Below are 550,570 nucleotides of genomic sequence, written 5' to 3'. Positions count from 1 at the left end.
ATGCCTTATCTAGATAATACTGAAAGATGATTTTATTCTTGGCTTCTCCAATTAATTTTTTATTAACTTTAATACAATTTTTTTTATTTATTACTGATTTAGATGTGTCATAACAATTATTATTAAATTAATTACACAAGTATTGTATAAATATTAAACATTTTGTTTGTTTTAAAAATCAATTATAACAAATAAAATTTCCTAAGTTTTCATAAAATGATATTAGATTTATACTTAACTGATGGCAAAAGTAAACGTGACATTATTTTATTAATAAAATGTATCAACAGTTAATGTAAAAAGTATTAGCTTTTTTCTACAGAAGGTCAGTTATCAACTGTATTAAATATTACGGAAACTATAGAATTTTAGTGAAATTGCTCTCAGTTAGTAATTCACTTCTCACGATAGGAAGTCGAATGTGGTAAAGTCGATCTCCTTTTCATTTGCTGTTGGTATTTAACGGGGTAAATATAAATTATTTGTAGGCGATAAAGAAGTATGTATCCATAAATAGTAATGCAGAAAATGGATCTTTCACAGATCATCCAACATGTGATATGGCAGGAAAAATTAATTTGTTTTATATTAGATAGATGTCATAAACCTAGCTAAGTTTTGTGGAAGTTCTCTTCCCCTCTTACCCCTTTTCCATATTAAACAGCTGTTGTTTCCAGTCTGGGGGTGGTGTCTACTGTCAGATGCTCCGCCTATAAATCAAACCTATGGGCGGTAGGAAGACAAGCCGACGCCATGTTAACATGCATAAACAAACCCTGCGCATTGTAACTGATAAACGGCGGAAGCAACATGTAACTTGCGATTTTATCTCGATGGAGTCGTATGTTATTTGCATTTTTTTTTTTTTTCAAACGTTTCTTATCCACCGAATAAATTAATATCAGTTCAACATAATTATGCATAAAATATAATTATAAATAAAACGGTATAAAATTGATTTAAAATGTAAATTCTCAAATAACTGCTTTAATTAATGCTGTTACTAATAATTAATATATCAACAATGGTCAATTTGCATAAAGCAAAATAAAATGTGCGAGAGAGAAAGAATAAGGATCTCGATTTTGTAATTCTTTTGCAAGTAGATGAACAAAGATCACGAATCGACTAATGGTTCAAGGTGCCGGTCCCGCGGAGATCCTGAGACTAATCAGACTAAACATTAATCTTCCAAGTGGATCCTCGACCTAATTCTCGTAAGGTCAAGTCGCAATGGAGACGTTGATTGGATTTCACGTCAAACCAGAAGTAAACACCTTTTCTATCATTACACGTCGTTCATTTCTTCTTCTTCTTTTTTTTCTTTTTTTTTTCTTATTTCTTCTTCGGCCTTTCGCAGAATTAAATTTTATTCAATTATCCCGTGTATTCATTGACGGAACTAATGATCGCGATGCGGCGGTTGACGCAATTTACTATTCACATTTGCTTATTAATAATTCATAGACGTCGTTATTTCCACAACTCGTTCGATTAACCTCTCTTTAAATATTTGATACGCCAACGATGTGCGAGAGGTAGTTAGGTTTCCTACCTGGATCTCCCTTGTTACAATTGTATTAGTGCTGATTAAAAATTAACAGATTGCTGATACCCCCGCCTCCCCCTTACGCGGTTTGAAAGCAAGAAGATATTACTGGGTAATTGTAAACCGCAGCTTCTGCAGCTACTATGGACCGTTTATCATCGTCTCTATAGCTACCGGGTCGTTGAGTGAGGAGATTTCGGGGGTTCACCGTGCTAAGAGTTGAAACCTCAGCATGACTGGTGGCCTCGGTAGCCGATAGACGTGTCATTTATGCGTCTACGAATCAATAGCCGCTTCACTTTACACCCACCTTACATCATTAGTCATTTTATAGGGCCGTTCTGCTCCGTTACACGCGTACGCGGCATTCGCCTGCGACCGATTTGTCGTCTCATCCCGACACAACTCTCAATCGGGGAGGGTTGTTCTTCTTCTCGATTACGATTAATCTAATTATTATCCGAAAATTTTTGGTACCAAATAGAACTCATTACTCCGATTTTATTGTTCTAACGTCGAACAAGCTCGTTACCAAAAATTCTGTTTGCTAATGTTACCGTTGATTTTATAGCAAACAACTCGAAAATTATTAATCGGACAACTCGTGTAAGTTTATTTAAATGCGAATCGTGTGATTAAAAATATTAAGTCACTATTGCGTATTACTATGCATTATTAAAGTTACCTCGCGGCGCGATAGTAGAAAAAGAAAAATAATAATAACAGTTATAAGGTCGCGCTAATGTACAAGAAGTCATATTTGACTTACTCAGCAACTTTTACCAACGTTTACTACTTACGTTTATTAATTTCTTCGCTGTGGGCCTCATTATTCTTCAAGATACGGCTCATATCTGCAATTGTAATGCGGCGGAGGCTTTCGCACATTACCTACCCGTCGTATCGCGGAGTTGCTTACAAATGAGCGAATCGGCCGCGAACGCGAAGGCACCCGCTCGTGGAAATTCGTTCTCGTCTCTCTTGATGGGCCGAAATTGCAACTTACAAGCGTGTATACTTAAATTGTACGCCAATCGTTATCTTTAGTATACATTTCGCGAAGAGGGGTGTTAGAAACGGAAGGGTCGGTTGGAAACAAATTTCGTGAACTCGTCATCGGCAGCACGCGCGGCGTGTAGGATTCTATTTGCGGTAGGTGAACGAGTTAGCGGACGATTGCAAGGTGTCCTCGTGGTTAAAACTCAACACCGTGCACATACACGCGCGCATTATATATATACATTGAAGAGTCGAAGCTCCCGCTTCCTCCATCTATCATGCGAACCATGACAAACCGAGCCTCAAAAGCAGCCGCCGGCGTAGCAGCGCTTTCTTACCTTCTTCACTTAGTCACCGGGCGCTCAGGTGAGCGTCTACCTGTCCGATATAGAGGACCCCCTATTCCCTATCTACATTTATTAACATTTAAGCGTTAACGACATTTCTCTCTCTTGCACGTGAGCGCGCTCGCGCGCGCACGTCCCGGAAGAAAAAGAAAATAAGAATCGTTACGCTGGCTACTTGTGTCTTGCCGCCTTCCATTCCGGGATGCCTTTCGATTCGGGCTCTTTGTCTCAAGAGCGCCGCGCGAAATCGATTAAACGAAGACAAACGCAGCGATCCTGGAAACCTTTGCGTTAATTAATCACACGCGGCCTAAGAGAATGAACGAATCGATCTATTTTGCAAAAAGATTAACAAATTTTTATTGACGAAAAATGAAAACGTTATGCAGCGCGAGTACTGGAAACGACCGAGGTGAAAGTCATAGAAATCCATGCGTTCTCTGGCTAGCGGATATCGGATGGAAAGCAAAGTGGCGTGAATGAGTCGTCCCTTGACGATCGTAAGATTTATGGCCGCGACGGTTGGACGGAAAGGGCAGGCGTCGCGTACGACTCGGGGACGGTAACCCTTGACCCTGCAGCGTTGAAGTCCACCCTCGATGCGACCGCATAATCGGCGATGAAGATATATTTCAAAACGGACGCAAATCCTTATCGAGACGTTCGCTCGGCTACAACGGCTCCCGAAAATTTTGTTCGAAAGTGACGCGCGAAGAGCTAAGACTGTAGGCCATAAAACGCAATTTTCTAAACCTCTCCTCCGACTTCATTTCTCTTTTCGTTTTTCTCTCTTCTATCTGCGAGGCTTTCGCTGGTCGGAGAAAAAGTTAATAGCTCGGAGAAATTAGCCGATGTAGGGAGGATCGCCGATCGGGGATCGTGTTTCGGGAGGGTGTTCTGCACAGATGCAGCGATAGCAACAGTTCGGCCCGGCTCGTACCGGAGGTCACATATGAGCTCGGAGCCATGGCGTCGTATGGGCTTGACTCACACGCATCACGCGCAGTCATCCATCATTGTCAGTCTCTTCACTGACACAGCCGTCCGTCCTACCGATGTGCGGGACTCTCGATTTGAGCTTCTTTCGTCAAAGTTGTGATTTTGTACAAAGCGTCGCGATTCGCGATTCCCGCCGTCGCAATTACCATGGTACTATTGTCTCGTCGTCCCGACAGTAACGAAATTTTTTCCAGATAACACGCAACTTATTGTATTACAACATGTCTCGGTTAATTTTTTTTTTTTATTTTTTTCCTAGTTTTGCGCGACCATAATAAATCAATTTACGCGTATGGGGATTCCTCTGACGTAATAAATGGCGCGTTAATCTCTAAATAGAGTACGAAGTTGACGCGGCGTAAGGATGCTGCTAAGAATAATATTTCAGTTCGATTGCCCCGATATTTCGGGCCATCTATCATCGTCACTTTCATCGCCGGCGCGGGCGAGCCGACTGTGATCAAAATTTACGCGTTTCGCCCCCGTTCATGGTCACTCCTTCGTTAAAGTCATGGTTTTCTGTATCATCCGTTAGATTGCATACGATTCCATACGCCTCGCTTTTTTAATCGAGCCGGGGGAAAAAAAATAAAACAGGGAGCGGGAGGGAAAATGTTAGAGAGAGAGAGAGAGAGAGAGAGAGAGAGAGAGAGAGAGAGAGAGAGAGTAAAAACGCTCACGTTACTTTTCGCTATGATCTGTATTTGTCAAATGTACCGGTGAGTGAATGTACACGTATAACTTCGTTTACCGTGTCGAGGGCTCACTTGTATAACACAATTACGTAATCAGAATGAATAAACAATGTATACGGCTATCGTATGTACATGAGAGTCTTTATATGAACAATGACGGCGCCTAGTGTTTTATACAAAACGGGCTGCGTATTAAATATGCTTGTCGCGAGGTGAAAATTAAAGTTACGGTCCCTACCTACGTTTTTTTTTTTATTTTTATCTTTATATTGTTTATGGTGAGTCAATAATTTATTTGGTTCGCTTAGAGTAGCGCTCTAGTGGAGTTTCGAAAAACGAAAAGGGAACGGCGATTTGTGAAAAAATGACGAACCTGCGTTTGTACAATTGTAACAAATACATTCCCCGCGATCGGAAAACGGTGGATCGTTTATTCGGAATATTGCTTGACGACGCTCCGCGACACGGAATATCGATTGAAATTGATTTCGAAGCTCGCTTCATTTTTTCACAAAACGAACGGCGCAATATTTTTTACAAGTGCATCTCTCTTTCCGCAATGGTGGCCAAATGATCGATTCGCGTTCGGGAGGAGTGCCACATTTGCGACTGTTAAAAAATTCGTTGCTTTAATTGGCGCCTGCTTTTAGATTCAGCGGAGAATTTAAGAGTACGCGGCGATTGAATTCACGGATTTTTATACAGCTGCAGATGCGGTATTTCTACCGAACAATGCCGTTGCTTATCAACTATTTTCCACGTTCGGCTGGAGGGCTGCCTTTTACAAGCGAGAGATATAGACATCTATTTCCTGCGTTTAATTAAAACTAACGGATTGTACCTAGTTTCACTTTTTTTTTTTTTTTTTTTCAGAAGTCGTACATTCGATATAGTAGTCGTGACTGTGTATGTATAAATGCGGTTTTTCTTATTCATTCGTGTTCGATTAATCTACTTTTCATATGATATATATGTACACAATTCCATTGTTAATTATTGCTCACGTGCACCCACAATCTCGGGGCCCCGTTTCAAACCGAACGACCTCGCTGTCCTGCTAGCCGTCGCACAGAAATTGAACGTTTGCGGACTGTAATTTGCGAAAATATCTTCGGATCGAGATTGTCAAGTAAAATTAAACGCCCCGATCAAGCACGCGTTCTCTACCGATGACCGAACGTTGAAAACGAAAGGAACGCGACCTCGGTGATCTACGCGGACTTGATTTCGAACATTTTAACGACGTACTAAGAAGATTGCACTTGCACTCCGCGCTTTCCACTCGCGAAAACCACGCCGTTGAGCTTTCACAAATTTCGGACGTATTTACAACACTCCTCGCGTACATCTGCGAACCACAGCTCGCGTATATCACTTGCAGATCACTTCTCATTCTCTGCGATTTTAGAGCGGCTCGTAGCGAAAGGGCGACACAGTTTGCAAAGCTCTGAATAAGGGAAGTTCGGCGATCGTCGTTCTAATTTAAAATTAACACAACCATTGCACTCGTTGTCGTCGTTGTATGTTCCCGCGACATCCTGCGATGTCTGGAATGTAAACTGGCAGCATCCTGTCTAGCGAGGAGTATTAAAATTAATATCGTTCTTATAGCTGTATTTTAGAACGGTCGACGATTTCGCTGGTAAATCGGATCTCCCGGATATGCTTGTATTTCCTTCGTTACACCTCGCCAGAATTCTTTATAAACCGGTGCCTCAATTCAACGCAACTAGAATCTCGTAGGAAATAATTTCAACGTAATTCGAATAAACAATCTCGGTCGGGCGGTATAGATCTGCACTCACGTGCCGACAGGAACATTTTCGAGCCGGGCTTTTGATTTTTACAAGATTCTCATTTACACGCGGAATTGAATCACGTATATTAGAGGCGTATTTACAAATCTCGTGGATTCTCACGCACGGCGTCAGCTTCAATACAAGGCATTGAGCAGGCACTGCTCGTCGCCCCAATCCAGCTGGCAGGAATTCTCGGTCTCGTGGACTCAGCTGAGCTGGTAGTATTCGGGCACGAAATCGTTCGCTAGGTTGCTCAAAAAGTTGAAATCGGACGAGCTGTTGCTGTTGTCGGCGGACGGCGGCGGCGCCGCGGCGGTGTGCACTGGCTCGCCGTAGAAATTTCCGTAGCTGCCGTAGGACTCGCCGTTCCCGTCGGCCTGCCCGCCGCTTCCTGGTGGCGTGATAACTGCCGCGGTCGCAGCCGCGATCGCCGTTGCGGTCGTCGTCATACCGGGCGCCGGAAACGGGTCGGGCGACGACACGTAGCTGTTCGGGATGCTAGATGCTTCACCACCCTGGTGAACGTGGTGCAGTTGGCCGCTGGTTTGTTCGAAGTATGGTCCTGGATGACACTTTGCCGGATGACTATTTCCCGGTCGGTACTCGCCAGAACTCGGGTGCATCGGTGGCTGATGAGTGACGTAACTCTCGGCAGTGTGCTGCTGCGGGTGCTGCTGCTGCTGTTGAATGTCGTTGAAATAGTGCTGCCCGGTCTGCGCGGGGGCGGATCCATGTGCAGTCAGATTTTCGCCGGCTCCGTGATAACCACCGCCGGCGGAATAACCGTAATTCCCAGGCGCCATGTAGCCGTCGGCGTTCTGCTCGCTTTGCGTCGCCGTGTATCCTTGATTCGTATTGTACGCACTGGTACCTTGCATACCTCGGTGATAGGCGTGATAAGGCGGCCCGGCTTGGGGATATCCGTTGTATTCGCCGGTACTGCCATATTGCAAATGTTGTTGATGAAATTGCATATTTGCGCCGTACATCGATCTCGACGTCGCGCCGGTTCTCACGTGGTGGGCGACTCGCGAGCCCACGGTTTGATTCTGCCTGACGTACAAAGGGTTCACTTCGCTCGGATAGGAAATTCTCGGCTGTTGATACGTATCTCTGGCGCAATAATTGCTCGACTGGGCCTGCTGCGACGCCGTGGGTATACTCTGCCTATTGGCAGGTACGCCGTTTCGGTAATCGATGGCCGGTGTAGGCTGGTACACGTTCTGCTGCTGGAAGTGCGCTTGCTGGCTGTTCGAGATGTTCCGACTACCGTGCGGCGACATCGTTCCTGGGTTTGCGGAGGCGTGTAGCATCGGGCCCGGTAACGAGGAAGTTGTCGAAGACGGCGAGCTTCGCGGTCTCTGCATATAGGCCGTGTGAGTCGCCTGCTGGATACCGAGCGGGCTGCCCTGCTGAAGCTGGACGGAAACGGGAGTGCCCGGTGTCGAGGACGGAGTGAGACTTCTCGTGGAGCTTTGACCTGGTAGAACCGGCGTGCTTACCGTCGAGTCCGGCATGGCTAGCAATACGCCGTTGCTGTTCACCGAGCACATGTCTTTCGCGCTAGCCGACGGCGATTTCTTGCTTACCGAGATCTGCTGCTGCTTCGCCGCGTTCGGACTTTTATGGCCGCCCTCGACCTTCACCCTCACTTCACCCGATAATTTTTTCGTCACGCTCGGCGACGTCACTTCGCTGCCGTCTTGCGACCTTGAATCGTCGTCCACTATCATCTTCTCGAATGAGCTGGACACGCTGTTAGTGCTGCCGACGCTGCTGGCACCGTTGCTGTTTGTGCTAAAACCAGGATTGCTGTTGTTGTTGTTATTCGTTGCCCCAGGTGTATTATTGTTGTTACTGTTCCTCCGCCCGGAAGAGCCCAAGTCAGTGACGTCGCCGGTGAGAGTGCTTCCAACGTCGCCGACGCCCGAAATATCACAGTTATGACAGCTTTTCTTCTCGTCGTCGCCCGATAACATTTTGTCGCTCTTGGTCTTTTCCATGCCGTCCGAAGTAGAACCGTCCTTCTCGTCGCCGTCCTCTTTGCTGAGAGTTTGCCGCTTGTGCTTCATCCGCCGATTTTGAAACCAAACCTTTACCTGGAGGTAAGAGATAACATTTATGCGGTTATTCAGATTCTATTATTTTAAATATAAAATAATATAAAGCAAAATATAAAATAAAATAATTATAAAAAATATAAAGCAATATAAAAATAGTATAGATTAAAAAAAAAAAGTGTCGGAAGCATTAGAAGTAAAAAAAAGCGTAATAAATGATTTAGTACCTGTCTCTCTGTAAGATCTAACGAGGCCGCGATCTCTATCCTTCGCGGTCGGCAAAGATACTTGTTGAAATGAAACTCTTTCTCCAGCTCGAGAAGTTGGGTGTTCGTATAAGCCGTTCGTAATCTTCTCGGCAGGCCGTTCTCTGCAAAACAAGAATTCACTCTTCTTCAATGTTTTCGATGTAACAGGTTGAAGCAACATAAAATTTTTTTTTTTTCTTTTTCTTTAATAATGAGATTCATTTATATACACTAATTTCTCCTCGTACGTCGGATAAGAGAAAACGTGCATGCTAAAAATATTTCTATCGAGAAACACGTTGTGGTAGCAATTCGTTTTCTATTTTGGTTCTTGCGGAGTGTTAAATTCTTCGGCGTCCGCTTCGTCTTTGCTACAACACTGCTCTCTTTTTGCCCGTTATAGGAAGTAAACGGTATCCTAATTAATGATCATTTAAGCAACCTAGACTATAGAGAGGACAGAGATAAGGAGAGGGGGAGAGGGGGGGCGCGATACGACACCCTTAACAATGCATAAGCGAAGATTCTCGCGCGGCGAAAAGGACCATTCCCGGTGTTGTTCCGGCGAGTTGCCGGGCGCCTTGGAAACTTTTGGGCAAGTTTCTCAGCGCTATTCCGCGTCGATGCGAAACACCTCCTAATTGTTATCGGATAAGAAACTTGTTCCGCGATAACAAGAGGAATGCCACGCGGGATCGAGAGGACGCGAGATTTCGTCTAGAAAGTAGCGGCCAAGTATCTCACGGCGCCTCGCCGAAGCGCGTGGCGTAAGAGTAATTTCCACCCAACTGCGGTAAACAATTATTAATAGCCGCCTATCGTAATTACAGAATTCGCCGTGGTGTAATATTTCAATCAAACTTGATGGCTCGCCCGCGAGCTCGCGTTGTTTAACAAGACGTGTCTCGGCAAATTCTCCGGCGCATTTTGCCGCAAGCGTTTAGAAAAACTTTCTACGGCACATCGCTTTACTTCGGATTTTCTGTCATTTATATCACGGAAGCGTAAAAGATACGCCAATATTTTGTTTCACCGACCACCTAGTCGATTTTTTTTCTCACTAAGAAACAGGGGTGTTACATTTTTTTTTTTTACGTATCGCCGTATCACGAAAGAAAAAAAAACCGATACGGCGTGACGCAGTTTGAAGCGAAAAGGGACAACGAGGGAGGGGGTGGTTCGCTTCGTAGGGCCGAGATGCTAAACTACCCCATAGCGTGCGAGCGGATATAGGGTGGCCGAGGGGTGGTTCGACAGTAGGATGAGTCGTCAGGGGTTAAAGAGGAAAGAGAAAAAGAATAATCGAACGAGACGGGAGAAAAAAGACACGGGAGAAGACGAAAGGTAAAAAGAGGAAGGTATAGCCGTCGGGAAGGGTCGGAGAGGATACGTGATAGAGGCGGCCAGAAAGGGAGAGGAAGAATGGAAAAGAGAAGGTGGCCGGGGAGGGAGAGAGAGAGAGAGAGAGAGAGAGAGAGAGAGAGAGAGAGAGAGAAGGGTGTAGACTGAAGATGTAGTAAGCTTTGAACCTAGCAAATCCTGCACGTGGAGTTTCCATAGGGCGAGGGCGAGATGAAAGTATCGCATGATTGACGTGGGCCTCATCAGCATTTCGGTCTTGCGATTGGTTGGACGAAACTGTCGATCAAACTCCACTCCACGCCCTGTATCTGTTCAATCGTTCCAGGAGTTTAATTCAATCCGGCGATGAATTCGGAGCAATATTTGGGTGGCAAATAACTGTCCGGTATAATAAATTAAAACGTTTACCAAATAAAAATATTGATAAAAAAATCAATACACGAATATATACGTATAAAACAAAAAAGATAACTTTTTTTTTCTTGAAAGATGTTATTTTTATATTCTTAAAAAAAAGGTTTCTTTATAAAAATTAAAATATTTTGGTGACAATAATTAAACATTGTTAGCATTTGCGTGGAATAACGGCATCGTGTCACACCACTCTTCGCTAAACCAAATCAGTGACAGGCTTTACTTGCTTTGTAACGGTAACGACTTTTTTCCGGACGAAAATGACGGCATTGCTAGCAAGCTTCTTGTTCTTGCGAGACGATGTAGAGGATGACGAACTGTCAAGGCGCAGTCAAAATGAAGACTTGACAGGGTCGTGTGTGAGGTGAGAACGATAGAGTACGAAAATAGAGTCTGTATTTTCGTATATCACGCCGCTAGCTTCGTCTATGGGTCCATCCGGTTGAGACGGCCACCATAAATATTTCACAAAAGAATCGTTGAGATTTCTGATGTGTAATTTTTCAAAGTATATTTAAAAGTTAATATTTCTAATTGATTAACAGTTTATTTTATATTGCCTTCAAAAACACAGAGTTTCACAAAATTAAATATAAAATGTTAAAAAGAATTTACGATTAATTATTACAAAATAATTGCAGTTAATAATAAACAATTATTAAATCTTTTTTCTTTTCTTTTTTCACTGCAATTTAGTTATGATTTTATTGAAAAATATAATGGACACTTTCTATTTTAATAAAATAAAAATGATGAAACAGTCGAAAGAAAAAACGTAAGACAGGATACTTGAATAATTAAATTAAATGCCTGCTAATGTAGTAATTCGTCAATCGTCAATGTGGCAGATGGTGATATCCATGACGAAGCTGACAGCCGTCGCTTCACGCGTTCTCACACGAGGACGTCGGTAGAAGTTTACACTCTAAAATGTAACCCTTTGACGAAACGTAGCTTCGCGAATTATGCTACGTCTTTCTGTCCCTTTTTTTAAAACACATGTTAATTCCAGTACATGAAAAGAGATTTTGCGATCGTTACAGTTATTACAAACAGTGCGATGAAACGTAAAGTAAAATATTGAATTTTTGCACGACGTTTTAAACTTTTATTGCGTAAAATAGGCGTGAAAGAGTTCCGGGCGGGCCATCGTCCAATTTTTCTGCTCGTTTACGTCTCCCTGTTTCTTCGCTTTCGTCATACCGGAATGTTTACGAGCAGCTGGCGAATCTCTCATGCCTCCTGCTCTCTTTCCCATTATTTCGTTGCAGTTGCGATTAATTTGTGGACGTTCTCATTGACTGACAGTGAGCGGCGAAGAAACGTGTCCTGGCGAAAACGCGATCGTCAAAGGCGGGTGGAAAAAAAGTAGATCCCCGATCGAGAAGTAGTTTACACATACCATCGAGTCGTCCGGATTTCCCTCCTGCGCCCGTCCTTCGACGTGCTCTCGTTTCCTTCGGACTGGACCAGGTCGTTTATAGACAGGTGGGAAGGGTCACATGACGGGCGTCTCTGTAATTTGTCTTTTGTTTCCCCCCTTCCCCCTTCTTTGCCCCTTGCGCCCGAAGGAAGAAAACTTGCGAGGAAGAACAAAGGGCGGAAAGAACCACTATTTCGAACGGCAAGGAGAAGAGAACGATTACCCCTCTTCATTTCGTTCGCAACTTCTTCCTCTCTTCTTCGACTCTCCTCTTTTCTCTCTCCCTCGCCCGTTCTACCTTTTCTCCCCCTCGTTCCTTTAGCGTCGAGAGAAGCCCGCGACGGCGGCGTCGGCGGCGTAAACGTATGAAAAATGAGTGACGAGAATTTGAAACAAACGAGAAGACAGCCGGCTCCATGTCCGCGCTTTGACGTGTCCGAAACAGGTAGACGGCGGGCGGCGTGGAAGGTTACCGTGATCGATAACTTTTTGATCGTTTCGGATACCCCTCGGGCATCTTGGCCGCGCCGAACGCTGCGAAATCTAAATTCCGGGGAATCGGCACCGCTTTAAAATGCCGTCGAACTATAACATCTTATTAAATATGAATTCATTCTAGAGCGCGGCGCAGCTCCGCGGCGGTAAGACATTTTCGTTCGTAACAATGGAAAAATTATTCATCGCGTAAGAATAAAGTAGGTATTTAATGCGCCATTGGGTAATTTGTGGCGAGCGAGGGGAGAGACCGGCTAGGTGGAATCGGCATAAACTGCGGCTCATTACAGATTTACACCCAAGACGTGGGACGCGGGCGAAGGGGGGCAGCGGACAAAACTGAACGCGCGCGAGAACAGAACGAAGGGAGTCCAAGTGGAATGGCTGGCGGGGAAGGGCTTTCTCGACCGCTCTGGTTTTCATGGGCTTGTCCGGGGGGGTTGCGGGCCTCCGCGCTGGATACGAGCTATAATCAATTAACAGCGAGCAAAACAAGAACTGCGGCCGACCGCCGACCACGGCCGCACAAAATATTTCGCACAACAAAATTGTGATTTCCCTTAATTGATGTACTTTCGGGATATTATTATAATTTTAATTGATATAAGCCGCGCGTATTTAGAATGATTATGAAAGTAAAGCGACACGAGATATTACCCGCGCGATTGCTGTCCTTGCGTCACGTTTTAGCCTTCGAGACCTTGGAGAACAATGCAACCATATTTATTAATGAAGATTTCGTTCGGCGTGATTCATGATTGTACGTCCACGTCTTGCCGACTTGGTTCTTTATCTGGCATAATAGCACTTCAGATATTAGCATAACTTTTTATATATAGTTATCTTGTTGTAATGACGGAAAAAAAAGAGAGAAGTCGTCGAGCTAGCTGGCATGTAGAGCAGACAAAAAGAAGGGGGTGTGGAAGGGGGGTTGTGAGAGGAAGCACGAAAAAGGATAGAAATACAAGAACGGAAGGACGGCGATGGTAGGAAAAAGATATAAAAGCGGCACGGGAAGATTTGCGTGTTCGAAAAAAGTTGTTGGCAACATCGCGAGGCCGTCGTCGTTCAGCTGCGGGTTTCAGCTGTGCTGAAGGCACGGCAACGTCGGTGCTTCGCATCAACCACTGCGGCCATGTTGAACGTGTACAGGTTCGCCAGCCTGTGATTATGGTGGGCGCGACGGCGAGCGGCCCTTCGTGCAAGAAAATTGGACTCAGGGATCTCTCCCGCGGTGAAAAGAAAGGCAAGACGTGCATATGCGTGGTTCAGACTGGCTGGGTACGTTGGAAGGCGTTGCCGATGCAACCTGCAATCATCGGGGTGGCGCGACGCGAAGTTACACTCGACTTCGTCGTGCACGACCGTCGAGCCGCGCGGTCCTCGCCTCTCACGTAGATCCACGACGAAAGATTACAACCGTACAAAGGTGTACTTAAAGATGTACATCTAGCCCGCTCAAAAATTGATGCCCGCGAAAGTTGCGGTAGCATGAGTCGTAATTGGAGGGATACGATCTTTGATTAATGGCATCTCTGGTCCCGCCGCGTGATAGCGCTATCTTTGTTTCGTAATGAAGACCTTGTGACTTCGCGACAACCAATTAAACTCAGCCAGTTTTCGGAAGTCGACGTTGATCATATATTTCAGCGTGTATTTCGCGTTATTTTTTTTTTTTTTTTTTTAAAGATAATTTTGCAAAATGTTTCTTTTGAAGGGAATTGTATGATTGCGAGCTGTATGGAGACATTTTGTTTTTAACAAATCGCTGCTTGGCATGCTCGCGTATGACGTATGCCAAATAATCACGCGATCGGGTACACACAAGTGAAGCTACCTAGCTCAAGGAAAAAATTGGCGTTTTGCACGGCGGCCTGCAATTGGTCGGGATTAATTCCGCGATTATCGCATACTCGCTCTTGGAGTAGACTGGCGACCAGTGTTTTACCGTTTTGTATGACTTTTACGTGTATAATTTATCGGTACTACGTTCTTATGTAATTTAACGGGTTGCATAACGAAGGAAGTCGACTTCTAACTCATATAGCTTCATTGTTTCTTTTTTCCCTGGCTGAATATCAATGTTCAGTCCGTGCTTTGCAGCACGTTACGATAATTATACATTTTTAATGTCCTGAAGAAAAATTACAATGTCTAAAAATATCTAGCATAGAATATTTACGGTGTAGAGTTCTCAGGCAAAAAATAATTTATCGCGCGTCAAGTGCAATTTTTGCAGAACAACATTTTACTCGTAAAGAAAATAAAATAATAAAAAAATAAAAAATGATAAAAATACATGTAACGATCTGCAATATCGAAAAGAAGCAACCGAAAAGCAGTGGTGATACTTGAGGCACCCGGGCGCCCGTGAAACGGGAGTGGTCTCCAGGGGGGATGAAAAGCCATCTTTCCATTAGACGCGAGATTGATTTTGCGAGCGCGCCGTTTCGTAACGAGATGTCGGCGCGGCCCGATGTTCGAACACTAATGTGATTAAAATAATCCGGTGACGATCAAAATACATAACGGTTCCTCGATTTTCCCGGATCAATTTCCTCCGGTTTCGCCGCGCCGGCATATTGAACGTGGAGGCGAATTAAAGGTACGCGGCGAACGTAAAATCCTGGGCTAAGCCCGGACTCGAGGATATTAAAATCCCGGATGAGACGCGTATCAGTTTGCGTATTCGAGCAGCGTGTACGCAAAGAAACGGCTGTGAAATCAATATTAGAAATAATTCTACGTTTTTTGCGCCGTTCTCATAAATATTTAAGGTGTACCTATCGCGAGCGCGCGTCCCCGCGGGGGAACAAATTCGAAACTAATTTCACGACAATTTGCGCCGCGGAACGTAGAATCCTTCAACAATTTTTTGAATTATGGTTCGAGTTGAGAGATTCTCATTACATCCTCCATTCGCGTTACGACCGCCTTTTTCCGAGGCTCTTCCGAGCTTCTTGTCCCGGAGCGAGCTTCTTGTCTACTGCCGTCGTCTCTGGTCCCTCCTCCGTCGCCGCTGCCCTCCCCCTCTTTAGGGACCGAGAAGTCGCAGCCGGATAAAAAGTTTATTTTAATCTTTACAAATTTTAAATCCTTCGCGGCTTACCCCAACGTCCACGTAAACCGTCGCGAGAAAATAAGAGCCACCCTCCGGTACTTTCATCTTCCGCGGCCTCGCCCTCCCCCGGCCTCGCAAATCTCGCATCTTCTTGATATTCTGACCGGATACTTCGAAAAAATTCTCTCGTTACGTGACAACAGCGATTCCATGCGAAAGTTACACTATGCCCTACTTCGTTTTGTTCAACGTTTTACTTTTATTGTTCCGCGCTGTAGTTATCTCGAATGTAATATTTTTTTTTCCCCTCCGTTATCTCTTGAAACGTCATACACGTCATTATCGAAAAATACTTGTTACATATTTAAGGCGGCTCGCAGATGGCTTCGATGGAATCGTAAGCGTACCCGAGCATTTAATTATAGGTACCTAAGGACAAAGTTTTATACGGAGAAACATGAAACATAAATTTTCTACGTCCGGTCAATATGTACCTTTATTAGATCGATATCACTATTATCATGTAGAAAAAAAAAGAGAGGAAAATAATATTCTTTTTTTTATACCGTGTTGAGAGACATAATAGTAATTTAATCTAATAATCTAATTTTCAGTTTCAATCATTAAATAATTATTTTACTTGAGAAAATATAATTCTTTTTATATATTGATAAATGAATTATCTTTATGTATTCAAATTAAATTTTGTATCTAACTATTTAATTATACTTTAATATAATTGTACTGTAATTCACACTATAATATAAATATTACACGATATTACATTAACGATGGTACTTCCGCGCCCGGTCGCGCCCGAGAGAGCGAAGAATCGTACGCGATGTTTCGACGGATCAATATCGCAGTAATTAGGCGTCTGTCAGCTGGCTCGACTCACGTTTGAAAAGAGAAGTATGGTCGATAGCCACGAGTAATTTGAGCGCGTCGTTTTCTTTTCCACGTATATGTTTGCGAATACATTTGACCGCCGCCTATTATCCTAATCAACGACATAATTGGTTTCTTAAATTACAAAAAAAGAAAAATAATAATTAAAAAAAATAAAAACAAAGCGAATATTCCTTCTCAAGTAGTATTAACGATAAATTTTAGAGATACGATGGTAATTTATAATTATAATCGCAAGCTCGTCTCACGAGTAAACGTATATACATCTAATATAAGACGTTGAACGTTATATATTGCAGGCGGTAAAAATGTGGTAAACAAAAAAATTGTATAGCGCTCGCCGGGCGCGTACTTTTTGCGCGCAAAAATAAATCGGCGTGACGTAACTCGTCAAAAATCAGTTCCCTGTCACATATATCGAAGCGAAACGAAGTCGAGAACGTGGTTCATTAATCGCCGTACTGTGAATTATTGCGCCTGACACAGCGAGCGAACGGAAATCTTGCCGATTATACGAATTAGTCGAGAAAACGTCTACCGAAGGAGAAGTTCGGCTCTAAGCGTGCACCAGGCCAATAGGAAGTGACGTTTATACGCGGCCGGCAATAAATTAACTAATATCACGAGTTACCTTTAATTAGTCTCGACCCAGCGGCACCGCGAGGTTTCCTTTTCTGATGTGTGCTTCTTTTTTCCTCCCCCTCTCCCTCCACATTTTATCACAAGACGAGCGGGTTATTAATTACTACGAATTTCTTAAGAACGCTCCGCTATAGCGCGCGCGCCGGGCATTTCAGGTAATTACAAAATCACGTGATTGACTTACAGCGGAACGCCAAAAGAACCGTTTCGAAAGCAGTTTTAATTATCAATTTCCGCTGAACGCGGCGATTAATTAAATCGGCGAGAGAGCCGGTAACAATGATGTTACGCGAACGCTTGACTGCCGGCGATCCGATTTCTTTATCCGATCGGAGCTTCTTTTCGTCTGCCGGGTTTCTTGAAGAATACGCGCGCCCGCGGTATTTTACAGCCGCGGAAAAATTCTTTGAGACTGCGAAGCGATCGAACCGGTTATCGGTTCTGCACGTGGATCTCGGGGCCTCACGTAGCATTCGTTAGATTATTTATTGGACGTATTATTCCAAGTGTCTCTCGTTGCGCGCTCCTAAAGTCGCATCAGAAAGTAGTAAGCGCCACTTGTTCGCCAAAATTACGGCGCTGATCGTAAGTCCTAAAACGTGCCCGGCATCTTAAAGAGAAAGAGAAAGCGTTTCGTCTCGAAGATGTAAAGGGTGCGAGAAAAGAAGCGAGGGCGAGGAAAGGGTGGGAAAAAAGGGATTCCGTGGTTGCAGTTAAATAAAACTGACAAAAATCGGCCCCGGAGGGCACGAAGGGTCGCTCCCGGGGCGAGGGGTGACAGGAGGTAGAGGGACGGATGCGCGGAGAGTACTCAGACGGGCGCCATGTGTATAATAATGTTAAAGAATGTTAAATGTGGGAGGGTCTCTCGGAGATCCGTGCCGCATACATTAGTTGTTAACAATGCTATAAAGGACACTCGCCCAGTGTCTCACCCTTCACCTCGGGGGAGCAGAGACACGCGGGTTTTCTCTAGCGCGGCTGAATTTACGAGCACCTCTTTCCGTCCGATTCTTATGCAACTCCGTGAAACAGTGGATGAACAGTAACATGTAGCATTTATACTGCAATCGATGCTCCACACGGAACTACAAAAGGTGGTTTTACATTTTTTTTATTATTATTTTTTTTTATATTAAATTTAGCTCGCGGTTATATCTAATTCTGCGAATTGAACTACACTAAAATTATATAAAACTATTAATTAATAATTTTAATTTTGTTCAAAATGGTGTTTAAATATTAAGATTAAAAATTATTTTTTTTTTAATTTAATTTTTAATTTAATTCCGTGCTTTTAAGACTGTAATACGTTCGGGCATAATACATACATTTCTTTTGTTATAAATTAACTCCTAGGAGATTTTGATCTTTGGCGATAATGCCATGCTAATGTGGTCTGAGCTCTAGGCCCGCCAACCCCGCGCGCAATAATTTACCACCCGTGTCGACTCGTACACGCGGTCAACCCTCGTGATAATTGTTTAAACCGACCACTGGCCACCCCTTTAGTCCGGCTCGAACACCATCCTGAGACCCATTCGCTCCTTCGTGTACTTCGTAGGCACTCTAAAGGCACTTCATTATGATCGAATCACGTCTCCTCCGTCGCTACAAATTGCGAAGTTGCAACCGTTAGACAAAAGAACTCCTTTCCATGCCGTATTATTATTGCGACATTAACATCCCCGGCGAAAATAATCTATGAATACTCGCGGCGATAAGATTCTGCGCGCAAAATGCCAGACAATATTGCGCGATGTAATTTAAAGGTTTGTAAGAAGGGCGTTCTGTTGGATCTGCGTTTAGAAAACTTTATCGAGAGAAAACTTCGGCCGGAGGAGGGCAGAAATGTCGCGAACGGAAAGTTATCTCCTCAGGATTGATCAGTAGAATTTCAAGCTTCGTCCCGGCTTCCTTTATTCAGTCCCGAAACGAACGAAGTTTTATATAAATGCACCGAGACGAAATTCCTTCTGCTTTGATGCGGCGAACGTTGAAACAAAAACGGAATTTTGTATTTTGTACGAGACTCAGCTCTTGGAGGCAACGCGAACGTTCGAAATGAAGGCGAAACGAAGAGATATGTAATGAAGCTCTAAAATAAGTATAGCAAGTCGAGCAAAAGCGCCGCAATGGAAAGAGTTTGGACGGTCTCCAAGAGATATAGCGACGAGGAGAACGCAACGACAAGCGGTGGTAGGAGGGGGATAAAGAGCCCCGAATACTCGGGCGAGTAAAACGAATCCGGGAGAGGAAGTCTGGAGGAGCGAGAGTGCGATAGCGAGCAAATAATAGGGAAATGATTTGCTCCTTGTTAGATAAAGGCCCTCGGCGAGGGGACTCGCGAAAAGAAATATTGCTCCCAATGAAAGGAAGTGGGCGACGGGCTACACGCCGGCGGGAAGCCGCGGGGGTACGAGGGTAGATCCATTCACTTGTAACTGCTCCTTCGCCGCTCGTGTCGGGTCATCCATACGCGAATTCTGCTCGATTAAGAGTTAAATAGTACGAGCGCGCTTTGTCACGGCACCGACCACGCATTTCCGGCTCGTGAGTCCCTTGAGACATCCCTCATTTCTATTGCTTTTCAAACTATTACAACACAATTATGGGGGTATAAGTTCGATTTATTACGTGAATTTTCTAAGCGTAATTTTTTTAAACGTTATAAGTTGATTGTTTTTTTTTTTATTTATTATTCCTATTTATAAAAAAACGGTGTAACGCCTAAATTAGCTGATAATGGAGTCTATTGTTGCCATTTATTAAATTATATATATTTTTTTTGTTACAGATCGACGCAGAGGATGACTCGACACGTCCCATCTGAGAGGAAGAGCAGGCCCAGGAAAAGGGCATCATATATCGGCGGAGCAACTTTTAAGTAAGTATAAATTAAAAAAAAAAAATGTTTTTTTATTAATCTCATTAATTAACTGACATGTTTATTTTAATATTTTCTTTTTTATGTTACAGTCACCAGAATTCGACAACTCCGCTGAAGCTCATGCAGATTGGTGAGTCGAATAATTTTTTTTAAATAATAAATTTATTGATTTTAATAAGTATACACACGCTTAATAATTTTTAAATTTAAATAATATAATTGTCTTAAACGGCACGATATAATCAATAATCGGACCGCAGTTCAGCGTTGTATTTTCAAATCGAGGCAGCTTGGGAACAAGGTGTTATCCGCGCGGCGTAAAAAGATTAGGATAGAGGCGCGATTCTGGGAATGAGTCGACGCGTTCGGCGAACGGAGAGGGTGAAGGCTGGCAGCTCGCCGCTACGCTCGGGGGATGGTGGACGCCGGTGAAGGACGTGGGAGGATGTGTTGGTAGGGTATGCATGGCGGCGGAGAGTCCAGTAGCGATCATCAATCAGAAAGGCAGTCAGCCGTCCGTCAGTCGGCCGGCTGGTCAGCCACGTCCAGCGTGTACAGAGTTTCGCGCGGGAGGTTTCCTCCTCCACCTACGAATCCGCGAGTCATGCTTGGACTGTCATCCTGACAATCGATTGAACCTGAGCACTAACATCCAATTCCGGAATTGTTCCTCTTCCCATTATCTTGCCGTGCCTAAGGATTCTATTTCGGCCATTTCCCGCGACGTAGATACAGACGTAAGGAGCCGGGCCGGCCGGTGACGTCCGATCGCGCGCCTTTTTATTAACGGTAAAAAAAAAGAAAAATAGAATTGCAACGTACCGCGGCTCGGACAATTTGTCTTGAGCAGTTTAACGGGTTGTGACAATGGTATTAATTTAATAATACTGTACTACGAATGAAAAATAAACTTGTCGCGTTACGCGTTGATAAATATGTATAAACAACAGTAGATATGCAGAAAATGTAGAATAAAAAAAAAAATATATATATATATATATATACATATATATATTAGGGAGGGTAAAAAATTTTCTCCGCATAATAAAAATTTGTGATAACACTTGAACCGATAAGAAACAGCACGCAAACAGTTTTATGTATATCTGGATCGACTGAATTGTGTAAGAAAGTAGACATCACTGCATGCCTCCTTTCTCGAGAGGAAAGTAACCTTTCTCAAAAGTCTCGCGTAAGAAGGTTACCCGGGGGTCCCTTCTTCCTTCAGTAAGACTTTCGTAGTTGTTTAAAATGGCACAGGGGATCGCGAAAGTGCTACTAGAAGCGCTTTTGTATTGGTTGCCAATAAATTTATGAAATTTTTTATTTACGCTCTCTCTCTCTCTTTCTCTCTACGTCTTTCTCTTCGTCTATCTTTCTCTTCTCTGTCATTATCGACGGTTGACGAAGCGTGACTTTTTATTGGCGCCCTGACATTTTATAAACAGAGTAGCTCAGATTTTCCCGACGGATCCGAGCCGACGTCGTCGCTGAAAATCTTTCAGCGCGATATTGGTCTGGTCTGGCCAGCTAATTACTCCAGACAGGTCCCCTCTCCCCTGTTTCCTCTCGACGATTTCCCCTTCGCTCCCTTTCTGCCGTTCTCTCTTTCCGTTAAACCTACGGCGTCCACCCTAGCGTAACTGCGCGTTGTCTTCGCAAAAGAAAAGAAGGTAGGGTGAACTCTCCATTGCTCTCGAGGCTAATGTACCCTAAAGTACTTATAGTCTGGTTGTAAACGTCTACGTAAGATTGCCGCTAAGTTAATTTTAAATCCGTGTTAACGTCATATTTGTCCGCGAATCGCCGATATTTACGGGAGGAAAAAAAAAAGAGATTTAAATTAAATTGTGAACGTGCGCTTTGTGACGTCTAGTAATGATAAAAAGTCTAAGTTTAGCGTATTGTTTTTCTCTTTTTCTTTTTTTTTTCTTTTTTACTTTTTTTGAATGGTTGACTTAAATTAAAATCGCTAAATTGTAAATTGAGGTGTGCGATCCCGCGACGATTCAGGCGCAGTTTGCTCGCTTAAAGGATGCAATTCTCCACCGTTGAAACGAATCAAAAGGACGTGTCGTACCAGCTCGCTCACTGTGGTCCTACCGTCCCTCTTGTCTTGCAAAACGGTGCTTCCTTGTGTCAATGTCCTGATGTTACGTCTGGTGGCGACTCAAAGAAACGTCAGAATAGCTTTTGAAAGCGTACCCACTCGCCCAACGGAAAGAAAGAGAGAGAGAGCGGCACTTTGATCACCGAATGACTCGCGACTTTGCATTATGAAGCTAAACTGTCGGCGAAGAAGAAATGTAGGCTTTTGCTCCTGTAGAGTTGAAAACTTTTTATCGCTCTGTGAGGCCCATTACAGGCAACAGGTTTTGGTTGATCCGCTCCAGGAAGAAGAGGGGGGGCTAACAGGTAGGAAGGATATACACATAGAGACACAATTTTCAAATTGCTTTATACGCAGTCTAGCTCGAGAATGATTAAAATAATAACGCTCGAGTTACACCGGTATCACGTTCGACATCGCGCATTTATGAGACACCTAATGCCCTTTTTTTTCTAATTTTATAGCTTGATTAATCGTTTAGAAAGTTCACAGTGAAATCCGAGTGGACCGCGGCAAATCTTCGAGAAATATGACAGGTAGCATTGAAGACAGTATATTACGCGTTATGAAACGTTAAAATCATTGCGAACTTGTTGGTCTCCCTCCCCCCTCCGTCCCTCGTGATTTTTCCAGCAGGAGAACCCCGCGTTGGCGAAACTCTAATCGGACGTGAAGCGTGCCGAGTGATTGGTCGAAATAATCGCGGCTTTCTCTCTCGGCGATTACGTGATACTCAAACTACGATAAACGTTAATGGTAATCATCGCGGTAACTGGAAGTCAGGAGTTGCCGAGCCCAAGCCGCGGATTCGGCCCGCTCTTTTCCCGGTCGCTTTTCCACTGCTTTATCCTTAATCGCTCTTTCAGCCACCCGACATCCCCGTCTGGCGTGGCGCGATTCACCCTCGCGACTCGGCGCGGCCCCCAGGCGGATGGTTCCGACCGGGAAAAATAATGCATTAGAAATTCAGATGACCGGGCGAGGAGGTCGCGCCGCGATTTATCAAATAAAAGCGGTAGTACAGTCAAATACCCGTCCATGTCGTCAGTGGAAGCGACAGTTCATTTTTAATATAAAACGCGAGCGGACGGGGGAGGAGGAGATCTTCCGGGATGCAGCAAAAAGAATATGGCGAGTAGCCCCGCCGGGTCACCTATCTCCAGATCTATGGACTCGCGATGGGAAGCGTCTAATGGTTTGCGAAAGTCACGGCTGTAAATAATCCATCGCGCTGGAGGATTCTATTTATGTCGTCTAAAAGATATCGAAAACTGTCGAAGCGGGAAAACGTTCGTTGCGTTGTCGTACGAAGTCCTTTGAATTATATTAACGTTAAAAAAGAAAAGAAAAAAGAAAAAAAAAATTATGTAAATCTATAAATATTCCTCGAATTAGAGAAATTTAGTGAAAGCTGGCTTTACCTTTAATTAAGTTAATTTAAAAGATATAATTTTTCGCACTGCTGTGCACGCTGCGAATAATCAAGATAGTCGTTGACAATGTCGCCTATTTGTTTGACGCGAGTGATTTTTAAACGACGGTGTGACGTTTCGTTTCGCGATCGTTTATACTTAATCCTTGCAGCATATGTTATCGCCTTCTTTGCAAATTTTTACACCTCCTTTCTTTTTACGAGTGCGGAATAACAGATATACGGACCCTCAATGTCTTTTATTTCCCGCTGGAAAGGGGAAGATACGAAAAGCATGGCGAGAGATGACTATCTGACAATATCGTCGCCATTTCGAAGAGCTTCCACCTTCGAACGTTTGCATAAAATTATTACCGTCATAGGAAACCGCGGCTGTTTCACTTTCTTTATGGAACATTGCGGAGTAAATCGCCGATTGACTCGTGTTCTCTCCAATTTCATAATATATTACATTACCTTCTTGAAGAAGACAATTTTATCTTTAATCACAAATCAACATTGTACGATTTTTGTCGAATGTCCGCGGCGCAAAAATTCTTCCTAGCCCTAAAAAATCACGCGATTACGATTTACTAAGATTGAGAAGAGGCGATATAAAAAAAAAGACAGAAGGCGAGGGTGAATGAGAGCGGGATAGAGAGGAAGCAGCGGCGATACGGACCCCCACACTTTTATAGCGCTCCATTTGGCGTAACAACGAGCGTGGAAACTTCTTTTAGTGCCGGGCCACAGATTCCGGGGCGAAACACGCGTACGATTATGGGGCTTCAGATTATCAATTTGTTATACCGCGTTTATTATTTGAGCTTTGTGCGAACGGCTGAGCCACCCGTATCCCTAAAACTTCCCTCTTCCCCCGCGCTGCAGCTGCGAAGGCCGATACTTCGGCGGTTTCGGGGGATAATCCGGAATATTTTATGCGGCGTTATTCCTCCAGATGTTTTGCGCCAACGCGCGCGAGCTGGGAAAACTGCGCGTATGTATGAAAACGTATGAGAGCCGCGTTTCTTCCTTTCTACAATTCGTCTTGCCAAGCTGAACAGACTCCGCGTCAAATATTCGCGATCATCTCTCGCGTAACGGTTGCTAACGTTGCCTGCTGCTTGAGCGGCAACGACTTTAACACGCGTGAAAGAATACATCAAACCTATCGCGTACGTGTATCTGTTAATCAGTCGTCTGGTTTTAGAATTTAAGAGCGGTATATTTTAAAAAAATCGTAATTAGTAAAATTATTCGTTATAATTTAATATTGTCGTCATTAATTATTCGCTGTAATATTAATTATTTATTAACGGATACTTTTTGATGGATTGCTTCCGGTGCATCTTTGCCGTACATTGAATTCGCTTCTTTTCACGAATACGGTCGTTTCGCGATTCTTTTCTTATCCACGACCGCAGAGGCGGCCGCAAGGCGTCATAGTAGCTGGGATTTTCTAGGAGAGTTATCTCTAATTCAGCGAGGATTTACTCGCCAATGAATCTTTAAATTAGATGCCCCGTTCCTTTCGTACTGCGTTTCATCCCGGAGGGTAAAGCCCCACTCGCTCAATCACCTATATCATGGAATCGCCAGGCATAGTCAATTCCTTCCACCCTTCTTTCGTTATCGAATCTTTACGCCCTCCTCGATTTCATTCCGATATTTGTGTCTGTCTCGCCGTAGGCATTCGGAAAATCTCCCCGCTCGTACCCCCCCTCATTATTTTCGCCCCTTTTAATGCGGATTTAAAGCTGCCCCCGCGGTTTCATTTAATGACGTCACGAGGCCGAGCTATTAGCGACACCAAGTATCGCCGCTATATTAATTAACGGCGGAAACGCGGCCCGTTGTATCTCGGTAAGAAGCAGTTCGGCCACGAAAATGGCCGTCCCGCGGGACGGTGTAAGACGGAGGACGAAAGGGTGACACAGGGATGGGGGAGGGAGAGGGTGACGATAATCCAGCCTCTAGCCTAGTCCTATCCCGAGGGATGCAGGGATTAATTGACACATCGGCGTCTTGGAGGAGTCTGCTGGGCTGACGCCTCCGCTTTGGCACCCGCCGACGTGACTGATGAGACGCCCGGAACAAGGCGTCGGGAAAAACACTCGTAGATTCGTGGCTTTTTTGTAGAAAAGGTATCCGGCAAGAATTACCGGCGAGGCGCGGAACGTCGGTCGCGCCTCTTCTCTCCTGGCAAATAACTCAACTAATCAGACCACGTTCTCCTTCGCCGTGCCGTCCCCGAGCTAAAACACCTCGGCTGGAGGGGCACGTAGATGTAACAGATTGAAATTTAATACGCGCAGCATGGTGACACATACGAAAAGGCGGGATGTTACTTAAGGTTTCGTAGGACATCCTCGTGATGGAGGCATCGCCGTCTTGGATAGAAACTCATTAATGCGAGTTCGACAGTTAAAATCGTAATAACAGGGCTGACGAGTTCAATTTCTGTTGGCGATAATTCATAGAAATTTGGGGATGTTTAAAATGGAGAAGAAAAAGAAATTCGAAGGTAGATTTAATAAAAAAAAAAAAAAAAAATTAACAAAGCTACTTTAAATTATTCAATCAAATTAGATTTAAAAAAAATTATATTTAAAAATATTTAAAAAATTGCAGTTTAACAAATGTGTAGCTTTCGAGTATTTCGTAGTAAGAAGCGCAGTCATAAAGAGTCGCGTGATTATTATATATAGGCTCGCAAATCATAAAGAGATGACCGAGGCAGCGCGGTGATAAGGGATAACACGGTAGTTGAAAGCGAAGAGCCGACGTGTACGAGGCGTCGGTGGCGGCACCCCATGTGAGTTATGGCCGTCCCGACGCTCTCTCCCGCTAGTCCTGGGCTCAATTTACAGATGATTCCGCGTGTTACCGCCTGGCCAGCGGCTGGTTAACCTCCGTGCCAAACACTTAATCTTCCGACGTGTCCTGCGGACGGACCGGGGCACGTTTTGGAGCTGGCGCGACGCTAAATCGCCGTTGTGGACGACGCGAGATCGATGCGAGAAAGAGAGAAAACGGGGGTAGATAAATAGACCAAGACGCCTGTGGGGTCCCGGACGTTGTTGAACGGCGACCCTAGTGGCCCATAAAGTTAACCAGCCCTTCGGACGTATCGCTGTCCTTTATTGTACGAGCTTCAATAACGCGTAAGACATCACGCGAGCCAGCATAAAGTTAAGACATTTAAAGGTACATTTTCGGATTTTACGTATTTCACTGATTAATTTTTTAATTATTTGAATTATTTGATCGACTTGGATATCTCGCGAACTAAATCTGCTCCACTGAATCGGAGAAATATTTGCGGACGCGTTTTCCGGACAACTTATTGGCCATTGTAGGGCCATCGGTGGCTAATAAATTTGTACCGCGGTCCCTCCATAAATTTATTGGCCGGTTCTCGATAGCCCCGCAATAACCAACAAGTCGTGAGAAAATTAAGTGCCGCGAATGTCTTGTTGACTCAACGAAGTTAATTTTATACTGTATTAATTTTATATATTAAATAATTATATAATAATCACGGTAATTTTAACGCGCATTGCGCGAGATTCCCATGAAGCCCTCATGCAAATACGATAATAAATGATGGAGAATGAATTTTTTAACACAGAACAAAATAAATTACATAATAGATTGTAAATTGCGAGCGTGCGATAAATTTTGCGGAACACAGATCTGTCTTGTAGGAATTGTCGTTTTCGTAAAGTCCTTTTCATCTGGACGCCACATTTTGAGGGCGACGAGATGATACATCATAATTTGCTACCTAATGTTTGCAAATGTCTAGAAATCTGCGGCCGGCTGTATGTATTTCAGATGTGCGGCACAGGCAGTAGGAAAGGAACGGCTTGAAATTAGTATTGGCCGTCGGATAGCAGGCACCCCGTGGCGAGCCACAAAGTGGCGGCGAGAAGTCAATAGACTCCTAACATTGTAAATAGCATGCCGAATCCTAACGGCCGTTAATTGACATTCATGTTTGTCACAATGTTTCTCTGAAAATTATTATTTGACTGCATTCCACAAAAATCTTTGTAAAAATTGTTCGAGTCATGAAAAATACCCGCTTTATTTCTTTTGCAATATTTTTGCATTAATAATTTCTTTTTAACAGAATAAATATATTTATTTATAACTTAATTTTTTTTTACAAATAAAAAATGAACAAATACTTAATTTTGAAACTGCTAATTATTAGTAAATAATTGAGAAGAAATAGTAATTTTATCTTTAAATTTATTGCATTTAATGCATTATTTTGATAAAAATATCGAGATTTAAAAGCACGTTTCTTTTCTATTAATCTTTTTTTGAAACTTTGGTACCCCGATGACTGTTTTCTCTCGCGAATAATGGCGCAACGACTTACAAAAGCTACGCAATTTCAGTGACTTAGTGACTTACCTTGCTGATTACTTTTTCTAGTAGTCTTCTTCTCCTTCATCCAGGGATACTCGGGAACGTTGACACCCGAGGGGTCAGCGACACCGTGGGGATCCATCATAGTATGATACGCGGGATGATGGGCGCCTGGGCTGATCGAGCCACCGGTCCCCGGCGAGTGTTGCAGGCTGCTGTCCCCTAATTGCGGCAATGCCGTCATGAATTCGGCCATGGAAGGCTGGCTGTTGATGAAGCCGGTCTCGGCGGATCCGCACGTCGGGTCCATGGCTGGATGATGAGCTCCGTGCGGGGGCAGCCCGGCTGGGGCACTCGCCCCCGCGGCCACCGTGGCCAGCCAGAAGCTGCCCCCTCCGTCGTTCGCCAGGACGGGTGTCGTCGGCCTCGTCTTCACGGTCGATAGCTCCTTACCCGCCTGGACCAAATTCTGATGGCGATTGCTAAGCTGCAGATTGCTGGACAGCTGCAGTTGCCGCGGGTTTTCTTCGAGATGCACCAATGCTTGTTGCTTGCTACGCATGGAACGCGCAATTTATTTTTCGAGCGCGATTTTTCTTCTTAAACGATTAATGTAGCGCTCTCGTTGAGAAAATATAGCGTCGGACGTTGTAATTATTTCGTTGCAGTGTTCTCTGACGCGATTTCAAAACGTTTAGATTTAGAAAACACTTGTACACTCGATGAATGTCTCGCCGATAGTTTCGTCTATTTTTCAGCTCTCAAAAAAAGTGAAAATACGAGGTATTTATAATAAAACATTGCGGTGTCATTAATTATAGAGATTCGTTAACTTGAAATTCGTTTCTGAAAGGATTTAGAAAAGAATCGATTCGTTTGAGTAGCCTGCTATCCGCTGTCGCTTTTTCACATATTGTTATCAATCCGCGTTTGAGAAAATGCAGAATAGAATTCATTCTTTAGTTTACTAGCACAGAAGCTATTTTTTCGTTCATTGAACTTCTTCAAAAATTCTTTCTCGATGACATTTATTACCTGTTTAAATATGTATCGTGGAACCCGTCGGCAAGCGATTAATTAATTGCGATTGTTCGCCACGTAGTCACCACACACCGTGACATTCACTACATCATCATCGCCGTCATCGTGAACTGTGTACGTATTCATCTTCCTCTACGCACCAGCTGTAACTTGTCCCGAGGTGTTCGATCTGGTGCCAACGGGAAAGAGATCTTCGGAGCACGCTGCGAACATGACACTGTTTACTCGCCGCCGACGCAGACCGGGTCAGTCGATTCGATTCGTAGATTCCCGATGCGAGAACAAACCGGGCACAGATCACCACTGTCACACGTCAACGCCGCGACGGGGTTGATCGATAGTCCGACCGATCGACGGATGAGCGCCGTGCCGAATCGCGGGTACCGCGGCTGCTGCCGATCGGCCGAGACCCAGGCAAGCGGGCTAGGGTACGCCGAGCCAGTCACCGATCGCGGTTTACTTGCCAAGTGACGAAGAAGAGAGAGAGGATGCGGAGAGATAGGAGCCGAGGGCAGGTGGGGAGAAGCCGGGGGCCGAGAGGCCCCGTGGTGGAGGTACTCGTCAGGAAGGTGCGGCAAGGGGGGCGAAGGGCGTCCCGTAGAAAGAGACGACCGTCTCCGAGTGAACTCCGGTCGCCGGGGCCGAAATTTCCGCGATCTTTTTCGCCTCTCCCGGCGTTCCCGGTGTCCCTGTTGTTACTGCTGTCTCTTTCCCCGTTCCGGGAGGGGGTGGCTGGGAGTCCACCTCGGCACCGAGGTGGAAAGTCGGTCCTTTAATGTGGCGGCAGACCAGGTCACGTGACGGCGCACCGCCGGCACGGAGCAACCAATCCCGACGCGGTAACGCGCGCGGCGAGGCACGGCCCTCCGCCAACGTAGGCGGGCTGGCCTGTCGCGGCGACGACGGCCTTGGAGGGCTCGGAGGGCACACAGCCAGGAGGGTACCGACGACCAGATCCGTGCCGTGAGAGTGCAGGCGGGCGACTCTCGCGCGGACGGGCACGAGGACTGTTTGGGCGGCCACGGGTTACCCGGCGCAGCTGTGGGCGGTACGCGCGAGCGCGTCGTTCAGTATCCCGACGAGTGGAGGGGCACTTTCTCACGTGCTCGGCCACGCGGTCCTCCACCTTCACCGGACGAGCCGCCGCATCAAGGTACGACAGTCCTCCGCTTTTATTAACCCACGAATGATACCGCGAATTCATCGTCGAGTTTGTGAAACGACCGGAAGCGTCGAAAGCAGTTCGTCAGCATCGCGCCGTTCGCTCTCGGCACGTTTCGAAGTTCCCTGGCCCTGTTCCGCGAAGTTCCTTTTTCGAATTTTACAACGCGCGCAATAATAATATAATTACTTTTGGCTTAGGTTCAGGTATCTCAAAAAGTTCAAACTTGTGATTTATAATTGTACAAATTTATTGAGAGACTAATATTTGTACAAGTGGAGGATGTTATTGGTTATTTGTTATTTTTATTTAATTATTCATTATTCGTAATAGCGAGAAGTGTCGTCTTTCGGGACGTGCATACCGTTGGGATTGAAAATCGTTATATTTCTGTAATACACATGTATATATATTTATACAGAACGCTTCTTCAAAAGCGAATTTGGGTAGGTTCATGGACCGGATGCAGCCGCGTCGTTACTGCAGCAACGATCGGGGTTGCCGGAGGGGTGGAGGCACTGCGAAGCAGTTTTGATGACAGATTACCCTGATCCGCTTTGTGGAGGAGCTTTCATTTAGACAGGCGGTTTGATTGAAAAGTTCACTGTCGCTGGCGAAGAAAAAATTTGTGCTACTACCCTCATTGAGCAGAGCGAGCCGTTCACTTGCTAGAATCGATCCCCTTTAGCGTGAGAAGATCAAATTCGCCATGTCCTACATATCGCAGCATTTAAACAAGACATTTGTATGTACCTCGCGTTACAACGCGAGCGACAAGAATAAAATTCCAGAATTTGCGTCGGTAAATTTTTTTTTTTTTTTTCTGTAACTTTACAAATTTTAAAGGTAAGGTTGAATACTTTCAACGAATTTTCGTGCAACATAACGCAATTAATTAAATTTAATAAAAAGTATATAAATAATAAGTGCAAAGAGATTGAAAGAAAAAAGAAAGCTTAAAAAAAAGTAGAAGAGTTATTTATCAACGGGAAAAAGGCGCGCTTTAATTATTATTTTATGTGCGTGGGTATCAATAATTTATTCAATTGCGTCAGTGGGTTAGAAGGAAATTTGGCGGGGGTGTCAACCATTCCGGAGCGCGATGCTCGCGAGAAGGCGGAAGAGGGCGAACGAGCGAGCGGGGAGGGTAACGGGCGAGGGACGAGAGAACGGAGAACACCCTCCACATCTGCCACCAGATTTAACTATACATTACAGACACACGATATGTCAAAGTCCTATACTTCATATCGACTCCGCCATTTATTAAAAGTTTCATCGCGCGCGCCACGCTCGCGCGCCACCGATGTTCGGCGGCCTCCCCCGTTTATCCCCCTTCTTCGCAAACATATAGGAGGAGAGGCCCCGAAATATACGAACGAAAAGTTCGACGAGAAGAGCTACGGAGGTGGAAAGGGGGTGGCGTTTCTTAGATCGACACGGTCGCGCGATAAAGGCGACTACGCTGTCTTTCCTAGGTGATTCCTTACTTTGCTCTTTTTTTTCCAAGGCGGAATTTCCTCCCTTCTATCCCTTCCCCGATAACCGGATTCCCCGGGAAAACTGCTCGGCGATAATTTCCACCCGTTCGGATCTCCGCGCCCGTTCTATTAATCTCGAAATAATTCGCCGCGCTGCGCTTCGGCTTCGCGCGCGAGGGTTGTCGCCGAAAAATCCCTTCCGTCTTAAAGCGGCACGTGCGACGACATTTCGCCGGCAAACGACGAGTTGTACTCAGAGTTTTGCGATAAGCTTAATGCCGGAAAAATGCGATCCTTCCGGAGCTCCGTGCCCTTTTTGCGGCAACCGCGCCGGAATTTCTACCGATCGTGAAATGAAGTTTTATATTAAGCCTGCAGCTTTTCTTCTTCTCGCTCCTTTATTTCGCGCGCGCGCGCGGTTCTCGCCGCTTCTTTCCCTTCTTTCTCTCGCGCCATCGCTTTTTTCCTTCCCTCGCCCTTTTCGTACCGATAGATCGTTATATCGGAGTTTGCATATATATTGACGCCGCTGTCTCTCCCGCGATGCACGCGCTACGGGGTGTGCGAAAAATTCATTTCCGCGTCTTCGTGATTATCTAACAATTCGTCAAAGCTCTCGCGAATGTTGCGGGAACCTAATTAATATGACGCCGCGAATAAGAAAAACTCGTGTTTTCGGGATAAACGGCGTGCGATATGTGCGACGATTCGAAGAGAAAGATTCAGTAGGTCACAGTCTCTCCCTCGACGAGTCGTCGTAATTAATCAAAGGGGATGGGCGCTAAGAGTAGCGTTTTCCGTCATTAAAAGTAAATCATCTTTCATCGACGTTTCAGCGGCGCGGGCCCACTAGCGGGGCTCGGCCTGTCAATCTCGCTCGGATCGCCGGGTCCTCGCTGTCCTCGCTCGATCGAAAAACGGAGGCTCGCCTTTCGAACCTGAAACTGCCCTCTCTCTCCCCCCGCCCTGCTCGACCCTTCTTTAACTTTTTTCTTTCCCTCCTCGTCGTCTGGGGTGAGAGCGAACTCGTTAGACGCTCCAAGTGAAATTTTCTCCCGCCGTGAGGCTGGCGTGTCACCGGAAATGCCGCAGAGCGCCCACTTTCACTGTCGTCTCTGAAATCCACCTTTCCTGCCGTTTATCCCGTGGCTACGATTTAAAATTGTTGCTCGGCCGCCGTATGAGAAAAGTCCAATTCGAATGAGAAACCGGATTATCAGCAAAATAATTCACGATTTAAGAAGTCCAGCTTAATTGTTTAATGATAGCCCGGCGATTGTAATTCCAGGAAGCAGGTATGATTGTCGAGCGATCGGGGGAGATGAAAATCATTCGCAGAGCGAGCGCAGGGATATATACGTAAAGGTGAGCTCGGCTCGTGTTGAACAGCCACGGCGGTTCTTGCGATTAGCGGGCGACTAAGGGGAACTCCGTGGCTGAGGAGTCTGAGGTTTTAATTAAGCATTCACTGCGGATGATATCGCATGCCTCTTTATACTTCATAGCGGCCAGATGTTGCTACGAGAATGTTCCTTGCCTTAAGTCCTCTTCCCTCTGATTCGAGCCAGCCGGAGCCGCACGAGCGACGTTTCTCCCGTCGCTATTTCGTTTTAATTATGCATATTTAATTTGCTTATATCTCGGCGCCCCTCACGTGCCGTCGCCTCGGCGTTTCTGCGATTATTCATTTGTTCGGAAATATTAATTAACGTACCGGAGTAGCTCATTTGATCCCGCGCCCGTGAAGATCTTTGGCGAAAAATTATCGCCGGACAATTCGCGTATACGTTTACATCGAAATTTAGGTTGATCCCGCGCCAAGTTTTAACACCGTTTTCCCGTTTAGGGTTTTTTTTTCCCTCCCGCTTATTGCGAAACCGAAACTTTTCTTTCGCGCTATTCTTCGGAGATAGGAGGAGAGAGCGAGGGATCTCTCCGCGAGGGTGCCTGTGGAACAAATCTACCTCCGGAACTCGGGGGTATACACAGTTCTACGGCCGACACTTGGCGCAAATTGCCCCAGTAAGTGTAGTACATTAATCTTTGGTTTGGTTTGGCCTCGGCCACCGCGTGTGTTGCGGTGGCCGCGTTTCTCGTAAACCTTCTCTTTCGCCGCACCGACATGCCGCACGTCCGAGAGGACCTCCTCCGCGTTCCCGTATCCCTCTTTTCTCACAGACCACCTGACCATACGCGTTTACTTTCGAGTGTCGCAAATCGAGGCGGATCGCCGTCACGTAGAATCACGTTTATTAATAGTCAGGCTTTTCAAAACGAGACGCTCCTGCTAATTATATTCGGTATAATAAGTTTCGCTTAGATCGCGTCTTCTACGGTAAAATGTAAAAAAAAAAAATTAAAAAATTAAAAAAAAAAAATTACGACCGTGCTTAATAAAAAATAATTAGCGGGCTATATATGTGAAAGAAGCGAACGACCGGAAGTCGAGTTTCGTACACGTTTGAAAATTCACCGGCGAAGGTACAAGGCTTTTGTTGTCCCACCCTTGTCGGTCTCTCATATTCCACTCGTCCCCGAATGAGTTCCGCCAACCCTTCCGCTCCTAACAGGCCACCTTAACTGTAACCTCTGCACACACTTGCTACTCGGGTGGTCAGAAAGCCAGACCCCGGCCTCTCGTAATGCGAATACCATGTCGCGCACCAGGAATTTGGGATCTCCGGCGCAAGCCCTTCTTTATTCGATTAAATAAATTGGCAGCGATTAAGTCGACGCGGGTTTTCCGAATGGGACTATATGTCCGACGATGATCGAGCATAATTAATTGCGGCCACTCAACATTTGTCTATGTTACTTTTCCGCAAAGTGCGACATTGTACGCGAAATAATATTATAAAATAAAATAAAAAAATTTTTTTTTAACTTCAGTATAAGTCATAAGAAAAAATATTAAATATGCATATGGCAAATAAAATAATTAATTACATTAATAGTCAATTTAAGGAGAATATTATTTCGTAGCGACAATGAGCATTACGTTCGGGAGCATTAAAATATTTGCACGTCCATTGATATCTACGACTGCTCTTAACCACACAATAGAAGGTGCACTCTGGTGATTCTCTTCGTAACGTACGAACGATCCCTGAAATTAGACTGTGAATTCGCTGGCTGACTTACATGCCCGCGTGCAAGCTCTCGCCGATTGTATCGTAACGACGTCATAACTCGACGCATATAATTTGAAGATGTGATCGCCGCGCGATCCGATCTCGATGGCCGTGATAAATCGCGCGCTCGGCCGGTAGAACGCGGCAAAATTAACTTCCTTTTCTGAGAATAAGACGCGAAAAGAACGAACGTTTCTGCGATCGATCGGGGTGCAGATTCGCGCAATCACGCCCCGTATCTCCCGTTCGGTGTATCATATTATTTGCGAGCGCCTCCGGTGTTCTAACTTCGGGCGTCTCATCATCCCCCTGTGGAGCTTGATGACTTGCACATTCGCGACCGGGCATCCAGAGCACGCGGCGTGAGTCTTCTTCACGTGCATGTGCGATGCGTTACACCCTTCGGGATCGCTATCTGCTCGGATCATTCATTTATTTCCAACTGGAAAAATATCGTTGAACGGCATCGCTCTTATATACGTTGCGGCCATCCTATTTCAAATATAAAACAGCGAAAGCGACGACGACGATGGTAACGAAATAAAAATATTCGTTTACGCTCGCTCAGTTTACGCGTTAATTAAAATATTAATTTCGTAAGTCGCATCGTGTTAAATTTATGATTATCATCGTTGAGTGCTGCTCTTTGGATTTAAAACTTATTTAATTATGCTACAATTCCAATTTCGTAGTATCGAATGAAATCGTGCCGGTTTACGTTAGTTCACCGTGTATCCAAAAAGTTTTCACCGGCAACGCTCTTGGCACGTGCTCAATGCATTACCTTAATGAATTAGAAATTGGTGGAGCATTCATGGCGCACCGAAAGTTCAATTAACTTTAAGAATCAGATGACATATTTAATTTCCTCGAGATAATGAGAGTGGGTACGAGGAAGCGGGGCCGCCGGCAGACGGGAAGATACCGGCGGGAGTCCCGGAAGAAGACGCCGTTCCTTCACGCTGTATTAAAAGGGAGAAAGGAGCGTCGAACTTATCGAGAAAGAGAAAAAAAAAATATGGAAAATTAAAAACGCTTTCGTGCAACACAAAAATGCACACATCCGCGGTATGCGTAACGAAATAAACGAAAAATCTGCGCCTATTTTTTTATTACATTGTTGCAAAATAAGTATCTCAAAATCATTAACACATTAATATGCCTGTAAAAATTAATATTGAACAGTGGACAATGTCTTTAATCAATCTTGGGAGGTAAATTAAAATTGCAATACATTAAGAAGTACAAAATCGCCTGAATCGAAATGTCTTAGAGTCATATATCCTGCAATAACGTATCGGTTGTTTGGGGAATCGCAATGATCGATCGGTTATGAGAAAAGCGTGCGATCGTAATGGCGAGATCCGCTGTCGCGGCGGAATTTCGTCAGGAACCTTTTATCCTCTGGCAAGAGGAGTAAATCGTGCGGTCACGACGTACATCTATTTGTCACTCGGACCGCCTCGCAGCAGACTGTCTTCGGGAGGACAGTAGGGCGTCGTGACGCCGGAGTCCGACACCGCGTCGTACGTGGTCTTTCTTTTCCGACGTCGTCCCCCCTCTATCCCCCTTGCTTCCTCTTGGGACCACTCGATCTTTCCTCCCCTGGACCGGATCCTCGGAGAGAAGTAGGTAGCCCTCCGTTAAAGAGGTAATTTGTGCCACGGGCAATCCAGCACGCTCCCGAAAGTTGCGCGTCTCTTCGCGAAAGGCCCCCCCGTCGCTTGTTGCGCGAAATTCGATCGGACCCCCTCCATTAATTTCGTATTATTACGAAAAACTCGCCAGATAACGCGCGTTATTTTTTTTTTAAGAGATCCTAATTCGCGCGCGTTATTGCATTTGGGCATATTAATTCGGAATTTAAATTATGTACGTGTATAATGAAAAAAAAATTAATCGCAAGCTACTTCTTGACTCCTTATCGTCCCGTTTACCGTCTCGAGGTCCTAATTACATCTTCGGTAATCGTTCGGATTATTACATGCGACATTCTCGGCGGCCGATTTATCCCGGCCTTCCTTCTCCCTCGAGAGCGCGCGGCTACGGAATAAACTCAAGTCAAGGTGGAACTAAATCCCTATTTTATTTACCGAGAGGGGCGGGAGCGGGGAGGTGAAGACGGGGAGAAGGATCTCGGCCGTGTACTAAATTTAAAAGTAAAACCTCCGCCTTTGTTGCCGAATCCCCGCGCTGAAAGAGAAGGTTGCTCCGCTTCCACGAGCCATTCAACAGATTTAAATAGCTCCCGAGCTTCCAATAGCTCGACGGCTCTTTTTCGTTGTTTTAAGGCTCCGTAGGTTAAATGATACCGCATTCTCGTCGGCTACGTGGCCGCGAGCTGCGCCGCAATTTGTCAAGAAAGAAGCCCTATTTGTAAATTACGTCTCTCTGATGTGCTCTATTCGATTTGCCGTATAACGTCGGAATCGCGGCCTTCGCGGGCGGAGAAAAAAAATTAAAAAAATAATAAAAAACGCGGAAGGGGGCCCGCGCCATTGTCTGTCTGCTAATAGTCAATAATACTTTGCGCGTACATTGTGCGAGATTTTCCACGTCAGACGTTTCTGCGCGTGAGGCTGCCGGCTTTACAAGACCGGTGATCGACTAAATCGAATCATAAAAGAATCCTAATTAAGCTCCTCGCTCTTTTGTGCGAGGGGAGGAGGGAAAAGGGGAAAGGGTGGGGTGCGCGAGAGCTTACGAAAGTAATGACGATGAGAAAGCGCGGGGCAGGGCTCGCTGTCTTCGCCTCGCGAAATTGGGACTTCCGACTTTCGCTGCCCTGCTAATTTTGAATAATATTCGCGGCGAACGCCGCAAGTGTGCCCCCGCCAGCTGTAGTCTTCTGACCGCGACTGGCTAGGCGAAGTAAAATTAGTATTCCATTCAAATCAGCATTGTTATTATTTGCCCCGTCCAGCCAGAAGATTACGCGGTACATGCATTTTCTGACACTCTTCAAAATATTAAAATAATATAATAGAGGTAAATTACATAAATGTACCAAACCGAGGAGACAATAATTTTCACGCACAATGAACGGCTAATTTGATATACCGCGGCAATTAGCGAAATCATGATGGTTTTTAAAGAAACATGGAAATTTTTGACCGTACGATTCCCGCAACAAAAGCTGACCTTTGACCACAAAGCACCTGCCAGCGTCGTAAAAAGGACAATAATATTTTTATAATTGAAATTAATTGCATGTTGACCGCCGTGGCGCACATGCTCGCGCGGCCCGCAATAAAAGTAGGAACGGCGGAAGTCGTCTCGCGGACGACGAAATGAAAGCAAAGCGACCGTATGGCGACTTACCCTCCGTGTAAGTAATATAACGTAAAAGGACCTACTTAGATTCATTAGGATGCGTCTCAAAGCTCCGCTCATTAGCGACTCACGACCCATATTCCGCAGTTGCAACGCAAATTAAAAAAAAAAAAAAAAAAAAGAAAAAGAAAAAAAATAGTGATAAACTAAATACGTTACACTTATCTTCTGTTACAATTTTTGTATTAATAATTTTCCAGCGAGTCTAAATTCAAGTACAGTCATTCATATACTTTGTTACAAAGCACGTTATGCGTTTCGTACTCGAAGGCACTTATTGCGAGTCAGTTAGGAAATCCCTCGTTTGATCTACCTTCGTTAGAATCGCGGCATAGTCCACTAATCATGCGCGCAACTGGCCGATAAAAATTTACAAGAGTGAGCTTTGATCGCCTTCGTTGCTGGCCGCTCTCATCGGCCGAATAAAAAAAAAACGAAATTTATAGAACGCCCGACATCTTGGAGAAAACCACACGTGAGGAGAGCCGTGCTCGCCTCGGACGCCGCACACCCAATCATCAAAGTCGCATTTTCAGCATAATGGGTGTGTTTAGTCGATGGGAACCGGCGAGAAGGGGGCCAGGAGAAGCCGATCGGGTATCCCGAAGGTCTCAAGGCAGGAGACGATCTCGATCGTGATCGAGGGGCACCCTCCCGCCGCCAATAATCATCGGACGGCCGCAATTACGACGCTCGAGGCGGCCAATCGGCGTCCCTTAGGTCTCTGCCTCTCTCCCGGTACTCTATTATTAGGCTGTATTATCGTAATGCGCCGTCCACCATGTCCGGAGCCGGCGAAATGGTTTCTATAATAGGGACAGTCGGATCATCCGACGTTTACCATCTCCCAGCATCTTCCATCGCGCCATCATCGCGATGATCGCGAGGCCTCCTCTCCCGCCAATCACGCGATGATTTTTCCGTCTCCTCGAGCGGTCCAGGATCCTTGTACGTGACGCGATATTCACCGCGCCTCGTGGAGATTGAATCAAAGGGCAAACGGCGAGAAAAATTCACCGAGATGGAATTTCCGTCGAGTCTCTGTATTTTCTTAGGCGCGTCGGTTCCCCGAGGCCGCATTTATTAGCGACCGCGTTATGACGAGCAGATCTCTATCTCGACGTTCTTTTCGCGTGATACAAGATGGAGACGCGCGATACAACCCGCCGGCGAAATATATTCCCGGTGAGATAAGACCGTCGTAATAGCTAATGTAAATATGTGAGGGTCTCGTGTCGGAACGTAGCGTCCGGTTTCCAAAGATCCATGCCGTTAACGAACCTCCTTTCTTGAGACAAAACTCATTTACCTTCTCGGTTCTTTCGAATTTAAATAACGCAAGCGGATAGTGAAGGATGCTTCGCCGATATGACACGCCGTTCGACAAATCCGACACGCGTTGAATCAGTCGTTCGGAGGGAAACCGTGCATGCGTGCCGCGTGAACGCCTTCGGCGATATTCGCCTGGTTCTTACCCACGGTGTCTGTCATATGGACGAGAGAGGTGAATAGTTGGCCAGGGGAATGTGGCCCTTTTCCCAGCGTAGGTGGGTGGACGGTCTGAGCGGGAGGGGGCGCGAGGGGGACGGGGGAGTATTGAGGGCGCTAATGTTCCCCGGGCAGGAAACGCCGTCTCCATCCTGCACCCTCTATCTCTCCGCTCGCTCGCCTATTTTTATTCGTCTTTATCTGAGACTTGAGTCGGTTCCTCTCCATTTCCTCTTGAGGAGTTCTTCCCCTTGCTCCCTGCACTCCCGTCGCCGCCCCGTCCCCCAGCCGCCGCCGTCGCTCGTCGCGGCATTCTACCTTTTCCCCTCCGGGTACCGATGCGGTGACAACAACATGCAAACATTCTGGTATTTGCAATTCGAATGCCGCAAAACGGGGACGGAAAGCCGCGGCGGAACGGCCCGAGGCGGTCCGCTTAACTTCCCGAAGACGCAGCCGCGACTGCAAGCTCGCTATTCTATTAACCACTCGGATAAGGGTCGTCGCGGAAACCGCTATCTCGCGCCGACAAATTTTTAAAGAATGATCGAGCCCATTGGCACGCCGATAAGTTCCTAACACGCGTATTTCGTAATCTGTTTTAATAAATATATTTTTTTGCTATCGATTGATCGTAAAATATTCATAAGCCTAATGCCGCGCGTAGGTAATTAAATCAAAATTTGAGGTTTACGAAAAGAGGATTTTGGTAAACGAATTTGTTGAAAGTATTTAGTATAATTGTATTTTAATTCCGTTGAATTACATTTGAAAGAGGGAGGATTTTGGTCTCTGAACAGGTATCGAATACGAATGTGATCAGCGAAGGGTAGATGCGGCGACTGGCGTAGTTGGATTACAAGTTTTTATCCGCGGATTATGTAATTTCACAGCGAACGCACGTAAATTTCGAAAACGTACGACTGCAAATAATTATTATATCAATTTTTCATTTGTAATAATAACTAAAAAATAATTTTAACGTAATAAATAGCGATAACTTTAATAATTTTATATTTTTGATAAAAAAAAATATTTAATCAAATGTGTAGGCTCTTAACATTTTTTTCATTTTTCTTTTTCTTTATTTTTTTGTTTCTCGCGGGTAATGCGCGTGCGAGTGTTTGCGTTTATACGTTTGTTGGGGCGAATTCTGGTCGCTATGTAATTAGGCACGTATTGTTCGGGGGGTGGATGAGGGTGTCGTTTCGTAGGTAGGCGTATTCAATGTTATTGAGCTACCGTTCACAGCTACGGAAATGAGTGCTACCGCTTATTATCACGCTAATTCCGCACTAACGAGAAACGAGGCAGTGCTTTCGGTCACGAGATACTGGCTGGACACTATTGAGTTCGACGGACAGAATTACATTGCTGCATAAATTATGGCATTGCTGTATCAGACGCTTTTAATTTTTTATTTATTAATTTTTTTTTATTTTCTACGTAACATCTTTCATTAAAATATAATACAAAATACTCGAAAAGAAAATTTTTTTTTAATTCAGGTGGCGTTTTTCCCGCATACTTTGATATGCCAGATTCAATTCGGGAACAAAAAAGAATTCGCGTGACTCGTGGGCGGTTTACGTGACACACCACGTCGACCGTCACGTCAGCCAATCGGCTTTCAGAGCCCGCCACCCCCGCGTGTACCCCGTGCACGGAAAATCCTTTGATGTTCCAGGCTACGTGACCGTCTCCGGCATCGATATCAATTCGCGATGCTAAGTGCGCCTTCGCGTGTACGTCGTTTCTCACCGCGAAGTTATGGGGACGGCACTTGCGTCCACCGGAAGGGAATTTCGTCCGTGCTGAACACATCCAATCGGCAGATCTGCACGCGCGCGGGGAAGCTTCGAATGCGAAATGAGATTCAACCGAAGGAAGCGCGGGTTCGATTATATCGAGGCTTTTCGTTAAAAGTCGCGGGGGCAGTCGGGCTGCGCGAGCGTCGGCGGGACAAAATCGTGAATCGGCGCGGTGATAAATCACGCATAATTGTTCGCAAACTGTAAAGCGCTTGATAGTGTCAACAAAAACCATCCGAAAGTGGTAACTCATTCGATAGTGTCAACAGAAACAAGTTGTTAGCCCGAAAGGGCAGCCCGCGTCAGGGCCCACCCCGGGATTCCGGAGTGTTGGTGATGGATGATCGCAGATACACTGAAAAATGGTGATGGATGGTATATCGCTGCCTATAAACATTGACAGAATCTGTTACGCGTATCCTAATAACTTATCCCGCGCCGTGTCTTAATAACACACGTCTCCTCCGCCGGAAGTGCATATCGGACACATTGTCACGACCGTCGCGCTCTTGAAGAAAGAATTTGCAGCCAAGTCTCATCGAAATGCCCTTATTAACTCACGCGCTATATTACTTAATTACTCGTCTTTGTGAAATGAATTCGAAGTACAAAACAGACGTACGCGCGTACGTGCGAGGTTTTTACGGCTATTTTAAAATTCTCGGAAACCGATAGCGCTCCTAATTAATTACGCCGGTGTAAAAACATTTAACGACTCTAATTCAATAACGCCGGACGTTGTTAATGCGAACGGCGAGCGTTCATCGACGGGAGAAAATTTCCAGATCGCGCGAGCGAGAGAGCGGCGGGCTGGCCGCAAAAAGAAGACGCGGCCGCAAGGGCGGCCGGAATTTGATTCTCGGTGACGTATTAAATGTGTGGTAGCGCCCGTTGGTGTCAGGGGGATTGCTTTAATCAGCAGATTAATTCGTCATGGCCTCGCGGCGTGGCAACGTCCTTTGTCGGCCACTCGTAAAATATGAGCCAACGTACATAATCAACTATTTGTGGTAATGAATATTATGCGGCCGGAGAGCGTGTCATTAATAACGTTGAGCCGTGCTACGCATCTTTTTTCCTCTCGCGAGACGTCGTACATTACGCGCGCGTACACCCTCTATTACCGAATCCGCGAGGAAAAATAGCACGGCGCGTCCTTGTCGTTCGTAATTTCCTTCGCGCGAGCGTTCATCCGCGCGTTGCCGCGGCGAACGCGAATGCGGAGCCCGAAAGCTCGTCGCATGCGACAACTGCATCGCGGACTGTCATCGGCCGTGTTTTCAAAGCTGACCCGTAATGCCGCTTTAAATGCTTATCCGTGTTCGATAACTTTCGCGCCGGCGCTCACGTCCTTTAAACCTAAGCTCTATAAAGTGAATAGCGGCGCGAAGTTGAATCGGCCACCGTGGGAGCGCGGCCGGCAAGCTTTTGGTAGCTCTACGGAGAGCTTGGAAACGATCCTCTCTTTCCTCTCCTTCGCCCTGTCCGTCCCTTCGGCCCGTTACAGGTTCACCTCTTGGCCGCGAGCCCCTTCCAGGACAACTCCCCGCGGCGAGAAGACAAATGAGCCTGAGGTGAGAACTTGCCCGATAAATACCAAAGGCGACACAGCGTTTGACCAGGGAGCATATAGCGCGGCAGCGAGCAAGAAATACTGCGTCGGACGGTCCTTTCGCCCTCCAGGACCTTCTCCCTGCGTGTCCACGGCCCGTGGCCGCTTCGTCCCTTCGCTCTCTCTTCCGCCCTTCCTCCCCCGCGACGCTGACACAACCCCTAGCGACCTGCACCGACCTCCGGCCTTCTCGAGTCCCGGCCAGTCGCGAGACTCGTTTGCTCTCGGCGAAACTTTTCCGCGCCTCACTTTCGCGATGACTTATGCGCTTTAATCGAGTTCGTTGTTTTTAATGACGTCTGAGAGTTTCTCTTGAATAATTTTTAAGACAATGACGGGTCCAACCGATAGAGAGATTCATAGATCTTCTGGATAAAATTCCTAGTTTTAGTTGATTAATATACTTGTTGAGAATTTATTTTTCTTTTTTTTTTCTTTTCTTTTTTATTAAATGAGAGAAAGATTTTATTGTAAAATTATTTTTTTTTATTTTTATTATTTTTGACTTGAGAAGTCTATGCCGCTTATTGTCGCAAATTATTTGCGACTGCGGCTTCTTCAAGTCCGTTTTTTTTTAAAGTAACTGCCGAAGATATTGGTGAATTTCACGTGAGATTTACATAAAGGCTTCTTTTCTTCTCGACCGTGTCCGGTCCTAAAAATACATTAATTCTGCGCGCTGGATAGGATTCAGGATTCTATCCGGAAGGCTACTGTGCGCTCGCAAGCGGAACAAATTCCAGTCCCAAACGTGGGTACCACGTGCTCAGTGGTCACGCCGCGGCTGAAAGAATTGGATATGCATATTCACGGAAGCTATGGCAGGTTTCATTAAGGCTAATAAGAAAACGTGTTGAATTTTTTATTCAAAATATGTCGGCATAACACAGAACAGGATATGTCACAAATAAAGTTTTTAATATACTAATACCATTATAAAAAAATATATATATATATATCTTAGTTGACGTCTCGATAACGGAGGGATCAGTTGAATGTCGAACAGAGTTACAAATCTGCCAAATAAATAAATTATTTGCGAGGGCGAGAGGCGCGTTTAACATTCGCAGGCCGAGAGGCGTGTCTTTCGGCGGGCGAAAAAATATTTTTGCGCTTTTAGTCGGGCCGAGCCACGGGAGGGAATCATTTTTCAACGGTGCTTCAGCACAAGAGACGGACAGCGGCAGAAATGCCAGGCCGAGGCCGCCGGCGATGTCAAACGTCAGGCCGGCTGCCCTCCGCCCGTGAACGCGTCTTTCTTCCTCCTTGACGTTTCCGTGTCTTCCATTTCGCGTGCGGTACACAAGGCCGCCGGTGCCTATTGAATCCGATCCAGCCGCCGCGAGACACGTTATTGCGATTCCTCTCGCGCCGCGACGTTCCCGCGATCAATCGTCGCGAGCGAGAAAAATGAGAACGGCCCTCAAAAATTTCTAATTTCAATTCCATCCATTACGCTTTTCCGCCGCGGAAAATAAGAGAAAAGTGTAAGAGAGAGAGAGAGAGAGAGAGAGGGGAGGGGAGGGACGAGGAGAAAAAAAGGGGGATTCCGCCGATCTTTTATGCTCCGATTCTCTTTTTTCCCCTTTTGGCGCGGTCGTTAAATCTCGGTATCGCCGTGAGCGATCGCACCGAAATATCGAGGACGGTTCGAATCGACGCTCCGGGGTCGCCGAAGGAAGGCGGCGGAAGGGAAGAAACAAAAGAAAAAGGGCGCGGGAGTGTGAGGTTTGGTACGTAGGGCACGTCCGTGGGACCGCCGCCAATGTATGCTGCCCGCATAAACTAACAGGCGCATCGGATTTTACATAAAATTCCGGGCCGAGAGAGCGCCGTGATTTCGGGAGATGGACGGGGAGACGTGACGGACCACCGACAGTCATCGGCGTGACGCCACCGTTGAATTATGATTACGGATTATACGTCGGCGCGTTTTGCATTCAACCAGCCGTTCCTCTCGCGCGCGTTATTGCAACACGCGTCGGACGTCTCGGAAGCCAAGTGTCACCGGAAACCGAAAGACAGTCCACAATACGCTCGAAGCCGCTTTTCGATCCTCTGAGAGCTGGCGCATCGCTGAAACAAACATCTCAGTTGAACAACCGGTTGGAAACTTAATAATAAAATATATATATAAAATAAAGAGAAAAAGAAATTAACTCTCAAGAGTTACAGGAAACAGGATATTCTTCATCGCGTCATGGATTGGCAATTATTTCGTCAAATGGAAGCTCTAGGAAAGACGAGAAATTGGCTTGGCCAGCGTCGCGAGTGCATGCAAATCATCGGGTGCAATTACTTCTGATCAGACGTCACGTATCCGCCGTTTCGCAGCTCGCGCGACTACGTGGCTTCCAGCGTGCAATTTGATCGTAAATTGCCGCGAGGCGAAATCTTCCGCGGTGACGAGAGTAACGCGTATATATACGTCCGACGCCTCGGCGGGAGAGACGTACGCGGACAATGGAGGACGGAGGGATGAAGAAACGTTGACCGTGGCGGGATGCGAGGGGAGAAAAGGGGACCCGTCGCAATCTCACGGACGGGGGACGGTCGGATGGATGTGAATGCAATTGTTTAATTGGGGAAACGGCGAGGGCACGTATAGACAAAACTGTTCGAGGCGAGACCCATCCATCACCTACGGGCCTTCTTCGGGTCGTACGGGATTAAGAGCGAAGAGATGGATCCATACCCGGTTGTTCTGGACCTCGCGGCCCCGCCGGCGCGCGTTGATCACCACTCATTTGATTTTCGCTCGCGAGTGACGCGTCAAGTGACTTCCGTGTGATCGTACATCCCGTATCATTACGGCGTTTTGACAATTGATTCGAGCGACGTGGTAGAAATGTACGTTAACGATGCGATTTAATGGAACGAAGCGGTGGTTAATATGAATTATTCATAAAAATGTTTTATTTCTTTACTTTGACGACAATAATCTTATTGACAACGAAATTATTAAAATTTAGTTTTTACTTTATACAGAAATAATTAATTTAAATACATCTTTTGCGAATAATTTTTTTCTTTGGTTCTAAATTAGTATTTTAATCTTTTTAATACTGAATATATCGCGAGTTTATAACCAATGGATATGCGATCGACTAAATCTCTCATTTGTATTATAATTTATTTAATTAACCGAAGAAAAAAAATAAAACAATTAATTAATGTCTATGTGTGCATATATAAGGCACAATTGTTGCTCTACATCTTCATTTTACGCTGAATGCCTTTTGCAACACACTGACGATTCAATACGCCTTCCCGAATGTTTCGAGGACTGGCGCGCCGCGAAGTACGTATAATCCTAATTTTGTCAGCATCCGTATCAACGATCGATCATTCGTGCAAAAAAAAAAGGGGGAGAAGGGAAAAAAAAGGAGGGGGAAAAAAAGGGAGAGGTGAAGGGCTTCGTGTCAGTTTCGGCGGGACAGAGAGGGAAGCATTTTCATAGGCAGGGTATCCAGGTTGGCTCGTGACGTGGCAGCGGTTACATGCAAGCGCCTGTAATAGGGTGGGCCCCGAGGGTGAGGAGCTTGGACTTGACTAATGAGGCGGCGCGTCCTCGACGTTATTAGATCGCCGAAGGAGTTTTTGAGAATGCCCGGGCTCCGAAGCGAACTCGCATCCACCGCGAAGGATGGGTAATGATACGGCTGGACCCTGTTTCTTATTTGTCAAACGTCAAGCACAAAGACGTTTGCCCAGTTGTTTTCGGGGCAGGAGGAAGTCCCGGGCGCTTCTCGGAATGATAATCTACTTGCAAATGCGAGACTCTTTAGTTGATTCGGCCTTTTGTAATCCCCCGCGCCGCTGGGACCTTCCCCTCCCGCGCCTATTACGCAATTATAAATAATAATGGCGGCGGTGACACAATGAGCCCAGTAAAAAATGAACGGCAGTGATTCAGGCCCGACGACGCCGCCGGGAATGATAGGTTTCTGTTTCTAGCGTGCTCTCGCCTTCCTGCTTCGTGCGAATGTAGCGAGTCAGCTGTGGCAAACTCTCAGCGAGATTGCATTAGTAGTCAGTCAGTTTAACCTGAAATGTAGAATTTTATGAGCAATTAGTATAATCTGATAATATCAAGTGTTAATTGCATCCTTTGTGAACAAACAGTGATCACTCCACTTTGCGATATACATTAACAAAGCTTTCCGGATCTCGCTTAATGGAACTAAATTAAATTTTTATTTAGCGACGCGACGTAAATACATAATATATACGTATAAATACGTTTTATATAAAATAATAATTTTTCTTTCTTGGAGCTAGAAGCAATCTTTCGTTTTTCAATCGCGCGGTTATTTTCCACTCGTCGCAAAACGTCCGCAAGTTGCGTCGCGATTCACCGCTAAACGCCGCGAAATTCAACGCGAGATGAGAGCCGGCTTCCACAGGGAAAGGAAGGCCGTGGTGGAAAAAGCGTGCGGGAAGAACCGGGCGGATGGGCAGCCGTGGCAAAGCCGCTTTCGCCTCGCCGAATGAAATTGCCCCGGCAATCGGTGGTTGCTTATTAGCGTTTGACGTTCGATTAGTCAAGTGCGCGGGCCGCGATCCGCCGTTTGAAGAACCTACGGGGCCCCTCCCATCGCGCAGGTTCCTGGACCCGGGATACTCCGGCTGTGGATAACCCGGCTCTCGGCGGCCATGCATCCGGGGATCTTCGGAGAGCAACAGGCACGCAGCATCATCACTCTTCCGCCGCGAGTCTTGCGCCGCGAGTCTCCTCCGACCGTGTACACCTTATAATTACGTTAACTACTTACGTACTACCAGCCGTACTCGCTCGGGCCAGCGTAGTTGTTTAACGTTTAACGTTGCTTCGCCCGATGTCTTCGAGATAGCGCGGGGCAGCAACAATTTCTTCGTATCCGCGAGGAGTTATAAATTCATCTATTTCCCTCCGTCTTCTGCGTACGCGTACAGTGTGTGTTTACGATATTTTCTCAACTTTAACTTACCGCGCAGCATTACAGCAACCCGCTTGATTTAGATTGATAACAGGGACGATTGTAAAATTTCCTCCGGGCACATCTAGAAACGAGTTCGATAGCTGCGTTGATTTTCCTACGCCCGGAGTCGCGAGCCAAGTCTGCGGGTTCTCGGGACGTCTCTCGCGAGGATCATTTATCACATCTCGTTACCTTTTTGAAGACGCGTTCCCTTTGTCGCGTCTTTTGTCGTTGGTCGACCGCGGCGGTAGGTAGGCTGCTCTCAAGGACAGGGTGTGGGTAGATCGCAGTTAGATTCCAGCGGATCGGGCGAGGAGGACCCTGACCCGGAAGCTGAAAACCAAATCTAAACGGCACCTGGCTTCTACGCACGACTAGAAGACTACGATTTCTATTCTGGCGCTGTGTGCGCTCCAGTTTCGCTTCGACGTCCCTTTTCTCTTTGAAGAAGCGAACGCGAGATAATGGAGCATAATGTAGCGTGCCACGCCGCCTCTTCTGAAGTTGTCGGTTTACCGCCCCGGTTGCGCGGAGCGTTGCGGAAATAGCCGGATAATAGGATGTCTGACTTTAATGACTGAACTTTAATGGGATGATAATGATAATAATGATAACGAAAAACGAGATAAACCGAACCGCGGTTGCCGAGGTACCTCGAAGAGCGACACGGGCGTTTTTATTACGCGAAGTATCGCTTACGTCGCCAATGTCGCACAACTCTTACAGCTCCACGTATGTAGATTATTAATAAGAAAATTAGTATTATCTTGTTTTCTTTTTGCATCAAGTGTTACGTTAATTTATGACAATTGATTTCATTAGATTTTATGTACCAACGTGTGCAAGCGCGCCGCTGAGAAGTGACGCGAGCGATCCGAGCTTTAATCAGACTCTTCACCGTCTGCGTCTTACTGTCAACCGCCCCCATCTCCCGCTACCCTCTTCCTCGCGAGCCACTATGTCACGGATTCAAATCATAATTTTAATGAACGCGTTGCGAACTCTGAAAATAATGGTCAACGTTTCCTCCGCGTATTATTTTCTCCGACGAGGGCGGCGCGGGGATTTACGGGAAGCGAATGGAAGCAGAAAATTAACGATTCCACCGGCGGGTAGAACGGGTCGGACGGGGGGCTAGGTGGAAGTTTTTCTTAGTATTTTAATATAAATGCAGCTGTGCGGCTTGGGCGACTTGGGCGAGCCTTCGTTTCGCGCGGGGGACGGCCGGTTGTTTGCGGCAGTTTGTGCCAAGCTAAATGAAGAATGAAGCTGAAATTATTTGGTGGAAAACAGTGAAACAGGATGTGGAAACGACACCGCTTGGATTTACAGAGGCTGCTGCACGCGCCGGGGGAGCGCCGACGCGATGGACGGCGGGAGCATTTTTAAAGGCGGCTGCTCCTTATCGGTAATTATAATCTACATTTATGAAATTGACGTCGCATATGAACTAATTTTTTTTTCTTTAACATTGCATTCGAAACAATGGTTTTCCTACGAGTTGTATTAATGAAAAAAAAAAAAAAAGAAATTCGCCAAATCTTGTTGCAATCTTTCTCTTCGCAATTTAAATACAATGATTAAAATGAAACAAATTAATGAGTAAAAAACACATCAGTGTTTTGTAATTATTTCAATAATTTGGGTAAAATTTTTTTATTTTATCTTTGAGTAAAAATGTACTGAACAAGAGTGTCATGTCGCGAGGGATACTATTTGTTTCGATAGCTATCGACGTGCCACTCGCCACATCCGTTATCAGAGGCGATGCGAGAAATTGATGAGAATACTTAAGGCGGCCTCCGCCCGCTCCTCGCGCTTACTTCATATTCGACCTTACCCCGCGAAAGCTTCCGCCCTCCACCCTTCCGCACCGAAGCCAAAAGGGTCGCTTCTACCCCACGACGGAATCTTCAGCCGCAGCTTTTTACGGCGAACCAATAATGAACTTTTTTTTCTCGGTATAAAACTTGATTTGTAGAGCGCTCTCTCTTTTCCTCTTTCCATCTCGTTGTTCCTTTCTCCTTCGCGCCCTCCGACTTCTTAAAGCGGCGAGAAGTATCTCGTTCTCGCACGCTGATATCACTCGCGGCATTGCTCATTACTCACGGCGTCTTATCGTCCTTACCCCCCATCGAGGCGCTCGTCCTCCCCCTCGACCCCCCTTTCTGTTACACTCTCGTCTTACCTACCTTCGCGTCGTACCGACAGCCTCTTCACTTTTACACCCCGCGCCCTTTCCTCACGACTCTCTGGCCGTAAAATCTTATTTTGATCTCGAGATTGCGCCCCAGTTATGTTGGCTCCTTTTTTCCGTTCCTTCGCGAACAACGTTGTGAAAAATGTGTTAAATATGCATCGAATAAACAATTTGCAACAAATTATCCTTGATTCTTTGCTTCGCGGTTTTTAATTTAACTGATTATAGTAAATTTAATTAAGGAAGCATAGAAAGATAAAGCTTCTTCGTTCTATCGATGAAATATAAAACAACACGAGTCTATTTAGCGGTAGATTACGTTACTTGGACGTTCGGTAATGAGCCACGGGCGGTAATTCGGGCTTTTTTCAGATAACAGACCTCGCGCGAGATACGAACCAATAAGTATTGAGCCGACAAGGGTGCGATGGGGCGCCGGGGAGTCTTCGTGTGTTTCTTATCAGTGAATTAGCAGTCGGCGTACTCGTCAGATGGCTGGTATCCACAGTTGACGATGATGATGAGGCGATGCTTCGTGAAGCGGTATACATCGAATAATGTGCCACTCGCTGCGAACGAGTTTTTGATAAGCTGCATTTTTTTCTTCTCAAATATTAATCATAACGTTAATAATAATTAAAAAAAGACTAATTACATAGAAATTATTTTCAAAATCTATTACGTTAAAATCATTTACTTTTGTATCTGTCAGAGTTTTAGGTAATTCGTACGGGATGTTTTACGGCGAGATAAAATTCGGGAAAGCTAAACTGCAAGATATATTTTAATAAATATCCAGAAAAATATTCTGATCGCCGTCTCTCAGGATATTTCCATTGTTGATGTTAGCTGCCGCGAGGATCGTTCCGAGGAAGAAGACGGAAAGGGACGATTATCCCCCGATATCAGCATACCGGGCGCGATGCACACCCCCGTGAACACTTCATTTATTATGCGGTTAGTTATCGCGTCTTTTCGTCTGATTTCCCTGGCAACAATGCGGCGTCACCGGCGCAGACAGGTCCCAGCGGCCTTAGAATCCTGACATGTCGACGTCTAGCTCTCTCCTTCCCCCTTTTATCACCCTCGTCCTTTCCTTCCTTTTCCTCTCCTCCCTCCGTTCTCTCTTCCTCTATCTCGTTCTCGCTCGCGAGATACTTTCTCATCCGCCACTCTAAGTGACGCTCCATGACGACACGCCATACGTCACGAAAGGGCTCCTTATCCGCCCCCCGCACCCCTCCCTTCGCCGTTCCTCCCTTACTTCATTTTCTTACGTCGTTCCCCGCAGCCGCGGAACTTGAGCCAGGTACACACATCGCGCGCCGCCATTTACGTATCCCTTGCCTTTCCACGTCGCGGTCCTGCCGCTCCTTTTTGTTCCCTCGCGCCTCGTACTCCCTGCTTGCTTTCTTCCGCCGCCTCTTCTTTTTTCGGCGCGACGCCGCGCCGCGGTGCCCGCCGCGGAGAAAAAGTCCGCTCGTTGCTTGAGTTACGATCGGAGGCGATGGAGGTGAAACGCGGCCCCCGGTTTCATATATTTCGCCCAAATTTCGTCCCCGGAACCGCCCTTCGATTGCGTATGAAGCGGGAATCGACGCGCTGTGTCGCGCAAGCTGTTGCTCGTTAAAAAAAAGGATTTAGGGAAAAAGGACGCCGCACGCGCGATCGGCCGGCGTGTGTGCGTCCGCGCGAATATGTAATTTCTTGGACCCGTGGCGCAGTATTAATTGGAATTAATTATATGCCGTTTTCAGTTCGGGTTATCATTATTATTGCCCCAGCCGTTATTATTATTATTTCCACGCGTGAGTGTCCCTCGCGCAATTCAGGGTTTAAAAGTATCGGCCAAGCTACGTATCTGATATATTTTTAAAACGCGACTCGAGGGAAATGTCTCCGCGCGCCGTCTGTTCGGAGATTTCCGTTTGGCGATAAAAATTGTTGCGGGCAATCGCGAGGAGCGGAGGCCGCGGTTTAGGAGGGCCAAGAGGACGCCCGAGGAGTGATGGATGAACACGGGCCGGTTTCTCGAAGACGCGGCTCCGCTAGACTGACATGTTTATACGAGGCCTGTCTGTAAAGGTGCCCACGGCTTTGCTTTCGTGCTCCTCTTTTGTGTATATGTCTCAAGCAAAGTGCGCTGCTTACGATTTATCCGGTGAACGGTCCACGAATACCCGCTTGCCGCGTCGAGTAGTCGAAAAGGGACGCGGAAACCCGCGTCGTCTTCGGTGAGGGAACGTGGGATCTTAAATGGGAAGTAATACAGTTGAGTGATTAATTAAAGTTGACGTTTATCGCGCCCACCTACGAAGCTTATGAATGATCCACCTGACAAGAGTCCCTGCTTTCTATTATTCGACGTTCCGTGTCCCCCCAGCGCCTCGCGTGCTCATCTACGCGGAGCAATTTGTTATGCCGCAAAAATTATAGTTTTAAACGATTCAAGCGTCTCTCCGCGGATAACTGCATTCATTTTTCAATATTTCTCAATAAATCTGCACGTCAGGTCGCGCAGTAGATTAGTACGTGGCGAAAAACGTTTAGATATCTACGTATTTAGATACATTTTTTTTTTAAACGACAACTTAATTTTTTTAAGACAGTCACTAAATAATAAATACTTTCTTATAATTTATGGCTAGTACCAAGCTGGTCACTAATTAAGAAATATATTTAATCTGCGCGATCTAATCACTAGCTGCAAAATCAGATTAGCTAAATAAATTTCCACTTGGGTATTTTGCTAATGAATATTAATTGCTTTTAATTAATTAAATGTTATGGTTGTTTAGTTATATAAATATATATATATATTTTTTTTTTTTAAATTAAATTAAATGCAATTAAATCAAATACTTGTAATACGTACGTAATGAGATATCATATTTAATTTTAATAAATAATTAAATTAATAACCGAGCGCCTTTAATTTCAAGTGGAATTGACGTTTCAAATAAAGTAATACGAACCGCTATCGCGATGATTTATGCAGGGCAAACATTTCTCTCTTCACGCATTAGGCCGTATTTGCATAGACACGTTTGCTCAATCTGGACGAAGCAAGTTGCGATATAACCGGCTCAGTCAATCAATAGATATTCCATGGTGATGGACGATCCCTTTAATTGACGCAAAGCAGCATCGAAAGAGTAATACAACTACGGGGATTTATTTTTCGCATTTGTACGGAAAAGAAAACGCAAATTTTTTTTTTTTTTTTTTTAGAAAAACTCCCGGAAACATTGGAACGATAAAAATCGTTTTTTATTACAATGAAAACTTTTTTAAAAGCGGTAATTTCTCCGACTTGGGCTTAAACCTCCCAGAAGGAAAGTTAGCTGGCAATTTAAGCGGATCACCTTGTATACGCAATATTTAGTATGTATAAGGTAATTATCTAAAATCGATGAGCGGTACGGCCCGCCGGCGAAACCGCCCGCGGACCGCTTTGCGCGAATAACGTTTTTCGTGAAGTACGAAATAACGTACCGTAACTTTTGCGGCGGGCGTGGCGGTCCGCGGCATGAATAGAAAGCACCTTTAATTAAAAAGGAAAACTTACTGCCCCGAAGAAGATTACCGGGCACGTGCATTCGTAGATTTCGTATCAGAGTTAAATACATCAGCCCTCTAATCGATAGCTGTAAAATTTCCGCAGAAAGAGGCGGGGAAGAATAAGTGCCGCGGCAAACGTCAGCTGTTAATGTTACCGGCGTGTGAGTTTTTTAAGAAATAAATTTTTACGATCATTGGATTACTTTTGGGGGCTTGGTCGAGCGGCGGGTTTTCTAACGACGACGATTCGGGAGCTCGAGAATGATGGTTAAATTCGGAGTGGCGAAAAAAACATGCTCGAAGCTCGAGCTCGCACTTTTATGATCGGGGGAGGAAGCCTTGAGTTCGGCGAGCGCGTTAAAAAAAACGTAAACAAGCGAGCTTGGCCTTGAGCTCGGACGCCTCGACGACTCCGCGCGAGAAAAGGACAGCGCTCATCGACGATCGGCACTATCGCTGTCTCACTTTTTTTACGTGGTCCTCTCGCTCTCTCTAAGGCCCGAAATCTCTAACGGCCAGTCTAGTTGCGGAGACACGGGCGATCGGACGTGTCGGTAATCCCTCCGCAATTACGCGTATTTTTGACCGTGGGTAGGAAAGCATCGCACGCGAATAAGTGTCGACGTTGTCGACTCGGGTACGAACAATCATATCCCGCACGCTTGAGCTATTCCATCGTTCGTTCTGTGCTTCGTTTCGGCCGTCGAAAAATCGCTTCGAGGTTACGCCGCGACCGAAGTGCACGAAGCACCCGACGTGCATCACTCCGCGTCGGGAATTTCCGGGGGACAGTTTCCATTAAAATTTTCTTCGGCAGATTCCGGCGATTGTTGCCGCGCTGTGAGATCTGCATCTCGCCCGTCTTTTTCGTCGCGACCGGGGTTCTCGATCCGTTTCGAGTAAGTAATTTTTGGGACACTTAAGAAAGACAAAGTGCGCGGGGAACATATGATCCGGGACGTGGTGTTCGACGTATCGCGGCCGGTCTCGTTCGCTGCTTGGCGCAAACTTTTCATCACGCGTTTACGTCGTGTCCAGCTTCTTGCGTCGTGATCGAGGACGGCTCGAATAAAGACGCGGCGCCAGTGAGCAACGCTACGCAACGCATATCGAGAGTGCGAATGTATCCAACCGATGATTGTTCGTCGCGCTTCCTAATTTTAATAGTGAAAAATCGCCGCGATAATCCCCCGTCATTCCTTCGGTCGCTCGTCTCTCGTGTGATAGTGTTAGTGATGGTGATTGTAATCACCAAAAAAAAGCAGAGCAGTGTAATGTAGTGTCAAGTGTATTGAAGTGCTAGAAACAATACGTCGGGATAATCCAGATCGCTGCCACGGAAGGAGGAAAGGCGGGAAGGAGGAAAGGCGGGAAGACGGGAAGACGGGAAGGAGGGAAGGACGGAAGGTCGGACGGAGGGAAATTAACCTAACTTATTCGGCTGATGCAAAAGTAAGTAAACTGGCAATACTCTCTTGACCGTAGATCGATCTAATTGCAATTATCTGAGAAAAATTAATATAATTAAAAAAAATAATCCGAATCTAAGACGCACACTTTGTAAATCTCTCGTTTATACTTAAAAAAATCAATTTAATCGTAAGAAAAAAAAAATTGTAATGTTAAGAATTTTATAACGTCGAGTCCGACAAACGACGTGCGGGACTCGTGCACGTGGAATCCTCGGTTGCCGAGGAACCGTCGAAACAATCAGTCATTTCGTATTTTTATACCGCGGCGAACGAAAACACTCGTGAAGCTCTGAATCTGAATTTGAGACTGTATCCCCGCGCCAAGAAAATTGACTGCAGTTAACTTGAGTGCGCGGTGTAAAGTAACGTGACCGACTTAAGGCTGACGGATTTCGAGCGGAATATGAATAAATTTATCGAAAGAGTACGTGGACGACGGGAGCGTGGGATGGGGGCGCAGAGCGCGGGAGGGCGAGAGCTCGATGGGAAGCCAAATGGTGGCGGGGCTCGCAGAACGAGGGGGTTGGGGGGGCGGAACGGGGGGTCAAAAAGAGTTTGAAACTGCTCGGGAACCCCTGTATTATAAATATCACCTATGAAAGATGGCGCAGACAGCAGCAGGGGAGGCGATGGGGCTGGGGGACGCCTGGGTAAAGGAGTGGAACAGAACCGGAATTAGCATAATCAGAATAATTTCCACCAGCTGACAGCGCCCTCATTCTTTTTCCTGCGACGCGATTCTTCCGCTGCTTTATTTTCCGTTGTTTTCCGCCTTCCGCCGCCTCCTCCGTCGCCACCGCCGGGGGCTTACGATCTCTCTAGTCTCTCGAATTCTCGCGTCGTTCTCGCGACGCTGCGTCGCGCATTGACCTGCACGTTTCCGAGCTACGATTTAATTCTTAACGGGGCGAATGACGCAATTAAATATTTTTTTTATAAAATCAAACGATCGCTTGGTGAACTTAAAAAAAATAAAAAACCCCCTTTTTTCTTTAACTGAAATATATCGATAACGATTTTTGGAAAAGAAAAGATTGTGACTAATGATGCTTCGGTTATCGCGCTTAGCGTAGACTCTGTTTATTTCGGTGGCACTATTATTTAATACGAATCTTTCCTTGAACCTTAAAAAATTCTCAGAAATAGAGGGTGGTTCTCTCTTGCAGAGAAATGCTACGGGAAAGTTGCAGGTCACGTATGGTTCGGATACTTACCGCGATATGGCATCTCGTGCCGCCATGCTCGACCGCTTACCTTCTCCGCGCTTTGACTACTTCCTCACCCGCGTCTCCTTTCTCCTCGCCCTCTCATCCCGCCGCCTCACGAATATATCAAAGTTCATGCGTTTCTACCTAATATCACTTGCGTGCACGAGCAAACCGAGCCTTCCTCTCGCCCCTCGCAGCCTCTCGAGCCTCGCTTTACGTGCCGGCAACCCTCCGGGCTCTCCCTCCGCCGTTTTCTCTTTTCCCCTATCTCTTTCTCTTCCCTGATCTTTATTCATTTTCCCGCCTCTTTCCCGTTTCAATTGTATGTAAAATATGAACGCGTACACAGCTATATACGTGTCTCTGACCGAAGAAGAACTTGAATTCCGTTTCGCGCCTAAGGAAACCTAATAAGTTTCGCAATTTATAACGTTACTCGTTTGTGCGACGCAATTCGAAAACGGACTGAGTTTTATTATTAAATCTCGGAATGCCTTGAGATTTAAATACAGATAATTTATATTTTATTGATCTCAAAAATATTATTCACAAAATTATAAAATAATTTCTTTTTTTTTTTCCTCAACGGAGTTTAGCTTTTTTTTATCTCTCTTTTTCTCTCTTTAACCCGCAATTAATATTACCGTCATAATAACGTGGAGAGAGTATGAGTTACTTAAAAGAATTTTCAGGAGCTTCGCGCACCGTCCTCCGATAACAGGCCGTCCTGTTTCGATATTATCCATCCATTATTCATCCGGAATAAAAGTGGAATCTCTCCGAATCGCATTCGCAGTAAATCCGGGCGGGCGAAAAACGTCTGATTCAGATTCAAATGCTCATAGATCCCGCTGTAGATCCACGGGCATTCCGCGGTCCATTGTATTTATTGGTGGAAACAGGCGGGCCCGGGGTGAAAGCCACCTTATGTAAGTTGTACATGTGCTCGTGCCTCGGCATCGTTTGGTCGCGTTCATCCGTACACGAGTACGTACGTTTACGAAGACGTCTCGATCGAGAGGATCTCGGGGCGCGATCGACATCGGGGCCACGGTGCAAGAGCTGCGAACTTCTCCCGGGCGATTTCATATAAGAGACTTATCATAATAATGAGCCCTTGTGTCTAAGATCAGAAATAGCAAAATATTACCGCGGTACAGGAAAAATTCGATAAGATTCACAGACCAAAAGTTTTCACGCTCGATTCGCTGGAATTCTTATTTCTTCCGGAAAGAAAAGAAAAAGAAAAAAAAAATCGCTTGAAGTAATTAAAGAAACGCAGAGAATTTCTTAAAAAAAAATTCTTTATTTTTTTTTAAATTTATTTCTTACATCTCCACGCATTGTACTACATCGAGGGCGAGATATAAAAGTAATTTTGCTGTACGAGTGTCGCTGGAAACGAATTTTTCACACGGACGCGAAGTTTAAAGGCACGCAAAGCTTCGCACAGCGCAGAACGCGCGCGCGCTTGTACACGTACGCGTGCACACACACACAACATGCAAGACTTGCCACGTCACCAGCACTCGGATCCGCGTCTATCTGTCAGTTTCCAGTCTCAAACAAGATGGATGGCTGGCGAATGGAAATCATGGTTGAAACCCAACCCCATACCCTTGCTTCCTTCCACTGTGAGAGAGCGCCCCTCCATTCTGTTTGCGACCACCCTTATGCCGAGAGGGCCACCTCCCCCGCGTTATTCCACACTTCGTTCTCGTATCATCCTCCTGCGCGCCTCTCACCCATCCCGAAATACAAATATATTCGGAAGATCTGTTCGTCATATTTATATATTCGCGGTAAATAAAGTTACGCCATAAATTGTAATTAATAACGGATTAATCCGCGGGTTTTTTTTCGGGCGCAATTAAATTTCACGCAGCCGGCGTGCGTTACGGATGGACTGAAAATGCTCGGTTTAATTTTATTTAATTTTACACAAAACGCATAATTATTTGAGCGGTGACGCCGGCGTTCGATTATAAAACCGATTAGCTCCGCGCCAACTTTCAACGTTTATTTACAACGGTGGTTATAATTAACTATTACTTTCCCGCGTGTAATACAAACTTTTTCTCACCGAGCTTGATACGCGGGCTTCTCGCCTGCGTACGTAAGCATGCAGTGTTAAGCCGCGTATCGCTTGACCACCGGCAAAAGGAATGCGCGCGACTGAAGATGTGCGAGGTACGCTTCAAGGCCGGCTGCAGGCCGCTGACCTTTGTTTATCTCGCTTGCTGTCTCCACGCAGTTCATTTCATAATCATTTTAATTAAAATAATTAATACAATTAATGTCCGAATGTATATTTAAATTACACTTAAAGGAGCGAGAGATAGTTCAAGTATCGTAGCTCGTTGCCGGAAATTATTATTAAATGTAAAACAGTTCTTTTTAACGTTCGAGAAGTTAGAATAAATAACGTGCGCGGGGCCCGTGTTTTCATAGCGAGAGTACATATAAATTGAGAAATTCTACGATTAATCATTTAATCAGATATTCGAAAATATGCGAGAATCAGCAATGCCGACAGCAGACACGAAAGTACTGTCAAGGGTCGCCCAGCGGGAAACTCGTCGACCCACAAGGAAGCCGCTACACCTGCTGGGCGTTTCAAAAGCCCGAACAGTAAAGGCGTGTTATTTCGATTAAACGGTTCCATTGGGATTTACGGCTGAAAATTAATCAGTGACCAAAATCGGACGAAAATGCATGTGAAGTCGTTCAATCGAACCCAAGGTTTTTAATTTTTTTTCAAGTAAAGAAATAATCGAATAAAATATTATCTTGAAATTAGAACTTTAATTCTAAAAAAGAAAAAGGATAATGGAATAATTATTATTTTGTCACGTTGAATTTTTTACAATTAGTGTTTTATCTATGGTTTTATTTTTTTTTATTTTTTTTATTGGTACTGAATAATCCAAGGAGTCAGATACTTATTCTGTCTTTAATATGCACGTATATGCGCCTGGTATATCGACGTGAGATTGATTTTTGACTGCGCGAACGGGCTTTCTCCCTCGGATCCGCGTTATGAAACGGCGTCGGCGAAGAGACGGAAAAACGCGGATCGGTTTGGGGTCCGGGCTTCGAGATACGAAACCGGGAGATTGATCAGCGTCATCCTGTCCGTCTATCCCTGGACTCTTCTCCGGTATTTCTCCTCCCCTTTCGCCACCGCGAGATTTTATATTGTCTTTTTGTCCGCCTCGCGTCTCTTTTCTCGGCCGCCACCCCTCCGCCAGCTTCCTTCTCCTCTCCTTTGCTCTCTACGCGGAATCAGCCATTCGCTATCCGCGCCCGGAGAGCTGTCTGCGGATCCGCGCCACCGGTTTTCCAACCCTCCTCGCCCACCCCAAGGACGAGCATCCTCTCGGCCACATCCACCCCTCGGCCGGAGCTTCCTCCGCGTCGTCTGAACGTCCTCTTTTTCTACGCCTGCTTGTTCCGTAGACAAAGATCGCCACGTTGGAAAAAGACGCCCGGCGGTTGTAGAAGGATGAGAGAGAGCGCGCGCGGAGGGGGGGTGAGTAATACCGTAGGAGGAAAAAAGGAGAGAGCATCCTCTCGCGTTGCTTCTTCCATTCTTTTCTTGCAATCAACTTTTTCGGCGGGATCACGCGTCCGCACCTACTCCGTTTCCGTTACCGCCGAAAGTTATTGTCTCGCGTGTTCGCGGCTAGTTCGTCGGCTCATAAAATATTCATTCCGCGAAGAAGGCGCGGAGGTGCGATTAAAAATGCCAGAGCACTGCTTTAACACTTCCCCCCTCGGTCGGTGGCAAATATGTTTAACACATACTTTGAACTTTCATTATTATCCATTGTGCAATTTACAATTTCGCGGCAGTTACGTTTTATTAATATCCCCGCACGTATCACGTATTGTATATTTAGTTTTGTTTTTCGCATTTATATCCGTACGGTGATGAATAATTATCGCACGTCGTGCATACTAATAATCTTCGAGGTGCCGGGATCCGCGCATTGATACAGAGGACAACGGGGAACGGGGAGCGGGGTAAGATATTTCAACCGCAAGAACGAGCGAGCTGACATCAGGAAGAAGGAGAGCCGGGGGTATGAAGGGCTCGGTTGGAATATGGGGAGATAGTAGACAACGTGCATACGTATACAGAGACGGGTGAGTAAGGCGACGGAGGACAGGAAGGACGACGAGGGGAAACCGGGGAAGGGGGGGAAGGAAAACCGGGAGATCGGTTGAAGTAGGAGGGTAAACCTTTCCCGACCCTTAGCAACGCTCTCGCGGCGCGCTATCCTGCGGATAACATCAGCGGCTTCAGGGCAGGAAATGAAAATCGCGCCGACACTGTTTAATTTAGATAAAAGCATATGTTACACGACGAATGGCGTCGCGGGGGTGGCGTAGCCTTGAAGAGGCCGCATTATGTCTTTCCTCGGAAGGAATCCACGCCGGGGACGCACGTCGGCCGCGGGAACATTCTATTTTCTGCGCGGCTCTGTGCGCCCCGAATGCGCCTCGAGCCATTCTTCGAGACGCGACACGCTAAATTACGGTATAATATACATTACTCTGCAGTTTTATACATTATACGAATTTTAATATACGAGCAAAGCGAGATGAATATTTACGTTACAAAGTTCGCAAATTTTATAATAATGTAATGAATTAATTTTGAATCAATAATGAATTAAATTCGATCGCATTGAGATATCGCGCTTGCAAACGCCGGAGAAGGCGGCGAAACCGGCCGAAGGCTCTTTTTACCTGGAATCGGGACTCGCGCAAGAACCACCCGCGGATATGACGTGTTTTTATCGGCAGGCACCTCGGTCAGGCACCGAAGAGCCGTCAGCGTCAACGCCGAGATTCGCGCGAGCAGATAGAAAAGGCGTAGCACTTTTATACTCTGGAGGCTAAAGTTTACCAAGTTATTTTGACTTTCGGGGCTGAATACCTCCGCCCGTACCACACTTCGGTGAGAAAAGCAACCCTGTCAGCTCGGTTGACGTCTCCCGTCATAGCCACCCTCACCGAAATGTAGATCTTCCCTCTCATCGTTCCTCTCTCGCCCATCACTTCTTCTTTTCTCTTATCCAATTATTGTTGTTACTTTCGAGTTTACTTTCTTTTAATTAAATTTCTTCAGTGGATACACCGTACAACTATACGCGTAAAACTATATGAGAAATATAATTTCGCTGATTTTATTAATCTTTCTTCTTAATAGTTATTTTAATTTTAATATCAAATTTCGAATAGCATACTGGTGCTTTTTTTTTCTTTTTATATCCCTTTCTTTTTTTATTTTTTTAGTCTATTATTTTTTCTCTCCTCCTTTTTTTTTGTTGTCCATTTGGTGTCCCTAGTTTAAGTAAAAAGTTAGCAATCTTATAATAAAACTTTGCTGAATACAAAATCAGTGGCCCGTCGCTCTTCATGGCCAACTTGTACTGTATTTTAATGGGACAAACTTGCTATGGTTGTGCACACCGTCTGCGCGGTGCACAAAATTTTTTATCATTGTTACAAATTTCAGTCTTTATAATACAATCCATCGTAGGTGCACATTTACAACTCCACGCTCCGCGCCTCTAATAAATAATTACAATACGCGTGCGTTGCCAATAATTTCCCCTCAAAATTAAAGACGCAAAAGTTTTTATTCATCAGTCATTCGAGACTGACGTCGTCCGCGTGTATTTATCGACGGATTAAAAATCTCGGGACAATCGTCGGTGTGACAATGTTACACAGGCACTCGTTAGAAGACATGTGGTCAACGGGGAACGTCCACCAACGCGGCCTACAGTCTTCCTTCGGGTGGTGCTGCAAGTGTACGTACAAGGGGTTCACGGTGAGGGGGGGAGAGGGTGCTGCTTGCGTAACGGATGATATATTATCGGGCGCTGTTTGCACTTTGACAACATCGCGGGGCATAAAAACGCTGACTCATTTAAAGCGGCCCCCGGGATTGTGCGGCGCTTCGGGAGGATCCGCGTGCCGGCTACCCTCCGCAGCCCTCCTACCCTCCCCCGTCGTCCTCGAACCCCTCACCTCGTTCTCTCTCTTTTCCGATCCTCCGGTGTTTCCAGCCACCCGGCTTCCCTTTTCCGTTCCAACGCGAACCGCCGCCGCCACCGCCGCCCCAATTGCACCCCCTACGTTCTCCTTTCCTCCCCCCGCCGCCCTTCGCCACCCTCGCTTTGTCCACCGGCTCTTCGTCCCAGCTTCCACCGCATCTCGGTTCCCCGCCTCCCGCGACTCTCTTGCGGGTCCCACAAACCTACCCGGCATCTCGTGACTCTCTTTTCTTCCGCGCCAACGGCAACCGGACTCATCCTTCGTCCGCTTTCCCGCCTTCGTTCTCTTCCTCTCCCCTCACCGCCCCGATTACTCTCGCTCCTCTCTATCTCTCTCTCTCTCTCTTTCTCTCTTTCTCTCCCTGCATTGGCCGCAAACCGCTTCCAGCGCTTCCCATGACCTGCCCTTTCTCTCGCTCTTCGCTTAAGGATCTCTCCTTTCCTTCGGATTCATTGAGGCGTCAACTGGCGATCGCTTATAATTGCAATTCTTGGCATAATTTGTATTAAGGCTAATTAATTGCGCCGGCTTGTATAATTCAGCCCGCTATCGTTTTCTCCTTCACCTGCTCTGAATCCGCGGACGTTTACTCTGCAAGAATTACTGCCGAACTAAGTCTTGCGATTTTCCGTGACACTCGTTAGTTTGAAAATTATGCGAATAGGATTTATTTTACACCAACTAAATTTCTATACGTAAAGAAAATACGTGCGTCATACGTGCAGATCTTAACGCTTTTCAGCTCTCCGGATTAGGAATCTTACGGAAAAGTTGATAAGTAGGATGAGGTGAAATGTGGGTCGCAGGGCTCCCCTGAGTAGATTCAGCGGGGTATTCAATGGGGTAAATGGGGTATTGCATATTAAATGCGCGGATAGGGGGTTATAACGGTAAAAGGAGAAGGCGCGGAGTAGCTCGCGGGATTTAACAGGAACGCGTGGAACAATGTGTGTAAGCTTGATGCGGTTATTGATTGTGGATCACTGTCATTGACGGCCCGTAACATGGAAACGGCAATTGTATTTTTTTTTTTTTTTTTTTTTTTTTTATTACGTACTTGCGCCCGATATTTTCGCGGATTCCGAAAATGTCAGAAAGTTGCTCAAGCTTCCGGCACAAATAAAAATTTATTGGACAAAGTCTAAAAAAAAAAAAAAAAAAAATACATATTTAGTTTTTTTTTTTTTTTATTAATAACGCACTTGAACGTCGCGGCGAAAAAAAAGCGGAGTCTGTATTTCGTAATAATTAGTGTAAATCGCAACGGATAGAAAGCCAGGAGGGAATGGACAGAACGGGAGGCTCGACGACGTATGTCCCCAAAAGCCGCGGAGCTTAGCGTTGAGTGATCGCCGCTCAGTCGACCTCGTAACCGGCGCCATATATCATTCAAGATGGCTGGCATCTCACGCTGCTCAGAGAGAGAGACAAGGGTGACAACCCTCCCGTCTCTGCTTGCTACTTTTGACTGGCTATGTCTACGCCTTCGCTGATAATCGCGTTAAGGAGATATCACCCTGCAGCGCTAGGTTTCTTTTTTTTTTTTTAACCTCACTGGGAATTATTACCGTACAAAATATCTCGGCGAATGCAGGAGTGCAACGTAATTGTATTTTATTAATAATAACGTTTTCAATTGGCAATTAATTATTGAAACTTTTAATAATTTAAAATAATTTAAATAAAGGGTTGATTTTAATAAATGAAAGAATTCTGTTTAAAGTGGAATAAATTAGATGCACGTGAAATTAAAATAAATAAATAAATAATTTTGAAGGCGTTTGATATTATAACCTTTTGCTTTTAATTTTTAATCAGATATAACCCTTTTTTTGAAAAGGTATTGTTGATGCGCCTGGTAGAAATTTTTAATATTAATACTTCAATACTGTTTCGGAATATGTATTGTGTATCTATTTATACAGTTGTAATTCTGGAATAATGTATCGATTAATTGTTTTGTATAAATAATCAAGGGATTATCAAAAGCTAATTAATTTGCATTTGCGAATAATTACATGAATAAATTAATTAAATGGCTAGAGAAAATGTGAGATTTAGGTTTATCTATAGATCTGAAAGCGCGTGGGCAATACAATTATATAATAATACGGTGCAATTAGTACAGATTGCTTCAGTATTTGTAGAGACTTTAATTTTTCGAAAAGTAGCCGTGGAAAAATATTTTCCTCAGTTCCATCTATCGTCTTCAAATGTGCTTCAAGACAATATATTTCTCGCGTAGGTCGGTAAACGAAATTCCCTTGCAGTAAACTACCTTACTAACGTTAGATTCAAGAAATTGCTCAAATTTTGACTTCAGCTTTTTTCGAATAGGCACCTCGTCATTTACCAATTTTTTAAAATAAATATAATTACATCGAATAGAAAAAAAAAATATTTTGTACATTTGAATATAGTTTCACTTAATTTTTTTAAATTATTTAGACCTATTTAAATTTAATTAAATAATTATTTAATTTCCATAAAGACTTCTACAATTATATGTTAAAATAAAAAAAATAAAAAAAAAGGGAGTAGACAATTTTTTATTGTATCGAACGAGGTGCATAAATTAAAGCTCTCGAGTCACAAAACTGTGCTTTAACGTCGCACGAATCGCGTAAACAAATACAGCGCAATATTCGTTTGCCGTCGCAAATAAATGTTCTTCAGGAGCATACTCGGGTATATATTTTTCAAAGGCACGACTAGCTTTTTATAAAGACAATATAGCTCGTCTATCTATCATACAACGAGCAATATTGGCATGCCCATCGGTTCTAATATTGAAATTGTACTTTTTGCAATATGAGAGTTATTTATGAAACGTAGCAGGCAATATAGGAACACGTAGGGAAGATGTCGGCGTGTGATGGTGGCGTTCTGATATGATGTGATGCGATGCGAGGTGGATCGAGCTTGTTGAGATATATAATCCTCGACGTATGAAGCGCACCGGAAAATAAATTACAAAAGATTGAAAGGCAAAGCGCACAAGTTTAAATAATCTCACGTGCAATTATATCGTTTCTCGGAGCTCGTCATAGTGTGTCTCCATTCCTACTTAACGCATTAATATTTTTTTAATAATTTTAAGCTCACATTTGCGCCAATTTTTTTTTTTTTTTTTTATTGCGTTACCCCGAGAGTCAACTGAATTAACTTCATAAATTATTGAATTAAATTGGAATCTTATTAATATTTTTAATATGTAATTGTTGTTTATGGGATTGATTTTCTACGATGTCCTTTGCTTCTTTTTATTTTTATTTTTATTTTTTTTTCGTGAAATTGCAGTAGCAACGTGTAACGTGTACGGTTAGAGCCCACTGAAGCGACAGCTGTTCACCGGTTGGCTGCACTATTCGATTGTCTCGCTCTTGATGATTGATGATCGTTCGGGGTAGCTGCTGCTGTGCCTTGACTCCGCGTCTGTCTTTTCCCTCTTTTCCCTCCGGCTTTTTTCGTTTCCCTAACAATTTCAGTGCAACGTACCCGAGTCGACATACGATGTTAAAATTTTTCTTTTAAATCGTTAAGAAAAATCGTGGAAATGGGACAGCGAGCTTGAGGGAAAGACGGATGACATCGGGGAACCGGAGTCAACAGGGATTACTTCCCGATATTAAAATTATTATCTGCGTAAATGATAATAGCACTTGCAACGAATGTTATAATTTAATATTACAAAATTTTATGTTAAAAAAAAAATTAATAATTATTTAAGAAATAAAAATTCGCAAGTATACACCGATATATTGTCGCATACAAATAATGGTGATAGTCGCAATTAATGCGACTCTGGGTCTAATTTCTCAGGAATTCCATTTTTCCCGGTGCGTTTTCCCGGCTGCGCGTTTTATTGCGATCTCGCGCGGCACCACGCGGGATTACAAGGGCCGCCGCGGATCTCGCCGGTGAAGATCAAAGCGCTGATGAACATCTTTGCATAAAAATAGCCGGGAAGCTGTGGCCGAAGACATCAGCTACACGGGCAGCGGCGTATGATTCCCGCGACACGGGCGATATCTCTCTTTCGTCCCAACCCCTCTTATTTCTCACCGTCAGGCTGCCTTTCCCGGTCCCTCCACCCCGCGCCCGGCTACCATCACGACGGTCTGCCACCGTCTCCGTCCATCCCTCGTTCCCCATCGTCGCCCCTGTCTCGCCCCGACGACTACCGGAGCCCTGCTCTCGTCATTAGGCCAACGAGATTTTATTAAACTGCTCCTCCGCGCGCATAGAAGGCATTTCGTTCCCTCTCGCCGACCCTCCCCCTCCGCTCGCGCGCCGGCCCTTCGCCAGTTATTACATGCAAAGTGAAAAAGTTGCCCATAGGGCTGACCATTATTTCGCCGCGTCGCCTAGCTCTCTTTCTCTTTTTCTCGTGTGCGTGCGCTGCGGCACTTATACCGGCTACCGCGAGCGCTTCTTCATTCCCTTCTTTTTCTTTTTTTTTTTTTTCTTCTTTTTTCGACTTCTCGAGGCCGGCATCTCGCATGCCCGCGTGTTACAAATTAAGTTACATCAATTACGACGCGCGTACTTGGATATTGCGGATTGCGCCCGGCTCTCCGCGAGATAATTTCCCCGCTGCGGAAACGCGACCTCGAGCTGGCTGCGATCGATGAAATTTTGTGCCGCCCTCGATCGAATATTTCTTTTTCTAATTATTTGTTCTTCGTGTATTGATAAAAGTTAATTTTTTTCTTTTTAATGTCAAGGGTTTACCAAAGATTAAAAATATAAATTGAGTTATGAATATATACTTACTGCGGTCTTCTCTGTTTTCAGATATCAAATGCGGACTTACAAATGGATTTTTCACCGCACAAAGGCACGATAAACCCCGGCGCGTTTTACCTTAATCACTATTACGTCCGCGAGGAACGCAGAAATCGTCTTACGCCTATTGCGCAAATAGGCCAACTGAAAACGCATTGACATCGCGAGTCACCGGGCCGAGAGAGGGAATGCCGGAGAGGTGGCGGAAGAAGAGAACGAGTCTGGTGCTGAATGGCGCCCTACCTGGTCCCCGAAGTCATAAATCATTCCCCCGCAATACCACCCCTCGGCGTTTTCCTGCACCATAACATCGCTGATCGGCGAACGGTCAACATCACCTGGAGCGCACCACGAAGAGAACTGGTACGGGCCCTTGCGACGAAATCTCCGGATGAAGCTCTGCAGACAGTCCCAGGTATATATTCAAGATATTTATTACGGCGCGAGCCTCCTTTCCTTTACGAACGTTGGACACATTTAAAAAAACACGCACACAGCACACACGCGTAGATTTTTTAAAAACTATATAATTGAAACTAGAAATAAAAGTTATATTTAAAAAAAAAAATTATTTTAACGTCATTGATCGAATAATTTGGTGTTTACGTTTAATGGCAACTAATTATGTTACGTTTGAGAGTGTAAGTCACGGTTTCGGGAACTTACGGAAAGCTGAGATTGCGAGGAACGTTTGCCCGGCGACTACCAAACGTAAAATTAATAGCCGGTTTTTACTACGCGGCACTAACGGCCGGAACTCTCCTGGTGGGAGGCCATAAATTTCAGCGGCACAGATTCAAAATGATCTCCTTTATTGCACGCAAGCTGAGTTAGTTTCGCTTTGGCCTGCCTCCTGTACAGTCGCGCCGCCGGCCTGCCTGCGTCCTCGCGCCGGGGAACGCGCGTTTCTTCCGTTCCTTTTTCCCGGCTTTACCGCGAACTTTTATTGGCCGCAGCAATTAATTGTACGATCACGTGCTACCTCGGTGCGCGATATGCCTCGGCCATGTTGACTCCGTCGCGGTGAACTTACCCCCGGGGTGGATAATCGCGGTTCAGAAGTGTGAATTTTTCGTGCATTTATAAATGTATCGTGATGAGTGACGTGATATAATCCGATAAAATATTAATTTTGTAATAAAATTCGTTCATCGTTAAATTAAAAAGTAATTTTATGCTTGCGTTGAACTTTTTAATTTAATTTTTAGATGAATTTCTTGAAACAGTGAATTTTTTTTTATAACATTGATATTATTATATGTATTTCTTTTTCTAGTTATTTAAAATTGTTTAGGATTTGCAAAATGTGAAGTATTTGAATAATGTTACGGCCAAGTGAATTAATAAGATAGTTAATCTTTTTCCAGGAAGATATTTCATAATTAATTTTTTTTTAGGTAATGGATTTTTATTTTTTTAAATTAAAAGGAGTGCAAATATATAATTGCTGCCATCTTACGGTGTTCTTTGCCAAACAGTATCATGGGGTATGCAAAAGATGACGCTGCTGCGGCAATTTGTAGTGCTCTTATCTTCTAAAGCGGTATCACGGTGAGTGAAGTTTATTATTAATTATATTTTTCTCGGGAATAAAAATTCTTTTCTTTTTTTTCCCTAAACGAGCTCAAATAAAATAATTAAAAAAAATAATACTGACTTTAAAAATAAAAAAGAATTATATTAAAAAAATTAAATTATGTTCGTGGAATAATCGTGGAATACAAATACTTTTACTTTTATCTTATTTGATCTTAGAAATTTATTTTTTAATACTTTATATTTTTGGGATCAAAAAGAAATTAATCAAAATTGTATTATACTAATTTTAATTTTTGTCAAAGACAGATTTAAATTTATTTAATATTATTTTAAACTTTACTTTCCATAATTCTAGTTTTTCTTATTATTTTTTGCTTTCACTCTATGTAATGATTAAATCTTTAGTTGAACATATTAACTGTATTGCTCTTTTGATATTACCTCGATATTATTCTGTCTACACACGTACATAATTTATTTATAAATCAAATTACATTCTAAATATGTATTTAAAATCTGAAAAACCCATTTTTCTTCAGTGCTATTTAACGATAAAAATTAAATGTGTATACGTACGTCGCATGTGACTCGCTCGTGCGTTTTATTTTATTTTATTTTTTTTATTCTTATCACAATATAAAGTACGTCGGTTGTACAAGACTTATCGTATTTTTTTTTTTTTTTAATAATTTCCGTTAAAATAATTTCAAGAAAAATACAATCGAGTAATACCAATCGTTTAATGTACAAAATTATGCGTGTGATATACACTTTAAACATGCGTACGTTTGTTAACAATAGGATCACTTTGCGGCGGACGCCGCTATAATTTCTACAGATAACGGAGAAAAAAATTGCTCTCATCTGCGAAATTTACAATGGACATTTATTTTAATTTGCGCGTGTTATGCGACGTTCATTTTCCGTCTCCGCGAGAAGCGAGCATTTTATGCACGGCGCTCCAAATACTGCAGCCATTTTATATAGATTGCAATGTATTGATCGTCTCCGCCAACTGCCGACATTGTACGTAGTATCAGAATGACAGGCTGGCAGATGGAATCGCAACTTCCTCTTCCCTCGCCACCACCTGCCATCACGATCCAACCCCCTTCAATGCTTTGGACTGCCTGCCAACCCCTCGTCTCCGCCTATGCCTATATATGTATGTATATATATGTACATATACATATATATATTTGTACGTACATGGATAGGCAGCTCTACAAGTCCCAAACACCCGCACACACTCTTCTGAAACGTATCTTTTTTAATTAAAATGGCGGAACCGCGTGTCGTGCTACTTGTACTCGGACTACGTTGATTTGCCAAAAAAAAAGAAAAAAAAAGAAAAAAAAAATTATCATGCATAATACGCCCGCGAAAAATATTGTTGAGCTAAATTTTGACGTCGGCGCCACGAGACAGCTCGTGCTGATCCTATCTAAACCCTCGTCGTATGATTTTAAAGCTCTGTTGTTACATTTAATCTCCGGCGGTTTCTTATTGCTCCGCGACGGTTGCTCGTTCTCCTAAAAATCTCTTTCTTGCAAGAGACGCGCGATAGATTGCCTCGCTAAAGCTGCGATAACACGTTCACGTTCGCATCCACTTCACTTTGACAAATGATCGCCTTTCGCGGAATCTCCCGCGCCTCCTGAACCACGTTACGATGTTTTATAGCTCGGTATCGGTGTCCGCAGAAACATTCCTCCCTCACTAATTTAAGAAAGGTCCAGGCTGACGGAGGAGAGCAACACTTTTCTGTGTCAACGGGAAATGAACATGGAAGTTAATGCATTAACCGGCCGGATGATGGATATTACGCAGCGTTCGTTACTAGGTATTGCATTAATATGGAGAGCACAAAAAAGAATCTGGCGAAGATTCGGAGAGGGAATAGAAGAGTAGAAGGAAAGAAAAAAAAAAAGGGAAGAAGACAAAAAAAGGAAAAGAGGAAGGAAGAAGGAAGGGAAGACGAAAGGCGCAAAAAGAAAAGAGGGTAAAGCAAAACGTCTCTTACTGCTTCAAGTATAAGATGGGGTGGTCTTCATCCGCAAAAGTGCCCCGCGGGAGCTGCGTCAACGTCCTACAGAAGAAGCGGAGGCCCCCCTTTCGTTTCCCGATCCTTCGGCCTTTCAGGTTACCTCTTCACGGATCCTCACGGACGGCCGGGATCACAACGGCAACGAGTTTTCTGGACGGACGTCACTCAGATTCCGACCTTCCACCATTCTTCTTTCCCGTTATGATTTATGGATTCATTAATGCAACATACAACACTTTCTCGGCGCGGGAAGAGGGAGGCGTTGATTAACCGTTTTATTTTTGATGCCAAAGCAGCTGTAAGATACGACTGCATTGAAACGCGATTTATTTTTAGCGAACAAATTGTTTGACGTTTTTTTTTTAATTATTATTATTCTTTTAATTAGTTGGAATTCGAAATTTCGGTGGTACGAGCAGCATTAGAATTGCTCACTGGAGTCCTTAACCCGCCCACTTCGTTTTAAATTCGTCTCAATAACGTTAGCTTAATCGTTTAAGCTTTTAATTACGTCGGGTTGTTTAGTCTACGGAAAATTTACCTGCGTGCGATTTACCGAATCCTTTCTTTTTTTTTTTTTTTTTTCTTAACATTAAATTAGCAAATCTAAAAATAATCAAATTTTTTTAAATTATAAAAATTAATAATAATAAAAAGGAAAGAAATAATATTATATTTTTTAAATTGTTTTTGCGCAAAGAAAATTTAATTGCTCGCATGACAGTCATATGGAGTAATTTGATTTACACAGAATAAAGTGCTGCCGATTCTTATATGGCAACTTCAATTTCAGATTCAAATTTGTCGCGAGGCACGAATGCGAATTGCTCGCCGTGCCGAGGAGCAGAAAAGGAAATCGACTGGCTATCGGCCCCGGATTATTATTCCAGGCATGCCTCTCGGACGTCCATTGCTTCTGAAACATTCCACGATGCGATACGTGGTGCCAGTCGAAGACCAACGTTTCTTCGTGAACGTGCGAGTGCAGGACGATTGGAACACACTTGCGAAACAACAAATCTCGCAGTAAGGTATGCGCTTTTTATGTAAATAATATTTTTCAGTTCTTGATATTTCTTTGGAGACAGTTGGGATTTTTCCGACTGAGTCGGAGCAAAAATTTTGCGCATCGCGTTGTGCGAATTTTTATTTCAACATTTAATTTTACGTTTGAGCTATGGTGAATGATAGAATTTCAATTGCAAAAATGGGAATAATTTCGTTAAAAAAAAATCTAATTTATATTAGAGTGCAATTAAAATGGCTATCTTTAAAAGACTGGTAGATTTTGTTTGTCAATACGTTACTCGGCTGTTGCGGACTGGACTAAGCGGTCTCTTTTATGGCAATGACCCCCAGTGAATTAATCAATAAATACGTAGCCACGCTGCGTGAACTATATTACGGTTTGCCTGTAAATGGTGTCTGGGAACGCAGACGCGTCGCTCGTTGGCCGAATACATTTTTGACCGTTCGAGCTTGTATATTTCATTAAATAAAACCGTTCCTGAAGCGCTAAATACGTCCTGCTCGCGCGAATATTAGGGAATTAACGGAAATCATCGCACCGAGATATCGTTCCTGCAATTACATGTGAATAAGTTTCCGTGACGGACACTGAAAGGTATTATTAATTGGCTACTATGTTATGCGCGAATTAAGCCGCGCATTTAATGATTAATCTCTGTTCAGGTGTCTAATCAGTCTCCGCGGAGTGTAAGCTGATTGGTTTGACGAGGACCTGCTCGAAGTTACGAAAATGATCAGGAGGCAGAGATCCCCGTGTCAGAGATTCATCCACATTCGCAACTTCGCCCCGATGACGAGACGTAAGCAAACTTTAGGAAGACATATTGCGTGCGAGTTGAGAATGACAGGTGGAAAGGTGGTTGAATAGTATATGACGCTAGGACCAACGTTACGAGGAGACAAATAGCACGACCGCGATCTATCGAGCTGGACTTTAAATCCTTCTCTGTCGAACTTCGATTCCTCAGTATGCGATTTCCTCTAATATTTTCTATTAATGCGAGCTAATATTGCTTGCGTTTTGCCCCTTTAATTTAAATTCGTTTAATATTTCGTTAGAAAATGGAAAAAAAAAACTGTATCGAAGGATTTATTAAAAGTACAGTTTTTTTTTTTTTAATATTTCGTTGTTCTCTTAAATTCATTTTTTTTTTTTTTGGTTGATAGTAAATTATTTTCACGCTTACAACCTTCTGCATTTTTATCAGACGTACAAAGAGTATTCGTATTATTTCTTTTTATCGCTCGTCGTTTAACCCTCATATTTTGTGCTTCATTATTTTCATCCCCCTCGTGCCGGCGATATTTTTGACGGGAAAGACGTACAACGGCTCGTCGCTATCCGCTTGATTTTTTATCTTATCGTGATTCGACTCCTTCGCCGTTTTAAGCATCCCCCTTCCGCCCTCTCTCGCAAGCCGCGCGTCCTTTCTCCCTCTACTTAACTTTTTCTATCTGTTGGGGTACATATACATGCGGGCCAACTTTTCCGTCTCCTTCCGTCGCTAAGCGTCGATGGAGGCACGCTCTACGGCGCAATCCTCACCCTCCGACGTAGACACGCTCTCTTCTTCTCTCTCTCTATCTCTCTCCCTTCGCGTTTCCCTCTCGTGTCAGCCTCCGCAGCTTCAGGAGCAGAGCGACGATCAATACGTCGCTCTAGAACGGAGAAGGAACGGAAGCTACGTCATTGGGAGACTTTGGTGTTCGCGGGGTGCGAAGAGGACGCGAGGGCAGGAGGGGGAGGGAACGGAAAGGGGCCGAGGTAAAGGGACCTTTTCCAGGCGATTCCTCGAGACGCGGAGGAGAGGAGGCCAGGCCTGGCTCAGACCAGATATGCCCAGCTATGAGCGCGAAAAGATGATGAGACGAAGGGTGGCCTCTAGGTTTTGCATCCCTCTTTCTCCAGCGGGTGCGGTTGACAGGGAACCCCTCGGCCTCCGAGGCCGCACGATTCGAACCGAACGTCAACGAGCACAGGGACGGCTGTGCGTACGGTTTCGTCCAGCGTTGATAAGCTTATCACTGCGAACGCGCCTGATTTTTGCCATTTCGCGTCGACGTCGCCCGAGCAACATTCGACGCTCGTCATTCGATGGATAACGTTTTAGCGATGACTATTTCTTCAGTATCAAATTGTTACGATTCTCCCAAGCATCATCTAAATAATTTAGGATATGTTTCTCTTCCTTAAAAAATTTTTTGAGACTTGACGCTCTAAAAAACATTTTTTTTTTGCTGATAATGTTGGTTTGAGTTGAAACGCCGTCGTTTCCAAGACGTGTATCGCTTGCAGAATCTTTTCCTAGTTTGTCGATAGTTCTTGACGGTTACAAGGTTTACTTAAATGTAGGTATTTAAGCACATATTGCGAAGAGGCTTTACTGATTAGAACAGGAACGACAAGTTGTTGAACATAAATTTTTAACTGGTTTTTGATAGATTTAACAAGTATCTATGTAAAGTTGCATTTTCTATTAGCTGCACTGATTTACTTCATCAGTTAATAATTAATAAAATAATAATTTTACATGCCGAGGTTTATAAACCGTGTTATATATTTGTGAAATAGTATTTTAGTAAAGAAATTTAATATTTTAAAGTTTCTAATTATATGACTGATGTACTAAAGTCACTCATTAACTCCGCACGCAAATACAACAAATATGCATAATAAAAGCTTTATGATATATTTTATTTAAATGAAGCTTATCTTATTTATCTGTGGTTTACAAGACTTTTATTCAAGAGTTTTATTCAAAAGTGATTTAATTAGAGAAATTTGATGCAACTTGATTTAACTCAATGATCGATATTAATATTTCCATTATTATTGGGGTTTGATAAGTGTAGTCTAGGCCCGAGATCGCCGTATTCGCTAGGTGGAGGCAACGCGAGAAGTACGGCCCTGTGCTGTGGCATCCCTTGTGCCGGAGTGAGGGTGCGTGCGGTCCAATCATCGCAGAATCCGGAGAAAGCCCCTGGCTTCACCCGGGCAGCCGTGGGAGAGACGCCCCGCGACTCGAGGATTCGCTTGTCGCCGAATATCTTCTGTATCCGAGTCGTAAAGGACAGTCGGCGGTACACGGCGTTTGGTTCGAGGGGCGTTGGCCCGTTATTTCGCCCTTGCGCGCCCTTGCAAATCTCAGAGGGAACCCGGCGTCGTCAGAATCTCGCCGTCCCGGCCCGCTTGACGAGCTCGATTGGCACGCAAGGGCTCCAGTGACTACCCCGCAGCCGGCCAACCTCGCGGGACTGATCGAACGTGAAACAATGCTAATCTGCGGGAATTCTCAGTGTTTTCCGGGCGGCTTGAGTGCCTTCTTCGCCCACGAATTTCTACAGTTTGTTAATAACGATTATCTAACACGGCCCCGACCGAGAGCGAGCGCGCCGAATGTGTATTGAATGTGCATGAATGTGGGTTTGCTTATAGAAGTATATATATATTTTGTATCATTTCACGTTATGCCGTATATTGTTCTCGATGTACACCTGTAATTAACCAATTGCGTTTGCGATGAGTCGATGTTACCGGTCCGAAAAGGGAGGATATTATTTGCGCACGAACGTCTCCGAGAAATTATATTTTCGCATGATTATTTTTACCTCCAACCATTTTATTACTCGCAGAGAATGTATCGGTATCAGCTCTAAACTAATACCGTACACGTGAATAATCACGTGTATACGTATGTACTTGACAGTTTTATTCGCCTTCTATTCGTATTTTAAGCATGGTTTCTACTGGCATGTCTTTTCGCACTTTTGACGATACCTTTCATATTCTTCAACCGAACTCCTTGTCTGATTATAACTTTCTAGTGTACTGGCTCTGAACAAATGGTTAGTACTCTTCGCTATTGCATCCCGTATTTGTTATGAAGCATATTTATACTTGTATAATTATAATGTTGTCAAAAGAAAATTTTTTCGTAACGCAAAGGGTAGTTTAGTAGTTGGCCAAGTCCACCCGGCCCCGTATAAATTTATTACTTCAGATTCCTTTCACGAACTACGTCTTTACATCTAAAATTATACGTCCGAAATCCCTACGTCCACCTTCAACGCTAATACCACATGGAACACTTGACACAAATTAATTCTATGAATACAAATATTCTGCCTGTATTTATTCAAAGAGGATATCAAGCATTGGCCCTCATGATATTCGTGCGAAGCGAAACGACACTTTGAATAATACAAATCAATATCTGTATTACATTACTGAATGATGGAAGGTTTTTGGTTTTTAAATTTTGCATCAAGGATTGTTAATTTGTTTCGGTACATATGGCGTTTGAATGATCACGATGCGCCAAATCGAGTATTAAAATCGAGGAAAGGTAATCGTGTCAGGTAGGCGCTATTATAATATACGACTTCCTTTAACCGTACCTCGGATATGCATGCCGGGTCACGTCCTGCTTCAGTGGAGGTTTTCCGGCGTCACGTACGCCAGCGCGACTAGAACTGAACTTTTAATCTGCCACAGCTTTAAATAGTCATGCTCGTTATTTGCGCTTTATATCGAATCGAATTGTTCGAAATTATATTTTTTATTTTTGATTCTTATTTTATTGCTAATCGGAAATTATTGTGTGATTTCAGCTCCGATTCCTGACTGAGATGATATTTTTCGCAACAAATTTTTTTTTCCAATACTGATTTAATTCACTTTATTGTATATTGCTTCGGCTACAGCAATCATAGCTGTGCTTTAAGTACCGACAGTTTCCGGCTGCACAGTTCGTGTAGATACTAATGTTCATTAAAAAGATTTATTCTTATTATTAATGATACGAGAATCTAGCTTTAATCATAAATCAGTTAATTATTATTTAATTTTGTAAATTAAAAATAATTGTTATATAATATCTGATATTTTTTTTTTATACTAAACTATTGTTGCAAAAAATATTAACATGAGGCTGTGAACAAAAATCGGTAACAACGTCTTACAGGAGATTTCAAGTCAGGTTCCTAACTAAGGTAATAATTCTCGCAATAATTCCTTCGTTTTAATATTAATTAAATTATTTAAATGATATAATTTTAAAATTAATAAATATGATTAAGGAATGAATACTAAATTGGAATTCTGTTGCAGGTCGTTACAACGTGGCAGTACTACAGAGAGGTTGTAAAGAATAGGCACACTCGTGATCTACCCTGTAGATCCGGGCTTTTGTAGCATGTAAATATCAGAAGCTCGACTCTACAGGTATCTTACGGATGACATGCCACGCGACTCTAAATTGTGATGAGCGATGCTATGTTTGTATAATGCATCAAGGACGACTCCCTGAGTATTTGCAGATTAGCTTGAATGTAGGTTCTACTAGCATAATCATGAATTATACGTATTTAAACAATGCTGTGTTATAAATTATAAAAAATACAAACGGTAAATAAATATACAAAGTTTCGTTCTAATTTTTAGTAGATTCTTGAAAAATTTTGTTAAAGAACTGAGTATATAAGTAGAACATTGTGCGTAGAAAATTACATTTAAAATCTTTATTAGTTTTTGCATGGCAAGATACTATTAGTGTGCCAAGAGAGAGTTACAAATGTAAAACATTAATAAATTTGGTAAATGATAGTTAGTTAAATATAAGTATCGTAATAATCTATTCATGAATTTATATAAAAATCATTATATGATATAGTACGATGTCATTTCTTTTCTTTTTTCATGTTTTAATAGAATATTAACGTATTGCAATATAAGTAATTTGTCCAACCAATTAAATAAAAGCAACGTATTTACACATGTATCTTATTTATATTTTATACGTAAAAAATCTTCTTTTATATCGTCATTTCTTTGATTTATAAAAACTTAACGATTAAAGAAGCATTTAGAAGCAAAAGCAACTTTTAAAAAATACACAAAAATTTATTAAATGTACTATTGTATAATTTTATTGCTTATAATGTTTATATTATAGAATTTTTTAAATAACGTTTATAAAAAGAAAACGCTACTTGTTTTAATAATTTGCTCTAGCGGAAAGTTTAGGTACAACGTTAATATACATACGTGATGATACGACAGAAATCTTCCTTTCGATCTTCCTTGTGTAGACCACTGTACTACTGCTCACATAAATGTCTAAGAGATAAATTTCTGTAATTTTAACTTTAGAACAATTCTAAAACATAAAACCAGAAGTATAATCCGACCTGTACATTTACTTATTTTAAGTTTGAAATAATTATAAAGCATACTTATAAATGAATAGCTTTATGCGTTCTTCGCTCTACCGTTGCTGTTGCTTCTTCGTTAGATGTCACTAAAGTGTCTGTGAACGCGGCAACAATTCCTCGGTATAATACGTCGTAGTAAATTTGAAGGAATCTCTAAAAAATATTTATAATTTTCTAAAATTGTTTTGTATTACTGTCATACTAAAATTATTTTAAATACAAATATATATTCAGCATTGTTTAAATACGAAGAGTTAACGTTATGAAAAATGAAATATTAAAGAACTGAACGAGTACATTTTTCCTAATGTTCTTTAATAAATATATGGATATAAAAATTAATAGCTTTTGGGAATAAAATTTGTTATTATACAACATCAGTTTTTCAATTGCGAAGGAGTTAACTTACGTAATTGTTGAATTACATCACTCGTTTACATAATGCGTAAATAATAATTAATTTTTTCAAACAAGAGAATTGCAGAAGAGTCTAAGTTAGGAATAGTATAAAAAATAAAAAAGGATTAAGGATATATGTTATATTGATCTTTCTAGCGTTGTCGTAATAAAAGTATTTTACATTTTATTCGTTTGGTTTGCAGGTGGAACTACGTTTTCGAAGCTCTGGCGACTACGTAGATTTGCAGATTCGCACAAATCCTGAAAAAAAAGTGCGTGCAACGGCGCGCGTGTGGATGAAAAGGTTGAAGGCGAGCAGATCTCGATGTATGGGACGTACGATGTTTGATGGTGTGATAGCATGGTGGTACCTGGGGCGACGTGGTATTATATTATTGATCGTTCCACGAGCTCTGTCCCCATCAGCTGTCGTAATATCCGGCGTTCTCCTGGTACTACCGGGTTGCATGCTAACATAGTTGTCTAAAAAAATCATTCGCGTTAGGTTGCATTATAAATACATGCTGCTTTTACACGTCGCTCGACCTATATCGAGCCCGAATCTGTTGCGGAACTTTTTGAAACGGTAAAAACATTAGGAGATAATTACAAAGCGATAAGGATCGACGAGGAAAGGAGAGATTGCTATCGCGTATTGATAAATTAGTGCGATTTCGTTATTAGAAGGAATAGAAAAAAGTGCGATAAAAAACTTGAGGTCTGAAGTTGAAGATGAAAGAAAAGGAAGACGATGTAAGAATGGAGAAATATAAAAAAAGTGTCTGTAAAAGAAAGGGAGAAAAGAACGAGAAGAAATAAAGTAGGAAAGAAAGAGGGAGGGAGGAAGGGTTACAATTTTCCTTCGTGGACACTTTGAAGTGCCTCTTCCAATATTCCCAGCTATACTCTACTTCTCATCTCCTTCCGGTCGGTCTACTGTTCTGAAGGTAATATCCTGCTATCCTGAAACCTTAACTTGAACTCTTAGTGTCGTCGTCCTTTAGTCCCTCAATGCTCTCCTTGCTCGCTTGCTCGCTCTTTCTCTCTCAATTCTCTCTCAGTATCTCTCTGCATCCCTCTTTCTCTTCGGGATCTCGGCTCAAGTCTTCAGCGTGTTACTAATACCATCAGGATTAATGTTATGTGCTAGGGCTTATACTCTAACTATTAATTTAATTAGAAGAACAATACCTTATACCTTGATACTGCCACTCAGGTAGAAGTAGAGTTTTTTAATTCTTCAAGGCATTTCGTGGTACTTTTGTACAAAAATATACCGATGTGGTAAAGCGCACTTCTTGCACTTGAACAATCAAGACATTAATATCAATGTCGAGTGGTGTGAAGAAAAATCAAGTTAAATTACTTTTACCTGGTGCTTTGAGCGCGTTCTATGGCCGAAAATCAGTATAATTAAAGATTACCGCAGCCGGCGATAACATCCAGGCGCAGCTCGCCGGTTTGACTGACGATCTTTCAGACGGCTCTGCAGGAGCACGCTATTCGCAAGCGCCGAGTGATATTTATCTCCAAGTAATTAGGAGTCGGGTTGGAATCACGCATGCTCATCCTTCACCGTGGCAAACGCCCGTTGCCCCGTTCCATGCATAATGCCGAAGGCAATGATTATTTAGTTTCATCCTATTATCCGTATCGAGAATTTCTATCGGTGAGAAGATCGAGATTTTCTCCTACATTATGCACGGCAATACCGCAAGTAGCGTTTTACGGGCTTTAGTTAAAAGAACTGTCCATGTACTGGCTTTTATTTTTTTATAATTTCCTTCTTTTACTGCGGGATAATGTAATAATTTGTATTACTGACCTTGAAAATAATATCTTTTTCAGGAGTTATAGTTATGATAACTACCGAAACAGAAATGGCAACAGCATTTTTCCTACGAATACTTAGGAAAGAAGAATACCTCCATTAACTTTCATTCTTGTCATGGAAATTTACAAAGTACCTGCACGTTCAAATAAATCTTTCTACAACGGGAGCATGATGGCATGCCACTGACTTATTTATGACCGTCTTCTGGCAGACGAAGGGTTGGATAAAGGGTTAAGAGCGAAACAATGCCTAGACCGAGAAAGCTTTGATGTGGCCAGAACAGCGGGAGAAGTCACGTCGGAAATCGTAACGCGTGCTAATTTTCCAATTTTCTGTTATAGATATTTAAAGACGACGAACGAACGAGGATCGAATAAAACCAATGCAAGCTCCGGCTCTTTCAAAATTTTATTCCAAAAATTTACAGAAGTATATAACAGCAATAATAAAAATAAAAAAACAACAGGTAATAAAAATATAGAAAAATCATATATCTTATAAATTCTATTAATCATTACTTTTATTTCGTTTCTTTTTTCTGTGTTGGAAGCAACGTTCTAAGACCGCCGTTTCTCAGCGGCGTTCAATTAAATATCTAAGAATAATCTCGGTATCATCCACCGTTCACACGAGCGCGATAATGTTCCGGCGCAATATTATTCACGCGCCCGGTTCTTGCGGGCGACGATAATGGTAATCGTCCTGTCTCCGTGTCGTCCGCGAAGGCTGGTTGCTCTCGGTCTTCAACGTGATCAGAAGAGCGGGAGCATCCTGGCCCTCCCCTTAGCAGCCCCATACTACCGCCGTATACCCTTAGTAAGGTACCCCTGGCGGCGTGGTGCTAGCCGTGACACGAGCACGTGATTAATGATCGCAACGGAGAGCCATGCAGCGCACTCCTCTCTCCTCTCTCTCCCGTCGCTCTCCCTTCGCCGCTCTGTCTCTCTGTTTCCCCGTGTCTCCCTCTCACCCCCCTGCCTCTCTTTCTCTCTCTCTTTTCTCCTCTTTTCCGCCTCTTTCTTCGTGACCGTCACTCTTCTGCTCTTCTCTCTTTCAGCAACCCCTGGTGATGCCGGCGGCATTGCTGCCGTTACCGCTGCAATCGCCCAAGCACAATACCGGGTCTGCGATTGGACTCTTCTTGGCAACTTTCTTCTTTCTTTTTTTCTCTCACCCGGTGGGAGCCGCAGGCATCGCTGATTATTCGACGCAGGGTCCCACGTTGCTGAGGTAAGCTTTAACCCAGTTTCAGTTATTCTGTGAGTTTTCGAGGCGGTACAAACTATCGACGAGGCTGATAAGTCAATTGACCATTCGCTAATGCGCGATAAAAGCGAGCAGACAACACACTCGTCGCGCGTTGTATTAAAATTTTATTTTATTCAACGTTGACTCCGAAAATTCTTCCTCGAGAGAACGATCCGGTCTAATCCGTGCGTCTTCTTAGATCGCACAAAATGAAGACGTTCGCGAAGGAATTTCACAAAGAAAATGAGAATATCGCAAGAGTCGACCGAGAAATCAGTCAATCTCACCGGTCTAGGATGACTTTGAGTCTGTCGGTGTACTTCCTGCCAATCTATCTCCGGTACGTCTTTATTTTTCACCGGAACGATCCATGTTAAATCGCAATTAAATTTCATCGGGCAATTTTCATTCGTAAAATGCTCGGTTAGAGTTTTTCGTGGATCATTTTTCTATAATTCGCGCGCAACTTTAGCACGCTGTGTATGCAGAATCAATCGGCGGTTTGGGATGAAATCGATCGTTTAAGATTGAGCCGATGGCGGGGGTCCAACGTGCCTCGGAGCTTCCCGATGTTAACCAGCGCACAATCAGACTTCGTGCTCCCCGCGGAAATCAGCGGCGCCCGTTGTCAGGCCCGCTCGCAGGGTGGTTCGGCGAAATTTCCGGCGTATTGTCGGCGAGTTCGGTTCAGGGTTGGACGTACCACCCGCCCGTCGGGGAGGGGTGCGGACAAGGGAGAGACAGCGGATAGTGGCCGCGGAATTGGAGTCTGACGGGACGCGGAGAGGACCGGCGACGTCGGGACGCTGACGACGTGGTCCCCCCCTCGACTCTATTTCCGCATTTTGTTTGACGCGGCCGGGATTAAAAGCTCTCGGTTCTTCCCGCCGCCCTTCTCGCTCTTGACAGTGATGGTGCACTTCTTTCTTTTTCCGCGCATCTTTTCCGGAACATGTTTATTTCTTGCGCAATGGGCGCGGATAAGGGAGAAGAAGCTGCCGTTCGTAATTTTATGGGCAGCCTTCGAAGAAAGCGTGACGCATCGATAATCGGATTGGAATTAAATTATAATCGGCCTATTTAATACGCGACGATACGTAATCGAAGCTGCGTAATTCCGTTGAGCTTCCTGATTGCCGGGCGTAAAGCTAAAAGTACGTAAGGGTGAACTTTAGTTTGGAATAATTCATACCGAAGAAGAAAGGTTTAAATATATTTCGAGGGCCGCCTTTGAAAAAAGCTTCCTTTACATGCCGTGCAAAGGTGTTATCGTTGCTGTCCGTCCATCAGAGTCCATCCCTCCCGGCAATATTAGCGCCGCCACCGGTGGTGGCTGGCTGGCTGGTTGCTTTTAGTCAGGGGGATGAAATACTTGATGATATTAAACATGAATAATGTAACGACTTGGCTATGAAGGCGCGGAATAGCGAGTACGATAAGACCTAGAATGCCGCATACGTAAGATGGTATAATACGGACATTTTTGTTTAACACGTTGACATTAAGCGGCATAACTCTTATTAGCGGGAACGGCATTTGTGAGAAAATTATATTTACGAAAATACATCGTATTATTAAATTATTAAAAAAAAATAAAAAAAGGAACAAATTTACAATTTTAAAAAGAAGAAAAGTAACATCTTTAAAAATAATTAAATACAATTATTAAATAAAATTGATATAAAACGTAGAGTAATCTAAAAGATATAATATAAAAATTAAAAAGTACACGTGTAATTAACGCGGGGAGATTCACATGCGTAAATATCTTGTTGCTTGAAAGCTTCAAGTGTTAAATCATAAGATACAAGATAAGAAGGGGAGAGGAGAGGCGGACGCGGAAGGAAAAAAGGATCTTCACAATGTGAGGCAGCAATTTGACTTTTAATTTACTATCACTTCGTATTTCACTCAAGTAGTAGCGATGCAGTAGGTTATTCAAAACAAGGGGGTGCAGAAGGCAGAAAAAAATCTGTGTCGGATGACTTTGCTCTTTTGTAAGCGAAGCGGAGTGACTAAGTGTGAATTCAATTAAGGGTTTGTTTTAAGCGTCTATCAGGCTCTGTTTACGAACTCGTTCGTTATCCGGTTAACAAGATAAAATTGACAATTTAAGGGGAATCGATCGGTGCACAAGAATCTCCCAATCTAAACCTAATTGATTATTCCTCGAAGGAATTCAATTACATCATTATCATCTTCTAGTATTAACAGAATATTTAATTGTTTTATACTACGTAATATTTTTTAAACCTGTTTAAAAAAAAAGTAGCATTTATATTTACGATTACTGTAATAATTTATGACAAAATCTTTTTCTTTTTTTTTTGACTGCGCGTTTCTATCTAGCAGTTATCGTAAATGAAAAAAAAATAAAAAAGAAAATGGTAAGAGAAATGAAAAGACATTGATCCTCCCTTTCTTTCCATGCCGTTCAATTCCAAATATGACACAGGCTGCTCCAGCATGCCAACGAAATTGTTTGGGGCGGATCTTGGAACCATTCTTAATTGTATCGAGGGGTGTGAAATCCTTATCGATATACGTGATAACTTGCGAACGTTATACCGTGCCTACTGTTCTGCAATTCGTCATGGTTCGATGCAGTATTAATTTCTAGGGAAAACTATTACTTTTTCTAATTAATTTTGTTTATAAATATTCCCGATATTGTATAAAACTGCATTTTTATGAAAAAAAAAATCTTTTCCATTGCGTTTTATAAGTATCTTTAAATAATCTTCAAGTTGTTCATAAATATATTTTTTTTCTTTAGCAATATCTTACAGATACCACAAAAAAAGATGTCTTTAAAACATCTTTAAAACGTGCGCATTATCTGGACACCGGCTGTGAATAGAACCTCGAAATGGCGATTTTCTGCGCGTCACAAAATACGGCGTTTCTTTTTGTATCCGGCGACTTCGTAAGTCAATTTTGGTGATCCCTAAATCATTCATTAACAAGCGTGATCGACGAAGAAATTTAATTTCGCAGGAAGATAAGCATTAACTTGGAAAATCTAATCAGCTGAAACATTTCTTTGTTTTGTCAAAAGTCGTTAAGTCTAATTAAATTCCACACAAAAAAAAGTTATACTTCGTGTCGGTAGATACGCTGCAAGTTATTTCCCTTTTAATTTTTTTTTTCTTTTTTTTTCGATAAAAATGCCAGATGTACTTCGGTCCTTTCCTGTCCACGTAGCGCAGGACATGTCCGCAGGATTAAGGGATTAATTACATGAAGGGCGTTAATACCCAATTCGGCTAACGCTGAAGAGGGACGGTTATAGCGGGCTAAGGCAATAATATTAGCGGTCACTTAACAGTTGCCACAGCAGCTTTGAGGAATTTGCTACATAAAACACCTGTCACCACTAAGCTACATATACGTATAATTGTTAAAATAAAAATCTAAAATTAATAATCAACTATTAATTACATATATTAGTAGATAATCGAACGTGAGATTGTTTAAACATTTTTTTTTTTCAAACTTAAGTTAATTCATGTTTTAATCTGTCTGGTAGCTGAAATATTTAATAACGTTCACAGGAGTAATTTGATTTCTATGCACAATTTTTTTGATCGCCGCTGCAATTCGTGTGACTCGTTGTCAACCAGGGTTGGAAGCTCATTGCTATTCCGTGAGTAGATCGTGCGGAGCATTATGGTAGTCGCAGTTGGGGCTCTACTAAATTGAAAACAAGATCCATCACGTTTTCGCGAAGGCAAAAAGAATTTTAATGAATTACAAGTAGGCAGCGTAGGAAACTCAGTGTATCGTTAACTCGAAACTAAACCGCGATACGTGGACTATCGAGACGCAATATATTCTGACGGCTCTCGGAGATTCGTATAATAATGAAGTTAAAGCCGACTTTGAAGCAGCAATATTCGGTTTAGTATTAATTAATTTATGAACTGGTGGTCGTGTTAGACGTTTCGACTACGCAGTTCTGAGAAGTCAGAATTCGGAGATTCGGATGGAAGAAATTGGGCAGCTTGTGAACCGAAATTAAAACCGCCGGGCGTTCTCGGCGCGCTGTCGATCCGTTCCGAGGGTTTCCTCTTAACTTTCGGGCAAGCCGATCTGGAGGCAGGGTCCTGCAGGAAAGAGTTCGAGGAGCTGAAGAAAAAGGAGCCAAGGGACACGGCGGCGAGAGGGGGGTAGGGAAGGGAGGCCGAAGGAGAAGGTGGAGGCGATGGTACTAGGGGACTTGATGAGAAGGGGTGGTAGGAGAGGGTTTCCGAAACAGCTCGCCGCTATCTCGACTGATCCGATCAAGATTAATGAACGTGCGGCTTGCGAGTCGAAGCCTTTGCGCCGCCCAGTCTGTCGTTCTCATTCTCTATTTCTCTTCTCCTTCCCCCGTCTCTCTTTTTCTCCTTTCCGCTCTTTTTTCTTTTTACCACACAGAGGCAGCGACTAGCGACAGGTACCGTCGACGGCTTCTCGTAATAGTAGCACTTCGTGGTGCTTGTTGTTGGTGCGCGAACTTTGGGCAGCGTTATCACGAGAGAGCTGAAAATGCGTCGTTCCTTCCGAAGATAATAAAGCAGTCATCGAGCCAGACGTGTTACGCTTTCTCTCGTTGGTGCACACGTATCTTCAATGTCGCTCACGTCAAAGTTTCATGAATTAAAATAAAATCTAAAATTTGTTTGCGCACAACGCTACGCGCCTCGGTGATATTCAGGCATTATGCGAGCGAAAATTAACGGCGCGAAATATATGACACCGCGAATCGGAGGTGACGCGAGATTATCTACAGCGGAGCGTGGTGACGGAGTAGCAGCACACTTTCTGCCTTTATATCCGGCCACTCGGAGGTAGATCGTGTCACCGAGGCTAGCCGTACAGATAAAAATACATGTCCCTTGCGGGTCCGATAGTTTTAATTAATTCCAGAGACGGACGCGGCCGCCCATGTCAGCTTCCCGTTCGATCGCCGGCGCGTGTCGCCGGACTGCTACCGTGCTGCGTGTTACGGCACCCGACATTCGTTATCTCGGCTCTCTTCGAAATCGAAATAAATCCCTCCGCGCCCGTCGCCCCCGAATTTATTCTCGTACGGCCGGGTTTTCTTTCGCGAAAGCGACAATTAATAGCGCGCGAGATCAAATATTTCCGCGCGACGTCGGTTTTAAATCCAATTTCGGTACCCCTTCGACGACACGGCGATGCCCGTTATCTTTAGTTACAGGCGGGCATGTATTTCGGATACGAGGCTGTCTTTGGGGGATGTCAGTCAGTCAGCGGAGCGCCGAGAGCGGAAAGCGATGCGGCGAGCGCGAAAGGGCAAGGGTGGGCCGCCGCGGGTAAGGGGCGGGAGATGCTTTGTAATTACGGTGGCTGATAAATGGAGTTGTGACTCGTTAATCCCCTCCAATTACATCCGATGGAGACCGCTCGCACCAAATCCATTTCGCGTTGTTTTTTCCAAACTTTTAAACGCGAATCGACGTCTATTTTACCGAACGGAACTTGGTGCTTCCGTTCCGCAGGCACTTTGAGTCTGCGAAAGTAAGCCGAGCTGGCCGCGCGCGACTTTTAGCAGCGATAATATATCGCCAGCGTCGAATGCGCGGACCGGAGTTAAGTCCTCGACGATAATAAGGGACACGGGGGCGCAGCTCGCGAGCGAAATCCTCGTTGTCTGTCTCCGGCGCTCGCCAAACGAGCAATTCAACGACCACCCACTTCAGGTTGAGCGCCGTACAGGTTGTAGATCGGGCCGATTGCGATGCGGATATAGACGAAATGACCGGCGCGGCACGCATCATTTGTCTTTGGAGAACGGATGTGGAACGCGACGCGTAGGTGTAGCGATAAGGAGCGAAGAGAGGGCTCGGAAACGCCAGCGCGGCTGAGTGTTTACGTAAAATGGAGGTTCGAGTGAAGGGGAAGCAAAAAAAATCTCGGACGTGAAATCTGGAGGAAGAGAGGAGGCTCGATAACAAGTGAAACGTAGTAATTGGCGTTGTTAAAATATTATTCATATTTTTTTCTCTCTCTCTCTCTCTCTCTCGCTCTCTCTCCTTCTCTATTTCTTGTCCCGTCTCCGTTCTTCCTCTCTCGAGTGGATAGTTCGCCGTCAGCATCCCGATACAGACGCAGCTGCAATCAATTTTGTATTATATCTCGCTCTACTTCGGAACAATGGACTGACCAAAATGTCTACAATAATTTCCAACTAATCCACATCCTAGAGAAGTTAGCGAAGGTGTTTAACATCGGAACCTATGGTTTATCTACCCACGGATAGCGAGCAGACAACAGTACATAGATCTTGCAATTAGCGGCTCTTGTGTACTTCCTTCCCTCCACTCGCCTGGAAGCTCGCTATTAATCGTATCGTCTTGCGCTGGATAGAATTAAACCGTGTACTTTGGAATTAAACCATACAGCGTTTCAAATCGCGTTTTCGTCTCGTGTATGTTAAAAACGTATTTTTCATACGACCACTGCACACATAAGATAATGCGTTCGTGCAAATAAAAATAACAAATCAGATAATTACGAGCCACGTTGTTTATTCACTGGATCAGTTCGTTAGGATTCGAACCTTATCTTATTTAATTCTTCGAATTAAGCTTGTCAAATTATTATTAAGCTATTGAATTATTAAATTATTCGGTGTTTAAAATTAATAAATTTCAAAAAGTTAGAACTAAAGATACTTTTTTTCAGCCTCGCGTGCCGAACAAAAAAGAAATAGATAAAAGATATATTCATTGCCTCAATGAAATAAGGGACAATAAAATTTGCGCTGTCACGGCCACTCAGCAAAGTTACATGGTTCTCATTATCGCTGAAATTTCGCGAAAGTCGGAGCCGGTATCATTAGATAAATGAAAGAGTTCGGTGAGCGATTGTGGGCGGCGAGATACTATCTGGCGTTATCGACATTCTTCCAAAAACTCCGTGACTCCGTGGTGTGCGTGGTGAACGAGTGGCGACCTTGGTTCACGCCATAACGTGGCCTGACTTTGGGACCCGGTTGGTAGCAACATATCTAGGTAGTTGGCCGGGATGATGTTCGCGGCATGGGCGGAGGCAGGACTGCACAGTCGGTTCCCCCATTCGCTTTCCGGGTGCCACCCTTCTTTTCGAGCTGCTGCAAGGTATCCCTTGCCCCGGGCTGCGGCTATCACGCACATGCTGACGCATGCGCGACCACGGCAACGTCGCACGCATGGGTGCCCACACGATTATGCGGGACACACAAAGAGGGGATACGAGAAAATATCAAATATGTACTTATGACGTCCACCGTAATGCCTCTTGTGATACCCCGCGAATTACGCAAGTTTCCGCACTCAGGACTGCTTATTTTTCTATTAAGTATATCCGAGGGTAATACTCGATCGTTGTTCCACACATGGTTTGCCATTTCTTGTTGAGCAATTATCGTTGCAATCATAAAGTGTAGAGATACAAAAAAAAAAGCAGCTTCGTACATCGACATGATCATATATGATGTGAAATAATCATAGTATATACATTATTTAAATAAATAGACTTTGAATTCGTCACGCAACGAGGTTGCCTGATTATTTTCTCGCTGAATGAATAAATATCGTTTCGCACCGGTTTTATAATTTAAAAGCATTTACAATGTTATCGAAACGTATTATTGCATACTGTTTTTAAACCCGTTCTGGACACAATGACGCTCCTTAGGTTTAGTTACGTTCTTATCGAAGTTAGAAATGAAACGATATATTATCCACATACATTTCAGCGCGCCGAGGAAAAAGATAACGTCAAAACTTAAGATAACAGGTGATGCTAGCTTTAACTGATTAACGGTATTTTTCTGACAGAATAATAAATAGCGGTGAAAAAGATTGTGAAAAATATTAAGGCGGCGGGGCCGTCAAAGAATCGCGGCGCGAAAAGAAATTGATGGACGGGGGATTTCGAACGGGGGTGTACGTGGGAACATGATTCGGTAGCGTAACGTTATTGTAAATTACGAAACATTTATTTATTCATTTATTTACTTGACAGTTGTATAGTTCATCGATTCTTACGATCAATATAAACCGAAGCATTGAAGTGTGCCCAATGATGTTCTTATCGTACACGCTATATACAATTAATAATTAGCAAAGGGGGGGATATAATGTCACACTTATAGAACAATCTCAAAACTCATACGCTTAGCCCTTACGCTCATCCGCTACTTACGCTAGTTTCGACCCTTTAGAATTAATGTGTCGTCACGTTTATAACTCTGCTTCTTACATCTAACAATATTTTGGTATATCGTCACAGCGGTTCTGTGCATTAACTGTTTGATTACTACTCACTTAACAGTACAACGTCCGATTTATCCACGGTGCAATTGCGTCCTAATTATTATTGGTCATTCCCCGTACGTTTTTCCCGGTAAAAATATATATACTATTCACTTCGAATTATTTACAGTGCTCCGTCGCGGAAGGATGCGTTCAAGTAAGGTGGCTCTAATTAATTTGATTTATACTTTAAGAAGTGATTAACGAGATCTGTCGAAACCGTTTTCCTTTCGGCAATGAAATCAAACGAACTATTCTAGCTCGTTAGAACGAGTACGATCGTAGTGTACGCGAAAATTATTCTTACGGCATTAATAAGAATTTCCTGCGGTCTAATGTTGGCGGCGAACCGTTCTGCAGTCGCGACAATGAATACTTTTAATTATTACAAAAGAATTTGATTTTTATTTATAATGCAGAACGTCGATGCCAACGTATACCCCGGTAAAACACGAAGTATGAATGTTACCTCAATCGTGTTGCGATAAAACTCTTTTTACACTAATATATACACACACAAAAATGAATATATACAATTCACATTTCATCAATTTCCTGTTGAATACTGTGTTCTGCGAATATAACAGAAAATATGACTAAGAACAGCTCGAATTACGAGTTTTAATGAGAAACATTCAGTTGCTCAAAGAGATAAAAAAAAAAAAATTTTTTAATAAAAAAAACTTATCGGAATAATATTTTTAACTCCTTTTGTTAAAAATAAATTTTTAATTGCCACGAAAAGCTATGTTAAAGTTTGAGAGATTCTGTTTACCATTTGATTTTGCAGTCAGCACATTTATGCATTTTTATTTGCCAGATATTTTGTCAGACGTTTACGCGTAATACGTGCACAATTGTTTCTCATATCGTACAATGAACATCATACATGTTATCACATAAAGTCATTTGGATATGATATAGATATTTGCGGAAGTTTTAATCGTTTATGCAAGTTAAACGATTAAAAACATCAGAGAATCATAAACTTGAAAAATAAATAAGAACGATTTATGTTTTATTATTCAATATTAAATTAAATAATAAAGAAAAGTTTTGATAATAATGCACGAATGTCTAGATATGTTAACCAAATACGTATGTTATATAAATTTCACGCGGCAACATATATCTTTCGTTGGATGTTTACTGTTCAATCTGTGCAAATTAAAACGCATAATAGAATTTTTGCTTAAATCTGATTATGAAATTACAATTACACGAATTTAATCATGAATATATAGTAAAAAATTATAACAAAAATTAAATTCTTTTTGTCAATGGTGTAGACAGATTTCTCATTAATTACATCTAATTTTAAATAATCTCCCATTACTTTAATTTTTACCCAAACATTATTTTCGGTAACTAGAGAATTAAGTTCATCTCTAACTTTTATGTTTATCTATCTGAAACCTTTTCGGAGCTTTACAAATCAAGGAACATTTTTACATACGATAGATTCGCGAAACAATCTCGGACCTAACATTTTTATGCCATAATCGATAAGCTTGTAGACGTTTGCGATGCGTACGTAAAAGGAAAATAATACTGCTGTTTCACGTTCCGAGACTACTCTCCTTTTCCACGTAGCGGTGAATAAAAATTGATATCATGCTCATCTAATTTGCAATAAATATCCAGTCAAACAATTAGAATCTATAGGAGAGCGGTCGTTAAGTGATATTGAAATTATCTCGTTAAGTATACCTCCCGGAATGGACGTTACAGCGCCGTAAGCCCGTAGTCGGATTTGATCGCCGATGGCGGCACCGGGGCTGATACTTGCGACAATCCGGGAGGGCTGGTAGCCGGGGCGAGAGGACTGATACTTCCGGAACTTATGTGTCCCAACGGTCCTCCCGTCGGGCCGTCCATCATTCCACCCACGTGATGATGACTCAGCTGCGCTTGGAGATGAGCCAGAGAATGAGGGTGACCTTGAAAGCTCGGGTGGACCACGCCAACGGGATGGGGAATGCTGGAGCTGACCCCGTGAACCTCGCCCATGTCGTGGCCGATATTCGAATCGAGGCTGTTCTCCATGCCGCTCGAGGGCGAGTTGTTGTTCTTCCTCTGGCTATTATTGTTGCCGGTGCCAGACTTCGCCCGCGTCGTGGACGCCTTCGTCGGCTTGCCCGCCGATGGCGGCGCCTGGCCGTTCGCGTTCTTCCTGCGCACGTTTTTCGTGTTCGGCAGCTTGTGGTCCTTCTTCCACTTCATGCGGCGGTTCTGAAACCAGATCTTGATCTGCCGCTCCGACAGGACCAGGGTATGAGCGATCTCGATCCGTCGTCGTCTCGTCAGGTACCTATTGTAGTGAAATTCTTTCTCGAGCTCGAGGATCTGGTGCCTCGTGTACGCGGTCCTCTGCCGCTTCGGCTCCATTCCGGGCTGATATGAGCCGTTTGCTGGAAGAACAAAATTTCGGGCGTTTAAAGCACCGTACTGATATATTTCAATAATACATATAAATCTATCAGTAATTACGTGCACTTGGAAACAATTATAGCACGAGGATATAGCTTCAATAATGCAAAAAATTAATGAAAAATTATCGTTAATTCTTTATAAATTAAAACAAAAATTATTACAGAACGTTCAACAAAGACTCTTCCTCTTCAAATCGCTAAAGCACACTTTACGCGAAGGAACGTGGAAAAAAAACTCTCAATTGTCATTTAAGCGCCGCGTTATTATTTCCGCAGCGAAAGAAACATTCGAGGCACTTCGCATGATTATTATTACAATTATAAAGTACTCTTTGCGCGTTGATGCCCGGAGAAACATTAAGCGCAAATAATATTTTTACAGCGCGCGACCATTCGTCACGTCACGGCCGTTTTGAATAGCATCAAAGTCGCTTGAAGTGACTTTTGTAATCTGATCAATCCGCGAGATACGCCGGCTGGAGCCACGAGGGCAGAATACGCGTATGCAAATTCGTAAGAATAAAAAGTGTCAAGCGTGTACGCGCCTTGGTACATCCACAACGATGCAGAGACATTAGATCTCTACGAGCCTCAAGGTTAAACAATTTGATAATCGCCTCGCGCATCGAGCCCGCTCGAAAGAATTACTACGGTTAAGTCGGAGAAGTTCTGGCCCGTATCACAATCAGAATTACAGCTTCGAGACAACGGCTAGCCATGGTGTTTATCTTACGATTCTTTGACGGTCGACGACTACCGCGTCGCTATAGTGGTTCTACGTGTAGATTGGAAAAAAATATCCCGCTGCGACGCAAGCTGATACCAATACTTGTGAGTCACGCTAGTAGCGATCCGCGGTGGTCCGTTCAGTCGGATGGAGGAAACATGGGAACGGGCTCGGTCTAGAATCCGTGCAGACATTCCATTCCGAGCTGACCGTCGGCCTCGCGAAGGCCCCTTTTAACTCCGACGTCCGGCGACCGTGCTTCGACAACCAAAGGGGAGAGATTGCAGCCTCCGACTGCCCGACGGACGGGCATACCGAGGTTCAGAGATTTCGAATGTTAAACCCGCGCGATTTCCAGCACGACGGAAAGCACAGCTTGCGGCCGTCGCGCGCGTTCAACAGAAGCATTTCGCCAGTCGCAGAAAGTGAAAATTAATTTTGCCAATTTTAGCGAGCTAAACTATTTTCAAGATCGCATCTTTTAGGTTTACTTCGACTATCTATTTTCTCTTTCATTGTATTTTTACGATACGCGATCGTATTATCGAGTACGGCAAATTAAATTTTTTTAAATAATATTGAACTTTCGAGCGCTTGTTTTTCGTCTGTAAGAAATGGCAAAATTTGAATAATAAGGAAGGAAAAAAGTTTCTGCCGCAGGTCACATTATGACGTTCGGTTTTGCGGCGTGCGGGATTTTATTTTCTATTATATCACGCGCGGCGGGCTCAATAGAAATATTTGCAAGCTGGAATGAGCGGCGCTTTCCGACGTCAAATGGAACGAAGAGTTTTCTGGCGGCAAAGCCAGCCTAATTCTGAAAGGATATTACGTTGCAAAAACTGCCTTTGGAAACACGCTTTGTGTACCTGCGGGGCAGCCTCTGGCTCGGCGCGATATGGAATGAACGACAGTCTCCCGGGGAAACGAATGCGTTACAGATACGCTGCTTACAGAGGCATCGCTCTGCAATTTGCGAGACATTAATTAATACACCTGCGTACCGCGGCTATGTTCAAAACATGTCTTTCTACCTTCGCGGAGATGGGAAGCGCGCGTATACATTAGTTCTGGAAGCAGTTGTCTGATTAATTATGAAAGAAGAACTGCATTCGCGCTAATTGCCTTAATTACAACGACCGGGAGCGCTTTACCGTCGCCGGCGCCTGTTTCAAGTCCCGGGACGCAACCTTGCGCAACGAAGAACGTCTCCTTAAACGTACGGCATGTCTACTTAAAAAAAAAATCCTCTTGTTTCGTTTTAATTTTTAGAATTAGCAGAGGCAGGTTGAACCGGGATTATCGTTAATCTGCATTCGTGGAAGTGGCCCTAAGTCGAAGGAAAAGTCTTTCCTGCCTGCAAGGTTGAATTGTACGGCTGTGGACGGCCTATTATTGTAATAGATGTTCGCTACTGTGCGAAAGATGAAGATATATTAGGCGTAACCGAATTCGCCTATAAATCGAGGTGCCGTCGTAGCCACACGCAGGTGATCGCAAGGTGTTAGGATAAATTTCAGCCCATAACTCTTCAGACTATTCTAAAGTTCGTCACCTTGTAAACACGAATAATATACTATATCCACTAAATATACAAACAGACACTTTCGACAGGTTTCTCGCGCTCGGAAAGAAAAAGGAGTTACAAACCGACATTTATTTAGTTTACGACCGTGTTCTTATTTTATTTTTACAATATTAATAATGAGTATACGTAACAATGAAATATAAAATATATTATAATATAATAAAATAAGAAATGGTAATAATAAGCTCACCGATTGATTTAAATTTCCGATTTTCTCGTCAAAGACGAACGACAATTGTCAAGACAACATTAAAATAAATTAAAAATATAAGATTGTTTTATCGTAACTTTAATATAACAATATATAATACGATCTACGTTTGAAATTATTGAATGTATGTAGTTATATAAGAAATACAGCATATCGCCAAGCCGTCGGATATATTTCTGCGACGATTAATTGCAATTTTTGTAATATAAAGCGAATGTAAGTATCAATGACGAGCATTTTATTAATCGTGAAGCAAAATTAATGTGACATCTTGTTAATTAAATTACGTATGTATAAATTGACAAAATAAGTGGTAATTTTACGAGAAAAGAGATATGAGAACCCCCTCCCACCCGTAGGCGAAAAATAGTGAAGGAAAGAAAGTGAAAATCGTAAGAAGCAATATTTTAACGATAAATCGAAATATATTATAAGAAAATACATTTTTTTTCTGCCGAGAACGAGGGATCAGAAAGATAAAAATAAATTATAGATTGGCGTAAGCTTACCGACGCCGGCGACGTGAATTTTTTTCATCCACGGATAAATGGTGCGGTCTCTGTTTTCCTCGTCTTCCTCTTCTTCCTCCATCATTCCAGGCGAGCCGTCCATTTGTCCATCTTCTATGTCGTCCGGGTCCGAGCTGTCTTCTACATGATGCTGTTGCTGTTGCTGCGGCGGTGTCTGCTGCTGGCCGCTCGATATGTGCGATTGCTGAGACAACGATTGCTGCGTTTGTAGATCAGGCGAGTTGTCCCGGTGCAGCTGCCCCGAGCCGGCCGGGCTGCAAGCGTTATTCTCGTGCGGGTGATGCTGAAGTGCATCCGGCTGCTGCACATGATTCTGCATTATAGACGGTGACAGAGGCGTAGATCCGAGGATGGTCGACGTCGGCACTGACGGTTGTTGCGGCTGCTGTTGCTGCTGCTGACTCTGTATCGACGACGGACACGTGAGCGGCGGCTGCTGAGCTTCCGGCGGCATCGCTAAAGCGCCTACCGCGTGATGATGGGAGTGCAAGCTAGCGTGGTGAACCGCGTGCACTTGATGATGAGGGTGATGAGGCCCGTAATAACCACCGTATCCCGCGTATCCGCCGTTTAATTGCACCGCGGAGGAGGCCCCGTAAGGAGTCGACGCCGCCTGATGATGGTGCTGGTGGTAGCCGTATTGCAATTGAGACTGTGGGTGACTCAAATGATGACCGCCGGTACCGCCCGAGAAGAAGTCCGCTCCGGTGGAAGGTATGTAATTACTCTGACTGTATTCCTCGTTCGGGGGAAACTTTGGGTCAACTAGCGAGGACGCGGCGGCAAGGTGGTGATTTCCTGCCTGCTGCTGATGTTGATGGTGATGATATCCACCGGCGGCGGATGAGAGAAAGGAATTCATGTTCTCTGGTGCTTTTTTAATCGCGAAAAACACGCGCGCGTAATAGTTCGAGTTTTAAACGACCGCACTCCCCGAGCTCTCTCTCTTATCTCGGTTTCCGAATCAACTCTTCGATCCGGCGCACCATTTCGAGTTGATATTCATTCACAGGCTGACACTGCACGACACTGCGCTACGGTCCATCGTCCGCACCTCGGCGTGTCTCGCGAAAAAGGGGTGACGTTTTTCTCGAAAGGAGGAAAAGAGAGAAAGAAGGAGAGGGAGAAAAAGGAGGAAAAGAAATGGAAAGAGCGGGGCCGCAACGAGCGCAGGACTCTCGGTGGACAGCTGCTTATTCTCTCCTCTCCTTCCGCCACTTTCGCGATCCTCCACGACCTCGTTCGCTCCTTCCCGCCCACCGGAGCCCAATTACCATACCACGTGACCGCAAAGCCGACCAATCGGAGCCGCTCCTACGCCGCGACCATGATGGATAACCGCGGCACGCATGCAACACGTGAGTGGCGCCGCGCGAACCACTGTGGCAGGTGCAGCAACTTCTTGATTCTTTACTTCAGGATTGTCATCAGGAACTCCGTCGTCAATCGTGGCCTATCGATACTCTACGCACGTCCTTAAGTCCGACTCGTACAATTACACCGCACCACTTGTCTCTCTCTCTTTAAACTCTCACTTGTTCTTCACATCATCAGCTCGACGTCGACATCAGGTCGACTCTTCCGCTGGCGACTCCGTCGAGTCGCGAGTCCCCGTGCGAGTCATACCTTCCGCGTTGAATCGTGAGGACCTTCGATCACTGCACTTCGATCACTGCGTTGCGTTACGAGCGCGCGAGCGGTATCCGCCGCGTCCGCGGAGATCAAGGCGAGGCTGACTTCGTCGTGAAGCTGCGAGTACTAACGCGTCCTACGTCGGTGGAAACTCGTCTGGCAACTCCGGTTCGCGTCCAACTCCCTCCAGCGCCGTTCGCGCCGGCTGGTTTTGAGCCGATGCAGAGAGTCGCGTCCCCTCTTCGCGTCTCCACCATGCGTCTCCACCAGAGTCGTCTCCCACTCCGCGGCGGCGCGAGACCAACCCCTGCCACGGAAACAGTGGATCTTGTGCCCTTATGGGGCATACTCGAGGGGTACCTATATCCATGGAGTCACTCCTACGTATCCCTTTAACCCGCCTCCGCGCTCCTGAAATTCATCTTACGCCGCCGAGTCGATGCCGGGAGAAACGGCGGTAATGAACGTTAATGCTGTTGATATCGAGCACCACCGCGGCGGGCGATCATCGTGCCTGCTGATTCAAATTATTTCTCGTGATCAGCAGGTATTACTGCAACTACCCATTACATCTATATTTGCCGACGCTCCACGAAAATTTGTCGCAAATTGATTTCCATTAAGTCCCCTTGTTGTAGAATGAATAACTCAATACTTGAAATTACTATTAATAATACATACTAATTGCTCAACGATGTCTGTTAAAAACAAGTACATTTTTTACATCCGCGTTAATATATGTATAATTAAAAAGTGCGCTTATTAATTTCGCATTAATTACCGCGAAGTGGTAGCAATAAGATCGCGTGAAAATAAAAAAGAAAAAAAACAATGCATTTTGCGTCATTGTAAATTTGTCATTAAGTTTCTAATTGATCGACGCTTGAATTCGGTTGATGTTACGTAAGGCGAGCTAGAATTGGCTAAATTAATAGTAATAGATCCGCTGTTCGATTACGCTCTACTCGTATTAATGCACTGGTGTCTTGGCGTACTCGGTCAAGTACGTCTACTCGCGATCAGCTGCGCGGCATAGAGAATATAAAACGCCGAGTCATTACACAAAGAGCACACTCACTGTGTTTTGCCTTGGTACGACAATACAGCACGGTAAATTTAAGCTACATTGACTGCGTTGTATAAACGATCCAGGAAATAACAGTATATTGCGGAACGGTATTGCGGAACAAAGGAGTCGCGAGTTCCACGGTTCGCGAGAGTTGGGCAAGTCCGGGTTTTGAAATTCAATTTTTTTGGAAAAGCGTGCCGCTCGCCGAGGGTTTCCTTTAATAATTAATGTCGGCCACGCGTTACGTGTGTAGAAAATGAAGGCGACTCGAAGACCGACCGCTCGGGAAAGCTGAAAACGTATCGTCGGCTTTTTTTTACGAGGCGATATCTCTCTTTCTTAGCCCCGGCTCTTCGTTTACTCGGATACGCCGCGGCTCATTTCTATTTTTCTTATGGGTACTTCATGTCGCTCCGAGCGGGAGAGCTGAGCTCCAAGTGGAATCTGGAAGAGTCCGGAGGGGTTGAAGGGGCTCGCTGAATGACGTGGAAGAGGTTAGAGGGGGTTGTCTCCTCGTTTTGCGACACAACCTCCTCGTCTTTATCACCGAGCGACGTTTGGGGACCGCTGTCCTTTTCTCCTTTCCCTCGTCCACCGCCATCTTACGCCGTCTCCGCTTTCGTCGTCTCGCTCCTTTCCGCCGGCTCTCTGCCCCAAGTCTTCTGCTCTTGTCTTCCGGCGAAACACGATCAATCACTTTTCCCGGTCCGCCGGCATGACACCCCCTTTACACCCACGGCCGTCCTCGAAGAGGGCCTGCTTCGTCAACGAGCAAGTCCTTTCGGCTACCGGACGAATGTGCGATCGCCCGAGTGACGATTATCGTGAGATCACACACGTGAGTCTGTCATATCGCTTCATGAATTTCGTTGCCTCGGAGGATCGTCGAAACAAGCTTCTGAATTACATTGACACTTAATGATATATCAGATATTATTGTTAATAAGTTTATAATGACATAAAAATATTGGTCCTGCGATTTCCTTCAAGATTTATTTGATAATCTTGCGGGTCGTGTTTCGATACTTAGAAAATTCGAAGAGAATGTTAAAATGATATTACGCTTTTGGAGTAATTGATCTTAAACGATAACGCGCGCTACCTCTCTATAAAAAGCCGCTTGGCAAGAATTCTTCGTGGATTCGAGATTTAAAGAGTTCAACGGACTTGCATCGTGATAATGATAAATGAGGACGAAACAGTTTACGATTTAATATCAATCTTGGCCGAGGCTGGTGCTTATTATTGCCCATTAGTAAAGTTTTAATAACGCAATACGGTGCTCGGACGGGGGTGGAACCGTTGCGATTTATCATTTTCATCGCTTTATTAACGGCGTTTCAGTTACATTCAACTTGTTGATCGCTTATGAAAGAGGAGCATCGTCTCTGATATTGAAGCTGCCGCGAATTTGCGATTCCGGGACTATTTTTAGCGCGATCCCGGCTGATTAATCATCCCAGCCAAAGGCGGAAAACTGCGGACGAGATATTCGAGGGAAATTCGTATATTTTCAAACACTATAGATGCGCGGCGTCGAGGTTTTCGTAGCTACAACAAAAATCAAGATTTTTTTCTTTGCTTTGGAAGTAATAAAGTACGCGCTGTTGAACGTATTCGAGCTTGACAAAATTCGCGGCGCAAATCAATCTCGAGAAAATCACAATCGAATATTCATTGCATTCTCCGAAAAGTTATCGATTGGCGATTCGTTCCAAATTCAACCTGAATTCAAAATATTTACGAGTCAGCGTAATCATCCGCGATGGAGCCGTGATCGATAGATCTTTCGGGAGAAATTACCCGCGACGCGTCTCGTCGGGCTTTAAAATTTTCGAAAATGCGAATGTTCTCCACATTCGTTCTAGCCGAAGGTGTTGGCAGCGGATCTGTCCGAGGTGAGAAACATGAGTCTCCGGAGATTCGATTTCGCTGCTGAGTCACGATCTCGTGCTTGCCGACATGAAAAGGGGTCCGCGTCCCCATGGGGACATCCAGTATACATCTGACGCCTTAGATGCCTTCCGAACGTTCCTCAAGACCGTTCCTTTTTCCCCGCACGCTCGATTAAACAACATAAAAATATGCGCGAGTATTTCGCAGTGTTTTAATAAAAATTAAAAAAAATTACAAACGTTAATGCGAGACGCGATTACTGTATAATTTTTGCTGCTGAAACGTGAGTTTTTCTTTTTTATTTTTATTTTTTTTTCAATAAGAAATTGATTTAAAAAATTGCGGATAATTATTTATTTATTAACCGTATCGAAAAGATAATTTGGCTGGAGGAAAAGGATATTAATTGTTTTTAAAAAAATGCAAAAAGCACCGCGCGAAGTCACGGTATTGCTTGACGAGCGCCATTGGCGCGCAGTCACGTTGATGGCAATGAACATGACATCTTTCGTCAGGCAACTGGACGAACACCCCAAGTTCGACGTCTTAAGCGACGCGTGAGTGAAAGTGTCAGCTGTAAGTCATTTCTTGGCCAACAGTAGCCCCACTTACGGGATAGGCGAAGATGAAGAGTCACTAGAAGCGCGATAATTATCGGCCGGGCATTGCGGCGAGGATGTTAACGCGACCTTCGATCCGTAACCTCGGACAATTACCACCTGACATCGCCGCTCGAAAGCAATTTGCATATACAACGCACTTTTCCAGCTTCTTTGAAAGGACAGCGGGAAGTAAAAAAAAGTCCCCGCAGCCGTCGACGGCGCGTGAAGAGGCGCAAAAGTGGCTCGTTATCTTTGCAATTCGATGCGTCGTTAGCGCCAATCCCTCTTGACAATCTTGACACTCTTCCTCAAACAAATCCGGGGTCAGCCGATGCGAGGACGTGCATGCCACGTGCATATAAATAAAAATGCGAAAAACCGTCAGCGTCTTTTTAAAAACAAATCGTGACGACCAATAACTCTTTTTTTTTATACGCGCGCCTAGAGGTATATAATTAAGTAACACGTTAAATTATTTCCTTAATTATTTTAAAATTTTGCGCTGCTTTAAAGAACTTAATAGAAATAAATTCTTGAATTTATCTGTCACGCTTGTGCGCTCGGTACCGCTTTTATTTGCCGTAATAGCGGCGTTGCTCGGTGAAGAGGCATTTACGAGAACATTTACACGTTCCTGTTTCTGCAGGATACTGTTGATTACTGCCTGAAGCAAAAGAAAAGAAGGAGGTAAGGAGGTTAAGGTCGCTTACCACCCGTGACCTTGGCAATTACCATTCGACACCCTCCGTCTTCCGTTTCAAAGGCAGTTTGCATACACAAGAATGTTTGGTATTGTACGAAAAGCGGAGGCCGGATTCCATGATTGACAGATGATGACCCAAAATCTGTCTCACCACTAATTGTCTCCGAACATTGCCTTTGTGGAGACTTTGAGTAGTCTGGCTTGACCGATCTTCCGAACGAGCGGTATTTCAAAATTATTGATTGCCCCAACCGAAAACCTTGGCGGGATATAAAGAAACGTTTTAACTATTCTTACAGCAAAATTGGAGACCACAGAGGAAACCATAAAGCGTTTTCTTTTACGAATTTAAAGTGTTTATAATATATTTCTACGCGAATTTAAATTAATTCTTTATCGCGTTTAAAACTCAGTCGAGTGTTAAAAAAAAAGAAAAAAAAAAAAGAAAAAAAAAGAAAATAAAAAATTAAAATAAAAAATCATATTTACGACATAATTATAATTTTATTTTTTATCTTTAATAAAATAGGTCAGTATGCAACTGCCACGAAGTACAATATCTCTCGACTTACTTTTAGGATTTTATTTTTATTTCTAAGTAATATTCATTGCGAACTCCCTTCGAACGTACGAGTTTGCGGATTTTTCTTTTCTGGAAACCAAGAAATAGCACTCTGGAAGAGTGTTGTTGCAGAAGGTAAGTGCAAAGGGATGTCCCGAAGGCATGAAGGTTCCGAGAACGGCAGACGAAGAAAGAGCACGCGGCAGCGCGAGGCTAAGATTAATGGATTTGTATTGTCGGCATTTTTTCAAGCGTTTTAGAAACACTTTTGAGACGAGGAGAGCGTCTCATTTTTCAAAAATTCCGTCGCGTGCGTACGGGCCTCACAGAAAATCGCAATCGATTCGCCTCACGCTAATGGATCCGAATTAAACCGTGATTCTCGAGCGCAGGTAAGTCACACGAGTGATCCGCGCATAGCATTAGATCATTAAAAAATATAGGTATTGATAATCATGACGTCAGTCGCCTTCGTGCAGACGGTGTACAATGTTTGCGAAACTTACGTAATTCGCGGCAGTAATTCGCGACCTTCGTTAAATATCTCGCAACAAAGGGATCGTCAGTCCGGCGTCAAAGGTCTGGCGATTTGTGCTATTTAGTAGTAATTTAAAGATTTATGACAAATTACGGAAACCTAGGTGAGACCGGCCGGTAGGTTGGCGTGAAAAGTGGCGAGAAACGCGACAAAGGCGGAATGGGATGAAGCTGGCGCCTTGGGACCTTCGATCCTTCTTGCCATTTCTTCCTGCGCTTTTCACGAAGGCTTTCTTCGCGGTAATAGATTGTAAATCCTTTAATCCCGCGCGGCGTTTCGCGTACTCCGCATTTTGGATAACCGCTGTCGTGGTAGACGACGCGTAGATGGCTTTTACTTGTCACGAGGATTGCCGGCGGTTCGCGGGAACAATTTGATCGACTGCCGTTACGGACAAGTGGGTTTAATTAGAAATAAAGCGGCCTTTAATTTCAAATCGCGCTCGGCTATCTGACACCGGGCGCTCGGGCGAAGATATCGAGATCGCAGGAAGAACGAGGTGAAGCCGTACCTGTGGATCGGTACCTCGAAAGTTACCGGGGTCCCGCTGCAGTTGATTAACGATGTGAGCGTCCAGGTCGAGGTGGGTGGCGCATGCCTTTGTGACAGCGCAGCCGCTCCTCCGCTCCTCGACATCGCCACCGTTGCTATCACGGATTATTATAACTCGAACGTTTCATCTGCCTTCTTCATCGGCTGTTCGGTAGACATCGAAATGGTCACTGGTTATCGTCACGTCCGTTTATCTACGTGGTGGTTCGAAACTTTGTACCCTCCGAGAGTGGATAATAAATGTGCATACCGAGTGACTTTCGTTATTTTTCTGAACGGGAGCGGGAAATAAAAAAAAAGGACGTCTTTGTTTGAGACTTATAAAAAAGCGAAAATTTAGGCGCGGAGAGAGTTTACTAAGAAATTTATAACAGAGCGGACGAGTACGGCTTCTGTACGCGGAGCGACCGCTGATCTGTAGCGGGAGTTCTCAAGGTTCACATCAGCGTTGTGCCCGCTGCATTCACTTTGAATGATTAAAGAACGCCGAAAAAGGGCAGAAAAGTAGGGACGGGGATAGCATTCGATAGACTCATCAAACTTTAAAGAAAAATATTAAAGTTTCCTCCGAATAAGGTAAAGCGAATGGAGCATTGTAATTATTCACTTCGAGAAATCTCGAATTAGAAAGCTTTCGTGCACGCTCTCTTGGATTTATCTCTTATATTATTTGCTTAAAAAAAATTAAAAATAAAAAGAACTTTCTTGATATTTATAAATCTATTTTCTCTTGTAAAATAAATTTATAATATTCATACTTTTTAAATTTATATTTTTAATATATTTAAATATATATATATATATATATATTTTTTTTTTTTTACTAATATTTGATGACTTGCATTTTAAAGAAGATTTTAAGACCAACATTTTGAAGAAAATTTCAAAAACCGACAAAGCTTTTTGGTGAACAGGAAAGAAAATATATAAAAATACACAAAGAACAATGCAATTGAATTACAATGCACTACACGCAGCTTCAAAGGAATTTTTCACATTTTTCGTGAACACAAAATTAAGTCTAGAAGAAAGGGTTCTTAACATTGAGATAATAGGTATTCGTTGTTGAAATTATGACACAAAGCGAGTCATTGTTCAGTAGTCCCAATGCCCAATAAATGTACATTGCAAAATTGAAGGGTTTTCTCATTCTTTGTTGTCAAAAACGGTTGATTTATTACCGGGCGGAATACTTTCTTTTTTTTTTCTCTCACAAAAGGGTTTTTTTTAGAATGTAAAAGTTCTAGAACCACATCGATTTTTGCCGGCACCGAAAGCAAATTATTAAGAAATTCTCATGCCACTGACGTTGAAATCTTTTGAAATCTTTTGAAACAACGAAAAGAAAAGAAAATTCGTGAATTCTTCGTCTTTCACGAGAATACATAATTCATATCGCAAAAAGTTTTCACAAAAATAATGCACGTTGTAACTCGCTGAATATCGAGGCTTATTAATCGAATATAAATATATAAGAATGCAGATGCGCTATGTCGATTGACACGCCTCAGTTGGCGTACAGTGCTTTTAAGAGGCAGAGAAAAGTACGAAATACGAGGGTTTTCCTTTTCTACGGTGGCACCCTTCTATGATATTCTCGTATAGCGAGCCCCGCATCCTTTTTCACCAAAGGGCGCCCAGCGGAATCGAGCAGGACGGAGGCAGATTAGGGGGACTGAGATGAGGGGTGGATGCGAGCCAACCCCACCGCCGCTTAGCCGGCAACCCTCTTTCTTTCCCCCAGAAAGCTTCGAGGTTGGCTCAAGGAACGCGACGTAACAGGAACGAGCCGGGAGTGAAAGGGGAACAAGGGGGGGAGGGGCAGAGTGCACAGAGACGAAGGAGGAACTGAGAGAAAAAGGGAGAGAGCGCGAGCAAGTCGGCGAACAAGGGGAGCAAAGGAGAGACGAGGAGAGAAGAGAGGGAGAGGGAGAAAGAGAGCCATGCCGACGCTGCTGCTAGTCAAACCAAAACTCGGCATGATTAATGATCGGTGAGAGGCAGAGCGCTGCTTCAAACAACAAACTTTTCCCAAGGAACGCCGGAGAATACAAGAAAAAATATATAAGAAAGAGGGAACTCTCTTTCTTCGCATCCACCCTTCAGACCGGCTAATACCCTCCTAGAACCTCCGTCTCGCTCCCGTCTTCCCGGCCTCTCGCTCCCTTTCTGCAATCGCATCCTTCGCCCCCTCTTCTCTCTCTCTTACTTTGCCCTCCGTAGCTCTGACAGCCTTTCATTTCTTTCCTCTTTTCTTTATTTCTTTCCTTTCCATCTAGATCCCCGTCCTTGTCCCCGCCGTTTCCCGTCCTCATCTCCTCCGCTGGCAACTCTCGAGAAATGGTCACCAGCGGCCCCGCGGCCTCCCTTCACCCGCTTCGCCACTATTACGCGGCTCTACGCGAATAGTCGAGATAATACCGAGTGATCTGGCTACCGTGGAATCACGTAGATCCGTGTAACGCGCTCGCCACACACGCTCGCCCAGCGCGGGCACAAAGGAACGATATGAGAGAAATTTTTCCGCTGAGATCATCGCGCGCTCTCTTCTATTTCTCGACGCACAAAGGTTTCATATTCGGGGACAGGGTAGTCGCGAGTCCACGAGAATCTCGCCGCATGCCGGACTCGCCAAGAGAAACGGGGTTCGTTATTCGATCGGACATAATGGTAAATAGATATTAATAACAGAACTAGTTGGATTTGAGGTGCGCGGTGAAAAGTCCAAGTGCCGTGAAGCTGGACGGACGGCAATGCGCGCGAGTAGCCATTCAACCGTGGCTTCAGGGCGACCTGGACTGTTGCATGACCGGCGATGCCCGAGTCTAGACTTGGGCCGCGAATGTGCTTGGTCATCGGCGGCTGGACGAGGGGAGTTCAGCGCCTAACAGTAACTTTCTCTCTCTTTCGTCCGCGGCGACGTAACAGTACCTCCTTCTCGCCGCCTTCCTCGCCTCTTCCGTATTTACCGTGGCCGGTATCACCGCCGCGTATAACCGTCACGGCGACGGAATAATAGCACTTATTAGCCCGCTACTATTTGCTGCTGATTCACTTGATGAGCGGCATCCACAGCCGACACGTTTCATTGTGGCTCCAATCATTTGCCTTTCCTCGGCGGCCGGGAGACGCAAAGCGAAGCCCCGACGGCATTTCTTTTTCCCTCTGACTCCCCCGCGAGATGCGTTTATAAACAAATAGCGCGGATTAATGGTAAATATCAATGTACTTGGGTGGTCCAGTTCTTGATTTTTTTTAATTATTTTTTTTTTTTTTTAATTCACGAATAAAACTTTTACTTGCGCTCGATTTACGTTAAATTAATGTTAATAAAGGCGCACTTGGAATTGTGACATATCTCGACATAATATTTAATTCTGAATTAAAAATATGTCTCGATATAATTTTAATTTACAGAATATATGTATAGTATATACATATAATCTGGCTATTTACACCCTATTCATTTGATGATGCTCATTCTCGCGCAGCGCGGATAGCAGTGGCCGATCTAAGTGTGGCAAGAAGCTCTTTATTCCGCTACTCATAGTGGCAGTTCTGGAGGCGCGGAGAAGAAGCCGGCTGTGTATAAAGTACGCGCTTGCACGATGACTAAGGGCAGGCACCGTAAGTCACTCACAAATTGAATTAAACGCGACTCTAAAACCGTGACACGGCGCAAACAATCAGCGACTATTCATTGTCGGCGGCAGGGAAAGTCGAATCACCGTCGCGAAAATTGAAAACTACGATTTGCACAATTCACCGGGTCTCGGTGAGCTCGTCAACTCGCCAATCCTTCGAACGTTTTGATACGTACTTTTTATTTATTGCAAAACTTAATAAATCGGCGTTGACAAAAAAGGGAATTCAATCTAACACCTCATCTCGGAATATTTTATACGACGCCGAAGTACCTCGCGACGAGAAGTGGCGAGGAAACATTTTCAGACTACATTATTTTTTAATTATACGTAATTATAAGTACGAAATATAGAAGTCAGTCGAGGATATTATTAAGCGTTTCGAGCATAGATCTTTGAAACTCGAAGATTTAAAGATAATCTTGCAACGTTATTTTACGTAACATTATTTTACATGATAAAATTCTTTATTAGCGTAAATAATTCCTTACGAAGGTATCTATTAATAGACATTAAAGAAGGTACATTTGCATATACCTACGTTGAAGCTAACACGAGCTCTGGTTAATGAAAATAATATTTTAATTATTATAAATGGCACATTTTAAATCGGATAATGAAATTAAATAATACAAAAGTTATTACTCCATCACTAATCTCATCTTGTAATATAACGTTACAAACATGGTGGTCCGTCGTCGGAAACAACCAGGCGGAATCCATTTTGCGAAATGAGTTGGGTCCAGCGAGAGGAGAGAAAAGAAGGAAGGCGGGTAAAAAGGATAAGGGTCGATCTGACGAGGGTACCTACCCTATATTGGCAGGCGTGGCTGCGGGCTGCAGGGTGCAAGAGGGTTTTGAGGGACCGCTGATTGGTTCTCTCCAGCGAGATAGACTGAGAGAGAAAACATTCGCGAACACGAGATCTATGGGGCTGAAATGTCGAAGGAGACCGCGGGAGCACATGACCCTTTCTTTCTTTTATTTGCTCGGAAAAAGGGGCCGCACAATTCCCTTATTCAGCGCAGCCCTTTAATAGAATGCACGTTTATGCGAATGTTCCTCGGGCGCGGATATCGCCTGGAATACGATTCTCTCCGATCTCTAATATTCTATGTGACATGCATTCGCGTATTTACACGTTAAATAAAAATTAAACGGCGCATGTAAAATCACGCGAGATATAAATGTTTAATCTTATTTCAATTTATATAATTATTACCAAATATGATAATAATAATCGCACATTTTTTACTATTAATAAATATTTGGGAAAAGCGATTTTTCTGTATATTCAAAAATATTCTTTGCGAGACCATGTATAAATATAATATTCTAAGATTTTCCCTCATTATTTTTTCAATGTATATGCACTTGCATTCAGAATGTGCTGCGCGGATTTTCTATTTTTTTTTTTCGTATTACCGGATGCACCGATATTGATAACGGTGTACGTTGCCGGTCTACTCTTCATTTTCGATCGATGATGTATTAGACGACGTATAATGTTTTAGTACACCTACCTTGATCGGCAGACGGGGCGATCCATCGTCAATGAACATCGGGATTACACGGTTAAATGAGATTCTAGCGGCGGAATCAAAGAGGCAGCAGGTGGCCGGGGCCAAGCCATCTTTCCTCGCGTGATGTGCTCGTCTGGTACCGTCTGTATTCTTCAAGTCGCTGCGTTCTTCCGCCATATTGTTGGAGAATAAAACTGAAAACACAAAAGATAAAATATTAGATTAAAAAATTACGTACGAATAACTTTTAAAATAAAAAAAAAAACAATTTTTCAAAATTAACATATTTCTATAAAATGTTGAAAAGAGTTTTTATTTAAGAAAATACTTTTTTAAATACATGTGTTGCATTAAAGTAAGAACTTCGCATATTTAATAAAATATTAATTTTTTTATTTTTAAAATACATAATACATTGTATAAAATAAATTATAATGACCAGTTCCTACGAAGTAAGTAATAATGTTCTCGGAAAACTTAAAGCGACGAGTAAACTCGTATTATATGAGCCTGATGAAGTCAGATGTGCGATTCGACACAAGATGTAAGCGGCAAACGTAAGCGGGGCATTCGATTAACCGGCTTGCGTTAAGAGATAATTAATAAAATCCGGGTAGCGCCACCCTGCGCGCGTGAGCGCGCGGGGGAGAAAAACCTCCGAGTCGCAAATTGGAAGTTCATCGTCGGGCGAATTAATAGATGAAGTACGCACGTAAACCGATTACGAGGGGCATCCGTACCTGGATGGAAAAAGGACATCGCGGGACAAGCCGCGTAGACGGGCCCCTCCAAGGGGGCGAGCGAGTCATCATTAATATTATACCGCAGCGGCGCTCATCGCGGGCGTCAGATCTATGCCGACCTCTTTCTGTCCGCGTCGGATGCAAGATGCACGACTGGCTCTCGAAGGCCAGAGGCATCGAAGCCTGTCTTCTTCTCCATCCACCGGCCTCGGACCTGTGCCACGGCGCGTCTCGTCGGACGTAGATTCGTTATGCCGTCCCGGCTCGCGATTTCAAATTGACGGACGTGCCGATCGCGCGATTTTCTAATATCGGACCCCTCGAGTATAACCGGCCGCGCCGTTCGCCGATTTCACGACGCTATCTGGATTTATTACCGACCACGTCGCTCGATGATTTTCTCCCGAGCGACACCTCGCATTAATCTGACAGCCTCGGCGAGAGTCATGAACGCGGGATCGCGGGAAAATCGGCGGAATATTGATGCGGGACACCCGGCGCTCGATTGGCCGCTGGCAATTTCGCGGGTGAACGTTGGACCGAGCAACGGTTGATACGTGCCGCGTTTCGAACGTGCCTATGCATATTTAATATCGCCTCTTCCTCCTTTTTTTTTCATTTTCCGAGATGCGGCGACGTTCGAGGCGCCGTCAGAGACCCCCTCGTGATTGAGGAGGTCTCATCAGTCATAGAGACACGAGCGAGTCTCCGCGAACATCCCCGCTCGCATTGTTTGCGCAAAGGACTCGTTTAGCGCAACCCCATCCACGGCTCTCCGTTTTGATTCCGTTAAAACCCAACTTAAAGGCACTTAAGCGCGTCTGACGTCCACGTTCGTCTTTTCGATGCTAGGATCCCGAACTTCCAAGATTAACAATAACTTATTACGTACGTAAAAAAAAAAAATCTTTAAAAAAATAATAATAAGAAAAAGCATAAGAAAATTTTAAAAAAGAACTGGTATCGAGTAGAACAATGCAGTTACCAATAAGCGTGAATATTTACGATCGTATCGGGGAGAAAACGCATTCGATCTATCGGTAATACGAGCTAAAGGTTCCTATTTTTATACGGCGCACAATCCCGGCAGCTAATGAATGCCTCGCGTCAGGATGGAATGTTAATCGGCTGGAATTCATCAATCATTGCCGCGAAGAAAATATGGAACGATGTAATTTACGAAAACTAATCAGATAACCGCGGCGTCGGGAGCCCGGAGGAGGGACTCGGCGTAACTCGTAATTGACATAATTAGCATATTGCAAAAAGCGACGAGGATATTGTTTCCGCCGGCGTCCTCGCGTTCTTATTCACGTAACCGATAGCCCTCGCCTCCGTTCGACGAAATTGGCAATTACTCCCGTCGACGGTGTGGCCGGCGAACGCGAAAACGCGGTGCAGCTCGCGTTATCTCAATCGACGAATCGGTCCGCGAGCGATTATCTCGTCCTCGTAAATTGAATATTACGCAGGCTTTCTCTCGCGTGAGATAAAAAAAAATCGCTTTTACATGAAATGAGATAAGAACAGATCGCTGGAGGTGGCATTTTCACTTTTCCGATCTCTCTCCTCGCTCAGCCGATCGATCGAGGGACGTCGCGCGGAATCTCCGGAATCGGGTCAACGCGGTTTCGCAAGTCCGCGGCCAGTGACAATGTCTGCGCTGTGAGAAAAGTGCTCACGTTGACGCAGTTTCCTCGCTCCCTGCCGCAGCAGCCGCAACCGCAGTCGTCGAGCGATCGGGCTGGCAAGCGAGGCTGGCTGGCGGTCCGCGCACCCTCTCCCTCCGTGTCACACGAAATCATTAATCTTGCTATGTTTTCTCGCACATTCGAATGTGGATTTAGACCTGGGACGAGACGCGGATCCCTAGAAACGCGCGTGAACGCGTCCAACCGTATCTGCGCAGCGCGCGGCCGTTTGTCTCCATCCGGCCGACTCCGGTGCCTCCGCCACTCGAACCAGAATGGCGAGTCCCCGTGAAACGTCCGGCGAACATCGCGATTCGATGCTCGCGGCGATAACTCCCGGGTATTGCAGCTCGTGCAGCTGGATACACTGATACCTGCGATGCCTCCTGCACCGCCGGGAATGTGTGTGTAAGCGTGATTGGATCTTCCACGTCGGTACCACGCACAGTTATTAACGGACTCCGAAGTGGGGAAGTTATTGAAATGAGCGTTCAATAGAGCGCTTTTTGGCACGGCCGTTTTACGCGCGACTGAGGCCGTTAGAATAAAATAATTTTCAATAATCGCTAACGTTATCAACACGTCGATGATTTTGATTTCGTTGGAAAACCAAAAACATATTATTCCTCGGCTTAATTGCTATTTTGCATTATTTATTGTTGCAAGAACTTAAACATCTTTGCGAGGGAGATGTTAATTTTAATACCGAGAACTATCGGTTGGGAATCGCTGATTTGCGCGAGAGGCGGTAGCGTTTTTCCTCATCGTGTCATTATGAAACAGTCGTGTTTTTTTTTTATTCGCTAGATTATGCTACGAGTGAAAAGTGGGCAGTCCACTCGATTGGTAATTACACCTGTGTATGCACTTCATTAGCACTTATGAGCGGTTGCGTAACGACCGGCGTGTCATTTTAATATGAACACGATCAGAGATTAATGGATTTACCGCAGCCTTTACAGAAAGATTCAAGAAATCGTGCATCCGCATGCAACGTCTATTCAATGAATAATCGTCGCAGAGACGTAAAATAGTAGAATTATGTTCGCGAATGCAAAAGAAAATAGTGTCACACTTTAGATTGGAATTTTAAACGATATTTATGGATTATGTATGTTTATCGCACAAGAGTTTGTGGAAACTGTGACATTAAGTATTCGGATTTTTAAAATTCAAGTTTCTGAGATATTTCTGGACGCTTTTCAATTACTATCTTAAATATTTTAATTAAATTTAAATCGCTGTTAATAAAATTAAAAACATTTCTATTAACAAATAATAATTATACTTTAATATTTACATAATTATAAAAGTATTCAAAAATAGTTATCAAGTTTTAGCGTCCAGTCATTATTAAATAACTCGTTTTCCAACCAACTGCTGCGAAACTATCAATTTTAATCTAAACTTCGCAAATATTAACTATATATTTTATTTCGTGTCGATTATAAATTGAATTTGAATCTATCTGTATAAAGGACAAGGAGAATGTGCAGTTTAACACGACGTGCGAGTGAACTTATATGCAACAGGTCACTTTAGACGTGGCAGTTCATCATCGACAACACACCAACGTTCGTACAACCAAGTCCACGGACGTAATGATGTTCATTAATTCCTTTTATTATTTTTCCGCCGGTGTTAATAATTCGCTCATGATACGCGCAAATGAATCTGTAAGTATCCTCTGCGATCTAATTATAAATATCTAATTATATAGCTAACACCACTCATACTTAATGCACGAATACATAATCACAACACTCTTATAATGTTTAATTAATTAATATTACGAATTCCGTTATAATTATACTGGCACGTTTGCCGCTTTTTGTTCGCTACATTAGCGATAAATCAAGATTTTGAAAATACACTGATATTATTTGTTGCAATACAATTTATTAAAAATTAAAAATTAAATGTAAAAATTTATTTGAATATAAAGTAATAATTATTTGGAGTTTATACATGTAGTTTGAATCGACATCTCTCACTCGAAGATCACCGTCGCTTTGTATGCACCACACAAACCTCTCTAGAACCGAATTTGTCGCCTCTTATCAAACAAATTCGGATCTACAGGGTAGATGTAGAGCATTAACTGGGCTTTCTCGTACGGCACGTCGTTTATCAATCATTTATTCTCTTACGCATTAAAATTACTTAGAATGTACGTGCCGATCTTCTTTGTCCGCCCAGTATGTGATCTACAGTAGATTTTTGTAGATACCGTTTTAAAAACCTGAAAATATTTTCTATTAATATAAGTTTCTATTTTTTTCATATTTCTTTAATTGCAAAGCAGAAAACTTGATTAAATATAACAAATCTGAAGGTTGGTCAAAGATTTTTAATTAATTTTTAAATAATTAGTCATAACTGTAAACTTTTTAAATTGCTTTTGCACACATTTCTGCATTTTTTTTCCCTTTCTATTTCAACTTCTGCAACTCACTGTAACGTAAATATTACTGCAGGACTAAGACTTCAGTTCCGTTAGGAATGTACGTAGGAATAGTACGTATTCTATCAACGTTATAACGCAATCGTTTATAAATATGCACGCACATTTTTCTCAATAATCTGTGTTACTTTAACGGTGTTTGCATTTCTAGAAATGAATATCGCGGAGAAGCTATGGAATATAGCTAATTTCGAATTAACGCACGCGGACCTGCAAAGTGCACAGTCATAACTCGGCTGTTAGCTCACTCTTCAAGAAAATGAGGGAAAGCCGTTTTTAACCCAATTTCTCGTAAATTTCAAAAAATATCAAATTAATAAAACTAAATATTAATTCTATTATTAAATTTTATAAAGATACGATAATAATTTTCATTTCTTTAATTATAATTTTTTTGCAAAAGAAGATTTCAGCAAATTATTCTACTTAAACATCAGATACTGATAGAAAATGTACGTTATTCTGTTGCGTATTTATTTTATATAATATGTAATTTCTTATTGCTGAATATAGATATTAAAAGTTTGTCCAAAAAATTATTATTATTATTAATTGCTCAAAGATCCAGCTTGACCACAAACGCCTTTCTTTAATAAAGATTTAAAATATTAAATGGTTCTTATTACTTAATGTAATTTACACGTTATTAATTAATAGCGTTTATAAATATGCAATAGACATAAAATCTTAAATGTGCATGTAATATTTATAACATGTAAGCAATTACGTGAGATCTTTCGTTTCAGATGCCGTACTTTTTTTTTCTCCTTTACCAACATTCAGATGTGATGTTATAGATAAGCTCTGTTATGTCACTTGACACGCTTCGTAAGTGAATATCGTACTGGGTTATCTCAGTGACAATGATCACATTACACCTGCACTATCAATGATGATTGATGCTCGTCCCTGGGATCGAAGCCACCTGAGCGTTAACGGCGCAAGGATGACACAGCTGAATGTAGCAAGGTCGCGTTCTCCTTGGTTTTCTTCTTCTCCTCCTCCTTCTTCTTCTTCGGCTTCGTCTTCTTAGCGGTACAGCTCCTTTTATTCCTGCACGCGTGTCGACGTACCTTTCATTTCCAGGTTACTTGGTCATGTCGTACGTACGCTCGTTTGCGTGCAACTAAAAAAAAAGAATTTTATATAAATATATGACACTCACTATTGGCATCACGAGGATAATATGCATTTTTAAAAGCCGATGTTTAAAAATTGTTTTGTTTTAATAAAAAAATAAAAAAACACTTTATTGTTACTTACGCAACAAAGACCATAAAATAGTGCTATACTTAGGTGAACTAGTTTTCTTCTATCCGTGAAGAAAATAGAAGGCAGTCGGCTTGACTTCTTGGAGAAATGTTTAGATACCCAGGGAAATTGGCCGATGATGTTAATCCTCTTAAACGATGTTTTTCCGATCCTAATCCGGATTAGAAGATCTGAAAGTATCTAAGTTTAGAATGTTTCCCTCCGGGGAGCTGTATAACAGCGAGCTTAGCTACTGGAAGAAACTGTGTCTTCGTCAAAGATCAAGTCGGCGTTAAATAGCTTCAGGTACAAAGCATAACAATGGAAATACAAATTTTAAAAGGCGGTCAACGCCGTTGTATTTTTATTACATGTCAGATTTTTTCAAAAATTACGTTAGTCTTTTTTCTTGTACAAGATTAAATTGTGACTAATGCGTCGTGCTTTAAATTATTCTGGGACTGACTTTACCGACACATGACGCAATACAAAGGTATTAAAATTCCCTAGCTATAAATCCGAGTGCGTTTCACAACTTTTTCGCCGCCGTTTACTTTATTTCTTTTTTTATTTTTTTAAATTATCGCGAAGTTCACTTACTTTTGTCGGTATAATCGATTGCGCTCGAAGTCGAGTTGATCATTCCCTTGAGGATGAGCCGCAGAAGAGTCCGTCGTAACTGGGGATGATCATCGGCAATAAGTCGAGAGCGTATTTGAGTTTCGTAGGCAAGCAGCCTTCCTTCTATCGACCCGGGCATTTCATCCGCCCCCGGGACGCCATTACTGAATATCATCTATATAACGCTTACATTTGCACCCGCCACTAAAACTGCTATTATTCCCTCGCTGTTACTAAATTTTTGGCGGAAAAACTGCACCGGTCATTAAAGTTTTCCAATCATCTGTCAAGTTAAACATGCTTAATTAGATATTAAAATATATTAATTCAATAAATTTTTTTTTTTTTAACATGCTATCCATTTAATAAAATAAGACAATAATTAAATTGTATATTTATTTCATTACTCACAGTGTTTGTAAAATTTTCTTGACTGACTCCTACATAGGTTTATCCTGGCAGGAATGACAATCTGGTGCAGGGTCGAAAAAATCTGCGGAATAACAGAAATCAACGATGCGAAGTTTTGCATTGCTAAATGTGAATGTAAAACGATTGATGCAACGAGTATATCGCTGTTATTACCAATTAATTAATCTACCACTTTTTAGATTGTGGTAAATCGGACTTCACTGTGATCCGTGTTCTTACTTACGTATAACGCGAGCAAGCCAGCTCGCGGATGCGTTTTAATAGGGAGAGCAGTTGTAGCCTCATTGCTTGATGCTCTCCAACACAAGGAGAGTCTCCGGCTTGTTTCATGGCTGGACAGAACGTCATGGCTGAGCCAACGAATAAACCAATAAACGGGGCAACCATCTGCTTGCCAGCCGGCATCTTTCCCGTCCCCCTCGGCTCCTCTGGCCGTTCCACGGCTCCATTCTTCTCCCCTCGTGTTTCCTCCCCTTCGTCCCTCTCTCCTCTCCCCGCCTTCTTCCCCCCTTCAGCACCATTTTATGCGATCCTGAAATGAAATCCACGTGAGGGCTCACAGCATCCATAAGAAACTCGCACTACTTTATGCCGCGATAATAAGCGAATCTACCTAGAAAAGCGGATCTATATCAAGATTTAAGACGCTTCAACCAAGGGAATGCGAACGATTTTTAATTAGCAATGCAACAAATATTATTCTTTTGATTGCAGTAATCATTACGTTAATATAGTGCTATAAAGTATATCGATATCGTTATTATAACTGAAGCAGTGATATTGCAGCATTTATTATAAAATGTAATAAATTTAGGAAATAATATTAATAATTCATAGTATTTATTTTAAAATAGATGGCAATAAACGTGTAAATTAATTTGAGATTTATTATATTGAATAGAAGTTATTGCAATTAATAAAATGTTATATCACATGCAAATATTGTAAAAAAATTTTAACTAATACAATCGTAATTATAAAACATTTACGATAAAGTATTACCGTATAAATTGAAAATAAAATTAGAAAGCACTCGGTGCTAGCCATGTAGGATCGAAGACACCAAACTTCGACAAAGTTGGAAATGGACTCGCAGCAGGTTGGCTACAAAATCGAAGGTCAGATAGGTCGCCATTATCCGAGACCTATTACCTACAACCGACCGTGATACCTGTTCCGATACCGAAAAAAAAAAAGAAAAAAAGGGAAAACGCCGGGGGGGCAGAGCCGTTCTCTATAAAGAAATTTCGAACGACTCTCGTGAGCCAACTTTGAACGAACGCTTTCGGAAGAATCTAATAACCAGCCGCATCTTTTTAATTTTTAATAAAATAACAATCTCCGATAATTATAATAATAATTACAAAAATAAAATGCGTTGCTTAACGATTATCAATTTCTATTCGATGTGCAGCCTGCATTGTTCACGTTTATTATTCAGGTTTGTAAAAATTTACGAAGGAATTAACGAAGTAAACACGTCGAAAGTGATACCGATATAATAGATTGACGGAATTGGCTGCGTGGTCGCCCGTAAAAAGATTAACAAGACCTTTTGTGTCTCCCATGCGCAGCGTGACGTCATTTCTTGCGGAAATGCGTTAATTTATGACACCGGTGAGCCAATTTAATCGTACTAAAAGTTATAAAGTTGAATAGAACGTCGGGCCTACAGTGGAAAATTCTACGACGTGCATGGTCGAATATTTTTATTTCCTAAATTATCGATAATAAATTTTAACAATCTCTAAATTATTATATTCAGTTTCAAAAGTGCTTTTTTTACTAGCATAATTTACGTCTCGTAATTAACGCTGCTGATCGCGATGCAAATTTAATTACATATTATTAAAAATTATTTTAAGTGCTGATAAAAATGATAAGAGACCAAGGCGCGTGTCCGACACGTGCTCTTTGGATATTTAGTCGTAACATCCCATTAAATATATAGCAATCACGATGGCTGTATTTTCTACAAGACGGACATCGATCACTTAACGCTTTGTCGTGTCACGCTACCTCTTGTTCATTGACTTGCCTCTTTACGGTTGCACGGCACACACATACGCGCTTCTTTTTTTATTTTTATACTAGACAGACGTGCTTTGTACGCGTTATTTATTCATGCCTCTTGCGCGTTAAACGAAAGTGTTTTTACGTTTGATGATTTTCGACAACAAATCCCTCTTGTTCTGTGAAATTTAATTTAAATACATATTCAAGTATTAATTATATTCATTATTTTAGAATAATTACGAAAACTACAAGTGACGATCGATTCAATTGAATTCTGCGATGTGTCCACCAGTTTATAAATTCGTAATACGTTAAAGTGAATAATCGATGTGATATTCGACATAATATTCGGTGTATAAATTCATTTATAACGCGTTAATCTGTGTAGGAACGATGTAAACAAAAGCTGACCGGTTGGGCGGGCGATCTGACGCAACTTAACGTCGCGAGTCATATATTTCTTAATCGTAAGTCGAGCACGCAGTAAATACGCAGGCAGCGGAGCTCCAGTACACACGTGAACCGAGAAGTATTTACATTAAGTTTAAGCAAAAGTATATTACACGCGAAAAAATGATGAAAGTTAAGCTGACATTTACTCACGCGGCACGAAGTGAGTGGATTGAGAGAACGATGCCGCATCGGCAACGATAAAATCTCCACATCTTTGAATGTGGAATATATATTGCCGTATTTTCAGAAAAGTGTAAGTTATTTTAAAAACCGTTAAAAGATATTAAACTTATTCTGGAGATAATTCTTTTCCTTTCTTTTTTTTTTTAAGCGAGGAAACGAGTTTAGAAATTGGTTGAAAGATGTGGAATGTTGATGGAGTTCTTGATTGGATTCATAGCCGATTTATTCTGGCACACACGCTGACTTCAGCGTTTACGCGTTTCGGTGGAAGATATTTTACGAGTGCCTTCACCCGCAATATACGTTCGACGGATAATTTTTTTTCTATGTCAGCTCGTATATAAATATTTATAAATACTCAAAAAAGTTCGCGTTTCTTTTCAAAGTTCTTAATTGGTAATTTGAATGTAAAAGAATTCTTAACTTTGAAGAGCTACACAGTATTCTTCTTAAAACTATCTCTAAAAAAAAAGAAAAAAAAAACCACGCACGTTTATAATTAAATACTATCTAATATAATTAATTTTGTCTTCTAGAATGATTTATATACATTTATTAAACCGACATGTAAATTAATACTCATTAAATCAACCAGAAACTTATGTTTAATTTATACAAAAAATATTGCAAAGATATCAAAGATATTAATTCATATACAACGACAGACTTCAATTAGTTTTAAGTAATTTAATTAATTTTATTATACTTTATTTATAAAAATAGAACACGAGGGTTCCGCGCGGGCTCGTTGCGAACCTCGAGTGAAAGTCTCCACCGATTTAGCGACAATTTTTGTTGCGCAACTGCGTGTGTATATGCATCATCATTGCCAGCTACGATATAAACGAAACCCGAATGAGGAACACTGTGCAAATCGATCAGCATTTCACCAGATTGCAAGAGGCTATATAGGAATCATGAAATTCGCCACCGTCGGCGCCACCACGACGGTGGTGTTCGTGAATGTCCTATGCCGGATGAATTTCGTTAATTAACAATAGATAATATTGTAATTATGCCAAAATTGCCAATTTAATTATTAAAAATACGGTATACTAAAAATCTCACGCAAAAAGAAACCAAAAACTATCAGATTTCCTTCATAATCCTGAACAATTGAGATCAAACGCTGAGAGCAGGCTATAATACTACAATTACGTTGTTATTTTTTTGTCTTTTTTTTTCGCGAGCTCGAGCATAATTATGGCTTTAATTAGGTATAATGATCGGTTGATAATTTAAGTTATCTGATACGATGGCAGGAGTATTGTTTAACACGTTGTTGCATGCTTCAAGTTACACTTCAGGGACTTGCATCTACCTATATCCTACCTACATGGACAAATTATTATGAAAATTGTTTAGTCGAGATTGTTCAAACCGAAGAATTTTATTACTGCTATTTTTTATAAAAGATATGGATAAATTATTGCCTGTGCTGTAAATTAATTTTGATAAATAGAGACAAGATGTGGTAATTTTATAACTTTTTAATGATCTTAGAGCAAAAACATAACGATAAATCTACTTGACTACGTTTATTGCGAGAGAATGATAAATGTACAACAATAAATTTTATATGGCTTGCGTATTAACAGTGCAATCACGTAAAGCGGAAAAACTTTAATAAAAAGATGCGCCTGGTAAGGAAAAATTATCAGTTATTAACCCAGACCTGCGGCTGGTTGAGGCAAATTATTATTTTTTTTTGTTCGCGTCTATGTAGCCATTTTTAGCGTCCCGTTCGATAAAAATAGATATGAAGCCAGCACGTTGCACATGAAAATTTCTTTCGCTTCTCTCGACGCCAGTTGAATCAGATTGGCATCGAGCGAGAGAAACGCGTCGCATTCTCTTTTAAGACCAAGCTTATGAGAAGTCATAGTTTGCTACGTCTCTAAATCCAGATATGTCGCTCCTTCAAGCAGATAACAATGAATAAATCGCGAAAATAAACAGACAAATAAACGAAGACTCACCAAAAATATTCTGCACAAGTATCCTTTGACCAGGCACTAATTTAACGCACTGATTTTTCACAAAACCGTTTATATTCGATAAGTTGCACGGGCGTCCATGGGGGTACGAGTCCCTGAGCTGGGGATGAAAATGCGCACAAATCGACGCTGGGCGTCGCCATCATGGGGATGGAACGGCCAGGACGCGGCAAGGTGGTGAATTCGGGGTTGGCAAGTGGGGGTGAATTCGAAAGTCGAGCAAAGAGCTTCGTGTCCGACCGCCGCTACGGCGACCTGCAGACTGTTCTGTCGAGCGACCTCGGCTCTCCTCGGTTACGAACAGTCATTAACATAAATTGTCTTCGGTGACAGTTACCACCACTACCTCTCTATAGTATCGGGTAAAATAAAGTGGGCACAACCGTAATACTGCAGCTGCATGCACGGTCTATTCTCATTCGATGTGCAATAAACGGTATAACGGTTAACGAAACTTGTTTCAATAATTTTGCAAATGATATTTGCGAGGCAACAATTTTTTAAATTATTTTTCGCACGTTAGATAATATAAAAAAAAAAATTAAATTATCAATACGAAATATAATGCGTAATTCTTTTTATGTAATATTTTTGTCATTTTCCTCCTCATATTATTTTTATATTAAATTTATAATAGTTCTGATTGAAGAAACGTAAATTATTGTCGTAAAGTTTTTACGAGTATAATAAATATCTCGGAAGACGGATATTTTATTAATTTCTATAATTTATTATTGATAATTATTTATTGATTGCAGATATGGAAGGCAGTTTCGTATACTATAGCAAAACTAAGTGTGTGAAATCTTTTTCTTCAAGAAGTTCTTCTCTAGAGATATGTTATCGGCATATAAACTTTAAGTCTTTTTATGATTATTGATAAAAATAAATATGCAACTTCTGAGTCATATTATACTGCAAATTAAATTTGATTCATAAGTTGAAATAATATAAAAATGTTAAAGATTTATTAATAAGTCAGCACATGTTGGTACCATGGAAACCTAGCAGAAGCAGTGACTGATCATCGGTATAATAAGCATTTCTCTAAAACCTAAACACTATCTATCTATTACATATTTTTATTTATTATATGTCTATATTAAAATTATATTTCTATATTAAAAATGCCAAGAAGGCGTACATATTAAAAAAAAAAAGAACAAAAAAACGAAACCCCAGAAAGACTCACTACTAGTGTATAAAAGTTTTTTTTCTTTAATTTTGCAATTCTATTAAACAGTTTGATTAAAATTATATAAAATAGTTTATCTATATATAAAATTACTAAGCATGTTCAGCTACTAAATTTAAAATTTATAAAATAATTACACATAAATATATGTGTTGTAAAATTAAAAGTATATGTATCTTTATTTTTAGTAGACACAACTAAATATTTCTTTGAGATACTGTTACTATTAAATAAAATTGTTCGACGCCAATGCTAGCAGCTGTAGTCAGTAGGTTATATGTGGCAAACTCCACCCTTTCAGTGGTAGGCTTAACCAACAAAGAACCACCTCTCGTCATCATCATCCCCCACTTCTTTTCGACACAATTTGATTCATGATGGCTGCGTTTAATTCACATTGCCATCTTTGAAACATTCAACGAATCAGTATGATATTTCTGAGCGAATATTAATATATGTACCTTCGGTAAATTATTATCGACTAAGTGTTAAAGAAGTTTTGAGATAGCCTGTTCAGGTATTTTCCGTAGATGGCACAATTTCTTGCAAGGAAATTGTATATCTACAGATCTATAATTTTATTAGATAAATTAATATTTATTGATTAAATTTGTAAAATTAATTGCAGTTGAAATAATTTATAATTAATAAAAGTTAAAATAATTTATATTTCAAAAGAAGTAAGAATAATTTTTTTTTTCTATAAATAATCATCAAGCGTAACATGATGAAATAATAAAAATAATAAATTAATTAAAATAATAATTAATTTAAAATTTTTTTATATTAAAAAAATTATACGCGTAATATTTTTCAAGAGATCCTAATTCACGCGTGTCACAACATCCAGAAAAATCAGTTAATTAGAATTTAATTCATTTTTCAATAATGTAATAATTTAATTAATTAATAATTTCAATTGAGTGATCTACAGCTGACGGCGTGTTGCCGGCTCACTTACATTTGTATGTGCCTCTGGTTAAATTGAGGTAGGTTAGGTTATTCGCCGTCCTTCCATCTTTCCATCCTTCCTTCCTTCCTTCCTTCCTTCCTTCTTTCTGTGGCAGCATTCTGGATTATCCTGGCGTAACGTAGCACTCAAAATCACTCGACACTATATGACACTGCTCTGCTTTTTTTTTATAACCACAATCACTATCACCAACACGATCACTCGAGAGACGAACGACCGAGAGAATGACGGTGGGTTATCGCGGCGATTTTTTTTGATTAAAATTACGAAGCGCGACGAACGATCATTGTTTGGGTAAATTTGCACTCTCGCGATATTCGTAGCGTTGCTCGCTTGCGCCCGGTCTTCACTCGCGTCGTCTTCGGCCTCGGCACGAGAAACTGGCGTAACGTAAGGCCCAAGAGTCACGTACGATTCCTTGATCAATTTTCGTCGGCGGAGAAACGGTCTTGAGAACTTGCTCAAAGCAGCGAACGAAACCGGCCGCGATATGTCGAGCACCACGTCCCGGATTATATGTTCCCCGCGCACTTTGTCTTCCTTAAGTGTCTCAAAAGTTGCTTGCTCGAACGAGAATCTCGGCCGCGACGATAAAGACGGGCGAGGTGCAGATCTAACACCATAGCAACAATCGCCGAAACTTGCCGAAGGAAATTTTAATGGAAGCCGTCCCCCGAAAATGACCGACGCGGAGTGATGCACGTCTGGCGCTTCGTGCGCTTCGTGCACTTCACCCGCGGCGTAACCTCGAAGCACTTTTTCGACGGCCGAAATGAGGCACAGAACGAACGATGGAATAGCTCAGGCGTGCGGAATATGATCGTTCGTACCCGAGTCGACGACGTCGACACTTATTCGCGTGCGATGCTTTCCTATCCGCGATCAGAAAATACGCGTAATTGCGGAGGAATTACCGACACGTCCGATCACCCGTGTCTCCGCAACTAGACTGACCGTTAGAGATTTCGGGCCTTAGAGAGAACGAGAGGACCGCGTAAAAAAGTGAGACAGCAATAGGCTCGGTCGCCAATTGCGCGTTGTTCTTTTCTCGCGCTGAGTTGTGGAGGCGTCCGAGTACAAGGCCAAGCTCGGAGATTCGGAGCTCAACCACCACTTGCGAGCTTTTAAATCGTCGTTGTTAAATACATTCGTGTTCGATCAAGCCCCAAAAATAATCTAATAATCATAAAAATTTATCTTAATTGATTGTTTCCGCTTATAATTGTTGCTTAAAGCCGATACTGATTGGTTTTCTCGTTTGATTTTAATGATTGTATTAATGTATCATCTATTTAATCGGTGATTTTAAGGTTCAATTTAATTTTAATATGTAATAAAAATGTCCAAGCAAAATGTTTTTCGCGATTTCCCCTCCTTTCACCGCGCCTCACCCGTGAACGTCCACTCGACGATTCGGGAAGAAATGGGTGACGCTAGCGCGCCGACCAATTACAGCGCTTCATGTAGATCGCCTGATCGCAAACAGTCTACGAACCCATTGTGCAGTCGAGGAACGACAGTCACACGGAGACCGTTGGAGTCAAGACGAAGACGTCTTACCTTGCTACGAAAGCCATATGAACCGCAGTATTCTGCACAGAACACTGGCATTGTCCATTTATCGGGCAAATAAAGGTAAATCTCTCATTTTTTACTTTACCATGATAGCTCGCGTACTTGTGGTCGGGCGACGATACGCGAGCATATGCGAAGCTGCACCGTTCGCGATTAAATCTTTTCCAGATCAAATTTGCGTAGCGATCATTATTATCAGTATTTCGCGTATGTACACTGATCGGGAGTACCATTAAAAGTACTGCGAAGCGTGCGCATTTGTTCTAGTATATATATAAAATAATCCTGAATTTCTTGTATTTCAGATGTCTCTCTACAGTAGATCACATTATAATAATTCCTCTCGACCAACTGCAGACGTCACATCGCATTTGCAGGTTTTATGGCACGCAACCTCGCTGTCTGTCTTACCTAACCGTTGAACTCCCATGGGTCCAGTATTCTGAAATATGTATCTGATATTGGTCAAAGAAAGACAATTGTTTTCTCATAGAAAATGACATTGATTGAATTCACAATTAAAAAGTACGTATATGCAAAATGCAGATTTATAGAAACGTATTAATTATATTTAAATCTCCCAGTAAAAAGTATGTTTTAAAAATATGTTTAAAAAACTATTTTAAATTATTATATTATTTCTTATTATTTGTCATAATTATGAAGTTATTTGTAATAGAGATTAAAGTAATTATAACGGTAATCTCATCGTAATAATTTAATAAGTATTTATGAGAAAAGTGAACTTGTGTTGACACGTTGATAACTTGTGAATCGATACAGCAGGCTCCTCAGAAAAATAATGATGGAATAGACGGAGTTGTTTGCGGGTAAAACTTTCCCCGTGCTACTCCTCGGCTTGGAAGCTGCTACCAAATCTCAGCCCGTCACTACCCGCGTGATTGATATCTGCCTTCCCCTTTTCTTCATCTGTACAATTCGCATCACGAAGAGAGAAAACTATTTCGTTCACGCTTTTTTTTTCCTTGTGATTAAATTCCCATTCTGCTCTATCGTGAAAATATAATTCAGTTATTAAAAAAGAAAAAAAAAAAAAGAACTTAAATTAGCCATAATTTACAACTTAATAAAAAAAATATATGTAACATAATGCACAGTTAAAAATATATACATAGAAAAATTAAAGTAAAAGCAAACTGCAATAATGTTTGTAAGAAATAATATTATCAAGTAATGACATGACGAAATTATTTTTCAGAGCGTCTTACGTCAGCGTAAAACTAGTGCATCTCCACCACCGGCTTCAGGTAGCATGAGCAGCAACGTCGGCGAGTTAGGTGAGCAGGCGATGGAGTACCAGCGGAGTTCTGCGGCCGTCACGTCGGAGTGACGAGTGCCTTCCCCTCCGAAACCTATCCACCCGACGTCACCCAACACCACCGCCGCCCAGGCCACATACCCTCAGAGGGCTCTCCAGGTTCTCCGGAACCGCGGAAGCACTCCCTCCGTTCACTCTTTACTTCTCTTCGGCCTCTCTTCCTTCAACTACGGCCGACTAGTAGTCGAGGAATTCGAGTTACTATAAATCTCCCTTGACGGGCGCGATGCCAACATGGCGAGGAAGAGGCCGGGACATGGGTTGCGGGGAACTGCGAGGGCAAGCCAGAGAGGGTGGCGGATAGGCGAGAGGGACGGGGGATGCTAGAAAGGAGGGAAACGCGCCTCGCCATACCAGGAATTGTAATAGTTTTGCCGAGGGGTTAACGCGGTGTGCGAGGGTGCCCCCGCGAGAATAGAAAGAACCCGAAGATCGGAGGACGCGCCTCTGTCTTGGTGCGTGCCGGCTCCAGACCGAGGGATACTTCTGCTTTTGTTAAGATCTGTCACTCAACATTCGCGTTACACGGGGGATGTGAACGAACCCTTCCGTCGCGGTTTGAAAACTGCGAGAGCAATTCCTGCTGCCACATCGGATATTTTTCTTGCGAGAGAGCGAAGGATAAAATGGTCAAAATTAGATTTTAAAAATTAGAATAAACACTTGGCAATTAGCTTTTTATTACAGAGACGTTTTACGGAGCGCGTGCGTTATTTATTCTCGCTTCTGCTACATTAAAATTAAGCTTTTTTTTTTAATAATTTAATAGATTTTAACAGTAAACTACGGATGTACGTGCATATTTTATATTATATTTTAAACGCTTCAAAGTCAGAAATTAATATAACTTCGTCGCGGTAGAGAGTGATCTTCGCCGCGATTAAGAGTGAATATCACGCGATATGACGTCATCAGTCGTCAGCCGGTCGAGTCACCCGAGTTCGTTACGCAGTTGCCGTTGATCATCGCTACCTAACTCAAAGTGCGTTTGCAGGTGGAAGTGATGAAAATCAGTTTATGCGAGCAGAAGTTAACGCGTAACCTTCTTAACTTTCAGAGGTAACATCGAACGATACGACGTAATCACCATCGGCCGACTGAATTATTCAACCTTGCTCAGTACTCATCTCTATTTAATCTAAAATACGTGCGTGCAGTCGAAAGAAATGTACGTCGTATTTGGTGAAACTTTTCGGACATGAAAACGAGCTATATTTTTTAATAACAAAGTAAGAACTGCACGTAGAATATTCTTAATTTTTTACGGTTCTAGTAAGATTTAATCTAAACGAAATTTGTTCTTTACAGGTCAAAATTCGAAGGAAGGAAGTGAACTCGATCTCGCAGTTAATATTAAATATTAATGAAGACTCCATTACGTATATTTTACGAACTGGAGTGCCACCCAAGGTCGTGCGAGAGCGTCCACGAGAGTTCTGTGCCCGGAAAGAAGTCACTCTCAATATCCAATACATCCTGAGAGGAGGATCAGGCCTCGAAGAAACATCATGTCTCGTCCGAGCAGGCCAAAAGTAAGAATGACTTTTTATTTTCGTAAAGTTAACAGATTTTCTTTCATTATTGGTATTTTTTAATTTTATTTTAATTAATTAGAGTCGTGTAAAAATTACTTTCTCAAATTATGACTATTATTGTAAACGCTGCTACAAATTTAATTTTGTTTTTAGTGAAAATCAGTTCATGCGAGCAGAAATTAACGACACCTTGCTGACTTTATAGAGGGAACATCGCGCTATACGACGTAACCACCACCGGCCGATCGAGTCACTGAATCTTGCTCAGTACTCATCTCTATTTAACTTAAAACACGTGCGTGCAGTCGAAAGACATGTACGTCGTATTTGGTGAGACTTTTTGGACGATGAAAACGAGCTATATTTTATACGTTGTGAATGTTAACAAAGTAAGAACTGCACGTAGAATATTCTTAATCTTTTACGGTTCTAGTATAATTAAATCTAAACGAAATTTATTATTTACAGGTCAAAATTCGAAGGAAGGAAGTGAACTCGATCTTGTAGTTAATATTAAATATTAATAAGGGCTTTATTACGCTCATTTTACAAACTGAAGAGCCACTTAAGGTCGTGCGAGAGCGTCCAGAAATGTTCTGTGCCCGGAAAGAAGTCACTTTTAATATCCAATACATCCTGAAAGGAGGATCAGGCCTCGAAGAGACATCATGTCTCGTCAGAGCAGGCCAAAAGTAAGAATGACTTTTTATTTTCATAAAGTTAACAGATTTTCGTTTCTCACTGGTATTTTTTTTTTATTTTAATTAATTGGAGTCGTATAAAAATTATTTTCTTAAATTATGACAATTGTTGTAAATGCTGCTACAAAATGAATTTTGTTTTTAGTGAAAATCAGTTCATGCGAGCAGAAATTAACGTCACTTTACTGATTTTCAGAAGAAACATTGCGCGATACGACGTAACGACCAGTGGTCGACCGAGTAACTCAACCTTGCTCAGTACTCATTTCTATTAAACCTAAAACACGTACGTGCAGTCGATAGAAATGTGCGTTGTATTTGATGAGATTAAATGATATTAAATGATAAAAACGAACTATATTTTCTACGCGGTGTATGTTAACAAAGTAAGAACTGAAAGTAGAGTCGTGGTAAAAAGTGTAGTTCGCCGCGGTTAAGAGTAAATATGACGTCACGCGATGTGACGTCACCAGTCGCCGGCCGGTCGAGTCAGTCGAGTTCGCTCCGCAGTTGTCGTTGATCATCGCTACATAACGGTGCTTTTGCAGTAGGAAGTGAAGAAAATCAGTTCACGCGAGCAGAAGTTAACGTCACCTTGCTAACTTTCAGAGGGAACATCGCGCGATACGACGTAATCACCATCGGCCGACCGAGTCATTCGACCTTGCCAAGTACTCGCCTCTACCTAACCTAAAACACGTGCTCGCGGTCGAAAGAATGTACGTCGTATTCGGTGAGTTTTTTCGGACGAAGAAAACCAGCTATATTTTATACGTCGTGAATGTTAACAAAGTAAGAACTGAAAGTAGAGTCGCGGTTAAGAGTGAATATGACGTCACGCGATGTGACGACACCAGTCGCCGGCCGGTCGAGTCAGTCGAGTTCGCTACGCAGTTGTCGTTGATCATAGCTACCTAACTCATAGTGCGTTTGCAGTTGGAAGTGATGAAAATCAGTTCACGCGAGCAGAAGTTAACGTCACCTTGCTAACTTTCAGAGGGAACATCGCGCGATACGACGTAATCACATCGGCCGACCGAGTTACTCGACCTTGCCAAGTACTCTCCTCTACATAACCTAAAACACGTGCGTGCGATCGAAAAGAATGTACGTCGTATTTGGTGAGAACTGAAAATAGAATGTTCTTAATCTTCTATGGTTCTAGCAGGACTTAATCTAAAGGAAATTTATTCTTCGCAGGTCAAAATTCGAAGGACGGAAGTGAACTCGATCTTGCAGTTAATATTAAATATGAATAAGGACTATATTACGTTCATTTTATGAACTGGAGTGTCACCCAAGGTCGTGCGAGAGTGTCTACGAGTATCCTGCGGAAGAAAGTCACGTCTCGACATCCCATACATCTTGAGAGGAGGACCAGGCCTTGGAGAGGCATCATGCCTCGTCGAAGCAGCCAAAGAGTAAGAATGATTTTTTATTCTCATAAAATTAACAGATTTTTGTTTTTTATTGGCATTTTTTTTTTATTTTAATTAATTAGAGTCACGTAGAACATTTTGTTTAAATTGTGAGTATTATTATGAACGCTGCTATAATTTGAATTTTATATTTTATGTTACAGTGACATCAGAGTTTTCGTTACCGATTAATCGAATAAACGAACTCCGGAGTTCGTCGCGAATATCGTTAAGTAAGTAATCGGGCGTTCGAAAATTATTGTATAATTTTTTTAATCGGAAGTACCGCCTGGGTTGCGCGAATAGAGTCTATAATTCGCGCGCGTATCCGCGAGTGTCGCGTGTGACTTGTGCACTGAAGAATGATGTGACACTCTGAGAGGAGGAGGAGGTCTCGGGTAGACATCAGGCACCAGCGGAGCAACCCTGAGGTGAGACTCATTTTTTATTCTTAAAAACTTAATAATTTTTGCAATATTTCTTTAATATTAAAATAATAAAGTCTTATAAATAGTAAGAAACATTTTTTTTTATTCTAAAAAACTCAATTTTTTTAAAATATTATTCAAATAATAGACGACTTTGGTTTGGATCAATTAAAAAATTTATTAGAGGCGCATTAAATTTCTTTCTTATACAGTAATTATTACTTCGATCTCTCTACAATTAAAATGTTATATTTTTTTGTTACAGATTATAGTAGCCGTATCTCCGCTGCTGCGCATCGACCGGTGAGTCACATAATTTTTTTTATATATCGTTAGCGTTTTGCTTGAGGTGAGAGAATATATTACACGCTATAAAAATTAATAAATTAAACAAAATTAAAAAATTAATTTAACTATTCTCGCGGCTTTAAGTGAGCCGAGAGAGAGAACAAATTAGCACCGCGGAACAGCGTCGACACTTGGATATCCGCGTCTCCTTTTTAAAATATGGATAAGTGATTATAATATTGTACAAACATTTTATTGTAATAACTTTTTAATTTGGACGACTTAATACTGCTATCTAGGAAAGATATTATTAATGGCTTAGTGAAATTGCTCCTCCTAAAATGAGTTTTTAATCTGACCGCAGTAAAAGAAAAATAAGGTACAAATAAATTGCGATAAGAGAAACTGTAGGAAGTAGACATTCTTAAAGGGCAACAAAAAGATCGAAAACTTTCCAGGTGTCGACTGCTTCGTCGTCTCACTGAACTATGAACTCTTCCTGAGTTCATCAAATAAGTTGAATTGAGGTGGGTCTTGCTTTCTTTGCCGCGATTTAGGTAGACGATAAGACGTTCATGATTCGTCTAACGTTCTATATCTATCTCCTAATGATCCGTCGCGAATGGCGGGCACCTTTAATTTACCGATGTTACATCGATAAAGAAGCTATCAGCCACGTGTTCTTTTTTAAGTGACGCTATGTAATCTTATACAAACTTAGGTTTCTTTCTAATTTCTCGTGTTTTATTTGCGTTGCATCAAGCGATGCGAAAATTATTTTTATATTATTTTTAATACTGTACGGCTGCACTTTATTATTTAAAAAAACTTGAAGTCACAACGTGTGACATTGAACGGGCGGAAAAATCAATTTTCCAATAATATAGATTTCTATAAGTCCTTCGAGTGATTGATTTATGAAGGAAACTCTTTGAAACTCGCCACAGGCTCGCTAATATTCAAGGTCTCGTCAAAAAGTAAAGCATCTGTCACTTAGATTTTTTCTGACGTGTCAGGGCCAGTCGTTTCAGTGGCAGAATACACAAAAATTTGTATTCTAATAAATCTTGGTTGAAGCCTTTCCTTTCGAAAAATATGTACTGCAGCTGTAACTATATTTAAGAATAAGTTGAAACAGTTAACGTTTATTGAGTATTCACCGACTGCACTATTACTATTACGGCTTCGTATTTTATAAAAATGTACAGAAATTATTATAAAACTTACGGGGAATTATAAATTAAAAATGTGCTTGATAAGAAACGATAATTTGTAAAGCGCGACGACAAAATTAATTTTATAGTGAAATTATTATACTCGTCGATGAATGAAATGACGCGTTTCTCGAAAGCGAGGTCTCGATGGCGCAAGAAGCATGCTCGGAGGCATAAATCAATTAAATTATAAATTACTATACAGAAGTTGAGCAAAACGACCACCTGTTGAGGATAGGACAAGGAAAGTAGGATGAAGGGATGAAGTGGGGTAGCTATCTCGTAAATTCCGCGCTACTACCACCCTGCATCCGCGTATAGAAATGCTCACTTCTTATTTTCATTTCTTTTTTCCATCGCAATTTTATCCTATATTCTAAAATTTGAAAATTTAATTCTTACGTTGGATATTATTAATTTCTAGTAGATATATCGAAATTTAATTAAATTTTCCGCGGAGCTGCAATATAAAATTAATTATTACAATAAGTACATTATTTAAATTGCAAACATGTAAATTCGAAATTACAGCTAGAATATTTTCACATATTTATTAAATAGTCATTGAATCTTTATTTTTATTAAATGCAGTCATACGTTTGTTTGCATAAATTTACAATTATCGATGTACTTGGTTTCATCGCGCGGTGTATCTTTTCGGTTCGATGGTTCTTCCGCGGAGGAATTGCGGCTGATAATTTTAATTACACTTTAATCACGAGCGATTCACGGCGATCCGCATCGTTTGCGAGAAAGTTGTTAATATTTCAGCTCTAAAGCGGATTTGGTAGATAAGCGTATAATTGGGAATGCGAAGAAAGTAGTAGGTAGGGACATTGAGTGCTGCCAGGGATGATTAATTCTTGTCGGAAAGCGCTAGACCCTTTGGAACTCGGTTGTAGCGGTCCCCGCCACCCTCGCCATTCCCATTCCACGCTGGCCTTCCTCGCTCTTCATACAACCACCTCATTCCTCTCGCGCTCAACCCTCTGAACCTCTCTTACCGCCGGCAGACTTTCTCGTTTCGTTTGTTCTCCGCCCGTGTCATTCGTTATTACATCGTAGAAACTCGCGGATATTTGGAATTCCAAGTGACGTCTAAAGGGAGCCGGTACTTTAACCGATAACTCGGTTTCTTACCTTAAAGGAAACTATGTCCGACGCTGTTTTTGTTGATATTCCCGCGCGGACACCGGTGTATTGAAAAGTTAATGCCGCGAAAAAATTAATCGGAACGCACGGTCTTAATAAAAGGAAATGTCCAGTGACGTCGTGATATAATTAAATTATCGCGTCTTATTGCGATTAAGAAATACGTGGCGGGCGTCTGGAGTCGTTGTACGAGCCGCGTGCAATACCTAATCAGCGGCCGGTGCCTATTCGCCGAAACGTGTAGGTGATCCTGAAAGTAGTTCCAGAATCCGATTTATCTTGGATTCGAGCTCGTCCGGTGGGCCCATCTCGCAAGGGCCAGGAAGCGCACGCGTCCGATATCGGTTGCATTTGCATAAGGCTATCGTCTTCCCTTTGTTGCGGACTTGCCTCCCACGTACGTGGCGAGGCTGTCACTCAGAGTTTCAGGACGCTCCTCCTCGGCCCGCTCTCGCATCAGCCGCGGATCAGTACTCCTCTTTATCTCCCTCGGCGTTTCTTCTCCTCTTCTATCCCCTTTTTTTTCCTCCTCGATTTCACAAACCTCCCTCCGCGAGCACCTACACCCTGTCTTCGCTACCTTGCCGGCATTCCTGCATACTATTACACGGAGCCGCGTTTATACACATTTCGTCCGTAATGCTTACTTGTTTCGAGTAAAGTCGTGCCGGATGCAGCTCCACGCTGGACTCGCGAAGCGCGAAATATTTCACAAGATACCGTCACGTCGAGAGTCGGCCGCGGCAGGCCGAGCAGAGTTTTTAGTATTTAGAAAAAAAAAAAACAAGAAAAGAAAAATAATAAAAAGAAAAAAAGAAAGCCATTAAAATAATATTTATATTTTATTAGCTAACTTGATTAAAAAAATTAATAATTTTTCTTCTTTGGAATTTTGCATATTTTATTAATATTTTATTTTATTATTAATTATACTACGATAAACTACAAGTCTTTGACGGTATCATTTTTCTTAACTAAACAATTAAAAAGATTTACAAGGCTTGTTCTTAAATTCAACTCAGTGTTCCCCTTTGTCTCGTGCTTGCCGTTACGCCGATATCAGAGAATGTACCGGGTGTCAAGATGGGAATCTTGATATCGCGGCGCGATGGCCGGGCGAACATTTCGGGCGGTCACGAGGCCGACAGCGATGGCAAAACGTATAAAACGCAAAGACAGCGGTCTCGGGACCCGGGGTGTTCCACTAGCGCGATACTCCGCACTCTCCGAATAGCTTTCTACTTGCCCTACGAGCGCGCGGGGGTCCTCTGAGGATCTCTGGCGAGCCTAACCGAGGACGGAGCGTTCCCGGTGGACGCGGGACGGGAATGGTAGTCGTCGCATTAATAAAACATTAAGGTTTTGTAGACGATGTATCGATGTAGCGTTTATATTATCTTCTTTGATGTCGACATGTGAATTGGACAGATTTGTTATTCAGACTCCGTACGTAAAAGTGCTGAAGTCTTGCTCTGCTCCGTTTGCGGACAGGCCGGGTATCGACAGGCCCGGACGTCGACGGACGGACAGACGGACGGGGCGTACCAGCGCAGATGGACAAACGTGAACGGCCTGTTTCAAGTTTGCGCTCGAGGCCCCCTCCGTCCTGTCAGTCCGGGACGTGGAAGAGGAGTCTTATCCATACGCAGATAGCTCATCGGTTACTCGGCACCGTCTCGGCGCGTTTTCAAAATAATTTCCCCCGCGGTTGATATACATTCTTATTTCCTCAAACCGTACGTCTTTGCGGGGAATATATCATGAAGACGTCAAACGATCTCCGGCGAGAAGAGACGGTCTTGAAATGCATCTTATCGAATCGACGACGCGAGATCGTCCGGTGACGAAGTCGGTCGCTTTTATGGGTGGGAATGTACATTTACAAGCAATGAAGATTCTTCCTTCTATTTTCTTTTCTTTTTTTTTTTTTTTTTTAAATGACCTCTCCCAACTTCGCCTTTCGCTGCTAAACGTTTCCATGTTGAATTACGCCCGACGTGATCGCTCGATAAATCCCACACCTTGAACAAGACTTAATTTCACAATGGACGACCTACGCGCACTCATTTCTCGGAGCCGCGTGGTATCGACATTCTTCGCGATGTCGTGCTCGGGGCTCCGCGGCCTCCCTCCACTTGCCACACGGTACTGTGATCCCGAACCTTGACTCTTCATTAATCACCACGCGGTATCAATGACTGACTGAGTGACTGACGGCAGGCGAGAGGTATTATATACCCACGGTGTTCGCGCGAAAGCTGATGCTCGTCGTGGCGATCTTTCAGTCTCTGATAGACTGACGAGAGAGCCTTGTCTGAAAACTTCCCCGCGCTTTCCATTTCGCATGAAAGCTTAATAGCTCACTCGGGAAAATTGCATTTCCCCGTTATAATTTCTTTTAGCGGCATTATTAACAGTAATTCCCAGTTAAATGGCGAACTTGCAGCCGATCGAGGAAAGATTGTTTAAACTTGTGTACATTGGGAGAAAAATTCAACCTCGATTGCGATCTCGTGGGGTTTTTAACGACATATAATTAATTTAATTATTTTCGCTATTATAATGGTACAGTGAACTATATATATTCCTTGGAATTATCATAAAATTGTAGGCCAGAACAGTATATATATTTTTTAATATACTTGAGGCTAAAATAAATAACTTTTTAAATAGATGGGGGTCAAAACAGAAAAATATATATTTCTCTCAGAGTATGCAATTATGGACACGAGCGAGGATAGGGATCGGGTTAATTATCGCGATGTCGAAGTGCGTTCAACTCGAGGATTCCAGTTCGTACTTATACTTTCCGATAGAAGAGCGGCCCGATTTAATCGAGAGGTCGTGACCTCAGGGTAGGCTGGCGCCATAGCGCCTCTTTATGCCGTTACAGTGTATACCGGAGATATACCTGTACACCGAAAGTCACGGTTACCTCGCCGCGGTCCCTGACAAAGGTGCACCTACGGGGCCGATCGGATTCGCGTCGTCATCGTCGGTAGCTTAGACGATCTTAGCCGTTCGAGTGAGTCCTGTGACGGATCGTGACTTGCGATAAGCCGCGTTTCTTCTCTCGTTCTCTTCCTACACGACTCCCGGTCCGCCTCGGTAGTTTTCAAGGGTGTGACTCCGCTTTATCGCACACGACTTTCCGCTGCCGATACGCGATCCTTATCGGTGATTCATTCGGGAGGAACGAAAACGCGAAGTGTCCACGTTGGGCGTGCGCATTCTCGTGAGTCGATCAGCCCCGCGAAGCTAATTAACCTTAAAATAAATGCGTCTCGGGAGCAGCGCTGGATATAAATTAATTGAAGCTTAGCAGACCAGTCGGATTTTCCGCGGACGATTTAGCTCGAACGCGCGTTCGCCTAATTAAAGTAATGAAATGTGTTATTAGCGGAGGAATCTGTATCGCGGCTGGATAACCCGCGTGGTCATCGTACAATTTTTCAACATGCGCGTTATCGTGTTTCACGTTTGAGCGATAAAGCGGGAGCGTTAAAGTATTGTATCAGTAATTATAAACATAATAATTATCGTCGTGCGTCATAATTAACATTGCCGGTCCAGTTCCCTTTGTTACGCTCGGCCGTTAGCGTATTTAGTTAATTTGTAAAATAACGACGGCGCTTAATAATTCGACGCCCCGTGTTATCAATCGCGCACGAACAAGTGAGCTCGTTCTCGTGTCGCAGGTTTTGGAAAAAAAGAAAAAAAAGAAGTAGACACCGGTGGATTTTTCTGTACGTCATACCATTTAATAATTACAATTTAAATTATATTTAATTATACGGATCTTACACGTACGGTGCTCTAGGTTACGTAGATGTAATAAGTAAATACTTTTAGTTAGGCTATTTTACGTATATTACATGGAATGAAATAACATCTGAGTGACGCTACGCGAAACGTAATACTTGAGCTTAATTTTTACCACGGAGAGAGAACGCACGTTTCTTTGCACCTTGACGAATAAATAGCGAACGCCGGTGAGTTTCCATTTCGTCTCTTACCTCGACCGCCGCCGCGGCGGCCGGTAGGCAATGCCACGAGCGGCTCCGAATCGATTTTCGATAAGCATCGAGATAGCACGGCTACGTATCCCGCCGATGGATCTCGTGTAAAAGAGTAATGCAAATCCTTGCATTATTTGTGCACATCATTCATAGGTACGGGACGTGTTGTACGACACGCGGCGTAAACAACAAAAAAGAAAAAAAAATAATAATAATAATAACGAAACAAATAAAATACAAATATTAACACTCGACCAAAATCATAAGCAACAGACTCACTCTCAATACATTAATAAAGGTAATATCGAGAATTTCAATAATGATAATGATAATAATTATAATAATAATATAATAATGCTCACTATGCTTTATTTAAATATCCATATAGTGTACCAGGCGATAACGAAAAAAAATATATATATAATAATAAAATTAACTAAAATAAAGTAGTTTTTATATTTAATAATATTTTTATATAAAAAAACAGATATCTTTTTACAAAAAAAAAAAAAAAAAAAAGTTAGATCCGAAACGTTGCTTATTTTAAATTAATTGAATACAAAATACCATCTAATTATGAGCAGCTTCACATCAGAGATCAATCAACTGTGACTTATCAATCCGTGACTCATCAACGAAAGAAATGGTCTTCTTTCGTTACCGCCTCGTACAGTGATAACGTCTCGTTCGATATCGTGTTATATATATATATATATATATATATATATATATATTTTTAATAATTATGTACAATTCAATGCTAGCCTAGCTAGAAGGTCTCTTCTTATTTGTTTCACCCTTTGCTTAGAATCTCAAACAACATACACGCACACTAAATTCCCTGTATTTTTCCGAATTTGCATCGCGCGGCGCGCGGCTATGACAATTCAATAAGCATCAGAGCAACTGCCTTCCCATCGCTGTCGTATCACAAGATAATCAATTACTCGAATACTAGCTAATTAGTTTACACGTTTGCGCTCGCTTTTCAGCTAACTAACTGACTCTCTCTCTTTCTTTTTTTTTCCTCTCAAGCCTTTCTCATTGAATCAACGCATTTTCTCGCGCCACACTCGGCCCCACGCACACGTTTACGTATATCTTGCGTCAATAAATACGCGTAATCAGGCAGCACGTGCATGCAATTTTGCGTTAGGTATTCAGCGCACACACATTGCACTATCGTAGTCGGACTCGCGATGTATCCGGGGTCGTTTATCCCGTTTTGACCGCACGAAACGTTTTTCCTTCGTCCCTTCTCCCATTTTTTTTCCTCTTTCCCTTAGTAGCTCGGACTTTTTAAAACTATGATTATGGAAACTAATAAGTTCCTATGTGGATTAAAGTTACTATAGTCGATGCGCGAGAAACAATAGTAGTTCACTTGTCGTATCGATCGTCGCGATAAAATGCTTGGATGCGGCAGAATAAAATGAACAGCGAGCCCCGCGCGAGATTTTTCCTACGTATCGACGATATTAGGAACTACGCGGCTGCTCCGGGGAGACATCGGTTACATCTTATACTGCAAATTATGTACAAAGAGACGCAGGGTCGTAGCTGTCCACCGTTTCATCGATGAATTAAAATCTTTTTTTTAAGCATTAAACACAAACTGCGCGACGCGAGAGGGTTGATTTTTTTTCGGGAAAGCTTGGCTGCTTCGTTGTATAAAGCTCATTCAGTAACTTCTAGCGTTGCGTCATCAAAGTAAAAGATAAAGATATGCGAAAGAGTAGCCAAATTAATCGAAGCGTTTGATATACAAAATATATTATAACGTTATGAAATATTATAGACATTTTTGTTGATAGAAGGATGTAAAAATTTATAATTTAGCTCCATAGGTGTTAGCTATAATTCACCGTTTTAATCACATGCAAATTATGCTGTACGAATATCTCGGTTGTTATTCTATTAATGTAGTCGACGCGTATTAGCCGTATCTTATTCGCTAAGAATACTTTATGGAGTCAGCATAATTTATACGTAATCAAGAAGAATTTCTAAAGGTCACTTCTCCCTTCGAGACCGCCGAGGAATTAATTCGAGTATAAATAGGACGCCTTATGATCTATGATACAGAGATTTTTACGTGAAAATATGTCGCTCTTGAAGTTACCTCGCGTCTCTCGGCCGCGAGTTATAGGTTCGAAAGGGGCTTAAGAGAACCGCGCGCGGTAGAAACAATAAATAAATGCGCAAGCGCGTTCTCGAATTTGCGTACCTCGATCGTCGGACGATCGGCTTCCCGTGAAACAGTGCGCAGCCAGGACAAGATAATTAATTTGTTATCTGGTTAATTAATTACTTAGATCGCTGCTTTCTACACCTTAAACTAGAGATTCGGCTTATCTCACCCGCTGAGGTGGCCTCTCATTCGCATCGTTAGCGCTCATTATTAATATCCTGCGATCGCGCGCATGAGAGCCCCTCGGAGCGCGTCCAGTCTATCAAGTCGGGCGCACGGCGCTATGTATGCAGAAAATTTTGGCTTTCCTTCAACTTCGAGGTCATCCAGCGGCAAGTACCCGCGCGTCCGCGGACCGAATGCGAAACGGGAACGGTTCGTTCGTCGCGCGCGGCCTTCGACGAGAGGGTGTGTCTTTTTCGCCTCTCGGTGTCTCCTCGCGGCCGCGGCTAGGCTAAATAAACCGCGGAAATAATTTAAGTACGTTATCGACTTGTGAGGGGAGGTCTTTCGCTCCCTCGTCGACCGAGTCAACCGTCCGCGGAATCGGCGGGACGCACCACGTGTCCTGCTGGAAGTGAAGACCTCCCTTCCCTCCCCGAGCCCGTCAGCGTCACCGGTTGACAGTTGAGTGACTTCCCTCGTGACGCGGGATCCCGAGGGCGGAGGGAAATAAAAAAAAGCCCTTTAGAAGTTCTGCTCGCCGTACATCCCGGGGAACCGGACCGCGTGTGCTCCGAGCTCGGCGGGCGAGAACTCGTCCTATGTGGCCAAGTGTGCGAACTGGCCGGGGTGGGGCGCGAACTGGTAAGGGTGCCCGTACGGCGACATGTGGTACGGCACGATGTTCATGCTCGCCATCTTGTGCTCCTTCTTCCACTTCATACGCCGATTTTGGAACCAGATCTTTATCTGGCGCTCGGTGAGGCACAGGGCATGCGCGATCTCGATGCGACGCCGCCTCGTCAGGTAGCGATTGAAGTGAAACTCTTTCTCCAGCTCCAGCGTCTGGTACCTGGTGTACGAAGTCCTCTGCCGCTTTGTCTCGCCGTTCGCATTTACCGTACCTGGAAATCGAGAATCGTTGTTATTTCGTTGAAGAAGAGGACAAATAACGTGTATGAAACGTGGACTTTATTAAAAAAAAAAAGAAAAATTATCTTATTATATTAGAAATAAATCTGTTCGTCGCGTGTTCGTCAAATACTTATAAATAGTTATTTATATATATATGTATATTTATATATACGAAGTAAGAGATAAATCGCGTTTTTGCAGCCGCGGATCTTATCGTGTGTAGGAGTCCCTTGAGTGGAAAAGGGATTGAATAAAAAAATACTGGCGATGCATGTTATTAAAGGCTCGGGCGCGTGCAACGCGTGACGACCTCGTTAATTATTTCAACGAGTCGGTGGTTAATGCCTCTGCCAGTGCTACCGCGGATTGCGAGTTGCCGGTCAACTTGGCAGCTGTTTTACTTATTTGCTCTGCACGCCCCGGCCATAAATAATTTTGCAACGCTATTATTACGATACTTCGCCTATTACGTCTACTTCCTTCACAAAAGTCGCGCGAAACGACGTCTAAAATGAGCTCCGAATTAGCCCCAATGTCACACGCGGCTCGATAGACCCATCGAAGTAAATCATCATCGATTTAATAACCGATGCGATCATAATTTGACATCGCGTAAATAATTTTTTTAGTTCCAGATTTATAGTAATTTCCAGCGAATTGCTGCCATCGATGATAGAAAAAAAGAGCACACAAAATTCCGGAAATTAAAATAAAAAGACTATTAATCTGTCTTATTCATGATTTTCAAAAATTACATGTAGAAAATGTCTTTTGCATATGATTGATACGATAGTTTTTCGGATGGTTTGTAATAGCTTTAATGTCGATGCTATTTGCGTAATTTTTATATAGCGCCCGACGTATTAATAATTCCCACCCTTCTTCTTCGTTAAGACCTCTGTTCGTTGCATCAGCAGGTGCTACACGAACGAGGGTGCCGTTCGTTCGTGCATTTTCAGGTTCATCGTGATCACGGGTCATCGCGGATATTAAAGGCCCGGCTCATTTACAGTTATAATAGGCGGCCATTAATGACATAGGTCAAGGGAAAAAAATCGGGCAGGCAAAACCGCACAGAATTAAAAATAACGTGACAATTTTAATAGTCATAATAGTCAAACAGCCGTTTAATCTTCGGTGAAGAAATTATATGAAAAAATAAATTCGGTAAATTAAGCAATAGAAAAATAAAAGAATTCTTATCGTTCCTATTGAAGGCGCGATTCCGTTCATTTGTGTTTGAAATTATCCGGCATCTCGAGGGTTTGCGCGTAACATCGATAGGTTCAAAGATTTGTTCCACGGCTCTGAGCAGCGTGAACCGAGCGCTTTCACGAGAGCGACAAGCGTTTTCGCATAGGACGGCAAACGGCGTTTAACAACGAAGCTCCTACCGGGCTTAATGACAGGACCCTTCGTCCGGTGTTATCGCTTTCCTCCCGATGTAACACGCCGCCGGGTCGTGCGGCCTGACTTTTTAATAAATAGTGTTCTGGTTGTCTGGACACGGACTCGTTCGGTCTGCATATCGTTTATTCGGCGCACCTACCCGTTTTGTAACAGCCAAACGAAATTCCTTTTTCGGCCTTTTTGCGTTACTATGGGATATTCCTGATAACTGAAAATAATTCAGATACACGAGCCGCAAAATTTCCGAATTCTTTTTATCCCCCTCAACTCTTCAGCTTCTTATTTCTTTTCATTAATTTTGTTCTTGTTTTGAGTAATGTTTCGTGCAACCGCGTGCATGTCTTTCTTTTCTTTCCGCTTCGTTAAATAAAATTGTTATAAAATATAAAAGACCGGCCAGAAGAAATGCTTTCTAACTATACATCTCGCAATTTTTTTTTTCTTTTTTATCTTTTCGTGATAAACCGTGCTAGTAATACCTCATTGACATTTACACAACGCGTGCTGGTGTGCGGAGGAATGCACTTGCCGAAGGCTGGTGAGAAAACTCGGCGATGCTTATGTGCGATTGAAATATGTTTCTTAGGCGCGCCATGTTAATTCCTCCAACTAATACCGCAAGAGAGATCTCGATGCGCTCACAACGCTTTGCTTGATGTCTATAACAGGTTCAGGGTTTTTTATCATCCCTAGAGAACACGCGCAGGAGTATAACAACCTCGGAATGATATAATTGCACGCGTGTGTGTGAGCGCGCGTGTGTGTGGGGGCGCGCGTTAAATCGCTGAATATTATTTTATCTTCGATGTACCCGTGATTTATTATTTCTTTTTTTAGCGGCCATACCTTTTGACGCATTAAAGTACCGCGATAATCGCTGACCCGATTAAATTTCACGCGTGTCAGGCACACCTGTTTAATTAGCATTTAGATTCTATCTCGCGCGATCTCGGTTAGTTATTCCCGTACTATAAATTCTAAAAGCATCGAGAGGGGAAGTGAGAGCCAATATGTTATTGTAACTTGAATTTCCGTAATCACACGCGTGACTTGCGTCATATATCTTCCCGTAATAAATTTCGTAATCTCATTGAATCTCGAGCAGATGCAACGGGAGCGCGCCTCGTTTTGTCAATTCGTGAGTACGGGGCAGGGCCTCCAAGTAATTTTACTTTCTTTAGGGAATAATCGGTCGGAAAAGTAAGACGCGGTCGTTACCAGCGAAAGAGTAATTAGTCAATACCCAAGATCGATCGGGCAACGTCATATGTTCATTAAAAAAAAAAAAAAAAAAAAAAACCCTCTGTAAAACTATCTCGTTATCAGCCAGCTGATCGCAGTTATCGATAATATTATTTATCCTGTTTAATCCTGTACAATTAGGTGCTGTAACTATCAGGAATCAGTAATAAGATTTCGAATATCCATATGGTTTGCATAATAAATTACAAGAAAGTTAATTAAAGTTTTAATCTGAAAATAGTGAGGAAAATAAAACACCGCGGCTAAATTAAACGTATCTATATATCTCTCCAAGTTTTTGGAATGATGAACAAGTTTAGTTGTGTTAAGTCCTCGGGGCTTTTCGTCGTGACGCGATTTCAGCGTACGGATAAAGATCGAAATAAAGGCGTTCAGCGTGTCTATCACGCAATGAGAGATGTGCGGGCCAAAGAGGTGCGCATAGCTGTCGTCGTTGTATGTAAGACTGTGGCGCGGGCTAAGCGCAGGGCCATGTCGCGTCACCCATCTCGATGTCACCTCGTGTCGTCTAGCCTTTTCGTGCCTCGCTCTTAATAGAACGTGCGGAGCGCGCGTGTATTCGCGCCGTACCCTGTACCAAGGCGTGTGTCACCAGTCTGCCAGTCCGACGACTGTTCCGTCTGCCTCTGACTGACAGATCGGCTGGCTGAGGCTGAGTAACACGTGATCGGGATAAAATCCCACGCGACTCCAGGGACCGTTCCTGGTACGCCCGATTCTGAACCGCTCGGTTTTTAATACGCGCCCAAGCCGTGACTCTCTTTCTCTCTTTCTCAAACCCGGCAGCTCTGGCTCTATTGGTCACATACGTACTTTTTTTTAATAACAATATATATATAACAAAAAAGAATCGTGATATAAATAAAAGAAAATTTTTTTAAGTTATGTAGTTAGATCATTGTTATTTATATTTTATGTTAATTAAATTAGCTTAAACTGTTGAGAGCATAATTATTTTCACTGCTAGTCGTAGGCGTTTAACCGAACTCGGTCAGTTGCGTAAATCGAGAATGTTATATGTATATCGTCACTCTCGATAGATTGCAGATTAGGTGCCGAGAAAGGAGTCAAAGTATCTCGCGGCCGTATTGCATTCCGCGAGTAGATCGGTATGTGACGTGCGTTTGTACAGATATGAGTTCAGTATGTCGGGAGCAAGTTTCACGAAAGTATATATATAGAACTCTTTTGCCACCCCCAACCCCCGGCATATATCTGAATGGTTATCTGATACGAAGGGCTCAACTGAGGCGGTATCAGTTCTTTCCATCTCCACGATCGATTAAAGAATCCCAAAGAAACCAATGAAAATCCGCAAGTTTCGCGACGTAATGAACAGCGGGGGAATTGTTTCAAATCTCGTTACCGTTAGATATATCAGACGCCAATTTCTCACGGTGTTAATGAATCACGGTTAAATGAGTTTAATCACGTGCAAGTTCAATCTAGGCCTTACTTAGTTTTTCGACTTTTTGCGGCGAGAAAAAAAATTGTTTTTTTATTATTCTCTGTATATTATTGAATAAGTTAATTTTTACTACGCCATTATTTTATTTAAAATATTTTCTTCCAGAGTTAATATTTCAGAATTAATATATTAATCAATATATTTTATTATTCGTAACAAAATTAATAAACGAAGAAAACAGATGCTTTTTAAAGGGTTCTAAAAAAATTTTATTTTAATTGTTAGTATAAAAATATGAAAAATATGAGGTGCGCACTTAAACGAAATGATTTCATTTATAATGTAAATTCTGTGGTAAAGCGGACCGTACTACTGACAAAGGGAAATGGAAGATTCATAAATAACCCGGGCAGTTCGTCGCGGCTATTATGCAATTATGATTGCATCGCTGTAGCATAGGTGGTCTAAGGCTTCAAGATCTCATTCGACCGTACAAGATAGTGTCCCCTTAAAAGTTGTCACTGTTTCAGTCGTTCAGCTAGTCGTATCGCGTGGCTGACACATCCCGTCTTCGTTTTCTGCCCCGTCCAAGTTCTACGTTACTAATGGCAGCCTCGTAGCAAGTGCCTCTTTTAATTCGTTTTTTTTTTATTCTGTAAATTCCACGAAACAACAAGAAGAAAAATTACGTATACTCTGTACATTCACGCGCGAGAATATTTCAAGAACTCAACGCAGCTCGAATTGCGTATTAAATTAAAATATAAATAAAAGATTTAATTGCAAATTTATTTTACACACGGCTCTGCAGGTTTATTGTCAGGGAAATGTCGCGCTGCGCTCGCATCACTCGCCATGCAATTGTGCGCCAGATAATTATCTAATAGTTAAGCATATAGACTGATAATTTGTCCTCGCCGCAATTTATTTCGCAGTTCTTATCCTCGCCGGGACGCAGATTCGTGTCGATACGGGTTGAGTTACACGTAATGCCCGCCGATGTCGGGGCAATGATAGCAGATCATTCGATACGCGCGCCTCCGTTTGGCTCGTCGCCATCGGATTTTCGCCGGAACCGCCACGATATACAGCCGCGAGCGTAATCCACGGGCAATTTAAATTTATCCGCACGCGGCACCGAGTCAGTCAGCCTCCGCTCGGGGCTGATTTGTGACCCGCCCGTGGTCGCGCAGCTGACGGGCCGATCGGCAAAGATCGGCGCCGTCCTCCACGGTCTCCGCGTTCCGGCATTCCGCGACGAGGTAGGCGAATCGCGGGGCTCTAGGCGTCTACGATCCACCTGTTACCAAACGTTTTGAACGCCGGGAAGACCTGTCGCCCGCTCGTGAATCCGCGGAGGATCTATTTCGATCGGCACGCAGCTGACACGCCCGGACCACACCGCGGAAAGTTGCCGGTTATAAATCTTCGAGGGTACACGCGAGTCGTCCGCTCAAAGGGATCTATTAATTTCCCGGGTCCGCTCGCGGGCATGGAAACCCTTTCGTCGCTGTGCGCCGCGGTCGATCGCGGCTCAAGGGGATTTCCTGCGTTAATGAGGGTGTCACGTTTTGTTTCCGCGCGGGCTTTTATATACCGTGTCGCTAAAATTAAAAGCTAGACGCGATGTAAGTGGGTCGGGCGGACGTGTTCCTGTCAACGGGAAACGACGGAGCTCGCTCTCGCGCGACGGGAAATTCGTTTACGGAAAAAAGGGGGGCCGCGATACTGGAATTGGGGCATCCTCCGCGAGAGACGTGCGCATCGGACAGTTATAAATAGGTTGAAAAACTATTGCTCCTCGATTCGAAACGGGAACCAGCAAGTGGTTTTCGAGGACCGGATTCAAGCGGAAGAGAAACGCTGGAAGCGACGCGACGACGAGAAGGACGGGTGGTGCGCGAAAACGCCGAGATGGGGGAGGGAGGAGGGGGCGAGGGGAATGCAGAAAAGGGGGCGAAAGAGAGTGGCAGCCTTGCTGAAGCTTTTATGCCGAAGTTTGCGCGGCGGACGTTCCGCGGATCATTTGTTATCTTCCACGAGAAAGCTCTCTGACGCAAATAGGTTTGTTTCTGGCCGCTTTAAACGCTTCACAATAATCCGCGCGGACTCAAATTCAATTAACGCCTCGTCGTCCCCCGCCCGTCGTCGCGCACGTCCACCGCCCTTCCTTCATTTCGCACTTTGTGCTCGCTGACAGCATACAAAAGCCAGTACAGTCTTTCTTTCGTCTCTTTTATACATGGCGCATGAGCCATGGGAATATTGAGGTACGTGCCTCGAAGCCCTGATGACCTTGAACCCCCGCGAAATGTCCCAGCGAGGATGTGTCGCGCGAGAACGTCCCGCGAGGTATCGGCTCCGAGTGTTATCAAAGGGCGCCCGCAAGTATGTCGGTCCCAATCGCTTTTCGATAAAGCTGTCGCGCTCCTCCGATCGGCGCTCGACTAAAATTGGACTTTCTTTTTTCGCGGACTGGGTCATCTTCGCGAGACTGACAGAACCGAGAATAACGTATTATCCATTCTCTCTCGCCGCGCGGATTGAGCCCGGTTTCTATGTATGTGTGCGAGCCGCAAGAAACTGTCGTCCCGCCGACGGGGGTTACTTTATACAACCGAATGAAAGAGAGGCGCACGGGATATCGCGCGCGCATACATCGGCGGAGGAGGCGAGTCCTCGGATTGAGGAAGAATAGGAACCGAGGGCCGCGCGTCTCCATCCATCAGGCGACGGCCCGACCATCGCGTCCGACACACGCGACTCAAACCTACCGACAACCTCCCGAATGCATTATCTTCCCTCGAGGGGTACGCGCGCATATCATTTCAACCGATGGCCCTCTCCTCCGTCCGATTTCGGATAATCCTTCACGGGCGTTGGTCCACCGCGTTCGTATCACTTTACGATACCGCTCGCAATCAGTTCTAAAACACCGGGAGCAAGTCCCCGAAAGCTCGATATTAATTAAATTATATAAATATTATACTACGACAAGAAGGGACGATAAAAAAAATCAATCTCAGCGCGAACCGATGAAAGATTGATAAAGTCGGACTTGGACGGATCGCTGCGTATCCGACAATGGACCGTTTTGGGTATCTCAAACCGCTAATTGACAATAACCACGCGCGGGAATATACCGCTATTATCGCGCGAAGTGGACATCGGCGTTCTATAAATGTTCGCATGACCATTCGAACGCACGCACACGTGTCCACGGCGACGTGTGTGTATTGGACCGCGTAGAGCGTTCCTGCCGCTGGGAAAATTAATGACTTACCTTCACCGGGAACAATACAGTCAGCTGCGACTCTCTACGTGTCTGAGCACAGTGCGTCGCGGTGATGCGAGCTGCCTAAGGTCGAACAAAAACCCACACAGCCGTGCAAACTTGCGTACGCATGTGTATGTATGTTTATTTCATGCGCGTCACCTTGCGAATTGATTTATTCCCATCGAGAGCTAGGAGAAAATGCAAATGCGTAATTTTCATTCGACGGGCACCGCGCGTCTACGCGTATATTTCTTTCGATGACACGTTGAAGCTTCGCGCCGCAGGAAATCCGCGGACAAAGTGAAAGCGGCGAGTGCAATCGGGGCTATGTTTCAACAATGACGCGTTTAACTTCTTATCTTTCGAAAGTGCGCGCAGTGAGAGGAGAACGTGATTGCTCTCGGACCCACCTGTTATTTTATAACATCTTTAGCAAATAATTATAATCAACTCGGCCGTCAGAGCGATAAAAATCGCGTCAACTGTATTCCCGGATGGAATTATAATTAAAAACAGCCGCTCTTCGGCTTCGGCGATAGTTTTACAATTTTTTTCTTGGAGCGACGGAAACGGTTGAGTCAACTATATCCTCTGATAGAAATATCACAAGATTGCAATTGAGGCTGAATTTTTCTCTCGCGGCGGTGACACCTCGCCCACCGGAAGCGTCATAAAATCTCGGGCATCGACAGCTGCGACAAACGCCATTTGTCCCTCGTTTCGCGTAACATTCGTCGTGTCGTGCGGATAAATCTCATCGGGCTCGTGTGTCCCTTTTTCGAACTCTGCGTCCTCTATGAATCATGCAGCGCCTATGCTCCCGCGTTAGGTCGCTCCTCTTAGGAGGCTGTCCGTTCCGATCGTCCATGGCGTTCCTCCTAGTTACCCCACGACGCGGAGTGCCGGCGCAATCCCTCAGATAGTACGTAAGCCTCGCGCAAGCATTTATTTATGGTCCCGAGTCGCCGGGGTGTACGAGGACCGCCTCCGCACCACCCGAACACACTTCACCCGCGGCATCGCCGCTGAATAAAGCTGTTCCCCTCCGGAATCTGTCCTCGCCCATGATTTTTCCCCGTGAAAAAAAAAAACAAAAAAAAACGGCGAGGAATTCGCGATCATTTTCTCCTTTCCGCAGAGTTAATAATTATGGGAGGGTTCAGACTCGTCAACGAATGTCCATAAGAAATATTCACGCAAGTTGTTTTTATATAAAAAATTTTCTTCTGAAGGAATTGATACTTTAATTGACACTGCTTATATTTTGTTTAAGTAGATATTATTAAGTAGAATAATTTGTAACGTGTGCCGATAGACATGTTCCTCTCTGCGTGAGATCTTCTTTAAATTTCGTTCATAAAAACCTTCGTTAGAAAAAGATATTCTCTTCCCGTGTTACTTTCGATGAGTTGAACGAGCAGGACCGAAATAGTTGCACCAGAAGCAAAAAGGGGAGTTGTGTGCGGAGCGTGATTCCGTGCGAGGCACTCGCCATAACAAAATACGCGTTTATACTTTCATGGATTGAATCAGAGTAATTAGGCAATTGAGGCGTAGAGAAAAGTCCGTGGCAGTTGGTGAAAAAGTAAGTCCTACCGGAAAGAATCGTCGCTAACGATGCCGGCGACCTAATAAAATGATACCGATCATAATTACACATCGTGTTAAAAGGTTTTCTCGGTAAATTCCATTTCTTCACAAAAATATCTCGATATTAAAGCTTCAATATATTTTTTAAATTACTTAAAATATTATAACGTCTGACCAAAAAAAAATTATATTTTTAATATCTTGCTACAATAGTTTAATTTATATTTTTATCCGAATTTAACTCGAAATATTCTTTTATTCCAGTTATTAATTTGTGTGAGATTTTATCGCAACTATAAAATTTACATAAGTTTCTTCTTCTAATCGCTCGCTGATTTATATATAAAAAAAAAATTCTGAAAATTATTCAGCTTTTGTCACTTGAATTTAGAAATTTGCTGCGCATACGAGCGGAGAGACCTCGCGGTGTTTTAACTAATGGCAATGAATGACAAATATCTACGGTTGATTTACGCGGGATATATTTCACGGCGGGGCTTGTTTCGCGGCGGTCAGAGCAAAACGGCCGGGAATTTGATTACATCACATTAGGCAGTACATTTTAAAAGGATGATGTAAGTGCGCAGAACCGCTGATCTTCGCGTGATTTATTTATCGCATCGCACGACCGGAATATACGCGCGACTATTATACATCGCATGCAAGCCCGCGTGTATCTTCTAAATCGAGTTGTCGCGACGGACGATGACGTTTTCCCGCACGACTCTCTCGCTTACGACGGCCGTCGCAGAGCCCGCGTTGTTAATAATCATTAGCGAAACTCCTGGAAGGTGCGGAAACGTTATCGCGATGCGTATTAATGCACGTGGGAAACGCGCGGGATTATATAAATACGTGACAATTTGTGTTTAATACAGTTATTACCCCGCCATGATCTACCGTGAAAAAGGAGTTAGCTTCTTTGAAGGCCAATTAAGTACGACTCGTTATCGCCGCGATAATTGACATTGTATTCGGTCGTACAGTTGCGTTTTAATATTTTCTCATCTCGCCCTGTTTGGCCCTTTCGGCAATTATTATCGCGCCCGCAAATCGCAGAGGAGATTAGGTAGCGTAAATTTTTTTTTTTTTTTTTGCGAAATACAGAAACGTTTCGCGGCAGACGGGAATAGAGAACAAAACGCTTGCGGTTATTTTTGCAGGGTAGCTTTTCGATTCACGCGTCGTGACAAAACCACGAAGTGTGTTGTACCGGCGGCGTCGCCCTTTACCGCGCCATTCAGCGTCGGCTCGTAAATTTTCGGAAGAGGGAATCTTCTCCTCGGGGAGGGTTTGTCGGCCGAAAGGGCGACTGCAGGAGCATAAGGATCAAGGATCCCCGTGGCGACCGGGCCACGCAGCAACAGGCGGCCCACTTCGCCCCCGGCACACATCCATTACCCCATCGGCTCATCCCGTTTGCACTAGGCGCTTGCGATGAAAATTTATGTCCTAATAAGTGATTCGCGTTCTGTCGCGGTTGGGCGCGAATCGCGAAACCGATAATAACCTCCTTCCCTTAACGTGACAAGTTGCAATCCGACAGATTCGACAGAGTTGCAGACCGTGAAAAAAACGTCGCGAATTATATTAATTAATAAACATCGAATGATTTAAATTTATGAATTTTTTTATTTTATTTAAAACGAGTTATTGAGGATATTATTTGAAGATTTGATAAAATAGTGAAACAAGGTTCTTTTTCAGCACGTTGCTTCTCATTTTTTTTTATTAAAGTGACAAATAATTTTACAAATAATACTTCCAAACGCGTAACACATACGCTTAGCGTGAATTTTCTGAAGAGACGTGGTCGGGAAATTATTTTTAGACGACGGTGGACAATTCTGGACTCCGCTAATCCTAATGCCTTCGAACGGTTGTACGCGTGGCGTGGATTGATTAAGCATCTCCGAATAAAAATTTTCCCCGGCGTAAAAAAATGCAGTATGCTATGTGGTTAGTAAAACCAGTTCTTTGAAGCGCGCGTCCTCGTATCTCCCTCCCCGTCAGTTGGTGCGCCGTAAGACGTACGTATGTGCGTGCATACGTTTGCTCGAGGCGCTGCACTTATTTTATCTGCGCCATATCGAAATCCCGCGCTCGGAATGCCAGACGGGCGAAAAAGCTCGTTTCCTTTCGTTTATCCGTCCTCGGTATTAATGCCCATGACTGCCGCGTGGAATTATGACGAATTAATTGAATAAAATGGCAATCAGGGAGGCCTGACATAATACCACGGTTCATTAAAATCATTTGTAGAACGCCGTGGCTCGACAAGAAAATCGTTCCGCCAACCATCACATATTTATGACGTGTAAATGTGCTAAGGGCACTAAGTGAGGATCCAGTTCCACTGGTTCGACTGTCTGCCCTTCCGGCGCGAGGGATTCGTACGTTGGGAATCACGTTGGTAGCCATCTATCAATCGGGACATACAGAAACGTGCCCTCTCCTCGCGGCGCTCCGCGCATCCTTATTTATGGCGGAGTGATCGGGCCCGTAATTACAGACTCCGTGACGAGAGCGACCTTCTGCTTATCTAAACAGGGGCTCCGGCGCTCGCTCCGCGTACGCACGCGGTCCGATATTTCGGAAATCAACTGTAGAACTGTTCATTTCGCGCATCAATTGCATGTTTATTCGCGCACGCTGCCCGCCGGACGATAGCCACTTATCTCGAGCCTATCTCGTACTTACTACTTAGCCCGAAGATGACCCACATGGTTATAGCTGCGCGCTTTCGCCGACAGCAAGGACGCTATCCAAAATTAATTTCTGCAGATTTACAAACGGCATTATCGTTTTTTTTTTATAAAAATGTGAAAAAATAGTTTAGATTTGTACGTGAATTTTAATTGAAAAAATTTTTTTTTTTTTTTGCGAGGCAAAGTAGTAAAATTAGAGTGATGAGTTATTTCGATCAAGACGGAATCTCTTGTTCGAGCCTTTGGTTATTAATAGGTAGTTTATTTTTTCAAATCTAGTGCTTAAACGTTTACGTATTAAAAGAAACAGAGAGCGGGCTTGAAAGCGACGAAACGGCTGGATGAAGTCTAAACGAAATGTCTTCTGTTAGTGAGCTCCATCCTCGACAAATCAATTATTTTCTTCTTAACGCGAATTATTTGCTTTCATTTCTAATTGGTCTCTGATTTTACACACATGCTGCTTCCTATACGTCTGTCAAACAATGTTCCTAAATTTTTCTCAGCTATTTCAAGTGCGATTAGAAAACGGCAATCGTCACTCCGCTTAAAATTCGAATCAATTTTAGTTTAATTGTTATGATACTTGATATATTACGTCAAGCGCGCAGAAAATACTTCGTTTAACAATGTGACGTTAATGTAACCGGCGCATCAGTCTATTCGCTTTCACCTTTCGCTTCTCGCAACGCGGGGCACACGCGAAATAATCGCGCGGGAAACGAGAGGCAAAAGGATGCTGCATCAAGCAAGCGGGCATGATGCGAGCGATCGGGCGAGGAAGCCGAAACTCGTACAAGAAAGATCCGAGCCGCGTATCCCGTTTGGGGGCCGATCCGAACGATCTTGAGGCCCTCCGTTCGAGCTAACCCGGGAGGACTAGAAGGAGACGGGCAACCCCCCGCGCCTTACAATGCAGCCTGATTTATGGCCCGGGCGCACATACATAGAGTTACACACGATATCATAATACCATTAATTCTTCGTCAAATTCCCCGCTGACTGAATCATACTGGCCGCGCAGTAAATCACACGGGGCGACTAATGTGAGCGCGACCAGCGCGCGCGCTGGGCTGTTTTATCTCCTTTGAACCACGGGGGCAGGTGAATCTAGTCTTGGTCCCCGCTGAATTACTGTTATCCGCTCGGGGCCGCACCCCCGCGACGCGCATTTCGTATCTCGAATCACAAGAGATCATTTCCGTGTGTATATTCGGTCATTCCGTTTGGAGAAAGAGCACGAGTCGCGACGCTCCGTTCCGTCATTCTCGATGCATTTATTGCGCGTTTGTTTTGCTCTGCGTTTGAGCATTTAATTGCTACCCACGATGTAATTAATATCTTATTATCTTTTCCTGCGTTCTAATTTTTTATTGACATGCTGCAATCACTTGACGCTTTGCATTTACGATGAAACACATTTAGACACAATGTGGAATATTCTTTTAATTGATATTTACGTAATACTGCCGGTTTAATATCGGGCGCAATAATTTGTTAATTGTTATCTCAATTCTCGTAACGATTATTCACCTTAAGATTGAATACGAGTTTATAGAATCTATTAATCGTGAGCGATTTGCAATTCAATGCCTTTTCTAATACCTGTGCTTTTCGCAATCTTTTCACGCAGAAATTATGTTACCGAAGACTGCATCACGCGGAATAATATATCGTTACTTTTAAAGCACGGTGGAAAATAAATAAATGTCTACAGCTATTTGCGTTTTAAATTAAATGATAATTTGCAAGTGTTGAAATTTTAACAGTAAAAATCCGAGTACAAATCGCTCATTAAAATTAAATAGACGTAAAATATGGAATTCTGCAATTCTACTGCGGTTCGGTATTTATACGCATCTAATAATCAAACGACACTTTAAAAGTTACAAAGAAAAAATTACATCGGGTGGGTCATATGCGCAAACTTAAATTTACAATAAAAGAAAAGAGTTAGAATCTTTCGTTTCGAGTCTTTCCTAACGTAATAATTAAACGATTTAATTACTCTTAATTTTTCCGTTTCCGTTTTACTTTTGCGATAAAAAATTTTTTTTTTTTGCATTTAAAAAAGGCGAGGAAGGAAACGAAAGTGTTTCTCGTAGGACCGCGCGGGTTTTCGCGACAGTGGAGTTTAAAAGATTCGATAGGTGAACGACTTACTCTGACCAATGTGAACCCTTTTCATCCACGGGTATATTTGAGGCGGGTTAGTGCCAGAGGGATTCCCCTTGTTGGACGAATTGTTACCCGTGCTAGAGGTGCTGGACGTGGAGGAAGCGGGCGACGAGGCGGAAGACGCCGTTGTCAGGGTTGAGTTTCCCTCGCCGACGCCTCTCGAGCTACCGCTGGGTGGTGAGGCCGCGGACGCGGCCACGGACGACCTTGACGAGCTACCAGGCGGCGAGGTCAGTCCCGACGCGGCTTTACTTGTACCGGGTGCCACCAAGGGCGTCGGGCTATTTCTCGAGGTGGACGTGGTCAAATCTTGAGGCGATGCCACGCTCGTGGACGATGTCGAATCGGCGTACTTGCAGCTTGACGTTGACGGCGCGGAGGGTGCCGAAGCGCCTTGCAAAAGCGGCGTCGTAGGGTCCGCGTGCAGCTGCTGTTGAGGATGATGCGGCTGATGGTGTTGCGATTGTTGAGCGTGCATGCCGTGCTGTGACGTCGCGGTCGCGTTTAGCCGTGGCTGCGGCTGCAGCTGAGTATAGTCTATCATTCCGGTTGGCGCGGTGTGCTGCATACCCGACGCCGGGGTAGCGTAGGGATGTTGAGGATAATGTTGTTGAGGCGAATAGCAAGGCGCGGGATAGCTTGTAGACGCCGCGTTTGGGTTGTAGTAATCGGCACCGGCCGGCGACGCTGCCTGCATCGGTTCTCCAGGCGAGTTCGCGGCCGGTCTCGCTTGCTGCTGTGGCTGCTGACCCGCGTAGCATGATGCGAGCGAGTTGACGAACTGATAGGAACTCATTCTTCACGTACCTCTTCGTCACTATACCAATTTCGCACGTCTACGTTCCGTCATTCACGCAAGCACTAACGTAGGGCTGATCCGGCCGAACAATACGCGTCGTCATTAAGCATGGAGAATCGTCATCGCGCGGCGGATAACGAAAATCGCGCGCGGCACACGTAATCGGTTACTCCGACAAGCTTCACCTTGTTCGTCGAACGATTCACAGCTATCACGACCTGTTACACGCGGAAGAAACACGTCCCTAAGCGATTCGATAATGAACGAGGGGTTCAGGGCTAATAGAGAGAGAGAAGCAGACGTCTGGCGGCAGGCGGGTCGAGCCTGAATTCGAACCGACCTGCGAGTCAAGTTTATGAGGGCCACGTGGGCCTGGGCTATAAAACTGTCTTCCGCTTCTTTACGACCTGAGGAGTCGCGATTACCTACAGAGAACTTGTGGGCCCACCGTGCAGTAGCGCGTAACGAGCGGCTTATCGAGGCGCCCCATTGAAGACGACCTTGTCGAGACTTCCCTCAATGAAGTAACACATATAAGCGCGCATTTAAAATTATTCGCGCGATGATTAATTATTGTTGACCGGCGTAGTCACAGGTGTTGCACTTAACGCGGCGGTTTTAACGTCGCGGGTAAACAGCCGAGGCGCGACCACGGTAAAGGGTGAAGTGGCGTATTCGCGCGAGCCCCGCCGTTCCTGTTGCGTGCGCGAAGGGTGGTTGGTATCGTACTGAAGGCCTCGCCGCGATCCAACGGAAGGCCGGTGTGTGCGGTAGCTTGTCACGTGCCCGCGCTCTCTGCGTGTCAGAGGAGCGCCTCCACCAATCCCTGCCGTTCGTCAAACCTTGATTGGTCTCTCCGTCGGCGTACGATTCTTCAACCCCGTTCCTTGCGCCTCCGTCGAGTCTCCGCTGCCGCTGGCGCTCGTCGTGTGGTAGTGTTGCCCGGCTGCTACCCGACGTGACAGGAACCGATGAGAGGGGTGTGCGTGAGAGCGAGAAAGACGACGAGAAAGAGGGGTCAAAGGAGAGGGGATAGCACCGTCAGGGGGGCTAATGGAGAGATATTCGGGAGCCCCTGAAATCGTTGGTGGAGGTTCGTGGAGGGAGAAGTATCTCGATCGCTCTCTCGTACTCCTCTGCAGCCTTCTGGCCGCGACGTCACCAAGAAGCAGTCTTCCGTCCGCTTCGCGAGGGGGGCTTACGCGCGCACGCGCCCCCTACTGTATAGCCTCGCGCTTAAGACGGATGAGAAAGAAAAGGGGTGGTACGGCACACGGGGGCGCGATTGTTCCTTACTGATCGACCGAAAATGATTCGCCCATTAATATCACCGTATCTTCGTCGATTCCATCCGTCGCGAGTCCATTCTACTTCGATCCCGCACGTATCATACTTTCCTCTTGATCAGGGGCACCGAAGAAAGTTACGTTTCACAATTCCAGGTTGCTTGCATATCGCAACGCGCGGGGACGGGAGTTTAGGTCGGCTCGCGCTTTGCCGTTTTCCTCGTTTCTTAGATCGCGAAGATCGGTATACGCTCGATCCGTCGTTAAGAAGTTCGCGACGGAATCGCGTTCGTCGCGCGAGAGGTGCGGATTCTCAACCCGAAATCGTGTGGTTCTCCAACCGCGGCTAAGTAAGGGGCGCACATAAGTCAGCTCGGTGGCCGCGGCTGACAGTTTTATGAGAGTTTGATAGTCTTCGCCGCTTACTCCTCTTTTCACAACGAAAGGACAGGAGAGAAAGGGCGGCTCGGAGCGGAAAAGAAATGCGTAAAAGAAGGAAAAGAGAGAGAAAGCGAGGAGAGGACAGGAGAAAGAGAGATAGAGATAGAAAAAGAGAGAGAGAGAGACACGCGCACTACGCACCGCACTCTTTATTGTCCCATAAATTCAAACCTGTTGCCTGTAGCTGAGAAAGACAAGGAGGGAAGAGCGTGCACGAGGTAGAATCCTCTCCCAATCGCGATTCGATTGACGCCCCCGTTATCGCTCGTACGGCGAACCCGGACGCAACTCGTAACTCACTGAGCTGGCCTGAGAGGAGAGCCTTCGGAGTTGGCGGCTCTAAGCAGAAGCATGTGTGACGTAGTAGCCAGTTGGTCAAACGGGGGGCACTCCAGGGTAGCGCCGGGGCGGAGGGGACGGTTGAGGAGGCGGAGCTCGCTTTGCTCATCGCAGATAAGACCGTACGAATTTTTTTTTTACACCTTATGCAAAATATTCTTTGACGTTTCGATACTACATCTTTTTTTTTCGTACGTGTTATACAGTTTATCTAATTTCATCAATTTCTCCCATAAAACTAAAATTTTTTATTATTAAGACAATATAAAATCTCATTAAAAACAACTTTGCGAGTATCGCGATTAAAGTGTGAAGCGTGGATTTTTCGATAACATTTTCTCGGTCGCGTCTTTTACGTACGTTTTCGTCCTCTGGATCTTTAGGCTTCGTTAGATCGTGACTCTGGCAATTAATAATTTTCAAAAACGGCACAATTTTTGAATACAAACCAATAGTGCTGCAGTTGCTCGCCAGATGTGGTAAGTGCGGCGATTCTCGTTGAATTGTGGCGCGCGCCCGCCCCCAGCCGCCCTATCCTTTCCTCCACTTCTCTCCCTCCACTTAATCGTTTGCCCCACTGCTCAGCCGAAACCGGCTATCTCTTCTACTTGGAGCGACTGCATCTGTGTACGTATGCCGACCATATCCCTACCATTTCTGCAGCATTCGCCACTTCAGAATCGGCTGTTTGTCCTACACCAACTATTACTTCAAGCCTCTTCTTTTGCGCGGCTGATGAATCGTGATTTAAAGACTGCTAAATGGCGGATTAAAATTCTATTTTATTACTCAATTGGGCGATGAATGACCGTTCTCCATTTTCGTCGTCTCGTTTAAAAATATTTATTTAATCGTGTTAGATTTATTTTCAAGAAATATAAGCGCGATTATATTTTGCATAAAATCTGAAGAAAGAAAAATTAATAACAATTATTTTCACAATTTGAGATAATTAGAAAAAATAATTATTGCAGTGGTTATCGGTCCAGTTAATTTGCGATTAAATTTTTTTAATTATTATACATTGATGATTGTTTTTAGAATTGAATTAAAAGGCGGTGACATGGAAATTAAAAAAAAAATTAAAAGTTTATATGATATAAATTATATTTGTGGTATTCTTTAAAATTTTAATCGTTAAGAATATTTTACTCTCCGCACGCGCGCGGACGCGTGTCAGCGGGTCAATGTGTTTTGATTTAACGCAATTGATGGCTGATGATGGCAAGATTTTACGGCAGGAAACAAGGCTATTTCGGTCGATCCGAGGTGCAGTGCCTTGAGATCTCGTGTCACTCGTCACGGTGGACCCTCTTCATTAGAATTTCCAATAAAGCTGTCGCAGGTGTAAAAAACGTATCAAGACCCCCATGAATCATGTGTCGCAAAGCGGAGCCGCCAAGACACGTGTATCTGTTATGCTTTCTCTTGGTAATTCGCGGGACGGTTTATGCACCCGTTCCCCTCTGTTCCTTCTTCTGCATTGCTATAATCTACCCCGTGCCGCCATCCATCCGGCGTCGACAGCTCGACGACTCGGCCAAGGCAATTATTATCATTGAAATTAGATTTCAATATTATACATGAAGAATCGCCCGAGTTACATGCGAACGTTCAACCGTGCAATTGCAAATCGATGGCAAAAGATAAATAAACGAATCAGTTATAAATTAAATAGCCAGGCTTCTTCGAGATCTAACGATTTTAATTGAACGATATATAAATTATTATCCTTATGCGATTTTTTTGTGAATTTAAAATCTATGCGTGCGTGAAAATTGATAACGAAGTATTTAATTAAATACGCGGATCTATTTTACTGAAATTCTGGACAGCACTCAAAAACAAATTTCACGCGGGAGGATTGGCAGAGAAAAAAAAAAATATATTCAATTCGAGGTTCACAGCTAAGACGCGTTGCACAAAAACCAATACGTATCCGCGTGCCGGCCATGATGGATTGTCGGAGCTATGGGAAACTATCTGTCAAGCACAATATCGACCCTCGCCTTCTCTGTCCAACCCCTGGAAACTCGGGGTTCACTCTCGCTGCCGCCGTCTCTCCTGGGGGGTGCGTTCTGCAATGTAGGTTTACCTACACATTGCCATACAAACCTTTCTCAGCCCCCTGTTTCCATCCTCTTCCCCCTCTTTTTCCATTTTCACCCAAATCTTCGACCATTTCGCGAACAACCTACCTCCTCTTTTATGGATTTTGCTCACCTAAGTGTGCATTATAATATGCAACATCTACAAATTTATTAATGTTATACGATATCCGAATTTTGACAAAAAAAAAAAAGAGTAATTGCGTAAATAAATGGCATAATGATTATTATTTAGAGAAGATAATTTTATATTTTTAGATTTTACTAAATTAAAAATTACAAAGCGCACTTTGTGCGCCCTATTTATTTTTTAACAACAAGTATACTTAACAAAGAAATGATTTATTTAAGTTACTTTTACAAATCTGTTTTATACTTGTTAATTTTTTTTGTATTAAGTCAATTTATTAATATTTTTATGGCACAAACACAAGACACAATACATATATGTATAAGCGTGTCACAGAAAGAATTCCTCCGTTTTACGCGATTAGACTGTAAAATCTGTTGCACTCTCAATTTCTGATCGAAAAACCGATGAATACTTATTGCCAGTTATTATCCACTTGCATCACTTGTGTCCATTTCGCGGCAAAACCACGTGAAACTGAAGGAAAAAATTTTTTGCGCTAAAAAACACTTGAAACGTTTAAAAAATAAAAGTAAAAGAAGAGCACTCATTCACGCACGCTTATGCTTTCAACCATCTTGTTTCGTGTGAACAGCGCAGCTGCAGGCTGCCCTTCTCTGTCCCATCCCCTAAATTCTAAGCCTGCCAAATGGTTTCAAGTTAATACTGCTTATAACACAACTAGATAGATATACAAATTCTTTATTTCCATAATTACATGTATATAAAATTTTTCTACAACTTCACTACGGAAGACTTGAAGCAAAAAATAATTTTATAAATTTAAAAAAAAATATAAGATTTATAAATATAAATACAATACTTCAATATTCTATTTTTTGGCTTATTCTTTAAAATAATATCGCTGAACATCCGTCTATATTAGGGATTTTAATTAATTAATTGAACTGAAAGGTTTAGTATCATACAATAACGTTTAAAATATTAAATATATATTATTGATAAGAGAAATAAAATTGTATATATTATATCAATGTCTGAAAATTTTAACCGCTACGCATATCTTTTTATTTAAGTGCAATAATATATAAATTTATTTTAATTATAAATAATATTATAATAATAATGTAGAAAAGCAATTTATATATACATAAAATTGTGTATGCATCATTGCGTTTGCATTACAAATTACAAAATTATATCGCAATTCATTGTATCGATATATACAATTTGATAAACGAAAATCCATTCTACTTGATATTGCAATAAAGAATAAAAATTGTTGCAAAATAAGAGAGATTATAAAGAAAAAGGAAACAGTTACAAGTATTATTGCATAATTATTATAAATGTATATTAACTTACATCTACTTATATGAAATTATAAATTATGTGCAAACTGAGGAAAAAGGTTTAGAAAATGTAATCGTAACTTTACTTAGCCGGAACAATTCAAATGAAGATCATTAATCAGGTCTAATGAATTATCCTTCGTACGTCAAAATATTTTTCGATGACGTGTGCAATACTCATAAGTAAAATTTGCCGTCAAAATGCAAAGTTAGGAAAAGAATGCCCAGAAGAAAATGCGATGTGAACGGCCGAGCTTTCGTGTACCTGAGCTATAGGATGCTCGTTGTTTAGCTCGGCCATAAATCATAGTGGTTGCAAGGTCAGCTGCCCCGATCTCGGCCGTGGCGGCATTCCCTCTTTACGAACCAGCGTGAAGGACCAACTTTGTCCTGAGTTTGCCATAAGTTTCTTTCTTAAAACTAACTCGATTAATTTTCGAACGTGAATATAGGTCTGTTCTTCGGATGCGCAACCGTACTGATTTCTTTTTTTTTTCTTTTTTTTTTCTTCTTTTTATTGCAAATTCTTACATCGTGCGTACACGCTGAATATACTCAGAGTATACTCAGAGTACACTTAGCGTGTACACACGATGTAAGAATTTGCAATATCTATCTATAGGTACCGTTATATGCGAAGCACCACGTCATATTTTCGTACAAAAATAAAACAATTTTGTCATTAAAACAAAAAGAAAAAAAAAAAATATTTTCACATATATTTTCTGATATGACGGCGGGAGGTTTCGGGGCGTTAGGACTTCGACAAAGACTCACCGTCGACAAATTAAAATAAAGATTAATCACGAGATTTCTGCCCACTGTACCGTTACAGCGACGAAACGAAGGAATAAGTGTTAACGACAAATTCGGAATTTGAGCTAGGTCGCATTACTGCGTTTTCGTACGAGCCGCTGCTCGCAGGAGTGTTTAAATAATTTGTTGTTAATGCGTTTCGGTTGCCGGCGTAATACTGCTGCTCTTCGTAATGCGGCGAGTCGTGCAAGTGCATTTGCGATGCTGAATTTAACAATTGTTGCTCATACGTCACCTGGGTGCTAACCTTCGGCCGTAAATTCGATGCCATCGATGTGTCCATAGCTAGGTTTGGATTCAGTAACGCGCTTTTCTCCGCGAAGCCTTTCTTCTCCTTCATCCGCCGATTTTGAAACCAGATTTTAACTTGACGTTCGTTTAGGTGAATTCTCGTAGCCACCTCGGCGCGCCGACGTTTCGGAAGATATTTACTAGCGACAAATTCCTGCTCCAACAAGCAAATTTGCTCGCGCGTGTAGGTCTGCCTCGTGCGTTTTTGCTCGTTCCCGTTTCCTTGACCTGTAATTGATAAATTTAATATTAATAAATTATTGCGTGGTTTAAACTTGGCCGATTAAAAAGTCTTATTCATATATATTTCTTCAATAAAAATAAAGCGATTAATAAAACTGAAGATATATCGTAATTTTGTAACAGCTAAATATGATTTATTACGTCACTTATTAAAATTATAATTAATAAAGAAAGATTATAGGCATTCCTGAATTTTCCGCGAAAGATAAAATGTGAATAGTTATTCGAATATCTTGGTATTACATTCTGTAATGATAACTAACCGCCTTTTCTTTGCATCCACGGATAAGTAGGTATAGGGGCGGGATGATAGCCCGGCGCCGCGATATTATTATTTCTCTGCTTTACATTATTATTATTATTCCCGCTGTAGTTGCACATTTGCGTCTCCTGCACGTTAACAGTTTGTTGCTTCGGCTCGTTTTGTACGTATTGCATTGAAGTAGACGGCCCGGGCAGCTCGTAATTGTGTGATTGCACATTCTGGTCCGGGTAAGCATAGCTGTATAAATATTGCTGCAAGAGCTGCTCGCACCCCGCCGACGTTTGGGTGGGACGTAAATGATATTCGGCAGACGAGACCTGATACGGATGCGATTGCGAATTAACCTGGCTGTTTATCGCACCCGAGAACGAGCTGTCTGCGCTCGCCTGTTGCAAATACTCGCGATAGTTTTGCTTCGCCGTATGCTTGCCGTGCAAAAGAGCATCTTTCAGCAGGCTGAGCGATCTTCTTGGCTTTTCGGCATCTTCGCTCGAGAACTCACACGCACTGTCACACTTCGCCTGTTGGTAATACGATTGATTAGACGGCGCGCTCATCGGACTATAATTTTGACAACCCTCCAAATTCGCATTCATATTACCATGTTATCGCAAATTCACGTATAGCTTACTTATTACTTATTACTAGTCACTCGCTGCCAGTTACACACGGGAGTCGCATTAAGTTATTGCACGAACAGTGAATTATTAAACGCGTATAGGTTGCCCGTTTCTCGCACCCGTGGCGTGAACGTAGGGCATCGCGGTCTGCAACTAACGAAACTCACGGTCTCACTTCCGGACGGTTTTTAACATCAGACTGAGTACGCGAGGCATACGGTATGGCCAGTTAAGGGTAACTGCTACGGGTCTGCACAGACTGTTTTCGGTTATTCTTCGGGGGTACCTATTGGCACAACGGGCACAGGGGGAAGGGGGAGGGATCGGCTTTACGGTTCTATCGAAAACCCGGACAGAGCTTTCACTGGCACGGTACGTGACCGGAGGCTCTCGGAAGAATGGAAGGGGATGGTGCTACCCTTGGCAAAAGTCACCATAGGCGCCGCTCGGCGAGCCCTAGGTATCGCAGGGGGGCTCTGTCTTTGTCAGCTGCTCTTTCATTCACCGCTAAGGCCACCCCCAATATACATTCGATTTTTGATCCGCTCTTCGTGCAGTAGTCCCCTCCTACTATTAACACTACTGACACAAAACCCCTGTACCGCACCTCTGCCCCTCTTCCCTTCCAACCCGACCTCGCACAATGCAACGCCACCATGTGCCGAGTTCTTCTCTGCAAAATCGTTACCCTGTCAACTTGAGACCAAAACTAATTTTTCAAAACTGTTTAACATTTTATTTATTATATATATATATATATATATATATATATATATATATATATATATATATATAAAACGTTAAAGCGTCGCGTTTATTATAAAAATAAAAAAAAGTAAAAATTCTGTAAAATGCAGTAAAAATACGGTACAAATGAAACATTCCCTTTGTCCTGAAAATTTTCTAGTTTCAAAACTGTATACGTAAAATAAATTTGTCTTCAGATTTCATACTTTATCGAGTTCATCTTTGAATTAAAAAAAGTGACACTAATAGAATTAATATTTTAAAATAACATTTCGTCTTCGTCTACCTTTTTAATTCGATGATTAACGCGCGTTTGAACGAGATGGACTGATTAACACGCCGGACATAGCATCCAAGATAGAGAGAGATATAAAAAAAATTATCCTTAACGAAAGATAATAGACGGCCTTGCGGACAAACTATTAATAGTAGGACACGGCCGAAAAAAAATGATTGATAGATGAGTTTGAAACGGCGACCGATCCTGCGGGCGGGGATTCTGAACGGCCGATTGAAACGGGCACGCACTCGTGTCGCACATACATACGTACATACACACGCACGTACAAAGTCGAATTTGGGCAAACGTGGCGAAACAGTGAAACGATGCTGGAGGAGGACCGCTTCCGCGCTCTCACGCGCGTGGACGTGAAACGCATTCTATGTTCGCCGACTGGCATGATAGCAATAAATAATAATCCTGGCCGGGCGATACTTGTGGGAAGGGTCGAGGGTTCCGAAGTTGGGAGCATTTCGTTAATGATTTTGGCTACTGACTTTATTTTCGCCGGGCATCGCGTCGTATCGTCGACGTGTAATTTATTATATGCCACGGAAGGAGCCTCGCTCGCCTTTTGAAAGTTAAAACAGCATGATTATATCGTCATGTCACATGCGAGTAATTTGATTTCCTTTAATGTGAGCTTAATTGATGCTTAGCTGCCGTCATTGATTTTTTTTCCTCCTTTTTTTTTTATTTGATTTCTGGGTGTAAATATGTGTATTTTTTAGATAAGTTAGTATATTTTGTGTAAATTTAATAGAATAATTGATAAAAGAGTTTAAATAATGATTCAATAATTAGCATCACATATTATAAAGTAAAATAATTTTTCTGTAATAATATGAAGCTATGAGAAACGAAACTGGAGTTCTACACTTTAGCCTTCGCTTCGGCGAAGAAAAAACTTTCTTCACGCTCATCTTAGTTTTCATCAAATACTTTCAAGCAATCTTTGAAAAATGACTGTCGTCCTATTGTACTAGAAACAATGGTCGTCTTCTGTGAGGGCCTTCTGTGAGGGCTCAAGCAGGTAAAAGTAAGATCAGTGACAAAATTGAAGTATTTTTGTTATTTTTAGTCACGGAATCAAAGTGTAACCTTTTTTTTTCTAAAGAAAAAACAACTCATATCTAAGTAGAAATATCATTGTTAAACTTTTATAAATTTGTTTCTTTTTTTTTTAAGTAACGCATTTTCGACAGTCGTCAGTTCAAAAATTGTCATAAATATCGAAATGGAAAGCTTCGATGTGTAGAAAAATTAAATTTAGTAACGCAATATAAAATATTTATCTGAAATAAGAGAAATGTATTTGTATTGATTGTTAGTTAATCTGGATCGCGCGAATTCATATTGTTAGGATGACGTAATAGAATGACATATGTGTTCATACAAGCCCTATCCTCCGCCATGTGAGCAGCGATGGAAATAAGGAGTTTCCGCAAAAACGAGAAAGGGGAGGAAAGGGAGAAAGCTGGGTAGATGAGGGAGACAGAAGGAGAATGGACATTTATAGCCATTTGGGAAAATTCAGAGTATCGAAATAAAGCCAGACGGCATCTATTGTTAACATGATTAATTTATATTTCGTTTGCGGTGTACCATCCTGCGGCAAATTGTATAATCTATGGCTTTGCACACATTTATATATATTTTTTAAATTAAATAATTCTTAAAATTGAATGTCTCAGAAATATAATTTAAAAAATTAATTTAAATAATTTTTAAATAAATTCTTAAGAAATAAAATTAAATAATTCAATTAAATCGTGTTTAAGTATTTTTGAGTATCAACTTTGATAAACTGGAAAACCTTGGAAAAACTAAATTTTCTGCGCATGTGCCTCGTGTTACATTCTTGTTTTTACTGTGGCCTTGGATGTTAGATCACGCTGAGACATTCTCAAACGGAACGTGCCTTTTTGGCGAGACAGTGAAAGTTTCTAACAATTGTCGAACCTCCGGCGGTCTTTATAACCTTGCGCAAAAGGAGCCGAAAAAATCGAAAAAGGAACTGGCTTTATGGATTTTCTTGCTATTCATAGGTTTCTATTATACGTAACGGAATACCCGGTTAAATTATTTTGTCAAATATATACTGCTGGGCAACAAAAGGAATAAACTTGTTGCTAAGCAATGTACAAGAAGTAGAAGTTTACTAAAAATAGTTCTTTTTTTTCATATAAAATGCCCGATTCGTTTGCAGATAATTGACAATGTATATTGGTACTTGGTAATTGGAAATCGTACAATGTATAAAATTTAGTAAAAAAGAATTGCATTTTATAAATTTAATATAAAATCCGAAGCTTCTTCTTCACGAAATCTAAATAATTCTTAAAATGTCTGTAATACAAACGTCATAAAAGTAGTTTCACAATACTGTACTTAAGAAGGACTACGAAAACCTCAGGTATCACGGATTTACGATTCGAAGGCATTTATGAGGCTTTTGTTATAAAAAAATAGCCGATTATTGCGCTCCATAAACTAAGCATTGACGAATTGACAAGGCCATTTCCAATTTCACACTGTCGCGTGTCTCGTTTCATAGGCTCCTTTTTTTTCTTTTTTTTTTTATTACTGTCGTGCGCTTCGAGCCGGCTAATCGGGACCACCTTCTAATAAGGAAGTACTTGACGTCGCGGGTATGCATTTTTAAGAATCTCACGTGCGAGGGTTACTTTTCATAAAAGGAGGGATTATCGATCCGACGTTTGTTTGCGTAACGTGTTTACTTCTCGCCGCGAGTATCTTCCCTCCTCGATCCGCTCGGTCGGGGCACCCTCGTGCCGAGCTCAGCGGGGATGGATCCGTCGGTGGTACGGGGGAAGATGGCTGTCGGGGGAGGGGGGCAGGCGGGGGCGCGGGACGCTGGAAATATCATTTATCACGGCCGGGACTGTCAATCTCCGCCGCATTGATACGATGATAGTCCACCGACGTCACGATGCCTCGCTAGCTGCTCATCCGCCGTGGAATCGTCGACGTTTCTCATCGCGGGCGCGCGTAGGACGTCGCGGCATAGTAAATTAAAGCGACGCACGCTTGATCATCGGTCGTGCACACGCGTGACGTCGGGCATTAGCATAACTTTAATGGATAATTTATATCGGGAATAAATGAATTTGCGAATTGGATTGCGCGTCCCGAGAGCGAGAAACAAAACCGGACCTCGGCGCGTCATCAATTACAGGTGATACGGCGGATCTCGTATTCGAATGACTTATCCGCGACGGCGGATTATTAATCTGCGAGCACTTGCGCAGCGTTAAACAGCGTCCGTACGTTACGGCGGTGTTAAATTTTATTGTGCGCGAGTCCGTTCTCTCGCCGGCCGTTCTTACGTTTCCGAGCGCGCGGCGGATTCATTTTAAAGCGGGACGCATATCGGGTGGCGAAAGTTAATGAGGCTTTCGCGTGTGCCGGAAACCGGCGGATTCTTTTGCCGGGGAAGACAACTTCCACCCTCCCTCCCCCCTGCGTATCGTGTGTAGCGGCCACTCCCAAACTTTGCACGCACATTAAATACTTCATGCATTCAAGAAACTGCCATCTGACCGTCGAAAAATAATTTCGCACGATCGAGAACGTCGATAACGATCTAATTGCTCGCACTTAATTTCCTTGCTAATTTCGCACCTTTTATAAGCGTTATTTTATTAGCCATAACAAACATAGGGATTATATAATGTAATTAAGTGATGCGCGTGAAATTTTTATTTTTATTCGCAACGTTATTTTTATTCGTAACGTCTCGCTTAACGATTGATTTGCGCAACGTTTCAAGCTTACGTCGGTGAACTGCTTCGCAAATGAACGCAAAAATAACACCTACGGGAACTTATGATAAGCGCGCACGCTGGAAAAACCATTACATAAATCATGCGCTTCGACGACCGGATATGGCCAGGGAATAATAGTGATTACCGATCGATATTTTCCCACGGGAATCTGCTCTCGTTAAATAAAGTTGTCTCGGCGCGCCCTCGCGATCAGCTGGATCCAGATCGGCCTGGCTCGGTACCCCAAGGTTGACGAAACGTTCCATTAAACCTTACTTACCTATGCCCGTGCTCGCGATTATCATTACTCGCATTACTCGGTTACCTGCGCGTCAAACGCGCTTGTTAACACAAGTCGATCTTTATACGCGGACGATTAAAGTCGTTTTATTGGAATCGAAAACTTGTACAGCTATTTTGAAACGTAGACAACGGTGAAAAATCCGATTAAAATGTACCTTAGGATTGCAAAAAAAAAAAAAAACTAAAGAAAATCGATCAGTCACGTGGAGAACTTAGACCGGCATTTTGAAACGTAGCTCCGAAAATTTCGTGCGGTGGAACCCTTGGGTTTTCAGTTTCGCCGTTTGTGTGCGGATCGACAAAGCGTTTAATTGATCTGAATAAAGCCCGGAAAGTTGGGGGCCACCACGGTTAGGCGGCGTTCAATGTACCATTAGGCAGTTATTGCGATCGCCAGGCGGAATAGAGTAGGCTGCTGCGGCGGGCACACTGGACCGCGCAAATGCACGCGCAGGGTGCACGCGGGTGAGCCATCGTGGCTTCATTCACGTCAGATGTGAGGCGACCACGTCATTTATCTGCCAGCCAGTCGGGCTAACGATGCATTGCCGGTTCGTCGGCCAGAGTCGCGGCGTTCACCATACAGACATGGGCGCGCAAATCGCATCTGCGATTTCTTGAGGATCGAAATAGGCGAGCGGTACCGGCATTTAGCGGGTTATCATCGCCGAGCCGGCTCATTAACGGGTCGATTCACGCGTTCGGCTCCTCGCTACGTCCGTGTGTACACGCGCTACTCGATATTTACGGTTGAGATTACGCGAGATCGGTACAGGCGACCATCATATCTGGCCGCTCGCGTTATCGCTACGCTTTTTCGTCGCGATCGTCGGACGTAATTATTCGATTATTTGTAATCGGTCGAGAAAAATGGATCTGAAACAATGAAAGCGTCGGCCGACGAGGGAGAGATAATTGTAATCGGTTATTGACCACGAAAAAGGCAAACGTTTGGTGGGACTGATAAAATGACGCAATATTCGTCGAGACGAGTGACGCGCGTTTATCAAAATAGATCGATTATTGATTCAGACGTTTCTTCTTATCTCACGCTAATTAACAATGATGATTTTATTTAAATTTTTTAATGCCGCTAATATATATAAAAATGTAATCGACTCGTCTAGTTGAACGATTTTTAATTTATCTCTATGATATGTCGTTCTATTAATAAGCAATCGGAGATGAATGAGAAGAGAAAAAATATTAATCTTTTATTAATAAAGAAACATCTTCTATTAATTTGTCATTAGTAAATGAATATCTTATTCTTGGTCAACTTCAAAGTTTTATCTTATTAATTAACTGAACGTTTGATTCAACCGACGTAAGTAAAGCCGGTGACAAAAAAGCTACACGATTATCAGTACTTGCATCGTGCATCTGTGCGGTGTCCATGAAGGCAATTAGACAGTTCCTGCCGAAGTCATTTATTATTACTCAGAGACAGTAGAAGAAGGACGCGCGCGGCCTTATGCCGTTATTGCGTGTGCAAAAAGTTAAGAAGACCACCGTGAAAGTGTTATCAAGTTCACTATCACCCGAATACCTTTAGCAAAATGTTTCGTTTACAATTTATTTCAAAACGTATTTTAATAAATATAAATTATATATATATTTTTTTTTAATAAGGGCCATGATATGCAAAAATAATAGTGTAGTAAATTTAGTCACCGTTGAAAAAAAAATGAGCAGCTCGGTGCTCGTTACCGGGTCTGAAAACTCGATTGTTGCCGCGAGGGACCTTGTCTAGCGGCATTGCCGTAGAGTTCTAGGCTGAAGAAGAATTAGACGTTAACGCTCGTGCGGGAGAGGGTTTGTGGCAAGGGGGATGAGGCGAGGGGTGCCACTAGCGGAGGGCTCGGTTACGTCCAAATAGAAATTCAATTGATCTTGTCCGGTAGTGTCAGGTGATCCATCTTGTTCCTTCCGCCATGTCTGGAGCCGCGTCTAAGTTGGACCGTGAGGAGGTTTCCGCGTTTTCTCTTTCTCGTTCTCCACACTTTTCGGGTCGCCGCGACGTTCCGTCGGCTACACGGCTCCGTCCGTCGCCCCGCGGGAAAAAAAAGAGCGGACAGCTGTCCAGCCGACCGCCAAACTACCCATTAATTACGATCCCGGACACACTCACACTTATCCGTTTGTTTGTCTTTCCGTCTCGCTCCCGCGCCGTCGCGCCCCCCGCGGCTGCTCGGTTACCGCCACCCGTTGTGAATAAAAATCGCTCCGCCGAACTACAAGTCGTCGGTCCCTTCGTCCATCCCGCGCCCTGCGGCCGCACTTCCGCATTCTTTTTTTCGGGCCCCGGCCGGCGCGATTTTTGCGCGCCGCTCGTCCGCCGTGCAATTATTGCGCATCATTGTGCAACGGGGAAATTGGCCCCGGTTACCGTTTAATATTCACGGTGACTAGGCTCGCGATTTGCATTCATTTGCTGATCGCGACGGCGCGCGCGCGCTCGCGAAGATAACAATGATTACCAACCTCTCCCCGTACGGACCGCTGATTTTATCCTCCCCGCGAGATCGAAACAAGGCGGTATAACGATTGCAGCTACGATAAGCTACCAACTATCGGCGCGAGCTGTTCATGCGCGCGCGTACACGGGATGGACTAATTGGTAATACAACTTTATTACTCACCGTTAAGTAATGACGGTCTGTGCTAAGTACGCCCGGTCCGAAGGGCACGGAAGGGACGCGCCGATACCGGGCCGAGATAAGGGCGCGCATATACCAGAGATAAGCCATTGTAAAGTATTAAGCACGGGGAGTGTATCCTCTAATAAGGCGATAAGGTTCACCTACCAAACGATTTCTGGCCGCCTCGAGCGATCCCGAGTCCGTGATCTAGCGCGGATCCGATGATCGGAGAACCAAGATCCATCGCGACGCCTACATCCGCCAGTCGGATGCACGGCGCGTTGCGTGCGAATTATTTTAATAACAATCGGGCCGAGGGAGAAGATCCGCGCGTTGTTAAAAAAGCAGTTGCACTTGGCGCGGACACCAGCGTATCGACATTGTGTAAGGAAGGATCGGTCGGCGTCAACGAACCCGTGAAATCAAGGGGAGGGATCTGGATGAGCCACGAAATTCAGATTCGCTCGGGAACGTTCGCAGCTACTTGCGGATAATTAATAACGCCGGGATCAAAAGTGCGGCCATTGAATGTTCGCTCATTCACAAACGATCTCTCCGCCCAGATGAATGCGAACCAGATCGTTACAAGGGTATTCTGCGGGCGTGCCGCGTATGGGTGTCTTCAGGTCAATACTGGCGGTTCGGTGAATACAATTATTAATGCCGTCATTAAGAGCATTTACCATTTTTTAATACCTACGATCAGGAAGGAATATAATCCATTACTCAACCGCCGGTTGTTGGACGTCCGTTTTTTGTGTCTCCCCGGCCCGCTGCCAATAGAACCGTAATGGAAAGCCACATATTTTTTTTTATTTTTTTTTTTTTTTATTTCTTTAAATACAGGATACTTCATAAAATTTATATCATGCGATAATGTCTGAATAATTAGTTTTTAATGCTCGTCGCGACTTTTGTTGGAAGGGCTTTTAAAGATAAATAGGAATAAAGAATAAAATGATTCGTATGCATATCTTGTGTATGTATGTACGTATTTATGTGCGAAAATTAATTGGAGACAATTAATATTCAGCTTGTAGAATATATTTTTCCTCCAAAATATTATTAATAATTAATGTGCATTTTTCTTTCTAATGTAAAAATATACGTAGGTGTTACGTAAGAAACGCGCACGATAGCTTGCGAAACTAGATCGTCCTAGCTTCGAATATATATTTTAATCGCCGTAAGAAAGGGGAGCCACGAAGAAACAAAATATGCGACAGAGACACGTGTCAACGTAATAAATCGTGGCGATGTCCGACATGCGGTTTGCTTTAGATAGCAGATTCAAACATGTGATTGTAAACTGCACGTGGGCAGCGGATTACAAAAATATTCACGCTCCGTTAGTAATTTTTTTCGTCTAAAAATATCAATTTGTCTTACTTCATATAAAATTTATAAAAACAAATTTCAAAATTGGTCTATCATTTAATTTAATAAATAATAATATTAATAACATTTAATTTTAATAATTTAAAGATAATTTTAATTTATATATTAATATTATTAAAAAATGTTACATTTTTGACTCAGTGAAAATTCCGTAAAATTAAATTTAATAATAAAAATAAAATAAACCAAATTCCTAACGTTCGTGAAATCCGTCTTGCGTTTATGAAAATCACGTGCGGCGTAACGCAATGACAGGCGTTCGCGGCGGCATGAAAATGACTCCTCGACGCGGATCAAGGATGATATCCGAAACGGAGAGAAGACTGGAGAGGCATCGTCGAGATTATATGGGGCGCGTCCGTACACACTCTAAACGCACTCTCTAGAATATTTCCATCTCTTCCTGTCTCTTCCGATCTTCACCCGCATCCATTCTCGTTCTCTTCCTTCTGCCGCTTTTTTCGCCCTCCATCCTTGTATGACGAACGCGTCGCGCGCAGTTTACATCCACACCTCCGACCGATTATTTGTTGCTTCCGTTCCGAAAGAGTATTTTCAACCGGCGGCACTCGCATTGGGAATACACCGCCGCGAATAATATCTGCGTACCAGAAAAAGAAAGTCCGCGAAAGTCTTCGATCGTCAAATTCCTTCCAATTGTAAATCATGTAAGTTTAAAAAGAAAAAAAATAATTTTACAACAAGCGTCTACGTTTCTAACGCTGCTTTTCTCCCCTCCGAGTCTAATAATAAGAAATATCTGTTGTCCGAACGTCTGTGTTCCGTTCCAAGAATAATTTCGCGACACGCGCTGGCGAGATAAAAAAATCGCGGCGTGAAAAAGCGGCCGGGATGTTCCAGGTAGGCGGTCGTGGTTCCTCCGGTGAGTCTTCTTTGGGGCTGTGGCTTACAACTAGGGAGTTATGACGCCGGCTGGTGGTACGCGAACAAGATTTCAGCCCGAGAGGGAGTTTATCAGGCGACTTAATCGAACGATTAATGGCACGGCGCGTGTAAAAGTCCCACGGAGACGAAGATGCGCGCGCGAGAGAGCCCGGGGAACCAAGAGGGTGAGAATCGGCTGGCGATTCGGATCGGTCGTGGAGTCGCTTGTTAGACGCCGGCTGGAACGAAATAACCGGCCGCTGAGCGATTAACTAATTATTCCGCGGTCCGGTGAGATCAATCGCTGTAACTGCGCCTCGGCCAGTCGCGAAACGCGCGGCACTTTCAGCAAAATAATACCGAGAACGAGGAGCGAGCGCGCTCGATGTGGATTTTTATTCGGATGAATGTCGCGGTCGAAATACAATCGCATATATTTTCAGATTATAGAAGGTTTCAAACTGTTTAAGATATATATTTGAAAAATATTTGCCGAGCAGTTTCCGTCATTACAAAGAAGCAAAATTAAAAGTTTAATGTTAATTGAAAGTAGAACTGTGAATATCTTAGCCGGAAATTACATTGAACGGTGTATTATTTTTATTGAATTAATTTCAATTAATAAAGAGCTGTGTTTGCTACCTGGATTTCTCTCTCTCTTTCTCTCTTTCTCTCTCTCTATCTCTCTCTTTTTCTTGAGGAAAGTATCAGCGGTGATGGAACGATTCGAGACACGTTAAATATTAAACCGTCTACGCGCACCCGAGTTGGCTCATAATGAGGGCGTTTTCTGTATCTCGGAGATAAAACCTATGCATCTCCGCGGCTGATCAGGACCGCTCATTAGCAGTAGATTAATATGATCCGGTCGACGAAACGGCCGAACAAATAAATACACGGTAGCCGTGTCCACGACAACGTTCACATTTGTTTGGTCGCTTTCGGACTTTTAATACTTGCGTGCACCGAGTGTAACTTCGGGTGCGAATTAAAGAAGATTTAATACAAAATCACTCGGCGGAGTGTTTAAGATCGAATAAATAAATTAATTCCGAATAGTTAGTTAATTACGAGAATGTCAACGAGCCAAAAGACGTAAACAGGGAACGAAAAAAATGCGAAATGACCGGTTGGTGAATATTTTGGAATTAATCACTTCAGATAAAATCGTTAATCTTGGCTTTTCCATCGCCGTCTTGATCTTTTAACTACGACGTCGCGAGAATCTCGGCAAAACCGCCGAAATGTGTGCGATGTACCCTCTTTTTTTTTTTTTTTTTATTTTCTTCCCCTTTGCGTTTCGCCGCTAGAGACGATCTGTGCAATAATATCGCGGCTCGTAGATCGAAAGTTACGAGGGAGTGAAGTAAAGAAAACCGTAGCCTTACACGGAACCTCACGCGAAATCAAGATCTCGGTTAAGGTGGGGACACGAAGGTAATGGCGTGTGCATTATTCTGATAAATCGCCCCGACTGGCGTCAATCCTGACTTCGAGCTGACTGGAAGTCCTGCCCGGCAAAATCTATACCTACCGGCACAGGATGCTTGAAGTCAAATCGCGGCATCATCGAGCGGGAATGCCAGACTGAAAAATATATGTACCGTGCGATTGGCACCGTATGCCTCGAACGAAATTACGTAAGACGGTGTCCGCGTATCTCTGGCGAAATAGAAGGGAACGGACGTGCCATAAATTAGTGTAATTAAATTTAATTTATTATATAAAGAACGTGGTATAATATTATCATAGAATAAAAAAAAGAACAGCTCGTGCTAATTAGGTATCTGAATGCCAATAAAATAATTATGCAGAATTTTTAATTAATTCCTTACGCTGTAGGGTAATAAAATTTTAAAAACATTTGCAAAATTGACACAATGCTAATTGTGTTAATTATTGACAAGATACTTCAATAAATTAATAATATGTAAAATTATACATTTACTTTTTATTCTACATCTTACACGCACTCGTTTAGGAATTAATAAAGAATTTTTCTATTGTTATTTAGATCATGAAACGCATTAGCTTGTTGATTAATAAGCGATGATTAATTTAAGCGATAATTTAAGCGAACTATTACGTTTGACTTATACTCCAGTTGTAAGCCACAGATTTATTGCGGCATTATCGATTGCCGCATTGACACTAATTAGCAATTAACAGATATCAACCGTGAAATTAATATTTACGTAACGGCCAACGTCTTACAATCCGAGTGGAAATTGAGTTTTATTTTCTTTATCTAATGACTAGCCAATCCGTGGTTTATCTCGTGGCTGTCAAGCGAAACTGGTTCATCACCGAGCCAGAAATGTAATGCTCAAAACGTACTACGTGTACTAGATAATTATTACTAGCTAATAACGAGCTAGAAAAGCTAGATATCTAAACGTTTTTCGCCGCGTACTAGTCTTCTGCGCGTGTTGGCCTATCCTATCGCGTGCTTGACTGCCGAGTTCACCGGGCACCGGGTCCTCCGCCACGTGCACCGTGCCGCGCTCGCGATGGCTGCCAGCTGAGGTAAACATCACACACAAACGCACGTGCTTCGAGTTGACCACGGCGGCCGGCTGGCCCGGCGGACTTGGAGTCGAGCGCGCGTTGGAATAGGTCACTACGCGCAATAGACTCGTACGCGACGAAAAACGTTTAGATATCGAGCTTTTCCAGCTCATTATTAGTTAGTTCATGGTTTGTGCTGGACAGTGGTTAGATGGATATTTAATAATTTTTTTTTTTTAATGACCCATCTTACTTTTTAAATCGTACAATAACGGTTTGACACTAGCTGGTCACTGTGTAATAAATATTTTTTTACGAGATATGGCTATTATATTAATTAATTACTAACTAAGGAATATATTTAATCTATTTGAAATTAAAACAATTCAAGTTATTAACAACATGTATATTCGAAACCATGCGTATTAAATGTATTTCGAATATTACGCGGAAGCTTGGATAATTTTTTTCTTTTTTTTATCTGCCATCGGATACTCAGCCGTCGCAAAAAGCAGAAATATGTAACGAATTGTCAATCTCGCATATTTCATAAATTTAATATCATTCGACAGAATATATTTGAGAAGGTATCGATAAGCAAGTGACACGAATCTGCACCGTACCTGGAGACCTGAAAAGAGCCTTCTACCCTGACTGCCAAGATTTATCGTTTAAACGTGCACTTATGGGTTCAAGAGAGGGTATTGCGTCACATACGCGCGGTTATAAATCATCCAAGTATGAGTCGATGACGAAACGCAAAGGAATAACGTTTAGTGCCCGAATTAACGTCGTCCCGGGGCATTTATGTGAATAAATGATTGGGACGCATTGTTTATTTCAAACGATAGATTTGTCAGTCGCGCGGCGCCGGGAGAGACTCGGGAGATAAAAGAAAATTTGCATCGCGCATTTGCGAGGGCCGCGAATTGCGGCGGACAAAATTTAAGAACGCGCATCCAAAGGGACGCGGGCAAGTCAAGGAAAATCAAGCTTATCCCCCGCGCGCGCTTGCACACTTCCGCCGAGATCCTCGTCCGAATGGAATTATAGCACGTGCTTTGAAACGTTGAACCCTCTCTCCGTTTATCTTCCGGCCGCGGTAAAAAGAACATCTTCTGATACCCGCCCGTCATTCATACGTACGGAGAATTAATGGCCCGCGCCGCGCGGAATTCCGTTATTTACGCTCCGGCATTGAATATTAATTTAATTGGGTTGCGAATGAAAAGACTGGTTTCTCTCCTTATCGCAATTCATTTTGAGTAATCAGCATATTCCGCGATTGATTTCCGCGCGAGCCGCATTGCGCCTTGAAATGATTTAATGCTCGCCGGGAGAGAACGGTGTGCACCGCGATTACTTGTTTAGCGTACACTTTGTTTTCTGCAGGCTAACGATTTAGACATTAAAATGGTACTTTCCCACAAAGTGGAACATCTGCTCGTAAACATATATAATTATTAGTTATTAAGATTTGCCGCGGAAACTTAATTCACGGCAATCATCATCGCTACTACCATCGTCGATTCCCGCGCTGACCCTCGGCGCAAGAAACGAACGAGCCGACGAATGATTCGCAACGACGACGATATTATCTATTATATTTAATGCGAGCCTCTTTAGCCTCCGCTAATTGATAGCTGGGCATTAGCGTAATTGTAATGAGTCAAAATTACGGCAATCATGCGGTCTAGCGCCTTGGGGGAGGAGTTGGAGTCGCCGGGTTTCGGTCTTCAAAGAAATTCGCCGTCGTATTCTTCCGTTAACCCGACTATCTGAATACTTAATGCGTGAGAAAATAATATATTTCCCGGGGTGTATGTTAATGGAAAACGAAGTAAAATGTCGACATACGTTTGCCGAAATATATTTCTCAAGCGCGTATCTCTCATCGAAAAAAAAAGAAAGAAAAAAAAATTATTCCGCAAAGTAGGATCAAACTTATATTACAAAATCTTCTCATTAGAATTATATGCAATACTTGCGATAAGATTACTATTAAAAAAAAAATTATTAATATTATTATAATTGCAAGCGCGCAAATAAAAAAATGCAACATCAAGTTTAATCGAAAGGTCTACTTCTCTCTGATAAAAAAAATTAAAGGAGGGAGGAGGAAAATGACAAAAAGAGTGTAATGTAAGTGCATGCTTATTCAGAATCAGAAGTTAGGTTTATTTCTTCGCGTCGGTAATTCATCCGGCGCACGTCTAATCGGGATCCAACAGGACGGTCCGGGAAGTCCGTAGGGGTGGCGGCGGCTCCAGGGGTTGAAAACGACGCTGGCCTAATCGATGGCCATCTGTTGGGCGTGTTGTGAAGTCGCTATCAAACGTTTCAGCGTGTCCCGTGGCCGGTAAAACGTCGTAGCGGGTCGTGTATCGGTGGGTGGTTAATGAGAGCCGTAAGATTACACGAGCTCCTGATAACGATCAATACGGTTTTGTGCGCGTGTATTTGGCGGATTATTCGCGAACAGCTCGACGAATTAGGCCGAAAACACTTTGGGAGCGGTCGTCGATCATTTTTCAACTCTGGGAACACGCACGAACAGAAATATTGCACGTAGTTTCACCATATTAGGGAAGAGAAGAACGAAAAGAATGGTGAACAAAGTTGACTTTGATCTCAAATCGTGGAATTCGCGCGATTAAGGTATTACTCGCTCGATGGAGTAAGAAACGTGATATTTTGGTATAATTGACACAGTTGACGTTCGTTTAATTAATATTCGTTAGAGAGCCGCGAAAGAGCGAATTTATTATAATGCCCGACGCCATCCCGGTATACGCCCGATCTTTCATCCCATAAGCACGCTCTGATTATTTATGAACGTGCAAACGCACGCGGCACAATCGATTTCACGGAGGCAAATTAGCCGGGGCCGGTCGGCAGACGCGGACGTTAAAATAATAACGGCCATCGCTTTAATGGTCAATAATAATTAGAGAAAATTCTTGCCGTCGGAAATTGGTCCTCGTTGCGAGAGCGAGGCTTCTCCAGCGGCCGATCTTCGGCTTTATTTCATCGAATTATGCGGCTTAACGCCGCTCGATGATGGCCGAAATTCTTGGACGTGAAACTTCGGAATTAAGGAAGAAACTCCGCGCCGATAGTTTTGCGTACAACGTTCCCCGTAACGATCGAAGTTTAAATATTCCCAGGAAGATTCAGACGAGGGCCTTAGCAACGAAATCTTGTAGTAATTTAATTATTTGATTGCTCCGCGAGCGATTACGATTTTCGATTTATACTGAAAAACGTCTTCTTGAATTCGGTGCCTAGCAATACTATCAATATCGTTCTGCAACGAGTTGATTTAATTTTAATTGCGTTATCCACGGAATTTATATATTACCTTCTTCGCATTCGACGGTGAAAATTTCGGAAGAAGATTACCGAACGATTAGACATACAGCGGAGAACCAATAACCGTGAACTATTGCAAGAAACGAGAGCACCTTTCTTGTCCGATTCTCCCATTATTGCGAACCGGGAAAGTTTGCTTGGTCTTTGAGGTTTAGAAAGTTGGGACATTACGGCCAAGATTAAGGCGAGAAAATTCGCGGAGGGAGAGGGAGCGCCGGGTAAACTCGAGAGCGGAAGAAAGGGCGTTTTAATGGGCCGCGATTAGCAAAGCGAGGCGCCAGGGAGCCGTAGACAGCGAAATCTCGAGAAACCACTTTTCACATATCCTTCGCGATTCTGTTTCTTGATCGAGCGACGTTACCGATACTCCCGGGAGTAACAAAGTTTCCCCGCAGATCCTTGGAATCGCTAATGCGCCAGCTTCCGCTTGCCACGTTAATGATCGATACTCCTTCTGCTGTGCGGCACATGTCAGCCGAATGCGCAGTTTTCAGCATCATCTTCGTCAAGAAAACGCATGATTTGCATTATTTCATAACAATTCGAGTAACGATTAATAAAACTATAAAAAAAAATTTTTTTTTATTAATTAGTTTGTTCCAAAAATATTTTTTTTTATTTTCTGATTTTATTAATTATATTGTGCTTTTCAAATTGAATAAGAAGTAAATTATAAAGACGCATTAACGCATTAATTTCAAGCAAATCAACTCTAAGTATTCAACAGCGATTCAATTACAGCTTGATCACAGGCAGCCTTGTATCGCCGCGGAACTTTCCGCGGGGGCTCAGATCAAATCTAAATTCGCGCGATATTCGCCGAGCTCACTTGGGCCCGGTTAAAATTGCGCGGGTTCCACGATCGGTGATTACAAGTGGGACAAGAGTGCTCGGTTCAGTTCGCGCGCGGGAGGGCCAGTGCCATTTGCATTCCCGCGGTCGGCGCGGATCCTCGTACGTATTATTTCGCGGAACTGAGGGAAATGTGTAATTCAAATGAGTTACGAGCGGTATCGCACTCCTGGGAAGTAGGTGCTAAGCGGTCGGATATGTTGATAGAGCGCCAGTGATACGTCGAGGGGGGCCCCGGGGTGGTGGAGTCGCGGATGGGGTTGAAACGCGCGGCCTCCCGGACAAGTCCGGGGAAAGAGGGCACCGGCGGAATTGGGTATGAGGGGAGGGCGAAAGGGAGCTCTGTTTGTAATAGCCCGCGATGGCGCGAGGCGATGAGATGTGATCGCTCGGCGATGAGCTGTGGGCGACCTGATGGTCCCGCAGCGGGTACCGCCTGAACCGTCTGCCCGACGCTATACCGGGGTTATCCGGTTACCGCCCGTGCTTATTTCGCGTTAACCTCCGGGATATTCGTCGCGCTCTCGTGGAACCTCGCGAATTTTAATTACGAAAGATCGACGGCGACATTACGCGGCGCTCTCGCTCGGTCGTGCCGATTTGATTTGATTAAGCTCTGTCTCATTAGATATGTGTCGCGGTAATGGAGTTATTATTATAAATCACCGTTGCTCTCGGACGCGGAACGAAGCGGGAGGCGTAATTAATATCCTTCGAATATTAAAAACCGTTTCGATCCGCGCTCGCAGCCGGCGGATTCTTGCGATCGTGATAGACTGCACCCTCGGCCGGCGCGGTAAAGAACGGGCGATGCAAAGTGATAACATAATCAGGTGATAATGTGGTAGTCATATCTCAACGCGAGAAATCCAACGCGAGGTACGGAAGAGAGAGAAAGAGAGACAGAGGCAGCATGGCGTAAGAGAAATAGCGGTGTAGGAGGAAGAAAGCGAGAAGTATCACGAGGGTCTCTTATTGGCCGGTTCACTCGGCATCTAGAGACCCTCTAGAAGCTCAGACAACGGTAGGGAGCGAGCGACGAATGACAACACCATTCACGGAGACTGACTGTAGCGAACAGCCGTCGTTATCTCTTAAATAAGGGGGATACCGGGTAGATCCGTCGGTGATAACACTTGTTGAGATGCATTCTCATTATTTCACTAGATAATCATCGCCGGGAAATTAATTAAATTTTAAGCGCGAGAACTAAGCCCCGACTACGAAAGTATTTTCGACTCGGCAACTCGATCAGCGATACCGCGCGAATTTTCGGCTAGCGCGGATCTCGTTTCCGAAGTTAAGACTGCTCGAAAAGGATACAGGCGTCGGTACCAGAAACGCATAATGAACGTCGGTAATAAGCCCACGCCAAACCGGCGTCTTCAACGTGAAAGATGGTTACACGATGCGCTAGGCTAGAAACAAGCGCGTTTGCCTTCGGTACCGCGGTAACGTTGAGCCTCCCCTCGGAGATGAGGTATCGCGGGATGAGCGAGAGCCCGCTGGCTCACACGCGCCTTTGAAATCCGGCGTCCCGAGATGCATTGGCTCGTCTCGCGACATGTCGCGCGACGCCGTAGGAACGCGAGAATCATTCGTTCGCGGCCGATCGCGAGCGCGATCGTAATATCTAATGATGTTATGACGTGACGTGGGTGAGATTTGCGGGAGCAACGGCTCCGCAAGCTGGGAATGCATCAAGCCCGAGTTAGGGCTCGGCGAGCGCAGCCCTCTTCTTCTTCCCCGACTTATTATTTGTGGCCGCAGCGCGCGGTGGTTGCCGGCGCGCACCAGCATCCATTTAATCTCTCTCAGTGAGGAGCGTTTCTTTGATCAGCGCGCGACCGCATCTGCCTGGTAATATCTCAAGCCGGTCCTGCAACCGGCGTCCCGGGCGCGAGCTCCCCGTCTTGCCCGCACCGAGGCATTTGTTGCTGTCAACCAGCACCTCGGATAGTCTCTGTAGTCGTTGACTGCGTGCCCCGTTGCTCCCCCGGTTTCCCCCCTTTTCCGCCGCCTCCTCATCCTCGCTTCTTCCCTTCGACTGCCCTGTGCTCCGACCGCGCCAAAGAAGTCGCGTGCGTAATGCAAGCGCGACTTCACGAGAAAGCCTCGGCCCTTTTTTTTTTTTTTTACCTTTTCCCCGACCCCTTCAGTCTCCGCGAACGTTTTCGCTACGCTGTTCTTCTTTTGTTAATCGCTTAACAAAATTTTTAATCAAGTAAGATGGCAAGATATCTTTTATCGCGTCGAGGTGCCATCGTTGATGGATATTAATAGGTAATTCTATATTAGTAATGCAATCAAAATTATATAAAAATGTTGTGGAAAGAAAGGTTTACGAGGAAGTTTTTCTTCCAAACGGTTCGGCCTTTCGCACTTCCTCTATGAAAAGACCGCAACACGGTGGCAGAAAACGCGGTAAAGAGAATCTGCGTCTCGCAACAACCCGGAAGTAATCAGTCCGAGCAATAATTTTTAGTGCTTGATTCCGCGATATGGTATATAAACCCTGAGCGCTTCTGCGGTTCCGCGAATCAATTAAGGCTTAGAAATTCCTGGCATAATTACCCGCGCACCTAGAAATAATTTCCTGCTTGTATAATTCGTTAAGCGCGCATAATTATTAACTGATTACAGGCACATTAATTATGAACAATTAAGTAAATTTTGAAGGTAACCGTATGTGACGGACGCATCGCAAGAAGCTGCGTTGAAGGAGCGCGAGTCGCTTGCTGGCAATGATTAACTCGGTGCCATTACATTAATGCAGATCTTACGTTAAACGCACTTTTGCGCGAAGACGTATAAACAGTTACTCAACATATTCCAGTCGTTATCTCAATTAATCGAATTAACTCAATTTTGTTTTCTAAAAGCGTTGAATCACGGCTTTGTTGTAAAACATTAATTTCATAAAATGTGATTGAAATAATAAAAAAAAAAGGGGGGGAAATTAATTTTTCTTTATCTTTAGTTTCTAATTGGAAAGCACTCGTTGAAGGAAAACGGGAAAACAAAATGTGATATTACGTTAGAGCGACTTGTTGGAAGAATATGTTGCGTAGCTTACACGGGCGAAAATACAAATACATATATATGGTAGTAATATGTAACGCACTTTGGAGTAATGTTACGTCAAACCCAGCGCCACCGAAAATATGAGCCGGCTGCCGAGCGCTCCGCTAATGCCCGGCCATTTATTATGCTTACATTATTTCGAGATTATTAGTCTTCTCCACCTCTTCCCAAAAACTTTGTGTAATGTTTTGACTCGCGCGCGGCCCCGCTAATATCGTTGCAAATAAGCGCTGCGCGAACACGCGATTTTATGATTCCCGTTCAAATTTTTTTCGGCGACGAGATCGGCGCATTTAATTATATATTACAATTTTTTTTATCATTATTATTTAGCAGAGAAATCCATTCGTCACATGTTCTTAAACATTTTTTTCTTTTTTTTTTTTTTTTTTAATTATACGCGAATTAAATCGTATTTCATAGAAAATAGCTTGCGGCGACCAACGTCTCTGAGCTTTTCAAGTCTCAATGGCTCGCGATTTATTTCGGGGCATTTGCAACAATGCCCGGGCGCCATAAATGTTTAAACGCTGATAACAAACAATAATCGAAGCCGATAAGACCTCTCGCTGGCTGGGCTCGAGGGGTCGAAAGGGAATTTCGAGCGAAGCGAGGTGGCGAACGCCATAAGAAAGCCAGGAGCTTTCAATGCGGGAAGGATAAGAAATTACCGTGGAAACGGCAAAGTCGATTTAGCTAGCCACCCCTTTTAAAAAGGGGGATTTAAAAGTGCCGACCCTTCTTTCTCTCCATTGTTCCACCTTTTATTTGTTAACTTGTGACAAATCAAAATCGCCAATGTGGAGTAACAGAATGCAATCCGCAGCCAAGAAGGAGAGGGGAGAGATATTTTTTATCTCGGCCAGGTATTCGAAAGCACCCTATTTCTTCTAGAGCAAATATAGATTTCACGCTATATTATCCACGTCATCCGTGAAGATGCCTGCTATTGAAATATCTAAAAAGGTTGTAACCGACAGTGATCTAGAGCCGCTTTTATTGATTATTAGCTTTCAATAATAACTGCAACTCCATGTGAGTTAAACGTTAACGCGATCGTGAATTGTAATTATTCTTCACGAATCTTGTACCTACTTTTCCAATTCTCTTCCAATAAAAGACAGGAAAAATGTAGCGGCGGGCGGAAAAAAAAGTAAAAAAATAAAAATATTGTTTGTAGCATATAAATTCATTGCTCTCGCGCGACATATCCGATGCAACGAAATTTCTTTACCGCGGAAACAGGATCCAATCAAAACGAGCTCGGAAGCTCTGTTTCAAAAACAAGTTCGCCTTCTTGCGCGGCGGAGGGAGCGAAATGTCCAGGGGGTGGGAAACACGCGAGGAAAACCGCGCGCTCAGGTAACCGTATGTGAAACGTGAATTAGACAGCTGTCAAAGTCCTCTGTGGGAGAAGATGGAGTACTCATATATGTGGTGCGCGAAAGGGCATCGGAGAGCTTACGGGCGGCAGGAAGAGGAGGCGGAAAGGGGGAGGGGGGAGGGGGTTTGGCAGCCGAGCGAATGGATTTGGATATAGAATGGAGGCAAGGTAATAGTAGGAGAGACGGACGAGGACGGCGAGATCGGCAGAGAGAAACGGAGGCCCGATGGAAAAGGGGACAGCGGGGTGTAGAGGGGGTGAGCACTGATAAATACCTCGCCATTTCTCTTTGTGCTCCCCGGCGAGAGCACAAACACAAGGCGGCTCCCTCCGTTTCAGCCCGGAGAGTAGCTACCTAAACCTTACTCTCTTCTTATTTCACGTCTCTGTTCCTTATCCTGCCTCATCTCTCTTGTACTCGACTACGCGCTGCCCTTTCTTTCCATCATCGATTTTCTTCGTCGCACCTTAAATATTTCACGATCGGCCTTACCGATTATTAAAGCGGTAACTAGCCGGGCAGCACAGGTGCTAACAAATCCACGAAATCGACGAGGAACCCTCGCATTATTATATTTTGTTGCTTACGCGGTGATTAAAATCGACATGGAGACGTAGATTCAGGTTATCTGACGTTACATACTTAATGAAATTTACAAATAAAGTTATATACTTGATCGGAAAGTACAAGAATTTTTTTCTCGAAGGCGTTTTCTTTTTATCTACTTTTTATCTCGCATACATCCAAGCGAGTTGATCCAATTTTTTAACCGAGTCAAGCCGCTTGTTTCCGAAAGGTGAGAGATAAAACGATCGGGCAATTAAGCGGCTCTTTTTTCGAAAGATTTTCTCCTCATCGTGGACATGCACGAATGGCGGCCGATGCCCGATTTCTCTTCCAGGATTGGTTTTAAAATTAATGCTGTTTCTCCGTTTCGGCTCCTAATGGCTTCTGGGAGGAGCCCTGCGAGAACCAATCGCCTCCTGCAGTCAAACTACCTTGAAGTGAAAGCACGACACCCACGAAACGATGCCGGTCGTGTGTAAGATTAGGCCTCGCTCGATCTTTCGCGGCCCTCTTTTTTTTCTTTCCCCACCCGGTCATTGAATTATCTTCATCGCGGAGATGATTCTCTTAGAGAAGAATCCGCCAATTAAGAATCCACACTCGTTAGGGCGCGATAATTACACTTGCGGAGCAGGGACATCCAATTCCCCGGGTTTATACTCATTTATTGCCGCGTTTCGAAAACATCTTCCGCGCGTACCGTTCGGCCAACGTTTCTCTCACCCCGGTCATTAATTTCGCGGATAGCACGGCGATCGAGCTCGTTGCCGCGAGGGCGGGCGAGTGCGTTCACGCGCGCATTTTTAATCGCGCCCCGCGAGTTCGCGCGCGGGATAACTGTTCTCTCCGCATCCGGCGATAGATACTCTCCTCCCGGCCGTTTCATTCCGCCGCGAATATCGATATCGCGCCGATTACTCATCCGCCATGCAACTTTGAATGCACCGCGGAGTACCGTTACCGCGCCGATCTCACGACGAGGGCCTTACGTCCTGACAAAGGCCGCGGACGTACCCGGCGTTTAGTACGTACATAGAATCGTGGGCGTGCAGGATGTTGCGTAGGCCACCGAGGATTAAGCAGATTAAGACGTCAGGCGCCCGCGGCGCTTGATTAATGCACGGCATTCACAGGAACGAAAAGATTCTCCGCTCTTTGTGCGCCGTTGCAGCGGACGGCGATGCGCCGGAAATTGCGCTCGCCTTTCCGCCGCGCGGCGAGCGAGAAATCGTCATCGTGACTGGTATCGGCATTCTGCTTCTTAATACATTTTAATATACTCGCATTTTTTTAACGCGCCGGTTCCTCAGGCGACAGGAAACGCAGTTTGTAGATCAATTGCCGTCAAACAAGTCATTTCTTGCAATTCGTCTTTTTTTTTCTTTTTTTAATTTTTAATTTATTAGGAGTTGATAGTAGTAAGTTAATTAAACAGGACGTTAGTACATTGATAGTAACGACAATAAGACATGAAGCCGCAACGAGGCTGCATAAGTAATAAGAACATAAATTGAGAGGAGCTGTAATCGACGTAAGATTTTCTTCCGCGATAAAGAAATTTCAACCTTCAACGGAACACGTTCCAGTTTTATATGCTTGACAACTTACTTCGCCGCATGTATATAATTATTGCACGCGTAGTAAAAGAAAAGAGCAAAGTTGCGGGATTATTACCTGCTTATAGTTAGTTGCTGTAATGAGGCAATCACCTTCTTTCACCGAGACGAAATCACCTGTCAGCTAGTCGTCGACAGCAGCTGCGCCGGGTTGATCCGCAGCCTGCGAAATAAGACGAGCGTTGTAATGACGATCTAAATGGCATACCGGGATTCTAATGGGTGATTAATGCGCTTTTAAACAAACACAATTGTCGATTTGTCATAAATTTAGAAATTATATTGAGAAACCATAAATTATAAAATAAAATATTCCAATAAATAATAATAATATTTAAATCAAATAATATAATAAATTTTTTTTTTTTTTTTTGCGATCCTTGAAGATGACGTTTTAAAGAATTTTCTTAAAAATAGAAGAAAAATTGCCTACTGACGGACTTTCGTCAGATTGTAAATTATCTCGGTAAGATTTTGACGAGATTTTTCGGAATTCGTAAACCTTAAAATGAGTAATTTTGAAAGAGTGAATACAATTGATCCCTATCTTTGTTTCCTGATTGACCGAAAGCCCACCTGAAAATTGAAATGTCTCGAAAATGGATCACTCGTTGTCAGGTTGGAAGTGGACTATTAATAGCTACAAGCGCTTCGACCTTCGGAAAAAGAATGAGCCTTATATGATGAATAGCATTCGAAGAGTGACAAGCTCGTAATTATATCTTTCATGCAAAAAAAATTGAAGTTTCCATTGACCACTAAATTTTACAACTTTAGTTATTTAAACATGAAAAAAAAAATCAAATAAAAGAAATAATTCTTTATAATTTAATGGCAGGTAAAAATTGCAAATGATAACTATTCTAAATAACATCGCTGAAAAATAATATATAATAATTATTTAATAATTTCTTTCGTTCCCGACGATTTTGAAATTAAATACAGGCAACTGCTTGCCTCTGCGAGAACGTTAGGTTTATTCGAATATATTTTTCCGCCCGGATTCTCATCGCCCTAGGTGTCCCGAAGGGCATTCGATTGAAACGTTCAGGAGGCGAGGGATGGATAGGTGTCACTCACGCGAGATAGACCTGGCCGTGCCTAACGTTGCCATTTTGAATTCCTCCGTGGTCAATCCCGGGGCCGAGTTTGAGGAATCGTAGGCGGAGATGAAGGCTTCACGCGGCGCGGCGGAACGAGAACGAGATATCGGAGCTCTTCGCTGGTAGGATGGATGCCGTCGTACGCTGGTACAGGCGCAGAGGAGCCCGTGTAGCACGCCGACCTGTACCCCGTACATGGATACACCCCATTCTGACTGGTGGATAAACGCGGTAAGAGAGAGGCGCGGCCCACGGTATCATTTATCATTGCGGGAGCTCATTAAGGCCGAATCTGCCGCACGCTGATCGTTTGGGATTACACTTTCCTTCTCGTATCCCTTCGGCATTTAACCCCCTACGCAACCCCGTCCGGCTTTTTCCTTTTCTATTTTTTCGACTCCTTCGCGAACGCGATTTTGCGGACATTCTTTTTATTATCGAGAAAAAAAAAAAAAAACAAATGGAATCCATGCATCGCAGTCTCGTAAAAAAAAAATCTTAAAAAATTCAACATTTTTCTGTGCAAATAAATGTAGCTCGAAATTAGAAATAATTTTATTTAACGTGTATAGAGAGAGAATTTGCTTTATTTAATCTCGCATCGGAGAGTTTCGTTTATTTTAACTTCGCGTTCAGAAATTAATGATTTCTTTCAATACCGAGCAATCATAAGAATCTCTAAGTCCGGCAACTTCCACCAGACGCCATTTACGTCCTCATCGTTCTTCATGCTGGACTTACATGCTGACCTCACTCGGTTTTTCCAAAGGCCTCCGGCGAAATCCGACGGATGGTGCATTAGCTCGCTCGGACCAGCCTAATGACGCTACCACATCCCCATAGGGAACCTTCGTTCGCTCGTGATTTCTTCCTCTCTTCTTTCTGTTACACCAGTTCGGCCACGAGCGATCCATCACCAGGTGAAAAAAGTCTCTTTATATCGTGCTAGTAGAGATGCCGCTTGCTTCTTTCCACATTGTCATCTATTACCAGCACTTTCTTCAGTTTCTTTCTCGCATTCGAAACTTGGCAACGCAAGTTTTAGACCAAAATATCGCCTGTAATTAGTACCTGCCTTAAGCGGAATCTAACAATGATAAAATTTCTTATCTAAAATTTTACAGAAACAATTTCAGAAGTTACGTCGTTTTTATATAACTAATATTAATAACATTAATTTTAATAATAATATTGAATAATATTAATAATGAATATATAAGTAAAACATTGCTAGGAAATTATTTTAAGTGAACGAAACTGCTTCTAAAATCGGAAATAAAATTCGAAGGTAACGGCAAAACGTTTCTCGTATGTACGAAGCAAATACGCGGGGAGCCATCGACATCTCTAAAGTTTTACTCGGACTTCCCCTGGTTAAGCTGTATCCCGGGCTACTCTATCGTTTTCCGGTTTTTGCGGCGATACTCTCCTTACCGGATAGCGGGCACTCGAGGTTCGCTCCCTGCCCGTGAGAAATGCCGCCAGTTTTATTTTGCCAGTTCCCTACGTTAGCGATTTTTCCATCACCGCGGCGAGATATTTCACCGACAATCTAAGAGTCGCAAATGGAGTCCACAATGAGGCAGAAATGGCTCGGCGCTCTGATGGCCCTCGCATTTGTCTTCACTCTGTTCCGTTCCCGCTCTCCTTCTTCCGATCTCCGAACACGCGCCTTTCGCTCCCGCCCTCGGGCTTTCTTGCCGCCCCTAGGGAAAAAGCGCGATCGACTGCCGCCGGAGTCACGATCGCTGCTCGACTAACCCCCATGCATTAAATTCCCGACGATTGTGCGGACGTTAAAAACCGCTTTCCGCGGAAGCGCGAGAGTTACCCGAAGCGGGCAGGGTCTTCGATATTGAGCGCTTCGCCGGCCCGTAAAAAGAGAAGATGACAATTCGGCCCGGGAGAGACAAAATAAACGGCATGCGAGCCGCTCATGCCATCGCCGTGGCGGCCATGGCGGCCAGCGTTTCCGCAATTATAAGCCCATCAGCGGAGAACGAAGCTTCGTGTTTTTGTGACGGCTGGCACGGAGTCGGCTGGAAATAAGGCGGACAGGGAGGACGAAAGCATGGGAGATAACGCTCGCGTACGCGGCGGTACGGCGCGCACACCAACGAAGACACGTACACCGATCGGGCTACTCAAGAGGCACGGTAACGCGGGTATTTCGTGCATCAAGGACGGTCTGATGCGATTTTAATCATGGACACCCCCTCCCGCGCTTTTTCCCCGCTCGAGGTCCCCGGCAACGTTACCAAGTCCAACCCCCGTCGCCACGCCGGTACAAAACCGATTAATTTTATTGCGCGTAGCCGGCTATCGGAAGAACTCCTGAAGGCCGGGCGACAACCCGCGCATTCATATTTTAGAGCCGCTCGCTTAAACGAACCTCCCCGTTAGTCTTTCATCGTACCGAAATTAAGGACAAAGTAGTGAATTAATTAAGACCGATGACCTTTTTCCAAGTTCTCGATCGTTATTTTATCGTCGCTTGAAAATAGCCCCCTCGCGTCAGGTGATATCTGCGCCTCGAGTCTCGAAGAGGGAAGAAATTTACCGCGAGAGTAAGACTGCGCGCGCTGCAACAGTTAATAACGCATCGGGCGTATTAATTCTTGGTACGGAGCAACTGCTTTCGGATCTGTCTCGAGCACATTGACCGCGACAGTTGCACAACCAGCATTGTTTGCCTCGCGGCGGAAGAGTTCAGGAAGGACAAGCCGAGTGTCACCGGCGGCCTTAGAATACAGGCAGGGCGACATAAATATGCATGTCTCCGCGGGCCCATGGCTCATGTGCCGGTGATCGTTATATCTCCATCTGACCGGAGACTGGAAGGGATGGAGAGGGTTAGCGGCGGTCCGGTAATACATTCAAAGTTGGACGTAGGGACTGCGGGGACAGAAAGGGGGACGCGACGACTCTCCTCGGATGGCGTTGGAAAGAGGAGGAGATAGGAGAACGGCGAAGTAGGTGGACATGGACGGACCCGAGGGGGGAGCGAGGGGAAGCAAGGGCCAGGGGGAGAAAGGCCGCGGGAGGCGGAGAGGGAGGTTTCTCGTGTTTCATTTCCTGAGCTCCTATATAACTTTGTGCTCAACTCGACACCAGATTAATAACGGCCCCACCTATCCTATTCTATCCCAACCCGAACAAGTTCGTGCTGTGTGTACACTCCGTGTGCTATGCGCGCGATGCCTGCTCGTATCACTTCTCTGCTCTCCCTCTGCCTTTGTCTCGCTCTCACGTCCACCCTCTCTACCCGTTTATCTCTTTCTCTCGCTCTCTCACCCTTTCGCTTCATCTCGCACCCTCCGGCGCGCGCCCTCTTTCTCTGCCCTCCGCCGCCCGCCTTTTTCTCTCTCTCTTTCTCTCTCACCCTCGCTCCCTCTGTTTCTGTCCGCCGGTGGATGCGCGACACGGTTGAAAATTCTGAACGTGTTACCGATCCATCCATGGACACCGGCACGCCCTGACAAACCGACATGCTGAAAACTCCAACGCGGTTGACCAATGCGATCCGTACGCCGAACCGGAGTAATCATATTTCATATCGCGATGGCCAACCTGTTATTTGTTGTTTGAGCAAGTCGTCGCGCTGTTAGCAGACCGATAGGCAGTGTTTGAAGGAGGAAAGAATGCAGACAATGTTCGCGAATGAATCTTACTCCCCCGAGAGTTTTCACGAAGAAGAAAACGAGAGGGAGGGAATCTTATCTCCGATCCGCGCACCTTCGCGTAGATCGCATACCAAATGCGACCATAATTATCGGTCTAAATCCGATGAGATCTTTTATCGCCGATAGGCCGTTTTATAAATGCTTTTACAGTACGTTGCATAACAAAATTGCTTATTAAATATGGAGAAAATCTTACGAGCTGGTTTAATAACAGCTCTCATTATACTTGCACATTGTTAAGTAGCAGCGTGGAGAAGAGATGCTTCATGAGACTGAGTTACGAAGCACATCATCAGAGTAATTTCCAACAGAGGGAGGGATAAAATTAATTTCGAAATCGCCGGATTCGCCGAATCTTTTTCTGCGTGAGGTAATTACAGCCTAACCATCCACGCAATCGCACGAAACGTTTCTTCGAATATCGCAAATATCGTTTTTATTCAACTCTTATCATTCAAAAAGTACGCAGGTAACGCTGGCTCCAAATGTAATACATATTTCTTGTAACGATATAATATTTTGTGCTGCAATTAAATAATTATAATTTTTTCTTCAAATAATTATATATATATATTTTTTTTTTAATAAAAATGGATAAAACCATTAAATCCCGAGACGTCTAAAAATTTTATAATAAATGACGCAAGCCACGAAAATTTATACTAAATTTTTATTTTATTTTTATTTCAGACTTGCGTATAAATATACGTGTGTCGTGAGTTTTATACTAAAACACCGCAACGTTTTATAGCGCATAACCTTTTCTATTCCTTCCTGAAAATATTTTATCGCGTTTCTTTCGACGCTTCATGTCTGATCTAAGCTCGCGATGATAATGGTTACTTCGCGTGCAACAATTTATGTACCGCAGACACGTTATCGTGTATTGGTATATGGCGCCAATTCGATGAAACACGTCGCATTGTGGGCAGTCACATGAAACCGATGCTCGAAAGAAAGTATTCCAGCATTTGATTACGTCAATAATGCACGCGCGTTATATAATCAATTTGTTTGAGCGCCGTCGTTTAACGCCACTTGCAAACAGAGCGTTTGTAATATTTCTCGCGGCGAAACCTCGTCAAATAAATAGATCACTCGGTAATATCTTTTTAAGCACTTCCGACGTTGTATATTTTTTATTTTTATTTTTATTTATTTATTTTTCTGTTTTTTTCTTTTTTTAATTTAAATTTACACGCGCGCCGAGATTTATGCACTGTAGACACGTTATTGCCTATCTGTGCGCGATGCCGAATCACGTCATCTCGTAGAGAGACGTACGGAAGCGGCATTCAAGAAATACGTGTACGTATTTGACGTACGCGAGCTGCGTTGCGGAAACGTGGGGTAGAATGGAGAAGGCTGCAGGCACGCGACGTGGGGAGGATATTCTGGTAATGTGCATTTGATTACAGCGCTTGGAACCATAACTTCGCCGGCCATTTCAGCCGATCTCTGTTTGGCTCCACGTTCATAAATTCAATAAATTCGGGGAACGAGGGAAAATATTGCCACCAACTTGTAATTTTATTAATTCGCAATTTTTTCCTTTTTAAAAATATATTTTAGTTTTCTTTTATTTATACCGCGGGACAAATTTATTATACGCGCAGCATTTGCTAAGTTTCGAAAGTGGTTTCTCGAGACACCAATGTATTAATATCGGAGAACATTAGACTTTTAAATCCGGGCGATTTCTTACTACTTGTAGTAGCCGTGACCGCGAACAACGTGCGATGCGCCAAACGGGATGGAGCGAAATGGGACAGGAGAGGGAGCGATAATGATGATAATGTTGATGATCGTTACCATAGCGGCGCATCGTCCATGTTAACTCGCCGTGATTTCCACGGCTGCAACTTGAAAAAGGAGACATTACGCGCGGAGGAATTTCGCTAATGCGCGCCTATGATTTATCACGCGCGCGGCAAAATATTTGATATTACGCTACGAAGTGGGATATTATAGCGTTTTCGTTCTTACATTACGCCGCGTAATTATATGCGCGTCCGCGGGACATCGCGGCGGTACCCCTGGCTTTTTTTTCTTTTTTTTTTTCTTTTTTTTTTTTTTTTTTTTTTTATTAATATTCCCCCCGCCGCGCTTTAAGCCGCTAATACTACTTAAGTTCGTCATCCACGAGCGAACGGCGCCATTTGCGGGGCATAATAGAATTTGTCGGCGGTGGGATCGAATGCTAAATGCGTATACCACTTTAATAGAACAGCTAAGATTTATCTGTACATTAGTCTAGAGCATTTCTCTCCGTCGTTGAGCTGCCAATATTAACACGTACGAAAGTGAATTACTGCGCATCAACATGCATTCCCGAACGCATTTCCCGGCGACGTATAAAAGATGATCGTCCATTAACAGGTAAATCGTACCTTGAATCTCAATGGCTCCTCTCCCCGCCTGATTGTTGCAGCCGCGCGCGGCCCCGCGAGCGTGTAATCGTTCGCGCGCGAATGGAACCGGGATGATTTTTCCATCGGCTCGCCGGACGAGCGAGGAGGAGGAAACGATTTCGAGCGAGGGGACATTATTTCACGAAGTCGGCCGTAAATATACGGCCGCGAAGCGATCCAAGACGGTAGCGCGGCAAGACAGATGGCGGACATTATTTTGGATATACTAACGGATGCCTGTTCTTATTAATTTAATTGCTCGCCATTACAGCGCGCAACATACGCGCGCTCGCGCGCGCAGCTAATTAAACTCGAATGAAAATAAATGTACTTCGACATCGGGATCCGACCGCGGGCCCGTTCAGGAGTGATGATATTATAATTACCGGCCTAGAGTGGACGAAATGCACGTGTGTAACACGCGAGCGCGTAAGTGCCGTCTATTTGTTAAACCCCGGCCGAGTGACGTAAGTGCGTCGATAAACACTTTTATTCGTCCGTCTAAATGGAGCTTCTTGAGCGTATCGCCGAGGCATTTAGCACTGATACCAGCGTGTTAAATGATACTTCCCCGATCGCGATTTCGGCTTTTATCGTTCCTGTGAGAGACTCGAGTCTCTGCCGATCGCGCTTCTGTCGTCTCGCGATTATTTTTGCATCGGGATAGAAATTTACCAAAACTTGCGGCTTGATCGAACATCGTGAGTCGTAGAAACCACGTCGTTGAAACGTCGCCGGCTCACCTAGATCCGCGCACTGACGACGGTAGTCTAGTACCTAAACTCTGGCAAACCTCCGACAAGGGCCTCGGTAATGAATTCGGAAAGAGCAATCAGTAGCGCAACGCCGGTAGGGATGTCTTCGGAGTCGGAGAGAACGGCGTCCCGGCTCTTCGGCAGCGCTCGCGGCACGAGGAGAGTAAAGTAGCTCCGTTTCGGTGGCGGAGAGGAAGCAGGAAGGAACGGGGGAGCGGGCAAGGGGGGAACGAAAGAGGGCGGATGTGACGCGGAATGATGGAGCGCGGACCGTGGAGAAAAATGAGAGTGGCGGAAAGGCGAGGGTGGAGGGACGCTGATGGATCGGTGCTCCTCCCTTCGTTGCACCCCCTCTCGCCTTCCCAGTCCCCCGCTGGCTTCCACCCCTGCGAGCCACCCTCTACGTTCAGGCTCGCGCTCCCAGGGGTGGAAAAGCCCCGCAATATTACTCATAGTCGGTGGGCCTCGCTTTTCTCTCTGCTTCTCCCTTTTCCTCCCCCGCCGCCTCCCTTCTGCCCTCCGCCTCCGTTGCCCCTGCGTGGCGCATTACGTTCACCATACCTTCAGCTATCGTCGTCGCCGCCGCGGAGAACAGGGGGCTCTAGGCCCAGATTATTTATTCATAGTCGATTTTCTGAAAATAACATCCAGCCTCGTGATTCTTCGGTACGTTCCTCGAAGCCTTCTCCGCTGGGAAAAGCGTACTTTTCGAAAGCGATACGTCACCGGAATTTCGTCGCGACGCCAAGTGCAATAAGACGTCCGTTAATAAAACATTAATTCATTACCGCATTACTGTTAATGCACGTGATAAATCGCTTATTCGCTCGGCCGATTTGATCCGGTCGGACAGCGGGGCGCGCCTCATTTATACTCATCTGTACGAGCGGGCCGTGTCTTCGGCTAAAATCTCGATGACAATGATAAAATTCCTTTCGCGCGTTATTGTTATAAAAATGTTTGCCCCGTCGCGCGATCTTGCGCGTTATACGACAAATCTGTTAGCCAACGAGTCACCAACAAATCCCCATATTTATTTGTTGTCTGATGCAAAACCCATACGTTTTACACCTACCTTTTTTGATCCGATAAATTATAAGCTTGCGTTGCAGCGGATCCCCCGTCATCCGTCCGACACGTTTGCCGAACGTATGATTGGGCGCCGATCGGAATTACGCATCGCTTTTACGGTTCTGACTTTTCACTCGATCAGTAAATTTGGAAAGTATTGAACGACAGCTTATACGTAATCCTGACTAGGAGCCCGCGAGATTTACGGTACATCCGGCACGGTAATCCAAAACTGATTGTAATAATAACATTTAGCGCGCCGATATTAACGGACTCGCGAAACTGAAGTGTCTAAAAAATTAAAAAATTGCATATTATAAATTTCTAAGAAATTAAAATTATCCTCGTGAATTTTTCTTATCTTCGAGGGGGGTGGCAGGAGGGGGAAGGAAGGAAGGTGACGCTTTTTATTTCAAATTTATCTAATAATGGTTATCATCGCGGAGACACAATACTTTTCGGAATCCTCAGCGAGGCAATCAATTCCGTGGATGGCTTTGGCCAAAATTACTCTCATGACGGGGCTCGTGAGGGAGGATAGTCTGACTATCGGCTGGCAGTGAGACTGAGCTTTTGCATCGTCCGCGCGATTCGGGTGGTGGCAGCACGAACCGCCATTACTCAACTATTCACTCGGTAACGCAATCATACGTCACAAAGGCCTTTCATTTGCAAGCGCATTGTGGAAACCCGGCGATATTAATTGCCGCGGCTCGTTACCCTCTCCAGCGCTTCCTCTCTGCCCCCCGTGGGAGTTCTCGACCGCCCCCGCAGCCCACATTCACCGGCACCTCCAACCCCGCCATCCAGCACCCCCGCGTGCCCCGTCGGTCCCTCTTCCACGAGCCGGAGCTCCGAATATTCCCCGTATTACGTATTCCGCTCTCATACGGTTCTGTCCTGTGTTGGCAGCAGAGCACCCCTCGATTTCGCCCCCGTGTCCCCTATGCAAACTCGTCGCACAGGCGGCTGCTTTCAAACACTCTTGCGCACGGTGGAACACAACCCCAAAAGAGCGTCTAAAATGTTCGCGGGTACAGGAGATGTTTTTTAAACACGCCATTTGTCAGATGACTCGGAACGTCGCGAAACAATGATATCGCGCCGGCAGATGACGGCTATCTTTTTCGTTACACGGCAATACATGTATATAAATATAAATATATATATATATATATATATATATATACATATATAATTTAATTTAAAAAAAAAAATGAGGACATATTTGCATTCATAATGCGAACAATATAATATACACGTTAATATGAAAATAATCGACATCGCAAGTGGAAGAGAAACGTACAGCGCTATCCATAAAATTTCAGCTAGTGTACTTCGAATCTGTAGCCTACGAGAAACAAATCTATTCTCGATTACAATGATTCAGTGAACGTTCGCATATAAAAAAGAAATTGTCTTCTACCGGAATAAATCTTTGCTACTTTTACTGCTCGCTTGGAGGAACATGACCTTATTGGGTACACAAGCGTGAAAGGTTCTCAAAGCATTCTTGCGTGTGACAAATACAAACATTTACAAACGCCGCTCCAGTCGTCATTGCAGATTAATCTTACTGTAGCGACAAGAGAATATTGCTATCTCTCATAGATGAAAAGAGCAAAGTTTAAGTTAGTTAGTCTACTTCCACACGCCATATTTCATATATGTCAGGAAATCATAACGATCTCTTACGTCACGACGATAAAAATAAGGAGAACGCATTAGTTATTATCATTATTACATTACTTATATTACATTTACTTCGCAGTAATTTAAAAGAAAATTTCTATTACGATAAAAAATTCAATTTTGTTTTACATCAAAATTTATATTTATTCATCGAACAGTCAGGGACTTTATTATATTATGCATCAGCGTGTTTACACTGATTCGTCCGTGCTTCGAAGATCTGGTAATCGTATCAGAGCTATCATGTCGAATGACAGTTTTGAAAAACGGCGGGTTGCTTATAGACACACCGTGAAAAGATTGAAGCGGCGCGACAGATTCCAACACATTTGCCTTTAAGTCCGTCGATCCTCGTCAAAGTTCGTCGGATTTCATACGAGGCTCCATCACAGCTGCCCGGAGGAGCGGAAGATAAAGGTCGGATGAAGAAGGTCTCGCGGCAGCTGGCTCGAAAGCAGCGCATTCGTAGCGATGAGAATTCGAGCGCAAGTCTGTTGAGAAAAACCAATGCGTGACGTTTGACAGATCGTCACTACCACGAAGGAGCGCCTCTGTTTTCCACGCCGATTTCCCAGCTTTTAACTTGCTCGCGTTCCCTCATAATTAAAGCTTGTAAAACCAAAGCCGTTAATTAATAGATACGCATCGCTTTCGAAATTCCCGTTGGATAATTACACGTTTAATAAAAATAATATAACTCTTCGCGTTTTAAATAAAATAATAAATATCGGTTCCCCGAGACAATTATAATATTTTTGCGATTGACTCGCGCAACAATTCTATTTCCAGCGTCTCCGCGTCTGGCCGCTCTTTAGATTTGATAACTGAAATTTAGTAACCAGTTGTTTTACTTGCGCCTGCTTTGGGCATGAACAAAATGGGCTTTTTTCACATTATGTATCCGGCATATTATGTATCCGGCCTTACCTACCTATCCACGCAGGAGCAAACCGGTCATCATCATTACGTTGCCAGGAATCGCAATATTATGCTTTATCTCAGTAGCACTTCTTATATAGTAGTTATGTGCGCGGTACAAAGGGGATACAGTGCGCCATTAAATATGCAAGGGTCGAATTTGAATAATGAGATCTTAATGATACTGTTGTAACCCGGCCGAAAGTAGAAGCTGCATTCGCAATAGGTTCGAGAAATGACATCGCAAACATTTGACGAGTAAAAGTGTTCGATGTGCAAACTCGAAATAGTCTTAAACAAACCCGAGACGTCGAAAGCAATTGGTTATTACCATAGAAAACGACGGTAGATTTCCCACTTTAAATATGTAACAAGTCATTTACGTGAAAAATTAATAGCGGCACACCGGCCAAATGGCGCAGAACTTTTTTTTTTTTCATTAATTTTTTTCGACTTGTATTTATTTTATTCGTTGCTATATACGAGGTAAGAACATTCACGTGAGCCGCAATGATAACAATGGCCGGCAAATGATGAAATACACGCTGGCATACGGGAAAATGCCGACGGACAGTCGGCGGGCCGATTATTAATCGCGAACGTGTCACCCTGTAGCCTTTACCGAAATTGAAAACTCATCATGCGGCGCCGTCCGCGAAAAAGCTAAAACGGCCGCTGTAATTCAGCAGCGGATTGATGAAGATAGGTCGTGATTACATTATTTGCTCGCGCGTTTGTTTCTACGAGGGGGGAGGGAGAGAATAGCGGTAAAGTCTGAAAATTGAAGAGCATTAATAATGGTTGGATCGCCCGGTCGAACTCGCGTTTCAGTGAGAGGCTGGAGGTGAAGCTGGGATGAGGAACGGATCCGCGGGTGGGTGAGTGTCACGGGGGGAGATCGGATGAACCGTGAAGAAGGACGAGGGGAAGCGACGGGGGGAGAGTCTTGCCAAGGCCTCGGGAGGGTGAAGCGAGTAGACGTAGCCGCTGGACGCCGCTGTGTAATTTATTTCCCTTCGCTTCCGCGTCGCGGACGAACGTTGAATCGACGGGGGGTTTCCCGCGCGCTACACGCCCCGATGAACCAATCCTATACCGCACTACCACCGTCTTTCATCCGCGAGAGCCACCCTCGCGAGAGCGGCGAAAATTTTAAGAAAATCGCAAGCCGTGATAAATCACGCCGACGCGCTCGTACGGACCGGAGAGTCAGGCATAAAACGCCTAACATGAGTAATTTCTTATTTCTCGCTCTGATTTAATTTCATTAAGTACGCGCTATGTTCGAAAGGAAATATTTTCCTCGAGTCTGGATCTGGCGTGATCACTAAATCTAGACGCAACAGATTTAGAAATCCTTGTTAAAATAAAAAAATATAAAAAAAAAGAGGAAAGTGATTATTTTGTAATTGCAATAAATTCTGATAGTAAAAGAATAAAAATTTTTCTTTTTTTTTTTTTTTTTTTTTATCAGAAAAATGAACCGGTCGAATGATTTTTTAGCTTTCATTCGTGAAGTGCTGGAGCGATTAATGCTCGGTTGAAAGTTGTTACCGATAAAAAGCATTTTTTTCCTCTCTTTTTTTTTTTTTTTTTTTTTATCGGCCCGTGCGTACACCATTCTTGCTGAAATTCGACGAAACGAGAATGATACTTTGATAAAGGAGTTGGTGTTGCGCAATGTCAGGTGTTGGTGCGCTGCCGGCTCTAATTAAAAAGCCGTGTCGGCAGCGGGCATCATGGAAGACCCCAGGACGCGGCCTTTTTTTTCGTTATTTTTTTTCATTTTTGAAATGGCCGCTCGTCGAGCACGCTTATATAATACCAACAAGCTGCAGAACCATCCCCAACCCTTCTCGTCTGTACCACACGAGCTCTCTGGCGTTAACGCTCACACGTTGGTGCTTTCACAATAATTCTCCGCGCCTTTCGCAATTCGGACACAATAAAAACTCTAGCGAGACAGTTTGGCGTGCAAGTGTGATGTAGGAGTTCTCGTAATTTTTTTTTTTTTTTTTTTTACCCCTTCTTTTTTGGCGGGTACCGCACTGCGGAAATTTCAGCCTATAACTCGCGCGCGGAGGGTCTGGTAGAGAGACTCGGAGAACTTAAGCGCGCGTCTTGATCCCCGGTGAATGGAGGTCCGAGGGGACATTCCCGCGGGTCGGGCGAGGGCGGGAAAGAAATCCGCACTTCAGCCGGGTAGGATACGGGCCGTCGTTCGCATCAGCGATGTCGGCCAAGTTGGACACGGGGACTTGCAGCGCCATGATGGCCCGATATGAGTGACATCCCCTTAAATAGCATGCCCTTCCAATCCGTCGCAGCGACCCCTTAAACTGAACTGAATTGAACGGAACGCCACCCCTACCCGGATCCAACAGCTACAACAGCCCAAGTGCGGAGACCTACTCGTATTATCCACAGTGACAGAATGGCGGAGTTATTAATGGCCGCGACAGTGACAAATGACGAACTGTCGGCGCAAGCAAGACTGATATCATGGCGGCCTTCGTTCCTCTCTTCGTCCCCCGGTCTCTCCCGCTCCCCCCGCTTGTGTTTCCCGTCTCCCTGTTCTCTGCTCCCTCGTGGCTGTCGCACGGGCCGTCTCTGTTCATCCCCTTGCCCTCGATTCGACCTTCTCTCGCGTCTCCTTCGTCAAACCGTCCTTGCGGGAACTACGGGTGCACAGTGTCCGCGCAAATGTGGAATGGCGGACGATAAATCTGGCGTTCCTTTGATTAGCGCCTATGATCGAGGATCAGTTTATGGAGAGCACACCGCAAATGATTTAGGCGCTGTTCATTTATATAAACAATTTTGGCTTTGTTGAGAAAAATTTTTCAAGCGTATTCGTGTTTAGGAATATTTAAAAAATAATAAAAATCATAACTGAATTGTTAAACGTTTAATTCTAAACACAGCTAGCTTTATTTAAACGAAATAAATAATTAAAGTAATAAGAAGACTCATAGAAAAATTTTTACGCAAGGAATTGTATCACTTATCTTTTCCCTTTCTCGAAGTAGATTTAAATAGCTTTATTTAAACGAAATATATAATTTAAGTAATAAAAAGACTCATAGAAAAATTTGTACGCAAGGAATCGTATCATTTATCTTTTCCCTTTTTCGAAGTAGATTTAAATAACTTTATTTAAACGAAATAAATAATTTAAGTAATAAGAAGACTCATAGAAAATTTTTTATGCAAGGAATTGTATCACTTATCTTTTCCCTTTCTCGAAGTAGATTTAAATAGCTTTATTTAAACGAAATATATAATTTAAGTAATAAAAAGACTCATAGAAAAATTTGTACGCAAGGAATCGTATCATTTATCTTTTCCCTTTTTCGAAGTAGATTTAAATAACTTTATTTAAACGAAATAAATAATTTAAGTAATAAGAAGACTCATAGAAAATTTTTTATGCAAGGAATTGTATCACTTATCTTTTCCCTTTCTCGAAGTAGATTTAAATAGCTTTATTTAAACGAAATATATAATTTAAGTAATAAAAAGACTCATAGAAAAATTTGTACGCAAGGAATAGTATCACTTATCTTTTCCCTTTCTTGAAGTAGATTTAAATAGCTTTATTTAAACGAAATAAATAATTTAAGTAATAAGAAGACTCATAGAAAAATTTTACGCAAGAAATCGTATCTCTTATCTTTTCTCTTTCTCGAAGTAGATTTAAATGAAGAGAAAAAAAGGTGGAAAAAAAAGAAAGAAATGGAGTGCGCAACACGCAAGACGACGAAATAAAATCATGTTGTGTACAAAATCAAAATAAATATATTTACAGATTATCCACGGCGGTAAATCACGTGCGGTTTGAATAGACAGCAGGAGGTCTGGTCTTTGGGAAGGCACTGTGGGCACCCTCTCCACCTCGTGCCGTTCCTCCTTCACTCTTCCCTTCTCTCGCCCGATAGTTCTTCGGCCGCTGCTTTGTATTCCGCGTTGCTTGCGTCTTCCCCTTTCCTTCCTCGACGTCGTCTCAAACTCCACGATTCTCTCATCCCTTTCCACTGATCTCCCCTGCCACCCTTCTAGTGTCCCTCTCACCGAAAACCCTCATCTTACACCCGCGCTCACGCTCTTCTTTCCGCCTTCGTTCTTCCTCTTCGTTATCTCCGTCTCCGTTCGGCTCTTCCGCTGAAGATGCCTGAAGCTTCATCCTAAGGCGACTTGATCCACCCCCTTTCCATCCCTTAGACATCGCCACGCCAAGTTCTTTGATCCCTGTCGAGCGCGCAACTTCGAAGGATCACCACCAAGATTTTCGAAAGAATTCATAACTTTGACGGAGTCTTAGCGTGGAAGATTTTGCGCCTTGCGTGTAGTGGTGCCTTGGGGATAAAATGGGTTATGTGTTACTCGGCGCGAGGAGAGAAAAATGCCGAGAGAGAGCTGGCAAAAAGCAATTTTGAACGACTCGAATCATATTTACGAACATATAAAATTCATCAAACGCCCAGCGTGTAAGTCGTCATTTTGTAAAAAAAAAAAAAAATCTTTCGTCAGGAGATATTAAAAATTTAAAATTTTGCAAATTTAACGATAATAAAAAACTATTGAATTAAGGAAAAAGAATATTAAAAGAACGATATCGTGATATGCCTCACTAATCGAACAGGATCGAACAAAGGGAACGGCACACGAATTAGAGAAACGAGCGAACGAGGAAGGAGCGCGCGGGCCTGATCTGTTCATGAACGCAGAAATCCCTCGTGGCAGCCTTGGGGTTCCGAAACATCAGCGTGATTGCGTTCCTTCGCGGAGGTATTCCATTACCGGGTTGAGCGAGTACCCTCATCCCTGTTCCACCTTCCTGAACTGCCGGACGTCGAGCTACGTTGTTCCCGGCTCGCCCATACACGCGACCAGACATCGACATGCAAACTAGTATTTGCCATCTTTGGCCCCGGCGAAGATAAATGCTAAACTCATTCCTTAATTTTCGCCGAATAAATACAAATTGCAATTAATTTCATTTAAAACATTTACGTCACGATATCTCCACGTCACTTTTGCGATTAAAAAATTATTAAAAATAGTCTTTTTGCCTTTTAATAAAATTATTTAAAGAAATTTTTTTTTATAAATTAACTACAGCCCGATAAAGCAAAGATTATTTATTGAAGATCGCCAACTATTTTGCTATAGCCTTCAATGCGCAGTTCGTTCCAAAGTTTAATCAGAAATTGGTATAGGGATGCCTGTCCTGTTTTCATTAACATTCCACAAATCCTGCAACAAATTAAATTACTTCACCATTGCTGGGAGTAATGAATATCGGTGGGGTGGTAGAAAGTGGCGGAGGTGGTGGTCCTGAACGACAAGCGTTGCGGGGCGCGGGCAGATAATCGATTGGCCTCGAAAGTTGAGTTTATTCATGCATATAATGAGTCGTGTCGTTTGCAATTACTTCCGCTACGCACTATACGCTTCATTAAAAAAAAAAAAAAAAAATTTCAACTTTCGGAATCGCCTTAATTTCACTAAAGCTAATAAGATTCGCTCTTCTATTATTTTGAGATCTGCCTTTATGATGAAATGTACAAATAATGAAATAATTGAATTAAATTACATTTGTAATTATTTTGCAGCTATTTTGAACAAATTACAAATGAGGAACGACGTGAAACGAACGGTATTATTATTCCTTGCGTCTGTCTCGGTCCGTGTATGCGGCTGTGACATAATTCGTATGTACATTAGGTGAATGCCGCGCTAGGCTGCGTAGGAAACTAGATTCCACGACACTGAACGGGATAGAAATGGCGGTGCGGCAGAGGCGAGGGATCGGGTAATGGGGTTTGCTGGGAGTGACGCGGGAGCTAACCGAGCGGAATCACGAGCTCCCAGAAATCGAATCCATGCGTCACCCAAGCCTGCCAACACCATCTGCAGCTAGCGAGTTTCCACCGACCTTAAGTTTCGGTGGCAGACTCCGAGCGAAATGTCACCCGCCGGGGAGTAAAAATCGGCAACTGACTGATAAATAAAATGAAAGGCCCAACGCTGCTCCTATGATTTATTACAATTGTACCTTACGCAGCGATATCGTTGAAAAAATATCAGGACGTTGCGGAGAGAAAAAAAAAAATAAGAAACGGATATTACAGTGAAGTAAAAGTCTTAAACTTAAATAAACGATAGACGTGTGATCGTTGAATATTGGACCGTTATGGCGCGTCTCCTTTGCCAAACCCCGAATGAGGAGAAAAAAAAAAGTTTTCCAACGGCGAAACAAACAGGCAATTGCTGGGGCGAAATTCCAGGCAACCCCCTGGACAACTTAAGCAACGTCTCGCTCTTGTCCGCTTGGCGCAGCAACGTAAATGATGGCGCCCAGTATTATCTATTGTGCGCCCATTCCATTTAATATTGTATTCCATAACGCAAACAAAGGTAAAATGCGAATTAATGTACTCGATTTATCACGCTTTTGTTACGCGCTGGGACGCGAGCGAACAACGCCGGGGAACTCCGCTGGCTTTACTTCGCTCTTTCCCCATCGCCGCTGTAACTACCACGAAAACGCCGCGACGTGGCGGATACGCTACTTTGTAAGTTTCGACGTGAGCGAGAAATATTCCTACAAATGCACGCCGCACTTTAATCGCCGCGATTCCATCTTCCCCGAATGCACTTACATATATCCCGCATCGTACATTTTTTACACATTTTTTTTTTTATTTCTCTCTTTTTTTTCTGCAACTGTACGTTAGGAAATTTCAAATACGGTAAAAAAATTCCAGTTAACATTGCACCGAGTTTATTATAATTTTACGTTATAAATAAGCGGGAAAAATTAATGGAAAAACAATAGGATAATAATGGGGAATCTCGTGAAAATTTTACAACGTTCCACAGTGTTCGGGATGTAAAACTGCGGACATAACAAAACATTTGCGTTGGAAACTAGTTGAACGACGGGCAAACGTAAGAAGGGATAGAGTCTAACTGGTCGAAAATCCAGGAGGACCATTTTTCTTTCCCGCTCGTGGAGACTGTGGCCGAAAAAGGATTGGGAACCACCACAGATGACGCTTTCTTCCCTCATCTTTTTCTACCTCCGGTTCCCATCTCCCTCTGACGTATTCTCCCTTCAGAGCTTCGTTCTACGAACGTTTGTAATCCTCACGTAGAATACACTATGACTAAAAGGAGGAAGGGAAAAATAAAAAAAAGAAAAAGGAACAGTAGTTCTTTGATACTAAAAGCGCAACGATGTACATAAATAAACCATAAAGAATTGAATAAAACGGATTAAAAATGTTTCGGGATTTGAGACAAAATTCCAGCTCTTTACGGCGTTTCAAAATCCGTTACGTCACGGGCTTTTTATAACTGATGTGTTTAATAAATATAACATATTTAATAAAAAATTAAAAATTAAATTCTTTACTTTTTTCTAAATTTTCGACTTTTCTCTGGCTGTCTTTCAGCGTTTGTAATTATGCGCGCGAAGAGAGAGAAAGAGAACAAAAACGCGTAAATCTATTCTAAAGATTTTATCACGAACTTACGGAGCATTCCCGACTTGTCGCATCTATCATCGTTCTTGCTTTGACTTCCACACCCTCTCACTCGAGGGACATAGTTTGTCTGATACCTTTTATGCCACTCCGATAAATATAACTATAAATTTGTAGGACACCGACGCAAAAATCGAAATACAAGAAGGATACTTCGCGTTTTTTTTTTTTTTTTTTTTCCAACGCGCTTTCTTTCTGTTACGCGACAAGTGTCGCTTCAATTGCAATTGACAATTGTAGTTTACAATTGCAGTTAAAAGTCTTTTTCATTCGTTCTTAATAAATCAAAATTAGTAATTAAAATAAAAATCTTTAGCTTAATTCAGTTTTTGCATTTTTAAAAAAGAATATTTTTAAAATATATTAGTAATTAATGTTAATTCTTATACATATATTAGTCATAAATCTTTGAAAAAACGTTCGTGGGAAGCGTGTCAAGGCTGCCGGCGGAAAAGAAATAGAAACAAAAGGGAATAAATATTCGAAAGATGAGTGGAGGCGGAGTTTGAGCGTACAGCAGAGAAGATCAGAGGGTTTTCGTGGCAGGGTGATTGGTAGCACCCGTTAGTTTAATCATCACGCATTAGCCGAACTACCCCTTACCCTGAATTCTAGCCCACTTTCACCCTCGAATTCCGCGCTACTCATTCTGTTCGCTCTACGCCATCCTGTTTGCTCCATTCTCATTCATTTCCTCTTACGTTCTGGTATACTCGCCGCCGTTTGTTACGCGACGTTTCATCTCCCGTCAGCGTCTCACTCCATCTTATTTAAACAATCGAGACCCATCAAGTATTGCGCTTTCCCGTTTTTAACCCTTCCTAATGCGCCGGATAATTTTTAAAAGCGTGATAAGCGCCTGAATAATTTTATAATATATTAGAAATATTAAAATCCCAAGGAGCAATAGTTAGTGCGAGTAATGTTCTCGTACTCGTTCAACGTGGACGTTTAACTTTAGCGCGAGTATAATTTCTTTTTTTTTTTTGTTTGCAACGAATTATTTTTATGTGTCGAGATACATCGCGGCTATTCCATTTCGATACATTAGTTGGCCGCAGATAGTTATCGGTGTGAAAATAACGTGGTTTATACCTAATGACGTGCGCAAGGCGACTCGTGGTGGGTGCCACTCGGTTGCAGATTAAAATTCGATAACAGTCAACCACCTGCCACGCCGAAGTTCAACAATCGCGTGGGTACTGACAATTACTTCAAGTTCTCGCTTCTTTGTATATTTCAGTGGCCGTGTAAGAATTCTAAAAGATATTTAAAACACCTCAGTGAAACAAAATAAAAAAATAAAGAGCTACGCTCGCGCAAATTTAATTCGAACGCTTCGAAATGGTAAAAAATAGTTTGCTTTGCACAGAGTTCATGTAATCAGATATAATTTACAACTCGATAAGACGTTGCCGATCAAGTCCATGCATCTTCCTTCTTAGAATTCGTGTTTCTTTGCTCGCGGCCGCGGAATCGTGTTATTAGATCGGTAAGATCGGTTGTATTTGGCCGAAATTACACGTCGCCATGGGGATTAATCGGAATTACACATTGCCGCGGTTTGCGCGGCAAAAATCAACCGCCACGGGCGCTCGCGATGCAAACAAGCGGGAGGTTGCGTTTAATGAAGAAAATAGGATAATGATTTCCACCGAGTACAAAAGCACAAAGACTGTAGAGAACCATTAATCAAACTGAATCAATGAGACCGTTAAAGGAACTCATTCCGCCACTTATTCATTTATCATTATTAGAGCCTGGGACCATCTGTTGCGATGATCGCCACTATCTGCTAACAGTTTATCTTTTCACACAGCGGAATCTTCTCTTTAGGCTACCAGACTTCGCCGCCCTCTCAAGGCTACCGGGGCAATCATTCCTTTTTTTTCCCTCCCCCCCCTCTTTTTTTACCTTCCTTAAAATTTAAATAAAAGTACGAGAATTCAAAATTATATCTCGTTTTAACCACGATATAATTATGATGCACAAAGTACTCGAGCGATATTGAGCAATTAGCGGGAGACCGAAATAAGACGTTACAGCTTTTTAAAAATGTAGACACGCAATAAAATATCTCTCCCGTTTCATGAAAATTATAGCTCGCTGCGCACTCGTGCAGTAACGAGCGTGTTGTTAAAAAGGCGAGGAAATACTTTATCTACGCGCGATACGCGCAATATGCAATTTTTTCACGAGCCATACATGACACGCAACTTTCCATTGGATGGTTCGACGGATAATGGGCATTAAACCCCCCTTTTTTTTTAACACGACACTTTGACATAAATGATAACTTTGTTACTATGTACGCGTATGTATACGCGCGTATGGGTGTTTCTCTTTTTCTAAAATATAATACTTTTTTTTTAAGTATATAAATTTTATTAAAAAAATTTAAAACGGAGATGTAGAATGTCGAATATTACTTTAAATTTTACCGCAAAGAAGTTTTTTTTCGCGCACGAAAATAATGTCAAGCTTAAAAATAAAAACCAATTTTAAAATTAGTAAAAAAATTACAAAATAGCTGACGCAATTGTAAATTAAATTAACGCTGAAAATATCGTTGGATGATGATGAATAGATCTATTAATTTTCGCGAGAAGTTTAACGTTTCCCATCATGTTACAAGAGAACGCAACAAAATGGCACCGGCGCGGTGCAGATTTCACGTAGATCCCGAAACATTCGCAAGTCTTTTCCTCGAGAATTACGTACCGCTGCCCGAATCCGCAAAGGCTTCCGACGGCCTTCGACATTCATCGTAACTGAAGCAGAGCGAATCCTGCGATCGGGTTTTACGGCTCGAGGAATCGGCGGGGTGCCGATGAAGCGAAAGCGGAGCAGTCTCACGGATCGTTCCACTTGCTTTCGTGACCCGAGGTCGCAGGCGGCCCGGGGCGGTTGACTCCCCGAGTTAAGAAGGGTTCGGTTACAAGGGGTTAGACAGTTATGCAAAACAAATGCAGGAGGAGTACCTGCTCTGGTCCAGTTTCGCTCGGACGGCGTGCGACCGGCCGGCTGGAAATCGGATATAAACGGACAGGTTGCTCGTCTCCTCGTTTGCGCGATCCCTTTCACGTGCACCTTGGCCCGTCAAAATGGGCAGATTCGCACGCGCTGATTTACTGCCGGACGCCCGAAAAAGCTTATCGGCATTCCGAATACGCAATTTGCAAGACTGAAGGCTCCCCTCTCGCCTGTCGGCGAATTTCACGCCGCGTCTAGGAGACCGGGTTACGTGGAACTTGTTAATATTTTGCGGTCAGTTCGAAAGTAGAAAAAAAAATTATTAATACGCACTTAAATGTAATTGTCGGATTTAGTTTTTGTAAGACAATTCGTAAAACCATAGTCTCTCTCTTTCTTTTTGTCTCTCTCTCTCTCTCTCTCTCTCTCTCTCTCTCTCTCTCTCTCTCTCTCTCTCTCTCTCTCTCTCTCTCTCTCTCTCTCTCTCTCTCTCTCTCTCTCTCTGTGCAGCTTATTTCCGCTACTTTAATCCAATCTATTTTAGTATCAATCATCCGTTACGACTTCTCAGTTCGTCCTCCTTGTTCCCGCTTGATTTTTATTCCTGCTCTGCGCTTCTCCTCATTCCTCTTGTTCTTTGTTAGTTGCTCAGTTCATTCAAACACACGAATTTGTCTGCATTGATTTATTGCTGGTCAAGCCTAATAAAAGGCTTGCCCATTGTATCTCCGAATAAGCAAATTGCGAAATCCAAGGTGAGACACGGGAGTTCCGCCTCGAAGGTAACAGGAAAACGCAAATACCTGGCTCAGTAGTCGGTAAAATTCGCAGGTGTACGGACGTCTAGCTCGTAGATATGCATATATTTATTTAATAACTTATATCTCTGACGCAAAATGTGGAAGTTTGTAAAACGTGACGTGTATAAATGTTTGATTTGACATCGAAATTGCGAAAGGAAGCACCAGCCGCTTTCTCTTTATATTTCGCTCTCTTTCTTTCATAAGCTTCTATATAAATTATGACGACTCTGTCGTCATAAGATTGACGTTTGGCGCCAACATTTCATTAGATTCTCAGGTACGAATTACAATAAGGATTAATAAATAAGATGAGCTAGCGCAATGCGTTTCTTAATTCACCAGAAAGTTCGTCGAAAGCGGCGTCGGCAGTTAATTCTCATTCGAAGTGCGAGCGATTAGAGTTTCGGCGTTAGGTATCGATGCCGCGCCGATAATGGCGCGTGATATCCATGGAGTACCTATGTGTACACATGATGTACGGGAAGTAATATTTTGGGAGGCACACGGCAATATATCTTCCGGCGGCGGTGGTTCATGATGCTGATATCAGTATCAGGGTTATCGAAAATATTTGGAAATCTATGTTCATCTGCGATCAGAGTAGTCCATATTCTTCTGTTGGAATTAAACAAGCCCCGGATTAACGCGCGAGCTAAAACGAGTTATTGCCTCCCTCGAAATTTATTATTAAACAAAATATTTTTTTTAATCGGTTCACTTCTCACGAAGGGAAATTGAGCGCGTTTAAACGCGCAAGTGTGCCAGATAGTCGCACGATACAGTTTCACAAAATGTGTAAATAATAAAATATATTATTTTAAAGCAGCGTCGAATCTCCGCAGTGAACATTTGTCAAGATCGCCGGGCGCAAGAAGCGCGCAAAAGAATACTATTATTATTACGTGCCAAAATACGTGCCCGAAAGAAAAGCAATTACGAGAAAATGTTTTGACATTCTCAGTAAACCATTTATTTACTCGTACTAATCTCTCGCTCGTACGAAATTCCTCTGTCGGCCCTTTTTGCGGCAAGGCTCCTTTTTTTTCTCTCTCTCTCTCTTCCGTTACGCCCGCGAAGAAAAAGGCCAAAGTTATCACAAGAAAACTCACTGTTACTCTGCCCCCCGGCATTAAATGCGCGACGATGCGATAGCGGCGATAGTCATACTTATAATTAGAGGAGTCAGCGAAATGATTTATGACGCACACGTGGTACGCACTGCTTTCGTAAATGCTCTTTCTTTATTCGTTTTCGCTCGGCCGTATACATTTGTTGAGGGGTCCGGTCTTGATTAATATTTCGGAACACTGTATTCGGTCGACTATTCTCGTCGCTCGCAAAATTATCAGCGGCCCGACGCTACACTTTGTGAACAAGTTGTCAAATCGCTATCGTTATTTCACAGGTGCAATCGCGCACTTGAAACAATCACGAGTGAAAAGAATCTTCTTTTGCCTCGCTGTCATTCGGTTCTAGATTGGCGCAACGTGAACTATTATATAAACTACCACAGAATACAAATGCAATATTTTATAGTGTAAAAATAAAAGGAAATTAGACAAAGCACATTACGTGATATACGCGATGTCTGCGTTGGCCGTCGGAACACGCAGGCAGTATTAATGCCAAGAATTCATGCAGTTTTTTTTCTTTCTTTCTTTTTGAAGAACAACGAAATAATTGTTGAAAAAAATTTTCTTAGTCTTATTTAATAATTATTTGCATACTTATTTTATTTGTATTATTAATATTGCATTACGTTTTTGTTAGATTCAAGATTTTAATGCATTCCGAAACAGAAATTAATTAATAACGTTGTAAAGATAATAATCGCATTATTGTTTTGGATTTTTAATTATAAATGCAAATACAGGGCAGAGGAGTTAATTGATTTCTATTTATTGGAGATTCGAAGGTACCGAGTTGAGGAATTCGGAAAGATAAGATTAATGAACACTGGAACGAATTGATGGTTAGAGTGTGAAGAATCGTACAAACTGCAAACTTTTGTCGTGCCCGAGCCTATGTTCGAAGTATACGCATTCTTACCAGAAATTGTCGACACATCTCGTGCAATGTTTACTCTTCAGGAATATTAATAGTTATTTTCGTAAAAAAAAAAAAAAAAGAAAAAGAAATAAAATAAAACGCGGGCTCGCTACCTGCCCGAGGGATAAAAGTCCGCTGCTCTCGTCCAAGCGAGATTGGATTGGAGTAGCTGGATTTCAGCATGGCGCAGGCCGTCGGAACATGGCGATGGCGAACCTCGTCCACGGTTTCGTCGCCTCGGCGCTCGCACTCGGTGAATTGGCTTCGAAAAATTGTGCTGCATCAACCAGACGATTCCCTGGCTCGTTAGGGGATCACTTAATAGCCGACGACAACAACTGACCGTCAAACTACGTTTCTATTAATATCAGTTCGCCCCTCGGCCGCTCGATATCCGCCGTTGCGCGAGCGCGTGTACGTGCAAATACATATTTTTCGGCGTACGCGAACGCCGGCCTGACGGCCGCCAACAACTCTATGTCGAACCACGCTTCTATTAATACCGACTCGCTCTGTCCGGCACTTATGTGTGCGTGAGGGTGCAACGCGGCACATCGCGTCGGTGTACCATGCGTGCCTTCAACGCGTTTTCGATGACTGGCGTGCCGCGGTTCTGATTTAACTATCCCGAAATGAATCGTCGCGCCGACACCGCGTCGCACGGACGAGCGGATTTTCGTTATTTTTCGCCGCCGGTTTCGACGGGACGCGTTGCCAACTATGAGAGATTGCGCGTCGGAATCCGCAGATAGCAACATTGGGACATAGCAACGGAACACGCAGCACGCTCGCCGATGGTGCAATTAGATTCGTAGAATCCTACGTATCTTGAACAGTTGCGACGGCTGTTCCGAAGAAAATTATTGAATAAGAGGAAAAATAATAAGCGAGAATCTGATCTTTGATACGTCGCGTTTGCAGCTTACTGTATTGAGATAAGTTAAGAATAAAATAGCGCGGATAAGAATAATATTGAAATAAATTTCACTTTGACAAGAGTATTAATATTTACGTGTTAATTATTAGTACAAAACGAGAGCTGGGTTCTAACGATAAAGATCTGATAGGCGAAGTTCGGCTGAACTCCCGGCTGTGACACGAGCCGTCGGATATAACGCGGCGAGGGCGTTATTAAGCATCGCTCGGCAATTATAAATACATTTGCATTCGTTTTAAACTCGCGCTTTCGCGCGTCTTATTCGGTGCTAAGTTGTTGACTTAGAGCAATTACGCAAAAAGTCAAATAGCCGTGGAAAAAGGTAATTTGCGCGCGCGGTGTATCTATATTTGCATAATGCACGTAAGAAAGGCGCCGTAATGCTGCACGCGGCCATAATTCTTTCGTGAATCGTTACTCAACGCCCCGGATAAGATCTCAGTTATCTACGATCAATCAAATATTTTACGTGCGTCGGGAAGCGTTAATTACCGCCGTGTTTCTCGTTTAACGTATGACGCCGGCCGTCACGAGGCGAATTGTTATCGCCGTAGAAACGATTTCCATTTCGTTCGAGGCGTCAAGGCATAACTTTAAAAAGGATTTACAAGAGATTCGCGACGATACGCGAGTGCGTCGAAAAAATAAAGGAAGAGAAGGCGTGTACAGGAGAAAAATTCCTTTCATCCCTCTCGAACGTCATACCTTATCGACGTTTTTCGCCGCCGCGTAGGACCTAGCCGCGTATTTTCCATCGCGGGGAAACGCAGGGGAACGGAAGGAGTGAAGCGGGACGAGAAAGGGACAGGGGTAAAAAGAGAGAGAGAGAGAGAAAGCGGGAACATTCGCATCTTGCTGCCTTTATAAATGCTTCTACATTTATTAAGGCTACTCCCCGGACCCTGGACGCGCCGGTATACGTATTTCGAAATGAATGCCTCGTGACGTGGCACCGCGACGCTGTCGTCGGGGCGCGCGAACGCTACGAAAAGTGAAATATTCCTCTGTCGTATTTTCACATGCGCGCACACGACAAATGAGCGCCGTGCGTCTGACGGTCGCTGGCCCCGGCGGGAAAAAAAAAAAGAAAAAAACCCTCGCGTTACGTACATATGTAAATAGATATGCGCGTGTGTGCGTAATGCCGCGCGGAAGTGTTCGTCTTTCGTCGATTAAACATAGTGGCCGGCAAGACCGGGAACTCGTCGCGCAGAAATTCATTAGCATCGACCGGCCGCTCATTGCCGAATTAATTATGACGGGCTCGCGTAATAGCCACGCGTGGACAATGTCGCGGAACTTTCCTTAACGACTAGCCGTACCTAATCTCTAAGTGCAAAGACAATGCGAATCGCGAGTGCGCAGCTAAGACGGGCAAACGATGTAGAGCAAAAGGAATTAGGCAATAACGTGGCATGTCGAGCCACACCTCGCGTTATAATATTGTATAATCGTGTTTTTGTATACGTGGTCGGTTAAATAACTCCCGAGAAGGAAACGATTTGTCGGATACTTCATTCCAGATAATCATACGCTGTGTTAGAGGCAGGTCGCTCGTGACAATGTATATACATTGATTAATGACGTCGTCTTCATGCCCGAATAAGGAAGATCTCGACGTTCGTTAAACCGGGCGAGTAAATCTTGTTCCCTTTTTTTTTTCTTATTCGACGCACCGCGAAGCGATATGGATCATGTGCTATCAACCCTTCGCGTTTCGGGTTCGCGCGCGCAATTAATGCATTCATCAGAAACGTCTCGGGTGCGTTTTGCGTGATACGGTAGCCGGTCACTCGAAGAAGAGCGTAAAGTCCACATCAAGCTAAAAATTAAGATTAAACTGAAGTTCAATCAGCCAGAAGAAAGCCGAGTGCAACAGCTAAAGAGACGCACGGCTATCATCGAAATAAAGACATTTGCCGGCAGATTCAAGTGCCGCGTATCGGCTAATCGTCGATGGCCAGAAGCGCTGGACTGGCACGATCGCCTCCCCTCCGTTCCTCCTGATAAAATCGGCGCGATACTTCTCGGGACGGGAGGGCTCGCGGCTGCGATAAAGTGCGGTCGGAAGTATATACGCCCGGGGTACGGATCTTCTACTACTACTTAGTATCGTCTACACGCTTCGATCCGGGCACGTACTAACCGCCACTTGCGGCGCGGCCACTTCGGACGAGAATTAATCATCGAAATCAGCCGGACGCCGATTAAGGGCGATCACCTAGGCAAATCGTTAAGCGCGCTTTTTGGCGGGCTGATGCACGGGCCCTCTTACCGGTTGGACCGGGGCGGCGGCCAATCGACGGCTCGAAAAAAAATTTCCCACCTGGTAATTTTTGCGCAGCGGCGGCGGCGACGGGACGGGAGAAAATTGCAAGACATTGTGGAGCGGCGAAATTTTCTTATCCGGGACCAATCCATTTTGCGAAATTGCAGCCCACGTAATAATCTGCACTTTGTAGCTCGGCCCCGAACTTGGTCTACCTTATGCCTCGCGACAGACCGAGGGTTCTATTGATTACTCAAAGGATCGTTAGAGATTTTGGGCGCTTAGACGATTTCTGGCGCCGCGCGCACGAACCCAGCCGGACCTTCACGGTTTCGGCTTGACGGTGGCGTCTATAAATATTTCGCAGCTTAATATCCGTTGCAAAAGATAAAGCCACGGAATCGCATTACCGCGGACTCTGCTATAAGAATTTTTTTTAATTAATAAATTGTGCGTATAGAACCGAGATAAAATTCTTTGCTGCACGATACGTGCTTCTTTTGAAGCAAACCGGTGGGTGAAACTTCGCGAGCTTCAGGCAGTTGTTTCTCGTAAAAACGAAAAGAAAATAACAAGTAGCGAGAATACAGCATCTCGCATGACCGGTCTGTACCATCTATAGCAATCCGGCAGTTAACCGGCTTTGTACGGTGCACTGTGATCAGTCCGCTGAAGTGAGACTCGATGAAGCGCGGATTGTAGAGATCGTTGCTAATATATAAACTTTCATAATGTAAAATAAAATTTATATTTTACAGATAATAATTAATATCGAAAATTAAATCGTAGAACCTTTTTTAAATCAAACGGAAGCGTTATACATCATTGGATCAGCTTGAATCGAGCTCTCGATTTCTGATTATATCTGGACGAGTGTCGATGAAATTGAATGAAATAGATAGAGCGCTACTGTGCGAATAAATCGTCGAGTTAATGTCACGGAGCAGCTAGTGAGAGAAAGCGAAGATACCGAATGCGGAGGTCGCAAAAAACCGCCGTCATATTTTGCCAAACGTTACGAAAACGCTCGTCGCAACGAGATTAATCTAATCCCGCTAAGACGCAAGTCTAAATAATTTTGCGCTCTAATAAAAGTAACCGGTAAGTGCGCGCGACGGTGCCGGGTTCTGGAGAGCATTTTCCCGCATTCCCGAGGTCCAGAATCGTAGGAGAGAAATAACAGTTCCGCCGATCGAGAATATGGTACGTGTCATCTTCGGCTTAGCGTCCAGTTCGGTCTCGAGACGCGGTAAGGGAAGAGATGGATCATTCATAGCCGCGGCGATGAATCACGAGAAGGCTGGGACAGCTTACTGGAAAACCGACGCCGTAGAAACGAAAGACCAGGAAGATACGAGAGATAAGAATAAAATAAACGGGGAAAGAAGCGAATTGAGGCTTCTACGTAGAAAGAAAAAATAGTGACGCCGCGGTTAGGACAGCGACAAATTAATTGCTTAATTATCAGCCGATGTGGAGTAACAAATTACGAGCAAGTTCTTAGATTGAAATTTTCAATGTACTTGTTTTCGAGGGATATTAATAAATTACAAGCTACACGCTGTGGGACCGATAAATAATACCTGGGCCTTTAATTCGAAATATTCTATTTAAAAAAAAGTATGAAAATTCTATTGATAAAAAAGTAGACGTGTGTGAGCGCGCGTGTATGTGTGCCGGCGTAATAATTCAAGCATAAAGCCAGTCTGTAATTAAAAGAAAAGTAATTTGACACTGTGAAAATTAACATTATTATACAGAGAGGACGAGCGAGATAAAATGGAAGGGAGATACGGTGATGAATAGCGGGGTATGAAACAGGAAAAAGCGGAGGACGAAGATACGAGAGGTTGGAGTCTTCCGGAAGTACGTCCGTCGTACCATCCGTGTTTTCTCCATTTTTCAAAAAAAATAAACGCGACCGCGGCTCATTGTTCGGCCGGTGTTCCGACCGCTTGCGTAGACGCGTAACTCGTGAATAGGCCCTTGCGAAGGGCGGATGCGGGCGACGCCTGTGTCTTGGCTTGGCTTTCTGTTAGGAGGACGTCGACGGTGGGCACCAAAGAAAATATTATCACTTCCACCCCTCGCGGGACGCTGTTTTCACGAGAATTCGCGTGAAGCGGGAGTAAATCAATCGTCCGTATTTCTTTTCGATTTATCAGCGCCGGGGGAAGGAAAAAGTCCGTTTCATCGACATTTCACTTGGGCGATCCCTTTCTTTCCCGACCCCTCATTGTCATAAATCTGGTAACGAGATCGACTCGATGAAACCGTATAACTTGGCGGGATCGCCTGCGCGATCCGTTTCACGTTCCACCGTCGCTCGTGATCGATCCCGATAATTAAGAGGGCCCCGCGAGCGAGTGGTTTCGCTAATCGAATAATGGCGGAATTTAAGGAGCGACGCTTACACCGGACTGCCAGCGTCGCGCCGTGTTCTTCATTATCATCAAGGACGATCGACCATATCGCGCAAAATCATTATAATGCGAGAGAGACAGCCCGGGCCTTAATACGCACGTTTCGCGCGAAACGAGTGGCGTTTATAAAATAGCGCATGGTAGATGTAATGCGTCTACATGACCCAGTAGCTCGGGATGCGTTGCCGAGCAAGAGGCGCGCATTTAAGAAAGCTCGTCGCGTTTACGTGCTCCAAGCGCGATACGACGGGAATGATGACGTCACGTGTCAGATGGTTAACAGCGAGGCGGTAATTAACGTTGAGGATGCTCCATCAGTCAAGGAACTAACCCCTCGCCCGTATCCAAGGACACGGGGCTTGTCGTATCTTTATTTGAGCGAGACGAGGACGGTTGACACGGCGGAGTCATTATTAATTCAACTATGCCGCATACTAACGACGGCTACTTATCCTGACATGATAATTACGTACCGTACATTTTGCCGATGACGATAACGATAACCGCGTCGACTAATTAATTAATAAATAATATAATTTACAGGCCCCGGTATATACCGGAAGGTGGAATACGCCGTGTAAAATATTGCGGGAGTAATCGGTCGCGGTACCTCGGTGGAATTTCGGTGATTTTGAATTTATTCGCAAGCTTTCTGAATTTGGTTAACATTATTTCGGCGATATTGCGATTAAAGGAGTTACGCGGAAGCATTCAAACGTCAATTCTGGCGGCGATAATAGCAGCGCGGCTATATTTTAACAATATGGGCGCACGGCCAAGCTCACCCTTGATCCCGAGGCATTTACGCTCTTGTTTGCCGTCATTTCAGCCGCATGAGAATGTATACATGATCTCGAACCACTTTCTTGTTTTTGTTTGGCGCGGCCACCGGTGATAAATTTTACTAGGCCGGCACAAAAGACGTAACAAAGACGAGAGGTGCGTAACACGTGTTGTTGCTCCGTACCGCGGCGAGGTAGGCTTGCAATTCCTGGCTCGGTTACGTCACAGAGAACGGCTATGCAGGGCGCAGCGTAAGACAATAAGACGGTCTTTCCCTAAGCCATAAATCGCTCGAGTTTAAACGCAGTCGGCGCGGATAATTTATTTCGAAGACAGTTTCCCTCAAAATCTGACTTCTTTCCTCCGGCTCGTCCCTGTGCCGAATGCCACGCGGCGCTTCATAGGATTCAGTATCACGTTGAAACAAAAAAACAAAAAAAAGAAAAGAAGAAAAAAAAAAGAATTATATCTCAGTAAACTTCTTCCCCCGCAAAGAAAGAGCGGTGAGTAAACCTGAAGAAGAGGAAACAACGCGACGGCGTCTTCAATTCTCGAATCAAACAAGTGGCGATAATGCGCACGGGATTCAATGCGGCAACAATAAAATCGCTATCCGTTCCGGAGATCAGAAGCGAAAAGGATGGCGAAACGCTAAAGCGTGAGCGCGGGCAATGAAAGCAAGAGAGCAGCAAGTGGCTCGTACGTCAGCCGGTGGCTCGTAAACGTCAGCGGTGGTGCTCGTAAACGTAAACGCGATGCTATAAGGGGATGTACAGCGGTGCGGCGCCGGGGAGTCACCGTGGCATAACAGTTAAAGAGATACATGTATATGTATAGAGAGAGACGATCCATTTAGCGGTTTAAACGGGGTCGTTATATCGCCGTTTACAACGAAACAATCTGCTCCTGAATATCTGGACACGTGTCGTGAGATTTAGAACGGGCGGAGCGAAATGTTAGATTACCGCGGTAAAACGGCTTTGAGTGCGTGCATGTGTGCGCCAATCCTTCGCTAATGCAAACTGGAATAATACCCAATTCCTCTCGTTACGATTATTATACCATTCCGATTAAGTTGGAACGTTCCCCGCCTGTGCACGATATTATATCCATACTACTTTTTAATTGTTTATCTAAAGGAAGTGCATTTAAACTTTAAAATTAGCGTAAAAAAAAAATTTAACTTCCGTTAAAAAGGGAGAACATTAAAAATCTTTCACGTTATATAATATTAATTTTTTTTTCTCCCCCAATAAGTTTTCATGATTTTGTATCTGCATAAATTTCCGCCCGCGGAAATAAATCGCCGGTACATTAATATGATAACTTAACTCGCTATATAATAATCTCAATTAGACCTGAAGATTTATCAGTAAGCAGCCTCCGTCCCGGAGGATAACAATTAAAGGGTACGTCGAGAAATCAGAGGGCGACGGAATAAATTCACATCAAATGGTAGACGTCGGGAAATTTAATAAAAGCGAGGAGGGAAAAGGCTATACGTGTTATTGAGTAGCGGAAAAGACGGAGCCATCGAGTTTTCGGGTAAGTGATTAAACCGAGGGATTGAATTCTAGAGATCGGGCGAGTATGCCGCCGAATCCTACCGCGGTATTTGCGGGATAAGCGAGAGGGAAGGGGTTGAAACAACAGCGTTCTGTGTTTAATCATGTCTGACCGAGCAAGGGGACCATCTGACGGGAATGGAATTTGCATAGCCGGGGCTCACGTGTTCGTGGACCTTATTGTTACATTCGGAAAGAGGACGTTCGCGTTAAATTAAATTCTAAGTTGAGTTCGAGCGCCGGGAGAAAGAAGAAAATTATTATACCCGCAAATAAACTAACACGTCGTTCTCACATTGATTTAGTTATGATTATTATACGCGTGCGTATAAAAGAAATATAAATTACGCTCGGAAAAGAAATTATAATAATAATAATGTACTTTTGAAATGTAGGATTATAAATTAACGTTTGATCAAAGAGTGAATGACCCTATTAAATTACGCGTGTTACAGTAAAACAATGATATTATTAATACGTATTGCGTAATATAATACAATTGCAATATATTACGAGAAATATATGTACGTACAAGATATGAGAAAAAATAAAATAAAATAAAATAATTTATAATAATTGACAATTTCGGTCCTTCGTAAGAGCAGCAAAATTTTGCATGAGAACTGCATTGAATTAGAGTTTAAAAGGCGCGACGGGAAAGCGGTTTAAAGGCATACGAAACATAAAAGCGCAACATAAAGACGTTCCACTCGAAAAAGAAAATATGCGCGATATCTCAATCGCCGATAAAACCAGCAATAACTTACAACACCACCCAGAAGGAAGATTGCGGGTGCGGCCGCGAAAATAAGAACGATAGGAAATGCCAAAATTATGATAATGATTCGAAGCTGTTTTCAGTTAAGACATTAGGCGACGTGTATAATTTAGACGAAAGCCAAACCAGTAAGTAAAGACCGCGTAGCATCGTATCTCGTAATAATAAACTTTAATATATATTATGCAGATTGCAGTTAAACCGGCGCGCTCACAATTTTTATCTATATCTATCTTTCCGATATAATTTTATCAATAAATGATCGCGCAGCAGAAAATTGAAGAACTCTGCCCACGTTAATCGCTCAAAGTGCCGTCCGGCATATTATTACTACTATCATTATTATTATTACTTTCTTAAAGATCTGCATATATTTTGCCCGCGCGAGCTGGGCGAAATACAGAAATATTCCGTTGCGCAAAACGATATTCGTCAAATATAAATGTATAAATCGACGTATCCACCTCACGTCTGTCGCATAATTTATTCAACGCGTGCTTTTTGTTACTGTAAAACTATTTTGAATAAACAGCCGGGCGAAGTATAATGTCTCGCGGACGGCGCATGTTCTCGAGCGGCGTATGCGCCCCTAAAGAAAAATTAAACGCGCGCAATGTGCGGAAAGATTGGTAGGGCGCGGATGAGTATCGGGTAGAAAGGCGGAAAAAGGGTAAGATGATGGTACAAGGAGGATAATAATCCGTAGTTTCGATCAAGATTATAGCCGCGGTAAATGAATAGTTTACGAGCAGCGAAAATGAGACGGGTAAAATGTTAAACCCCTCACCGAGATCAAGCGGTGGTGCCTCCTTTATACGCCATTCACCTGTAATAAACTTCAATGTTAAATGTCTTTATTGCGTTTCTGAGGCTAGCTCGGCCCGCGTGTATGAGATAATTGATACGAGCAAACCGAAAGGCGTACTCCGCGCCTAGCTGCGTCCCGTCCGCGAATTACACGCGAGATATCCGCGCTAAAAGGACAGGTAAGTATTTAATGACCGGCTTTGTAACGGCTTGATTCTCGGTCAAGGAATCCTGTCCGTCGCTCGAATCTCGAGTCTCAATCTTCCACGGAAGCAAGTGTCAATCACATCATTACAGTGAGTTCTCGGGCGATTTAAAATAGATAGGAAAGAAAAAAAAAAAAATGAGATAATGATAACCGTGGAGCGTGAGACAAAAACGATATCTCGGGGGGAAGTAAAAAAAAACTTCGCTTGGTTCTTGAATCAATTACGTCGACTGTGATCGGATCGGTATAGGGCTCTCGAGACATTTTATTATTAGCTACGAAAGCGACAGTCGTATAAAAAAAAATGTTGCAAACCGCTTTAGATGTATACATTTGTCGTTTAGCAAATGAAAGAATATTTCTTCCGAGCGTTCCGTGCAGCCCGGCTGGTACCATTCAAAATCTTAGTTTCGGAGTCACCATTCATCCTCTGACGAGGCGAGTCGTCGATCAAGCGCATGTCTGCCACTAGCTAGGGCTCGGCAAAGATTTAAATCAAGAAATCAAACAAAATAAATGCCGCATACCGCCGGTAGACAGGTTAGGCGTTAACCCAGCGGGTCTATCTGGCACGTAAGTACACGCTGCGAGTATGTTCGGGGCTACGGACTGCGCCAATCGATACATATCTCCCGCGTGCATGTACACGATCTATGCCGCGCCTGTACGGGCGCGTGTGCGCACGTGTGCGTGTATATGCGGACGTGAGCTTGTATCCGAAATGAATTGACCGGTGCGTAGTTGATGGACGTAGCGGGTGGCTCGTTATGCTTACAGCCCGCCCAGCAATCAAGAAGAATTCATACGCCTGACGTGTCGCTCATGATGGAGGTCCAAGCCACGTATCATCTATCTTTCGGGGTCTCCGCAACAGTATGCGATGCGGCACATGGCGAAAAGTCCCGCTCCCTCGACTCTTTTTGCGCAAAGTTAATTTACGAGATTTGATAAGAAAAAGGACGCACGCTCATTAGTTTATAAAAATGACGGTAATGCAACAAATTAGAGTATGAGAAAAACTATCCGTTCCGTCTCGCAGGAATGTTGACGACTACTGCCGTGATAACTGAATTCTTTCGCTCCTTAAATCGTTAATTTATTTAAGATACGCTCTTTTTTTTTTTTTTTTTTTTTTTTATTTGTGTAATAGACGGACTAATTATAGGTATAAAATGTGAACGCAGGGATTGTTTGCGATAACAGCCGTGCATGTGCACGCAAATAATTTCCGACCGACTGACTGCCGCTAATTAATGACCCACTGCTGCGGAGATAAGGTATAACGCAGATTCTTTCCCTTCGAAGTTTCTTTCTTCGTGCTCGGGGGATGGTTCGTCACGGAAAAGGTGGATGAAAGCATCGGCTAGGTCGGCGTTGGCCATAGTGTGAGTTGAAAGGAGAGAAGGAAGGACGACGGAAAGGCGAGGAGCGAGGATGGAGCGGCGGCCGGGGGCGAGGAGGATGGTCGACGTGGCTTGGGGGAGTTTTTCTCGTTCCCGGCTTCCGTCTCCTGGGACGCGAAGCGCGAGGATCTTTTTGCTCGCCTCGGCGGAGGATCAGACGTCCCACTTTATCTCCGACGACCCGTTCAACCCCTATCCCTCGCTCTCCTCCCCTCCGGTCACCCCCTCGCTCTACCTCTCTTCGACCCGCGTTCTATCCCGCTGCAGCCCCCGTTGCGCCCCGGTTTCTACCCCAACGTCATCCCCCTACCCCTCTCACGTCACCCAGAGCTATGGTTGATCACGTATAGGAGGAGCCTCTAGCAGCGTCTAGAGTGACGCGCCGTGGAGGAGCCATTTGTCATCCATCAGCACACGGTCCTATCTACGCAAGATTGCACAAGAGAGTCTGATCCGACTTGGCCTTATTGCGTTGCTTATCATTCTTCCACCGCTGTTCGCTGCCGTACGATAAAACGCATGCTTCAGAAATAATTTATTATTTAATATTGTTAATTATTAATTACATATTTTTATCAAGTTATTTATTAATTATGTACTTTTTAACAAGTCGCGGGTATCTTATGAATTATTGTTACAAACTGCGCCAAGAAATTGACGCGGCGTCCGCGCAAGCGTTTTGTCAGCGCATAAACGATGCGTACTTCGTGAAGCGTATTGCTAGAAAATATGTTTAATGCCTGAAGGACGTCTATTGCCGAAGGTGCCGGTTTATACGGAACGATTAGCGGCAAATAGGGAAAAGGAACGACTTCGAGTACCGGGGAATAAATCTTATAAGTAGGCAGTTCACGATACAAGCGGCGGTCACAAATCCGTGGATAAGCCATCGGAAACGAAAGTCCTGTTGTCGAGGCTGGCGTTGACCGGAATGCAGTATACATTGGGGATAAGCCCGAGGGTGAGAATGCTGCAAGGAGGAACGTACGGCGTGATCGAATCATCATTACAAACGACCCGACAATTTGAGGCATGCGCCGCTGTATATATATTGCTTGTTATATATCGATTGCCATACTTGTTCTCTCGGTACCATCCCCGGCCTGCCGATAACTCGCGGATACTTTCCACGTCCGCGCGCGTCAGAAATTACACCAATCACGTAGCCGCACAAAGTTAGTATTATCGGCAACAAACTTCTAATTCATTCAACAAGAGTCGAGCAGAATAAATTCACGTTACTTAATATAATATTTCCAGCAGCAAGCGCGACGTGCAAGCGTCACTTACGGCGGTATTTAGATCACCGGTTGACGTTATCCGCGAGAACGCACGGGGAATAAAATAATAATTCGTTGCGGAGCACCGTAAGAAAAAGCTTCGCCGATACGAGAGCGAGCAATTAGTTAAATATATACGTTCCTCCGCGCGATACGCTTTTCTGCGGCGCGAACGGGAGGGAGAGAGAAGCACAATGGATGATATAGGTATCGCCAATTTTTCTTCCGTCCGCTAGATTTTTCAATGTAACTTGAGAGCCGCTCCCTCGCGAGGTCCCAGGGCACAGGAATGGATGAACAGGCAAGGAGAGAGGGTAGCTCGGGGGTCGCGGCGACAAGAACGCTGCAGAGGATAAGAGAAAAGAAGGACAATTGCGAGGGGCGCGGGAGACGAGATAGACACGGAGAGAGAAAAGGCCGGGCCCTATTTCTCCTGCGGGGGAATACAATAATGCTCGGGGGGGAGAAAAAAAAAAAGAAAAAAAAAAGAAAAGGAAAGAAGAAAGGAAAAAAGGAGGAATGCGAGAGATGAGAGGAAACGAACGAATCTCAGCGCTATCGTGACTGCATCCACGACCGCGGCGGAAAACCTGACGGCGAACAAGGGGTCGTGGAGAAGCGTCGGCGGACCGGGGGATGCCTCGGGCAACGGTGTCATTAATAAAAGTGTCAATGATGTCGGTGGACTAATGTCGGTAGTCACTCGCCCGCCGGGCGGATCGGGGCGGCGGCATCACTCGGCGTCCTATCGAAGAATTTCACCCTGCCTCCCCCGAGGTCGAATCGTTTTCGGGTTGATTCGCTCCTCTCCGATACTACTAATAAGAGAATCGCGTTCGCCACATGCGTGAGATGTCCCCTTCGGGTTCGGCCCTTACGCCCAGTTTCCGTCGAAAGCGTGAAAAGCCCTTATTTTTTATTTTTATTTTTTTTTTTTTTTTTTACTTGGGAAAAAGCGTCATTCTTATTTCGTGCAACGTACTCGAGTAACTTTGCATTTTTTATTTCACGGAGAATTTTTAATTTAGTTTCCTTAAATTTAATTTTTATTTTCTTGTATTTAATTATATTATTTCTAACGCTATACATTGTTTCCAGGTGATGCACGCGCAAAATGCAAAACGAAGATGGACTTCGGAATAATGATACGGAAGCGGACTTGCGATGCTATTCTCGAGAACAAAATGCGATTGTGCATTCAATTACATATTGCCTATAGTAAAAAGAAATCTTTCTCTCTGCTTGAGTAAGGGTGTAACGTGTACCGATATATACAAGACGACGGAACGGGTTTGCAGATCGGAGATTGGTGCGCGGGAATATCTAATAAGAACCTAGAACTCATCCATCCTGCCGCCGAGCACTCCAGGGGCTGTCACCGTGAGCGTCAGTGTGCCGTAGAGAAGGGGTGATTTACATAGTAATAATATCGGGATTCTGGACTACGTTACGGCAGGAAAGTTTTCTATTACCTACGAAAACAGCAGCCGCCGAATAATAATAACTGCGTCAAAAATCAGCAGGTAAATTATATTTAGACAACACCCAACCTATCACCTACAATTAAATAATAAAAAAAATATTTTAAAAAAATGAATAATATATAACGTTACTTAAATGACGAGTCGCTGTTCCAAATCCGTTTCCGATAATTCCCCGCCTGATATTTTAATAATCACTCGAGGCGCATAATAGAAGCGATCGGCAAAAATAACGTTATCGATTTCTTGCCTCCATTTTACCCGCGCGATTGTTGAGAGAAGGAATTTCTCTCGTCCCTGCACGAAAGAATCGGCCCTCCAACAGCGGAACAGTATTTCTTCCGGACGTTCCGCCGACGGCGTTGCGCTTCTTTCATCTTGCAGGAATTTAAGAGTTATCGCCGATGTCAGGAATTCCGGGAATCTCCCGGCTAGACGCCGGGCGAGCGACAAGGGCAGGAGGGAAGTGACGAGAGACGTAGATGAGAATTGGCCGATTAGAATATCAAGAGGTTGGTACATCCCGGCGGTATGACGCTGACATAATAAGTAGGCGGGATAAACAATAAAAGGGGTAAAAGAGCACGAGGGTTGCTCGGTTGTCTCCCCGTGGACAAAGGGTTCAGAGTCTGGGATCTACCGGGGGCTTTTGACGTCTCCTTTCGCGAGAAGCACAATGTTAATTAACGAGAGAGGAGCTCGGTCGGTTGTGCTCGCCACTCTCAATCAGCGGTTGACGTTCGCAAAGTTCGAAAAAAAAAAAAAAAATTAATGCTTGTTATGATCGTCGGTATCGAAATTTTCCGGTAATAAAACTCAAGTTTCGGCGACTTCATCTCGAAACGAGGACGAGTAATAATTAACTCTGTGCGCAGCAAGTAGCAGAATAAATCTTCGACCGGCATCGGCCGGCGAAGCTGAATCTAATACACTAATATCCCCGGTGCCTTCTTTATCCGATCTTTTTGCGGGCGGATATTTTTTGCATAACTTCACCATACGACTATTCCCCTCTCGTCGCCGCCATCAGCACCTCCACCTCCCTCCCCGGGCTTTCTCCCCCTTTCTGCGCCCGCCGCGAAACGAGCCCCAGCCTGGATCCCCACTCGTCCCGACCACACGTCCCTTTTCCCTCCACTCTGACCAACTTCCACGACCTCTCCTACCGACACCTCATCTCTCGGTTCTCTCTCCCTCTCATCCCCGCGCCCCGCCGCCGCGGTTCCAAGCGTTGTACACGAGGCTGCGGCTAAGAGCAGAGCGACGTCGGCGACGCCACGCACCCCGACGTCGCCCTGACGCGCTCTACTGACGCTGCGGAGCGGAGATTAATGGCTTCGGACTCTGAAATCCTGGAAAATAAATAGCGAGACCCCGGTGGCGAGAGAGGGAGTCCTGCGGAGCAAGATGCGGTCCCTCCTTCTCCGTGGCTCGCCTTCCCGCTCGCTCTGCCGAGCAACGAGAAAGAGAGGATCGCAGCTTCCCGAGGGACCTACCTACCCGCCGCCGCCGCTGCCGCCGCCGCTGCTGCCCATTTCTTTGTAAGACAGTGCCGGGCTGTCGATGAGACGAGGGGAACAATGCGCGTTGCCCTATTGGAAATCCCTATCATAACAAATTACTCGTGCGAAATATAAGAAGGAAAAACCAGTCAAAATAATTGACCTGTAATGCTTGCCGTTCGGCTATTAAATCTCTAAACGTACGCGAATGTCAAAATATGTACCGGGACCACGAGTTGAATTGCGCTAAGAGTGCAAAACCGCGATCTAATTGTAGTCGTTCGCATAGTATGTGGTCTAAGTCTGCCTGCCTCTGGCCTGTGCCCCCGTTTCTTTCATTCTTCTCTTTATTACGTTCTTCCCCGAGTTCCACCTTTGCGTCCGGATCGTTCTCCATCCCCATCCGTAACACCAACCGAAAGATTAATTGTTAATTCTTGCTACTGCAACCAGTTGCTACTAAACACGTATGGAGGCCCCGCAAAGGTCAAGGGACCGCCTTGCGTATACGCGCTGAGTAAGAAATATACACGCGTTAATGAGATTCCTCTCGCGAGCTCGCTTGATGATTAAAAGCATAATAGGGACGGACTGTAAGGAATCAACTCGTCCGCGCTGTACAATCTGCGCTTGAAGAGTATACGTTTTGCGTGTAAACTTCGCCTTCCCTCGCTATGAGTGACGAGTCAAAATGCGTCTCTATGCCTTTTCAAGCCTCCTCTTTTACGAGCATTATACAAAATTACAGGAAGCTATTAGACGCGCAAATGTTTTCGTTGCGCAACTAATTGCGGCAAGCTAAAATTGCAAATCAATAAGATACAAATGGCCACACAAGTGGTACAAAAAAAAAAAAAAATCGCTATTACTTTTTCGAGGCGTGATAAAATATAGAGAACACAGGCTGCAAGGTCCAGCGCGTAATGACTAGAAATTATAACATTGCGCAAGAGTGCACTTCTCAACTCGTTAATACTTTCAGGCTTAATTAAATGATTTAGCATTTAACTGTGTGTTTTCAGGGTCTTTCTCAAGACCACTTCGCAATGCGTCACTGCTTTTTGCAACTTGCCGATTGATTTGTTTTGCTGCGCGATACTCTATAATAAAATCTCAATTAAAGTGTCTGGACTGTTCATTATTTCCGCAAAAAGTAGCTCGCAGGTTGCGAGGTGCATAACTGTACAATCCTCCGGTCTAATAAAGTCTGACGAACGATTAAGTTCTCGGCACAATCATCGTAATTACTGTAAAGCACTGTGTGTGTCCTCAAATTTATAAGTAGGCCGTTATTAATCTCGCGCACACTTATTTCAAGACATTCAGTTGCCGTAGTTCGCGTTTTCGAAGCGGAAATGTGAGTTACGAAAATGTGCACGTTCCGAAAAATTTACGGTGCTGTCCCACCCTTTTGTTTTAAAACTGATAAACGCGAAAGGGAATCTTTTTAATTTTTAGCTTAACGAAAAGAGGAGACGCAGAGATGAAGGGTGATTTGATCCACGAGAGAACCGGGGAGGGAGAGGGGAAAAGCAGAGGAGCAGAATAGATCGGTATGGTGTCTCTATAGACACGGAGGTGCAGGGCGAAGGGAGAAATCGTGCAGGGCCATGCCAAGGCAATATCCATAGGAACACCCCGTCAGAGGGAGAGACGTCGAGACGTGTAATCAATCACGAGGGACCCCGCTGCCATGCTCGTGGCCCTCATATCGGTCCGTAATACACAGTAAACATTTTTAACTTTGCCACGTTATTAATATTAGTTGCACGTCTCGTATGTCTTACAACTTTTTCCTTGCATTCTATACGCGCGCGTTTTTTTTCTTTTTTTTTTTTTTCTTTGTGCGTTACGAAAAATTTGCATAATTCGGGCACGACGTAACGTCTTGTTGAGTGCGAATTCAGCAAGGATTGTTTAAGTTCCCTTTCATGTACGGGCGAGGCGCGATTGTAACATTAAAATGTCAGATGCAGTGTTAAGTACGAAGCAGTGTTCGAAATTATACCGCCGTTACGGCCGCGAGTTCCACGTGAATCGTAACCCGCGGTAAACATTTTTAACTACGCCGGGATATTAATAGCGGCCGCCCTCCGCGGTTCTCTTTTTTTCGTATGAACAATACGAAAAAAAAAGAGCTGTGTAAATTGTAAAATATCAACTAATACACCTGCGGGCCTTCGGAGGAAATAGAATGTACGCCGCGCGACATTATTTTACGATGGCATTATTAAATATTTGAAATTGCATCGTTATCGCACCGCTCGCATTTGCGGCGGAGGTCTGATTTTGATGTTTATGACATTACGGATTTCAGTCACCGCCTCGGTATCGCGTTGCGCAATTTTGCCACGTCGACGGGCGTTATTAAAATAAATCTCGTACGGGATATTAGAACTGTTCATTTCCTTGATGGCCCCTCCGCCAAAAACGTTAATTCGGCGTAACACTTCGTCATTTCGCGCTGATGCGAGTATCATAGCGTCCCATTCTGGTCCCCATACGAATCTGGTTCCCTTCCGCGCGTAGTACGAGTGAAATTCATTGTCGAGGAATGCGACTGGATTTATTTGTCCGCAGTAGCTTTGATATCCCCAACCGGCAGAAGAGTATCGTGCATAAATTTTGTCTTAAACTGATCTCTCGTTAATCGTGTCGCATTTGTCATACACTTAGGTGACGCTCGATCTTTCACTATTTCAACTAGTTTGCATAATTAAATAAATATATATTTTTTTAAATTATATTAAAAGGAAATCAATAAATTGCTTCGTTTTTAATCAAAAATAAAAAATGTCAACGGTAAAAGCAGTAATAAAATTATAATAATACGTTCATATATTAAGACACAGAACCTTTTCCAATATTTAATTAATGAATAATACGATTAAATAATATTTTAATATTTATAGCAATAAAAGCGGAAAGAATAACTCACAAAATGCTTCTTTTTAAGATTCTTTAAAGGGAATACGCCCATCCTTGCTTATCATTGCTTCGAATACCAGCAGATATTTATCAAGAAGATTATAAAATATTAAACGAACCCGGCGTTTCTGATCTAAATGTTAAGCAAGTGTGTCGGTAAGTGCTCTTAGGGAAAAATTCTTAGTTCAAAATGTTATTAAACGTATTGCGTCTTAAAATCTCTCTGTTATTACGGCATTAATAATTAATTCAACGCTATTACTTGCAGATGACGTCTTGGCAGAGCATGTTACTTAAATGTTGTTGAGTTATTATTGTAAAATGTACTTTAAACGTATAATTAAATGGCTGCACACATTTTGCACGAAATAGTGCAGGCATGACGTCTGTTACTTTGTAGTTTGCTTTGCAGTTTTTATCTTTCAGTGAAATACAATTTGAATAATAAAAAAGAAAAAAAAAGAAAGTAAATCCATGATTGGAATTACGCAACTGTTCAGGATCTTCGCTGAATGCTGATTAATTGATAAGGAAGAAACGTAAGGCCAGCTTACTATTTCATAGTAATTTTTTGTTTCGATTGCCTATTAATACTGCAAATTAAAAACTGCACGCATAATTAATTTCAGCATCGCTATAATCATGCTTTTGCATATTCGATATTTTATTGCGGATATTATTTTAACCGCAGATTGCATTTTATGTACGCAAAACACACGTTGCGAACAATATAAAGCGTTTCCTTTTTCTCTCTTTTTTAGTTTAACCGCCTTTCTCTTAGAAACTCATAACTTAATTGTTTGAGATGCGGCAATTTTTAATGAGAAGCGCGTGAACCGCGATAGAAAATTCTCTCCGTGGCGTTTCAAGCGTAATGCATATTTAAATTATTTAAATTGCACATTTAAATTAATATATTAATTAAAACCGGTTGCTTTCTCTAGAAATCGTCCTCCGAATGTTTTTCGCGTCCAAGTTCGACTTTTTTTAATAGTTAAAAACAACACACAACTTCTGACTTAGGTTTAAATAATGTTTATCGTACATTTCGTTAATTCCCAACGAGAGCTACGTCCGTTTCGCCTTTTACAGCTTACTAGAAGTCTCAATGGATTTCGTACGCAAGATAATTCGATTCGGAAACTTTCTAAGTTTCTATCTTGATTTCACACTCGATCAAACGAGCCATCGTTCTGTGGTGCTTTCGGTGCTTTCACGAGTTCAAAACTATCTTATACAGTAAACGGAAAGAGTTTTAATAATCGTTTCGATTGCGATATGCGAGGGACTCTATACGTAATATCTTTACGCGACGGGAAATGCGTGGGGTGTAACGTGCTTTTACGCTTATTTTAATCTGTATTAGACATTACGGAGCACGCGCTTCGCGTGCGTCATATACTTTTGCTTCTTCTGCGTTAAGAAAAACCGTTTTGCATTTAATAATTATTATCAATGAACTACGAATGTATGTATCTCACGTGCACGGTGTTACAAGCGCCTCCCGTTTCTTTAAACGTAATTTAAATGTACATTCGGCACCGTGGAAAAGCGACAACAACCGCAGCAACAACAAAATCTCTACATCTTCTTTTTAAATAAGGATCCGTTTATAAAATGTGCGCGATATCTCGGCGTCCCGCTATTTAAAAAAGTAAACTCTTCGAGGAATGAACGTACCGACAGGAATATATGCACAAAAATGTCAACATCGCCGAAGCGGGGAAGAAAGATATAGAATTGCCCATAAACCACGTTATCTGATTACACATCTGCGCTCGTATGTATTTAGACACGCAACATCCCACAATCGCCAGGCAGATTTCTGAAATATTCATTAGAAGATCGTATAAAGCAATTCTGAGCGACACAGTTGCTGGAACATACGTTTTTTCTCCTTCGCAATGTAAATAGCTGCTTGTGGAATTTTTTTTTTTTTTAATATTAACCCAAAGTTTTAATAAGATATCGCGGACGTAATCAAATTCACAAGGTGTCACCAAGATTACCGTTTTTCACATTTTAACACGGCGAGCGTAAAAGTCTGCTCACGCAAAATGTATTCTAATTTCATTTTAATCAATCAAACGAAAGTATTTTCCATACTTTAACTTTATCTCATTTCATATAGAATAAATATATATGTGTATATGTACTTTTAAACGTTATTTAGTTTTAAATATATGTAAAATTTATCTAATTACTGTAAAGAATAATCTATAAGCGTTCATAAAAATAAATTATCGAAAATAAATTCTACAGCCGTAAGTTCTGTGAGATGTAAAAGGGCACTAATATTCATCATGTGAAATTGAGTTATATTTTAGCAGACAGTCATGCTTCAAAACGGTTCGTATAGTCATTAAGGCATCATTAATCTTGTGCTTTTCTCATGCGTACGACAATAAAGTCGCTGTTAGAACAGGTGTTAAAATCTAGATGTGCCAACGTTATTAACTCAATTATGCGACAATAAAGCCCCACGAAGTGTAACAGAAATTCGTCCAGCAAATTGGATGTAAAATTAGGCAGGATTGCTTCGTGTATTTCAAAATTATTAATTGTTGCAGCGGAAACTAATTTAAAATCTTCAGACTTCTTTCTACTTTAATTAATTTACTGCATTATATTTTTAAGTGGCGTTTCTTTATTTTTCGTGACGCAATATGCTTGTATGTATAACTTTAAGTAATGTAACCGATCTCTCAATTCGGGACTTCGAAATCGTTGGAGCAGAAAAAAGAATTTACGTACGTGTGTACGACAACTGTTTCAAGTTTTTTTTTCCCCTTTTTTTTACCGAGTACTTTGCGAAACAAAGACAAAATATTCGAGACACATGCGTAAAATTTATTCGTCGATGAGCTATCGCAACATCACGACGTGAATCTCACATAATTCACGGCATAACGCAATTTAGGTAAGTAAAAATCCGTACAGGTATCGTCTTTAAAAGTTCATATGCGACATCCTACCGTCGAGAAATTTTGCAACGTGGAATCGACGTAATTCACATGATTTTGCGGACCTTGGCCCGCAAAAAACACTCTACCTGCGCATTTCGCAAGGTCAGCCTCGAGTCTTTTTAACGTGGAACAATGCTGCATGTCGCGGGAGAATTTTCGCAATAAAGAAACCTTTCCAATGTGCCTTCCATGCGTATGCACATGTGCTGCGGTTTCCTTCCGGAAACTGGAGCAATTTATGACCTCGAAAATCGACGCAATATTCGACTCGGCCGCATACCTCGGCGACATGTGACTTTTCCTCGGGAAATCGGGTCCAACGGTATGTCACCGTTAGCAGATTTCGGAATTTAGGGGTTTTTAAACAAAGCGAAAATTTATTGCTTCGCAATACGTTCGTGGAGGCTCGAAGACAGCATGTGGCGATGCAGAAGAAAGAAGACAGCGTGTACCATCTTCACCGTAAAATCACGGTAAAAGATTTCTCTGCGTAGCAAATTGGAAGACAATGAAACAACAGCAAAATCTGCCACAAACTTCTCCGAGTCTCTAACGTTCGATGGCTTAGAAAGTTGCATTCCGTCGCGCGAAATCGGTAGGGTTTACCCGTAAAACTCTGACATCTACTTTGTTCCCGGTTTATAATTAATTGTAGCTTTAGTATCATGCATTAGATTACTCACCGATTACAGCTCTTTACCGGCGTCGCTAGTAATCCAATGATGAACTGCATTGAATGAAGAAAACTGCAACAGCACGTTCTAATTAAATAATAAAACTGATTTTCGCATCGTTTACATCTTTTGGCATTTAATGATACTTTTTGATCACTATCACTTTAGAATTGTTATATCTACATTTGTATTTAAATACAGTCCAGTCAGATTCAAAGAGATTTTTAACAGATTCTCGTTAAGTTAGGTATTATAATTATTTCAGTCGAGATTGAAGTATTACTTTTACAATATTACTTTATGACGTTATTACATAAACTTCATATTTGAAAATCAGATAGTTCTAACAAAGCTTAGCTTACATATTCTAATAACGTGATGAAAGCATAATTTCTCCTTACCCACTATTTCGATCGCTTTGATAGTGGACCAGGCAATCGTGTTCTCGTGTCCGGTCGACGCATGGCCGCGAGTTACAAAACCGATGCCGGTGACATCAACCTGAACAATACACAAACAACGGAATCGAAGCACCGGTCGAAATGCGAACGTGACAATGTTGCTCGCGGGGGAAAAAACGAAAAATCAATTCGACAACCGGTCAACTTCCCGATCTTACCAATAAGGTGGCAGCACCTCGCCGCGATTTCTCTCGTCAGTGGCAACGTCGATGGCCGTGTTTTTTCTTTTTTTTTTTTTCTTCGTTCACGTTGCTAGCAGATTAGGCTAATGCGATGGACCAGATGAGATATGGCCCAGCGAATGGGAGTACAGTACTCGCATGGCATGGGCGTGACTGTACCCTGGAAACGGCCGTGCCCGGGGCCGCAATCGCGACGTAAACTAAGTGCTGGGTGGAGCTCCGTCTAGGCACTACCTACTCGATGGAACCATCATACTCCACCTCGAACATCACAGGGACAGTCTAATGGTCGCCGCTGTTCTCGAAAGGCGCCAGTTTCAAATTGTAGTCCGCAATAACAAACGTATGATTGCACTGTTTAATTATGACGCTGGCCTAGATTCGAGTATTCCAGTTTTGATTGGGTCCGTCGTGGATGCGCGCCGCACTCGTGCACGTTGTCCGAATTAAGATTTGAGTGACTGGTGTGATTCGTTGGTCAATTATAACAGTCCTTTGTCTTCCTTTCTTAGTGGTTGACTTATTTTCCATATACATTTCTTCTGATATTTTTGTAAATGATAATAAGTCTCTTCTTTTATTGCATTTTGCTGGTATCAGATGTGATTAACTTCTGTGTTTCTGGTACAAGTTGTCAACACTTTAGATGAAATTTCGTATCTTCTTTGTATCTTGTAGTTTTGATTTGTCATTTATTCACTTAGTAGATCACAGGCGATGTCTTAATTTTTGTAGTTTGTTCCTGTTGATTTATTTGATGCGACGAGTGTAATGAAGAATCCGTTGAACGAATCTGGAAAACTTAATCTAAAAAAGAACAAGAAAAAGCATTTTAATATTATTCAATATATGTAATTTATTTAATTATTATATAAAAGTATTTAATATTATTAAAATATACATTAAAATATAAAGGAGATATAGGTTTTAGAGGAGAAAGAAAGTGAAAAAATAATAATTAAAAAGAAAGAAAATAGGAAAAAGGTATATTGAAATAAATAACTGTATTGCAACATTGGTATAAAGTAAGAAAAAAGAAGAAGATATAAGCAGGACCTTTTCAATTTGTTCGGCATGGCACCGGGCAATACCACTTACGTCACGTCGGTCGTGAAAGTTTATTGAATCCACGAGGTCGCGATATTTTTAACGCGGAACAATGAGGCGAACGTATTTGCGCCAATCTCGCGTACAATGCATCCCAATGACCTCGGGTGAGAAAGGGCGGCGAAAGATTTGAAAAAAAAAAATAATAAAAAAAAAGAAATAAAAAAAATAAAAAAAAAGGAAAAACCGTCCGTCCGTCGAGCAAACACTTTTCAGTCTATCAGCCCTCGCGCGGCAGTTTTTCATGTTCCCGCTTGCCCGTTCCAAACCCCTTGCTCGTTCCCACGCCATTCGTCTGTCTACCGATATTCGTCGGTAGGGTCATATCTCCCGGCTACTTTTCAATTTCATTCGGCGGCCGCGTGCGCCTTCACCTCGCCGTCCAATTCTCAGCGACGCGGATCCGATAAGTTTTTATTATTTAGCGTTACCCGTGACCGGCGAGCTACGGTCGTCACCTAGAATCCCGTTGAGAGGCCGCGGATGGTCTCGCACGGCAGGAGCAACACAACCGGCGGCGGAGAGAGCGGCAGGGGACCGAAGTCGGCGGTGCGGCACAGCGGTGAAATTTCTGTCGCGGGGCTACGTAGCGCGGCCGGCGGTCCCCGAGGGATGCCCCGCTGATGTCATCGGGACATCCGGCTAATTGCGAGGATGTTTTGTTAGTTTCTCGGAGTATACGCGAGTCTCTCCCCCTTACAAGGTTTTGCATTTAGCCTTTCTATACGCTCACCCGGACCCGAACTTCCTAAAATACCTGGGTACGCGCCCCGCTCGAAATAAATTCGCATTAATTCGGCGAACGTCAGCTTGTATCTTATTACCCAGCGTAAAAAAAAAAAAAATCTAAATCCGAGCAGATCGTGTGCTTTCGCTTGAATCTTAGATATTCGCGAATTTTATCGGTGCTGTCTAATAAGTTGCACGCGTGTAAGAAAAATAATAGTGCTACGTATATTAATTAAAAGTCATAAGAATGCTAAAAACGTTCCAATTAAAGCTGTTACTTTTTATTAATTAGTTATACTGCGAAACGCTTTACCGGTAAAAATAATCGAACAAGTTAAACGAATAAATTGCAACGTTTGCCGAACGTGTTGAATATTACAGAACATTCATTGTTTGCTAATGTTTTAGAACTTAAACATTGACTGCGAAAAAGACGGCGTCTTCGCTCGGTGGTTTGCAGAACAGTAACAACGTTCGGAGATAGAGTGTTGGTGTCCCAGGGAGGGAAGAAAGAGAAGGGATGGCGATATTATTGATTTATGTTCCGTTATACGTTATGTATCCAACGGCGTCCTCCATGCAGTGATCCGCCTAAAGCACAACGTTGTTTAAACCTGAGAGTCGACCGCGATAGAATTGTTTTTTTCTTTCATTTTTTTGCAAATTTTTTTACTCCGTAAAAGTAACAAGTGCATGCCCATTAATGTGCTCCTTTTCGCATAATCCCGGGATTTGAAACGTAAGAACTAGGTGAGAAGATTAACGATGCAGTTATGTTTTATCACACCCAGACTTTGTTAAAAATTTCTTCGCGGGCGTATGATTTACGCTCCCCCATTAAAACGTTATAAATTCGCGGTAATTAAATAATAACAATTATTAATAAATGAAATACTCTCCGAATGGACGGTCTCGTGAAAAAGTGCGAAAAATCCCTCGTTTAAAGTCGTTCAAGCCTCTCGGCATTTAAATCTTAACACTCCTGTTAATTCGTGCGACCGGATCTCCGTAATAAACTCCCGGTAATCGTTGAGTCCACGTTATCGGACGTCCTCATCGCGCGAATCGAAACCGATCATCGGCAGCGGAAGCGATCACCGCGTAAACAGGCCGAGCAGCCGTCGCGAGCATTTTCCAACAGAAGTAGGTTTGTTCGTGATTATCAATTACCTCCGATGCGGTTTACATTGTCCGAAACGCGGCGTGCACCGTGGATCGTGTCGCTGTGACGGAAATCAGGGCGGGGGACGGCCAAGAGCGGAGTGCGAGGAGACAAAATCGTCGAAGGTGGCGATAGCGAGGATGGGGTGTCGGGAGGGAGAGGTGGGACCGGCGAGCGGGAAGCGCCGAAAATTGATGCATTCTCTATGCAAAATAGCAGAAGCACGAGGCTAATAGTAGCCGGGCGGCACGCAACCAGAATTCCTCTATGGCAACCGCTTACCATTCTCCCCTGTCCTCCCCCTTCTCTCTGTCAAGTTTCTACCTACATCGCCACCTCCGTCACCTACGTCCTGGACAGAATCGAGAGCGGCATAGAAGCCGTTAACACTCTATTAACACTAACGACGCTCATACATAACAACAGTGCCGCGGGGATAGAATTTATGGTCTATTAATGGGGGTTACTTTATGCGTTATGTAGCTGTAGTCGTCATGCCGACAGGTAGTATGACGTAAATTTTACGAGGGCCCGCGCGGCGTGCCCGTGTACGCAATAAGTTACTCGTGAGACCCGTTATTAATGTGTTTACACTAGATATTCGTGGATTCGGCGGCCGGCGCCACTTTTCCTGTTAACCGCCGGAACACAATTCTCCCCTGCCCCCCCTCGGGCTTCGGCCAAGTGAATTAAAATCCGACCGTTAAACGCCCATGAGTATAATGAGGCATGCGAACGGCTGAGAAGTTAGCGCGCACCGAAAATATAAAGACATAAATTTAGACCGTGGCATAGGGACAGGCTTCTCAGATTAGAAGGCGCAGTCTTATCTCCTTCTTCTACCGCCTTCCTAAACCCGTGTGATTCTATATTAATTTAGTAGAGTTCATTACGCTTTCAATTTCCAAGCACAATAGAAATTAATAAATAAGATTAATTTTTTTTTTTTTTCTTAATTCGATTGGACTTAATGCTCCATTAATTAACCATCATCAAATCCAAATCGCGCGTGCAAAATTCAGTTTCGTAAAATGTAGCTTTGTAAACGAAATACTCTTTCCGACCAGTGCATGCTATCCAGTAATATAATATGATTCGTGTAATATATTATTGCGTTAAATTTGAAACAGAGAAGAGAAAGCGAAAAGAGAGAGGAAAAAAAGGAAAAAAAAAAGAGAAAAGAAAAGAGCCAGAAAAAGGGAGAGATAGAAAGAGAAAGAGGGGGAGAGAGAAAACAGGTGTACTTGTAATCTCTCGCGAAATGCGAGTAAACAAGAAAGTTAACGGGCTCACCGCTCGTCGAGTGCAGCGTAGTCGAGTGCCAAAGTTCATCGTGAGATCCTGCCCTCCTCACGGGCTAAAGGAGACGCGGCAAGGCCGGTAAAGTGATAAAGCGGCCATAAATTCTAACCGCCATCCTCCCACCGGCTCCTCTATCTTGCCGGGTCTCTACTCCGCCGACTCCTCGCTCTCGCCCGTCTCCTCTCTCAGGTTATTTCGCTCCCTCGTGCTCGTCCTGCCTACGGATTCCCTGCCCTCCTCTTCCCCACACCAGGAGTGCATTTGCAACGTGGATGCACCTGCAACAACCGAATTGGTAAAGGTCACCGCCGCTTTAAATCGTAAATACGCAATCCACTACGCCAGATATACTCACTTAACGATGGAATTCTTCTGCTCTTCCATCTCGCATGACCCGGATTCGTTACCCAGTTCCGGAAGTGCGATAGCATTACGAGGCTTCCGTCAATTATACTCACCTTTCATCGCGCCAACAGACGGCGATAGATAGCGCCGTGTCCACACGTCAATCTTTCTGCCGCGGAGATTTAATTTTGCGGACGCACGTATGCGTATTAAGGCAATCGCCGGATTAAGATTAAATCTTTCACGTCACGCAAAATATTGAAGAATACGAACTAGCGTAAAGAGAAGGGCCTTTCGATAATTGAAATACGTATTGGCGAAGTGCGTGCAAGCCAATATTAAATTATCCGAACATATAAATATAATTAAAAGCGTAACGTTATTCTTATTTCATTTATCACTTCTAAAGTAATTATTTATAATTCTTTTAGTATTAAATATTGAAAAAAAATAAAAATAAGAAGAAATGATGAGAAAAAGAAACGGAAAATGTCGAGAGCGTGAATAATCGAAAATGGACGAGATAAAACTCGCGATATCTGAAATTGAATCTGATATTGACACTTGAGGCATGCCGTCCACTGCACGTGGACACGCGGAACGAAGACGTCTGTCCGTCGTGGGGGAATGGTTGCAGCTGCACTCGGCCGAGATGTCGAAATCCAATATCGCAAATCCGAGCATACCTACCGTCTAGGCGAGAGCTAGGCCACGGCGTGTGTTCGTTGCAGCGCAGGGGCGAACAGACAGAAATCCCAATAAATCATCCCGTCACGAGCCGTGAGCCAAGGCGGGGCCTCTTGCTTCGTATTAGCCAATAATAATCCTCTCCGAGGTGGAGGCCATCTTGGATTATACAATGGTTCCTTCCGCTGCAATTCGTATAAACGCAACCTCCGGGTATGCCGGGCTTACTCTCTCTCGAAGGGAAGCCAGTGGCGTACTAATCGCGATATCCTCGTGCGGCGTGCAGAAATCACGACTTCACGCTGGGAATCCGCGGATCCCCGACCCGGAGAATCCCGGTACGCGCCGCCGATTGACCGCCGCGCGCGTTCGCGAATTTGCATAGCGTCGCGATACCGCACAATGATAAGGGGAACAACCGGCCGTTCTTCATCACATCCCTACACTTCATATTCAACCACAATTTATTTCTCGTTTTCAAACACAGCTATTATAATTAATATAATAATTATTATTATTAATATGGACAGACTCTTATATAATATAATACAATACGGTTTAGACTCGCCGACATGATAGCATGTAATACTATTTATCCATCGCCTCGTCGTCTTCATCATTATTACATAATACATACTTCACTCGCGTAAGAGACACCGTTTACCATTGCAATCATCATCATCAACATCGCCACTGTCGTACTCTTTATGTGTACATATAGTTTACATAATGCGAGACACTACAAAATAACTATATACGTTTGTTGTAGCTGTAATAATTATTCGTATTTGTATATTTAAATATATATATTTATAATATATATAATTTATATGTATATATATATTTATATATAGATTCATTTATTTATACTTCATTTTTTTCCCCTTCCGATTTATCTTCCGATAAAGCAGTGTTGCCCACATTTTTGTTTTCGGCTGCTAGGCACACCTGTACTTAAGTATTTCTCTCCTTTTTTTTTTTTTTTTTTCTCCGCACAATCGTTGGAACGAATGCATTGTACCCGGTCTTTTGTAAATAGGCAATGTGTCTAATATACCGCTTCTCAAATTTGTATCCGTGTGCATACGTGTGCGTATACATATAATATGTAGAATATATGATACATGTACACTTTGTGTCTTTCGGCCGGGGCAATGCGTAACCATGGTGACTCAAGTGTGTAGCTGGGAGATAGGAAACCTAATCGCAGATCGTGCGTCATGCCTCAGGGAAATGTGCGAATTTTTATGGACCGGGCGCGACCTGGCATTCCCACTACCACCCTAAACAAATTGCAACTCGTCTCTCAGATTGTTGTCTCGCGTGCAGCATATCCGGAACTCCCGCTCGTCGCACTAGGTCGATCCCTAGTAACCTTGGCACGGTTGCACTTCGCAAAAGCTGCATAAATATTCCACGCGGGAATTAAACACCGCTGTCTAACCGAAGACTAATAAAACCTCTGAATTCATTTAACTTTTCAAGCGTGTGTCAAAAACTGCAACATGGTTTTTTATTTTTTTTTTTTTTATTATTTTTAAGCCTATTAATCAAGTCTATAAATCAAATAGTATTAAAATTTAATAAGCAACTGGCAATAGCAATAGAACAGAATTTTAGCATAAGATTTTAATAAGAAATTCCTTTCTACTCCGTTAATCCGTTAATACTCAAAGTAGGGTGCGACACACTGGAGAAACCGTAAGTTCGTCGGCGAACGACAACGTGGCGGCTCTCGAAATATTGTCATCCTCTTACTCTACCCGAGTGGAAATTTATCTAACTAATCTGATTTTGCAGCTAGTGGTGAAATCGCGCAGATTAAATATATTTCTTAACTAATGACTAGCTTGGTACTAGCCATAAATTATAAGAAAGTATTTAATATTTTGTGACTGTCTTCAAAAAATAAAATTGTCATTTAAAAAAAGAAAAACAAAATCTATCTAATATCGGTCGTCTAGTCACTGTCCAGCGCAGACCGTGTATTTAAATACTGTGTTCCGACCTTACGCAACGCTCGCTCGACTGCCGAATTCGCCGGGCAAACCGGTACACGCCGTCCACCGTCCGCTAGTCCTCCACCTTGCGAACTTGGAGCACGAGGACTGCCGGCCGATGAAAACACACGCACGTACTCATATTACCGCGTCGGTCGGCGAGCCCGGCGGATTCGAATCGAGCGTTGCGTAAGGTCAACACGCGGCGAAAAACATTTAGATATCTAGCTTTTCTAGCTATGTTTTTTGAGTATTATTCTGGCTCAGTGCTGGACAGTTTTGCTAGACAGCCACGAGATGAAACACGAATTGGCTAGCTAATTTATTAGGTAACGGTGGGAATCAATTTCCACTCGGGTAGTTATATCTTCGTCGAGTCACTGAGTAATCGAATTACCCGCGGAACTCCACCGTTTGAATATCGTTACTATATCGTATCAATAAATAGTGATTAATTAGACCTCTGCTACCGTTACTTTGTAAGGTTTTTTTTTTTAATCTAGTAAACAGGTACCTACTCTACCTACGCGGTATCGTATACAGGGTCGCGGCTCGCGATTCGATACCGCAACGTCAGACGTCGCCTTTCACATTGCCCTGCCGATATTTGAAAAAGAAAACTTCTCTCGTTCCCACATATATACTTTTCACATGATTAATTATATACAAATGCATCCTGCTTTTATCTCTGCGTTCACCGGAACATTAAAATGAAAGGAAATTGTACATCTAGAGTAACTTCGGTAATACTTATTGCTTGTTATTTGGATGTCAATGTCGATTTACAAACGAAAAAGGGTAAAGAAGTACCGAAGTCGCTCTAAATTCAGTTATAGGCGGCGAAATATTTGTTTGGAATAATCGGCTAATTTAAATATTAATAACGCACAGTTAAATAATTATTTCTATCGATAAATAATAGCATAGGTCTGGATGTGTTCTTGTTTCAGCGACTATTGTATACAATATTCTTGTCTCGCGTTACGGAGTCTATCAGTCTTCACATGGCGGAACCTATAATCGATGAGACGCATATCTCACGTTCGAAATAGCAAAAAATCGGAAATTTCTCGTGTATAGTTTATGGCAATCTCCTCTAGCTGCATTACACAAGCGATACATTTATAATGCCTTGATCTTTGAATTATTTTTCTTTCTTTATATTTAGAAGTATATAAAAGTTCGATTCGGGGATTAAATAAAGCGAGTACTGTGAATGTATTTGGTACATTATAAAATTCATGAAAAGAATAAAAACCAACAAACTGCATACCGTCTGCGTTTTTGCTTCGCGTTGTAAGAATATCAATTAAAAATTTAAAAAAAAAAAAAAATAAAATAAAAGAAAAAACCTAGATTAAGTTCGATAGATGATGATGGAGCGTGGGACTTGCTTATTTATAAATTTTACGTATTTGGATAGAAATACGATATACCCGAAAGATATATCCGAAACTAATAACGCTTTCCTGAAATGCAACAGGAAGTCAGGAACTCTTCGGCGCATTCACGTATGAGGACGACGTTTCGCAATTTGCTTAATAAAGAAACAGAGTCGAACGTTCGCATAAAATCGAAGAGCCGAAATTGCGAAAGAGCCAAGGAACGTAGCGAAATCCGAATGTGCGAAAACACGTTTTCGTCATTTCTTTCTTTTTATAAAAAAAAATGTTTTTTTTTAACGTCGCTTCGTATTTATACGTGCAAACCCGATAAAAACGATTGGATACGCGAGAGTGTACATCAGCATAAGGATTTCATAATCTCTACCAATTTACGTCACCTCGTAGAGATCCTCAAGGAAGTTTAGAATCAATGGTACATATAAATACCTACAACGTTATCTAGTACATTATAAAAAATATTTATTGTATAATCAATTAAACAAACAGAAAGATCCACTTTGCGGTATATATAACATGTATCAATAAATATTACCGGACTAAACGATATTACGGTCAGAAAATTACTCGTTCATCGACAAACGTTACTTCTTATATTTTTTCATTTCTCTTTGTTCTACTTATTTCGTAGCATTTTTTTTCTGCATATAGTCTAGTTAGAAAGATCGGACTTATGTACATTCCTCTTCTTTCCCCTCCCCATTTTTTTTCTTTTGCAAGTGCCGCCGCTTTCTCGCGATATCGTGGACAATAATAAATAAAAATTTTCATTGCGCGTTTCTCCCGTGGTGTACGTATTGATGGCGAGTGCCGTTTACTCTTTTTGACGAAAATCCAATTGAAAATTCACGACCGCCACCTTCGTTCACTGCGACCAACACGCACTTAACTCTACTTCTTTACCTTTATGAATTAAATTTTAGATGTTACTCTTATCGAATACGGACTATTCTTAGTGACATACGTACACACTGCTGCATTTACGTTTCAGTTTTACGCTCTACGTTTGCATACACTCACGGTACTTGGTTTAATTTACGTATATCTTGTAATTTAATGCGCATATATACGAGTAAAGATAAAATATATATTTTGCATCTCATTCCTCCCAGTTAATATTATGAATTTTCCCTTCTCGCGTTATATATAATATATGTATATACCTTTAATCTATAAGTAATAGGTTTGCTATCCAATAGATACAAAAGTCGCTTGTTTTTTTTTTTTTTTTTTTTTTTTCCTTTTCTTTTCTTTAGTTGCGCACGTATTCACGGCGATCGCTCACCACCTGCCTTACCTCGACATTTAATTATTATATTACACAGCACCGGGATCCGTCATATCTCTCGTTTAATTTTTATTTAAACATATTTTATTGCACTATTCAACTTTTGTACACGTTACAATCGAATTAGATGTTGGGAAATTATTTTCGATTGACGGACCGGAGCTGCGTCCCGAATTTAAATTTTAGACGTATATTATATATACAATTTCAACTAGACGTTAACGTAATGCGGTCTAACAAATCGAAAAATCTCATTTCGTAAATTAATTCGTTCTTTGGCGACTTGGAAAAAAAATTAAACGTTACAATGTGATAATGATTCACGTCAAAAAAAAAAAAAAAAAATTAAAAAGACTCCTAATTAAAAAGAAAGCCGCGATTATGGCATTTTATGACAATAACTATGCAATTTAAACTCAGAATAATTAATAATACAATCATACGATTACCGTGCGTATTCAAAGACTTAAAAAAAAAATTAATTTAATACTTTACTTTTATTTTCCAATCAAATAAAATTGCACAACGGAATGAAAATGACGGACGAATATTTTCCCATGAGACCGCGATTGGCTAGATTATACGGGCGTTTCAAATGCGTGCGTGTGATAGCGAGCGACCGCCGCGGATTTCACACAGTTCGTTGCTCCTCAAGGACAAAGAGTTTTACATAAATAAATTTCTCGAGAAGGAAAGGCTGGTCGCACATTGCTCGATCGACGCGCGAGCGCGAGCTGGACCATACGTTACGTATATCGATTACACGTTTTATGCCACTCTCCTCGTTTTCTCTCGTTTTCGCCAGGAGCCGAATTTCAGCAGCGAGCTAGAGGATCGGCCACCCCGGCAGCGGCATTACCGTCCGGCTGTTTTATAATTAGCACGCGGTTATTAATATCGTTTATTACGTATATCGTTAATTATGGTGTATACAAGATATACACTAAATAATTACGTCGAATCTAAATTTACAACACAGCACAAGAATTTACCGCGGCGGAATATATGGGCCTGCCCGGCCGCGGCTGCGGCCGGGCTTTCCTGAATCTCCCGATACGGCATAATCGAATCAATTCATCGAACCAGATCAGACGATCGAGTTGACGAGTGCCCTGATACCGCTTGCCACACTTAACGCGCTTGTCTCGATGCAAATGTAACAAATTGGATCCCCGCTGAATCAGATCACCTCTCACATACGAAGAACGCGGTCGTTGCGTGTCAAATCCAAATAAAAATGCGAAAATTATCGTACACGTGGTAATAAAAAGAATAATTTGGCAAGGAAAGCATAATTTTTCTCATATTTTAATCAGAAAATTAAAATTAAAATCGTAAAAGATTGTTTTGTACGACACGAAAAAGATTCAAAAGGCAGCGTCATGGTTTGAAATAATAATGCAATTTAAATCGTGAACTCGTGTAAGAAAAAATTCTTTTTTTACTTCTTTGTTTGGTTAGCTTTAAGCTACTATTAAGGTGCCAAGCGGTTTCATGCCGAAAGCATCCTATTCCGAAAATATGCTACGTATTATAACACTTGGTAACTTGGCGTCATGTCGCACGGAGCAAGAGCAAATTTTCGATAGCTACTAATGCAAATAAACTTCCGTTCCTTGAGTTATCTTCTTTCGATATTTACAATAAAAAAGAAAAATTGCAACGTTATTACAATTACAACTATTGCAATTATTCTTTTTTCTTTAAAAAAAAAAAAAAAAACAAAAGAAAGAAATTCTAAAGAAAATAATTTATTCGAGATCACATTGCATGTCTAACGTTGTAAAAGACATATTACGCTATATACATTCCTTTAATATCAAAGATATTAAATATCGGTCGGCTAATATCAAATATCTTAACGTCAAATAATTATTTTGCAAAATCATTTGAACTATTACGAGTATAATCTAAAAGAAGCTTTTCGACACGAATAGATAATACAATCTGTACTTCTTAAATGCATTTCCAAGTTTTCGAAAATAACGTAATTATTTCCAATAATTTAGAAATGCATTTAGAAGGTATAGAAGGAAAAGAATTTTTTTGCAATTTAAAGTCTTTTTCAAGTGGACATGCTTTTTAGCTAAGAAAGAACTGCTTATGTACATTATATGTTCACATCTTGAGCAATATGCGCGGTAGGAACAAGTCTTCCTAACTATCGGTTTGGTGAACGGATAAGCTACAATTTTATGCATTATCAGCCGCGTAAAAGTGTGAGCTTATTCCGCCGGCGTTCAAAGCTTACCGTTCCTATCAAATGCGTAACGATTCAACGAGAAACAAAGTAATTTAACCGATAATGCATATCTTTAGCGATTTTTGTAAGACTAACCTTGCGATGACGCTGATGAAGAAATGTCAACTCCATTTGACTCTGCTCCGCCGAAGAGCGCTGTTCTTTTTCTTTTTCCCCCTTTTTTTTTTTACTTTACACTTTATCATTCAGCACTAGTCAGTCTCGTTTACGGTTGCCCTCTCCGTACGCGACATTCCCCCTCCTCCAAAAAAAAAAGAAACAACGCCATATATCATACATGAAACTCCACTGGTCTTCCACGGAATTAGTTTTGCACACACTTGTATCACTGTACCTCGAGATAAGACGTAAAACTTTTACGATTCTCCTCTTCCGTCCACCTGCTGCGCTCCGCCGTAGCTCGACTTCAACCCCTTTCGGATCTCGCATCAAAGCACATCCTCGATGATCACACTTGGCACGAATCGTATAAGTATCCTCGTATTTGGGAGCCACCGCGCGGCGGTACCAAAGAAAGAATTCTATCTAAACAATCTAAGGACACTAAACCGCATATTTAGCGCTAAATACAGACGCGATGGACATCACCGTACGGGCTAATCTACTGTTCGTTTCTACTACGACTCTACTTTACGACGTAAGAGAATAAATAATAAAATGCTCTCCTAAGATTTCAACACGATCTCGCTCGCCTCTTCTTCGCCACGCTCGCAAGTCAGATTCGCGCGTTATCATTCTTTCCTCGCGGATTCAACCCTTAGTACTCTATCGTTTCGAGTCACGTCTTTTGCGTCAATACCGACCGGACGTTGATCACTCGCTCCCACGATTCACGTTAAACTACATACATCTTCGTCTATATATACGCGCGCATATATACATATATGTACGCGCACGTATGTATATGTATATATAGGCTGCTCACAGCCTGCATATATATAGATCGCGGTATACAATAATCGATTAAATGTAATAGAGGTTGACGCGGTTCTGATTAGCATGTGATCCAGTTTCGTTTACTCATCTCGATCGATAAATCTTGATTCCTCTTCACGCACGCGTTCCCGCAAATTCCTCTACTGACTCGTTTGTGCGTCTTCGCCTCGTTCGCTGCTCTTCGCCGTCCCTTCGTGCACCCGGGGCACATCGTGAGGTGCCCTCTCATCGTCATCGGGCGCTCTTTACGGGTCCTTCCACGACATTCTCGCCTTCGCCATTATCTGCCTCGTTTTTGGTACAAGCAACATGATTAACACGACAAAATAAGCGTCATTGCTTAGAAGGATTTGGAGGTCATCGATGGGGGAGTTGGAGTTCTGGGTGGGGAGGAGGTAGTGCTGGAAACAAGGTATCAAACGACCCTGAGAGAGGTGGAGAGGAGATTCCACTTTCCCTCGGAGCTCTTTTAACCCTGCGGCGACGTCTGCGGCGAGATTTCGGTGTCGCCGTCGCCCGATCCCGGCTCGCCTTTCGTCTTGTTCTCTTTCTTCCACTTCATCCGTCTGTTTTGAAACCAGATCTTTATCTGCCGTTCCGTCAGGCAAAGTGCGTGCGCGATCTCGATGCGTCGCCGCCTAGTAAGATATCGGTTGAAGTGAAATTCTTTCTCCAGCTCTAACGTTTGGTATCGCGTGTAAGTCTGTCGACCCCGTTTCCTTTCTGAAACAGAAAAAATTGAAATTTTGAATTAATATAATAATTTCTTATATTATATATTTTTATATTATTTTACACGCGCATAATATATACGCATAAATGTAATTATTTCTCGAATTAATAAAATACAACATAATTAGATTAATAAAATTAATATAAATCGCCGTGTGTTTAATTACTTTTTATATCAAGGTAAATTGTAATTGCGCTTATACACAAGATAACTCTTATTTCCGTGCTATAAATGGTCGGTATCGTATTTGTAAATTCCGCAGCCTACGATCGGCCCGACTGGCGATAGGCGTCTCTGCAAACCTTAAATGAAAATACCGCCGCGACGGGAGGATAAAAAAGACTCGGTATCGTAAATGCAGTTCCGCGTATGATAGATATCGCAGCGATATGATCTGCGGCTGGTGCGCGGTACACGAATCGCGAACAAGAATATTAATTATGGCTGCCAGAGGAGCGAGAGAGACGGCGAGAACGCGGGAAGATGCCCGGGTAGGACCGGGCGAGGTGACTCTGTGTGAGAAGTCTCACAACTTTACAAGGTATAAACCTCAAAGGGTTTGGTTCGGTTAACCCGCCATGCGAGTGTGAGAGAGCAAAACGAGGCTGCTCCGGGATGGCATGAGGCAGGGAAGAAGCAGGAGGAGGAGGAGACGCAGGGATGAGAACTGGAAAGCGTGGTGGAAGGGCAAGAGGGAGGTAAAGAAGGAGAAGAAGAAGAAGAAAACTCCTTGGCGAGCATTCGAGGCAAACGCCGCCCGTCGCGCTGTCGGCCGATGAAGATGGATGGCGGTTCTGCCGTGGAGAGAGACGGAGAGATCGCGTAGGTTCTTCAGCCGTTCGACCAGACGAAGAGGACGAGATGGAGAGAGGAAGAGGAAAAAAAAAAGACACGCGCTGGAGAGCGAGAGGGACCGAGGAGAGGATAGAGAAAGTTGGGAACATGCCCTCTTATTCCCTCCCTTGGGCTACGCTCTCAAATTAACAACATACCAATCTCTAGCGCGCTCTTATAAGCTTCAACGATTTGGGCAACTTCCTTGGTTCCCTTTTCCTCCGTCGTTTTAAGAAAATAGCCATTTGCCGTGCCACAAAAATGTAATGAACGTTATAAAAGAGCAATTGCACCGGGTTGTCTTGCGAACGGGGTAAGTCCGCACGATAAAAAATTTTCTTTTTCTTTTTTTTTTTTTTTCCCACCAGCGCTTTCATCGCGATCGTGTTTATTACGTGTGTTCATTACACGAACAAAATCTCATTACTGACTGTCGAGCGTGCTGTCGACCGTTCTGCGAAATTTACATCCTATTAATATTCATTTGTCGCACCGTTAATGAAGATCATGTTTAAGATCTAACGTTAGATCGTCAGAGCGTCGAAGAAATACATGTTTAATTAGTTTTTGAACATTCCAATCTACTTCGGAGCTTAATGTTATAAATTTAAATTGACTGCTAAAACTCGTTTATAAGAAAGCAAATCGCCGACAAAGTTCCAAGTATATACGCACAACGTATATTTTTATGTTAAACTTATATATTTATCTAAGGCACGTCTGCGACCGAATAAAGATAATCCCGAGCTGATGCGGCGTAATAATCAGGTTTGTTTCGAAAGGTCACTTCGCTCATAAATCCTTTCGTGCCACTAGATGTTGCAGAGCAAAGAAATGAATTATTAAACGCTGCATCGAGACGAGTCTGTATTATTTATGAGCTAAAGCCTATAAAGCTTCCAAACCAATCGGTTTGATTATTGAGGACTAAAATCTCGATTAGCTTTACCCGCCTATAAAAATTAGACGAACAACGGCACGCGAATCGAACGAGATTATAATTATTAATTAATAAAGCAGCAGAGGTTCCGCGTTCTCGAATAAAGTAAAAGTAAAACCGTCTGCTTCTACTTTAGACCGTTATGTATATTTATTTCATATTTCTCTCGTAGATATTACCGCGATTTCATTGATATTTTAAATATGCCCCGTGCAAGCGGGCACGGAAAGAAATCCTGTAATAAGAAAGTCATACCGATGGCCTAAGTTTGTGCTGGACCGGAGTAACCAACGTCGTGGCACGACTCTCGCGGACGGAGGTGACTTTAAACGCGGAGCAATAAATTAACGGCGTTGGGTTACGCAAGGATCAAATGTCCCCTGGAGTATGCCCGGGAGATTTATGGGTCTGCCTTCACTGGCGCAGCGTGAAGGAACGAAACAGAACAGAACATACACAACCGTGCGGCTTATTATAGGCTAGTTGCTCCGCATCTCAGCCTCCCCGCCCCCGGCCGACTAGTCTTTCAGGCCCGCCGCAGGATACACGCAGGACTTTTCAGATTAACAGCTAGCCGGATGTTGTAACCCGCTAATAAGGTGCGGCCACCACTCTGCTGCCCAATTAAGCTAAGGCTTTACGTGAACACCGTATGGCCGGACCTTGAAACGGCTCCTCGATTAGATATCTTAGAGGCACCATTAATTCTATCATTTGCTTGCGATATCAACCTTGGGCTACGCCTTCGCATCTTCGATGGATTGCAATCTTAATCGCGCGAAATTGTTCAGATGGCATCTAACTTAGTTCCTCGAAAAAAAAAAAAAATTTAATAATTTATATCAAAATATAAATAATATATATTTAATAATAACTCGCGATGGTTTATACAATTAATTATTGCCGATCGCGAGCTTAGTAAAATTAAAATTTCAACATAAAATTTAGGCAACGTTCTGTATAGTTAAATCAAGATTAAATTCCAAGAAAGTTGACAGAAGGAGGAAAGCGTCGAGGCCACTAATATTCGTAGAAGAAATTTAGAAAGAGGCAGGACAGTCCGATAGGCGGTTTTTCTCCCTTTGCTCTCGCTTCTCTTTTTTTTTTTTTATCTTCCGGGTACACGAGCAGACAGGCGGACAAGAAGATGGAGTCTGAAAGAGCCCCGAGGTAGAAGGTTGAGATAATGAGCAGCGAGAGCGACTCGTTGCGACATATGCGTCTTTACGATATCGTTCGGAGCATTAAAATTTACTTTTTCCCCGCACCTGCTACTCTAGATGCGAAAACAATAAGGCAGTCCCGCAGAACTTTAAGTTAAATTGTGAGGAATAAAAATTTCGTAAGAGCACAGATTTTTCTAGACAGAATTCTTCTACAGGAGCAAGTCGCAATCACACGCCGCAAAAATAAAGACAGTTTTATCCTTCGAATGTTGAATTTCGGCCAAATATCGAGCGGAAAATTAAACCGCGACCTCCATATCGTTCGCGATTGCCTCTATGGCGGAGCTCCAAAAGAAAACGGTCCCAGAATTTCTGTGGATTCATTCATCATCATCATCTGTCTCTCCTGCTTCCCCCTACCGTCTCTATCTCTCTCTTTCTCTCTCCTACGCCCATATGTACGCATATGGACGCATACGCATACACGCGCGTATCCTCTCCTTTTTTTTTTTAGCTCCTCCTTTCCTGCCCCTTTTGAACTCCATCGCTTTTCGAATATCTCACGAAGCCGCCATCATTATGGCCACCAATCTGTTGAGCGGCTAGTTGGATTATAATAAAATGCATATCGGATTTGGAATGCTGATTTTTCTGACTCGCTCCATACGCCGGTTCGTTCTCCAAATAAAAATTACGAATTTTATATTTGACGCTTCGAAATATTATTTCAAGTTTTACATCTCACCCAATTTTCTACGCGTAGTTTATTATTACACGGCCTCAAATTTGCAGCGACAAATAAAATATTCTATAATACTTAACGTTAAAAAAAAAAAATTTATTCGATATTTTACAATATCGAAAGTCGATTTCTGCTTTTTCAATTAAATTACTTTATTTTCTTTTGCCAATAACACGTGTCTCCGTACCGCGACAATTTATTTGCAGCGTTCTAAGCCTCTCAAGATGCACATTACATAAGGAATATAATATACGAGTACGAACGTATGCAATAACGGAAGCTTTGTAACTGTATCACGCCATGCTTATTTGCCGATTGAGAATATATGAGAAGGGAGAGAAAGAGAGTCGAGGTGTCATAAATCTTTTCGCACAGAGGGTCGCAATTATCTCATGCATTAAAAGCATCGATGGTCGGTCTCCTTTTCTCGGATCAACACTTGGGATCGGAATGCAGTATGTTGTGCTGCATCGTAAGCACGTTGTATTATCCAACGCGAAAAGGATTACGGTGAAATTCTCGAGTTTTCAAATCTTCGGTTGAATTAATATATGGCAGCGCATTTTAATATAAGAATTATTTGTAAGTTCTTAAATTGCATTTAACTGATAAAATTTCTATATCTAATTTGCACATTTTTGAAGAAAATCTAACTTGGGCAAATTTTAAACTTTCAGCAAAGCATAAAATGGAAATTAACATAAAGTTAAAGCAAACTTCAAACTCTAAAATTAATAATATAACATTGTACCCGACATATATTTTAAATACATGTAAAATAAAATTAAAGTGTCACAAAATAATTAATTGTATAATTCTTAGTAAAAAATATTCTTTCTTTAAGCATGTTTCTTTTGTTAAAGTATTGTGACGTAAGAAGTTTCCTACACATTTTTATGTAAAAAAATATTATTTAAAATTCTTGTAATAAATGCATGAAATTGAGTTTTTATAAAGTCAATGAAGGAATGAAACGAAACATTCTTAAACGTGCCGACATCTGTGAGCACGTTCAGGGACTCGAGCCATTTTCTTCGTTTAAAAGGCAGTAAACTACAAGCCCTGGCGTCGTCATAAGCGTAGTGTTTATCGGCCAATCCTGAAGCAGATGCTTGGGACCTGCTTCTGAACTTAACCGAAAGATGGTATGGTAACCAAAAGAATTAAATATTTATTCTTCAAATAATTTTACCAAAATATTAAAATTGTGAAAATAATCGTAATATTTAGATATTTTAAAGTAGAGTACTAATAATTTCGATTTAATTAAACTTTAATTTAATATTTTAACACGTTACAAAATTATATTGTATTGTATAGAAATAAAACTTAAAGATTCATAAATTTTATATAGTAAGTATACAATTTTATAAATACTTTTCCGTAAAAAAAAAAAAAATTTAATATTTATATTATACTGTATTGGTTGATTTATACTCGAAGAAAAATATGAAGATAAATGCTTTTAAAGAAAATGACGAGCAGCTGAAGAATGTGAAAATAAGTAAGTAATAGTTCGCCAAATTTTTTTGTTTCAGGCAGATGCTACCTCGAATTAGGTAATATGGGGATACCGTTCTTTTATCGAGAGTAGGTCGAACTACAAGCCAATAAAAGAACGAAAAAGTAAATGTGAAATGGCTCGCCTAGCGGGATTCCATAAATTATTCAGTTGCGTGAGTCCCAGGGCTTCTTCTATTTAAATGACGGTCTAGACTTATTGTTATTCCTTTACGGCTGTACCGTACAATGCCACAAATAGGTATGTCACCCAAAAAGTGTTGAATACCGTGAAAAATGCGAAAAGATTTATCAAATCGAACATGATTGACATTACTCAACTGCACGCATATCGAATAGATATAATAAATATCTATTTTTAAAACTATTTCTAAACTTTAAACAGGTATTACCTTTTTATTTTTTTATTTAATTTAAAAACGTGTTACGCAAGAAAACAAAAAAAAATTATAAATACAAATTAGTAAGATGATGTTAATTAAATATTAGGAAACGTTAACTAAATATTAAGAAAAGTTGATAAAAATTAATAAAATTGAATACTCGAACTTTTAAGCGCAATTACGTGAAAAAATAAGAACAAACGATAATGCTTATTGTGACCTGATAAATGAGCGGAGAAACTACAGGCGGACTAGCAGGTCAACGCAATAAATAACCGGTCGCGTTATATCTAGAGACATTGTGCCAATCCTGAGTCAGATGCCATACGGATTTGGTTTAGTTTTGTGCTCCATCGCATAAATACAAAAGTTGGCTACCTACGGCGGTCTGAGAAACTATTTACTAGAAATTTAGCTTTCTACAAGAATGTTGGTCACGCTTCGAGTAAAATATTGTATTTTTCTTTTAAAGCAATCTTATACTTTTCTTTTAAAGCGATCTTATATTTTTTTTTTTTTTTTTTAGCGATCTTATATTTTTCTTTTTTTTTAAGCGATCTTATATTTTTCTTTTAAAGCAATCTTATATTTTTTTTTTAAAGCGATCTTATATTTTTCTTTTAAAGCGATCTTATATTTTTCTTTATGCAATTAATTTATGAAATTACCGATGTGTAAAGCAATTTTTTAATTAAATTTAATATCTTATGTTAGAGCTAAAATTTTATTTTGCTGTAATTATAAAAATTTATTGTAAACGTTTGACTTACCGAACTGGCTCCTCATCCAAGGGTACAGTGGGCTCGGTAAATTCGCAGATGCCGCTCCTTGAGGCGCGCCTTGCTGCTGTTGACTGAGCGACGACGCGACGACGCCTTGGTGCTGTTGAGCTTGCTGCTGTTGTTGCGGGTGCATTGTACCTTGTCCCTGCTGCGACGAGGTTTGAGATTGCTGCTGCTGCTGGTATATCATATGTTGCTGCTGCGCCTGCAGATGCTGATGTTGCGATTGTTGCTGCGGGTGCTGCGACTGCTGCGTCTGCATGTGCGGATGCTGGCTGTGCATTTGATGGTGCATCTGCGACTCGACGAGTGGCGGACTATCCGGTCCGTCGAGAACGCTGCCTTGATGATCGACAGCAGCCGCCTGAAGTTTGCAACTGGCATAGACGATGGGGGTGGACGGATGTCCGTTAGGAGTAGGTGTGTGCCCCATGTGAGCCATACCGGTGTTCGGGGACGTGGATCTGTAACCGGCCATGCCGTCCATACTTCCGTGTTCCTGCTGGTGTTGGTAGTAGGCTGCGTTCCGCATGTCGATCCGGTTGTACGGAGGAAACCTCGGATAAGGCATATCTTGCTGGCCTCCCGTGGTTCCATAATGATGGGCGGATACTCCTTGACGTAACAGACTCGGGTCGCAGGGGTCGCCGGCTTGCTGAGATTGCTGCTGGACCGATTGCGTCTGCTGAGGTACCTGTACGGCTGCACCGTAGTGCTGCTGATGCTGATGCGGGTGTTCCACCCCGCCATTTCGCAGGTCCGGGATGTACGAATTCGCGAAGTACGAACTCATGCTACTGTCCCACCTGTCCCACCTGCTTATGTCACTTCTCTACGTTGACTGCCTTTGGTTATTTTCAAGCTTGATCTACGACTTCTCTCCCCTATCCTTTTACCTTCATAAATTTATTTTGTTTTGTACTCTTCCTGTGCGGACACACTAGCACGTCTTTATATAGATACAAATTTATCACTTCGGAATTGCATTTCTTCGCGAATCTTTTTTCTTTTTTTTTTTTTTCTTTTCTCACTCGATCCTCGTCATCTCACGCACTCTTGAGCGGCACAAGCACACACACATATACATATATATATGAAATTACCATCATTTTTAATCACATGTACATCATTTGACTTTTTATCACACTGAGCTCACTACCGAAAGTGAATAAAATCATAAACTGGAGCACTGCAGAACCTTTTTTCTTCTTTTTTTTTAATTAGAGCAAGTGGAGAAAGGGATGAGTGTACCACGTATACACAAGGTGGTAGCGGAAGATAGTAATCAAAGTCCTTCGTCTTCCCCGGTGTGACACCTTCGTTCAAAGCGCCAAGCCACTCCAGACCCGCTTCGTTCCCCTGTCCACCCTATAATCAAAATTACGCCGCACCTGTAACACAAAGAAAAATTACGTGTTATATCATATTACACATACAACATTACGAATTACATTAATTACATCTGATTCACATATATCGTAACGCGAAGCGACTTTAATAAATAATTAAATAACTCGTATAATAACGTAACAAAATTCTATCACTAAACCAACGATACTATTAAGAAAAAAATTATTAAATTAATTTAATAAATTATTAAATACCATAAAAGCATGGATGATAATTTAAAATCGCCATAAATAAAGAAACTTTCAAATACCACTGCTCGAAAATATTACGATAGTTCGACATGTAATATCGCAGACGTAGCTAAAGCTTTGCATGATCCTTGTCAAGCGAACTGAAGGAACTGAGCAAAGCTTAGCCTGTGAATGACAGAAAGCGAGTTACACATGTGCTCGTCACGGTGACGGCCATCGCACAGACGCCAAACTTATTGCAGCGTTCTGTGTGGGCGGGCTAAGCGATCGTTAAATTTGGAAAAATTTCCATCCATTAGGCAGCATGGCTACTTCCCACCAAAACCATTCTTTCTCGCATCAATCTCTTTTTCGGAAGCTTTGTAAAGGTCTCGATGCGCATGTCGCGTAGAATTAATACAAGTCCAACACAAATTACTCGTGTCCAACATAATATGCGTGTTAATTGGATCACAAAAAATGTATGAAAAAAAATAACGAATAAAAATTGACAATCAACGTTAATTAATCTACTTTACTTTCCGTTTAGCAAATATTTTTACTCGAACGAACGTTATTTAATAGAATATATTGTGCAAAAGTTAAAATAAAATTAAAAAAAAAATTTTTTTAACATATTCAATATATCCGACATAAAATTAAAATAATTTAAGAGTGTTAAATTAATCATTCATAACACATACACAAAGCAATAAACCATTGCTTTTTTATCGACTGAAATACAAAGAGACTTTGCCTTTTGTGAGAACATGTTGATCTGGAGAATCAAGATCGAAACCTTCTGTACCGACCACATGTGACATTTAAATGTACAATTCTACTAAATAAAATGTTCTGTAAGCCTTGCAACTTTCGATTTAAATTCTTCACTTTCTTCATTGTTTCAATTTCAATGTTACATAAATAAAAGCAGACAACTACTTAACGTTCCCAGTTGAATTGAAAACAGTTTTAAATATTCATTACATTCTATTTTTCTCACACGAGTAACTCCGTTAATGTTTCGAATTTAGAGTAAGATAAGGTTTAAAGTATTGATAAATGGTTAATTGAAAAGCACAGGCATTTAAATTTTAAATTAATAAATACGTTTGGCTTTGAAGCGGCAAAAATTCGGCGCCTCCGTGAAGAAATAAATGAAAGTGTACATGTGAGCGTACATTCATTGTATTGTTGTGGGTGGCACGAGTACGGGTGGCACTAAACACGGAGGAACGCGTTCGAATGTGCAACGAGCGGCGAAGCAGGGTAAAGGGTGCGAGCGAGGGTGAGAGGCGCGGCCCTTGGGAGTTTGCTGTACACGAGAACGGGTCGGACGCGGGACGATCGCGATTAACATTCCGGCCGCTAGCTTGCTGTTCGCGCGGCGCTTTCATTAATTCCAGCGTATTGATTCCACGGATTGATGAATGGCCGCCGATAGCGATTCCACGCGCTCGCCACCACCCCCTCCGGTTCCCCATCTCCGCCGTCGCTCTTGTCCCCCTCGTCCCTCGCGTATAAATTCAACCTCTCGCAGGATTTGAACTCAATTCCCGCCCCGTAAATTCCCCTTTATGTATCCTTCTCTGAAGCGCAAGTATCTGAATTCTAGTAACGCGGACGGCACAATTTTTCGCCGCTCTCTCGCCCTATTTTTTCCCTCTCTCGCACCTGTCTAATTTAATAACGACGCGGAAATCAGTTATCGTTCAAGCCGGTACGTGAATCATGGATTTTAATGTCTCGCTCAATTGTATTGAATTTAAAATACAGCCGGGAGAAAAAAAGATAATGTGAGGTGAGTTACCGAGCGGCTGGTCCTTCCATTTGGCGAAGTACATGTTAACTGTTTCGAAACCTAATAAGCATTTTCGGCCTCATTTAGTGGTGACATCGACCGGAAAGATGATAAACCAGCTGATTATTTAAGGGTCTAAGGAGTGCATAATATTGTCGGCAGATGGCGATAGCGATAGCACGGAAGAAGAGGAAAAAACGGGGTGGAGCATGTCTGACAGCTGGGTGGGTTCGGGGCCAAGGTGATTGAAAACAGGGTGGAGCGTCATGTGACGCCATGGTTGGATATGGAAGTGACGTCATATAACTACGATGGCCTCTAGTTAGCAAAATGGCCTCTGGATAGAAGTTCCTTTGTCCCCCAATCTGTTATCTGTTATCTTGATGTAATTGAAAGAAGACGGTTGAAGCGCCAATTGTGTTTCGTCAGTCGGCCTAACCCGGAAGAAGCGAGTTGTCCTCATTATATTCCTACTTTTTCCATTTTAAAAGATAAGAAAAACAAGCGCTAAAATAAAGATAATAATTATCATGCCGTGAAATAAAAAAATAAAAAAATTTAAAAAAAAAAAAAAGAAACAATGATAAAGCAACACACAATTCCTATTGCTGTTTTCGTCGCGAACGCAATGTAAGGAAGATAGCAAAAAGATGCCGAGAGCGATCTGCTTATGTGTGTATCGTCGGCTGGCGCAGATAAAACGGCCGGATAAAATAAACGACGTCGTTGCTGGCAGCCGTGTCCCTAAAGATTGAGCCGTAAATGGCACTTGGTTTTGACAGTTATGGAACTCGTGGCTCGTGTCGGTCGTCCACACCTCGTAAAACAGTCGTAAACCAAACGCGGTGTAAACCAAACGTATTTCTGATGCCGCGCGCAGCGGCGGGATTACATTAAAAAGTTACGGCCGTTCGACCTTGTGCCGTGTAACACTTAGCATGTAGAAGATGACGGCGGTTCTCACGCTTTTTTTTCTTTTTTTTTTCCTCTTTTCTTTTTTTTCGAATATTCTTATTAAACACCTAAGCGGCAATATCTCGTAATTGCGAAAATTAAACAATACTCAGTATACATTTAACAAGATATAAAATACGCAAGTGCGAATTTAGAGCGTAATAGAGTGTAATATAGCAGCGATCAGGCAACGTATAATTAACAATAGTTGCAGTCATAAAGCATCCAACGTACATTTTAGCTAATATCGCGATTATCTTTTTTGCCCTGTGAATAAATATGCTAATGCGGTGATTGATTACTTCTGTAATACGGCCTGCACGTTACACAAAATCGGCGCGAAGCGGGCGCGGTAATAGCTATCATTATTGTATATAGCATGTAATTTGGGAGAAGCCGGGGTAAAAGAAAACCAGCCTCGTAAAGAAAGAAGATGCTTCTCGTAATTATAAAAACCGATGCATTCACGAGGGTATTTACGATCCTGCGGTATTTTGTTGCATAAAATGATCCGTCCCGCAGAAACGGGATGACAATACTTTTTTTCTTTTTTTTTTTTTTTAAACTCTATATTATACCATAATCGAATTTATTATATGCATTCGATATTGCTGTCATGTGATTTATTCGCGTCGGCGGAAGTTCTCGGACATTAAACCTGTCTGGGCGAGCGGCCATTGTACAATGAATTTACATTTTAACGTTATTATACATATATCACGATTTTTAATAATGCCGAGAATTACACGGGCGACAATAATAAAAGAACGATTTAATTAGACCAGTTAGCGTTTCGTTTCGTATTGTTCTAAAATGCTATATTAACACGCAATTAATTGCATCAGCTACAAATGGAGGACCCGCGGATTTCATTCTCGTCCACTAATCTCGCGCTTTATATGTTTGATACAATTTCACAAATTATCTAATACGCCGTTTCTCTACTTTTTTTTTTTTTTCTACTACATACCTTTCGCCTTCCACAAAAATCGAACGCAAAAATTACGAATCAATGTTCCCGAACAGTATAAACGTGCAAAGTCGCGATGGAAGTATGCCGACAAACGGCCACGCCAGATTTAGCGAGAAACGCGATCACGGCAGAACACCTCGGAGATACCGTTACGCGCATTAAAGGATGCCCGGTTGGCGGGAGGTCGAAGCGGTATTAAAAGGTATTCGCGATCAAGGATCCCGGCACACACGTATGGGCGACATCGGTATCCTGATTCTCAGCGTAGGCCGTACGCGATGCGTGTACGTGCGTCTGGGTTGTGTGTGCGTAAGGACGGCGATAAACAGCGCGAGCCACGCGCGCCGAGTTGTACGTGCGTATGTGTGTGTGGAGACGCGAGCGGATCAGTCGAATGCTAACATGCATGTGCGATTAGCATAATCGAGTCGGGCTGCAGGGAACCAGTTTGCAAGGCCACTGAAAAGCCGGCCGGCCGATCGTTCATGCCGTTCTCTGCCTCCACCGGCAAGCGCGCGCGCGATCCATCCGTAACACCGATAACGTCAGCTGGACGCGAGAGCGAGGATGGTGACAATGCATTTGGTCGACGCGAATTCCAGCTGCGCGCGGGTGTTACGCGAGCCGCTTCGAATTACGAGGCTCTGATAAGAACCCGACCCCATAACTGCCGTTTAATATTGCGTAACGACTATCTGTGTACGTGAATGAATGAATTTAAATGTTATCGGCGTGAAGCTCTAGGTCGGCGAACAATTGCAACGATGGCGTTGTTCAGCAGAAACTTCGAAGACTTAAATTCTTTTTTTCTTTTTTTTTTTTTTAGATATAAAATTGTGATAATGTATTTCAATAATTTACGTAATTAAGAACGATTTGATTAATTTATACAAATGCGTAATGCAATTTTAAACGCGCGTTAAAAATCTAAAAAAAAAAAAATGCAAATTAATAAAAAAAAAGCTGTCGAAATTTTCCAATTTAATAAAGAGATTCTTTAAATCCGTAGTCATTTAAACAGCTATCAGTTTTAATAATAACAGTTATAATAATTAACCGAGCACTTCCACACATGCAAGAAACATACGTTCGTACGCTTGATAATTTATCTATTCAATTTTCGTGTAAAAAGACAGTCGTCGATTCGAGCGGAGAAATCGTGTACCTGCATCAACGTAATACCGATACAAGCGGATACGTGCGATCACGTACGCGTAACAAAAGACCATTCCAGGTTAAAGGGTTAAACGGCGGTGTGGCACGCGCGTTAAAACCGTCGCCCATGAGCACCAGGTAATTCCGGCCGGCACTTCCGGTCTGTGTAGACTGTGGGTGTAAATCGCTTGGCAAAAATATACACATGTATATATTTAAAGTAACTTCATTTACATTAATCGCGTACTATTCGGTGTAAACACGTGATGATGCACGCGTGACATTTCGCGGCAATATATTTTAATTTTTTTTTTTTATTTTTTTTTTTATTTTATTTTAATTCCCACATGCACGAATATGACCCGAGGTGTCGTTCACGTGGTGTTGCATTAATGATTGCGTATCTATATTGCGAAGTTACACGTGTGCACGCGAAGACGAACTGCAAAAGCGGGTGATTTAAGAATGCGGGAGGCGGCGTGATAAACGAGCCTCGATAACTCGGCTCCCGTGTTTAACGTATAGCGCTGTTTTAATTACACGGAATTTATTAACCTATTAAAAGCAATTAGCGGTGTATTCCGCAATCTGAGAAGATCGAAATCGTGTCCATTGATTAACAGCGAACGTTTGTAAACTCCGTGCGAAGCAAAAATTATTCTACGAATGTTGGACAAATTTTTTTTATAAATACTCAACATTACACAACGCCTGTTTTTTCTTACTTCTTCTGCGTTAAAGAGAAACTGTCTTTTATTTAAGATGCTTTTAGTTCTTTAAGACGATTACAGAAACTAAAAATTACTGGTACCACTAATATTCGACCTTAATGCTCAGTATATGAATTCCTTTTTAACGCGTCAAACATATATTTGTTACTAAATTATTACCCGTATTAAATAATTATTTAATAAACGAAATACTTGCTTGTTCGTTGCACCTTTGTCTGTTATTTAGTGGCACGATAAAGTGTAAAAAAGAGCAACAAATTGAAACACTGTTAAGCGTTGGAATACTGTTAGAATGGAGTCTCGCAATTTTGCGCAGTTCTTTCCCCGCGGGATACTTGACGTCCTCTACGGTTCTCTCAACCGACGTCCGAGGGTTCCGATTCACCTAAATCTCTTTTTGTCGATAGGTGTCGTAAATGTCGAGGCAAAGTCCTGTTATGCATATTCACAACTTTCGCATTTTGTGAAATATATAAAAACGGTTGTTTTTTTTGTCCTCGCGCTGGAATTCAGAAGGTCCAGCTTTCTCTTTTTGGGGTCGAGATTTGGAAAACTCGGGTCAGTCGTTGCGTAACAAAAATGCGCTCAAGGTGGCAAAGACTTGTGTATCGTTTATGTCGCAGTTATACGTGTCTCACAAAAAAAAAAAAAAAATTAAATTAAAATAAAAAATAACGTAAAAAATAAAATTAAGAACAAAAAAACGTCTACCCGGCAAAAAAATTATTTTGTCGAATTATTTTGCGACAACACGCAAGTGGCTCGCGGTAAAAACGGGAAATGAGATCGTTAACGGTTCTACGAGTCTCTCCGAATGGGAGCAGATTGTTACTGATACATCGCCGCGCGTAAGGAGGTGTCATTCTGGAGTCTGCGAGCGTTCCGGGATTCAAGGTGTGCGCCGAGTCGGAGAGAAGTCGGGGGGTTAATCACTCCAGATTTCACTTAATTAACGGTAGGTCTAACGCAGGCCGAATTATCTCGCGGCCAGATGCTATCGCGAGGTGGTAAAAGTTCTTTAAAAAGAGCTCCGTAAAAGTTCCGCCGGGGCGAAATGTAGCCGTGGATATAATCGTGTGTCCATATGACGGGATTAAATTAAATTTCCAAGTGAAGCGTTACGCGCAATCTTACCTTCTCACTTGAAGAAAAAAGATTCCGACCTAATGTTAACTAAAAATTAATAGTTAAAAAGAAATTAAAGAAGAAATTAAAAATAGTTGCAATAATAAAAATTAGAAGACATAAGAATAAGTCGCGCTTAATTTTTAACACGTTGTAAAATGTTTTGTTATACCGCCGCGGTTTACAATTTCCTTATTTCGCGATATATGAAGGTTATTTTTACTTATCGCGGCGTTATACTTTTTGTTGATTTAAATTAGATAATCAAGATTCATGATGCAAACTAGTTACTTTCCGGAGGGACAACACGGGAAAAGTAGACGCGCGGATAATTCATAATTTACGCATGTGTGGGTGGCCGATGAGACGTGAGCCGCACGTGACTGCACAACGTCAAGGGACCCTTTGTTGTAATCTGGTTTTAAAGTTTACGTATTATATTATATCAGAAGATAACGCGACGCGGAATTTCGTCGCGAGCACGCGGCCGCGGAAAAGTTTATATATACATATATAATTTTCAAAATTGCTAATCACGCCTTCGGCAGAAATTAATTCCGAGATGAAACAAAGGTACGCACACGCGCGTGTAAAACCAGTCGCGTCTTTATGCACAATGGCAACTGCGAAATTACGAAAGCCAAGCCTTTATTTCGTCGCGAGGGGGGTATCTATAAGGCCGCTGAGACACGGCGGAGAGTACAAAGTTTTGACGTCACCCTATAAATCAACCAACACACCCGCGCGGCCAAGACGCCGCGCGAATACATCCCGGGCTGAAGTTTTGTTCACCGTATGTCTCCTCCGGCACTCAACACAGACAACTGGTACACGGCGCGTCAGAAATTTCGGCAACGCCTCGTGCCGTCCCATTCACACCGGAAACTATTAGAGCGTCGTTTAAAGTAAAACACCCATTGTCGAGAGACCGGCAATTATCGAGGGATTACGATCCTCACGTGGAAGACTTTACTAGAGTAAAGAACCTTACTTGGCAGCAAACGACAGTCAAGGCGAAGCGAGCGTTGTAAATTTTAAAAGGGCAACTGTACAGTTACTACTTTAGCGCAAAGAACTATTTTCTCGGGGCAATTTATAATTTTATTGAAGAATTAAAGGAAACGTTGGGGATTAAGGTGACGGCGCGGAGGATACTGCGAGCAGGAGGTGACGAACGTGGAAATAAATAATGTGACACGTATACTGCCGCGGCGTCAGAATGTCAAAATAAACAGCGGCGCGGGAGCTGACCGTGTCTACGGAAAAATTTTGGCATCGCCGGACCACGGCGCCCGACGCTGTCGGCGCGCAACTTTGAAATTATCTCGGGGTAATTTATATTACGACCGCGGGCCGAGAAAATACGCGGCGTACTTTCGAATTAAAATCGTCGGGCGCGACAACGGATCAGAATTAATGGACCCCGAGACGGGAGAAAAAAACCGGCCGGTTTTCATTTAATTCTGCGAATTATTTGGGGCTGAAGTCCGTCGATTTAAACGAAACTTTGCGCAAAAAGAATTCGGGACCTGTGAATTTTTCGAAACTAACAAAATGACGAAGTGATTTCTCGTACAAGCACAGAAAAGAAACGCGACAAACAAGGAAAAAAAATGCAATTGCCAAACCGTTACAGATCGCATTTGTGTAATAAGTTTTTAATGCCGCGGTTATCTCGGTATCGCACAGATACGATGTAGTGATAACGACGAACATTGCAAGCAAAATGATTGGGCTTTCGCGCGCGTCCGCCTCCGTCCTTCTGCACATTTCTTGTAATAAAGTAAAAATAGAAGTGCATAAATGTTATACAATTAAGAAATGAGAAGCCAGCTCTTATCGTGTATCTTGATCGCGCGCGGATACGACGCATCCGCGTAGAAAGCATAATCAGGCTGTTTTGGAATTGCGCCGCAGATCTTTATAAGCGTATAATTACTGATGATAATGCCCCGGCTATTAGCAAGCGCTCGCAATTATCATACGTGAAAGATTAGAACTACCATGTTTACATGTTAGTAATGAACCCGAGAACTCTTTCCGCGCGGTTCATGAAATTGTAATATTATTCGCGCACTACCGTCTTTAAATGGTTTGTACAAATATCAACGATCGTCGCTAAAGATATACCGTCCCGCTCGTTTTAAAGAGAGGATTTGTATACGGCATTCACCGTTTGTACTATAATATGAATGGGCGCCTCGCGGACTGGGTAAAAACGCGGTGCGATTGTTGGTAGTAACTGCGGTGGAGAACGCCTTGAAAGGCGGAAATTGCAGCTGCTCTTACCTCGCACGGTCGATGTCTCGAACGCAAAAATCAAACGGTGGACGAAAGAAAAACAAGCGGGGTAACAGAGCGAGAGAGAGAGACAGAGAGAGAAAAAGAAAAAGGAAGACATCGGGTGGGGTGCCCGTCCTAAGAGGGTGAGATGGAGGATTTGGCCGGAGGCGCGGAGGGGTCGGCGGGTACGGACATGGTATTGGATGCTATCGGGGACGGGGGCCCCCGCGGTAGGGGTAGTTTGACAAGTTGACAAGAGCACAAAGGCCGTGGCAGACACCCTCGAGCGAACGGCAAGAAGGGTAGGGGCTGGCGCGCGGAGAGTGGGCAGAATAGAGCGACGGGTGGAGGGAGCGTCGCGACGCTCAGCGACGGAGGATCGCCGGATGGCGGGGTGCCTGAAAGCCCGGTAGATCCGACGCCGTGAACAAAGGGTGGCCCACCCCACCGAAGTCCCCGGAGTTCGGGGCCGAGATCGCCCGTACCGATTTACTCCCGGGGTCGCGAAGATGCACACGCGATATATGCCACGCTGTACGTGTACACGCGAGTGTGTGGGCGAGAGGTCCACTGAACCGATTCGGTAGATACGCCGCAGGCCTAATATCGAAAGTTGAGGGCGAAGCTAAAGCTCGTGCTTAATTAAATCGGAAGACCGTGGGAGATAATCGCCACTCCCTGAGCGACGAAGGTCAATATACGCGATGCTGGGTGCAATTTGATTCTCGCACGGCAATTGAAAGTGAACGATAATTCAAACGTACGCGACCGATTCCGCAATTAAACGGGGCAACAAATAATTTATAAATCAATTAATCATCCGCTGACAAGAATAAAAATTCTTTTAAGATCATTATATAATTCTATTAAAATGTTAATTGTATTCGCTTGAATACATTTACATCAAAACGTATCAGAAATGTCTTTAAATATCGTAAATAACTTTTTTTTTTCCTCTTTTTCGGAAATACTGCGCGCGTTAAAAAATTCACCGCATATCTGACGCGACCGCATAGAATATCATCCTCGCCCCGAGGCTCTAAAAAGAAACGGGAAGCGAAAAGAATATGGCTCGCGTCCGTGAAAGCGCTGACAATTTTTCACAATGGAATGCCGCACAGCGTGCCGATAACCGTTCAAAGGGTAATAAATATCTTCGCTAACCACCTTCTACAAGGCAGCCTCCGCAAAAGCGTTCCATTCATACCGCGGTATAACGTTAGCACGGGCACGGGCTCCTCCCGCTTCCGTACCCCCTTCATCATCGCGCCACGGCCCACATTGATACACATATCGACTCCCTTATGGTTTACGAGCCGCCGCTGTGATTTATCACGTTCGAAAATACCGCACGGCGTCATTAGAAACATCATTCGTATCGCGTAACGTCTATCACTTTGCTCCCGAGGTAATTCAATGATCTGCGTGTCGCCCCTTGCCTCCCCTTTCGTCGCGAGCACAGTTAATTCAGGTTATTAATGTGCGATGTTGCAAAAAAAAAAAAAAAATATCAGAAAAAAGATAAAGTTAAAAAAAAAATTATTTAAAAAATTCGTCAAATATTATAAAATACATAAATTATATCTCAGAACAATGTTGAGCTTCTCAAGACAATTAGTTTTGAAAAATTAAGTTTTGGAAATTAAGTTTTGCAGAAAACCAGAATATTTGGATTAAAGATGACACTGTCGCAAATTGAAATTGTAAAATATACGACGAACGATTGCAAGCAAGAGCGAGACGGCGCGACCGTTTTAAACCGTATGATACCAGCGCGCCCGTCCGTATAGGATTACCCCTTTTGCTTTCTGCTCTTCTTCACGCTTGTACCAGGCTTCCCTTTTACGCTGCGTGTCGCTAACCTCATACCTGCGCGGCCAGTAAATCAGAAACGCAGCGAAGCGTCTTTCGTTCCCGTCGCGTCGCGCGGTGTCGCGAATCATCCCTCTATACTGCAGGATTTTATACTCGCTATCTGGAAGGGTAGACAGGACAAATATATGGAACTTAATTCAGAAAAGGAAATAGCGTGCCCCGACATATTTTCAAAATGTGGATGGAAATAGAAAATGCATAAATTAACATTTGACACATATTTAAATAAAAGTCTCTAATAAGAAAATAAAAAAAAAGAAAATAATTGTGCGGGGTAAAAAAAAAAAGAATAATATTATAACAAAGTAAATTAAAAAAATAATTTGCACATCACAAAATAGAAGATCAAGAGAGCTCGGGTACAAAAAAGAAGTTCTGTTATCTCGTTATCTGCAATCGTACACGAACCTTTCATATAAAGGAAGATTATCTGCGATAAGATTAATCATTTGCCGGTGACCCTCGTAAAATTGAAGGGCTAGGGGCTCATTAAATATTCCAAGGATACCATATCGAAATATCTCGTACAGCATATTACATGTAATTATACATATGTTCGAATAATAATCGTTTAGCTATATAAATCTTTTTCTTTTTTATTAAAGCTTATTTCGTTCATTTATTTTATATTATTACCATAATAATACCGGGACCATCTAGCCTCACATTTTTTATCGCTCGATTTTCAACGTATTCCCGATAGAACGACGAGAGGATCGCGCGCGTGACGAAACGAAGAACCGGAAAGCCGGACCAGGTCAGCCATTATACGAGATGACTCTCTTATCTCTTCAGGTAACCGAGTGACCTGTCGTGCTCTTCCTACCGAGTCCTACCTGCGCGCCCTCCCGGTACCGGCGAGAAAATTGGTTTCCGGATCCGAGGTATCCGGAGTTTAAGATCTTAATCCGTGATAATGCGCGGGGCATCGCGTTTAGCGAGGACACGCATTTATTTTCACATTCCAAATGTCGGAAGTTAATGTCTGCTTAGCGTAACCGCGGGGCGGCCAGCGGCGTGATGGCTTCTTCGGCGAACTCGGTGGATGAATAATCGCGCGGCGGAGTGCTGCCAGAAGTGGCCTATTGAGCACCCGCGTTGACTGATCGATCAACCGCTCGCAACGGTCCATCCGTCAATTGTCGAAGAATGATCGGAGGCGCGACCAGGCGCGGCTTATTAAACGGTCAAGTGATCTCGGCCAAGTGGACTTTTGTGGCGTTCAACAGCCCGCCGCGACGCACGAAGGCGAACGTACCTTTCTCCATATGATCCACGTCCTCGCGCCGACTCCCCGCGGGGGCTAGGATCGCCGATTCGCGCGACTCACACACACCATCGCCATCGGGCGCGTACTTCTTCGCGCGCGGCCGGCCTCTTCCCGCGCCGGTTATCAGCTAATTAACATTACTGATGAGTAACGAGCTCGCGGGCAATTACGCGCACTGGACGCGATCGTCGCGTCCTTATCGCGCTGTTGTCGGCCGCGAAAAAAGAGAAAAAAAAATATCCAACAGCCGGCTGTCGGCAGACTGTGCAAACGGTGCCAATTACGTATACACAGGTGTCAATTTGTCGGCGGCTTTCGTCACGCTTTTTCGTGTCGACGGCGCGACCGAAGAGTCGCCGAACGAATTCCGCGTCCGAGTGATTCACATCGCGATGCAGCCGCGTGAGGACGATAATAAAGCTGATGCAACTGGCCGCGTGCTCTTAAACCGAAATCTAGAAAGCGTATGGATTTCTAATAACACGCCGATTGCCTTCGCGCGGATGCCGAGTGCGTTCGATCTTGCGACCCGATAATATTTCCGACACACGCAATCTGCTAAGAAGAAACGTCCTTACGTAAAGTTTCTCTGAGAAATGGTCAACGTTTCTTCACTCCTTCGTACAGTGCACATAATTAGAGAGTTTTATCGTCGGAGATGTAAAATTCCTCGCAGTTGATCAGCCTCGAGGACCCTTTTGATACTATCAGATATAGCTCTAATGCACAATTTCACTGAGTTCGACTTCACTGGTGAAACACGTTTGCACTTCGCGCGGTTCAATTCGAATTTGGCGCGTTCTCTAGTTCCTTCGCGAAACTCGTTCGTGAAACCCGGGAAGGCAGAGGCGGTATGTCGTTCACGCGCGCACGACAGAAGCGAAGCCACTGCTGTGTCCAGCTGTACTTGTCCGTTTCGCGATTCCCGGTGAACGTTCGCCGCGTAGAACCGACACTCTCGCGCGCCGCGACAGATGACGGCGAGACGCGCGTCTCGAATGCTCGGCGTATATGGGGCCCGCGCGAGTCGGCGTGTGTCAGGGCCTTCGGCTCCGCAGAAGCGCAGACAGAAACGAAAGACTACGCAACGTGACTAACGCGGAGAGGCGAACAGCAAACGTGAACTATGCGTGTGCGTGTTCACGTGCACGCGTGAACGCCGGGGGAAGGGGAGATGAGAATGGAGGAGCCGACAGAGAGAAAGACGGCGCGAGAGAGAGGGACAGAACGGCGACGGGACGCCGGGACTATCCACCACGCGTTAACCAATTCCGCGAGCGTGCGCGCGCTCGTGTGCGTGAATGTGTGCAGAGAAGCGTATCCTCCCGTCGAGCCGTGGAACGGACGAGAGCGTCGAGCTGTCAGCGCACCCCACCCCGAGAGCCCCTTTGAAAGCAACTCCACCCGTCGCAACGAAACCCCCGCCTTCCCTCTCCGTGTCGCAGGCTTTTTCCCTCGACTACTCGCTCCTCCATCCCTCTTCGAACGCTCTTTCCCGCTGCCTCCCTCCCTTGCGACGACATCGGGGAACTGTGTGCCTTGCCACGAAAGCGAAAGTAACATGAGCTCGTTTCAACGCGAATTGAAATTACCTGAAGAGTATTGCTGCGAATAAAGCTCCGTTTAATAAACTGGTTCGTCTTCTTTTTTCTTTTTTTTTTTTTTTTTTTTTTTTTACTGCCGGTGGACTTCGCTGGTACCCGCTGACTTTAACACGCGCGATTTGAAATCAAACAGAAAAGGGATGTGAGAGTAGAGTTCGAAGGATACGAAAATAGAAGTGCGCGCGGATGTCGGGGAAAGCAGCTTGGCCCCCTTCGTCTCCACCGACGCGCGGACAAATCATAATTCTTCCCCGCCGGCTCGAAATCATCCCCTCTACATCGGCTTTTCCGGTCTTCTACTTCGGTTTCAGCTCTGCCCGCTTCCACCCCGACCGCCCCGTTAACGTGAACCCCGTGGCAACCGTAACAAGGAGATCCTCTATGGAAACACGAAATTATTGCCCCCCGCCCTCCAACTGCGTCACGTTTTACAGAAAGATTGAACTTGTAAAAATGTATTCTTTTTTCTTTTATTTGAACGCGCCTCATATTCGCATTTTCGTTCGCCCAAGCTTATTAACTCCTGAAGATAGAATTTCGTTTATCGACTAAATCTCAGCCCCTTGAAAGCGCAAGAATGTCAGCCGGCGGTCGAAGGGCCGGCTTGACAGGACAGGTATCATAACGCGTGTGTGCCCGTGAATGAAGAAATACGGGGACACCAACACACTCAGGCCGAGGGTTTATCATTGACGGCCAATGAACGGCCCGCTATTGTCCGAGCCTGACATCCGCAGGCTGACATTTTGGTGAGCGAGGAACGAAGAATGTGACTCCACTAACATGGCCGTCACTTTTGACCTTATGTGCGGAACGTCTGCAAAACCGAACAATTTATCGTTCGTATTAATACCAATCGATTAAAATTAATTAATGCAAATTCGCTTTCGGAAACACGTACGGGATAAAAAGTAAAAAAATTAATTAAACTTAAAAAAAAAAAAAGTACGCGGGATATCGAGTCGGCCAAAGTTCGTTTTAACGCTTCCAACATAATTTATCGGGACGCAGCGTTAAGGGTAAGGAATCTATGGGCTCTGTCGCATTAAAAGTAATTATTATTTCACCGCGACGGAACGCCGCGTTTCCTTCACAGTCCATCCGCGGCGCGGCTATTAATAGAAATCTCTCGAGTCGTTCCCAGATTTGTTCGAGATTCCACGGGGAGAGGGTGGAAAGTCCCTCTTTTTTTTTTTTTTTTTTTTTCCCTTTCTTTTTCCCCAAAGAAAATGGAGTTGGCCTGCGTCCGAGCCGGCGAAGTGATGACTTTATCCAATCGACTTCATTTCTCATCCACATTCGTTCTCTGCCCGCAGGCTGACCCGCAACCGGGGAAGAGAAAGAACCCAGGGCGAGGGAGAGAAGCGCCCATGACTTATGATCGCCATTACGGTACCGATAATTATATGCCGCTCCGCGGCCGCTCCCTCATGCACGCGGGACGAGAAGAACGAGAGGCACCGTAGATGATATCCTGCCCGCCGAGCGGGCCTCGAACAGCCGACCTCTAACGTAACCGCACGCGCATCAACCATACGCTCGCCTCCTGACTCGTCGATCGACCCGATCGATACGTTCCGGTATTTCGGAGGAGCTGGAAAATAATTGCCCCCCGATCGAGGGCCGATCGTTAATGCGTGCACGCATCTTCTTCTGCCACACGCTGGCGTGTTTTTTAGAGGCTTCAATTTTATAGAACTTTATCGTCGATTCTACCGATAATAATCAATACTATAAATAACTGGGAAAAAATTATATTTAAAAAAAAAAGAAATTAATTATTAATAAAGTAGGACATGATTTTGATACGTTAACGCGACGTTGTGGCGAATAGAGAAAAGAAACGGAAGGTTTTTGACGATTATGGAAATTACCTCGGCCGCAAATTGGCAGGAAATCCAGGAAAAAGTAGTTTATCGTTATATATTATGAGCACGGTAAGCAGAAACACCCTCAACTCCTCGAAACGGTTGTCGTATATATCAAAGAAAGGACCTGGTAGTATTCTTACGACTCCCTACGGCCCACTTATTGCGTTGATTCTCTTACGGAGTACTATCGTCTAAGCATTTTCGATCATTACCGTATCAAATTAACTCGATTAATAATAAATTACTGCGGGGGATTTCGGACACTCCACAGAAAGCTTGATGTAAAAAGCAGCTATTTAATAATTTCGCGTCCAACTTTGCGGGGACATAATTAAAAATAATCCACAAAATTTTCAAACAGCTCGACTTATTAAATAGAGATATTTTAATATTTCTAATTGCTGAATTATTAACGACAGTCGCATGTCGAGGCACTTAGCGATATTATATAAAAAAAAAAAAAAGAAATTCGATTAAAAGAAGATAAAAAAAATTATTTTCTATGCAAATTGTTTCTTTAAAGAGAACTATCGAGTAACAATGGAGTAATTAAACATAATTATCGAGTTGCATTTCGGCCGCTAATTGAGATCGCGTAACTTATTGAGACATCGGCGCGCTTAATGCGCCGTTACGTCACGCCTCGTGACTTTTGTAGTAACAAATCGGGACGGCATTGTACCCGTGCATGAGTTTCCACGGTGTTACGGCCCACATGCGTGCGAATACCATTAGCATAACCAACAAGCTCGACACGGCGCCCCGCGCGGGATCCAGACGCAAAACGTTCGCCGGTTACATGTGTAAGGTCCGGGAGGGGTGGAGGAGGGACGCACGTGAGGAACGGCAACGAATTCATGCGAACGCACCAGGTGTATTTTCACCAGTTCTTGATCTTCTAAGCCACGTGCTCCGGCGTATCTTTAGCTCGGAAGTACTTGCGCACACTTCCGATATATTTCATTTTTTTTTTTATTTTTTTTTTTCTCATTTATATTTTTCAATCTGTCGACGGTCTCGCCTTTTTCTTTTTCTTCCGTACTTATTTGGACATTTATTCAGCGCTATTGACGAAGAACGTGTACCCGTTTGTCACACGTTTCGAGCAAAGTTATTAGTTCCGGAGTCGCCTACAATTGGCATTGATTTAAATCGCATACCCATGGCTCTTCTTCACGTTACTTAGACAAAACTGTTGACGAACGCGTTGGCAACCAGCGGCGAATATATCTTCAATATTTCCGTTGTTCCGCGACGGAGAATAACACTAATAACTGAGTTCGAGAGCTAATTGAATTACGCCGAAAACGGTGAAGTAACACTACCCAACGTGGGTAAGTTTCTTCATTCCGTGGCTCTTATGTAACGGGGGCGCACATCCCCTTTATTGTTTACGAGCGTGAGCTTCTTAAATTCGTGTTATTTTCGTCCGATGTCGCAAGATGAATGGCGTGCGGGTTTTCTGGCAACAACGGCGCACCCGAGAAGAAACTGGAGTAGAGAAATCGAGAAAGGAGACGCGGCGACGGAAGCAAGGATATGAGGGGACTTTATCCTCCGTTCTTCTCCCCCCGCTTCTCCCTCCGGCTCGTTCTCGAGAAAAAGTTAGGAGTTGTTCGTGAAGAACGTCGTTCGAGACGATGAGCGGCACGTCGCTACCATCTCGCTCCCGTATGTCGCCCCCTTCTTTTGTTCCTGCTGTCCTATCCTTTTTTTTATCCTCCCCCCGCGCGTTCCACGCGACGCCTTCGGGGCGCCATGTCTTGTTATCCGCGTGATATACGGCGCACTAATTGCACCGCGGCGAATAGCAACTGAGTTCGCGACGGAATCGATCACATAACTATTCCCGCATGCTCGCCTACGACGATCAACGTTTCTCGAGAAAAGAAATAGTTTTATAAATCGCGCCTAGCATGGACCTTCGTGGTAATAAACCGGCGAACTGACCCTCGATTGGGTCTTCTTTTTTTCTTTTATTTTTTCGTCCGAATTTGTGCGCGAGATATCGAACTTATTGCACGAAAATAAGCAACGGTTCCCTTTTTTTTTTTTTTTTCTTTTTCCCCTTTTTTAGTTTAAAACGTTGACTTCTATAAATTGTCGGGAATGTTGACATCCTTCGCCGTTATGGTTTTGGTTTTGCGTCCGGCAACGAGATCCCCCTTTCCTCCGGGCTGGCCCTACTTCCTTAGTCCGTCCGTCGGCATTCGTGATTTATCGCGACGGAAAATAGGAGAAATAACAAGGGATGTCGGCTGCGTTATACGCCTCACTCTCTATCCCGGAATAAAAATGTACTTTGGACCCGCAAACCAACTATAACCGGGTGCTTTTTGAACACGGACTCAGGCATTTGCTTTAGAAAGCTGAAAATATTTCTCAATAATTGGAAATTATTTTTTTCTATTTTTGAAATTGATATTTAATAAGACGTAATAATTTCCTTTTAGATAAAATTACTTTATAACGATACATTTTGCGATATTCTTTTGTAAGACTTTCAAACAATAAAAAGAAACGTAAAATATCAACTTCGAAAAATTTGCAATTTTATTCTCAACGATTTCGACACGGAAGTGAAGAAGGAGGAGAAGCGAGGTCAAGGAAAAGGTGAAAGCTTGGCTCTTTTGCCGCATTAACTTTGTCTTTTGTATTCCCTGTCCGAGGGAAATCGGGAAAACTTTGCGTTATTGTGCGCCAAAAAAAAAGAAAAAAAAAAAAGAAAGTTAAAATTTTATGAGAGCATTGTTGGTTGCGTCAACGTTGCAAACTATCCACCCTCCTTCTCTTCCCTTTCTCTCAGCGAACCGAGACATCGTATATAATATCGAAATTTATGACTTAGGCCGCTATTCATCCGAGCTTTTCCTTTTCTTCCGCCTCTGCCTTTTGCCGTTCGCTTTCCCGTCTCCGTCCACGGACGTTTTCGTACACGTTTTGCACCGTTTCGAAACGCTTCTTCGAAACACACCGTAGATACATTTCTCGTTAAATCGCTGTTAATTATCGGGTCCTTAATTATTTGATCTTCCTTTTTCGAAAAGGCAGAAATCCCTTGAACAAGTCATTGGGGCACTGGTCTCCCGGTGATCAAAAGTTAAAGCGCGCTTATTAATAACAGACTCATGAGAACGGCCACACATGCGGAGTAGTTTGCGTGCTGCGGTAATCAGTATAATGATCAGCGGCCGAATTGACGTATCGCCAGGATAATATATATGACGGCATATGGCGGCAGATGCATTGCGCAGCGTGACGTGCTCTAACGCGTCATTGATAGCCCTCCGCTCCTCTTCCCCGTGCTCTCTTCCCACCTCCCCTCGCCCTCCCCCTGTCACTCTGCCACCCTCCATCAAATTTTCCTATCACCCCAGACTACTCCCTTCATTTCCTGCCTCGACGGTCCCCTTCACCTCCCCCTGGTCTGTCCCTGTACTGGCTGCCTCTTCCTCCTCCCCTTCAGCCGTGAACGGAAGGGACGTAATATGAGCAAGGGGATCCATGGCCAACCAGCGTTCTCGCTTTTAGGGATAAGAATTCTATCGCGGTCGCACCCCGAGCCCTCCTTTCACGCCGATGTTCACGGCGGAAAAAATAAAGTAGCGAGAGAAATATCGCGGCGTCGGCGATTGAAGGAGAAAAACGCGTACACGTTACTTGGCCGCTGGTGTTACTTTTGCAGTACAATTTTAAACGTAATGCACTATTTATGCAATATTTACGTCATAGATTATGTAATTTTGTTAATTAAAGATTGATTATTTCGTTAAAAAAATAACAGAAGTATATAGAAAAAAGTGTAAAAGTAATAAACTCTAACTTGTCGACACGATATTAAAAAAACTGCGGATATCTTTTTGTTTGGATTAAAAAATAATACAAAAAAAATTCCTTTAGCTTCTTTTTTAAGGAAATTTCTCACGTGCCACGTCTCGAAAGTTTTTGACTGACACGTGGATAAAATTTACTGACGTATTGGAAGAAAAACGGAATTGCGGTGCGTTGTAGAACACCAGAGCTAAGTGACCAAAGGACCACCGACGACCGGGCCGGTTGTAAGAAAGCCGGATAAATTGCACTTAATATTGGAATCCGTGCTTTTTGCATTGACCGCGCGGAGCCGCCTTGAAATTTACTGTATCATCAATTGCAATTAAGAGTGGTTAGCGAATTGCCAAACGTTTCAAGCACGCGCGCGGTACAGATATATTCCACGCTTCACGCGTGGCTTGATAAGAGGCGTTCGCAGAAAACATAATTTCACCTCGTTAATCTCGCTAAAAACCGAATCCTCGGCTAAACTGACCAGTCTCGTCAACAAATTGTCTCGATGCATTGTGCTTGACGTATCGAGTTCAATTGTTAACGCGAGAATAATTTATTTGATATTATTACGGAAATTATATGAAGATATATCGTTAAATTTAATAATACTTAAAATATTTTTTATATAATTTAGATTCTTTTTTTTTCTTTCTTTTTTTTTTTAGACCTTTATAACTTCGAAATATAATTGAAAAAGTTGCGATAACGACATTTGCACATTTGCTTATTCATGTACTTTATTAAGTCGCGTAGATTTTGACGAATAAGCAAAAAGCGAATAACGAATCGCGACAAAATCAATGACTGACCGTTCTGAGTTTTGTAATGTAACGCTCGAGGTATTTTACACAATTCGACGTTAATTGAAATGTCATTATAATTTCTCGTGCGGTTTACGGTTCATTAAAGTCCTAATTAATATTTTTTTAGATGTAATAAATTATATTTCTTACGTCTAAGCGTATCTGAGTCGTTCAAGTTTCACCGAACGGTTGTATACTTTTCAAGAATTAACTCTGCCCGCGTTCTCGAAGAACACGATTACAGATTGCACCCCCTATTTATTAAGTTTAATTTCCAATCTCTGCTTCATTTCGCGCTTCGATCGGAGTCGTTTTCCGCGTTTAGCCGCCGACGTTCAACAACGATTTATAAGGTGTACATAGTTAAAGCCGTTCCGCTCACCTCCGTCGCTTCTTTTTCCGTCGCCTCCGTCGGCGAGGTCGCCTTCTAGTTTCCCCCCTGTTCAAGGGGGTAGTCGTTCTCCCCTGTAGTTTCAGGGCCGTTGCTGCTACGCTAACCTCGATTTCTTCCCCTGCTTGGCTTCTTCCCTGCACCGGGGGCCTTGTCTCCGCCCCGGCGCCGGGCCCCGTCGTGGCTGGTACTTCCCTTCGCGCACCACCGTCTCAGAAGTCTTTGTCCACGAAGAGCGAACGGATTCGCCAACAGTCACCGGGCCAGGTACGATAGGAAACTGCGTGGGATCGAAAAAGCCCAACACCGTCGACGAACCATGTGTCCTGCGAGCGGACTCACTGTCTACCAGGCAGAGTGACCATGTGAGTCCATTCACCATCACCCTTTCCTCACTTTGCCACCGCGATACCGTTGCACACGAACCTACGAGCCGGAGGAATCGCGCGAAGCACCTCGAGACGTTCACTTTACTCGATGCTACCCGGCTTCGATTCGGCCGAAATTGTCTCAGGGTCCTTCGTATTGTCTCGGAAAGATATTGCCAAGGTGCAACGAGTTGTTAGCTGATAAAGCTGCTTGCCGATGAATAATGATAAAAAATAAGCGAGCAATCAACTTAGCGCGACATAAGGCGAGTCAGGTTATTCGAAATTATTCTCTTTCACCTGGACGAAGTTGCCGTCAAAGCTCGAGCTGCCGATAAAATTTCTTCAGACGTAGCGAGGGTGACGCTCGCAAAAGGTCGATGAACAGCGCGCTGTGCTCGAGGAGTAACGATGTAGCATCGACTTGCAAAATCCGCAACGTAAAACGTAGTCCTGGGATGTTTCTTCGTTAGCGCGACAAAATGTAATTTCGCTTTGCAACTGAAATCGATTTCTTGTTTACCGTTTAACAAACAGCGACGAAATGAACGACGAAGCAGTGCAAAGATCTCCTCGCGAGATCACACTTCCCAGTGACTCGAAAATTCCGTTGATATCGCTTCAACCCGTGTAACTATCCCGGAAGCGTTCTCAGGTAGAGTACCAAGAAGACGGGCGTCGATTCTTCAGGATTTGTTAACTGGATCTCGACTCGTGTGTCGACTCGGGGCCGGGCTGCCTCGTCGCCGCGGGTCCGCCGCACTTTGCGCACTTCAAGGCGTACCGCACGTGTGCCGCGTCGCACGATGTGCCGCAACTTCGCAAGGTATCGTTCGTCACCGGGCGTAATCCGCGTGCAGCATCCCGTCCGCGATTGACGGTCCTTGCCGGTGCCTGGTGCGCGTCGGCCAGCGTCGGGACGGCTCTCGGCACGCCGATACCCATGGAAAGCCGCGGACGGTGCCGCGGTGATGTATATCTTAAGCGGGAGATGCGACGACTCTGATCCGCGAATTCCGCCCGCTCGGTTTCGCAGCCTCCGGACCGGCGGGACCGGAGCGCCGCGACGCGAGGCGCCCTGTGCACATGCGTTAAGCTTCACTCCCCTTCTCTCCCCCGGTACACCCGCGGCCCCCGCGGCCTATCCTCTCGCCCTCGCTTCTCTTGACGCCCCCGTGATCCGGCACCGGTGGTGGTTGTACACAGCACCGCGAGAGTTTCGTTTCCCCTTCATTCTTCTCCTCTCCCCCGTGCCCGTCTTCGGGACATCGGGGGATGCCGCGGGGGGGACACTCTCGAGACGTCCACCACATATACCGTTACGTCAACAAGGACAGCGGACTCCGATCAACGCTCTTCGTCGCTTATTAAGTCCCGCAGCTCCGGCTGGATGATTTTAATAGTATCCAGATATGAACTCGAGGGGTCTTGAGTGTCGGTGTATTTTCGCGCTCCGGACGAAATGACGAGTCGCGTTTTAAATTAGACCCGCGACAGCGGGCCCGGGGTGAATTAACGACAGCGACGCTGACAGCTGATGCGCATTAAAATTGGGACGTGATATATCTCGTTCTCCGTCTTCGCGTTACGGGATGATGCACGACGTTTGTTGTTTCATCCAAGTATTGAGTTACGCTTAATCGTGTAATTTATCGCGCGCCGATTCGAGAAAAGGGGGAGGTAAGGAGCGAGAACTATATCTATCGTGAATCTATTTCCTCGTACTAATTTTAATACCCGAGAAACGCCGAAAATAGCGTCGCCGCTAACGAAACCGCGCTCGCGCGCAGCATCCACGTGCCACTCATTCAAGCTTTCATCAACCGCGGGCGTACGCGATTCGAATTGAATGCCGAGCTTTCGAACCTCGGGACGTGCGCGGCCTACGGCGCCGAAGGCCGCGGAGAAAATTGCAGAAAATCCCGGGTCCGTCTACGCCGAGAAAGCCGCTGACGGATTCGGCCGTCAATCTTTCAGCGCCGATCGTAATCTTATCGGACGACTATCGGTACCGAATCGCGTGGCTCAGATAGAAAACGCTCAGACACAGTTTCGAAACGCTCGTCTAGTCTGTTAACTCTTCCGGCGTAGGCACTCGAGGTCTCTTTTCAGGCGATAAAATATTTCGAATCTTTCTTTTGTTCCTCTCGACAACGTTTCTAACGCATTCTTTTCTTTTAATGTCTGCTTAAAAATTTTTTTCTTTTTTGTTACCGATTATGAAAATGCGGGTCATCAATGTGGAACTCGACTAAAATCTGACGCATCTAATTGTTCAATTATGACTTATCGCGGAACGTAATAATTGGTGGTGTTACGCGGCTTGAACAGCTATTGCACGCCACAGCGAGACGGACGCGAAACGCATAAGAGTAGTACGCTAGATTATAAATATTAATTGCATTTTTTTGTCCCGTTGAAACACCGCACGTTATTAACATACGTTATTTACGACGGCTATCGATCACACTTGCATTAATAAGTCTCAAATCTTACATCATCATCGTAATTTGTATAATCGTAGAATTAAATAGACTACCATCGACAGAAAAAATGTTTTATTGATGAATGCGATCCTAAAATTTATCACGTTTTGAGTTAAATAATTATGCGACAAGCTTTTTTCAAAATAGTATTTCTCAGGCAAAAATCGCATAAAAAATATAGAAAACGCAAATCTATGATGTATACATGTATGTATACATATATGATAGATACTTGAATGTATGTGAATGTATACGGAAGCGTATTTTCGAAACGTCAAGACGCAAGGAAGTTTAACTCACCCTGGGAGATTTAAGGGACATCCAAAAGCGCTAAATTTTCGGACAAGTGCGGTAATCGTCTCGAGGATCGCAAGAAATTAACGAGACAGTAAGTCGTAGTAGAGAGTGCCGAGAGCACGGGGAGGTGCGGCATCGAGAAATCAGAAACTGGGCAGCTACCGGGACAACAAAAGTTCGCACGTTGGTAGAAAAGAAAAGGAAAGCGAGGAGGGAAATTTAAAGAACCGGCGGTGGCGGAGTAGATAAAGAGAGGGAAGGCATAAACCAACGGGCACCGGCCGTGAAACAAAGCAGGAGTTGCCGGCCGTGTAATTGGACTTTTTGTTACCTGATATTCTTTTTAAAAGCGGCAAGTATAGGATTTTCTTGGCTATTAATCGAGATTCCGAGCTACTTATTGAGCGTCCATTCACGGTATACATACATAATAAATTTAATTAAAAGAACCCCGACGGGTATTAAAAACTTCATTAAGAAACGGCTTCGAATTAAACTCCTTTCGCGGCGTTTTATCGAATAAAAATAATATGCGACAAAAGTATAGGATTCTAAAAATTCGCGGTAAAGTACGACGCACGTTCCTAACGTTGCGAAGCGTATGATGAAGTCGCCGTCAGTAGCGGCGACGATATCGTTCAGCAGTAAGAAACAGCCGGCCGTTTATTTGTCGAGTTAGCTCTCGATTGCAGACGCATTGGGGCTACCACCGTACCCTCGTCTTGGGCAGCCGCACACGTAGACGCCCATACGCGGACGTTGCTTCTCACACAATCAGCGATCTCTTCCTCCTGCCGCCTCTTTCATAGGCCATACAAGCCGACCGTGCGATCTCACGATCGCAGATATGCCCAGCGTCCGTTTGCGAATCGGGGATAGTCTCGCGGGTGCCCAACGCGACCCAGTTTATTGACACACCGCGTGAGATAACCGGAACTTCGAGTTAATAATTAAAAGGCACGAAGGGTGCTCTTTCTTAGTGAATAATTAATTATCATAGCGGGAAATTTCGATATTTGCAGTAAAATCGGGATTAAAATAAAATACTTTACTACCAGGACGAGACTCAAGAGAAAGCTACATGCAGCTTTCATCGTTTCCAAGTAGTCTTAAATTAAAATTCCATGCAAGTATCTTTTTGGATCTGCAGTCTACGTGCCAGCGCGGCGATATCGCTTTTCCGTTATCCGCGCGGAGTGAAGCTCGTCGACACTCGCTTCTAAAATATTTCATGAGAACTGCGTTTTAAAATTACAAAATTTAAAACCGAGCATATCTAAAGCAATTTAAAAATCAAATAAAAAAAATAAAAAAAAAAGAGAAGAAATATATTAACCCTACAGAAATTCAATAACAAATTTCAAAAGAAAAAAAAAATCTCGGTAAAAAAAAAAAAATTAAATTAAAAAAAATTAGTACAATTATTTCTTATCAAAATGTATTAGTTTTAGAAAAATTGCCTTCGCTGTTATTGCGCGTTCATCGAAAGGAACCAACTGATACGCGCCGAACTCCCGTGAAACGGCAAGGCAACTTAGCAATATACGTTTTTCACGCGTCACCGGCGTTTCGTGAAGCCCTGGGTAGATTATACCGACGCATAAGGGAGAATTCGGCCCTCGGAGGAAACTCTCTGCGGGAGTAGCCCGTGGAAGCGGAGCCAGAGAAGTTTCGCTTCGAGAGCGTGACGGGGGTGGAACGAAGGGTGGCGTGGAACGAACGGAACCGAGAAACGCCGGTGAAGGAGGACGCCGGGAGAGAAGCGGGCTGACGACTCGGGGGAGGCTGGGCTAAGGGGGTGGGCGAGGGGATGAGCCAGAGTTGGAGCGATGGCAGAGTATTGATTTAGTGGGTTTCACCGTCTCCTTCTATTTGTCTCTCTCGTTCTATATCTCCACGTCTCCGCCATCCACCGCCACGGAGAAGCGCATCAGCTCATTGTTTCGGGGCCGCCGTTTCTTAGCCGGCCACTTTATTTCTCGGTGAAACGAATAATCTTCACTTAAAAACAGACACCGCCGGCGATTGTAATTCGCCGCACCGTTTTCTTAATTTCCCCGTGGGCATATCGCCCTCCGCCGCTCACGAAATTATTAATTAGCCGATAGAAAAATTAACATCTTAACGGACGCCGCGGTGCACGGCGAATATGTACTTGTCGCAATGCTCCTGCGGCAATTATGCTAAGTCCATTTTAAAATATTCGGCGGTATTACGTACTTTCGGTATATTAATGTCACTTCTCTCTCGCATTAAGTGTTAATCGATAAATCACGCTCGTAGCGGCCGCTAAAAACTCGGGTGCGTATTCGGGAACAGTTATCGATTGTATAATCCGCATCCGAGCGAGATGGAGCAGGAAACCGGTTTCGAGAGCGACGAGTCAAGTTCAGGACACATAAATCGCGGCGCGTCTTGGTACGCAGCGAAACGTCACATTTTCACCGGCGGACAAGAAGCCGCCATGCCGGCTTGCCGCGAGACAAGGTCATTTAAATGCGAAATTTCTTCGCCGCACGACAAATGTTGATCCAAGCATCGATGAATATGTAAACCGTTTGTTCAGGTGAGCGCCGAACTACGAGCAGGCGGCGGTGCGTATCGATCGGTGTCGTTCTAGCGTTAACAAATACAACGCACGCGGTATGCAAATTAAATAGCGGAAAATCGATCTAGCGACGCCGCCTGCAGTTCGATTTGAAATAATTATTGCGATACGATGGCCGCTTTAATTATGGCATTTCACGCACGATGCTGCTGCAGTCCGCGACCGACGTGTACCGAAAACTAGCGAAAACGTGCAGCGTGTATTTCGAGTGAATTAATAAAAAAAAAATAAAAAAAAAGAAGAAATATCCCCGCCTGTAATGATTCGATGATCTAATTAATGATAGTCGCGACAGCCGCGTAACAGTTTAGAACGCACGGGGAGGGAAACCGAGATACTATCTCCATATAGTTAAGAGGTGTTTACAACTTCAGGCAGTGAATCTGTGGGTAAGTGGTGGAGAAGATGGCAGTAAATATTCCTTGGATGCTGCGCCTCCCTTGCTCCTCGCCGTCGTCCTTTTTCGCCCGTCGGTTTCCTTCCTCGTTCGCGCCCCGGCGTGCTCCCTTTTCGTCCCCGGCCAACCGAGGCGGCATCATCCTTCGCATCGCGGAATTCCAATTTACCCACCCCGTAGCCTTCTTTCATCCTCGATCGTGCAGCACGGTTCAAAACGAAAACACCCAATTGATTGTGTCCCCAGCACCCTCGCATGCCATTTCTCTTTGAACGAATTGCGAAAGATTTACCTACCGAGAATGCCTCCGAACGATTAGAAGTTTACCCTCCCAGCTGTTCACGAGATATCAAACAAACAAAATGTTAGTGCAAATGCAATCAAACGTTGTTTAGCTTTGTCTGAGTTTCTAAATTAAATTAATTAGTTTCATTAATTTAATATTAAGGTAATATTAATATTTTGAAAAACAAAGTGACGATAATTAAAAATTGAGCGCGTAGAATTCTATAACTTTCAAGATTGATATTTCAGAGGTACATTTATATTAATTAAAGCGAGAAGCTATATTTTCAAGCTCGGTGGAGAAATATTTTTCGTAATAGCGTCTTGTTCTGACCTTTTCGGTCAGAAACAAATATCAAGATGAAGATTGCTTTGGCGGATCTGATGAATTTTGCCCTTATCTCGACTATTCTCAAAGGAATTGGAGAATCTCCAGACGAGTTTCAAAGCAGAAAATTGGTTTCCCGTTGCAGATCGGAAAAATAATTAGCTCTCTGCTACTTTATTTTGTAGCATTTTTACGATCACTTTTATTTATTCTAAAATTTTTGCGTGGCACGTTTTTCCAGCGCAAGTAATTAAATTAAAAAAAATAAAAAAAAAAGAAAAGAAAAAACTCAATTTTCCGCGCGTGCAAAAATTTTAAGTGGCGTTATTAATAACGACATCATTAATTATTCTAAAATAAACACAACAAATAATATAGACAGAAATTATTCGAGCATATAAAGGGACGGAGAAATAAAAACGACACGATATATCTCTGATGGAAATTGAAAAAGAAAACGGAGTGAGAGAGAAATGGAGGGAGGTATCGCGGAGGGATGAGAAAAAAGCGTTGCTGTCTGCAGCCTCGGCCGATATGGAGGAGAGAAAAGGACGGGACTACCGCGTAGACTGGAAATGAAAGAGCTCAGCCCCGAACGGGCGATAATTCATTCCTGAACCGAACGAGGCAGCTGAATCCGGCGTTGCACACGTGCACGATTTCGTGGAATGGGCGGGCGCTTTACGTGAAAACTCGCGACTAGTGATATCAATGGCTATGGAATCCACGGCTAGATTCGCAAAATAGAAAAACAATCGCTCTCCTTTTTTTTCCCCCTTTTTTTTCCAGCGAGAAAATCCATATCGCAAATTATATTTGGTGCGCTGTGTATTTTAATTTTTATTTTAATTGATTTAAACATTTAGCTCTAGGTACAATCGACTCTTTGTAATGCAGTATATTATTGCGCAATTAATCTTTTTTTTTTAAAGGATTTTTTTTTTTTTGAAAAATTCAGATTATTAAAGTACTAAGTTTTCACTCATTCTTCCGCGTGTGAAATCAATGCCGCCTGTACGAAACGATCGTGGGACGAAAGTGAAACTCGCCTTTGTGCCAGATACGTTTTTCCGCCTGTCGGAGAAACTTAAGGGAATACCTTCACGGTCTCGACCCTTACACTCAACTTTCACCTCCATAAAAATATAAAAACGTTGTTCCGGTGTGTTACGTAAAACGAAGCCTCTATACATAATATGCTTTACGTCTTTCAAGCGAGATGCTACTTCAATTTGATGCGAAATTTCTAAAAGCTTAACGCAAAATTTTAGTCTGTTTTATTCTAGCAAAATATTTTAAAATATTATTTGCTAAGAAATAATAAATGAGATTAATTTTATATCTATGTATTGAAAGATAACAGAGCGAGCTCGAAAAATAGGCTTAGAAGTCAGTCATAGAAACTAGTTAATTTTTGGTTTCGAGTGTACTCCTGAGGATCCACCCCTACGAAGGTTAAAGGGAGGAAAGGGAGTTTTGGCTCTAAGCATAGCCAGCAAAAGGGCGGGCAGTCAGCGTGAAGCGAAAAGCAAGATTTAGATGTCATTCTCATGATGTTTCTTCTGCTCCTCCCGGTGCCAGTTAAGACCTCCCTGTAAGACAACCAAATGTTTCTCCGACCTTCTAAAATCTCCCATCAAATGACTTATTTAGGAAAGTCCATCTATCACAGACAATAGAAAACGTAGGGCCCTAGAAAATTATTTTCTAAAGAAATTAATCGCACCGGGAATTTGTAAAAATGTGCAAGCAAGGCAAGCTTAATTTAAATATAAAAAAAAATTAATTTAAAAAATTAATTTTTGTTAAAAAGAAAATTGTAAAATATTATCTTTCTATGGGATAAATAAGTTTACGGTTGTACAATTATTACAATTTTTTCACCGACGGAAAAACTTCACTGTCCTCACGCAAGTTTGTCTTTCTGGGAAAGGAAACCCTAAATTTTCTACGAATGGGATTAGCTCATTCCAATCAGACGCAACATTGGAAGGGCGGGTTTAATTAAAATCTTCTTGGAGTCAGGCTATACTAAGTCTACGACCGAGAGATGCTGCAAGATGTAAGAATAGAACATGAGGAGACTTCAGATGACTCGAATGTCTAAGTAATTTGCTAAAAAAAAAAAAAATAAAAATAAAAAAGTATAAAATACGGTGTTATAATAATTAAAAAATTATGTTTACTAGAATTAATATCTATAAATTAATGAATTTAATTAATACTTTGCGATTTCCTTTTTTATCTTCGTTATATCGTTAATGTACACCACAAAAGCTGTGCAAAATTGCTTATTTAAAAATAAAATGATTAATATTTAATTTATAGATTTCTTCTACTTCATAAAAAGTACTTTTCATAGGTCACAGTTAAACCCAACCAGATTTGCATGTCATTTGTTATTTAAATAGTGATTTTATATTTGCGACTCTCATATTTTTGATTCTCAATAAGCGAAACGACATTGGCATATTTAAATGAGCCAGTGACGCATTTAACACATTTAATTTTGTATATTTCCCTATTTTATTAATATATATTATTAATCATAACCTAATACAAACAGAATATTATATAATATAAATGTAAAATTAAAATATAATATAGAATGTCTTTTAATATTTCTAATTCTTTAAAAATAAAATAATTTTAATTAAAATAATGCGCTTTAAAATTCTCCTCTTTATATTTTAGCTTTTCTATATACAAAAAACTTTACGAAATTAAATTTTAATAATCAAACTGGCTAATTGTATATTCATAATTTTGTTTATGTGTCCGTATAAGTCGTTCTCAATCTATTTGAAAAAAATGCAACTCCGGTGAACAAATTTTTTTAAAATCCGTTCGCAAACAGACTTCGATAATATTCATCTTCAAGGCTAAACGCTGCCAGTCAGTTAATACGAAATCTTCATAAGTGGAGCTATAAATTTATCATGGTCTGAGCACCAAGCCTATATTTACTCTATTATACAGGCTCGTTTTTATAAGCCGTTTACGTTTAACGGCAAATAATCGTTTAGATGCCGCGCCATGATACGGGTCATAAATTTGCCGGCACCCATGGCGTTCGAGCTGTGTTATGATGGTGCGGGATATGCGCAGGTCAGTACCACCTTCATTTTGTACGGGGTGTAGAAGGTGGCAGCACGACGAAACAGCTGCCGTGTGCAAGCAACGTCCTTGAGATAGAATTACACTGCCATCTGCTGCATTTTGCCGAAAGGTCGAGTACCTTTAGGTTCCGGCGAAATTTGGTAGAGGGCTTTGCCCTATACGGTGGGAAAAACGATCTCTGACTTTCCGATTAAACGTAGAAGCGAATATTGCAAAGATAAAAAAAAAAAAAGACATTGAACGTATGTTGATTGTTACATATGTTTACGTATATCAGTTTAGTGAATTAATGACAGAGAATTAATAACTCTTGTGTAATCATGCGTATAATGTACAAATAATGATATGATTAATTTTATCTGCACGATATGTTAATAAATTGCATGCAAAAATATAAAATACGGTATACGTTCACTATTTATATCCCATGCTCAAAGACAGAACCAGCACACGACTGCAATCAATATTATAAACTTCAAGAATGTAAATTTTTTTTTTTTTTTTAATATATCAAATTATTAGTGCGAAAAATATCTAATTTCCTTCTTTAAAAAAACCAAATTTAAACTTTTTTTTATTCATTTTAAACCTAACAGATAAAGTTTTTTTTTTTTTTTTAAGTAACTTTAAAAAGCAGGAAGTGTGTGACACAGAAATCCGATGCGGGCACTCCATCGCGATTATACGCGGCGCGTGGCACTGCTTATCAATCATTCAGATCACCTACCGCTACATCTGCTACCATCTGTACGTTCCTGTTTCTGTATTACAAATCAGCCCTACAATACCCCCGTTAACACCGATGCTTTTGCACGATCGTTTGGGTGGTCCCGCGGTCGGAGCCAGCGAGGTGCCAGGATCTATTATTAGCGGAGCCAGGGTAAGGAACACGTAAAAGCACGTTGCCATGAATTCTCACCGAGAAACCTCGGGCCACATGACGATCGGTCAAATATCGATTGGGCCGATCCGCCGAGTAACCTGTTCCGTATAAGGCCAATAAAGCAGGTGTACTTGAACCGTTTTCGTTGCGCGAAATGAGGGCTCATCAATATAATTCTCAACAAATTTGATGATTTTTAAAATATACGACGAAACATATGGTCGAGAGATTATTTAACGTAAGCAAATTAAAATTGTAGTAAAATTGTAAATATAAAATTAAACCTACATTTCACTTTCGTAGATCATAAATATTAATATGATAATTATAGTAAATTATAATGAATAAAAAAAAAAATTAAATAATTGTAGACTCGAAATGTAAGTAAAAAAACAAATGCGTTTCCCATGAACTGTTTACGAGTAAAATATTTTCCAAGAGAGGCAAAAACGGTACGGCTAGCGAAAACGTTTACTGGGCGTTTCAGTGCTCGCGTTCGGTTGACTGTAAAATGAGATGATAAATGGTGGACTAGGCCTGAGCGTGCGAGTTTGGTTGGACAGGTAATAATACTCCTCGTAGAGGCAGTAACTCATACCCCATCGAACCTCGAGGAAATTGTGACACGACGATCAAGAGCAATAATCCGCAGGGTAAAAACCGCCGCGGAAGAATTAAGGTGAAAGGCAGAGATCGACGACGACCAATTAGCCTACATAGCCGTTTCGCGATGTGTACCCCGTCCTAGTCGTGGAAAAGTAAGATTTAATCACGGTCAGTAGAAGGATGTGTGTCCGTTTTCTCACGCATGGCGAACTTCCTCCCGAAACGAGCAGCCGGCCTATTACTCACGTGCGCGATGCCTAGACCCGGCGCAATCGTCTTAATTAGTTCGTTAAAACACGCCGGATCATCCACTCGTGCGAGCTACGCCAATTACGATAATGACAACAACGAAATTGGATTATTTCTCGGTGATGCTATTACTTAAGGACGCGTTACTTCGGCGATTGCACGACGATATTACTCGGACGACGCGGATAAATTGCGGGATTTAAAATTTAAATTCTCAATCTGCATGTTAATTTCAAAACCGTGCCTTTGTACATAATTGAATATCGGCGAGCGAAGAAAATCGCGCGAATTTCGCGGGGAACGGAAAAGAGCGGACCGGTTTCTGGCTCCGGCGCGCAACCGAGAGTTCCTCGTAATATTCGAGCACCACGCAGTAGTTCGCGCAATCACGTTGCGCAGCAGATCGCAGAGCAGATAAACGTGACACCGGTACCGGCGCTCGTGCCGCGGTTTTAACATCCAGCCGCGAAGAAATACAGAAACCACGCACGGACGTCTCGCGCTCCACCGTTTCCTAGATCCACATCGCCCCGGCGAAAGAGAGACGGAGAGAAAGAGAGGATGGCTTATCTCGCGCGATTCATCGAAGCGTTACGTTGCGACAAGAGCCCCACGTCTTGGATGCTCATTCCGTGCCTTGTATAAAGAATCGCGTTAAAATGGAGATTACAACGATATTATCTCGCCATCTGTCTTCGAGCGAGAAAAGATACGCGCAGATATAACCATAAGTGTCATTTTTTTTAATAGCTACAAGTACTTTGCCACGATTTTTTTTAATAAATAAAGTTCTAAATCCCATAATAATGAGAAGAACGAGATTCTAGGAACTAAAGCGCTATTAAATAATTTTTGATCGGGCCACAGGAAGCACGGCGGGATAAGGGATTGGCGGAAAAAAGAGAAATAAACACCCGAAGATATATGAATATGCCTATTTCGGCTAATAATCCCGTTATGCCCGGCTCGACTTTGCTTCGCGGCGAATAATGAATGCGCCAGAAACCGAACCCTGGACTAAATCAGCACGTTGGGGGCGTAAAAGGGGAACGGGAGACGAAAGGGGAACTGAAAGGCCGCCTCATCATCCGTCAACTGTCAAACGTCCAACCAATCCTGCAGAACCGAGAACCAAGCAACCACCCACGGGGCCTCAAGGGTAAATTACACCTAGCTTTCTATCCAATCTCGCCTCTTTCTTTTTTTTCTTTTTCTCATCTTTCTTTTTGCCTTACCTATCGAGAAATATCTATAAATATTTTCGTACTATTTAATTTTTTTTATTTTTAATTAATTAATACTTGCGACAAATTTGGGAAAATACAAAAATGTTTTTTTTTTTTAATTTTACAACTATTACAACTCCGCTGGCTTAATGCGATTAATTTGTTAATTATGAATAAATGAGCGTTTGGAGCAAATATTTTTTAAATAAATAATTATTATAAACGAGGTAAAAAACGAGGTACCTACACAATGTACAAAAATACGTAATAAAATTTATGTCGACTTACCAATTGCCCGAATCTTCCTTTTTAAAACAGCAGTTGTTATTTTAAAGCATTCGACTCACATTCAGACTCGAAAGAGGTTTTCACGGTAATTAACATCTTGACGTGTTTAAGTTTGTATTGTAATGGAGTGATAAGATAATTATTTAGTCATATCGCGCCGATGTGCGTGCACGTGTGTGTGAGAAAATGCTAATGGACGAAACAAGGAGGAAGTAGATAAGTAAAACGTGACAGTCGGAAAAGAAACTCATACTGCGCTTCGCACGATTGCAAATAACGCATTGCCATTAATTATATTTATATGCCAGGCGATAACTTATTCGACGCGATATAAGAAACCAGTTTAAGTCGCGGAGGCTAGCGATCGCAAGTATCTTTCGCACGTGTCGATTTCCGCGGCGGAATACATTGGCAAAACGGACGCGAGGAACTGCCGGCAGGATTTGTTGCAAAATATCCTGCGTGGAACACTGAGCGTCATCAATACCGTTTGAACTCGGTCGCGGAAATTGTGCAGTACGGTAAACTGTTTTGTGAAAAAAATTTATCGCGACTTGGAGGTGAATTCAACAGCCGCGGGAAGCAGATAACATCGCGAACCAGATTTATATTAATTTTTCACAATAGTCGGACGGAAACGCGAGGCCCACAATTGTCCGAAATCACCGTTGAACTGAGGTTACACGCGCCAGAGTGATGACATCCGGCGCACGTTTGTAAGCCCGAGTTTGAAAGGGTTATCCCGTCAGCAAAAAGGAACGGACCGATCGAGTAACGTTAACGGATCGAGACGCGCAGAAACACTGCCAGGATTATGAAGTGCGATGTTGATGGCGAGCAGCGCCGCTAAAGAAGGAAGGAGCGGGAAACACACCGCGCGCACCTATACGGCCTGCCGGATGCCACGGGACACACAAGCATTCGCGTCTACTTATCGCCACACATCGCCGAGCATCTAAGCTAGGACACGACTTATTTCCCAACGATAGAAATTGCTGATTATTAATTCAATAGTTACCGCACGAAATTAAATAATTCATCATTCCAGAGACAACGTTCATTATTATTATTATTTTTTTTTCATAAAAATTCTGATGCACATTTTTAAGCTCTGTGATATTTTTTATTTTACTTAGAAAGTTTCTGTTTGATTTCTGCATTAAAAATTAAATTTTGTACTAAAACGGACGTAACGCGATACAAACATGTGACCAGTCCACAACGTTGTTTTCTTTTTTCTTTTCTTTCTAATATTTGAGCAAAAGTAACTTTCCCGGCAGTTACAATAGGTTGCTGCCAAATTGCGGCGCGTTTTTAGCCGTTCCGCGAATTTCATCGTCGACTATATATCCGCAATTACTTTGATGGCGAGGAAAGCTTTTAACGTAGCCCACCGTGACCGCCGACGAACGGATCAAACATAGCTCGCTAACACGTACGAAGTTACTAGCCGCGTTGAGGAGGGAAGCCGAAGTAATACCCAGGACGTGGACGTAACGTAATGTATCGCCGCAGGAACAAGCGTGTTACAATGGTAACGCGTTCTGTCACGGTACGTGATATACTACACGCTGATGTAGACTAGTAACGCCCATGCGTATAGTTGTAAGGTCCGAAAATACTTAATCAGCGATTTCTTTTTCCCCGCTTTTGTGATAAAGAAAAGAAAAAAAAAAAAAAAAAAATTTAATTTTGTTTTTTACGTTTTACGAAATTTATTACTTAAGCGAATAAATGTAAAAATGCTATTTTATTAAAAAATTTAGAAATCTACAGTGCAAAAATTATTTTAATATAGAATTTTAATATAGAATATTTAATTTTGCAATATAAAAGAATAAAATAATAGCCGTTACGCACGTGTAAAGATTCAGATACAGAAGTAATCTAAATAGAGCAAAATGGATATATTAAATTAGAATGTTATTCAAATTGTGCTCATGTTAATATAATTTGATTCCGTAAATCGTACTTCATTTTACTTTCTAATCGCAGCGTGTTTTTCTATTAAGAATCGAAATTCTTTAACTCTGCCGGTCTAAAGTTTCAGATGGAATCGATTCTATTATTATATACCGACGAATGAGTTTCGATTATGGTTCCGAGATTTCAAAAGGCGCCCGGAAATTCATAGAAACAAATTACATTTCTCATCAACGTTTTCGACGTCGAGTTTCACGAAGCCAGGGCAGAATCGACGTTTATGGATTTCCATCCACATGTGCGGGTAGAAATCGCCACGTGAAATCGTGTAGTTGATAGTAGCAATTACAAATCGCGTGATTTGTGGCCGTAACTCGTCGCGACGGCGGCGTCGTGACGCTCCCAGGTTACCTGCAGGTGGCCGGCACGAAGTTAGCTTCGCCTTCGGCACGGCATTGCTTTTTGAATGACGGAATATTACGTCGGGTTTTACATCCCCTCGCGAAATTAGCGATGTGTTCGTTCATACGGCAAACTCCATTATACATCAGGAACTAGCAATTTGAAATACAGTTTCTAAATTGGATGCGAAAAGTATTATGCTCGAACTCTCGGTTTTAGGTTCGTCCTCTGACAACATTCTATGCCTATCGACAAAATTTCTTTTTAATCGTGGAACATTATTTTCGAGTAATTTTTAAATAGCCGAACTTTTGCATTTCACCCTCCCCCTTCGAAAGAAAAGAAAAATTAAGTAATTAATTAAAATTTCGTTTTATCGGTAATTTAAAACAGGACCAACGTCGACAATTCACCCGGCCAGAAGTCGATACACGTGGCGGATTTAGAAAGTCACGAACAAACTGCGATCGTCGCCGACGTTCGATTTATTCGCCGCGACCAAACTCGTTCGGCCACTAATTGAAAAGCGGACAAATTAACACGGTGAACGGATCGTTGCAATTTATAATACCACGTCTGCAACAATAGCTAAATGAATACAGTACGAGCGCCGAGATAAATTCCGATTGTTAACGATGACGAATGAAGAAGATTTACTAAACGAAATTTGCGATCAGTTTGCATCCCTACGAATTACACGCTTCCGAAGTGCGAAAAAATTATAGTGGAATTAAAATTTTTTTCTTTTAAATTTTGTTATCTTTGAAATTAGATCAGATATTTATAGAACTTAAATCATTCATTAAAAATGCGCTACCGTCATAAGTAAATTAATTACATTCCGCGGATATTTTTTAACGTAGAAAATTCAGTAACTTCAAAACTGTCGACGTGGAATATAAGAAAAGTGACTCGACGGTGTTCGAGGAAATCATCCTCGAGTTCTGCGAATGCGGTAGAGCCAATGCGAGCCGTAACAAATACAAACGATTATTATCGAGCCCCATTTTGAAGGGGAGACAGTAATTATAATGATTATATTGGAGTTGGGTGGTGCGCGGCCGCGTCGAGGAATAAATTACAGGTTTGCTTGCTGCGTGCGGTCGACATAGCACCATAGGTTCGTTCGATAGATGCGTATCGCGGTGTTCCCGCGCGACAGAGAGCGCTACTACGACTGCCGGTTTCCGCAATTTCTTATCGCCGTTAATATGGCCGTTAAAAATCGCGAAACTTGCGACCTAATCCTTAAAAAATAAAAAAATAAAAGAAATATTAAAATTAAAAAACCAAGAAGAAAAAAATCGCACGTTTGCCTCGCGGTGAAAGGCGGTGCTGCAAATTGCGGTGTCAAGGTCTTATTACAATCATAAAAGAAATTAGACGCTATCGCACCCGGATCATGAAATGATTCATTGAAAGGTAATGGCTAACACTTAATAATTTCAGCGAAGCCGTAATTTCGTATGCGCGAATCAATTATTATTCAATTTAAACCTGCGAGTTACGAACGTTATAAAATACGAATTAATGGTTAATAGGCGAGAACGGCGTTTCTCAAAATTATCGCAACCGCTCACGAAAAATAGGGGCACGTTTTACGAAGTTTTTTTTTACGTAATTCGTCACAATTGTTCCGCGACGATTTTATTTTATATTTCTTAAAAATCCTACTATTTTCTATTTCCCCATCGTCTCTATTTATTCAATTCTCCTCTTTCCCTTTCGCGAAGCGCCACGCAATCCACTTCTTTCAATTTCAATTTTTTTTTTATTTTTCGCTCTTTATCTCCCCTCGTTCGTATCGTTCTTCGCACTTTACTCGTTCGCGACACCGGTCTTCCTCCTTCACGCCATTCTTCCTTCGCTGGACGCAGCGGATACGTGCGACTTTCTTCTCCTTGTCCTCTTTCTCGCCCCTTCCCTTCTTACCGCGGCAAAGATTGTCACGCGATTAGCGCAGCCTCTGATGTCACGCGGAAGATGCATCGCCCTCGTGCCGTGGACCACGTTATACGCATTCGCGGTGTGTGCATATCCACCGCGGTCTATACGGGCGCCATTCGTACACGGTTAAACGCCGTAAGTGTGTAATCGCCGATCGTCCTCGCCCGCAACTTTACGTCGCGCTACGACACCTTGCATGTCACCGAACATCAACAGTGTAATGCGTCCCACGTAAACGAAGTGATACGCCGCGGAGACACGTGACACGTGAACGATAAACGCGATCGTTACTACAGTTGTTCATACCGTGTAATACATCCGACCTGTCGCCTGAAATAATTCTTTTCGCAGTACTTCTAAGTCGCGAAACTTCCGGCAGAAAATCGTGACTTTTTGTAATATTTTTAAAAGCAAAGCATGTCCGTTGCAATTACTGTTCTTAACATGTAACTAATCCTCACGTTAATTATTAAGAAAAAAAATAAATAGATAAATAAGAAATACGGTACATATTTCAGATATTTTTTTTTTTTAATTTCTTTCATTATTGTAGAATGTAATTTTAAATAAAATACGAAAGTATCAACTAGAGTTGCCGAGCTGCACCGTGGACCCGGCTATCCGATGATTCACTGTTGCTCGTTACTCAAGCAGCTTTTTACTTTAATCATATTAATGAAGCATTTAATCTCGCCGCATGTTTTACAAGCCGCCGGGTGTGTGGGCCCATCCCGATTCCGTCGTTGACGGGGATCCCTCAGCACTGCTTTAGTGGCCATCTTTTTTAGCCTTCAATCATATTAACCGCGTGTCGCATTCTTAATCTTTTGTTTCTTCTTTTCATTTCTTTTTGCCCGTGTTCGTAAAAAAGATCTAATTAAACGCGCGAAGTAAATTCGTTAATATGCGAAAAACGGCGATTAAATAAAGACTGCACATAATATTTCAAAATACCGGAAGTGACTCAACGTCCTTTATCATTCATCTAAAATCGTGCATCCTGTCATCCGAACATGTGAAAACAATAAAATTAAAAACCAAAGTCTGCGTTAATATAAAAATTAAAACAAAATCGCTTCTAGACAAAATAACAGATTATAAATTATGTGTACTAGAAAAGAAAAAAAAATAGATACGCACGAAGCTAAGAAAATTGCAAAATTAAACATCAAATATTAACGAAACGCTCATATGTACATGCATATGTATGCACATGTGTACAATCCATATCTAACGGCGTGTAATTTATTGTTTCAGGTAAGTGACGTTGCAACGCCTCGAGCTTTGTGGAGCATGCCCGTACAGCATGCTTGGTATAATGTAAGCAACATATTTATCACAATCATATCGAATTTTAATGATATGCGCGCGCAAAACAACGAGAATAGAGCCGCTGCAACTCCACGTTACATTACGTCAGTTTTTGCTTCTTAAAAATAACGAATTCACGTTACTTATATCACGGTAAAAAAAAATTTGTCTCTCCGTGTCCCATCCCCGCTGACATTCCCAATATGTCATAGCTCGGTCGATACGAGGTTAAAACGAGAGAAAGAGCATTTTCAAATTTGCGCGGGCGTCTGATTTTTCAACGTGCCGTGAACGACTTTTTACACTCGTTAATTTCACGCACGTGACCTGTGCATATGTATAATGAACTTAAGTACACGCAATACGTTGTATTACGCTGTGTTGTGATATCTGAGCGATTAATAGCCTATGCATGCTAACGTCACGGTAAAAAACGTAAATGGAGGTCTAAAATGAGAGTTATCAGCCTAGCGTTTGCAGGAAGATAAAAAAAAAGAATTAAACAGTCGGGCTGTTCGTAAAAAAGATGCGATTAAACGCGCGAAGTAAGTTCGTTAATAGGCGAAATAATATTACCTGAGACACGATCGAACATCTCTTTACATTCTTATTGGCTGAATGCTCAGCATCCGCGCGTACGTTTATTGGTCTCCGCACGTGGTGTCGTCCACTGTACACTTGGCTATTTCCAGCGTGCCAGCGGGATAACGCGCACAGTCGTACACCATTGAGATCCGAACAACATTCATCAAATCCTAATCACGTTCACTGATTTCGAATTTGCGTCGCGCGGTTTCTTTTTGATCGGCAACCGTGAGTAATGAATTCATGACGCAAGTTCAGGCGGAAGGTGTATATGAAAAACGGCGGGAGTGAGAAAGAAAAAGAAGGGGAGCGGCACGAGACTGAGTGGAGACACCACATAAACCTTTCAGGCCACAAGCCACCACATAAATATAATAGAGAAGGTAAGGCCTCGTGATGGTCGGCCGGCATTGCCCGCCGAGCCGTCACGGACTCGGCACGTCGCGCAGGAAGGGGGAGATTCGTGCGAGGTGGGGTTGAGATGGGTGGACGTGTCAGAGACAAAGTGGAGGCCGCGCGGGGGTCGAAGGGGGGCATCGGTGGCCGACTCCTCTCTCTACGCCGCGCGATACACGGCCGCGTGAAACACGGGGAAACGGCACGAATGATCGATGGGATTCTGCGCCGTGGCGGGCATCGCGTAGGGTACGTACCCCCGCCATTCTCACCGCTCACATACGGGAAGAGCGGAGGGAAACCGCCTCTCGGAACATTGACAAGCGTACCACGCCGCCTAGTGAGTGCAACGCACGTGGTTCTCGGAGAAGAGTTTTAAGCTCGACCTCATAGATGGTGCCCTGCAAGCTCGGCGCTGAACACGCCATCCTACAGTGGACCGATGAACACCGTAGAGATAAAAAAAAAAAAATAAAACTGGAAAGCCGATAAAGCCGGTAAAAAAGAGAGGTATCTTATACTTTCATTATAAATCAATAATAGCAATTTCATAAAATGATGATTCGTTAGACTATAAATATATTAATCAAATATTTAAAACAAACTTGATATAATTAATTTGCTCATTAGTAACAAGGATATCTGCACAGAAATTATCTTCTATCAAACAATAAATGAAGAAAATGTATACGTCTATATCGTGCTGTACTTGCTGATATTTATGATAACAAGACAATTAAAAGTATTAAAATATATTTCGTTGTAGAAAAAAAAAAAAAAACTTGAACATTTTAAAAGGAGTAAAAAATTAAAGCGAACGACATTACTGATCCATGAAAAGCGGCGACGTTATACATTTTATAAATTTTGTAGAACTCGTCCTGGCTTATCAATATTAATATGTTTGCGCGATGCATTTGTTATTTGTCGATGCATATCACAGCGTGCAAACTTAATTATCGCATTGTCAAATCGGGCACGATCGGCTGCCATGCACGCGTGAAGTAATGCAGCTACCTACCCGGGTTAGAACTCGATCGGCTTAGGCGATTTGTTGAAACCTCAAGGTGAAACTTAGTTACGCGACACCTCTCGCGCGCACGTGCCCATAAACTGAGAACGCGTGAAGCATTCATGAAATGCAGCCATCAGACCACCCATATCTCGAGGCCCCTTCCGCCCCGCCCGTTAACGTGAGGCATTGTTTCCACGATCGCGCGGGTAGATAAAAATTATTGAATGAAAAGGAGCGCGATTCATTCAAACGGGGGAAAAGCACACGATGGTATCAATAGAATGAATAATTAAATAATTTCATTCGCGTGCTTAAAACTCAGCGATGTGACGTGACGGAAGAGAAATAGCTCCGCAGAAATTGCGACGCTCGAAGCGGCCCGTACGCTTTAAAATCTCGTAAAGTACATCGATCATACTGAAAACGAGATAATCAACGCGGTTATTTATGAGCGCGCGGCGATGATACTCTTCGGCGATAAAAAATAAGGAATCAGACGTGGCGATGTTTTAAAGAGCGCGGGTGCGGTATAATTAGTTGCACTCGGTTTCGCAGCGGGTATCACGCCTCCGAGGGTATTGTACTTTATATCGCGAAAGTAGCGTGAAGCACGGTAAAGCAATTGATCAATATAGCGCCAACAATCCCTTGTAGCCACCCCGCCGCAGCTTCCATCCTCCGTCTACCCCTACCTCTACCTTCTTTCGTCCAAGTCCCAACGGCGCGGAGAGAACGCACCCCCATAACAAGTTTCTTACTCATCTTTTTCGTTCAATAACTCTCCATCCAAGATGGCCACCGCGGTCGTCCCTCATTGGCTGGGGGAAGGGTCGCAGGGGTCTGTACGGGGTTTGGGTGGTTGACCCGTAGCGGTGCGGTGCGGGACGCAAGAGGGGGTTGGAAGCAGTGACGCTATCTATCTTCCGTTGCCTTGGCTCGGCGTAACATAAGGCAAGATAAATTGCGGGATCTCCCGGGTTCTTGAACCTTTCTGGCAAATTGCATAAGAATATCCACCCTCCACCCCACAGGCTGCCTCTTCTCTGCTCCTCCCGCCTTCCCTCCCGCCCTCCCCGCCCCTGACTGCCCCCGCGGCTCCAATGGAATTGGAATTAACTCGAATAAATCACCTCCGCGCGGCTCTGTACGGATACGCAAGAGCTTCGGCCGTGTTTCCGCTCCGTGAAGTTAAAATTTCTTCTAGTACAATACAATGTTGTAGTATTATAAACATTCATATCTTTTAGACTTTTCGCAATAAAAATAAAATAAAATTTTCTCGAGTAGAAATGACAAATATTATTTAAATATTGCAGCACCTCTTCATTTTGTTTTAATGAATATTTCACAAAAATTATGCAATAGAAGCAAAAAAAAAAGAATCAAGAGTTAATATTTAAAAAAAGGAAGACCTCTCTAATTTATACGACATTATACACGGAGATAATTTAATTTATACAGCATCGTGCTTATTCTTCAAATTTAATACTCAAGTATCCAACCAAGATCCTGTCTCATTAGGAAATAACGTGTATCGGATAAAAGACGGTGTACAACGTTGATTGTGAATCGCCCGACGTGCAAAATCACTCAAAGATCATTAAAAAAAAAATTAAATTAAATTAAAAAAAAGCACACAGACGTCTCGACGCATAAACCGAATCTTTTCCATCGATACCCTAATGCGGTTTATCTCGCGCTATTATCTGCTTCATTTGTCACAATTACGGGGCTCGTAACCCTTTTGCGCGCATGCTTGTTGCGATATCTCGATCGCATGCCGTCAGCATGACAGTTCCCCTCTTACTCAGCCGGCGAGTCGAAGGGGGCGGAGGGAGTCGGTTATCATTGCCTGCCGGCCGGCTGGCCGACTCTCCGTATCGCTTTCCGTGTATTACGGCAGGTCAGTAAATCCGAAAACGAGCTTTACGATTTGTTTACTCCACGCCGGGGTTATGGGACTCGGTTATATAGCCGTAGGTATGCGCGGGCTATGCGATCGCGGCCATAAACGCGCCTGTTATGCGCTCGTAAACCGTGAGAGTGAGAGAGCCCCCGGACTCGACGAGCGGCGGCGGCGTTTTTCCCCCCTTCTGCGGACCGTACCTCGTAAAACACTTGTTTTACGATTGCTGCCTATCGTTGACGACGAAGCCGCCGTTCGCGCGGTGAAAGTATTCAATGCGTTATCTGGATCGTCATTCCATCCCGTTTCCCGATCCTTTCCCTTTCCGTTCTCAGCAGGAACGCTGACACACATACGCACGACCTTGATGGACGGGACGATATTGGACCGAGATTTAATATGTTTATAATTTTGGGTGGCTTACTTCCATAAAAAAATTTAATTTTTATCTAAAAAAAGGCAAATTTGTGCTATCTATCGATATTTCAGTAATTCCGAATAAAATAACGACGAATCACAACTTCAATTAATTAATTTTCTCACGTCAATTAGGAACACATTATTAGAAGAATAAATTGAGTTAGATTTCGTTCGCGTACGTATGTGCCGCACGTGCCGGCGATTTCATCTCGCGGATACAGTTGCGCGCTTCACCGGGAATTATATCGTCTTCTCGTTTATTTCAGCCACCGTCTGGCGCGGACTTCTCATTGATACATCAAGCCCACTAATTCATCTCGTATGTTCCGTACGAACATGCAAATCTCGCGGTGGAGTAATGGTTTCGTGTCACGATCGGCGCGCCTCTAGCGGTTCGCGTACCATCGACGACCGCTCTATCGACGATGACGCCGCGGTTTCTACGTCACGGGATTGACGTCACCGGACCAACGTAGAGAAGGAGCGACGGCGGAGCGGGTGTGACGTAACCGGATCCAGAGGGCAAGAAAGAGACGGGTTGCGCCAGCCATGCTGCTGCGGGTAGGGGAAGGAAGAAAAGGGAGCCATTATAGAAGGGGCGCGACTAGGCTGAATCCTCCCCACCGGCCCGGTCGGCCCACCGAGGAAACAGCTGTCAGCTGCGTGGAGTTGCGGACCCGCGCGCTCTCTCACCCGCCAACCCTCCTACGTTCTATTCCGCGTGTGCGTGTATGTGTGCGCGCACGGTACATGTGTCCCGCGTCCCAACCTAAACTCGTCCCAGGCACAGAATCAGCCGGGCCTGCCACCCACCCCTGATGTTAAAATATTCCGGTGGGCGAGCGAGCGGGCGCGCACGGGACGGGAATAGCCCGGGAGAATTATGGCCGCCTCCGAGAATCAAATAACTCTTTAATCCGCGGGCGCGTGTACGTTGCTCGGGCTGCTCCTTTCCGCCGCGTCTCGCTTCCGCCCGCGCGGGCACGCTGTAATTTTCTCGTCGCCGTCATTAGACCGATCATTCGCGATCGACGACACGTTAACGCACTTATTGATCCGAAAGAGTTAATATGAGCAGCGGAAAGAAGCTTTTATTTCGGTTTCTTCGGCCAGAAACGAATATTTTTGTGTCTGAATTCTGAATTAAAAAAAAAAAAAAAAAAGAAACTTGATAAAAAAATTCTATTTAAAATATTGTGACGATTTAATCGATGTTGAAAGTTAATTTTAATATAAATATATAATTTAAATAAAGAGAGAAAATTGTAATTTAATGCAAAAATCTGCAAGATTAATGTATCATCCCATTTATTAAGATAAGAATTTCGTTGAATGCGCGTAATGACGATCCCGCGTGTAATTAAAACGCCCGATGGTTTCTTTTTCCTCTCTCTCGCTTACGCGAAAATCACAAGCAAGTGCATCTCTCATAGCGTGTATGCACGCAAATTAAATATCGGGCAATCGTTTACGTGTAAGAACACACGCGTTTGCAAGGGGCCAGGAAGATATATCGTTCCGCTAATTTGTTCTTCGTGAGCAAATCCATTATTAGGCGGATCACGAACTTTTGCGACTAATTGTAAGTAACGTATGCATGCCCGAGCGACTGTTACAGAAACTTGCATCGAAACGTGCCTTCGCACGCGTGAGAAAACTAAACTGTCGTGTTGTGCAATTTAATTTGGCATACGGAAAAAGAAGTCGTTTCATAATTTTCGGGAAGACTAAGTTCTAAGTTGCACGTTTGTCGCAGAAAATATCTGGAAGTATTTAAATTCTTTTATTCATTTCTTTTTTCTTTTTTCTTTTAATGATAATTTTAACGAAAATATTTTAACCCAATTTTAAGCACGACAAAGTAAACGTTTCAAAACTGATTTCAAAACCACGCTGAGCTAAAAAAAAAAAAAAGAACGGCGATTTTATATTTATTACGTGGGTGTAAAATATACGTAGGTTTGCGTGACACAAAAAAAAAAAAAACATTCTTTTTTTTGCCGTTATTGAAAGGTCTAGGACAAAGTGTCTTAGAATTGGAGGACGAACAAAAAATTCCAAAAAGGATGTCCTTCGGTTAGTGGTCTTTCTCTCAATGCCAGATTTGAAACGGAAGCAGACCGCAGTTTAAACCGTAAAACCAATTTACTTTTGATTTTCTTTTCGCGTTCACAGACACGTGTAAAACTTAAAAAAATAATTAAAAAAAAATTTTATTTTTGAAAACACGCAATGTCCAAATATGTAATGTTTTCTTGGCCGAATTATTTAATCGTTAATTATATTATTGATTGCCGCACGCAGCTTCGGAATTTCGTGAACAAAATTAATAAAATTACACGAACGCGGTACGAATCAGAATTTCGAGAGGCAAGAATTTCGTTGCGCGGCCAATGGTCCCACCAAGGCCGGGCAAGTACGTAGTCATAAGTGGACGTGGACAACAGTCGGTCATCGGTGGGGCTATAAATCGGCGGGTGACGCTTTTTGTCTGTACCAGAGGTACCGGACACAAAAAGGCGAAGAAGAAAAAAAGGAGGCGTCGTGGCAAAAAGCGCCAACGTTCCAGCTTGTTATAAGCGGTCGCCGGTTAGGTGGACGCACAAGTCCGCCCGAGCAATAGGATGACGTGGGGCTCGAAGGGGAACCGAGGTAGAACGAGAGGGACTAGAGGGAGATCCAGAAGGAACAATGCCTGAAGTCACCAGGAAGAATGTGGTTCGTCGGGCTACGAAAAGGAACAGACTCACTCCGTCCGGTAAAAGACTATCGATGCTCCGCGCGGGTCTTTTTTACTGGCAATAAAGGGAATTTGATATGTCGCTTAAAGTTGCGTCACTTGGCCGATTTGTTGCTTAAAAATGCGATGTTATTTAAGAATGGAAAAAAAAATTATTGTCTTAAAAAAATTAGTTTTAAAAAAATTACCCGGACAGCTGGTTGAACTTTTAGAAAGCAATCAGAGAATATTTTCCGATTTACGATCAATTTCTTGCCATCGACGGTGAACGAGAAATGAATCTAGAAGGAAAAACCGAAATCTATGGGCGACGCTGCTGAATGCTTTCATTATCGATGTGTATAATCGCATATACGTAATCTGACGATTTATTGTTCAAATGCATTTGTGCCGAACATTTTATACGCACAAGCGGATTGCAAAAATTAATTGTAAATAAATATACGCGGCCGTTGAACATTTTATTTCTAATAAGTTAAAAAAAAAATTACGACACTGCTTAATTACACCGTGCATACCGCGAGAATATTAACGACTCAAAGGAAAAAAGAAAAAAAAACTGCGATTACTTTTGGTCGATGGACATCTTTTTCCGAAATAAACTACCTGAGACAACAAACACTTTTGCCAAGCGAGCGAACGGATTTATCGCGATATCGCTTGCCAGCTGCAAAAAGAAATTGCTTTTCTTTCGATTTTTCGCGCGTTTTTCTTACAACGCAACTTCGCTGTGATGCCGGGGACCCACCCCTTCCTTGTCGCCGAGAAAGTTTCCGCCGGTTGCGCAGCCGGCGCCTATGAGTACTCACAGATAGGAAAAAGCGAGCTGGGTGGCTGCGAAACGGTAGGGAATGGGGGGTGGCGGAGGTAACGCGAATAATAAAAATCGGCCTCATAACTCACACCATGCGCCTCGCCGTGGGGTGGAAGAAAAGCAGAAGGGAGCGGGGGGAGGGAGGAGGTCGCCTGAGCTTCTTATCTCAACGCCGGGGTGACATTAGCGTTACTACAGCAATTCTCTCCGAGCCGCTCCTTCACGGCGCCGTCCTCGCTCTTATACCGATGTAAAAAAAAAAAAAAAAAAAAAGCGGCGACATGCGAATGTAATTAAAGATTCGCGCAATAATTTAATGACGCTTTGCGTAATAAGAAAAAATTTTACTTGATACACCGCGGTCGCTAATTTAATGTATTAGAAATTACAGAACGCGCGTTTTTTAATTCGGACATTGATTCATTGTATTAATTTCAATTACAATTGAGTGATCTGTTGCCGATGGCGTATTGTCAATTTACTTACATTTGTGTCGTTCGATCGTTATTTTTCATCTTTCCAATCCTTCCGTCCTTCCGTCCGTGGCAGTATTATGTAATATTTTGGATTACCTCGACGTCTTATGGCACTTCAAATCACTCGACACTATTTTATCGCTTTTTTTTTATAATCACGAACGACCGAAATAATAACGGGGGATTATCGCGGCGATTTTTTATAATTAAAATTAAGAAGCGCGACGAACGATCATTTTGTTAAATAAATTTACACACATATTTATCGCGTCGCTTACTTCCGGCGGATCTCATCTAATCGTCCTCGACTTCGAAACGGGAAACAGGTTATGACGTAACGCGAGGTCCAAGAGTCACCGTCGATTCCTTTTCGGCGGAACGAACGGCGTCGAGAATTTGCACCAAGCAGCGAACGAGACGGGCCGCGAAATGTCGAACATCACGTTCCGAATGAAAAGTCACTTGCCAACAGCGGGATGAGAACCGCGGCCGCGACGAAGAAGACGGGCGAGGTGCAGCCGCCGTTGACGAAATTCCACGCACCGACTACGGCGACCGCCGGAACCCGCCGAAGGAGATAACGAATGACACGGGCCGCGAAACGTCGAACATCACGTTCCGAATGAAAAGTCACTTGCTAACAGCGGGATGAGAACCGCGACCGCGACGAAGAAGACGGGCGAGGTGCAAGCGCCGTTAACGAAATCCCACGCACTGACTTCGACCGACCGCCGGAACCCGCCGAAGGAAATGGCGAATGACACGGGTTGCGAAATGTCGAATATTACGTTCCGGATGAAAAGTCACTTGCTAACAGCGGGATGAGAACCGCGGCCGCGACGAAGAAGACGGGCGAGGTGCAACCGCCATTGACGAAATCCCGCGCACTAACTACGGCGACCGCCAGAACCCGCCGAAGGAGATGGCGAAGGACACGGGCCGCGAAACGTCGAACATCACGTTCCGAATGATAATCACTTTGCTCGAAGCGGGATGAGAACCGCGACCGCGACGAAGAAGACGGGCGAGGTGCAATCGCCGTTGACGAAATCCCGCGCACTGACTACGACCGACCGCCGGAACCCGCCGAAGGAGATGACGAAGGACACAGGCCGCGAAACGTCGCACATCACGTTCCAGATAAAATGTTCTCCTGACTTTATCTTACAGTTCCTCAATATCACAAGGTCGAAGCGCGATGAGAACCGCGGCCGCGACGAAGAAGACGGGCGAGGTGCAAATCCGACGCTCCGACAATGGCGGTCGCCCGAATCCGTTGAATTTCACTGAAGGAGATGGCGAGTGAAGCGGTTGGTAACGCCGAACGCGCAGCACAGTTCACGTTGGACGCTCGGTGCGCTGCGCTCACTACGTAACTTTGTAATTCCAAAGTACTTTTTCTAAGTACGAAACGAGGCACGAAACGATAAGCGAGACAACACGGACGTACCGAAAATGATCGTTCGTTCTCCAGTCGACGACGTCGACACTCGTCTGTATCCGAAAACTTCCTATCCGCGGTCGAAATACGCGTAGTTGCGGAGCGATTAAAAACACGTCCTCGCGCCCGAGACTCCGCAACTAGACTGATCGTTAGAGTTTTCGGGCCTTAGAGAGAACGAGAGGACCGTGTAAAGAAAGTGAGACAAGCGATAGGAACCAATCGTCAATTGCGCGTTGTCCTTTTCTCGCACGGAGTTGTCGAGCTCGCAGCTCAACGCCGAGCTCGTCTGTTTACGTTTTTTTACCTCGCTCGCCGAGCTCGAGACATCTCTCCCCCCAAAACATAAAAACATCGAGCTCGAAGCATGTTGTTTCGCGATTCCCGAGCTCAATCTTTACTTTCGGGCTTTCTAAATCGTCGCCGTTAAAAAACTCTCGTTCAACCAAGCCTCGAAATTAATATAATCTTTTTCCGCTTTTAACAAAATTGTTTTAAAAACCACACGGAATATAATAACGTGGTAAATCACGTTGATAGCAATACGCGTAATACTAATTTTTTTTTATTTAAAATATATGTAATTTCGCAATATTAATATCGAGACCAATGGCGTTAAAAGTAAAACCGAGCCTCAATTTCTTTTATATAAGTATTTTATTAGCAGGCAAATTTGGAAACGATGTACAAGCGAGCGATTAAACGACCGCAATTCGCGGGACATCCGTTCGTATCGTGCAAACGGATTCTGGTGCCGGCTCGTACATGATAAAGTGAAATGGACCGGCCGGTAATCGGCAATGGCCCGAAAGACTGGTGGACTACCGTAAACAACGTCACTATAATATACCCCACGTGCTCTCACACTCTTCATGCAGCGAGGTACGCTGAGAGAAAAATATCGCTGCTTTTGGGTCAACTATGACTTTATGGTATTTCTAACGAATAAATATAGGCGACTCGACCATCACGGTGGAGAAAATAACGGAGTCAATTGTGTTTATGGGCAAAAATTATAGTCGAAACTAAATTTGTCTCACTCTAATCAGCTTGGTCATTTTCGCAATACCTAATAAATTCTCACCTTTATATTTTTATTTTATTATATTTCAAATTAAAAAAAAAAAAAGTTTTTTAATTAATATCAACGGGTGTCCTAATGTAAGCGGAAAGGAGGCACGGTCGGCAGAACAGCACGTCGTTTAAGGGACAAAATTAAGAATCGTACCGGGAAAGATTATTCGATGGAAAAGCGCGAGGTTGAAACACCGTCCGATAAACTCCGCGCGCAATAGTGCATACTCGTTCGTCACTGCCGGTGAGCGGCGCACAAGCGCGTATTTCTCACGCGCTTGTACAGAGTGGAGATGAGCGAGCCGGAGGGGCGGCGGCCGCGGCGGGGGCGGAAGGGAAGCAGACAGGGGATGAGACACACGCGGAGAGTTATGACGCCGCACAATTAGCAGTTCGTGTGAGAGAGATCGATCGCCGCCGAGAACATACATCAACGATGTAAACTCAGAACGCGTATCGTCTCTGCGTACAACCCCGCGGATTTCCCGGCGTGTGCGTGAACGTAGATGCGCGCCCGCCTCGCTATTTTCGTCGCACGCAACCCCCGCGCAACGGCCCGCGGGGGGGCCGAGGGAAAATGATGCGTTTTCGTTTTAGTTTAAATTGCGGCCGGCCGGGCAGCGCGCCGCGAAAATTGGACGGTTTGTTTAACGCGCGCCGCGCCAGACGAGAGACGCCGCGTTTTGTCAATAGCGAGAGATTTAGTTTTGGATAACACCCCGGTGCGCGGCCGACGCCGACGGCCGCGCGCGCGTCGATTCGTCATGTTATCGCTACTTCCGTTTACGCTTCATTAATTTTAATTAATTTCGGCGTCGTTCGTTGCCGGCGCTCGCTCGCGCGCCCGCCGAGCGTGATTAATTAAAGCCCGGGTATTATCAATGTTTTTAATTAATCCGTTGTAAATTGACTTTGTAAATTATGCGCGGGGTGCCCGTTATCGAGATCTGAAGTTATGACTCCCGGCCCTCCCACCCTCCCGCGATTAGGAAAACGATATTTTCCGTTTGCGTTACGCGGCCCGCCGTTAAGCCGAATATTTACTTTTTGAAAGATTTCCGCCGCGCAAGTGGCGGCCGACTTGAAACCAGTTTTACAAACGGTATATGGCTTTTCCCGCTATTTGCCGCTTACTTTCACGGCTGTTTGCTGATACTATTACCCCGGGGAATATAACTTCAACTTATTATTGGCAAAACTGATTAACGTTTTTACATCGTCGAGCATTTATCTGCGCGTTTGCCTACACAAATCTGTTTATGTTACGCTGAGAGCTCGATTTACGAAAGGAAATCCGACGTAACAATTTTAGATTATTATTACAAAAGCACGTTATACATATAGACGTATTTTTAACAACATTAATTTGAGACATTCTAAAGGGGTGGCCAGCCACCGGGGACATAAAAGTAACACAAAATTATTAGATTACCTGCGATTCCGCCAGCTAACAAGGAGGCCCTCCATAGCGGCGTATAATTAGCCGAAAGAGGAGGACTGTCTGCAGCCGCGATGTCATCAATCAGAGTAAATTCACTTTCGCGCCACTTCGGGACGAAGCCTCTCGTCTCTACTCGGGTACCGCGGACGGAAACTGTACGGCAGTATTTCTCGAGGGGCGCGTGCCACCGCGCTAAGTTACGAGGCGTTTATGAGCCATAAGCGATTCCACGGGCTAGATAGAGTTACTTAGAGGAGTTATTTCACTACTTTCAAGATGGAGAGAGAGAGCGTGGGGCCGGGCTAAGCTTTGACGCGTCTCTGCAGCGCCTCCGCCACGGATAGATCAGAAGGACCGCCTGCGACTGCCTGATTTACTATGGTGGACCGTACGTTCCTAGGGACCCGGTCTACCCTGGCCCGCGGTACGACAGGATTTTGCGACGGGGGCAAAAGGGGGACGGGCTAGGACCGAGGGATAGCGGGAGAGTGAGGTGGGGCCTGTGAAGAGCGGCTTTGGGGAGCTTTCTACTCTAACGTGTCGTCAATGCTCCTGTCTACTTGTTTTATTGGCGTTCCCGTACTTAATCAGAGGATTTAACTCTCGAGTGGAACACTGGGCTACGGTGACCCAGGACAATTTTCAAACAATAGCATTTTTAAAATCTTTTTTTATTATTTTTATTTATTTATTTTATTTTATTTTATTTTTTTTGTTATACTATATGCTTAATATATTTTTTCTTCCTTTTATGTTGGCGTATCGACTTAAAAAAAATGCTTCGAATTGATATGTTAGGTCCCGAAATATAAGAGGATAATAAATCAGAAACTTAATAATGGATAAATTGCATTGTGAGTCACCTGGATACATTTTCTAATATAAAACACTTCGTACTTGACGTCAACGGTTATCCAGGAACGATTATTCAGGAAATTGCAACTTTAAAATTTACGGTTAAACCATGAAAACTACCGTGCGCCTTCTGCCGTAAATTCTCGTCTATGTTTTCGTAGTACGGCTGCATTTCGCACTGCATTGCGATGCGTGAAACTTGAAATGCAACATTCCTGCGTGTGCGGCATCTTTTAAATTCTTTCAAATATTCGTTCGGAAACTATTCGCGTATGTATCTACCTAGATTAAAGCGCAGTTTATTATAATAACTTTAATTTATATTTCCTCATTAAAAAATGCGTTGATTTATTTTTCGGATATATTTACGACTTTAAAATAAAATTTTAAAAAATTAGTATATTTATATTTATGGTACGCAAATTTATTGCATATGTTTACATATGATCAATTAGACGGCATTTCAACCTTCCGGCTAACAGTCATTACATCTATGGAAGACCTTATGCAACAATAGGGTGCCTAGGGTGCGACCTAACAATTCAAAGGTACGCGAACGTCGTGTGGCATAATTTTCTTTCCTAGTTTTTTTTTTTTCTTTTCGATAGACTTTTTCACGGGCCAACGAATTCTTTTGAAAAAAAATTAATAGCATTTTTATGCTAGCGTTATTTTCCTCATGGCAGCGTAATTTATGAAGCTTCTTTTTTCTTTTTTTTTTTGTCAAAAGAATAAAAACATATGCGACGTTTTTGTGATAGGATTTCTTAAAAAGCATTACAGAACATTAATTCAAAAGCTCGAGTCGCGGACGAATACTTAATCGTTTGAAAATTTAGGACATAAATATTAATCGAAGTTTCAACACGAAATCAAACTCGAATAAAAGCACGTCGATAATAAATTGTAGTTAATATTACGGAGCATATTGGCAAGGAGAGTCAAAAATTTTAGCCATTCCTGTCTTTATCCGCGTTTGCATCAGCGATTTGCTTTTGAGGGTTGCTATCACCGACGTTCGTAGGGGAGTCAAATGCACAGCGAGGAGGGGATGACAAACGACATCATCGGCTGGCACGGCGGTACGATGGCGAAATCCATAACTGTCATCACTTCTAAACTAGATCTGGGCGAATTCAGATTGCCTCCCCATTTCGCGTCGACAGGTTAGGAAATTCGTGAAACGTGCGGAGTGATTGAAACGCGCGTTTCACGATACAATTAATAATAGATCGCGCTTGAATTTGAACGGACAAATTAACGAATCATTAAAACACCTTTCGCGAACGTAATAAGTCGTAACGTAAAATAAAAAAAAAATTATAAATTACATGATTTTATTCAATAAATATTTTTTAATTAAATTTTTTTTTTTAATCAAAGATCTATGGTATCGTTCAAATAGATGAGGCGTCAGAAATATAAAATCAATTCTGGATTCGTTTAATGACGGCGCAAGAACAGGTAAGAATTGGTCGGGCGAGAGGGTAATGGAACGCGACTGTCTGTGCGCCCGAAAGAGTGAAGAGGGTATAGTCAAGTGCGACCGCAAGGCCACAACCGCAGTGTGGGAAGTGAAACGAGCCGAGTGGCGTGGCTTTTAATGGAGTGAGGGAAACAACATTAAGTTAAGAGCAAAGCAGGGTGTGAGAATTACACGGAAATAACTGTAGCTGCCAGTAACGCGGCGCGCGAAAGGGAGCCGGAGAATACGATTCATAAACCAGCAATTACCCTGTTGCCCGTCCACAAAACAGGGCGCGATCTTCAAGATGTCGCGCGATTATGTATCCCGCGAGCGTCGAAGCCAAGAGAATCAAGGCGCAAAACATTCCATTGCGCTAATACTTCGCTTTGAATTTATTCCGGCCAACGAGACGCAAAAACGGAGCGCAGCTTAACGCGATATAATAAAATATACGTGCGGCTCCTTTCCTCTGATTTTATAATTTAGAAAATTAGAATTGTTCATTAAAGTTATTATTGTACGTTTTATATTAATCTTATTACTGTTTTATTTATAGAAGATATTGCGTGGCTAATAATAAACGGAATTCCCGGAGTATTGACAGAATAAGGGTTAGGAAGTTCGCGATGTATTACGCGGGGGATGCAATTTATCGAATGATAAATTTCGAGGAGATAGGATCGCGCGCGGTTAGATTAAACGACAATTCCTTCTCTTCGCCTTCTCTCGTTTCCACTACCTATTCCGTCCGCTGACTTCCCGAAGTAGCGAAATTAAATATAGGGGTCGAATTGCAGTCGACGGTAATATAAGCTACTCTTCGTCTTCTTCCCTTTCTTTTTCTTCCTCTTTCCTTCGCGAGAGAGCGCCTCTACTATTTCTATCTTTCGCTTCGGCTATTTTCCCCGTCCTTATCTGCAGCCGCAGACTTTTCTCTCCACCTTGACAAACTTCCCTCTTGTATCTAAGTTACTAAGCATCCCTCCGATGTAGATACTGATGCTATAGCTTACCGACCACTCGTATGAGAGAAACGCACAAAATGAATTGCGTTCTAAAGCGTCCGTACGTTTCTTCAAATTTATGAGAGTTTTCGGAGGATAGCTAAACTTATATATCCTCCATATATAAATTGCCGGGGAATATTTAAACGTTTTAAATAAATATTCGAAAGGAACGATTACAGAAAAAAACGTGGATTACCAAATAAAGATTGAAAAAAGATTTTTTGTTTCTTTTTTTTTTTTTAAGTACGCCGATTTCGCGACGGTTCACAATTCTACGTTTTACCCAACGATGCAAGTCGGTTTCTTTACGAGCCGGGTGAAACTTGGAGAATCCGCGAAGGTGACAGATAAGGCTAATTCCGAGTGTTTCGCACCCCGCGGATACGTTGAAGCGTCGGCCGTGCAGAGAGGCAAACCCCTTGCTACAGCAGCCCCTATCGAGGGAGTAAAGGGCGGTGGCGGCGAGTGGACGAGTGTGTGGGTGAGTGAGAGAGAGAGAGAGAGAGAGAAAGAGAGAGCAGGGCAGAGCAGCAGCGTGCTGCCCGCACCAGGCGCCCCTTCGCATATTTCACCGAGAATTTACGAGCTTCGATACGACAGGGAAATTGCAAGAATGGCGGAGTAATCTATCTCTCCTTGCCTCTATGGGCTCTCTCTTCTTTTCCCAGGTCCCCTTTCCCAAGCGCCCTTCTTCTCGCGCACATATGTAGATACATAGACACTTATGTGGCGCGCCTCACACACGAGAAGGCGCAGGGAACTCCTAGTTTTTCCATATAGATAAAAAGGATTTGCCCTTCCGCTTCGAGCCGTTATCTCCTAATTGTGTTATTGTGATAAGAACAGATCTGCTGGCCGTCATTGTGCAATCTTGATAAGCAGCAATTTTTTTTTCTTTTTTTTTCTTTTCTTTACTCGCGCGCAAAAGAGAGAAAAAGAGAAAGAGAAAAATTATATCCTCGATATGAAATAGCGTACTATTATCAATACTATTAACGAGTTAATTAATTAAGAATGGATAACATAAATTATAAGGTATTTAAAACAATAGCGCTTCGACCCCTCCTATCGCGCAATAATTATGCGGAAGATTGCCACGACCATTCATCCGACTTGTTTTATCGCCATTTTCTATCCACATCTTTCACCTCGCGGGGGTGAATAACGGCCGATACGCATGTGCTGCAATTACGGGGGCATACATCATATTTATTCGGGAGCGCTCTCGAATCAGACTCAAAAGGGAAATAACCTAAGACAATAAATAACTTATAAACCAGAAAACGAGCTTGAAATTTACCCGAACCGAGCCTTCAACTCTGGCACGCTTTATCAAACAGCCGATATTCGGAATACGCGCCCATATCGGCACCTAATTGAAACACAAGATTATGACTTGTGCGACGCAAAATTGTCGGCTACACTTGTCCGTCCGCGTTTCGCAATTATGTCCGCCGCGTTGTTTAAACTGCGAAAAGAGTCACGAGCGACACGCTGCTGGACACGATTATGTGTAATGTACCACGTTTCGTTGAGAGAAGGACACTAGCACTCGACGAGTCGGCGCGGAGAGGAACGAGCGAGAGAGACAGACAGAGAGAGAGGGAGGGAAAAGAGGGTGAAGGGAGAGAACGAGTGGAGGCACCATAGGTAACTGTACTTGCTATACATGGATAATACATATACGCGGTAGGAAGAGAGAAGCCCCCTGTGTCACGGTCTCGGTGTGCGCACCTATATCCACATAACGTACTGTATCGTACCCGCGGCCGGCGGCCAGTTTAATTTAACACAGCAGCTGTAATCCCATCCATTACGCTCGCGGTAATATACGATCGCTCGAGATTCATAGTCCGTTTTTTCACTAATTAACAGACGGGACAAATCGCTCCACCGATCCGCGCTCTTCTCCCCTTTCGCCGCACCCCCTTCCGTCCCTAGCCGTCACTCTCTCGCGCGCGCTGGCGGACTCTTCATTCTCTTTTCGTCCACCGATGAACGCATTGTTTCTTCACGCTCAAATTTACACACCGCGCCGCGTAAATTCGAGCACGCTTCATTCGCGCTTGTTGGCTCGCCAATTCGTTCGATTGTCAGATATCGAATTTTCCCCGTTTTTTTTCTTTCTCTCCCTTCCGTCGCTGTTTTCGGCATTATTGTTCGGTACGAGATCCTTTAATGACGAAACGCTCGCCACGTAATTCCTTTCGCCGCGGTTGTCGCGCGTTTTTATAAAGCGGGTTTTAAATGGTAATTAAGGAAATCGATTGATCATTCAGCGCAAACATCGCGATGGCAAGTACAACGTGTTCGAAATACTTGTAACAGTAATAACTCTTTCACCAATATGGGAGGTGACGAGCTCGCCGTGGCACTCGCTCGCGTAAAAACACTTTAAAAGAAAGAGATAATTAACGCGAGACTTGTCGAAGAGACCGCAACCCGGCAACTTAAATGCAAAAAAAAAGAAAGAAAAAAAAGGAATTAATAAAATAAACTGCTTCAAGTATTAAAAAAATAATTTTTTAGTTTAAGTATAATATATAACGTTAATTGTATTCACGTCTTTAGCTCGATTCGGTAAAGTAAAAACAGTGATTGATTTAATTAACGAGTAAAGGCGGCGTATTCGTCGGTAACAAACACGTACATATTGAAAGTAATATTTGATAAAATATTTAGTGCAGAATTCTGTTCTAGCGCGTTTAAATGTACGTATATGCGGATAGAGGACATAAACAAAGTTACAAGGCCGGGCGGCTTACTGCCGTGATCGCGCGATCTCCCCCACCCCACTCCAGAATTCCCGAGCCGGCAGCTCACACGGGCGGAGTCAATGAGGCAGGTGAGTCTAACTACGCACGTTCGGCGCTTCGTCAATCAGTTATATCTCACGAATAAAAGTATCGGCTAATGCGACATGGCCCTAATTCGTTCCTGTGATCGTCGCTCTATGCACGGAGAACATTTACGCAGTGCGGTACATCGCGGACACCTTTATATTCGATCGACGTCTTAATTTTGCACGATAAAGTAATGATCTTTCACTGTGACGAAGTGGGCGCGCAGTAATATTCGGAGGATTTTCTGTTTAAATAAAGACAAGAGAGGTTAAAGTAATCTCGTTGCGGTTAAAGGTGAATATCACGCGACGTGCGACGAACCACCACGTGCTCCGGTCGGTCGAGCCACACGAGCTCGCTGCTACGCACTTCACACGAACTCAAAGACCCTCGCAAGTAAAGACACGTATTGTGTGATATTGTTTAAATAAAGACAAGAGTGGTTAAAGTAATCTCGTTGCGGTTAAAGATGAATATCACGCGATGTGCGACGAACCACCACGTGCTCCGGTCGGTCAAGCCACACGAGCTCGCTGCTACGCACTTCACCCGAACTCAAGGACGCTTGCAAGTAAAGACACGTATTGTGTGATATTGTTTAAAGAAAGGTGAGAGAATTTGGGATGATCTCGTTGCGGTTAAAGATGAATATCACGCGACGTGCGACGAACCACCACGTGCTCCGGTCGGTCGAGCCACACGAGCTCGCTGCTATACATTTCACGCGACCTCAAGAACGCCCGCAAGTAAAGATACTATTATATGATATTGTTTAAAGAAAGATGAGAGAATTTAAAGTCATCTCGTTGCGGTTAAAGGTGAATATCACGCGACGTGCGACGAACCACCACGTGCTCCGGTCGGCCGAATCAAACGAGCTCACCGCTAGGCACTTCGCGCGACTTCGAGGACGCCCGCAAGTAAAGGTACATATTATTTGATAATCCTACACTACAACTAATATTAAATTTAGAATATAATGCGGCTTATGGCAAAGTAAAAGAAGCGTTATGTGAAACGGACAGGTGAATGCTGCAGTAAGGTATGAGATTTAAAGAAAAAGAGAAGCAGAGGATTAAATGGAGAAGTTGAAATTATGAAAAGCAGGGGGGAAAGAGAAATGAGTTAGGAGAAGGGAAAACGTGCCACGGTGGTTCTTTTTATAACACGGGGGCGCCTCTCTTGGACGCAGCGTTTGCGCACTCGTCGACAGGGTGAGCGGATTTAATTGGATGGACGCCATCTCGCGATGCTTAATTAACTAATTAATTTCGCGCGGTATAAAAACAAATAGAACGCCGCTTGTCGGAGTTTAATGGCTTCAAACGTTGCATCGGCGATCCGTGGCTTATAAACTTTCACGCGAGAAAAAAAAAAAAGAGAGAAGGAAAAATACGAAGCGTTCGCGAAGCCATAGCTTTCATCGATACATATATATTTTATTTTTTTTTTTTTTTTTTTTTTTTTTATTTGTTTGCTGCGATAAATTTCAATGCGATTGAGTCAACTTGATACGCTCGGCGTGAAACGTCTATCTTTCGGTTACTCTATTTATCGACAGTCTCCCGTAAAGCCTCGAAATGTATCGCGGAAGCCGCGTGAATTTTTGCCGGTCCATTTCCCGCAATTGTTGCGGAATCCTACTAATAACTTGTTCGCCGGTGCTCCCGGCGAATAAATCGACGACGTGGCAAAGAAGAATGCCATTCCGGCGTCTAACGCGATACTGAGGATAGGATAAAGGCACGGAGAGAAAATGGCCAGGGTAGACAAGATTTGCATTCCATAAAGCATATGCCCGTGGAATAAGAAAGCTGCTCGCTCAGCACCGAGGAGAATACGCGGCGGTCGATCTTGTAGGATTAGAAAAACGGAGCTAGAAAAAACTCTGCGAGCAGAAGGGTTGAACGCGCTCGTATAAGTGGACTCAAATGAGAAAAACCAGTAAGAGAATCTTTACCGTGAACCAGTTACGTTGAATATTATCTGTGTATCTATTATGGAACGGTGAATTTTAAAAAGAGCATATACATGTATACATTTTATACGTTGTTCTACCTAAAATTTTTGCCCAAAGTATTTGTTAGTAACGCAACGGGGAGATAAGTCGGGCTATAAAGCCTGAGGTCTCGTCCTGTATGCTAAACATAATTAAACATAATAAAATTACATTACGCGCGCACGTTCCCGAAGTAAACCCGCACATTTAAAACAGTCATAAAGAATAAGAACGCGGGTGGGCATGAATATGTAATAGCAAGTCCAAGACCGCGCGATGAAAAAGGTTTACAATCGATAAACAGCAAATGAGGGCGCGCGTATACTTAACTTGAGTTATAGGAGTCATTTTCAGATAGATGCTCGAATATTCTCGGCTGCGTAAGCATCCGCGAAGGGAGTCGCGGAAAGAAGGGGGAGGGAGGGGCGGAAGGGGTCAACGGAAGGCGGGAGGAAGGTAGAGCGGCGGTCGAAAAAAGAATGCGAGGAAAGCGGCGTTGTAGGGAAACAAATCAACCCGTCTGTTGGCTCGTCCCGAGTTTTTAGTGGCGAGGCTCCAAATATTTGCTCTGGTCGTTCGCGAGCCTGATTTCGTGCGCGAAATGTATATATACCCCGCGGGGCAACGTCGCCCGGCTCTTCTCCGCCGCCGATCTTACGGGTCCATGCAGTTGAGCCAACAACCCACCGCCACCCCCGTCGTTAATATTGTTGCTTGTACGATTGCAACCCCTCGTCGTTCCCGGACGCGAGCCCACTCCTCCCGGCGGCGTTCGATACCCCGGTCTAGCCTCGCGAAGCCGCTGCCAAGAATAAGCTGAAAACCCGTTCGTCATGCCCATTATTATATGAATGCCATAATATCGCTACACCACGTCGTTCTATCGCCGTTTTGCCGTCGCCGCGAACTACCCTAAACCACTCTCGTCCTCGATTCCCCGCACCCCTCCCCTTCACCTCAACCGTAGATATGCCTTTTCAGATTATATTTTCGGCTATTATCCTTGTCAGATTTCCTACTCTTCTTTTTGTCCCCGTATTGTTCCCAGAATTGGCATGATATCGCGGCAGACGACAGACTTGAGTTAGTCTTTGATCTTTTGCGAGTTTTATGATTCAGTTACGTTAGGCAAATCGCACGATCATGCCAGAATTCGTATTCACTTTTTCACGCAATAAAATTTTTTAATTTATCTGTTACAGATCAAAAGAAGCTCCGTTGCTTCGCATCGTTCAATGAAGAATTAACGTGCCGCACGCCGAAATCTGATAATACGAACCGCAGTCAGTTCGTCGGTCGTTTCGGGAGTGCCGCTAGTTATCGCGCGTTTTTTTTACGATTCTTTTTTTACGGAAGTGCGTTCGCGAGTTACTTGTGCGCGGAAGGATGACTCGTCACGTCCCATCTGAGAGGATGAGCAGGCCCAGGAGGCATCCTGCATCGGCGGAGCAACTTTTAAGTAAGCATGAATTTTTTAAAATTAAATCTTTATTAAAAAAAAAATTTGTATCTTTTTTTTATTAATCTTATTAATTTTTTGGCACGTCTACATTAAAATTTTTTTCTTTATGTTACAGCCACCGGCAGAAATCTACAACTCCGCTGACGCTCATGCAGATCGGTAAGTCAGTAACTTGTTTTCAGGATTTTCTCTTTACAGCAGTGCCGAAAAATATCGCGCACAAATGATCAATAATTTTCGCGAATGTAAAATCACGGTCGCGTTCGCGAGTGACTTGTGCGCGGAAGGATGGCTCGTCACGTCCCATCTGAGAGGAGGAGCAGGCCCGGGGGGCATCGTGCATCGGCGGAGCAACTTTTAGGTGAGAATCAACTTTAAAATTAAATCTTTATAAAAAAAAATTTCTACCTTTTTTTTATTAATCTTAATAATTTCTTGGCACGTCTACATTAATATTTTCTTTTTTATGTTACAGTCACCGGCAGAATTATACTACTCCACTGAAGCACATGCAAATTGGTAAGTCGAATGATTATTTTCGTAATGTGTAATTAGATCTCTTGAACCGATAACGCGTCGTCATCTTATATAACGATTATCTCCTCCTTCGTCAATTTGAAAGTGTCACCAATATTTAGTTATGCGTATATATATATATTTTTTTTTTTTTAATTATCGCGCTGTGAAATTTTAAGGCCCACGTCGTAGAACAATGTGCGTAACGTTAAGTTAATTTGCTTGATATTAAACCGGTTTATCTTATTAATAAATCCGCAGTATGCTTTCCTCAGTAGTTATCTAGGCGAACGGGGGGATGAATTATTAAAACATGTATGCAAAGTTATGGAAATATACTCGCGACGACACAGCGCAACGTCTCGCAATTGCACTATTATAATGCAAGTTTTTACGAAAACTGCCATTGATACTAGACTTATTTTAGAAATTCCGTAACGGCTTTCTCGTGTACTTCCTTCGCGGAAAAATTCGTAAAATTACAAAATTTATTTTTAGCCGATGTAAAAATGTTAATTAAAAAAAAAAAGTCACGATTAGTTGTTCGTTGTTAATACTTTTTAAGCGTTATTATCGCAAAACTCGTCATTTATTCTCATAAAACGTAAGTAATATCGAAAAGGAAGCGAAACTCTTGACATAGAAAGTAGAGAGGCAATAAAAATGAAGCGCGGCATCTTTCCCCAGAGATATTTCGCAGGTTGACCAAGTATCGGTAACTGAAAGTTATCGTCTATAAAATACACATGATTTCATACGGCATAAATACGAAAAGGAGCGAGCTGGGCACGGTGAGCGTGTTCGCGTGCAGATAGTTTCCGCGATATATTAACGCCACGTGGTACACGTGAATTGGCAAAACCGGCGCGTAGAAGTTTAGAACAATTAAACGTACGATTGCCTCGCCGTAAACATTGTTAAAATAGATAAATGCGAACAGTCCGTTTTCGATAAATGCTCTTCATTTATATACGCCGCCCGACGACGTTGCTCCGCGGCATCATTCAAACGCGGTAATTTCGGCTCTGTTCTCACTGACGGCGACAGAGTATTTATTAACGCTTGGCATCCTGACAGCCACTTCTAGAATGGCCCGTTCGGATACCGCGCGTTTGTCTTTAACGAGTCAACTGATGAACGGGGTCTGTTTTACGCTGAAATAGATTCGCGGCGACGAGGATTCTCCGTCTATTTCGAAGGGAAAAGGAGAAGCACACCCCGGGTGTGCTTTGCACGAAATTATTTTCTGCGGCGTCTATAATATCGCGAGAATTATTTTATAATTATCGATATCGTAAAAAAATGATAAAGCGTTGTTTTTGAAGGCCTGACGACCTCGCGAAAATTTACTATTGCCGGTATGTTTAAAATTCACGGTGACACGAGTCTGTTGCCGCGTGTCTTTCGCAAAACTGACGTCGCATGCGACGTTTATCTGAATTGTAAAAGACTGAATTAACGAATTTGTAATTCTGAATGAGACAACGTGATACGTCACGCCAAGTGGCGTGTTCGCCGGTGCGCGGATATGCCAGTGGTCGGATGTGCACCCCGATATGCACGCTTTACTAATAACGCACGTTCGAGTTAAGGAATGCGTGGCTTCAGGCCGCAAGAAAGCTCAAAGAGGCGGCCACAGTCGCGGCAGCGATCAATCAATGTTGTCCGTCAGACGGTAAAACAATACGATGTTACCGCTATAATTGACGGATATCTATCATCCTCAATTCGCGTGTTTGCAATTCTACCGCGGTGTGTTTTAAGATCTCAATACTTGAACAGAAAGAGAAAGAGAGAGAAAGAAAGAGAGAGAGAGAACGCTCGTGTGTCAGCAGCTTTTTAATATTCACCCATTCCGTTTTTCATTAAAAAATTTTTTTTTGCGTTAATAAGTGTCATTAAAAACTTTAAGTTTTACATTAAAAAAAAAAATACTGCGTTACAAAATTTCTACATTATTTTATAAATTACATTAGGAATTCTATATTTCTCGAGCGATTTTTTAAATATTCTTCAACGATAAAAAAAAAATTAAAAGATTTCACCCAAAGGCGAAGACATAAAAGGGAGAAAGACTACGCGATAACGCGAACGTACTGACGGTGGAGGCGAAAGAGGGTGGAAGATTGGTAAGCTCGAAATCCTTGAGCTTAACTAATTCCCGCATGAGTTACGAGCGAGCCGCGGCTAATTCCTAATAAATATAGGAATACAGATTACGTTAATCACAGCGGATGCAAATTAGATGATTAGCGAGAGATGCGCGTATATACCCTCGATACCGGTGGCACTCTTAAAATCGTCCCGGCGCCCTCGGCAGATTTAATCGACGCGTTATTTTCCTTTTTCTTTTTTTTACATTCTCCGCCCGCGACTTCCTTCAGCCTCGCGATATTTTCGCGACTCTCGTATTTCCATATTAAATCTATACGCCGTGATTTACGCACCGGCCATTCATCATTGCCTTTGAAATAAAGAGAAGGGTTGATTAATATCGCAGCGGCGTAATTGGCGATCATAAAGAACTCTTTACAAGAGGGATTCGCGCTTGAATCCGGCATTGTACGGCTGACAGTGAATTACTGGTAGAGTCTGGTAGGCACTGGTCGGGAATCTAAGTGGCAAGTAGGTAAGTAACTCTTGGAAGTTAGGGGTTACACGCCCTCGCGCGCGGGGGCCGATACACGAATGCGCACGTGAACGTGCACGAGATCCGCGGCGCTCACCGCTGTGTGCGCGCTCTCGCATGTACAAGTAATGCGGAATATATCTACCTGTGGCCACAGTTTACCTCCGCGGTGAACTCTAGTAGGTGCCTACGGCGGCAACTCCGCTCTAATGCAGAGTAATGTTGATTTATATCTGCATTAGTTTCATTTCCCTCCCCCCCTCCTCCTCCCGCCCCACCCCCTCTGCCACCCACGTTCTCCTAATATGACCGCCGTTTGCCTATTTTCGCGGTTATATTTTGCTAGGCTTTGCGTCGAATTAAATAGTACGCGCGTTCGTGGTTGATAAAAATAATACGCCTTCGATCGTGTAAACCTTGTTTCTTATTATCTTTTTCTTTTTTTTCTTTAAGTACTAGAAACCATACGCGCGTGTCATTACGTTTCGAACATTTGTCAATTATAATAAATATTTTATGATCAATACAATTGAATGAATTATAGTTGACGGCGTATTGCCAGTTGACTTACGTTGACTTATATATCTTCCAGGTAGGTTAGGTTATTTTTCGTGCTTCCTTCCTTCCTTCCTTCCTTCCTTCCTTCTTTGCTTTCGTGGGAGTAGTTTAAATTATTTTGGATGCGTTGATTATTCCAATGTGTTGTAGCACTGCAAATCACTTCACACTATAGTACACTGCTTTGTCTCTATTTCTTTTTATGATCACTATCACTAATCATTAATCACTAAACACTCGAAAAACGAACGACCGAAGGAACGGCGGTGGATCATCGCGGCGATTTTATGCGATTAAAATTAAGAAGCGCGACGTATGACCATTTGTTAGATAAATCTCCGCTCTCGATGTTTATTTCGTTGCTTATTTCCATTGCGTCTTTATTCGAGACGTCCTCGATAACGATATAGGAAACTGGATACGACGTAACGTGAGGTCGAAAACTTGCGTGAAGCAGCGAACGAGACCGGCCGCGATATGTCGAACACCGCGTCCCGAATTATATGTTCCCCGCGCACTTTGTCTTCCGTAAGTGTCTCAAAAATCGCTTGCTCGAAACGGATCGAGAACCCCTGTCGCGACGAAAAAGACGGGCGAGATGCAGATCTCACACCACGGCAATAACAATCGCCGGAATCTGCCGAATAAAATTTTAATGGAAGCCGTCCCCCGGAAATGACCGACGCGGAGTGATGCACGTCGGGCGCTTCGTGCGCTTCGTGCACTCGCTCGCGGCGTAACCTCGAAGCGCTTTTTCGACGGCCGAAACGAGGCATAGAATGAACAGCGGAATAGCTCAGGCGTGCGGAATATGATTGTTCGTACCCGAGTCGACGACGTCGACACTTATTCGCCCGCGATACCTTCCTATCCGCGGTCAAAATTGCGCGTAATTGCGGAGCGATTACCGACACGTCCGAGCGCCCGTGTCTCTGCAACTAGACTGGCCGTTAGAGATTTCGGGCCTTAGAGAGAACGAGAGGACCGCGTAAGAAAGTGAGACAGCGATAGAGCCGATCGTCGATGACGCGCTGTCCTTCTCTCGCACGGAGTCGCCGAGGCGTCCGTGCTCGACGCCGAGCTGGCTTGTTTACGTTTTTTTTAATGCGTTCGCCGAGCTCGAGGCTTTCCTCCCCCAAAACATAAGAACAACACGAGCTTGACCGTCACTTTCCAGCTCCGAAATCGTCGCCGCTAAAAAACTCGTGTTGGACCAAGCCCCTAAAATAACAGCTGTTTACTCTCGCTCGACACAAAGCGAGCCTAGAAAAAATCAATTAGCGTTGCGAAAAAGCTGCGATAATTAAAAACTAATTTACGCGCAGCACCAATTTTTTTAGATATAATATGCCGATATTTTTTATTTTTTTTTATTTTTACACCCGATATTTTTTCATATTTAATATTGGACGTGTGCCGTTGGCTGGTCTGACAAATTAGGAGTGCGGCCAAATTATTCCCCGATTGTTCGATTGCACGCGGTATGAATGTTAACGCCGTTTTGAGCCGCACATCGCGTAGAACTTGAAAGAATCAGCGGCTCCTCGAAGGACGAAAGAGAGTGAAGTAATCCTCGTTATTAAACCGGTACGCGTGTATCCACCGTTCCCACACGTGCGCACGATCTCCGTCGCGAGTACTTCAATGCGTAATTTCTAAATATGTGATTCCCCTCTTCCTCCTCTTTCTGTCTGTCTATAAATGGCGAAGATATGCGTAAGTCTATACAACCCAGCCGTTGCGCATATACGCCAAGTAAATAAAATAGTAGCATAAAAAATAATTGCAAAGCTTATAATTTATATCCGTTTAAAACAAAAAGAACTTCCCAAGCGTTCTAATTTAAAACAATATTCTAAAATATGAAAATCGTGTAGGCATTAACATAAATTGATTAAATAAAAATAAAAATAAAAATAAAAATAAAAATAGTTAACGTGTACCGTTCGTCTTTAATTAACGAAAGTATAAAATTGTTATTAACAGAATAATCGAGGTAGCGTACAGTGCGGGTTGTGCGGGAACAGGGGGGGAGGAGGGGAAATGCAGGGGCATCGGTCGCAATACGGTACGGAGTTATACGCGGATGACACACATGCGCACCGTAAAAGCGTACGGTATACAGGCGGTGCAACTGCCGCTTGTAGGAACGGCGCGTCGGGTTTCTGTTAGCGCGGGTTATATTCACCTGCCTCGGCGGTCGGTCAGACCCCGAACAACGATGCGCTCCGTAACCGGCTCGGCAGCATGTCACCCTCTTGCGCGGGTGACTCTATGCCTTTGGTTCCTTTTACTTTGCAGCCTCGTCACGCGGTCCCTTCTACGCCGTCCGCCACGGCGAAGACGGAACTTAGGGCACGTTCACAGTATGCGGTGGTAGCTGCACCCCGCACGCGATTTTGAGAAATAAAAAAATCGTTCTAAGTAAGAAAACAAATTAATTCCTATTTTTTTTGTTTTTTTTTGGCCCCCGTTATTTTCTGATCTAAATGCGAGATAAATGGACTTGCAATGCGCGTCTCGCGCGCGTTCAGAAATTATTTTTAGTCAAACCGTCTTCTTTATCTTTTTTTATTTCTTTTTTATTTTAACTTTTGTTTTCTTCTTTAGTTGAATTTTTATAAATCAGTCTATTAAAATGTCGGCGCGGTTACAATAAATTCCGAGGTTCGCAAGGTTACCATTTTATAGGATTTTAATCGTGATATTCAACGCGCGCCGTTCCTGTTCCACCGGTTTCAGAGAATTCTTACGCAAATGTCTGTGCCTGAAGTCGTGATAATATATATTGCGAAGCTGGCTGATGCGCGCGGCCTAGAAAACCTTTAGCTAGAATAGGCATCTAGAATCGCTTCGTCATCGATACTGATTTATGCGCATTGGGTCCATGATTTGCCTCTTGATCTGTTATATAATTGCGCGACAAACACGAATGCGTACAATCGTAGCGAATAAATTTCTCGACGGGCAAGACTCTGTGCATGCGCGAAGGAAGGAGAAAACAACAGCAGATTAATAAGAAATTTAATAGAAAATGAAGTTTACTTTGCGTCGAAAAATCGTGGCAATCCTTTTTTTTTTTTTAATTTATTTTTTTTTGCGAAAGTCGCCTTGCTCAACTTTAACTCGCGTCCAGTATATTAGTTGGCGCGTCCGAACCAGTTACGGTAGACGAAATTCTGTAATGAATATTTCATTACCCGGGAGAGGAATGTATTAAAACGAAATATTAAAACCGGCGACACGTGTTATTAATGTAGATGGAATGTATATGGTGTCGCGGCTCGGAGAGAGAAAAAATCACCCGCGTCTTCCTTCCCGCCCGGTGGATCCCGTCGAACACTTTGAGTCACGTGCTTTTTAACGTCCACTTGAGTCCGATTGATTCCGCGGATTTATTCGCGCTTAACGTTGCTGGACGCGTGAACGCGGTGGTCCTCCGGGGGTAACGATTGGCGAGCAGAAACGGCGGACAATGAGAAATCGGCTAGGAGCTGGCTACTAGGTCGCATGCGAAAACCAGAATAAATACCGCGCGAGAGTGAGTGTCATAAAAGGAAAGAAAAAGGGACGACGGCCCATTTCGTGGCATCGAGAAACGATGGCGAGACCCGTGACCCCACCTCGCCATCGTGGCACGTCCAATGCACGACCGACGAAGAAAGGAGAAGTATTTTCGGCTAGGAGTAGGCCGTCCCTTCTCGGCGCGCCGAGAAAAGACGGAGTAGAAAAAAAAAAAAAAAAATCTCATAAGCAAGGCTCTCGTCGAGAGTGGTCTCGGAGAGTAGAAAGGTGGGCATATAGCGGGCAGGTTCTCACGCGAGGCGAAAGAGACGGATGAGAGGGGAAGATGGCGGCCGCCAAAGTCGCTAACCGGTTGGTCTGTCTTTCTAGATTCCCCTAAGTTTACGACGGCGCCCCGGTACCGCGAATCCAGTTTAGACCAAGTGCGTCCGTTTGTCTTTTCCCTTCTTCTTTTTTTTTTTTTTTTTTTTTTTTATTTTAATTTGCCCTTGTTATCGTGCGATTGTTGTACCGAATTATTAAAAACCAAACGCGGAGTTTACGCGAGATCCTCGGGATAAAAAAAATTTTTTTTTGACTTTCCAGCGACGTTTTGCCGCGCTAGACACGACTCCGCGGGGCGCGATAAAAAATTCCGCGGCTCATCATCTGTTGACGGCCACGTTTGCGATTTGATCGTGCCGCGCGATCGCGCGGCACAATACGACGGAAATATCGCTCGTATATCTATTATACGCGCAATTTTGCGCGGCGCATTATTTTTGCAAGAATTTTGCAATGGATTTTCGTTCGCGTTATACACTTTGCCGGCGGCGTAATAAATCTGTCCGGCTGTAAACCGGTGTCCCGGAATTTATTGACGTTATCACTTGAATGTAACGCTGAAATTGTGTTGCGTCTGCAAAACGGGATGCGCGTCGACGCGGCGGTCTTTGGGGCACGCCCGAAAATCCTCGGTCTGCCCTTCGGTCTGGCGCCTGGTCCCTGCGAGAATTCTTAATCCCGCGAATACCCGGTAAGCGTCCCGTCGTCACCCGTGCAAAATCCAGTTTTGCGAAAGCTTTCCCTGCTTTGAGAGCGTAACGAAAATCTCGCAAGAACGAGAGCACGCGAGATATGAACACAACGAAAAGGTACAAGGGCGAAGGGAAGAGAGAACGGAGGAGAGAAAAAGAGAGAGAGAGAGAGAGAAGCCGCGAGGAGAGATCAGTTCGTAAGCTTGGGGTACTTACAGCGTTACAGTAGTGGTTCCATTGTGCCATAACGACGCGCGTTCCCCTCTGCCTTCCGGTACTCTCGCCGTCCCTCTTTACAATCGCGATGCTCTGCCGCGGCACTCTTATTCGCACGTACACATGCAAAAGTAACGGCATCAAGAAACACTATTGTGGACGCCGCTGTCAGGCCGACCGGCCGCGAAAAGGTCTCCAAAAGCGTTCACCCACACCGTGGATTTTCGCCAACATTTTCGGGTGGGAGACGATACAGTTTTAGAGAGGAAATCGCGCGTTTCGGTCGAAGGGACGGCTGATCCGCGACGATGATTCGCGACGTGATCCGCGACGATCGTACGAATTACAGTAAAGAATCTTGCCAAGTAACCATAATATACTGCGAAGGCACAGAAAGGAATAGGTCAGCGCGAGGCATCCGTACACCGTGACCACTCCTCCTCGGTATCTCATCCGCCAGCACAATCGCACGGTCGAGCTCGCCTTACACTTACGCCGCTACTCAACTCCCACTTATAGCCTCGTTCACCTGCACGAGTCTTCTTTTTTCCACATCAATAGCGAAAGACGCTCGTAATGATTTCTCGATTTCCCTTACTTTTTATCACGTTATGTTTTACCGAGTCGAGAGCCGATTAACATCTCAACGTGCACACACGGGCCGAACGTACACGTTCTTTAATTTGGAATAACACATTGGTGCGAATGACTTGCAAAATAATTGCGCGCATAGAAATTTCGTAAATCTATCCCGGCAGAAATGGCTTTTACAATTATTATTACGGCATTAATGCGATTATTAATTGCCCGGCGCACTCACGCGTGATTCCGCGATGTAAATTATCAGATGCATCGTATTTTAATGTGATTGTGATTGCGGCCAAATAATATTTTATTAATTTCGATTCCGCTCACGCGGTCCTCGCGCAATATTTTCACGCCAGCGGCCGGTCATTTCTTTAGCGTAAAATTTATCTTGCCGTTTGGAGACCGACTCGCAAGGCTGCCCTCGCGGGAAGACTGACCGGCGACGTATGATTTTCGTCAGATATCGCTTCCCCGACGAGCAAATTAAGAGATGAGAGCGCAATTGCGTCGTAACAATACGCGTCTTAAAGAACAATGACAAAAGTAGATGGAGATAACGAAACCAGTTTCATCTTTTAAACGCTTAATTAAGCCGGCCCGAAAGAGCAAAATAGGGATATGTAAATCCGAATGACACGAACGAGGCAAGATAGTTACCGTGAAACGTACGTCTGTGTATGCACGTGTGTACGTGAGGCGTACATATAAACAGCGAACTGTATCTTCTACCTCTGAATCCACACATTTCGATTTATCGTTAACGGCTCTATCGCGTACGTAGTCTTCAAACCAGTTTCTCCTTTTATCATGGTCACCGCAGGTAATACGCAATCGAGTAGCGGAGTAATTATTGTACCGGCGGTACCCGTTTGTGGAACGGTTCGCGAATGTTCCCCCATTCAGTAAAAATTCACTCCCACGGAATAAAGGTCCCAGAGGAACAGAAACGTATTTGTGAATTAAAAAGCATCCTAAATTACGTCGCTCACCTATGATCTTCTATCGACATTTAAAATAAAATTTGGTAAACAAGTATTTCGTAAGACTTGCCAATTTTTAGATTAACTAAAAGCAATGAATATATCTGTTGGGAATCTAATCTCAAAATTTGGAGGTGGACGGTCCGCAAATTGATTTGAAATAAAATTTTACGTTTCTGCGCGCAGCAGTTATATCCGATATTGTGTTTGCAATCAAGAAAATTAAAAGGTAGCGATTTCTAGAATAGAATACATCAAACCGCGGCTGCAGGAAAAATATTTGCAATGCAGTATGCTTCGTTGGTTTAAAACAAGAAACTGTTACAGCGCACAGTTCAATATACCAGTATAAAAGTTATGCATGCCTGTACTTCGTATGTATTGCATTCGCACGATCCATAATTCATGATTCTCATCGCATTGATATATCACTGTACGATCTAATAATTAGCAGACTGTTTCCGAGCAATTCTAGATGCGATAGCGCCGATGTACATTGGATGGTTACTAATACAAGATTTAGGAAGTACATATAAATGTAATAAACTAGCGTGCATTAATCTTTTTGCGAGAAACTCCACAGCTTATGCTTGTAAATTAAAAAAAAAAAAAAAATTAACGCAACAAATATAATTAAATAATAATAAACACAACGTTCTTACGGCACATTATTTTGTGATCTATAAATAAATTTATAATTATATAAAATTATATATAAATTCAATAACGTCCCGCAGCGAGGAAAATCTCAACTACCGAAGAGCCAATTAATTATATTCACCCGTGTGTTTATTTTCCATTTATTGCTATCATATTTTTATGGGAAAACAAAGATATTTATCAAGTGATTTTGCAAACGTCGCGAAACGAAGGAATGAATAATTATACGGGTCTCAAGGCACAGGTGTTTCAGGCTTTCCATGTTAATCAGGGACTGTGTGCTCCGTTCGTGCACACGCGCAAACGTATGCACACATGTGTGCCTGCGTGCAGCGATAGTAAAGGAATATGCAAAATAAGTTTCCACGCGTTCGCGCGCGCACGTACACCCCGCAGTATTTCGCGCATCGGAAATACGGAATAAAAAAAAAAGGACTACATACGCTCGTTGCGTTTTTTTTTTTTTGCTCGTCCGAGTGTTATCAATAAAATAATTATAATTGTCCACAGTAGCGTTACCCAGTTCGACTTTTATTTCAAATAGATATCGCACGTCAGCGTGTAAACTTTTAACGAGCCTTACACATGCTGGTGCACCTTGACTGCATTATCATAATGACGCTCCGTCATTATTAATTATGAACAAATTGGCGTTTTATCTTCACGCTACGCGGCGTTTTCGGGTGATTATGATAACTAAAAATGCCGCGCTTGTTGTTACCAGGTACAAATAGGTGAAAAGTAATATTTTATATTAGAATTTTTTTTATTGGTATTTTAAAACGTTATCTAGATATCGCTCGGTGAATTGCAAATCGACTGTTTATATCGGTATCGGGCTGACCGGTGAAGCAATTCGTGCGTTAAGGAGCAATCTGACAACTCCGATGTATCTAGGAGCTGCTGGCGATGCCTTAAGTATATTCCACGGTGTATCGCGTAATCTCTGTGTGCCATCGCGACAACCCAACTTAAACTAGGCACCGTGTAGTCGATGTCCGGTACGCCGTACGGACCTCTGTCCTCCCTCTCTCTCTCTCTCTTTCTCTCTCTGTCTATCTCTCTTTCTCTCTTTTGCCTGCTAAGGGAGTGACATCATCAGCCATCTATGTTCACCTCACACCCATCCGGCAGTCCGCGCACGTACTTTCATCCAAAAGAAACATTAAAACAAAAATATTGTCCGGCCGAAGTTGAACTTATAAATCAACAGCCACAAGCGACGACTAATGACACAATCATCATACATGATCATTTGCGACGCAAGTGAGAATTTTTTTTAAACTGCGCCCTTGATTGAGGCTAAATTTACCTAAGTTAATTCAAAATAATTGAACGATATGGTCATTTAATCATTCATTTAATCAATTTTTTTATCCATTGCTGATAGACGACGTTTTTATTTTGAATCAAACGCCTTAATGATTAAGTTGTTTTATAAAGACCGTGAGATTTTGCTCGCTGTAATGAAATTATGCCTTCGGCTTGATGCATAACCACAGTCATCTATTTCGAATTTGCGATACAAGCGCGATTCATCATACACTATTTACCGGTTACGAGATCATTACTCGGGTCCGGCCGTGATCTTACAGCCATCATTTTATTACCGGAGCGCGAACTTGTTTATCTTCCAAGAATTGTCCCAATTTATCTTAATCGCCAAGGATGAGAGTAAGACGCAAATGAGAATGAGCGGCATTAGTCAGTCACTATTCGTCACTCAGCGAGTCTAAGTGACCGACGAGTTTCGCGAAGCAGATAAAGCAAAGGGAAAGCTCGTTCTAAAAATGAGGGCGGGGAAAACTTAATTTTTTCTAATTAGAACGAAAAAAATCCTTTTTTTTTTTTAATTATGTATTTCGTATATCTCCGACGTTAAACATGCGATAAAAAATGCTTCGTCCAATAACCCGCAATATTAATTAACCCACAAAGTAAACCATTAAATATTTTTATTACTACGTAATTTATTAAAAATTTTATTAAAAGAAAAAAAAATACTCTTCGTATTTTTAGTAATAGTAAAAGCAAAAAAAAAAAATTTCGCTGTCCTGTACCTCACGGCCTTCAGATGCAAAAATGTAAGATGCGTTACCGTTAGATTCATTTCGTTTGCGTGACGTTTTTTATGACTGGGCTAATTTACGGGGCGGTCGTGGATAAGGTCATTTTTGTTAACACCAGGTAGAAAAGGAATCGTACAGGTGACGTAACAGCACTTTTGACCTTGCTCCAAAAACATTTTCGCACCCTCACTCGAGGTGTATACCTTTGTACGCGCGTCACGCTTCTTTAATTGGTCAAGATCCCGTTATGGTTGAAAAAAAGGAAAGACCTCGACGTTTTTTTTTTTTTTTTGTAACTTAGGTTACTCTACAATATGGCCAATTTTATTCCACCTTAGAAGATAGCACAAATTTATTAGGCAAAGAGACAAATGCCTCTGAAAATTACGAATACTTGGTTTATCACCCGGAATCGCTTGATAATGAATTTTTAACTACGACATTTAAAGTTTAGCGACGAGTTTAAGTTGTTTTTTTTCGATAAAAAAAATTAGACGTTATAATTAGAACGTGCATAAATACTCGTATGTATCTGAAATTAATCTAAAATTTGTACTTAACGCATTTCACGCGCGAGTCACGTGCGCGCCGCTATCCGACGGTAACTATACATTATACAGAACTTTGTACGAAAGCTTGAGTTTAATTTAATAATTGAAAAATTTATCTTTACTGAAAAATTTATCTCATCTATTAATCGTTCGTTGATCTATCTACAAAAAATAAGAACTTAATTCGCCTTTCATTAATATTAATTTCATTAACATTTATCAATATATTATTGCGACAACAATTAGTCTTTCTCATACGCAAATTGTTTAAATATATCATTATTATTCCACCTTATTTTTATTTGGCGAGCCCACATTTAAATAGAAAATGAAAGGTATATTCGATTTAAAGCGACTTTTACCCAACTACGAATTACAGATAAGACACTTGGCCATGCGCCGTTTTTTTTTTTTTTCCCGGAGATGATTCAGGGCAGGCTCTTTTATCATCTAAGGTTTGTTAAGTTTTGGGCGACACTTATCTTCAGGCCGCGGGCACTCGGCCGGCACTTTGGGGGGTTGCGAAACCGAGAAAGGGCGCAGATCGCGGGCCACGAGTGGAGACACGACAAAAGGGGGGTTTCTTCGGTCGAACAGGGAGGGTCGCGAAGGTGTCGCGGGGCTAGAAGAGGGATGGAAGAGCCAAGGGCGGGTAAGAACGCGAGAGGGCAAGAGGCATCGGATGACATCGCGACGCCCGAGGCTCCCTGAGCAAGTTCTCGAAAGTGTCGGCTAAACTGATATGAGAAATGGCCGCTTCGTGCTGCCCGTAGGGGATGAAGCAGCCCGGCTATACCTATTCGTTATACGGTTGGGAAACGCTCGAGCACCTCGGGTATTCATAAACCCCTTCGTCCGATACAAGGACAAGCGATTCGCAACTCCACATATTTTTGCCGATATCGAAAAGAGCCGCCACCTAGTGAGTGCCGAGTACGTGTTCGCGTTCTTTTGAATATTCGCCAAAGTACAACGAGCGTAATACTCGAATATTGGCACTATGTTTCTGTAATATATGCGCAGCTCAAAAATCGATTGAGTCAAATAATATTTCGACCGCGGAGTATCTTTCATCGACGATATACGCAACTAGAATGATACGCAGAGATGCAAGAGCGACGTGACCACAAATATATTGCGACTTTCTAACTTTCTCTACTTATCTCGACAATGTCCGATTTAAAAATTGATAGTATTATCGTATAAAAAAATTATTCTGTAAATCAGTATCATCGTGCCATTTTCGGCACCAACGAAATTCGTTACACGGCCTGTGCCTTATTAATGCCCGTAGATCTCTCGGTGTCGTCGCGTGATTGAACATAAATGTTCAACGTGTCCGGCTGAAAGTTTGATAACTTTTCGGTAACTTTCCGGGTTATTGCACAGCCAGGTTCGGTAAGGAGAAGATGACGCACGAGAAAGTCTAAAGGATTGCGCCGGTGGGGGTAAAGGAACGCTTATCACCGCCTGCAGCCGCGCCGACCGTCGGATCCTTATTTATGGCCTCCGTCAGGCGTCGGCACGGTATACACTGTACCTATTTTACCCTCAGGTTCCACGATACTAAACTTTATTTTCGGATAGATAGCTTTTCTCTCCCTCCCCTTTAGCTTTAAAAAAAAAAGTCAAAAAATACCTAAGCGCAGTCAGCGAGCTGTTGAGAAAATTAAAATAAACTTTCAGAGCCTGTACCTTTACGTTTTATCGAATACAAGCGGCTTAAGCTTCTTTGAGCGAACAGATAAAATTTTGTAAAATCTATATCTTTGTAATTCATACGCGTACACGTTGGTCAAACGCAGATCTTTGAATAAATCAACGTGAAGTATAAATAAAGAGAGAGAGAAACGAGAAATTTAATTAACACGTTGGACACCAGTTTCTGTATTTTAACAGTATATCGTGCACGTAAACGACTCTCTGAGTAATATTTTTCTTAAATAACATCTTTCAACGTATGAAGAATATAAAGAAATAACATACTATTATAAGCGACTGAAGTAATTACATGAATTAGAAACATAGAAGACGTAGATCGTTTAAAATAAATGTGTATGTATGTGATATCTAACGCTGTTCGCTTATTTGAACAGTACAATTCTTTATGCACGATTTTACATTCACAAACAACTGTTAAAATTAAGAAATGTAGCCACGTTTATCGCGACGGTATAATAAACAAGTATCAAAGCGTATTCGGCAAGTCCACGCCGCGTACGAGAGTACAATATGCTCGTGGATGTTTGTCAAACTAATTAGCGCAAGAATGCCAATTAATATTTATAAGAGCGGACGTTTTAATAACAGAAATACGTATGAGTAACTGGGGTATTCTGATCGCCGCGACTACATCCGATCTAAAATTGACGAAAAGTACTCCGAAGGGGGTCAAGAGTCACTCCGTTATATAGCAGCTCTAGCTGGCTAACGGAGCATGTGCGCTGCGTAAGGTTTTGGCGGGAGGGCGATCTCTTTAGCTTTGACAGCTTCGACTTCTGGCACGTTTACACGCTCGCGCGGCGGGCGAGCCGTGCGAACGGAGCGAGGTTCGGTTTCGTGCTTCGAGCACGTTGAAGGCGTTTATGACGACTTACCCGTAGCGGCCAGCATAGAATCAACGGTAGCGAAGTCCTCTCTGCGGAAGGGTGGTCCGCGCGCGTTCCTTGCAGCTCATCGTAGCGCCTTGTCGCATCCGCTCTCCGGAGTTTGTCGCTCCTCCATCCGCTCGGCCCCGATCCTCGACGTTTACTCCGCAAATTGCGGCCCTCAGGACGTGGTGCTCCGGCGAACGGGCGGAGTCCCGGAACGCGTTACCGCGGCCGTCGTGTCGTTGGTTACGAAACCGTGTCCACGGGCGCGATAGGGATCGGCCCGGTTTATAACCTCCCGGCCGTGAACGAGAAGGACGGGACGTTGTCCTCGGCACAGGACGAAAAACCGCGTGCGTCGCGGTAGATTTTTCCCCATCCACCTCCGCGCGCGGAAGTATCGCGGTGGTATCGCCTGCGAGGCTCGCCGGACTCTCCGAGTTCTCGGGGACGCTCTTTCACCGGGCAAAGCAAACTTGTTGGATGGCAATACGTGAGTTAAATGTTCACCGCGGATGGTTTACGGCCCGATAGTCCCCACCTCACGCCGCCACGCGGCGCTGCCTCTGCTCTCTCTCTCTGTCCCTCTTTCCGCCTCTCCTCGTCGCCCTAGTTGAGCTAGAGAGCTCTCTCGTTCTCTCCCTCTCGTACTGTCAATCCCTCTTCCTCTATTTCTCTCTCTCTCTTACTCTCTCCTCGTGTCCTCTTCCTCTCCTCCGTGCCCCTCGCATTCGCATCGTCTCTTCCGCGTACACGCCGTCCGATCGTTGTATCTTACTCCATTCCACGTGCCTCCCCTCGTGCTTCTGGCCGCGCCGGGCTGTCCTGCGGCCAGCGCAAAGGCGGGGTATTCGGACCGTGGAAGCGAGAACGCGTTAGCTCGACGGAGAGAATTGACTTCGATAGGAGTGAGGGAAACGGTGCCATCGCGAGACACGTGAAACGAACGAAGACGAGGGATCACCCACACGCGCTCGGGTTTAGCTCTACACGCACAAGAGGCGGATTTATATGCAAGGGCGTTGTTAATGGCGGGAGGGAGCACGGCGAAGGGTGCGCGCTTGCTGCCTCCTTCCCGCTTCGTTCCGACTCCGTCGCGCTTTTCCCTCTTTCTCTCCGCTTCTTCTGTCTTTCTCTTCCGCGCCCTCCGCTCGGGTGTCGGTCTTTCGCTTCCCTTCCGCCACGAACACTGCTTTCCTTTCGCGATACGTCGCCGTCCCTGTTTCTCGCGGGCAATATTTTCATCCCTCTTCGATATTGCGCTCGCGCTCTTCAAGGATAAGTTCGACGTCTCTGTCGCGCGCGCCCGCGCGTTCTTCCTTCCCCTCTTCGCCTTCTCTCCTCCTGATCGTTCTCTCGCATTCTCTCTCTTTTTGTCCCTCCCTCCAACCCGCCGCTGACTCCGTACACTCACAAGGATGGCCACGGTGACGTAACGAAACACGTTCGGCCAATGGGGGGACGACCGGTTCAAATATCGCGGGCACCGTAACGACCCCACCTAAACGCTTCATCCTCGGGACTGGTTATCATCGAGTGTACATACATACATGCGGGATTGAGCCATTACCTGGTGCTTGGCGTTATAGGTATAATTATATAGCGTCGCGATACACATCGAGTAATGGTGATTTGTGGCCGCTCCTCCGCGCATATACACGCTCGATTCTCGATGGTTACCACGTGGTGGACATGCCACACACGGTCGCCGTAGATTTTCACACGTGACGAATTATCGACGCGCAAACCCGGCAATATCTCGACGCGTTCTGTCCCCGCGTTTCGTTTTCTTAATTATTTACGAGCCCTCGTGAGTAACGCGCGGCGATTCAGCTTTTCAACCACAGCGTCGAGAGCCGTGACAGACGCGACAGAAACGGGAGGGAAAGAAATAGAACAGATTTCAAAATTGTATTTCAGCTGAAGGAAGCTGTAGCAAGTAGCATCATGATCCGGTAAAGCGTGATGTCTACTGAAACCTCATTCGACGCGGCTTGAATAATTTAGAAAAGTCAATTCGCACGACATCCCATTAATTTGAATTCGCGCGAGAATAAACTCCGCACTGTGCGAAATTGCGTTTCGCCATGCGGCCAATTCCGCTTCTGGCGAAATTTAAATCGAGCCCACCTAAACTCGGCACCGAATTTAGAGTTGGAAAGCGCCCGGTGAGCCATGCGTGCGCTGCAGTCACCGCCGGCGCATACATCATCTGATATTTATTTGTCTCTCTTCCTGAAGAATTTAAAGCGTGTGGAAGCTCCTACCTTTTTTCGTCCGGCCACGGCAATGAACAGTTTTGGAGAAGATACCGTTATTATGGCGTATGACGCAACGAATGGTATCGCGCGCGACAAGTCCGATATATTGAACAATAAATAATGCTGGGACGTAAAATCGATGAATTGGAGCCTGGACTCCTTCGCTTCGCGTGCTTGTTTTTGCGAGACAACATTAAATCCACAAACCCTACAAATGCGCAATACAAATAAAACAGTATATTTGTAAAAAAAGAAAAGAAAAAAAAAGAAAAAAAGAAAAAAGAACGGAAAGAAAAATACGTGAATATGACAGCTAAGATATATCCTAGAGATTATACCACCTTCGTAAATTGCATGAAGAATGTAGATACCTCGCAGGCAACTTTACAGAATATTCACGAATCTCGTGAACAATATAGCGTCATAAAATTCAATACATTAAAATTAAACACAAACGGATGTCTTAAATTTCGGCAAGCGAAACTTCGAAGGGTAATAAATGCGTGAACGTGCGTAATATTCTTCAATTAATTTCTATTACCGCAACGATAAAGTAAAGACGGTCGTGGATCAATGTGATTGATGCGATGAATCGGCGCAGCTACCGCGGATACGTTTTCAAGAGTTAAGATGAAGTTAGGAAATCCGAGTACACATTTGACGGAATGTTATTGCGGCCATAATCGTAGGCGCCAACAGGTGCGAGCTCGGCACAAGCCTACACGTAGGTGTGTGCGAGTATGCAATACCACGTTGCGAGCCGGTATACCTATATTATCGCCATAGGGCAATAAAGACCCCCATCCCTATAATCTGTGGCGGAAACAATAACTAAACAGGCAGGCAGGCAGCCCAGCCAACCGGCACTGATCCAGTACTAGTCGTTTGTAATTCTAATGGTCATGGGACTGTCAATATTTGGACATTTTACCTTTTTAACAGACAATTTCTTTGCTCTCTCCATTTTTTTTCCTTGTTACATTAATTACGTTCGAAATAATCTAAGCAAATGGCACAGGAAAGTATGAAAGTTTTAACCTAAATCATTTCGCTGAGTAAACTTTCATTTTAGAAGTTTCGCGCGCACGCACGTGTAATAAGAGATATACAAAATCAAAATTTTTTTCCATCTCTCCGCTTTCACATTGCTGACAGCTCATTCATGAATAAGTATTAGTCTGAATCTTACGATTTAAATGTCATAATGTTCGCACGTAATTAGAAAATGTCAAGCGTCACATTTTATCTAATTAAAAAGTAATTTTAATTAAAAGTGAAACACGCAAAATCGATAAACGTATGCATACAAATGTGAATTTATTGCGTCATTTGTATGTATGTACCACGGAAGATATTTATCACGAAAGATTTCCACATATCTTCCACCTCGATCTACTTTCTTATCACGCGGAAATTGTCCCACCCATCGTAGCAAGACGTCGGGTTCCCTCAGACTTCGGGAGGAGGGAAAAAAAAAGAGAATTAAGGGAGACATACTGGGGACGAAACGGTGACGAGAGGAGGGAGGATGTTCGCTCCTCTAAGGAACAGTCGTACATTACTGCTCGCGAAAAAAGGCCATCCACAGGACGTTTAATTTCCAAAGCCCTTCCGCCGGCTCCATTCACCTCGTCCCCGAATCCACGAGCATTGCATGAATTCCGTCATTCAGGGGCCCCTCTTCGCCACTCTCCCTCTGTACCTCCTCAGACTTACGACTGCGAGGCACGACGAAAAGCGCCGTCGTGTGCAATCTTCCCCGCGATATCACCTCTGACCCTCGGTATAGAATAAGGATGAAGAGGGTTCGTTCTGATACGGCAAACGTTTATGCTTGTCTGCGTGCAATCACAAAAAAACAGGATGCAATTTTTCGATGACGCGTGACGAAACGAGAAAAAAAAAAGAAAAAAAAACGTAAATGTTTCCAATAATTATTTCAGCTAAATGCATAATAACGTGCATAAAATTAATTTTCTGACGAAACGTTACTTTTAATTATTAATAAATAATTAAATTATATATTTATATAGATAATTATTAATAAAAGACAGAATAATACTTATTCTTTTAATTTGATAATAAAGTATCGAGTACACGTTGATTAGAATTTTGACTGTAATAAAATATTTTGCTAAATTGTATACAGAATAGGAAATGTACGAAAGATTACGGTAACGATAAATCCACGTACGTATATGTCGCATTCATCTCAGAGTTAGATCAGCCGACGCTGAAACATATTTACTTTCCGCGCCATTAAACGCTGCGATTTTTACTGCGAGCAATCATGTAAGTTTCGAAAATCGTCGGGTTAACCTAACGGCGCTATAAAATCTGGATTCCGGCGGCACGCGCTCTCATCCCCGTTTGCCGCCCGCTCTATGGAGTATAACCCTCTACGAGTCTCCGCACCGCGATAACCTAGCGACACTTCTTCCGCTACGTATATTCTCATTTGTCCGCCGTGTTTTACAACTCGAGTTTCGCTTCACGACCGCTAAACGTGACGGATGCCTCGGCTCGCATTTCCCTACAAATCATGAGCTCAACCTATGCGTGTTACAGCCCGCTATTTGGCGAATACATTGAATTACGAATCGCGCTTACGCAATAACGCTTCTTCGTTTCGGAAACGCGAGTTTCCGTAACGCAACGGAACGCATCATATATCAATCACATCAAACTTTAAATAAAAGTATGGAATTATCGCATGTGTATTTAAATCTCGCGATATTTATAGGAATTAATTGTTGCTCGATTTAAAAAGATTTATCAACTTTTCGTAATACATTTTTGTCTCGCGTGAAATAAACTTTTCAACGTAAAGTTAAATTAAAAAAATAAAAAAATAAAAAAATAGAAAAATAGAAAAATAGAAAATAAAATATAAAAAATAAAAAGAAAAGGCGAGAGTGTGTGTTATCTTATATGGTTAGATCCCGATGTAATAAAGAGATTAAAAAGACGCTCGTTCGCGATGGCTATTATAAGTCAATATTATCAAAAATAAATTAGGCAAATTTTTGCGCCGACTTTTATAGAGACTGGGAAGAAATGCGGTTTTAAGTGCTTTTGCTCAGAGGTGGCTGGGGAAAGGGTGTTTCTCGAGACGTTACCGGAACTGCCTCTTGTTTACAATGGGAAACAAAGTTTACGCGGTCGGGATTAATCTTCGGGCGGGGCATCCGTGGGGTCTCCAAACGGCGTCAGGATCAGCAAGATCCCTAATGAATCTAGGCAAAGGACCCTCGGGAGTCGGGGATCCTGACTTTTGAGAGGGCGCAGCCAACTTCGGCTCAGATGTTGGTCTCGCGCTAGCCACGACTTGGTCTTGAGTTTCCAACGAGCCGAGGAATATCTCTCGTGTTCTATGAACTTTCGAACACCCGCAGCATCCACCCACGCATCCTGCAACTGCACTGAAACCGGCGGATGTCGTATTCGTACTCTAACATATTTTCCACGCTTCATTGTTCTTCCCGCGGGTTCGGGTAATCTTTCATTCTCTAAAGGATACATTAAATGATAGATACACATTGGATCTCTATTAATTTTGCAAAGGCAGATAATTGAAAATTATCACAGACACACTGGTTTCAGTTCAGAATACTAATTGATAATGCTTTCGCATACGCTTTATGGTCCGCGTCCAACGTAATTATAGTTATACTTGTTGACCACGTCCATTTTCACCATGATGGTTACGAGCTGGTTGCATTATGGTTGACCATACGATTTGATGTTACCGCCACAGATGTAACCGCAAACTGCTGTTAATATCTATTCGGTTCTGCGACAGTTGATAATTGCGTAAACAATTACAAGCTTTTTAATAACATTTGCATTTTTTTAATATTATAATATTACAATATTATCATTATTTTAATTTTAATTTTAATTTTTTTTATACTTAATATTATTTAATATATTTAATATTATTAAATTAATATTTAATAAAATTTACCAACGGTATTAATTTAAACACGCAAACGCCCTTTATCTCCGGCTCTTTAAAAGATGCTGTAGCACGTAACAAAGAATATCAAGGGAGATCATAACGTCGGCTATAAATAAGCAAGGCTGGATCAAAGGTGACAAAGCGCGCGTGTTACGATCAAACTCACGGGAATTTCTCGCGCATAAATAAATAGCGGCGCAGTATGGAATTATCGGTTCCACGCCGCCACCGCCGACACTGTAGGTAGATAGCGTACACTCTACGGACCTCGGTCGCGAGGGGTCTTCATCTTTTCTACGTCCTGGCCGCCCACTCGCCAGGAACACGGGCCCAGGCCACGTCCAAGTGGCAGAACGGGGGACAGCGAGGGGGGTTAGAGACAGAGAAAGAGTATAAAGTTCTTTGGACACGCGGGCGCAGCGCATACGCAACCGTGGTATCAGGTATAGCGCAGTGGCAAGCCAGCGTGTTGGCGATAAATCATGGGTTACCACATTGTAGCCCAGTAAATCATCGGACGCGGGGAACGCGAGAGCTTCCCAGCGTGAAATGAAACGAATTCATCTCTGTCATCCCCCACTATGCGCCCTCTTCCTCCACCTCATCGGTCTCCCTTTTCCACCTCGTTCTCTCTCACTCTCTCTCTCTCTCTGTCTCTCGCGTTCTCTCACTGTCGCTCTTTCTTCCGTTTTCTCCCTTCCAACCCCTTCTCCGCACCTCATCTGCCACCATCCCTCAATTCGCCCTTTCTCCTCCACCGATCCCCCGCCATACCCCTCTCCGCACGTCCGCGTGTTTTCTATCCTCTGCACGCAACTGGCTAGGGTAGATAGTTATATATAATATCGGTCCCACCCATCTACCCCCATTCACAGTCCTTTGGAAAGGATCGTCAGGAATCCTTCATACAAACGAATTTTTCTTTCGGCGGCCGCGTGACGGTCACTCCATTATCATCTTACTAATCGTGCTTGTAAGATATTAACCCCCTTCGCGCATCTTAATTTATGGAAACATACCGTAAGTGACACGCTCGGTATTAAGAAAATTAATTAACTCGGTTACCGCACGATATTAAAATGATCGAATGACGGAGCTCTCAAATATTCATTCCAGAGATGCGGCTCATCACGTTATTACATACCGTTGTTAATTACGTTTATTGCGTTCGGCGAAAATAAAATTCTCCTTTTATTTTACACGCCTCAAAACAAATCTTAAAAATCTCTTCTTTTCTCGCTCACTTTCTCTGTGCAATGTTAAGTTGTGTGCCGTTACGAGTAAGCGCCCCTTACCGAGGTACACGTCGGCACCGCAATATTTATCGTAATTTGATACAAGCGGACCGCGAACAAAAAATTGCTGCTCACTGGTGGAGGGAGTGGGAGGTCGGGAAGATGAGGTAAGGGTGGGACGGGAGGTGGTGGAACCCATACATCGCCGGCAGCTCAGACGCAGCCGCCGCCTCTGCCTTCCTCAGCTTCCCGGCAGCCCCTATCGCCCGATACTGCTCATTTCTCCTATCGCCCCTTCGCGCATTCCAACTTTTCACTTCCGTTTTCGTCTGCATTACGGTCCACCCTGATACGATCATCGATCACCGAATGCAAACAGCCATGATTTGCCGCGCGGCATAATTTAACAATAAACAGTTGGCACTGTCTTATAAGAAAGAATTAATTTTTTTTATATTAAAAGAAAAAGAAATATTCTAAATAATTTTATAGAAATATAAAAAGACTGAATTTTCGTCTGACAAATTGTTTAAACATGTACGTTTCAATTTTACACCACAGAAAAAAAAACTAAATTAAATTAAATTAGATTTAAAAAATTAAAAAAAGAACATATGTATGCAGTTCAATGCATATAAAATTACTTATTTTTCCTTGATCTCAATTTAAAAAAAATTATACTGCGTCGAGATAAAGTTAATAAAACATATTAAAATTACATAGCGTAAAAGATATAAGGCGTGGAGGAGGTAAGGGAAAAGGGAACGAGAGATAAATAATAATAACAGCACAATCCTCCGCGGTCAGGTATGAAGAAACTCGTTTCTGCCCATCGAATAGGTCTTAATTAACATCAGGTAGATTCTGGAACGCGCGCGCGTGTAACTCCTATTTATCATTCCCAATTAAGCTATAATCCGATATGATAAATAATGCCGTTAACGCGGTAAAGAGGTAACAGAATTTGATTTATTTAACAGGGATAACTTGATCGCGTTATATAACAATCAAAAATCAATAAGTTTGCAGTGTATAAACATGCCTCACTTATCTATTGCAAAAAGATTCGCGTTTCGACGTTGCTTTTTCACACGATTTTTGAATTTTCTTTACTGCGAGCGATCAGGCATCTTCCGAACGGAGAGAAAAAAAAAGAAAGAAAAAACAAAAACGACAAATTCATGCGCGAATAAGCATCGCGCTCGCAATAAACGCACGACTGCAATTAATCCGACGAAGGTCGTTGGTACGGCCAGCAAGAATGCAAGGAACTAGTGCACTAATTAGGAGTTACCTCCATTTGTTCTTTTATTTAATCAGTGCCATGGGTGGTGAGCGTCAGTAGGGTGGATGCTGCGGAGTAGACGGCGAGCAAGAAGGGGTCGAGAAAGAGAGAGAGAGGGGCTCTCGACGCGAGGGAGGGAGGTTTCTCGCGTTGCGGTGGCAGACTATTACGGGACTCCCACATAAATTGGATTGTCGCTCGGTCCAAATGTATGTAGCGATAAATCCACCTGGCGAAAATAATGGCGACTCATTTTGTAAATGGCGTAAAACTTAAAATTGTGCCGTCTCCCGACAGCGAGTTTTATAGCCGCGATGACAGCATCGCCATTGCGATTACGTTGCTTAACAGCCATCGACCCGGCAATACTTATATCTCTACGATTAAAACGTAAGATATTTTTGTGAAAAATAAAAACGTGTCTGTCGTCAGGGAGATTATTTTGCGAAATATTTAGGTAGGAAGAAATTTCAACGTTACGTGGTACCGCGATTTTTCAACTTTTAGGCTCGATTATTTAGTTAATTAATTATATTAATATTTTGAAAAATTAAAATCAACCGTTCAAAATACGGGATATTTGACATTCATTTCGCAGGCGATTTATCAATCTACCTTGCACACAATGCTCGTTGCCCATTGGCCATCCACTAGTGACAAGAACCGAACCTGGGACTACCCTTATAGTCGACTTCATTGAACGCGGCGGTCGTTTATCTCCGAACACATACATCATCCCCTCTCCTCGCTTCGCCAATGTGCCAACCCTGTTTTCGGTTTCGCCTTCTTTACCCCTTCACCCTTTCCCGTCTGACTCGATGCACGTTCTCAGTGGTTCTATAGGGAGAAATTGTAAATCTAAATGCTTCGTCTTCATTTACCAATGTTCAGCGCTGAGTCTCGTTTTTCTCGTCTCTGTATTTAATTATCGAGACTTCTCACTTATGGCGGTAATTTTGTACCTCTCCCCCCACACTTGCTAATTATTTTATATCGTATTAATAAAATGGTGGACTTCTCCATGCTCGAATAATTATAATATGTATGTCCATCTGACGAGAATCCGGGAGGAAAAGTTCTAAGATCGATAATACAATGGGATGCTTCGCGCGTGAGGAAAAGCTGAGTTCGCAATGTGCGTCGGACAGATAGGGAATCTAATTTTCAAATACCGAGGGGAAGATCTGAAGGAACATCCCCCAACATATTATTTATAATATATACGCAGACAAAATTGGTGTCCAAACACGTTAGGCATGCATTTTCAAGTCGTACAGTTCATATATTTCGAGAACTGCTAGTTATTTCCTCTTTTACATAAAATTTTTTTATATGGAAAAATTTACATACAAAATATGGGCGGGTAAACTATATTAAAGCAGACAAAAAAAATTTATGCGTAATAATATGTATAATAATTGGCAATCTTTTTTAAAATTAAAAAAAAAAATAAAAAAAAGAAAAGAAATGCTACCATAAAAATTATTATTATAAACCGTTCATTTATAAATTGAGTACGTTAACAAAAATCTATTTGTATTTATTGCATTCTAAATTTTTAATTAAATTAATACTATATTAATTTATAATAAATATAAACGCGTGAGACTCTTTGCGTGGCCCGGTACTAATTTTAAATTCAGCAAATAATAAAAATTGCGTATATCCGAGAGGTTGAAACAGCGAGGCAAACCGATAGACGGCCAATAATTGGAATAAGGCTACGCGAACCGGCGTTTTCCGACGGATCTCGTTTCACGGCTCGATTCTGTCACGAAGCGAGCGAGGAGTTTTCGGTGCCACACTCCCGCCGAAGGGATAACTAGAAAACTTCTTTTCCGCTCAACCGCCTCCTCGTCCGACACACACCGGGACTAACTCAGAAGCTAGCAGCCCCCCTTTTCTTAACAACACCCATGCCCTGCCCATCCGTGGTCCCGGCCTTCTTCTTTTTACCCTCCGCTTCTTTTTTTTCTTTTTTTTTATCCTTTGTAGCAGTTGTGCAGTCGTAGAGTATCTTCGCGCTGCAGGGACGTGTTCACCCAAATGCGCTGTTAAAATTTTGGACACAATCTTACCATTTGTCTTGCGGGATCTGAGAATAAATCTTTAGCGGCTCAGGCGGGCCGAGAAAAACGCCTTTGCCCTACGTTACTCACGTGAGCTGGTAAATATATATATATGTATGTGTGCCTTTGGGCCTGTGCCAGTGTGTGCACACGGATACGCGTACCTGTGTAGGCCCGCGCGTGTTCGCGCGGCACATGCATGTGTGCGCGCAACGGTACCCTCAGGGTTTCCGCCGTCTTATTCTTCTTTTTCTTCATTTTGCCACCCTTACGGACACTGGCAGGCACGCCGAACAACCCCCGGAGTCTTACAGACCGATGTTCCATCAATAAATCATAATATTCGTATTAACATTCTTCGCACTTCTTTCGCGCCGCGATGTTTTACCTCCGCCTCTCCTTCCTCGCTCGCCCACCCTTCGGCGTCATCAAAATAGATGGTCCCTGTGACACGTCGGAGTGACGGAAAACTTCCCGAGTTAGAGTTAGAAATGAGAGCGGGGGAGAGTTTGTATCACTCAGCCATGAGTAGAGTATTCAATAACGCCGACAAATCCCGTTGCGATAACGTGCACTGACAAAAGCACTTAAAAAAAAAGCATTTTATTTGGTCAGGTTTAACGATTTAGAATTAACGATAGAGCGATAATTTTCACGAATTTGGGCGACATTCTTTTAAAGAGTCAAGAGGTGGTTGATGTGACACGTTAGATTCACCGTGTAATGCAGTTTTCAACGGATCAATGCGCTATTTGCGCGAAATGGATAACAAATGAATGACAATGATATCGTATATCATACGGCGGGGCGTGGAGACGAAATGAAGAACGAAATTGATGCTTGTATGTGCCGTGAATTTATGAACGCGAAGTATTATTAAAATTTATCTGTCACTCCCAAAAATGCAATTATACCGATTGTAGACATATACCGCATGTAAACTCAAATCATCGAATATTATTATAACAAAAATTTCTTAACAATTCATTACACAAAACTTGTATATTGTACAATGTAATTAATTTCTCAAGCTCTCACGTGAATTATTTAAAGCGTAATACGGATACAATTTACAAATAGTTATTCGCGAAAAGTAATTTAGCGATAATTCGTCAATGATTTATATTTCTTCTTAAAAATTTAATTTACTTTAATTATTCGAATAAAAATAATCGTAATACATGCAAAACATATCGATGAAAACAAACGCATGCTCGTCGAGTCGCATTATCGCGTCGGTATTTTATTAAATCGCTATCTCTCCCGTTTCGCCGTGAAATAAAAACCGCACGCTACATTCAACAAAGGAATACCGAAGGCGGATGCATACACACATTTTAGAGTACTACTTCATATAACGATAACTCAGAAACGCGACGTCGTCGTTCGCCGTGCACGCTTCGCCCCGTCCGTGAAGAGCCCCCGGCGTAAAATATGTGTCTGGTGTCTTATTCTTCACCCGGTCGGTTTCTCCCGAAGGCAACAGGAGAATCGGAGAAATAGAAGGAAATAAGGCGAGGAGGAGATAGGGAAGCGCGAAGGGTTTCAACGGGCGGACGGTCCTTTCTACAACTCTTCCGAATCCTCGTCGCCGCCCCCGCCGTAGCTTGCGTTCGCCGTTTTCCGCGATTCCGCGCAAACTCATTATTCTCATGCACCCGCGTGGATGGTCGCGAAATACGCTGTCTGTCACATTATCGGTTCAGAGAGGGACATCACAGCGGGCACTTTAAACAGCCGCGAGACACCGTCACCGCCATGCTGGCGACTGCCCGCGATCTCGTTCTATGGACCGTGCAATCCTTTGCGCCTTATGCTTATCGCAAATGTTTCCCATCTTCTACGAGAGGGGGGGATTAATATTAAAAAGTCGCCTATGCTTCTGCCTTACTTTTTTTTTTTTTTTTTTTTTTTTTTGCGCGATGTCGGTTATCCTCACATTAAAATATCCGCGGTAATGGGAGGGCATTAAGCGACGGACGTACGCTTCTATAGAGGCCGATGACACGAGTCAGTTCTTCATGACGATGAAAGGGAGATTACTTCGCGGCGGTTGCTCCAGGAGAAGGGCGGTACGTGTTCTTGCATACATTTAAAATATTCTGGTTGAGAACCACCTCTCATAAACTTCCTCACGGCTGTATGTACTTAATACCTGTGAAAGTGTGTAAAGGAGTAATGTATGCGGTGCTGGTAATGCACTTAGGGAGATAAGAGTTTCCCACTTATCCGGGGGACATTACCGGATCTAAAAAATCAACAGAGGTTGCAGAAGAACCGAAATTTAGCGAGGGAAATATTGCCGCCGCGGGTAGACCGTGGGGGTACTCGCCGAACGCGACAATCTCGCAGAAAAACGCGCGTTGCTTTCTCATCGCGGTGCTCAGACGCTAATTAAAATAAAATAAAATAAAATAAAGTAAACTCGGAATATTAAAAACTAACGTAAAACCGAATTCGGCGGGCAATATATGATAATTACCGGTATCTTTTATTTCTCCACAAATTGCCAACCGCGATCAAATTAACGCGAAGTTAGTTCTACGTAATGCTGTCCCCGATATCGAGGCAGGGGGTTGAACGTTTCCCCTTAAAAGAAGCGTGCCTTAAATCACCGGTGCTTCGTCCGTTGCTCTCCCCCTTTGTCCTTGGTCGATCGTAGGAGCCAGCAAGCCGTGGCAGGTTCTACTTATCTCGAGAAGGAAAAGGGAGCACCTTCCTCCTCCTCCTCTTTTTTTTTTTTTATCTAGTTACGAAGACGCGAAGGCGCGTCGCAAACCGACCGGGGGAGACTTTCTGCCGGTGGTACAAGGTGGCGGAGGGATGCTCGGTAGGGTGGCGCGAGGGTTCGGGGGGGGCAGGGGGTCGAAAGCAAGGGTGTTATCTGGGTAGCGGAGGACTGGAGTAGCAACATAAATATTAGGCTCCTCGTTAATGCCTCTGGTAGCTACTGGCGTTACGTTTCGCAGTAAGTAAATTATGCGATATGAAATTATTAGCACCATTAAAGAAATTTATACTTTTTCGGCGTTACTCAGCGTGCATCCGCTGCTCGAAAGACGCGAGAGGAGACGAAAGGAACGGTGACGACTTTTCCGCTTTATCTGCCCGCCGGCGCTCGTTTCCCTGCCCTTCCTCTGGAACGCCGCGACGATATCAGCCCGTACACCCCGCCTTTACTTCTCCCCGCGCCTACTCCCCCGTCCCTTCGTCTCATATACCGCTTAATGTTTTTGCGAGAGCCAATTTCTATTGTTATCCTTCGCGTAAGAGCTACGGCGCCGCGGCGCTTTTCGACTATCAGATGCATAGACGCTCTTTGCATTGCAAAATATTAGTCGGCAGGCACAAACACAGTGTTAATGAAAATTTGGAATTATTGTTAAGCAAGATAATCAGGTCGCTTTTGATTCTCGATTAATGCAATTATATGTATAATTGATCCTACAAAGTTCTATAAATTAAATTTTTTATGACAATTATAGTTACGCTAGCCATCAAATTATTTTCAGCCATTTCGAGGCTTTATCATTAAATCGATAGCGCATTTTCTCTTCGATATATCTCACGAGCTTCATACATTTTGGACAATCCGCGGCGTTTCGCGTCCTCTTAGGATAAATAATAAAATTCGGCCGCTCGAGCTGGCGGCCTTGAGGTCCTCCCGAAGAAATCGGATGGACGATAAAATATTCCGACGAGAGCCAATCGCGTTGCGCAACGCAGGTATGAATTTTGAAGCGGACTGTAGGCTACATTCTTGCGCCGCGGGCAAATAAAACGAGCCGACGAAGACAACATTATTACGGAGCGCTGCCAGCCATTGCTCATGCCCTGCTTCCTTACGTATTTCCAGCCGTATATATGTACAAGGGCGCGTGAACGCACACCCAACGTATATATTCGCGATACGTGCCCGTTTACACGCGCACACCGCCGAACGGTACAAGTGCGAATCGCCGGATTAAATCTGTTCTACGCCTCTGCGGCATCGATAATAATTGAGTCCGCTCCGTAAATGAAATAGAGCCCTTAATTAAAAACTCTGTATTTATGGCGCACTCATCGCGTAATGCAATAACACTGATAAGTGTGGCCGGTGCCGGATTTGAGAATTTAGATCTTACATTAAGGGAATAATTTTCTGATAATCTTATTTAATTAATTTTCGTTATTTTTGCTAATAAAATATAACTTTTTTGTTTCAGAAAAAAATCCAAAGGAAGACTTTCGTCGAAGGAGCACCAGCCTGACATCCCCGTTAAAGTGACCAGTGCTGAGAGGAGGAGCAGGCTCAGGACGGGCATCCTGCATCAGCGGAGCAACTTTTAGGTAAGCATGCATAAAAAAAAATCTTTATTTAAAAAAAAAACTTCTTTTTTTATTAATTTTATAACTGATATACTGGCATGTCTACATTAATATTTTCCATTTTATGTTACAGTCACCGGCAGAACTCAATAACTCCGCTGAAGTTCATGCAGATTGGTAAGTCGCATAATTATTTTTTTTCGTAGTTTGTAATTAGGGTCATTAAAAAAATAGCGCGCGCATGGTTTCTTATAGTTTTATAAATATAATTTAAAAAAAAGGGTGAACAAAGATGGTTAAAAAAAGTATTTACTTCTATGTAATATTTTCGTGTTATATTTTTGAGCTGCGAGGCAAAGAAATTACCGGACGTTTCAACGTAAGGTATTAAATTATTTGAAATTTAATTCCCTTTTTTAAATTAATTTTTGATACTGCGCGAGGCAAGCTTCTTGTCATTAGATTGTACAGGCCTTAAAGCCAAACTACTGCGCCGAGATATATGAGTGCGCGTTCGGGAAAGAGAATAAGGGACTAAAATGGTGAAGAGCGCTACAATGGAGTTGGCACGCTCTGTAGTCATAGAATCATGGCTGTCTATTCAATGAGCTCGAAAATAGCCTTCTTCTACAGATATCTCGTGGGATTTCGTGGAATGGTATATTTTATGAAGGTGCACAACCTGCCGTAATTCTAATATCCCATGTCTGCGTTACCTAGCGCTAATTCCGTCATCAGAACTTAAAATCGCAAACTGTTATTGGCAGTATCGCGAATAATATTAATAAAAACGCAGCAGAGTTCACCGACGGTGCACGATCTATTTTTCTAATAATTCCAACTAATGCAATATTTTACATTTTAATTTATCGTTCTGTTTTATAAATTTGCCGAGCGTAATTTAAAGTTTATACGTAAAAATTTAATCTATATTTCAAGAAAAAAAAAAAAAAAAAAAAAAAAAATTAAAGACAGGTAAAAAAATTGTACGGACATACAGACTAAAGATCGTGGACGATTGGTGGAAGCTGTAGAAGGTAGGAACATGGTGGTAAAAGGGTCGTCCAAGAGGTCACTGCCGAAGGAGTCGTAAGAGGGCGAGGAAAGCGGGTGGAGTAAGGAGGAAACACAGAAGGGGTAAAGGGGGCGGGGGTGTTCGAGAGGAGCGAGCGGAGAAAGGGGCAAGAGGTTGCCCTCCATGAATCACGACACAGAGGCTGATTTAGAGGCCCAGAAGTTGCCGCTATAGGTACTAGCTGCCGCCTGTAACCTCCAGGTGAACTTGCTGCAGAGTGTATCCTAATGGATCTTATATGTGAAAATCTAGAATACAATTAATAGTAATATTTCTTAATTTTTTTTTTTTTTATGTAGTTTTTAAATTTTTGTCGCAATTGCTATTAGAATGCGCCGCGAAATAAAGCCCGCATTAACGGAATAACTGTCCGAGATAACGACTCGTGTATCGTTCAACGTGGAAGAAATCGAATAGGCGGGATTTAGTACAATATAATCAGCCAATATTGTCTCGGCGCGAAATAGTCGGGATTAAGCGTGAATACTACTGGGCTCAAGACCACGAAACGGACAAATAAATTAGGACCGTGTACCTGTCCATCGAAAGCATGGTACTGATAAATTTCCGCGCGCGTCCTCGCAGACACGAACTGCATATATTTTACATTCTCAATTCGGGATGAACAGATTTATTGAGCTTCACTGCGTCCAATACCGTTCACCTCCCTTGACAATCTTTCTACTTCACTGCGTATCCGTATGTGTATAAATCTCAATTGTTTTTAGAGCTTTATCTGCCAGCAGCGTGAGGCTGATTATGTAACAGTAAAACTAGAAGATTTTTAAAATAAACCCCTTGTATTATAAAACAATGCCTGAATTAAAAATATATGCAATTAAGATAATAATCTAATTTCTAAAAATATAATCACTCTGTGCAAGTAAAAGAATATGTATGGAGTAATAAATAAATATGTAGATTAAAGTTTATGAAACGCGCGAAAGCTTGGCCGCAAAAATTGCAAAAAAAAAAAAAAGAATTTAAATATAAGTGGAATACACGTATGTAACAGAAATGAAAAAAGAGGTAGAGGTAGAAGGCAAGGGGCGCAAGAGCGGAGAGTACAGCAGAATGAGTAAGTGCGAGGGCTCGTCGCTTCTCCATTTCAAGCCTAAGCGCGCCCATTCATCAGGATTTCGGCGCGCAGACGTGCTTTATTACTGCTCGGTCGAAATTGCTATCCTACGACTCCATTCCGGTCCGCGGGCTTGCATGCACCGTACCCGAGCGAGCCTCTTTCGGCATAGTCAGGATAATGCATTAGTACCTTATATAAGATTCAGCCACGCGCGAGCGATCTATATTCTTAACCAGGCGCGGTGCAACTAAATTCACATTATATCAGTATCAAATAGAGAGCGCCGGATGCATTTCAATCGCCGCGTAGCTTCAATCGCACGATATAATTACACCGGCGTGGAAACTCCCATCGCGAAGCAAAGCAATATCCTCCCCATTGATTTCTCGAAATCAAATAGAAACGTAAAAAGATGAGATGCCGTCTCATCGTACGGGAGCATTGATTCGCTCATTTTCCCGCGCGCTAATCTATCGGATTTCTTCCTCGATTGCCGCGGGGTCGACACCCCAAACAACCTGCCCGGCGCGACAATTCGCGCTGCTCCCGGCGATCTCTCATGCAGCATCCGCGGCACGCGCGCGCGTCCCCGACACATGTACGCCCGAAATACGAATGAAAAAGCTTAATGCGCCATTATTTACTTGATAGTGGACAAAGGGTTCCAGGGGCACCGGCACGTGTTTACGCGTTTATAACAGACGTGACGCAGAGTGGTTATATTCTGGCGGGGGTGGACGCCGACGAAACTCGCGCGGAGGTGGCGGAGGCGCTGTTTTGTGATGCAGCACGCACATTACCAGACCGTAATGCGGCGTCGGGCTCGCCGGTTCATATATTTTATTTAGCACTGACACACACGGGGCCGAAATTACGCGCAGTTATTAATGAAACTAAACTATTAATTTAAATTCCATTGTTCCATTATAAATAATTACCTGTTAATTACCCGGCGAACCGGGCCAGCCCGTGTAATGTGATTGGGAGAGGGAACAAACAAACGATTGGGCCAACAAACGTTCGTTACATTGCAGCATTAACGTTACCGCTCTACGAGGCGTTTTTGGCGATTCACGCTTCATTTCTAATAAAGCAGGCCTAGGTCTCCCGACGATCGATCGCTAGGCTTACCAGGCGCTCTACGAATTTCGTGTTATCCATCGCGTTCTTTAATTCCCCGAAACGCGAGTGGCCGCGTTAATTCGTAAAATAATAAATTTAATTGCTAATTATTAATCAGCGCCCGGTCACGCTGGAGCATAATGAGTTACATTCGCCCGTGTTATAAGTATTATTTATCGCGTCGTTGGATTAATAAAAGTATAATCCGGTTACACCGACTCCGACAAATCGCGTGAGTTGTACCTGCGCTCGCTACCGAACGTTACCGGCCCTCATTACCGATTCTTGAGCTAAAGCAATTAAATATAGATCGTCTATGCGGGCTCTTGGATCGCAGGGAAGTACAGAGCTATCGGGTTGCTCTCGTGAATAAATACGCGTGCCAACGAGTACGTACGCCCGCGTCTCTTAGGGGTTGAATTCAATTAATCAAAGCGACCGGCGCTGATTGCACTTGCGACGCACTTAGTCGCGTACACGTGATTACACGCCGCGAGATAGACAGATGAGACTACGTGCCTGCAGTTAATCTCTCGCGTGTCAAACGGCACGAGGTAGAAGGCCGCCGGAAAGACATACGCCGGCTGTGCCCCGTGTACGTACACGAGCGACTTCGCGTATCGATGCACTGGGCATCCTTTGCAGCGAGGTGATTCTCAATAGCGTCGCCGTGTGCGACGAGTTCGTGACTGACATACGCGCGGCGATTGAGAAAAGTGTCACGTGTAGGAATGACAATCTAATCTGGGGATGAGAGAACCAGGGAACGAAATAGAATCGATCCGATCACCAACTGGTCCAGCGGGATACGTAGCGCGAGCGGTCCGCGGTGCACCGGCGAACGCGGCGCGTCTTTCCGCGGTTAATTCGTATAAGTTTCGCCGGAAGTCAAGTGGCTCTCTCCTTCGACACTTCGCACTAGGTGCGACACGCGGTAATTGAAATTGCTGGCGGCGGCCGGCCGCACATAATAAGAAGGCGCTTTGGTGTCAGCACGCGTTCGTAAATACGTATCGCGCCAGGAAATCACGATCACGAACGCCTCAGCTCGATCGCTATGTGCCGTGGCGCCGGCGACGATTTATTATTCGTCGCGGAGAAAACATTCAGGTGACTGTAATATTTTTCGTCTCTCCTTGTCGCTTTTTTTCTTTTTTTTTTCTTTTTAATTAGAGATACTTTTGACAAACCGGTCCCGAAATTATGTTCTTAATGTCATCGGTTGCAAATTTCGAGAGAGAGAAAAAAAAAAAAAAAAAAAAGTATTCTTTCATAAAATTTATTATCTCGCAATGCTCGAGTCTCCCTCCGTCGTTTTCCCATTTAATACGTCCGTTCTCCTCGAATTTGGGAACAGCCGTCGCGGAGGATCGACGGGGGTGGCAGGGAGCGAATCGAAGAGATGACGTAACGGAGACATAGTGCTGCCAGAAAGAGGAAAGCGCGATAGAAGGCATCGGAGCGCACCGGCGCCCTGCTTCGGCTCCGTCGAGGCGCCGGCGTCACTTCCGCCCTTACTCCTATTCACCTCCCCTCGGTTCTCCCTCCGCCCTTCTCGTCTCGCGACTCGTTCCCGCCGGTTTCGCGGTTCTCGTCTCGATTCGGGCTGCCGCGGCGGAATCGCGCTGCCTTGAAAAAGGAGCAAGAGGGAAATGTGTGCACCGACCGACCGCCGGCGTCGGTAGGCGTTGCCCTCGACCCGGGTGCACTCGCCAGAATCCGTCGCGACTACGAGCAAGTTCCCAGCCACCGATAAATAAATATGAGACGCATCGGCTAAACAGTTCCCGGGTTGTTGATCCTGCGAGACTTGATGTAAATCACCTTTATACTCCAGCATCCGTGCGGCGTGACCCGGCACGCTCGTACTCCGGATCGGCGTAACGCGCGCGACGGTTTCCGCACTCCCTGCGATTCCGCGTCTTCATACACGTGGGCCGTCAGGTACCCGAGGTACAAGTGACTGGTAACATTGAATTAAAATATTCAGAGAGTCTCCGCTTCCCGAGCGCTTTCCCGTGCGATTCGAAACCCAGCGCAAGTTTTCTAGAGCTCGTTATTCGATGGCATTTCGCGCATGTGACACACGTCCGCTATTTTTTCCCCGAAATAAAAAAAAAATAATAATAATAATAAGCGAGAGGGTTGGCTCCGTGATACACGACGCGGGAGACGGCAGGCCAGGGCTGACAGGGATTCATAATTTCACGCGGGCTTATTGCAGTCAGTTATTTATCCTCTCTACTCATCGTGCATGCAGCTCTCGCCTAAGACCCGCGGTTCTGTTCCGCCTGCGGTTTTCGTCTTCTTCCCTCTCACCCGTCGTCCCGCGCCATCACCACGTCGCAATTTCTTCGCCGGGTGAGTCACGATACGTCCGAAGCAACGTAGTTTAATTTCGTATGGATCGCGTTGGTTCGCCCATATGTCATTTGCACCGTCGCAATTAAATCATTCGATTCTCAGCGAACGCGCATTAAAAATAGCACGCCAAGAGAAGTTAGCAGTCGCTTTCGACCTCAGCTATAATTTTATAATGTTTTTATCGTATGAGTAAAATCACTTCCACCGTTCCACCGTCTAATTTACAAACGACTCTAGTAAGTTAACCGCGGATAAGCCTTTTCTCGCCATTCGTTGCGCCACAATAATTTAAGGACAGCGTCGCGTTCCCGCGCGGGTCGCCGCTTTCGACGAGCCCGCAAAATTGTATCGGCTTAACTTTCCGACGAGACAAGTGTTGATTTACGATTCTCGCAGGCTATACATTTCACAGTTATCTGATTTAAAACTTTGTATTAAACTTTCTCCGAAGGTTAAATCCCGGCGGGATTAACCGGGACCGTTGGCGTCGCGAGTTTTCGGTTTCCCTGATATTCGCCCCGCGCTTTGATGGAGAATGGCCGCGAGTTTGGTAGAAGGATATTCGCGCGGACAGAGCGGCACCGTGGACCGCTTCCGGGGAGATTTTCCGGCCGGCGTCCGCCGGGCGTTACGAATATTCGGGCCAGCTCCGCCGGCCAAATAGCGTCGCCCGGCTCTCCCGAACACGGAGGATAATCCTCGTGGATTATTGCGCTATCACGTGGGTCCATACGTGCTCACGGGCAGGATGCCCTAGGACGTCGTATTTGTATGCCTGTGGAGCACACCTACGTGTTTGTATCGCGCGGCTTCTCCATGGAAACCCTTGCTAGGGGCCGGGCCTGCTGCGATACCCTAATTCCTAAATCTGTCGCCATAAGTCCTCGTTACAATAAATAACCCGACCGGTGTGTCTGAGCTTGCGTCTCCCGCTCCTCCTCTCCTTCACCTTTGCCTGACCCCTTCCAAACCGTCTCCCGCTGCTTTCTCTGAACTAGCTTTAAATAAGCCTACTTGCACGAGCGCGTACGGCTCAATCGTCTCGTGAAGATTATCATCCGCACCTTTGTGCAAGATTATTCGTTAATTCGCGGACGAAGATTTGTAGATCAGGACGCGCTTTTTCGTACGCGTACATCGCTTTATCGAGGTAAAAAAAATCAATTCTCGCTGTGCTAGAAGAGCAACAAATCAGTAAGCTGACGGCGACGCGCGACAACGTTACGCATACTCGAAGAGAGCTGCTCGTTAAACTCCGCAGCGGTAATTCTTATCTCTTATTTTTGAGGAAGCCCTTTCTCGCGAGTCCCGCAATATTTCAATTATTATTTGAGATTTATATTTCGTATCGCCGGTATCTTCAACATTCGGCTACCGTCTCGCGGCCGCTCACCACATCGCCGCCTCTGATTTACATTCCTTCTATCATGTCGCACTTATTGCTCCTTACACTAAAAGCGGGTACACAAAAAGGTATGCTCGGGCGTGAAATAATACGATCGATAAATCCTAATAAATGTCTACCTGCCCCGTGCAGACATATATAAATAAAACGACGGTGCATTCTCTTTCTCATTTCATCCTTTTCCACGTGCGAAGGAGCGCGATCGAGCATTTCGTCCGTGTGTGCGTGGTGCACATGTGTTGTCACGCATGCGCTACATCTGTACCATGCTGTACAGCTTCATCATGGGCGCCGCGATATACGATGTATAGCGTACGATTGTAGCAACCCGGCTTAAGATCATTTACAAAAAATCCTCGATGAACGATAAGAATGAAAATTCGCAGATGAATCGTTGAGAGTTAATTGTGCCACAAATTATTATCCGAGTAATTAAATTGTGTAATATAATACAGTAATTACACATGTAGAAGCATCTTTAAATTAAAAAAAAAAAAAATTGTATCATATAATAATCGTGTAATTCCAATGATTAATAATGCAATTAATATTATTTCCCTGTTACATGTTAATAATAATAAAAAATATCAATAAGTAAATTATTATTTACGGAGAAGCTTAGAAATGCTGATAAAAAACTTTTCCTTGCGAAACTTTGTCACGAAATCGTTGCAGGATGTGACATTAACGTGAACTCATTGTCAGTTATAGTTACAACAATGTGAAGACGACACGTTCAGAATAGCAAAGAAAGGAAAGTAGACAAAGAAGAGTTAAAGTTAAAATCACGCGACGAGAGAGAGAAAGAGGAAGAGAGAGAGATGAATTTCGAGAGTGTATGAGAACGAGTCGTTAAGGGGCGGGAAAGATGGCGTAAGGGGGTACGAGGGGGTCGTGAAAGGTGGGAGAGCGGGTGGTACAGCGGAGGATGAAGGTAGTGGGGGTGTGCATTGCGGATTTATTCCCGCCAACACATTCATCATGGCGGATTTAGCTGAACCCGTAACGCATTGCCGTGGATATATATCTGCTTCCATCCCTACCCCTAGTTTCCTCGCTCCCCCGTCTCTTGCCCCTCCGCCACCTCATCACAATTCCGACCGAATCCTCGCCGGTATATCCTGTATTCTGACAAAACCTCTCTTTTTCAATGACTCCCTAACTCTTTTCGCAATACGTGAAGCGAAAGGATACTGGACCGTTTACGATGCCGCGAGTATTACGCTTCGCGATGGTATATTTTACGATTCACGATATAAATATAACGATCGATTTAATGAATAAGTCCGAGCTTCGCGTCGCGAGGCCAGGACGAGAGTCTTGCAATTCATACCTCACGACGAGATTCCTGCGGGAAAATTGTATCAAAATAGTCCACGTGCGTGGGGCAATTCTTTTACTTCCTGTTGACCATTCGCCGCAGAAACAGACCGTAAACAGCTCTTTAATAAATCTTTGGTGTGTTATCAGCAGCTGATCGCCATGCATCATGGCGCGGCGTTGACAGACCCCTCTAACTACTCTTCGCCCTTCGCGCCTCCCCCTCTCTTCTGTTCCGCGTAGATACGATATTACGGGGATTGGTATAAATCTATGGCTCATCCATCTACATTTTATCCCCGGGGTACCAAGACACCCGCGCGGAAACGCGCGTACAAGCGCACACACGAGTCGAAACGCGCACGAATACCGACCAAGTCTTCCTTCTTCTCTGCTCCTCTCATATCCTGAGGGTCCCTATTCGCCCTTCTCCCTCGAGACGGTTCAAATCCGATCTCCAGCTCAACTCTACCTCACCCCTCGCCGGCTCCCTCGTTCCACCTGCTCTATCGAGATTCCAATAGCGGCCTTATCGAAGGCTTTGTACGATGAGGGATCGCAAGCTATCCGAGCACTTTCTGCGGTCCTTATGATACTTCACATTTATTATTATATTTCAGTTCCTCGCGCGATCTGTTCTTTCAATCAAGATCCTATTAATATATAAAAAAAAATTAAAAAAATAAAAAAAAACGGAAAAATACGTGAAGGGTTCGGCAGCTTGCGAGAACTTAATTCGTAGTAATTTAATAATTAATAAAATACTGATCTCAAATATATTATTCATTTGTAATAATTTATTGAGTTATAAGTAACGCACATTTTATCCTATTTCGATCTTTAAGACTAATACGCGGTTGAAAGGAAAAAATATACTTACTACAACTTGACATTACATAAATATATTAACTGTACAATCTATAAACAATTGAATTGCATCTCATTTAACTCCGGAAGCTCTTTCTGGTACTGCCAACGGCTGATGGATTCATAAATGATGAAAGTCCAGAGGCTCCTTGGCGCCATTCTGTAAATACGGAGGGCAGCGCGTTAGCTCTAAAAAAAAAAGCATTCCCTCTATCACTCGTACGGTGTATAAGTTCGTATCTCTACTTATCGCATTGAGTCCAAAGTCAGTGCTACTCTACATTGAATGTTCAACAGAGACATACTATTGTTATTTGATAGAACACCACCCTAGGAACGAAAGAACATGGGCACACAAATTCCGGCTCCTAAAGAGCCGGCGGTTGCAAAAGTTAAAAAGAACTAAACGCACGCACAGTGCAGGGGAAACGGAATCATGATGCACTAAGAATTCGACCGCATGCTCGAGTCATACTGAGGTTACTCTCGAAAATCGATAGTTAAAATAGGCGGGAATGATTTGAGACAGGTTAAAAAAAAAAAACTCGCTTTCGACTGATCCCTTCCCACCCTTTCTGCTCGTGGCTTAACGAAGCACGATCGACGGCGGGATAACAGCTGCTCCGAGTGGCCCTTCCGGTGAGAACGGGGGGAGAAACGGACCGATTCGCCCTTCTCGCCCTTAGCTCCGATCCTTCCCCCTCGCGCCAAATATGGCGGTTGTTTCTGGCGACGATGGCTTTTGAATTTCGATTTAATTTCACGTCCCAAAGTGTGGCGTGACTTTGAGAGATTTATCGTAAAAGTTTTTGATTTTAATTATTACTGGTTTTTTTTTTTTTTTAATTTTATTTCCGCTATTTTCTATTCAAAAATGATTTTTCGACTCTTTTCGCGATAATATAAAAAAAATTACGTAAAATATCGTCGCTAGTTAATCATTCTTAACTACATTCTTACTTCCACGTCTGCGCGAATGTTCCGCTGGGCGATTTATGCCGTGACAAAAGAATCGCCGGTTTCTTACCGCACAAATAAGTTATTCGCGAAGGGACGCTCTTCTCACTCGAGGGCTCGAGCCGCGCTGAAACGTGGCGCTGATGCACTTCGCGGTACAAAGGCAGTTTCTTAACTTCTGCTTTCGTTATCAAACTTTCACGAGACGCCGAACGATGCGTTCGAGCGGGGAAACTCGCCGCGAAATTACTACGGGTATCCCTCGCGCATCAGGGCTCAATATTGTACGCCACAGTGCGAGAATGAGCGAAAACGAGACGCGAAGTTGAGCGTTAAGGGAGAAAGAAAGAAAGAAGAGGTGTATCCCGACCCAAATTCAAGGGACGAGAAAACTTGGCTCGTCAATCAGCAGCCGGAACGAAGAAAGTTCCGGCGCGAGGACAAACGCCCGTCCGCTCTCGCTGTGTATCTTTGATACCTTCCCCCGCGACTGTACACGACGGCCCCAAAGAGCTTTATTCCCTCTGTTCGCGATAGTTTCGGACGCGTAGTACAATCCCATGCGTTTCTCATTACATCGCGCGCGACGAGAAAACGCTGAATCGCATCAGTCGAAAACCCGGAGATTAACGGCGAAACTTTCGCGGCTAAAACAGTGATCGAGGACCGCTAACTAAAATTCAATCCGGTATTAAATTCTCAATAAATTCGAAAAATATGACCCGGGCCTTATGAATAGTCAGCTCGAAATGGATAATACCCATTTACGTAGGTAGAAAAATACTGTTTAAAAATATTTAAAAAAATTGTAAGGAAATAAGAGAATTTTTATTAAATAACGTTTCGAACGAAGTTTCATTATTAGCGATAATTAAAAATACAGAGATATAAAATACTCGACCCGACGTACAAAAGAGATGATTAGAAAATCAGTGAGCGCGAAGGCGTTGCCAGTCAACGGACGAATGCACCGCCGTTCTTAAAGGGTTCTGTACAACGCCGAGATTCGGCCAAATCACATTTTTCATGACGGACGAGCCTCTTCCACGAAGAGGCCGTGGCTCGCGTGTAGCCGCGACGGCGACGGTCGTCGCCCGTATCTCACCCCGGCCATCAGTATTTTCCAACTTGTCTCACGGATTCCCTCCCCCTCTGTCCCCCGGTCACTGACGTAAGTAACAACATATATAAAAGTAAGTGACTCGGCTCTCTCGCGGGGCGGTGATACAGGGTCCTCCTATCTGCGAAGTCTATCGGGCAGTAAACAGCGCGCGGCAGATAAGGCGGGAGATATATTATAGACTCCGTCCCGTCGCGTACGAGCGTATACAGAACGAGGCCGTGATAGCTGGCTCGGCGCGGCTCTAGCCGGAGCCCTGAAAGCCCCCGGAACGCTAGAGCGGCGCTCTATATATTTCGCTTCTTTTTTCGCCCGAGCTTCGGGTCCCCTGGTAAAAACGCCGCCGGCGTCTGAATACTCGCGCGCGGAGGACGGAAGTCGGTTTGCAAGCCAAGCATGGGGCGGCGGCGCCGGGCAACCCCTTATTTTACTCCTTCCTAGTCGGGTGGCCCCCAAGTAGCTGCCCTTCCCCGGCCCCGCCACTCCCCGGGATCGACTCGACTATCCCCCTGGCCCTTCTCGTCGCCCGCGCCCGGTTCACCGTCCTCCACTTTAACTTCTTTCGCTTCTCGATCTTTTTCTTCTCCGGCCAATGCTCGAATGCTCGATGCCGCGATACATCACGCGCACGCTGTTGCCAGTTGACTTTCTATCTCCTCCGCCCTGCTACCCCCTCGGCAGACACGGAAATCTAACTTCAAACTCACCAAACGAACGTTTCTCCTTTCTCTTTTGGCGAGCCGCCATCTATTCGCAGATTGAAACTTTTTAGCCGTTAGGCTTTCGCGATAAGAACCGGGAAGAAAAAAAGATTGCAATTCCCGCGACTACAATGGCGATTTATTTATCGCTCGGCCGAATGAGATTCGTTATACCGCGTGCACCTCGCGCGGAACTAACCCCCCCAACCTCTTCTCCCCCCCTTGTAAATATGGCCGTGCGCGAGTTTGTAATTCGGAGAATAGTTGCGCATTTCGTCACAGTCGGGGCAGCCGTTGCGCGAATAATTCTACGGGCAGGGAGGAAAGGGTTACGGTTTATTTCAACGTTATTTCAAAACGATGCCACGTTGGGGGCGAGTTATTATACCGCTGTCAGCTACCACACCGCCCCACGTTGATCTGCATAACCATCACGGTCTCCCCCGTGCAGCGTTCCGGTGGAAGACCGGCCCTTCGCCGCGGTCCGAGACCACTCAATAGAGACGACGCGGCTATCAGCCAACCGCAAAAGCGATTACAAATTAACGTGACGTTTCTTCGCGCTTTAATATGAACTCCCGCCATGCCGCTCATCCCCATCGAGGCACCCTTTCTCGCTTTCCCCGGGGAGTGAACATAATTATCGTGCCCTTTGTTTCGCAATTGCAGCTACTTCTGTTTCCCATCCGAGGGACGAACAACCATCTACTTTTATTCGCGCGCACTTATGTCGATCTTAAGCCGGTCGTTTTATTTTCTATTTTATAATAATAAAAAATGGGAAAGTAATTTAATATAAAAATAATCATCTAAAATAAAACAGATGCATGGCACATTTTACAGTTAACATTGAAAGAATTTTTTGCAAGTTGTTGCGCAATCATACTAAATATGGTAAAGTTATTCATTTTTTTCTTTTTTTTGGTTTTAATTTAATTGTTCGAATAAAGTAGCGGAGCGGACATGCTTTCTTTCCTCTTTCTTTCTTTCCCACAAAGAAAAAAAATATATATCTGTGGCGCGTAAAACAAGCCGACACAAAGTTATCTCCCATGTAGTCCTAGATTTACGAGATCCACCGCCGATTTCAAAGCCGTTCAAAATGGGACAGCCTTGACAGCACGGTCTATTTCCCTTTAATTTTAACGGCCGATGCAGTCCCGTTTTTTTGACTAAACAAAAAGCAAAAAAAAAAAAATGCGTTTAATGCGTGACGACCTGATCGCCGACATTGTTACGCTTCCGCAAACATTTTTGGCTGGTCCCGTTAAATCACACTTTGCAGAAAATATAATTCCGACGGGCGAGGAGTGCATTTTTCTGCACACTTCAAGGTTTTTGGGGCAAAAATTCTTGCGAGAGAAAGATTATAGATGCGACTAAAATTTTAATTTAACTCGAAGGCCTTCTATTACACGCACAATATTTTAATAAAAAATTTATTTAGACAAATAAAATAATTTTTAATTAGTAAAAATGTAAAAAAAATTTTCTTTAACTTAGTTTCATTATTAATTATTAATTAAAGTTTATTATTACTATAATATACATTATAATATATAATTTATTTAGTATTACATTTATATAAAATAGATTTAAAAATATTTTAAGTTAAAAGTTTCCATCTCTTAATTTAATTCTTTTCGAAAAGACTCGCTCTTCTAATTTTGTGCGTGAATCTATAAAAACATCGAGATGCGCCGCTTCCAAGTATCACCTACCGAGATAAAATTGTCCCTCGTATATTAAGCACTGGCCGGTGTTTCCCATGTAAATACTGAAAGAAACTAACATCGCCGAGGAAATGCTTTGATCCTATCATCCAGACACTTAAGATGTCAAAGCTCCTTATTAAAATAATTTAAGATTCGTACGCGCGGCATTACCAAGAAATTTTATTTCGTGTGCAGCTTGTATACGATCTACTGAATGCGCTTGCGACATAATTTTAAATGATAATTTAATATCTAAAGAAAAAAATGTTAATTTACACGTATCATTAAAATAAATTTGAAAGTTGAAATTAATATTCTTAGTAAAGTTGAAAAAAAAAGTTGTAATAAATTTTTTTTTTTTATATTTTAACGATATAATATATTAGGAATAATCATACAAGATATACGTATAGAAAAATAGCACGCTATTCGGTATAATGCAAATGATAAGAAATTAAATTAACAACTAATTCATAAAGGATCAGAAACAGCCAATAGCAGGTGGACGTTACCGTTATCTTGAACGGGGTTGTCCGACCAAGAAATAATACAAGTGCACTAGGCAGAAGAGACCAACCTACCCCTTACTATCCGCACACCCGTCGCCCGCAGATAAATCTTCCCGCCCTCTAATTGGCCTTCCCTCCATTTCCTCGGCCCATACCCTTGGTCGACCTGTTCCTTCTTCTCCTCTCCCTCGCTTCCATACCTCCTTCCCTCGGTTTCCCCGTTCCCTCTACTCGTTCGTTTCATCTCGGTTTCACTTCCCTACCTTCCCGGGCACGGCTCCAGGGAACGTTCTCACCCTATGCGCCACCACCCTTTCCTCCCACCATTCATCTCTAAACCGGCGAATTATTAGAATTATTAGACATTATATTGGCCGCAAAATGTCCGTTAAACCGCCAGAACTCAATTGTAAATTAAGATTTCTGATAATGCCGTGAGATGTATGCGTTCCAAACTTAGCGGCTATTATTAAAGTTCTAGATTCATATATTAGTGGGATTTGTTCCCAGAATTTATCCAGAGGAGTATCAGATTGCCCTCACGTGTCTGTGTAATATAATGCCCATAAACGTAAATATAATGAAATGCAAGAAAATTTTGATCCTACTAAAACATATCCCCCAATTAAGATGCAAATATATTAAAAACATGCGTAGAACAAAACTCGTCAAGAATCTGACGAAGGAGCTCGACACTGCAACTGTAATAAATCTGCTTTTCCGGCGCAAATAAATCCTAACGGGCGGTGCCTGAAGCGCGCGAAGATATAATTCGTGTTGAAATCGAAAATGATTCAGCACTCGTGGAAATAACAGATACTAACCGAGAGTTACGAGCACATCGTTACGAATACGTGTAATATTTGCAGCAGCAAGAGCAACATCAGCGAGGCTTTTGCGTTCTCTCTTTCTCTATTCCGCGCGGCCATTCGCCGTCTCTCTTTCGGCCAACCAACCACCTCACAGTTCGTTTCCGTGTTGTTACATAATACACGCTGCGGCGCGGTTACGTGGATGAGGGATGAGGTGCTGCGTTGCCTAATAACCTCCCCTTTGCACAACACCCCCTCAAACCCGACTGAATCCTCCTCCGACCCCCTTGTTATACCAAGCGCACAGGATACGATGGTATTTGCGAGCGGTGCATGCAACTACGAGCAAACCACCCTGCAAGAGCACGACGATATAGAAACACCGCTAGAACATCACTGATGAAAGAGAGAGAGAGAGACAGAGAGAAAGATAGATAGATAGATAGAGAGAGAGAGAAAGAGAGAGATAGGGAGAAAGGAGCCGGAGGAGGAGAGAAGGGAGGAAGTATCTGAGGGCACCAGGTTACGGAGAGAGAAGCGTGAAGTAATTATATGAGGGCGGAGCACGCTAGGCTCATCTACACCTAACACATTCATATCAGTCGGCCCGAGCCAAGGAGCTGCTGAAACGTGAAGCTCGTACATCAGGATTTCGTTGCTCGGGTAGTAGACTCCTCGAGGAGTATGGCAGAATGAGTTTTCGCACAGCGAGACCTATCGCCGATTTCTTACGGAGGGTAAAGATAAGAATTCTTAACACGCGGCAAATCCATCTCCCGTTATATAAAAATATATCGCGCGTATTCAGTAACAAATGTGAGGACCGTATCGTAAGATTTATTAAAGTAAAAATTACTAAAAAAAAAAAAAATTAAATTAAATTAAATTAAAAAATAAAAAATAAAAAAAATAAAAAAATCTTAAAACAAAGATAAATGTTTCGGATAAAATTAAAGATATCGAATTGTCATTCGAAAGGATCCTTGTCGATTTAAGTACTTCGCGAATGAAATTTCTTACGAGTATCCAACTTGCGAAAATCATTGCGCGAGATGGGAGAGAAGTGGAAAGATTAAAGAAGCGAAAGAAAGATGGGGCGCGGAGGGAGGAGAATAGTGTTATACATTTAAGTGGATACACCTATATAGAGGGACTTACTGGGATTCAATTACCGCAACGTCTGCAAAGCACGCTATTCCCACACCCTTAAAAGACTACCCCTCGCGCTGTGCGCGTCCCTACCTTTCCATCTCCTCAAGAACGAACAGGTGCTCTTGCGCCTGTTGTAAATTGTTCCCCCTGTAATCCAAAGTAAAGCGGTCGTTTTATCCGTGCCATGGCGAGATGGATGCCTCGCTACGTCTTTTCACGTAATAGATTGCAGCTACGCAGCTAATACCCTCGGTTTTTATCAAAATTCTGGTCTCCCATCGATGGAAGAACGCGACTTTTAATCAACACGGCAGCTAATGGCAAATATTTAAGAATATAGTTCGCTTCACACCGCAGAATTTAAAACAGCGCATAAGTAGAACGTAAAATTAATATATCTTTACTTTTTGTTGGATAAGCTTTCATATAATATTTTTTTTTAATTACTATTATTAAATAGTACCGATTTTCAAGACAAGTAACTTTATTTCTCGGGCTGGAGATAATATCGCTCGCGCGATATGAAGGCACGTATGTAACGGGATCTCTAAAACGTGATTTTCGAAGAATAGCGGGATCGGCTTCATCTTTAGATTAAGGCGCCGGGGATCACGAAGTTATAACTAAAAGGATCAGAGTTATATATAACTAAAGGATCAGGGAATAGGAAGTGTGTTGCGTGAGGCCAATAGCAAACTTACGCCTAGATCGGTTATGTACCTTCGTTCGGTTCGAACGTAGGTACATAATTCATCGGGCGTGCACCATTGTCGGGAGCTTCATTAATACAAATGGCGTCTGCTGAATTCTGGGCTCCCGACCGCTCCCCGCTACGTGTTACGATAGTAACGAGAGCTTCCGCTTGTACATGTGCCACCCGCGATTGTGTGGCGCCCGCGCGCGCTGGCGCGCGTATATAGAAATAGCGAACGATCGCGGCGTCCACCGGCAAACGTGTGTGCCACCCCCCGGAGACGCCGAGACGCGCGGGACATATTTTTGCAGTCCTTGTCGACTTTCATGAGGGAGTCTTTCCGCAATAACATATTAATATCTCGGAGCGTCGCGAGACTTATGGCCTTCCGTGGAAAGCTCAGCTTCAGATCAACGCGGCGCCCGTTAAAGCGATTCCGTCCTGTACCGCGATGACGCCGCCTAACGAGTACCTTAAATGTCGTAAAGCAAGCGCCTCACGTTCTCCGTTCTCGACATCGTAATAACGCGGACGAATTATTAATGACACGGGAAAGAAACTGTCGGTCGCGTTATTACATTTCTCTTAAACAGTAACGCGAACGGATTATGAGAATAATTTTATCGATTGAAAACCGCCGTGTCTATCGCTACGAACGATCGGCCCGTACTCGCGTTACGTTAGTAACCTCGTGTATTAATTTTTTTCATACTTGTCGCGGAGAGTGGCAAATTACGGGACTGAGGAGAGCGGAAATCTGGCACGGGATAAACTGCTGCGGCCAGGGCCGCCGCAGGCAATGAAACGTAAGACGTGTAATTAAGTTTATATCGCATTTATTTTTTTTTTTTTTAGCAATCGTATAATCAATGTAATATTACAATAGCGTTCAAAACGGCAACCGTCCCGAAAAACGCCGGAATATAATCTTAGTCATATGCAGCTAGCTCGGCCCTGGTCGCTGTCGGTTTACATATGATCGGGATTCAGATTTGCGGATAGTTAGTATCCTAATATGTTACAAAAACAGAAAAAAAAAAGAAAGAAAGAAGGAAGAATTTACCACGGGGGAAACATTTACACAAATATCTACCACTACGCATAGATAACACCTATCCCTAACAAGACTATGTGCCTAATTAGTAACGTATAGCACAGCAGAGCAAAGAAATGTTTGTTCCGGGAGATCCACGAAATAAATAAACTAATAACATTACATACCTCTTAGAAATACTGCGTTTACGTATTATTCTCGCACCCCCTTAGCAACTATTCGTATACATTCATTAACTAGAATAAAGTTACTGTATAGGATAGCGCCACCGATCTCACTGAAGAGCCGGGCGTCTAGGTACTAGATAGAGTACATACATTACAATATTCGCATCTGTAATCTATCTTTCTCATTTTGTTTCTCTCGGACCGACGTCGAGCGAAAAAAAAAAATTTTTTTTTTTCCTTTCTCTCTCTGGGCAGAGAATCCTTTCGAGGTTCGTTTTAAAAGAGATATCCATCTCGAGACCGCGCACTCTTGACCGCTTTAGCAGGTACTTAAGCAGACGCACATTATAAACGTTTCTATACAATATTAACAAAATTATCGAGCATCGATATATATATATTTATATGTATATGTATATATTTTGTACCAATCGGAAAAAAGTACGTTCCCATCATTAATCTCACTTTGCCGGTATACGTTTTCAAATAATATTTTTAATTAATAACGAAATGAAATAAAACAGTCTTTTTTTTATAACAAATGAGCGAAAATTATTAGCAAAGCGCGAGTGGTAACAATATAAACGCACTCTTCTGTTGCTTCGCAGATAATTAAAAAAAAAAAAAAAAAAAAAAATTAATAATCATAACAAAAACATAACATCAACAGACAAAATTAGTTCTACTTTTTTCTCTCTCACTCCTCTCGTTTTTTTTTTTGTTTTTTTTTAAGCGAGACTATCGAGTGCGCATTTTCGAGAGAAAATAAATTAAACGACAGAAAATGAGAAAAGTCATGCTAACAGCAGTTTTGTACATCGTGAGTTACGATAAAAAAAAGTCGTGCCAGACACGTCACGAAATTGATGGTCAACACCGACTCGATCTCACCCGTCGAAAGAGTTAAATGCCTTTTTCCTATATTTTAAACCTATGAATAGACGTAGGCTCCTTCGTTACGTATTTCAGTTTCTAAGTTACGGTGCAACTTATCGCAATGCCACACCGCGAGAACGTGACTCTGTTTTTCGGTCGATTTTTCGCACACGACACTCGGAATCCGCGGACTGGCTGGCTGATCTGCCTCCCTCGATAATTCAACCCCCTATCTACATGCTACTGCACCAAAGCAGAAACTACAGGTAGAGAGACCAGAAAGGGGAACGACTACAACAGAGCTAGGCTTATGTGGACGATACTGTGTGTACTTGGATACTGATTGGTCTGGGAGCATATCGGTCAAAGTGAGCTACAGGAGGTAGCCGGTGGCGGCGGAGAGGAAAAGGGGGAAGGTTCGTCACTCACCGGGTGCAGCATCCGATTCGCCGCAACCGATAAATTGACGATCGACAGATACGCACATCGACCATCTATTTGGCATTGCAGAGACAGCGGGTGCAGCCTGCCACTCACCTGAAGCATAAACAGAAACGACGGAGTGTTAACTTATTTCACATGTTGTACACCTGTCACTATATTTAAAGCGAATTAAATTCTAAATAATCGGAAACAAAAATAATTTTGAAATAACAAAAAGAAGAAGAAGAAAAGGAAAAAGAAGAAGAATAAACTATCTCGAAAAAAGAGAAAAAATCACATAACTAAATATTAAATAGGCGGCGTGAAATATAAAAACTTTTCGAAGCCAGGAAAGAAATCTCCATTCGTCTTTAAAAAATGGGATCGTCATGTAGGACCAACTGCTTGCGAGTTTGACTTAGGACTTATATAGATTTATATACAATGTGCTAGGGATGCGATGGGTCGGGCCGCGAATGCTGGTTCAGCTTCTTTTGTAATAGAATGAATGCATATGGTGCCTTGTCCGGTCACATGCACGTTGAGTCTGAGTTTCGGTGGTGTTAGTATCTTGGGATATCAATAGTTCACGTTAAGAGCGAAAGGGTTAGTCCAGGTTTCACGGGACATAAGAGATAACTGAACTTTACATCGCTAATTCCGTTTCGTTTTCTTGCATTTACACAACCAACGAAAAAGAAAAAAATTTCTATCTTAAAAAAACTGGTGTGACGCGTAAATTAGCTGTTAATTGTTACCGCTGATTAGATTCTCTCCTGCTTGGTTTGCTTCACGCCAAGCGAGAGTCAATGTCGGCTGTCAAGTCGGCGATTTTCAGATTCGATTTAATTTTAATATTTAATTAATATGTCAAGGCAAAGACGGTCTTCGCGATTTTCAAAGATCGAGGACGACCTGGTGGAAGTACCGTCTATGTCTGGATATACTAATTAAATATTACAATTAAATCGAACGAGTAACGAATAGATAGGCACGGGGGGATCGGGGGGGAGGGAACAGAGTAAGAGCGAGCGCGAGCCTACGTGCCACGCGCTAGGTATATTCCCCCACTACTCCCACTCTCGCTCTGTCCTTCTTCAGCGGTCGCGCAAAGCACACGTACGCACAACGCACTACACAGCAGCCACGTGTGTCCGTACCGAAAGTAATTCACATTTGCGTTCAACGAAAATCTCGCGATACAAGAACTATCTTTTCCTCTCTATTCTCCGTGTGAGGAGAGCACATGTAATACTCCGTGTGAGGAGAGCACGTGTGATTCTCCGTGTGAGGAGAGCACGTGTGATTACATCTTCTTTCCGTAAAGTGAGTTATATCCTTACGCGTTAAGAAAAATTTTATTTTTAATTATTAATTTAATATACCGTTTAGAAGCGCGTGCATTCTTTTCTAAAGACTAAATACTTGTAGCATCTCTACAATTAAATTTTATATTTTTTGTTACAGATCGATGCAGGTGCATCCGCCGTCGTCAACGAAAATGTCGTCACCGCCGATATTAATAATTATACGAACCGCAGCCGGTTCGTCGGTCGTTTCGGAAGTTCCGTACAGTATTCGGACGGTTTTTTCTAAACGCGAGTGCCGGACAGAAACGCGCGAAGTGATAAATAATTTTTGCAATTGTAAAATCACGGTCGGAGTGTTCGCGAGTGACTTGTGTGCAGAAAGATGACTCGACACGTCCCATTTGAGAGGAGGAGCAGGCCCGGGGGGCATCATGCATCGGCGGAGCAACTTTTAGGTAAGAATTAATTCTTTAAAATTAAATCTTTATTGAAAAAAAATTTTACCTTTTTTTTTATTAATCTTATCAATTTACTGGCACGTCTACATTAATATTTTCTTTTTTATGTTACAGTCACCGGCTGAATGCTACAACTCCGTTGAAGCACATGCAGATTGGTAAGTCGAATGATTTTTTTGTAATTAGGGTCTTTTAAAAAATAACGCGCGCGTAGTGCGCTTTTTTCTAATAATAATAAAAAAAAAAAAGAAAGTATAATAATAATTATATTAATTCAGAAATAAAATAATTGGTTTAAAATGCAAACTTTAATTAAAAAAAAAAAAAATTTAATGCGAATTAAAATGGTTATTTTTCTAACAGTATTATATTATTTTAAACTTTATTCTGCGGCATAAGGGAATGTTAATAAAATATCGCTGGTTGAATAAACAGTTCCTTAGAATGCTCCTCAATCTTACGCCACCCCTTGTTATTTGAAAATTGTTTGCACGAACTATGTATCTCATTTGAGCTGTCGTTTGCTGTTCGGCCTAGAATTACTTCGCCTTCCGAGGAATACGCGACGCCCTGAAACTGAGTCTGGTACATACCTAAGCGTCCTTCTCGCGCGCATTTATCAGGATTTTGCGAAGGAGAAACTAGAGTTTTTAAGCCGCCATAAATTCTCATACTTAAAACTCAGAAAAACCAGAAACACGATTCCCGATATGGCCCTGCAAAACAACGTCCTGCGCCCGATATACTCGCCACTTTCTCCATCGGCAAATAAAAGTAACGTCGAAATTGTAATTTCGTAAAAGTCCACGCATCGGCGTACATCACAGAAGTGATTCTAATTCCTATTCTTTTGCGCCGGGATAAATGCCAACCGGTTTCTCGTCCTCCACGCGATATCGGTGCGACCCGATCGCAGGGAACATTTCGAGAACCGCGAAAGATTTAAAAAAGTCGCAGCTGACTTTATATATACGCGTGAACATGCGCGTGTTTTTTGCGTGGCTGTGCGTCTGGGAAAAAGAGAGAGAGACAAAGAGGGCGAGAGGTGAAGGGTAGAATTGAGCATGGAGCGGTTATTATCTATCGCTCTCGTTACCACAGGTTGCTCGTAAACCGGCCGCATCAAGGGGGATGGGGTGAGGCAGGATGGAGTGTAGAAGCATAGGTAGATAGGTAGATACCGGTACTCATATCGTCGTCGTCATCGTCCCGCGCTCGCGTAGCACTAGGGGTGAAAAGCCCCTCCACCCCGGAACGTACTCATTGGTTACCCCTGCAGAATATCACGTGAAGTGCGAACGGACGGCTGTGTCTGGGGGGTTGTTCGAAAATCTCGACCCGCCATTCTCTACGCTCGGCCGACCGTGAATGAGAATGAAGGCTAATACTTCTCGTTTCTTTCTTTCTTTTTTTTTTTTTGCGTTATTAATTTTTAATTGTGCGTAGAAACAGCCTGCATTTATTTTCATATATCTGGCGCGATTTTCATCTGCTGGCAATCAACGTTTTAAATTAACATTATCAAAAATGCATTTAAAATCATACAGCTGTATTAGAATACGTTTAGAATTTTTTTTTTAATCAAAATTGTAAGTAGTCTTATTGCTCGACGTGCGAAGTGTTCAATTACCACGGCGGTATAAAATATTATTGCACGAAAAAAATAACAAACTCCCGTTTATCTTATATCTGCCAGGTATACAGCCTCCAAAAAGATATATTAATTTGCGCGGCGTGTATAGAAACTATACTGGTGCAAAATATGCGATTTCTCAAGGGCGGAACAGGTACACCTATGGATGCATACATCGTCGGAACTGCGGCTGACGGGCCGGTGCGTGGTGCACGGGGGGGTAGAGGAGACCTTTGGATTGAGATCGAGTTGGAGTTTTTTGCCGGAACGGCGTCGGGCGAACGAACGCGAGTGCGCGAAACCCCCGCGGAGCAACAGAGGAGCTGATCCCACGACAGGGGGCAGCATCGCCACCGCGCTATACCGATATTGTGTAGCCGTGTAGTTGCTACGAGCAGCCGCTGCACCAGGAACTCATAAATCTTCCGGGATATAGATGGCTCTAGTGTCGCGTGAGGTTGCAAGCTACCCCATGCAGGGTGCCGTGAAACGCCCTCCCATCCCTATCCTATCCCTTCACCCGGCCCACTTCATCGTTCTTCTCGCTCTCTCGTCGTCGCCCATCCATTCCATGACCGAATTACTGGAATCCCACCTTCCGGGCCGAAAGGTGGACTTTTTTTTTTTTCGAAACGAACGACGCTCGTTCTTCAACACTAATCAAAATGCATGGACGTTTCGAGCTGCGCTCGGCCGCCGCGCGCTTAAAGATTCATTAATACTAAATAAAACAATAGCGTCCTTACCGAATGGAACGGAATCAATAAATAATGAGTTTTATTGGAAAATGAATAAGCTAAAAGCGTCGGAGCGTAAAGGTTTTTTTATTTTTTTATTTTTTATTATTTTTTCTTTTTAGTCTTTAAATATTTTTGCGATTTTAAAATATACAAAGGACCGAAAATATGTTTTTAATCATAAGAAAGAATTATGTGTTGATATAACTCCGATGTAGGAATAAAATAAGTGGAGTAGCTTGGAGGAAAAAGACGAAGGAAAGGAGAAAAAAATAGAACAAGCGAGAGATTCAGGGACCAAACAGCCAGCCAGCCAGGCCAGTTAATCAGAGAAAGAAGAAAAGGTGACACCGATGATGAATCACTCGTTAGAAATAAGTGGGAGCGAAAGAGAAAGAGAGTAAAAAAAAAAGAAGCAATAAGAAAACAGCCATGCAAAAAATGCACGTCGGAACGTGCTAGAGCGAGTCGCTAACTGACTTATTTTACACATCTGAGTCTCTGGCTCGTTTTCCTAATTTCGCGAAAGTAAAAAGCATTTTAGACATTAGTAAAATTTCGAGAAATAAATCTTTAAACATTTAAACATAATTAAATATAATATAGTTAAATACAAAAAGAAAATTCGTAATAACTCTACGAAAAAGATATTTCAATTATATTTTAACAATAATTTAGTTTCTTAATTTTACAACGACGACCGCCGGCGTGCAGCCGGCGAAATCACTCGTAGCATGCGTTAGGAAAAGATAACGGTCGAGAAAAGATGTAACCAATCGCCAGCGAGAAGACGGAATTCTTCCCGTGGGCATGTCGGACAAATCCGAAGGGTCGACTTGCCGTCGCCGAGGAAATTGGGTACGTCTTGTGAACCTGCCGGTGAGCGCGCGAGCAAAAGAAGTTTCAGTATCATCAAAGGGTGTCTCGATGCCGCGCGTTTATACGCGCACACTGATAGGGCTTATACAGAAGTTGCGTTCGCCTGGTCATGGGTAATGGTTTTACGAGCGTCAAGGGTGATATAAAGAAAATGAAAAACACACCGGCGCTGTTACCAGCATGCGCGGCGTATAACTAACTACGTTCCCGCTGTATGTCCCCTCTTTCCGCGTCTACTTCTTAAGTTTGTGCACGACGAGGGCGAAACCCGTCGCTCCGGAATATCTTCCGCCTCTCCCGCAGCCTCACTTCCAATGCAAAACTACGACAATTAATCGCGCGTACTCCACGTCACGGGATCGTGTCACGATTACGACGCCTCCGTTTCTCAGCTATTTAACATTTATTACGTTACTTTGCAAAAAGTATTTCCGAATAAAACGGCATTTCCTTAAAATCGTCTCCTACACTCGCCCCGTTAATTCGATTTATGTCGTTTAGCTACGCCACGGCGTTCTGTAAGTTAAATAAAAAGTTATGGCCCATTCAGTCTTTTCTCAATTTGCAAGTTATACAATCCATTATGTTCTCTGTGAGGTAACGAAACATATCCTTTCGCGAATGTTTTTTGGCGCAACTGAGGTAGTGCCAACTCGCTTTTATTCATCATAATATTGAAATAAGCTTTCAAAAGTTCGCGTGGCAGTTCATTAAATTTGTTCGCGCTGGCTCGCAGTATTCGCAGATTTTATATAAAGAAAGGGGGCGGGTTTTATGAAAGTTGAGCGGAGGGCAACGGTGCTGGTGTGGGGTGAAAGATGCCAGCTAATTGTGATACACTCTGCGGGAAGTCGCGACGGTAAGCGAGATGATTGTTCGGCTATATGAACTTTGAAAGAAACGGAAAAGCACTCTATCTCTATCTCTCTCTTTCTCTCTTCCTCACTTCCTTCACGTTTTTCTTATATTATATTACTTTTTTTATTTGTCGCAAGAACTTTAGTTCATCATGTTCTTGCTTAATACATAGCTCCTTTCACAAGTAGTGTATGCCATGTGACGCTCGTTTATAAGAGAATATATGCCAGGAAGTTACTCTATAATGCAAATTAAAATTATTTCCACCGTAGAATCGCAAAGCATACAAACGGAAGAACGATAAATTGAGCGGACGATATTTATGAGTAGGCATGACCAAGAAGTGTATTCAATTCGCTCCATTTTTATCTTAATACGATCGCGGCGTGTATAAATAAACTATCTAGATATCAAAAATATACATATGAATAAAATGATTAAATTAATTAATACAGATAACTTGCAACGTTGTACATTACGCACATTGAAACTTGAAAATTATATACTGATATAATTATCCGCTATCAGATCGAATCTGAATTTTTTTATCTTTTAGTAATTAAAAAAAAAGAAGCCAAAAATACTTAATTAAAAAGAAAAAAGAAACTAATGAAAAGCGTTATATTTTGTAAGTAAACTGCGATAATGTAAAACAGAAGAGCTGCTCTTGTCTCAGCAAATAGAGAACCGTGTTAAAATCTTTCAATGAAATCGCAAAGCAGTGCCACGTGCAATCGGTATCTTGAAATTTTTCTAGGACGACCGTGTGCAAGCTAGGTCAGGGTCTGATTGCAGGAAGGAAGCAGTTAGGCCCGGTTAAAGTCGTTAAGCCAAGTTTACGAGGTGTTACCGGGAGCGTAACCTGTAAATCTCAAAGGCATTCGAGAGGGAGAGAGAGAGAGAGAGAAAACGCGTGCCAGTGGCCGCCCTTGGAAAGGCCGCGGAAGGGGTAATGGATATAACCGGGATGTAAGAACCGTGGTAAGACTACTTGAGCGCTATAAACGCTTTTATGGATCGTAAAATGTCTTCTTTTACAGCCAATAAAGATCCCTGACCTACCCGTTTGGCGAGCGGATAAGTAAACGCGCGAGCGAAGACGCGGCGGCGATCACGCGTCGATCTGTCGGGAAATCGGGCTTTACTACGCAATAAAATCACGCGGCATCATAGTTTATTTTCTCTTCATAGGACTGCGAATCGCGGGTTTATTGGATTATTGATCGATAGCTCCGGGAATGCATTCGCGGAGAAAATGTGAATAGCCCTGCCGACTCAGCGCGGCGGTGGCGCGCGTTTTATACGACACCAATACTAGTTTGCGACGTGCATACGGACGCGTCCGCGCACCGATCCGGCTCACCACGCCACGAGAAACAGGAAAACTGTGAGTTACTATATAACCGCGTCGATAAAAACAAACCATAAAGCGCATTACGGGCGATCATCGAACTACCGCTCAATATATCCTGCTTGGTGGGTAGTGGCAACCTCTAAATTAAGTCGGGTACCGACGGAGAAGTCGGTAGGACAGGCAAAACGTTATCGGCCATATAATGCCGATTCGTGCTGCCACCTATCACGAGAGTGGTTTAGATGAATGTAAAATGTTGCAAAGTACCATGTGGTATATGATTCAAATTTAAGCAATTTTTTTTTTTTTTATTTCCCATATTTTAATTATTTTAATAACAAGAAAAATATACGTAACAAGAAAACCAATTAAATTAATGATCAAATAAATTACAAGTAAAATAACGTCTAAATCAAAATGTATCTCCTTTAAACAAATTACTTTTTATGTTTCTGATTGGCGAAAAAATCGATAATAATTCAATTCCGAGAGTACGATTAAATAAGCACGATTAAATAAATATTACTGGCAAAGAGATATTTAATCGCGATTCAAGTGGCATACAATTACGGCGCAATCCACGGAGTTAATCGGGGAATCGCTTCGCTGGCGTAATATTACGTGCAATCGGGACAAAATTTATGCCCGAACTTCTTCGTCGCCCGAAGATACCAAAAAAGAGATATTAAGCGCTCCAGTAGGTCCCGAAGAATGAGGAGTTTCGATCGTAATTCTCTGTCTGGCGTATTTCCTTTCTACCGCAGACGTTTGGAATATTTAAAAAATGTACACGCGTAATAAATTAATGTGATCTTTTTACGACAATGTTTTTGTAAATTTCGCGGATATTGTAACTTAAAAATTAGTTGAATATTAGTTGATACAAGATAGTTTCTAAATTTTTTTTTTACTCAACTATGAAAAGCTGTCTTCCAGCAGCAAAAAAAAAAAGGGAAATATTTTACAATTGATTTAGTCTCGACTAAAAAATTTAAAAGGTTCATATTTTCAAAATGAGCCAGTTGACTGTCAAATAGCAATATAAATTACACAGCAAACTTTTTTGTAATAGTGCAACGAAACTATCATTGTCCCGCTTTGATTTTTTTTTTTTTTTTTTTACCTAACTGCGCTTTCTACTTTCTTTTTTTTTGTGTCATCTGCCTGTTTCAGGCACTCTGTCGCTTCTAAGCAACTTTCTTTCTTCTGAATTTATGCGCTTTAGTAGTTTCCAAATTTTCGCCTTGGAGACTCATAATAATGTTATAATTTTACCTAATGCCGGACTCGTTTAGGGTAACAGACGCAAGCACAGCGCGATTAAACTGATAAATTTTTTTTATTTGGTGCCGGTACGAACGACAAGATATAAGCGCAATGAAGTATTTAAAATTTGTATCCGTCGCTCCCTCGGGATGTACGTTCAACGCAAGTTAAATACACGCGAATAGTATAACTTAGAAAATTATGAAGGCACGCTTGTACGCGGTTTATCCTCATTAAGTCCGCCGAGTAAACTTAATTTTAAAGCCGCTGCCGCTAAAAGCTCGAATCTCATTTTTAACGCTGCTTTTAACGTTTATGCAACTATCATTTTTTTAGTGCACAGCACATAATCCTAACTGTTGCGTCAAGCATAAAATTCATATGTATGCGCACGTCCACTTTACTGATTCGCATAAAAAGAGTTAAATTTAAATATTACTTAATTTTATATTCGAACTGATGATAATGCAAAATTGAAATGCATAGTTATAATATTTTTATTTAACGCGTTTCTTGTAAGAATTGAGACGGTTTATCTTCGTTATTGTAGAATTGAGAGACTCGAAATTACACTCATAGGAGTGTGTTTATACAGCGTACTTCGTAGTAATCGCTTTTTCGGGAATAGGAACTTATTAAGGCAATAAGAATTCTGTGCCATTTTACAAGAGTTCTACGTCATAGTAAATCAAGTACATTGCGGGCTGTTTGAGAATTAATCAGCAGCTCAGAAAATTTGCGATAAAAGACAAATAATCGGACAAGTTCGCACTTACCTTTAATACAGCTGTGTACATTGCGGTGCTAGTAGAGGGTGGTGTGGATTGGCGGTAGGGTGATCAGGGGGGCTCCGATGCAGGGCGTACCCCTAGTTACCCCCCTCTGGACCCCCGCCGCCACCTTGCTGCTGATGTGCAGCCGCCGCCGCTGCCGCCGCTGCTTTTTGAGCCTGCGCTTGCTTCTCCTGTTCGTTTAGCTCCTTGATCGCTTGAATCTCCTTCTTCAGCTTCATTCGCCGATTTTGGAACCAGATCTTGATTTGCCTTTCCGTCAGGCAGAGCGCGTGTGCCATTTCGATCCGCCTCCGCCTGGTGAGATAGTGGTTCGTGTGGAATTCCTTCTCCAACTCCAGAGTCTGGTAGCGCGTGTAGGTTTGTCGGCCGCGCCTGCGCATTCCGTTCGCTCCTGCAAACAACGAAACCAGAGTTGCGGCGGGCTTTTTTCGTCTTTTTTCTTTTCTTATGCTATCCAACCTTATGCTATATCTACCCGATTCCCGCGTGAGAATTCCAAATAAAACACGGCGGTGAAAAAGCTGAAATTTTTCCGAAAAAACGCGAATAGGACTTTTATTAATTAGGCACAGCTGAATTAATCATGCTCGGGACAAGATAGCGCGGTAAACGGGATTTTACTATTTTATTAATAATAGCGGCGGTGGATAGCACCCGCTTGAAAAATAAAAAAGTTTGCCTGCAAAAATAATTTTTTGTTTCGATGCAACAAGAGAAATTTAGTGGCGAGATACTCCGATGGGACTCAAGTGTGCAAATTTCATCGGCTCGTCATTCCATTCCGGCCGCTTATCTTGTTCGAGAACGAGTTACGTTATCTTTATGAGCAGCCACTTAAAATACTTATTAAAAGAGCATTCTAACGAATTTCTGATATCCCGTGGCGCATTGAATCGCGAGTATCGGACGCGGCGATATAAACGAGGCTCGTGCCGATAAAGGGAATGTGTAAACGGCTTAAAATAAAGCGTGGCATGAGTCGTTCTGGGAGAAAGTAAGGGTGTATACGACAGCGAATAGGTACTGTTGAACAGTCACTTGGGTACAGTAGCAGAGTAAGCCCCCCGACGGTGGAGGCGCAAGCTCACCTTATCGGCCATTACTGCCTCGTAAAAACCCTCCCGTTTCACCTCTGCCACCGGTATCCAACCTAAACCGACCTCTCTTCTCGGCCGTAAGCAGCCTCCTTTTCCTCTATTTTTGCTCGCATACGGTGCGTGCCCAAGTGCATAAATATCCATAATATAACGACTCCGGCTCTATCGGTTTATCCTTTCGCGTTTCAACTCGGAATCGATCCCCAAGAAATTGATCAACGGCGTATAATTGATCGGGAATAAAAAACGCAATTATTTTGACGATTTAATATAACAGCGCCAGTAATAATTATTATAAAATTACAGTTGTGAACAAAGATAACTGTACATTTTCTCTCAGCGCAAAGACACACGAGTCCGCGCGTCTTCGTTACAATTCCAGACGGCTATTGTGTCTATAACACTGGAACAAAGTTTGTATCAGCTTGACGTTTGCTATCGCGACGTAATCAAGTGTCCCACCATCCGAGCTATTATCCCTCCGGGCATCTCTACCCGTTCCCTTTGTCATTCCGTGACACCCCCACCGATTCTCACGCCAGGTTGTCATGTCGAGCTCGCGCCGCGCAGAGGGGTGCGGAGTTACGACGCCGCGTTTTTAACGGTTATTTGTCACACGGACCCCATCGAGTCTGGTTCCCTTCCATTTCGGAATCTTCCATCAAACCTCCCCATTATCCCCGGCAGAATCATTCTCTTCGTATACTCTGTTGGCACGCGTTCCGAAGCGCGGGGTAGATCAGAGCATTTTAAAGCTATATAAACGAAACTAGCTCTATCTTGATTAAATTAATTTTTTTACGCGTATACAAGTAAGATATATAAAATACTGTAACACGATATTTATCACAAACGAATCTTCTCTTAATTTAAGATTTACTTTTTCATAGAAAATAATATTTTTCTTAAAAAAAAAAAAATATATACATATATTACGATAGTCAAATATTATATAAAATAGTTATATGCTGCTTAAGTATTACTCAGTTAATAATAAAATGTTCTATAAATAAAATGCACAACGAGATAAAAAATTACTCTTTAAATTCACGAATAATTAATTTCTCTTCGCATCGCGTCTTATTCATGAAATATGACATACTAAACGAAATTAAAGGATGAAATATCAAAATTACCGCACTTCCTGTGAAGTAAAAAGAGATACGCGTAGCTGTTTAACCGAAGGGGTGGATAAATTTTATGCCGAGACCCCCAGAATGCTTTCATTTGGAGGAACAAAGAAGAAGGAGATCGGTAAGGCACGCCGGGAGGGATTGGCTGGCTGAACAGCAAAGTGGGAAAACCGTAGAGCACGTTTAGAAGAGCGAAAAATATTTCGGTCGTTATTCACGCCTTTCTTGAAAAATGTTTGCCCGTATATTCTAAAAAATTTCAACCCCGCGAAAACCTTTGTCCAGCGAATAGTTCTTCCGAAAATCTAGCTTCAAATAAAAAATTTTAAGCTACATTTAATATATGTTTTTATTACGAAATAAAAATTTATTAAAAATCATGTCATAAGAAAGAAAAAAAAAGGGATCTTGCAGAAAAAAAAGGAACAATATATTAAAAAGATCAAACATCGAATTCGGTTGAATGGAAAAAAAATTCCACCAAGTAATCGAATGCTTTTTTCGGCTCGTTGAGAATGGTTTCAAATATAAAGGGGAATGCCGGTTGAAAGAGATCTGCCGAGTTTCGACGTATTCGGCCATAAACCGAGGCAGGGAAGCGACTTAACTGGTTGCCAACTCTAACAAGAACAGCCAATACGTTGATTGCTGCTGGGGATTTGCCGGTATAACTTTGCAAAACACGATGCCAAAGCTTGCCTTTGGTAACCCTCACTCCTTTTCCGCCTCCCTTCTGGTTACGCGCGCGTATATCTACGAGTCGAATCATACATGGGACCAATCAAATCAAAGTAAGTGAATTGGGTCCATGAAGGACTTTCCTAGACTTCCTCCTGAGATATCTCCCGTAGGCTTACCCCCTCGGGTTTCCGCAACGCTGGGCAGTTTTTGTACATAAGATTAACGATACATCAATCGTAGGGAGAAGTCGCTGTGCTTCTCGCCACCGAATTAAGTAATAATTAATACTCGAATAAAAAAACGTGACAGTGGAATATTTTACTTAAATTAATATTTATTTAATTATTTCGCGTTGTACATTATATTAATATTTTTCTACTTCTTTCGTTTATCGGCCTAATATTAAATGCTCTCTATTTCAGGCGTCGCCGTTTCGCAACAATATTCCGTTTCATTTGAAGCGCCACAGTCCGTTCACGTATCACCGGTTTCGGTCTTCCGGTGCCATCCGGAACGCGCTCCGTACTCTCGAAGAACCCTGTTTGCACGCGGCACGGGAGTACCGAGGACACTTGGTATGAGGAACGCGTAGCTACGCAGCAAGATCGTAGCTCAACGTGGGATATACCCTCCTCCAGCCTTGCCAAGGTAGGTAATCCTCTCGGGGGCGTGAGTTACTGCCTAGCGTCCCTCGCGTTCTACTCTCTTCTCTCCCACCTTCACCCATACCTCCACGTTTCTCTCCTACGTCCCCCTTCCCTTTCAGGCTCTACCAGGACCTTCGTCTCGTTTTCTGCCAGGGCGTCCCTCCGTTCCCTTCACTCTCTACCTCGCTCCTCTCTCTCTCTCTCTCTCTTTTCGTTTCCGTACTCTCTTTCCTTTCTTAGGGGCTGCCAAGAAAGCTCCGAGAGAAAGTTGGCGGACGTAGGGGGAAGGTAAGATGTTGCTACGTGGCACAGCTGGAGCGCATTAGTCAACCGTAATTAATAAGTTATATACAACGGAGACTAACGAAGAGCGCGGCATTACACTGCCGAGACACCGTCTTCTCTTTTAGGGGAGAGAGGCAGCGCGACCTCTCGGGGTGTGACGACGGAAACCTCAACGATCATAAATACACGCTAAAAACCTGACGGCATAAATAAACTAAGGGTTGACACTCGCAAATGAGGAACAGCAAAGACGTATATTTCTTCTACGGCTACCAGTAGGATTAGTGGTCAGATAAAACGCTTATAGAATTCAGTTGCATCTCGTTGCTGCATAATAAACATAACGTTTCTTACGCCAGCAAAAAGCATTAGCAAATAATCAAATTTTTAAAAAAGATAATTAAAAAAAAAGGAAAAAAAAAGTAATGTTTAGAGAAGCTAAATTTACGTACTGCCGAGTAAATAAAACATGTAAATCGTACATGCAAATGCGGTTTATTAAAAGAAATTATTATTTAACGACCATACAGCGAAGATATTACTCTAAAATAACCGAAAAGATCTATTAACCGCTAGCTATCGAGTCGCGCGTTGCGTAAAGTAATCTTTCCTGACCATGTGACTTCGGAATTATAAAGTCGATTCGGTAAACACGTTCTTACGCGCAGCCTGCATTGGCAAAAATTACACGACGCGGACGAGAATGCCGCCAGCAGCTAACGAGATACACCGTAAAAGGACCAGAGGGGAGCTGCAGCCTATTTGAGAGTAAGATATCAGCTTTACGTGCGAGCACTTTTGAATTAAGCGTGCGGACTACGCCGCGAGCAAGGTAGGCGATTTCCCTCTCGCGTGAATGCAACAAAAAATAAACTTAAAGGAAAAAAAAAAAAAAAAAACGAGCGAGATTTGTAACACTTTAACTATCTAGAAATTTTATCGGCTGTTAAGTCTATTTTTATATTATTGTTAATATCTTTTTATTTTTCAAAAGATTATTTGACGTATCTACAAAAATTAATTTGCACAAAATTAATTCGCATTCAATTCACACTGCATAACTATGTATACATATAATGGCACTGGCCATTTGCAATCTGCGAACGTAACTTATCTTCGAAATGACGGTGGCAATCGTAATTAGCGCACATTAAACAGTCGCGATTTACATTGTTGAAATAGAACGAAGGCCGACCGCCGTCCGCCGCCGATCGTTCATACTATTTAAAATAATGCTCGTTCTTTGCGTTTTAATGAAGTACGTGCCCCGATACGTAGGACGGGAGTATCATTAACGCGCTTCTGAGTTACGTGATTCGTTGTAATTCATCCGTCGCCGCATCCGATGACACGGAACGGGGACGCTGATTGGCTGACAGTTCGTCGAAGCACGCAATTAATAGCCGAGTAAAAAGCGGTCGGCGAAGATCCCGACGATAATTTCGCGTGTATCCTCTCAAGAAATTTAATTAACACACACACGCGAACGCGGGCCGCCCTTTCCCCGTCCTCCCTTTTCGTCTCTCGTTTCCTGACACTCGAACAACGAGAACAAAATGGTGAACGCGGATGAGAGGAGGCAAGAGAAGGCTAAGAAGTGAAACGAGGAGAAGAAACGTGGGGGGGAAAAGAGAATACGAGGTGGCTTCTCTACAACGAGCCAGCTGCTACTCGCGGTAATCGTAATAATTATGCAAAGACCGAACGCAACGGTGCATCTCGAGCGAGAGGGAAAAGGGAGGATGCCGTGGGACGGGGCACGCAAAAGGAGCAAGTCGAGGCGAGATGGTGGTGGAGATGGCATGCAAAGGAGGCTCGGTATAGGTAAGCGAACCGAGCCGGTTGTAAGCCGACACCTCGCGTCTCCGTACATCTTTCTTCGTCTCCCTCGTTTCCCCTATCCGGTCGCAGGGGGGGGGGAGGGGGCGAGGGAGAAAAAAACGACGAACTTTCCCTTTCTTGTTGCTTTTCGTTTCCACGCCCCGGGTTTCCATTTCACAAAGTCCTACCCCGAATCGTCATTGTTGCGTCTTCGTGCGAAAATCTCTCACGGTGAAGGAAAACGACAGTTTATGAGCCCGGCGCACTTCCCATTGTTCCACCGTGTTTATTTTGAAGGCCCATCGACGTTGCAATAATGCCCATTTTACCAATGAGTTTACGATTTTCCTACGGCATCTCGTTTTTTTTTTTTTTTTTAATTTAATTTTTTTTTTTCGCGTTCGACTACGAGACAGACGCTCAGCAAGGTGTACCCTCGAGCGTAAATAATCGCCGAAGGAGGCGAGAAAGACCAAAAAGGGCATCTCGAACACGAGAGATGGCGGAGAGCCGAATACAGGTGGGTAACGTCGCGACACCTCCTAATGAAACGGATCGTCTGTCTTACTTACATCGCCGCGCATCTATAAACTCACGTACCTGGGTAACACGCACACAAACTCGTCGTGCGTACCCGGCGTTGTAAGAGGAAAGGGGGACACGGGTACCAGCGGGCAACCGACCCACGAGCCGTCCACATATATCTATGTCCCGAAAGGAATTCAGGAATATATTTTACATATGCTTTATTGCCGCCTTATTTTCAACTCTACGGCCATGGCCCCCGAAGAGATCGCGTACGTGGGCGCGTACGTAAACACGCTGTCCCCATGGAAAGCCGCGGCGCGCGGCTCAGGACGCCACGTTTTATTTTCAACGTGCGAGGTTTTGCGGCGCGATTCCGAGCCCGTGCACCTTCTCTCATGCCGGCGGATGCATTATTATTAGTTCGTAAACGAAGCGGCAACAATTAGAGCTAATTGGCCGCCTCCGCGGCCGCCCATGCGCGTTCGCTTTATGAACTGCGATTATTGTCTTTCAGCGATGGAGCTTGCTTTTCGAGATATCCGACGTTCTAATTATAGATTTGGAGGAACAGATGTAAATCTCCTGCGCGTACCCTCGTGCTTCGGAGTAATGACTTAACTTAAACGCATTAATAAATATCAGACTAGATGATTTGATAATTTACAAGCAGGGTACGAATCGCCAAGCGAACCTTTTTGCGTTCCTTTGCGACGCAGGGGCTTCCTCTCGGACCGGAGCAAGGCAGCCTTCCGTTCTTGTGATTCGACGAAGCCCCGGGGGGTCAGTACGTACAAGCGCGGCTCGGAAGAAGGGAGGCAGAAGCCGGTTCCGACGAATAAGACGCCATCGCGCGTTTAACTCGCAAGAAACTATGATTACCGCTCGGTCGGACTGCACTTTTGAATTTGGATTTTCGGAAACGATATGTTAGATGCCAATCGCAGCGCGCAATTACTAATAATTGCCACGGGCAGGGTTTGAAATTCCGACGGAAGGGCAAATTATACTTGACGCGTTAAAAATTTACAACGTAGCGCGCGCGATAATGGCGGAGAGCAAAGTATTGCTCGCGTTTGGAGAGCAAAAAGACACCCGTTGTGCCGCCGCATATCTCTATGAGCTTCTGGTCCTGCAGATGCTGGATGATGACACACGGCGCAGTCGAGAATACAATTGCTATGACGCGAGATTTCAAAAAAAGCAAAAAAGAAAAAGAAAAAAAAATGCAAACCCTGTAATTATGTGTCGTAGCGGCTATCTCGCCTTTGTTAAAAATAGGTCGCCAAGTTTTCGATAAATATTCACTGTGTCCATTCGTTATACAATGCAAAATTATAGCGCAAAAAAAAAAGAAAAAACTTTGTTCTATTGTTCGAAGTACTCCAGTTGTAGTTTTCATCCCTTTCGAGCCAGCGAAAAGAGGTAGGAGGGCTACAGACGGAAATACGAGCGGAGCAAGGGGCACGATTATTCCGTAGCGTGAAAATAATAATGAACTCGCGTAAATCACGAAAGTTGGGAGTGAACTACTCGCGGCATACTCTATTCGCGCGTGTCCGCGATACGCGAGAGCGAGCTGCCAAAAATGTTTTTCCCCGGCGCGACCTTTCTGGGATATTAAAAACTCCGGCCATGTGCGGCCCCTTGAATCCGCCGGCGGATTTTCGGCGAAAATCGGGCTCAGCTCTCGTTCAGGTGCGAGACGGACCGCCGGATCGCCGAGCGACGTGTAATGAGAATCTCGCTTTATCGGGGTGCCCAGAACTCTCGGCCGAGTCCCCAAGCGCGCCGAGAATTATCTAGATTCCGCGATTCCGCGCAAAAGGGCGAAAAAACGGAAAGGGTTGGTTCGGTTTGGTTGGTTAGCAAGCCGTTGCGGGCTCGCCGGTCTCTCTCGCGGTTAAGATGGACGAGGCGGCGCGCTGCGAGATCTTATCCGAACGTAACAGCGACCACTGAATCATCCGCTTTGAATAGGGCTTCACTTCCTATATTATATCTGTAGATACTAACCTCATATCTACGTTATTTCCACGAGACAATATATGTATACCCTCTTTCGAAAGAGAATATCGAAAAAGAGAAAGAGACATAAGGAACAGACAGCCAGATATAATAGAGAACGACGTATAGATTTATTTAACGCTCTTTTACATCAGAACTTTTAATTCTAATTAATGTAAATCACGCCGCATCGATTATGTTTTTGACTCCCGGTAAAGTCCCCGAGCAAAGACGCGTCACCCGATTGCATTTCCACACAACTTCCATAGAAGATAAACTGTGACGCGGGATTTTATAAATTAGAAATATTTATTGCGAAAAAGATACGCGATAAGCGATCCGCGCGGAGAGCAGATATTAACATTAATTATGCAGCTCTTATCGTGTCGTGCACATACACGGGCCGTTTAGTACGTCCAATGACTTAAGGCGGTGCGTTACTCCTCCCGAGATTGCTAATTAGTGATAAATTCATTAACTCGGTGAAATATGACGTAAGAGATAGGACGCAAGTCTACGTCTTAAGTCTTCCCGGCGGTGGTCGTCGGCGGAGGCGAAAGGGAGAATAACCCGGGCCGCGGCACGAAAAAGTGGTCCGTGCCGTAATTGTAAACATTGGATTAATGCAAATGCGCGCTTAAAAGCTTAATTGCTTTGATAAAGCATGGCGGTGCATTAAATTCAAATGCATGTAAATTAATTCAAATTTATGAGAAATAGGTGGACGCGGAGCACTTACTGGAAAAGAGGGAAAATAAAAATTAGTCCCCGCGGGGCCAGCCCTTGCGATGAGACTCTCTTTTTTTTTTTTTTTTGTCCTACCCCCTTCTTGCCTCTCGCCCTCTCGCGCTACCCCCATGCCCTCCCACCGATTCCCCCCTGCCGCGCCCCCGCTATTTCGCCGACACGCCATGTTGCGAACCAGATTGGCTGCGGTGCAAGTATCATCGATAAATTTCGCCTTCGATTTTTCGTCTGATAAATGCTGAATTTGAATGCACCGATCGGCCACGATGGTAATTAACAAACGCGAACTCCTTCACTCGGACGCCGGATTAATTAAAGTCAAAAGCAAATATAGGTATATGTATGCTTTGCAAGAACGATTAAGATAATTGGAAACTGCTCAATTACGTTGGCGCCTGTAACTTTTTTTCAAATCATTGCACGTACGATTGTCCACAATTGTCGATTTACTTTTTTGTAATTTTTTTTCTTCTTTTTAATATTAATAACCGTACTCCTTGTACGTCTTTAATAATAATTTAGCAATTTCTTCCCGGGTTTGATTTAGATAGGCGTATTTTACAAGAACCCGATGTGTGCTATCGAAAACCAACTAATCATTAACGCCGTAGAAACTTTATCGTTGTTACTCACTCTCGCGGCACGGTTACTCTCCGGAGGGATTACATAAATTACACCGGAATATTATTCCTGTCTATACAACGGATTGATTAATGATAATGTATTAAAACGACATTTGAATTAGCACCGCACGATTTCTGGACTTCAACGACGTGTGATACGATAAAAGTTTAATGAAACGACGTTATAATTCACGATTAATGATTAATTGAAAAGTATTTAAATTAGCGCGTATAGATGCAGATAAAAAAAAAGAACCGATATTGTTTTAAATCTAGTTTTAAGTCTTGCTTTTGATTGAAGAATTGTGCGCACCGATATTGTTACATTATCGTTCTTGTGAATCGTTGTGAAAAGATGCAAACCACCGGGTAGTAACATAATGCCTGCGGGACATGAAAACTGTCGACAATTTTATTAATGTTAGAGGTAACTTGATTCAATCGATACGTAGTTAAGCGTTAATAAAATTACTACTGTAAGCTGCCGTAATCATAAGCCCTACGATAAGCTGCTTGTATCACGCTATTTGCTGTGATCATCGGCAGTCTCGTTAAAATTATGGTGCACACGAAATGCTGCCGAGCCGCAATTTTAATTCGAAAAAAATTCCAAAAGGCGTTCCTTTTCCTATGTGTTAAATAATTTCTCTAATGTTAAGATGACATCCACCAGTGAGGAATTAAAAAAAAAAATTCTTAAGAAAACAACGCGAAAGTATAATTAATACTACGTAAGTTTTCGTCTCGAAATGTCTCAGGTATCTTCGAGAAAAGGAAACCAAAGTCTAAAACTTGATTCACTTGAGAAAAAAAAGGAAAAAAAAATGAAGAAAAAAAAAAAGACCAGTTCGGATATAAGATATCTGGAACACGTTCGAGAAACGATCGTCGCATGAGTTACCAAGATATAGAGATCAGACGTAGCTAACCATTAAATCGGTCCGGTGTATTGAGTTGTTGTAAAGATATCTTTAGCCTTTTCTCACCATTCGCAATTTTCTAACGCATTCGGCACCACCATTATTATCGCATACTCAGCTGCCTTTCCGTCTGCAACAAGCGAGACCATTTATTTGGTTTTGCTTGTTTTTCATAACGCGATACATTCTTCGTCCCATTACTTGTGGCTTTACCCTCGTATCATCGTTACTCGCTAATTTGCGGAAAATAGTAATTACATCTTCTTTTTGTGGAAAAAGGAAAGCGGGTGCGACTATAACGTGACGTTGTACACCCCGTTTCTATTTCTTTTTTAACAACAAAATGCTTTATTCTTCGATTTTGTGTAACATTATATCGCGGCAGAAAGTCTTTAACAAGACGCGCGAGCAAAGAATCTCCTTTAGCAATTATTTCGTTCGAAGCGGTCGAGCGCGGCTAACGCCGTTTCTTCATCGCTCTTCATCTTCTTCGCTTCTGCCTCTTTGCACCCTTCCCGCAATTTCATTCCACGGATCTCTTACGGCTTACGCGAGTTCCCTAACTAAAAGTCCTTTTCGCAAATTGCTGGCTATTACAAATGTTACTTCCACGTAATTGTTACGATCATCAATGTGGCCGTTTTGCGCCGCGACGTTCACTAAAATCTTGATCTTTAATAAATTATAACTAAAATGTTGACATCTCATATTCGAAATAGAGGGAATAAAAATCTATTTAACATACGACGTAGTAAGGAAGAGCCATGTAGGGGAAAAAAGAAAATAGAAAGTCAGAAAAAGACTGGGTACAATAAAGAAGGACATCTAAACGAGGAGCGAGAAAGAGGAATGAAACGACAAACAGCCGAGAAGGGCAGCCATGGAGATGATGGAGGGAGAAGAAGGGAAGACTGAAAGGCATCGCGGGACGAAAGAGTGAAGCACATGTACGGAGAAGAAATGAGGGGGCAGGTGAGGGGGCAGGAACGAGGGGGGATATCAAGAGCGGACCTCCCAAGTTGCGGCGAAATGGCGGATCATCATCGCGTCATTCGTGAGCCGAATACTCTTGTACCTCGGTTATTAAACTCCCTGATACATTGCGTATTCTGCTCGTCGCCGTGTTAAAAAATTACCGAGCCAAGTACCTGAAATTTCCACTTATAGCACAAACGGGTTTTGCGCTGCTACGCGTTCCTTTTCATCGCCGACCGCACGCTTCCGTGAGATTTTATAAATAATTGGCTCTTTCAAAATTTGTGGTATGCGACTCTGATCTTGTTAAATACAATACTTGAAAAAACCTGAGCTTTAATATGACTGCATGAAACCGACGCGGAGCAAATTTCAGCTTTTGGCTAAACAATTATAACACAGTAATAGATGTATTTTAATGCTATATTTTTTTTTTATAATAAAGTTGCGAGAAATGTTGTCTTTTCTCGCATTTTATTACTATTGTGTCACAAACGAAGCTGCCATGGATACTAATGGTCGACAGATGATATTGAACCAACAGATATTAATTTCGGGGATGTACGAAATATTTCCAGACCGGGGGATTCTGATCCCCAAGCGTGTAAGGGGAAGATAAGGCACGGTGTGCCTGGCTCATAATCAATGGCTGTCGAGCAAAGTTATAACGCGGATGACAAATAAATTTTCCCCGAACTTACGTCCGCGTAATGTTTCTTGTGTCACGCATCGCCACAGATTATTAACATACTATAGGCAAATTAAGAGGCAATAAATGTGCATAGAATAATTATTATAAATTGCGGCACAAAGAATTTAGTTCGCAGAAAGAAATAGTATTGATTGAAAAGTAGGGCGTTACAGAAAAAAAAAGTTAAAGCTACGCAAGGGATATTCGTTACAATAGTGATGCATAGCTGCGTTGCGAGCGATACTTTACGAGTTTCCGAGTAAATTGGTAATTGTAACTCGATAGAGAACTGATTAAAGAAATTGTTGCGGATGTTGGGTGCTATTGGCACGTGGAACAGCCGTAACGTGATACGCAACACCACGTGCGTCTCTAAGGATGCGGTTGTAACGACCGGGGAGTCGAAACTCCCCATAGGCTACGTTTCTGGAATGTCGATGTCTACATCTGCCACGTATACAACGTAGGCAACGCGGAGAAAAGAAATATATCAGTCGTTTTCCCTCTAAATCTTCCTTACTCATTTAATCTTATACTTGTAACGCAGCACGTTTAATTTTTTTCATTTTTACTAATAAAATATATTTTTTTTGTTTCAGATGAAAATCCAAAAGAAGACTTTCATCGAAGGAGCACGAGACTAACATCCCCGTTGAAGTGACTGAGAGGAGGAGGAGGCCTAGGAAAGGCATCGAGCATCGGCGGAGCAACCCACTGGTAAGCATTTTTTTTTATCGTTGCCGTTTTTAAAACTTAATTTTGTGATATTTAATTAAAAAATCAGAGACGCGTATAATTTTTTTTCTAAATAATTATTGAGATCTCTACAATTTAATATTTTTAATTTATTTGTTACAGATCATCTTACCAACACTCCGCCGCTGCAGATCCGTAAGTCGCATGCTTTCTTTTTTTTAGATTTTAATTATTAGTATTTTCCCAAGGGTGGGAAAAAAATTTTATATTACCCATGGCACAATTATATTAGCATATAATATAAAATAATGTTTAATAAAATAAAATATTAAAACATTGCGCCGGTGTTCCGAAATAATAAAAACTTAAAACAATATGGATAAATTAAAAAAAAAAAGGTAAGGATCAATTTTCCGAAATCCTGCAAATCCGCCCGGGCGCAGCGTTATCCCGGGCCGGGCAATTTCTCGCGGGTTTCTCATTTAATATCAGCAATTTAACTACTTCAACATCGCGCCGCGAACGCCATAAATATCAGCTACCGTGGTCCGGAGAACGATCGTTGTCGCGATAGGGATGCACTAGATCGTGGTTGCACGACTCAGCAATGGAGGCAGGCGCGCTCTGAAAGGGAGGTAGACGTAAGCTAGAGCGCGACAAAGAGACAGAGAAAGACGAGGGGAAGCCGCGGGGAGGGAAGAGAAAGCGTTGGCGCGGGAGGGAACCGTAGAAGGGGTTCGCGACCAAGGGAAGAGGATGGGGTGAAAGCGGAGGTAACGAGAGAGAAAAAGAGGTCGAATGAAACGCCGGGCGGTTTCAGGGCTACAAGTACACTCCGTGCTCGCGCGCTAGACGCTGCATTTATACCTACAGAATGGCGGTGGCGCATGGTGTGCCATGATGGCAGTAACTCCGGAATCCCTGGGCTTAAACTCGCCTAGCGCCGAGGATCAGTGGGGAAACTTCCGCGCGCTCGTGGCTTAAGGGCTTCGTGGTTGCTGCTCCCTTGCTTTCCCCGGGTAGCGCCGGGGCAACTTTTCGCCATGTTAATGGGCGCAATATGATCATACGTGGCGCGTCCGCGTGTATTTATATACGGCCCGCGTTCTTAGCTCGCTGTTTTCACAGTTCTCGAACACGTGATTCTTTAGGGCCGAGAAACGAAAGGGGAGAGGAGGAAAAAAAAAAAAGGGAAACGACTTGCGACGGAACGATAAGTTGAGTTTCCGGGAATTCACGCAGAGGGAAACGGCTACTCGCGTATTAAAATGACAGTAATATGTGTCAAGCCATATACGTCACCGGCAATAATGCGGCGTGTGATATAATATGCGGCATATGACACACCGCAGCTACTTAATTAACCGATTCTATCAGAAACAGAACGTTACACGTGTTTGCGTAACGCGGTTGCTCTTTTAGGTGACGTTATCCGGTTGTTATCGGGATCTCTCGCGTTACGTATAATGACTTCCGTTTTGCCATTTTCTCCCGGCGCGATTAGCGATGCGTAAGACCGAACGAGAGAAGTACTGTCGTTAATAAAGACATTAATATTGACTGGCGAGTGTATCTAGATATGCCGCGAGGGTAGAGGCAATCCAAGTCGGGAACAACGCTTGGGAATAGAATGCTCGGTCACGACAGGAATAACGTTTGCGAATAAAAGATGATAGCGAAGAAAGAAAGCACTTATTGCTTATTCATAAGCGGTCGAAAGAACACGTCGTTTACGTTAGAATATCGGCGTATGCCGAAATATTTAAATAGAAATTTTAACGTAAAATTAAAAATGACAAAATTATTTCTCAAGTTTTTTACAATTTTCTGCGTACAGTTAATTTTTAATTATTAAGCTAATTATTAAGAAAATAAAGTACTTTTTTTAATTTTAAAAATGGAATCAGCGGCCATAATTTCCGCGCTTCCGAAGTTTCGATCTTTTTCCGATCAGACCGCCCCTTCGAGAGGGTACCGTAAGATTTATTCGCCGTCTGGTCACCATAGCGGACGCCGAATATCACCAAAATGGGCAGCATATGGTGCAGAATGACGTCATTTTGCCAGGACATCCGTAGGGATTTTTGTATTTTGTTCATAATGATTGCGCTCATAAAATTCATATCTCACCCGTGAGAAGGGACGAAAAGGGACTAACCAAAGATCACATATGCGACTTATCGGATTACGGTACACTTAGAGATTTATCTTTTTGTATATCAAACTTTTTAAAAGCAACGAAATGTTAATGATTCATGAGACTTGTGCCGTCAAATTTTTATAAGTACTAGAAGAAACTATGCGCGCGTTGTTTTTTTATTTTTGGAAATCCCAATTTCAAACTACGAAAAAAAAAATCACGCGATTTACCAATCTGCATGGACTGCATGGATATCTCCGAGAAAAAGGAAGAAAGAGACGGGGGCCGACCTATACGTCGTTGAAACGAATTCCCGGCAGAAGCTGCTCCCTCTAAGCTTCATGCAAGGCAAATCAACTTCCAGAAAGAAAGACGATACTCCTGGATTGTGCCAGTAAAGCCTTTTACTTATATTTAAATTCGCGCGTGGAGCGGGCGAGTGTGTTTCGCCGGAGTCTAGAAAACGGCCGTATGTAACTGAACACGCGCAAGTATGCACACGCACACATACGAGCGCGAGCGTATAAATTTTAAAGCACGCCTTTTCTTGATCAAAGTAACTGTCTAATTCTCAGCCGACTTATAGTACACTTAAAGAAATTGAACCCGGAGAATTAATCATTAGACATTATAAGATTGGCCGAGTCGCGCAGAATCTTCCCCGTTCAGAAGCAACTTACGTAAGCGCCTGAGACGGATTAGTGATACGGTGTATATGTGTATCCGGCATACTTTTAAACAATGAACGCGGTCGCTCAATCGAATTGAAATCGGGGCACACTTAAACGAATTGCGTCCAGGAGATAAATCATTGAGAGCCGCAGAATCTATTTGCATATTCGACGGAATATTGCAGCACGGCGCTTCCGGCTCCGCGCGGTAAAAGGGTGAATGAAAGGGGTTGGAGGAGAGGAAGAGATCCCGAAGTCAGGGATGAGCATTTCTCGAGATTGGCTATATTTCAGAGCAACCAAAATTGATTGAATGTATATGACGAAGTGCCGCGGGAACGAAGGGTGTTGCGCTTTATTCGACGCGATTTATTCGTTACGCCTGAATCCCATTCACGATTTTGTTCGCGAATACTTCCGCAGTCGCGTAAACAAAGAGGTCTTATTTAAAATATTGACGATTTAATTCAAAGCAGAAAATTAATTAATTAATTCCAATTCGAGGATTTATTAAAAAAAAAGAAAAAAAATTAAAATAATTGGAGTTTAAAATTTTGTGCGCCCTTTCGTAAAACAATTTATAAACGCGGCTTGTGAGCCACGTGCGACAACGCGTTGCGTAAATGCCGGCTAACATTAATTGGTACATAATGAAATTAAGGGGAAAACGACTAACGCTCACGAAGGGGAATCGAAGAACACTCTTAGGCTGGCCTGTAAAACGCGAACCGATAAACTAGCATGGAATCCAATGGGCTAAATGTCTGAGAGATCGCTGCTATTAGATGCTTATTGGATTACCTATGGTCCGGCGTACGTGTTCTTCGACAAGAAGCATCGAGGCACTAATCCAATTATAATAGCTATCTCAAAGATATCACCCTGATATTAATCACCGCATGTAAATTATAATGCAGGTAAATTTGCACAAGAAATTATTTCAAACAAGCAAAAATAGCAATTTCATAGAATATTACGTAAAACAAAAAAATTCATATTTAATATTAATTATTTTAAATAATTTAAATAATCGGAGCACAAGTTATTTAAAAAAGTCATAGCTTTATAATTATCACGCTTTTTATTTAACGCCCTATCGATTTTTCCCAGCCTAGTTACGAATGCACAATAACAGACAAAAAACTATTAGTATGAGCGGTCGAGCGAAAAAGATGGCCTTTTAAGATCCTATTGACTCTTGGGTATAGTCCAATAGTGGACGGCATATATCATAGAGCAGTATGAAGGGAGGCTCAAGAACAGAAGACCAGTCTTTTAGCCTCGGGATTTCATTATAAAGCAAGTACCAGCTCATGGCGCCATTATTCACGCATCTCCACTTGCGTGGGCTACTGTCAGGCACGGTAAATTACGAGAACGCCATGCAAAACTGTTAACAATCGTTAATCGAAAGCTTGCACAATTTTCAAAATAAAAAAAAAAAAAAAACCTCCCGCATAAATTGCATTTACGCGAAATATTTAGTGACTGCGATATCGCCTAACAAGTTTTACGAAGGTAACGAATCCTTGTATCAAGTGGCCACAATTCCGTTTGATAGTAATAGCGAGAAAAAGAGGTGGACATTAGCGGCAAGAAAAATTTTAACAGCACACGGGCGAGGTGCGTTCGACAAACAATGCGCGCTTCCACAGAAAGAATGAAAATCAATAAATAATCGAGAAAGTGGAGGCCGACTGCCCCGAAAAAAGCTGGGCAGACATCACCCTCCGACGAAACCCAATTAAGAAATGTTTTGTCCAAGCGGCGAGTAGGTAGTGGCCATCGGGACAAGAAAGAAGGAGAGGAAGAGCCCGCGACGCGGGGCCCGAATAAGAGCACGAGGAGGAATGGAGGGAAGGCCGTGGCTGATCGAATATCCCAGCGTGAGTCCGAGGGAGATCGAATCCTCGATCGGGAATTCGAGGCATATATACTCGCCGCATGAACCGAGGGGGTTTCGCATAGGCGGCAGAACGGCAGCTGTTTGAGCCCGGCAAATTAGTAGCCGGCGCGTGATTGGTCTGTTGCCGCCCCGGCTGTATCGCAATACCGTCGTCGCCACGCTGCCCGCCGCGATCGCGAAAGCAAGGCAAACGGTAATACCTGGCCGTACGTGTGCGTTCACCTTTATCTTCCCCCCTTCGGTGGTTTCCCCGAACCCTCCCCCATCGCGCCTCCTAGCGCGCCGAAACCCTTCCGCGGCAATTTGGTCGCGATATCTTTATGCCGGGATTTACGAGCAGATAATCATCAGAGGGATGTTCCGGCATTTTTCGGTCAAATTATTATTATTTATATTGTATTGCCCCGCGGACAGAGCTCTAATGTCTCGCTAGACGTTAATTAACTCGGGTCCGCCGGTCCGATGTGCCGGCGAAAATGACTCTATTACTCCCCGAGACTCGTTCAAATTATTGGTCTCCGCCAATCTGACCGCAATTCAGTGCGCGGAACGGTGCACGGCTACGTCGAATTCATTTGCATTTGTCGAGAGGTTAAAATATTTCGATTCCGCGCGTTGCAAATCTCGAGGAAATGTCGCCCGATTGTAACTTAATTCGAAACAAATCAATACGAACTTTATTTCGAGTTTATTTTGTTTAACTTTTCCTCGCGCAGTTGATCAAGGTGGTAATCGGTATCTTCCAATAAAATTATTATCGCTCCACGAAACGTTGGCGGAGACCGCTTTACTTGTCGATAAAGAGCGGATTCTTCATAAGCCCGGCTAACCACATAACTTTCGTGCTGGCAGACAAGTAGAATAAAAGAAAATATAGAAGGTGATCGGCCTTTCCTCGAGGTGGAGTCATGCGAGCGGGCTTGTAGACCTGGTTGCGAAGAAAAAGAGAAGAAGAGCGGAGAGAAAGAGAAAAGGATCAAACGAGCTTAAGGTAAAGAGCCACGCAGGGTAGGGCGGGCGCGGGAACGGGAGAGAAAGAGAGAGGAAGAATCGGAGGAGAACGAGAGAGAAAGCCACGAGAGGGAACCTAACCGGGCAGACATAGCTCTCGAGTTTGCACGACGAGTTTATGCGATTTTTACACTCGATCTGATTTTTTGGCGGCGCCCCTCGCTCTCGTAAGACAGATATATGTCCCATGGCCATACAAGAGCCGCGCGTATAAAGACATCGAGGCGAAGCCAACGAGAATTTCTCATCCCATCCCCTTCGCGTTTCCCCCCTTACCTCCCTGCCCGGCCGCCTCCACCTCGATTCTCGTTGCCCCATCATCCCGTTTGCCACCATACTTGGTATACGCTTCTTTTCTACCAACCGTTTCCTTTCACCTCCTTCTTTTTCACCTCCTTCTACTCCGGGGCCCCAAGATGGGATGCAAGAAGACGAAGAGTCGAAGGGCCTCGCCCATAACCGGTTCAGTCTTTCTCTCGTCATTCGTGCTTTTAGACTCCCTCGCGACCTAACCGTCGGTCCAACAGCACGCTGACCTGCTCCATATAGACTATAGATAATCTATTTTCTCAAATGCGCGCCTTGTTTCTAAGACGTTCGTGACGACGCACGCAAAACATCACCAGCTGCTTTACTATTCTCTATGTTCATTATTCAGCTCACGAGATTCTGATTTCTAAAAGAAATTTTTATCCGCAATTCGCAACATTTTTGAAGTCCTACGGGCAGGTAACGCGTGAGAACAAAATGAAAATTGTCAATTAATATCGCATGATAATTAGGAGAAGATAAGGGGACTGAGGGGCGAAAAAAAATGCACGCAGGCGAGTGCAACGCGCGCGTATAGAGCAGCCGGCCGCATACATAACCGCCGACAAGAGTGCAAAAGCGAAGCCAAAGAGTTAAAAAGAAGAAGCGTATAGAACAGCGTCCACTCATCACGCGGCGTGTAGCCGGCTTTTACATAAGTGACCATGCCGCTTGGCGGTGAGAGCGAACGAACGCTTTTACAACTCAATGCTGGATACATGAAGACTTCTGTTTCTCTCTCACGGTTCTTCTTTCCTTTCCCGTTTTTTTTTTAATTTTTTTTTATTTTATTTACTCTGTGCGCCAAGCATCTTGCTCCGATAAAAAAAAATTACTTGCGTAAATGTATGCATAAATATAATATCAGTTTTATCATGTTATATCAATCGAAAAATCGCCAAGTTAGAAAAAGAGAAAAAAAATCAATTTGCTTGCGAACCCGATAAATTAAGAGGGGAAAAGTCAATAACCTGCCGGAACATTATCTTGGTTCTTTAAATAGATTTCGAGATATTCTAGCCCTAAAAGAAAGAAAAAAAAAAGAAACTCGGAAACTCTTATCTCTCTGTATCCCTCTTATACATTATACGTTTGCCTTTATCGATCGTTCTTCTCCCGGCCAGCACAAGTTCCACGCAAGTTTTCTTGTTCGTATGTATTGGATAGTACGCAATAATAAACCATCGTGCGAACAAAGCTTCTAATTAAGTAAAGATTTTAATTTATTGGTTGAAACTAATAAATTATTTTCTTATTTAAATAAAAACATTTAAATTAATTTTAAAACATTAGTAACTTTTAAAATATGTGCAAAGGAATAAAAAAAAAAGAAAAGCTTTCGCACACGTTAAGCTTTAGAGTTACTGTGTGATCTATATATCGGATAACGAGGTAAGATAATTCCGCCATTTATGCAAAAACATGCAAATTTTTATTGCCGAAATAAATTTTATTCTATGTGCGCGACTGAGCGAACAGGTTCGCGTACACGCGCGACACACGTGACGCCGGGATTGCTTTGACGAGAGCGTCGCGAGGTGAAAAAAAAATCTAATTTACTCTTTTCCATTAAAGAATAATTCCTTCTAATAGTTATTTTATATACTATAATTCGCATGTATTTTTTTACGTATTATTTTTCTAAAAAAAAAAACTAATAATAAAATGAAAGAAACGCCTTTTCAACTATCAGTTAGGAATTTGAGGCGATTATACTTTCCTGCATACTTTATACGATTGTAATTTAGTGAGCGCAAACTTCTCGCGAAGCGCCGATATCACAATAATTAATTGTTTATCGCGCAATTTATCATAAATATCACAGCGCGCGCTTTCGCGGGAAGCTACTTTATCTCCAAAGATATACTGCGAATTTTTAATATATCGCCGCGCCCGAGCCGCGCATTACAGAAAAGCAAAAGATTATTCGGCATTGCATAGAATTAAATTACCGAGATACTTTATGGATCTCCGCTGTCCCAACCACCTCTCCTCGTTTCGCCCCCGGGTGTATCCGCCTGCCATCCTCCGCTCATCCCTGTCCTTCGGCTAACTTTCTGCACGTGTTTCTTTTTCCCTTCCCACCACCTGCCTGTTATTCCTTCGCCATGGCGCGCGATACTTCCCGGAATTGAGTGAAAATAAAAGCACCATGGTCCACGGCACGGAGAGGAAGAGAGATAAAAAATGGGAGAGGTGGCAAGGGGGAAAAGAGAACGGAGGGAACGCGATCGTCACGGAACTCACGCGGCGTGAGCCGACCTGAAGCACGCTCGCTTCGTTGCCGCTGATGCTGCCGCTGCAGCCGCGAGAAGCCCGGCGGTATCCGCCTATCTCGATGCCGATACAAGCAGCCCCTTCAACGCGATATAATCCCGTCGCCGATGGGATCCGATGCGCCCCGCGCTGTTCAACGAAACCGTGCTAAGATAGAGGCGGCCGTAAATCCTCACTAGCTACCGTAGGCCTAACACCAGTCAGCTAGGTCTCTCCCTGCCCTTATAAAGTTCGGACTACCGTCCCGATTCGCGTTACGCTGCGTACCTCTTAAATACACCAATACGTGAAGGTGCAACCGACTTGATTATGTGAATAAATCTAACTCTTACTTGCAATGCAAAAAAAGAAAAAAAAAAAAACAAAAAAGAAACAAAAAAATTTTAATAAGATATACGTGCAAAAACGCAGATAAGAAGACAATTTGTATTAATTTAAAATGCAGTAAAAGATGAATTATTAAGATACGGTATCGTTCGATCCATTAAATGTTCATTAGTAAAATTTTCAATTTACTTATGTTATTTAAGCGATCGTTAAGATTAATGAGACACGTACAGAGCGGAATAAATTATCCATTCTGATCGCAGATATACTCGTTACGCGTTCAGCGCACAGCTTCATCGCAGAGGCTTGGTTACGCATCGTTAACGATGAAAAGATAAAAAATGAAAACCGCACGAGCCACCGATCATGATTTCTATTTGTGGCTATCAATTCTGCCACTTATGTGTAAAACTATATCGAATATATATTTTCCGCTATTGCAATCTTATTAAAAAACAGAAAAAAAAAAAATAGATAATATTAATAAAATCGACTCTTTCGACTTCTGGAAAATCGATTTCAAGTTGGCCAGCGTCGATCAATTTCGGGGAGGGAACTCGGGATCGCGCAGGACAGCGTTGCGCAGCAAGCGAACGAAGAAGGGGTGGAATACGGCCTTTCGGAAACCCGGTATTCTGGTCCCTTGTTGGAAAAAGTGGTAGGTTGGGCCTGCTCGGTCGCCATCTCAACCGGCGTCACATCACGTACCGGGGGCCTTTCCAATGGCGGGCACAGTATAACGAAGCGTCAGCGTGCCGGCCGGCGAGAAAAAGTTAAACGCGATGCTTCTCGCGTACCATCGTGCTGCCAATTCTAGCTCACGGGAACGAAGAAGGGCCAGAAGAAAAGCGGGAGAACGAATAGAATGAGGAGAAGCGAGAGCGAGAACGCGCGCGCGACGATAAGCAAAGACAGGAGCAAAAGAGTAAAAGCGGAGGGCCGGAGCCCTCATTGGAGCGGCTTTCAGCTTTCGTTTCTGGCCGCATTCACCTGAGGGGAGGCCCCGAGTCGGGCTAATGGGACGCAATTAAACGATTCGTATCAAAGAGGACCGCCGATCGCGCTCACGGGAATGTCGCGGGCTAGATGGCGACATGGGGTATTTTCTTTTCTTTTTTTTTTTTTTCTTTTGTAATTTTGTAAAACGAATCGCGATCGCGTTACCCGGCTGCGTCACGTCTCCGTATTCGTGTTCAAAATTTCCGATCCGCGAGATTACAGCATCTGGCTGCATCTCAAAATTCCCGGCGGGTCGACTTCGCAACGTTTAACGAGAGTTAAAGATTTCCGAATCGCACCTTACTCCGTACGATTAATTTTTGTATTGCGAATGATTTACAGTTAATTATGTGCGGAATTAAAATGCGTTCAGATGTAATTTTATTTTTATATTTGCGAGAAACACTCGGGCGGGCAGAGCAAGCTAGTTGAGCAAATCGGAACTGCAGATCGACTCGGCAATAGGATGTACCGGAGAGCAAAGAGTGCAGTCGTTGCTATGCACTTCTTAACGAGCTCGCTTTGTTTTGCAGCGCATGCATGTGTATAGCGAATGCAGGTATGGGATACAATATATAAGTGCACAATGTATGCGCATACGGAATATAAGCGTGGCCAGGTGTACAGTGTGTCCTGTTTAAAGAGCAGACTTGAGCATATTTTTTCGCTAATGTTATTTATATATGATAACTATTGAACAAAAATTGTGAAAAGCAACATATAACATATATTTATACGTGAATTAAAATTGAAAATTAAATTGGCGAAATCGAATCGCGTTCGGTTTTACGTTTTACGACAATTACTCGGAAAATTAAGAATTATTATTACAATTTTTATTTCAAAGACTCAATCGATTACCGATGCGATAGCTGGACGATTAAGTGAAATGCAATTAAATTAGCAACCAGGTAGCAAGGGAGGCGAATAATAGTCTCGGCATCATTCCGGAATCTGAACGCGGAGCTCGGGGACTCAGCTCAACAGTCTTTTCTTTACTTCGTATTTCTCTTTGTAACGCGGTCCGCGCGCAGGAATGTTAGATTTTCACAGCTGTCCGCATCGCGAGAAGAAATTCACGGTGCCCAGGCAACACCCGGTATATTACCGCGGGGTATATAGAAGTGTATATAGATAGGGAGACAGAAGGGAGACCGGTTCCATACATGGCTTCCGAAGGCTTCCTTTTCTTGCGCCAAGACCGCAAAAGAGACAAGAATCAGCGGCCGTCTTCACTAATGAGATGGAATTGGACGTGGCCGAGATTTTTCTAAACTCGTCCGCGGGAGCGAATCGACTGGATCCTCAAGCATACCAGGTTTTCATTTACATTAAGAAATTTAAGAAAGCGCGACGATAACTACGCAATTAAAATGCCGGGGCACGTGCACAAATTGTGGACACAATCCGCGGAGGAAAAAGTTAATGGCTGTTCCTTCTATGCGATTGCGTATTATGAAATGCAAATCGCGAAATTATAATTTTTCCCACGATTACTTCCGCTAAGCTTTTACGCGCCCGCGCAATACGCGACGCACAATACGCGACGCACAATAAAGCCGTTTGAAACAATTTCAAGTTCCTGCAATCATATCGTTGTGCAAACGTTGAATTGCAACCTACAATTTTTTTTCCTAAGTCCAGCTCGGAAGGATCGTATTTCGCGCTGCTAATTAAATAGTCTATTCGATCTCGGTATAAGTTTCGTCAACGATACTTCTTCGTTTCCAACTGACACACAAACGCACGGCGTCACCGTGTGCGTACGGGTTCGTGCGCGCATCACGAACGTATACACGTAGGCGTGAACGCTCTGCGAAGATGGCTACAGCTGTTGCGTCTCGCGGCCGCGATCGGAAATCCGTGCGATCAATTAACAACTCACGTACCTCTGTCGGTGTTCAATCGGTGGCATCGCGGGCACGCCGACGGTCGTCCAAAGCCACGGGCAGGGAGCCGCGAAAAAGTAGACACAATCGTAACCGCGAGAGACGCGTCTCGTACAACAACACGACGGCCATATTGGACGGCCCTCGCCACTCCCCGTCGTCGCGGTTGTCATCGGTCACCATGCTCTCCAAGCCACGACCGACCGGGCTGCCACCTCCCGGTAGAGCGTGTCGTTCGCCTCGCATCGACCAAGCCCATCACGGCGCACCAGCTGCGCAGCTCCCATGCCTCCCAATCCCATGGACGCGGTCTCGTGGACGGACGGGTTGCCATGTTTGCCACGATGCGGCATGCGCAGACCGGGCTGCCGGTCCGGTCCGAGTGTCCGACGGGTTACGTCATGTCACGTCACGTGTCAATCATCCCCGAATATGTTTGAAATCTCGCGCAAAAGAAGCGCCGGCAGTGTTCTTGTACGGTATACGCGCACGCACAGGAAAGCATACGATTAAAGAGACAACGACGGACGCTATCGCGTTCCTTGATGATGCAAACGCGTCGCGAGAGCGAGACAGAGATCGTGCGTGACTCCGAGAGTGTTGTGTCCGCGCAGTGATCTTCTCGATAAACTCCCCGTAATAATTTCATCGCGCGGGACTTTATTCAGCTAACTGTATGTGAGATCTTATGCCCCGCTAACGGAAAGAATTATTTCTCATACGTGCATCTGTCTCCGCAAACGGCCGTCTACACGCACGGCATTACGCCTGCGTCATCGAGGCGTACACACACGTAATGAGGAATATGCGTGTAACACCGTGGTAATCTCTGATAAAATTTTGTATTACAGTAATAATTGCCTTCGTATTTGTAGATCAGCAGTAAGATTATTTTAATCGAAAAAAGAAAAAGATTCTTTAAAAAGAATTAATATAATTCTAATAAAGATATTTAAACGATCTTTTTAATACGATGGCATACTATACGTATGATAACGATAATGATCACAATCGAATAAAAACCCGTAATAATATAATTATTTTCGATGAAAAGAAAGGCTTAACACTTTGCCGTTCTTAAATCAACTACGTTAAAAAGATAAAAAAAAATTTTATGACCATAAATTTTTCCTGTCTGGTTTGTTTGACCATTATTGATGTAAGACTATAATGTTAACAAGAGGCGCCGACGTGTCTGGAATACGTCTACATAAACGCACACTCTTTGAATTCTAAGGAGAAACCGTGATTTCTGCCAAGCTGACATTTCGTTAAGTATGCACGAGATGCATTACGCGAGATTATTTATCGAGCTAGCGAATTTCAGCAATCTAACATGTTTCTCTAAACTTAAACCCAGGCATTTAAATTATATAACTATACTTCTAAAATAGCAGCAGTTGTAAGTTAGACAAATTATCGTATACAATTAAAAAAAAAAAAAAATTGCCATCAAAATTAACGAGCTGCTGTTTTTTAAAAATATTCCGTGCAACAGATAAATAAAAATTGTAACGCGCGTCAATTCTTCCGCGCATTTCGAATACTTGAAACAATTTAAATTTATTCTCAGGATAGGATACGTTATCCATGCTCGTGTCCATGTCGGCGCGTGTAGAGCGAAAATTCGAGCACCTGACTCGTCTTCGGAAACAACGGTTATGGCTTCACCGCGAACGGAACCCACCGGATAGTTTCGCGGGCGGAGCTAATTTACGTGAAGTCGGGCAATAAACATCGCGTCTCTCACTAGAGAATACCGCCGAACGTGCACACCTACACGCACAAGCGCGCGGGCCCAGGGTGTGAGAGAGAGAGAGAGAGAGAGAGAGAAAAGCGGCAAAGTGCGTTCGTGTATACGAACGAGAACCATACGCACGTAGAGCGCAACAGTAGTCGTAGCGCTGGTTAATTAGGGTTTAAGTTTATGAGGTGCAGGGCGTACGCTCTACCCCGTCTCCCCTGCTTGGCCTCCCTCCCCCCGTGTCTCACCCCCGGCCTCTCTCTTCCCTCAGCGGATCCGCCACAACCCCCGACGTCCACCCACCCCCTACGCACCAACGGCAAACCACCACCGGGAACAGTAGCGTCGCCCTTCGCGTTTATCTGTATACTATACTCGCCGGCGTACAATCGCGCGTACACATGCACGCCCGGAATATCAAACTTCACACGCGAGAGCAATAATGAATGTTGGACGTTCGCAGCTTTGCAGGTTTATCGCTGTTACCACAGATTTACGCGGACTCGCAATGAAAAAAGGATGAATGCCGAATGTACAGAGCAATGAAAAAGATGGTGATTATAGATTAATTTTCGAGCTACGGATTTATCTTAAATGACACTTCAAGCACCGCTCGAATTAATTGAGAAACAGAAAGGAATTGCGTCAACTTGCGGAAGTTAAAATGTTTCTCGTAATTATTTAATACATTTATGTAGAACGTTTAGGGACAATTAAACTTTCGGGAAACGTGTTTGAAAATCACCCCCCGATACAATCAAATGCAAGGATTATTTCGCTCGCTTCGTGAGTATGTATGAGACATACCAAAGGGTGGGCACGGGGCTTGAAAGAGTTAAATCGCGGTCGGTGTGGGACGAACTAGCGACGAGCAAATAATCGAGTTTAATTGCAAAACCGTCGGAATGATTTAATTATGCCGCGCAACGTTGTCGGGTATATATTATGTACCGCGGGCATGTAAACATATATCTGTAATCTTCCTTTTTACCCTTCCAGAATGCCTAATAAGTAAAGTATCGTTTTATAGTGCTGCGCGCTCATTTTCTCGTACGCCAAATTAAAGTTGTTCACTTGTGAAAAATATTCACGACGTGACATAAAGTATCGCCTGAATAATTGCGTAATTTATTCTCAGCAGTTAATAATTTCTAAAATTATAGCGACAGTACTTTGATTTTTTTTTTAATATTTTTAATTAATAATATTTATTATTTTACGAGTATTATGAGCTGCTTAAAGTGTTGAGAACTTTAATCTTTTTTTATTAAAGCGTTAAGTAAATTTTAAAATAATCAGGCAAAGACAGTTTCTTATTCCCGCTAACAATCTCGTTAACGATCTTAAAAAAGTGGAGAACAGGATTTTCCTACTTAACTAGCGCGGTATCTTACGAAGAAGCCTCGCTAAAGAATGAACGACTTGGCCAAGATTTATGACAGCTTTTATGCATTCTGTTCACGCGCTATGAGCATGCAAGTGGTATGCATTAGCATACACGTATGCTTCACGTCGCAACTACAGTTGAACAACATTATGACGATCGTGAAGATTAACCGTTCGATATTTTTCCGGCCGAGTTCGCGTTATTGCACGTGTTCGCAAATTGAAAACCCGCTATATTATATTTCTTAAAGTTCAGTTTTCCGTGCAGAAGCCGTAGTCTTATCTTGCCAGCGCTTTTTACCGGTTCGGTACAACAGCACGCGAAACGACGTTTCGCATGAGGTCACCCAGTGACAGGAGATTTCCCTGATAGCGTTAATTCATAGCACGCGAGCTTAGGTTAAAGAAGATTGATAAAGAGTCCGGGCGAGAGTCCGCGTTTTTTATGGCAAATTCTGGCCTGGCGACATAGCAATCTCATGCATCACGTTTTCCTAAATAACACAATTGGCGGCTAATGTGACGGTGTCCGTAGGATCGCTATTTTCGAACTAACAATGGCCCATTATTTTTGAACTAGGAAAATGAGAAGCTCCAATTTGAGCGTTAAATTAGCTGCCTGTGGAGAAATATTTTCTTACCTAGACTTTGACACACGATCGTATCCGGAAATTTTATTTCGCCGAAAATTATATTTGTAATTAACATGGACAACAATTAAAAAAAAATTTTTTTTACGTATTACGATTAAATCGTATAATTCTTCGGGTATTAATATTCGATAATCGCTTGAATTTTTTCCGAAATATATAAGAAATCTTTTTGACGCGGTGCCAGAGCTGTACCAATTATATCAAAATTCTGAAAGTGAAGTGCTAACTTAACAGAAGTAAGAAAGAGTAGAAATTGGAAGGGAAAAGAAAAATGGGAAGATTTCCCGAGGTCAGCGTCTGCTGACCCGAGGTCTTGAAATCGAAATCCGTAGTCGAAAATTATTCAATGTAAAAATTTTCTTAAACGTGGAAGTAAGTGACGCGCGTGCTTTCTAACGTCCAGTCATATAAAAAGGGAAAAAATTTAATAAACGTATAACTGCGGCTCTCAAACGTGAGGAATCAACACAATGAAGCGTCTGCAGACAGAAGTAATAAAATACGCCGGCCGTTCCGAAACTTTCTCCTCACTAAACCTCTTTTGTACGAAAAAAAAAGGAAGAAAAAATAGCGGAGTCTATTTCTAATAAGAAGAATGCGGCTTTCACTCGGAAAATAACTGTTTCGTTTTTTACGAGTCTTTAGATAAAAAGAGTACGTCCTGTTGAGAGAAAATATTGAAAATCCTGAGATCGTAAAAAAAAAGAAAAAAATCGAAGGTTGAATATTTTTTTGTCTCTTCGCCCCGAGTAAAATTTTCTTTCAGGTAAAAAAACATATATTAGACACTATCGAACTTTCACACGTATTGTTCAAAGAGAAAATGCTACCTTTTTGCTACACGCATATCTCTTTCTGTTTATAAAAATTATTCACCTTAGAAAATCTTTGGGAAACGAAAATAAATTAATTCCGCCTTTTAAAATCGAGCAAGCAAATTTACGAGATACGTGCACGGGCGTGCTCAAATTTTACGTCACGTACATCTTATTAAAAATAATGGAAACGTTGCTGATAAATCATACGCATCTACGCCGGCGGTCTTATCTATTAGCGACGCGATCGTCGGAGACAGATAATTAAATCCGCGACTTAGTTTACACTATTCCATTCCGCCCCGCCTTCCTATATTTTGTTCCAGCAGCGTAACCCCCTTGCTCCATTTTGCGGAGTCGAGAGAGCAAAACGGAGGATGCGACAATATCCGGCACCCCGGCGTCCGACAACTGATAACGCCGAGGGATGTTTATGTGTGTGTTCATAATACACTTGCCCGTTTGGATACTGAATCTAACGCAAAAACACGGAAATTTTTTTTTTTTATTGTCGATGATCGTTGAAATTATTCAGCTTTTTGCGCGACCGACTAATTCACTTAATTTCAATTGTTATTACATTTTCCGCGTTGTAAACGTAATTATTAAATGAAAATTACATGCTTCGCGCGTTTCTATGTGTGAAGAAAAACTTGCGTAATTATTGTAAAGCGCGAAGAGCTCAAGTTTTATGGATTCGAAAATGATAATAAAGTGTAACTCGTGCGATTGACGCAGGGACTTGACGATAACTCCGGCTAGGAAAATTTTATCGATGCTGAATGAATCAAGCCGCAAAAAGGGAAGTACTTTCCTGCCAACTCAATGGCTTTCGTATCTATATGTAAATAAAGTAGAAAGAGCCGGCCGCGGGGAAAAGAAGAGGGCGGCTATTTCTCTCCACGGAGCGACGCGTAATTTACGTGAGGACTGAAGATAGCGAAGGGACTTAATTCACGTGCCACCAACGAAAAATAGGATGGTCCCCTGCGAGATTGAAACAGCATTCGCTACTCTTAATTTTCTCGAGCGCATAAAATTAGCGAACGTGAGTCGCACCATATATTTTTACATTAAATTTCGATCGCTACTAAAGGAACATAAGGTATTGTGCAACTTTACGATGATTTTTGAGTAATTACAGAGAGCTTCAGTAACAATTAATCAATTCTAAATTATCTTAAAGAAATTTTTTATTCCGTTTCGCATGCCATTTCACTATGTTCCTCGCGTAAAATTAAAAAAAAAATTAAAATAATAAAAATTAAAAAATTAAAAAAAGAACAACCCGCGATATGATTTCCAAGGAAATGGCAGCTTTCTTTCGTGTTATATAGCGCGCGAATTAAACGTTTTCGACAGTGATTCTGCCGATATGGTCCTGCCAGCTTCGCAGAGGTGGAATTCGAGGAGGCGAGATAAGTCGCGATTGGGCGCGCGAGTAAGGCGACATGGCGCTTCGTTAGTCCCGTTGTCTCGAAAAAAATGTCCCGTCGCCGCGACGAGATTTATGCGCTCACGTTCTAAGTAGTGTGATCGACCGTCGCCGATTGTTCCGTTAGCGGAATGCAATGGCCCGCCGTTCGGCGCTTCGATTACTATCGTATAATGTGTTTCTCGAGACCGAAAGAGGCCTTCCACGAAAACTCGTCTGTTGTAAAGCATAAAGTAACAAATGGCCACGTTTTATTTTCTGTATTTTACCGTCGCATCAGTAATGGACATTTCAACGTGGATACTAAGTGCATAATTAATTTATATATAAGAAATGTCTAGATAAAAAGGAAGTGGGACGCTTAAATGAGAGAAATCCTTACCGAAGGGACGGCCGGCGAAAATAATTAATAGCCGAAGAGCAATTGTTGTCCATTACCAAGTGAAGCGATCGTTTCTATCAGATGTTCATTATTTAGTCCCGCCGGCCGTCTTGGTCTGCTTTACGAACATGCTAACTAACCAACCAAAGGATAATTTACATTGCTAATTGCGCAGACATGCGAGTTTAATGGCGCCTAACGTGGACAATGCTTCACGGGGCACGAATCCTTCCCGCTGTAGATCGAGATCAAACACTGCTGCATTTGACGATTTAAAACGAACGCGCGACGTGCTTATATTGTTCTTAAAAAACTATTTACTATCAATTTGTTCGTCACGCGCAATTTTTTTTCTTCTTCTTCTTCTTCTTTATCTTAGCTTCATTCTTAGACATATTACTCTTTTGCGGTAACGTAATTTTGTGAGAAGCGTCACGTGCGATTTCATTTAATTTAGTCTCCCTAGTGTGTAAAATAATGCGGCCATTTGGTAGGATAATTACGCTCGAAGAAAAGGGGTTCAGCTATATCGTACTCCAGGAAAGGAATGCTTATACCTTAGGGTTGGGAAGAAGACGTTCACGATTTATGTTACGTAAATACAACACGCCTCCCTGACTCCTACATTCTTCCGCAATTAAAAAGTTACCGAAAGTTACACGAACTTCTACTGAATTTACTACAACAATATCTATTACGGAAAGATTCTCCGTTCTTGAGATGCAAAAATTATTTCGAACGCGATTGAGACCGAATGCTAAACTGTAGAGCCCCAGTATTTCGAGCAAGTAGGAAACTTAAAAAAGTTATTAAAGCTTTTTATTAAAAAAACCCAAAACAAAAAAAAAATTAACTGTATCGCGCCGATGTATAAATAGACGCCGGCTAGACTCGCCATAATACAAGCCGGAAAATACAAATCGAGCTTCGAAAGCCGATATGGTTATTTGATAGCGCAATAATCTTGGATGAAAGTGGCTCGTATCTAGAAGCAGCCGAAGATGGCGCGGCCATATTCCAGGGTAAACAAGAAGACGCGTACAGTTTACGATAACGCGTAAATATCCCGGGCGTCCCCAACTTTTACGAAGCTCCCTTCTTCCCTCGGGGCGGCGCGCGGGGGTGAGAATAGAAGTTTGTGGTGACTGGGCAACGGCCCTTTATACACTCCCACGGAGTCTAACGCCCGGTACTTACTTCGGTATATCTTTGCCGGCCGCCGGTGGATGCGAGCTTTAACTCTTCCACCGCCTGCAGCCGGGAAATAAAACATTGCGCGAAGAAACTTCGCCCCGGCGTGGCGCATTTTCCTCTTTTTTCCCCCCGGCTTTTTTCGCTTTTTTTATTTTTTGGACGGAGTTGCATTATGCCTGAGTTTTTTACCAAAAGCGACGGCGCTTCGACCCGGCGAAAATTTTCCGACGCACGGAGGTGTCTATGAAACTGGCACGACATTCTACAAATATAAATAAAAACTAAAAGTTTAAATAGCACTTTGCATAATCCTACAGTTTCTAATCAATATTAATAAGAGTTCCGCTTTTTTTGTATTAAAAAATTAAAATTGAAAAAATGTCGTGCTAACTTCGCGAATCTAGCACGGCACTTTCCCCTCCGAAGTACTAAAACGCATTGAAAATAATTATTTAAAAGTTGTAATTGATGTAATATTGATTTTAAAATGTACGTATATATAAATCTTAATTTGGAACTCTTTGAAAAAATCATTATTTTCAATGCGTTTTAGCACTTTAGAGAAGAAAGTGCCGTGCTAGATTCGCGAAGTTAGCACGGCATTTTTTCAATTTTTATTTTTTAATATAAAAAAGCGGAACTCTATTTAATTTTTATCAAGAACTGTAGAACTATGCAAAGTGCTATTAGAACTTTTAGTTTTTTTTTATATTTGTAGAATATCGTGCTAGCTTCACAGACACCTGGGGTAGTCCAGCGTAATATTTCGTTGACTATAAACCACTTTATTATAATTATTTTAAAGAAATTAATATAATTAATACTCAGTGAATTTTTAATTCTTTAAATATTTTGTGTTAAGTGGAGAGAAAAAATTTTAACAGTCTGTTGCGCTAAATTAATCGAGCCGCTCATGATCTTTCAATTCGGAAGATTATTAAATAAGTAATTAATTTTATAAACAATTTTTTTTTCTTTTTTTTTTTTACTGGGCCGAATTTTTAATAACAGGTTCAGCTTCGCGTGATTTCTTTCATCGTAGGGCAATAAGTATCAGGCGGCAAATAGCGACGGGGAAACAAAAATTGGCGTTTCGATAAGAGATTTGATTCACCCGGCAGAACAATTCGTTTTCGAGCCGTGACGTTCGGAACACGCGCCACATGGACGTTCTGGTCGCAGGGCGAATAGCGCGTCGCGACGGGCGCGGATGTTTTTAAATCTCCCCGGAGCCTCGCGTCGAAGATTTATCGCCGTGGCCAGTCCCTTTGGTACGTGCGTGCCCGCGCACATGCGTTAATTGCGCGACGCGAAATGCCGAAGGGTGAGAAGGGCGGGGGCAACGAAGTTGTTCGCGGTGGCGAAAGTACCCACGGCCGGCCGGTGGCGAAACCTGCGGAAGGTCAAGGACTAACGTAAAGATCACTGACCGAGGAATGGCCATTTTCCAAATTTCAACCTTCCGATTCCATCTCGCGTGACCCGCAACGTCCCACGCGAGATAATTCGCCCTTAATTAGCGCGCTTCGAGCAATCGACTTTCACCGGCGAGTCCATAATTCTCTAATTATTATAAATGCAATATAACGTAGATAATTTATTAGTTCAAATTAATAGTCTCCAAATTAAATACTTTGCGTATACATTGCGTATCATACAAATACGTGAACTTAAAGACAGTAGCCGCAAAGTTGAGTCGTCGATCAAGATTCTATTAAAATTGCGAATTAATGCTGGAGATGAGTGGATCGATAAAAGCGCGAGCGCTAACGCCATTAGCTAAAGAATGAAGTATCGTAGGAAGGAGAGCCGGCAGAAAAAGAGAAGAAGTGGGAAGAGAGGAAGCGTGGATGCGTGTGAATATGGATGGGTAGCGAGGCTGGTATTGCGAACGAAGTTTGGTATGCGTGAGAATTCTGGGCGCGAATGGATAGCCGGCGTCACGCCACCGAAAGCGAGCGGTCTCACGAAAAATATAGTTATACCGCTGGGCAATAAACGGAGGGGGAAAAGAGCGCCGGGCTAAAAATAATATCGCATTTTATGGATAGCCTAATTTTGTCGCAGGTCGAAAGCGCCGCGCCGCAGGTTGAAGCTCGTAAACGCCCGCAACAACCGCTGTTACACGATCTCATCAATGAAAGCCACCGGAAGGCATTCGACGGGCCTCCGTGACTCCTAATTACCTCATTAAAACCGATCGTTCACGAAACGAGATTAGAAATATATCGCTACCGGTTCCGAGCGCGACATTTTTATTCCCGCTACATCTAAAGTGCCATTGACGGCTATGGGAGCTGATTAACGCAACTCGCATGTAATTAAAAATTTCACACGTGTTCCGCTTTGACGCCTCTCGCAATTAACGTAAAAATTCGTTGGCTATAAATCACTTTATTATAATTATTTTAAAGAAATAAATATAATTAACGCTCTGTAATTTTTAATTTTTTAAATATTTTGAGTTAATTGGAGAGAAAAAATTTTCGTAGTTAATTAGCAATTTGTGTTTTGTCGGAAGTAAAGTTATTTTAAAAATTTGTAATTCTTTGGAGATAAAGTTGTAAAAAACATATGGCAAATATTTATCTTTTTATTACTAAATATTTAAAAAATATAGTAAAAAACATTTATTTAAATATGGAAACTTAGATAAAATTATATCAAATAATTTTATTAAATAGTTATATATTTGTTTTAAATTTTGCAATATATATATATAATAATTTTAAGTTAAGAAACATGTATAGTTCTGTCATCAAATGATGCCAAGAAAGACGAAATGTGTCTGCTATATGAATACAGCTGATACTATATTGTGAATGAAAGGGTATCGGGTGGGCCTAAAGATATATGCGCCATCTCTGCACTTTATCATACATTATAGTAAACTTTAACAGTTTCCAGTCGATAATATTTTGCGTGAAATAAAAAGAGACTCTTGAAACGCGAAGAGAACATTTTACACCTGTGACGTATCATTATACACGCATAATTATCAATTTATTAATTTAATTAATATAAATTTGCAATTCTATTTTAAATCTACTTTTTCATATATTTCTATTTTTATATCTTTTCTTCATTTATTTTAAAACATAAAAATTTTTTTTTCTAAAGTTTTAGATCATAAAAATACTTGGTTATTAATTTTTAATTAAAAAATTAATTTTCAAAAAAAAAAAAAAAATTGCGACAAAGGAAATGCTTAATGATACGTTGCTATCAATAAAGCTGATTTTACACATTGAAATTTTTAATAATCGTGACGCTTAATGGCATTACTTAAGAGTTCCCGACGACGTTATCGAACAGAAAACATGAGATATATCTTCAGCGCTGCAGTTGCATTAAGAAGGGCGTCGTGATAGTTCGGAAACCCCCCGGGGGCAGAGAAGGGGCCAGGCCTCTTTCCATTCGTGGGATACACCCTTACGGCCATACTTAAATCCAACATGGCTTTTCCATTCTTAATGGACACACCGCAGGTCCCCGGGACGCATAGGTGAGACTCGCCGTGACAGTACATCTCGAATCCTAACGCGTGTACAACCTTTGGAATTCGAACCTCTGTGAAGCTGGCAGGGCCATATCAGCAGAATCACTTAGGACCTATCAGATTGTTTAGTACCCATTTTGTACCACTGGTAATAATTTTGTATCATGTCCCATAAAAAAAAATTGTGGCACTGCTAGCTTAACGTTAACCTGGGAAACCCAAGTTAAAATAAAATTATTAAAAAAAAAAAAGTACTGAAATCGAAAAAACTGAATTTTAATTAATTTGTACCGTATAAAATCCATATAAAATAATTTAATGTTTTATTAGAATACAAAACTAATAAAAAATAAGAATTTAAAATTAATATTTGATTAGCATTAAAATATTATTTTGTACTATTCAAGATACATATTTATATCGATGCCATTATCAATTACTTTTTTTATAAACCGAAACTTTCCAGATTAACGTGAAGCTAGCAACGTCATAATTTTTTTTTTTTTTTTTATGGGACAAGATACAAAATTATTATTGGTGGTAATAATTAGGACAAAATGGGCATTAAACAATCTAATAGATCCAAGTGATTCTGCCGATATGGTCCCTGCCAGCTTCGTAAAAATCGTTTTTCGCGACGCAGGAATACGTAAAATGCACTTCTGACTTCCCGGTCCTCGAAGGATCATATCGTATCTCTATCGTACTGAAATAATAGTTCGCCGCGGCTGCCACGCCCAGTATTGTGTACACAAATACTTAGGTGCTGTATGCGCGCTCGCCGCGATATTTCACGTGTAGGGAATACCGATAACGTATACGGCGCATCGCGGCGCGTGCACACATCAGCAGGTACATAGAGAGCCATGTAAAAGATCTATATACGTATATAAATAAGGGTCACAGCGAATTCGAAAAGACAGCGAGATGCGAACGTTAACGAGGGAAAGTGGGAGAGAGAAATAGATAAAGTCGGCGTAGGAAGGGAACGGTAAGGCGGTGGAGGCTGGCTCGCTTGGGAAAGAGGGAACGTGGAAGAACGAAAGGGGGTTGGCGGGGGGTAAGAGGGGGTCCCGACAGCGGTGGTGGCTCTTCGTTCGTTCGCGTTCGTTTCTACGTCCCCGCAGACGTCCGACCGCTGATGTACGATTCCCTCGCGCATAGCGAAGCACATAACTTTCGTCTTATACCTTCTCGTGAGATCTGCACGATGATATTGCGATCCACGTGCTCGAAAAGGGCAGCATTCCCCCCTCCCCTTTCTCACCCGCGCGAAACAGAAACGGAGAGAGACACCAAGGGAGAGCGACGATTTTTCGGAAGGGACTTGCTAAAATCCTCCAAACGTCAATGCCAGTAAGCGCGTGTTACGAAAATATTCGTCCCCCGAGCGGGAAACTGCGAGAGCGATTTTTGTCGAGCGTCAAGAAGGGGACATTGAAATTTAAAATAAAATTCGGCAGCGTAATTGTACAGTTTTGAGAGGGTGAAAAATTGAAAGTTGACGCTAGCGATATATTACGCAGACAGGTACTGTCGATACTGACGCGGTAGCCGTATGAATTATTGTTTCGCTGATATAAATTTTCGAATCGACGTTTATTAATCCGCGTAGGCGGAGATAACACGGAAATTAACGCAGCCTCCGTGAAATTTATTGGAAGATTAATCTCGTAATGAAGATACATTTTATGCGGAATAGGAGATAGCATTGTTTTGCATATATTCCGGGTTCATGGAAAATCTTGGGAGTACAGAGCGAGCGTTTTGTTGCCGCAGGGGAGGGAAAGAAGAGCGGGAAAGTATCCGCCCCTTTCCTCGCCCAGGGTGCGCTCGTGCAAGCGGTTAACGCAGCCATTTCACGCCTCGGGAAGCATCCAGCTTCCTCATCCAAATTCTAACCGAATCCACGGAAACCGCTCTGCCGCCAAGGTACGAGGATTTCTATTTAGCAGTGACTGGAAAATGGTAGAGACAATTGAGCGAGATAGGAAATGAACACATTATCATCCTACAAAAATTCATGGAAAGTTTTTACTTTTTTTTTTAACGTAAAAAATAAAAGAAAAATATGCAAAGTATGTTGTTGCCTTAGAGCAACTTTCCGGCAAAAATTACACGTTTTTGCATTTACGTATTATTTTACAACGCGTCTCCGCAGAGATGGTCTCTTCCTCGCGTCTCTAAGTTAACATTAAACATCTAACACCGCTGAATCATGACTCGAACGCCGGAGGGGAATCGCGACGTTCCGAAATTTCATCATTTTTTTACGGCCCCGCGAGCCTTTCCATAAATCGGGCCAATCCCTGCCTTTCGGTTCGCAGCAGAGCGGCTTAAAGTGAGTATCGATCACGGAGGCTGCGGGAATTACGATCCGTGAGCGATTCTCCATTGCCTATACCAAGTGGTTATTTCTGCCATACGTCGTGTGCCGTAGGAAAGGGGCGGCAACCGCAGCAGTACGACTGTCCTTTCTCTTTCTCCTTTTTCCCTCGCGCTCCTCTACCCCGCTCGGCTACCCCAATTTCACCCCCGAGAGCCAATATTTATTGATCACCCTCGGAGGCATCGTTCCGTGCACTTTCTCTTTTCGCGCGCCTCACATTCCCGCTTTTCGTGAGAGCCCTTAAAAAAAAAAAAAAAAAAAAACAGACGTCGTCTTTCCGCGAGGCGTTCGCAGCTGTCCTATGCGATTCTTCTCTGCTCGCGAGGGAGGAAGGTTCCGCGACGACGATTCACCCCAACGACTTTTTATTCCCGAAAGTTCACCTCCCATGCGACACGGGGATATCGCGACCGAGGGACATTCGGCGGAAGGGAATGGGAAATACAGCGTCTTCATGACTCGAATTCAAGTGGGGTGAATTCAACGGAGGAGCGCTTTGCCTCCCCATAAATCCAATTTGAGGAGGCACGAGGAATTTTCAAACACATTTAGACTCACCTCAGTCGACGCCCGAGTTTAAAACGCGGCTTAGCAATATCTATCCTTACCTGCAACAAAAAGAAATACTTAAATAAAATATCACCAAAAAGAAAAAATTGCAAAGGGCTTATCTCTCGTTTCAACGTTTGACAAAAGATCTGTTCGATCTTTACGCCGACAAATTGCCGCGCGACAAAAACACAGAGAGGGAGAAAAAAAAAAAAGTTCTCTCCCATGGAAAATCGTCATCGCGACCGCGTTTTATCAGCGATCTAGCTCGTTTTTCCGGTTATCACGGACTCCGTCGCGGAGAGCGGATTATGTAATCGTGATAGCGCATTGTTGTCGGTGCATGCGCGCATCTCACGGCCGCGGGCCGCCAAATGATCCAGAACACCAGCGGGAATTGGCTCGGCGACGGGGGAAGGCCAAGGGATGGAGAGAACGGGGGGTAGAACCACCGTTATAACTAACTGAGCTGATCTACGACCTGTTTAGTAGTTCTATATCAGCGCTGCACCATGCTCCGCTACACGCAATCGAGTCGCCTCCTCCGTCCGATAATATCTAACTTAAGTAGGTAACCGCCGACGGCGAAGGGGGAGGGAGAAGGGGTCCGCGCGCGCGCCCTTCGAGGAACGCACGTTGCCGTGCCCTTATACGTGAGCAAATATACCCGGGTCCAGCCGCGTGCGATAATGTCGACGATGGAAGATTGTAGCAATTTAGCGCGGTACGCGGGCCATCGGAATAGCGAAAAATAGTGACCTGTTATATTACATTTCGACCGCCGCCACTTCTGCAATTTGGCCATACTCAAATTGTTTCGTATTTCGCGGGACGCTCCAATTTACGTTACGCGCGTGACTTATGTCTCTTTCATTAAAGCCGGGGGAGAAAACAGTTTAGAGGGGGACAGAGAAAGAGAGAAAAAAAGAAAAAAAAAAGAAAAAGAAAGTACCTATATGACTAGTTCAGTATATTGACGACGACCGCCGTTTGCCATTTACGTGTGAAATGAGTTTGGCGGCCTGGCGACGAACGTTCCGTCACGTACGCGAAGCTCTTGTCACAGCAAAAAAAAAAAAAAATAAAAAAAAACGTGTTGGATGTTAATAGCTTAATCTCGCGCGATTGAAACGAGCGCTTTTAAATATGTATGCTTTGTGCGAACACGGAATTGCTCTCCGAAACGCACAACCAGGAAACTCCGATAGTATAATACGACATTTTATTTTCAATTTAATTCTCTCTTTTTTTTTTTAACAACAAAACTGCATTACGATTTTTGCTCTCCGTGGCGCAATTTAAATAACATTAATATTCCCGTTAAAGGCATCCGTAGATAAATTGCGTTAAAAATACAGTATATGTTAAAAAAGAATAGTTTGGATATTAGGTATTTCTGTTCCGATATTCGCATTATGCGACTTTGACCGTCCAAAAGTGGCACGTGACGGAATTACAAATCGGCCGTGAAATTTCATATTTCTGACGCTCGGTAACGTCGCGTTCTTTCGCCGGTCCGGGGTCAGTTTTCAGAGGGAATCAATGGAAATCGAAAAGGTTTCGCGTTATTGCTTCCGTATCGAGGGCCGATGAAAATCTGCAGATCAATGACTTACGGCACGCCGGAGCTGGTGAACGGTTATTAGATTATTGACGGTATCGACAGCTCATGCGTTGCTCACCCGCGTTGGATTTGGAGAGCACGGGCTCGGTCAGAGACCAAGCATTGCCGGTGTCACCGCCGGTGGCTCTCATACACACACCGCGCGCAAATGGACGAGTCCGTGGGGCGAAAGGGGGCGAAGGAGAGAAGGAGGAGGGCGTTTTGGCGGAGGTGCTGCGGTACAGTGGGGCAAAATGGGGAGACCGTGATAACGATAACGTACGATCGGCATTAGCCAGCGGCTCGCTGCGGCTGATGGATGCGCTAATTATCAGCAAGCAGGAGTTACAGTGGCTCGCGCGCATAAAGCTCGGTGCGTGCGATAATTGCCCCTTTCTCAATCGGAACCTATGCAAGGAACAATTTTAGAGGCGTACCAAATTTCGCGTTTTTATTCGATGATAAATGAATCATACGCACGGCGTGTTTTTCGAAGTATATTATCGAGGGCTCGCGGCTCTAAATCGTTCTCGAGACAGTTGCTCGCGCCGCGTGGTGACGCAGGTCGGAATTACGCGAGAATCGGCGCTTGGTAATGAACATCGCGCTTGTTTATTTAATGGGAAATTCGGTGACGCCATAAAGCTTGAGGAAGGGAGAGGCGCAGGGGTGAAACCAATTAAATTTATGCTTTTGGTTTACCCGGTCTGACGGATCGCAATGCCCGCACGCATTTAAGCGCGTATACATATATCGAGCCCGTATATACCGCCGGTCCGTCGTAATTTTCAGACACATTATTCGACGTAACATTGCAAGAGCCGCCGGTGCATTATGCGCGACTAGAAGTTCCAGTATATAAAAGTCGGTTTACGTTACATAGAGAGGTAGAGTAGACGCAACCACGCGGTGCATGCAGCGTTATTCGGTCTTCTCGTCTGCGTGCTGACTTCGCCGATGGATCGAGCGTTTCTTTCGCCGCTGGTCCCCGTTGGTTTGCAGAGCAAACCGAAGCACGCGGCCCGAACAGTTGAAAGTTTCCGGTGGCAGACGCAAAAACGCGCTGGGAGTTCCGGCGTGCTTATTTCCGCGGATCGCGAGACAAGTTGGATAACTACACGGCACCGCCGCGACGAATAACAGCCCCGCGGTGAAGTTGAGAAAATCGGTAGGCGCCGAGTCGAGATTTACGTTTCCAACGGCCTACTCGGGATACGAACGTTTACGCGAACGCGTCGCGAAACAGCGCGCGTGTTTCCGCGAGACGAGAAAATCTGGTCCGGAGATCGCGTCGAAACATTTCGACGAGAAACCGTTTCGCGGGTATTATCGTTTGGCGACATAAAAAATAATCGGAGCTTACGTATCCGCGAACGCGGGAGCGATGTTGCGGTAACACAAGCGGTCGGAAACGTGACTGCGCGGGGCCAACAGACCGGTGCGCGTCACACGTGCTTTTCGCGTATCCGTAACTAAGTGCATTTCTGACCTACAGATGAAGTTATAATTAGACGTAGTACTCGAACAAAAATGCATCGAGCTCGCCCAACGCTATATAAGTTCGCTGGTGAATCTCAGCTGCGGGCAGCGTAAAATCCGTTTTCCGAACACCGCCGATCAGTTTGTGCAAATTTATTCGAACTCTATCTAAGCAATTGCTTCGCTCTCGCGGAGACCGCAATAAAGGACAAAGGGGGAAGAATATAACTTCGCAGGAAGCGAGCGCGCGAAGGGGGAACGGATATAAGGAATCGCCAGGGTAGCAGTCACGGGGCGCGATGTGCTACCAGCCGATCCCTCGCGCGAAGGGTAGGAAGCAATTATAACACTAAATTAAGGACAAGGAAAATTTGGTAATTAGGGGGATTCAAAAGGGATAAAGCTGGATGGTCGTTTTTCCTCCGCCAGATTCTTCGGAGGCTGCGAGGCGCTTGGGGTCGGTGGCTGCAAGTGGAAGGGTGGGCCGGGGGCGGGCGAGAGTCGATTTTAGCAGCAATCTCCTCCCTATTTTTATGGCACTTCTTGTTTCACGGTGGTTTTTAGAATCGCCGATCGGGAGAGCATCTCTTTTTTTTTTTTTTTTTTTTTTCGGCGGCGTTCCTTTATCCTCCGCTGTAGCGATCATCTGGCACGTCAGAGCCAGCCGCGGTGGCCGGAGGGAAACGCATATTCGTACCGCAGAATTGCGACGTTTTACGCGCTGACGCGCCGCTGTCCGTCATGATGGGCGCCGTGGCGCGGACCACGAATCGCCGCGACCGAGCCCCCGCGGGCGGCAGAATATATCTCCGTTGGATTACACCGGGCTACCAATGGGATAAATACAAGCACACGATGTGCTACAGTTGCAAGAGCACGAGGGGGTGGGAAGAGCGCGGGAAAGGCACCGAGAGAATGAAACAGGGCGAACGAGGGAGGAAAGAGATAGGCGATTCGCGTAGTGGGAAACGCGCGCGAGAGTGGTAGATGACCAGAGATGGGAGAGCCGGGGGGGGAGGATTCAGGGGAATTGTTGAGATACACGGGGATGGGAACTGGAGGTCGATGCGTGCGGGCATTGCGATCTGTCAGACCGGGTAAACCAAAATCATATAACATATGTGTGCAATAAGCTGCGTGCCGAAATTATGTCGACTCAAAAAATCTTTATTACCTTTAACGAAAATTTTTTATGGAAGCCGTCCGAAAATGTCTGACGCCGAGTGATGCACTTCGAGCGCTTCGTGCACTTCGTCCCGCGGCGTAACCTCGAACCACTTTTTCGGAGCACAAAATGAAGCACTTTACAACGAGTGAGATAGCATAGACGTACGAAAAATGATAGCTCGTTTCTGAATCGTCGACGTCGACACCCGTTTGTGTGCGAAAACTTTCTATCCGCGGTTGAAGATACGCGTAATTGCGGAGCGATTACCGACACGTCCGAGCGCCCGTGTCTCCGCAACTAGACTGACCGTTAGAAAATTCGGGCCTTAGAGAGAACGAGAGGACCGCGTAAGAAAGTGAGACAGCGATAGAGCCGATCGTCGATGACGCGCTGTCCTTCTCTCGCACGGAGTCGCCGAGGCGTCCGTGCTCGACGCCGAGCTGGCTTGTTTACGTTTTTTTTAAGCGTTCGTCGAGCTCGAGTCTTCCTCCCCCGAAACAGAAAAGCATCGCGAGCTCGAGCTCGAGTCTTCCTCCCCCGAAACAGAAAAGCATCGCGAGCTCGAGCTCGAGCATTTTCTCCCGAGCCCGAGCTCAATCGTCATTTTCGAGCTCCCGAATTGTCGCCGTTATAAAACTCGTGTACGTCCAAGTCCGAAAAATAGCCTAATGAACTGAATTTTTTGCTGCTTCTTACAAAATAATTTTTCTTTAATTATACGTAATATAATAACGCATAAAAGCGATTGTTAACAACAAATCGCGTAACGTTAATTTTTTTTTTCAGATAAAATTTGCACGAAATGACATTTTATTTGTAGTACAATAAATTTCTGCGCTAACATATAGAAGAGGTGTATATGGAAGTATACAAATAATATAATAAATTTAGTTTTGCATATCTCTCTCGAGATTTATCATCGGAATGTTGCGAAGTAATAAATACGGGTTTAAAGGGTGCCCCTTAAAAGGTATCAGACCTCCGGGCCGATTTCGTGGATACACACGAACAAAGTATAGAACACGTCGACCAGATGGCCCGATACAATGAGCGGCGTAGTATTTATCGGATTTAAATGAACCCTCGTCGTGTAATTGCGGCGTGATGCATGCGAATGATTTGCGAGCAGTCTAAAGCCCGCCTTCTATATGTACTGCTCAGCCGGATATTTCTTTCTCTCTCTCTCTCTCTTCCCGCAAGAAAGTGATTCTAGGTACATCTTGGATACGTTTGTTCCTTTTCTCACATATCGTACCTGTAATGGCGAGTTATTGCCTATGCGCTTTTTACTCCGAGATCCCATTAGGTACTCATCGGAGCTCCGTTAATCGATCTCGCGATAAACGTAATTCGACGGAACAGAACGGTCCGTGGCGAAGCGATGAAATACACAAGCAACAAAATGGTTTGTAATTAATTGAAACAATATTAATAATTTATTACTAATTTTATAGGTTTAATTCGTCTTTTGCCGGATCTGTGACGGGACACGTCTTACGACACGTTTGTAGATTAATCGCCAGATGCACACGTGAATCGGCGCGTTTAAGACTGAAGGTCTTCGGTCTCCAAAATCTCGAGATCCGGTTGAAAACGGACCGGAGAATCGTGCGAGCCCTTTGATGTCGGTGGCGTATCGGCCGGCCGATCGGCCGACGCATCCCTATGAGCAAGGGTTACTCGAAAGAAATCGCAATAATTTATACCGTAAGGGCTTATAAGCCGTGATCGCGTGTCGCTCGGTACCTACCTCCCGTGTTCCACGTATGCATGCACACGTGCTCAGCGCTGTCACGTAATCCGACCATTTTCGTTCCACGCGAGGGCACATTTGTGCTCCTCGGTTAAAAATCAATCAGGCACAACCGTGTTACGCGCGTATCGGCGCAAATCGTGTGCTCGTGTAATTTTCATCCCTTATCAACGTCCTTTAAAAACGGTTAATTAATTCGTAATTATGCCCGAATGATGCTGGTGTAGATAGATGGTAAAAGAAAAAAATTAGAAGAAAAAAATTGCAATATTTATGCGCGAAAAAAAAATTAAGCACAAAAAGCAGGTCGGAGTATAAAATTATTATATAAAACGTATAGAAAAGAAATATTATTTATTGTCAGATATATTTTATAATTAATATTCCACCGGAGCAACTTACATAATCGATTACTTACGTTCATTCTTGTTCAACGAAACGAGCATCAAATATACATGTTTATTCGTAGCGTTAATGAAAAAAATTAGATTGCACGCTAGCGAAGGTGTAATGTAACATGGGTTTGCATTATTCAAATGATGATCGCGTCGTGATTATGCACCTAGCGTTGCATTACATTTCTACACTTTAATTATAAACGCTTGAGGACGCATACATATATACACCTACACATTTCTACCTAGACAGCATCCGAGATTTAAAAATTGTAGGGAGAGATGTATCAGCGAAAAACGAAACACAGAAAATATATTATTATCAAGATTGCGCGCGCGCGCAAACCAGCCTCCATATTTTACAAACGAGCGGTGTGACAGAAGGGATATTTATAGCCCTCCGGAGCATAACGAAATGCATTAAAATATATAAAATATTTAAATGTAGCAATAGCCGTCACTCGCGCATCTCTCTTCGGTTTGAGAAAGCACGACCAGGTAAATGAGAATATAAAATGCGCCATATTAATCTGAATATAAATCCCGCGCGTCGCGCGTCAATGTCGATAGTATCGTGGAAGTGAAATAGAGCTCTGGATTCCCGAAGGGTACGGCGGTCAAAACGTTGTAGATTACAGGACCTCATTCGGGGAGAAGGATTTGCGCGGGTGGAATAATATTTTTGCGTCCGGCCGAATGAATTGTCAATTTCGACGATGTTGGAATACCGCCAATCCCTCTGGAAAGCGACCAAATTGTCCTCCGAAATGTGAGGCTCACTTAAAGCATTCCCGTCAGTCCATTAATGCAGGCGGACGATATTTCGAAATGTTCAGTATCTCGATTTAAGTTGGAAAAATGCGTGCAGCCGATGATTTCGGATGTAAATCCACATCTCTCGCTTTCTCTATCTCTCTCTCGCCTTCAGATAGCCTGTCGTTCATCAGTTAACGCAAATTAATAAAATAAACGTCCGCGGACAACATTTACATACAAGGGAGACAAGTAGAGCACACGAGAAAAAAGGCAAATAATATCCTGTTAAAGTCCCATGTGCGCCGTGTTAGTATCGCATTCGGGGTGGTCCGACGAGTTTCTGCAGGAGGAATGCAACGTAACAGGAATAGTTTCTCTAGTCCCTCTCTTTCTTTCTTTTTTTTTTGCTGCTCTTATTGTTATTATTATCGTTATTATTTTTGGACGGCTGCGCCCCGATGTTATAAGCCCGATAGAAGGTGGAGTTCCCGGTGCCAGGTAGGAGCGAAGAGGAGGAACGCAAGATGGAAAAAGGAAAGAGAGACGGGGGGGATATATACGTTGTATCGCCATGCATCATCCTTCGTTCGTTCGAGAAAGCAAAGGCCACCACAGGGTGCGTTACCTTAGTTGCTTTGCCTATAGGCACTTCGACATGCCACAGAGCTCTGTCCCCCTTTTCTTCTCCCGCACAGATAACGAAATTACAATAATTTTAAGAAATATGGAAACTTTATGCGATTGAAAAAGAAATTAAAGAGACTGAAGAAAAGCCAGAAATGATCGGAAGACTACTTGACGAGTCTTCGTTAATGTAACGAATTAACGCGAGGGTACCAGAGAATTTTCAGCAAAGTGTAACGAGCGACACTTTTTCGGTACTCCCGGCGTAAAGAATAAATCGCGTTGAATGTCGATAGCGTACCAACTTATATTTCGAGATACAAGTATAATGCGAACCGGACTATAGGGGGTTTGCGAGCTCGCAGCGTGGTACCATCGGAGCACAGATAATGAGACGGCCCCCGACCAAGAGGAGTTGATATGCCCGTGCCGCTGAAGTCTCTCCGGACGTAGGACTTTAGTCCTGCCGACCCACGTGCACTAACGATCGCTAACGGGCTTATCAGTATGCCAAAAAGAAAAAAAAAGAAAAAAAAAATAAGGAGTAGAGAGAAACGCTCCTCGACCGCTTTTCGGAGAGAGGAAAATATTAGAGATATAAATAAAAAAAGAACAAAAGACAGTTTCAAAAAATTTTAATATTCGAAAATCGTGCCTGGAAGACTGTAACCCAGCGGTCGGATTTAGGGTCAATTATTGCTGTGATTTTAGTGAAACGGTATTAATGTTCTTCGCGTAATCTTGTTGCAAAATCGGCTGGTGACGTAAACGGTTCCTCCGACCTGAACAAGGGCTAATCTGCTTAATCTCGCTCTCGCGCTGGCCAGTGCATAAATACAACACGGCTCTTGGAATTGGGCTAAACGCCGGTGCGACCTTGTAATCGGCGTGACGCGGCCGTCCCTTCGTAATTGCGATGCGGTCCCCGGTGAATTAAAAAAAAATTTACCTTATTTCGAAACTACCCGGCGGCAAATCAACGGTAAAATAATATTAATAAAACAAGGCCGCATCTATTTATTGCTACTTAATTATTATTTTAATTAATTTACATCGCAAAAATAGAATGCAAACTTTACGAATCTTTATCCATTGAACAAGCTTCCATTAAAGTTCATGATATTAAAATGCATCTTGGTATCGGCCCGCAGCGCAACATTATCTCGATTAAATCTTAAAGCACCGACAAGTAGCGTGTACTTCTCGGGTGTCCTTAGCTTGTTACTCGCGTTTTGTTGAGCCTAAAAAAAAATGTCTAAAATTATCCGTTGCAAATGTGCGAAGGAAATGCGGTCGGCGGAACGTTTCCAAAGGCGGTAATTTTCCGAAAACGAGGGAAGGCCGCGCTCTGAGTAATGCTTTGCTCCGACTCCGTAATCATCCGGTGATAACTGACTGAATTAAATTAACCGTAATCGGTACGCAGATCGGCACGCTCAACGAACGAGAGGCCGAGGGAATGCAGCATCGCTCTCGTATCCGCGAGCCACTCGCGGGTCTATTTATACGACCGGTCTGCTATTCGCGGGCATCCCGTTCTGGAATTATTCGATTATCAAATCGTTTGAGATTTAAATTATCAATAGGAGAAAGGAAACGAGCCGCACGTCGATCGGCTTTGACAAATATCGTTGGATGCGATAATGACTACAGATTTCACGCCCGCTTCACGTCGGGACGAGCAAAACGACGAAGTAGTATTCACCGATATAATCGATAGTTTACACTGCTGGACTTCGTTTACGGTGAAAGAATAAAAGATCGGACAGAATGATCGAAGGACTCTGGAAATCTTATCTCGTACGTGCGTAACGTGTCTAGATATGCGAGCCGATCGGTACACACGCAATTATTACGCCATGCCGAGCGCTCCGGTTCTTCCGATAGCGGCGAGGAAAGCCGTGAGGTCTGGCTGCAATTTGATCCGCGTTTAACCGCAAAATCTATCGCTGTCGGAACCATCGGTAGGACGTAATAAGGCCGATCCATCGCGGGCATTGTCCGCGCGAGCGATTCCCGGCGACCCGGAGTTCACAATTCGATAGATTGGAGCAATAACGATTACACCGGTAGACGGAGGGAAAATGAGAAGCCAGTTTGCCAATAGCCGTCGCAAAATCCGAAGAATCCGTCCGGTCGGAGATCGGCTCTCGTGAGGGTCGCCGGAGCCAAGGATGGAATAGGAAAAACACGTTCGTATCAGTATATTCCTTTTTATTTTCGCAAGGTACGCGCCTTTCCCGTAGCAATAAACGGACAATAGAAATTTAGCTCGCTCCACGATCCGGGAGTGAATTCATGATTTTCGAGCCGTATAAGCGACCGTCCCCCGTACACCCTAATAAACTCGGCATCGGCTTTAGGCGAATTTAAGGGGAAGACCTACCCCTCTAAACTTCACGATCGCACTTACTAGCCGTTTATCCACCTCCTTCCCGTCTACAAGGGCAGTCACCTAAATCTCGTCGACTTAAGTTCCAGTCAATATTGTGACCGAAGGAATAACGTATCGCATTTCGCTTTCCCTCCGCACCCCCACCGCTCTTTTGTCTCTCGCGCGCCCGTGTGTCTCGTTTTTCTTTTAGCAGTCACGTCGCTCCTCTGAGCGTAGTTACTCGTAACGCTGATTTGATGCACGTTTCTGATACAAGCGTCAGCCAACGAACGTGCGGATAACGAGCTGCTAATGCCGCCGCCTGGGACTCGCGACCAGGCATATCGAAATCATTTTCCTCCGCGTATGTTTGACGAGCATTCCCACTTCTCGTCGGGGCTATTTACGAATTTCGTACCGTAAATTATGAACTCGCCGCAAAATCGAAACTCAGGTGAACAAAAACGGCCGCCTTTCCGCATATCGCGCACATATCACTTTGAGAATTGCATGATAGCGGAGTATCCGACAAAAATTTTCGGATCTTCCAGTTTATCGCTACTTCGTGGAAGTGTGTTCGTGCGGGTGAGTTACTTCGGTTAATGAAAGTCTACCAGCGGAAAATAAATATACGCGGAGAGTTGCCGGGGCTAGCGGAACGAGCGCCATTAAAATTTCCGAATATCACGCACGTGAAGGGCAACGAACGCAGCCTAATATAGGCCAAGGGACGGCTCCGGCAACATTAGGCACCTCCATACATTCCGGCCGTTATTTTGCAGATTTAGTGGGCATACAAGGGACGGCTCGCGCTGATAATGCTGCCTCAACTCCACAGCCATCACCCCCGTCCGCGGGGGAAACCCCTGCCGTGCTGGGGACGCGACTTTTCCGGATATCGTCACAAATTAATCTCGCAGCCTCCGTCTCGCCGATTCATTCGCGGCATTCCTCGCGCCACTTAAAGTCATTTACATGCTAAATCTAGCGGGGAAATTCAGGTTGGAGCGATCGTTTAGTTTCTCGCGGAGTAACACCTTTATTGGCAAAAAAAAAAAAAACTCATTAATTTAAAGCGAATTAGAGAGCAGTAGTTAATAAATAAAGTATAAAAAAAGGTAAGGAAATATTAAATATTTTTTATAAAAAAGTGCGTTTCTTATTTTTCGTGATTATATGCATTACTGGAATATTTTCTTCTCTCGAAAAACCGAGCATCGGTATCGCGGCATCCGGGCAAAAGAAAAATACGTCCGCATAAGGTAAAATTATGCAAAGAGCGCATTTCCACAGATGAGGGGGTAGGCTAAGTGCAGCTGCATCATGGCCCAGACTTAGGATTAATACCAGACGTGGATAATAAGATGCGCGTTCGATTTTAAGTGGCGTGCAAGATCGGGACCTGCAATCGATCCTGAATTGCTTTCACTTTATACACGGCGTTTTGCTTTAGCCCTAAAAAATCTTTGATATAAATACGACAAACTTTACGCGGATTAATAACCATAACCGTCGCATCGGTGATAAAATCATTTTCACTCTGAAACTATTTAACGCTGAAGCTTAAAGAAAATAAAATTTTAAAAAATTAATAAATACGAAAGAAAATTAATTATCAATACAAATTATCGGTAAATATTTCAGGGAGGGAATTACAGTACGTACCTTCTGCAATTTGAAATTTATTGAAAATTGTGTTTCATCCCCGATTGACAGGAAATTAAACGATATTAATCAGCTGACCGTACGAGCTATTATACGCTTAAATATATTTTCGTGTAAAGGGTAATTGCAATGAGGCATTCGAGAAGATAAAGGAACGCCTGGGTCTGGTCATGGTCGATGGCTTCGAAGACCCAGAGGCCTATGGGAGAAAGGATCGCCCGGCTCGCGGCTAGTGGGGGAAATCAATGATGGACGGATTCCCGGATCGTTTCCCCAATGGTTCGATGGCATCAATAACTTTACACGTATGAGATTGGCATTCAAACGAGAAGATATCATTAACGTGTTCATCAGGAATGATTTGCTGCCCCATATGAGGTCGTAAGTCTGCGGCTAAGAGCCGCAACTGTGCGCGCCGATCGACATTTATGAATTAAATATTCGGCACATATATGCAACAAAATCTACATTCTGTTTAACATAATCTTATGTCGCTTAATGTCATTATAATTGGTACGTGAAAAAGAAGCAGTTCTTAAAAACATTTTCTGTTACTTTACTTACTCGGGAAAAATTATGTAACATTCATTTGTGATTATGTAACTTCACTTTCGCGATATCAAGATTATTTCATCTTTCGAGATATGAAACATGCACACAGCGCGTTATTATTTGTTACATAAGAGAAATTGCGCCTTCGTGCTACGGTATAATTGTGAAATATTGGGAGGACATTGTTTGGAAGAAAGTATGATGGTTACATTAAATCATAAAATAAATTTTATGTTGTTTCAAATTAAAATTATAAGTGTTAAAAAAGAAAAAAAAACTCAATACGGTATTTAATCTCAAAACCTAATACAACGATTTTGAAAAAGAAGAATTGTTGCTTGTCGTATAACCCTGTCATATAATCAATGGATCACACATTCACAATTGAATGTATCCTCGAGCTCAGTAATTACAAATTGTCACTGTGTTATTTTATTTAAATCGTCCTGCTTTTGAATGTACAATTATTCACCATGCATTACAAGTGCACGTAAGCAACTTTTTTTTTTGTTCGCAAGAAAAAATAGAAGGATGATTTTATGTTAGTTATTACACTATTAGTGCGCCGTGTTGAAAGTAATAAGAAGAGCTCGGGACAACGCAACTGTACATGAAAAGGGAAATCGATATTCTGTAAAAATTTATTGAATAATAATGAGATCTCGTCGGCTTGAATTTTTCCCTGCTTTATAGTCTTGTAATAAAAGCACTTGCGGCGGACTCCTCGTAGGAGAATCTCTAGCCGACACTCCTGATGATAATAATGACGATCATTACGTTAACAACACCAACTATAATAGCATGTTATTTTCCGGGGGAAAAAAAATTTTTTGTTCAAGATGGCTTCGTTAAATGCTCTTTGTCAACGCCGATGGATTTTATTTTTCCGTAACGGATCTTGTGCGCAATATAGATATTTATAAATTATCTCACGAAATATGTTTTCTTTAATTATAGAAGTCTTACGTCTATCAATATATGTATAATAAATATTCATATAATTTATATGAATTTTTTTTCCGCATAATTTATTACAGAATTATAGCTTGTCCTCGTTAAGAATAAAATAACTATTGCAATTAACAGATGCAAAATAAATTCTGTTCTCTTGCAAAGATAGACTGCATGGATATATCCGCAATTATTATTTCGTGAGAAAGTTTACGCATGTAACTAGACACACGTATGCGATAAAAAGAATACGCATACGGGAATTCTCGCAATCAGCGACTCGGTGAATGAAGGCGCGTGCGCGCTTTAGAGCCGACATACCAAAGAACACGGACATAACATTATTCGAGGATACGCACGAGAAAGAACAAAAGGAGGCGCGCGGGGGGCAACGAAGCGAAGGACAGGAATTAAGATGGACGGTGCCAATCGTATGCTAATAGAGCGGTCTTTTATTTTCTCCCTTTACCAGTTTGGGGAAGTAACCCGCGGACGTTCGGTCGCGCGCCGAAACGGCCGAAGCTCAGTCTATATCGAGCAAAGTATCGTACGAGCGTATCGGTATTTTTTTTTTATTCCTTTTCTTTATCTCTCTCTCTCTTTCTCTCTTTCTGAAATGAAATGCCACGGCTGGACCACGATGAGATCTCGAGCGTGAAAATACGTGTGTTCTGTTATACGGATTATTTTTCTTTTTATTTACTTATTATTTTTTTTTTATCTCCAGCCTTAATTTTGTCTCGTAATTTAATAATTGATTTTAAGTGTGATTATTTTAAATTCGAAAATCAGCAAAATGTTCAAGTACATTAAGAATGCAAGCTGGATTAATTTATTTCTTTATTATATCTTTACAAAGAAGCGTTATTTTGTGAAATAAGCGGAATGTACAATTTGTATTAAACGTAGCATTATCGTATTACATCAGGTCACGATCCCCATTATCTTTTATGCTCTTTTATTTGTCTTTTTTTTACCCTTTTGGCGAAACAAATTGTTACAGTCGTATCAACGCGAAGCACTTTCAGGGTTACACTCGGAATGAAAAATCCAATAAGTTTGAAATTAGGAAGACGTCCGAGTCGTCCATCGGGTTAAACAACGACCGTTGAGCTAGGCGGCTTGTACCTGCGACGAGGAAGAGAAGCCCGGACCGATTTGTCGTTTCTTCCGCCACGCACTTTTTATTACTCCAGCCTCCGCTGCCTCTTCTGGCGACTCTTCGTGCGAGAGTCCGACGCTCACGGGGTTGGGGCTATCATATTATGTCGAGTCACGAACTCGTTATAACGCGGCAAGACAGATCGGCGCTATAAAACCACTCAGTTTTGGTTTAACCAAAGGGTGTACACGGCATAACTGGTTTACATTCCGCCACCTCGGCTCCCTCCCTCCCCCTCACCCCTCTCCCGCTCTCTTTCTCTCTCTCTCTGCACATTGTGTTTTCCGTAGCATCCGAGATTCGATTCTCTCATACAGATACGCGCGGTAGGTAGAGAGAAGCTTGGCACACGGCGGAGAAAACGAAATAAAAATAGCAGCGGGAGGGAGAGATGAACCGCGGCTGGCAAAAGGAAGAATCGAGACGCGAAAACACGATGTAGAAGAGAAGGATTGGCTGCCGCCGCGAGAAAAAGAAAATATGGAATTGACGGATATAAAAGCAAAACGCTAGACGAGAAAATAATGAGTGTGGAGAGAAGTGCACGGGAGAGGATGGGCATAGGGACAGCAAAACAGAGTGGCGTAAAAAAACGAAGGAGATACAAGAAAGCCTATAGTGGCGTACTACGCGAACCGAAAGGGGGAACGGCGGCGCAAAAATATTATAAAGAAAGAGGAAGATGGCGCCCGAAGGGGGGAAAAATTACGAATCGGGGAAAGACGCCGACGCAAAAACGGATAATGCGAGGGAGGTGGACGGGAGCCGATCGAGAAGAGAATTGCGTTTAGAACGAAAGTAAAGTTACTGGCTATCCGAGGAATATTTCACAAAGAAAATCCGCGCGGACAAGGCGAGAACAAAGGCCTCGCAAAGTCCGCGGAACCCGAACACTTGGAGAGTAGTGTTTACGAAAGCGTGGTTTCGCGCAAATTTCAAGTTTCGCCGGTAAATTGGTGCTTAACTCGGCGCTCGATCTCGCCGGAAAGGATTTCGGCGTTTCGCCGAGGTGGAGAGAAAAGAGTTGAATCGCTGCCGCCAAACCAGTTCGTGATCTCGTTGTTAACAACGTACGGGCGAAGGGGGACAGGCGAAACGAACAGTCGGATCCGAGGATACATGCGTGTCAGGAAAACAGTATGCATGGGCGCGCACCCTCGCGTGCACACGTAAACGCCACCGTGAGCGGCCGAGAGGGCAGGGGGAGAGAAAACGCGAGAGATGTAATTTTAGTTACGGAGAGTAAGTAATGAGCGATCGACAGTCTGAATACCAATTTCGATGCACGATGATGCGGCGTGGGGTGTTATGCGCGCCTATATGCACTCTAATATCGCCCGGGTACGTCGATACTACGGGAAATTGCGGGATGTGACGGCGGGTTTTCGCAGGAAAATTTTCCTGCAAAAAATTGCCGCGCCAAACAGGACGCAAAATGCGATTTTTTTCGGATGCGATCGAAAGCGATACTCGCGGGCTCGTAAAATACGCGCAATTTGAAAAAAAAAGGACAAATTGGAACGTAGCGAGGGACGAAGTGTGTGCACAATAGAAGACCGGCCAGACTGAGGTTGTTAACTGAAGGGGGTGGAACTCGGCGCGGCGCTTGACCCCCGCGGGGTGCGATTTTATCGCGCGCGCGCGGCCGCGTTTTTAATTTTTATCAAACGGAGATAAGTACGAAAAGGGAAAATTGCTACCTGGGAGATACATCGCGGGGGCAGTAAGCACACCCTACCGGGTACCGATTACGCGGTGGTGGAACTTAGGGGAGGTGTTCCCGAGGCAGACCACCCATCCCCTGATTACGTAAGGCACGATCCGCGAGGCCCGGCGAGAATTCGAACAAAGCCGACGAACGATACCGATTATCACCGCGAGCGCCGCAGCTCTACTTCGATTCGAATCGCATTCGCGAAACCCGTTTTTCTGCGACTCACTTCTCACGAGCGCATGTGCCGACTGGCGCAATTCTAACTCACCGGGCCGTAAATCCTGGCAAGGCGGAGCGCAATGCATTCGCGTCGGTGCAGTCCAAGATCGCGGCCTCGCGTTCGATCAATTTGCGCGACAGACATATACGTGTAAACATACTGAAAGTCACCCTTTTCGCCCGCCGCCTAGCCGGGTCCGACCGAACGACGTATGTACGTCCGCAACCACGAACGTTATTCTCGAGGGGTGAGTAAAGCAAAGGGTGAACAATTAGGGGCGGTCTGGAAAATAAAACACTCCCCTGGATTAAAAAAAAAAAGAGAGAAGTAATTGTGATTTCACTATCCTCGAGATGTATATGTTTATAATTCCGACGTGTGACAGTTCTGACGCGTGCACACTCGATTAATTTCACGTAAGCACAGGTATGATACGTCAAACCCGTCGGCACGATCTGTTAAAGAATGCCGGAACAGATCGCATTCGCGGCTACATATTTCTCCGTCAGGAGTAGCTATCGATGAGGCATCAACGGCGGATTGAGTTGAACTGGCGGCTTCGTGGACAGACCGGACGTCGGACTCTCGGGTGAACCCGAGACAGGCCCAAAAGAAGATAGAAAGTAAAAGTTATGTTTATTGTCGTCGGCTTTGACCGCTTATTTTATGACTTTTTTCCCGCAAAAAAAAAAAAAAAAAAAAGAAAAAAAAACCTAACGGTTCCTTTCCGCTGTCGTCGTGGAAACGCTATTTAGATGGTCGGGGAGGGCCGCGGATATCAGTGTGCCTTGGTGGTATTAGTTTTGTACCTGTGCCTCTCTTCTTGTCGTGTAAAACGACAATTTGAAGGACGAACGTGCCGACGTACCCGACCCACCAATTTTATTGCCGAGGTGAATTATAGTACTATCTGGGATCTTACGTAAATTTCTGGGATATTATTATGCTATTTACAAAAAAAAAAAAGAGGATCTTGATCCTCAAATCTGAGGCAGATAGAAAAATTAGAAATAAGTAAAAATTAATTAAAAAAAAAGAAAGATGTATTTCTTATTATTTTTCTTACAGATATTCTACGTTACATTCTTAATTTTTATAACTTTAAAATATATAACAGATATTCCGAGACTAGGAAACTTCGAACCAGCTTGTAAATCAAACAAACAAGTGTGTGCGTGCATTCCTAGAGAAAAACCTGCTCCATAAATTAAAAATTCTATGCGCCGCCGGTTCTAACGAACGGTCGATAGCTTTGTGGTCTGCCATTGTACCATTGAGAACGCTTGCACAATTTAATTCTCATCGAGATTAATTCATCTCCGCGCGGCCCGTGCCCTGAATGCGTTTTGTTAAACAATTGTTGCGAAACGCATCGTTGACGCTGTTTCCTTCGACGGCGAAGGTGACGCGAGTCGCACGTTCAATTTGTTGCAATCGAAATAATCGTATTGCTTACTAGGATCATAAAATTGACTTCTCGAGCCGAACGTCACGTCCGGAACCGAACGAAAGACAGATACGGAATGAAAAACCGTAGAGGCGTAGGGAGAGCAGCTTTAGATAACTCCGAACGGCACGGTAGCCATAAATTATCGAGGCTAATGGCGCACAACAAATGCTTGTCCGTACTTGAGTGCACGATGTCGGTTCGCGCCGGTCTAATATCTTCGCAGCATTTAATAAATATGTCGCGGAGGTAATACATCATAACTTTTATACGAGCGCTCGCGCGCGCGGACGTGTATGCATGGCGATCGGGCAACGTGACGTCGCCGCGTTACATAATGCTCGGACTCGAACGCTTAATCGCCACACAATGTTGCGTCCGTATCTCTTTCTGCCTCTAACGCTCCGTACGCATACTGATAAAACAGGCGCACGTGACGAATACATAATTTCACTACAAACTCTCGCGCATCGTACATTTTCATTAGCGAGAAGCGCCTCCAAAGCCTCCGCATATTTCGCGGATTGTTCCATTCATAATTTTACCGACGTGATCGAGTCAACAAAAAGGTTTTATCTTCCCGCCCCCGAGCGGACTCCCAAGCCAGCGTCTCCCAGCCTTCGTGCAAGTTATTTGTAAATCAAACTTTTCGTCAACTACCGTTCGTTGTAATTACACGTTTGCTTTTTAAGTGTTTCTAGCCACGTACAGAAGTTGACTGCTAAAGGACACTAGTTTAGGCATTTGCTGCATAGCCATTGGAGGTCGAAGACAAATGGAAAGACAGCTCGACGTCGACATAATTTACCTGTCTGCAACCGTCCGTTTTTTTCAGAAGAATTGCTCGGACGCCAAGCGTCTAAAAAGCGAGAATTTCTTAATTTTAAAGTCCCTTTGTTTGCCTGCTACTTGACTTTAATATATGTTCTCAGTTTAGGCCTCTGACGAACTATTCTCAGTTCTTAATAAAGCGTGTTAGAAAAAAAGAAAAAAAAATTATATATACATATATTACATGTACCGTTTTTTAGCTCTGAAAATTTCTTTCACTACCAACATCTGGAAATAAATCACGAAATTTTCCCCCGCGAGGAATTTAATCGCTGTTTATCACCGAATCGCAAATTATTCGATTGATAAAACATTCTAAATGCAACAAATTGGAAATATAAATCAATAGCTCGCGTGATCTCTAATAAAAATTAATTGCGGCGATGAATAAAACTGTATGTATAAACTACGCGGCGTTCAAAAATAAATGTTAATAGAATGAATTTATTAAAAAAAAAAGAAAAAAAACATATAATATAACTTACATATATTTGCAGTGGTGGCGTAAAATTTATGGAAGGATTTAAGCTTAATATCAATTTCCTTGCTTCTGCACGCAGATTTAATCTCGCAAGATTCGTTAAATCGAGCTGGTACGATCGTTGGAGACTGACAAGGATGGTTCCCCCAATGATGGGGATAGTGGTGAAGGTATTGTGGTCAGGTCGTAGCCGGAGTGGCAGGTGCTGTTCATAATGGCCGCCCATCGGACCAGACGGGAAGAACGGTGGGCAAAGTTTGCCGGTGCAAAGAGTAGCCCGCGTGAGTTACGGACGTGGAAAACTATTTGGCAGTATCAACGGGCGCCGATTACGTCGTTGCGTATTAATTAAATATTAACGCGCCGGCCCCACTTCGGTTGCAGATACGGCGATACGTGAGACGAAATAAGAATGAGGACAGAGCGCGCAGGTGAAACGTGTTTCGAAAATATTTTTTTTCGTGCGGCTGTCAGCGGCGGTGGTGGCTCGATTTCAACGCGTGCCTTATAAGCCAAGCGACCTTGTCAGTAACTCCTCGGATCGCTGGCAGTAATGTGATGGATAATTGCCAACCAGGAAGTATTACGTTTCTTATACTTTTGATTACTCGTAAGCTAATTATTCGGGAATACTTATTAATTTACTTGAAATATTTACAGCAAAATAACGTTTATTAATTGTTAACTTGAACCTTGACAAACAACTTAGACGTCTAGGAGTCTAATTTTATTTTGCGATTATAACGTTTCGTCTACAACCGACAGGCAAGTACCGTGAAAAATGCACGCAAGAACGCTTTCGAATCAATTATCTTACCGCATACTCGTCTTTCCTCGCGGGCACGACTAGACGCGGTCTTTGTCTGGCGGTGTAATCATTCTGATCGCCGAGCAACTAAGCACGTTCCCTATACAGATTCTATATAAAGCACTATGTTCTATTAGCAAATTGCAGCGTGGGCGGTACAACAATAGACGTATTTAAGAAGATATTGATAGACGTGCATGCACAAATTAAATCTTAATCATTAAACATTTATTTACAGAACAAAAAAAATTTTAATCCCAACTAAATTCTTAAAAAAAAAAAAAAAAAAATTGCTGCGCGCAAGTTCTAAACGGACACGCGTACGAGGCTTTATGGGCAGAGCCATTACTACTGTGTAACGGATTCCCGCGACAACGTCCACGTCAGAAAGCATTCACATCTCTCTCCCGTATCAGAAGCCGCGCTTAATTAATTGATCGAAGCGGACGGCGATATACGAGGATTAATACTGACTGCTAACAATAATTTCCACGGCATGAAATTTGCAAAACGCCGGAGTAACGTACGGCCGTTGCCGGTATATAAAGTCAGGCTGGCGCACGAGTTGTACATGCGAACAGCTCGTTCATCAAATTGAGAACCCTGGCAGTCGTTGTACTGACGGTGTGACGTACCGATCAGCGCCTCAACGCCTCGACGCTCCGCGGCGCGTTACGCTTATGCCCATATATACATTTTTCCCTTCCCATCGTAATTTGTAGACGCAAGACTACTCGCGCAATTCCTCCCCGAAAGGATTTCAACTAACAGAACACGGTTCGGTGGTCACGCTTTTTTTTTTCTTATTTTCTTTTAATTTTTTTTCTTGCCACATATTGTAATAAGACCAAGCGGAAGACAACAAAACAAAATAGCGACCGAAAAGGGACCGAACTCAATTCTTATCGCCAAAAGAAAACAGTGTTCGATTAAAATTTTCACGATGCTCGCCGCGGTCGGATCCGCAGACATCGAGAGAATTGATCAAACAGTGCCATTCGAAAGTGCACGCCCTTCTGAGCTTGTAGCTCGAAAGTTTTCACTTCGAGCTGGGCGAGGTGCAGTCCGCCCGGCACTCCGTAAGACGGAACGAAACCTAAATATAATAACAATAACAAGCTTACTCGAGTTCCTCGGGGAGCGCCATGCGGGTCAAAATTACTAGTTGCGAAAGGAAGAAGCAGGACGCGGGACAAGACGCGGACGATACGATCGATCAAAGATTATACCTTAAGTCGTACATTATATACAGCGCGAATGGCGTGACTGGACGCGGGGCGATGCTTAAATTAAAATACGAAAGGTACGCGAGATACGTGGATAGGTATGCGCGTACCTGGTGGCCGCGCGACTCGGCTAAATGGCGCCGACGTCGGAACTAGTCCACCTTGCAGAGCGCGACGGCGATCTTTCGTGGTGAACTCGCAATAATATTATGCCGAGACGATTATAAAAATTGTTACCAATTCCTTGTCACGCTACTCGGGGCAGTCGCTCTCCGTTTTGCGCCTCCGCTTAATCACGCGTGATTTCTTACGCCTGCGAGGCACAAGTCTAGCGGTAATAAAAACCTATCGAGAAATCGCACGGCGAAGGTATTATTCGTAAAGGTAGCGCTGCGTCGGCGAATCGATACCGGAATTCGTCTAATTTGAAACTAATTTGATATTCGAATGAGATGTGAATAAGATATATAATCTATTAAATTATTTATTAAACACCTGACGGAATAACAAGCATGCGAGAATATTTCCCGCGTTATATTCTTATCTTCTTCTGCTGATGGGCACGTATTGTAACTAAAGGGCGTGCATTTTTTTAGAAGGTCCCGATGTTTTTCGATTGAACAGTACGAACGGCGGGCGTGGGGAAGGGAAAAAAGGGCGTAGTAAGTCATACGGAGAGGCTCGTACGTCATACTTCATCCGGGCCAACGGAGCAACACACGGAAAGGGTTCTCGCCGTGTACGAATAACGCACTGACTCGAGCTGCCTCTTTAGGTCGCGGCGCAACAGTGTGAGTGCCCGTGCTACACGCGGCTTGGGGGTTTTCGTACGGCTTTACACATGGAAAAAATTCGAGCCGCTTGGTCACCTGTGTGCAACATGCACGCCTACACTCGACGATGCATATCCGTCATATGACCCTCTAATAATATGCAACAATTGATTTTCTTTTTTCTTTCTTTTTTTAAGGCATGCACGGGCAATCTTTCCATACGCCTTCGATTAATTTTTCAACAGTTCGGCAATTACAAAAAATAATTATTTATATTTTTAATTGATGACTACTAATTAAATAAGCAATCAATACGTTTATGTACATTTCTAATCGATAAATGAATTTATTTTGCAGGCGCTACTGAAACGAGGGGGAGAAAAAGTCCGAATTTGCGGTGCAGGATTTCGGAGCATTTTCGTGCCGTAAAAGAGAAATCTTACGACTCATGAAGATCAGAGCTGATCTTCTCCGATACGAGAGCAGAACGCTGTGTTACCGGCAAACCTCGTAAACGGCTATAGCATCAAAGCGGGGGAGTTCTCGGGTAGGAGGGATAAACGAGCTGAGCCACGATTTCGTTGTCGTAAACGTCAAAGTTACGGTTACAACGTTGTTCCTAGCTGCTTTATATTGAACGAGGTTGTTCCCCGAGGTACGTAACACCTACCTACCCGCAACCGTCCTATTGCTGAAAGTAGCGCTACACTCCTTTTCCAACTCGGAAGCGACGCTGGCTTACCACGTGGCTTTTACGCGGGAATTCGGCAGACGCGGGTTCTGAATTCATTGAATTTCTTTCAACGACTCGCCGGCTAATTTTCTTTTCGTTATTCATTCGCTTACTAACGCACTATAAATTTCAAATTGCAGTTGAAACAAATTAATGTAAATTAATTAATGCTTTGGTAAGAAACGACAAATCGCATTATGAAAACTTTAATCTGCGTTATATCAATGCTTTTAGAACAACATTTTGAAAAATCGATCTGAGGCATAAATTAAACTGGAAAGTGGAAGACCTACGTTAATAGCACGTCCGTTCAACATATTTATTTTGATTAATACTTTCGCAGGAAGTTATCGCGCGGCCCTTAATGTTGCATTAAAAAAGATCTTTTTTTAGATCTGGACAGTAAAAGAGGCTCGCTCTCAATAGGCTGGAATGAAGAGACGCTTAAATAGCACCCCAGTCTCTATCGTCGCGCCCTCTAATTACCCTGTAGACGCGGCTACCCCTCAATGAGAAGTGATAAATATTGTTCGCGTTTGGATATAACCCGAGAAAGTGAATGAGCTCAATAAAGGAAGATATATTTTTCATTGATATTGGTAAGTACTGCAGATTACTTATCGACAAAATAATACGTATTTAATTAAAAAAAAAAAAAATAATAATAATTTTACTAGAAGTAAAATATTAGAAATAAAATTTCAGATAAAAAAAATCTTTTATTTAAATGTTTCTTTACACAAATAAATGAAGCAGAGAGTTATTGAACCGTGGCGTAGATTTGTTTTTTCAATATCGAGTAGTACATTAACTAAACTTATATTATGAACCGCGCCGCCTTTACATTTATATGAATTAGACATATAATCGATTCTGCAATCGTTTATCGTACGCTTACGATACACGAAGGTGCAGTTAGAAACGCCATAAATTTAGCGACAGATGTAGTATTTCACACTAGCATGCATTCATGGTATATAATTACCTTTACGCGATAAGGACTTGAAGAATGAACAGAAACAATAGACATAAACGCATATTTTTAGTATTTCATAATAGCCACAACGAAGATTCGAATGATAAGACTTGTATCTATTATTACGGCGTCACGCGTATAAGTTATACTTATTTAATTTTAATATAGCTAAAACTCTGCACGCTTAAAATAATTTTTTTTTTTAATATTATTGGATAATCTCGTATAATGTATATTCGTATAATATAAATAATAAAGTATAACGTAATATTTAATATATGCGTAATGCATGATAAATCATAAATATTTCTGCATTTGTCATCTAATCTAAATATGATTATTCAGAATCACGGAAGCTATGACATGTAAATTAATTTCCTACAGTCGGAGCCATACAAACCAGTATCGTTTATCGTGCCCGATGATAGACGACTGCCGATAGACACTGATAGCTCTATATTTAACTGGAAATCTACGACAAATTAATCCATAATCCTGTGCCGATAAATATGCCATCGTGCTCGATTATACCCAACAATGCTGAAAAGCGCCTGCCGGAGAGTGCGAAATGAGTCAACGACTTTCAATCCGCGAATGCATAGAACCTGTTATACGAGTATACGGCCGATCAAATACTTTTTCCCATACCTCCGATTCCTACAAACATTACGTTCCGTGTATCATCGATTCGCAACTCGTAATCAATGATCCGTAACATTCAATTGACCACAAAATAAAGATGAATAAAAGTTGTTCCCTTCGAATTCTTAAACGTGACAAGCAAAGCAAATGATTTAAGTAGAATGATACCTTGATATTACGAAAAAGAAATAATAAAATGTACATTTAAATATAAAATAAAGATAAAAATTTATTAATAATTTTTATACCTTAGAAAATAATTTGTTTCTCATTACTTTATATGTAAAATATTTTTTAGAACCGAAAAAGAAGAAAACGATAAGAGACTCTTAACCCGAACCGGAAAAAAAACGGCGAGGAGGATTCTCGTCGAAAAGGAAGCTGGAGGCGATTTCAAACAAAAAATAAAAAAGGGGATAGAAATAGTTATTTTTAAAAAATGTAAAAAACTATTGGATAGTTGAAGATTTATAGATTCAGCTGAGCTAATGAAGGAAACAGTTTCGCCAAAAGTGCGACGTAATCCACAAGGCCTTGATTATATATCTACTAACAGCGTGATAGAAGGTTATTCGGGAGTATCTCCCTCGCAATGAAAAGGACAAAGACATCGCTAGAAACAGCTGACTACCGGAATTCGGGGTTCCGGTGGAGTGAGTGCAGTGGGGAAGGCACTTGAACCCCCCCCTCCCCAATTGGACGAGGGCTTCCCCATTATATCCTACGTACCCGGCGATTTTACACGCACTTGACTCCATTCTACCTATCTGGCGGACATAATTTTGCCAAGGTACACGGCCGATTTTCCGCAACATAGCACGCGCATGTTGACACTACGTATGCGAAAATGAAAAACTCGCGGAATTTACATTTCATACGAAAGCGCGGAAAAACATAAAATAAGACTAGCAATTTGACTACGAGCATACATTAATATTCGTTTGCATTCATTGTGCTATAAAAATAACAATTTATACGCTTGATAATTAAAAGTTCAAAATTGCAGTGACAACTTTAATTTGACGTAAGAAAAAATTCCGAGCATATATATTAACTTTAATAACAATAATTCAATAACAATTTTTACACGTCGGCTTTACTCGCTGCCAATTTTTTTTTTTTTTTTTTTCTGTCAATGCGTTTATTTTACCAGAAGGCAATAGAGCGCTTTTAGTTTGTCAACGACTGTAAATCTGTTACCTCGGGTTTCGTGACGGACATGTCATATTTCAAAGCGACGCACAAATGGACTTTGGGAAAAATTTCATCGTATTCGGCGCGGTAGCGTGATAAGCTACAGTCGGCGAATAGAACGTATATATCTGTATCTTTCGCTTTTTTTTTTTTTTTTTTTTTTTTTTGTAAACAAAAGAAGAGTGAAATAACTCACGCCGTTCGCGCGGACACGATAGAAAATTATTCACCCGTTTGAATTTATTTGCGAGACGCGTGTAAAACGTACTATTTTATAATCTGGTTCTCGAAAACTTTTAGGTAATTCGATCGCGTGGAGGCAATTTTAACAATTTAGCCTGGTAAAACCAGACGGACGAGCCTGATCCACCACGCCTTCCCGACCACGTGGTCGTCGGCTCCCCACGTTTCCCCTAACCGTGGCAGCTCCTATATTTCATCGCGGCTGTTATGATAATAGTCTTATAAGAGCACATTTATGAATGCAAACTCACCTGCTATAGCCATCCAGGGGTAGAAAGTATGGTTGGTGGTAGGTTGCTGATGCAGTTGCGTGGCGACCGGTTGACTCGCGGACGAGTTTAAACTGCAGGTGTTCCAGGATGACGTGAGAGATCTCGACGAGCTGTTGTTACCGGGACTCGACGCTGGATCGCCGCCTACGAGGCCGCCGTAGCTGCTGACCCTTGTGCTCTCAGGGGTGCACGCGGAGGGACGCACGACCGAATTGCTCTGGCTGTTCGCCCCCGAGGTCGCCGACTGCCAGACGTCCTTGACCGCTGCTGCTGCCATCACCGCAGCGTAGCCGTTCTGATGGGTCGACGTCTGATCTTGCTGCTTACAGTCTTTCGTTGCCGTTGTCGAGTACGAGGACGTGGTGTGACCGGTCGCTTCGGGTGTCGTTGAATAAAGCTTGCAAGCCGTCGCGACGCTCGCGTCATACGGCGAGTCTTGAGGCGGCCTTGCGTTACTTCCACCGCCCGGGTGAATTCCCAACGACGACGACGTGTGATGATGATGCTGCGCCGAGGCGTAAGGCGACATACCCAATCCGAGCGGAAAACTTCGATACGCTGCCGCGGTCGCTGGATCGTGGTGCTGACTCGCAGCTCCTGCTTGGTGGTGGTGGCTCCCGTAGAAGCCACCCGCGGTCTGCTCAAAATACGAGTTCATTATCCCGGGTATTTTGAATCACTTGCACTGAAACACCGGCACTCGAAAAACGTGAAAGGAGGAGGAAGTCAGAGTCCGAGCGGTCCCGCGCGGCTAGTCGAAACTCACTAGTCCGTAATTTTAATCTCGATCGCGGGTCGCGCCGATTATACGCCTTCGAATTAAAACGGAAGTAAAATCTTTGTTCTTGCACGACGTACTCCGGACCGAAACGTGCGCGATTAAGAGAGCGATACGTTCGACACGAGTGGCGACAAACGATAGAGTTGACGAGGGACGAGTGAACGAGCATTAAACAATTTTTAAGAGGCCGTAAAAGTCATCGGCAGGTATAAGTTGGTTACACCCAGCGTGTCAATGTCAGTAGGCCGTAAGAGTGTAATTCGGAATGGGTGTCATGTCAGCGGCGAGAGTTTTTTATGGTCTTGTTATGGTTACCGCTACGGGCGAGGCATAAACTGCCGGTCTCGACTATGGAAACGGGCGATGATCGTTAAACCGTTACGATGCAATAAACTTGGGTAATAAGACGGGCTATAAAATTGCCCATGGGCTCTTCTACCGCGTGCTCGCCCGACGACGATTCGGTCAGCCGGCACGCGACAGCCACCCTCGCGGGCGGTCTCCCTAGCTTTTTTGTTTTTTAAAAACGAACTCGAATTCGCGGCCGGATCGGGTCAAGGCCTCTTGGGGGCCCGGTCGATCTATCGCGGAATCAAAGTTAACTCCGCCGGTCCGCACTGCACTTAGCACTCGTCGTGTTGCGACTTCGCCGATGACTGCGAGGTCCGGTACGAGTCGGAGGACGTTGGAGATCGTAACGAATCACGGTATGCCAGTGCGGTGGTCCACGGCACACTACTGCTTTTCTCGCGTCCCGTGTACCGCCGCCACTCTGTACCGTCGTTTGTCTCTCGCTCGCTCGTTCACCTCGTCCCGTCTTTCTTCCTTCGCGGTCGGCCTCGCTCGCGCTCCCTCCGTAGTTTCCTTCCCTGTTCCACCAGCCGCCGTTTCCCCGTACACGCTCTCTCGCTCTCTCTGTCTTGCTTGCCGTCACGGTCTCTCTTTCCTATTCGCGCGCGACTGTCGCTTCTCGCTCGCGCGCACTCTTCTTCCAGAATACTACGTCCTAACGGAGAGATCGCCGTGCTATACTCTCCTTGTTCCGCGCATACCGACCCCCTCTTCGGCGCGATAACCGAGCTTTCTCGCTCGGTCTACTGTTGTTATTCCTCTCTTCCACCCCCGACGTTCCCTCCACAATTGCTCTCTCGTCCTCCGACTCTGTCTCGCTCCACCTCTCGACGATGCTCGCCCTTTCCCTTTCCTCGTCGAACCGACTCTCTTTCTCTCTCACACGCCGCGGTTTCTCAGTGCCCCCTGTCGGGTGTTCCAGTAACAACGACCGTGCCGCCAGATTAAATTCGTACTCGCTCGCCGTGCGCGTCACATTTGAGACGCGCGGGCAGATAAGACGGCGCGAGGCGGAAAGAGGGAAGGACCCTCTCGTCGCGGAGCAAAAGAAGAAGAGATGAGAAAACGGAGAGGGATGGGAGCGCGTAAAGACACGAGCAGAAACGGATAAGAAGACCCCGGGGCGGGAAGGCAAAGGACGAAGAAGAAAAGAAAGAACGTTATGCGCAATTGCAGTGGCTAAGAGCGAGACGAAGTGGAGCAGGCACCGTCGCGATAGCAGCGCAGAGGGAGAACGTGCCGCTTAAGGGAGGAGGTTATACTTAAGGACCAATCAGAATTGAATTCGTCACGAGTGCCGCGCTGGTGCAGCACGAAAGTTCCTACGCCGTGCGAAAGTAGTTCCAAGTCGGAACGACGCCCATGAGCGGCTAGGCGCCGCCCCGTAAGCTCCCACTACTGAAACGTGGAGGGAAGCACGCCGTGTCCCGTGTCCGTAGGGTGCTAGTAAGAGAGAGAGAGAGAGAAAGAAAAAGAGAGACGGAAGCACCGCGCGGCACGCGCGTCACGCAACGCTCGCATCGCCTCTTTCTCTCCCGCGCGACGGATACGCGAGGATACGTGCACCGCCACCTTTCCGTCTCGTAACGAACTAACCTCGCCAGATCCATTCAGACATTCAAACGACCAACATCAACGAGCTATCTCGCGATTATCGTTATTGCGGCGGCTACGTTGTAAATTTATCTGCGGCGCGGAACGGCCTGATCGACAAGTCGCGCGAATAAGAAGCAAACAGGTTTAGGGCCGAGGCGCGCCGTTATGAAACATCCCGATTATTTGAAATCGTATTAGATCGAACCGGTTCGGAATCGGGGATGCCCGACGACGTGGGGATGATCCGAGGATAAGAGTAAACGTAGAGATAAGAATATTGTCGTGAACGCCTTTTACGAGTCGCGCTGTCGTTTTACGGATCAATTAAACGACAATCGTGCAATTAAAATGTCGTAAAAGTGAGACCTCCGTAAGACCGGTAGTCAAGCAGCAACTTCTACGGCGCGCGCCGCGCTCCTAGTATCGGGAGTGTTTATTGGGATGTAAATGTCGCCGGATTATCGTCCCCGCGGTTCGCACCTCGTAAATTATTCCGTAACGAGCCGAGTAATGCCCCGTCATAAGCTTCTCGCTGAAGCTGACCGTGGCTGTTTGCTTATTCGTTCTTGCCATTACAAAAGCTTCAAGTATGAGCCACTTGCTTTGCTATAAAAAATTCGTGGGAGTAACAAACGCCGAAAATCGAATATTTCAAATACTTAAATCGATTAATAATAAATCTTTTTAATTAAGCAAAATAACGCCTGCGATATATTCAAATTGTTAAATTTTATTTTTAATTATTAAAAGACTATTATTGAGTAATAAATAGTGATGCAGAGCTCCAGAGTACTCTTACTAGATTCGCGCGTGTTACTAAAAAAGAGATCATAAAAGTTACGTGGAGGTTTATTAAGCTTTTAATTTGACGGTGCTCTTGATGAACACTCAATACAGCTTTCGCTTTGCGAGACTCCGACAGGTGGCAACCCGTTTGCTTGAAAATCATGACGGCAATAAACTTCGGTTTTATGACCACTTGAACAGAATCGTAAAAGTCAGGGCCTTTAAGCTTATAGCGTAGAAGGGCGCGTGTCGAATATAGCGGGGGCGTGAAGAAAGTCATGTGAATGGGGAAGGTGCAGCGGGCCATGTAGATACCCAAAAAATGGGCCTAAATGCACTTTTCAAAGCGTCATTTACGTTTTCGAATACACCCCTTTAATATTAATTGTCGTTTTAATGACCAATAGTTAACGAATTTACCGATAAAAGTAAAATATCTACTGCTTACACGAACTATATTTCATTTTATCAACATATAATAATTAATAAATAATTAATATATAATAATAATTCGCTTGTCACGATAGTATACTTCAGTTTTCAATTATGCAAATTGAGCATTCGATGCTTGTCGCTACGTCGTGATGTTCCACGTGACGCGAGGAAGAATGACGGTGTCGTTTATTGCAGATATAAATTCATACAAATGATGGACGTTCATTCAATGGATCTCTAAAAAGACCGAAGCAACGAGACGAGAATTTTGAAGGAGGGATTAGAAGGCGCGTAGCTAGAGAGAAGAGGAACATTAAAGTGAAGGGGCCATTGCACTCAAGCCCGGCAAATCTGCGCTCTTGCTAAACCAGCGTTCATTCCTCATCGCTCTGATAGCTTTAGCTTTAGCTCTTCCACTTTCCTTCAAGCAATAAGTTCAACGTACGGTTTGGACTCTAATTCCAGGTAAGTTTTCCCTTCTTTTTCCTTCTTTGCCCCTCATTTCGCACATTCCTATGAACTCTCATATTATTTTTTACTTCAATTTAATGATATTTAATCAACAAGATTTTTAAAATAACACTATCATAGCTGACGTTCCTTTTCTTACATCAAGATTATGAAATTCAAAACGCAAAACAATTTTTAGAATTATCCGAAATAGACAATATTATTCTCATTATTTAATTATATAAAAAATATAATAAGCTTTCAAAAATTGTACTTAATATTTTATTTTACACGTATATGAATCGATAGTGCGTCAGGAGTAAAGATAAAGTCAATGCCAGGATTTGAACGATGCTTCCTTTGCCATCTGATGGTCTTTTGTGTTATCACCTGATTACAAAGGTTGCATCAAATTTTCTATTATTTCGCAGTCGATAGGAATTTTACATAATTATCATTGCGTATAAATAAATGCATAAAGTGATTTATGAGATTTTTATCTCAATAATTTTAAATTTACATCTATAACTACTGTTATCTTCAACTGTTGCTATTAATTTTCGTGAAACATAAATTTCCTTTTAATTGTTAAATAGTCTATATGTATATTTATTAAATGTTAATAGTAGAAAAGAGAACATAAATGTTTGATAGTACGATAATTATTGAAAGACGTATGATCAAAGTTATAAAAAAGACAAAAAAACTGTGGAAAAATTAACGACAGAACAGGTTTATAATAAAAAAATGAAACGCGCGAGGACAGTTATTACAATCCAGTAATTAACGATCAATTTACTTAATACGTTCAAGACTTGTTAATTTTAAAAGTGACCTGCTTTACCGGTTGTAAAACCTTGCTCTGAGCGAGAGGTAAAGTGTGAAGGATAACTTAGCAAAAATTATCACTGAAGATTTATAAATATAAAATATGAATACATAATATACCTGCAGTTATTAGGAATTTTTTCATTTAATTACATAAGCTTTGAAATTGTATAATAATACTTCATAACTTATTACAGATATTGAAATACTTTGATTTATACTATTTTGATTTTACAATATAATTCCGGTAATGTTTTATAGTTCTAAATTTTATTTTTATGTATATGTCTGCATATTTTTTCACATATAAATTTTAATATTTATGAACTCAAATTGAAACGCATAAAGTGATATAAATGAATAAATTATTTTAATTTACTATGAGTAAAAACAGATGAGTTTCATCAATATGTTTGAATTGAAACATAAAATGAAATTAATGAGGCCATAAAACACATAGAGCTAACGGTAGGGTGCGGGTAAGCTATTGCTAGAGCACCGTTGATTATCCTAACATTGTAAGGAAACACGCGTTATATCTTTGTTAAGAACGACATTTGTCTGTTATAAAATACAGAAGCAGAACTTATTTCATTATACATGGGCTGGGTAAATTTAAAGGTTAATAAATATCTTACCTTGGTACGTTGAGGATAAAAAGATAGCATTTTCCATTTCCTCATCAATCAACAAGTTGGACATCTCAGATCTGAAAAAAGAAATATTTTGTATTACACAGTGCATTAACATTTATTTCAATCACTGCAAGTTAAACTTTCATATTAATGTTAAATCATTGTATATACCCTATGAGATTATTAAAATATGTTCCCAAGCTATTTCAAAAAAAATCCATAAAAGAGAAATATTAGAGAATCTGGTGCTGCAACTCTAATGAATGTATAAATCATATGGGGTAATATTCTATGAATATCTGGACAACGAACTCGTTTACTTTGTATAAATACGATCATCGGAGCGCAAGCTTCTGAATTCGCTGCTTGTATCAAATGAATAATGAATGCTTGATTCTGAACCTTACAATGATATTCTGTTTGATAAGAACACTGATGTTCTTTGTGCTTTGATCATATGTCATATTCAAGATGAGTAGAGAACTTATCACAGATCATCGTGTAACTATCGTCGCGCGTGGGATTTCAGTTATAATATTAAACTACTTATCAGCTCTTCTTTTAAATTTCTTATTGATTTTTTTTTTGCCGTAAATGTAAGCGCTTTCTTCATTTTCTTTTTTTCTTTTTTTATATAGGAATACAATTGTGTGGTTCGTTCCACGAGAAACCGCGTAACGAAATAACGGAGGACAATACCTTTATGTCAGACATTAGTAATGTTTAATGCGTTGGGCACAACCCTTCTGAACCCTAGCGAAGGCAACGAGATAGCGAGATCTACAAAAGACGACGGCGATTTACAGCCGGCAATTCTTTAATAATACAAAAGCCGAATGAAGAATGTCTTTATTAAAGCGTTCAGTGCCGAATTTAGGTCAGCGTCTTCCACCACAAAAGTCGTTCTAGACGCAACTACCATGATGATTTCTCTCAACCATGATGAAGAGGCTGTTTGAATTGGAAGAGAGGGCACAGAGCCAGGCGGATCCCAAACTCAGAGCCGCTCTAAAAGAAAGGGGAGTGACTTTCAGATATTTGTACCCCGGAATCCTTCCCGGACAATCCCGCCTCCGAAAAAGTCTCTGGACCATCTTCTTGCACGACATTCCTTTTGTGGACAAGCCCAAGGTTAAGACCGGCTAGGAAAATATGGTATCTCCGCATCAGAAAAATTGTACACGTTTCTCGACATTCCATTCCGCTCGCGGCGGCGTGGCGGGCAATCTGTTTTTGATCTTAAGATATTAAGCACGGCAAAATGTGACAAGAATAAATTATGTGCTGAATGTACGACATTGTCTTGAATGAAACGCGAACGAAGATTTCGCGAGGATTCTCAGGCGATTATAATATTCGATAAAATTCCGTGCACTCAAAACATAAAAAGAGAGATTAAAATTAAATATAAAAATTAATTATTTATTACGCTAGACATTGTAAAGCGCGCGTTCATTTACTTGGTCCTTCTACGTTAAAGGAAATTTTTTAACCTCACAATTAATTTTTTAACCATAAATTACAAATGTACGTACGTACCTTACACAGCATTACGATACGCTACACGAAGCACAAATAATTAATCAAATCGTTAAGCACCGCGACGTATTTGTCGGTAACAGATTCGTAATATACGGAAAGTAATATTTCGTAATATATTTGGTGTTGAACTGTGTTAAAGCGCGTTAGAATATTACGGAAGAAAATATACAGCATAGACAGGGTATAGCGGCCGGGCAGCAATTGTTCGTCTTTCTTTCTACACTCCACCCACCTACACCGTACTACTCAACCGCTGCTGCCGGCATTAGATCTGTGCGGGCGGAGCGGCGAGACGGGTGAGGCGAACTCTGCGTACTTGGAGCTTCAAGAATAAGTTATGTCCAACAAATAAAGGTATCGGCTGATCCAACATGACTCTAACTCGCTTCTAAGATCGTTGCTCCTCACCCGGAGAACAGTTACGAAATTGATACTTCTTGCATGTTAGTTATACATTACGTAGAAATTTCGACATCTGATCTGTACCTATTCCATCGATATTTCTTGATTCGAGACCATAAAGTATTTGCTCTCACCGTACTGCAGTGGGTGCGGAATAATTTCCGGATGATTGTCTGCCTGGATGGAGCACAGATGAAGCACATTAACGTAACATAACCGTCGCCGTTCGGAGTGAGCATCGTACGATGCAACGTTGGCAATTACCAGCTGGTCGCGACATTCGCGCTCGCTATGCAGACACCGTTACAGAGCGTCCTGTACGTACATATACTATATACATCGTATTTGATGGAAAAAGGCGTTGGGCTAGTCTTTATACAAAGTGAGTATGAACAACGTATAAACTACAGGTAGAATACTTCTAATTGTCTACAATATGGGGTCTCCGGTATTCGGAGATGAATCTAACCGAAACTTTTCTTCGTAGATAAACATTTGGAGGAGAAAACTTAACCTGATCTCGCCGCGGATAATGAACATACGAGCCACAGGCGGTTTGTTAGCCGTGTGGTTCTTGCAAGTGTCGTTAAAAAAATCGAGCGAAAGCTTCGCTATTGAAAACCAGGAGTCTCGTCCAAGGTTGCACGAGAGATTTTCATTGGTATTTCTTTTTTTTTTTTTAATTAATTAGAGTCGTGTAAAAATTATTTTCTTAAATTATGACTTATTGTAAATGCTGCTACAACTTGAATTTTGTTTTTAGTGAAAATCAGTTAATGCGAGCAAAAAAGTTAACGTCACCTTGCTGACTTTATAGAGGGAACATCGTGCGATACCACGTAACCACCACCGGCCGACCGAGTCACTGAATCTTGCTCAGTACTCATCTCTATTTAACTTAAAACACATGCGTGCAGTCGAAAGAAATGTACATCGTATTTGGTGAGACTTTTCGGACGATGAAAATGAGCTATATTTTATACGTTGTGAATGTTAACAAAGTAAGAACTGCACGTAAAATTTTCTTAATTTTTTATGGTTTTAGTATAATTAAATCTAAACGAAATTTATTATTTACAGATCAAAATTCGAAGGAAGGAAGTGAACTCGATTTTGCAGTTAATATTAAATATTAATAAGGACTTTATTACGCTCATTTTACAAACTGAAGAGCCACCCAAGGTCGTGCGAGAGCGTCCACTAGAGTTCTGTGCCCGGAAAGAAGTCACTCTTAATATCCAATACATCCTGAAAGGAGGATCAGGCCTCGAAGAGACATCATGTCTCGTCCGAGCAGGCCAAAAGTAAGAATAACTTTTTATTTTCATAAAGTTAACATATTTTCGTTTCTCACTGGTATTTTTTTTTTTTTTTAATTAATTGGAGTCGTATAAAAATTATTTTCTTAAATTATGACAATTGTTGTAAATGCTGCTACAAAATGAATTTTGTTTTTTAGTGAAAATCAGTTCATGCGAGAAGAAATTAACGACACCTTGCTGACTTTATAGAAGGAACATCGCGCTATACGACGTAACCACCACCGGCCGATCGAGTCACTGAATCTTACTCAGTACTCATCTCTATTTAACTTAAAACAGGTGCGTGCAGTAGAAAGAAATGTACGTCGTATTTGGTGAGACTTTTCGGACGATGAAAACGAGCTATATTTTATACGTGGTGAATGTTAAAAAAGTAAGAACTGCACGTAGAATATTCTTAATCTTTTACGGTTCTAGTAGGATTTAATCTAAATGAAATTTGTTCTTTACAGATCAAAATTCGAAGGAAGGAAGTGAACTCGATCTTGTAGTTAATATTAAATATTAATAAGGACTTTATTACGCTCATTTTACAAACTGAAGAGCCACCCAAGGTCGTGCGAGAACGTCCACGAGAGTTCTGTGCCCGGAAAAAAGTCACTCTTAATATCCAATACATCCTGAAAGGAGGATCAGGCCTCGAAGAGACATCATGTCTCGTCCGAGCAGGCCAAAAGTAAGAATGACTTTTTATTTTCATAAAGTTAACAGATTTTCGTTTCTCACTGGTATTTTTTTTTTATTTTAATTAATTGGAGTCGTATAAAAATTATTTTCTTAAATTATGACAATTATTGTAAATGCTGCTACAAAATGAATTTTGTTTTTAGTGAAAATCAGGTTATGCGAGCAGAAATTAACGACACCTTGCTGACTTTATAAAGGGAACATCGCGCTATACGACGTAACCACCACCGGCCGATCGAGTCACTGAATCTTACTCAGTACTCATCTCTATTTAACTTAAAACACGTTCGTGCAGTAGAAAGAAATGTACGTCGTATTTGGTGAGACTTTTCGGACGATGAAAACGAGCTATATTTTATACGTGGTGAATGTTAAAAAAGTAAGAACTGCACGTAGAATATTCTTAATCTTTTACGGTTCTAGTAGGATTTAATCTAAATAAAATTTGTTCTTTACAGGTCAAAATTCGAAGGAAGGAAGTGAACTCGATTTTGCAGTTAATATTAAATATTAATAAGGACTTTATTACGCTCATTTTACAAACTGAAGAGCCACCCAAGGTCGTGCGAAAGCGTCCACGAGAGTTCTGTGCCCGGATAGAAGTCACTCTCAATATCCAATACATCCTGAGAGGAGGATCAGGCCTCGAAGAGACATCATGTCTCGTCCGAGCAGGCCAAAAGTAAGAATGACTTTTTATTTTCATAAAGTTAACAGATTTTCGTTTCTCACTGGTATTTTTTTTTTTTTTTAATTAATTGGAGTCGTATAAAAATTATTTTCTTAAATTATGACAATTGTTGTAAATGCTGCTACAAAATGAATTTTGTTTTTTAGTGAAAATCAGTTCATGCGAGAAGAAATTAACGACACCTTGCTGACTTTATAGAAGGAACATCGCGCTATACGACGTAACCACCACCGGCCGATCGAGTCACTGAATCTTACTCAGTACTCATCTCTATTTAACTTAAAACAGGTGCGTGCAGTAGAAAGAAATGTACGTCGTATTTGGTGAGACTTTTCGGACGATGAAAACGAGCTATATTTTATACGTGGTGAATGTTAAAAAAGTAAGAACTGCACGTAGAATATTCTTAATCTTTTACGGTTCTAGTAGGATTTAATCTAAATAAAGTTTGTTCTTTACAGGTCAAAATTCGAAGGAAGGAAGTGAACTCGATTTTGCAGTTAATATTAAATATTAATAAGGACTTTATTACGCTCATTTTACAAACTGAAGAGCCACCCAAGGTCGTGCGAAAGCGTCCACGAGAGTTCTGTGCCCGGATAGAAGTCACTCTCAATATCCAATACATCCTGAGAGGAGGATCAGGCCTCGAAGAGACATCATGTCTCGTCCGAGCAGGCCAAAAGTAAGAATGACTTTTTATTTTCATAAAGATAACAGATTTTCGTTTCTCACTGGTATTTCTTTTTTTTTTATTTTAATTAATTGGAGTCGTATAAAAATTATTTTTTTAAATTATGACAATTGTTGTAAATGCTGCTACAAAATAAATTTTGTTTTTAGTGAAAATCAGTTCATGCGAGCAGAAATTAACGACACCTTGCTGACTTTATAGAAGGAACATCGCGCTATACGACGTAACCACCACCGGCCGATCGAGTCACTGAATCTTACTCAGTACTCATCTCTATTTAACTTAAAACACATGCGTGCAGTCGAAAGAAATGTACATCGTATTTGGTGAGATTTTTCGGACGATGAAAATGAGCTATATTTTATACGTTGTGAATGTTAACAAAGTAAGAACTGCACGTAGAATATTCTTAATTTTTTACGGTTCTAGTATAATTAAATCTAAACGAAATTTATTATTTGCAGGTCGAAATTCGAAGGAAGGAAGTGAACTCGATTTTGCAGTTAATATTAAATATTAATAAGGACTTTATTACGCTCATTTTACAAACTGAAGAGCCACCCAAGGTCGTGCGAAAGCGTCCACGAGAGTTCTGTGCCCGGATAGAAGTCACTCTCAATATCCAATACATCCTGAGAGGAGGATCAGGCCTCCAAGAGACATCATGTCTCGTCCGAGCAGGCCAAAAGTAAGAATGACTTTTTATTTTCATAAAGATAACAGATTTTCGTTTCTCACTGGTATTTCTTTTTTTTTTATTTTAATTAATTGGAGTCGTATAAAAATTATTTTTTTAAATTATGACAATTGTTGTAAATGCTGCTACAAAATAAATTTTGTTTTTAGTGAAAATCAGTTCATGCGAGCAGAAATTAACGACACCTTGCTGACTTTATAGAAGGAACATCGCGCTATACGACGTAACCACCACCGGCCGATCGAGTCACTGAATCTTACTCAGTACTCATCTCTATTTAACTTAAAACACATGCGTGCAGTCGAAAGAAATGTACATCGTATTTGGTGAGACTTTTTGGACGATGAAAATGAGCTATATTTTATACGTTGTGAATGTTAACAAAGTAAGAACTGCACGTAGAATATTCTTAATTTTTTACGGTTCTAGTATAATTAAATCTAAACGAAATTTATTATTTGCAGGTCGAAATTCGAAGGAAGGAAGTGAACTCGATTTTGCAGTTAATATTAAATATTAATAAGGACTTTATTACGCTCATTTTACAAACTGAAGAGCCACCCAAGGTCGTGCGAAAGCGTCCACGAGAGTTCTGTGCCCGGATAGAAGTCACTCTCAATATCCAATACATCCTGAGAGGAGGATCAGGCCTCCAAGAGACATCATGTCTCGTCCGAGCAGGCCAAAAGTAAGAATGACTTTTTATTTTCATAAAGTTAACAGATTTTCGTTTTTCGCTGGTATTTTTTTTTATTTTAATTAATTGGAGTCGTATAAAAATTATTTTCTTAAATTATGACAATTGTTGTAAATGCTGCTACAAAATGAATTTTGTTTTTAGTGAAAATCAGGTTATGCGAGCAGAAATTAACGACACCTTGCTGACTTTATAAAGGGAACATCGCGCTATACGACGTAACCACCACCGGCCGATCGAGTCACTGAATCTTACTCAGTACTCATCTCTATTTAACTTAAAACACGTGCGTGCAGTAGAAAGAAATGTACGTCGTATTTGGTGAGACTTTTCGGACGATGAAAACAAGCTATATTTTATACGTGGTGAATGTTAAAAAAGTAAGAACTGCACGTAGAATATTCTTAATCTTTTACGGTTCTAGTTTAATTAAATCTAAACGAAATTTATTATTTACAGGTCAAAATTCGAAGGAAGGAAGTGAACTCGATTTTGCAGTTAATATTAAATATTAATAAGGACTTTATTACGCTCATTTTACAAACTGAAGAGCCACCCAAGGTCGTGCGAAAGCGTCCACGAGAGTTCTGTGCCCGGATAGAAGTCACTCTCAATATCCAATACATCCTGAGAGGAGGATCAGGCCTCCAAGAGACATCATGTCTCGTCCGAGCAGGCCAAAAGTAAGAATGACTTTTTATTTTCATAAAGTTAACAGATTTTCGTTTTTCGCTGGTATTTTTTTTTATTTTAATTAATTGGAGTCGTATAAAAATTATTTTCTTAAATTATGACAATTGTTGTAAATGCTGCTACAAAATGAATTTTGTTTTTAGTGAAAATCAGGTTATGCGAGCAGAAATTAACGACACCTTGCTGACTTTATAAAGGGAACATCGCGCTATACGACGTAACCACCACCGGCCGATCGAGTCACTGAATCTTACTCAGTACTCATCTCTATTTAACTTAAAACACGTGCGTGCAGTAGAAAGAAATGTACGTCGTATTTGGTGAGACTTTTCGGACGATGAAAACAAGCTATATTTTATACGTGGTGAATGTTAAAAAAGTAAGAACTGCACGTAGAATATTCTTAATCTTTTACGGTTCTAGTTTAATTAAATCTAAACGAAATTTATTATTTACAGGTCAAAATTCGAAGGAAGGAAGTGAACTCGATTTTGCAGTTAATATTAAATATTAATAAGGACTTTATTACGCTCATTTTACAAACTGAAGAGCCACCCAAGGTCGTGCGAAAGCGTCCACGAGAGTTCTGTGCCCGGATAGAAGTCACTTTCAATATTCAATACATCCTGAGAGGAGGATCAGGCCTCGAAGAGACATGATGTCTCGTCCGAGCAGGCCAAAAGTAAGAATGACTTTTTATTTTCATAAAGTTAACAGATTTTCGTTTCTCACTGGTATTTTTTTTTTTATTTTAATTAATTGAAGTCGTATAAAAATTATTTTCTTAAATTATGACAATTGTTGTAAATGCTGCTACAAAATGAATTTTGTTTTTAGTGAAAATCAGTTCATGCGAGCAGAAATTAACGACACCTTGCTGACTTTATAGAGGGAACATCGCGCTATACGACGTAACCACCACCGGCCGATCGAGTCACTGAATCTTACTCAGTACTCATCTCTATTTAACTTAAAACACGTGCGTGCAGTAGAAAGAAATGTACGTCGTATTTGGTGAGACTTTTCGGACGATGAAAACGAGCTATATTTTATACGTTGTGAATGTTAACAAAGTAAAAACTGCACGTAGAATATTCTTAATCTTTTACGGTTCTAGTTTAATTAAATCTAAACGAAATTTATTATTTACAGGTCAAAGCTTGATAGACAGAAGTGAACTCCATCTCGCAGTTAATGTTAAATAATAATGAAGACTTTATTACGCATATTTTACGAACTGGAGTACCATCCAAGGTCGTGCGAGAGCGTCCACGAGTGTCCTGTGCCCGGAAAGAAATCACTCTCAATATCCAATACATCCTGAGAGGAATATCAGGCCTCGAAGAGACATCATGTCTCGTCCGAGCAGGCCAAGAGTAAGAATGACTTTATTTTCATAAAGTTAACAGATTTTCGTTTATTATTGGTATTTTTTAATTTTATTTTATTTAATTAGAGTCGTGTAAAAATTACTTTCTCAAATTAGGACTATTATTGTAAACGCTGCTACAAATTTAATTTTGTTTTTAGTGAAAATTAGTTCATGCGAGCAGAAATTAACGTCACTTTACTGATTTTCAGAAGAAGCATTGCGCGATACAACATAACGACCAGTGGTCGACCGAGTAACTCAACCTTGCTCAGTACTCATTTCTATTAAACCTAAAACACGTACGTGCAGTCGATAGAAATGTGCGTTGTATTTGATGAGACTTATTAAATGATGAAAACGAACTATATTTTCTACGCGGTGTATGTTAACAAAGTAAGAACTGAAAGTAGAGTCGTGGTAAAAAGTGTAGTTCGCCGCGGTTAAGAGTGAATATGACGTGACGCGATGTGACGTCACCAGTCGCCGGCCGGTCGAGTCAGTCGAGTTCGCTCCGCAGTTGTCGTTGATCATCGCTATATAACGGTGCTTTTGCAGTTGGAAGTGAAGAAAATCAGTTCACGCGAGCAGAAGTTAACGTCACCTTGCTAACTTTCAGAGGGAACATCGCGCGATACGACGTAATCACCATCGGCCGACCGAGTCATTCGACCTTGCCAAGTACTCGTTTCTACCTAACCTAAAACACGTGCTCGCGGTCGAAAGAATGTTCGTCGTATTCGGTGAGTCTTTTCGGACGAAGAAAACCAGCTATATTTTATACGTCGTGAATGTTAACAAAGTAAGAACTGAAAGTAGAGTCGCGGTTAAGAGTGAATATGACGTCACGCGATGTGACGACACCAGTCGCCGGCCGGTCGAGTCAGTCGAGTTCGCTACGCAGTTGTCGTTGATCATAGCTACCTAACTCAGTGCGTTTGCAGTTGGAAGTGATGAAAATCAGTTCACGCGAGCAGAAGTTAACGTCACCTTGCTAACTTTCAGAGGGAACATTGCGCGATACGACGTAATCACCATCGGCCGACCGAGTTACTCGACCTTGCCAAGTACTCTCCTCTACCTAACCTAAAACACGTGCTTGCGATCGAAAAGAATGTACGTCGTATTTGGTGAGAACTGAAAATAGAATGTTCTTAATCTTTTATGGTTCTAGCAGGACTTAATCTAAAGGAAATTTATTCTTCGCAGGTCAAAATTCGAAGGACGGAAGTGAACTCGATCTTGCAGTTAATATTAAATATTAATAAGGACTATATTACGTTCATTTTATGAACTGGAGTGTCACCCAAGGTCGTGCGAGAGTGTCTACGAGTATCCTGTGGAAGAAAGTCACGTCTCGACATCCCATACATCCTGAGAGGAGGACCAGGCCTTGGAGAGGCATCATGCCTCGTCGAAGCAGCCCAAGAGTAAGATTGATTTTTTATTCTCATAAAATTAACAGATTTTTGTTTTTTTATTGGCATTTCTTTTTTATTTTAATTAATTAGAGTCACGTAGAATATTTTGTTTAAATTGTGAGTATTATTATGAACGCTGCTATAATTTGAATTTTATTTTTTATGTTACAGTGACATCAGAGTTTTCGTTACCGATTAATCGAATAAACGAACTCCGGAGTTCGTCGCGAATATCGTTAAGTAAGTAATCGGGCGTTCGAAAATTATTGTATAATTTTTTTAATCGGAAGTACCGCCTGGGTTGCGCGAATAGAGTCTATAATTCGCGCGCGTATCCGCGAGTGTCGCGTGTGACTTGTGCACTGAAGAATGATGTGACACTCTGAGAGGAGGAGGAGGTCTCGGGTAGACATCAGGCACCAGCGGAGCAACCCTGAGGTGAGACTCATTTTTTATTACTAAAAACTTAACAATTTTTACAATATTTCTTTAATATTGAAATATTAAAGTCTTGTAAATGGTAAGAAACATTTTTTTTATTGTAAAAAAATTCAATTTTTAAAATATTATTCAAATAATAGACGACTTTGGTTTGGATCAATTAAAAAATTTATTAGAGGCGCATTAAATTTTTTTCTTATACAGTAATTATTACTTCGATCTTTCTACAATTAAAATGTTATATTTTTTTGTTACAGATTATAGTAGCTGTATCTCCGCTGCTGCGCATCGACCGGTGAGTCACAAGATTTTTTTTATATTGCTAGCGTTTTGCGGGAGGGGAAAATATATTACATACTAAAAAATTAACACCGCGAAAACGCGTTATTAATAAAGAAAAATATATTAATAATTATATATCGTTTTTAGAATAGGAATAAAATATACATATATTAAAATATTACCATAATATCGAGATAATTTTGTTTTATATTTTATAAAATTAGAGTTGCGTGTGGAGGTGTTAATGATCTGCACGAATATTTAATTTGCATATATTACTTCAGACAATAATGAGATTCGTGGCGCTAATTGAAAGAATTAATAACACGCGAGAACCTGGGCGGTAAAAAAATTTTATCAAGCAAACATGGACAGGGAGTAGGATCAACAGACAAAATTGTACCGAAGTCCGGGGTAAAGAGTGATGAATAATGGATGATACGACGTGACCATCTCGCGCCCGGTATAGCCTGTAGGAGTTAGCCGTAATGGTCCGTAAATTGGTAAACCACAGGGACAATGAAATCGGCGTGCTCTGTTCTGTAAATGCTCAGTTATTACGTGTTTTCCTGCCCGTATGATTATGTCAAGCGCGTAGCAAACTAATACCAGAATAATTGCACCGCAAGTATAAAGTGCAACCTCAAACATTAAGAATGTTTAACGAGACGCGATAAAAATTAAAAGCAGAGATCGCTATCGTAATTTTTGATAAATAATTTTTCTTTTATAGTCTTTATACATTTGTTTTGTAACGTTGTATAGAATTACGTTAGAAAGTAGACTTAGTAAAATTTTTGGGCGGGAAACAAAACTACATACCGCGAGCTATGCTATGTATACGTATAATTACGTGTATTAATTATATTACACCGCTTTAACAGCCGCGGATTTTTTTTCTTGGCTTTCGGGAGTCCTTGTAAGAGTATGGAACTCCATTGCAATTTGCATTTTGCGCAATCGAGCATAAATCGATAATTACTAAAGTAGTATTGATTCCTGGCGAGATTCTGTCAGTTATTTCACGACCGCTGGTCCCTACCTACTTAAAGCAATGACGGAGCGTAAGCGTGAACGGTATTACACGCGATAACCTTACGTTAACAAGTTCAGGCCGATGACTGAATGCGCGCGGGCGCGTGTTAGATTACGGGCAGATAAGTGAACACATAAATGAATTTCCGGTGCATGTGTAAATAACGTAGAGCCGGTGGATACAGCGCGGCGGTATGATGGCGTGAAATAAACGATTGAGGGAACGAATAGTCGCGACTTTGTGTTACGTGACAAGTCGATAAAGAAAAAAAAAAAGAAAAAGAAAACTGAAATTAAAATAAAATACAAATAAGAAAAAACAGAAATAAAGTAAAATGTCTCTAATCTAAAGAAAACTTGCGATATATTAATCTATAAATTCCGACACTTTTGGCGTACTGTGTACACAACCATTACCGTTTGATAGCGGCATTTAAATCAATTGAAATGTGCAATGTGTCAGACGTGATAATAACACTTTTGCGGCAGTCGCATTTGACAAATGATAAAAGGTTTATCAGGCGTAGGTTACGTCAACAAGAATTTCCAACCATATCTCATTAAAGTTTAACACGGCCAGCGTTAAAATAATAGCAATAATTACCCCAGGGAAGCTTTCTTCGAATATAAATCTAGCTGAAAATTTCATCGAGTTGAATTTCTTTTGAAAAAATTAAGGAAAAAAAAATTCAAGAAACCCGATAACGTGACCGTTGCATATTTCTTGCATTATTCTTCTTAAAAATGTAGGCGCTTGTAGAAAATAGGACAGCGGCTGCGAATTGTTAGATCGTTAATAATGCTCTCGCTGCGATTTATCGTATACTACATATTCTCATAATATCGTCGCGTTCACACGTCTCTAAAATCGCGAATCGGATATTCCTTCCTCGTTACACAATACCTCCGGCGGCGATGCACAGATTTTATGGCGAGTCGTACATCGCACGATTCTCGTTATGCGATCAAGCTTATACGAGACGTAGACGCTGCAGTTCGGAAACAATGGAGACAGATAAGATCGTTTGCACGCGCGCGTGTACGCGAAACAGAAGTCGCGGATTAGTCCTAGATATCCTGCGCGTAGGCTTGGACAGGGTCACGGGGGGTACGGAGTGTAAAAAGGCTTTACGTGGGCCGTGGTCGAGGCTTTTCATCGGGCAGGTTCATCGGGGCCACGAAGAAGAGCAAGAAAGAGAGAGAACGGACAATGCGCGCGGTCTGGCAAAGTGTCTCTTGACCGAGCCGAGAGGAGAGCCGCGAGAAACCAATGAGAGTCCCTCGGTCTTATCTTTCTTTGTTCGTTTCTTTTGCCACAATCTCTATTTCGTTACCGTATTCCCTTTTTAAGAATAATTTTTCATATTTTTTTTTTATTCGGGTGACAAATCAATCTTCTCGTTACTTTCATTACTGTTATTTTTCTATGCATGGATTAAAAGTATTTATTTCGTTTATTTTGCTCTTAAATGTTTTAAGAAGCTGGAATTGCCTCTTTTTCGAGTTCTTATTTAAAAAGAGATAATCCATCTCTCTTTTCTAATTTGCTATCTTCGCCACGTCGTCGCGCGATCATCTTTCATTTTCTATTTTTATCCGGACACGATATTGCTACTTTTTATCCGCTTCTTTTTCTCTCTCTCTCTTTCTCTCTGCTTCTATTTCTTGCTTTCTCGCGTTTCCTTTCTTTTTCCTATTTTTGTCCTAGCTTAGTAAACATTTATTTCTTTTTTTTTTGCTTTTTGTCTGATAAGCCGCTTTTTCTTTTAATAAATTTGGGACATGTTGCGTTACGATGATATCAATTAAGAGGAAAACTGTAGAATTTTGTAATTTATAATTCAATGTGAGTTTCGTAAGGTGACGAGTTTATCAGGAATCTGAGAAATCTTCCTATGGTTTTTCGCTACTTGTAAGCAAATATAGCAGAATACCGCGAAGGGAGAGAAAACATTTATCTGATGTATACTACGTTTATATAACGTTTGCGGAGTCGAAACATACCGTGAAACTCGAGCTAAAGTACTCAGTGTGTTAAGCAATGAAGTGTAAGCGGATACGTTTTGTGATCTGTTAAAATGCGATGATATCAGCGTTCTTTTACGACGGAGAACGGTTCTTCACCGTAAAAGACTATCTGAGAAACTTGGTCGGTTATTTACGGGAATCTGTAAGTTGCAAAATGTTAAAAAGGGCATAGAGTAATCGAAGATAAAAAAATCCATTGATAAGAAATTTATTCAGATAGATAAAACTCGTATTAAATTTATTCCCGAAATTTTCTTTGCTAAAAGATAAATTAACAGGCTTTGAATTTATAATTATGTTTTAATAAACTATTTTAGTTTTAATTCATTATCAAAATAATTACATTATCTTCACTTACTACCGTGTTAACATTTAATAAAACTTATTTCAAACAACGCGAATTACATTACGTTAATAATTATAAATAAATAAAATGTAGTTAATATCTGGATACTAGAGCTAGCTTTTGTAATGTCTCAGTTTATTCGTCTCGATTTTAAATTGCATCTTAGACGTACGATTGCAGAAAATAAAACAATGCGTGAAATATTTAAAAATATTAACGTGTTAACTGAAAATACCTGTTGGAACTTCAACGAAGGTTGGCAGAGCGAGCGCCGGTCGCTAGGGTTGCATCACTGACTACCATAATGCACTGCGTCCAGCTGACATTACAAAATGGCCGCTCGCAGCTTGGGCGTGGTCGTTCCCCGTATCAATTAAAATTCTACGCTCCCAAATTCGCTAATACGTCCCCAGAAACTGTCGCGATCGGGACGGGATTAATATGCGAGAAACCGGCACATGACGCGATCGGCACTTCCACCTCGAGAAACTCCTGACTTGACGTGATAGTCGCGACGCGCGACGCGACGCCGTTGCCTCCGCTGCAGCCATCTTGGGTGGTACTCCCTCCATCACGCTGCGCGCGTCCTCGTGTCACAGCCTCCGTCACTTCTCTTTTATCTCACGTTCCCTCCACTCTGCTCCGAACGCTTGTTCCGTCCGCCTTACCGCATCCACAGAGCGATATTCGACTGCAACGATTTCCTCCGACGAGCGATTTAGAAGTGTTTTCTTTTTTTAGATAATCGAATCACGTTGTCTCAAATGATTAACATTGTTAAATGATTGCTGCTCCGAATTGAAGACTTTAATTTTATGCATACCTACTTAATTATTTGTTGATTATCTTCGCAATATGTTTTATGCGATAAAAGGTGTCGTTATAATCGTCTGAAAATTTTTTTCGTCCATACGATAAGACCTCGCGAAACGGGGAAACAAAGTCTAGACATAATATCCGGCGATATTAACAAAATAGAGTATCGCCGAAACGGCGGAGCGATGCCCCTCTACGTATCTCCCCTATTTCGACCCGACTCTGTATCCCCCATACATCTCTAGGGCCGCTCGTCTCACGGCACATCGGCGCGACTTAGTTATTGCGGGCATTCCGGCCGAAAGTACAGGGATGTTGCGCGTCTCGCGAAGAAAATTAACGACGACGACGATGAGAACGGCGGTGACGGGAGTTTTCAGATTCGCGAGACGTCGCGGAACGTAGGGTCGCCGAAAAGGCGTTAACAACCGTCGCCGGTTGATGAGTCGCGGAGAGAGAACGGCGAGAGGAAGAAGGTCGGCTTCGGAAACGCGGCGGTGAGTGTGGGCACACGTAAAGTGCGAGAGCGTTACGCGTGAATGTGTGTGCCGTTCGACGGCACAAAGCTGGTTTTCGTCGCGGCGGGCATTCCGACCGGATGACCGAGGTGCGGGAAGAACGGGGAAGTGGAAACGGCCATCTTGGCCTCTCGTGCCGTCCTATCTCCCTCGTGCACGCGTCCCGTTCCTCCGTCGCGCCAGCGTATCTCGAAACAGCGCCACCGGATTTCTTCTCCTTCCTCTTCACCGGCGCCGTTCTCTTCGTTCTCTCCTCCGTCCCTCCTTTTGCTCTTTTACCCTTGCTCATCCTTTGACACGTGCCGCCGGTCGATTCCAGTAGAAGTGCGATACGAACGGCGCGATCCAAATCTAAAGCGCGTTCTGGTTACTTAACGGTCGATTTGCTTTAAAACAATTCGAGAGAGAAATTATTCGTCTCGCGAGTTTGCGATCATTAAACCTGCGATTTTCCCTCTCTTTTCTATCGCCTTTCGTAACTCATATTCTACAGCTAAAGATTTTTTTATTAGCGGATTCTAATTCCGTACGTTGATTTATTCGAGTTACGGGGTTATAAGTTAGGACATTTTGTTTAGGCCATGTAAAAACGTTATGCAACAATGCGCTGTAAATTTCGGTACCGACTGCATGGGCGACTTCGCAACGCGATTTTCTACGAGCAAATAAGATCTATTATAAACTTGTCACATTCGTTGCAGATATTGCACCTATTTATTAATAGCTTTAAACGACGTGTGGCGAGTTGAAATGCTTGCCGGATAATTACTTTGCTTTCACCTACGGCAGACAGAGAAACATCGTGAATGTATGCGCTCGATAACACGGCCATTTATTATATCGCCGATAGTATTTCAATGTCATTAATTTATCCTATCGCGAATTATAAATTACAAAATGTATGATACATTGCTAACCAGTCTGATCCGAGATATGCATTTTAGATAATTAATAATCGATAAAGCAAAATCGTTAAAATGACTATCACATTCGCGATTAAACGGCCGGCTTTTTATTAGTTCAAGTATCATTTGCCACATACAGCTTAACCGCTTCTTACAATGTAAAGTATGATATTTTCCACGAGTATGGTTAAAAAATAAACGAGAGGACTTTTTTTCTCATAAATAAAAAAAGAAAATCATTCTTTTCAATGGTATTCGTCTTCAAACGTGTAGGTAGAATATTTCTGTCTCTTGAGATATAATTAAAAGTGCCCTCGTATAAAATATTTGCAATATATAACATTCCAATTTAATTCGCTGATGAAAATTTGTTGCTTTTGCTCCACATACATATATTCGCGTCGCGAAATCGAATGTTATCAGGGCTTACATCGTAAAAACCGGTCCTGTCATATTCCAGTACCGGCGATAAAAATCGAGATTTCATCTTTTTGTCTTTTTCTCTTTTGTTTTTTTTCTGTTTTTTTTTTATTCGCGTCATAAAGGTTGAATTAAATTTGATACGATTCAAAGTTCCATCGCTTGCCATTCGTGCTTCATAGGAACGAAATAAAATGTTGCTTTGCACATGCTGCCGAATCGCATGGAAAACGCTCGAAATCTTAACGAAATACACACTAAAACATTTCGCACGCGCGATAAATTTTCACATACCGCCGTACCTGTGCATTTATAGACCGCTCTTTCCGATGTGTTTGCACGGGAATTTTTATTATTAAGATGTAGGGCGTATTCCGCGGGGGTTATTTGTTGTTACGAAATTTTCAATTTCAATGTAACGCAGAGATATTGCTAATAAAATATTTCACACCTAGCGGGACGTTAAAGCTTCTCCGCAACGCATCTCCGCCATTAACTCCGGATGCCGTGCTCAGACTTACTGCATATTGATCTCATCAATCCTATCTTCCACCTTTCCCTTCCCCGATCTTCCCTTCCGTCTGTTCTTCCCGCCTCCTCCCTCGTATCACAACTGACGCCGGAATATAAATTATGGCCTGATCGATATTCGGGAAATGAATGCAACTGCGCGAAATTGGACCGCGATATTTCACGAAATAATAGAGACGATTTTATTACACACGAAAGAGAAATTAAGAGGGTGAGCGACGCACGTATCACAGTGGTGTAATTACATCTAACAATTTGAAATAATCGAAGAACGCGACAGAAATTATACATCGACGTTTTAGCCTTTCGAAGCGGCTATTAAAAAATTTATGCAGACAGATATTTTAGCGATAAATTTTCGTTCGCATGCGATATTGCTAAGCACGCGGGAATAAAATGGCATTCGCGCGCACGCGTGCTTATTTTTTTTTTTTTTTTTCCTTTTTTTTTTCCTTTGAATTTCGCCGGCAGATAATTCCGAGTCAACAGGCGGACTTGATTTTGCGGCGTGAAACATCGCGAATAATCCGTGACGTGGTAACGACGAGAACGGCCAATCTGGTTGCACTTTTATGCGCTGTTTGGCACACGAAACGCACGTCGCGCCTATAAAACGCATAAACCGTCAGGTATAAGTGGCCGGCGCGCTCTCCCGACCGAACCTCTTAAAACGAGCGCGCGCGCGTCGCTCCCGCCTCGCTCTCGGATCCAGTAAAAGTTGCCTTTTGTTTGATAGCCGGCTAAATCGGCCTGGCAACCCCCTAATGCGTCATTACTGTCGGACTTTACTGCCGCCTCGTATCATTTCACTTAGGTATATTGATATGGCAACGAGTTCTCAACCTATCCCAACACCAACGATCTTACCGCGCTATCCACGAAGATGTTTAGTCGCATACTGAGCTTCATATAATTTCCGCCCCGCTCGATTAAGGAAGCAATTATTTATTTCCTTCGTACAGGTTGAGATTCCATTTTCCTCGCCCCTTTTACTGACGGTCGTAGAACTTTTTAATTACGCGTTGTTAATCTCTCTTGCTTCAATTTCCTGTTTACTGGCGATGAATCAGCACTGGATAATTTTTTTTTTCTTTTTTTTTAGGGCTATTAATTTCAGTATGTTTAATTCTAGTCTTTTACGTCAATCAAAATTGCAATAAAAATATCGTGATGATATAAACCTTAAAGAGTTTTTTTTTTAAATAATTGATAATAAAATAAATTTTGCAAAAAAAAAATAAGTTAAGCTATATTTCATATCCTTTCAAGTACATAATGTTTCTTAAAAGAAGTTCGTTGACGTTAAGTATGAGAAGACGCTGGTGATTACGGTTTATCTTCTCTAGTCTATATCAAGAACACAAAGTTCAAATCTATTTCTGTATTTCGAGTTTAAATCATTTATTAAATATTAATTGCTTTAAAAATAATTGATTTACCTTTCAACGATTTTGTAGCATAACGTTTGCTATCTTCTCTTGAAATTTATTTTATTATTAACAAATTCAGCAGATATGGAAGCTAATATCGATTTAAAAGGGCATATGTGCAAAAAGGAAAGGGTGTTTTTATGCCCAAATTTTTATAGTATATTATTTCGTGTAAATTTAAATTTCGTATAAAATTAAAATAATATTCACAAACTGGCGTATATTTTCACGCTGACGCAAAAGCCCTGTAAACGTTTTTTTGCATCTGACATTTTTATCGAAATGTTATTGCGGGCGTTCCACAAACTGTTGTCACTGATGCACAACAGATAAATCAATAGCCTGTTCTGTGTTCCCAATAGCTCAGCCACCTCATAAGTTTCTCACTTAACAACTGTTTATTTGTCTTGAATCACCCACGGCGAATCTATAAATACTTTTAGAATATCAAACGTCTTGTACGTTTTTTTATCTCGGCGTTTTTTATAAGCTGCTCACTTTAAATTAGGACTATATAGTTTTATCCTTAATTCGGTTTGTTTAAACTAAAGAATGCTTTTTCAGACGTTTATAATTTAGTCGTTGCTTTGATGTTAAAATTTAACATCGTCACCAAAAATCAGTTAAATTGCAACAAATTAATATATGTATATAATAAATTGTTTTCACTTAATTGTTTGTACGGATTACTGCATTCTGCTGGTATGCATTTGCAATTATTGATTGAACGTAGAATTAATAGAATTTTAACGCGTTACTTTTTTTGCTCTGCCGAAAAATGGGCCACTTCTCATCACTAAGTTATTAACAATGAAGAAACTACATTTTAACGATATTTTCGATAAGTTTTTTTCTCGAGAAACACTTCTGCGGTAGTGTTATACGCGTAGGTCGAAAGAAAACTGGCTTGTGCAGGGTTAACCCCACTAACTCTTCGAATCCACGATCGGGTGTTGTCTAGGAAAAAAAAAAAATTTAGGAAAGGATGGAGCGAAGGAACAAAGCTCCTTTAGGCAGGTAATTGTGGGGTTTGCGAGGTTGTATTGGGCATAGAACGCTTCAAGCGATCTTTCTGCGAGCGCCGTCCGACGGACCGAAAAACCGATTTCCGACGGATTGATTCTACAAAGCTCAATTTCCCGCCACTCAATTGTGGCTTCTCTCGACTAATACTTTTATAAAATAGTCAGTTAACAATCCGGCAGCTAAAATAGTTTTCAACATTTTTATTTCATTTTTTAACATATTTTTTAACATTTTGCAATATTTGTAACAGCATTTTAACGAAGAAAATTAAATGTTAGAGGCAATATTATATAAGTATATTTAAAAAAAAAAAGAAAAATAGAATAGCTTATGTAATTTAATTCTCGCGAAATAATTGCGAGGCTACTTCCGAGCGGTCAAAGGGCGGCAAAGTTTTACTCCCTTTATTTTTATGAGCTTGCCAAGACCTACTGTGGACATTCCTACCATAAACCCGCCCGTCACCCTATTAAATGCTTTTTTAGCCGAAACGCATTTAGCTCGTTTTTTAACAACCCTTAAGAGACTCCCTGACCTTTAGCCCTTTTTGAATCCGGCACAGAACACCGTGAAAAAAAAAGTTACACTATTGCAGGAAACGGCGGTAAGCCATTCTTTCTCGAGGTTTTAATTGTCAACCTTGGAATTCTTTGCAATTCCGTGACTAGGAAGCTATTGCGACGCCTTTTTTAAGGCATAGAGACCCTTTTTTAAAGACATAACTCTTTTGCGGCTACATTGGCGACAAAACAAACGACCGTGACCCGTAATATGCGACCCATCTGTCCTTGGATAAATTTTTCTGCCTTTTTTCAAATTTTCATTACTGTATAGTTAGTTCTATACTTGATTTTTTTTTTTAAACGTATATTTTAATCATCTTTTGCGATTTACATAAAAAAAATTATTAATTTGAATTTATATAAACAAAATAACGTGTACTGTAGTCTGCGGTTACGCAAGAACGAGACACGCATTGCAATTTTTTGATTCTTTTTCAAGCGTCGTCATGAATTACTCTGCACTTTTACGTTATCGGATTAAGTCATCTGCGCAAAACCGACAGACGTACGAGACAGATCATACGAGGCTGAGAGAACGTGACGAGAATCATCGGCGGTTAGAATAACTCGTTGCGTAAAAGCTTAAACAAGGCGATGATCAATTAAGATTGCCGTACATACATACAGTCGGTGCAATTTAATCCGAACGTTTCTTCCTCGCGTTCTCTCGCATTGCATAAGTTGACTTCACCTCTGGCAAATAAAAAATCGTTGTTTTCCCTCGGCATTTTTTAATTTTGATATCGAGCCGCTTAGGGGTGCAGCTTTTCAGAATTGTCGGGTGTGAACAGTCCCTCGGGCGCCTCGTCTCGTTAATTTTATGTTTGTTACGTGACGGCCGTTGTTGTTTCCAATTAGTTTCGTCAAGATCGGTACCGCTGTCGGTGCAAATCTGATACAAAATTAATGCAACGCATCACGGTGCAATGCATCGCTTTATTCGACGGTTAGCTATCTTCCTTTTAATCTCGATTTAAAAAAGGAAAAAAGAATTTTTTTTCTTTCGCCTCGCTTTATTTCCGCATACTCGCGCGCGCTTATCCATGCGGGTGGACATTTATCTGGAGAAATAGGAATCGTTGCTCCTGCGCGAACAGGTAAATAGGTATCGATAGATGCATAGAGCTTGCCAGAGAGACCGCGGCCATTCGCGTTGCACCCGTCGCTAGGGTGGAGCTTTCCACGGACGCGGAGGGAGAAAGGATCGAGCGGCGGGACGGAGAGGGCGATAGGGCACGATGGGGTTGAAAGAGAGAGAAAGGCGTGGTGCGGTCCATAACGCGCGGCAGTAACTAACCGGATTCCGGTGGGCTATGCGCGGCGGCACCGTCGCCCCATACGGGCGTAGAATATGGGGAATCTATGGGCTCATATCCACGACCCAAACTGTACACTAGCCAAATGGACGCGGCAATAACGGCCCGTTAACGCTAATTCGCGGAATTCTGATTGACGACGACCACGGGGAACGGGCGCGCCCCTCGATTTCTGCCTCTCCCTTTATCTTTCGCGACGCATTCTGCACCCGCGTCTCCGCTCTCCGCTTGTGCATTACACCGCCTTCTCTCTTTCTCTCATTTTTTTTTTCTCTTCGTCTTGCTTTATTCTCTGGGTTACGTGAACTCCGTCGTTTATCATTTTCGTCGGCATTAGCGACTTTGGGAATACGTATTTGTAAAATAAGCGAACGTATACGGGTTTAAGAACGTGCAAGGGATTTTAAGTCGCTTTATGTAGAACCGCGGTTCTTATTCACCGAACAAGCGCCGACTTTGCCAGTAATTGGTTTGACGCCACTGCATTTTACCCTTTCCTCCCTCGGCAAAGATGTCCTCTCCATTCCGCGGATTTTCTCTCTTCATCTCGTGCACGCGTTGATTCGCGTTTGCCTCATCGACCGCCATGAATTTGTAATACGAGCTCAAACACCAACCGGCCCTCGCAAATATCATCCCCGAAGAGCGAGCACACGCGTACGTGGGCGTAGACAGCAAACAAATGTGACGAGACACGTATCCATTGACGTACAACAACTTGTACACTACATCGCCGACTTGGTAGGGTGGCGTTCGAAATGTTCGATTCCGATTCCTTTGTCTCTTTTCGTACTTCCCGACGACTAATTTGATCCTCTGATTATCACCCAAGTTTGACGTTTTTAGTTCAGTTTAATTTAATAATAATTAATTTAATTTTAACGATTGAAATAACAATCTTTTACTGCACGACTGTATCCTCGCGTCAATTATGAACGCCTGCTTACTTATAAGGGTTTGCCGGTAGACACTGCCGTTCATTCCGAACAACGAGACGTATCTTTTTGATTCGATGAGATCATCATTTTGATTACATTCCTGAGTAAAACCCATCGTAACGAGCGTTGCGTGCGTCCGGACCTTCCAATTAAAGCCGCCCGCTTGCCGCATTTCATCGTTTATTTATAGATGCACAGTTATAGCCACGCACGCTTTTGCCGTCGGATGCTCACCCTCGTAAACGTGTCGACGTTTCGGAAAATGCATCGCCGCCAGAATTTGCTAAGAGCATAAAATTACGCTTGCACTCTTTTCACTTTGCCACTCGGCACTTCGCGCGGCGATGCATCCGTCTAAAATTAATACGAAAATAGCATTAGATCAATGTCAATTAAATAAAGTGTCCGCCACAATGCTCAAAGGCGATGTAACGCTCAGTAGGGAACCTGCCTGAGTAAATCGAATTTTCTCTGATGATTTTAAGCAGCGTCGGGTTGAGAGATGAATACTCGAGATAAAAAAAAAGAAAGAAAAAATACGAAGTTTTAAAGAGGAATTAAACTCCCTTAATTTACCAAATAATTATTATATTAAAATCGATAACGCAACGCGAAAGATTAATGAATTAGAGTAATTAGTCTAACCACGATTTAGTGAGATTTGTGCCTGCTATTCTTCTTCAACAATTATTTTGCGATTGCCGCCAGCTGCAGATTAAAACTACCATTTTGGTTGTAGCGCCGGTCGCTATCTCGAAAATATCGCGGAATAAGAGACTGGACCCAATTAAATAATCAAGAATTACCCAACTACCTTATCGTTCCCTTTTTTTTTTAATTTTATTTTTTCTTTCTTTTCATTTTAGAAGTTGATCATATTCCACACATGTTAAGCATTTTAATCTTCTTTAATTTCACATACGCAAATTTGAAAATCGTATAACGAGAATATTATATTCAATTTAAATTTATTGTTTAATTTTCTTTTACTATCGTATTTTTATTCCTGGATTTCGCTGTGATGTTTTAAATATGAAAATTAAGCATGTCGATACCTTCGATTCATGTAGCCCTTTGAATTTTGAGAAGAACGTTACGTGGATCGCGAATAAATCGTGGGTAATCAGGCTCAGTCTCTTTCATAGCTTATAAGAGCACTCGAGGCTCTTATGAATTAACGTGGCTTGCCGTGCAGGTATATTTTTACATCGGTATCTGAAGAGCAATAGAGTTACTCGTATATTACTCGATACGACACGTATACATGAACCGCCGGGAACATGAAAGGATTTAAAGAAATGGGGAAAACCGCGAGATATATTAGGACTTAATTTTCAATCTGAGCGTTTATCCCGCGATATTATCTTACTAAATTAATTTCGTTTGAGTTTACTGCACACATTTCATTATGCTAAAGAGGCGTCTCGTAAACTTTTACCTATTGCCTACGCCCGTAAATAATTAAGCACGATACAGTCGCTAATTAAGATAGAACCTAACTGACTGTCGAGCTCCAGCGATATGAAAAATAACTTATCAGATGGTATAAAACGCGGCGCGTAATGATACGAACGGTTACGTACTTGCTGATCGCAATATTACCCGTAAATACTTAGCTGCGGTGTACGTACAAAGGGCATTTCACAGTAGCTTAGGCGGGCACGGTTACAGGCGGCTCATTAACATTTCCCGCCGGTAAACGTCGGCATAATGGATATTAAATTATATATTTTACGAACTTCGACACGAAGCTACAAACGCCACTTCTTCCCTCTATCTCTTGCATCCCGATCGAACCACCGTAAAGTATTGTCTGCCTTCTAAGCTTGCGCATTGGAGTTTTCTACAAGCAATAATCAACAGCGGCCGTCTTCATTTTCTCGCGATCGAGCTGAAAGTAAATACCGTTTAATAAGTACTTCGCTTGTTTTATGGAACTAACGAACGTTATATTTTAATGTCCATGGTTTATTTTTTTAATTTTTTTTTTCTTTCGATTAATCAAAAAAGAACGCTTTTATTCACGTATAAGAGAAAGAATGTCGAAGTGCTGGTGTCAACGCGAGAACGTCCCGCAGTTGCGGGCGATAAATTATTTCAAACCGGGCTTCCGAGCGGGCTAAAGTGGTCCGGTTCGCCATAGCTAACGAAACGATACCGTCGATTCCATTTGAAGTCGCTTTACTCGGGTCGCATTAAACGATCTCACACAACGGCGCCGCGTAAGAGCACCACGAAATCAGATATCCATGCAAAACTTGGCGTCCCATACGCGCGCATTATACATATACGTCATAAGCGAGCACACGTGCGCGTGTATACCTGGCAGCACCAGGGAGATCCACGGGCAGATAAAAGAAAAGAAAATCAGCGATGCACGTGCAGGCAACCCAACCCCTCGTACCTCGTACTTCTTGCCGTGCGCTGGCCCACGTTGCTCGAATGCATTAATCACTTCGATGGCAATGCATGAACATGCATTACACTACCCTTTACCTCATCGGGCTTCTCTTTCTCTCTCTCTTTGCATGTAGTCACGCGCGGCACGAAAGATGTAAATCTCCGTGGCATTATCCCCGAAAAGCGAATGTCTCCCGGTGATATTGAAAGCAATTATTTTAATCGCATTTTTTTTTTTATTTTTTAAAGCTATCGGTGGTCCACTATAATATTAATTGCGCGAAATATCAACGAGTAGATAATTAATGGATAATCTGACGTACGTCTGCGGTCGAAATCGGGAATCGGCGGCCATTCGCGATCCGAATCTCGTCGCGGATGTTCTCGAAAGTAGAGGAACCGACGCGGTACACTTTCCACGGGATAATTGCCGGCATTACACGCGAGAAAGAACGTAGCGTCTTGTGTCCGTGTGGCGCGGCCAGACGGTCTGATGCACTGCCGGCGACAAAATGCAACGGCTCCGAAATGAATAATTCAAGTCGCCATGGCGGTCTGTTACGCGCCGAGAGCTCTCCGCTCTCGTGCGAGAACGCCGGGCATTCCTGCACGCATTTGCTCCACGTGATTGTAAATCTCAGGACTGCGGGATTATAGCGAGCGTTATGCACCAATGAGGACGGGGGATGAGATACGCGACCTTGCTTTATTGCACTTCGCTTTGTCGTCTCTCAGTCGCCTCCGCCCCGCGGGCTCACCGCCATTTTTATCGCTTTAAAACGCGGAGCCGCGTGAAAATTATTTCTGTACTTGAACGCGACATCCTGCGAATTCTCCAAACAAATGTGTCACCGTCTAGGAAAGTCCGGGCGATTTTTATACACGGTTGAGACGCTCGACAGCGTTGTGAATTGCGGCGTGCTATTTTTTTTTCTTTTTCTTTTCTTTTTTTTTTCTTGTTGCGCTTGGTGAGCAGATTATTTTATTAATAACTTTAATAACATTCTAATTTAAAGGCAAATTAAAAGCGGAGCTTTTCTTGCTCGTTTTTTTTTTTATTTGAATTAAAAACAGACAAAGTTTAGTCACTGTTCTTATGAAAAATTAATAAGAGTAATTTTGGTAATTAATTAGTTAAGAAAATCGATTTACTGTTTAATGGGATATATGTCATGGAAAAAGGAGGTTAAGATATGACGCATACGCAAGTCTATATGGGGAGATCAATAACTGGTGTGAGAATTATGGCCCTTATCGAGCGGTGATGGAGCTTTCATAATTTATTACAGAGCTCAAGGCGCATTTATGCCGGAATATTTATTTACTATATTACCGCGTATATTCTCGCGCGTATTTATCTTGCATCCGCATTTTCACGAAATGCGAAATTGATTACCTAAATTAATCACCTACTTAAGATCGTAATAAAATAACGACCGACCTCAGCTAGTTGTAAAATCGCCGTGAAGCTCACATTTTGTCCGTCCAAAAATGAAGCCCGAATTTTCGTGTACGCCATACATCTGCTACTTATCAAATTACTGATTTACTAATATTAAATTTAATTAATTAAAAGTAATTTAAAATCCACTTAAAATAGCGATGTATAAAAAATTAATTATTCGCGTATTTCTTTATTAACTCCGGGATCCATAAATCTCGCGGAGTTGAAATCGGAATAATTTCGAACGTGGAATTAAGACGACACGACGCGTTACATGAGAATCTATTGAGACAGACGAGACATTTCCCTTGTCGATCGCTCCCGCGAGCAGAATCTTCTTTTATTCCCGATTGAAATTGAAAAGTAGCGTACGCGCAAGAACGGCGAACGTCCGAGTGCATCAGCAGCTCCGGGGCGGTTCTCTCTAATAAATGATCAAGTCGCGGTGGTCGTTCTCAAGGATAAATCGAGCACGGCAGGCTCATCCGTCTGCGACGGCGAACGCGAAACGTATAGAGGCGTTAGCCATACGTACTGCGAGAAGGCTCGGCACGGTTTATGGTGGTTCGTTATACGCTGACGAGGTGCGCGAGGTTATATTAAGGTGGTGGATACGCGGCCGCGATATCTAAGAGGGGCAGTAGCTGTCGTAACTCACCGTTCCCTCGCGCCGTTCCCGGCAAGGTGACACACACACACACATACATTTGGTGCGCTGGTACCTGGTCGAAGGTAAGCCCGGATCATATTCTTAACGAGAGTGCTTTACGATCCAAAGAGCCTTTATCTACGGCGGTGTTGTTGGCGTTATCCAAACCGAAAGAAAGTCAGGAAGGGTCGGGGGGGTGTTAGTAAGGTGGTCGTGATGTATCTCGCACTTAGCTGTCTCCGTGGCCGGTTAGGCTCGGCCTTGCGCTTTGTCACGGCATCACGTTGCCGTGTACGCCGTGTTCAAGATCTTGTCCGTTAGTAATTGTCATCGCCGCGCGTATGTAGAGAAAGGGGAAACAGCCGGTGGGTACCCGAAGACACTCCGCAGTGTTCGCCGTGGAAATAAGTTGATCTGATAAAAGGAAAATTTATATCTCGGCAATCGCAAAACGTACGAATCAGAAATAGTCTCGAGAACAAGATGGTATACTTTGTATCAAGTAGAAAAAAAAAATGTTTTTTAAGCGACATTTATCTTTCTTATAATAAATATTTTATAATTAAATATTTAATACAGATTTTTATTTTAATTTCTTTGAAATGATTAACTGAACGATTTATTTCAATACTACTGTTGCTTAATACGATCGCTTTGAACAGTCCCTTTAGTGTCGCTGATAAATTACATTTTCTTGTCCGTACAGTGAAGACATTGTTTCAAAGACTACAAGCTACTTAAAAGACAAGAGTTTACTTCAGAGTGATCTTATCGTTTGACTGTTCTTCCCGTCGCTGTACTAATCCCGCGCGTTTATTAACATTCCTTGTTCATTTATAAAATTATTCCTAAATTAAAATATTATATTTCGATGATTGCAATTTTTTAATGATTGGAAGACGTGTAGATACCATTCTTGACTCATATTATCTTTCTCGGCCGCCTAAATGTAAGTTCGCTCGAAAAACGACGATGATAAAGAGATAACTCCGCGCAAGTACAAGTCGTTATTATGACCATACGTGGACGAGACGATTACACGACATTTATGCGAAACACGATCGGAAGCGCATTGGAAATAGCTTTCGTCAGTATTCACCTACTGCGCGTTGCGTCGTGCAAGGGCCGTGAGAGCCGTTAACGTACTCCTCGTAAACATGTCTACGTTTCGAGAAACGTTGGGATATATGCTCGCAAGCGGGATTCTCGTAAATTAAAGCTCGGCGAGCAGCCAGCCTAGAAAATTTGAATTTCTTATCCTTTTGCGCGCGCGGGAGGTATTTCCAGACGATCGTTCACCCTCCACGCGCGGATAAGATCCCGTGAATACGTACCTAACGCTTGCTAATTTGCATAAACGAGAGAAACCTATCCGCGTATATTGTGCACACGCACACAGGCGCATGACGCTTCGCGATCTCGTCAGCTTGAATAAGAATATTCTGGACGCAATTAAATTAGAAGACAATAAAAAAAAAATTTTATTAGGACACGTTTGGTTGATGAATTAAGCGTTTAAAAATTGATACTATAAAAAAAAAGAAAAAGATAAAGAGAGACTTACTCATGAATATTTTGTTGTAAGGACATAATTTTAAAGGATCCTGTAGATGAATTTTTGAAAGAACCTGCGTCGGGCCGGCAGGACATCGCTCACGGTGTTCCCCTCGTTTTAAAGCGCCAAGGTACAAGGATTGGAGGCACTCACTTCGTTCTTGTACTCTTGTACCTTCGTTATCCGTTCCCCATTAATCCTTCACGCGCCGTTCGCGTACATGCACGCCGTCCTCTTCCTTCTCTATGTAATCGGAGAGCTGCGAGCGTCATTACCCCGGGCCAGTTGAAGTTGGCGGTGCTGCGGTCGAGATAGTTCGCCGTAGCGGTGTCACTCTCTTCAGATACGACGGCAATTCCCGGTTTTATGAAAATTCAAAGAGGCGGACCTGTTGAATACACGAAAAGTTCGGTCGTCAAACTCAACGAAGTTTCTTCGAGCTAATCGCGAATAGACGGCGTTTTCCTTTGTAACTCCGGGAGTCTCGATACGCGCCTTCCACCGCAAGGTGAAACGAAAGAATAAGAAGCGAAAAAGTACGCCGTGGCGAGAACTTTGAAACGGTCGATCCTGCGCGAATTGCGCGTCCGAGAAATTACTTCTCCGAAAATTATAGAATCTTATAGGATTATAAGCGCTTATAAGCGCAGTAGTTTCGTGACTTGAATGCGTCTGACGTACGGCGACGCGCGAGAAGACCCCATTGCTCAGATGTCGTCTCGGATGCGGGATATTTTTACGGCGGAATCGCGACGTGACGAGTGAAGTTGCGTCCGGGGCTATTTTCTAATGCTGACTACCGGTCCGCTGGTTTACGAGGTAATAAAATCCACGTTCACAATACTAGAAGCCGCCGCGCGCGATGGGTCGATGTATTATCGGTGCAAACGCCACCACTTCATATGACGGATTCACACGGGCCGTAAAATTAAAGACCCCGAACAAATTTACGACCATTTCAAATGCCGCAGAATTTAGGATTTCAATCACGCCCTTCTTACGGCTACTCAAAGGTAATTTAACGCCACTAAAACATAATCAGAATCTTTTACGCACCTCTTGGAGTAATAGCGCGGTTTCTAGGTTAAATATTAATTATTTAAAGTAATTTCTTATTATTTACATTTTTTTTTAAGAAGTTGTTTGAGTACAATGTCTTTTTTTTATTTTTTTTAAATAATATTTGTAGTTTGCGCGATTTTTTAAAATTAAATGTCTGCCTTCTGCATTCTGCCTCAACCAGTTTCAATTTTTAAATATTATCCAGTCTTACTTAGCACGACGGCAAAATGTCGCCCGCGTAGAATTAGAACGGATTTATCGCGTCTTATTACAGTCGAAATTTAATAAAGAGGAAGGGAAGGGAAAAGATATTTCTCAAGGAGCGAATGTAAACGATTGAGATCGAGAAAGCGGGGATGGTGGTGCATTCAGGCATTATGGCCGCCGCTCCTTGAGTTTGGAGGGTCCACGATGAACGGCTAGCAAGGATGTAGAAGGTTTCCAGCACGGCTGGTGGGGAGTTGCGGATCGAGAACATCCATCTTCCCCCGCCACTCGACCTATCCCCTATCCCCCATGCTCTGCCCTCGGCGATGTGCAGGGTTCACCGTACCGGCATACATCTCCTGTCCGAGTCCCCCCTTCGTCTTCTCCTTTACTTAAGTTAACTTTATACTCCTTCCGTCTCGCTCTCGGTTCTCTCGCCAGACCCCTTTTTTCTCGCGATATTCTGCCTGCCTTAAGAACGAAAGGCGAGCCACGAAACAAGCATCGCCGAAGAAAACACAAACTTAATCCTACACGTGATTCATCTGGGCAACCATAGATCTAGATTATCTCCCATCATCTGCATCTTTACGAGTATTTGCCCCCTACCCCCCGCCCCTTTCTCTTGTCGTTCTGATTGCGCGTATTCCACACTCCTGTACTCAGGCGTAGGAAGCAACATCGGCTCAGGGATAAACCGGCAAAAGGTATCTTGCGATATTACATCCGAATTGTATTCGACGAAACGAAGAGGATCGTTGTTAAACGTGAAGCTTTTACTTTTGCCTCTAATAAATAAAAGCGAAATCGTTATTTAAAATAGGGGGAAGAAAAAAGAAATTTTATTTTCTCTTATAGCTTTTTATTTTCTTTTAATTTTTTCGCCGTTATTGCTTCTTGAACGCAGTCTTCAGTTCGCAGCGAAGTAAAATCAAACGTCGATTCTTTCACCTGCCGCGACGATGATCGCTGATTAATTCGCGATTAGTCGCTAGAGTTATGCGTCGATCGACTATCTGCAAATTACCCATTCACCGCGTAATAGCAACGACGTGCTCCGAGTTATCGTGTTTCTTTCTATCCTTCTTCTTCATATCGCCTATCTGCTCGTTTTTTTGTCGATCATCTATTTCTCATGCCTCTTTTTTTTTCATTTTTTTTTTTTACATTTTTTACTCGCTATCACATTTACTCTGGATTAAAAATGCGGTAACACGCAATTTTTTTTTTTATTGTACATTGCATTTAATCGAAAAAATTTAAACAACGTTTTAAGATAATTTAGGTATTTTAGGTTGTGACGTTTTGTGCGTACGTTAAAAATGATTAACGCGCACATTGTTATTTTCTAGTCGGTTTTCCACTTGCAATAGATGCAGTTTAGTCAACATTCGGAAGCCATACCATTTTATCACAGCCATTCAAAGCCCATTAACCGTGCAGTAGAGATACCGCACACGTCTATATACATGTATATGCACCTCTGCGCCCAGCTTTTCTACCGGGTGATCAAATAAACATTTTGATTGTGTAATAAAACGTAATCAGCTCGGTTCTTCATTTTTAATCCCTGGACAAACACAGTTCGGTTTAATTGCTCAATATATCGCTATTTATTCACGTTCCCCTAATATTACAACGATTCTATTCTATTTTGAGGTATCAATTAACTAAATTAGGCAAGTATTAGCCACTGGTAGAAAAAAAAAAACTTAATTTTCTGCGCGATATTATCAAATATGTTATATAAGTTCGTGAAATAATATTGGCTACGTGTAAGTGGTCAGCAAAGAAACTTTGGCATCAGCCATGATACTATGGCGATGGTAATGGGGAGTTAAGGCAAGAGTGGGATTGGACTGCTCAAGGCCGACTTGTTGGTTGTCTAAAGCAGACCCAAAGTGGGATCTCCGTTCAGAGCAGGGATTCTGCATATTTTTTTTCGCCGTTTTTCTACCGCCGTCTTTTTCTTTCAAATATCACTAGAAAAAAAAAATTAAGCACTAAATATTGATTGCATTTTACCGCGAGATAATGCGTTACCTACTGCTTAATTACGAGCTCTAATGCACTGATAGCTCGAAGATAAAATTGCAACAATAGATTACAGAAATATTCTTTGTAAGTTACCTTTATTGTATTTTTATTCTCGTTTATTTTTGTTTCTCGTGGTAATTATTTTTTTTTGTCGTAAAAGGGATACCTCGTAAAAAAAAAAAAAAAAAAAAACGATTGCACGATGACGTTAAATAGTTGTTATATTGCACCGTATGCCATAGATGAAAATTATATAAAACGCTAATAATTGTAGCTAATGACGCGTACTTTAATGCACCTTGATAAAACTTGTATCCGCAAGATAATGATGTAATTTTAACGCTGCTTTCTCACTCGGCGCAGATATTCGGCAGAATCTCGTCCCACGATTGTCTTGAGAGCCCAACGACTGCGGTTTAGGAAATAGTATAGGATCGTAAGGAGAATTAGGCGTCTGAAATAGCAAGGCACGTAGCTCCTTAACGACGTCTCGAAAAGTTCGTGATTTTGCCAAACTGCCGAAACAATCAATGAAAGAGGGCGCGGAAAAAGAACTGAGCTTTGTTTTATATCAGACGGCACGCACATAACATTAATTACTAAAAAGATAATCCTTTATTAGTCCCACAGACAACACAAAAGTCGCAAATACATGTAAATCTTAATTATTCATAATTCTTAATTAAAATCAAACCCACTCGTTTTAATAATAAATTTCCAGTATCTAATAATAATTATTAAGAAAAAAAAATTTTTTTTAGACAAAAACAATTTAACTTTACTTTAAAAATGTATTTCTTTTATTTTTTTTTGCGGGTATAACGACATAATGTCGCTCTTTCATTCTGCCTGCGGGCATTGTAAGGCTCTTCCTTCCGGTATCCATCCGGAAGGGCCATTAATTCAATACCGAAGCTATACTTGTCAGACGAACCGACTAGGGATTGAAACGCTCCGGCGGTCACTCGTCTCGAAGATCGAGCGAGGGAGGGCGGAGAGCCATTTCTCCCGCCGGAAGCTAGACACCCCGAAGGTCTCCATTTCTATCGATATGTGACGACGTGCCACGTCAGCGCGGCTCGTCCACCCTTCTAGCTTTTCGTCAGCTCAAAAGCTCGCTCCGATATTTACTTTCATCGTCGGTCGCGTCAACGCTAACCCCGACATAGACGGTTTAGGTCTCTACGAGACACTCTGTTCCCATCTCGGAGATCAAACATATAGATCCATCGACCGGCTTCATGTCCAAAGAGCTTCGGCGTTTCTAGCAAGGAGATACTTGGAGTAACTGATATATATGCATTGATGTATGCGAATGAAAAGATATCACAGGAAAATACGTCGAAATAAAACGTCGAGGAAAATTATTGCTTGCTAAAATCTCTCTCTCTCTTTCTCTTTTTTTTTCTCTCTTACGTCAAAACTGATACTTCAAAATTATTAGCTTTCGCAAACCGAATTAAAATAGTATTAAAATCAGGTTCCGAGAAAGAAAACGTATATTTGTATTTAAAATGGGCGTGTCACAGCAGACACACCGGGGGTTCATTGCACCATTTGTCGGCGTGATCGCCATTTACGACGAAATTACAGAGCGATCGATCCACGAGCAGGTCGATCGAGAGGGTTGATTAATATCGCGAGATTATCTTTAGGACGAAAACTGGCGGTCAACGAGCAGGTCTGCACGTAACGATTTTCTCAATTGCTTTCAAAGTTATGATTGACAGCCATCATCGTTCGGCAACATTTCGGGATACAAATTAGTCGAGATTTTATCTCGTTTTAAACTCTATCATTTTAAAGATTTTCTACCAAGAAATATTTTTCTCCGACGTGGATACATTCAATTTTATTTAAATTTATTCTTACTTTACGATAGCCTAAAATAATTTTATCCCGCGTTTTAATTGCGAGATTTTTATTCTTTATTTATATTCCTAAGACATCAGTATTCCTAACTCCCTTTGTTTCCCGCCGACTTAAGCTCGATACATCATTTACCAGAGAAGCGCCGTTAAAACGATCACACTCGAAAGACTTTTTCATATTATGCCGCTCTTATTTAATTCAATACACACAGAGCATTTGGTATGGGACATTAAGCACATTACGGGATCATATTTCGCACAGATTAGGGTGTACGACGGTACCGTGAACGTCGGGAAATCTCAAGCCGCGCGAGTGTTTCGAAAATTTTCTTCGGACCATCAGTCTCGCGTATAAAAGAGCGTCCGTGGTATGAGACCGGTGGGCGGCGGCGGAAGGTGGTATTTGCGCGGGCCAAACGACCTAAATAGAGAACAAACAGCGAGGGCGCCCATACAGAGGGAGACAGAGATGAAACGATGCGGGAGAAAAAGGTAGGAGGAGGACGTCGATAGCGGACACGGGGGAGGGACGCGAAGGGCGAAGGGCGAGAGAAAAGGGAGGAAATGGCGCGCGTTACGGAGAAATGGCGCGGAAACTGGGGATAGTGACGGGCAATGGGCGACGGTCGACTCCTCTAACCGAACGAAAACTTGAATCGGAGGAGATCGTGGGAGGACAACCACTCCTCTCTTTCTTCTCCCCGCGCGCGAGCCGTACCGCGACGGTACATGCCATAGAAAGAGGACAAAGGAGGAAACGGACTGGGATACCTTACGAACCGCGGAAGGGACCAAGGGAGGCTCCGTGCGAGCGCGAAGAAAGAGGATCGTCTCTTTCCCCGGCCGGTTCTCTCCGTTCTTTCCCTTTCTTTTCCTTTCTTTTCCTTTCTTCGCTACTTGAATTGCGCGCGGAAACCGTTCGCGGGATTAAACTGACTTCGCCGACCTGCTGACGGCCTCCGGAATTCCTATCGCGAGGGCCAGTAAAGACCTTCTGCTCTTAATGGACCGCAAGTAACGAGCCCCGCTCTGTTTTCTAGACGGCAATTCGACCTTGAGATTAATACAATCGCCGCCCGTTAATCCGCCCGACGACTTCACCATTCGCAATTCTGATATGAATTTTACACGTAATTTTTTTGCCTCTTCGTGTAGTCGATTATTACAAAATTTGAATACAGACACAAGCTTATAGGTACGTGCCTCGGAGATATTCATATAAAAATTTAACAACTTTATAATCGATTTTGAAGACGTGCATAGTGCTAAAGAACATTAAAAGACATAAACGCATGTAATTAACAAAATTTATATAATCTCCCATTTTTTTAAATTATAAAATGATAAAATACCGTAGCGTATGTGGTAATTGTGCTGACATCTAACGGAAATCAGGATAACTTGACAGTGCTATATGAATTTACATGAACAAAAGGATTTTTTCAATAATTATGTACGATAAAATTGATGTAGCTAAAATACTCAAAACTATTTTCTAAATGCGTAAGCAACATTGATGTAATTATTTTTAAATGCAGCCTAATAGATTTTACGTACATCGTTGGAAATCAATCTAGCTATCCTGATTTTGTAACTAATAATTAAATCGCGTAAATTAAATATATTCCTTAGTAATTAGCTTGATACCAACCATAACTCGTAATAAAGTATTTCTTATTTAATGACTATCTAGCTCATGTTAGCCGTTATTATATAGGATTAAAAAAGTAAAATTCTGTTATTAAAAAAAAATCTATTTAATATCCATTCAGCCACTGTTTAGCGCGGGCCATGTGGCGAGACAACTATTACTAAATAACGAGCTAGAAAAGCTAGATATCTAAATGTTTTTCGTCGCGTACTAGCTTACTGCGCGTACTGACTTGTGCTAACGCGCGCTCGACGCCGAGTTTACCGGGCCCGCTGGCCGCCGCGCCGCGCCTCCGTAAGTACGTGTAAGTGTTTTCATCAGCTGGCATCCATCGCGTGCGCGACTCGGTGCACGTGGCGTGGAGTCGCGCGGACAGCGAGCTCGGGACCGGCTGGCCCGGCGAACTCGACAGTCGAACACGCGTTGAGATAGGTCAGAACGTAGACTATACGCGGCGAAAAACGTTTAGATATCCAGCTTTTTTTAGCTGAGTATTTTTTCATACGTATATTACTAGACGCTTCACAGTCGTGTGCACAGTAAATTCGTACCTAACAAACCACCTTTGTCTACATTTCAGTTTCCGAAAGTTTCTCTTCGTTCTCTTTCGACTTTTTATGCACGATTAGCACAATAGATATCTCTAGCTCAAATTTTTATTTAATTGTAAAATAAGTAATTTACTCCTCGCAAAAAGTATCGCAATAGTATTTAGTCGTGGGAGAATTATACGGCACTCTAAACATTGTTTGTGCATTACCACTCCCCCTCGAATCTCCTTGTTCATTGCATTATCATGTACGTGTTTCTGCTCGCGAGTGCAAACTCCCCATGCGAAGGGACCGGAAGGTTTTTGCGGTGCGAGTCGGAGCGCCATGCGAAAGCAACCCTGAGTTTTCGGAGCTAGTTATTACTTGTTAGCCGACGACAAGAGCTTGCAGTTACAACCCGCTATTACATGGTGAAACCATTATTTCCGTCCCGGTCTAGTCGCAATATTTTCAAGTAGGCCGTTACAACGAGCTCGCACTTCTAATTACGAGCGACTGTATCGGGGATTTATTTAATATTTATAGATGTAAACCTCCCCTTTTTGGCGTCCCCTTTCTGAAGTCGTCGTGACGTAAGCGATAAGCGCGAACATGAAAAATAATTATTTTCAATTTTAAGCCGGACAAATTTTTTTCTTTGATTTGTTATAAATAATTGCGCGGTCGCCTAAGGCGTGAAACCTAAGTGATTGCCTCCTTATCGGGTTAAAGACGATTAATCGCCGCGGCGTATAATTTACAACAGAATTTCGTCAACGGCGTGAAGCGCCGATAACCCTTAACACATTCACCCTATCGCGTCGCTAAAATAATATTTTTTATCGGGCGAAGACCGACGATTGGCGCAGCATTGATACCCGAGCGAAAATATTTGCTAACCTATTTATTTCGCGAAAAGTTTTCCATTAATTAAATATTTAATAAGATCAATATGTCCCGGAACGATAAATTGATTGTACAAAATTGAGATAAGTGAATTTATGTGAATCTAATTAAGCAAGAAATTGATGTAATATATAAAACATTATTTTCAAACAATTAAGAAATTAACTTAATAACAGAAACTTGTTAAAAGTAATTGAATTCTGCCCTCTTATATTTCATAAAATGGATCTTTATGCTATCTTACGACGACTGAAATATATAATTATGTTATTCCGCAATTAAAAGCGAAAACAAAAAAAATTTTTTTTTCTATTAATCTTATATTATTAATCAAGTATTAATGCAATAAATTTGCAGTCTTTCTTTTAACATTAAAAATATAAATTGTACGTGCCTTTCTTTGTGCTATCTTGTTCTCTCCCTCGCTTCGAGACGATAGTGTAAAAAATATCAATGGCGGGCCATTATCTAGAAAAAGTCTTTTTATACCAAGACATAAAAATGCGTATACTTTTTAGCTACAAGCGCGCACTCTTCCTTACAGGAGGGTATAGTGGCGCAGACGGCGTTAATGTTCTCCGTTACTCACGATTCTCATTTGCAAGATTGCCTATACATCTCGCGGCATCCTATCACGACCGTTATTCTATACAGGTTAATTTGTGTGGGCTTAGTCTAACGGGTGTACGAAATATTCAGTTTTAATTATTTATATATAGATTATTTATCAGGCACACGTAATTTTATAATATTTTTTAAATCGACGTTTTCATTGTTATATTTGACTTTTAATTTCTTAATTTATATTAAAAAAAAATAAATTTTTAGAGTAAAATCTATTATTGAAGGATAAAATGTCTGACGTTGCGGCAGTTTATTTGCTTTACTTCTTTAATAAATTTTTTTCTACGTCTCTCTCTCTTTCTCTCTCTCTTTTGATCTCGCTAAATGGTATAATACATCGTTGCAAAAATATGTAAAAGCCGACAGCACCACTTTGATTTCCGTAAAAAAGTCGAAATTTTATTTCCCGACAGCATCAAAATAGTAAAAAAAAAAAAAAAGAAAAAAGAAACCGTTCAAGAAATAACAATGCAAACTAGGAAGACCGTTACGTAAACGGCACAGCCCTTTGTTGCGTATTTTTTAGCTTTTGCCTGTAGGAACAATGAATTTCTGACCCTTTAAATCTAATTTCGTTCTGCGATTTCCGTAGAAGAAAATCACTTTTCTCAGCTTCCTTAGCCTTGAGTTTCAAAGGTGCACTCTGAGTTATGGTACTAGTACCTGTTTAACTCTGAGCATCAAAGGAGGCGCAAAAAACATTGTTAATTATTTTGATAAAAATTTGCAACCCGCGTACTTCTCCTTCTACTTTCTCGCGTCGAAGCTTATTTAACAACATTTTCGCGCCGTACATGATAATCCTTGCGAAATGACCGTTTCGAATAAACCGCAGCAAGAGCTGACGTTTATAGACACTGTTAGTAAGAGTAGGCTTTTAGAATAACGTGCCGGTATGCACATGGGTGTGTTACAAGATCCTTCCCACGTAGGTGTAACGTTATTGCGCCCTGAGTGGCAGGTCGACTTACCTTACAAGCGCAATCGCGTGGGTATTTGGAAAGTTAATTGCTCGGGACTGCAATCGCTGATTTATGGCGATTGCCACTGACAACCGCCGCGACGTATAAATAAATTTTGTACGTGATATGGCATAGTAAAATCGACGCGTCTTACAGCACAAACTCATATATAACCTGAAGTAAGGACCGTTTTAGACGTGCCCGCAGTAAATTCGCCACAAAAATATTGCATGCGCTTGCCTCCGATTTGTACGCATGTTAAGTACCATTGTCCCGCGCGGGTTATTTAAAGCTGTTATTTAAATGCCAAAGTTTCGAACGGCCATCATGTAAATGAGGGCCGAGATCCTTGCGCATAATCTTTCGCGAATTACAGTTAAGCTTAATGTTTTGCGCGTTATGAATTTGTAACACGATGCACGGTGCTTGAATTATTCAGTCTCTAATCTATTTTTAAACAGCCACGTAGAATAGTAACAATTCACGTAAAATAAAGGTATCTTTCACACGGATAGCCCTCTTTATAATCAGAGTATAATTATCGTTTTATAAGAAATTTATTTCGTGTTACGTTACAAATTGATATTGAGAGAAAAAAGAAAAATATATATAAAAAAAAAAAAAAAAAAAGAAAGAAAAACGGATGGGTACAATTTTTATTCGAGACTTCGGATGCAAACCGCGAAAGCGGACATGAGAATTTCCAAAGACGTTGCTAACCGCGGGTCCCAGCTACTGCCCGACAAAGGCGAGGAACGGTCATTGGCGAACTTTAGGCGGGATCTTGCATTATTTATGAATCACGTGGCTAAATAGAAGCCGAGATTTTAGCAGCGCTAACACACAGAAGGGCATTTATCGCCTCGGTTAGGATAGGCGCTCTCCGCCGCGGCACGCAGCCAGCAACACAACTTCTCTCCGAAGCAGGAAACCCCGAGGGTTGCCTCTAAGATAAAACGCACACGGCCACCGCGTGCACGTACTTACACGGCGTACCGTGCCAGTACACCCTTCCATACCGTGTCCGCAAGCAACACACAGACGTGCCGCGCCATACTTCGCTAGGGTTGCATTGCCCATTGGTTGCTGCAGCTATGGCCTATTTCGCTCGAGAGTACGACCCATTCGCCGTGAAAGGGTCGTCCGTTTCGACCTCTTCCGCCGGCGGGCTAAACATTCTTTCGGTGCTTCCTGCAAGCACGAAAATTCGCCGCTCGCAAAGAGCTATTCACCGGAGAGACGATACTTAAAACGCCGACTCTTCTTCCTGCTCCCTTTTCGCAAAATGATAGAATAAAAATGACTATAAAGGCCAGTTTTCTAATTTAAGAACCCATCGATAAAATACTTTAGGAGATGACAGTCGGGAGTGGTGTTAATACGCGGTACAAATGTTCTCGTCAACGTAGCGCGACGAGGGTGCAACGGAGTTGTCTGTATGTCGCGATCACTGTTTTATTTTTCAACATATATGCATATGTTTGCCCACATTATTGTACGCGTAGCCCACCGCAGTTTATGCGAAACATTATCCTGACATTACCTGCCCACGCTGGCCCGCGTCCGCAGGCGGCCGCACCGCATGAAAACCTAGGAATTATAGCAGGCTTCATCCCGTTTGCCAGATTAATGGAAAATAAATAATTATGTCGATCGATTTGCCGAGCCTACCGCTAATTAGTCAGATATTAATAAAACTAACGAGCCACTTCGTTTAATTGCTAAAAAAAAATATGGAATCGCACAAGTTCCATTGTTATTTAATTCTAAATTAGAGTTACAAGCTAATCGTAAATTTTATCGCACGTAATTTACGCACAGCGAGAGGATAGTAAATGTTACATAAAAAAAAAAAATATATATGTATAAAACAGTTTTAGATTAATTTTGCAATGCAGTAGATGCGGAAGAGGAAAAAAAATACATTTTTTTTTTAGTTTTACCGCCGCGGGCGCTTTTATAAATCGCGCGGCGTTTTTCGTGACGTAAATCACGGATTTTGTTCAATTTCGATCTGACAAGAAAAAAATATTTTTAACGAATTAAAAAAAAAATATGTATATATATGTATAAACTAGCTCCATTCGTCATTGTGCTTTCCATCGCCTGCGAATAAATTTGAGACAACTGAGCCAATTTCAATGTAAATTAGCGGAGATTCGATGCATTCGTGCCGGATTCAAGCGCGATCGGTATCCGGCGTGAACGCGAATATTCGCGGGACGAAGACCGTTCGCCGAAACGTAAATTCTCAGGGTAACTCCGGAATCGCAGCATTCGAAAAGTGTTTCGCGCGGAGTAATCTAAGACGTAAGAAATAACGAAGGGAGATTATGCCGAAGACACCCGGTACAGAGCGTGCTCGTTGTATAGTTTTAGCCGTAGTTTCAGGAAGGACGGGATACATCAGGAGGAGTAGGTAGGGGGACGGGGAGATGGAAGTTGGCGCGATTCAAAGTCGTAGGTTGAGGGGAAAGAACGAAATCCATAGCGGTGGCGAGAGGGATCCTGGTGCATGATGGTGATACGAGGGGAGCCCAAGGGGGATGAGGGAGGAATCGAGAGAGCGAGGTAGAGCGAAGGGTAGCAGCGCGAACAGAGAGGGGTGGGTTGAAACGGCGGCGAAGTCGTTGGGCCAACACGGGTGGAGGCGCAGGGGTGGGAGGTGGCAGCGGACGGCAGTAGCGACGGTAGTTGAGGCGCATGAGCACCACTTTTATTGATTCCGTAACTGCCGCCATGACTGCCGTGGCGCTTCGCCTAAGGGGCAGGGGGCACGGGGGTAGGGGAGCCTCTGGCTGGGACCCGGGGTGGATCGGATACGGGTTCGTGTCGGTGGCGGAACGAGGGCGAAGGGAACGACGCGCACGCAGGGGCGCGATGGGGTGGCGGGCGGCCGGGGAGGGCTGTCGAGGGTGAGGCTGATGGGGTGGAAACTCTACGGAGATAAAAAGGAACGAGAGTTGGTGCCGTGCCGGAACTGGCGGCGGCGATGGAAGAGGGGAACTGCGGGGGAGAAGACGGGGGTGGAAAAGAAGGGTTTAGACGGGAGGAATATCAATATATCTTATTGCGTACAAACATACAGCCGAAGTGGGAATAAACTTGAGATTCTTCGTGATACTTCTGTAAATAAAGATGACGGCGCGACGTACGTATGCTCGCTACATACTTGATTCGCATAAATTTTTCATAGAGCCGAACTGCAACATAATACAACGTCGCGTTATAACGTTTGCAGAACAACGTTCGCGTACACGTGTAGTAATTTTTATTTTATGGATAGTAGAATACATAAATTCAAATATTTGCAATTTTATATAGAAAGCGGAGAATATTTATAAGTAGAAAAAGTTTGTAAAAAAATTGAGATTACTAAAAAAATCTTTCTCTTTCTCTCTCTTTCTCTCTTTTAAATTTATATAATTATTGTATAATTTATTATTATTATATGTACATTCGTAAATCGTCATACGTGTACAATGCATTCGTTTGCCGATTTGGCTTTATGGCAATAAATTCTTCTTCGCGCATCGGAGAGTCGATGTACGCGGATTGGCTGGAAGAGGCCAGCTTTCGAGCGAATGCGGGTGTAGGACTCCGATTAGAAGGGGTAGGTAGCGATGCGTGGAGATAATTAAGCCGCCTGATCTATGGCCGTTTCACGAATTCGCTCGTTATCTCCTCGGTGCCTCGGTGTCCCCTCGGTGTATTTAGTTCAGTTTTGGATATACGGCTGGATCCGCGGGCCAGAACCGATGGGCATTTCACGTCCCTCCTGCATGCTCGCCGGCGGCCATAGACCGGGAAAGCGCAGAGCCCAGAGGTCGACGTTCAACAGTCCACGGCTTTCCATCTCCATCCCCGGGTCCTTTTCGGCGTACCGCGTACCCCGCTCATCCTCCTGACCCTTCTATCCCATCCTTTTACTCCACCTCTTTCTCTTCTTGCGCCCGACCTCCCTCTTCCGACTGCTTTATTGTCTGGAGTCGCTCCATCGAGGGTGCATCCCATTCCCCGTTTTTAATTGAGACATAAATAAGGTTTGTTTGGCTTTGCCATTCGGCCAGTTAGCTATCCCTGGGAATTGAGATTGAGACTCTGCCAATACAACTCGTTCTGCATAATGGCCGCATTAAATTTCGCCTCCATGAAAAAATGCTGCGAGCATTTTTCACATCGGCCGGAACGAATATATGTCTAATTAAGCCAATTACATATTTTTAAAATTATTTTTAATATTATAAGAAGAAAATATACGTTTAGAATTTACTGATAAAAACATGCGATAAAAACGTTTAACTATTCTACGTGGTAGACTTTTTAATGCTTTAATCGCGTAAGTAATTCTTGTTTTAATCGAATGCAAAAAGAAGGTTCTGTGGCGGGTTTACGTTATCATTTTCGCTAAGCTATCGACGCCAGGTGATAGAGTTATTATCGTTCATGTCTCAAACAAAGCGAAAGGCGCGGCTGGGCCAATCCGGTTCATTTGATAGTCCGGTGGGCACATATATATATAGATGTAGACGAGAGGACCAGGCAAGACGCCGAGGAAACTAATGTGGTCGTGTCGTAGAATCCTTCGCTACTAAAATCGTAATTCTCGTCGGCCAGGTATCTCGAGAAACTTACGAGCGGCCTTTGTACGCTGGCGGCAGACGCCTCTACATGGTACAAGTTAATCCCACGAGTTGGCATGTATATGAATACCCTCCAGCCTGACGATAATTCCCCCACGTAGATGTGATTCTCTCGCGACGCGTGCATTATAGCCCTGGCTCACGTGTGTATCGATAGCCTTACACGTCGTCTTCCATTTTCGGCCCTTGCTCTCTCCCCCGCTCCGCTATCTTCAACGAAGCTGCGGGTAGAACTTTAGAATGTAATAATTATTATTTAATTAACTGAATTGATTAACTTAGACTCGCGTATTGTCTTCACGGGACTAACGAAACTAATGCAATATCATACCCGTTGCGTTACAATTGTCGTCATTTTCTATAGTTTGCGGCAACGTAACTTCTCCCCGCCGTCCAAATAATTGTGTTATTTCGCCGGCGGGCTGTTCATTTTCTTTTCCGCTCCTCTTTTCGGATATTGCATTCCCTGTATTCAACCCTATCTATTGTTCCAACAGCTTCGCATGTTTGCCCCGCCTTTCCCCGCGCGAAACCTTTTTCTCCATACGTGGAGTACCGGACCGGGGAAAAAAAAAAAAAAAAAAAAGCGAGTTCGAAAAAATGGCCGGGCGGCCGGCCGTGTGTAAAGCAACACATACCGTATGTCACCCCCGGTTTAATCTTGCCTCTCATTTATGCTACTGCGAAACGACCGGACCCGACGGTCATGGAACCCTGCGAATGCCGGCCGCCGCGGCCCGTGGCGATTTCGCTGACGTATTTCGGCTATCCGCTCCCCCTTTTTGTCTCGCCGGTTCGCGAGGATGTAAATGTCATTGGCGCCGTAGTGTCGCGCGAGGATTCGAAAGCTCGGATTAAAGTCGCTCGATATACGATCGCGAAAACGTTCCCGGCTATAAGATAGAATGGTCCATTGTTGTTCGCCGGATAGCTCGGTATTTTAGGTAAATTAAACCGCGCAAATTATACGGAATATAATACATGTCGGAATATAATACACGTCGGAGTATAATACATATCTTACAATTTTTAATTAAATAGCGTTACAAATGTTGTAATTGATTACAAATTTTAAAATAAAAACCTGATCAATCACAAGTAAATTATTAAAAAGAAAACAATTTTTTTTTCTCTTAATAAAACAAATAATTCTGTAATTATCACCAGCGTTACGAGGATGCTGCAGTCGTGTTAAAAATAAATGTCCTCGTGGCCGTAATAAATTTTATAACGGTTTAATCATGTCGTTGAGGCTTCGAACGAAGGGAGGGACAATCCCGGAGGAAAATACACGCGTTACATTTCTAAAGGCGGATGCTTTATGCCGGGTATGAGTTATTGCGCGATATACGGGTACGTTGCCAGCCACGCGGAGGATTCTAATCTCGCTTTCCCGCCTCTATCCACCTCGTTTCAACTCCTTCTTCCAGTTCGAAGCGGGCAAACCGCTTTGCTCGTTGCCCCGCCGTCTCCGCAGGGAGCATCTTCCGTTAATGAAACGCTGGTGAGCTACCGCCGCCTCGTGCCGCCAGCTTTTGCCATAGAACCTCCCTGAAATCACCCTCGCGACTTACTAATACCGGCCCTCGAAATCCCCCCTCAGGATTCAGCGGAAGGATGGGCCATATTGAAACTCCCTCAGTTTTATTCACGAAACTTCAGCAGGCCCTTCATATTAATAATACATGAAACACCTTCGTGAGTTTGTAACCCTTTCTCCTCCGCTTTAATCGGAGCGCGTTAGAAGAGCAAAAAATAGATATATAATTATTGAACATAATTCTTCGAAGACTTCGTTGACGTCGTTAAGTTTGTGATCAACGATACGTGCCGTATCTCACGAATTTTCCTGTAAGTGCGTGCTGAGAGAAACGGTGAAGAGCGCGGTACGTAATGGCGGGCGGGAACGGGGGAGCGGCGGAGGAAACACGGTTTGTGGAAGCACGGAGACAGTAAATATATACGGAATAGCTGGGGGGTAGCTATATGCAGGACGGTAACGCGGTAAGATGGGCCTCTGCATTGCCGGCATGATTGCCTCTATGGCACATCGAGGCAATCCCCGCGGCTACGTGCCCGACATACATCCGCTTCCATCTTACTTTCCTTTTTTTTCCTTTTTTTTTCTTTTTCTTCTTCTTCGTCTCTCCGCCGCCTTCTATTCCGTGGTTTTCGCCCCCGTGGAGAATCTTAGATATGCAGGCAGCACCTATGCAACCGGGCATTGCATATTTAAATGGCGGGCCGAATGTTCCGCTACTACATCAGACTTAATTGGATGAGTTGAACGCGTGCCGGTAGAATTAATGCCGCTGGAAAGCCAGCCAAGATGTGCAGAGAGTTTACTGAGAGAAAAATGTTGTTACTTTCGGCTCCACGTAGAATTTTATGATATTTCTAACGAATTAAAATAAATACGTAATTAAGCACGGAACCTCAATTTACAATCGAACGTAACTTACCCTTCCCAGCTATTATATTGTTCGCCGCCCGCATTGCCGATGCGCAATGGAGATTGGTGGGATTTGTTTTCCCCCGTAATGAAGATCTAGTTGCGTATTTAGGTGCGAGTAAAGCTTTCTTAGTCGTAACCTTGATATACAACCGTCTCCGGTCGTTCTCCCTCGGTGTTCCTGAAATACGTGGGCGCGAGGGCCGCTATTACGCGAGACGCATTTTTGCCACTAATCTTCTCGCGTGTTGTTGTTCGCGCCCCGACCAGAAAATTAATTGAACGTCCGGAAATTTCGGCGCGCTGATAAGAAGATAAACCGACGGGTCGACGTGTACACGCGCGGACAACGGCCGGGGACCAGTCACGGCGTATTATAACGCAAGTGTTGATGAGAGGCGGAGTACATTCGTGACCGAGACTAGGATATATCCCGGTAGTCCCTCAGTGGCTCGTTAAGACATTTGCATTTCATTTCGACCCTTCTCTCTCTTACGTACGACCTCGTCCTCTCGCTCTTCCGCGCAACAGCCCCTCTTTTCGCGTATAAATATTAATGCAACATCCCGCTCTCTCGGGAGGTTTTTGCTCCTCTTCTGTCCTGAAGAGCCGCGCCCTCCTTCCACCGAGTACTTTGAATGCTGATGCGCCACGAAGGCTCCGCGCTCGTATCCGCATCTCGCAGTCTCTTTCGCTTATTCTCTTCCTGCTTCTCTGCCCACGGACAACTGTGCATGCACATTTACGTTCCGCAGTGAAATACGATTTATGAGCGTTTTCCGACATGGCACTCGCGCGATCTTTTGAGGAAAGATGAAGACAAACGCCTTCCGGCTTATCAGCATTTCGCGACACAACGTTGAGATTAAACGAATCGTCGTTTGCAAAAAATTTAAGTTCTATATATAAAATTTTCTTTTTTTACACACACGCGTACGAATAAATATAAAATAAATTAATTAATTTACCGTTAATACGGCAAATAATTTTTCTTTTCGTACTGCGATCATGTTATAAAGTAATTTTCCCGGCTGCCTTCTCGTTTTAGATTTCGTGTGCGTGCCAAGTGGTCATCAACCACGTAAAGTCCCATTAAACTACCCTTCTGTCCTTTTATATCTTGTATCACTGACTAATTAACATGTAACTATACCGCAGTTGCTGATGTAGCAACTTATTTGTCTCGTAGACATTTATATTTAATATTAACATAATACGAACACGCTATTTTGATTTCTTACCATCACTTCAATCGCAAACAAAGTGTAAGGATAAAATACGCTGGGCAAATCTTATTTGCTTGTAATTTTTTTTATTCAATTTATTTTTTTGATAAAATTTAATTTTATTCATTCGTTATGTCTGCGAGTCAAAAAGAAATGGGAAAAAGGGTAGGAATAGAGTACCAATGGCCGGTTAGGTTCCACGAATTCTTTTCAGTTCGACTGACAAAGTCAGGCGGCCAGCGTGCCTCACAAATTTGAGTTTCCTCATTATAAATTCACATCCGCTCGCCACCAGAGAATCCCCTCGGTCTTCCCGCTTTCCACTCGCATTAATGACGGACTATTATATCATCCGGCTCCCTCTGGAGATCCGGCCGCTGGACAGTTTGAGCGAGGAGGGTTGAGAAAATACGCCGAGTGTATTTTTCAATTTTGGATCGGCGCCAAAATGAAAACTACACTTAAATCCGGAAATCTTTTCTTAGTTGCTTCTCGGAAGGTTCTTGCAATTTTTATTTCTTTTAAATAGAATTATTTTTATTACCAATACGTACGTGAAAGAAAATATAAGAAAATTTTATTTTCTCGCGTCAAGCTGATTTTATCATTCTCGACGAAATGTAAAATCTCCGATAATATTGTATGGAAGAATCGCAAAAAAAAAGGGGGGGAGAGAGAAATAAAAAAACTCTGTAATAGATAGTTTATTAATATATTTCGTGAACGTAAAAACGCTTGAATTAAAGACCGAAAACTAATTTCGACCGTACTTTCTACACTTTTCCAAATTGAAACGGCTGAAAATCATCTAATCCTGCCGATCGTTCCGAACGGAAGTGCTCTCTCGCAGATTGTTCGATGAATCAATGGAAACCCCGCGGTAACGTTTACCGGGATTGGATTACTTCGGTGTAATACATATTCCTGTGTAACCCGCGAGCCGTGCCGGGCACGAAGAACTTTGCATCTGCGCTTTTCAATTTGGTGCGCTGCCAGGAAGGTAGTTGGCCCGCGGAATAAATGCGAATCTACGTCGCATAGCACCTTAATATCTCGGCGGGGGTGATTTAGACGTTTTTACAGGGTGTCCTCGCAGTTACTTATACAAGACGGGACACACGTTCGGGGGAAGAAGGAGGTTTCCGGGCACTCGCGAGTTCGGATTCGAATTCGGTAGCGGCGCCGGATGCGCGTAACGACGTCTTACGTACTCCATCTAGCACTCCCCTCCCCCCGCTTGTTATTTTTCTACTACCACCCAGTAGTAGTCGGCGAAGTCCGCTCTGAGCATCGAACACGTGTTCCACCTCCACTAATCTACCCCGGCCGTACCATCTGAAAGCGTTCGATGTGGTCCCAGATGCTCTTACACAGCCGTCGCTCGATCTCGCCTTGTCTTCCAGACACTGACGTTAGCACGAACGTTTTCGAGAGATAGGTTACGTAAGAAAATCTACGCGTATTACACATTGCGCTCGATAATGCGATCGCGTAATTCAGAACGCGAAAATAGCGTCACCTCGAGTTGCGATAACAATAACGGCTCGCGATATTTACGGTGAATGGTCCGCTTCGTTTTTTTATTTTTTTTTTTTTTTTCGTAATACTCGGATATTTAAAATATGACAAAAGGTCATTTTGCTGGACTAGCTCTTGGTGCATGTAAATATTCACGAGGTGATACGGAAGCTATGATTACGTGTTTTAATCTCGCCGCGCATCGGCCAATTGTCCGACGGCGGGATTTTCTAGGTTTCATATTTGATATTACCTCATGTCGAACGGCCAAAGGCGAATGTACGTCGATTATATCGCGCCACTAAAACCAAATGGGTCATTTGATTCAGCGGCGATATCTCTCATGAGAGACCTGAGTGTATCCACCCCCTGGAGGTAACGCGACGATGTAAAGCGTTACAAACATGCTATATTTCTTATGTAAAATTTACGTAAAAACATGTCAAGTGTCTCTATATTTCATTTTTTATTAATTTAAAATTATTTTAGGCCTCGATCGCGCGATAGAATGAAGAACGGTACCCTATAACGTTTTAAATAGTGTAATTTAAAGTCCGGACTAAATACACTTCTATTTAAGCACCTGCACGCCGCTGTAAATCATCGCAATCAAATTTGCTACTAGTAAATGTCTTCATTTAGATCGAGCTACCCGATAGGTGACCGAGCTCGTGAGCTCATAGGCTGTATATTGGCGCGAGAAATGCTTTCCAGTGGAGTAGTGCGGTGTTTATCGGACCGTATACCCAACCGCATCCTCTACCTGATTCGCTTGCTCAGATCCAGAGGTTACTCGTAATCTCCCGAGCTAGTTCGACCATCACGGCCGCTCTCGCCTCCAACACACTCACATTTCCATGGAAATTCCGCGACGTCGAACAACTTGTCCCCGCAACGTACACCGATTTAATTTATGCCAAACGAGGCTCGTGCTATTCACTCCGTTTCCCAGATAAATATCACCATCACGGCCGTATTTATAACCCATTAAATTAATTATCGCGAAATTTCACCTCCATAAAAGCGCTCGTAAATGTTATTTTTTTATCGCATTTCATTATCGCAAAATTAATCGCCCACGGTTGGGCAAGTTTTATTCAAATAATTTAGAAGAGGCGCATTCCAGTCGTGATTAAAAAATGAATTTTAATCACTTGAATGTGTTTCACAGAACGCGACATTGTTTAAATACTTATAAAAATTTAGCAGCGCAAATAAATATTTTATTTAAATAAAAAATTAATTATTAAAAAAATTATCTGAATAACCTGCTTCTATTCAATTTTGTAAATTCACGGCCCGGATATTTCGTTACGGCGATAGAAAAATGATTTCTTCTAGAATAAACGAGGGTACCGGCCGACGAACAACTCCCTCGAGTCTTTTTGACGCTCTCCGTTTTGGAAAATCGGAGCCTTCCGCTAAACGCCCCGGCAATATGAAGATATTCGCGTAGCTATAATTAAATTCGACGTGTCTCTAGATTTTTATCAGCTCAGTTTTATTTATACCCTCGAATGGGCGGACTTCGATAAAAGACCGCATGATTACGAAGGGTATGTAAACAAGGGATCGAACACACAGGCGGGAAATAGTGCGCCGGCATTGGAACGAATTCCCATGCGGTAGTAAGATATTGGTTTTCATCCCGCTCGTTCCGGCGCTCGTAACGTTTGATAAAAATGCGTGTTACGCGTTCCAGGCCAGACCCACCTCGGTCCGAAAGGGTGCCTGGGGAGTCATACACGACGAGATCACGAAAATTCTCCCTCCGCCCGGTTTCGCTCCAGGTATTCTCGCATAAGAGGGTGACGACCAGACCTACGCCTATAAATACCTATACGCAATGATATCGTCTCACCGTCGGCAGATTTTTTTTCCCCGAATACGACGCGAACTGATAAAACCCATGATTTCCACCCCGCGATTTCCCACTCCCCCTCCGATCGCAGCGATATCACGGGCGATTATTCGAAGGACTCTAATTTCATAAAATATTTATTTCACGGTGCATTAACTTCGTCGCTTTTTCCCCATTGGATTCTTTTTCGCAAACAATTTTTGAGCGTCCGCCGGACAAACGGCAATGGAAAAATGAGTTTTCCGCACCGCAGATATATTACATTTCCCAACACGGTTGCGCGTAAGCCCGCGCCAACGCCGGGATTTAAACTCAAGCGTGGAAAGCTTATACAAAGCTCCAAATTTATTGGATGGAAATCCTCTCGGCATGAGCGTGCAAGTTCCCTACAGCAAAGTTGCTCGGTAGGATTAACACTTTCCTATCTTCTCCTCAATGTGCCGCTATTCCGGTAAACTCTTCTGTTTCCATGGCCTTTCAGTATCTTGGATTTACTTAATGAGCATGTTTATATGTTTATATCTTTATGCAGTAAAATCATTAATGTCTAAATAATTGAGAAACGCGGCGAGTAAAATTAAGCCAAGTCGTTTTCCAAACTCTCGCAGCTTTGATTAAATACACGCGTATATATATAATTTTTTTTTTCGACATTTATTATATTCGTTTAAATAAATATTAGGATTTATTCGGCGAAAAGTTCTTTTTCCACACGTTTTATTCTAGCTTAACAGACATTTCTCTCCGCGACGATAAGATAAAAGCCTCGTCGATGGGAAAGATACGCTGAATTTGTCCGCACGACGAAAAGAGAAAGACTAGTAGAGATAATGTTGGATAAACGACGAGCCCGTATCATGTATGTATGTAATCCTCGATGAGTAGCTCGATGGGCTATCGTAGTGCAATCACTATATGTCCAGGCGAGAAGTAGATTTCAGCTACTCCAACTTCGCTACAAAAATAAGCAATATTGTACCCTTCGACATCTTTAACAGCGCGTTTTCTTAAGAGGGAAAAAAAAACGTTTAAAAAAATTAGAAACTATTTTACATAAAAATTTAAATTATTATTATAATTAAAATTATTATTTAAATTATTTAAAAAGACTTAATATATTACATATTACTTTAAAAAATTAATTTATTATATATTTCCTTGCACGAAGTTAATTTTATTGAATAAAGCTACTTCGAATAAATTATATCTCAATCGAATCAGACGACGTTACGAACGCAATGTCCAAGTGCATAACCGGAGAATAAACAAAACGTACAATCGGCACTCGGCAGACACAATTATCGTTATAATCGTATTTTTCGAAAAGCTTGCACAACCAGCACGTACTCTCCGGACTATCCCTCGCTTTCTACTTCAACATCCATTCAAACACACAGTCGGCGAAAACTTTCCTGGCGGGATTTGGGAAGCGAGGCGAAAACGCGAGCTTTCCTGCCAAGGAAATACGGCTCCAAGGGGGTTCCCAGGGCAACGCCAACGGCAGCCAGTCGGCATCTCCCGGAGGATATCAGACGAACGGCGAAAGAGGTATCTCACGCGTAGAATATTCCTCCGAAATGTTTAAAAAAAATATATATATATAAAAAAAAGATTTAAAAAGATTTCGCAACGTCCGCGAATTAGTTGCGCGTTAATAATTATTCTCGGGAAAACCATCGATTGTTTCGCGGAAACCTTTAAAAGAAAAAGATTATAAAACCCATCTTCTGGAAATGGATAAGTTCAAAAGTAAAAGATCCCAAAGAAAAACCTGAAAGGGTCTGGGGAAGGCCCTGGAGGGATAACTGGATGGCTGGAGATAATGGGAATTTTGAAATTGGATTATCAATCTTCGGAGACGGCTTCTGGACCCCGGGCTTAAAATTACCTCTTTTCATATCTACTATTAAGATTCAGAGCAAAATTTTGCTTTTTTTTTCGTAACGCGAGGTCTTTTCTGTATTAAAAAAGAATTAACAGAAGCGAGCTGTAATTAGCTCTTTCCTTGCCTTCCTTTTTGAATTTACTTATTAGTTTCGAAAGTTAAAACGCAGTTACCGCAAAACCGCGGAGCAAAGTTACCCGCAAAAAACCAATGGCGAAGTCTGAATGACTCAGCGTTTATCCGAGGCAGTTAATTCCCGCGAATAATATCTTCTATTTGCCATAAGCGAGATTGTACATCAGACCGCCTACCTACCTGCCCTTTCTTTTCTCGAAGAAAAGAGAGAAAAAAAAGGAGGAACGGCGTGACATTTATGGAGTTAACATTTCTAAAACTCGTCGGTCCTCATACGACGACCGGGGGGGAGAAAGAGAAAGAGAGAGAGAAAGAGAGGGAGAATGGCGGAGGAGAAGAAGCAAGAGAAACGCAGAAGCAAAAAAGATAGAAGCGCCGGAGCGAGTTGGGTGGACGGGGATAATGGCAGTCTTGGAATTGCATTATCAATCTTCGGTCCCCTCGGCCCCGCGGCACCGCCTCGCCCTACGGGCACTACGCTCGACTCCATTCCATTCCATTCCACCCCCTGTACCACCCCCTCGGACTACCCTGGAAACTCGCGCGGTACCGTACCCCTCTTCTCGCGCGCCGGGGAAAACCCCCCCATCAAACACGGCGCTTCCCGAGCCGCGGTTGCCGCGCGCAAGCCCCGTCCCCACTTTCTTGGGAACGCGACGCTCCATTCCCTTGGATGTATATGCATGGTATCCTCCCTTCCGGGCCGCCACCTTCCCGGATTCACCTCAGTGAACATTTGTATTGCATTTTGTATAATGTGCATGCATTTTCATACCAAATGAAATTATTTTGATGAGCGGCGGGGCTCACTTTAACGGCCACCCGCGACCTGGACGTCTGGAGGCGTTAAAAAAATAAAAAAAAAAAAACTCGGGGCTAAATATTAAGTAAGGCGCTATGAAATAAAACGTAAATAATAGTAATCTCCTAAGACTATTGCTTTCTGAATTTATATAAGCGAAACATATAATTTTATTCGACATTTTTTTTCTTTAACCTTTGTTGCTAAATCGTTGCTGCGTTTCTTAAAATTTTTTAGGAGGTAAAATATATTTAATTTATACTTTTTGCATCATACATATAATAAATTCAGAAATACTCATTTGAATTATCAGAACGTAGGGATTTTATTTTATAAATCGTGATCGAGTCCGAAGATCAAGTTTGAAATAAATCGGCGGGACTGACGAATTGACGGGAGATCAACTCAAAGTGTTGCACGATATGACCAAAAAGCGCGGCTAGATGAGACCTTCTTTTTGGGAACGGTAGTCAACCTTATTGGCACCTTCATCCGAGGATGAAGACGAAATGACGACGGGTGAAAGGACGAGGCGACGGGGGGAAAGAGCGCTTTCCTTATCCGTTCACAAAATGCCGTGGCCAAGCTACGAAGTCGATAGCGTATCGCTTTCCACGGACCCAAAGGTTACCGAATCGTTCTGAGACTATCTTAATGGCAGGATAGATCGTTTGATACTATGGCCGAGTCGTAAAGGCTATTGCTGTGCCCTCCATCCCTCCGTCCTCGTGCCCCTTTCCACCCCGCGCGTTCTCTCCGCGTTCCGCAGCTGAGAAAGCTGGCTTAGCGCCACCCGGACGCTTCAACCCTCGTGCCTCTATACGCACCTCATTCGTACCCTCAGAAATGTCGGCATGGAGTATTGATATACTCAATCTAATCTCAATCCTATTCACCGGGACGTAATTAATTATCGCCGATACCTCGGATTATTCCCGAAATCCGATTAAGTAATGAGAATGCGAGGCGCGAAGAAAATACCGTTTCGCTTTCGTACAATCTTATTTTCATCCGCGTAACAGGACGTGTAATAAAAAGACGTTTAGTAATAAAAATGATGATATAATATGAAATATTAATATCCCGTCACGGGGAACGTGACTTGCGTGAAATATGTGATCCTCGTAGAATATCGAAAATGTAATAGAATATCATTAGACTCGACAAAGAGAACTGCCGTTAAAATTAATTAATACTTCCCTTCTAGCTTCCGTTCTGACATTTATATGTATATTCGGAACAATGCGACCAACATGTAACTTAATTAAGGCAACGACACAAACCCGACCGCGTTTGTGGCTACCGTTTCTCTACATCCGCGTTCTACGTAATATTATCTAGTCCGTTCCCTTGTTCCCTTCGCTACCCGTAAATGTTAACTTGGAATTATATTCCTGCGAATTGATATCTTTCAACCAAGTTTTTTCTTACTTTTACGGTTACGTATAAATACCCGAGTGGAAATTTATTCGGTTAATCTGATTTTGCAGCTAGTGGTTAGATCGCGCAGATTAAATATATTTTTTAACTAATGATTAGCTTGGTACTAGCCATAAATCATAAGAAAGTATTTATTATTTTGTGACTATCTTTGAAAAGTAAAGTTGTCATTTAAAAAAAAGGAAAACAAAATCTGTCTAGTATCGGTCGTCTATTCACTGTTCAGCGCGGACCATGTATCTAAATATAGAAACGTTTTTCGCCGCGTACTTGTTTACTGTTTTGTTCTGACCATACGCAACGTTCGCTCGACTGCCGAATTTGCTGGGCAGACCGGTTCTCGCCGCCCGCCGTCCGCGCATCCTCCACCTTGCGAACTTGGATCGCGAGATCTGCCGGCCAGATGTCAACACACGCACGTACTCAACTATCGCGGCGATCGGCGGGTCCGGCAGCTCAAGTCGAGCTTTGCGTAAGGTCAACACGCACAGTAATATTATCTGTTAAAAGAAAAAAAAATTTCGTTTTTTTGTTGTATCGTACAAGTCGAGTTTCATCGATCCGATATTAATTGCCCCACATATGGATAATTAACAAGTTGATAATTACGTGACCATGAGCATTCGTAGAATAATAGTTAAAGCGAGCGTTATGCAAGCATTACGGCGCCTTAATACAGCACGGCGAATTTACTGCCATTTTTATTACGCACTTATGTTTTTTCTACCTGTAGGAATCGTCTCGCGCCGAACAGTAAACACGTAATAGGGCGTTAAACCGTCAGAAGTGCTAGAACGGTTGACAGACAGTCCGCGGAACGGCGGACCGCATAACTGTCCGATTAAGAATAACGATTCGCGCGTAAATAAAATTTATGGACAATCTTATCGCCGTCTATTTAGAGCCGGCGTTCAGAAAGTTCGGCCGGCAAGGAAAGCACGAGGTAGGGCGTCGACCGCCGCGTTCTCTCTCTCAGCCCGCCCCTGTCATTCAAAAAGGTGTCAACGGCAATAGCTTTTACGAGATACTTATTAATTGTTACTGCGCTTTTACGACGGCATAAAAGCACGGGCTACGATCGTTTGAGTGGGCACGGCGCTGTAGGGGGAATCCTCCGATGGATTATTACCTCCGACGAGACTATACGACGTGTATATACTTACACGTGCTCCCGCGCGTGCCGATTTTCCTCGTCTCGATTTCGAAACAGGTGGAGACGAAAATATGAGAAATTAAATGCAGAGGCGGAAAGTTAAAATATCGCTGAATCTTTTTTTAAAGTAAAAAAAATAGACTAGAGAAACTATAACGGTATATCATGTATTTGATTAAAAAAAATTTATAAGTATTAATTAGAATTAATATTTTTGAAGCGCGACTTCGGGGGGATATTTTAAATTTTAATTTCAAAGTAAATTATTATTTTCAAGTGGATTTTCCACGAGAATCTTGCAACGAGCATCTGGCTCTGCGTTATAGCACGTTGTGCTGCATCCTTCTCAGGGGTCAGTGAAGAATCTATGCGGAAAGTTGCAGCACGTTTATGAAGTTCCTAATTAAATGAGCCTTACGTAGGAGTTACGTGGAATAATTTCTAAAATTGTAAAAGTAGTTTAATATTTATACGTTTTTATAGCCAGATAAAAATACTTTTTTTATTTAAAACTATAACAAGGTCTTTATGCACAAAAAACTTTACATATATATAAAAAAAATATATATATATTTATGAAATTCTCAATTTTATTAATCGCTCGTTAGCTATGCATTAATACATTACTTTTAATCGAAAAACGTCAACTTATGCAATGATTTTCACCATTTCGCCACTTCGTCGTTCTCTTTATCAATACACGACGATGCGTGCGATGCAAATTTATTATAATCGAAATATCAGGCAGCCTCATGCGGAAACCGAAAATCTAAATCGTTATTCGCGTCGAGCTTTTGCGCAAACGGTAACGATTTACATTTCCATCGAATTATTTCGGGACGAGGAGCGTTTCGCGTGGGAAATACACAAAGCCGCGCGCAGTAAAGAAGAAAAGAATGAGCGAGCGGAAGTGTGCATAGCGGCTTAAATGATGCGAATGTTAGGAGTTGGATTCTTGAGGGCCACGCCGAGAGTCCGGGTAACGTTGTCGGGTAGCGATGTTGGTGGGTGGTGACGTAGTCTAGGCTGCGAGCTTTGGATAACGACTGCGGAAAGCACGACGGCGATGCCGGGGTGCAAGTAAAGGAGAGTTTTTCTTTACCTCCCCGCGGGCCCCCGCAGTTTCACCGCCGCGGCTTATCTCCCTACTAAATCCAGCGATTTTAATACGCGTTTCTCGGCAATTTCCGTGCTACACATTCCACCGGCGACTTAGCACCCCTCCTTGGCCCGGTACCCAAGGTGCGCGTCCCTTCGCCTTCACCCTGCGAACCAAGCCCCGTTTACCCACCCGCGCGGAGCCGGGCGCTCCCCTTCTTTAAACGAACTTTATTTTTACGGTGCTATTTAAAGCAATTTCTGATTTCCCTTAATTCATTACGACGCTGTTCCCTACAGCCCTCTTAATGCGCGCGGACATTGCTGGCATTTCTCATTCTTTTCCGCGGTGCGTTCGGAATGGCTGGATCGAGATTTTTTACGGCACGGAGTCTCAAGAGTGACGACGATTCAAGTAGCGCAGAAAGGGTTGGTTTTTATTAATCGCGTTGCACGTTTTCGCGCAATTTGTATAAATTTCAAAGTTTTCGATTACGTTTAGTCGTGCCGTAAAGCGCGGAATTGCATAGTATTACGATGAGTTGGAAAGTCAATAAACCCCCGTCAGTTGTCTGCGTCGAGGACGATGGAGAACAATCTGCGCAAACTTTCTTCCCACAAAATTGAGTCGGATTTGAGTTATTGAACGGCGTTCATCCCTTGGGAAGAAATGGCCCTGGTCTAACAGGACCTCCGCTGTTTTCCTACATCTATTCTACACACCCTTCCCGCAACACATCCATTGCCATTACATGGGAAACGGGGAGGAGAAAGTTATAAATAAAAGGGAGTAACAGAGCGCAGACGTAATAACCGATCGTGGTCCTCGGGGCCATCAACCTCGCCTCGATTTGAATAGGAAATAAGTGGAAATCGATGATTATTTCGAAGCTCACTTAGACAGATAAAATTTAAATACATAAAAGATATTCCGACATATATCGCGCAATATATTTAAATGTATTTCTTCTGTTGTAACTGAGGAATTAAGTTCTTCCGTCACATAAATTCAACCGCATATTACAATTATTCGTGCAGGCCGTAACGGCTGAAGTTAGTAGCTCGGGATAAAATAAAATAAAAAAAAACACCAATGAATTCGTCCGCCGGGCTGTAAGGGAGAGTGAAAGGCGCGGAGGGAGGGATACAGGTAACGCGATAAATATGATTTTTGTGTGAAACCGAGTGGAAGATTTGGAATTTGATCATCAAGGGTGGTCCCCGTACCCGTACATCACGCGGAGAGAGTTCTCCAGCAGTCGTTTAGCTCCTCCCCGAAGAGACCCACGGCGAGGTCAGCGATACTCATAGACAGTCGAAGACATTCGGAGTCCCATGATGTCGTTCGTCACTTCGCCCCGAAAGAGGGGACGGCCGATTCTCTCTCCTTTCGTCTCCTTTGTCCCCGGCTGCCTTTTTTTCCGATGCATCTCAATCTAGATGTACTTTGACCGCCATTTCAACTAACAACTAATCCCGTCCCCTTCTTTTAACACTTCCCTCCCCCCCGCCCGGGCCCCCTTCGCGTCTTCAGAGAGACCGACAGGTTTCCACCTCGTGCGCTCGTTACTTCACCGTTGCGAGCTCTAACTGCCTTTTTCGCCTTCTTTATTCTGCCGCTCTATTTATGGATGGCAAACGAGCGGACAAAGCGCGACGGCGGGCTGAGTAATCGCCGTGACTATCGCTGATATAGTCGCTTGTTCAACCGCTCTTAACGACTTCGGCTGGTCATCGGGGCCGTCCACTCGTCTAATTTGCTGTTTGTCTGCCTACGGGCGTATTCAATTCTTAATGAATATCCTTTGAAATGCAAACCGGCCGCGTGTAAAAAAAGAAATAAAATAAAATAAAATAAATATATCCGCGCGCGATACGAGTTTGAAGCGACACAAATCTGGGGTGTACACGAATATAAATTACTTTTATGTGAATTATTTTTTTTAATTAATTTTTTATTGCTACAATGTAAAGGTGGAATACTAATCGAAATCTAAGAATATTATAAAATTATAAAAATATATAAAAAAAATATATTAGACATTAATTACGAACCCATAAACGACTAAACGTAAAAATTTAATTTTTATCACGGTTCCATTGTTCATAAATCCGTATTTCTTTTCTGCAATTATTTCGTCATTTATAACGACTTCGCAGGGGTTTAATCAGTGCGAAGAGAGAAAACCAATAACGTCAGTATTGTTGCAAGTCCAGGGGTTTATATTATCTATTGTCCCTCTTTCGGTCGGTACAGCGATAACACCACCGAGATTCGCCCAGATTTACGAATCAAGTATAAACATTGAGGAGATTACGGGAGAGCTCGTTTTAAGTTTTAACGAGATCCCCTCAGCGCGGTGTCGGCGGCATTATCAAATAATTGAGAGATGTAACTCAGCGCTATCTCGCTGTTCCCTGCGCTCTGTTCTTCTCGTTCCTTCCAATCTCTCCTTCCTCCCTTCGTTCGCCAACTAGACCGGGCTACGTCGATTTCACGATATTATCTATTTGCTAATTACACATGCGTCTTGCTATATGAGAAAAGATTATATCTATGCGCACTACACGCATATTATCATTGAATAAAAAATAAATTATACATTACTTAAAAAAAAAAGAACTAAATAGTTAGGAAATACTTGCTATAAAAATTTTCTGCAACGGTTACATGCAATATCAAGTGCAAGTGGCACGTAAATTTCTTAGCTTATTATTAAATGCATATTTAAGCTGTTAAACGATTAAAAAATTGTCTAAATATTTTTCTAGTCGTTATAACTTTTCTTAAGAATTTTTTTTTTTTTTTAAGAAATTAGCAGTAATTTTTGTATTTTAATGACGTATAAATTCGAAGGAAGAACAATATTATTTAAAATGATATCGCGAATACGCCGTAGAACCAGCGTAACGAAGGTACCACATCTTTGTGGTGATCCGGCGAAATATAAACAAGCCCGGCGGGCGGTAATGCGTCTCGTATGTCACGCAGAAAGATTAAACAGTTAATAAGAATAAGAGTCTCTTCGCGTTGGACTCTCCCCCTTTATTCCTCGAACGGGGCTCCTTTCGTAGGTCGCGATAGCAAAGGTGGAAGCGAGAGGACGAGCAGTAGGAAGGGGAAAGCACTTCCACGGGTGGTTGGAGGGAAATCGCGGCCATCTTTCCCGCGGGCTCTTCTCGAGAACCAATCGCCTCTCTCCTACGGGCATTAAGGCGGCAACTCCGGCTGAAGAATTACCTTTGCCACGTTAGACACATTTTTCTCGCTTTTCCTTTATTCTCTCCTCCGGCTCCAGAAGTCCCGGGACTCTTTCCTCTCTTCCTTCGCCCGTCGTCTTTCTTCCTCCGTCCCTCTCGTTTCTTCGCGCCGAAAGGAAGCCGCTCTCTCGCTATCTCCCTCGCCCTCCGCCATCCACGACGCGCCGTTTCGCATCTCTTATTTTCTTTGTTCAGTCAGACCAAACCCCGTTGCACCCCTAAAGTTTTTTTTTTTCTCTTATATATAGGTATGGGAGGGGTGTAATAGTGTTCATCCCTGAAGTGAGCTCCATCGAGCGGCAGGTGGCTGACCTTAATAACGCGCGAGGAAACGTTCCGCAAGGTCCTTCGATAAAAAAAAAAAAAAGAAAAAAAAAAAGAAAAGGGAAAGAGGAACGTACAGGTACTATATTTGAAACGTCAGTCGCGAGATTTAAGCGCGAAACTTTCGTCGCGGTTCATCGGGACAGATCGGTTGAATCGGAGGCGAAAGAAAGACTTTCGAACTCTCTTCTGTGGGAAAGTCCGAACAATCGCATTTCACCGTGAGCCGTAATAGACACGAGTGATATTAGGTCAAACGTGAATGGCAGAGCGCCCATAAATGCAACCCCGCGAGCTTCCGTGAATCCTGGACTCGAATTCGTCGCATCTCTTGAAAGTACACAATGTTGATACAGTAATAGCTTCATTCTTCAGCTTTATTATATTTTGACAGAGAGTGGAAGATTATAATGCCCCCGAGAGCTATAAAAGTTACAAAGAGGCAGATGTCGTGCGTAGAACGGTGTGGTCCTGCAGTTTGAGATTAACTTTAGGGCTGTCACGAATACTTCTCGTCGAAGAATAGCAAACATCATTAATTTCAATGTAACTTCTTAGCCTGGTAGTCGAAATACATGGCCGGTAATTGCAATAAAGTAGGAGCCGCGGCTGTAGGATTTAGAAATTTATTTTGTATCGAGTGAAGACTGCCGTTGAGTAGATATAAATAATATAGATTATTGCCGACAAAAAGCAGCCGCGGAGTAATCGTACGACGCTTTGCCGATATAGAGCAGTTTATTCGTCGTATAGGTTGTTTTGTCGTCACCGTGGGATATTTCCAATTCATGAACGACCCGGCTGAACTCGCAACGAATACCCGCTTACTTGAAGTACCTAAAGTCCCTTCGTGAAGCGTAAATAAAGCACCACATTGAAAACAATGTTTTATTCATTTGGACAACGACAATGTCTCTGCGGGATATAAGTCACAAATAATTTCAGAATGCAGTGTAGTTTGTATTTGCGTAACATTTGTAAACTTAATTGCATTATCAATATAAAAAAAAAAAATAATTCAATAAAAAAAATTAAAAAATTAATTTTATTGCAGTAGTAATAACTATAAATTAGATAAAATAATTATAAATATAAATCAGCTGTAGATTTTAAGCTGTAATATTAAGTTCTTCTACAAAACGATGTAAAGTATATTACGTAGAGCGGCGACATGTAACTGCATCGTGAGTTTTATATTAAAGACTACGACCGGCAGTTTTTGACAAGTGGATAAATAAATGTTAAACCCTTTTCTGTCCTGGTTAAAGAGATAGACAGAAGAGGAAAAACCTCTTTCTTGATTTTATGGCAGGCAACTCGCTCGTGCTGTACCGGCAGCACTCCGGCAAAGTCGTCAAAGACTTTTACGAGCGGGCAAACGGGATTTAAAGTGACGATGATGCAACCTCAAGGTGCTCACTTTATCCTTCACGGCCTCATAAATGTAACTGATGACATTGCCAGATACGTTTGACTTCGCATCTTGTCTCTTCGGTGCCGCCGCCCGCAGTCAGTATGGATTTATCGATAGGAGCACTATGAAACGTTCACCGTTGACGTTAGGAGCCATAAAAGTTTAAGGACCTTTTCGGGCTAATTCTACGGAATATTTGCTACCTGTTTGACCGAATTACGTTATCTTTTTTACGTTTGATTTATTACATCTATTTATTTTTTCCATTTTTCATACTAGAACAATTAATTGGCTGAATTAAAAGTATATTTTACATGAAATTAAAACAATGGAATATAAATAAAAAATAATTGCAGCAAAATATTATTATTAAGAAATCTTAAAAAATTGAATTGCGAAATATCAACTCAAAGAAATTTATTAGACACATTTTTACGTTTGATACTTTAAATATGAACAGATTATTGATAAAAAAAAGATTTTTAATCAATTTAAATTTGACGATTTTTTTAAATGAAGTCTCATAAATAAATTTGTATCATGACGGATTTAAATGTATATACATTTCGTGTAGTCAGTTATATGTAGGTATGTAGTGGCGCCATCTCTTAACAGAGTGCTTGAATATTAGGATCACTAAAAAGCAAGCGGCTGTAAGCAAGTTCCTACGATTTGTGAAACAGCTTCCAATATTTGCTGAAAACGGTAATATAAATTGAAACGATAATATAATTTGTATAAACGTTACATTACGAAAAGTATATGCTTGAATACTTTAAACAATTGGTTTCTTTTATAAATATACGTAAATGCGTTTAAATTAAATTTATTTGTACTAATTTTTTATATTTTTAAATATATATGTTTTATAGATAAAAATCTTGTCAATTAAATTCATGTTATTTAATATTACATTATAAATATAGAAAAATGTTGAATAAAACAGAAGATAAAAATAATAAATTAACAGATATTGATATTATAAAAAATTAATTAAAGTCCAATCCTTCAGTTGTTCGTAGCTTTATCTAACAATTCAATGTTAGCCACAAACCAAAGCCGACGCAGTTAGATATCAGGAGCATTTTATTACTGTGGCGGATGTCTAGATATTTTTTAACGTGTTGCACTTTGTTTCTCATTTCTTACATAATATACATTTAAAGTAAATCAGATTTATCTTTCATTTACTTATAATTAAAATCAAACTAAAAAAATATTGTTATTATCACATCATATGAAAAGGCAGCAAATAATTTTGATCATAAAGCTTGAATTAGTGTGATTACATTTTGTAAGGTTGGTTTAGTGCTGAGTCGCGTGCAACGACACTCGTTAAAAACAGCCGTAAACCACGTAATCGCACACAACCGGAGTAACCTGTCTTACAGCCATTAATGTTTCACTAACTTATACGTTGAAATGAAATATATAGAACCTTTTGTACTAGCTGCCGTTGATAATTAATTTAGAATTTATCACTTTGACGGCAAGTAATTAAATCTGCGTATTAAGTACTTATCGTACGTTGATGTAGAAGAGATTCTTTATGAGTATTTGATAATTGATTGAGATTATTAACTTTCCACTGGTGATAAGTCGGATTCTAAGGCTCTGCAGGCATTGCAGGAGAATTATCCTGTAAGTTCCATAGTCGCGATATAGTTTAAAACTTAGCCGTAAGAGTGATGTATATTAATTAATTAATCTCTATTTAAAAATCGGTGTTACGTATGAATTAGCTGATTAATCGATTCCTGTTGTTGCCGTTTATTAAATTATATATATATTTTTTTTGTTACAGATCGATGCAGCTGCATTTGTGATTGGGGTCTTTCAAAAAATAGCGCGCGCGTAGCGTTTCTTCTAGTTTCATAAAAAATTGGTTGGTATAAGGGTAATAATAAAATAATAATTTTTTTTTTACAATAGAAACAAGTTGAAATTTAAAATAATGCCAAGTAAAAGATAAAAATTAATACCGATTTATTAGATGAATATCATTGATATAATTTCTACATTTTCTTATGTATTTTAATAAATTGATAGTATTGGTTTTATATATTAACGTTAGGTTTAAATTTATTTACTTGCAAATAATGAAGTAGACTGAACTGCATAAATATATTTATTTAAAAAAAAACTCAAAATTTATACTTTTGCTAGCAATAACACCGGACTTAATAAAAATTAAATTACATATCATTATAAATAAAAAAAAACAATTTTTATTAATAATTCACACAGGATGAACGCACGATTGCTTTCTACCCCATTCGCGTCTCCTCTCGATTAAGCAAATATAGATTTACCGCTGAAAACAAGTGCAAGTCTAAAATCACCATTAATACTAAGAACTCGCTACTTCTGGCACCTGCCAATAATCAATTGCAATTTATGTAGATCTCTTGTCGCAATTTTGCGGCTGGGCGAAGAAAAAAAAATCCATATTTGAAGTATCGTCTGATTCGCGTTGTAGCACGATTCCGGCCAATCGTGAACATATAATGGCCACCGTGGAGCCGCCTGACTTCGCCCGGCTGGAACTAGATGTCGGTATTGTGGCTGATCGTAAATCGTAGCAAGATTCCCGCCCATTGCATACCGGTAGGCGGTGCCATGGCATCTCGTGACGTCACCACCACGCTCTCTCCCTCCAAAATTCCCCACCGGTCGTCTTTTCCCTCCACCCCGTTTCTCTACGACGATGCCCCTTTTTTCCCGCTGCCACATTCCCGACCCGCCGTACGAGGAACTCTCGGGTGGGCCACCATCCCCGGTCATCTTCATAAATGCGAGATGGCCATTTCAAATGGTATCGAGGCTAATTTGAACAGCGCTTATGTGATACAGTGTTTGTTTATTGCTTACTAAAGCGGCGCGGATTAAATATAAAACGGTTGACAGAGCGTAGACGTCAGGCTAGACGGAGTGGCGCTACGCCGGGCCGAAGCGGCGGTGGCGTCCGACGGGTACATTCATACGCGCCGAAAAGCATATGCAGCGGCTATTTTTTTTTCTCTCCCTCCTTGCTCCCTCCTTTTAACTTTCGTCGTTGGCTACTTGCGAATCGCTCTTGCCCGCCGTAAGCCCCGTAATCTCCGCGCTTTGCAACACCGGCGGGTTGAACGTCAACGATTTCACGTCCCAGAATTTTTACGGAATACGCAATACACCGGCGATTGTCGCCGCTCGGACCCGCTCGACAGTTCATCTTCTTATTACTCACTTCGCGAAATGAAAATTTCACGTTGCGTATGATATATTGCGCGTAAGCTCGTGCCCCTGATCGAAAGTACGTTTTGTTACGGCACGTTTGTTGTCGCATGCTTCCAAGAACGGCGAAACGAGCGTACTTTAACCTGCCTTCCCTTCAACATTGTGCGTTTGTACGTATATTCCTGCGATATTCCCGGCAAATTGTGTTTATAGGAATGGCGAAACATATTTGTCCCGGAGGAAATATAGACCTTTAGTCCGCGTCAAGGGGAAGAGTGAAAGGGGAGGCGAGTTGGATTGTGTCTGTGGAGACGCTATGTCACTAAAAAGATCAATACGCCATAGCTGTTCAGCGTTTGCTAGAATCTAGATGGTGCGAGTGGTGCGTACCCACCTATTTGCACATTGGACGCTTGTATGTTTGAATATTTTTAGTTTATTCTTTGATACTGGTACACGTCATATTAATTATCGACAACTATTACGATTATTATAATTATAATTATATAAATAATTATTATTAGACAGCTCGAGCAATAGGCCGCGTAATAAGCCGCAATTTTTATGTTTCTTAACCATCTACACATATATTTGTAAGTTAAGAAATTTTTTTTTCAAATAGAGCAACAGAATAAGTCAAATATACGACTCCGTCTGAATTCCAGCTATATACGTGGGTTGAAAAAAATGAATTCGCATGCGAGCGACGGTACTTTTTCATAGTTCCAAGCATATTTATGTGTTTACTACGCGTGCAACATTCTTTCGGGAGACGCGTTTATTTTTTTAGGGGGAGGGAAAAAAAAAGTACTCTTCTATATCTCCGGTGCAATAATTTAATACGCAGATTAGGCACAAATGTTCGTCCGATGCACCTTTACTTCTCACATTAAAACCTGATATTTATAAAACTGATAAAAATGATAAAATATTGTACAACCGATTAGAAATTATTGAACAATGTATCAGCGGTATGATCGAGGATTTTAATGTGATAAAAAAAAAAAAGAGACGGGTCATAGGAGAAGCGAATTTGCTTTATGAATAATGAATGAAGCGATGGAAATATAGCAAGACACATTAGTAATATTTAGCATTCTTCCTCGGAAACCTTTTTAACTTATTCCGCGAATACATTACGCGGTTAAAAATATTCCGAGGTGTCCGATTCGATGCACACACGATCGACAGTGTGTCGAAAATTGAATCTTTAAATTAGCGGACGAAATATGATCACGTCGGGGCGGGAGTTCGCGAGAAATACATCTGCATTTCAATCGCTTTCGCAATTGTGATAGGCCGCAAAACGCCAACCAAAACGTTTTCGTCCAGGTGCCGGAACGTGTTCGGTGTTTTAAATCCGCGTGCGTGCGTACACGATATTAACGTTAACATAGTTACTCGTGCGTGTCGGTACGGCGTCCATGTGACCGTTTTACACGTGTAACCGCCATACAATGGCCATAAATGGTATCAACAAGTGGATGCTTAAGTGCCATTATGAAACGTTGATTATGGACATAAACCATATTACGTATTCGTAAGTACATCAAGATACCCGCGCGTTTCTTCCTACGATTACTATACACTAGCATTTATTGTATAATATAGTCGAATAAATGCCCGTGAACGTTAAATGTGTGAGCTCGTTTCTTTTTTTTTTCTTTTTTTTTCTGCTTACAAGACCCGTCTCTTAAATACGAAACCGTGAACGCGACATTAATTCATGGAATTTATCATATAAATTATAGCATTGAACGTCTCGAATACAGTGGAGAAGAGCCGGTGGATGTATCCCTCGTATATACGCGGCTGTGCAGCGGCCTATAAATTGCGACACACATAAATAATTGGGAGCAAATCGATCGATTAATGGCGGCAATAAATGTTTATGAAACGTGAATCATTCGATTGGGTTTATGGCGCACGAACGTTTCATTCTTTCCACCGACCCCGCCGGCGATACTCAATATAAAGATGTCTTTAACGTTTCGAAAAGTAAATAGAGATCCGACGGTGCATTATTCGATGGCGTCTGCGTCGTTTTAGCCGTGTAATTATATGCTCCGGTGCAGAGATTGAATAATAAATATAAAATTGAATAAATTTTTCGTAAGAAATAATTTTCTCGCTGAATTATTACTCGGAATAAACGCACGGTATCTCGTTACACGTATAAAGCAAATAAGAAATACGACCGTCCGCTTTCTTTGAAATAATGCGTGGAAAATCGATGGTTGCCATAATAATATTTTCTAAAAACTAACATGATTTACTTGGGAGTACGAACGGCGCAGGGAGTGTGCTCGCCCCCTCGAAACGTGTCCCCTCTAATCTGCACGCCAGCAATTTACTCCGTCCGAGCCGACCAATTACGTGGAAAACGGCGAAGAATTTGCGAGTACCGCACATGCAACGCACGCACATGCGACCACGCACGGTACGCGACAAGGGTAATCGTTAAAGACAATCTGAGCCTTCCATCGCCCGGCATTGGTTCGCAGGAACCAAACGGGGTGCAAGAAAATTGTGCAGAAACACCGGTGTAACGAGTGCACGTCGTTAAATTGTCAACTGTAATAATTATTTTCTTGAACGCAACGTAATACAAGTTTTATTTATTTTTTTTTTTTTTTTTCTTCCCCCGTTCGCGATTGTTAAAACAAATTAACTATGAAACGTATAATTTTAGCACTTACCGAAGTCAACGTTGACATTAGTTATTCGTCTTTATAACAACTGGCGTTTTAATTATTCAATTAATTTTATTCCATCACATATTTTAAAACACACACTTCGCAATAATTACAACTTCTCTGCACTATAAATCGCAAAAAGAAATTTTTTTTTAATATTACAAAGATAACAGTAACGTCGCTGATAAACCGTCGATTTTTTTTTAGAAAGCGATAGGTGCCTAGGACGAGCAAAAGGAAACTGACAGTAGAAAGTTTGCATTTTGATGTGTCCCTTCTAAGCCAGGCAAGGATTCTCGCTATTGGTCACGTTGCACCCTCTCGCAACTTCGTTTGTTTCGAGGAAAAAAAAAAGCCCGTCACGGAGACTAAAGGCTTCTCTTCAACTCCGCTTTCTTTTAAAAAATAAGATCTTTATGGCCGTCCCCGACAGTCGTTTCGGAGCGAGTGTCGCTGACGGGACTTTCTTAAAGCCGTTAGTAGCAGGTAAACCGTGACACTTTAAATCTGTAGCGCTCATTATTATCAATCGTGGATCCTCCGCTACAATTAATTAAATTATCGCGCACACTTGCGACGAGACCTCTCTCTGCTCGCCGCAAGAGTTCCGCAACAGAAACGATCACCATTTACGTTGCGATAGCAATCCGTCGTAGAATCTTTGGCGATTGATAAGCGCTTCGCCCGTGCGGGATATCGGGCTACCCCAGCCGGATGCGCGCGAGCAATTTATCGACTTAATGTCGCGAAGTTTCTAACACCAGCGATCTACATTGTTGCGCATGGGAGGAGCGAGGCCTCGTAAAGAGCAAAGAGATATGATCTCAATTAGCTTGGGCCAAAAGTACGGGCGCGGAATGAAACAGCCGATAAGAACCCGACGACGTGTTCCATTTACGGTATGCAGCTTTCGAGGTGAGTTACATCTCCTCCGGCATTTGAGTAATTTCTCAAGTATATTTATCGCGTCGTTATCATCGCATTTTACATCCCCCGAAACTAAAATGACACTGCATTTACGCGGCCGACGGGGACCCGCGTATTTAATTGCCGCGGACGTTACATTCGACGAGAATTAATACAACCGCGCTGCGATAGATCGTTAATTAATTCTAGTCGCGAGATATCTACATCGGAGGGACACTCGAGGGAAATTCAGGCAGTAAAATAAGAAAAGGTTTTCATCAGCGAGGCTCTTCGTGTGTCATAACTTTCATGTAACGCGGCGTAAGAGAACCTTTAGAAGAAAATATAATTGAAGAGATAAAATAATGTAGAAAAGATATTATTTACACGTGATGAAGAACGTTTGAACAAATACAGACGGATATATAATTGTTTCTTTTTTTTCTATTTTTTTTTTCTTTTTTTTTTTTTTACCGTAAAAAGAAAGTCCTCGGTATTAAGTCGTCGCCTCGGGCGAATTTTTGTTGAGAATTCCGCGGCGGTAGGAACCGGAAATCGCCGGGGTCCAGAATGATAAAGAAATAATTCGCGGAGGGCATCGCTAGCACGTAATACAGAAGAGGCCCGATCTGACCCTGTGACGCACACCGTCGTTTCTTTTGCAAGACTCGGAGAGTACAGCGTGGCCGTGGTGTTACAAGCACAGGGAGATAAGAGACCGTGAGACTGTAGACCGAGACCGGGGAGGGCAATAAAGTTAGCGGCGTATAACGACCGCGATGTGAAGAGCGCGGTACGTGTCTCCTGTTATTTTCGTCATCCGCGATGTTTTTTAACGTAACCGACCGCCAAACGTTTCTCTACCTTCTCCTTCGCGATTTCGGCTCACGGTTCAAAGGTGATAAAAAAGCTGGCAGTAAAAAACAAAAAAAAAAAAAAACAAAAAAATAGGAATTTGTCCAGGCGAAAGAGAAGAGAGGTCGCGTCGACTTTTTTTTTAATTCAATTTTTTTTATGCACCGCGCATAAATCGGATCGCTTGCGCGAGAAGGCGCGTCGATACGCCTTCGGGATATTAGGCCATGATCTATGGAGAACAATGGCACCGTTGTGTTCGGGGCCCCGTTTCCTCGTCTTCATCCATTTATACGTTTCGGTTAAAGTCCCCGAGGGACGTCGCCCTTTGCGAGTTTCTTCCGCCGTGTAGGCAGGACGGTCCTACGGCTCTCCGTGCCGGTTCTTCGCTATTTTTCCGTGCCCTGCCCGTCGTCGAGGGCCAACGAAACCAATAAGTAAGGGCGGCGGAGCGGGACCGGGGAGGGAGACAGCGAAAGGACGCGCATTCGTGGCCGACGTAGATATATGCGCGCTACGTGCGGATATACATGACCGTTCGTATGTGCGGCAATGCCGTTGGTAACCTTAACCCCACGAATTAATATTCTATATGCGCCGCGCGTACGAGCCATCGCGGATCGCCAATGGCAGCGGCGCCGCCGGCGCGAGGATACGTCCTGGACCCTCCGGAAACACCGGGCGAGGACAAAGAGGCCGAGACGGGTTTCGTCGCGGCCTCAGTTCCATTCGTCAATCGAGACAGCGCCGGATTTTTCAGCTTTCTATCTCTCCCCATGAAGAATAAGATTCTGCAAAGCGGATCGGGGCGAATCCGCGCGATACTAGGGGAACGCGGACAACTGGTTTTACGCCATTAACGGCGATACCCGCGACCGCCACCTTAGATTCCCGTGGAACAAAAAGAAAAGGGCGGTGCAAAATAAACAATTTCGAAAGTTGAACCGAGTTTGGATTAAAATAAATATTAAATTTATATTTTTAACGTCGCGTTACTCGCGACGTTCCATTTCACGTCGGAGCGTAACATTTTCAGGACGCGAAAGGAATGGCTTTCGAGACGTAGGGACGCGCGATACAAAAAGCAAAATGGTGCGATACACCAAGTACAAACGGATTGCAAGAGAAATGGGTGATCGGCAAATAGGAAGAGAGCCTAGGGGACCGTGACGCATAAACCGATACGGTTATTTCCGAATATCCGCAGCCATACGCGACCACTCGATGCCTCCATTTCAATGTTCCACCCTTGCAAGCGTAAAAGTGGCGAAAATTCGATGAGATGTAGGAATGGAAATCTAGAAGGAAACAGTAGAAACAAAAGCTTATCCTTTTCGTGTCCCATCAAGACGCAAATTTTTCACGTAATAGTTAACCTCGTGATTTTCCGCACCATTTTTATCCTTTATACTGTCTTATATTTTATAATGAAGTAATTAAAATAGAAGCCTATGCTAAACGTAACTAGTCAGTTTTTGAAAAAAAACTACTACAAATGTAAGTCTTTGCGGCGAAGAATAAGTATGTTTTTTAATACAAGAAATAAAAGAATAAAAAGTGACCGCAGAACAGTATTGAGAATTGTATTGCGGGAGTAAAAAAGAAAAAAAAAAAGAAAAAAGAAAAAAAAGAAAAAACTAAAAAAACAAACACAAGCGTCCATAATTTACTATATGTTTTTATTTCGTTTGTAATATCATAGATAGCTTACGAATATAATTCTACATCAAGTTTTGAAAATGGATACATTTACATTCATTGTCAATGAATTACCACCTCGCTCGCCATCATCATCGTTATCATCATCGTCGTCAATCTCATCACCAGCTCTCGCCGTACGGTATAATACTAATCATTAATAGTCAATAGACATGAGACTTCATTATTTCATTACTCCTATTACTTAACGTGGTAGGTAGGTAGGTATTGAAGGACAGCTACGCTCGCTTATCGTTACATTATTACGTTAATTGGGTATCGTCGATACGTTAAGACCCGCGGATTCATTCGTCTTAATTAATTTTCTCTTGCGGCTCCTCATTCATCTGGGCGATGTTAACGCTAGGGTGACGTTTTGTATTTACATTGAGAACTGCTGAAATAATAACGTATGATTTTTCATCCATTCGATAGGCGCAAGACAGACGATTAAATAATTTAAGGAAATTGAGTTTCGCATCTCGATCATGTCGGTGGACGTGAGGAGAGTAAATAAAAAAAAATAAAAATAAAAAAGGTAGTTAAATTAGAGAACGAAACAATTAACTTCGCTCTTACGGGGTCGCATCACGAAAGAACAGAAGGAAACTGCGCTGAAATAGGCAACTTTGAGCGAAGAAATTGCAGAATTTCAGAAATGGAAAACTTCTGCAATTCTAACTATATCAATATCGATAAGAATGTGCACAGGCCCGGTCTTACTGCTTTTAATGCGCGAAACGCAACGTTTCGGCATCATTATTAAACAATAACCAACATTAAACATTTGGAGAACGAGTGTCCGTTAAACATAACTCTTGAATTTACGTCAACAAGTATTTTTCTTTAATTAATTCGGTGACAGTATGAACAAAAGGCCGTCGCGATGAAATAATCAGGTTTTGCGTGAACTTCTTCGTGCACGGTTTCTGATATACAAAAAAAAAAAAAAAAAAACTGAGAAGATATCTTGCTCGAGATGAACAATGAAGAGTATTCTGCACACCAGATTTCTTCAAGTTTCGCCAGCCCGAAAGATAAAAAAAATTACTCTACATGCGGGACGCGCTGTCGCGGGAGGATATTACAATTAAAAGAGAATTCAATACGTAAAAAAAGCTGCCACGACGAAAAAAAAAATTATAATATTAACATTTAATGCGTATAAAAAAATGAACTGATTAGCTTATCACCTTACGGAATCAGTTGTGAGCAACGTTAACGGCAAACAATTACCAAAAATAACAACAAAGACAGTCAACACATTCTTGCGAAAGAACAGAAACATTTTTAAACATGTTCAACATCGTCGGATGCCACTTAGATCTCCAACACAATCTGCTCAACAGCGTAATTTTTTTTTTCCATACTCACAGTCGATTCCAACCTCAAGTGCCCAGATTTGTGTTCACGCTAGCCGGACACACGTTACACTAGTACACACAGGTCGAATGGACAAATGCAATAAGTATAATACAACCAGTTGTGCGAGGAACGACGAGATTGTTCCGCACCGATTCCAACGCTCAGTCGCCGAAGAAATCTCGGCATTCGCGGGACAATTAGTAAAAAAGAATTGGCGGGTTACGCAACAGCATCGTCGTTCTCGCCGGGAGTACAGAACATTAAAAAATCTACATAATACATCTGTATAAAAAATACGCATCAAAACAATAGAGACGACAAGCGATATACTCACACTACGCTATCATAAAAAAAAAAAAAAAAAAAAAAAAAAAAAAAAATAAGAATTGGTCAATACCTTTCTTTTCATATTAACAAAAACAAATATACGAAAAAAAATACGTAAAATAAACAGCTCATAAATAAACAATGACATCTATAGATAAAGAAAATATAACAAACAAATTTTTTCCTTTCCCTCTTCCGTTTTCGCATCGGTCCTACGTTCCGCCAGACGGATTTGGCTACTCGTGTTCATAAATAATTTTATTCCATCCCTTTCTTCGACCGATACGCGGCTCTCGCCGCGAAGAAAATAGGTAAGTATAATCAATTTCAATTTTTGCCAATATATTCGCATTTGCTTACAAATAATACGATGTAATTTTACGCTGAATATTTCACGCTCTCGGTCTCTAACGCACACTCAAATGCACACACATACATGTCTTCTCTTTCTCTTTCTTTCTCTCTCTCTTTTTTTCTCTCTCTCTCTTTCTTTCTCTCTCTCTCCTTCTTTCATCCTATTCTTTTTTACTTTCACACGTCCATGCAGCCCTCAAAAGCGAAATCTCTTCCACTACTCATACTCGCATATTAAATGTTACTACATCGTTTAACCAATGTTTGAGCCACACTCTAGTGTTCCTTCTATACGTATTAATTCGAATAAGAGAAGTCCTCGCGCGGGGTTCGGGAGATGAGGATGGAATGGGGGTGGGAAAAGGGGTGTCTGCGTCAATAAATATTATCGCTTCAACGTCAAAGAACCGGCCGCGGTCACGCGAATTCAGGAAAAGACGCGTACGCGAGTTTGGCAAGTCGGGCAATGTTGTACTACTAACATATTACGTTTTTTTCCTTCTTCTTTTTTTTTTCTTTTCCCTCTTTTTTTTCTTTTTTTCTTTTTTTAACGTTCCAGCAACTATACCTAGTCGGTACTATAAACCTGATATAGTACACATCTACGATAATGGTAAGATTAGAGCGAGTATATAAATGACAGAGAGGTAGAAGCGGAAGGGAAAAGGGTGAAGGACAGATCTCGAGGGGGAAGGGGCAGGTTGGGAGCGGGGAGGATGGGAAAGCGTTATGAACGTTATATGATATGATTATGCGTCAGTTATTTGGAATAATATTCTATAACCATATAGAGAGTTGCTGCAGCTAGCTTAGATATAAGCCAAGAGAAAGCTTCATATGTGGACGGCGCCCGCACAATTTTTATTCTATAACTTCCGCCTTACACCGCTACGCTCCTCCGACCTATGGCGAGAGATTCGAGAAGGGATCTCATTGATCAGGATGCAGTCGGATGCAGACCGAGTCGCGTGATTTGGAAAATTTACGAATTAAATCCGTATGTATTCCTTGCCAATTTCCAAACAAGTCGATCTTCCTTTTTTTTTTTTGTTTAAAGTTACTCGTATACCCGTTGTAAAAGTATAAAGTGACCATTCGCCGACGCTCGCGCGGATTTCGCGACGTTTGCGAGCAATCGGCGAAACGGTGCGAACAAAATATTCCCCCCTATTTTTTTTCTCTCTTTTTTTTTTCTTTTTATTTTATTTTATTCGAATAATAAAGTGACACAATCGCACGACGACCGGTCGTCGAGGTTCTTGGCTCCCGAGGCTTTCCAGCAGGGAAACTGCGCGCGTAGAAGGAAAATCGCCGATCCTCATCGTCGATCCGTTTCTCAAGTCCAACACTATCGGTCGATGTCTGACGTGGGCGCGCGAAAAACCTGGCGCGACTTCTTAACGTCAGTCCACGCCGCCTCGCTAAGAATTAAAGGGCTTAAGTGTACACCGTAAATAGAAACTAACACGCCGTGAATCTCGTCGCCCCCCCGCACTGTACAAATTCTCCCGGACTAAGTTTAATAATTATTATTATTACGCATTACGTATATCTCTAATTTGTCGGACGTATCGGCGCCGCCATCGTCGCAGTACTCGCTGCTGCCGCGTCACTTAATAATTAACGGTGTCTGTAGCGATAACATAAAAACATAACTAAGCAATATATAATAAAGACAATAATTCATATTTAATAATAATAATATAATAATAAAACTAACGCTCTCGCACGCCCACCTTGTAGGTTCGGAAACTACACGGTGAGCCTGCCGGGCTAGATTCGTAAAAACAAAATAAAAATCGTAATTAATAGTGATGATGATGATAATGATAATAATTAATAATAATAATAGTTCGTAATTAGAGTCATGTGTCTATAAAGCTTTTCTATAAATAGATACACCGGTTCTCGGGGCTAACCGCGTCCACGTGTGTCCCTCTCGTTTCTCGATTCCGCGATATTACTTCTTTTTGTTCCGTATACAATGAGCCGGAGTTCAGGCGCGATCATACCTCTCTTTCTCTTTTTTTTTTTTCTTCGACATTCTGACAGAACTGAAAGATCCTTGGGCTACGGCCACGAAACGTACAATAATTACGTTGCGCACTCTTAACACGATAACAGATTATGTGAAACCGATATACAAATGCGCGTCGTGTTGCTCTAGAATAGTTTTGCGTGTCGGAAGGCCCGCTCGTTTTTGCGCGCGACAGGTCCAGGTGAAGAGACACAAACGTTCGCTACGCCTGGACACGTCGCGCCAGTTGGAAAACGCGGCGAAAGGCCCTCGCGTACGCATGTAAGTCGAGTACTAGCACGAAATATGGCTCGACAGATGATTACCGTATTGTTGTGCAACGTAAAAGGATACACTTTTGATCAAGGATCCTCTCAAACGTTTTCTTTTATTCTTGCTCGCGTGGAAGTGCTGCGGATACTCACAGCTTCACTTCCATCGTACATTTTTCAGTCAAATTTGACGGAAGGATAAAATTTGAATAATTGGCCGAATCAATTTATTAAATTTATATCGCGTACAAGCACAAATTTCATCGGCGTTTCAAAATTGATTAACTTCATTAAAGATCAATATCTCGAGGTGGTGATTTTTTAATTTTAATAACAGTTTAAGGTGTAGTACGCGAGTGCGACCATATTTCTGCGAGTGCTTTCGTTACCTTATTGAATCCTAATTTCTGCAAAACCGTTAAAATCTTACACACGCATATATTACGATCTACCTCGTTCCCTTTCGTCTTGCACGTTACATGGTAAAACACTATTACGATTACGGTATGTAAATAGGTACTTCGCTATGTGGAGGAGATACGTGAGTACATCGTACGTGCGGACTCATACGCGCAGCTTAATCATTACATTACGTATGGGAATATTATTTATAGCATTATTCCTTGTAATTTAGGTAAAATTAACGGTAGAGATTAATACGAATACACTTTTCCCTCCGTTCACTTAGGTGTGCTTTACTTCTTCTTTTTTTTCCCCTTATCTCATTTTGCTTCGATTACGGACGTCTATTTTGGAGCTGCTATTATGCTATTTTCTCATTCAATTAGATCAACAAGGTATCTTTTCTCCTCGGTTTACGTACTTGTTTAAATGTAGCCTAAGATCCTTATCGCGGAGAGAATTTTTATTCTTGATGCGCAACACAACAGATTTTTCCTTCTTTTTTTTGTCGATATATTTATATATAATATAATATACTTATTATTTTTAATAATATATAATATGGTATTGTGTACAATACGATTTTACGTCATTATAGTTGTTAGGCGATCCATGCAACAGATTCTGATTTTTGCTGGCCGAATTTTACGTTTTTTTTTTTTTTTAATTTTAAAAATATATATCACGTGTTGATAGAATTTAATTTAAAATTATAGGCATAGTTTAAAAAAAAGGAATCTTTTCTTTTAATGTACAGTGACAATTCTACCTTCACCGTTGTAATTGTAAAATTAATGAAAAATAGACACGTTACGTTACTCAGTATTAAACGACAATGAGTTCACTTCAATTTCTTATAATACCTAATTAAATTAAGAATAGCGTTATATTCCTTGAATAAAATTTGCTTGTGAACTTTGTGAAAATGCGAGAGTAATCAGGATCTACGCATCGATCGCGCTAACATGGAGGAGAAAAAAATAATTAGGCAATAATTTATATATCGGTTATTCCCTTTATGTTTATCTTTTTTCTTTTTTTTTACGAACTCTAAGTAAGTAATACCAACAACGGGCTCTATATCTATGGAAATGTCTACCCTGACACCAAATTACGTATTTAATGTACTAAGAGTGAGATACTCGTCCGGTAATGTGGTTCTCATACGTATATACGAGCGTGTATTTATATGTAGCTTACTTTCTCCCGCATTTGTTGCTCGTTTTTCTCCAAAATTAGCGCGAACATTCATTCGGGTATCTATAATTTCTAATAGACTTAAAAAAAAAGAAAGAAAGAGGAAAAAAGTTTTTTAACTGCGCGGTTATATTTATTGCCTATATTACGCTTTCAAGAAATAATGTCCGAAAATATATATTATCAGGAAAATCAAACCGTCTTATATACTCACGGCACGTCATCTCGTTTCTCCGCCTGAATATCGTTCATGCCTTTTCAACGCCACGTCAATGCTTTCTTAAATCCATCGACAAGGATCCACGAATTCAACGGCATATTTTATTGCTCGCGACAAAATATTACTTTTACTCACGACGGTAAAAAAATAAATATCCTACATTTTCACCGGGTAGAAAATAATTTGTTATATCTCGTTAGCAAAAGAAAGGTTTTTTTTTATATATCTCGCGACTTGTCTCGAATTGACCTATCGGAGTTGCTGAAAAGCATGAGCAATTTGTTTCTCCTTCCGTGAGTATATAGATTTTCCTGCTAAACCGAGCGTACCGAAAGAGTCATTTTAATCCAAGTTACATAGCATCGAATCTCTGCCTCCAAGTAAGGTACAATTATCTTTTAATCTTTGTGTAGACAATCCTTGCCCGCTAATGATTAAGCTAACTGGTGAATGGACAGTTAAAAATTTTAACGCAAAATCAATCGTACATATGGTTACTAATTCATAATAAAAATAAACGTACAAATACTGAATTATTTTATCATTAAAAGACGACGTAAGAAAAAAATAATGTACGTCCGTAATCATAGACATTTGAAAAAAGTATTCAAAGTTACCGAAAGTCCGCGATCGCGCGAGAGACACGTTCCCCTTCGGGAACGTCGCAAAATTTCACGCCCTTTGTGATTCCGTTTGGTGATCGTGTGAAGGAAGCGTACGCGCGACGTCGAAAAATGATGAGCATTTTCTCGAAGCCGTTCATCGCCGCGTTCTTCCTCCGGCATGGTGGTGGCCTCCAACAAGGATCTGGCTAATCAACGAAAATTCGCGCGCACAGGGTGGGTGATGGATCGAGGATTAGCCGAACTCTTATCCCGCTCGCTGGCTTCCTGAAATTGGATACGGGGCTCGCTTTCGTGCGGTGCTCGATTTGACTACCTCCGTTTCCCCGGATCTGACCGGTTAATCGAGATGTCGTTAACGACTCCGCCGGCCTCGTTAATCCTCCGGCCTTGGCCCGTTTAACTAATCTACTCACCGCTTCGACGCAATTATTGGCTCCCCGTGGCAGTATCGCGCGCCAATTCGTAACGTTTCATCGCTTGATAATCACGATGGCTCATTGTGTAGCACCCGATTAACAATATACATTTTACGCTCTAGGAATCAGTCGCAGGCTGAGCCCCGTGCGGGGCGGGTTCGCGTGGCGCCCTTCGGGGGCTGAAGCCAAGTAAGTACGTAGCTGGGGTGGGTTGCGTTCATTTTCTATGCCTCGAGCTTTCTTCGTTCTGTTTTTCTTTTCTTTTTTTTTTTTTTTTACTATTGTAAAGTCTATTTAATTTTCTCTTTTGCTTAAAAAACGCAAAAGAAAAAAAAATCCGAAAAGGAGAACCGATTCAACAAGGCATCCGTCGTATCTCTCTTCGGTCGCCCAGAGAAGATCGCGCTCTACATATTTTTCAGGCTCCCCAAATCTTCGCTTATCTTCCCCTTGTTAAAAAAGAAACAAAAAGAAAAACAAAGATAGAAGATCGATGTACCGCATCCGTAAGGTCTTCTACTTACGAGCATCGGCCCACCGATTCAGGGGGGAGGGAGGGAGATCGCAAGAAAAATCTTTGCGTCAGATGGCCCGTACCTGTTTCCCGAGTGCGAAGGCGGGAAGAAGGGAGAACTCAGGATCTTCTACGTGATCGACCTTACCAACTACTTCGCTTCGGCATCTTCGTCCAGGCCGCTCCAGTCTCTTGTGTCTTCCTTAAAAGAAAGAGAGTCGGCTCAGTAAGGTATCCTATGTTGGTACCTTACTGACTGCCTTCAGAAGATCGCTTTGCGTTTTTTCCAGGCCGCTTACGTGATGTTGCTGCTGATGCTGAAGGGCGGCGCTCTGTTGCTCCTGCTGCAGCTTCGCCTGCTTCTCCGCCTGCTGCTTCTTCATCATGTCTTGCTCCTCGCGCTCGCGTCTCGCCTGCTCGTTGATCTCCTTCACCGCCCTCAGCTCCTTCTTCAGTTTCATTCGCCGATTCTGGAACCAGATCTTAATCTGTCGTTCCGTCAGGCAGAGTGCGTGCGCGATTTCTATCCGCCGTCGCCGCGTCAAATAGTGATTGAAATGAAATTCTTTTTCTAATTCCAGTGTTTGAAAGCGCGTGTACGTTTGCCGACCTCTGCGCCTCGGGCAGCCGTTCGGACCTGAAAACGGGAAAACATCTAATTTTTGAGGTCACTTAATATTCTCCGAACTTTTCTTTCGTAATATACCGTAATATTATATTATAATACGAACAAATTTATGTAGATGAAAACTTAAACAAACTTAAAATTTGTTTTAATCAGAATTAATCTAAAAATTTATTTTTTGTGCTCTAAAAAATATTAATATATGACAATAAATAAAAAAAACATAATATTAACATAGTTTAAACATATCATTAAATAATATATATAAATATATTCCATATTTTCGTATTAAAGGACTATAATACATTTTGATAATCTCAAATGTTCCTTACACCTCATGCCAAATTTCAACTCTCGATCCTCCCCCGCTTTCTCTCTTTCCAAAAAGAATTAAATAAAATAAAAACCCCGTTCTTCGGATCTACCGCTTATTGCGAGGGTTAAAGCGCGTTAAAAAAGAATGAATAAAAATAGAAAGTTCTCAGGAAGCTCTCTCACGAAAGTTATTCACAACGAACCCTTTCTAGTGCTACTTCCCTCGTTTAACTTTCTCCGGGAGTTGATGCCATAAACAAGGATACAGGCGACTTGAAATTTTTTTACGGCTTTTAAAGATACGAATCGAAACGCCGGATGCGCAGGTAAAAAAAAAAAGAAAAAAAGAAAAGAGTTTGCGCGACGTTGGAGAATCTGCATTTCGAGACAGTTCTCGGCAGCACGTGTCGGCTATAATTTAATAATAATTAAGATAATTAGGATTAAGTGTAATAATCACAAAGTAATTTAATATTTCACATTTTTATTATTTTATTTTTTTTAATACTTATTACGATTATGTATTATTAAAATATTAATTTTTATATTGCATTTTATTACAGACCAGAGACAGTAGGATAAATTCAACCGCGTGCGCTGAAATAGCTTTCTTTCGTTACGTTATCGTCAAATATCGAGCGTATTTTCGTAATCAATTCGAAGGCAGCTTCACTTTTAGTTGTCGCCACGGGCGAGGAGCATCCCTTTCTAAAGATCGTGGAGGAACCGGTTCTTTAGTGCAAAGAGTGGACAACCATAATACCATCATTCGCGGAGCGACGCTGAGTGGCCATATTACTGCCTCGTGATGAAGCAAATGCGTGCTACTGGCCAATAAAAGATAGCAAGACTTTTCTTCCCGATTATTTTACGAGAATACGAAGATTGTATCGATACGTTAAAAAAAAAAAGTGAGAAAATTAATTATTATATCGGTTATTAAAGCCGGAGCGATTGGCTTGTAATAATTAGCCGCGGACGTATCGAAAATTATACATTATGTGTGTACGCCGCGAATAAAAGCGTTTTAATTTTTGTTTAACGATTAAGTAAAGGAAATCAAATGTTTCTTTATCAAATTCAGCGCGCAAAACATTCTCTGCTCGGTAATTAAAAAAAAAATCCGCTGAAAAGTACGCTAATTGCATTCGGATCGAAAGTCATCTTCAAGCCTCGCCGCGGATCATATTACAATCGAGATGATGATTCTGTCGCTCGAGGATGTTGCACGCTCACTATCGTAAATAAGTAAAACCATAGCGCGGCCGTACTTCATAAAAGACAGTAATACCATTCACGAGGCCGATTAGCGAGCGATCGTAATTTGCGCCCGAGTTACGGCCCGTATATAAATACGTCCGACGTGATGCAACACCTTACAAAGCGGCGCTCGGGCCGAGAAATCGGAACGACGACGAATGGCGAAAGGGGGAGGGAAGGCGGTTATTACCCTACGATACAGATTTAAGTTCTTCCATCGTCCGTCATAACGATCGCGATCGTGCGCAATTCCCGATGCGGGATGACCTATCAAAATACGTATCGCCTGCGAGGGGGGACGAGCGGAAAGCTTCTGGAGAATGCAGAGAATGCTGATATTGAATTCAGCATGGCCGTTCCCGGCGGTCCACGAGCTCCCCGCGTCGGTGTACCTGAATCAGCGGGCACACGCTCAGAGATCCTGCTTTTTACGTGTACGTGTGCGCTCGTGTTGGAATTCACGGCCTGTGTTCGTGCGAATCAACACCGTTTTTAGCGCGCGGCCGTGTGCGCCAGTTTGGCACACACGTACGTCCACCGTTGCAGCCACGGGGTGGTTACTGGCAGCTCCGAAGGGTGGGACATAGGTTACCTTGGCAACCAGAGGGGAGATCATTCCATCCTCCTGGCGGCACATCACGCGGACGCGAGCCTAGCGCGCCAGAAAACTCTTGGCTGCATCCTCTCCAACGGTTCTAGGAGGGCCCCCCCGTCACGTCGGGTTCGGCAGACGGGTGAACTTGATTGCGCCCACTCCATTCGCCCATAAATACGGCCCATCGCCCGGGCGTTGGTACGCGAGGGGCATTATCAATAATTTCGACGAAGAGAACTAACACCGCGCTGCTGGAACTTATCCGGCGATACTGAAGGCTAAGATTAGGGCCCACCGGAAGCCGCGAAAGGAACACTCGTCCGACGAGACTAATAAAAGTTATTGGACCTTTGAAATAAAAATGCAAAATATCTCGCAAAGATGCAAAAAAATTCAGGAGACCTTTTTTTAAAGCTTAAAAACTCAGAAACTGGCGCGTGAGACACAAATGATAGACGCCGCTTATCTCTGGAGGTTCGCAAAGTGTTAATTAGCGCTCTGCCGTAAATAATTTAGGAACAAATAAATTATGGTCAATTGCCAGTGGTCCATCGCCACTCTACGGAAGGACGACACGATGGTACGCGCGCGCAGAAATACGCTATTATGAGTGGCGCAGGCCTGTGTCTAATTACGGTCGTATACTAAGTTTAATATCTGCTTGGGCATGTAGCCCGGGGAACAATCGCGGGTGTCGTGGAAGTTTTGCCAGACCTTGTGCAGATTTCATCCCGGATTTGATCCACTCGACCTACATCACTCTGAACAGCTACTTGAAAGATTAATTTTTATTAAAAAAAAAAAAAAAAAAAAAAAAAATGTCTCCGTATTTTGCGCATAAAAAAAGTAACATTTATTTATTGATCAAAGCAAAAACGAATATTTGTAATTTATTAATGAAATCACGCCCACCGAGAGATCCCATTCGAAGATTAGCTGGCTTTTGGACTGTCCATAATACAATGCAGAGAACTTCTCAGCGTGATAACATGTGACGGTGCGTGTCTCGGAAAAAAAAAAAAAAAAAAAAAAAAAGGGAAACAAAAATAATATACGCGACAGTGAGGAGAAAGATTAGACAGAGTTTCGCCAACGCAGCGTCCAGCTTGCGACAGCACCTGCAAATCGCGAGCCCTCGCGTCTAGATACGTCGCGTTAGGACCTAGCCCCTCTTTGTTCGGCCGCCGGAGGGACCATGCGTGAGCCCCTCAGCGATCCATTCATAAATATCTCAAAACGGCTTAATTTCGCGGCGCTGCGGGCGAATAAAATCTCGAGCCGGTGAAAAATGTAGACAGTTTGCCAGATGAAGGAGAACGGACAGGGGGAGGGAAGAGGCAGAGGGATGGGAGAGGAGATACGGCATAGCCACGACCCACGGGCTCGCCCGATCGCCGTCTCGGGTCACTGCAGCCTCCGCCAGAACGATAGAGGACCGGGTAGAAGGCGCGTTAAAGGAACGGGAGGAAAAAGAGGTGGAATGCGAAATAAACGGCCGAGAAAGAGAGAGAGATATATATATATATATGAGCGAATGAGATACGTAAAGGAACGAGGAGGGATGGAAAGTGCCAAGGAGGAAAAATGCCCTACGATAACTCCGTTCCACCGCGACTCCGAGTCTGAGGGTGACATGGGGAGGGGGGGCTACAAGAGCTCGCGATTTATACGGCTAATCCCCGCACTTTTCTTGCCCACATCCCCGGCCGGCCAGATATCTGGTTGGACTGTACGAAAAATTGAGGCCGCTCGCCGATTACTCAGCCACGGCAGATACGCCGTTGTTCTATCGGACGTTCGTTAAACCGCCGTACACCGTCGCCGCCGACGGCCGTTGCCGATGACCGCGGTTATCGGGGGCGTAAATCTCCCTTGAAAAATTCCACGCCGCTGGAATCTGGACGACCGGGGTTGAAAGTTTTACCGCGTTACCGCCTCGCGAAATATTACACGCCGGGAATTCGCGAACTGTGTTATAATTTCTATTCTGTAACCGATAACGCTGGAGGGAGGAGAAACAAATTTTTTTTTTTTTTGGCGCAGCCAGAGGTTGTATCCGCGATGCTTATTGCCGGGCAACTGGTACGCGTATCCGATACCACCGCGGGGAAGTACGCTATGTTAATTTTATGCGGGCTGCTGTTCGCAGGTAATTATTGTAAGCGGTAACACGAAAGAGGGGCCTCCTGATTAAATCTACTCTAATTTAAAGACCGATTTGAATAAAATGCGCTCTGATCACGCCAGTTCTGATACCTGCAATTAGATAACTTTACAATTCGAACGTGTTCCTTGTAAGCTGCTCGCTCATGTGTACTATAGACACATTGCTTTTCGACTCGAGACGCCAATCGCCGCCGTCGATATATCATTACGAGACACAGCGAGAGACTCAGGCGATTACCTAATCAGACCTCGAGACTAAATTAGCCGGTCGTTAAGGAATATTATTTCTGCGCCATAAATTTCGCCGTGGAATTACTCCCTTCGGTGCGCTACTTTTTTTTTCTCTTCCCCTTCCCCGGCAACCGGAAAAATAAATCTAGAAATCTATATTTCGTTGCGAGGGAGATTCTAACGTTTTCACTCCGATAAACCAAACGAACTGCGTCACTTCGGATATCTATCAGTGTCTCGTTATCTCCGAAAGAAATATTGTGCTCGATTAAAGAAGCGATAGCCTCGGAAACTTTATTTTCCACTATAGTTTTTTTTTTTTTTTTTTAAGATTAGGCTAGCAGGTTAAATTTCAATCAGCTTATATTTTAATCAATTTTATTGGTATAATCGTTTTGACAATTTTTTGTTTTTTATGTAAACGAAAACCGAATGAAGCATGTCGAAGCGAGATGGGGTTGTTGTTTTCGATCGCATGTCGCTGCTCGCCGGGAAGAACCAAAATCACATAGAGACGCGCACGAGGCGCGTGGTTGACATTTAATCGCCTCTTTAGATTTACGACGACCTGGCCCTATTGCTGCTATTACGACGCAGCAGTCTCCACCAGCTATTTTGTCCCAGTCGGAATGAATGACTGTCCGGTCTACTTGAAGCGGCTGCCACTTTCCAGTTCTAAAATTCCTACGCAGCCTTATCGGAGCCTGTTTTTCGTGATAATTTTGCTGTACCATTAATATAAGTTTTCTGCTCAACGCGGCTAAATTAATTGCTATTTTTGTTAAACGATTAAGAAAATTACCCGATCTACCACCTAACAACAAAAAATTAAAATCCAAGATAATTCCGAGCGGCGAGTTTAACAAATTATTAATTATCAAAGAATACCAAGTTACAAGATTACAAATAAGTAACTAAATCATTGTTTGTGAAGTAAATAAAATCGTAAATTAAATAATTCCTTAAGAAATAATACATCATTAACAATTAAAAAAAAATTAAAAGACTTCTTTCTGAAATTTGCTTTTTCTAAAAATTTTTTAGAAAAAATTTAATTAAAAAAAAAAAAGATAAACTTATGAATATATATGCGTGTTGTTAGGCAAAACTTTAAAGACGAAATAAGAACTGATGTCGCAGTCGAAGAGTTTCCACCAATTTAAGAACTGGAGTGCCTCCGTGCTCCAATCGGTAGACTCGGTGGTTGGTTCTGGCGTGGTCGACCTGACATTGACATTAACCACCGCGAAAACGATTTATCGCTTCCCCGGTTATCACATGGGGCGGAATACGAGTCCCCCAGAATACTTCAAAGTTACATATGGCGGTTTCCTTAATATACGACTTCAGCTAAATTCCTAAAATAGCTCGTTAACTTTAAGCACTGAAAACCTTATCGTTATCATTATTATTATGTATATCTAAACTCGATAAATTAATTTAGAAATTAATTAATTCGTTAATTTAACTTTAAAAGTTTTTCTACAATAATTAATTCTTAAAGCGCTTAATTAAAAAAAAAAAAGAAGAAAAATTGCTTATAATTTAGTAATACACACATTTTGCATCGCGAAACAATTTTCGGTCTTTTTTGCTCGAGTTTATCAAACAGATAAATTTATATATGTATAAATAAAAGCACGTGGAGGCAGTACGTATAAGCCACAAAGATGATACTAACACCAACCACTGTGATTAGATATACAGGTGCCCGCGCACGCGTAGCGTCCGTCACGGCCGGCAATAGACTTAAATCCTGATTGGTTGGACAGCTAGTTGGGGACTGTGTGTGGAGTACACAGGTACGCTGAGGGGAACGTTTTCGGGTAGGACAAGGGGGCAGCTATATACATATATACATGGAGTTCGTATATATGTGCATATACACCGGGCAGCAATAAAGGATTCCGACAAGGATGGATGGTAAGAGAGGGGAAGTTCGCTCCATTGTTCCCGATGGAACCCAAACGCCATCCATAAGGGTGCCTCCCATTATCCGGCGTGTATCTACCTCACGCACACACCCTAGGCCACGCTCGTGCTCGTGTACGAAGGACGCCGGGGAGACTTGCCCGCCCTAAGATCGAGTGCGAGCGCCCAGATGCGTTGGCACGGCGGCGCCTTTCAGGAGTCGTACCTACATGGCGGCCGACTGCACCAAGAGCTTTAATCTCCCCGAAATTGTAAAACCGAGAAGGAAATTTATAAGAAGGCCCTGAAGTCGCGCCGCGCTGCAACGAACGGCGTCGAGTAAACTGAAAGGTATTTCGCACGTAAAAAATTGAGAAATTAACTTTCGATATTTGTATATTTTTAATTATTATATAAAAGCCGAGCTAAATGTTATGTATAAATCGCACATACTTCCGTAATTTTTGTTTTATTTTTTTTTTTTATAAAAAATGTAAAGAAAAGCGTATCGGAAATTTTAAAGTCCATTAATCGCTGCTCTTTGTAAAATTACCGAGCCTACTTTGTGCGACATGTACTGTCGCGTGTGTAATACGAGTAGAAAGCGCATAAACATAATTGAGTGCTCGTGAACAAGATGTATAAATGTCACAACAGCTTCTATAAAATCGTTAGCTCATCCGCGCGCTAAAGAAATCACGGTAACTAAGCCTCGAGTAACGTCACAATGCAAACGTGTACAATGCGTCAGGCATGCTTAAAATACAATGTGCGCTGCGTCAAATTAAATGTACTTAAAATATATATTTCAGGAGGGTGTTGTAATCAAATAGTTTTTATTATTCGATAGAATATGACTCGCGTGCTAATTACGTATATTTAATTTGCACCATAAAAAAAAATTCTAAGATTAGTTGACAGCAACGGATTTAAAACTGGACCTATTGGCGGCACGCCAACAGCTCGAATTTCGCAGAATCTTATTCGAAAAGCGCGAGGACCCAATACAAAATTAAATTTTAATTTTGCAATAAAGAATAAAGTATTAGAATGCCGTTGGCAAACATTCCTTCCCCTCTTAGAGGTCATAACGGAGGCTTGCTACCCTCTATATTCTGACTAACGGTTCCCACTCCTGCCACCGACGGGGCAACAGCGCGAACAGCTACCCCCATAGAACCCCCTAAGACTCTAATTACGGCCTTACGTTCCCCACTGTTTCCTCTTTCTCTCTCTCTCTCTCTCTCTTTCTCTCTTTCTTTCTCTCTCACGCCCTGTAGCGCCCTTTCCGACCATTCTCATATTTTCCGACACTCCCTGCACCACCACACTTCACTACAATCCACCCCCTATGCCATTACATGCAAATGCCACGGTTGTCTCTTTCCGCTAATAAAAGTCGTGCCTGTGCAATTTAGAACATCCGACGTTGGGCCACTATGGCTTCCGAAAGATACAAAACGCGGCACGAAATAAGTCTGGAAAGATAGTTGTGTCCGGGGGTTATTACTCATTAGCGACGTTGAAACTTAAAGAACAAACGTAGAGCCGATTGCATACGTCATAATAATAAATTGCAATTATATCGGCATACATTAGAAATAAAAAATTAAATAAAAAGTTAAATTAAAAAAAAAAAAAGAAAAAATTTTGCTCAATTAATATTAAATTAAAATATATGTATTAAAATTAATTACATACGTACTATTAATTAATCAATTTAAGTATCAATAAATCGGGACTTTATCTTGAAGACAAAGACGTCACCTACAAGGGATAACGTACTTACATGTGGTAGTGAGAAATATTAGGATCCACATAATGTTTAATCAGAGCACGTTGCGGTTTTACGATATTAGCCGGTGTTACGCACCCTCCTTCACCCTTTTCCGTTCCCACTGACGTCACTCGACCTGGATACTTGCTTAAATGTCAGGAAACCGTCCGGTCATTTCGATTTTTATGGCCCCGAGGTGTTTAACTTCCCAAAATGGCAGTCGAATGCATTCGCTTCTTGCATCTTTATTTTTTATTTTGTTCAACTTTGCCGTAAACGTGAAAATCAACGGCCCCCGTCCTCGAATCGTCATTAAATCGTAATTTCTTTAGCGCGGGAAAAGTTAATGGAAGTAATCCAGGCATATTAAAATTTAGGCGGTATCTATTAACGTCACGCCGGTTATTGCCGATAACTCCAGCCGATGACAACTCAATCGGTAGACGCTTCTCTGACCTTCTGTTTTATTAGGATAAATTTAACTAACGGCAACGGGAGATCCCTGACTTTATTGAGCCTGATGACTCGTAATGCTCTTTCGAGACCAAAGCCGAAACGTGCGTGGATAACTACCAAGGCACGTCTAGAAATAATACACCTCCGATTCTACATATACCAAGAGAAAGTGCATATTCGCTCTCGCGTTTATACGTACGTCGTCTTCGCCAAGGGCCCTCAAGATTAAATTGAAATCGGGGACCGAGGGCTCGTTCAAAATCGCAGCATTTCCTAGCCACGTCTACAATCAGGCTTTAGAAAATCGTCATTTGACAAATCTGCGCGTATAGTTACTTTAGAATAAAACACTGCCTTGGAACATATTATCTCTTATTTTCGTACGCGGCTCGTCGGTGCCTCTTGAGCTCGGACACGTCACGCGAACAAAGGGAATACCGAGCACATGCGCACTCGATTCCTAGCGCCGGTAACGATTCCGGCTGCCGCTACGGCACCCTCTCTCACCCTGGTCCCTCCTTCTTTCTCCTTCGCCGGCTACCGACTCGGCACAAGGTACGGAAGTGACTTCTATACGGTGGAGAAGCAGCGCGCAAATGTGTGAACGTGTACACGAACGACGCCGGGATGCGCAATATTTGAGAATCGTGCGGAGATGCGCGCATACGCCACGTGCGTGCGAGATGTAGACGCGTAGGTATAAAGTCTTTCTTTTCGTCGGGAAAATAATGGATACGATAAAGCTGCATCGGAGACGCATTGCGATATCCAAACCGAAAACGTTCTACAGCGCTATTTCATATTTTTTCACCTGTCACGCAGCATCCAGAAACCACCAGCATCGTGGCGTTTAAATGAAATATGACGTGCGAAGCACCTTCGTTAAAACCACAATGGTCATCAATAAAAGCTTAACCGCGCATTAGGAAATAAAGCCTCGGTTGGTCTTAGAAGGAAAATAAAATCTAACAAACGCGCACGTTTATTCGTCCGCCAGTGCGGATCGGATCGCGTCGTGGTCGTCGATGAAGGGAGAACCGACGGTTCCATTCGCCGCAAAAGGGAAAACTTACGAGCACGATAGCGAGAGATACTTTATTATGACAAATTCGATGATAAACGTTCCCGCGTTCACGAGCGCGAATAACTCAAAGCGCAGATTATGCACGAATCGCTTCGAGGCTTAAAGTTTAAGGTAACGGATCGCCTTACGAGCGATTGAACTCCAGCGACTCGTAATAGTAATTCTATCCCGCTGGGATGAAACGTACGGTCCCTCCCTCCCCTGTTATAAAGTTGTATAAATAATGCGTTTGACAAACAGGCGCCTGACTGGCTGCACGCGGGTTAAGCCGCGTGTTAAAATGCAAATGCGCGGATGTCGATTTCCAGCAATTACAAACGTCGCGTCCGTGACACCCGGAGGAAGGCGTACACCACGCTATTGGCTATTTCGCGGCATAGATTACGCGAGGATTCCCCGGAGGCACCCGCGTCGCCCTACCTTCAAACCCCGTCTGCATTTCACCCCAGTCCGTCGGTCCCCGGTTCCCTCCAACCCCTCTGAGTCTACGAAGTCACCCCTGGATATCCGTGGCTAAAGGTCTATATCGCGCGCCGTCAAACCTGCCCGAATTGCTCGTCGTCGTGTTATGCAAACGGCCGCGTTTTGTTGCGATAGCGCTCGCCTGACGGCGGCGGCGCGGAGATGCTGAAGAGGCTCCTCTTCTCGGCCCGAAGAGGACGCCCGCGCCCGTCGAGCAGCACGTTTTCTCGCCCGGACAAGATCGTTCCGCGTGTCAGCGCCGTACATTTCCTCGGGACGACGTTCCCTCCCCTGGCATTGCCACGGGCTTCCCCCGCGGAAATATGAAACACCTCGAGACCCCCGGCCGCATGCTCGCCTTGTGTAATGGAGCACTTTGAGAAAAGTGACGCGAGTGACTGCGCCGAGACAAGGTCGTCTTAATCCGCGCATATTTCGCGGCTCCTTGAATAATGTCACGCGTAAGAAATTCCCCGCTGAGTTCTTTTAGATGCGTGGAAATTTTGCGAAACACTTCGGGTGAACACACGCAGACGCTTTCGGATTACTACTTTGAAAGGTCGACGCTACCGAGCGATAACCGTGCGCCGAGCGCTGTTTGTTTAAAATAATTTAATGAGATTACAACGGCATGCAGATAGCGATATCGTTGTTTAAAGTTTCATTTGACGCCATAACACTCCATTAAAGCGACAGTTCAGTCCGATCAATGATGCAAAAAGAATTGTAGTTTCCTCAAGTTCGACTCCGTACCCTGGACATAAGATTTTACAAAATTGCGCGTTTCATCGAAATTAAAAGAAAACAAAAAGTAAAAAAATAAGTGCCCATATTGCGTTATAATTAGAAATACTAAATGCGACAAATAGTTTTTACGCTGTAAAATACATTACCTACTAAATAATTAATCGCGCACAAGCGAACGTAGAGAATTAACATCCAAAACTGGATTTCTAATTATCCGCTCATGAATATTATTCATGCGGATTTAGACAAAAAAGGCACGCGAAAGTTTCGTGTAAAAAGTGCAATTTCCAGCGTTTCTTTATGCGCGCTATAAAGCCCGCGGTACACAAAAGTCTCAATTTCGCATACGAATTAATGCGGACGAGCATGCGAGTCGTAACTCGTGAGAAACAGAGAGATAATGCTCTCGCAGTGTAGCCGTCATAAATTTTTCTTCCCTCAAATAATTATCGCCGTGGCAATGTGACGCATCGGACAATATCCCCGCGCGGATCTCCATTTTTCAGACCTTTTGCAGTTATAAATAGCAATCGTGGACGCCCACTACGGCCGCGATATACGGTCTGTCCTAAATTTAACCATTTTATCTATGCCTTCTTTGTCCAATTTAAGATCATCTTTTTCTCGGCGGCGAAAAATCTCGTCGTTTTTACCGCGCGTTATATATTTCCGATTAATACCAACTTGTAACTAGTAATGCATAAATTGAACGTTAATTATTGTTTAGCTTGAGATTTTTTTTTTCTACATTGCATTTTGCAGATAACGCAAGCTTGAGAATGTCCTTATTCGCGATTTATAGTTAGAAACGTTGGTCAGTTGCTGCCCATGGCATTAATTTAAATCAATTCCAACGTAAGAGTGTAAAAAAAAATATATATATATGTATATATATCTCAATGAAAATGGAGTACGTATGCGGCCGACGTTTTTTTTTACTGCGAACGTGACGCGGTTGATTTTCGTGTGGTATACGATCGTCAAAGCCTTTACTTTCACTTGACTCAGCGTGAAACAACGTTGTGATTTATACGCGTGGAGCAAAAAAAAAAGAGAATCTTCGATTCTTGCGCTGGCTCCGCTTTTCTCTTTCTGTGGTTCAGGTAAAGTTTACTGCCTTTGCGATAGCGAGGAAAAATGCGCAGCGTGCGACAAAGGGCGCGGTGAAAGTCTAAAAAAGTGTAAAAAGGCGGAAAAGTCGATTTCCAGAGAAAGAGTTAACGTTACGAGAGGAGGAAACACAAAGGAGTCTTCACATGACTCTTCAATTTGATACACTAGAAGAAAAAAAAAGAAAAAAAAACGAAAACATACTAAATCTCGTGCCTAGCATCACATCGCGGACTCTGCGACTCGAAGCAGCAATTTAAAATTTAAATTTTTAAAAGCATTTAAATTCCTGGTGCGCGATAAGCATCGCGGATAATTATTCTTTACTTACGGAACGTCAAAATATATTTAAACATAAATAATCAGCGGGCATGTTTTATCGCGAGAATTTATAGCGTGCCATTATATTTAGTTCTACATTCGACACGCTTGAGAATTTAAGTAATTCTGCCAGATACATAAAACTTGCTTCTTTTACGTCAAAAAAAGCTATATTGCATATTATAATTCTCTATATTGTACTTTATGCATCTCCGATTCCTTTAGACGTAATTTAATAGATTTAATCGACGAATACCGCGACGTATCCGCCAATTACAGATTCGTAATTCATTAAATGTAACATTCAATATAATACTCGACATAATATTCGGCGTATAAATTCTTCTATAACGCGCTGAACTGTGTAGAAGTGAGAGAGAGAGAGAGAGAGCGAGAGGAAGGGAGGGTAGAGTGGGGGAATCTCGCGGCGTACGTGCCGAACGCGAGCTACCGTTTCCCCTCTCTCTCTGTCCTTCACCAGCGGTAGAGCGAGAAACACGTACCTACGCAGGAGACGCGCTGCCCGTATCGGAAGTGATACGCATTTTCGTTGAATGTAGACGCAATCCAGGGCGAGAATTACCTTCTCCTAACCATACTCCGCGTACGGAGAGCACCCATGCCCACTTCTCCCATCCCTAAAGTAAGTATATCCTCATTAATACGTTAATATTCATCTCTCTGAAGTGATCACGTAACCTATGAATAATTGACTCGGGCTCGCTTCGATCAAGCTCCAAGTGAGCTGGTCGAGAATTAGTTTTCACTCCTGCTAAGGGCGATGCTGTCGGGGCGTGAAATTTCTGCACGCAGCTGATAGGAATATCGTAATGTCGAGAATTAATCGTCGGTCAGTCGGGGCTCTGTCGTAGCGGGATCTGAGCGAGGAGGGCCGCGATGTATTCGAACGTTAATAATTCGTCATGCGTTGCACATATTTACTGCAATATTCGCCGCAAATTCCTTCGTACAATTACATAGGCGCGGCGCGAGCGGGGTACATGACTCGCGCAATGTTCACGTAAATAAATGGCTCCGGCGCGTAAGCTTGTGTTGGTGCGAAGTTAACCTCGTAAGAACGCGTCGAAAAATAATCTAGAAATACTCGTCGCAAGCTGTTCGCTTTTTTCGTACTTTATCTATGCGCTCTTCTAACGTATCGGTTACTTGATTTTACATCGCGAGGTAATTCGCTTTACGGATACGATCACGTTACGGTGGACGGGCTTAATATCATGAATATTAAAAGTGTAATTAAAGCTAACCAAAAAATTTTTGTTTCAGACAACGGTCCAGAGAAGAATCAAATGCGTCGTCATCGTCGAAATTGTATCAACGAACTTGGTCGCCAGTGGTTAGTACGAGGAAGGTACTTTGACGTCCTGAGAGGAAGCTGGACATTCTGAAAGAAAGACCGAACGTCCGAACATTCTGAGAGGAGGAGGAGGCCTCGGAAAGGCATTGTGCGTCGACGGAACAACTCCAGGGTAAGCATTAATTTTTCTTAACACAAAACTAATATTTTATCATAATCGGAGACTTTATTTTTAATTATATGTATATTTAAAATACTCATTAGAAGCGCGTAAAATTTTTTTCAAGACTTAATATTTGTAGCAGCAGCTTTATAATTAAAATTTTATATTTATTTGTTACAGATTAACGCAACTGAAAGTGCCGTAACCGCCGATATTAGATTATACGAACCGCAGCCGGTTCGTCGGTCGCATCGGAAGTACCGTTAAGTATTCGGACGTAATTTTTTGCTATGCGATTTTTTTTTAAACGCGAGTACCGGACAGAAACGCGCGACAGTGTTCAATAAATTAGTTCTCGCTATTGTAAAATCACGGTCGCGGATTTCGCGTGTGTTCAGTGCAGAAGGATGACTCGACACTTAAACTGAGAGGAGGAGCAGGCCCGGGACGGGCATCCTGCTTCGGCAGAGCAACTTTTAAGTAAGAATTAATTTTTTGTTTTTACATATTATAATCGCTAGTTTTATTGCTTTATTAACAGATAATTTTATTTTGATTTATTAAATTAAATAATTAAAGACGCGTAAATCTTTTTTTTTTATTTAAACTGTGAATTTCAGCATGTCTACATTAATATTTTTGTATTTGCTGTTACAGTCACCGGCAGAATTTTACAACTCTGCTGATGCCCATGCTGTTTGGTGAGTAGCACTCTTTTTTTTTGCATGCTGTTTTGTTGTAAGCTGTCGGTTCAGGGCGGCCGTCGCGTAAACGTAAACGCCGATATTCAGAATCGACTGGCCTGACCGAGGATTTGACTGGTGTGATGGCCCCGGCACGCGACATAACGGAGTACGCGCCGCCGTCGTATGACCATAAAATAAACGTTCGGGGTGGCGCAGGCGGAGACCAAACCTGGCAGCGTATAAACACTTATATAACGGCAATTAAACTGCTTTTAAGGCCCATAAAACTGCAGTTTCAATAATCTCTGTGACAACACGATTCTGACCTGTCTTTGGAAATGTGGCTTCCCTCGGGAGATGTCAAAAGCGATTACGTCGCGCCGCCGAGTGTAAAAATTTCGACCGTCCCTCTCTGTCCTCGCTCTCAAATTTTTCGATCGACCGCGTCCCTCAGTGTCTAGCTTTTACGATCCGCTTTGTGCCCGAGCCCCTGATTTCGCACGCCTCTCAAGATACAAACGCAGTCGCATGTTTCTTAGCCCTAATTTCTCTCGCGGCGACGCTCCGCGCGCGTGGTTCGCCGCCCGAAAAAAAAAAAATATATATATATATTAATGGCGTATCCGAAAGAAGTACGGGGGGAGGAACGAAATGGAGAACGCGCGCCGTGAGCATAAAGCAGAATGCCAGATGAAATTTCCCGGATAAAATTTCGATGGGGAAGCTATTCTTTTTCTCGAACCGATGCCGAATACCTGCTGGATGCTGATGCGACCCCGGCGAGGGAGGAAACGTTCGCGCGTAGGAGACGCGGGGAGAGACGGGGGAGATCGGAGGCGGGGGGAATACGGAGAGCGGTCCAGGTAGGGGAGGCGGGGGCGATGAAATGGGATAATACCGACGCTGCAGGACGCGGCAGCCATCATCGAATGCTAATGAGGGGTTGGCGGCTTTTGGGGCACTGGACTCCGCTCGTAGAGCGGTGCGCCGTTGTCGGCGGATCGGCCTGATTATAAATTATACATTATCTCCCGCTAGTCCCCGTGTACATACCGTAATCCAGCTAGACGCCGGCGGGGGAGAGGGGACCCCATGAACCCTCAATGTCAGAATATGTTCGCGCGTCCGCGTACCGGAGTACAGATTAGAAATTCGTACGTCGTCCACGTTGACAGTTTTGCTTTGGCCACCCCCGTTCGATGTCGCGTTAGCAGGCGTAATTTTAATTTCTGCCGAAACGTGAACGAAACTTTCGTGCCTTTGAGATTACATTCCCGAGCGCAGACTAATCGTGCTCGTCGAATAGGAAAAAAAGCTCGTTAGTCGATGTTTTACGACTAGACCGATTCTAAATCTCATAACGTATCACATTCATGTATTAATCATACACTGAGTCAATGAGAACAACAGACAGAATTTTGGCTGCGGGTAAAAAGAGAAGAGGGCCCCTCGCGCACACGAATTGAATTTAAAACGCACGCGATAAGTATAACAGCGTTACAAAGTTAAGTACTACACTGTAAATTTCTTTCCTCGCGCGTGAGAAACGAGAAGACGTTTGTCTGTATGCCTTTCGCGTCGCGACATAAATTTCAACTGCATTAAATAAATTAAAGCTAGAAATCTAAGTATTTTATTACCTTTTTTTTTAAGAAAACGTTTGCATTAGATTACTTTCCATAAAAAAAAAACACATCGTTATTCTCTTTCAATTAAATAATCAAAAAGTATAAATTAATTGATGTACGATTTTAATTACTACATTTCTTTTTTGCTATAATTAAACATTTATTATTTAATTACCCCAATTATATTCGTTAATTGCTGTTATAAAGAACAATATTAATAACGATAACTTAAAATGCATATAGATTATCAATGTACACGATTATTTAAAGGAAACACCTGCACGAACGCATAACGGCGGGTATTCTGATTCATTAGTCGAGCGCATATATGCAGAAAATAGATGTATATTCCGTTTGAGTATGTCGGAATGTGATTTCCTACCGGATCGAGCAGCACCTCAGCGCGGTCGGGAACTTCGTACGGCGATCGGTAATGCCTATTTGAAATTATGATCCGGCCCGATGTAAACAAACCGTCGCGATAAAAGCCGCCGGGCTGAAGTTTTAATTTTATCTAATCGGTATTTACTGCGCTATTGTGGGCCCGTAAGTGGCCGTATAAAAGATAGTCATGGAGATTATTCGCAGCTAACATTATCACGGTGACGACAGGTGTAGTTGCCCATATACATGTCCTTCTTGCATGCACAACTAACATAAATGAATAGGGTAAGAAGCTTGGCGTGCGCCGCCCGGTAGCGCGATATTCGCGCAAATGATCCGAACGATGACCCTGACACCACGGCGCACTCGCCGGTCGCGTCATTTAGCGTCGGCGGACTCACGGCCGTTCATTAAACGTACGAGGAGTCGACAGGCGTCGTGATCGGAAACGCCGTTTGCAACTTTTTAGCACTTCGAGATGCGTGTCGTACCTGCACGAGATCGGTGTGAAACATTTGAAAATAGGGGGAATGATTGCCTTTGAGAAAGGAAAAAAAAGAACGGCCATAATGCTCCATTCAACTACAAGTATCTTTTCGGTATACGTTAAACTGAGGCCGGGCATGTGACTAGCACATGGAAGCGTTAACTTTGAGGAAAACTACTTTGTCGCGAGGCTCGTTCAAATCTCGAAACCGATAGACTTTTTAGAAGGTTGACCTTTGCGATTGTTATAATAAAATCGTCCTTTTTCTTTCTCATAATTGACGTAAGTTCGATGATTTATCTTTTGATATTTACGAAATATGGAATATATGTTAGATATTATTTTATCCAACGCAAAACGATAGTAATAATGCCACGAGGGCATTCCAGTTGATAGTAGAAAATCGTACTCACCGCACACTACTCTGTCAAATGGACTCATCCAATCTGGAAAATAAAAATGTTTGTTACAATATGCGAACGAAATTACCGAGCACCTTCGCAATTACTATTCGTTCTCTTTTCGTTATGATGTAAAGCGAGATAACACGGGAATCAGCTTCATGCGCAGTTTAAAGCTTTAACTATGCATGCATTTGAGATAAGCTCGCAACATGACACGGAGCACGATTTCTTAAGCGTATTATAATAAATGAGCGAGATATTACGGTTCGAGTGCATGTATTAATATTAAAAATCACATGTACCAAAAAACGTTAAAGTACACAACTCTCGAGTCTCGAAGAAAAACAATCACAACGTAATACTTTATAGTGCTAGGTATTAATTAAAGGAAAATATGTTAAACAAATTATCGGCAGTTTTCAGGATTAGGTAATTAGACGAAGTCGGCATACGATAATCGGATGAATCTTCCACAGCGTCGTTAATCTTCCGTATTAAAAATCAATGCGCGCTTGAAAAATTTCGCAACGAGATAAGCAGCATTGACGTATATTTAAATCAGCTAAATTTCCGCGATTGATGCGAGCACTTGTAGACCGGCGTGCACGAGTGTAACAAAATAATCTATAAAAGTAGTTGACATTACCACTTGACGATGTAAATAATAAGTATATAAAAGTGTAACACTCGCATGCGACCGTTATTCATAATAAATCTCGTTGCTCGCAATAAAAATTCAACATAACGAGCGACGTTCGAAAGAATATCAATTAATGCAAGAGGAAGATATAGATTTATGGATTGTCGATATAATTTTAATTTAACTGCAGTCTTGTTAAAAGAACTAAAATTGTCACTCTATATTGCCGCCTGAATCATTCACTTCTCCCCGCGCGAGACATAAAGCTATTCTTACATACTCATAAAATAGATAAGAAACTTATTGACGCATGAATAGATATACGACGGCAAAAGTGTTCGAAAAACTGTAAATTTTTTTGAGAAGCCGGAAATATATCAAGCACACGATAATAAATAAAATTTATCGCGGCGGGGCATAAAATGTTATTAAATCGCTTTTTGTTGTCTGTTCGAAATAAGAGCATTACCAAAGTGAAACATTACCGGAGTAAAATAAACGCTAAAATTAAGAAATTTAAATATAAAACAGCAGCTTCAAGCGTTCATTTGATAATTTTAAGTATTGCGGGATAAGTAGAACAACATATTAAAATAATAAGAGCAACATAAAATCAAAGAAAATGATTATATTGCGGAGAATCGGGGGGAAAGTCGCCGTACTGATTACAAATACGATATAACTATCGAGATAAAATCTGCATAAACTCACGATATCGCGCGAACCGATGACCAGTGGCCAATTTGACTCGGCACAAAAATACAATATTAATAATCAGCCAAAGAGTGTGCAGAACTGCGAATCGTATCACTAGTCAGCGTCGCGCGTATTAGAAGTTACTCGGGCGATCGTGATTCGGCGGCGGGCATAATGCAAGACCCCACGAGTTGGTAAAACGGAAAGTTAACGCGTTAACGTCAAGTATTATTATAACGTGTTGATAGCGAAACGGGCTTCAGAAAATAATTTGCATATTCAAAGATTACAACTTAATCGCAATATATTCCACGGTCCTCCCGCCCCGTGCGAACGTACGTACGCCTTGTATTATATTACTGCATGCTAACGCAAATACATTGGCGCAAACGGCGGGAGAAAACGAGGGAGAGAAAGAGTGCAAGGGAGAAAGATCATGCAGCCAATCTCCGAGAAATTTCATTGTAAATGCATGGCAAATGGCTGGGAAACTGGCTCGAAAGGTGGTGCAATTTGTACGTCGCTCGAGTTTCGCTCGAGCTGGCAATAAGTCGCGCCGGTGACACCGCGACTCGAGCTTTGACGCAAATATGGCGATTGTCGCGATTGAAGTTCACCATTGGTCTTTAGAGAGGAGGTTCCCGGCGAAATATCTAGGAAAATTAATCTACCCCGTGGACCGTGGTGCCGCCGCGAGCCCGGTCGCTTTTGCCGCGCTTCCCGTGAAGGGAACGGGTTTCTCTTTTCGCGTCAGCTTCACGGAGTTATTTCGCGCGGCGTTCGTACAATGTCACAACGATATTAAACGCGTCGAGAAAGAAACAAGGCGGCGGAGACGTGCCGTTTCGCGTTACCGCAAAAATGCGCAGTTTTCAGCGTCAAGAAACGAGCGACAACGGCGCGGCGTTGTTCGCCGCAAATATACGCGATAAATACCGTCGGCGCTTTGTCCTAGGCTAACGCCACTCGGCAGACAAAGACTCGCGTCGCGGAGGCACACGTACGATGTATTATGCGCGACATCGGAATAACTTCGAGCCTCGCGTGGTAACGACAACGCTTTTAACGAGGATCCCCGTCCCGGCCGTGTGCGGCGCCTTTCTTCAAGTCGGTATTACGTTCGTGTGTTCCCTGACGATTGCTTGTTACATTTCGAATTACAATGCAAATTATTTTCGCCAGCGCTGCTGCGTCTGCAAATGCAGCGCATAATAAAGCTGACGCGATAGCGTTCGGCGATTATTAAGACGGTGGGTGTTAGAAACGAGAGAATACTTTTTTACCTTTCTTGTATGTTAATGTTACACGTGAATAAAGTCAATTCTGTACTCGTGTTATATCCGTCTTACGTTTGCCCGTGCCACTTGTACCTTTGGAATAATTAATATGCTCTTTAAACCGTGTACTGGATATTAATAATTGTCAATAATTAATTTCAAAAATGAACGAATGCGTAGTGTATTCCTTCAGATGCTATTGTATTTCAAATCACAATACAAATTATCTTCGTCGGCGTTGCATTTACAAACATATTGCATAATAAAGTTGCCACGGTGGCATTATGTGATTATTAAGATGGTAGGTGTTAGAAATGAGACAATTTCTTTAATCTTCTCGTGTGTTAATGTTGTACGTCAAGAAAGTCGCTTCTATGTCGCGTTATATCCATTTGTGTATGCCGATTTTCTCAAATTCTTGCGTAAAACAAAATAATAATTATAGATACGTCAATTATAGAAATGCAATAAGTATAAAATGTTTCTGACATACGTAAAATCATTGTACAACAAAAGCGATGTGGTAGTCACGTTTTAAATAATTTAAAATTTGTTCCGATTAATCTACGGCAGGAAAAAGTCAATTAATATTAATATAAAATTAAATTAAATAGCTAATCGATTAACTAAAGCAGCCACGTTTAAAACGTTTTTGATAAATCATAAATTTTCGCCATTTTTTTACTCTTAAAAGCCAACACCCATAACAAACAAGCGATTATGACAACGAAACCGCGATGCATCGCTCGCATACTATCAATAACAGTGAGTAACGGGAAAAAGGGAAAAAGATATAGAATGAGAAAAAGAGAGGGAAAAAAAAAGAAACCGTAAAAATGGTCAGTCGAACAAGACGGCGGGTAAAAGGGACTCACCGGTGATGGACATCCACGGATATCGAGGTATGTCCGAGATCCCAGGCTGGCCAGTGGTAGGTTGCTGGCAGGACGTCAAAGGGTCGACGACGGCCGACGCGGCAGCCGCTTGATGGTAGAATTGTGCCGCCGCAGCCATGGACGCTGAGGCGGCCGAAACGGCCGAAGATGCCGACGCGGAAGAAACGAGGCTACCGGGCGTAGCACCGTTTTGATGATGGTGGCCTAGAGTATAGTTAACCATAGGATCGGCCGACGCGGGCGTAACATTGCCGGTGAGACTAGCTGTATAACGGCAGGATTTGTCGCCGGCGGCCGCGGCATCGACGGCCGCGGCCGCGGCCAGGGCAGCGCTGGACGCGGTGGACCCGAAGCCGGGCACCATGCTGGACGTGGCGCCGAACGCGGCGGCAGCGACCGCCTGCTGCTGCTGATGATGATGATGCGCCGCTGCGGCGGACACGTAAGGGTACATACTGGACGTGGTGCGTGCCGCCGGTGACGTCGATGCGGAACTTCCCGAGTGCTGGGGACTCGAACCCGTCGGGCTCGGCGAATTATGCTGCTGCGCGTAATTGACTGCCGCGGCCGCTACTGCAGCCGCGGATAAACTCGATTCTAAGCTCGCGGTCGCCGGACTCGTCGTGCACGCCTGAATGGTACCTGGAGCCGCGCTTGAGAACAATTGTTGCGGGTGGAATTGTTGGTACTTAGCAGGTAGCATACTATCAATTATGAATTTCGTACTCATATCGCCTGTCGGTGCCGATGTGGACCCGATGCCGAAGACACGCCCGGGCCGGACGACCGGGACGAGTGCCTCAACACCGACACCGTGGCGACGCGTCCACCAGCTGCTTCCTCATCGCGCGCAATCCGTTTCGCACGGACCACGAAGTGCACTCGGGGATATCTCGATTAAACTGAAGAACGGCTTCTCGCACGGAGAAGGCGCGCACTTTTCTCGCCGCTCGTTTGAAAATTCTTTCCGTTCGCTTTATTGCTTTCCGGGTCTACTATCGCCTCCCCTATCGGCAATCAACGTCCACTTTTACTGCCACTTACGCAACTCAGCACATTATCACAATAACAATACCGAACGCGGCGGGATGCGGTCACCAGGGACGACTGACCACGAATCACCGGCCGTCCGCGACGGCAAATGACATGTCCCTCCTTCTCGGCCGCGGAGTTTCGGTGCCGCGCGGGATCGCGGAATCCTCGCGTTCGCCGGATATAAATCCTCGACGCGTAATCGCGCCCGCCGATTACGAATCCATCCGTCGTATCGAGAATAAAAATCGGCGATAAAGCGGCGGGTCCTTTCTTCACGCCGGGCCCACCCAATCCGTGGTCCCAGCTCGGAAATTGGGCGACGGCGAGCCCGGGCGACGGCACGAGGAGAGAGAAGAGAAGAGCGTGGCCCCTGTCAGGTGTTAGAAGCCGTTTCTTGCGTACTTCTCGGATAGTCGACGAATCCTTTATGGGCCATGCATGAAGGTACTATAGCCCCCTATCCCGAACGCCGCGTACTACAACCCACGGCCAGCTAAATGTAACCCCTTACAATAATGGCGCCGCTTGTCTCTCCGTTCTGTTTCCTCCCTTCCCTCTCTGGCCGGCGAGTCGGGTGCGCGCCAGGGCACCCAGCTGGTAAACAGAGTCGGCCAATCGCGGTATGGCCTCACCAGAGGAGGACCAATCGCGGAGGCGCTAGGCGCGCCAAGATGAATGGGTCTCTCTCTTCGTCTACTCTTTTCTCGCTCCGATCCGCACTCACGGCTATGCCGCCGCCACTCTTCCCTCACTTCAAACCGCGGACACCTCTCGCTTCCTCGCCCATCGTATACCCGGCGTGCTCCGTCCGTCCGCCGGTCCGTAGGTTCGCTTCTTGCCAGTGCAGTCGTGCTCTCCACGTTGCCTTACACTCCGCAACGTTTCAACGTCTCACACGGTATTCTCTGTCTTCCTTCAACTCTCTCCGCTTATCTTTCTCTCTTTCCCTTCATCTCTCTCTTTTTCTCTTTTTTTTTTTCTTTTTTCCTCTCTCTATCTTCCGTTCGAGTGCAGTCTTTTTGTTTCGTTTTCACTCTTCGCCGCTCTCCTCTTCGAAATTATTTTTTTCTCCTGTTCTTTTTTTTGGTTTTTGAATTTCGACAAGGCAGCACTTTTTCGAATTTCTGCTTCGTACACGTTACTCGTTTCTTACTCATTCGCATTAACCCTGAAATTCTTTTTCAATAAAAATCTACAGTCGTTGTGTCGTTAGTTTTCAATGCAGTTCTGTTACTTGTAATTTTTCTTATTAGGTTTTTCATCCGTGCAATACGCATTTCACATTAAGTGGAATATTTTTTAAAATTGTTTTCCTGTGTGATCAGATTCCTTTTTCGTTCATTCTTTCCCTATTTAATTCAACGTGTATAATGATTACAATTTTTACGGAGCAATCGGAGCAATCGGATTCTAGAAATGGTATCACATTTTTGTTTTACATTAAAAACTCGCCTGTTGTCGTAACCGAGCACGGATTCCCATTAAAAACTTAAGAAAAGTGGCACAGTTCGCAAAAGATGCTTTCCACACTTCTTTACTTTATGTTTCCTCGTAAAAGAATAACGGAATTATAAATAGTCATTGCGTAGGTTACCGATGCAACGTAAGAAGAGGCACTTTAGATAATTGCCTCTCTCAATCCGCGGAGCGTATGCACAATTTCAAAAACATGCGATTCGCACCTTTTTCCCTTCCCTGCCCACCCTTCTCCCTCGGCCCCCTTTCTCTTTCCTTCGCGGTTGCTTTCGCCAAGTATTGCAGAAACGCGCGATTCGGCCACCGTCGAATCGTCGACTCGTCGACTTTTGGAAAACCACCGAACTCGTCCCGGTTGGGATATCGCGGCGGCATTTCTATGTGAGAATGGCGGCGCGGGCGAGGGGCGACGCTTGGCGAGAGGGAGCGGCTTATGTCGGTGGCGAATACCGTGATAGAAGGTGTACAGGGAATATCGCACGCCAGGATGGCGCGGTACGGAGGGTGGGCGAAACTTACAGCCCGGATTCCGGCGTTTCTTACGATGGACAGCTCATTTTACACACCCCATTTTGTGGGTAAACCTCATACGCTTGAAACACTTTTGTCTAATAGAGAACGTATTTATTTACCGCGCGAATCTAGACCCCCTTTAATTATTATCCGTCGGATTCGTTCAGCATTTTAATTCGTAGATAATGATTCGTTAAATAAACGTAGAGATACATTAAGTTCTTTTATTTAAAAAAAAAAAAAAAAAAAAAAGAGGAATATTTTAATTACTGAATAGTTTAATTACTGAAAATTATTGAATATTTTAATTACTGAAAAAAATATCTACTCGTTGCAATAATATTCATATAAATTTGTATGAAAAATGAACAAGCGATGCAACACTAATAAGTACTCACCATGCGTTGATTAGCTGACCTTGCGAATCTCGTATTCTGAAATCAAATTCAGAAAAATATTAATTCCGGTGAATGGAAGATGTTGTAGAATAAAAAGTAGAACAGTCCCGCTGTGAAATATGGGAATTGAGATGCGAATAATATATATTTTTGGGTATAATATATGGAAGTGAATGTATTCGGCCATTACGTCCCTCGTCGTTTAAAATATTGTCTATTCGGTCGTTCAATATAGCTTTCATGTTTAACAATGAATGCCTGATATTCTTTGTGCCTGGATAGGAACGATCGATATAAAGAGCCGCGAAAAGTTTGTGCAGATGCGTCGAATAAAAAATAAAAATTATGTGATCAATCGTTAAGCTTATCAAAAGTAAGTCAATGAATAAAAATTGATAGGGCGAAGCTCACGGTACGTGTAATCCCGTCGAGAATAGTTGATACATTCTTCAGCTGGTAATGCAATCGCGGGTGATGAGTTGAGACAAAGAGGTTTCGAGAATGTAATCCCAGAAAACTGACCGGTACAGTCAGGACCGGTCCAATTATATCAACGATCGCTCGTCGGACTTCGGCGTCTTCGCTCGGCTGTGTAAAACGGCGAGCGCGAGAGATCCCGTCGTGCACAGACGCAACACCCACACGGGAATGTAACATGTGGGCACACGCGGTTGTCCTCCGCGACGAAGACACGCGTGTACCTGTCTCAAACACCACGGAGCATAAATTGCAGCCGCGTCAGGCGTGCGAAGCTGCGGGAGAG

The 550,570-nt window shown here is 42.9% G+C and overlaps 7 protein-coding genes and 10 long non-coding RNA genes across 32 annotated transcripts; 10 read left to right on the top strand and 7 right to left on the bottom strand.

Annotated features, from left to right (window-relative positions):
* Positions 1-5,598: 5,598 nt before the first annotated feature.
* Positions 5,599-29,688, bottom strand: LOC139103233 (homeotic protein proboscipedia-like). The gene is made up of 3 exons (XM_070657709.1): positions 27,839-29,688; positions 8,676-8,818; positions 5,599-8,487 (listed from the first exon to the last, which is right to left on the bottom strand). The coding sequence occupies exons 1-3, from the start codon at positions 28,353-28,355 to the stop codon at positions 6,595-6,597; spliced, it is 2,553 nt and encodes an 850-aa protein (XP_070513810.1). The 5' UTR covers positions 28,356-29,688; the 3' UTR covers positions 5,599-6,594.
* A 59,713-nt stretch (positions 29,689-89,401) lies between these two features.
* Positions 89,402-96,998, bottom strand: Dfd (homeotic protein deformed). Its single transcript, XM_070657431.1, has 2 exons — positions 95,197-96,998; positions 89,402-92,140 (listed from the first exon to the last, which is right to left on the bottom strand). The coding sequence occupies exons 1-2, from the start codon at positions 96,077-96,079 to the stop codon at positions 91,455-91,457; spliced, it is 1,569 nt and encodes a 522-aa protein (XP_070513532.1). The 5' UTR covers positions 96,080-96,998; the 3' UTR covers positions 89,402-91,454.
* A 14,976-nt stretch (positions 96,999-111,974) lies between these two features.
* On the bottom strand, positions 111,975-120,309 carry LOC139103156 (uncharacterized). Of its 3 annotated transcripts, none has more exons than XR_011545840.1 (6): positions 119,772-120,309; positions 115,364-115,672; positions 115,120-115,201; positions 114,688-114,991; positions 114,100-114,278; positions 111,975-113,962 (listed from the first exon to the last, which is right to left on the bottom strand). It is a non-coding gene; the product is annotated as an uncharacterized lncRNA (long non-coding RNA). The 3 variants fall into 3 exon arrangements; XR_011545841.1 differs by having other exon boundaries at positions 114,129-114,278; positions 119,772-120,308; XR_011545839.1 differs by having other exon boundaries at positions 111,975-114,278; positions 119,772-120,305.
* A 5,876-nt stretch (positions 120,310-126,185) lies between these two features.
* Positions 126,186-127,099, top strand: LOC139103501 (uncharacterized). Its single transcript, XR_011545910.1, has 3 exons — positions 126,186-126,403; positions 126,560-126,795; positions 126,875-127,099. It is a non-coding gene; the product is annotated as an uncharacterized lncRNA (long non-coding RNA).
* A 115-nt stretch (positions 127,100-127,214) lies between these two features.
* On the top strand, positions 127,215-223,660 carry LOC139103342 (uncharacterized). Its single transcript, XR_011545866.1, has 5 exons — positions 127,215-128,228; positions 128,308-128,528; positions 128,690-128,956; positions 129,219-129,256; positions 223,366-223,660. It is a non-coding gene; the product is annotated as an uncharacterized lncRNA (long non-coding RNA).
* On the bottom strand, positions 136,119-159,580 carry LOC139103061 (homeotic protein Sex combs reduced). Its single transcript, XM_070657401.1, has 2 exons — positions 152,714-159,580; positions 136,119-138,884 (listed from the first exon to the last, which is right to left on the bottom strand). The coding sequence occupies exons 1-2, from the start codon at positions 153,522-153,524 to the stop codon at positions 138,580-138,582; spliced, it is 1,116 nt and encodes a 371-aa protein (XP_070513502.1). The 5' UTR covers positions 153,525-159,580; the 3' UTR covers positions 136,119-138,579.
* Positions 223,661-226,523: 2,863 nt separating the features above from the next.
* LOC139103336 (uncharacterized) lies at positions 226,524-232,763 on the top strand. The gene is made up of 3 exons (XR_011545858.1): positions 226,524-226,964; positions 228,207-228,334; positions 228,447-232,763. It is a non-coding gene; the product is annotated as an uncharacterized lncRNA (long non-coding RNA).
* Positions 232,764-238,754: 5,991 nt separating this feature from the next.
* On the bottom strand, positions 238,755-332,467 carry Antp (homeobox protein H90). Of its 9 annotated transcripts, none has more exons than XR_011545857.1 (4): positions 275,020-276,344; positions 252,773-254,175; positions 245,082-246,406; positions 238,755-244,988 (listed from the first exon to the last, which is right to left on the bottom strand). XR_011545857.1 is itself a non-coding variant. In XM_070657895.1 (4 exons), the coding sequence occupies exons 3-4, from the start codon at positions 253,575-253,577 to the stop codon at positions 246,153-246,155; spliced, it is 1,059 nt and encodes a 352-aa protein (XP_070513996.1). In that variant the 5' UTR covers positions 253,578-254,175; positions 319,411-319,549; positions 331,600-332,467; the 3' UTR covers positions 238,755-246,152. The 9 variants fall into 9 exon arrangements, 8 of the variants coding, with proteins under 8 accessions (XP_070513996.1, XP_070513993.1, XP_070513994.1 ...); XM_070657895.1 differs by lacking the exon at positions 275,020-276,344 and adding exons at positions 319,411-319,549; positions 331,600-332,467 and having other exon boundaries at positions 238,755-246,406; XM_070657892.1 differs by lacking the exon at positions 275,020-276,344 and adding an exon at positions 331,600-332,467 and having other exon boundaries at positions 238,755-246,406.
* Positions 310,799-317,274, top strand: LOC139103341 (uncharacterized). The gene is made up of 2 exons (XR_011545865.1): positions 310,799-313,159; positions 315,435-317,274. It is a non-coding gene; the product is annotated as an uncharacterized lncRNA (long non-coding RNA).
* A 23,181-nt stretch (positions 332,468-355,648) lies between the features above and the next one.
* Ubx (ultrabithorax) lies at positions 355,649-441,556 on the bottom strand. Of its 2 annotated transcripts, none has more exons than XM_070657900.1 (3): positions 439,863-441,556; positions 375,401-375,809; positions 355,649-356,109 (listed from the first exon to the last, which is right to left on the bottom strand). In XM_070657900.1, the coding sequence occupies exons 1-2, from the start codon at positions 440,539-440,541 to the stop codon at positions 375,493-375,495; spliced, it is 996 nt and encodes a 331-aa protein (XP_070514001.1). In that variant the 5' UTR covers positions 440,542-441,556; the 3' UTR covers positions 355,649-356,109; positions 375,401-375,492. The 2 variants fall into 2 exon arrangements, with proteins under 2 accessions (XP_070514001.1, XP_070514000.1); XM_070657899.1 differs by lacking the exon at positions 355,649-356,109 and adding an exon at positions 356,886-366,243 and having other exon boundaries at positions 439,863-441,551.
* On the top strand, positions 366,373-379,611 carry LOC139103344 (uncharacterized). Its single transcript, XR_011545868.1, has 3 exons — positions 366,373-367,894; positions 368,012-368,055; positions 378,752-379,611. It is a non-coding gene; the product is annotated as an uncharacterized lncRNA (long non-coding RNA).
* LOC139103339 (uncharacterized) lies at positions 434,803-438,606 on the top strand. The gene is made up of 3 exons (XR_011545862.1): positions 434,803-436,478; positions 436,950-437,155; positions 437,917-438,606. It is a non-coding gene; the product is annotated as an uncharacterized lncRNA (long non-coding RNA).
* Positions 441,557-447,396: 5,840 nt separating the features above from the next.
* Positions 447,397-448,740, top strand: LOC139103340 (uncharacterized). Of its 2 annotated transcripts, XR_011545864.1 has the most exons (4): positions 447,397-447,641; positions 447,834-448,071; positions 448,177-448,350; positions 448,453-448,740. It is a non-coding gene; the product is annotated as an uncharacterized lncRNA (long non-coding RNA). The 2 variants fall into 2 exon arrangements; XR_011545863.1 differs by having other exon boundaries at positions 447,397-448,071.
* Positions 448,741-449,118: 378 nt separating this feature from the next.
* On the top strand, positions 449,119-450,437 carry LOC139103343 (uncharacterized). The gene is made up of 3 exons (XR_011545867.1): positions 449,119-449,384; positions 449,464-450,077; positions 450,157-450,437. It is a non-coding gene; the product is annotated as an uncharacterized lncRNA (long non-coding RNA).
* A 110-nt stretch (positions 450,438-450,547) lies between these two features.
* Positions 450,548-451,458, top strand: LOC139103508 (uncharacterized). Its single transcript, XM_070658257.1, has 3 exons — positions 450,548-450,771; positions 450,851-451,074; positions 451,233-451,458. Exons 1-3 carry the CDS (start codon positions 450,697-450,699, stop codon positions 451,282-451,284), a joined length of 351 nt encoding a protein of 116 aa, XP_070514358.1. The 5' UTR covers positions 450,548-450,696; the 3' UTR covers positions 451,285-451,458.
* Positions 451,459-451,855: 397 nt separating this feature from the next.
* Positions 451,856-514,196, top strand: LOC139103337 (uncharacterized). Of its 3 annotated transcripts, XR_011545861.1 has the most exons (7): positions 453,295-453,852; positions 454,008-455,282; positions 455,545-455,669; positions 455,749-455,969; positions 456,132-456,398; positions 456,659-456,696; positions 509,470-514,196. It is a non-coding gene; the product is annotated as an uncharacterized lncRNA (long non-coding RNA). The 3 variants fall into 3 exon arrangements; XR_011545860.1 differs by lacking the exon at positions 453,295-453,852 and adding an exon at positions 451,856-452,092 and having other exon boundaries at positions 454,323-455,669; XR_011545859.1 differs by having other exon boundaries at positions 454,008-455,669.
* Positions 514,197-516,999: 2,803 nt separating this feature from the next.
* Positions 517,000-548,340, bottom strand: LOC139103332 (homeobox protein abdominal-A homolog). Of its 2 annotated transcripts, XM_070657890.1 has the most exons (4): positions 546,365-548,340; positions 542,886-542,918; positions 525,049-525,386; positions 517,000-524,951 (listed from the first exon to the last, which is right to left on the bottom strand). In XM_070657890.1, the coding sequence occupies exons 1-4, from the start codon at positions 547,113-547,115 to the stop codon at positions 524,901-524,903; spliced, it is 1,173 nt and encodes a 390-aa protein (XP_070513991.1). In that variant the 5' UTR covers positions 547,116-548,340; the 3' UTR covers positions 517,000-524,900. The 2 variants fall into 2 exon arrangements, with proteins under 2 accessions (XP_070513991.1, XP_070513990.1); XM_070657889.1 differs by having other exon boundaries at positions 517,000-525,386.
* Positions 548,341-550,570: the final 2,230 nt, after the last annotated feature.

This window comes from Cardiocondyla obscurior, linkage group LG06 (genome assembly GCF_019399895.1).
Source record: "Cardiocondyla obscurior isolate alpha-2009 linkage group LG06, Cobs3.1, whole genome shotgun sequence".
Classification (NCBI taxonomy): domain Eukaryota; kingdom Metazoa; phylum Arthropoda; class Insecta; order Hymenoptera; family Formicidae; genus Cardiocondyla; species Cardiocondyla obscurior.
Note: the sequence above shows the minus strand (reverse complement) of the source record. Positions and strands in the feature narration are given on the sequence as shown.

Coding starts and splice junctions, on each gene's coding strand:
- Antp (XM_070657895.1), bottom strand. CDS start 253,577: ATGAGTTCGTACTTCGCGAATTCGTACATCCCGGACCTGCGAAATGGC. Junction 246,407..252,772: donor TTGGATGAGGAGCCAGTTCG/GTAAGTCAAACG, acceptor TTTCTGTTTCAG/AAAGGAAACGGGGTCGACAG.
- Ubx (XM_070657900.1), bottom strand. CDS start 440,541: ATGAACTCGTATTTTGAGCAGACCGCGGGTGGCTTCTACGGGAGCCAC. Junction 375,810..439,862: donor CCCCTGGATGGCTATAGCAG/GTGAGTTTGCAT, acceptor CGTTGTTTGCAG/GAGCGAACGGAATGCGCAGG.
- LOC139103233 (XM_070657709.1), bottom strand. CDS start 28,355: ATGCGTAGCAAGCAACAAGCATTGGTGCATCTCGAAGAAAACCCGCGG. Junction 8,819..27,838: donor TAGAAAAAGTAATCAGCAAG/GTAAGTCACTAA, acceptor CTTGTTTTGCAG/AGAACGGCCTGCCGAGAAGA. Junction 8,488..8,675: donor TAGATCTTACAGAGAGACAG/GTACTAAATCAT, acceptor TCTTACCTCCAG/GTAAAGGTTTGGTTTCAAAA.
- LOC139103332 (XM_070657889.1), bottom strand. CDS start 547,115: ATGAGTACGAAATTCATAATTGATAGTATGCTACCTGCTAAGTACCAA. Junction 542,919..546,364: donor TCCGTGGATGTCCATCACCG/GTGAGTCCCTTT, acceptor TTTATTTTCCAG/ATTGGATGAGTCCATTTGAC. Junction 525,387..542,885: donor ATTTGACAGAGTAGTGTGCG/GTGAGTACGATT, acceptor TCCCGTTTTCAG/GTCCGAACGGCTGCCCGAGG.
- LOC139103508 (XM_070658257.1), top strand. CDS start 450,697: ATGTACGTCGTATTTGGTGAGACTTTTCGGACGATGAAAACGAGCTAT. Junction 450,772..450,850: donor ACGTGGTGAATGTTAAAAAA/GTAAGAACTGCA, acceptor TGTTCTTTACAG/GTCAAAATTCGAAGGAAGGA. Junction 451,075..451,232: donor CTCGTCCGAGCAGGCCAAAA/GTAAGAATGACT, acceptor TTTTGTTTTTAG/TGAAAATCAGTTCATGCGAG.
- LOC139103061 (XM_070657401.1), bottom strand. CDS start 153,524: ATGAGTTCCTATCAGTTCGTCAACTCGCTCGCATCATGCTACGCGGGT. Junction 138,885..152,713: donor AAGGGTTCACATTGGTCAGA/GTAAGTCGTTCA, acceptor CTCGATTTCCAG/GTACGGTAAATGCGAACGGC.
- Dfd (XM_070657431.1), bottom strand. CDS start 96,079: ATGAATTCCTTTCTCTCATCCGCCGCCGGTGGATATCATCACCATCAA. Junction 92,141..95,196: donor AATTCACGTCGCCGGCGTCG/GTAAGCTTACGC, acceptor TTGTTCTTCCAG/CAAACGGCTCATATCAGCCC.